The 510,470-nt window shown below is 39.7% G+C and overlaps 5 protein-coding genes across 14 annotated transcripts; 2 read left to right on the forward strand and 3 right to left on the reverse strand.

Moving 5' to 3' along the window:
• Positions 1-1,614: 1,614 nt before the first annotated feature.
• LOC126272649 (low-density lipoprotein receptor-related protein 3-like) lies at positions 1,615-83,728 on the reverse strand. Of its 6 annotated transcripts, none has more exons than XM_049975648.1 (8): positions 83,402-83,568; positions 83,141-83,249; positions 61,935-62,051; positions 60,815-60,977; positions 32,730-32,956; positions 12,396-12,707; positions 7,297-7,514; positions 1,615-3,138 (listed from the first exon to the last, which is right to left on the reverse strand). In XM_049975648.1, exons 3-8 carry the CDS (start codon positions 62,014-62,016, stop codon positions 2,299-2,301), a joined length of 1,842 nt encoding a protein of 613 aa, XP_049831605.1. In that variant the 5' UTR covers positions 62,017-62,051; positions 83,141-83,249; positions 83,402-83,568; the 3' UTR covers positions 1,615-2,298. The 6 variants fall into 6 exon arrangements, with proteins under 6 accessions (XP_049831605.1, XP_049831608.1, XP_049831607.1 ...); XM_049975651.1 differs by having other exon boundaries at positions 1,630-3,138; positions 60,815-60,974; positions 83,552-83,728; XM_049975650.1 differs by having other exon boundaries at positions 1,630-3,138; positions 60,815-60,974; positions 83,331-83,728.
• Positions 83,729-83,987: 259 nt separating this feature from the next.
• LOC126272648 (pyruvate dehydrogenase phosphatase regulatory subunit, mitochondrial-like) lies at positions 83,988-265,001 on the forward strand. 5 transcript variants are annotated; one of them, XR_007549249.1, is made up of 16 exons: positions 84,163-84,250; positions 112,745-113,058; positions 113,141-113,268; positions 131,798-131,901; positions 147,010-147,151; positions 147,307-147,428; positions 157,240-157,510; positions 163,901-164,025; positions 164,135-164,331; positions 177,513-177,667; positions 177,806-177,945; positions 196,641-196,789; positions 212,809-213,130; positions 213,223-213,542; positions 217,830-218,154; positions 264,280-264,365. XR_007549249.1 is itself a non-coding variant. In XM_049975641.1 (15 exons), exons 2-15 carry the CDS (start codon positions 112,763-112,765, stop codon positions 264,530-264,532), a joined length of 2,724 nt encoding a protein of 907 aa, XP_049831598.1. In that variant the 5' UTR covers positions 83,988-84,250; positions 112,745-112,762; the 3' UTR covers positions 264,533-265,001. The 5 variants fall into 5 exon arrangements, 4 of the variants coding, with proteins under 4 accessions (XP_049831598.1, XP_049831601.1, XP_049831599.1 ...); XM_049975641.1 differs by lacking the exon at positions 217,830-218,154 and having other exon boundaries at positions 83,988-84,250; positions 264,280-265,001; XM_049975644.1 differs by lacking the exon at positions 217,830-218,154 and having other exon boundaries at positions 84,118-84,203; positions 264,280-265,001.
• Positions 265,002-308,028: 43,027 nt separating this feature from the next.
• On the reverse strand, positions 308,029-321,688 carry LOC126272652 (60S ribosomal protein L13). Its single transcript, XM_049975656.1, has 5 exons — positions 321,591-321,688; positions 321,173-321,425; positions 320,401-320,577; positions 308,371-308,502; positions 308,029-308,202 (listed from the first exon to the last, which is right to left on the reverse strand). Exons 2-5 carry the CDS (start codon positions 321,416-321,418, stop codon positions 308,089-308,091), a joined length of 669 nt encoding a protein of 222 aa, XP_049831613.1. The 5' UTR covers positions 321,419-321,425; positions 321,591-321,688; the 3' UTR covers positions 308,029-308,088.
• Positions 321,689-321,848: 160 nt separating this feature from the next.
• LOC126272651 (leucine--tRNA ligase, mitochondrial) lies at positions 321,849-447,147 on the forward strand. The gene is made up of 11 exons (XM_049975655.1): positions 321,849-322,193; positions 331,721-331,933; positions 359,017-359,259; positions 371,578-371,720; positions 373,114-373,866; positions 377,083-377,249; positions 393,303-393,476; positions 401,654-401,836; positions 419,754-419,995; positions 435,066-435,299; positions 446,704-447,147. Exons 1-11 carry the CDS (start codon positions 322,083-322,085, stop codon positions 446,929-446,931), a joined length of 2,691 nt encoding a protein of 896 aa, XP_049831612.1. The 5' UTR covers positions 321,849-322,082; the 3' UTR covers positions 446,932-447,147.
• Positions 447,148-477,445: 30,298 nt separating this feature from the next.
• LOC126272654 (gamma-glutamylcyclotransferase-like) lies at positions 477,446-480,235 on the reverse strand. Its single transcript, XM_049975657.1, has 3 exons — positions 479,894-480,235; positions 479,634-479,767; positions 477,446-478,170 (listed from the first exon to the last, which is right to left on the reverse strand). The coding sequence occupies exons 1-3, from the start codon at positions 479,996-479,998 to the stop codon at positions 477,876-477,878; spliced, it is 534 nt and encodes a 177-aa protein (XP_049831614.1). The 5' UTR covers positions 479,999-480,235; the 3' UTR covers positions 477,446-477,875.
• Between the last annotated feature and the right edge of the window lie 30,235 nt (positions 480,236-510,470).

A 510,470-nucleotide genomic window follows, 5' to 3' on the forward strand; every position in this document is an offset into this window, starting at 1 on the left:
AAGGTGTCCCAAACTTTAACTAACAATGAAAACATGGACCAGCCTCAACAGAACAGCAAAACATGGCAAATGTGAAGACTTTATCTACTGATAAGGAAAGGTAGCTTCACAATAACACCAATGTGGTGGCAACAGGGTACTTAATGTCCTTTCATTTTAACTTTTATTCTTTGTCTCTAAACTATTGTTTATGTCTGTATTTGTATATGATCACACATGATTTACTCTGTCATACACTGTTGTTGTTGTTGTTGTGGTCTTCAGTCCTGAGACTGGTTTGATGCAGCTCTCCATGCTACTCTATCCTGTGCAAGCTTCTTCATCTCCCAGTACCTACTGCAACCTACATCCTTCTGAATCTGTTTAGTGTACTCATCTCTCGGTCTCCCTCTACGATTTTTACCCTCCACACTGCCCTCCAATGCTAAATTTGTGATCCCTTGATGCCTCAAAACATGTCCTACCAACCGATCCCTTCTTCTAGTCAAGTTGTGCCACAAACTTCTCTTCTCCCCAATCCTATTCAATACCTCCTCATTAGTTACGTGATCTATCCACCTTATCTTCAGTATTCTTCTGTAGCACCACATTTCGAAAGCTTCTATTCTCTTCTTGTCCAAACTAGTTATCGTCCATGTTTCACTTCCATACATGGCTACACTCCAAACAAATATTTTCAGAAATGACTTCCTGACACTTAAATCTATATTCGATGTTAACAAATTTCTCTTCTTCAGAAACGCTTTCCTTGCCATTGCCAGTCTACATTTTATATCCTCTCTACCTCGACCATCATCAGTTATTTTACTTCCTAAATAGCAAAACTCCTTTACTACTTTAAGTGTCTCATTTCCTAATCTAATTCCCTCAGCATCACCCGATTTAATTGGACTACATTCCATTATCCTCGTTTTGCTTTTGTTGATGTTCATCTTATATCCTCCTTTCAAGACACTGTCCATTCCGTTCAACTGCTCTTCCAAGTCCTTTGCCGTCTCTGACAGAATTACAATGTCATCGGCGAACCTCAAAGTTTTTACTTCGTCTCCATGAATTTTAATACCTACTCCAAATTTTTCTTTTGTTTCCTTTACTGCTTGCTCAATATACAGATTGAATAACATCGGGGAGAGGCTACAACCCTGTCTCACTCCTTTCCCAACCACTGCTTCCCTTTCATGCCCCTCGACTCTTATGACTGCCATCTGGTTTCTGTACAAATTGTAAATAGCCTTTCGCTCCCTGTATGCACTAGCAGAGTCTATTATGGACATGCTAAGACTTGTCGGCTAACAGAGGGTTGAGGGGTGCATGACAAGTTGCAAAGTTCTTAGCAGAAACATCTATGTGTGAGTGTGTTTAGTTGTCCATGCTAGCACTGACATCAGATGACACGTCTAAAAACTGCTGTGACTTCTCATAGCATGCACATACATGGTTTTTCAAGTTTTAAGTTTTCATCATCTATGTACTGCCGTAGAATGACTAATCACTTCTAAATCCCCGCTACTGTGCCATTTTTGAGATTTTACTTGTCCCTGGCCAAATTTTCGTGATTCATCTTATTATTCTCTCTCCCATCATCTGATGTTCAAGCAATAGCACAAACATAAATGAAAAACACAACAAATTTGTTTATTACTAATAATACTTTATTACTGGTCAAATATGTCAAAATTATGTACAGCAAAATATTTCTGTAAATAAATGTAAAATTAGCACATATAACAAAACAGACATTACAGTAAATGCTAACACAGCAGTTTAGTTAATGCTTTTAGACTGCTACATGCCAAATACCAGGCAACAACAGAGCATTATTCTTACATTGGGGCGTGGCTAGTATAAATTGAGATTCCATGTGCCACCATTATATCACATATTTTCAACTTAAGTAGTATGGCAATTTTGTTCTATTATTGTACTTCTTATGGAACATAAATCTAGAAAGCCACACACATGTCATAATGATTACAGTTACAGATCATTTTAATGTACAATAACTGAACCAGAGACAGGTCACACATTTAAACATAAATCTTTATGACAACAGTATGAATACCAGCTTACACAAATGATTTTTCGATGGGACAAAAGGCACACACAACTCGAGCACATAAGCTAATTGGTTCATTTACTTTTCTCCTCATATACCAATCAAATACACAAAGCTGAACCACAATTACACAACACTCTAAAATGCCATCTTTTTTTTAAACTGCTATACTTTAATATTACTTCAAAACTTTCTGCCTTTACACATACAATTTTCTGAACCAAAGGATGAAAGAGGGGAAGTTACGAAGCTGGAACGACTAAGAGCTGTTCATCCTCATCACCCGAGAGGTACGAAAGCAAACTTGTTGACGAGGTGACACTATTCCTGCTCGGAGATTCTGATGCAGATGTTATACACGAATGAGATGGGGAAACCGTTCTTGCAGGAGTTTGAACTACAGGTATATTTAAAATACAAGTTTCATAAAGAGCGTGAGGGGGCAAGTTTTCTGCTACTTGATTTGGCACAAGTGCTGCAGGCTGGGGAACACCGCTAACTGTATTATTTAACTTATTATTTGTGTTTTCAGCTGGTAGTATTGCCTCACCCTGTTGAACTAAAACAGGGTCATTTGCTCCCGATACTGCACCGGAAGACTGAGTGAGAACTGGCAACTGGCTGCTTGTAAGACCAGCATAATTTGGTGTCACAGTTTGGGACTGCAAACCGAGCGTGACATTAGGATCACAGTGTGGAGGTACTGTGACCATAATATTCCTCTGACTCCTCCTCCTATTTGAATGTCTGCGGGACATGCGCCTGCTGCTCAAATGTTGATGTCTCTGCATCATACTGTGTTCATTGCCAAACAGCCTACTGTTTGGCTGAGTGGCTGCACACTGTAAAGGGCACCCACTGACTGCCACACTGTACGCTGGTGGTGGTTCCCGATTGAAGAACTCTTCGTCGAGGTGTGGTACTGGTGGCTGGGTAGAAAAGCTCCCACTGTTATGGTGAATACGGTAACTGTTTGTAACAGCAAGGCGCAGACTGTACAGACGGCACATGCACCCGACAGCAATCACCAACAATAAACTGCACAGCAAGGATCCCATTATAGCTGCTGCTATTACGGAGTTCTGTAATAGTGACATTTTGATTTAAAATATTTTGCTTTCCACAACATGGGCAAACTACAAACAAGCGCAAAGTATACATTAAACTGGTATATTTACACTATCTATATTTATTACTGTACTTCCACTTAGCTGATAATGAGGAAATTTACAAAGTAAACAGCAGTTGCATTAAAAGTTACACCACTATAATTATTTTAACTACTTGATTGTGATTTCTCGTTGAAACATTGAAAATAAATACACAAGTAAACTTTTTTGACTATGTTCCTCACGAAAATATTTTACATGATCTAGGTTTTGTGTTACAAGTCCATTTTTGGTGCTACTGCTCCAAATATGTTGCTTTTGTCTCCTGGAGCACTATGAAACAAAGAATCTACCAATCACCTAAGAAATTAAGTGGTAACTTGAAACAATGGGGCATTATGATCCTCCACTAAAAACAAAGAAATTAAGAGATGTTATGAAACTAAAAAGAAGATAACATATAATGGAAATTGCAGAAAAGATTCCACTTTTACACATTCCAACCTAAACTGTTACTGAGCAACCAAACCAATTTTGCTTTCTCAACACATTTAGATACTGTCAGAATAGCTAATGGGAAAATGGTTCATCTCTCAACCTCTTCCCACATATCCTTTGTTGATAAAGTCATATAATTTGTACCAAAAATTTGATCATAAATACTGTGAAATTAATTGAACAACTTTGACTATGTTGTAAGGGAACATCCTGGCAAATTGTAAATAATTTAGGAGTAAATGACACAACTTAATGAATAGACAGGCATTGATTTATCGACAGGGATATACACGACTACAATGTGCTGGCACAGTACACTGTGCTAAGGCTGCAGTTGGACTGTGATGAGGGCTTGTGTCAGGTGGACTGGGTGAGGAGACAAAGGAGGGGAGTAAGAAAGATGATTTGGGGAAGGATGGCTGACTGCTGGGAATGAGGCAACACAACGAGACAGGAATAACAGTTTGTGCAGCAGCAAGGTGAGATGTGGAGTGGATTGGGAGGGGGTGACAGGATGTAGGAAGAAGAGAACTCATGGAAGAGGATGTGGGAAATGAGTAAAGTTAAGAGTCTTGGGGCAGGGTGGAGGTAGGCGAGGTGCAGGCCACTAGTGGAGATCGAAGCCAAGAGGATTATGGGAACAAAAGCTTTGTAGCAATGACAACTCTGATGTACATAGTTCAGACAACTGTTTATGAGAATGGGGGGGGGGGGGGGGGGAGGAGGAGGGGAGGAATGATCTAGATGGCAAGGATTGTGAAGCAACCATTGAAATTGAGCGCATTGTGCTCAGATGTGTCTTCAACCACTAGTTGGTCACTTCTGATCTTGGCCATAGTTTGTCAGTGGCCATTCAGCCAGGTTGGAAGCTGGCTGGTGATTTTGCATGCATAAAATACTTTGCAGAAATTGCCGCAGAGCAGATGGATATACCTAACTGCATCCACAAAAGGCCCTGCCTCTGACTGGATAGGATAAGCCTGAGACAGGACTGGAGAACAAAGTGCTGGGTGGTGTATCAGACAGGTCTTCCTCAGAAATATGGCCCTTATGGCAAGGGGATGGGAGTGGCCATGTCATAAGGATGGCCTATGTTATTGTATTGATTGGAAATGTGGTGGAATACAACTTCAGGAGAGATGGGAAGGACTGTATGTTAAGATGTTCCTCATTTCTGCGCACAACAAAAAATAGAAATTTTGGGTGATAGGGGAATTCTATTGCGACTAGTTCTTGGAGATTGTTGGAGGATTGTGAGGGTATGGCAGAGGAAATCTGCTTGGATCAGGTCTGGGTTATACTGACAGCCTTTGAAGACCTTAATAAGACCTTCACATACTGGACTACGAAATTCTTGTCACTGCAGATACATTGTCCATGTGTGGCCACACTATATAAGAGAGATTTTTTGGTGTGGAAAGGACGACAGATGTCAAAATTCAGATAATGTTGATGGGTGGTTGGATGGCTTAATGATTAAAGCGACAATCCTACGAAGTCCTATTTGGAACACACAAGTCAACAAAAATACACATCAAAGAAAGGCCTAGTCCACAAAACCCAAGGAAAGGAAGCCCCCAAGGTCTGCCAAAGGCCAACAAAGCCTACAGAAAGGAACAAGGAAGAAGAAGAAGAAGAAGAAGAAGAAGAAGAAGAAAAGGGGGGGGGATAGGAAGAAAGGTGCGCGAGGTCCCCAAAGCAGAAAGAGCAAGGGGGGACATCCCCGCCCCCCTCCCCCACAGCTTACCAGAGGCATCCCACTCAGCAATATCCAGGAAAGACTAGTGACACAGACAGGGCAAGAGAAGCACAGGAAAACAGAATAGAATGTCAAGTCAGACAGAACATGGGAAAAGGGGGAAGAAGAGCAAAAAGAGCCAGTAGGCAGTCCACCAAGTCCAGACAGCCTGTTGGGGCAGAGCACACAAGAGAGCATCCTGACAACCCCTCAATGTGCTGACAAGGCTGAGGTGTCCTCCCTTAGAGAGAGTGGTAAATACTCCATTCATGAATAAACTGTAAAACCAGGTCAACTGCTGAGGCATTGTCCACTAACACCAGGATAGCAAGTCAGGAAGATTATGAGGCCGCCGTAGTGCTGCTAGATTGCAGTGGAGTGGATCCTTGTGATGGAGGAGATGACATGAGTCAGCCAAGTATGACAGATGCAGAGCCAACCAGGATAATGGAGTGCCAGCAAGAGGCCCACATGGAGGACCCCTACAAATTTGGCATGTTCTTTATCGCCCGTAGTTTGTTCAGCAAAGACTGAGTATACCGTTCTGTATTCCAAATCCTTAGTACTTGATGGCGTAATACCAATCAAAAGTCCAATTCCGCAATACTGATCTCAATTATGGATGGCGTAATACCAATCAAAAGTCAAATTGCGCAATACTGATCTCAAGACCTTGTCGGTAGCTAATTTGGCCAGCCTATCAGTGAGTTCATTCCTCGGGATCCCAATGTCATCTGGGTCGAGACAGGTGTCCCTGAGCATCCCTGTTTGAAGCTAAAAAAGGAACCCTCGAGAGTCAGGGCCTAGGGACAGTGAGGGTTACACTGGTCAATAACTTGTAAGCTGATCAAAGATTTCCAACAGATGAGGAAGGGATCACCAGTGCAAGGACAGAGATGGCTACCAACCCCACAGTGAAAATACTGCAGACATCCGGCAAGGAATGGAGCTCATTAAATCCTACATGAATGTAAGCAAACCAGCATGACTGGCGATCATCATGCCATCAGTGTGGCCTACTTCTGTAACCCAAAACACACCAAGAATGGAGGAGAATTGGTGGCAGGTGGCCTCAGGATGAGCCAATCTTTTGGGCCTTGTGATAGGTCAACACAGAGCTGTGGGTGAGGCAGGCACCATGGGTTGCAATTGCAGGAGGTGGATCTCCGTATCTGGAAAGAGGAGATTTTAGTGGGTGCTCCGGGGAACAGCAGATGCTTAACCTCTAAGCAACGAACTGCTGTTGGCACAGAATCCACAATGATGGAATCCTTGCACCCACTAGAAGGCTGATCACGAGGTTGGTCAAATCTTGTAACGGGGTGTTAGGTCTAGCATCTATGATCTCGTAGGTGATGTCTAGTGGTTTGCGAGACTCCCGTTATCTAGACACGACTGGACCAATGCTGTGTAGAGTCATATTGGAGCAGAGTGGTCAGTGCCCCAATTGGTACTGCTGAGGCACTGAAGAGCACTGAGGTGTGACCAACACATCTCCTTCAGTTGATGAAGATGGGGAAGCCATGCCACGCAATCAGCTGATCGGTTGGTGGGATACATTTTGAGACACCAAGGTATCACCAATTTATTACTGGATGGAAGTGTGTGTGTGTGTGTTTTTTGTTTGAGGGGGGGGGGGGGGGGGGGGGAGGCGTAAAATCATAAAGGGAAACCAAGAGATGGATAGATGGATACAGTAAGCAGTTGCAGAAGGATGTACATTACAGTAGTTATTCTGGGTGAAAAAGCTTGCACAGGATAAAGTAGCATGGAATGCTGCATCAAAACCAGTCCTCAGACTGATAACCACAACAACAACAACATACACTCCTTCCCATTCTTTCAGATATTGAAATCCTCTCCTGTGTAAAGTATGAAATTCCAATTATATTTACCTTGATACACCCTTGCTCATCACTTCCATCTTTACAGTTTTCTTGTCCATCACACCATTCAGAATGTGGTATATAATTTCCATCGTCACACTGAAATCTTCTATAGCAATTTTCCTCATCAGAATTATCCATACAGTTGTGTACTCCATCACACCGTTCAACACTGGAATAACATCCGCGACCATCGCTGCATTTATGCCTTCCTATACATGTGTCATCTACAAAAACAAAATTGATTCCAAAATCAGTTAAAATTTTTAATCTTACAAAGGGACCTTGTGGTCAGCCCTCTTTGATTTTCTTCATAAGTACAGGATTCAAAAGTCAGTGGCTAGACATCAGTTTTCTAAAGCAGTACGATATATTTGTCACTGTCAATTCTCACTAGCAGCAATTTGTTTTAAAATTATGTGTTTATTATCAAATTGAAATGTTAATTAATGAATATACTAATTTGTAATTTTGTAGTAAAAGTAGCTAATTCATTGTCAATAACTCATTTTTATTCAATTATAATTAAAAATAAAATCATTTCAATTTGGGAAAAAGAAGAAAGATAGTTGTTGCTACCAGTGACGTCATGATTACAAGACTGACAAGACAAGACAAGCATTTAAAAATGCTGGAAACGTTTTTTGCTTAATAGTGTTTGCAATCTTCAAAGCAAATTTTTCTGTATGCTTTTGAGAAGCGCACAGTACTGTTACACGAAACTGACCTTCAAATATTACAACAATGAAGAAAATCAAAGAGGGAGAGTTCCTAAGGCTCTTTGGTTAAGAGTTGTGTTTGGAACTCTCACAAAAATTAAATAAAATAATCGAAAACTGTAAATATTGCTTATGGATACAACAAGAATGGCTATTAGCTGCTGCACCAAGAAATGAATAAAACTGAGCAATATTGCACTTATCCATGGCTTCCATAGTCACAAACCAGACCAGTTTCACAATATGTAACTATGCCTAAGTGCAACCCAATTAGGTATTTCTGAGTTTCAGTGCTCAAATAAAGACATTTTAGAAGGCTTAAATATCTTGATCTAAAAGAGATAGGATACTAAATGTGAAAATTATAAGTTAATTAAAGATACTATAATATATTTTATTTATTTATTCAACCTGATCAAATTGGGACCTTCAGGTCCTTTCTTGCATCAGTTAAGTGTTTTACACATATAGCTCTTTTTACATCTCAATGACTTATTATGAAAAGAACAGTTGCTATTCACCATACAGTGGAGGGGCTGAGTCACAGATAGGTACAACAAAATGGACTTAAGCAAGTAAGCTTTCAGCCAAAAAGGCCTTCATCGGAATTAGACAATGCGCACGCACACCACGCGCGCGCGCCCACCCACCCACCCACCCACACACACACACACACACACACACACACACACACAAATGCATCTAACACATACATGAGCACAGTCGCTGGCTACCGAGGCCGTCTTAGCTGTTAAGAGACGACAATAATTTAAATAAGATAAATAGTAATAAAATGGTATTAATAGAATAAAAAAATGATTTGCAACAATATTTGCATACATCTTATGACAATGTAATACTACTGGCAGAGAATCAACACTAGCAGTATTTCTACTACTTTTCCTATCACTACTACTGCTGCTGATAACAACACTATAATAGCAGATATCAAATGTGTTTACAGGTGTACAAAAATATTTTCTGATATAGTGATTTTTGAATGGGAGAAATTTAGCTGCACTGCACCTGCTAATGACTTATTTTATTGTTTTAGTGGATGCATCATTAACTCGAAGCTTATAGTTCACCTGTCCGGAGCGGATCAGAATGAATTTTGTTTGACAGCAATGAGATTTTCTGCTGTGCTGTTCAGGCAAGCGCATTAAGGTTGGGAGAAATAGGAAAGACTGTATACACCAATAAAACAGTAAAATAGATGGAATGTATGGAAATATCTGAAACTACCTGCACACAGGTAGAGTATGTGACGAAGCAAGCTGGTATATTTTTTCTTCCCCTCTTGTTTTGCCATCTGCCTACTTAAATTTGTTTTTTTTTTTTTTTTTTTTCATTTTTGAACCAATTACCAATAACATACGTGAGTATAATCTGTATTTTCAAAAAAGAGAAGTTTGGCCCTCGGTTTTAAAGAATGTAACACCAGATCTAATTTTGTGCTTAGTTTTATGTATGTACTTGATTTTCTAATTTATATTGACTATTACTGGTATCTGTTGTTATAGGGTGAAATCAGTAATTGTTTCGTAACTTAAATTCTGTTGTTGATGGATAAAAAAATATAAAGTCTGTACTAAGTACAAACACTTGGAGAACAACTAATTGTATTCTTAAAGTATCTATTTGGCTCTATCCGAAAACACGTTATCAAAACCAACCCTTCATTAATTCCAAAGCAATTAACAGTTTTGTCAAAAGTATTGTTTGCATACTTAAATTTGTTAATTTCATGATCTAAACAAATAATTTGGACTAACTCTTGTAGTAGAAGAAACTGTTAAAAGGAACCAATTTTTTGATGTATTCAGTTAATCGAATGAGTTAATTTTTAATTTAAATTTCCGTAAATTAAACTTAGAACAAATGTGTAGTTTCGGCACCTATTACTGTGTTGATATATAAGGGCCCGATTTTTTGTCATGAGTCAGTCAGTCCACGGCTGAGTTCCAGACACAGAGGCTATGTTGATTAGAACAACAACAATGCATCAACTTAGCACTGTAATAAGTGTTACAGAATTAGGCCATGGGTTAAAACAGTGACAGTGTCTGCTCCATACGTACCTTTCCATACTTCAAGAATTATGAACTTTGTGGTCAGGCTTTTAATGGTTGTTGTTCAACAGTACACTATTGTAGCAGTATGTGGATGGTTCACCTGCTAACTATTAATGAGGCTAACAGGAAGTTAGAACAATAGTGCACTGGTCATAAATAACTGTGTATTATTGGGGGGTTGTGAAAAGTGAAAGTAGAAGACTGTGAAATGCAACTGTGCATCTGTCGGCTACATCATTTACAGAAGACAGTACCACACGTCCACCCCCTATTTTTTCAGGCAGTACGTTGACACCGATGACAACAAACGAAGAAACAAAAGAGCTCTGAATAGGTATCATATACAAACATTCATCACCAGTTTCGAGTGCTCTAAAGCTTTCCTGACAAAGAGCTTGCTGGGTAACATTGCTCTCAACAACTGAAACTATACGCATTTGTCAAAGTTTCTTTTTCATGTATGCAAGTTTTTTAACACTTTCTGAGCACACTACTGGGAGCTAATAAAAGGGAGGAATGGTAATGCACTCAGATGACATTTGTAGCTTTAATGGTATTTTTTAGGATGAACAAACGGATTTTAGTTTTGTCATATGACACTGAATCGCAAGAGATATATAGGTGCAACATCCACATTTTGAGGCAGAAAGCATTGTGGCAGAGTGCGTGGGAGAAATATACATGTGGTGGACATGCTTATACCACTAACAGCTTCAAAAAGTTGTTATTAAGGCGAAAAGTTATCTTGGGGCAAAAACAGCATTTTGTGGTCATTTTACATGCGGTTTTATGAAAAGGACGCTCTATGCATCGCTTTGACTTCATAACCACCCAACTTCTCATGTAATGTTAGCCTCAAGTGTTAAAGATGGCTACACAGCACAACATTCTGGTACATCTCTCAAATACTGCTTCATGCCTGTGTCGTCATGACGATATTTTCTGATCTCTGGTGACTGCATGGTTGCAATTACTAGCATCACCAAATAAGTGCTTGAATTCTTAACTTTGTTTAATGAGTAGTAATCTTCAAGGGTTTTAGCCTGATTTGCAATGTTATTCGTCACAGCTAATACGTAAATCCTGCATGGCAGATAAGCAGTTTATTGTGTTCAGTGCCTTTGGTCTGACTATTATTCCAACACGCTATATAATTTTTTGGCGCCTCATTAGTGCTGATAAAAGCGTGTAGGGATAGGTGCATGCATGACATTATTTTGGTGCCACATACAAGTGAATTTACAGAATTGCTATTTTGTAATATAGTGCTTTATGAAGCCACCACATTTCCAAATAAAGACAGGTTTATTTTAAATGGTGGTTCAACTTCTTATTTAGTTATGGATACAAACTCTTTTTACAATTAAAGCACCTGATATTCTCTAATTGTGGGGAGAATGCACTGAGTGCGCATTTTGAAGTTACTAACAAAAAGTGCTCCAGTCCATGAGTTGGCATGATAGTATGCAGTATGAAGGTAAGTGTATTTTGAAGTACCATGCTCTTGTACACTATCTGCGCACACGCAAAAGCAGGTAGGTTTCTTTTTCACAAGACTCGCTTATGCTTACAAGAGCTGCATCAATGTACAGGCTTCAGGATTTTGCAGCATAAGAACATTAAAAGGATAAGGCAGTGGTGATTCTGTTCTCTTGCCCCCTTTGAAAAGTGCCTTGTTGAGCTCTCTTCAGTCACTGGGGATAATTTAAGGCTCAAGCAACTTTCCACAAATTGTGAAGCTCATTCTGCAGCATGATTCTGCAAAACACGAGAGATAAACTTCTAGAAAATTTTATACTAAAGTGACACATGTAATACAACTCACGACTTGGATTCAACTGTCAAAATTCCAGAGAGATAATGGTAACTTTGTTTTCACAAAAAACACAGGAAATTTTGAGAACCTTCCAGAAATGATAAATACTAAATAGCAACTATTTGTGGGTGATCATATTCAAACTGGTGACCTGCACCACACCACCCAGCCAGCGATCCTAAACTAGTATTCCACAATGCATGCAGCACAGCTTGAAACAATACTACTTTTATAAGCTTATTTAAAAGTCCATAAAGAAATGAATTAACAAGCATTCCACCACGAAAAAATTACAAAATCAAGCTCTAAATGAATACAGTAATCCAGTCACACGCCATGGCATTGTTAACTTGGTAATAGATTCTGTATGCAACAATATCAACAGTGGTCAAAATTTTTACTGTAACTTATTGATAAGAGATTATAGTGTCTTCCTCAAGAAATAAAAACAGAAAAAGCAGAATAGAATTTCAATTAGTAAATACTACAACTACATACCACAGTTAGTTTCATCAGTGTTGTCAGCACAATCAGATTTTGAATCACACACTTGTTCAAATGTGTAACAACCCTGTCCAGAACGGCACGGTCGTTCATCTGTAGAGCACTTATGACGGGGACAGTTTTCCTCATCTCGGCCAGACCGACAATCTAGCTCTCCATTACACCTTTGTGTTTCATTGAAACAGTCATAACTATCTCCCATACACGGAGCTCCTGGTTTTCCAGAACAGGAAAACATACTGCACACTGTTAAGTCCTGCACACATCTTCCATCAGTGCAATGCATACAATCTTCATAATAATCATCTAAAGAAGAGGAAAAAATGAATATATAAAAAATTGTTCCATAAATTATTTTAGGAATGAAAACTAATACATTCCTTTTTTCCCAATGTCTAGCAAATACTTCCATTTTCTCACAGATTCATACAACTATACTGGAAAACTAAGACTGTTCTGACTTCACTGTGGTATGGAAATATACCAGGCACAATGTTGAACTGAATACAAAGTAATGTTTTCCCTTTATGTACCTATCTCTAATGACCTTATCATCAACAGGACAATAAATACCAATCTTCCTTTCTTTCCTTTCATGTGTGCAGTATTAGAACTGATTTAAAAAAATGATATTCTTTCCCACCATTTAAATTCTAAGTTAGTATATCTGGAGAATACTTGGCTTCAGGAGGGGAAATGTTCATTACTGCCAACAAACACATATAAAAGTACATAGCTCTGTCCTAGATTTAGGGATTATTCGGTCCTTGCTCAGGTTGGTGAGAAGGGTAGGTTGCAGAACGTTGAAAGGGCCCCCACCTATTTGTGAGGATGAGGGGAGACCAAGACTATGGGGGAGGTGTCGAAGGGAGCAGGAGGTTGGTCAAGGTTGTACACTGGTAAGCACAGTGCTAGCCTCCGTCCAGGAACGATCAAGACAGAGGTTTTTTTTTTTTTTTTTTTTTTTTTTTTTATTTTTTTTTTTTTAATGTGCAGTTAATGACTGGGAGGAGAGGGGGAGTGTGTGGAGAGGGTAGACATAAATACAGACCAAAAAGTAAAACAAAAACACAATGAAAAAAATAATCCATGAAGACATATTAATAATAATGTACATCATTTAGCAGTAAGGGAGAGCACTCACAAAGTATTAACTATTGTTAATTAAAGTATTAACTATTATTAATTAATGTTTCTCCTGAAAAGCAAAGAGTGAATTATCAGGTGGCATATTATGACAACAAAGTTCTACAAAAACCTTGCATACAGCAGATGTATTAAAATGACCACACTTTAGTATAATCAAACAAGAACTTTAGCACAGTCCTCACAACCACTATCAAAACTAGCAGGAGAAGAGTTGCTACCAAGGATATGCAAGCTAAAAATAATAAAATCAAAATGAAACACAACACATAACTTGGTTATTGCTGATAGTACAATTATTTTATGCAAAACACAATTTATTATCAAGAAATTCCTAATCCTTGATAAGTTTAACTACAGTCAACAAATTATTTTTAAGTAAATTAATTTGCTTGATATTTTTCTCCTCAGCACTCAGTATGGGTGCCATGCAGGCTAAGATGGGCAGGAAAAAGCTGTTACCAGTACCAACGTACATACAGAAAAACGTACCACACTAGACATATGTAATCTGTATGTCTGTAGTTCTAGATGCAGATGCAAGAATGAGTTTTTCCAGAATAGTGCCGAAGAACTATAATTCGCAATGCAAAGGGTGGCTTACAAAACATCCACCTGAATACTTCTTGTGTACTGCCAGTCAGTGTGGAACCCTTCGCACGTATGACTGAGAGGATAAAAAAAAGTCGTGCACTGTGTCATATTTGCTTATTAAACACAAGAGTGTTATTTGGATGCTCATCTAACTGCAATGACAGCCTTTAAAAGAAGGTGTTGTGCATCACAGAGAGATTTACTTTAAAATTCTGATAGTGTGCAATCCAAGAATAGTAAAGCAACATTTTACTTGCTTCCACATGTGATGGGTAGCTTGTAGAGTATAGATGTGGGACAACCACAAATGCTCAGCGACTAATTGCAGTGCCAATTTCTAAGAGGGGTCGGAAAGCTTGTAGCTAAAGTAACTTTACCTTTCACCTTATCATAATGACTTCAAAACACCAAAAACTAAATATCTGACATTTTTTCAATTCATATCTTAGTCTTTCTGGTTTTGTTCTTCTTCAGTTGAACAACACATGTTTCTGCTTCATAATGTTAATCATAATTTATTTCAGTGTCCTCAAAAATTTTAGTTTTGGCAACACCTGATCACTGTCTGGTCTTTGGACATCTTTCTCACTTTTCTCAGCCACGTTTCTAACTCTGGTAGACTACGTACACAATGAAATTTACATATGTGCTTGTACTCTGCAACGTAGGGTGTGGTAGAGGGTACACTAATATTACTACAACTTCCTCGCTTTACTCCTCCATTCACAAATTCCAAGTGGGAACAACAACTGTCACTAAGCCTCTATACGAGCTCTAATTTAAATGATTTGGCACTGTATAAGGGGCAGTCAAATAAAAATCAAACATTCACCAGTTCCGCTGAAAAGCAATCACCACAAGTGATAAGACATTTATCCAACTGGGAGACAATATGACCAATTCCTGTTCATAAAATGTGGTCACAGTCTTCGTATGATTGGCAGTGACGGACCAAACATTGTAGTACAATACCATGATACCATCTGATAGCATTCAAGGGCGTTGCAGCTTTATGGTGCATTGCAATTTCTGCAAAGTGCCTTCACAGCACTGCACACTAACTGTGGTTCCACACTTGAGGAGCCTGATGAGCACAGGAGTCTAGCAGTCAAAGTTGCACGATAATGTCTGCCCTCATACCCTCAATCAGAAAAATGCTACACTTCAGCAATTCTGTATCTGCCTCTACATCTACATTTACACTCTGCAAACCAGTGTGAAGTGCATGGCATATACCACTTATTAGGGTTTCTTCCCATACCATTCACATGTGGGGCATGGGAATGATCGCTGGGTTGCCACAAGTTTCCCGAAGTGAAATCCCTTAATTTTTCCCTGATTTTCATACAAGTTTTAGCATTTTTCCCTGACAAATTCTGGGATCTCAAAGGTAAGTAAAGACACAAGATGACAAAATAATGTATGGACTTCTGTATTTCTCCCCCGTGTGAGCAAAAATCTTGTACTAACAACACCATCTTTTGTAATGAACTGTTTTTAGATGGAGAAAGCAAGCCAAATGGTAGCTGTGTTTCATTAAGACCACTGTCATTATTTTAATTCAATAAAACACATTGGGTGAAAGAAACACACATTTCGCACGAAAGATTTAAAATACCAATATCAAAAATAACCTCAGAAAAAAAGGCCTCTTGAAAGAAGTGTATAAGGAACTATAGGTGACTGCCAATAAAATGTTGGTTTTACTATGTTTGTTATTGTCAGTTATTACCCACTGTGTTATGTCTATTATTTTACAGGTATTGTGTGATTTTTCTTTCGAGAAATATATGAGTACATAGCATAAACAATGCCAGCGACTGCTACAATTTTCTTCTTCTTATCGTCCATACTTTCTAATATATAAGCTACTTTTGAAGTGCCAAAATGTACTACAATAAATAAAATGTGTATATAATGACACACTGTACAATGTACTTGCTGTGAGACAGTCACAATTCCTTAAATCCGTCACCTGAGGCCCCTGGTCTGTCGAGGAACACCTCGGTCCTGTGTCCATGGATAAACCACGAAAATCCACCGCATTATGCCACACAAAGACAGATCCAACCTATGGGCAGATCTACGAGACTAGATCTGACAGGCAGGGCCTGCACATTAGTGGGGAACAATGGGCTTCAGAGCATTACGAACACAATGGCAATATCATGAAAAGGATAAACTGCATTCACCGTATAGAGGCTATGTTGAGTCACAATCGAGCACTATAAAAAGAATGCTAAACATGGGAGGTTTCAGCCTAAAGGACTTCTTGTAAAACATACAACACTTGTGGTGCCCTGAAATGAAGAATACCCTACTCACTATCCTTTCCATCCCTTTCACAGTGGTATTCGTTGCCCACTGAAACATGCAGTATCTCCATATGTCCCTATTCCACCCCTGCTCCCAGTCCCTTATTCCATAGCTCATAGCCCTGTAATTCACCTAGATGCAAGACCTGTCCCACACATCCTCCAGTCAAGTCAGAAGCATCACCTATCCCATCAAAGGCAGGGCTACCTGTGAAATCAGTCATGTGATCTACAAGCTGTGCTGCATTCTATGTGGGTAAGGCAACCAACAAACTGTCTGTCTGCATGAATGCCCACCAACAAACTGTGGCCAAGAGACAGCTGGACCAAACAGCTGCCGAACATGTTGCCCATTACAACACTTTTGACAATGACTGTCTCGCAGCCTGCAACATTGGATACTTCCTCCAGTACAATCAGAAGTATCACCTATCCTATCAAAGGCTGGGCTACCTGTGAAACCACTCATGTGATCTACAAGCTAAGCTGCCACCACTGTGCTGCATTCTATGTGGGTGCAACAATCAACAAGCTGTCTTTCCAGCTCTTCTTAATTGCACATGTGGAACTCTCCCTGCAATATATCCCACATTCCTGTAACCTTCTTTGAGCCAACCTTCTCCAATACTACAAAGCCTTCTATTCCACAATGCATACAACGTCTTTCCTCCTCTACTTATCTCCTTTTCTGTCCCATCCCTGTATGCTCCCACAGGCAACACTTAACCGTTCCCTAACCCTATCTTGCTATTCCTCCCCCTCCCCACCCCAGTCTCCTCCTTACCCCCACTACCCAGATTGCTTCTCGCATCATGCAAAGTTGCTCACAGTCCAATCCCGTTGCCAGAGACAGAGGTAATGTGTGTCTGTGTTGTCTACTTTAGAAGGTCTTTTGGTCGGGACGCAGTCTTTTTTGTTGTTCCTGTTGGCGACTGGCGACTCAACATCTCCTCTATATGTTGAGTAACTATCTATCCTTTTCATAATGCTGTCATTATTCCATTCTCAATTTTTCATGGACAGAAAATAAAAATTTTAGCTTTCATTGGTTCGAAAAATGTTTTTCCACTTATTCCTGGCTCTACAGATGTTGACGGGCTTTGGCCTACTCTACATCATTCCATTCATTCCTGTCCCATGTCTTGCGTCTCCAACCTCTAACACCAATAACATTCCAATTTTCTTATATGTCATCCACGTATTGATGTGTTAGTCCTTCCATCTTTCTTCGTCCCACTGGGTTTTGCACTAGTGCTATTTTTGTTAGGTTCTCATGTTCCACATGAGAAACACAGCTGACCCATTTTGGGCAGTTTATTTTTATTTTAATGAACTTCATGTTTTTAATAGCTTTATATAATCTGTAAAGTTCAGAATTATATCATTTACACCACACTCCATCTTCATTACTTGCTCCACTGATTTTGCATGACACCTTTCTTTCAAAACATTAGCTCTTCACATTGTTGTGTCAGTGTCATTCAGTTTTCTCAGCCATATGTTTATACTGGATGTATTAAAGTTTTATACAGCTGACTCTTAGTTCTTCTGGACAGAGTTCTGGAGTTAAGTTGTGGGGCCAGCCCGTAATAGTATTTATTAGCTAGGTGAATAAGCTGCCTTATTTCCATACTAATATCATTCTATGAGGTCACCAAGAGATTCTATTCGTGCCTTGTCAGTTTCTAACACTCTACTTAGTTCCATGATTTGGATTTACGATGTCCATTTCCAGTCCCATTTCTGTTGCTCCTGCCACCAGTGACCAATACGTTTCTTTAGCAGCCAACTGTGTTCTTGCAATAACATCCACGTCATCTGCACAAGCCAGAAACGCACCATTTTATTATGTATTGTGGCTCTTGGGTTGATTTGAGCTGTACTTATAATATTCTGTAGTACTGTGTAAAATGCATACATTAGAGTGCACCCCCTTGCCTTAGTTCATAGCTAATTTCAAAACTTGCTGTGTTGGAGCAGCAAATTTTAGCGATTTTGATCAAGATAAACTTCTGCTGCTGTGTTCTTCTTCGGCATCCCAGTGAAGAAGTGTGCACATGATCATCTAAGTGAAAAATCTGCGCAATATACATGTTTATATATATAAAAGGAACTTAGGAATTTTCCCTTGTGTGAGACCACATGTACAAGATCACATGTCAATTTAAAGTTCTAGATTCACATATTTTACTGTTCACGTCAGTACTTCTGCGTAATCTTTCACTGATTGCACCCATTTCTATTGTGATATATTGTGAAATTTTGTACATTTGCAAACGCCATGATGAACTAGTAAACTAAATTGTGCGCTTTTAAAATTTTTGAAAACAGTAAGTAGGCCTATCCTCATTCAAAAAAAATCATTCTCTAATTTCGTTGCACAATTACGTGAGAAATATGTTAGTTTCAGTCGCTTCCAAAACTATATTTTCATAAGTTATCAATACGAGTGTTTTGGATATGTAATTTATAGAGTAGCAAATCAATATTTGTGGTTTACAGTTCAGCCAATGAATAATACAGCACCCACGAATTGTATATCAATGCAAATAAAAATGCAGCATTTTTGAGAATTTTTGGAAGCTAGCTTGTACTTCGCATAATCCATGAGCAATTTGTAACAAATCGACTTCTGTGATTTAGTTACTGTAGCAGATTTCCTGACTAACATATTGTGTTATGCCTAGTTTTCCCTTAAAGAGGAGTAGCCCTAAATATCGTCTGCATTTATTGTAAATTAGCTCTGTTTTCATGTTTCTAACAGCTATAGTTAACAATAAAACATTTTAGGAAAGTAGTAATTTTTACACAGGTTTTTGCGTTGCCTTAATAGAAATCTCATTTTGTATATCTGCTTTAATTCTCATAGGGAATTAACAATTTTTTAGTACAACAGATTAATAAAAGATAATCAGAGGGTTTAATTGAAAGTTACTTGTTCACTGCCTTGTAATACATTGCACCAACCAAAATGCAGTCCAACTGTGAATATTGCTCTCAACGATGGAATAAGTTGGTTGACATTCATAAGCAACTGGAAATCGCTCTCACTACTGTCAAACCATTGGCAGCTGCTGCAAATCGGTGTGTTGGAGAGCTCCCGAGAGCTGTGCACCTGTGTACCTGTACCAGAGGTACTCCAAGTACTACCCTCTTCTGTGGATCCTGTCTCCTATGCAGAAAGTACAGGGTCTGTCATTATCTGTCTACTTGACTGCAAGTGGTATCTCAATGGTAGATCTTGGCATCCTGTAGTACAAGGAGGATGGGGACCAGGGAGGACTCAGGGAGTTCTACCAATTCCTCTAACCAACAAGCCTGAGGTGCTGTGTTTCACTGAAACTGAGCCAGCGGGACTCGATTCACCTGCTCTGGGTAAACCTGTTTTGCACAGTGTCAGGACGAGTACAGCGAATGTTGGTACCCCTTAGGGAAAGGGGAGCAACAGACAGGAAAGGACACCATGTGCACTCAATGTATATGCCTGGGGGCCTCATTCAACATGTTGAAGAGGCTATTCCAGCAGCCACTGTGAGAACAGGGAGTAACAAACTGCAGATTGTGGCGCACGTTGGAACAATAGGTGCCTGTGGCCTGTACTATAATGTCATTCTTTGGTCATTCCAGCAACTGGCAGAGAAGGATGAGAAGACCAACTTCGCGTGTGGAGTTGCAAAGAAGCTCATGATTTGCAGCATTAGCCCCAGAACAGAACACGGCCACGAGATGATTGGTCAGAAGCCGTAGCACACGTATGCTGGTGTTGTTACGCTCTTGGAAGTATGTCCTATTTACGTGTAAGATATATTACTACTAAGTCATGTTAAATGAATTTTTAAGATATTCAAATGTATTAACAGCCATCAATGTTCTTCTTAATCACACTTTAGCTAAGTAGTTTTGATTTCAAAAATTGTGTACAGTCACAACCCCTGCACTATTGTGCTCCGATTTTCGTGCTATTAATGCTGCTTCCTGTTCTGTAGTGAAAGACGCACATGGAACATGGTTTAAAAAATGCCAAGAAATAGCTTGCTCTTAATGTTTTTCATAAATTTACAGTGAAAATCGGCTTTGAAGTATTCTGATGAAGCGTATTGCATACAGTTGAGACAAAAACACACATTGAATGTTTAGCGGAATCAATAGAGTAATAGATTGATAATTTACTACAGTTCACGGTTCCCTGGTTCAAATCGTTTTTGAGTCGTCTTCTTCTGTTCCCCCCTCTCATTGAATCTGAAATGCCTACATCTCATAATTACAAAATTCATCATCAGCTTTTATGAATAATGCACATCTTATTGTTTCTAATTACATATTGCTTGCAAAATTTCAGTTTTCATTTCAAATATAAATTCTTAATTATCAATATTTTATGAAAGACTGTTAATAAAAGTTACTTAACTTAAGAAAACATAACAATTTAATTTTTAAGGCTAAAATGAAAAACCAAATACTCTTCATTTGGATTCTGTCTAACGGTTTCTATCACAGATGTAGATAAGTGACTTAGAAACAATAAAAACAATCAATTTCACAATGTCAAGCACACCATACGAATGCTGCATTTTTACATTTGCCACTGTGCAATTACAATATGAACCCAACAGAACTGATCTGGAGCCAAGTTACGGGATTTACCCCAAGAAGTAACAAGACTGTTAAGCAGCCAGGCATGCTGGAACTAACGCATGCAGGTTTTTCACCTGTCGCTGCCAAATGCTGGCAGGATATAGAATGGCTCATCATAAAAGAGGAGGAGAAAATGCAGCACCTGGTTGGCTTTGTGGATTCTGTTGTTGATAGGTTCATTATCAACATAGCAGGTGACATTTCCAGAACTGAAATGTATTTCTCGAATTACGGTAAGGAGCGAGCTAAGAGACACTGTAATTAATACCTTCAGTGGCTTCAGTGTTCAACAGTACAGTGAAATCCATGCAGTATGCTTTCATATCACACACAGCTTGCTCAGAAAAATATTCTGTGTAAAGTTAAAAGTTTTCATCACTCTTGCTTTGTAATTAGAATACTATGTCAAGTGAGAATGAGAGCATTTTATGCTTTCCGTCTGGTCACCGAAGAAGTGTGCGGTAGTTCTGGAGTTAAGCTGAATATTATTTCATTCTCTTTAAAAAATTAAATGACACTTGAAGCTGTATTGTCTCTTTTTATGTCTGAACTGCAATTGCTCACATCATTGCAGGTTAGTTGGACTTACGGCTGGCCAGTGCTGTCCAAGTTTAATATGCTAGTAAAGCTGTTTCCCGCATTATTGCTCAGTCTACGTGCATGTAAATCGGCATGAAAAGTATCCTTATGATCGTACTTGACTTCACTGGTCACAGTTTGGCTTCTGCTCCACATGAAACAGAATCCAATGAAATTCAAGCAAACGTGGAAGAATACATGGTGTAATGTTTAAATCAGGTTTATACTTATGATGAATAGAGTAATGAGACAGGAACTGAAACTGACTATAGCAAAACAAAAGCTGAAATGCTAAACTCCATTTTCAAATGTTCCTTTACAAACAAAAACCAAGGAGAATTACCCCCATTTAATCCTTGCACCACTGAAAAGATGAATGAAATAAGTGTTAGTGTCAGTGGTATTGAGAAACAGCTGAAATCATTACGACTGCACAAAGCTCCAGGCCCAATGGAATCCCTGTCAAATTCTATACTGAACTTGCAGCAGAGTTAGCCCCACTCCTAACTATAATCTATCATAGATTCCTTGAACAATATTCTTGACAATGGTTTGTTATAGACTCTTAACACGTATTCAGGGCTCAAACATAATGAGATATCTTGAAGAGAATGACCTCCTCAATGCCAATGAGTATGAATTTCAAAAACACCAATCCTGTGAAATCCAACTCACACCAAATGGAATACCAATTCAGTTTTGCAGAGTACTCTACGGCATTGGCCCCTTACCTAGCTTGCCTTTATTGTGATTCGCTTGCCCAGTGCAAAGCACCAAGCTACTGAAAAAAAGTGCAGGTGACTCCCAGGTATAAGAAGTGTAAAAGAATGTACCTGCAAAATTACAGAACAATATCCTTAGCATCGGTTTACAGCAGAATTCTAGAACATATACCGAGTTTGAATATAATAAATTTCCTCGAGACTGAACAGCTTTCATCCATGAATCAGTGTGGTTTTAGAAAGCATTACTAACACGAATCACAGCTTGCCCTGTTCTCACATGATATATGTACATCTACATGACTACTCTGCAAGTCACACTTAAGTGCCTGGCAGAGAGTTCATAGAACCACCAAACTAGGAATGAAGGGCAACAGGCAGATTCCATAATCCTAGATTTCCAAAAACCATTTGACAGAGCACCCAACTGAGGACTGTTACTGAAGAAACAAGTAATGGAATAAGATCAGATGTGCGAGTGGCTCAAAGACTTCTTAAGTAATAGAAACCATTAGGTTGTCCTCAACAGCGAGTGTTCATCAGAGACAAGGGTATCTTCAGGAGTGCACCAGGGAAGAGCGATAGGACTGCTATTATTTTCTGTATACATAAATGATCTGGCGGACAGGTTGGGCAGCAATCTGCAGTTGTTTGCTAATGATGCTGTGGTATTCTGGAAGGTATTGAAGATAAGTGACTGTACGAGGATACCAGATGACTCAGACAAAATTTCTAGTTGGTGTGATGAATGGCAGCTGGCTACAAATGTAGAAAAATGTAAGTTGGTGCAGCTGAGTAAGAAAAACAAACCCGTAATGTCCAGATACAGCATTAGTAGTACAGCCGTATAAACATCTGGATGTTACATTGCAAAGTAACATGAAATGGAACGAGCATATAAGAACTGTGGTACACAAGGCAAATGGTCAACGTAGGTTTCTTGGAAGAATTTTAGAGAAATGTGGTTCATTTGTAAAGGAGACTGCATATAGAATGCTAGTGTTACATTTTATTGAGGACTGCCTGAGAGTTTGGGATCTGCACCAGGTCGGATTAAAGGAAGACACTGAAGAAATTTAATTTTTTTACCTGCAGGTTTAAACAACATGCAAGTGATACAGAGATGCTTCAGCAACACAATGGAAATCCCTGGAGGGAAACCGACATTCTTTCAGTGGAACCCTATTGAGAAAATTTAGAGAATTGGGATGCAGAACACTTCTACTGCTACAACATGCATTTCACGAAAGGACCAGGGAGATAAGATACAAGAAATTAGGGCTCATATGGAGGCATACAGGAAGGCAGTTTTCCATCACTATCTGCGAGTGGAACAGGAAAGGAAACGACTAATATTGGTACAGGGTATCCTCTGCCGTGGACCATGCAGTGGCTTATGGAGTATGTATGTAGAGGTAGAGGTAGATGTAGATAGTCATACGATACTACGCGTTTTTCATTTTGTGAAGTGCACAGTTTTACATTTCTGATCATTTAAAGCAAGTTTCTGATCACTGCACCATTTTGTAGTATTATCAAGATCTGCTTGAAAATTTGTGTACCTCATTTCAAACAGTGCTTCACTGTATATAACTGCATCAGCAGCAGATTATTATTATTATTATTATTATTATTATTATTACTATAGAGAAAACCTCAGTTCACTTTACATGAGTTCCACAACCATTCAGTAATCAGCAGTGAAGATAGTCCACCTCTGTAGCGCAGCGGTAGCGTAACCGCCTACCACTGAAGGGTGCCTGGGTTCGATTCCCAGCAGGGGATTGGGTGTTGTGTGGTCTTCCTCATAATTTTCATCATCACTGACACACAAGTCGCCAAAGTGGCGCCAACTAAAAAGATTTGCAATACAGCGGCCGAACCCCGAAGGGGATATTCCACCAATAAATGCCATATGATGATTTCATATCAGAGAAGACTTTAATCATCCAACAATTAACTGGGAAAATTAGAGTTTTTTTAGTGGTGCAAGTGATAACACATCTTGTGATACATTACTAAATGCCCCCTCTAGAAACTACCTAGATAAGATAGTTAGGACCTTACTCATGATGGAAATATATATGATCTAATGGCAACCAACAGACCTGACCTCTTTGAGGATGTCCACATCGAAATTGGTATCATCAGGAAAGAAGGAAGGAGAGGGAAAGACGAAAGGATGTGGTTTTTAAGGAAGAGGGTAAGGAGACATTCCAATTCCGGGAGCAGAAAGACTTACCTTAGGGGGAAAAAAGGACAGGTACACACACACACACACACACACACACACACACACACACACACACACACACACACACATATATATATATATCCATTCGCACATACACAGTCACAAGCCGACATTTGTAAACGCAAAGAGTTTGGGCAGAGATGTCAGTCGAGGCGCAAGTACAGAGGCAAAGATGTTGAAAGACAGGTGAGGTATGAGCGGCGGCAACTTGAAATTAGCGGAGGTTGAGGCCTGGCGGATAACGAGAAGAGAGGATATACTGAAGGGCAAATTCCCATCTCCGGAGTTCTGACAGGTTGGTGTTAGTGGGAAGTATCCAGATAACCCGGACAGTGTAACACTGTGCCAAGATGTGCTGGCCGTGCACCAAGGCATGTTTAGCCACAGGGTAATCCTCATTACCAACAAACACTGTCTGCCTGTGTCCAATGCTTTCTATGTGGGAATGACCAGCAACAAACTGTCCATTCGCAGGGGGGAAAAAAGGACACGTATACACGCGAGCGCGCTCGCGCGATCACACACACACGCGCGCCCGCGCGTTCACACACGCGCACACTGCGCACACACACGCGCGCGCACGCACACACACACACACGCACACGCGGGCGCGCGCACACGCGGGCGCGCGCGCACACGCGGGCGCGCGCGCACACGCGGGCGCGCACACACACACACACACACACACACACACACACACACACACACACAGACACACAGACGCGCGCGCGCACACACGCACAGGCTCGCGCGCGCGCGCACGCACACGCACACACACACACACACACACACACACACACACACACACACACACACACACACACGTGTGTGTGTGTGTGTGTGTGTGTGTGTGTGTGTGTGTGTGTCCTTTTTTCCCCCTAAGGTAAGTCTTTCCGTTCCCGGGATTGGAATGACTCCTTACCCTCTCCCTTAAAACCCACATCCTTTCGTCCCTCTCCTTCCCTCTTTCCTGACGAAGTTGGTTGCGAAAGCTTGAAATTATGTGTGTGTGTGTGTGTGTGTGTGTGTGTGTGTGTTTTATTGTGTCTATCTACCAGCGCTTTCTCGTTTGGTAAGTCATATACAATTAAAAAAAAAAAAAAGGAGGACATACATTATGCATAGTAGGTGTAAAACAAAGCTTATAGCTATAGATAAAGAGATGCTAAATAAAACCCGTTTCAGTGTCAAGAGAGCAATTTGTGATGTCTAAGGAGCAATGTATGAGGCCTTCAATCACTACTGTAGTGGAGTACTGTCAAATGATCTTTCATATAACCCAAAGAAATTCTGGTCACATGTAAAGCTGTTAGTGGTGCCAAAGTTTGTGTCCAGTCCCTAGAAATGAGACAGGAACTGAAATTAAGGGTAGCAAAGCAAAAGCTGGAATGCTTAACTCCATTTTAAAATGATCCTTTACAAAGGAAAACATCCGGTGTTCCCCAAGGAAGAGTTATAGGCCCTCTATTGTTCCTGATCTATATTAATGATATAGAAGACAATCTTGGTAGCCATCTTACAATTGTCTGCAGATGATGCAGTCATTTACCATCTTGTAAAGTCATCAGATGACCAAAACAAATTGTAAAATGATGTAGATATCTGTATAATGCAAAAAGTGGCAATTGACCTTGAATAAAGAAAAGGTGAAGTTATTCACATGAGTACTAAAAGAAATCCACTAAATTTTAATTACATGATAATTCACGCAACTCTGAAGGCTGTAAATTCAACTAAATACTTAGAGATTGCAGTTACAAATAAACTAAATTGGAATGATCACATGGATAATGTTGTAGGTAGAGCAAACCAAAGACTGCGATTCATTGGCAGAACACTTAGAAGGTGCAACAGGTCTACTAAAGAGACTGCTTATACCATACTTGTCCGCACTATTCTGGAGTATTGCTGTGCGGTGTGGGATGCGCATCAGGTGGGACTGACAGATGACAACGAAAAAGTGCAAAGAAGGATGCCTCGTTTTGTATTGTGAACTGGAGTGGCAATCATTAAAACAAAGGTAATTTTCGTTGTGATGGGATCTTCTCATGAAATTTCAATCACCTGTTTTCGCCTCCGATTGCGAAAACATTGTGCTGGCACCCACCTACATAGGGAGAAATGGTCATCACGATAAAATAAGAGAAATCAGGGCTTGCACAGAAAAATCTAAGGGCTCGTTTTTCCTGCACGCTGTTTGCGAGTGGAACAGTAGAGAGACAACTTGAAGGTGGTTCATTGAACCATCTGAAAGGCACTTTGTTGTGAATAGCAGAGTAATCATGCAGATGAAGATAGAAAACCCAGGACAATTGCCCCAATTTAATCCTCGTATCACTGAAAAAATTAATGAAATAAGTGGGGTTGAGAAACAGCTGAAATCATTAAAAGTGAACAAAGCTCCAGGCCCTGATGGAATCCCAGTCAGATTCTATACTGCATTTGCGGCTGAATTAGCCCCTCTTCCAACTATAAGCTATCATAGATCCCTGAAACAAAAATTATGCTCAGTTCTTGGAAAAAGGCACATGTCACACCCGTGTACAAGAAGGGCAGTAGAAGCGATCCACAAAATTACTGTCCAGTATGCATGACAGAACATATTCTGAGCTCATACATAATGAGGTATGTTGAACATAATGACCCCCTCAATACCAATCAGCATGGATTTCGAAAACATCCATCATGTCAAACCCAACTTGTACTTTTCTCACAACATGCTGAAAGCTTTGGATTAAGCCAACCAGGTAGATGCAGTATTTCTTGATTTCTGAAAAGCATTTGAGTCAGTACTGCATATATGCTTATTGTCAAAGTATGATCATATGGCATATCAAGTGAAATTTGTGATTGGCTCGAAGAGTTTTTGGTAGGGAGACACAGCATGTTGCCTCAGATGGATAGTGACCGTCAAATGTAGAGGTAACTTCGGGTGTGTCTCAGGGAATTGTGCTGGGACCCCTGCTGTTACTGTTGTACATAATAACCTTACAGGTAATATTAATCACCTTGCAGACAATATTAATAGTAAAATCAGGATTTTTGCAACTATGCAGTAGTTTATAATGAAGTACTACCTGATAAAAGCTGCATAAATATTGAGTCAGATCTTGACAAGATTTCAAAGTGGTACAGAGATTGGCAACTTGCATTAAAAGTTTCCAAATGTAAAATGTTACACTTTACAAAGTGAAAAAACATGGTATGCTATGACTATAATATCAATCAGTCACTGTTGGCATTGGACAACTCATACAAATACCTAGGTGCAACTCTTTGTAGGGAGACAAAATGGAATGACCACATAGGTTCAGGCATGGGTAAAGCAGGTGGCAGACTTCAATTTATTGTTGGAATACTGGGGAAGTGCAATCAATCTACTAAGGAGATTGCTTACAAATCACTCACATGACCAGTTCCAGAATATTGCTCAAGGGTGTCATATCTATACCAGATAGGACTAACAGTGATTATTGAGTGTATACAGCAAAGGGCAGCATGAATGGTCACAAGTTGTTTTAATCTGTAGGAGAGTGTCACAGTGATACTGAATGAGCTGAAGGGGAAGGCTCTTGAAGACAGCTGTAAACTATCCTGAGAAAGTCTATTAACAACGTTTCAAGAAGCGGCTTTAAATGATTACTCTGACAATACACTACAACCACCTACATATCGCTCACATAGGGATCGTGAGGATAAGTTTAGAATAATTACCACACACACACACACACACACACACACACACACACACACACACACACACACGCACAAACAGAGGTTACATATAACTTCAAAATTTATTTTAATAGAAACCCTAATAACTGGTACAATAGGGTGCACCCTCTGCCATTCACTTCACAGTTATTTGCACAGTATAGGTAGAGATGTAGATGGTACGTTTCTTTATATATGAAATATATGGTGTTTTTCTATATTGTATTCCCTTGTTTTCTCTCTTTCTTTTCCTAATATTTGCCTCTGGTTGGATATTTGGTCAATTGTTCATTCACCAGATTCATTGCCTGTCCAACATCTTCCAATTGCTTTTTCAGCAAAAGGTTTTGCATGGGTCAGAGCACAGAGGAGAATATTTTATATGCAGTGTTCAATAATGTAATTTCCCCAACAAGTTTGTGCAATACATTGCTTCATCAAACTGATATGTGTCACTACATGTGGCATTCTCAAAATATGATCAACATATGTGGATGGATAAGGCGGTGTACAAAGATCGTTGAACAACTGCGTTGTTAATCAATTTTTTTAAAAAAATAGTTATATATTTTATCAAGATTCTGGCATCTGCATTTCCTAGAACTACTTTACAAGGTCACTGTAGTGGCAGTTACTCCTAGGTATTTTGTAGTTGTTACTGTTTCCAGTGATACATGGAGACGCACATTAGGATCCTGGAAACTTATTCAGATAATTTTTCTCTCAAACTCAATAGTTGTGTTAAAAATTATGGCACGTAATTTTAATTAAAAATAAGGTAAATACTTGTCCAAGTTTTCCTTTAGTCGTTTGAGATAAGGGTGTAAAGGATGAGCCAGACAGTAGGGGATTTTACTTTATTATATGAGCTTTCAAACGGTAACTTCATTTTTCCATTACGCCAAGCCACAGCCAGCAGTGATAACTGCCTGTAAATTCTTTCGTCCCACAGTTTAGTAACAGAAAGTGCTCACGAGGTAACGCCGGCCCAGGCGTTGCTTAGCAGGTAACGCACTGGTAAGATCCACTGTCGCCCCAGCGGGTATCTCGGTCCCGACCAATCAGGGCAGAGGAAGTTGTGTGGTGCGTCGAATATACCTGGCCGCTCGTCTCCAGGCCTGCTCTCTTGGACACGCGCCGTGTAGCAGTGTAGACGTTCGTGCTTCTCCCGGTGCTGCGACACTGTGGACTTGGTTTTGACTGACACCAACTTTCGTTAGCTTTGCGAACTATGTTTCGCCAAACTCTATGCTCTGCCTCATCCTCACCTCCCTAGGCCTGGCTATGTGATCCATTTTTAACGTGCTTTCGCCAATAAATGGCCTTTATGTAAATATTATCCTAATTATTCCCGACGCCCACCGCCTTCCCATATGCCCATCCTGTACAACTGGTGTCAGAAGTGCGGATCCGTTCCCATAGCGACTTTGTCGCTACACTGAATTCTTTCCGGCAAGACGCCATGAAATTCGCGCACGGAATGCACCAACTGGCCGCCACGTTTGCTATAAGCGGGCTGTGGCTGTGCCAGTAAACATGCACAGGGCGCGCACTGCAGTGAGGCAGTCCACGTGAGCTGGACGCCGCCACACTGCCCGTTGCCTGAGTTCGAGGGGTCTGCACTGTGCGACTGGCTTGGCCGCCGACTTCTGTCGCCGCACCACGGGCCTGCTGCCCTGCGCGGCCCATCACCAGCCAGACGCCATCGCGACAGCCACCGTTGCCCACCGCTGTCGCTGCCACACCAGGGGCCTGCCACCATTGCCATGCGCCGCCAACACATTTGCCGCCGCCTGAGGGTCTGGATGCTGCTGCTGCCTGCCAGCTGCCACTCCATCATGTCCACCAACGTGTTGCGCCAACTCCACTACTATGCAAGTTGCTGTGATGCTTTCAAGATTATCTTCGTCGATCACCCGTCGCTGGATTAGGAAACTTTGTGGCCGTCCCTTTTTGTCACAAATATTTTTTTTGTCACTACTGTTCCTCAAATTTGTAAACATGCCGATGGGAACACGAGTGACAGAACGGAATACTCCCGCAGAGGCACCTGCCTTGGAAGACCCACTCGAGGCCATAAATGCACAAATGCGCCAATTATTCGTGCAAAATCAGGAGCTACTTGAACAAAACCATGTCTTGAAACAGACTCTGGAAGCTCTGTATCTGTGGCTAACTCCACCCCTGTAACAAATGCTCAAACAGTGGCAACTTACATTGGTTCTGTCTCTAATGCAAATGCCACAATTGCTACTAGCATGGCAACTGCATGCAATTTTCCTGTGGCCGATTTCATTCCCACCTTTTCTGGGAAGTCCCACGAAATTGTGGCTATGTTCCTACAAAATATTTGCAATGTGGGTCGCACTTGTGCCTGGCCAGATGATCTATTGGCCAATGTAGGCAGACTGCAGGCCATACTAACAATGTTTGCCCCCACAAAGTCACTATTTTCTCACCAAATGTGAGGCCACCGCCGCTAGATCCAACTTGATACGTAATCAGCTGGAAAAGTCCTGAGTGAGGTAAGGGAATTAATTGACGGAAAACACTGTTGTTACTATAAATTTATTTAAGTTTTATATGTCGGTTATAAGCAGACATAAGAATTGGCAACCACTGGTAATTGATAATTAATGACGTCACATGTTAATGGAAGTGACTGAAGTTTTGTAATCATTTTGTCTTGTGTCATTTAACATCTCTAGTAAAGTTATCATAGAGGACAAGTATTAAAAACACAAAAGTTCTTCAACCATGGAATTAAGGGGAAAGTTGTCCTTGCCAATAGAGCACACTGAACTAAGGTTCAGTTAATCTTGTATAAATTGCAGTATATATGTATATGTCAAAGCGATTCACATTTCAACTGAATTGACACAGCTGATGAAACATTACCATAAAAACATAATAGGAACACACCTTTGTAACTGCCAGTAAAACCCTGACAACATGCTGTCATGTACCTGCCATTTGAAATACACCCAATTATGTGTATGTTTTGGTAAATGCTCACACAACGATAATAACAAGAATATGTATGTCCAAGTTAAACGACAAATATGTTACTCTAAAGTAAAAGGTGTCTTCCTCAAGTGCTATTTTACTGTTTTCATAATGCAATGTTGAACAGACAACAAGGTAAGTTTTTTTGATACCACGTATTTCTGCATATTAAATGCCACGGAAGCAGTCATGTAAATACCGCTGCTGTTGTCTACAGGTGTTCACATGCGACAAGTCCAGCAGAGTACAAATATGAACATGGAAACAAGGAGCAAACAAGGCAGTATGTTGGAGTGGCCACAAATGTTAGTGCTACAGGAGTAAGTGTGAAATACATGCGCCCACATGAGAACAGTAAGAACCTATTTGTGTTTCCTAATGTCCCCAATGACGAGAGCATACAAAAATTGGAAATTTCGAGAATACCTCCCACACCAGTTGAGAAGAGAGAAATGTTCATTTTTCGAGAAGATGTGATTTATACTCGAAGACAATCATTATTTAAAGTGTTTGCAACTTAATTTAGAATATTGAATGAGAAAAAATATTTTGACCTTTTAGTTAAATTGCTTTGTTTGTTTTATGTGTTTCCAATATTTCAGTTAAGAACTGTAAAAAAACTTATTTCAATTCTTGCAATATATAAAATTCATTATATCATTCCATATCACTTATTCGTAACAAAGGGGTACCTTAAAATGTGTAAAATGTCATCAGAATCAAATAAAAAGCATGTAGAATTAAAAAAAAGGCAGTAACTGTCTGAATTCACCCTCTATATACTGTAACTTCGGACAGAGATTTAAAAAACGCATGTGACCGAAATCACCCCGATCCATGGAGTGAATTCTGACACTTTATTTAACTGCCTCAGATAAATATACCTAGACACACACTTTCTGGTTCTGTGATATTTTAATTGTTACACATATACCCTACCACTTCCATAACAATCAATTTAATCTAACAATATATATGAAAGTTGCAACCAAAATAATGACAAAACCATCCGAAATCACCCCATTTGACGGTACCCAGGAAAAGGGAAAGACACACTTTGAGAAGAGTACTGATAAATGCCAGTATATACTATCATTTAAATTTGCATGGTCACCCTGTCTCATTGTTTTAATTGTTTTCATCTGAGAAATTCAGTTGTTAAATAACACTATCAAGCAATATACAATTCAAACTTCTCACACGTTACGTATATGTGTTATACACTATCAAAAATCTTGTCCCTTCTTTATAATCAGCAGATGAATGAAACTTGATTAGTGGTTGTGGTTGCCACAATGCAAATTCAGTTGTTAAATAACACTACCATGCAAAATATAATTCAAACTTCCCACACATTACGTACATGTGTTATATACGATCAAAAATCCTCTCCCTTCTTTATGAACAGCAGATGAATGAAACTTGATTACTGCTTGTGGTTGCCGCAATGTAACCATCACGGAATGTGTCAGTTTGCCGCACAATTTTTGTTTTGCTCCTCCTCCTGCTCTTGGAATAGATAACCAATTGCTCACACAACATGGAGGATGTTTACAGTTAGCATCATCTTCGATGTCAAGATCTGTTACCCTGAGGAAAATAAGCAAATGCATAAATGAATGTTCAACAGTGATTTATTTTTCAGCTGTGTTATATTTAAAACATTCAGATATGTGAGAGTGGGTGAAAATAAATTTTACTTTTTTAAATTAACTAAGTTTAATAAAGAAACAAAAAATATACACAAGGCTGTTCTACAGACATCTTTCAACCAGCAAACATTCTTATACTAATAATGAAGAATGCTCTGTTGAAAACCAGACCTTTTTACCAATGCTTTGTTACTGACTCTCTACATTCCATATTAATCTTAAAATAAAACCACAACCACATGGCAATAGCTCTGGAGTTATTGGAACAGTATTCATGGGCTTTCCCAGGAATTTCTATATGTTGATGCAGCAGAGTATATATATATATATATATATATATATATATATATAGAGAGAGAGAGAGAGAGAGAGAGAGAGAGAGAGAGAGAGAGAGAGAAAGAGAGAAAGAGAGAGAGAGAGAGAGAGAGAGAGAGAAAGAAACTTCCACATGGGAAAAATATATTAAAAACAAAGATTCCAAGACTTACCAAGCGGGAAAGTGCCGGTAGATAGACACAATAAAACACAAACACACACACAGAATTTCTAGCTTTCGCAACCGATGGTTGCTTCTTCAGGAAAGAGGGAAGGAGAGGGAAAGACGAAAGGATGTGGGGTTTAAGGGAGAGGGTAAGGAGTCATTCTAATCCCGGGAGCGGAAAGACTTCCCTTAGGGGGGAAAAAGGACAGGTGTACACTCGCACACACACACATATCCATCCGCACATACACAGACACAAGCAGACATCCTGACCCACAACTTCTTCACTTTTGAATGCCAGACATACCAACAATTAAAGGGAACAGCCATGGGTACTAGAATGGCCCCCTTGAACGACAACCTATTCATGGGTAGCTTAGAGGAAGCCTTCTTGGTTACCCAGGCCTGCCAATCCAAAGTTTGGTACAGATTTATTGATGATATCTTCATGATCTGGACTCACAGTGAAGAAGAACTCCAGAATTTCCTCTCCAACCTCAACTCCTTTGGTTCCATCAGATTCACCTGGTCCTACTCCAAAACCCATGCCACTTTCCTTGACGCTGACCTCCATTTGTCCAATGGCCAATTTCACATGTCCGTCCACATCAAACCCACCAACAAGCAACAGTACCTCCATTATGACAGCTGCCTGACAAATGTCTGTTTGTGTCTGTGTATGTGCGGATGGATATGTGTGTGTGTGTGTGTGTGTGTGTGTGTGTGTGTGTGTGTGTGTGTGTGTGTGTGTGTGTGGACGCGGCGCACGCGAGTGTACACCTGTCCTATATGTGTGTGTGTGTGTGTGTGTGTGTGTGTGTGTGTGTGTGGACGCGGCGCACGCGAGTGTACACCTGTCCTTTTTTCCCCCCTAAGGTAAGTCTTTCCGCTCCCGGGATTGGAATGACTCCTTACCCTCTCCCTTAAAACTCACATCCTTTTGTCTTTCCCTATCCTTCCCTCTTTCCTGAAGAAGGAACCGTTGGTTGCGAAAGCTAGAATTTTGTGTGTCTACCAACCTGCCAGCGCTTTTGTTTGGTAAGTCCCATCATCTTTGTTTTTAGATATATTTTTCCCAAGTGGAATGTTTCCCTCTAATATATATACTGTCTTTCATTAATATAGGAAGTTATGAACAAACAAAAAATCAGTGGAGGCTTCTTTCAGCAAATTTTGGTATCACCTTACCATTTGGCAGTTCTGAGTGCATTAAGGAACAAAATTTCTACATTTAATAGCTGGACTAAGTTCCTGTCAACTACTGTTCCAAGTGTACTTCCACATTATGTCCCCAGTGTCTCATACATGAGAAAACAGAGAATATAAATGGCATTACATATTCATATCTACCTGTCTTGAGATTTTTGGAGGACAAATGACAATCACTTGACACATTTTCTCGACAAGAAGAAAACATTCAACACTGACCGCTGCAGATTTGGCTTGGAAAAATCCCTAGAGAGGTTTTAGAAAGGGGCAAAACGGGATTTTACCTGTAACTATTGTTGAATTGAATTTTTTGGAATCTCATACATTCAGCTGTAGTCTTGTTTGGCAATGTAACAGATTGGCATAAGAGTAGTGCTTTTATCTATTCTTATAACATTTTGAATTTTCAATAAGTGGCATATGGGAAAAAGAGCTTTAATTTTTCTAATAAAAATATTGATGGATGAATACTGAAAATTAATTCCATTCCTCAGACCGACACAGTGCAAAATTAAAGTAAAAATCCGTGAGTCAACCTAGTATGGCCAATACGAAGACTGCAGAGGATGGTAGATTGCTGCTGGAGGAGAAAGAGGGAAGAACGCTTCATTGTGGGAGTCTCCTTGACGGCACAATGTTTTTTAGACAGCGGAGTAGCCTCCCAAGAGCCAAGCCATGGTTGAGCAAAATTTGCTTTGATGTAAAGCAACAAATTCACCCCTGGAGGGGTCACAGACAATGGTGGTGGTGGTGGTGGTGGTGGTGGTGGTAGAGGGGGGGGGGTGGTTTACAGGTGACCGCCCCCTACCCTCCCTTCCCCTTCCCTGCCACATGATTAGTAAGTTTACTATCTGGGATACCTGCATGGCCAGGAACCCAAAGGAAATCAACCGAACAAGCAGTATCACCAAGATCAGCAAGAAGGTCGTGGATGGCAAAGACCAAGGGGTGGCTGGAAAAACTCCGAGCGATAGCCTGAAGGCCACTCTTTGAGTCCGTACATAATAAAACTCGGGTGAGTGACAACTGTTCTATGAAGCAGAGGTTCCGATAGGTGGCCATCAATTCCACAGCAAACACTCCACACGTGGCAGGCAGGAGATGGTGTTCAGTGCCAACAGCAGATGTGAAAGCATATACCACATGATCAGCGGATTTAGAGCCTTCATATAAAAAACAATGGCATCCTGAAACTCCCATACGAGCATTCGGCACAAACAATGTAACACCACTGGAGTAATGGCGTCTTTCTGACCCCAGAACTGATCCATTTGAATCGATGGCTGAGGAATTAACCTAGGGGGGATTGCTCAGGAGAGAACATGGGGAAGACAACAAGGATGTGAGATGGAAGTCACAGTGAAGAGAAGTTAGACAGAAACCAAATGGTAAACCCACCCGAGGGTGGGCAGCAGGTGGGAGATGGCCCAAAGCTGTGAAAAGAATAGAACAGGAGGGGTGAGCAGGCGAAGAGTGGATAGTGATGGCTTACGAAACCATGAGCTGGGACCGCTGAATCGAAAGGGGAGATATCCCAGTTTAGGAAACCAGGAGCTGGGACCACTGAATATAAAGTGGAAGGATCCCAGTGTCAACCAGAAGACTATCGACAGGGCTACTGTGAAAGGCATCAGTGGCTACATGGATACCATATGGTGAACCAGGCCCAAGTGGAGAAGCTGATTAATAAACTTGACAACCACACTCCAGAGGAGACAGAACTGAAATCCAGTGAAAGCAAAAGGTCGAACGGTGCATGCCCCAAGAGGTGTGGGCAAGGAAGTGAAGAACATTGAGTTTATGAAAACAGCCAACCTTCAGATGACAGATATGGGGTAGCCAAGTAAGCTTGTTGTCAAACGAAAAACCCAAGAAACAGAACTTTGGGACCATGGTAAGACATTAGGCATCGAGGCAGATCTTTGGATAAGAATGAAGTATAGAAGGGCGACAGAAATGCATCACCCTCGACTCATAGGGAGAGAACTGAGACCTTCGCAAGAATGCTCACAAGGAAGTGTGCCGGACAGCACCCTTGACCTGTTGTTCCACATAAGTGATTGAGTGAGAGCTAGGCCAAACACAGAGATCATCCACATACAGGGCAGGGGTAACTATTGGTCCAGCATACACAACATGTCCATTAATAGTGATGAGAAAAACAAGGAGACTTAACACAGAGCCCTCTAGAGTGCTGTTTTCCTGTGTCTATGGAAAGCTGAGATCAGTGACAACCAGGACTCTTCAAAAGAGTACTGCGACAGAAGCTGGTGTATAGAAATTGGTAGGGGCCCCCAAAGATCCCACTCATAGAGCTTAAGGATGATGTGAAGGCACCAAGTTGTGTTGTAGGCCTTAAGAAGATCGAAAAAAACTGCACCAAGATGGCGATGCTGAGAAAAGGCCTGCCAAACTGCGGTTTCCAACTGAAGCAGATAATTGATTGGAGACTGTCCCTCCCAGAAGCTGCAACTGGTAAGGAAATAAAAGGTCCAGAGATTCAAAGACCCAACTGAGCTGATGAGCCACCATCCATTCTAGTAACTTGCAGGGGACATTTGTCAAGGTGATTAGCTGGTAACTATTAAGGGACAACGGATCCTTTCCAAGCTTAAGGACGGGAACCACAATACTGTCTCTCCACTGAGAGGGGAAAATGCTTTGGGCCAAATCTGGTTAACACCTAGAGGAGATATTGGCGTTGTGCAGGTTTAAGGTGTTGAAGCAATTGGATATGGATGGAATGAAGCCCAGGAGCTGAATCGTGGGAAGAAGAGAGGGCAAGAAGCAGGTCCCATTCAGTAGAAGGTTCTTTATAGGATTCTGCCTGACAAAGGGGTAAACATAAGCGGACAGCTTCAGCCCGCTGTTTCCAGAGAGGTGGAAGGCAGCTGGATAGGAGGCTGACACCAATGGCATCACAAAATGTGTTGCAAGATGTTCCATGAGAACTGATGGAATGGAAGGCTGCCACTAACACCCTTGGAGTGTGCAGAGTGTATCCCACACCCACGACAAAGGAACAGAAGAACCAAATAAGGAGACAAAGAGTTCCCAACACAAGCATTTGCTCTGTTTGATTACGTAATGGGCTTTGGCACAAAGACGTTTGAAGGTAATAAGATGATCACACATAGTGGTGGTACTGGCCGTGGTACACCACGGAACTGGCTGACAGCGAATGGGATGTATAAAATGGGAAACAGCTATGCACGTAATTAAGATTATCTTGTCTGACAGATCACAGACGACCTCATCAATATAAGCTGACGAAGAAGGGGGAAACAAGACCTGGGAGGTATGTAGAGGCCTATCAGCATGATAGAAAGACCAGCAGGGTAACTGGGTCATCAGGAGGCAGGAAGGGAATGAGAGAATCAATGGGAAGTGATCACTAACAGAGAGGTTATCTTCTCGCAGCCTGTGTAGGGAAGGAAGAATGAGAGGGGAAGAGAGCAAAAGATCAATGGCAGATGATGATGGTTGGTTAGCAGGGTGCTCAACAGCGTGGTTATCAATTCCCTATATTCACACTGTCCAATCTAGCCACTTCCACAAATGAAGATGAAATGATGAGGACAACACGAACACCCAGTCCCCAGGCAGAGAAAATCCACAACCTGACCGGGGATTGAGTAGAAAAACTAGCCACTAGACCACGAGGGAGATAGAGATGACTGCAGAGTCCAAGTAGACTCGAACAGCAACTGCTTCCAAATGGGTACAAAGTGGGATCCATGTAGTAACTATATCCACAGGAACCAAAGTGCAGACACCACTAGCAGCCCTCAAAAGGCTGATTCAGTTCCAACAGAAAGCATGGAACCCATGAAGGGTTGGTGAGTGAGTAAAACAAGTTAGTTAAGTAAAACAAGACTCCTGTAGAATGACACAAGCTACAGAGTAAAAGACAATAAAGGACTGCAATTCTGGAAATTGACAGTAGTCTCCAATGCGGTTCCACTGAACAAGCTCAGAGTAGATATCCAAATGGAAGGCAAATAGGTATCCAAATGGAAGGCGAAAAGGCTGGAGCCAATCACACCGCCGGGTCACCATTTATCATCAACAAGAATGGGGTGACATCCATAAATAAGAGGTCTGATTCAGGTTGCAAGGGGTGAGATGGCACCAGAGGGTAGGGCGGGGGGCGGCAGGCATGTCCTGGGTCTTACGTTTCTTCTTTTTCGTCTCTTTCATAGGTTGAGGAAGACAGAGCACAGAAGGAGAGCAGGCTTCTGCAATTTCCGGAACTGAAAGATAGCGGGCGACCTTTCAGTACACAGACTCTGTGTACCATGGTCCTGTTGTGGTAGCAGGTCTCTGGCAAGAGAAACGCTGAGGGGAGGGGTCCTGGGAGGGAGCCCCATCACCGGCAGATGCTGAAGAAAGGGGGACATTTCTTCAGCCAGGCAAGGGGATTGGCATATGGAGGAGAGAGAGGGTGAGGGAACCACATGGGAGGAGGAGAGGAGAGGGGGATGGGACTGGGTAACGAAGAGGGAGTAGGCAGAAAGGATGTAATAGTAACAAAAGTAGAATTTATCGAAAAATGATGAAGTCAAATTTCTGGTGAGATTTGTTGTAGGATAAATGACCCAGGGACTTAATACTCTTGTATCTTCTTTATTATAAGCCTGGCAATCTGATGAGTGTGGAGAGTGACTGTTGTGACAACACACATGGGTGGCAGAACACAGGGGCTCCCCTCATGGAGTGGGTGTCCACAGTCACCACATACAGGGTCAAGGTACTTCCGGCAGACATCCTCAAAACACAAGCACTGAAAGCATCTTGTGGGTGGTGGGACCTACAGTTTCACATCACAGCGATAACAGATAACCTTGTCCTTCTCTGGTTGGGTATCTCCCTAAAAAGCCAGAATAAAGGCGCCAGTGTCAGTGCAAATGTCCTTACGACATTTCTGTCCTCGATGAACAAAATGAACGTCCCATCGTTCCAGATTGGCCCAGAGTTCCTCATCAGTTAGAAGGATGAGGTCTCTATAAAAAATGACTCCCTGGACCATACTCTAAGAATAGTGAGCTGTAATGGACACCGGGACATTGGCAAGGCAATCAAAAGCACGAAGAGCTGCGGACTGAGTGGCAGAAAAAGCTGTAATCAACAGGGAACCTGACTGCATATTACTGAGAGACTCCACTTTGTCAAGCTTCTCTTTGATATTTTCCACAAAAAATAATGAGTTTGCAGTAGTGAACATGTCCCCGACCATCCTAATTCAGACAAGGCAGTGGGAAAAAGTTTTTCCATCCCAAACCAGCAAGCCTGGGGTGTAGCCAGGGAAGGGAAGGGAAGGGAAGGGAAGGGAAGGGAAGGGAAGGGAAGGGAAGGGAAGGGAAGGGAAGGGAAGGGAAGGCCACAGAGTCATAAGAAGCAGCATTCAATTACCCATTACATATAAAACAGATGGCCATAAATGGTCAGATTTTTGGAACTTGACACGTTTCATACGCAAAGCATCCACCCTGATAAAACCTACTTCGATCAGGGTATCTTCCCATTGACGCCACCCAACCACAGCAACGGCTCTCTGGAACAGCAGCTATTGCCTGGGGTTCCAATGCTCTGGAATGACAAGCAACCACTCTTAGATGTACATGGGAAGGCAACAGTTCAGGTATCAGAAGTGTGATGCTGTGTCGTCAGTGGGATCAGCCAGATGGTTACATAACACCTACACCTTAACGAACTGGCTACACGAGGTGATGACCTAGCGGCCAGAGTGGGGGGGCTGGCTACGGCAGGGAAGATAGAGGGGAAGGAAGTGGGGGGAGAGAAATTCATGCTGTAGATGCTGGGGGGGAGTTCTTCCCTAAGTGACTCACACTATGGAGAGAGAATTTAGAAGTGTAAGTTAAACCCAAAGGGGTACCACAATTGCTAAAAAGAAAGGATAAAAGAGGAAAGGCAAAGGGAAAAAAAACCTTTAGAAGTACAGGAAACCAGGTGGATAGTCAGATCAACGAAGTAAGAACAACGAGGAAGAGGAAGGGGGGGAGGCAGTGGGGAAGGAGTGAAGATGGGGAGGGAGGGGCACGGGGAAGGTGTGAGAATGGGGAGGGAGGGGCATGGAGAAGGAAATGCAGCCAGGAGAAGAAGAATGGGGTGCAAGAGCTCAGGGCCCTGTGGGTGCCAGGACGAACTCATGAAAGAACCATGAGCCCCATAGGAGGGACAGCATGAAGCTGACTTGGGTGTGAAAGTAAAGAGATCAGATTAGACAATACAAGATTAATAAATGTATGGCCAATCTTTCAAGACGTATTACTCAAATATGAAAGAAGAAAATAATATATGAACATCAGACAAGGCAGGCTTTATTTTTATGTTAGAAATAATTTGCCACAACTCTTCATAATTATAGGAAACAGGTGTAAACAAAATGTACCAACATACCATATGAAACTCATTGTTACATGCAATGTTCAAAACATCCTCTATCTTACATCTGGTTAAGTTGTAATTCTGAATATCACTACCAGTGTGGTACTAAAGGATGTGAAACTGTACACTACATTCCAGGGATATATAAAGTGTTTTCGGACTCTTGTTTCAATAAATTTGCAGTTCACAAAAAAGATGTTCTTTAATAACAGAGTCAACATTCAATAAAAATTTCATAAACATGGCCTTTAACCAACAATAAGTATGTGGGAGCTGTCGTGGCAAGAGCAAAGTGTATGGAGTGCAAGTTGGTTTTTTATTTTCTGGAACAGACCCAGTTGACAGTTCCTTGATTCCTTGGATTTTGTTATTGCTCTCTGGTTGTTGTATTTTGCATTTCTTTTGACTATTGACATCTAAGATTGGTAATAAGGTTTATAGCAATCCTGACACATGGTAATTATTTGGATATGACATAATATCGATAGTCAATCTACCTATAACGTGGTGACCCCGCAAGCAACCAGAGATACACAAATAGACATGCAGAGTCAACCAATATCATTTGGTCAAGTGACAACGCACACACACATGAAAAGGAATTAGAAGAACTCGAAGACAGGTCACAGAGACAGATTAAGGAGCTGCAATTGACAATGGAGGAAGATGATAGTTCTGGAGTGAGGCCAAGTACAGCAGTAATTAAAACTTCCGGGCTAAGAGGCTGTGGTCCCATTGTAGAAATACTTCTCCCTGACATTTCGTTGCCAGCTGCGGGCAACATCATCTTAGGTGAGTCTACAACTCAGATGAAGTTGCCCACAGCTGGCAACGAAACGTGAGGGAGAAGTATTTCTACTATTGGACCACGGCCTGTTAGCCTGGAACTTTTAATTACTGAAGACGCCGGCCATGAAAGCCTACACGCTATGATCAAGTGCAGCAGTTTGCAGCAGATGTGCAACGACAATGAAACTGCAAATGAAGGTGTGGACGCTACAGTTCATGCTGGACAAACTCAAACTTTGGTTTGCAATACCTGAGCTAGCATTTGAACAGAATGAGATAGCCAATGATCACATGAGATTTCCTGTGACAGTGAGCGCAATAGATGCCACGGTGGCTGGTGTAGGTGTTGACATCATACTTAAACACCCAGCGGAACGGCAACGTACATTCTTGAGAAAGTTGTTTGTCATCAGAATGTGTAAACTGCTACATCAACGTATATGACATACTGCAGATTCAGCAATTGGGAGACAGAACACCCTCCAATTACTGGCAGCACCTGTGGGCCATCATCCAAGAAGCAGAATTACCATACACGATTCTGCAGCAGGTATGGCTAGTGCAGCTCCTGGGGTGCAATCAAGGCAGCAGTAGTAACCTGTAACTAATAAGATGTCTACATGTTGTTGACATCAGTCTAAGTCTACGCAACCTTGGACAGTACATGTACAGAAAATGTGATGATAGTTGCAGCTGGTTCCGCACAGCAAGAGACTTCAGCAATACGAAAGAGGCAGCATGTGGATATTACTGAACAGCTACACTAAAGAGATATCTGACGCGCAAAAGACGCAAATGTCAATGTTATTGCAAAACAAGAACAACTTACCTAGGTGAGAAACAAATAACAACAACAGAGCTGCTGGATATATCCAATAGGGACAGATTTGTTGGCAGCACCAGCAGTTTGGGGACAGACCAACAAGATGCACGAAATCATGCCTGCACCCAAACAGTAACAGTGCTGGGCAGTAAACATGGCAGGCAGTGATAACTAACAGGAGCACCTACAGCACAGAGGTGAGCACAGCGAGGAAATTGGCATAGTGTGAATAACTTGTCAAGCTTACCTACACTGTCACATAGGTTATACGTCAAAAACGTGAAGTGGAGATGCTATCACCTCACCGATTCAAGATCACACAGTAGGACGCTGGCAGATGGTAAAGCTTCAGTCATCACCTCGCAAATGCTTCTCATGGTAGTAAATAAGTGACCAATAGTGCCATACAGAAAGCGTGATATGGAGGTAGATTTAGGGCTCTGGCAGAGTTACTGATGGACCTTTGTACTGCTGGAGGTTGCAGAGACCATACTGGGTGCCGATTTCCTATGTTGGATGTGAAGAGATGTACATAACGGCACTGCACAAATTAGGAAAGATGAAGAAGTCGTCAAAGGTATGCTAGGACGAAAAACAAATCAGACCATGAGCTACAAGCACAGTTTAGTGGCAACCTGTGAAAGCAGCAGCAACATGCTGCACATGCCGAAGGTGTCACACAACAGAGAGCACCATATCAGGATGACTTAGGCTCAATAAGCCTCACAGCAGTCACAGACATTAGTCCCACATTGTTCCATAGCAGCAAAGGCTTGCCACTGCACACGGTAAAAAAGAAAGAAGGCAACTTGAGGCCCTGTGGCAACTACTGGGTGTTAAATACCTTATGCTGCCAGACCACAACCAATATTCCAGACTACTACCAATATTCTGGCTGGATCGGCAATATTTAGTGTAACTGACTGCAAGAAGGCATACCATCAGATACCAGATGAGGATATACTGAAGACAGCAGTAACAACATCCTTCAGTATGTGCAAATACTATTTGGCTTTAAGAATGGGGTTCAGATGTGGTAGTGGTTCATTTATGATATGCTTAATGGGTGTTGTTTCGTGTATTTGAATGATACACTGGCATTTGCAACATTGGAGGAGTTGCACAAAAAGCACCTCAGAGCCATTTTAAAGGGCATCAACAAATATGGAATGGTAGTTAGTTAGGTGAAATGCATCTTCCAGCAACACTGGTGGAGTGCATGTTCCAACAACAGGAGGTGACATTCCTGGGCTGCACAGTGTCAGCAGCTTGGATAGATCCCCTGAAGGATAAAACAACTATCATCGATGACATACCTCGACCAACTGATTACAACTAACACAAAGTTTGTAGGACCAGTAAACTTCTATAAACAACATCTGCCAGTAAAGGCAGAGGTGCAGGTGCTGCTGACAGCAGAACTAGTAGGAAAGAATGCAAGTGGCAAATAGGCACTGCAGTGGATACCACAAATATATAAGCTTTTTGACCAAGTGAACGCGAATTGGAAAAGGTGAGCAGCCCTTCACCTTTAAGTGGAAAAGCACTGGCAACCTTTGCTTTTTTTTCCATGCTAGTTCACGACACAGATAAAATGGAGTACATACAAAAGGGATCTGCTGGAATGTACATAGCAGTGAAATATTTCTGTCCATACAAAGATGACAGGTTGTTCATGACATATACCGACCACAAACCCATCATTTTGCGTTCAGCAAGTGTAAGGACAATTGTTCTGCAATGAAGTATTTTGTTGATTTCCTTGGTAATTATTGTTCAAAATCCAATTAAAAGAATAAAAATTCTGACAATCAGAATTCATTGGCCAGTTCCTGATTGAATTTGCATCATATTAAGGGAGCTGAGAACAGTGTCACTGATTTCTGATCAAGGGTGGAAGCCATCTCTAGGACAATCGATCATGAACTGTTCTCAATGGCACAAACCACGGTCACTCAGTTACAGGAGTATCGGCAGGACATTACTGCAGGACTGCAACTTAAGCAATTGTAGTTGGCAGGAGCGAGGATTAGCACTTGGTGCAAGATGTCACAAGATACGCCTAGACCTTTAGTTCTTGAGAAACTGTGAAAGATGATTTTCAACAGCACCCATGGGCCCAACCAAGTGCTAACATATGGGTGAAACTTCTGACGGACCAGTTAGCGAGGCCAAGCATTAAAAAGGATTGTCATAAGTAGCCGAAGGGACGCCAGGAATTGGATGTCAGCTGGCACGTCCACAAGCCAGTGGGAGAATACCCACCAAGTACAGAACAGTTCATGCATGTCCACCTGGACATTGTGGGACCTTTGTTACCTTTTGACAGCTGGTGTCTAAGATTTCTAATGAAGTTTACAGCAATCCTGACATGTGGTAAATATTTGGATATGACAAAGGAGTAGTCCAGGTACCTATAATTACACTGCTGGATTGTTGTCCAAAATCTAGCATTCTGAAACATCCTTGCATATATATTAATTTGCTACCAGTAGTTCTTATGCAGACGTCTGGCTGGATATGTCACAAAGGCTTTTATCAGGCCTTAAACTGGATGTCTAAAGTTATTCATAGTTCAAAGTGTTCAATACCAATCAAATATTTAACATTACTTGCTATTACTAGCAATAACATATAATACTGATTTATTTACTGGTTGTAGTCCTACATATAGTCTATCCCCACAAAAATAATAAAATAGTTGTATTTCAAACACTTTATACTAAAGAAACTTTAGTTAGTAATGAAATAAACATGCACTTCCTTACACCTCACAGTAATTTATATGCATTTTTAAGTTTTAATTAATCAGGCCCTCTTTTTTTGAGAGGAATTCAAGCAGTATTCATTATTAAATTTTATACATACAGTGCAATCTTTAAATTAAAATAACTTTCAAATTATTGCATATTAGGTTAAATAAAACATTTCTATAATCAGAAGACTTAGTGTTTTAAATCTGTGTACATCAATGTTTTAACAAAAATTTACTGGTGGCATCTAAATTATTAAAGCACTCGGCACTATGAAATTTTTAAATACTGAATGATTCTGCAAAACAAAATTTCTGCCTGAGTAATAAAAATATGAAAGACAAACAACTATGAAGTATTTAGTTTATTTCCTAGGTAATTACTGTTCCAAATACAATTAAAAGAAGAAGGATTATTTAAATCTGAGGTGGATGTCAAAGCAACTGAAGAAGCTGCAGTTTGCTGTGTTTTAAGTGAAACTGTTCTGTGCACTTTTATAGCTTACTCCAGCCAATAATTTCAGAAACTAATACACATCTGTCACAATCAATAAGTTCTTTCAAAGTAAAAGATTTTCTTCTACATTACTTATGCATAGTGGTCGTTGGTGGAACCTCCCTGAATATTTACTTTCTTGAAGTTTGCAACTTCATAGTTACACGCTGTGTAACGGATGAGATTCCTTCTTGCTCATCTATTGTCCTGCTGATGATAGTTACAACACAATCGTGGGTAGTAATAGACAGTATTATATCTGTATGGGTAACTACAATGAAAAATAAAGGAATTCATACTCCCACAATATGTACAACACCATCATTTCATGAACTGGAATCTTCAGCTTATAGTTACCACTTTTCTGTCTACACAGTGTTTGGTTATAGTAATATTTTTGTTTAATATGATCTACAAAGTGTTCTGTTTTATGTGATATACAGATCTCACATGCACTGAAGGCAATATTTTGTGCAGCACGAGTTTATCACATCGCTGGATACAACACACAGGTGGTCCAGAACTGCCCACCATAACAAGAAGCCTGACACAATTCCACAAATCCTACAGTAATTACACTGTGTAGTCACATCAATATGACCACCTGTCAAAGACTGAATAACCACCTTTCGCAGTGTGGACCGCTGCGAGACTCAGGAAGACAGTCAATGAGGTTCTGGAAGGTACCGACAGGGATGTCCAGCCACACTGACTCCAGTGCCATGGTCAGCTGCACCACATTCCTGGGTTGAGGATCCATGGCGCCAACAGTCCAATCGAGGCAATCCAACATATTCTGAATTAGGTTTAAATCTAGGGAGTTTGGTGGCCAGGGGAGCATGGTAAACTCATCCAGGTGCTCTTCAAACAACGCACGTACACTGTGAGCTGTGACACACTGCACTGTTCTGCTGGTAGATGCCATCGTGCCGAGGAAAAACAAACTGCAGGTAGGGGTGGACATGGGCCCCAAGGTTAGGTGCATACTTTTGCTGATCCACTGCACCTTCCAGAATGATGAAATCATCCGGGGAATAGCGAGAGGGGGGGGGGGGGGGGGAAACCATTCCCCCAAACCATAATACTTCCTGCTCCAGCCTGGACCCTTCCAACACTTGTTGCGGGGTATTTGCTTTCAGACATTTCATGTCGTGTCATACACACCAACACCAATTGCCACCTGTCTGATGGAGCATAAACATTATTCATCTGAAAAAATCATTCAGTGGACGTCCAGTTGTGGTACTGCTGTGCAAATTCCACCTCTGTCGCCGACAAACAGTTGTTAGTAAGCATTCATGAACCAGGTACTTGCTATGGAAGCCCATATGCAGCAATGTTCACTGAACAGTCAACGAGGAGACACTGTTGGTAGCCTCTTGGTTCATGTGCATGGTCAGCTGCTCAACAGTTGCGCATCTACTCACCCGTATGCATCTCCGCAGCCCTTGTTCACCTCTGTCGTCTATGGCCCGTCAAGCACAACAGTTGCCCTGGGTCCGGCGATGGATAACACCATTTTGGCAAGCGTAGTATACTTTAACCCAGTGGCCCATGAACAGTTTACGAACTTAGCCATTTTGGAAATGCCTCTACCCTAGGCCCAAAAGCCAGTGATTGTGCCCTTTTTTGGGTGTCAGATAAATCGCTCTGTTTCCGCATTACAACAGTGACTGCATTGTTTTCTGCATCCCCCCCCCCCCTCCCGACATGCTTTACATACCCTCCACTGCTATTGCTGCCACCTGCTGTCTGTGAGTGGTTATTGCACACTGATGTCAAATGTAGGCAGTGTCACGTTAGTGAGACTAGACTGTGTATGATGATATAATGATATGAATGATAATTAGTTTTCATTTATATCTTTAAAAATGTAGTCAGTCTCCTCTTGGGCCCTTTCAAATGAAGTTCACTTTTATAGTATGTGTAAAACATTACATGGCCGACCTCTACATATTATTGATGCGAAAGTTAAAGTACAGAATACAGTAGAACGCCTCTAATCCGACCTTGGATGGTCTGTCACTCCGGTCAGTCCAACCAAGCTCAGGCTCGTGAGGCTCGCCGACTTGTCACTGACTGGACGCCTGTCGGGCCATTGTTGCAGTGTGTATCGCTATGCATATTGTTATACTGTGCGTTATAGTGGAGTTTTATCCTTTGTTGGGATTAAAAAACGTCGTCGTTTGCTTTATTCCATGTTCTCTACAGTATGCCATTGGCAAACCTAAGAAACCTAGGGCATTAAAAAATACCTTGCCGGTTTATTACTGCAATCAAAAATCTGCTTGGATGGAGTGCAACCTTTTTATATCCTCGTTTTTTGACGAGTTTGTGCCATCGGTCAAAAAGATTGAAGCAAAAAAATCTGCCTGTTGGTGCTCCACTACTGTTGGATAACGCACCATCACACCCACCTGAGGAAGATTTGGTGGAAGGGGACATAAAAGTTCTCTTTCTGCCTCTTAATGTGACCTCACTCATCCAACCAATGGATCAGTGCGTAATCGAATGGTTAAAAACGCAATATCGCAGAAAGTATATCAGCTCAATCTTGGAAAAATCTGAAGGAGGTCACAACTTATTTGAGGCAATGAAATACCTCAACATCAAAAATGCTATCTACACAATTGCTGCAGCATGGGATGAACTGAAACCTGACACACTGTGGAAATCGTGGCGTAAGCATTGACTGAAACTGAGCACACTGAAGATGAGAAAAACAACGACGCACTACAAATCGTTAAAGATTTGCAAACTCTGGAGCTGAACGTCCCTGCCAATGAAGTTGAAGAGTGGCTTAACAAATGTGACAAAGACTGTGACACCTTTGAAGAGCTCAATGACGACCAGAATGTTGCCGCTGTTAGCCAGGAAACAGTGAATGAGGACTCAGACGGCGAAGACGAACCCTAACCCGGATTTCACACAACAATGCAAAAAACGCTTTTGACATCGCCCTTCAATACATCAAGCAGAACCCATCTTCAACTCCAATGGAAGTTTTGTGGATAAAAAAGTTGGAGGGACACTGCAGCTAAATATAGAATAACATCTGCTAAACAAAAATGTATCACTGACATTTTTTCCAAGTAATTTGTTTTCGTTTTTACTGTAAAAACAATGCATACAGTATAATCATGTCTTAGTTTCTACATACAGTAGTTTATTTCTTTGTAAAAATTTCTTTTTTATATACAGTGCTATAAACATTTTTAGTTTACAGTAGATATTGTTTATACATTATTAAGTACAGTACAGTACTGTAATTTGTTTGTCGTTTTTCCTTTTAAAACCAATACATATTATAGTGTGTGTAGGCATTTTTTAGTTAATATATTGTTTAACACTGTGTAAAAAACATGTTTTTATATTACTGTAGACATCTTTTAGGTCTTAAATCATTCAATTTTTTGTACTAAATGTCTTTTATATTTTTGCAATAAATATTAGATTTTTCGGATAATCCGACCTTTTTCTCGTTCCGACCACTGTCCTGGTCCCGAAGGTGACGAATTAGAGGGGTTCTACTGTAATCACTATTCACTGAATGATACTATCTCCTTTGTAAATAAGAAACATAATTTCAGTTGTATTTATAATGGAATTTCAATCAACTAGTTTGGTGTAGATGAGGAAGTTCTTTAATTTTGAGAATTGCTAAAAGTCAGAAGTATATGTTTGGCCTTCTAACACCTAAACGATGTAAATTTATGAAAAAATATATTTTTATTTCAAGCACAGGGAAAACCTAGGCAACGAGGAGAATCGGTAATTGAAATTCACGATGATTTCTGAAAGTGATCATAGAAAAGAATCTTCCTTACTTTATATTACTCTTCCTCAAATGAGGCAAACCTGCAGATATACAAGAAGCTAATAACATACAGTTAAAGTAATTGTTTATTGACCATAGTAGTCTGGTACACTGGTGGTTACACCACAGACTTCAACGTGAAAATCAAATCAACAACAAATTTAGAACTTATTATCCTGCAAGTGACAGCTATCAACAATTCCAGGCCAAAACGTTACTCCCATATAGTATGGCCACCAGTGGATGTCACACCTGCAGTGATGTGAATAATCTTGCGTAATAGGCTGATGCCTTCTCAGGTAGGAACTATTCCTTAACCTAATCAGTTGTTTCTCGTTGAAATTTTCTGGCAGATTAAAATTGTATGCTGGATAAGGACTTGAACTTGAAGCCTTTAACTTTCATCGATGAGGGCTCTACTGACTGAGTTATCAAAGCATTTCTGTAAAGTCTGGAAGGTAGGTGATGAGGTACTGGCAGTAGTAAAGCAGTGATTGTGACTCATGCTTGGATAGCTCAGTCAGTAGAGCACTTTCCGGCAAAAGGCTAAGTTGCCAGCACAACATGCTCAACTTCAATATCTATTTTACAATTTGTGCCATTCAGGTCCTTCCCCCTCCCCCGACATCAGCTGCTCTGCAGTGGAGATATGTCCTATTTCAGTTCCATAATTCTCCTGCCCTCAATTTTCTCTAGCCCTACACCTAGATGCAGCATGCCCCAGAACACTGACTTCACTAATCTTGTGCCCACACTGCATTCTCCACAGTATCTCCTCCCTTTTGTGTTCTCACACACCAGCCTAATTCACTCCTCCATGACATCGTCACCATGTGCTGCATGAATTTGCACGTGCCAGTGCCCATGTCACATTCCCATCCTGAGCAACTTCTGTCTCCCTCCCAACCATCAGCCACCATTTCCCAATGATCACCCCCCCCCCCTTTCCCTCCTCCTTTTCTCTCCTCACTCACTCCTCTCAACATAACGCCACAGCCCAATCAAGCTGCAGAATGGCTCTCATGACACAGTGCACTCAGGTGGCAAACACAGCTTTACAGGTTTTTGTGTACTCTATCTCAATAAAGGAGTCATCTGAAAGCTAGTAAAGTTTTCAGCCTAGATTGTGTGCCTGCCCATCACTCAACGCGAAAGAGGGATCAATATTTCTAACTTCTTGAAAATGCGAGTCGCAAATGGGCGCAATGAAAAAGACTGTTAAGAGATCATTCAGTCATCCGACTACGCCCTTCATTAGACATATATAAAACAAAAGTCTCACACATTGACATAAGCACAATTCACCCACATGGCCACTGTCATATCTGGGCACTAAGAACCAATTGTGACTGCATCTGAGATGATCAGTGATCTTTGACCCCGTCTGGTGACTCAGTACCATCCAGGACTAGAGCAACTGAACCACATTCCCCGCCAGGGTTTTGAATATCTTTCACCGTGCCATGGAATGAGAAATATCCTCCCTAACACTATCACGGTTCTATTCTGCTGCTGAATTAACCTATGCAACAACTTTGTCCAACCCAACTCTTATCATCAAATATCAGGTATTCCCTTATAAGGCCACTGTTCCATTGGACTACATGTTATTAATCATAAGTTCATGATCTGAGTCTGACTTTGGATTAATACGGTTTGATGACTAGTGATTGGACAGTAACTTAACAGGCAGAGAAGTGAGGAGCTGCCTGCAGAGGAAATGGCACTATAATACGAGGGTGAGTCAAATAAAAACCTTAAATTTGTAATATGAAATCGAAATTTCGCGCCGTTATCCTGTAAGTTGGTAAGCGCACTAAAATAGCATGTAGAATGGCCTGTACGTGATAGCATAGTGCAGATGCACACATACCATCGCAGTACCGTTATAAAGATGGCCGCCCCACTTGTGACTTGCACCAGGGAAGAACAGCGTTCTGTTATTCGGTTTTTGTGTAGTGAAGGTGTGAAACCTATTGAAATTCATCTATGAATGAAGGTTCAGTATGGTGATGCATGTTTGTCACAGCAGAAAGTCTACGAATGGAGTAGGAAGTTCGCAAATGGTGCGACTTCAGTCGAAGATGTTCCTCGTTCAGGTCAGGCACAATGAGTTGTGGCTCCACAGAACATTGCAGCAGTTGAAGCCATAGTGAAGGTAAACTGCCGAGTGACACTGAATGAAATTGCAACATGTTTACAGATTAGTCGTGGTTCAGCATACCACATTGTGGATGATGTGCTCCAGTTTCACGAAGTGTCTGCCAGATGGGTGCCTCAGCAGCTGACTCCTGAAATGAGAGAATGACGTGTTGATGCTTCTGAAGAACTTCTTTGGCACTTTGAATGAGAAGGTTACTGGGAATGAAACCTGGATCCACTTCCACCAACAAAACAAAGAGAGCGAGCAAGCAATGGAGGCATTCCTCATCACCAAAAGCAAAGAAGTTTCGAACAGAACTATCAGCATGGAAGGTTATGCAGACTCTCTTTTGGGACAAAAAAAGACTTCATTTTGGAGCATTACATGCCTAGAGGGACCATTGTCACCAGTCCATCATACACAGATCTCGTAAAAAATCATCTGTGGCCTGCAAACAAATCAAAGCCACGTGGATTGCTGTCAGCAGGTGTCCTTTTGCAACATGACAATGCAAGGCCCCACAGTGCCCGTACAACAGTTGCAAAAATCACAGACCTGCATTTTGAGTGTCTTTCTCATCCACCATACTCACCAGACCTTGCACCAAGTGATTTCCATGTGTTTGGACCACTCAAAGACGCAATGGGAGGAAAGAAGTTCCTTTCTGATGAAGAGGTACGCCATGTGGTGCATGAGCGGTTGCACGGACTACCAAAAGATTTTTTTTTTCTAAAGGAATTTATGCACTTTGTAAGCACTCGAGGACTTGCATTGAGCATGGGAAAGATTATGATGGAAAGTTATACAGCTTTGTGCCACTTCTGCACAAGAAATCATATTTAAAAAAAATATTTACAGTTCTCATTTGACTCAACCTTGCACAAATGCTGCAGAAACAAAGTAGAAAATGAGAATCTCAATAAGAAGATGGACCTGTAAAAAAATCAAAGCTAAGTCTCTGCACCAGACTGTCTGCCTGACTGCGGTTGTTGATAAGCTTCACCGTAATGTAGACTTACATGCAGTTCAAGGTCGCAAAATGAAGGTCGCTTTATGAAACAGAAGCCAAGAAAGTGTACTTCAACAGGAGTTGGCAGATTTGTATATTAAAAGCATCTGTGGGGAAAATAACGAAACTTTCATGATGTTGATTCTATATTGTAATGACAAATTTGTGTTTAATTTTAGTGGTTTTTGGAAATTATTATTTTGGTAAGTGTTTGAAAATGTTGGGAACTTCAAACGTAGGAAACATGTATGCGGCCATAGTTGAGGGTAGTATGTTTGCAGATGAAATTGCAAAGAATTGTGTCAAAAGGAAAATGATTTTTCTGTCAGTGTTTTGTTAAAATTCTGTTCAAAGAAATATAAAAAGTAGCATATGGAAACAGATTCGTGTCTTTAGTAAAAACAGGTGATGCAGAAGACAAGGATGATGTAAATGAACCCTCAGGGTTCATGATATATGTTATTGGGATCACAGGACCCAGAGCTATGCAGCATTGTTTTTTTTGTTTTTCATTCTTTGGTGCTACATCATTCTTCCCCTTTTCAGTGAACTTTCCAAGCTATCTTCTTCTCTCAATCTATCCTCTTCCTGTTATGTAGTTAAGTGTACAAATGGTAAAGTTTGTTGAAAACAATTTCTCATTAACATGAAGAATTTATTTACATATATTGCTGAACAGTGAAAGATTTTCTTATATTTTCTGAAATGGAAGTTATAATTTACTGTTTTTAATTTTAAAGTACATCTGAAAGTAAGGAACTGACTGTGTTTTGTATTTCTATTCTGTCTCCTTCAATATACTATTATCCATAGGAATTTTTACTCCGGGAAAATTTATGTTGCTTTGAAAATTGAATTTGCATCACTGACTGAAGATACTGCCGCATAAAATAAGCTTTTATGAAGTACCATATTTATGTTCTCTCTTGGGTCAAAGAAACAGAAACATGTATGTTTGAATATTCACTGTATTTTCGAAATTATTACACTTTATTAATGAGTTTTGCTATACATGGGAAAGGCTATGCTCTGTTTAAAATAATGTGGGTGTTTTCACTTTGGGGGATAGAAGGTACGAAGTCAAACATAATGGTTTATTATTGTCGTATTGTAAGATTTTAGTCAGAGTTAAATATGATGAATGTGATAAAACAGAAGCATTGCTAAGAATACTGTTGCAAAGGAAAACTTTTAGCTGGAATTTCACGTGTTTGGACAAGTTTTTCTACTATCCCAATTACACTTTGAAATGGGCTCTGAGGTCACTCTTGGGATTCCAGCAACTGTCGGAGAAGGTTGAGATGGCCAGCCTTGTGTGCGGAGTTGCAGCGAAGCTCACAAATTTGCAGCATTAGCCCCACTACTGTTTGTGGCGCTATGGTTCTGATTTGAGTGGAAGGAGTGAACCAGAGAATTAGAAGGTTCTATGAAAAGCTAGGCTGTGACTTCCTTGACTTCCACCATAGGGTTGAGAACTGTAGTGTCACCCTAAATAGGTCAGGTGTGTGCTACAGATCAGAGGCTTTTACTCAGGTAGGACTGTGTGTCGGATGCACACAAGGGTTTCTTAGATTAGGTACCTCTCCATCCAATCCAGATATCAACAGCAGTAGGAAGCCCAGAAGTGTCAGTGTAAGATTGAAAGAAACGCCTCCCACAGGTGAGAATATTAAATTCCTAATGGTAAACTGCTGAAGCATTCGCAAGAAAGTGCCAGAGTTTGAAGTGCTTATTAAAAGTAGTGAAGCGTTCGTAATACCATATACAAAAAGCTGGTTGAAACCTAAAATTGACAGCAGTGAGATTTTTGGGGGAAATATAAGTGTATATCAAAAGGATAGGCAAATGGGAAATGGAGGTGGAGTATTTGTTGCAGCAGAAAAGAAATTATAATACACTGCGATAGTAGCCAAAGACGCATGTGAGACTGTTTGGGCAAGACTCAATATCAGGGTTAAGTTTAAAATGATAACTGGGTTCTTCTATCTTCCACCTGGCTCATCTCCTGATGTAATCAAAAACTTTAGAACTTTAGAGAAAACACGAGTTCACATGTATGTAAGTTCCCCAATAATACTGTAATCAGCAATGGAGATTTTAATTGACCAACAATTAATTGGGAAAATTACTGTTTTGTTAGTGGTGGGCATGATAAGACAGACTGTGAAACTTCACTGGATGCCTTCAGTGAAAGCTACATAGAACAGATAGTTAGGAACCCCACTCTTGATGGAAATATATTGGATCTAATGGCAACAAATAGATCCGAACTCTTTGAGGATGTGCACATTGAAAATGGTATCAGTGACTATTGTGCAGTTGTGGCAACAATGATTACCAAAGTACAAATGGCAACTAAAACAAGCAGAAAGATACATATCTTCAATAAACCAGATTAAAAAATCAATAGTTTCAAATGTCAATGAAGAATTTGAAACTTTCAGCACTGGGCAGGGGCATGTAGAGGGACTCTGACTCAAGTTTGAAAGAACAGTTGACCATGCACTGGATAGATATGTACCCTGTAGAACAATTCATAATGGGAGGTGAACCTCCATGGTATACAGTCACTGTAAACAAACTTCTAAAGAAACAGAGATTACTGCATAGTAGGTGTGAAACAAAGCATAGGGCTAAAGATAGAGAGATGCTGAATGATATGCATTTGGCTGTCAAGAGAGCAATGCATGATACCTTTCATGACTACCGTAGTAGAATGTTGTCAAGTGACTTTTCACAGAACCCAAAGAAATTCTGGTCATATGTAAAGGCACCAAAGTTAGTGTCCAGTCCTTAACAGATGAGATAGCAACTGAAATTGAGGGTAGCAAAACAAAAGTTGAACTCTGTTTTAAAATGTTCCTTTACAAAGGAAAACCCAGGACAATTGCTGCAATTTAATCCTTGTAACACTGAGATGATGAATGAAATAAGTATTAGTGTCAATAGCATTGAGAAACAGCTGAAATCATTAAAACTGAACAAAGCTCCAGGCCCCGATGGAATACCAGTCAGATTTGATACTGAATTTGTGGCTGAGTTAGGCCCTCTTCTCACTATAGATCCCCTGAATAAAAAACCATGCACATTTTTTGGAAAAAGGCACAGGTCACATCTGTCTACAAGAAGGGTAGGAGAAGTGATCCATAAAACTATCATTCAATATTCTTGACACTGATTTGTTGTAGGATCTTGGAACATATTCTGAGCTCAGACATAATGAGATTTCTTGAACAGAATGACCTCCTCAATATCAACCAGCATGGATTTTTAAGACAATGATCATGTGAAAACCAACTCACCCTTTTCTCACATGACATACTGAAAGCTTTGGATCAAGGCAATCAGGAAAATTCAATGTTTCTAGATTTCTGAAAAGCATTTGACTCAGTATTGCAGGAGCACTTATGGTCAAAAGTATGATCGTATGAGGGTATAAAGTGAAATTTGTGACTGGACTGAGGACTTTTTTGGTAGGGAGACACAGCATGTTGTCTTGTCTTGGATGGAGAGTCATAGTCAGATGTAGAAAAAACTTCTGGTGTGCCCAGGGAAGTGTACTGGGATCCTTGCTGTTCATGTTGTACATTAATGACCTTGCAGACATATATTAATAGGTATTGTGAGGATAAGATTACAATAATTACTGCACACTCAGAGGCATTCAAACAATGATTCTTCCCGCACTCTCATACGTGAATGGAATAGGAAGAAACCCTACAAACTGTACCAATGAGACATATCGTTTGCCAAGTGAATCTGGGTGGTTTTCAGAGTATAGATGCAGATGTAGAGTACATTGATTAGAGAAAAAATGTAGCTTATTAGACCACATGAGCAATGAAAATTTGACAGCTATATACTGTGTTCAGATTTTTTTAATACTGTGGAGCTGATGACATGATTTATGACGACGCCAATGATGATGATATATGCTGAAGTGAATGTCTATTGTACTGAAGAATTATGAGAATTATAATAATGATATTGCTGATGAGAATATTATGAAAAGAACAGATTGATACTCACCATATAGTGCAAATGCTGAGTCACAGAAAGGCACAACAAAAAGATTGTGAAACACAATAAGCTTTCAGCCAAGAAGACCTTCTTGTGAATTAGATGCAAGCGCGAGTGCACAACTCACACGCACCAAGACAGCTAGAGACAGTGGTCACATGTATCTCCGCTATATGGTGAGTAATAACCCATCCTTTTTCATAATACTATCATTATTCCATCCTGGATTTTCCATTGTCAGATGTTGCTGCTGATATTATTTACGAGGATGATGATGATGATGATGATGATGATGATGATGATGATGGTGGTAAGTGTTAGGGTTCTCGGTTCTGAATTGCAGTAGTTCCTATTTGTTGTGTCACATGGTATGTATTTACAGGAAGGAGTAAGTTAACTTTTTGTTGTTCTGAAAGTGGGCCTGAGCCTGACCATGCGAACTAATGGGGGGCATGGGTGTTCAGAAAAGCAGTTTATTCGTATAATCGAACTATATACTTTTATATACCATTTAAATTAGGTATATTTATAATGACATGAATTTATTTTATTATTACAAAGGCAAGTACAGTGGGAACGTATGCAGTACAGTGTAGTATACAAAAATATGTAATAAATATGCATCTTGCATATACAGTACATACATACAGAATTTTCAGAGTAGATATCTGATACTGGTCGCTTTCATCTTAGAGCTTCAAACCATTGCATGGCAGTTTATAAACATGTAAACGCTTCAGAAGCACCGAGCATATTTTCCATTATCATTTTCTGGACCACTAGTTGAGAAGATGCTGGTGGCTTAAGCTTTACCAGTGACTACATACACAATTTTGCTCCCCTGCATGACTTGCTGCCCTGGCTCTGCATCGTTGACACTCATCCAGTCTTGAATGTCTTCTTCATTACATTTATGGGAATTGAGTTCTTTCAGCATATCGTACATTTCACAGATTTCAATCTTACATCATTTTCAATTAGACACTCTGACTTTTCCACCATACCTAAATTTTATTCCACACTTTTTCCAGATTATGTCCCTTTAGACTATCACTTGCTGCAACAATCACAAAAGATATATCATTGAAATCAATATTTTCATGATTCCTGAACAACTTCCTTCTCCCTCCTCTTCTCTTCTCTTTCTGACAATAATTTACGTAACAATTGTTTTCTTTTATACTGTTGGAAAGTCTTAATAATACTTTATTACAGCCCGTGGATCAAAGTCACATTAGGTGGAAGAAACATCACTTTTATGAATTCACTCGTTTCATTTAAGATATCACACAATGGATGAGTTAGTGTGTTGTCAAGGAGCAGTAATGTTTTCTCATCCTCTCCATTTTTTAACTGACGAACTTTTATGGAAGGTACAAAAATTCCTATAAACCATTCCATGAAAATTGTACTAACCATCCAGGTGCTCTTTTGAGAGATATAAACAATAGGCATCATAAATATATAAATGTGTTTGAAACAACATAGTTTCTTCCTTTTCCGAATGACGAGTGTACACAATTTGTGGCTATCAGTACCTTTAGCACAAGCTAAATCAGTAATATGATTCTTGCTTATTTTAGGACCAGCTGGCGCTAATTCAAGATGTGAAGTTAGAGATTTTTTTGTAAAAATGTTCCAATTGAGCCCAGTTTTTGAGAGCATAATCCCCCTCCCTCAATACATTTCTTAGCTTTATTTTGAAAGAATCAGCTGCTGAAGAATTAACAGAAAGTTTCCCTCCTTGCATTTGAACCTCACAAATGGTTTGCCTGTACTTAAGACTTTAATGAAACTGAATTACTTTTTCATATACACTGGGATGAGAAATAGGCTCTCCTTGTGATATTTTAGTGCAAAACCACTTAAAAAAGCATTATCTTGATCCATGTCCGTGGTGGGCTTCATAGTTTATAGAGTTACTGATCCATTAATAGAATAAAGCTTAGATATAAAGCCTGTGCTACTGATCTTTTCTTTTCTTAAATCTGTAGTTACTGACTTACCAAACTTGTAATCATTACATAATTTGGTTTCAGATTCCTCTAACCTTTTATTAATCTTGTACTTAACTCTCATAAAAAGGACAACAAGTTTATCTTTAGGCATTTTATACTGCACTTTACACAGAAAAGTTGACAAATGATTGTAACAGACTCCAGTTGTTTACAATTGTCAGCAACTGGGAACTGGTGTTGAGTGTGGTGGTTGTGGTGGTGGTGGTGGTGGGAGGGGGGGGGGAAGACGACACGACGACGGTACACACAAGTGGGCAACAGTTTGGTTAAGCGACCGTTTGGTTGACCGACGTACAAGTAAAGCTGTGAGGATGGGGCGCGAGACATGCTTGGGTAGCTCACATGGTAGAGCACTTGCCCACGAAAGGCAAAGGTCCCAAGTTTGAGTCTCGGTCTAGCACACAGTTTTAATCTGCTAGGAACTTTCATCTTCACAGAACATTTTAATAGAAAATGTTTTATTATTAGCTGGAAACACACCTACTGACTAACTTTTGAGTGACTGAACTTGGCTGTTTGGCTGGGAGTATCGTATCTTTCTATCTTATCGCCAAATATCAAGTATGCCATTACACAGGGTGGTACTATTAATACTTTGACCATAAACACTGCATTTCCAGCACATTACAATGATCCACAATTGCTACCTCAAGGCACAAATTTTTGGGTAATTCTGATAGAGAGACTGCTTTTCAAATCACAACAGGACAGCAAATTTCAGATAAGCGAAAAGCCCGGTCCTAGACCTTCCTAGTAATATGTAAGCCAGAACCATCAGGTAGTTAATAAGTGACAGCAGATACCATGGCGATTTAGTTGGCACTTTTAGTATCAGAATCAGGCAAGTGTCTTTTTCCTGCATGAGTGCTTCCAAAGGTGGAAGGATGTTTGTTGGTGTTCTTCAAATCACAGACATACACTACAAGCTGTTCCACACATTGCACTATCCTGCTTTTAGAAGCCATAATGCCAAGGAAAAACAAACTCCATGTAAGGGTGAGAATAGTCCCCAAGGTGAAAAGCATACCTGTGTTGAGCCATTGTGCCTTCCAGAATGATGAGTCACCCAGGGAATGCCAAGAAATCATTCCCCAGACCATAACATTCCTTCCTACAGCTTGGACCCTTACAACAATTGTTGCAGAGCATTTCCTTTCATACATTTAATGCTGTACACAACAACAGCCATCTGTTTGAAGAAGCATAAAACACGATTCACCGGAACTGGCCAGCTGTCACCACTCTGTGGATATCCAGCTGCAGTACTGGCATGCAAATTACTGCCTTTGCTGCCAACAAACACCACCACGAATCTGGTGGCTGCTGCAGAGGTTCAGTAGCAGCAATGTTTCTGAATGGTCGTTGAAGAGACACTGCTGGTAGCCCCTTGGTTCATCTTGACAGTCAGTTGCTTAACAGTTGCACGTCTATTTACCTGCCCACATCTCCGCAGCTGTCATTCTCCCCAGTCATCTACAGCCTGTGGTGTACTACAGTTGCCCTGGCAACAGTTTTTGACAGTGTCATTTTGACAATTTAAAAACTTAGCCATTTCAGATATGATTCAGCCACAGCCCAAACACCAATGGATATCGCTCTTTGGACATCAGATAAATCATCCTGTTGCCACATTACGACAATGACAGCACAGTTTACCGCGTCCCTCGGACAAGCTTTATGTACCCTCCATTGTTAGTGCTGCCATAAATAGTTACTGCACATTGACGTCAAACATAGGCGGTGATCATATTGATGTAACTGGGCCATGTGTATCATGCACTACACTGCAACATATACGATTAATCATAATGAAGCAATTGAAAACTGGTACCTTATATTAAGAGGATGCTGGGCTGAAGTTGTTATTACCCATGTACAACTGGTGTAATTTGGATATGGAAATGGATAATGTGGACTTGATATTCTTCCTTGTGGAGCACTATAGTGAGTGTGTCCACACACATCACTTTGTTGTTCATAGTAAGTTGCTTCTGCTGAAAGATTAAACCATTAAAGATTTAAACTACAAATAAAATCCATCACCTCTTTAATAGCAATAGGAAAAAAAGGAAAAAAGAAAAATACATGTCACTTCCATGTACACAAAAATATATCTTTACAACCCTTAGAATTTATCACTGCTACACTATAAACAGGAAAACAATTTAACGTAATGTCATTATTTTTTGAAAGGAGAGACTCAATGCTCAATATGAGACATAAATGTGACATGATGAAAGCTTTCTCTATGAGGCACTGTTTATTTAAGTGCACTTCAATTGTTTCTGCTGTAGAAATACATGAGCAATGTAACTGTCTGTGTAATCAGCTCCACAGCCAATTCATATTTCAGGCTCAAATTCTGTGCTCTCAAGTCATAGCAGTTGTCATAAAGGAACAAAACAATTATTGAATCAATGTTTTGCTCACCATGCATTCTTTTTGGTTTCACACAACACAGAACAAATAAATATGTAGTACCTCACAGTCACTAAAACAAAGGAAAGGTGCCTTAATTAAGCAGGGAAGTGCCCTCCATCTTAATACTAAGATGTGTTAAATGTGGTGTAACAAGTACCAGTGATAAAACTACTGACAAACAGAAACCTAGGACAAAAATAATTATACTGAATTTCAGAATGAAATTCAATTGACAGTTGCAAATATATTTTTATTTCACTTATTATAATTACAAGCAAAATAAAAATATATATTCTAGTTGCCGAAAAGTAATAGCAATGAATAAAATAATAGCTATATTGGTGATGAAATACACTGATACTCTCTTAAAGTGTCTAATTATTGTGTTGCATGACTAGGAAACATGTTTGCTCTTTATATACATACTTTGAAAATGTATAAAAATGTTAAAACTGTTGTATACACCACAAAAAAGCTAACATTTTAATTATTTAAACTTAACAGCTGATTTCAGCAAAGTATTAGCTTACCTGAACATATAGCAGCAAAATGAGATAAAAATATGCATGCCAGAAAAATTTCCTTGTGCTGTATCTTCTTTGTGCTATTCATAGTGGAGTATTGCTGCTTCAAATCTACTGCATTTGCTGAAACAATCAAATTTGTTTCATAAGCACCTGTCATGTCACAGTTACAGAAAGAAATCACATCACCACTAAAATAAAGAAAAAAGATCATGTAGACTGTTGAATGCTTCAACTGCAACATCTGTGAATGACCATACCATTAAACGGCCACATTTGGTTTTCACATTGCAATACAAGACATCAACTGCAGCACATTTCTTATTTAATATATAGTGTTTTTTTCTGCAGCACAAAGGCATTAAAATCATACAACTCAAAATAAATTTGTCCGCAGCTCATAGTCTGGTGATTAGCATTGTTGTCTCTAGATCCTAGTGTTTCAGTTTAAATTCCTAACTAAGTCAGACATTCTCTTCGCTTGGGTTTCATAAACATGCAAGACCCCACAGTGACATCAAATAGAAAGACTTGCACCTCATGGTCAAACAACCAGAGACGGGATCCCCAGCCAAAACTGTCATACAATCACTTGATTTCATATAATACATTCTATGGATGATTTTGTATGGTGTGTGTATGTCTTTAACTAGGCCTAATTTGTTCTGCACAGAGCTCTTCAAATACTGTGCATTTTTCATCTAGCTTACAAATTTTTCAAAATGCACTTGTTGAGAAAATATCTCAGCAAAACTAAATTCTTTAACAAATGATGATTTTCTCAGAGCCTATTTTACTTAAAAACTATTTTTCTCCTGTTAATTTTTATCACCAAATTGATCAAAATACAATGGAATGGTACGAGCCTTTGAGATAAAAAGTATTTCTTAGAATCACTGGCGTAACCTGTGAAGAAGAAAACATGGAGAAGGAGATATAATCATAAGCTGCACACTGCTTATAAAAATCCACCTATCAGGAGAATAGTGAAATGAACCAGATTAACATGAGCAGGGCAGGTGGCACATGTAAGTGATATAAAGGTAGTCAGGAATTCTTCTTCTTCTTCTTCTTTTTCCTGGTGTTTATCCTGTATCTACAAGAGATCGTCTTGTTAATACGGATTTGGCATGTTAGCAGTATAGAATGGCCTTACTTCCTGCCTCTGCTACCCCCCCCCCCCCCCCCCCCCCCGCCCACCAGATGGAAATTATGTACACCATCTACTTTTTGCTATGTGTCATTTACGTGACAGTTGGAGAATGTTTGGGAAATGATTTTTGTAAATCATGTAACTGAGAAGAGATGAGGGTATCAGGCCATTTTCACCTAATAAGTTGCGAGAAACTGCCTAAAACCAACATCCACACTAGCTGACACATTGTTCATGCACCAAGCAGATTCAATCCAGAGCCAGTGTACCTCTCCAAATCCTAAATGTGCTGTTCCAACACGCATAGCTATTTGCGAGAGTCATGAAAGTAAAAGAACATTAGGTGGAAATCCTGGGAGTCCAAGAGGATGTGATCAACTGGGAACCAGATGGACAGACGGAATCATGAGAATTTGATTGTGATAACTGCCAGAGAATTGCTGAAGAAGTCTAGGTTCAAAATGTACTACAGAAAAACAAAAGAAAAACACTAAGATCTCACTATGTCCTTAACCTCCCCCCCCCCCCCCTCTCTCTCTCTCTCTCTCTCTCTATCTCTCCCTCACACACACACACACACACACACACACACACACAAATAATCAAGCTCATCCCTTGCACATATGATCGCTACCAGCGGTAGATCCAACCACAATCATTCCAATATGGTGAGTAGCAAACTATCCTTTTCCTAATATTGTTGATAAAGTGAAGTTGTAGAGAGGGGACTGGCATGCACATTTTATGTTAATTTACTATAATCACTTAAAGGTTTGGTTTTCATGATTGTTGTACAATATCATACCAGAAAAGTGAGTGAAAATAAGTTCCAAATAAATAAATAAAGTTACACATGAGGACATCCTTGCTATGCTCAGGGACACTGATCGCGACGTTTCTTACAATTCTGAAGTTGACAAATATCTCACAGTGACAAACTAATAGTTGAAAGAGTGTTTCAATTTTTATACTACTTCCACTTGTTCATATGCACCACACTAGGGAAGTTAATTTTTCAATTAGAGAAATCAAACAAGAAACAAAAAGGATTTTTACATGGTCCTATTAAAAGCTTACTTGAAGGAAAAATCAGATTTCTGAAACACAGGTATGAGTGAGCTCTCATTCAAAGAAAGGCATGCCAATCATAGTGTTTCAAAAAGTATTGCGTAAATAAAGGAAAAAAAATTAGCCAACAAGATTTGTGAGACTAGAGGTCCAAAACTTAAGCCTGCACTCCAAACTTGAGAGGTAACGAAGTATCTACAGTTTACTAGTGAGAAAGACTTGTTGACCAGTTCTTATTTTCAAGATATGAAATATTTAGTGCTGCCAATAGACACATATAAAAGAAAAAGTAGATGACACTATCACAGCTTTCGGAAATGTTAATTCCTTCCTCAGGGAGGAGAAAGGGGTAGGTTGGAAAGGTTACAAAAGAAGGGTAGGTGACTCAGACCCCAAGATGACAAGGACCCAACTGCAGTGTTGATGACGTAGGGGCTCACCTTCCTTTTTAACCTTTCCCAGTCAATTCAACTTTCCTTTCCAAGAAAGGAATTAATGGTTACAAAGTTAGAGTGTTTCAAGAAGGCAATGAGGGTATTTTTGCAGAAAAGAACAGATAAACAGTTGTTAACATCCCACTAATGCACTTAGGAGAAGTATGTTCTGAGTGACTGGATTAAGGACAGAAAATATCCACCATGGTTTAAGAACAAAATTTGAAAGATGCTTAGGAATCAGAGAACGTTGCACTATTGGTTCAAAAAAGAATACACGTGTGATGACGGACAATAGCTATTAGAAATTTGTGAATTTGTAAAAAGATCAAGGCACAAAGCACACAACTTCCATTTTCATACCTAAGCAAAAGAGCTTCTCAAGAAAATTCTTGCCCTATGTAAAATCCCTTAACAGGTCAAAGGCTTCTATCTAGTCACTTATTGACCAGTCTGGTGTGGCAATATAAAACAGAATAAGGAAAAGCAAAGTTTTAAATTTTGTGTTTAAGAGATCATCCACGCAGAAGGATTGTATGTTCATACTGTTGTTTGACAGTCATGCAGATCCCCTTACAGAGAACAGTAATAGGAATATCTCAATTCAGTTTCACAGAGAGTACTCTATGGCCTTGACCCCCTTACTTAACTTACATTTATCGAGAATCTTTCACCCACAACAAAGTCCCAAGAGATAGGAAAAATGAGCAAGTGACTTCTGTAAGAATGAAAGACCTGCAAAATTAAAGACCAATATCCTTAGCATTTGGTTGTTGCAGAATTATTGAACATTTTCTCAGTTTGAATACTATAAATTTCCTTGAGATGGAAAAGGTTCCATCTACAAATCAGCACTGATTTAGAAAGCATCATACATGTGAATCTCAACTTGCCCTTTTCTCACATATTCTCTGAATCATGTATGAAGGGCAACAGGCAGATTCCATATGCCCACATTTTCGGAAAGCATTTGACAGAGTCCCCCACTGCAGACTGTAAACTGAGGTAGGAGTACATCGAATAGGTTCCCAGATATGTGAGTGGCTCGAAGACTTCTTAAGTAGTAGAACCCAGTACATTGTCTTCAAGGGCTAGTGTTAATCAGAGAGAACAGTATCATTAAGAGTGCCCCAGCGAAGTGTGAATGACCATTCTTATTCTCTGTACAAACGAAATATCTGACAGACAAAGTGAGCAGCAATCTGGGGCTGTCTGATGATGTAATCATGGAGTAAAGGAAGATGTCATCATTGAGAGACTGTATCACAATATAAGATGACTTAGGTAAAATTTCTAGTTGGTGTAGTGAAAGCCATGAAACCAAGTCTACAAAGAAGCTTTGCTTAGCTCTGTAAAACATATAGTCTCAAAATTCAGAATACCATGAGCAAGTTACAAAATTACTCAACTCACTAAAACATAACTCACAATTTCCTGTAATCAACATTTGATAAATTTAATTCCTACCAACATAATGAGCAGGTCATACTCTAAGTAAATGGTGTAACAGATTATCTTCAAATCTGACAAAATAAAAATATTAAGGGGGTTTTATATATGAAGCACTGGTAGAAGCCGACCTTGGGGAAGATCAGTTTGCATTCTGCAGAAATATTGGAAGACTTGAGGCAATACTGACTTTATGACTTATCTTAGAAGAAAGATTAAGGAAAGGCAAACCTAAGTTTTTAGCATTTGTAGACTTAGAGAAAGCTTTTGACAATGTTGATTGGAACACTGTCTTTCAAATTCTGAAGTTGACAGGGGTAAAATACAAGGAGCGAAAGGCTATTTACAATTTCCACGGAAAGCAGATGGCAGTTATAAGAGTCAAGGGACATGAAAGGGAAGCAGCAGTTGGGAAGGGAGTGAGACAGGGTTGTAGCCTGTCCCCGATGTTATTCAATCTGTATATTGAGCAAGCAGTAAAGGATACAAAAGAAAAATTCGGAGTAGGTATTAAAGTCCATGGAGAAGAAATAAAACTGTTGAGGTTCGCTGATGACATTGTAATTCTGTCAAAGACAGCAAAGGACTTGAAAGAGCAATTGAACGGAATGGACGGTGTTTTGAAAGGAGGATATAAGATGAACATCCACAAAATCAAAACGAGGGTAATGGAATGTAGTAGAATTAAGTCAAGTGATGCTGAGGGAATTAGATTAGGAAATGAAACACTTAAAGTAGTACAGGAGTTTTGCTATTTGGGGAACAAAATAACTGATGATGGTCGAAGTAGAGAGGATATAAAATGTAGACTGGCAATGTCAAGGAAAGCGTTTCTGAAGAAGAGAAATTTGTTAACATCGAGTATAGTTTCAAGTGTCAGGAAGTCGTTTCTGAAAGTATTTGTATGGAGTGTAGCCTTGTATAGAAGTGAAACATGGACGATAAATAGTTTGCACAAGAAGAGAATAGAAGCTTTTGAAATGTGGTGCTACAGAAGAATGCTGAAGATTAGATGGGTAGATCACATAACTAATGAAGAGGTATTGAATAGAATTGGGGAGAAGAGGAGTTTGTGGCAGAACTTGACAAGAAGAAGGGACTGTTTGGTAGGACATGTTCTGAGGCATCAAGGGATCACAAAATTAGCATTGGAGGGCAGCATTGAAGGGTAAAAATTGTAGAGGGAGGCCAGATTCAGAAGAATGTAGGTTGCAGTAAGTACTGGGAGATGATGAAGCTTGCACAGGATAGGGTAGCATGGAGAGCTGCATCAAAACAGTCTCAGGACTGAAGAACACAACAACAACAACATATATGAAGCAGTTAACACATTCACTCAAAAGATGACCACAATAGCTGTAAGAATATATACATATATAAAAAAAATCAGGGTATATGATTAGATTAAGATTAAACTAATCAACAGAAACATTCATCAGGAAGTTACTAACATATCAAATTGCATTAATTTTAACTCTGAGGGCATGTTCCAATACCTGCCGTGGCACATTAAACACCAGAAGAAAATCTATAATCAAATAAATTTTACAATAACAAACAACTTCAGGAGATAAGGAAGTGGATAAAGGGTAATAGAAATGTTAGCGCAAGATGAATGTTGCTATAAGAGTCCAGACTGTACAGTTATAAGCCAACAACGTAGGACAGGATAGACAGCCACTTACCATAAAGAAAGACATATTAAGTTGCAGACAGGCACAATTAAAAAACACTTACACAAAGCTTCCGGCCACAGCCTTCATCATCATAGGGGGGGGGGGGGGGGGGGGGGAACACACACACACACACACACACACACACACACACACACACACACCACCGTTCATACACACAAGCAAGCACATCTCGCACAAGGTGTGTGATTGTCTGTTTCTCTATTGCTGATGAAAGCTATGGCCGAAAGCTTTATGTAAGTGTCTTAATACTGCCTATCTGCAACATTGCGTGTTGTCTTGTGATAAGAGCCCATCTTTTCCTACATTGTTTATATTCCTATGTGGATTTTACATTGTTTGTTATCAGTCAAGGTTGGCATGGAAATGAGTCTACATTTACCATTCCAATAACCCTGGAGTGATTTCCACTCTTACTGAAGGATAAATGCAAACACAGATATGTGTAATGTTATTAAAAAACCATGGAGCCTCCCAAGGTGGGTCAGTTTGTGTGCCTCAATGATACAGCTAATGGTACTGCAAGTGCAATCACAATGGACAGGTATCTGTAGAGAAGCCACACTAACATAAGGTTCCTGAAGAGGGGTGGCAACCTTTTCAGTAGCTGGCTGGGCATCAGTTTGGATGAGTGATGGATTTGGCCTTTTAACATTAGCCAACATGATATTGCTGTGCTAGTACTAGGAATGGCTAAAAGTAAGATGAAACTATAACTCTTATTTTTTTTCTTGGGGTTTGCAGCTTTACTGTATGACTTAATAACTAGCCTCTGGCATCCTCTTTGTAAAAATAGTCCAGAGGTAAAATAATAGCCCATTTGGATCTCAGGGCATGGATATCATCATCAAGAAAAACAAAACTACTATTGCAGGGGTCGGAGTGTAGAATGTTGGAGCCCTTATTCAGGTTGACAAGCTACAGAATTTAAAAAAGGAAATGTGTAGGTTGACATTAGATATAGCAGAACTTAGTGCAGTGGTAGACAGAACATACCTTCTAGTCAAGTATGTAGGGGTAACACAAAATGAGGTTTAATAATGTGTAAGAAAACAAGATTGTGGGTAAGTTTCTGTCAACTGTACAGTGGATGCATTATCACAACCAAGATAGAAATCAAGCCAAAACTCACTACAAATCTACACGTTCTTATGCCAATCAGCTCTGCAGATGATGAAATTGAAAGAAAGTAAGATGAGATAAAAGAAATTATTCAAACAGTCATGTGAGGTGAAAATTTAATTGTGATGGTAGACTGGAATTCAACAACAGAAAAAGAAAGAAATGGAATAGTAGTAGCAGAACATGGACTGAGGGAAAGGAATGGAAGAGGGAATAGTAAAGAGGAGTAGAATTTTGTACAGGACTTTCTTATATCCATAAGAATTGTGAAAAGTGTGAAGAACAAGACTATCAGCCTAATACCACAGGCATTGTAAGCCCTTGTTTGAGTTTTGAATAGAGGGCTGCACAGGATGCTAGAAGAAGCACTTTGGAGATGAGGAACATGGTTTCAGAAGGGTAAAAGGGACACGAGATCCTATTGGACTTCTAAGGACTATTCAGGAAATGTATATTTTTAAAAAGGGCCAAGAGTATTTGTGGCCATCATAGACTTTGAAAATGCCTTTGAGAGGATGCTGTGGGATAAGCTGAGAGATGTTTTTGAAGAGGAAGGGAATAAAGAGGATGGAGAGAAGACCAATTGCAAACCTGTTCTTGACGAGGAAGGCAAGGTTATGAACAGTAAATGGGACCTCAGAAGACAGAACAATCAAGAGAGAGATCAAACAGGGTTGTTATCTCTCACTGATCCTATTCAACATTCATTTAGAGGAAACGGTGAAAAATAGTTTGGATGGGAAAAAGAAGCATCAGAATATATGAGCGGAAAATAGAATGCATAAGATTCGCAGATGACAAAGTGATTGCTGCAGAAAAAGAAGATTTGAAAGATAAGTGATCTGAATGAAGGCTGTGTAGTATACAGTATGAAAAAATGGAAGGCGTGGTTATACGCTTAAAGAAAAACAGGCAAAGTATAATTTAGGGCCAGCAACCATAGAACACATGAGAAGATGCAAGTATTTGGGAAATTGTATTAGGGAAGATACACATTCTGAAAAAGACATCAAAGTGAGAATGGCACTGGCAAAAGCGGCAAAGACTCTTAGCTATTGTTTTAACATAAAACTAAGGAAGTGACTAGTGAAATTCCTGATATGGGGCTTGCTCATGCACAGAACAGAATCATGGACATTGAGAAAGCAGGAAAACAGGAGAATCGAAGTTTGTGAAATGCACATATGGTGAAGAATGATTCAGATATGCTGGACTTTCTAAGTCAGGAGTGAGGAAGTACTGAGAAGAGTTGGAGAAGACTGGAAGATGCTTTTAACACTGAAGAACAGGATGCTAAACTGGTTAGGATATAAATTTAGACACAACTGCCTTCTAGTAGAGGCAACTGAAGGTTTTATTTTAGGGAAGTGAGGAAAGGGTAGAAGAAGATACCAAATGCTGGATACAATCTGTAAACCACAAGAAGGGTACCAAAGAATGAAGATGAAATCAGAGGAGAGAGAATTGTCTAAACCTGTCGAAAGACAGGTAACCAAATGATGGTGATAATAATGTAAGCATCGCTCTTACTTGGTTTAAAATCTTGAAAGAAGTTTGCATATTTGGAAAAGACCTGGAGACTCCGCAAGATTTCAAATAGATTTCAGAACCAGAGTTTAAACTGCAAAACTTTTCCAGTTGTAGAAGTGGTCTCTGGCCATAATTTTTTGGTCATTAACTGCAGATTCAAACTGAAGAAATCGCAGAAAGGTAGGAAATTAATGAGATGGTACATGGACACATTGAAAGAACCAGAGGTTGTTGACAGTTTCAAGGAGAGCATTTGGCAACAACTGACTGTTCAGGAGCAAAAACACAACAGAAGAAGTAGCTTTCAGAGACAAAATAGGAAAGGCAGCTAGGGATGAAATAGGCAAAAAGACAAGGACGAGGGGTAACCCTTGGATAATGCAAGAGATCCTAAATAGAACTGATAAAAGAAGAAAACATAAAAATTCAGCAAATGAAGCAGACAAAAGGGAATACAGGGTGATTTCATCTCAAATCATGCAGGTCATGTCAATTCTGGAAAAAATGTATATAGACTTCTATATCATAAGTGTTACGAAATAAACTATTTTTGTTTTATCTTAATTTATGTAAATAGTCTGACCCTTTGAAGAATGTATGTTTTGTAAATAACTCTTAAAACAAAATACATGTAATTATGAACAATATCTTCTCTGCTCCAGCTATCTGTATTACACACATATTTGTTACTAAAAATTTAAAAAAATGCATTTTTACAAATTATTTACTCAAAAACCCCTTTCTAAAACCTTTTGAGAATTACACAAAATATTGTTTGATTAATATGTTAGTAGCCACTGCAAAAGCCGTGGGCAAAATTTTTCTGCGTAAAATGTTAAAAATTTTTCAACATTCTGTGTATTTTGCATCACTGAATTTCTTGTGTAAAATATGCATGTTGGAACACTGTTTCCAGCCCTCTTCTATTTACAACAATAGAGTGAGAACTTGCACATAAACCATTCCGCATCGCGTTATGTGTTTGGTTTGAACTTTTTGTTAGATACAATGTCAGTGAGAAAATAAAGTAGTGAAAGAGTGACTTTGAAAAAAGACACAAGAGGGCGATGTCTCAGAAAAGTGAAAAAACACTTCACATTTGTTGGAAATATGTCAGAGGTATTGCAGAAATATTCTGGTCCTCAAGTAACGACACGACATCACATCTATTGTGCAAGAACTGTTACACTCACTACAAGAAGAAATTTAGGGAAACCCAACTGAATGATCAGCATCACCCGACTGTGAAACTGAAGACAGTGCAGATGTTTATATTCCTGGGTTTGGAGTAGCTGATAAACTGAATGTTGGCATTTCTGCTGTAGCCCCTACCGTATACTCCCTTTAAACGCCCAGGAAAGGTAAGACACATAAGAGAAAAACAGTATGTAAAAACAAAAGTGGAAGAAATTGAAACAACTTTCTCACGAGCAACATCTTCGAAACTTTGTGAAATGTATAATGTAAATGCACTTGGTGCAGAACCTGAGATAAGTGATATGTGCACAAAATGTGATGTACGGTTTCAAAACCTAAATACTGATATCTCTACAGCCACCTATACTGAGAAGGTACAGTTACTGTCGCTGATAACAGGTAGCTACTCTAAGCAGCGGATAAAGAAAGGCATACCCACTTCCTCACATTATTTGATTTCAAAAGCTCATAAAATAAAGAATGAAAAAGGTATTTGGGCATGCCCAGATTCTTGCTGTATGAGTTTGTTGCAAGATGATAACCTTACTGTTGCTCTGGAGTATTAAGTAAGTGATGACAAAGATTGCAGCAGGCGATGTCCTAACCAGGCTGACATTATCATTTAGTGAAAATGGTGAAAAGTTAAAAAGGTAAAAAGATATATGACAAGATCAATAAGAGAACCAATCTCCTAATGGAAAAAGAGAACCCGAAATTAAAAATTGGTCTCACAAAATTCTAGTCCTTACGACCAAAATGGGTAAAATGCCAGTGAAGGAAGTATGCACATATATTTACTGCACTAATTTGAAATTTGTTTGTTTTGCCATAAGCAGTGACACAGGAAAGAAGTATACAGAGATGGATGTGGTGCTTTTATGTATATGACAAGAGCTGCAAGATAAATGTTGGTTGCAGGAGTGTGAAATGTGTCCTGGTGCTGAAGTGATGACTGTTGAAGCATTACACCTTCGGGATACTGACAATGACATAACCTATGCATTGTGGGAGGGAGGAGAGTTGGGGAAGAAGACTGTAGAGCCAGAGAAGTTTGTTACAGAGGTTAGGTGTTGGGTCATGGAAAGAATAGCTCAAAATCATATCTGGAGGATTCAGAGACAGGCTATGGAAGAAGTAAAATCAGCCACATCCCAGAGTACTGACACATCAGTTCTTCATTTCGACTTTGCTGAGAACTGACCTGTTGCTTTGGAGAATGAAATTCAAAGTTAATCACTGGCACACATCACAGATATCAATAGCAACGTGTGTTGCTCACTTTCTTGTATAACACTGTTTTGCTATTGTCAGTGATGATGTCATTCATGACAGTGCACATGCATGCTATGCTGTCATCATGATAACTGATGATGTAGCATCTAGAGGCCATGCATTCCATAAACATGTTTATGTGACTGATAGTGCAGCATCTCAGTTTAAAAACTGCTTTCAGATTTATGAGCTTGGTCAACATTGTAGCACAGGAATTAAGAAAAAAAGGGTATTTTCAACAACAAGTCATGGGAAAAGTGCATATGATGGGGTAGAAGGTCCCTGGAAACATCTTGTAACAAGATTTAATCTCCAGCATGAAGCTATTGATGATATGAGAGGTGCTACTGGATTTGCACACAAACACACATATTTTAGTAACTAGCATGAAACTCTTAATTCCAAATGAAAGTACATTAAGGGAATTCCATTTAAAAGGAAAAAAAGAAGAGTGGTCTGCTATGAAGCCTGTGGCAGGAATTCAATCACGTCACTACTGGGTTGCAACCTGGAATGCCACATACATTGCGATTACTGTTCTCCACAAAATGCAGTGTGGATTTTTACACTGCAGACAATTTTAATTCATGGGAAGTCTTAAAGAAGTAAAATCATGACAAAAGACAATAATAATTTGTGAACTGTGAATAATGTCATAAACGAAAAATGGGTATAAATGTTTTATAGAATATCTAAATTTTTTATTAAAATGCTTTCGAACGAAATTATGAATTGTCTTCCCACTCATTGATATTATTATAAAATAATTATTTTGATTTAGAAATACCAGTTTTACATTTACTTCCAATCAGTGATCAATTTAAATATTCAAATGTCCATGTCACTTGAGAGTTGAGCTAGGTCTACCTAAAAAATTTCATTTTGTACAGACAAGTATTGCCCACTCTGATTGTACATTTCTTAAGTACAATGACCAACTAATGTGCCATGAAATTTTTTGAACATTTAGGATGGGGGTTTTGGAGAAAATAATTTCTAAATAACAAAACATTTCAGATTATTTCATGTTTATGTACAAATATTCTGACAATTTAAGAATTTAATGAATTAATGTCATAGCTGACTGTTTGCCATTTCCCGAGACAAATAATATCTTGTGGCTATTTATAATTTCAAAAGATAATTTTGAAATTTGCAGAAATGTGTATGTATTAATCATGCCCCACAGTATTGGGAATAAGGTATCTATTGAAAATAAATTCAGGTCTCTATCACTTTTGGTTTCTTTATCATGATTTTTCAATTTTCCCTTTTGTTACAACATTTTCACAAATACTCTAATTCAGAGAGGTCTGTAGCATTTTAACAAATCATCATAAAATCAAAATATTGTAGTTTTGGAGAGGTATCACAGAACTTCAACTTTTTTTCCCCAGCAAACTCTGAAATAGTGATGTGAGACATTCTCCCTTGACCTGTATGATTTGGATGAAATTGCCCTACATATTTCTAAAAAGTGCAAAACGACAAAGCAGGAGTTGCTAGGTGAGAAATGCTAGGATGTAGAAGCATGCACAATTAGGGAATAGATAGCTTCCAATGATAGGAAACTCAGGAGACCAGCAGAGAAAACAGAAGCAGCTGTATGAATAACTCAGATGGCAACGTAGTACTATTAAAAGAAAGGAAAGTTAAAGGTGAAATAAATATAAATGACAGAAATGAGCTTGCAGGCAATATTATAGAAAGGGATGAAGAAGTAGATGAAAATGAAAATTAAAAACGGTTTCCAGTTTAGTTTAGAATCAATATTTATTCCAGGCAGTTCTACAAATTTTGCTTCTATGGGTTTAGCTAGTCCCAGTAGCTGATGTTGAGTTTTCTCTGGGTTACACAGTAGTTTATTATATGTGAACTAGTTTAGTGTTGAGGAGAGTTTTTCCCGTGATACCCGGCATAACCTTGTCCTATCTCAATCTTTGGTTACTGATGCAGAAAACTGAATGAAGTCCAACATAATGTGGCAAAATGTTAATTGGAACAATGAAGAACAACAATCCAAGGACAGGGCCCTGAGGCACACCAGATATGACTTTCTTCAGGGAAGAAAACTTACTCTGAATTGACGCAAATTGCCGCCTGTTATTTAGATAAGAATTAATTACTTATAATGCTATATTATTTATTCATAATACCGCAATTTACCGCAATTTGGTTAGTAGGATGTCATAGGGAATACAGTCAAAAGCCATACTCAAATTGTATAGCTCCAGACAGATCGAAACTTCCTGGCAGATTAAAACTGTGTGCCCGACCGAGACTCGAACTCGGGACCTTTGCCTTTCGCGGGCAAGTGCTCTACCATCTGAGCTACCGAAGCACGACTCACGCCCGGTACTCACAGCTTTACTTCTGCCAGTACCTCGTCCCCTATTTCCAAACTGTGAGTCGTGCTTCGGTAGCTCAGATGGTAGAGCACTTGCCCGCGAAAGGCAAAGGTCCCGAGTTCGAGTCTCGGTCGGGCACACAGTTTTAATCTGCCAGGAAGTTTCATATCAGCGCACACTCCGCTGCAGAGTGAAAATCTCATTCTGGAAACATCCCCCAGGCTGTGGCTAAGCCATGTCTCCGCAATATCCTTTCTTTCAGGAGTGCTAGTTCTGCAAGGATCGCAGAAGAGCTTCTGTAAAGTTTGGAAATAGGGGACGAGGTACTGGCAGAAGTAAAGCTGTGAGTACCGGGCGTGAGTCGTGCTTCGGTAGCTCAGATGGTAGAGCACTTGCCCGCGAAAGGCAAAGGTCCCGAGTTCGAGTCTCGGTCGGGCACACAGTTTTAATCTGCCAGGAAGTTTCATATCAGCGCACACTCCGCTGCAGAGTGAAAATCTCATTCTGGAAACATCCCCCAGGCTGTGGCTAAGCCATGTCTCCGCAATATCCTTTCTTTCAGGAGTGCTAGTTCTGCAAGGATCGCAGAAGAGCTTCTGTAAAGTTTGGAAATAGGGGACGAGGTACTGGCAGAAGTAAAGCTGTGAGTAACGGGCGTGAGTCGTGCTTCGGTAGCTCAGATGGTAGAGCACTTGCCCGCGAAAGGCAAAGGTCCCGAGTTCGAGTCTCGGTCGGGCACACAGTTTTAATCTGCCAGGAAGTTTCATATCAGCGCACACTCCGCTGCAGAGTGAAAATCTCATTCTCCAGACAGATCAACGATCTTATTTTCAAATGCATTTAGTGTCTGATTAACAATTTCAAGGACTGCAGAAGTGATACTTTTTCCTTGTTGAAAGAAGGTTGCATTTTTCAAAGTAATTACTAAGCTACATGTGAAAAATTGCTTCAAATACATTGGAAAAGATTGTAACAATAGACATTGGCCTATAGTTCTTAGGGAGATGCTTTTCCCCCTTTTGTATGTAGGAACAACTTTTGAAATTTTGAGCTGGTCTGGGAAAACTCCAAATTCAAGGCATTTATTCATAATAAAAACAAGGGTTTGTAAATTAGTGCACTGTCCCTTTTGTTGTGTAGTTACACAGTCAGCAAAAGTTCATGCTTTTCTAGTCACAAAATATTAAAAAACAGCGTTTACTATAGCTATGGGTGTGGCAAGATTGCAACAGAATTCATGTCCTCTATGAAGCTGATCAGCAAGAACATCAGATTCTGGTGTGTGTGATTGGTTAATTTAGATCTTCATTCCTGTACTACAGTAGTAAAGCATTTATTAAGTTCTTCTGGTTCAATGAGAACGTCTTTAGTTCAAGGAGCAGTGGATTCTTGTGTCATTATATACCAGGCAACCTTACGTTTTTTCAGAGCTCATTCCATGTAATTTTCATAGGATATAATCCGAATCACTTCAGGCAGGGGGGTTATCTTCATAGTCTCTGATGTTAATGAATTTAGCATCTGTTAAAATTCAGGAGTAAGTAAGAAACATATTTTTTTGTTTTCTCCAAAAAAAATTCCTGCCCAAAGACACAGGCCTCCAAAGATAACACTGCAAACACCATTTTGAAGATGCGAATTTTGGAAAATTTTTAAAATACTGTATCTCTGTAACAGTTCTAGATATTTTGTTAAGAGTTTTTTTATTTATTTGAATGATAATTGCTTTATCATTACAATGGTATCCTCTGTCTGTAAATACCTGTCAAAGTTCTTTTACTGTCACCTTTTGATTTTTTTATATAATTTACAGATTTTTTTCTTTCAAAAATTCCAATCCAGAAAAGTTAGATTTTATGTGTAAAGGAGAGCTTCCACTTTTAAGTTGAACATGCTTTACTTTAAAAAATCGTTTTTTTAACTTTCAAGGGTAATGTATGTCTTCACTGAAGTTGTTTCTTAATCATTTCTTTGTTACAATGTTTATTTCTATTGTCTTTGTTACAGTTATTTCTTATCAGTTTCATTGTTGCAGTCATTTCTTTTCACTTTCATTGTTGCAGATTTTTCTTTCACTTTGTTGAAGTTTCTTGTCAGTTTCTTTGCCATGGTTGTTCGTTGTAGGTTTCTGTTTTATAGTTGGTAAGTGCTTATTTGTTTACTGAAGAGGCTTCTCAGAAGTCTGAGACCATCCAGTGAGTTCTGTGTTTTTGTAAGGAATTTGCCAGTTGACACAGTTGCAATGTATTTTGTGAAAAGGACTGTTTGAAATGTCTTCCGACTGGGGCCACAGGAGAGTGAAGTGTGCTAACTATTTGCATAGCCATAAAAGAGTGATATATAAGACAAACAAAAAATCAGACTTTGTACAGATTAGGTATAAGTGTTCTCATTTGAAGCCTCTGTTTCAAACTGAAGATGTTTCCTGTCGACTTTGTGTGTTCTAAATGTTTTGACAGAATAATAACATTGATAGTATCTGAATAAGGTGAAGCCCCTAATGGTGCAAATGATGCAGATTTTGCATCAATAGAGGAAAAATTAAATACTCTGAATCAGTCAACTACAGAAGTAGGTTATAGTCCTGTTAAGTAACAGTGGTTAGTGAAGTCGAGTCATAAGCTCTATGCATCAAGAAAGCACAGATAAATTACTAAAGCTATGGATGAATACACTACAGCAAAACTGACCACACTCTTCAAAGTAGAAATTCCAACTACAGAAGAAAATGGACAAAAGCACTCTTGCACCTCTAGTCAGGAATTTTTCATACATTTCAATTCAGCTTTTGAGTATTGTGCATCTGACAGTGAAATGGTGGAAGTTTTAACTATTATTCCAGAGAGATTTCCAAAGAAAACAATACTGAACCACATGGTAGACAAATCAAGAAATTTGAGGTCTGTAAAAGGAGTCTTTGGAGGACTAGTTCCCTATTATAGTCATCCTGTAGAAGCAACACAAGTTGAAATAGTTCAGTCATTTTATCTGGAAGATAAATGGGACTGTTCTCGCCAGAGTGTCAACTGAAAAGACACTATAACTGTAACAGTTGAAGGTCACAAAGTTGTGGAAGTGAAGAGGTATACGACTTTCTGTATTAAAGAAACTTTTACAATTTATAAGAGCAACTACACAACTTCACATATTGGAAGATCAAATCTAGAGATGTCTGTTTATATATGTACTGCGCGAATTTTGAACTTTGTATGGTAACTTTGAAGAACTTACTGGAGCACGTGACATATGACACCTTGGTTGGGTGTGTTAAGTCATTATTTCTAGTCTGTGACTTAAAGTGAGAGACTTGTTTGTTTCGGGAATGTGGTGACTGCCCTTAAAAGGGAGGACTATATTTACAGACACTGGCCTGGAAGATGTAGCAGATAATTCTGCAGAAATTACATATGCAACATAGGAGGGAAATAAACTAATTAAGAAAACTTTCGCCTTTGACAGCTGCATTGATGAATTTGGTAAATGGTTAGTGAAAGCAGTAGCACACCAGCATCTGAAGAAATTACAACAACACACTGCAAAAGTGTGTACAGGCTGAAGAACTAAGTTTAGTGCTTCACTGTTATTTTGCTTAGCAGTGGTCTGTAATTCTCCCACAAGAAGTACAAGGGGATCATTAGAGTAATGGTCAGGTTTCAATCTTACAGGAGTGACATATTTTCAAAACAAGACCGCAATTGTTGCAGCTATAATTGATGACACAGGACATGACTCAGCACATGCCTTGCTAGCAATGCGCAAGGTTTTATGTATGGAAAAAAATTTCAATTGTTTGTAAAACCTGTTCAATCTAAAAGTGGAAGCTCTCTTTTTCAGGGAATGTAGAACTATATAATACTAATCAACAGAAAAACAAAATTTTATGGACTGACATTTAAAAAAATCCACAGATTATTTTAAAAAAAAGGTCAGAATGCTATAGTAAAAGAGCTTTGACAGATAAGTCGAAATGGAGGATTTCTTGGTAATCATAAATCATCTTTCAAAAAAATCTACGACTTTTCCAGAGATACAGCATTTAAATTTTTTCCCACAATTTGCATCATAATGGTCCTCTCCATCTTTTGGACGTTGATGCCATTTTAAAACCTTGGTAGTTGTTCACCAGTCTTCTAAATTTGTTCCTGTCAGGAATCTCTCTGTATGAGATACCAATCTGACTAAGATCTTTTTCACATTCTTCAAACCATCTCAGCCTCGTTTTCTTAGCAGAGGTTGAAAATACCGCTTCAGTTGCAAATTACTTTCTTTTCACACAACCGGTTTCGGACTGTTATAAACCCATTCTCAGGTGTTGTAGCTGTGCTGTGGTCCCCAAGCGCCGCATTTACCAGGCGCTGTGTGCTGCCTACGAGTGCAGAACAGGGATTAGCACATTGTATGCTTGTTTTCTTAGTTTGGAAGAAACTCCATATTCTTTTTGTTAGTCTGTCACTGTCCATCCTCATGAGATGACCGTAAAATAACAATCATCTCTTCTTAATGGATGCAGTGATAGGTTCTGTATTGCTGTCCTCATTTGTTCTCATTCGCAATTGTCCGTCAACCCATCTATTACCTAGTATTTTCCTTAATACCCCACACATGTAAGCCCTCAGGTTTTACAACTGTATTATAATATCAGAACTTGGCCCCTACACTCATTGACTTTTTGCAATAGGTATTCTTTGTCATTTGGTATGCCTGGTCTAACTTCCTCATCCTGACATTAATTGTTTCTTCTTCTAATCCATTCTCCTGGATGACTTCACCGAGATACCTGAAATTCTTAACTTATCCAATTTTTCCCAGATTGGCGATCATCTATTAAGGGCCATCACAGATGTTCGTCATATATTTTGAATAGAGATCTGGAGTCCAGCTTTTTCAGCAATTTCTGACAGCCTATAGATCTTGTTGACTTCTGACTCTATGTTGTTAGCAAAATTGGCCAGGTCATCGGCAAAGGCCAAGCAGTCAATTCACACTCCTTTTAGGGGTTAGGGTGAGTATCAAATCTATATATGTCAGGGAACAATTTTTTCAGTTTGTTTTCAAATATTACTATGCTGTCTGTCAGACAGTTCATATCACTGGGTAAGTGATAAAATTTTTTGTTACAGCATTAAGCAACCCTTTTTATGCTAAATGTGGAGTAATAAATGTCATTTTTCTTTCTAGTATAACAATCATGTACATCATTGTTCCGTTTTGTACTGTTGTGGATTATTAAAAAAAAAAAAAAAAAAAAAAAAAAAAAAAAAAAAAAAAAAAAATCATACTGTCAAGTTTTCGTCAGAATGCCCAACTCCTTAAACATGTATACAAAATGATTGTGGGTGAGCAACACAAATTATTCTTACAGCACCTTTTTCAGCAACGAAGACTTTCTTAAAGATGATTACCCACGAACATTATTCCACACAACATTATTCAATGAAAATATGTCAACTTACTGATCTGTCTCTGCCTAGGGATTGTAATAATCCTATGTAGAAATGTGGATGAACTAAGTTGTTTTAGGAGTTTCAAAATGTGCATTTTCCAGTTTAAATTCTCATCAATATGGACAGCTAAAAATTTGAAGTTTCCACCCTATTTATTATTTCCTCACCACATGTTACACTTACAATTGGTGCATGTACAAAACTTAATATGTTGTGCATTTTTAAAATTGAGGGTGAAACCTTTGCAGAAGGCCAGTCAATGATACTTTTAAGAACATTGTTCACCATTTCTTCTGCTTCTGTATGTATAATTGGATTGGTTACAATACTAATGTCACCTGCAAAAAGAGCTGATTCTGTTGTTGTACATTAGACAGAAGATCGTTATGTAGGAGGAACAACAGTGTACCTAACACTGAGCTTTGGGTAACCTCATATGTGATTTCTACCCAATCAGAATTACATCCCCGAACTATATTGGCAGAATTACTACGTACAACTTTCGGCATTCCTTTGGCTAGATATGACATCATCCATTTGTTGGCTATTCCATCAACCCCATAAAACTTGAACTTATCTAGGATACTGTGATTCTCTCAGTTAATGCTTTACATAGATTGCCGAAAATACAAATTAGAACTATTTTATTACTTAATGCTTGTAAAATTTGGGGAGTTAGCTTGTCAGAAATTGGTCTTTCGAGCAAAACATAATACAAAAATCCTTAAATGAGCCATAGCAATTGTTGTGATCTGGTAAATGACAACAATTATACAAAACTGGACAGTATGTTAACCGTGAGCTAGCTAATCAGCTCCATCCTGAATTGGTAGAAATCTGAAGCTTCAGCAGGTAGTGATTTGTTTTGGATGCAGTCAGTGTTAGCTAATACATTAGTGTGTGAAGATGCCTTGTTTTCATGTGTTACTGTGTTGTACTTCACTCTTTTATACTTTTCCCTTACCTTGTGAGAAGTGTACATAACTGCTGCAGTTACAATGTTTATTAAAAGCATGTGAACTTTTCCCGTTTTGTTTGTGAACAACATTTGAAGCATTTGTATCTCTGGGTGTGACTTCCAGTTTTGCAGAAGTATGCACCACAGATTAAAATGCCTGCACTGTGGAACGCAAGAATGGCTTGTTCCCCTTGCATGGCATCTCATTCTGTGCCTGTTTCCATGGGACCCGAGCTTGATTCTGCCACTCCATGCCACCCCCTCTAGCAATTGCCCAATTTACAATAAACATGGTGTAGTAAGACAATATGGGGTGAGAGACAATTACGTGTTGAAACAGAACACCATGGCACACAATAGGAGTAAGAGACCATAGCTATGGTGGTCTAGTGATATCACAGGAGAACTGTAAGGAATTCCAGAATGAGATTTTCACTCTGCAGCGGAGTGTGCGCTGATGCGAAACTTCCTGGCAGATTAAAACTGTGTGCCCGACCGAGACTCGAACTCGGGACCTTTGCCTTTCGCGGGCAAGTGCTCTACCGAGTTCGAGTCTCGGTCGGGCACACAGTTTTAATCTGCCAGGAAGTTTCGTATCAGCGCACACTCCGCTGCAGAGTGAAAATCTCATTCTGGAAACCTCCCCCAGGCTGTGGCTAAGCCATGTCTCCGCAATATCCTTTCTTTCAGGAGTGCTAGTCCTGCAAGGTTCGCAGGAGAGCTTCTGTAAAGTTTGGAAGGTAGGAGACGAGAGACTGGCAGAAGTAAAGCTGTGAGGACCGGGCGTGAGTCGTGCTTCGGTAGCTCAATGGTAGAGCACTTGCCCGCGAAAGGCAAAGGTCCCGAGTTCGAGTCTTGGTCGGGCACACAGTTTTAATCTGCCAGGAAGTTTCTGTAAGGAATTAATTATTCTGACTGTAACAGATGAAGAGTGCAAGACATTTACATTACTAAATAGTTAAATTCAGGAGAAAGTAGTACTATACACATAGTCTTAACTTTATGTCCATACTCTGGATGCTACAAACAACCATAAGGGATTCTGTCTATTCTTTTGCTCCCGGCATACCTCGTGTGGAGTAACAAATTAGAATGCATATGGTAAAGCTGTCTGCAGAATCTTTTTTACTATTTCTTTTTTATGTTTTTCCACTAATTAAATTCTGGGGAACCTCCCCACAGTGACTAAGTTCTTGTTTGCATTCACGGCGCTTGCCTTTTTATCATTTATTTTATACTGGTCGTTACTTTTACATATAAACTGAATCATCACACGTTCCACCAAATATCTCATGTCATATTGGGCTCTAGCTGCTAAGAATTCACCAAGGATTAACAGGACCATAATGCATCCTGTGAATAGCTTTGTTTTGTAAACATTACAATATTTTCTACTATTCAAATATACCTTTCCGCAATTCTGTGCATAAAAACAAAGGATAAATAATGTTTAATTTAGAGCAAAAATTATAAACTGATTTCAGTAACGAAAACTAACAACAATAACACACATGCATTACCAAATCTCTACAAAGTATCGCACCTGTATCAGATTATGTTTCTTCTGATTGTTAACATGATGTCACTGGTGTTCGGCCCTGTACAGTAAATAACACTGGCATCACATCGAGTCGCGCACACAGCACAGTGCACTGAAAGCAATTAACATTGTCGTGTTGCAGTAACACAATAATAATAATAATGGGGATTTTAAAAAGACTGCCTATGCATACTCAAATAATTATACAAGTCCCTCGAAAGCCACAAAAATCCCATCGATAAATGCAGATTGAAGGAAATTTACCATGTTTAATGTCAGATCGACAAGTTCATGACTAATTCGCAAAAACACAAAGCGGCGTATTTTCGCCACAACATTAAAACGTAGTAGTAACTTGCCAAATTTGCCGCTTTTCCTTATAATTATTTTGAGATATTTTTCACAGTGCTTCACCTTACAATCATTTTTTTCTGCATTTACTTCACTTCCTGCATTCAGCAATAAGTAGTGCTACCAACAAACTTTACCAACATAATAAACGTCACTGAACTACGTATTTTCTACAATGAGATACGAGACGGTATTCCTTTCATGCCCTCTTCTTAACACTTTCCTGACGAGGATAGAAAAATTAATCAAGAATTTTGGTTCTCTTTAGACTTATTATGAACTATGAAATGCGCTGCGCTTCAGAAAAGAAGCAATAAGATTGAAGATGACTGTCTGCTAACTGTCGTAAAAATATTTCAACGTTTGCAAATAGACACATTTGTCATTTCAAAAACTTTGAGAAGATTTTCATCCCATAGAAATTATGACAGATTAAAAGTGGACTTCACCAAAATACTTTCGATACGAGAATGCTATGCTTTATTTATAAACAAACTTTACGTAAAGCTTGCAAATGGCGAACAGCTGATTCTGAGACTGCGCGGTATTCAACATAGTCCAGTACATCTGTTGTTCACGTTTTTGTGCACAAAATGCGGAGAAAAAAGTCGAACAGTTGATACTAAACCCGGACATCCCGAATATATCATTGGGAGGAATGACAATAAGACTCACTTGTTTGAAGTACTACTGTTATTCTCCAGACTTCCTGCTGGTATTTTACTTATTACATGTAAAATACCCAGAAAAAATTGTCGTCAGGTAACACTAATTACAGGAACGCAGAATGTTGTATTCTCATTGTTGGTGCTTTATCAAGAAATTCGATTTCGCATTTGTGTAGCCACCTGTAGTAATGCAATTGAATAGCTTGTTTTTGGCAAGTGGACCTACCTAAATACAGGCCTAATCAGCCCTCAAAGCCAGTGTCAAGATTTGTTTTTCATTCATCTCTTTCTCACTAGCTTCTGGATCGAAGGGAGAAATAAAGTAGGTGTAAATTTTATTATGCAAGAGGGGTTACATTATGAATGAAACAGTGTAACAGAGGATGCATATACACTTTAATGGGCATGTGAGGCACAGGAGATGGTTTATAACAAGAAATCTCTATAGTTCGAGATGATGTTTAATGTACTAATATATTGTATGGACAGAAAGTTATTTATAGGGCATGATTTATGGGTAGGCTGCTGTGGCACAACTGATGTATTATGTTTGATTTCTCCCTAGTTCAGAATGATATGTTTTGCCCTTCAGCAGAATGTACTTTGCCCTTATAACTAAGATTTGGATATATTTGTCTCCTGAAACTAAGGGAAAACTATGTATATCAATTTGATATATACTATTTCTTTCCTGTTTAGTTTGTAAGGTATGCAGAACACTGCCCCAGTATTGCCACAAAAAGCAATTGATCCCATGTGGGGTTCTGTTGAATAGTCTCTGCTGAGCAGGGTTGTTTCCTGAAATGGGAACTCAAAATACCAAAATCAGCTAGCCAGTAGCAAACTGTACAGATAAAATAAGAATTACATTCAGATTATGTATTTTATCATTTTTGTGAGTGGGTTGTGTTGATAGCCAGCAGTTACTATTTTAGATGAATGATTATATATTACACAATGATCTTCTAATGACAAGCACAGATAGCATTAAGTACTATGTATAAAAGATTTATTTATTTACTTTATTTATTTAGCACCATATTACCACATTCATGATATTGGACTTGACAAAGTACAGAACAGTTTAAAATGTTACATATTTACACCATGTACAAAACCTTATCATTGGTATCAACACATCTTTATAACAAAAACATTATTCTGCTTACCTACATACAGATAGAACAAAAGCTTGTGAAACCCCTTGCTTGATTTTGCTGAAACTATTAAGTAGGCCTACCAGTACTTTAGTGAACTAGACATAACAACATACAGCACAAAAGCTAGGTGCATAATTTCATACATACATGGATGAAAGAAGTTCGGTTTTATCTAAGAATGGTTGATAATTATGAATTTTTGTTTAGAGAGTTATGAAGTAGACTTACAGATTTGAGCAAAATTCCAGGTATTTGTTATTGCTGTAGAAGCTGTTGTTAATTAATAGATTTGTTAGTTCTTTTTTGAATATATTAGTATGTGGTATTTTTCTGATGCTATCTGGCAATGCACTGCACAGAATTTTAGGTTTGTAAACAGCGTTGTCCTGATACTTGATTTTCTGTGCACATCCCTATGATAGTCATCCCTGTTCCTTGTTTGATAATGGTGGATCTCATTATTCATGGTTTTTAATTAAGCATACGCCTTCAAATATAAATATAGATCGTAAATTCATGATTTTTAATTCCTTAAAGATACCTCTACATGGTGATCTGTAAGCAACATCACGTATTAAACTTAAAGTTTTCTTTTGGAGCCTAAAAGACTGCTGTGCAAAAGAGGTATTTCCCCAGGACACTATTCCATACTTCAGTAGAATATGCATGTATGCGTAATAAGCACTTAATACTGTTCGGTATTGCAGCTATCTTTAAGCACTCTTAATATGAAACAGTACTTGCTTATTTTTTTGTTAAGCATTTCTACGTGTTTTTCCCATCTTAGATGCTGATCCACCCATAATCCTAAAAATGTTATGTGATTCTTTTGCTAAATTTGGCTATTCGATAATGTGAATTGTACATTGGTCCTATTTTTGTTCCGTACATGGTTGAAGTTCATCCATACAGTTGTCTTGTCGTTGAGAACACAGTAATTATTTCAGCAGATACATGAATTTTAGATTTATCCACAAATATTCTTGCAGTAGCTGCACTGTCTTGTTTCAAGTATTTTATATTTTAAATGCTCTAGAAATACTGCTACTGAATGGAAGCAATGATCCAATAAGAATGCCCATATGGTTTTACAAAAGAGTAAGAATGATGATATGTCTTTTATTTTATACGGAAGACTATTGTAAATTTGTATAGTGCTGTTTACTGTGGAGGTTTTATAGGCTGATGTCCTTATTGACTGGACATGAAACTTTTCATTTTGTCTTGTATCTGTTCATGGATATTTTTCTGTCACTTCTGCTGTTTTGTCAATTTTTTGCAGACTGACAGACTGCAGAACAATTCTACCACCACCCACACTCATTTCACTAAATAATTGCAAGGATACAGTAAGAGAAATTAGGACTTGGGCATAGGCATGAAAGCAGTTATTTTCCCCTTCCTCCATTTGTGAATGAAACAGGAAATGAAACGACTAGAAGGGCTGCCAAGTACTCTCCACTATATATCTTTCAATGGATTATGGACTAAGTATGTAGATGTAGATAAAATCTGTCATTTAATTTTCTTATGTGTTAGTTCCACTTGTTTAATGACAGTGTTTCCACCAGGCTGTTATGTTAAGTAAATAGCCAACTTTATACAGTTATATTGGCTAGTTTCGATCATGTGATTAGTCTTGAGTACAGAATGGGTACTTGTTGTAAGTAGTATAAAACATATCACAAATCATACCCATTTATGCATGGTACTATTGTCAACAAACACAGTCTTGGAATAGGTGTCCACAAATTGTGTACTTGTTCCCCCTCTTAACACTCCACCTTGCCTAAATGTCTGTCTTCTGGTGTAATAACTGCAGTTGGCTGCTTGATAGGATTTGAACTAAGAGTATTTGGAAACTTATCACAAATGGTTTCTGTTTGAATGGTGAAGACAGTTTTAGCTTATTCATATCAATTTATTAAATGATGAGTACCAATGAAATTCAAATTGACAAGAAAAAACATACTTGAGAATACTGTGTGCCATTCTATAACTGATTAGTTTCTCTGCCTAACATATGATATGAAATCACACTGTAACCATTTTAGTATCAAAATTTCTTCCACGTGTGTGAGCCTTCGAACACATTAACAAAAGTACATCAATAATTAAACAGAAGAAATAAAACCATACACAATTGTTGTTATGAGTGTGGTGCTTTTTTCCCGTTGCCATGCACCTCAAAAGGGTTTGCTGAGGATGGATGTAGAATAGTGATAACTTATCATTAATAAAGCATTGTACAAGTGCAGGTCGGTTCTGGTGAGGATGAATGAGTGTGTGGACATCTGATAGTTACTTCTGAAATAAAGGAATTCATTCAAACAATATTATGTGTTTACTTGATTATGGAATACAATTGGGCACACCCAAGTCAAAATGGCAGACCATCAGCCAGTTGAGCTGGTCACGAAAGGATGTCGTTCTAACATCATAACAAAGTCTGAACAATCAGGAGAGAGAGAAGAGGGTTCATGTCATGTCGAGATGGAGGCAGTAGCATCCTGCAGCCAACACGACTTTCCTCCCATGCGCCTCACTGGCTCTTCAGAAGCCCTTTGCGTTTATCAGACAATTCATTTTAAGGGAACAAACAACCTGTGCTGACACAACAATCATACTTGGCAAGTACACCTTAATGAATTATGCTCGAACATTGCAGGCGAAAATTTAAGTGGAAAAATTTAGAAATAACAATAAAAATTTGTGACGTCCAGTAGACTGCCAAGGAAATCAGCCTGAATACTAGTTAAATTTTTGGGAGATGCTTGTCTTTTATCAGTCAGTATCTTGATGATGATGATAATGGGTCAATGGAAGTGTCCAATTCCACCTGTCTGCTTTGACCCGTGGCGTAAGAGTGTTGTGGTGTGTGACGTCATTACGGCATGGAGTTTATGAATTGGTTGTATTTGTAGGTGTTGTCTTGTTGTATTTGATGGTGCCCTCTGGCGATGTGTGTATATGTGCTGAGTGTAATGTGTTGGCCGGCCGGAGTGGCTGAGCGGTTCTAGGCGCTTCAGTCTGGAGCCGCGCGACCGCTACGGTCGCAGGTTCGAATCCTGCCTTGGGCATGGATGTGTGTGATGTCCTTAGGTTAGTTAGGTTTAAGTAGTTCTAAGTTCTAGGGGACTGATGACCTTAGATATTAATTCCCATAGTGCTCAGAGCCATTTGAACCATTTTTGTAATGTGTTGTATCGGGTCCATTTGAGCCTTGTTGTTGGATGTGTGATATGTGATATGTGGTTTATTCATCTCATTACATACAATTTTCAAATCATTTGATTTGATGTACAGGAGACATGTCAAGGTTTACAAAAGAAACTTTTTTCACTTTTTAAGAGAAATACAAAAGTTTACATTATATTTTACATTTCTAAGTTACATGTACATAAAATAATAAATGTAATACAATCCCTGTGTTCAGATTGTGAAGCTGTCCTCAATGAATTCATCGACAGAATAATAACACTTTTCCACCAGAAGAGTAAAGAGCAATCTTTTCAGTGAACCCATTTCCATTTTAGATATATTACTGATTTTATTTTATTGAAAATTTTTAACCCCATATACTCTGGCATTTGGGCATAAAGTTTTAAACGATGTGTTGGAAGTTTGAAGTTATCTCTGTGGCGAGTGCTGTGGTTGTGGTCAAAACGGAAAGTGTCTAGTGTATGTTGATTTCTATATAGGAACACCACCATCTCATATATGTAAAGTGAGAGGATAGATAGTATTTTTAAATTTTTTAACAGTGGTCGGCAGGATTCCCGTTTTTTTGAAACACACATGTTTCTAATTACTTTCTTTTGTAATACTAGGAGCCTAGTGACATTTGCTGAATTTCCCCAGATTATGCCATAACGAATAACTGACTCAAAGTAGCAGTGATAAACTATCTTTCTGGTATCCATGTTTGTGGCACCTGACAAAATGCACATTGCAAATGCTAAGTTGTTCAGTTTATTTGCTAAGTAATCTATGTGTGCCTTCCAATTCAAATTGCATCATTTTGGTTTTAGTTACATTTAGTTTTAGTCAATTTTGATAGAACCAAGATTCAAGTTTTTCTAAAGTATTTTTGGTTTTTTATGGAATATTTTCAGATACCTCATTTTCAATTAGAACTGACGTATCATCAGCAAACAAGACTGAATGAACATCAGTAGCAAGTGGTAGGTCATTTACGTAAAAAATAAACAGATAGGGACCCAATATCGAACCTTGTGGGACTCCTTGGGGAACTGTTTTCCAGTCTGATGAATAATTGGTTCCATTTGAAGTTAAAATTACTCTTTGTTTCCTACCTGACAGCTAAGAGCTAAACCATTTTAAACCAGTATCTCTGATTCCATACATCTGTAATTTGTGGAGGAGTAATGCATGGTTCACTGAATCAAAAGCTTTAGTCAGATCACAGAATATACCTGCGACCTTTCTATCTTTATCTAATGTGGAGCATATTTTTTGGATAAACTCATTTATAGCATTCACAGTGCTTTTACCCTGTTGGAATCTGAACTGGTTTTTAAAAGTTATTTCATTTACAGTAAGAAAGTTATTAATTTGTTTTGCTGCCATCTTTTCAAACACTTTAGAGAAGACCGGCAAGAGAGAGATAGGGCGGTAATTCCCCATATCTTCGGTTGATCCTTTCTTGAATAGAGGTTTGATCTCACAATATTTCAATACCTCTGGAAAACATCCCTGTTCAAAAGATAGATTTATAATAGTTGACAGTGGTTGGGAAATAATATCGTACACATACTGATTACAGATGTTGTTATTTCATCCCACCCATTTGAGGTTTTGTTTTTTAGAGACAATATTTCCTTTTCCACATCCCTTTGGGTGATTTTTTCAAATTGTTTAAAAGATGTGTCCTGGCTGTTTTCCAAATTTGTGATGCCGTGATAGAATGTCATATCCACATCCGATCTTACTACATTTAGGAAGAATTCATTGAAACAACTTGACATCTGAACAGGGTTTACTATAATTTCATTTTCATGTCTAATTTTCAAAATCTCATGAATTTTTACTTTGGCTCCTAGTACGGACTGAACAACTGACCACACTGCTCTTGTCTTATTTCTGTGTTCTCGTATGAATTTATTATTTGCCATTTTTTTAGCTGCCACTACAACTTTCCTAAATAGAGCTTTATACTGTTTGACATGAATAACAAAATCTGGATTTCTGTTTGATTTTAACTCATTGTGGAGCTCTCTCTTACTGGCACTAGAGATTTTTATTCCTGTTGTAATCCATTTGAGTTTACCATTAACTTTCTTTTTCTTATATCTACGAGGAAATGATTCATTAAATACCTCTAAGAAACAATTTAAGAATTTGTCATAGTTTACTGAGCTTGAACTATTGTAGTCTACAGGCCAGCTTATTATACTTAATTTACTGCGCAATAAATCCATTTTACTTTTACTGAGATCCCTTTTTATACACACTTCTGGAGGCTTTAGGTTTTTTTCCTTTCGGAGCTCAATAAACAGAGCTGAGTGATCTGAAATACCCAAGTCTAATCAGTATTTGTTCTTATTTCCACTGTCAAATTTGTAGTTAGTAATAATATTATCAATGGAGTTAACTGATCTGCTGTTTTCCCTAGTGCCTTCAGACAAATTTAGCTTGAAACCAGATTTCTGAATTAAGTCATGAAATTTTGTGGAATCATTGCTTTCAACTAAGACATTTAAGTTGAAGTCTGCTGCTATAACAACTTTTTTCTTACTTTCTTTCCGGAGTTTTTCCAGGAGGCATTCGAATTTGGCTAAAAACACTTTTGTTACCTTACATCCAGGAATTCCGTAGATTGCTATAACCAGCGTATTCAGATCACTTAGTTCTACAGAGCAACTTTCAAACACGCTCTCTTCATTTAAATAATGAAAACTATCTCTTACTGTATAACTTATGGAAGAATTGACAAGAATGCAGGAGCCTCCACGAGAGTTGCTTATTCTACAAAAGCTAGCAGCTACCTTAAAATTATGAATGCTATTTAGTACTTTTATACTATCTTCTGTTAACCAGTGTTCATTTAGGCAGATTATTTTAATATTTACGGATTCTGAAAGCAGAATTTTTAGTTCATCGATTTGGTAATTCTGTCCCTAAGCCATTTACATTCCAGTGCATCAATAGATCATTTGTGGTTTAGGATGTAAGCTTTGGAAGTCTTTTCAGTGAGTTATCAATTAACTTTGTTTGTTTATGTGTCTGGCATTTCATTAGGTGTTATTGGTTTGCTGTTTGTGGTGCTGTGAGACATTTAATTTATTGTGTGGCTTCTGTTGTTAGGTATGGATATGATGATGAAATATAACAGTGCTATGTTGCAGTCAGAGATGGGGGGGAACATGCTGTCCATTGTAAAATTCCTCCAGTTATCAGTTATTTGGACTGATCGCTGAGATTGTGAAGTGTAGCATTTGTCACGAGAATGTGAGGTTGACCAGTTCCATCGTAACTGACCAGGGATGGGTACATGTGGCGGTGGCAGAGAGAGAGAGAGAGAGAGAGAGAGAGAGAGAGTGTGTGTGTGTGTGTGTGTGTGTGTGTGTGTGTGTGTGTGTGTGTGTGTGTGTGTGTGGTTGACCTATATAGGTAAAGGGAAATGACCGATTCCAATTTTTGTAGTTTTAGTTGTAGGTGTTGGTATCATCAGCTGTAATTGACCTATGTAGAACAAGAGAAGTGTCAGATTCCTGTGGATTTTTGTTCGTGTATGGAATGTTGTAATTCCCCACCCCTCTGCCCAATGAGTTTTGGGATTGTGTTTTGTTTACTGTTGTATTTAGCATGTCCACACCCTAAACCCCCCAATTTCCCGTTGTTGACCCATTAGTTTGATTGTATTTTTGAAGGGAGATGTTGTTGTCGTATTTATATTTATTTTCTTGTTTGTTGGCATGTGTGTGTAGTGATGTCATGGGCGCCATATTGGAAACGTTTAGAATAGCACTTTCCGCCATACTGATGACGTCATGGGTCAAAGCAGACTGGTGGAATCGGACACTTCTTCAATCCAATAATAATAATAATAATAATAATAATAATAATAATAATAATCTTTATTTGTCCATATTAAGTTTTCAGTCTTGGACATCATAATTTTTGTTCATTTATAACAGTGATATCGTGCCATATGTATAATTAATATATCCATCAAGGAGTATGTTATATAAGCGTATACAAACATTTACTTCCACTAATACCCTACAGTATATAAAAGTAGAGCTATCTGTATTGCAATTCAGAATTCCTTAAGTGAGCATAAAGTTATTTAATTGGATAGATAAAAAATCTACTCACCGAGCAGCGGCAGAACACACACATAAAATACTGTTGTGATTGGCAACCTTTTGGAGCCAGTGACTACTTAATCAGGCAGAAGGGTTGAAGGGGAATTAAGAAGAGTGAAGGATAAGGACTATAGAGGTTTAGAAAAAGGGGTAGATGTTGGGAAATCCTTTTCCTAGACCTCACCAGGATTTTGGGAGATCCTTTTCCTAGACCTCTCCAGTCCTTTTCCTTCACTCTTTTTTCTTCCCTTTCAACCCTTATCTCTGAAGAAGGAGCCACTGGTTCTGAAAGCTTGCCAGTCACAACAGTCTTTTATGAGTGTATTGAATTGAATCGAATGAAATTTTATTGTCGTTTAGTTATTACAACAATTGACAAAGTCAAGTTACATATACAGAGGGGTCCAAAAAAATGTATCCACTGTTTAAAAGTCCGTAACTGGCAAACTAATTGGCGGAGTTATCTCATCTTTGGTAGTGTAATAGTTTGCAGTTCCAGCAATTGCCACAAAGGCGTTGTGTTGCATTGTTTTGTTTTGTCATATGACAGCCGCCATATAGTCAGTGTTTTGTTCTTAGTTGCACCTAGTTACTCGAGCAAAAATGGCTGGCGCAAGGCTTACTTTCGATGGAAGGTAGTCAGTTTTGAAGTGGTATTTTAAATACAAAAACATTAATGAGGTTCAATGGCAAAGGCGAAATGAGTATCTAACTGAGCCACCGATATGTTTAACGATTCGTTGCATTCGAGACAAATTTGAAGCTGTAGAGGTGGTGTGGAGTATCCATCATGTTCCCCAGACCTAACTCCTCTGGATTTTTACCTGTGTGGAACACTAAAGGATGTCATTTATTGACAAAAGCCATGCACATTCAATGAACTTCGAGAATCCTTCGTACATTCATGTGCAAATATCCAGCTGAACACATTGCAGTCAGTAATTCGTTATTGGTTTACTAACATGGTGCGCAACGATGAAGAGTTTGCTGAGATGACTGTGTGGTCTGATGAGGTACAGTTCAAACTCAATGGTACCGTAAATCGCCAATTGCATCTACTGGGCCACCGAAAATCTGAACATCCTTGTAGACAAAGCCGTGAATTTGCCAGGAGTAAATGTGGGTGTGGGTTGTCTTACCGGGGCTTGATTGGGCCATTCTTCTTTGATGGCACAGTTACCGGTGACGTGTAGCTTCAGACACCCATTTTACCTGCCATCTGAGACTTGTATGGAGACAGAAGAGTTTACTTTCAACAAGATGGTGCCTCAGCCCATGGCGTATCTCAACGAAAATCTACCAGGAAGATGGATAGGCCGTAGAGGTGCTGTTGAGTATCCACCACATTCCTCAGACCTAACTCCTCTGGACTTTTACCGGTGGAGAACACTAAAGGACGTCTTTTATTGACAAAAGCCATGCACATTGGATGAACTTTGAGAATCGATCGTACATTCATGAGCAAGTATCCAACTGAACACCTTGCAGTCAGTAGTTCATGCTGTAGTTTGGCGGCATCGTTTGTGTGTGGATGTTAATGGTGACCATTTCGAACACCTACAGTGATATCTTTAAGTTGGACTTTTAGTTACACTTTCACCAAAAATGAGACAACTCCATCAATTAGTTTGCAAGTTATGGACCTTTAAACAGTGGACACAATTTTTTTTGGACCCCTTTGTATACAAGTCATACAGTATATATACATGGGTTGAAGATAAGTATGTCACTATTGGTTTTCCATAAAGTACAATATTTAAAATGAAATAATATGAAAACATTGCATCATAAATTACTCAGTTAAAGAAATTATGCTGCATTCTCCAAACCGGTACCACTATGATATTTTATAGTCATAAAATTCCTGAAGTGAGTAGCAAGGATTTGCAGTTGAGCAACTGAATAATTTGTCATTAAATAAATCAGATGGAGCTTCTACTCATTCTAGTGGCAGTTTGTTAAACATCTTCATACCCACCACTTCGTAGCTGTCCAGTGACTTGGATAACCTGTAGTAAGGTTCCATGAGAGTGTACATCTCTTCTACACTGGTAATCTGGTAAGTTGCTCTTTATATGCAGTGGGGCAGTGTAAATATACATGTTTATAACAGTTAATATTCTTAAGTTGATAAACAAGCATGTAGTACCTGTGGTCTAGGGGTAGTGTCTTTGATTCATAATCAAAACGTCTTCGGTCCCGGGTTCGATCCCCGCCACTGCCCAAAATTTTGATAAATAATCAGCATTGGCGGCCGAAGACTTCTGGCATAAGAAGTCAGCCTCATTCTGCCAATGGCCTTGTCAAAGAGGGCGGAGGAGCGGATAGAGGTTCAGGGCACTCTTTTGTCCTAGGGGTGGGAAATTGCCCCTAAAGGCGGAAGAATCAGCAATGATCAACGACATGAGGATGTAGACGGCAATGGAAACCACTGCATTAAAGACACGTAACGTGTATCCACAGGACATGTGTCCTGTAGTTGAAGAAGTGTCATGATGATCTCTCCATTGGCAAAAGATTCCGGAATAGTTCCCAATTTGGATCTCCGGGAGGGGACTGCCAAGGGGGAGGTTACCATGAGAAAAAGATTGAATAATCAATGAAACTATAATGTTCTACTAGTCGGGGCATGGAATGTCACAAGCTTGAATGTGGTAGGGAAACTAGAAAATCTGAAAAGGGAAATGCAAAGGCTCAGTCTAGATATAGTAGGGGTCAGTGAAGTGAAGTGGAAGGAAGACAAGGATTTCTGGTCAGATGATTATCGGGTAATATCAACAGCAGCAGAAAATGGTATAACAGGTGTAGAATTCGTTATGAATAGGAAGGTACGGCAGAGGGTGTGTTACTGTGAACAGTTCAGTGACTAGGTTGTTCTAACCAGAATCAACAGCAGACCAACACCGACAACGATAGTTCAGGTATACATGCTGACGTCGCAAGCTGAAGATGAACAGATAGAGAAAGTGTATGCGGATATTGAAAGGGTAATGCAGTATGTAAAAGGGGACGAAAATCTAATAGTCATGGGCGACTGGAATGCAGTTGTAGGGGAAGGAGTAGAAGAAAAGGTTACAGGAGAATATGGGCTTGGGACAAGGAATGAAAGAGGAGAAAGACTAATTGAGTTCTGTAACAAGTTTCAGCTAGTAATAGCGAATACCCTGTTCAAGAATCACTAGAGGAGGAGGTATACTTGGAAAAGGCCGGGAGATAGGGGAAGATTTCAATTAGATTACATCATGGTCAGACAGAGATTCCGAAATCAGATACTGGATTGTAAGGCGTACCCAGGAGCAGATATAGACTCAGATCACAATATAGTAGTAATGAAGAGTAGGCTGAAGTTCAAGACATTAGTCAGGAAGAATCAATACGCTAAGAAGTGGGATACGGAAGTTCTAAGGAATGATGAGATACGTTTGAAGTTCTCTAACGCTATAGATACAGCAATAAGGAATAGCGCAGTAGGCAACACAGTTGAAGAGGAATGGACGTCTCTAAAAAGGTCCATCACAGAAGTTGGGAAGGAAAACATAGGTACAAAGAAGGTAGCTGCAAAGAAACCATGGGTAACAGAAGAAATACTACAGTTGATTGATGAAAGGAGGAAGTACAAACATGTTCCGGGAAAATCAGGAATACAGAAATACAAGTCACTGAAGAATGAAATAAATAGGAAGTGCAGGAAGCTAAGACGAAATGGCTGCAGGAAAAATGTGAAGACATCGAAACAGATACGATTGTCGGAAGGACAGACTCAGCATACAGGAAAGTCAAAACAACCTTTGGTGACATTAAAAGCAAGAGTGCAACGGGAATTCCACTGTTAAATGCAGAGGAGAGAACAGATAGGTGGAAAGAAACATTGAAAGCCTCTATGAGGGTGAAGATTTGTTTGATGTGATAGAAGAAGAAACAGGTGTCGATTTAGAAGAGATAGGGGATCCAGTATTAGAATCGGAATTTAAAAGAGCTTTGTAGGACTTACAGTCAAATAAGGCAGAAGGGATAGATATCATTCCATCAGAATTTCTAAAATCATTAGGGGAAGTGGCAACAAAACGACTATTCACGTTGGTGTGTAGAATATATGACTTTCGGAAAAGCATCATCCAAACAATTCCTAAGACGGCACGAGCTGACAAGTGCGAGAATTATCGCACAATCAGCTCAACAGCTCATGCATCGTAGCTACTTACAAGAATAATATACATAAGAATGGAAAAGAAAATTGAGAATGTGCTAGGTGACGATCAGTTTGACTTTAGGTAAAAGTAAAGGCACGAAAGAGGCAATTCTGACGTTACGGCTAATAATGGAAGCTAGGTTAAAGAAAAATCAAGACACATTCGTAGAATTTGTCGACCTGGAAAAAGTGTTCAACAGTATAAAATGGTGCAAGCTGTTCAAGATTCTGAAAAAAGTAGGGGTAAGCTATAGGGAGAGACGGGTCATATACAATATGTACAACAACCAAGAGGGAATAATAAGAGTGGACGATCAAGAACATAGTGCCCGTATTAAGAAGGGAGTAAGACAAGGCTGTAGCCTTTCACCCCTACTCTTCAATCTGTACATTGAGGAAGCAATGTTGGAAATAAAAGAAAAGTTCAGGAGTGGAATTAAAATACAAGGTGAAAGGATATCAATGATACGATTTGCTGATGACATTGCTATCCTGAGTGAAAGTGAAGAAGAATTAAATGATCTGCTGAACGGAATGAACAGTCTAATGAGTACACAGTATGGTTTGAGAGTAAATCAGAGAAAGACGAAGGTAATGAGAAGTAGTAGAAATGAGAACAGCCAGAAACTTAACATCAGGATTGATGGTCACGAAGTCAATGGAGTTAAGGAATTCTGCTACCTAGGCAGTAAAATAACCAATGACGGACAGAGCAAGGAGGACATCAAAAGCAGACTCGCTATGGCAAAAAAGGCATTTCTGGCCAAGAGAAGTCTACTAATATCAAATACCGGCCTTAATTTGAGGAAGAAATTTCTGAGGATGTACGTCTGGAGTACAGCATTGTATGTTAGTGAAACATGGACTGTGGGAAAACCGGAACAGAAGAGAATCAAAGCATTTGAGATGTGGTGCTATAGACAAATGTTGAAAATTAGGTGGACTGATAAGATAAGGAATGAGGAGGTTCTACACAGAATCGGAGAGGAAAGGGATATGTGGAAAACACTGATAAGGAGAAGGGGCAGGATTATAGGACATCTGCTAAGACATGAGGGAATGACTTCCATGGTACTAGAGGGAGCTGTAGAGGGCAAAAACTGTAGAGGAAGAGAGAGATTGGAATACGTCAAGCAAATAATTGAGGACGTTAGTTGCAAGTGCTACTCTGAGATGAAAACGTTAGTACAGGAAAGGAATTCGTGGCAGGCCGCATCAAACCAGTCAGTAGACTGATGACCAAAAAAAAAAAAGTTCTGCCACAGGTTGAAGAGTAGATTTTTTATCTATCCAATTAAATAATTTATATTAAAAACAAAGATTCCAAGACTTACTAAGTGGGAAAGTGCCGGTAGATAGGCACAATGAATAAAACGCACAAACATACACACAGAATTTCGAGCTTTTGCAACCGGCGGCTGCTTCGTCAGGAAAGAGGGGAGGAAAAGGAAAGATGAAAGAATGTGGGTTTTAAGGGAGAGGGTAAGGAGTCATTCCAATCCCGGGAGCGGAAAGACTTACCTTAGGGGGAAAAAAGGATAGGTATATACTCGCGCACGCCCACACACACACACACACACACACACACACACACACACACACACACACACACACACACACCCATCCATACATACACAGACACAAGCAGACATATTTAAAGGCAAAGAGTAAGGGCAGAGATGTAAGTTGAGGCGGAAGTGTGGAAGCAAGGATGTTGTTGAAAGACAGGTGAGGTATGAGTGGCGGCAACTTGAAATTAGCGGAGATTGAGGCCTGGTGGATAACGAGAAGAGAGGATATATTGAAGGGCAAGTTCCCATCTCCGGAGTTCGGATAGGTTGGTGTTGGTAGGAAGTATCCAGATAACTCGGACGGTGATATATATATATGTGTGTGTGTGTGTGTGTGTGTGTGTGTGTGTGTGTGTGTGTGTGTGTGCGCGAGTATATACCTATCCTTTTTTCCCCCTAAGGTAAGTCTTTCCACTCCCGGGATTGGAATGACTCCTTACCCTCTCCCTTAAAATCCACATCCTTTCTTCTTTCCTTTTCGTTCCCTCTTTCCTGACGAAGCAGCCGCCAGTTGCGCAAGCTCGAAATTCTGTGTGTGTGTGTGTGTGTGTGTGTGTGTGTGTGTGTGTGTGTGTGTGTGTGCGTGCGTTTTATTCATTGTGCCTATCTACCGGCGCTTTCCCGCTTGGTAAGTCTTGGAATCTTTGTTTTTAATATATTTTTCCCATGTGGAAGGTTCTTTCTATTTTATTTGCAATTAAATAATTTTATCAATAATTGATTGTTTTCATTATTAAGTGAACATAAACATCTTTCAATTAACAATTGTTTCATTTTGCCCTTGAAAAGATTACCATGGAGTTGCTTGATATTATTTGGTAACTTATTATAGAATTGTCTCCCAGTTTTGAAGGGACTGTGATCTGTAGGTCTTTTATTAGTTAGGATCCTATGATAGACTCATCTGGTTCATATATTGTAGTTACGGATGTCTCTGTCCATTACACTTATTTCATTGTTCTCTTTAACAATCATTATAGTGTTCAGGATATACAATGAGTACACAGTTAGTAAATTATAATTTTTGAAGTAGTCACTGCAGTACTGGCATTTGCTTGTATTAGCAATTATCCTAACTGCTCTGTTTTGAAGCCTGAAAATCCTATCCCTATAGACTGTGGGGTGCCCCACACAAAACCTCAGTCCCATGTTGCAAATTTGAGTGGATTAAACTGTAATGTACCTGTCTAAGGGAAAGGGGGGGGGATATTATATTGGAAAAACATTTTAATAAATAAATATTACTGGTAACCTTTTTACAGATTTACCTGATACACTCTATTCATAAAATATGTTCAACAATCAAAATGCCTAAAAACTTACGTTTATCAGATGTTTAAACTGTAGATAGTGATTCAGTATGAGTATTGTTATAATTTAATGATAACTTTATTGTTTCGGTCTTGTTCTTATTCAGTGTAAGTGTATTCATGGTTAATACAACATAACAATATTATGAGAAGGAAAGTTGGCTCTCACCATATAGTGGAGCTGCCGAGTCGCAGATAGGTACAACAAAAAGTACTTTTCGTTGTTATCTGCGACTCAGCATCTTCGCTATATGGTGAGTGGCAACTTTCCTTTTCATAATACTGTTGTATTCATTATTAGATATTCTGTGATCATTTCGAAGTTCTCAGTATTACTTTGGAATGCTAGCTGCTATCGCCCAACCTAATAAATGGTGTATCGTCAGCATAGTTCACTAGTTTTGAGTTTTGTGGCTGTGTTATGTTATTAATATATACAAGAAACTAGAATGACCTAAGTTTATTTCCCTGTGGGACTCTGTCTTAACAATGGAGTTCTGTATGCTAATTTTACTGTTTTGTTGTTATAACTTAGTGTATTGTCTTCTATTTCAGAGATAAGTACTTAAGAGTTATAGTGTTACTCCTCTTATACCATAAATTTCTAACTTGGATAATAGTACTGCATGCTTCACAGAATCAAATGCTTTAGACAAACCTAGAAGAGTCCCAGTAACTTTATTTCGTCTATCTAGTCTGTTCAGAAGTTCATGGAAAAAAGTTGGTACTCCTGTTTTTGTGGATTGTTCTTTTCAAAACCCATGCTGTGAGTTGTTTAATAGATTGTATTTACAGAAGAAGGATTCCAGTTGGTCTAGAATTACTCTTTCAAGCAGCTTGCGATGTGTTGACATCAGTAAAATTGGCCTGTAATTATTTATGTCAGTAGTTGCATCCTTTTTTATACACTGGTCATATCTCAGTAAGTTTTAAAACTTCATCTATTTAATAAATGTGTTTTTGGTTTTATTAATTCATTTTTGCATTCTTTATGCAATGTAGACCATATCTCATCCCAGCCACTAGATGTTTTTATTTTGTATTTAGAGATTATTTTAATGACCTCCTATACTGTAATACCCCTTAGGAAAAAGGAATTACTCATTTTAACTGCATTTATTTGTAATATTGGTTCATCAATTTCTTCTCTGCATGTCTTACTAAAATGCTTTGTGAAGACCTCACTTACTGTCTTTGGCTCATTCAACAATACTCAATTTTCTTCTAGGGCTATATTGCTGCAAACTAGACCTCTTTGTGTTAACATTCTTTGTTTAGAATATGCCAGATGGTTTTTCTAACATTACTGGATTTACTTATCTGTTAATAATAATAATGGTGTGCTTTTAGTCTGTTCAGGTATTTCCTGTATGTTTTTCTGCTGCTTTTTTGCTTTGTTACGAAGTACTGAAATTTTGTATCTCTGAACAACACATATAAGTCTTTCTTATTTTCTTTCAGTTTGTGTATTTTTTGAAGAAATTTAATGTTCTTTGTGTGGTCTGATTTCCTTACTACTTTTTTTTTTTTTTTTTTAAATATTTGACATGCCTGATTAAAACCATGGTTAAATATTTAATGGAAGAGCCCCCACTTTTCAATTAGTTCATGCGATCTGTGTACCTTTTGCCAGTCCCTCTGAGAAAGACCCTTCTTCATTTTTTTAGTTAACTTTCCTTTTATGAGTGAGTTGGTCACAATGCAGAACTATTTTGTGGTCTGTTTTAATCTCTATGGATAGAGTTCTATGGTCCGAGAGATATGTTTAAATAATTCTTACCACTATATATTTCCTATCTAGATTCACAACAACATGGTCAGTGCAGGACTGTGAGTTAGGTATTATTTTGGTTGGTTCCTCATTTATTTTGATACGGTTATAGCAGTGCAACAAGTCAGAATATCTAAGATAATGTACATTATAACTTAAAGAGTATATGTTTACTTCTCCTATTTTTCTGTCTGTAGATAGTTTATCCAGCAGTTGTCCTAATTGGCAAAAGAATTCTTTTACATCAGTATTTGGTCATCTACACAGGCCAATAATTTTGAAGCCGTTTTTGTGTACCTTCATTTTAACTGCTGCTGCTTCAAAGCCCATCCCATTGCAAGATTATCAACACACTCAGTGTTTCAACAATGAATGTTACTTCTAACATAAATGCCTGCTCCACCACCCTTGTGTATTTTTCTGAAATATGGGTCACGATGTTGTAATTGTTTAACTTAAAACTATGAGCCTCTTCATTTTTGCATGTAAGTCCATTCACAAGGTATATGTGTGGTTTATTTTCACATACAATTTTATCAACGTGTTCTATTTTGTTAGTAATTTATTGGGCGTTCTGGAACATAATTTTACATTTTTCGTCTTTCTTGATGCTGTCCATAGTCTTTCACCTTCATGTGTGCTCACCGAAGGCCTATGTACAATAAAAAAGGGATGTGAGTTTCACTTGAAAACTAACTGTTTTCGTATACAGAGGGGTCCAAAAAATGTATCCACTGTTTAAAAGTTCATAACTTGCAAACTAATTGCCGGAGTTGTCTCATTTTTGGTGAAAGTGTAGCTTAAAGTCCAACCTAAATATATCACTGTAATGTGTTCAAAATGGTCACCATTAACAACCACACACAAATGTTGCTGCCGAACTGTAAATATTTATTGTGTATTCCTGCTTTCCAAAATTTTCCAGAACCCACAGGATCTCCTCACTATGGATCAATTGGAACAAAAGCCACATCTAATGTAAGAGAAATTAGGGCTCAACTGGAAACATATAGGCAGTCAGTTTACCCTTGCTTCATTCATAAGTGGAAGAGGACAAAGAATGACTAGCATTGGTACAAGGTTCCTTCCACCATGCACTGTTGTGTTGGGTTGTGGAGTATGTAAGTACTGTAAAGGGAAAAGATTATAATGGGACTTGAAGCCGGAGATGGAGCACCAAGATAGTAATCAGGCCACACTGGAACAGTCAGCCCTGGTCAGCAACCCATATGATGAGTGGCACACCACATCTCCCATTTGACAGCCTTCTGCTTGATGAAAACCGACAATTCACTAGGAAGTACTGCAGCCCAACCCAGTGCTGGTTATGACAAGCAGTCATTGCCTCTATTACAGATAATTCGACATGACACACAAATGCCATGACTACTGAAAGCAGCAGCATTTAAGCCCATCTGAACCAGCCCATCAGGACTCGAGCAGCTGGGTAGTTATTTGACATGAATCCTATGCTGCTCAGTGCCATGCCAATGATGCAGACACACCTGCCACTGATGGGGCACGAACCACGGCCTGCCACCAAAGCATCTGGTCTCCAGGACAGCCCCGCACTTTTCCACCATTCCAGGAGTACAACATGATGTGCAGCCATTCCTGCTCTCACTAGGATATCAAGAGACCTCTAAGCACTGGGCACTAAAGCTTGACACAGCCAGACATTCTCACAGCATCTGCCATCAACCACACTTCTCCCAACCAGGGAATCTGAGAATCCAGCGACCCAGCAGCAGCAGCATGGTGCTTGGTCAGCAGCCAAGGGTCCACAAACTGGGAAATGCTGTGATATTCACCTTGTCCACCATCTTTACTTGCAGTTCCAGACCATTTACTGTAAACAAGCTGCGTTAAAGGAGTTATTGTAACCCTAATCAGACTTCCTTCAGCTTCACACGTCATAGTTCTTAAGAAGAGAACCACAATTCACAACTAGCCACCTGGAAATCCTGTTGTAACCAACAATGCAGAAACCAGGTGCCCTTGGCACCATTATAATAGATACAGATACTGGTGAGAGTACATTGAGATATTCTGACCATTCAACCATTAATAGTCTACATTCATACTCCACACCCCACTTTGAAGTACATAGCAGAACATACTCCTATTCATAGGCATCTGCAAAGGAGGGGAGGTGGCAATAAGGAGCAGTTGCCCCCTCCTGAAATCTTGGTGCAGGCTTCTTATTATTATGGAATTCTCGTACATTTCTGGATAGGATTACCTGTGACTACGCTACACTATAGGAATACCATTGTTGAGTGTAACGGGTAATACTATGGCTAAGCATTGACTTTATAACCTATGTTTGTTTTGTTGTTGAGCTGATCAGGGGGAATTGTAGCATGTCCTCTTCACAACAGTGAATTTTGCTACAGTCCTGTAGCCATTGTGAATGTGAAGATTTACTGAACATTGCCAAAATAGTCCCCAGTCTATTTTCTACCACTTCCTTGTAGAAACCTTGTCAAGCTGCAGAAGGAAATCATTCTGACATGCTGGCATGTGGATTCTAACCTCTATTTCCAGCACAGAATAAGCATTGCTGCAGTATACTTACTCAACATCTGTCCACGATTTCATTAAGGATGCTCCCCCCCCCCCCCCCCCCCTCCCCTTTCTCCAGCTTCCCAATTGAATCACAACAGAAGTTTACTACTTGTCTTTGGTCATGGCTTTTTGCAGTACTTTGTCTTTGGATCTAAGTGCAGCAATCAGAAAGAGAAAATATCATTTTCTGCACTAGAAGAGCAGACAAAAATGAGAAAATTATACACTCCAGAAATTGGGACCTTCTGAAACTTGATGGAGTGCAACACAGATCAAGATGCAGTCATAGAATTACAAATTGAGCAGTCCTGTTTTCAAGACTGCACAATAATGCGTCAAAATAGGAAGACAATAACCATCTTAGTTCAGTTGTTGCCCGTTAAGTCAGTTGCACCAGCAAATTTGAGGTAGATTTGGGACTTTCTCGGGTGTTGTGCTGAGTTACATTTCACAAAAAAAGGTAGTCTTGAAAACTGAGTTTTATAATTTTAACTATGCCCCTCAACTATGAGGAATGAGTGGCATGAAAACAACAAAAATCCATTTAGATGTTGTGATCTGAAGTTTTGTAAGCAGAAAAGATGATATAGATGGCATCAGAGTTGAATAAATGTTTTTAAAGTTTATATTTTGTTCCTCCACTTTGAAGAGTATTGATCAGTTACATTTCTGCGGGTGCTTTTTGTTAATAACCAACAATATTTTCTCAATTTTTCAGACTTTTTTTTCATATTTCTGTTTTCTTTTTTTTTTTCAGGGTTAAGCGCTCATTATTGATATATAATCAAACATATCTTTCATGAATATTTCTAGCTTGATTTCCTAACTCATTGGATTTAATTATGTGGGAGTGTAATTTATGTTGTTAAATCAAGAAGGTGGAATCTGTATTCATTTTGCTGATAGAAAAGATGTACTTTATATGTATTAATGCAGTACGCTTACCTCTCAGATATCAAAATAATCTATGTCCAACAAATATTGAGTTGAAATTATCAGTTGTTTGACATATAATATGCTTATTATACTTCTCATCAAATTCAGTTCTTAAACACTCTGAATCAACTACTTCTAAAATGGCAACTTTGAAATCTTGCTTCCTCTTGGACAGCTTTCTGTGGACAGCCATGTTCCTGTTTAGCACACAATATGTTTTTTTTTGCTTCATTTCATGCATTGAACACAAGTACAGCTGCTGAATTACTACTGGGTATGTTATATTTAGTCTAATTTTATCTTTATGGTTCACATTGATGAGATCTGTAGGGGGCTGTAAATGACAAATAACATGTAGCAAATGTGTTTAATAACCATTTCTTAAATGCATGTAGTAGAAAATACAGTAACAAACAGTTCAAGAGAAAAATCACAGCAGTGTGTTGAAATGCAACTCATAAAATTCTATCATGTGAATTTATCACCAACTTCTTCATCTGATATTAAGAAAATATATATTCGCTCAAAAATAAAGGCTCATCTGGGATTAATGCTGTTTCCAACAGAGTACTAGAGATTTGTTCTCATATAATAAGCCCTGTCTTATCAGAAATATGTGATGTATCACTCACTCAAGGCACTTTTTATAGAGCTTGAAATGACATTATTAAACCCATTTCTAAGAAGGTGATAGGAAATATATCAATAACTACTGACTTAATGGGAATACCATTTACACATTCACTCACCAAATTTTATAAACACTAAACAACAAAATAGCACCGGTTGATATTTTCTGTGACCTATCTAAGGTATTTCACTGTGTGAATCACAGAATGGTCACACACTCAATTTTAAACAGACACAACATATTCTGTTCTTGACATAGTGTAACTTCAAAATTTTTAGTTTTCCATATTAATGAGAATAACTGGAAAAAGACACATTTTGTACTCCTATAGCAACTTAGTTCTGCCACGTTTGCGCTTAGAATCATTGCAAATCTTGGGTAACGAAAAGTTGAAATATTCTTTCTTTTTTCACTCAATAATATTATATGGAGTCTTCATGGCATAAAATGTGCTATAAACATAGTATGTGGTGCTCACCCACAATCATCTGGGAGACATCTGCTTAAGGAGCTGGGCTTTTTGACTACTGCTTCACAGTATGTTTATTTCTTCATAAAATTTGTTGCAAATAACCCATTACAATTCAAAAGAAACAATGATGTGCATTATTACAGTACCAGAAGGAAAAACTGACTTTCATTACACCACATTGAAGTTGTCCTTAGCACAAAAAAGGATCCACAATGCTACAATAAAAATCTTTGATCACTTACCCAGTGATATAAAATATCAGACAGAAAACAAAGTAAAATTTGAAAACAAACTGAAAAAGTTTGTTAAGAACTACTCCTATTTCACAGGAGAGTTATTATAATTGTAATGTATAAAATGTGGTAGATAGGACTTACTAACTCACAGCAGTGTGTTTTTTTTTATTGAAAATAAAGACAAAATAAAAATATTCTAAATTTTCAACATGTAACCATTGTTACAAATTAATTTGCAATGTGAATATGAAATGACTTGTTCACAATATAACCATTTATCATGTGAATTATCTATGGAACGTGAACTAAGTAACTACTGTTTTCACTGCTATTATGTGTTGATTGGAAAATTACACAAAATACACTGAAGCACCAAAGAAACTGGTGTAGAGATGCGCATTCAAATACAGAGACATGTAAACAGGCAGAATACGGCGCTGCAGTCAGCAACGCCTGTATAAGGCAACGAGTGTCTGGTGCAGTTGGTAGATCTATTACTGCTCCTACAATGGCTGGTTATCAAGAATTGAGTGAGTTTGAATGTGGTATTATAGTTGGCACATGAGTGATGGGACACAGCATCTCAGATGATGAAGTGGGGATTTTTCTGTATGACCATTTCATGTGTGTATCATGAATATCAGGTATCCGATAAAACATCAAATCTCCAACATCACTGTGGCTGGAAATATATCCTGCAAGAACGGGACCAACGATGACTGAAGAGAATCGTTCAACATGACAGATGTGCAACACTTCGGCAAGTTACTGCAGATTTCAATGCTAGGCCATCTACAGACGTCAGTGTGCGAACCATTCAATGAAACATCATTGATATGGGCTTTTAGAGCTGAAGGCCCACTTGTGTACCCTTGATGACTATACAACGCAAAGCTTTATGCCTCGCCTGGGCCCATCAACACTGACATTGGACTGTAGATGGCTGGAAACATGTTGCATGGTCAGACGAGTCTCATTTCAAATTGTATCGAGTGAATGGATTGTATGGGTATGAAGACAACCTCATGAATCCCTGGGCCCTGCATGTCAGCAGGGGACTATTCAAGCTGGTAGAGGCTTTATAGTGGTGTGTGGCATGTGCAATTGGTGTGATATGGGACCCCTGATATGTCTAGATATGACCCTGACAGATGACATGTATGTAAGCATCCTGTCTGACCACCTGCATCCATTCATATCCATTGTGCATTCTGATGAACTTGGGCAATTCCAGCATGACAATGCGACACCCCACACATTCATAATTGCTACAGAGTGGCTCCAGGAACACTCTTCTGAGTCTAAACACTACCGCTTGCCACCAAACTCCCCAGACATGAACATTATTGAGCATATCTGGAATGCCTTGCAATGTGCTGTTCAGAAGAGATCTCCACCCACTCATACTCTTATGGATTTATCAGCAGTCGTACAGGATTCATGGTGTCAGTTCCCTCCAGCACTAGTTTAGACATTAGTCGAGTCCACACCACATAAGTTGCAGCACTTTTGGAGCTTGTGGGGGCCCTACACGATATTGGGCAGGTGTACCAATTTCTTTGGCCCTTCAGTGTATAATGGTCATTTGTTAGTTATATTGAGGCCATCCTTTACAAACAAATGGTTACAGAGCCACACTATGTGATCAAAAGTATCTGGACACCTGGCTGAAAATGACTTACAAGTTTGTGGTGCCCTCCATCGGTAATGCTGGAATTCAATATGGTGTTGGCCCTCCCTTAGCCTTGATGACAGCTTCCACTCTTGCAGACACATGTTCTGTCAGGTGCTGGAAGGTTTCTTGGGCAATGGCAGCCCATTCTTCATGGAGTGCTGCACTGAGGAGAGTTATTGATGCCAGTCGGTGAGGCCTGGCATGAAGTCGGCGTCCAAAACATCCCAAAGGTGTTCTTTAGGGGCCAGGCCAGGACTCTGTGCAGGCCAGTCCACTACATGGATGTTATTCTCATGTAACCACTCCACCACAGGCAGTGCATTATGAGATAGTGCCATGCAAAACAATAAGGGGTGGAAGCCCCCCGCTCCGGTCGCAGGTTCGAATCCTGCCTCGGCATAGGTTAGTTAGGTTTAATTAGTTCTAAGTTCTAGGCGACTGATGACCTCAGAAGTTAAGTCGCATAGTGCTCAAAGCCATTTTTTTGCAAGCCCCCCTCCATGAGAAAACTGACCACACCATAACACCACCACCACCTCTGAATTTTGCTGTTGGTACTACACACGCTGGCAGATGACATTCACTGGGCATTCACCATACCCACACCCTGCCATCAGATAACCACATTGTGTACCATGATTCGTCACTTCACACAATGTTTGTCCACAGTTTACTTGTCCGCTGTTTACACTCCTTACACCAAGCGAGGCAGTGTTTGCCATTTACCGGTGTGATGTGTGGCTTATGAGCAGCCCTCGACCATGAAATCCAAGTTTTCTCACCTCCCGTCTACCTGTCATAGTACTTCCAGTGGATCCTGATGCAGTTTGGAATTCCTGTGTGAGAGTCTGGATAGATGTCTGCCTATTACACATTAACCCTAGGCCGCCCAAGTCTTTTTTTCTAACTTAGATGCCTAAGGGGGGGGGGGGGGGGGGGGAGGGGTTCGGTGAGCCCACAGGTATTAAATAAGTTTACTGATGAAAAATTACAACTTTCAAAATGATCTATGTATTTTAACTAACCCATCGGTTTATGAATGTTGTTAATTGTTATAAATATTGCATTGAGATAACAAAAATTTGACGTATTACAATACAAAATACATACAAGAGACTACTCTGAGTCCTCAACTTCAAAGCAAGAGACACACTTCACAATTTTTTCTGAATTTGTGTTACATGCATGTTTATGACACTGTCCACAATACTGTTTTGGTTTACTTAGATTGTTGTACTTCTGCTTCTTTGTTTTAGCTTTACACAAATATGGCACCGACCTTTCTCTGCAGGAGGCTGACATGCTTCTGTTGCCACTTCTTTGATTTTCTTTTGTAGAATAGTCTATATTGATTGAACAATTTGGTTAGATAACTCTCTTGCATTGGAACTTCTTCCTTTTACCTGCAATTTCACTTATTCCATACCAGCTTGCAGAACATAAAGTTTCTGTTTGTTATGTTTCTTTTCATTCCATCTTGGATGTTGCTGGATGAATATGGTGGTTGCATTGATGGCACAAATATCGATGAGAGAGTAAAATACAGATAGAAGCCATCTCTTTGTTCCCCTCTTGCAGGTGTACATACGCGCCATTTGATCAATGGTATCAATTCCACCATTAGTGGAATTATAATATGCATTTATCTTGGTTTTATTCTTCTCTCCTCCAACAGTGGTTTCATTTTTGCTATGTAGGACACCAAAGTTACTGGAAACGTACCTGTTGATGGGTCTATGAACAAGAACATTGATGAATATAGCTCTCAATTTGATGTGTTCTTCATTATGTCTGGAATATGCTTCCTGTTTGACTGGAGAGTTCCTACTGCAGTAACTTTGTAGTGTTGGTAAAACTCTTCCGCCAAATCCACCGATGTGTAGCATCGGTCTGTAGCAATATTTCGACCAGTATTTTTCACAGGTGCTGCCAGATGTTTGATGACAGCTGCTGAACCCCGTTCTTCTTTCGACAAATTCTGAACATTACCTGCATAGGGTTCCATATTCAAGACGTATCTGTCAACTGCATCGGACATCGGGTGTATAAGGATGCAATACTTGCCCAGTTTATCCTTCATAAATACTTTGAAGGGGCAGCGCCCTCTAAACAAGCTGAGCATCTCATCAATGGTGAGGTGGACCCCTGGTTTATACAGTAGTGGAAACCTGTCATTCACTTTGTTGAAAACATCACAGATTGCTGTGAACTTGTCTGCTTCCCTTCTTAGCTGGCTGGTACTTTTGTCATCAAACCTTATGATTGCAATAAGTCCCTTGGAATGATCTCTTGCCGTAATACCCTTGTAAACTGGCCGACCCATTAGGTCTGACCAAAGATCATGTACACTGACAGAATTGTCCTTATTTGCCCCCGTAAGTATCAGGATTCCTGTAAAGGCATACAATTCTTTCTCATTAGTCAAAGTAACATTTCGCCTAACTGCCTCTTCCTTTGAATGTTTTACTATAACATCCATGGTGTCAGGTGTAAGAAGTAACTTCAAGGCTTCTCCAGGTGAATGGCAAACACCAGCTGGAGTTACTCCTGACAGCTCTCTTACTATATTAGCAACAGACCTCCAAGGAATTCTAGGCTGTGTGGTTAAGTACCTTCTTCCAGACTTGGCCACAATAACATCCTGATGGTCACTGCCTGAAGCTGCATGATCTTCATCTTCTCTATCATTCACATCACTTTCCTGATTTGAATCATACTCCATAACACCATCCTCATATTCACTTTCGCTCCCCGAGTCAGAATCTGCATCTAAAATTTCATTCAGAACTCTTTCTAAAGACGAGTCATGTATTCTTTTAGCCATTTCTAAGTCTTGGTGTGAACAGTAGGGAACTGCACTAACTCACTGCAAGTTTACAAGCTAAATAACAGCTGACTGACATCAACAATCACTTCCTCTGAAAGTAAACCGATTGTTGTGAATATCAAGAATACCAACCAACAAGAAACTAACTTACATTGTTGTAGAGATGATAAATACGAAATTCTACTAAGGGAAATTTTCTATAGCATGGAAGCCTAAGGGGGGGTGGGGGTTGTTGGACCCATAGTAAGTTTATTTATTTTTTCTTACAAAGCAGTAATTTTCTTTAAAATATATTGACACTAACATTTCATAAAATAGCCAACAAACAGTAACTCAAAGGGAATATGTAGTATGAAAGTTAAATGGGCAAAAGCAGGGGACATAAAAGAATTGTGGCTTCAACCCCCCCCCCCCCCCCTCCCTCCCCTTAGGCGTCCTTGGGTTAAGACCCTCTTCAACTGTTGGCAGTGGGGTCAGTCAACAAATGCAGTTGGCTTTTATGCTTTCATGCTGTATGTATTCCTTTCATGTTTCCACTTCACTATCACATTGGAAACAGTGGACCTAGGGTTGTTTGGGAGTGTGGAAATCTCGCATACAGACATATGACACAATTGACACCCAATCAGCTGGACACATCCGAATTTTGTGAGTTCTGCAGAATGCCCCATTCTGCTCTCTCACGATTCCTAATGACTATGGAGGTCACTGATATGGAGTACCTGGCAGAAGGTGGCAGCACAATGCACCTAATATGAAAAACGTGTTTTTTGTGGGTGTCTGGATACTTTGATCGCATAGTTTATAGGACAAACAGATATTGTAATCATGTAAATAAAATAGAAAGAAACTTCCACATGGGAAAAATATATTAAAACAAAGATTCCAAGACTTACCAAGCGGGAAAGTGCCGGTAGATAGGCACAGTGAATGAAACACACAAACACACACACAGAATTTCGAGCTTTCGCAACCGTCGGCTGCTTCATCAGGAAAGAGGGAAGGAAAAGGAAAGATGAAAGGATGTGGGTTTTAAGGGAGAGGGTAAGGAGTCATTCCAATCCTGGGAGTGGAAAGACTTACCTTAGGGGGAAAAAAGGATAGGTATATACTTGCGCACGCACACACACACGCATATCCACCCATACATACACATCTTTCCTTTTCCTTCCCTCTTTCCTGACGAAGCAGCCACCGGTTCCGAAAGCCCGAAATTCTGTGTGTGTGTTTGTGTGTTTTATTCATTGTGCCTATCTACCGGTGCTTTCCCGCTTGGTAAGTCAAAGATATTGTAATCAGTCATATAAAAATATAAAGTAATCAAGTAAGCATTGATTAGATGATTATCCCAGTCATAGGCTAAACAATTACAAAAGTCAGTGCAAACGGAAGAAGTCAAAAGAGCGCACTGCCACTCAACTACCCCAACAGCTCCATGCACAACAGAGTGCTCTGAAGTCACCTATCCTGATAAATGAAAAACTATATGCTGAACCACCAAAGACAAATATTCAGTATCAGTCCAGTAGGTCCTGCACCCTCCTAAGGTTCATCCCTCTGATTTTGCTACAGAAATTGAACTGTTTGGTTTTGTTGTAGCTTCTTACATTCTAATGGTGCTTGTAAGTGTCAACGAGGAATTGACTGGTGTTATCTTTGCATCAGGTGTCATGATATCAATGCAACGTTTCCAAAAATCTATGACTTGTCAAGTTGTTATAAATGCTTACCATTGTACTTGAAACATATTGAACAAAAATGTTTTGTGTTGTGTATCATGAAATAGAAATATATTAAATCAAAATGCAGGAAGATAACAGAAATATCAGCAATTTTCATATTTTGGTGATTTTCTCAGTAAGCATAGAAATATGAAGAGTGATCTTTATATTTACTTGTTTCTTTTTCCAGTTTTCATGAACATACACAATGTTGTCTCTTTGTGGAAGAGCAGTACTTGTAAAACAATGGAGCTGTCAAAATGAATTTCTCCAGATTCTTTGTAAGTATGTCAGCACCCAAGGCCCCCAGGGTGACAGTTCTGCATACTTTAGTGATGGTCCGAGATCTCAGAAGTTGTCATGGTCAACATCTACTGGAAATAATTCTCTTCTTCCTAAACAAGCTCAAGTGGTAATATGTGGTGCTGGAACAGTAGCAAATTCTGTAGCATATCATCTTGTGCAAAGTGGGTGGCATGATATATTGGTACTGGAACAAGAAAGGTTAGTAATGTAAAATATGGTTTACATTTTGTATATGTTATATGTTCTATATTTAAATATTAATCCAATTTTTGTTGTAAAGGATTGGAAGTGGCACATCTTCATTTGGCTCTGGCACCTTGGGCCTGTTTAAACCTATGGCTGACAGACATCTTATTATGTACAGCATTAAACTATATCGACAGCTTGAGGAATTGGGATATGACATAGGTAATAATCTGCCTCGGCAGACTCTGAGATCTGCAGCAGGCATTTGCACAATACATTAGATATTTTTCTTGTCTCAGTTTTTTTCCCTAGTGACTGTACATGATCATACACTAAATAAGTCAAAATTATGGGAAAATCATATTTTATGTCTGGTGTGAGATTTCATATAAAAGAATATCACATGTAGAGAACAACTGCTTGCTGTAAACGTTTCTTTTTTTAAATATTCTTGCTAATCATAATAAACTCCTAAAGTAATACATATTCATTTATTTCATATATTTTTGTTTACATGTGAACGTAACTGTAAATTTAATTTCTGGATAAACTGGCGTGAGGTAGACCTACTGCTAAATTTGCTAGTTGCTTTTCAAATTCACATTGCTCCATGTAATTCCTGACAGCGATGTTGAAGAACTGATTGTTGTTTGTTAAATGTAATTATAACCAATCATTCAATATTCCTTTCATATTTGTCATTTGGAATTTTGTGGTTAAGCATCTCGAACAGCCTTGATAACTAAGAATGTATTTATTACCCTGTAACCATTACCACATATGAAACTTCCTTTCAGATTAAAACTGTGTGCCGGACCGAGTCTTGAACTCAGGGTCTTTGCCTTTCATGGGCAAGTGCTCTACCACTTGCCTGCGAAAGGCAAAGGCCCCAAGTTCAAGTCTCGGTCCGGCACACAGTTTTAATCTGCCAGGAAGTTTCATATCAGTGCACACTCCGCTGTTGAGTGAAAATCTCATTCTGATTACCATGCATGTTTATTTTGTTGTGTTTGAGTTCTTGTCTTACAAAGTTGATGCTTCTGCTGGTCTTGAATTGATGTTATACCTTATGTTATAAATTACACTAGTCTCTATTTTAAAACTTTTTGTCAGAAGATTTGTTTGAAAGTTGGTGTTCTTCAATCAATTTTTTATACTGATTCTAGAAATAATTACTGTTTTGGCCTATCATATCAGGTTTTTGCACAAAATAAGAAGTAATGTTTTGATGTTATTTTCACTTCTGAGTTCACAAATATATTCTAACACCATTTCACACAAGGTGACTTTTTAATCAAAACACTTTTACAAAATATTCCTCAGAACACCCCTAATTTGTTTTGTGACTACCTTCTATAAAAACAAGAAGTCAACAGTGTTCCATAAATTTTTAAAATTTCTTTTCTGTGACTTCCTTGTAGATCGTCATACATGATGACTGTCCCTCTTCAACATCCAACAGTAATTGGTCATCATAGCTGCTGTCCAGTGCCACCTCTTAATGTCTTGGTGAAAACGTTCTCTCTGCTTTTCAATATCATGTCCCAAATTTCTGGAAAGTAGTCGATATGTGAGTGTAGAAAGTGGACGTCCACACTCATTTAACAACCCATCTTCTTGGAATTTTGCAACTATTTTCAACAATGGCCTTGTAATTAGTATCTTCTTTATTCCACAGAAAGTCCTCAGTAACTGATCGGGAAGGCAGTCATGCACCTTTTTCTCTTTTCTTCATTGTCTTCTCAGAATCTTCTTCCTTTATCAATTTCTTTACTTGAGGACTAAAAAGGAATTCCAGCTTTCAATTTGTCTCATGTGGTGAAGGGAAATTTCTTGGAAAGGTGCAGGGTCCTTACTGGATAAAGCCTTTACAAATTACTTCATCAAGCCCAATTTGATCTTTTTTCTTTCTTTCTTTCTTTCTTTCTTTTCTTTCTTTTTTTTTTCTACAAGCAGTTCATGCAGGATGTTTTTAGTTACAGGCAGAAAATTTATCCCCCCTGACCAAACTTTCACATTCTAATGTCTCTGCCTAACCGACTGTCATTCACATAGAAAGCAAGATATTTTTTGTGAATCCAGCTTGTTGTCCCAGTAGTATTCTGATAACTTTGAAGTCATGACAGATAAGCCAAGTGTGTTCCTCATACTGGATACTTGTGAATAATATCTTCATGTTCTCATATGTCGCTTTCGTTTGAAATTAATGGCCACAAGACTGGACCCATACATCTTTATGCAGTAACACATCTTTCAGGCTCCTCAGTGACAAGTCTAGGAAAGTCCCCACTGTGTAGGATAATGTTCCAATGCCATGGAAGTGCATTAACTCTTTTATGTTATTGCAGTAAACTGATGACTCATTCCGTGAGAATAAAGGATCTAATTCTTCATCACTATATGTATACCATGAGTAATGTGTCCCTGCTTCCAGAAGATTCTTACTTTTTAACCGGGAGCCAAGTAGTTATGCAGATTCCTTAGGCAAATTCAAATCTTATATGAGAGCATTAAGTGCACTCAGAGAACAGTTATGGAGTAAAGTCGCATTCAGACTGTTGGGAGTCACTATCGTCTTTGGTAACTCCATCAACTTCATTTTCGTCATCATCTTCTGCCATGTTCTCTACAACAGCTGGAGGAAGAGCAGCAATCAGATCTTCTCCATGTGCAAACTGGTCTAATGACTGAATCAATGCTTGGATACACAATTTGTCTCTTATTTTTTGAACTGTAGCCCTCAACATTAACTAAGCAGTAGTAACAGTCATTAAGATGATTTTTAGGCTCTCTCCACAGCACTGGAATCACAAATGGGATGCATGTTTTTCTTTCCTTTCATCCACAATCGTAATCTTTCCACACGATAGTGTCTAACTGTCTCTGGTGCTATCCCTTGTGCTGGTCACCAAGTTTCATTTTAAAATAAGCTTGATAAGGTTTTTATACAAAGTCTGCTTAGTCACCATTAATTCGCAAAAATGTAACACAAAATATTTTGGTTCTCACACTTGCATGTTGACATTATTGTAACTATCAGCAATAGGTGAAGTGTTTCATTAATACTGTCTTAAATATACAGAATAATCACAATACAGCACTGGTTATCCAAGCCTGCAGACAAGCAACACTTTCAGGATCACACAATAACAACTAGCATCAACAGGTGTAACAGCCTGAAGGTATGCAGGGCCATATTGAGAAATTTCCCTCCGACAATACACATAACATATGGGCACAGCAATATATCTTTGAAGTCAAATTGTGTCAAAAATGTACTTGATAGCAAAAAATTGAAAACAGATTTGGAGCCAGCATAAAAAGTTGAGGCAATGTTATATATTAGTTTTCAGTCATCTGATAACTTGCAGACTAGTGTTATATTTGACAATTAAACAAGAGAGATGGTTTTTCAAGGCATATTTGAAAATTTTGAAAACTACAGGCATTATTGAAAACGGTCTCAACACCACATTAAAAGCCAGAACAACCATAATAATTGTAGTCTGATGGAAACTCTCCCCAGAAAAATGATTTGATAATATTAATAAACGATTTAGAAAGCTTTATGGATTAGTAATATGGTCACTGCTTGCATTAAAGAGCCTTAGAAATAATTCCACTATCTTAAAAGATTTTATCATTACAAGCTCTGTGTTTTGCTGTGTTCTTCAGTCTGAAGACTGATTTGGTGCTGCTCTCCACACTACTCTATCCTTTGTATCTCTGAATAACTACTAATGAACTGAACCTGCTTACTGTACGCATCTCTTGGTATCCATCTACAACTTTTATGCCCCCCAACTTCTCTCCATTACCAAATTGATGATTCCTTCATACCTCAAGATATGTTCTATCAACTGATCCTTTCTTTTAATCAAGTTGTGCTATAAATTTCTTTTTTTCCAATTTCTATCAGTAACTACTCATTAGTTACTCAATCTATTGCTCTAATCTTCAGCAGTCTTCTGTAACACAACATTTCAAAAGCTTCAGTTATGTTCTTGTGTGAACTGCTTACTTTCCACATTTCACTTACATAAAAGGCTACACTCCAGCCAAATACATTCAGAAAAAAGTCTTAACATTTAAATTTATATTATGCTTTTTCAGCAATGCTTTTCATGCTATAGCAAATATCCTTGCTACTTTGGCCATCATCAGTTATTTTTCTTTCCAGGTAGGAGAACTCATGTATTACTCAAAGTTTTTGTTTCTTCTCCCTAAACTTTAATTCTCTCTCCAGATTTGCCCTTGGTGTCCTTTACTGCTGGCCCAATGTACAGATTGAGTAACATCGATGATAGGCTACAACTCTGCCTCCACCCTCTTAACAGTTATCACCTCACTTACGTGTCCTTCAGCTCTTAAAACTTCATTCTAGTTTTTGTGCACGTTGTAAATAATCTTTTGTTGCCTAATGTTTTGTTCCCCATATTTTGTCCCTGATACAGTGTAGGCAGGTCAGTTGGTAAATCACATGGGTGCTTTCACATGTGGCTCTGCCTTTGATCGTGTGCACCTTCGGGGTTACAGGACTGGAGTAGGTGGTGATGGGAGGGTGCATGGGACAGGTTTTACACCGGGGGCGGTTACAAAGGTAGGAGCCAGAGGGTAGGGAAAGTGGTTTGGGAACAGCCATTGGTACCAGGATGGCCCCCTCGTACACCAACCTATTCATGGGTCGCTTAGAGGAAAGCTTCTTGGTTACCCAGGGCTGCCAACCCAAAGTTTGGTACAGATTTATTGATGACATCTTCATGATCTGGACTCACACTGAAGAAGAACTCCAGAATTTCCTCTTCAACCTCAACTCCTTTGGTGCCATCAGATTCACCTGGTCCTACTCCAAAACCCATGCCACTTTCCTTGACGTTGACCTCCATCAATCCAATGGCCAGCTTCACACGTCCGTCCACATCAAACCCACCAACAAGCAACAGTACCTCCATTATGACAGCCCATTCCACATCAAACGGTCCCTTCCCTACAGCCTAGGTCTTCGTGGCAAACGAATCTGCTCCAGTCCGGAATCCTTGAACCATTACACCAACAACCTGAAAACAGCTTTCGCATCCCACAACTACCCTCCCAACCTGGTACAGAAGCAAATAACCAGAGCCATTTCCTCATCTCCTCAAACCCAGAACCTCTCACAGAAGAAACACAAAAGTGCCCCACTTCTGACAAGGTACTTTCCGGGACTGGACCGGACTCTGAATGTGGCTCTCCAGCAGGGATACGACTTCCTCAAATCCTGCCCTGAAATAAGATCCATCCTTCATGAAATCCTCCCCACTCCACCAAGAGTGTCTTTTTGCCGTCCACCTAACCTTTGTAACCTCTTAGTTCATCCCTACGAAATCCCCAAACCACTTTCCCTACCCTCTGGCTCCTACCCTTGTAACCACACCCGGTGTAAAACCTGTCCCATGCACCCTCCCACCACCACCTACTCCAGTCCTGTAACCCGGAAGGTGTACATGATCAAAGGCAGAGCCACATGTGAAAGCACCCACGTGATTTACCAACTGACCTGCCTACACTGTGATGCTTTCTATGTGGGAATGACCAGCAACAAACTGTCCATTCGCATGAATGGACACAGGCAGACAGTGTTTGTTGGTAATGAGGATCACCCTGTGACTAAACATGCCTTGGTGCACGGCCAGCACATCTTGGCACAGTGTTACACCGTCCGAGTTATCTGGATACTTCCCACTAACACCAACCTGTCAGAACTCCGGAGATGGGAACTTGCCCTTCAGTATATCCTCTCTTCTCGATATCCGCCAGGCCTCAACCTCCGCTAATTTCAAGTTGCCGCCACTCATACCTCACCTGTCTTGCAACAACTTCTTTGCCTCTGTACTTCCGCCTCAACTGACATCTCTGCCCGAACTCTTTGCCTTTACAAATGTCTGCTTGTGTCTGTGTATGTGTGAATGGATGTGTGTGTGTGTGTGTGTGTGTGTGTGTGTGTGTGTGTGTGTGTGTGTGTGTGTGTGTGTGTGTGTGTGTGCGTGCGAGTGTACACCTGTCCTTTTTCCCCCTAAGGTAAGTCTTTCCGCTCCAGGGATTCGAATGACTCCTTACCCTCTCCCTTAAAACCCACATCCTTTCATCTTTCCCACTCCTTCCCTCTTTCCTGAAGAAGCAACCGTTGGTTGCGAAAGCTAGAGAATTTTGTGTGTATGTTTGTGTTTGTGTTTGTTTGTGTGAAATCTGCAATCGAGTCACAAATTTTGTGTGATCCTCAATTTGATTAAACTTTTGTTACTAAGCATTGGTGTGATACTGAGTCACACGGTTTTGAAAGATAAAAAAGTCAAGAAATACTGTATCCACGTAACTGCCTCCAACCACGTGGAGATCAGGATGTTGTGTGAGAAAAGCACAAGTTTGGATTCACTGATGTTTTTGGAATTCATGATGGTTAGAATGAGGAGGTCATTCTGTTTGAGAGCCAGATCTGATTTTGATGAAATAAAGCCTATATCATGCTCCAAGCTGTGCCTCAAGTTACCTGCAAAATTCGTCTAGTAATGTTTTGGAGATTAGCGTGTTCATTACACCTAACTATTACCTAATTCTGCACATGCATATCAGTATTTTTGTTATGATGAGTGGTGGTGACTAAGCTACTGTACACATAATAGTATCAGTTGCCCTCGCATCTATGCTCTTCAGATAAGTACAGCTCGTGATACGCACCCCACTCTTACCCTTCCAGGCTGCACCAGTGCACGATGTTTTGGAATGCACAGCACCGCTTCTGAACAGTGCATACAGAGGGGCATGGACAGGAGTGTGCATCTGTGCATCATGCTATTGGAGTAGCTATGTGTTATACAATGTGTACATTATGCAACAAATAGTGTGGAAGTATGAATCACAAACAATGAAGATTGTATAAGCATTGTACTCATTACTTACTCATGTAGCACATATCAACCAGTAAAAGTATTTTTACAAATAGGATAAAGAACAAAAGTAAAAGAGTAAATAGCTTTTTAAAAGAGTTTTAATTTTCCCTATTTGGCGTAATAACCTTCAAATCAATAAGTTTCTTGTGCTACACACTTTCTAAAGCAGCCTATGTTGTTCCTCAGCGTTCAAGCTCTCTCCTTAAGAAATTTCATTCAAATCAGTTTGGCAGGTTAGTTGTGAAAGTGTAACAGGCAGTTGCTTTCACATTTATAATATTACTATGGTTATGGATAAAACTATAAATTATAATGTATTTATTGTCCATGATCTGATTTTGTTTAGGTAAAGCCTGTATGGTGCTCCAAGCTCAAGTTACCTGCAAAGACCCAATGAAAATTCGTCTAATAATGGTTTGGAGATAGCGTGTTCATACAGACAGACAGACAAGACAGTTTTAGTAAAACTTTAAATCTTTTTTTTTCTGTGGTCTGGTTTTCATCTACAGTGCCCCAAGCTATGTCTAAATTACATGTGAAAAACCCATGAAAATTTGACCAGTAGTTTTGAAAAGTGTGTTCTAGCAGACAGACATGACAAAATCAAACAATGGAAAATACAGGATGGGATGTATCGATATGCTACTCATCATTTGGTGGAGATGCTGAGTTGCGGATATGCACAACAAAAAGACTGTCAGAAAGTGAGCTTTCAACCAACTAGGCCTTCATCAGAAACACACACACACACACACACACACACACACACACACACACACATATATATACACAGAGAGAGAGAGAGAGAGAGAGAGAGAGAGAGAGAGAGAGAGAGAGAGAGAGAGAGAGAGCTTACTTTCTGATAATCTTTTTGTTGTGCCTATCTGCGACTCTGCACCTTCGCTATACAGACAGACATGACAGTTTTACAGATTTATTATTAGTATAGATTTACATTAATGATCTAGTGGATGACGTTGCAGGCTTCCTAAGGCTCTGTGTGAATGATGCTGTTGTCTTTAGGGAAGTTGCAGTGGCAGAAGACTGTAGCAAAATGTAGAAGAACGTGCAGTTGGTACAAGGACTAGCTGTTAACCCTGAACATAATTAAGAGTAAAATGTTGCGCATAAACAGGTAAAGAGATTAGTCATTATTTTATTACCCTGATGATGACAAATCACTGGAAGTAGTAACTACCATAAAATACCTGAGATTTTCCACCTGGAGTAATCTAAAGTGGAATGACCATATGAAACAAATAGTAACAAAAGCAGGTGCCACACTGAGATTCATTGAGAGAATCTTAAGAAAATGCAATTAACCCACTAAAAAAATAGCTTACAAAATTCTCATTTGACCGATTCTTGAGTTCATCCAACGAAGAATGGCACATTTTGTTGTGGGATCTGCATTACTGACAGGTTTATCTTGAAATTTCAAGAGTGTATGTTTCAAGAAGAATCAGGCAACATGTCACTTTCTCTCATAAAAACTGATCAGCCAGAACATTGTGACCACCTACCTAATAGCCGGTATGTCCAGCAGCAACACATCCTCTCTGGAACCAGTGAGGCCTCGATAGGTCACTGGTGAGAGTGGACACCGCACCTGCCTACATAAGTCACCTAATTCCCATAAATTCCGAGGAGGGGGCCAATGAGCTCTTTTTGCACATTCAATCATATTTCAGATATGTTCAATTGGGTTCAGGTCTGGCGATTTGGGGGGTCATTACATTAACTGGAACTCCCCACTGAGTTCCTCAAACTACTTCATCACATTCTTTGTGACATGCCACATTATCTTTTTGTAAAATGCCGCTGCTGTTGGGAAACATGATCATCAAGGAGGAGTGTACAAGGCCTGCAACAACTGTACAATACTCCTTGGCTATCATGGTGCTTTCGCTAGCTGCATAGGACCCATGGATGCCCACATGAATGTTCCTCAGAGCATAATGGAACTGTTACCAGTTTGTCTCCTCCCCTAGTAAAGGTGTCAATGAGCTGTTCCCCTGGAAGACGATGGATTTGCTAGCTCCCATCAGTATGGTGGAAAAGGTATCAGGATTCGTCAGTCCATGCAATGCTCATCCAATGAGTCAATGTCCAGTGCTGATGGTCACTTTCCCATTTCTGTCTGATGTAATGGTGTTAACATTGAAATGTGTGTGGGTTGTCAGCTGTGAGGCCCGTCGTTAGGTACGTCTAGTGCACTGTGTGTTCAGACACACTTGTACTCTGCCCAGCATTAAAGTCTCATGTTAGATCTGCCACAGTTTCACACCTGTCCTGTTTTACCAGTCTGCCAAGCCAAAGGCATCCGACATCTGAAATGAGGAGTAACTGCTTAGCCCCATAATGTCTGGACATGGTTTCACCTTGGTTTTGCCATGTGTTGAAGACTCACTACAGAATTCCTTGCAATTGTTTGCTGATGATATGTGGTGTATGGGAAGGTGTTGAAAGTGTGACTGTAGTATGATACAAGAGGACTTAGACAAAATTTGTAGTTGGTTCGATGAATGGCAGCTGGCTCCAGATGTAGAAATGTTTAAGTCGATGCAGCTGAGTAAGAAAAACAAACCTGTAATGTCCAGATACAGCATTAATAGTACAGTTGTTTGAATATCTGGATGTTATGTTGCAAAATAGTATTAAATGGAATGAGCATATGAGGATTGTGGTAGGGAACGCGAATGGTCAGTGTAGGTTTATTGGGAGAATTTTAGGAAAGTGTGGTTCATCTATAAAGGAGATAGCATATAGGATGTTAACGTTACCTTTTATTGAAGACTGCTCGAGAGTTTCAGATATGCACCAGGTCAGATTAAAGGAAGAGAATGAAGCAATTCAGAGGCAGGCTGTTTCATTTGTTACCTGTAGGTTGGAACAACATGCAAGTGGTACAGAGATGCTCCAGGAACACAATGGAAATCCCTGGAGGGAAAATGAAATTCTTACAGAGGACCCATATTGAGAAAATTTAGAGAACTAGCATGCAGAACAATTCTACTGCCACAACATACATTTCACATAAGGACCATGAAGATAAGATACAAGAAATTAGGGCTCATACGGAGACATATAGAGAGTTGGTTCTCCCTCACTCTATCTGCTAGTGGAACAGGAAAGGAAACTACTAATAGTGGTACAGGGCACCCTCTGCCATGGACCATACAGTGGCTTATGGATTGTGTATGTAGTGGAGGTAGTCATAGGATACTATGTCTTTTTTTTTCATTTTCTGAAGTTCAAAGTTTTACATTTCTGATCATTTAAAGCAAGTTTCTTGTTATTTTACCATTTTGTAATATTATCAAGATCTGTTTGAACATCTGTGCAGCTTTTTTCAAACAGTACTTCATTGTATATAGCTGCATCATCAGCAGAAAGCCTGAGATCACCATTATTGTTGTTATTATTATTATTATTATGGTTTACCTGGTTCATTTTGTTTTCTTATGTAAGGACTTCATATAAAAATGCATCTCCGCTATATGGTAGTAGCAACTTTTTGCTTCTCATAATATTGTTATAAAAACTATTAAATGCGTATAAAAATTACAGAATGTAAGCAAACACACAAAAATTTTATAATTGTGTGTCTAGGTCTCTTAACCATCCACAAACTTGGTGTAACTAAATGCAGTTCTCCACCAGGAAATTTTCATAACAAACACTCCTCAACTTCCTCGAGTCAGTGAAGCTCATATAATATTAGGTACAGAAAGCTGGTTGAAAGCTGAAATTGACCGCAGTGAGATTTTTGGGGAAAATTTAAGTGTATATCAAAAGGATAGGCAAATTGGAAGTGGAGGTGTGGTGTATTTGTTGCTGTAGACAAAAATCTCACATCCACCAAGATATAAATTGAAGCTACATGTCAAACTGTTTGGGCAAGACTAGTATTACGGGGGGCATAAAATGATAATTGGATCCTTCCCTATCACCCACTGGACTCATCTCCTGGTGTAATCAAAAACTATAGGGAAAACCTCAGTTCACTTACTTTATTCTGTAGTCATTGGTGAAGACTTTAATCATCCAACAATTAATTGGGAAAATTACAGGCTTGTAGTGATGGGGGTGATAAGACATCTTGTGAAACATTACTAAATGCCTTCTCTGAAAACTACCTAGAATGGATAGTTTGGAACCTTAGTCCTGATGGAAATGTATTGGATCTGATGGCAACTAATAAACCTGACCTCTTCGAGAATGTCCATATCGAAACTGGTGTCAGTGACCATGAAATGGTTGCGGCAACAATGACTACCCAAGTACAAAGGACAACTGAAACAATCAGAAAGATATATATGTTCACTAAACTATATAAAAATCGGTAATATCACATCTCAGTGAGGAACTTTAAACTTTCATCACAGCTGGACCATGTAGCGGAACTCTTTGTCAAGTTTGAAACAATATTTGAGCACATACTGGATAGATATGTACCCAGTAGAACAGTTTATTGTGAGAGGGAACCTCCGTGGTATACAGTCACTGTAAAGTAACTTCTAAAGAAACAGTGATTGTGTGGCTATAGATAGAGAGATGCTGAATGAAACATGTCGTGCTGGCAAGAGAATAATGTGTGATGCCTAGAGAGCAATGCATGATGCCTTCAATGACTGCTGTAACAGAATATTGTCAAGTGACCTTTCACTGAACCAAAAGAAATTCTGGTTGTTTGTAAATGCTGTTAGTGGTACCAAAGTTTGTGTCCAGTCCCTAGCAAATGGGACAGGAACAGAAATGAGGGTAGGAAAGCAAAAGCTGAAATGCTTAACTCCATTTTAAAATGTTCCTTTACAAAGTAAAACCCAGGATAATTGCCCGAGTTTAATCCTCACACTGCTGGAAAATGAATGAAGTAAGTATTAGTGTCAGTGGTGTTGAGAAACACCTGAAATCATTAAAATTGAACACAACTCCAGGCCTCAATCGAATCCCTGTCAGATTCTGATCTGAATTTCAGCTGAGTTTCACTATAATGTATTGTAGATCCATCAAATATAAAAACCATTCCCAGTTCTTGGAAAAAGGCACTGGTCACACTCATAAACAAGAAGGGTAGTAGAAGTGATCCACAAAATTACCGTCCAGTACCCTTGTCATCGATTTGTTGTAGAATCTTAGAACATATTCTGAGCTCATATGTAATGAAATATGTTAAACCTAATGCACTCCTCAATGCCAACCAGTGTGGATTTCAAAAACATCAGTCATGGAAAACCCAACTCTCAGTTTTCTCACATGACAAACTGAAATCCTCGGATCAAGGCAATCAGGTAAATACTGTATTTCTTGATTTCCGAAAAGAATTTGACTCAGTACCACACAAAGATTTATTGTCAAAAGTGCAACTATATGGTGTACCAAGTGAAATTTGTGACTGGGTTGAAGACTTCTTAGTAGAGAGGATGCAGGATGTTCTCTTCAATGGAAAGTCATTGTTGGATATAGAAGTAACTTAGGGTGTGCAACAGGCAATTGTGTTGGGCCCCTTTCTGTTCCTGTTATATATTAATGATGTTGCATACAATATTAATAGTAAAATCAGGCATTTTGCAGATGATAGTTATCTATTGTGAAGTACTATTTGAGAGAAGCTGCATAAATATTCAGTCAGATCTTGATTAATTTCAACATGGTGCAGAGATTGGCTGCTCTGAATGTTAGAAATGTGAAACTGTGCACTTCACAAAACTAAAAAATGTAGTATCCTATGACTATAATATCAGTGAGTCAGTGTTGGAATCGGCCAACTCATACAAATACCTAGGTGTAACACTTTGTAGGGATATGAAATGGAGTGATCACATAGGTTCAGTTATGAGAAAAGCAGGTGGTGTTCTTTGTTTTATCGATAGAATACTGGAAAGTGCAGTCAGTTTACATAAGAGATTGCTTACAAATCACTCGTGTGACCAGTCCTAGAATATTGCTCAAGAGTGTGGGATCCATACCAGACAGGACTAACAGGGGATATTGAATGTATACAGAGAAGGTAAGCACAAATGCTCACATGTTTGTTCAGTCCACGGGAGAGAGTCACAGAAATACTGAAGGAAATGAACTAGCAGATTTTTGAAGACAGACGTAAACTACTCCGAGAAAGTCTATTAACAACGTTGCAAGAACCAAATGGCTTTAAATGATTACTCTAACAATATACTACAACCCCCTACGTATCACTCGCATGGGAATCGTGAGGATAAGATTAGAATAATTACTGCATGTACAGAAGCATTCAAACAATCATTCTTCCCACTCTCCATACGTAAATGAAACTCTAAAAATATACTACAACCCCCTACGTATCACTCGCATGGGAATCGTGAGGATAAGATTAGAATAATTACTGCATTCAATCAATCATTCTTCCCACTCTACATACGTAAATGAAACAGCGAGAAAACCTAATGACTGGTACAATGGGACATACCCTCTGCCATGCACATTAGGGTGGTTTGCAGAGTATAGATGTAGATATAGGTGTGGATTTAGATGTAGACTGCTGCTTTACAGTGAAGAGAAAGTTTCCACATCACATTGTACTGTGAGAGCTAAGCTGGTGGGAGCCTAAGCTCCTGGCAGTGTCGCCCAAGCCAGAAAACAAAGCTTAGTCTACAATGATGCCTTTGATGGCCTTCAGGAGGGGCCAGACATGGGGCAGGAAGAGCTTTCAGATGGGGTGAAGTCAGTATTCCTGGGGGAAATAACCCCAAAGAAAAATTAAGCGCTTGCTGCTTTGCAGTTAGATGAATGTCTTACTAATGACTAGAGGAAGTAAATGGTGATCAAAAATTACTGCCAAGTCATAAGGTCAGAAGGTGGGAGCCTCACCACATGTCTAACCTGGCTACAGAGCAGCATGGCATACTGGGAACTTTAAGTTACTGATAATCTTCAAAGAAACCTGCCCGATGGATTAAATAGAAGACAACCCAAGCAATGAAAAGGTAAACAATTAGGAATAGTGGATAAGCTCAACATTAAGACTTGGAATATGAGAAGCTCACACTTAATAGAAACAGAGCTATGAAAAGAACTGAAGCAATGAAATATTAATATTGCAGAAATTACAGAAACAAAGAAAAAGCTAAGAGGAACAGTAGATTTAGAGGGGTACCTAATGATTTACAGTGCTTTATGAAATGACAAAAGAGCTAGGTGTGGATTTGCTATATTAGTAGATAGTAAATGGAAATATAAAATTGAAGATTATGCTTACATAAATGATAGAATCATAACATCAAGTTTCGGAATAGATCAAGGGCATCTAACAGTGATTCGAGTGCACACTCCCAGGGATGGAAAAAAAGAAGAGACCAAAGCTTTTTATGAAACCCTGCAAAGGCAATTTGATAGATGCAACAAAACAGACCACCTTTTAATGCCAGAATAGGAAATAACACAGTACTTGTAACTGAGGCAAACTTGTGACGAACAACTCGTAAATGATAACGGACATTATTTTATACATTTTGCCTCAAGTAATGGTCTGAAAATTACTAATTCTTTTTTAGGAAGAGAGATACATAAATACATTTGGAAATGAGAGGACAGAGGTCAGTAATAGATTATTTGATTGCCATCAGTAAAAAAGTTCAGAAAGTTCGTGTTTTCACAGACACTGACAATTACTTGGATCTGTACTTGGTAGTAGCAAAAACTAGCTATGCACACTAGACAGAAAATAACAAAGAGATTTGAGACAAGAAGGGAAGAAAGTTTTAAGGTCTACCTGTTACAGGATGAAAGCATAAAACATCTATAGCAAAAAGACTGAATATTTGCCTTAGTCTGACAGATGCAAATGATAGCTCAGAAACTGGATGGCGAAGCTACATATTGAAGAGGCCACAAATGAAGAAAAAAACAAGAAGTAAGAAGGGATAAAGAGTATGGAATGAAGATATCACAAAAGCAGTTGAGGAAAAGAAATAAGCATACCAGATATATTTACAGATTTACAGGAAAAAACAGAATCTGCAAAACAAGAATACCGATCATCTGAAACACCAGTTAACCAAAAGTGCACTTCTGCTAGCACCTGCTAATTCTTTGGGGCTGTAGCTCTTTTCCTCTCCAACAATGAGCAGTCACTTGCTTGACCTTGAGTCAGTGATGTGTGAGTCTTCACTTGTAACATCATGCTGTAGTTGTACCATACACAATGACAGACAAACATAAACATATTGTTGTCAATGTTTCCAATAAACTTAAAATAATAAACCAATTGATGTACGCTGTTAGTGGATCAGTTTTAGCTAGCATGCCACAGTATCGGATACTGAAAGGAACAGTGATGTCATCACAAAATTTATGAGTCAACCTGACAGTGGAAATGGAACCTCACACAGACAAACGTCGAAAATGGCAGAAAACCCTGGTTTAGACACTGCAGTTTACACATAGTTCGTGCAGCTACATAACCAAAGACAACAAATAAGTGGCCCTCTGATTTGTAAAAAAGTGCTTGAAATGGATAGGAAACTTTAGGTAATGCTGATTTTAAAGCAACTACTTGCTGGCTTATGCATATCGAATCTAGACATGGAATTAGGGACTTGGACATGCAAGGTGAAAAATTATGGAGTGAACATTTTAAAGACTATTTTAATAAAATGGTTGATACAGAGGGCCATAACAAAACCATTACTTACTGTGCTGATAAAACTGATTTGTATTGGAAGAAAATGCCAACAAAATCCCTATTTTCCAAGGAAGAAATGTCAGCATCTTGTCATAAGACAAGCAAATCTCCCATCACTGCTATGCTATGTAGAAATGTTACTGGAACACACATGCTATCCTTGCTGATTGTGGGGAAGTCTAAGAATCTGCAGTGCTTTATGGTACTAAAAACTTTTCCATTCACTTACAAGAATCAGAAGAATTCATGGATGGTTAGAAGCATTATTACAGAATGATGTGACATGAACCATGGATCATGCCGCTGGTGGGTAAGCTTGTATGCCTCAGCGATACAGATAGCTGTACTGTAGGTGCAACCACAACCGAGGGGTATCTGTTGAGAGGCCAGACAAACATGTGGTGGTTCCTGAAGAGAGGCAGCAGCCTTTTTAATAGTTGCAGGGGCAACAGTGTGGATGATTGATTGATCTGACATTGTAACACTAACCAAAATGGCCTTTCTGTGCTGGTACTGCGAACGGCTGTAAGCAAGGGAAAACTGCAGCCATAATTTTTCCTGAGGACATGCAGCTTTAATGTATGGTTAAATGATGATGATGATGTCCTCTTGGGTAAAACATTCCAGAGGTAAAATAGTCCCCCATTTGGATCTCCGGGCAGGGACTACTCGGGGACGTCATTATCAGGAGAAAGAAAACTGGCGTTCTATGGATCGGAGTGTGGAATGTCAGATCCCTTAATCAGGCAGGTAGGTTACAAAATTGAAAACGGGAAATGGATAGGTTAAAGTTAGATATAGTGGGAATTAGTGAAGTTAGGTGGCAGGAGGAACAAGACTTCTGGTCAGGTGAATACAGGATTATAAATACAAAATCAAATAGGGGTAATGCAGGAGTAGGTTTAATAATGAATAAAAAAGAATAGGAGTGCAGGTATGCTACTACAAACAGCATAGTGAATGCATTATTGTGGCCAAGATAGACACAAAACCCATGCCTACCCCAGTAGTACAAGTTTATATGCCAACTAACTCTGCAGATGATGAAGAAATTGATGAAATGTATGATGAGATAAAAGAAATTATTCAGATAGTGAAGGGAGATGAAAATTTAATAGTCTTGGGTGACTGGAATTCGATAGTAGCAAAAGGAAGAGAAGGAAACATATAAGTGAGTATGAAATGGGGGTAAGAAATGAAAGAGGAAGGCGCCTGGTAGAATTTTGCACAGAGCATAACTTAATCATAGCTAACACTTGGTTCAAGAATCATAAAAGAAGGTTGTATACATGGAAGAATCCTGGAGATACTAGAAGGTATCAGATAGATTATATAATGGTAAGATAGAGATTTAGGAACCAGGTTTTAAATTGTAAGACATTTCCAGGGGCAGATGTGGACTCTGACCGCAATCTCTTGGTTATGAACTGTAGATTAAAATGGTGTGTCTGTGCATGAAGTGTGTTCACATCATAGGCTGGAGGAGAACAGTTCTCTCTACTCATTGCCATTTGTGGTAAGATGTTGAGTAAGACTAACTATCATCTGATGGCAGCAGTTAGCATAGGTGAATGTGCAGAGCAGTTCAGAACTGGACTACCGTCCAACATGGCATCTGTTATATTAGTCCACTCGTATGAATGGGTATTAACAAAGATTGTTTTGATTGCCCTCTTCCCCTTCACTCTTCAAGCATCAATATCCCCATATTGCCTCTTCAACACATCTGTCACACAATAGTCCTAACATCAGTTTCTGCTGGTTCCTGACCCATTACTCATCTCACCTACATCTACATATGTACTCTGCAAACAACTGTACAATGTGGTGGAGAGCATTTGTACCATTGGTAGTCTTTCCCTCGAAAATGAAACCAGTGAAAAATGATTGTTCGTGTGCCTCTGTATGAACCCTAATCTCCCACAGTTTTTTCTTTACAGAAAATAAATGTTGGAGGCAGTAGAATCTATATGCAATTTGTCACATATGGTACCTTTCTTCAGTTCCTCAACGGCAGTTTGTGAAAAAAAAAAAATCATCTTCTTTCTTTCAAAGGCTCACATGTAAGCAGAGGGAGCATTTCTATAACATGCTAACACTGATCAGACCTGCTGGTAAGAGTATAGCAGGACACCTCTGAATTACTTTGGTGTCTTGCTTTAATCTTACCTGGTGCAGTTCCCAAACAGTCGAGCAGTATTCAAGGATTGGTTGCATGCAGTTAGCTGTAGAGGGTTATTACATATGCCCAGAACATTCCCAAAAAGCAATTTTCCTCCATTACAAGTGACCTTTTGCTGTTCCTCTGGTTCATTATGTTCCTCTATGTTATATGTACATATTTAATCATTGTGACATAGTCAAGCAGCATACCATTACTACTGTGTTTGAACATTACAAGAATGTTTCCCCTGTCTGTCCAAACTAAATTATCTTTGTCCTAGCCCCCCCCCCCCCCCCCCCAAACCCCCCTACACACATACTCTCTCTCTCTCTCTCTCTCTCTCTCTCTCTCTCTCTTTCTCCATCCCTCTCTCCCCCTCCCCCTCTTCCATACCTTCCAGTTTCAGCTCACCTCTGTCTCTCTCTCCACCCCTCCCTCCCTACCTCATACCTTCCAGTTTCAGCTCACCTACTTCACCAGAGGAAACATGTCCATTTGGCTCACAGTTCATGCAGAATGTTCGGCCAAGTGATGTGGCTGTGTGCATTCTGTAATATTTTATCATCTTGCTTATGTACATATCTACTAACCAGTGAATACCTCTATGTCGAATACACATGGCCACATGTTCCATTGTTCCATTGTTTGTGTTCTAGCAAAGATTTTATACTAGTAAATTACAGAAATGATGTGGGGTGCTGATAAGACAAATCTTACATTTCTGAAAATACTGTATTTACTTGTCTAATTAAAGGTACAAAGTCTGGAAGAAGCCAGATTTACTTGTAGACAGTCACGATTGTTTTATACACTGAAGGCTCTACAGCCTTCATATGTTGGAAGAAAATAATTTCCAATAAATTATTGACAAGATTCTTTAAAGTATTTGTCTTCCTGTCTGTTCTCTTATCTCTTTGTAACATTATTTCTTATGTTCTTACTTTTTCTTTGTATTTGTAACTATGTGGTCTTATATCTGAATTTCATTCTTTGTAGGTTTAAAACAGTGCGGTAGCTTGAATTTGGCTCAGACCAAGGACAGGATGATATCATTACGTCGTCGAATGGCATACCATCAGGCAACTGGTTTACATTGCGAAGTAAGACAATTTTGCTTGACAAATCTGAATACAGCAAACTGAAAGAAATTTCTGAAATGTATTAACAGACAGAAGAGGAGTATCTTCTTGCCAGATTTCAAAAGTGGGAGCCTTTGGAATGGGGATGACACAAGAAGTATGAATCATGGTTGAATGTGTATCTTCTGAAGACTTTAAATATTTCATTGATCAAAAGGAAGGAAGGAGAGGGCCAAAGGAAAAGGTTGACATCTGAAGGTGTTTGCAACAACTGTCTTTTCTGAATCATCCCCTATACATTATATTTCTCCAAGTGCAGGGTTTGCGGTGATTTTTTCTCCTCCTTTCCTCTCCAGTTCTTGTTCATAGTACCTTTTTGTAACATGAAGATGCTGCTCTTCTGTCTCAGATGTTATTAATGGCCCTTTCATATTTATTTAGAGGCCATGGTCATTGTGCAACAATAATACTTATGTAGTTTTAAGTACATAAAAGAGAGAGAGATTAAATTTTCTGCTCGTTATTGAAAATAATTTATTGAAGCAGCATTTTTGTACCTGGTGTTTCTAATGAAAGATATAATTATTATTAGATATTTATTTTCATTGTAAATTTGTTAGTAAATCTGTATTGTGTTTAAATCATTAAAGAACTCACATTCAGTTTGGCAGTTATCAAACATTTCATTGACAGATGTAGTCTATTAACAGTGATCTTACAAGTGTATGCTGCCTGGTTGGAGCTCAGCAGTGAGAAAACATTGGACAACTGCTCACTGCAGCAGCAGCAGAAGAAGAAGAAGGTGATTACACCATTGGTGAAAAATACTGTGCCCATAAAAGAATTATCAACTTGTCTGAAAATGTATTATTTTAGATATATTTCTTTATTAGACAGTGTGAAGAAATAGAATTGGGGGGTGGGAGGGGGGCGGTGGGGGGAGAGTAATAATAAAATTTTACCAGGAAAGAGGATAATGAATCAAGCAAAATTTGATAAATAACCAGCTGTTTTAAACACACTATTTGGGACAATGTATACAAAACGGCAGCCATTCAGTGACAACTGTTTGGAAGGCAGCATCCTTGAAAAATTAGTGAAAAGCTAGTTGCAAGAATATTTTGGGCTGCAACAATTATTTCCAGTTTTTGAGGAGCATAACCATTATTTCCTTGAGGAAATAAACTCTGTAGCAATGTAATTTTGAACACATGCTCAAATAATGATAAATGATATGGGAAATGTGTTTAAAATTTCACTTTTGTTTTCTTTTTCATCGGTGACTTAATTTACATTTACTGAGCTATTTTTTACAGAAAAAGTTCATTCACACTTTCCAAACCTCAACAAAATTAAAGCACTCTGTCTTCAGGCCCCGAGTGGCCTACCGGGACCATCTGACCACCGTGTCATCCTCGGTGGAGGATGCGGATAGGAGGGGCGTGGGGTCAGCACACCGCTCTCCCTGTCGTAAGATGGTATTCTTGACCGAAGCCACTACTATTTAGTCGAGTAGCTCCTCAGTTGGTGTCACGAGGCTGAGTGCACCCCAAAAAATGGCAACAGTGCATGGCGGCCTGGATGGTCACCCATCCAAGTGCTGACCACGCCCGATAGTGCTTAACTTCGGTGATCTCACGGGAACCGGTGTACCCACTGTGGCAAGGCCATTGCTCTCAACAAAATTAAGACAAGGCAATTTAGATTTTGTAACTGCAAATATTGAAAAGACCAGAGAATGAACAACTTAAAAAATTAAGAAATATGAGAGTTGTACAAACACTTGTTACTTCGTCACAAAGCTAAAGAAGAAAAGGTTGAACAGGACTGGTCACACATAAGAATGACAGAGGATGTACTACCTAGTATAGAATTCTCTAGAAAAATACATGAAGTACAAGGAAAAGGGAGATGCAGAAAGAAAGCATCTCTCATGACATCAATTTCTCAAATACAAGTTTAGTGATTTTTCATTTCTTTTTATGAACACCTTTTTGTGGGAAGTGTCTCATGAACTTCGCTGTGAAAATTTAGCATTTGTTACTGTACAAATTCAAAAATATGTTGTTCGCTCATATGCATATGATGTTGCCCAAAGTTGATTTATTAATTTTGAAGTAATTTACTAATTTGGGGAGGGGGGGGGGGGGGGGCTGGTCCCATTTTTATTTCAAGGCACTTGTCACACTGAGATAGTGACACACCACAAAGAGAGATAGCAGCGGTAGAATTTGAATAAACATTTTTCATAATACTGATTTTGTATTCTTCTTCTTTGTTGTAAGTTGTAGGCTTATAGTTCATTCTAAAATATAAGTTTTTATTCTGGCCTATAGATGTTTGGGTACATCCTATTAAATAATATGAACACTGGTGGACTTTCTGGAATAGAGCATGTATGTTTCCAGTCATTTCATGTTCAGTCATTTAACACCACAATACAAATCAACATAACTTGTACCCCATCCTCGTAGTTCAAACTAATACTACTAACTACTCAAAGACCAAGATATACCGCTAACAACATGAAAATACTATCATGCTGTTGTTGTGGTCTTCAGCCCTGAGACTGGTTTGATGCAGCTCTCCATGCTACTCTATCCTGTGGAAACTTCTTCATCTCCCAGTACCTACTGCAACCTACATCCTTCTGAATCTGCTTAGTGTATTCATCTCTTGGTCTCCCTCTACGATTTTTACCCAGCACACTGCCCTCCAGTACTAAATTGGTGATCCCTTGATGCCTCAGAATATGTCCTACCAACCGATCCCTTCTTCTAGTCAAGTTGTGCCACAAACTCCTCTTCTCCCCAATCCTATTCAATACCTCCTCATTAGTTATGTGATCTACCCATCTAATCTTCAGCATTCTTCTGTAGCACCACATTGTCTTCTTGTTTAAACTATGTTTCGTCCATGTTTCACTTCCATACATGGCTACACTCCATACAAATACTTTCAGAAACGACTTCCTGACCATTAAATCTATACTCGATGTTAACAAATTTTTCTTCTTCAGAAACGCTTTCCTTGCCATTGCCAGTCTACATTTTATATCTTTTCTTCTTCGACCATCATCAGTTATTTTGCTCCCCAAATAGCAAAACTCCTTTACTACTTTAAGTGTCTCATTTGCTAATCTAATTCCCTCAGCATACTTAATTTGACTACATTCCATTATCCTCGTTTTGCTTTTGTTTATGTTCATCTTATATACTCCTTTCAAGACACTGTCCATTCCGTTCAACTGCTCTTCCAAGTCCTTTGCTGTCTCTCACAGAATCACAATGTCATCGGCGAACCTCAAAGGTTTTATTTCTTCTCCATGGATTTTAATACCTACTCCGAACTTTTCTTTTGTTTCCTTTATTGTTTGCTCAATATACAGATTGAATAACATCAGGGACAGGCTACAACCCTGCCTCACTCCCTTCCCAACCACTGGTTCCCTTTCATACCCCTCGACTCATAACTGCCATCTGGTTTCAGTACAAATTGTAAATAGCCTTTCGCTCCCTGTATTTTACCCCTGCCACCTTCAGAATTTGAAAGAGAGTATTCCAATCAACATTGTCAAAAGCTTTTTCTAAGTCTACAAATGCTAGAAATGTAGGTTTGCCTTTCTTCTAAGATAAGTCGTAGGGTCAGTATTGCCTCACGTTTTCCAATATTTGTACGGAATCCAAACTGATCTTCCCCGAGGTCGGCTTCTACTAGTTTTTCCATTTGTCTGTAAAGAATTTGCGTTACTATTTTGCAGCCGTGACTTATTAAACTGATAGATTGGTAATTTTCTTTGGGATTGGGATTATTATATTCTTCTTGAAGTCTGAGGGTATTTCGCCTGTCCCAGACATCTTGCTCACCAGATGGTAGAGTTTTGTCAGGAACTGGCTCTCCCAAGGCTGTCAGTAGTTCTAATGGAATGTTGTCTTCTCCTGGGGCCTTGTTTCGACTTAGGTCTTTCAGTTCTCTGTCAAACTCTTCACGCAGCAACATATCTCCCATTTCATATTCATCTGCATCCTCTTCCATTTCCATAATATTGTCCTCAAGTACATCACACTTGTACGGACTCTTCCTCCTTTCTGCTTTCACTTCTTTGCTTAGAACTGAGTTTCCATTTGAGCTCTTGATATTCATACAAGTGGTTCTCTTTTCTCCAAACGTCTCTTTAGTTTTCCTGTAGGCAGGATCTATCTTACCCCTAGTGAGATAAGCCTCTACATCCTTACATTTGTCCTCTAGCCATCCCTGCTTAACCATTCTGTCGATCTCATTTTTGAGACATTTGTATTCCTTTTTGCCTGCTTCATTTACTGCATTTTTATATTTTCTCCTTTCATCAATTAAATTCAGTATTTCTTCTGTTACCCAAGGATTTCTACTATTCTCAACTTTTTACCTACTGGATCCTCTGCTGCCTTCACTATTTCATCCCTCAAATCTATCCATTCTCCTTTTACTGCATTTCTTTCCCACATTCCTGTCAATTGTTCCTTTATGCTCTCCCTGAAACTCTGTACAACCTCTGGTTTAGTCAGTTTATCCAGGTCCCATCTCCTTAAATTCCCACCTTTTTGCAGTTTCTTCATTTTTAATCTACAGTTCACAACCAATAGATTGTGGTCAGAGTCCACATCTGCCCCTGGAAATGTCTTACAATTTAAAACCTGGTTCCTAAATCTCTGTCTTACCATTATATAATCTATCTGAAACCTGTCAGTATCTCCAGGCTTCTTCCATGTATGCAGCCTTCTTTTATGATTCTTGAACCAAGTGTTAGCTATGATTAAGTTGTGCTCTGTGCAAAATTCTACCAGGCGGCTTCTTCTTTCATTTCTTTGCCCCAGTCCATATTCGCCTACTACGTTTCCTTCTCTCCCTTTTCCTACTACCGAATTCCAGTTACCCATGGCTATTAAATTTTCATCTCCCTTCCTATCTGAATAATTTCTTTTATCTCATCATACATTTCATCAATTTCTGCATCATCTGCAGAGCTAGTTGGCATATAAACTTGTACTACTGTTGTAGGTGTGGGCTTCATGTCTATCTTGGCCACAATAAAGTGTTCAATATGCTGTTTGTAGTAGCTTACCTGCACTCCTATTCTTTTATTCATTATTAAACCTATTCCTGCATTACACCTATTTGATTTTGTATTTATAACCCCGTATTCGCCTTACCAGAAGTCTTGCCACCTGCCACCAAACTTCACTAATTCCTACTATATCTAACTTTAACCTATCCATTTCCGTTTTTAAATTTGTTAACCTACCTGCCCGATTAAGGGATCTAACATTCCACGCTCCGATCCATAGAACGCCAGTTTTCTTGCCCCTGATAACGATGTCCTCTTGAGTAGGCGCCGCCCGAAGATCCGAATGGGGAACTATTTTACCTCCAGAATGTTTTACACAAGAGGACATCATCATCATCATTTACTCATACAGTAAAGCTGCATGCCCTTGGGAAAAATTACGGCTGTAGTTTCCCCTTGCTTTCAGCCGTTCGCAATGCCAAAACAGCAAGGCTGTTTTGGTTAGTGTTACAAGGTCAGATCAGTCAATCATCCAGACTGTTGCCCCTGCAACTTCTGAAAAGGCTGCTGCCCCTCTTCAGGAACCACATGTTTGTCTGGCCTCTCAACAGATACCCCTCCGTTGTGGCTGCACCTATGGTATGGCTATCTGTATCGCTGAGGCACGCAAGCCTCCTCACCAACGGCAAGTTCCATGTTTCAAAAGGGGGAATACTATCATATATCGATTTATTTGTGCAAAATCATCTCTAGAACATACATTTCATAAATAAAATACAAATAACAGTTTATCTTTTTAGAAAGTCCATAATCATCATCATAATTACATCAGTTGTGTATATATGTTGATGTTTATACTTTTTCATGCAGCAATGTGGTAGTGGGTTTCTGGATTTTGGGATTTCAATTTGGAATCGGTCATTTCACATGATCCAAGATCGATTAGTACATTTGTCTCACATTAGCCAGTTTTATTACAGTATGATGATGTCATATTTATTGACTTAAGGATAGCTTATTATGTGTTTACAAACTGTTATCAAACAAAATGTATGCACATGGAATATCAGAACAGGCATGTAGATGAGTTGAAGATCTCCTGTCAAATAGAAATCAGACTGTTTTTCATAATGAGGAGATGTCATCAGGAGCAAAATTAGTAGGACTTCCATACAAGTGTGGTGGGATGTTAGTTATTTAGTTATTAGTGCATTCCTTTGATCATAATTGTGATCTCTCACTGTTATGTAGAATGAGTAAATTTTTCATTATGGTACAAGGAGGTATGATTTCAGTTTGTGTTTCCAGTTAATTGTGTTATCTATTAGAATCTTTACACCTCTGGGTAAGTGGTCAAAGACTTTTATGGTTGAATACATCTCTCTTTTGCATATCACCTGAAGGCTGAGTGAGGCATAGTGGAAGTCATTTTCTGTTCCAGTATTATGTTTCTGAATTTTCATGGAAAACATAAATAACAATAGTAGCTTTCTTGGAGTGTTTGTAGATCAAGTTGTTTTGACACCATTAGAAACTTGTTATGGGAGGCGGAGGGACTCACAGATAATCAGCACTATGTTAAAAAAAGTAAAGCAGAAAGGTTAGGGTTTAACATCCGCTTAATGATGAGGTTGTCAAAATCAGCATAATTTGGTCTGACTGACTTTTGAAATAATGTATTCAGTCTGGGGATAGAAAGTGAGGTGGATTAAAATTTTTTGTTGATAAATAACTGGATCTTTTTACAGAATGTTACAGGAAATGACTAGATGATCGGAAATGTGTAACCAATAGCAATAATGTTCCTGAGATAAGGATATTTCATGAAAAGCACTGTACTTGTTACTACTGTAACCAGGGGTGACAATAAGCATAGAACAATTAAACATGAAACACACAAAAGGCTTGTGCAACTTGCCACTTTTCTCCGTCTGCCAGTTGTTGCAACTCTGTTGGCGGTTGTGTCTGGTACAAGAGGAAGCTGCAGTCTTGTCTGCTGTAGTTGGTGGTGTTTCATGAAAAATGTACATAGGTGTCACATTGTTGATTGACACAGTTGTCAACCTGTCTTTTGTGGCAATGACTGGCTTCTTGGTATGTCTTCTTAAGACATGATGTGGTCTGGTGTATGGGTGTTGCAAAGGTTGCTTGACACTATCAGTATGGAGCATTACATGCAAGTAGCTGTCTAAATTATGATGCATGCAACTGCTCATTGTACCATGCCTATCGGGAGGCCTTGGGATGTCAGATGTAAGCAAATTGGTCTCGTTTCTTATTTAGGAAATCTGGCTGGTCTCATGGTGTTGTCTGTAGAGAACCTGCATGGACAAATTCTCCAGGAATATGTAATATTCCAGCATAGACTAATTCTGCAGCTGAGGAATCGATGTGAGGGTTGTAAGTAGTTGATAATCCGAGGAGAACTATCAAAAGGGTAGATGTCCAGGAAGTTCTATTACACATGAGCACCACCTTCAGGGACAAATTCTCCAGGAAGGTGTAATGTTTTACTGTAGGCTAATTCCATGGCTGAAGAGTCAATGTCAAGTTTGTAAGTAGTTTATAGTAGAAGGAAAACTATTGGAATAGAACATACATGTCCAGGAAGTTCCATGCCACATGAATGCCACCTTCAGGGTATGATACCAACATTCTATCATATCATTACTTGGGGCAGGGAAAGGGGGTGGGTAATAGCTGATGGTCTTGTGGTGTATGTACCCACAAAACTTCACCAGATTTGCAAACAGAGCAGATTCAAACTGCTGGCCACAGTCTGTAGTTATGTGTAGCGGGCAGCTGAATCTTGCTATCCATGCCGATGCAAATGTGAAGGTTATTGTCCACCAGCCCTGCCTGCAGCCAGCATGTAGTGTGACCTGTTGTAGTGAGCAAACACTGCTGATCACCTGTTGGAGGAAGTAGACCTACAAGATCAAGGTGCACAGGTGCAAAATGTAAAGTTGTGTCTGGAAAATCACCGACAGGTGCATGCACGTGGCTGGACACCTTATAGTGGTGACATTTGGGACATGTTTGTGTCCACTCCTGGCAGTCTTTCTCCATCTCAGGCCGTACTAAATGTTGTAACACTAGATGGAAAGTTGGATGGGCTTTATGGTGGCACCGATTGTGAAAATTGTTGAAAACTTTGTGTCGAAATGTGGTTGGTAGAAACAGGCATGATCTTCCTTGCAAAACATCACAGTATATTTGCACATCATTGCCAGGAACATTGACAAGTTACAACTTAAACCTGACGTGGCATCGCTGATGAAGGTCTAGAGTTCTTTGTCGTCTCACTGAGCCTTGACCACTTATGAAAAATCTGTAGTTCTTGTCACAATGTTGGTGCAGGAGACAATGGGTCACTACACTGTCAATGCCAGAAATGTGTTTAATGTTGGCAGTAAATTGACATGTAACTCCAGACGGTTGTATTGCCTAGCCAATGGCCTTGCCACAGCGGTAACACTGGTTCCCATGAGATCACCGAAGTTAAGCACTGTCAGGTTGTGCTAGCACTTGGATGGGTGACCATCCAGTCTGCTGAGGCTGTTGGCAAGCGGGGTGCTCTCGGCCCTTAAGAGGCAAACTGAGGAGTTACTTTATTGAGAAGTAGCAGCTCCAGTCTCAGAAACTGACGTACGGCTGGGAGAGCGGTGTGTTGACCACATGCTCCTCCACACCCACATCCAGTGACTCTTTTACGCAGAGGATGACACAGCGGCCGGTCAGTACCGTTGGGCCTTCCAAGGCCTGTTTGGACGGAGAGTTGTACTGTATAGGAGAACAGTTGTTGCTGTTCTACCTTAAAGTGTAGCTGTTCTACCTTAAAGTGAAGACCAGCGGCTTGTGGTCTGTGTAGATTGTAAATTCTCTCACTTCATTATGTGGCCAGAAGCATTTAACTGCCTTGTATGCAGCTGGAAGTGTGCAGCATATGCACTCCACTTCTACTGCAATGGTGTCAGTTTCCATGAGAAATATGCAAGTGGTTGCCACAAACTGTCTGACAACTGCTGCAGTCCCATGAGGATAGCTGTTTAGCTTGGGTCTACTACCAATGCCGATGGTACCTCAAGCTTGTGGTGCGCAAAGAGTGCTATGTTCGCCATACCGTGCTTTGTGGCCTCAGAAGCAGAGCACATCTTCTACGACCACTGCACTGGGGTACTGCCTCTGACCTTTGGGTCGGTATGTTGTTCTGCTGCATGTGGTAGGTGGCAGTGGAAAAGCTTACCATCCCTAGGAACCTGTGTAATTCTTTAATTGTGGTCAGTCTTGGTATCTGCAAAATTGCTTTGACATTCTCTTTTAATGATAGGGAGCCTACAGATGATATCCAGAGGTGTAGAAGTGTGATTTTGGGTTGTCCAAACATGCACATGGTCGCTTTCAACATGACATCAGACTGCTGCAATTGTTTAAATATCTTTTTAATGTACTGGTGGTATTGCTCCTTATTAGCCGAATACATGAGAATGTCATGGAGAAAGGCAAAGCAAAATGGCAAGCCTTGAAGGGTGGAATCTATAAATCTCTGCCATATTTGAGCCACATTCCATAAACCAACAGTAATGAATTTGCTCTCATAAAGTCCAAACAGAGTCTTTGGGACTTCTTCCTTCACTGCAGGAATCTGCCTTGGTGCAGTCTAGAATGCTAAATATTGAAGCTCCATGTAACATGTAATTGTAGGCATGCAACAAAGGCAGGGGATAGAACAGTTACAGTGTTAAGTGTGCTATAGTCACCACATGAGTGCCAAGCTCACCCTTTCTTCAGAACGACATGTAGAGCAGGTGACCTTGGGCTACTTGACAGATGGATTATTCCTTCTCTAAGCACTGTGTCAAATTTTGCCTCGTCAAAGACCAGGCAATCAGGTGCCAAACTCCTAGGTTTGCAAGATACTGGCAGGCCATGTGTGGTTTCTGCGTGGTGCATTGTTTTATGAGGCACTGCATAGGTGTGCCTGGAGGTCTGCTCAACACAGGGAATTACAGGGTGTCCAGAAAAGGGCTCCCTGATTTCAAAATTAAATATCTCGAAAACAAAGATCGATAGAGGAATGCAGTAAACGGTATGTTTATTGTGATAGCTGTAAGAAGTTTATACAGCAGTTTGAAATAGTAGTTACAAAAGCTGCTAACAGATGGTGCTGTACGCTGTACACCTCATATCAGCATACATAAGTGAAATAATCATATGAAAACAATCTTTGCAAACAATTACATCACAATGTTTTCAAAATGTTCACCATTGGCACTACAGAGGTGGCGCAAACAAAGAATGAAATTTGCCATCACATTTCGTAGTGTCTCAACCGAAATGGAATCACATGCTACAGAGATTGCCGATTCAAGCTCGTCCAGCGTGGTGGGATGCTTTGGGTAGGCCATGTCTTTCTCTGTGCCCACAAAAAAAGTCACAGGGAGTCAAATCTGGCGAATATGGAGGCCAATCCATGCCTGCACCAGTAAATTTGGGATATTCCAAAGCAATGACTCGATTCCCGAAGTATTCCTCAAGAAAGCGAAACACTTGTTTGGTCTGATGTGGTCGGGCTCCATCTTGCATAAACCATTCAGTCGATCCTCTAATGCTTGCTGTGTGGCGACAAATTGTTCCAAAATTGCAAACATAACGTGCACCAGTGACCGTTTCTCGAATGAAAAAAGGGCCAATAATGCTTCTGCGGCATACTGCAGCCCACACAGTAACTTTAGGAGAATACAGGGGTTTCTCTTCACACCAATATGGCTTTTCAGAACCCAAAATCTCCAGTTCTGCTTATTCACATGTCCATTCAGGTGGAAGTGTGCTTCATCTGTAAACCAGATGCAGCCAACATCAAATCCTTCATTATCAATCATTGTGAGCATCTGATTAGCAAAGGCAACCTTTTGTTGCACAGCTCATATGGGTATGGCCTGGTGCATTTGAATTTTGAATGGAAACATGTGTAGGCTCTTTCTCAGTATTTTCTGCATGCTGGAACACTTCAGACCAGTCTCAGATGCAATTCTACGGACGGATGACATTGGATTTCGCTGAATAATTCCAGAAACTGTGACGATATTTTCAGGCGTAACTGTGGTTTGCTTGCAGTCAACATGCCCCACTAGATCATCAGTTATGCTGCCTGTTCGTTGAAATTTTGTGAAGAGCTTATGAATGGTTTTTGCATCGGGTCCTTTTGGAACATTAAATCGTGCTTGAAAACTTCGCCTTGTTGCCGTAGGACTCTCTTCTAACCTGTGGTACTCTAGCACCAGAAAAATGTATTGTTCAATCAAGTACATGGTTTTAATCTCTTCCTTCAGTACGCTAACCTCCTTTCACGTTTCAATAGTGGAACTGATCGCTCTGGGCTTTGGATCACTATTTATACTAGGCACTACGTATGGCGATTACAGCACCATCTGTTAGCATCTTTTGTAAATATTATTTCAAACTGCTGGATAAACTTCTTACAGCTTTCACAATAAACATACAATTTACTGCATTCCTCTATCGATCTTTTTTTTTTTTTTTTTTTTTTTTTTTTTTTTTTTTTTTTTTTTTTTTTCTCTCTCGAGATATTTAATTTTGAAATAAGGGAGTCCTTTTATGGACACCCTGTACCTTAGTAAGGAGGCATACTTATCATCACACACCTGTATCAGACTGCCACTGCCACAGTTGCATTGCAATGAAGTCCTGCAGCTGTCAGTCCCATAATACTGTCGACCAGTTGAGCACTGGCCACATCTGCTACGAGGTGGTAATGTTCCAAGAGACCAGTTTCTATAATGGCCTCCTCGATGGTGAAGTCCCAAATTTAGTTCAATCTGCTGTGTTCCGTATGTGGAGATTATGATTCATTAGTGGCAGAGAAGCAGAGTGCTGTCAGCAGTCTGTTGCAGTGCATTGAAGTGCAAGCTAATAAGCTCAGATCCAACCTGGTGTCTATTAAATACTTTTGGCCTTATCTATTGTCACTGATGAGCAGATGTCATGACTTCACAGGACAGCCGGTTGCACCTACAACTGACTACCACTGGCTTTTGGGAACAAGCAGGCTGTTGTACATTTTTGTACCTGCTCACCAAACTTACCAGCAGGTAGGTTATGTGTTAGATGACGCAGCATTGGATGTGAAACAACTCTGGGCTCTCCTGTTGTAATACCCACTACCATTTCCAGTACTGTTTTAGGACAGAAGTGTACTAATCTGCATACATAACAATTCTGCCTTTGATGCCAAGGAGGCATAATCTTGGTCCACAACTGTGGTGGCCCCTACTGTGCCAACACCTGACACTGTCACCTAACTTGAGAATGTACAATGGCCTCTTTTGTGCGATCGGCAAGTTCTGCCATGTCGTCCAGTGACGTCTTCATTTATGACGCCACAATGGTTTTGATCTGTGACAGTTGTCAAATGATCCACAGGATGTGAAGCAGGTTGTCGAGTATGGTTACTGTGTTTAACTTGCTCAGTAAGTGATGTGAGTATTGTGATGTCTTGTAATATATTATCTTCTCTTATGACAGTACGTGCTGTATTTGACCCTTTGTGATGTTGAAACTCTCTGGATTAATTCTGATTTAAGCTTCTTGTATGAGTTTTCCTGTGATGGTACAGTAATGACATCAGGAACTTCTGTGGCAAACGGTGGTCAAGCTGGCTCATGAAGAGAGGAAATTCTGTCGAGTCAGCCATGATGCGCACATAGCAAACGCTCACTTCTACTTTTGCAAACCACAGCACTGGGTTGTAAGGCCAGAAGGGAGGCAAACAGACCACTAGTCTGGACGCTGTTGGTTCATCAGTCATCTTGCCATGTAGTAAATTCAGGAGTGGTTTAGTTCTCTTCAATTCAGGTTCTTCAGCTCAGATCACGTCGGGGCCATCACCTGTTGTGATCAGCATAATTTAGTCTGACCGACCTTTGAAATAATGTATTCAGTCTGGGACTAGAAACTGAACTAGATTAAAATTCTTCATTGAAGAATAACTGGGTCTGTTTACTAGTTCGTAACACAGAATGTTACTGGAGACAAGTGGAAGATCAGGAATGCTTAACCAATAGCAACAACTTTCCTGAGTGTAAGAATATTTTGTGAAAAGCAGGATACCTGTTACTATTGTTACCAGGAGTGACAGTAAGAACAGAGTACCTAAACATGGAACATACAAAAGTATATCAAAATTCAGACATTAAGGAATTAACAACACATACAAAGCACAGCATATCTGGCAACTGGTGCAGAAACTGCTTGATAGCTGCAATTCCTCTGTTGCTGCTTACACATCACTACACCAATGAATATGCATAACATCACTGGTTTGTGCAAATAATGACTGAAGTCGTGACCCACATAGCAGGTGCTACAAGGTCATTAGAGACAGCATTAGGTTAAAAGACTGGCAGTGGACCTTAAATGCAAATTAACAAATGAATGTGTGCAAGTAAGATGTGGTGAGATTTGACTGTGTAAATGGGCAGTCATCCACTGTAATCAATCATAACCATTGCGTATCTAGTCTGGAGCAAGTCAAGACAGAATGACCACATCAGCCTATTTGGGGGGAAGGCAGGTGTCAACCTAAGATTTGTCAGAAGGATCCTTAGGAAATGTAATTTGTCCATGAATGAGCTCACTTAACGAAAGCATTCTAGGCTGGTTGTTGAGGAGTGCTCACCAAATTGTGATCCTTACCAATTCTGATGAATAAAGAAACTAAGAAGGTCCAAACAAGATTCATCAAGAGTTTCTTTTGTCAGTGTCAGTTTCAGTGAAATGCTCAACCTGCTCTGCTAGGAAATATTGCAGGAAAGGTCTTAGTACCAGACAGAGAGCCTTACTTTCAAAATGCAGGTAGTGTAGATTCCAGCAATATGAGCCAAGGAACATGTTTTCAGTCTTGTTTATGTGCCCACTGATTGTTCAGTAACTCAAGTATGTTGGGACTAGTTACATTAACTCCCTGTGTCATTTACATTTCATCTAGGACTTTAGAGTGTCATATTACTGTGATTTTTAGTTGTCAGATTTATTTTATAAGAAGTCTCAGTGTTCTCATAGATGAGTTCATTGTGGAACATCATTTAGAAAATGTGTTAGACATTTCTCTCAAGCAACTGTACTGGGGGACTAGCAAGGGAATCTGTATTAGCTCTCCCATGCCTGCAGATTATGTCTAAAAAGAGAACTGCTGGGTCTGAGGAAGAGATTGGTATTTTTCAGACTGAATTAAAATAATGAAATGTGTACTAAACTAACTCACTGAACAGGAGAGACATTGAGTCTTCGACAGGCATAGGAACAAGACCGAAAACTTCACTAGCTTTTGAACAAATTCTTTTTCAAACTAGAGTACAGAGCAGTGACTCAACACTTTTAATACTTTCTCCAAAGTTATTTACATTCTGCAAGAACTTCCCATACCATAGAAATGTCACCTAATTGTGTTAACAGAAGAATGGTTTGTGAAAAACAAGAAAAGGTAATAAACAAGGGACAAAAAATAAAAAATAGCACAATCACATTTGATCTTTCAGTAACCAATTACCTTGCCTTATTAATTAAGGTGGCACATGTTGGACAGCAGCAAATTGTATAAGATAGTTGGGCCACAAAAGATGTAAAAATTAATGTAATAATAGACAAAATCTGAAAGATCCTTGGGGAAAAAGGTTTGGTCACTAAATGAGAAAGCCGAATCTAAATGCAAAGATTACATTTGGCATATATTAAGCATTTATGAATATGTTAAAACAAAATACTAGTCTTAGCTAGATGATAAAAATTCATTTGTTTGTACATAATTTTCCAAGTAACTCGTCATAAAGGACACTTTTACTTGTGTGAAACATAAATACTGCCTGCAACACATTCCTGTTGAGTGGTGAATACTCTCTCTCTCTCTCTCTCTCTTTCTCTTTCTCTGTCTTCATAAAATCAGCTGAACATCTTACCTCAAAATTTGATGGACCAAATTTTGCTGTTGTTTTCAAAGATTTTTTGTAAAAATCAATGACAGTAAGGGTAATTTTCTACCGTCTTTCATTTTTATTCAACTCTTGTAGGTTGTTGGTAGCAATGAGCTTAAGAAATTGCATCCATACTTGAGAACTGAAGACTTGGTTGGAGCAATCTGGGTTCCTGAGGATGCTGTGGCAAAACCTCAAGCTGTGTGTTATGTTTTAGCAAAGTTGGCAAGAGAAGGAGGTAAGTTCAAAAACATTCCTTTTAACTTTTTGCATTGAGTGACTCACATAATCTAATTACAAAGAAATTTGGTCATAAGCCTCACACTGTTTTTAAATCATTCATCCAATAACTTGGATGCTATCTTTTATCTTTTTTTTTTCATGTGTGTGCAGGTGCACGATATGTTGAAGACTGCCAGGTGGTACAAGTTTTAACTGAAAATGCTCGAGTAAAAGCTGTAGCAACCAACAATGGAACTGTGTTATGTGAATATTTTATCAACTGTGCAGGAATGGTATGTAAGACAAAGGTGTAGTGGGACTGCTCCTTTAAATAAACAAATCTGTGCCATTGTTACATACTTGTATTTCTTATGATGCCATTGTGACATAATTCTCACAATGGGAAACCATCTACCTAATATTCATGGTCAAAGTAGATTTTGAGGATAATTAGTCACTGGTGTCATATATGTCGGTAATGGAACTGCTTATTGGATTGTTATCAGTTGATTGGAACATAGTACTTTGGCTCAAGTGATTTGTTCAGCATGTTGAAAAAAATTGCCCCAGTAGCCACTCAAGACACATATCAGCCAGCAACTCATTCCGACATGTCAGAATTAGAGATACCTGTGACACTACCTGTAAGCTATGCTTAACATTTTGTTTAATACTAGAAGCCTTGTTTGTGTGGTTTTAATTGTGCCCACAGTCTGCGTTATTCTCTCCAGAACAGAAATATCTTCCCAGATATCTGGCGTTCCCAAAGGAAGTGTGTAGACACTTCAATTTAGGAGGCAATGTAAGCAACCCTGGTAGATTATCTTCAGATGAAGCCATTGTTTACCATCATATGAGGTCAACAGAAAATCAAAATTAATTACAAAATTATTTATACAAGATATCTGTCAATTGACTGTGAACAATAAAAAGTGTAACATTCTCCACATGCGTACTGAGAGAATTTTGTTTCATGGTAAATATCACATATTTAGAGGTAAAGATGGCACATTGAGTTGCAGACAGGCCCAATGAAAAGCCTTTGTCAGAAAAGGAAACACAGCCACATCCATTTGCACAAGTAAGAACATCTCTTGCACACATGACCATCACCTCTGGCAGCTCAGACTGAAATACAACTGTGATGTAGAAAGGAAGCAGCAATCTGGAGGGGATGGGGAAGGGAAAGGGATAGCAGAGTGTGGTTTGGGGGACAGGAGGCCACTATCTGGTGGAGCATGCAGATGCCAGGATAATTTCAGGAGCCTCAACCTACAGTAATCTACCGTCCCCACGCCCTCCATCATTTTTCACCTTGCTCCTATTTTTGTGTTCCACACTCTTTTGTGTGCTGCCCTCTGCCAGCTTACCCACCCATCTTTCCCCTTCCCCACTCCTCTCCTTTTCGCTAAATTCCCTCCTTCTCTTCACCTTCCTGCCCCGTAGCCTCCTGATGCCGTGACTGTTGGCAGTCTAATCTCTTGCATGCTCCTCCAGAAAGTGCTCTTCTCTCCCTCCACCCATACCCTACTATCCTTTCCCTTCTCTGTCCCCTCCAAATTGCTGCTTTCATTCCACATTGCAGTTGCATTCCAGTCCAAGCTGCCAGCGATGGCAGTCATGTATGCATGAGATGTGCTTGCTTGTGTGAATGAATGTGTGTATGTGTTTCCTTTTCTGACAAACAGTTTAGCTGAAGCTAATGTGTAAGTGTCTTATCATTGTGTCTGTATGCAACTCAATGTGACATCCTTTAGGTGAACAGCAATATACCTTTCCCTTATATTTTTGATATTCCAACCCGGAGTTTCCATTGTTTGATATATTTAGAGGTAGTTGATTCAACTAAATATGTAGGGACTAAAATTATGAGCAGCTTAATTTGGAACCATTACATAAAAATGTTCTAGAGAATATAAACCAAAGACTGTCTTATTGATAGGACATTTACAGGCTACAAAAAAATCCACTAAAATTGCTTACACTTTGCTTATTGATCTTGCACATGCATATTACTGCTCATTAAGAGATCCTTACCAAATAGAATTGGCAGAAGACTTTGGAAAAGTTCAATAAATCATGGCTAGTTTTTTGTTACTACAAAATAGGGCAGAAATGCCAGATATAAGGAAGTTGGAATGACAGTCATTAAAACAAAGGGGTTTTTCATTACAGTGAAATCTTTTCATGAAATTACAGACAAACAAACCAAAACAGTTTGTTACTTCACACTTATATAGGAAGGAATGCCCATCATAATAAAAAAAGAAAAAGCAGAGATTATATGGAAAGTTAGGTGTTCATTTTTCCTGTGCTCTGTTCTAGAGTGAAGCAGTAGATTTGCCTCAGCCAAGCACTTCCAGTTTAGACAAATCTAACTGAAAAGGCTCCTACCCTTCTCCTCTCACAACCCCACCTCACTCCACCCAACTACACATACATAAAAAAAAAAGTTTAGCATCACCTCGGTTCCCAGACCTCCTGAAGACAGATGTTGACTGTGGATATTGTATCACAGACACAGTCTCTTTGACTGCTCAGAGATGTCACTAAACCTGCCCAAAGATGTAAACAACAGTGCATTAGCAGCACCTATTAGATGGAGGGGGTCCGACAGACGATCAGTTCCAGTCATTCCACCAAGAAGGAGGTACATGGCTCGTGTTGTCTGTAGTTCAACTATGCCAAGATGGTCAATACTGCTGTTTGATTGCATCCCTATTGTTACTGAGTGCCAGGAAGGGCTCTCAACAAGGGAAGTGTCCAGGAGTCTCGGAGTAACCCAAAGCAATGTTGTTCGGACATGGAAGAGATACAGAGACACAGGAACTGTCGATGACGTGCCTCACTCACGCCGCCCAAGAGCTACTACTTGCAGTGGATGGCTACTACCTATCGATTATGGCTTGGGAGAACCCTGACAGCAATGCCACCATGTTCAATAAGGCGTTTTGGGCAGCCACAGGACGTCATGTTACGAATCAACCTATGCACAGTAGGCTGCATGGTGCACAACTTCTCTTCCGACATCCATGGCGAGGTCCATCTTTGCAACCATGACACTGTGCAACACAGTACAGATGGGCCCAACAACATGCCAAATGGACTGCTCAGCATTAATATCACATTCTCTTCACCGATGAGTGTCACACATGCCTTCAACCAGACAATTATCGGAGACGTGTTTGGAGGCAACCCGGTCAGGCTGAATGCCTTAGACACACTATCCAGCGAGTGTAGCAAGGTGGAGGTTCCCTGCTGTTTTGGGGTGGCATTATGTGGGGCCGAAGCACGCTGCTGGTAGTAATGGAAGGCACCGTAGCAGCTGTACGATATGTGAATACCATCCTTTGACCAATATTACAACATATCGGCAGCATATTGGTGAAGCATTCGTCTTCATGGATGACAATTTGTGCCCCCATCGTGCACATCTTGTGAACGACTTCCTTCAAGGTAACAACATCGCTTGACCAGAGTGGGCAGCATGTTCTCCAGACATGAACCCTATCGAACATGCCTCGGATAGATTGAAAAGGGCTGTTTACAGACGACATGACTCACCAACCACTCTGAGAGATCTATGCCAAATCATCATTGAGGAGTGGGACAATTTGGTCCAAAAGTGCCTTGATGAACTTGTGGATAGTATGCCACAACGGATACAGGCTTGCATCATTGCAAGAGGACATGCTGCTGGGTATTAGAGGTACTGGTGTGTACAGCAACCTGGATCACAACCTTTGAAGGTCTCGCTGTATGGTGGTACAACATTCAATGTGTGATTTTCAGGAGCAATAAAAAGAATGGAAATGATGTTTATGGTGATCTCTGTTCCAATTTTCTGTACAGGTTCCAGAATTCTCGGAACAAAGGTGATGCAGAACTTTTTTTGAAGTGTGTATCATGTATCATCAAAAAGTAAAATCTTTAGCAAAAAATTCATTTGTTTGTTTTTACCATACATGTTTTATAAATCTACATATGTTGCCTCAGAAGGACCAAAACATGTATACTAACCATGAAGTAAATTACAGACTGTAAGCCGACTCAACATTGTAACTATGAAATGCAGAATTGAATGTAGTGTCAGTGATGTTGCCATGCAAAGTGCAATGAAATTTTGAGAGTACCAGTAACTACCATAGCAAGCTACGTTATTTGTGGGATGTTCATTTAGTTGCTACGTGAATGCGCAAAATAAATACCAATGACATAACCAATCAAAAACATCTTGTATGACACTTGGTAGACTTCTCTTGTAATTTTGAGAAGGGAACCTCACAGAGAAACACCAAAGAATCTATGAATTCATTGAAAGCAGTAAAAACATATATGCTGTAGATGACTATATGCTAGGCAGCTTCCAGTATGTGAATGTAAATATCAGAGGTCTACATACAATGCTTCTGCATCTATATGGATACATAATGTGGAAGCCATCATTTGGTGCCTGACCACTATCCTTGGACATTCCCTTTTCTGTTCCACTCACAAAGTAGTGAGGAAAAAAATGACTCTTTATATGCCTCCACACGAACCCTAATTTCCTTATTTGTCCTAGCAATCCACACAGGAAATGTACATTGGCAGCAATAAAATCATTATGCAGTGAGCCACAAATGCTGGTCCCCTCCAGGGACTCACAGTTCACAGGTCACTTCTGTAATACTTCTGTTTTGATTTGAATCTATGGATAACAAATCTAGCAACATGCCTCTGAATTGCTTTGATGGTCTCCTTTAATTGGACCTGATAGGGTGCCCAAATGCTCAAGCAGTACTGAAGAATTGTCCACAGAAGTATTCTGTACTCGACAATGGGTCACACTAGTGTCCTACAAGTGGTATCCTTTATAGATCATATTAACTTCCATGTATAACAAGTTGCCATTCATCACAGCAAATAAAAATTCTGTCCAAGTCATCCTGAATCATCCTACAGCTACTTGACGATTACACTTTCCCATGCACCACAGCAGTACCAAGAGTCACAGAGTTGCTGCTCATCCTGTCTGTCAGATTTTTTGTGTATATGGAGAACACGAGCAGTCCTAATATAAACTTCTGTAGTCATTGCCTAGCTTTTTATATTGGTATGACTACCAACCAGTTGTCCACCAGTGCGAATGGCTGCCGCCAAACTGTGACCAAGAGCAGAGTACACCACCACGTGGCATAACATGCAGCTAACCATAGTACAACTGATTTCAGTGGCTCCTTCACTAACCAAGTCATATGGATTCTTCCTTGTGCCACCAGCTTTTCTGATGTGTGTGGATGTGAGTTATCCTTAAAACACATTCTCCACTCCTGTAATTAACCCAGCCTCAACCTACTGCAACATTTCCTAGGCCATCTAGCACTTTGTAACATCCCCTCTGTGGAATGACAAACCCGTACTTATAACGTAGTGGACCCCTTGGACTGTCTGGTACAGTAAGTGGTTGATTTACAGGGGTGCATGGCAGTACAGGGGTGCATGGCAGGTTCTCTTTGTGACTTACCTACGCAGTGGCAGCATAGTCAGCCTCCGCACTTTCTCGGCCTGTAATATTACCTGCCCTTTCCCTGTAGTTCAGCCACTCGTACATTATTCGGCACCCTGTGGATTCTGGACTTAGCAAATATGTAGAACTGAGGTTCTGCAGAGGAAAAATAGATAGAACTAAGGTTTTGGAGAGGAATTTCAGTGCTACTAAATAATGCATTGCAGCTCTGATAAAAGCAATTGCATTCTAGAGACATGTTCGCCTCAAAATCCTTTGATACAATTTATTACAAACAAATTGCAAAATCGTAGTTTACACACCAGAATCGAGCCAGATAGTGGTCATATGGATATGCCCCTCTAAGTGGGTTCAATATCATTGTAGGATACCGATTGCATTTGGTTGTTGTCCCAATCAGGCTCATTCCAGTTGTGATCTTATTAATATAATTCACTCAGCTGCCACATGGGTCTTTTAACGCACAAGGCCAGGATCTTATATTACCAGGTACCACAGAACTCAGTCGTTACTTGCACTTGATACCCCACATAAAAATAAGCACGATTATAACCAGTTGGCAGAAAACCAAAAACAGAATTGCAACAGTAGTAGCGAGCACAGCAGCTGCCTTACTGTGTTCAATGAGTGTCATGTTGTTGCACGCAATAAGCTCTGCTCAATTAACTAATTGCATCTATGCGTCAGTAATTGTCACATATTAATATAAACATTCATTCACAGTCAAAATAACTTCACCAGCTACACGAACGTCACTTTGTTATGGTCTTATTCAGATTTAGCCAAAAAGCAAAGCTTAGTTTGTAATCTTGCAGGAGCACAACTGCCAGCCATCCGTACTGCTCTCCAGTTGGACAGCTAGTCCTCAACAATGCCATGCTGTGTGCCCTTCTCCCACACTAAACCGCTTCCGAGATCAGCCACCATCTTCTCCTTTAACACAGACACATTTCACCTTATACTTTCCCTGTTGCTTTCTGTGCATATACGCTTTTGATTTACACTCTTCTGCCAATTTTGCTTTGGCCCTCTGCTCCAATTTAAGTTTTTTCAAACAAACTACTTTTTTACCCTTCGGCAGCCTCTGGTCGGACTAGTCCACCTTCTCCATCCCCAAGGGGTGTCTGCCTGTGGATACTGCATGTTATTTCTGAGCTACCCTGGCTTTTCTGTGTCCTTCTGCCTCCATGTTCTTGCAAGTCACCATGCCAGCCTACCGCGCTCGACTCGGCTCTTTATTGTAAACCTTCGGCACGCTACCCCCACTCTGGCTGATGTCTGTCTGCTATCCCGCTGCATTCTAATCAGCACTCATTTAATTAAAAAGGCTAGAACTTTAGTGTCATTGCCCATACAACAACCAGGTTTCTTTCTGAAGTCACCTCATATTCTTAGCTATCGAATGAAGTTCTTAAAACTATTGCTTATCTGAAGTGTGGTCATTCTTGCACAGCACATTGCCATGTTTCGCTACGGTAACACACTGTCCCCATGCCCTCCACCCAACAGTTACCATCCCCTCTGTCCTATCATCTCATCCCCAGTCTCATCTTCCACTCTGTTTATTTGCAGCCCTCTGTCAACACCTCAGCCTGTCTTTCCCCACTCCTCTCCTTTTTTCCCTACCTTCCTGCCCCATAACCTGCTGACACTGTACCTGTTGGCATCCTATTCCCTGCACACTCCACCAGACAGTGTTTGTCTCTCTCCCCACCTGTACACTACTATCCCTTCACTATCCCTTCCCCTTCCCCATCCCATCCAGATTGCTGCTTGCATCCCACATGATAGCTGCATTCCGGCCCAAGATCCTGGAGTCAGCAGTCGTGTATATGTATGTGTGTGTGTGTGTGTGTGTGTGTGTGTGTGTGTGTGTGTGTGTGTGTGTGTCTTACTGACAAGCTATGTTTGACTGTCTTTTAATTGTTGTTGTCTCCAACTTGACATGTCTTCTTTACAGCAAGTAACAATATGTCTTTTCCTACATTGTTAACAACTGCTTATCTGATGTCTCCAGCATAAAAACTCTCCTGGTCTTCCTGATAGATATATGAAACTTAAGTAACAGTTGTGACTGTGATGACATTGTGATTGCTAGTCCCTGCCTCTATACTGATATTGTTGATAAGGTCAGGCCTCTTTGCAGCTTTAAGCTGTATTTACTCAAGACAGCTTTTGGAGAAAGCATATTGACTGGGGAGCATTCATCATTTTTACTTCCCCTCTTGTTTTGCCATCTGCCTCCTTAAAATTCAGTTTTTCACTTCTGACTAATTACCATTAACATACGTGAGTATACTCTGCATTTTCATAAAAGAGACAGGCTGGCTCTTATTCTTAAAGAATATAACACCAGATCTGATTTTGTGCTTAGTTTTATCTATGTAATTTATTTTATAATTTATTTCAATTGTGCCTAGTTAGTATCTTTTGTTACAGGGTGAAATCAGTAATTGTTTTGAAACTTAAATTCTATTGTTGACATATAAACAAATATAAATTCTGCACTACTTACAAACATTTGGACAAACAAGTAACAGTATTCTTAAAGGATCTATTTGGATCTATTCAAAAACATGTTAACAAAGCCAGCCCTTAATTAATTCCAAAGTGATTATCAGTTTTATCAAAAGCATTGTTTTCTTAACAATATCTGTTAATTTCATCATTCAAACAAATAATTCAACATAAACCTAGTAGTAGAAGAAACTGTTAAAAAGAACCAATTTTTTGATGCATTCAGTTAATTTAATGAGTTAAGTTTTAATTGTAATTTCTGTAAATTTAACTTTGAATAGTATTTAGATCCAGTGCCTATTATTGTAAGGATATAAAAGGTCCTGATTTTTGGTCATGAGACAGTCAGTCCATGGCCAAATTACAGATGAGAAAACTGTGTTGGCTAGAACAACAACAATGCTTCAACTTAACTCTGAAATAAGTGTTATAAAATTAGGCCATGTGTTAAAACAATGACAGTGTCTGCTCCTTTCTGTTCTTCTAGAACTGTGGACTTTGTGGTTAAGTTTTTACTGCTCACAGATGTTTGATAGTAAACTATTGTAGCAGTATGTGGGAGCTTGGCTGCAAACTATTAATGAGGCTTATGGAAAGTTAAATCAGTAGTGCACTAGCCATATATAACTATGTATTGTTAGGGAGTTGTGAACAGTGAAAGTAAACGCAACTGTGCACCTCTCAGCTACATTATTTAAAGTAGTCAGTGTTGTACTTCCACACCCCATTTTTCAGCCAGTAGTACAATCCAGTACGTTGACACCGAGGACAACAAATGAAGAAATGAAGAAGGCAAACTGTCACACTCTGCCCTGTCAAGAGACTCTTGAAATTCTCCACCCAGTTATGAAGGACAGAAATTTGCAGTCAAGACCTTCACAGAATCTACAGATCCTCTGTTTAGACCCTCCATTTGATTCCAAATAAAGGACCTTGATTGACCCTGGGTATAATACTGCAAATTCTAAGCTCTGCTTTCACTTGGTGAGTAAGGCCAGCAGTATTTACAATACCACCAGACACTGTATGAACAGAAAAGGACCTCAGAAAACAAGTAACAGAAGTCATTGGCATTGCATGAACCACAACTCACAGATGACTGCACTCTGACTCTCAATTGCCACATGCAGAGCTTCCTCCTCACCTTGGATGTGGCCCCGAGCAGACATACTGAGGATACATTGGACTTCTTTCCAGCCCAGATGCCATTTCCCTAAGGGGCTCCATAACACACCTAGTGTTCAGGCTCCTGATAACTAGCAAATCCCCCCCACCTGCTCCGTCTGTCTGCTTAGACCCTGGTGAAGGAGTGGCCACTTGTACACTCACAGGGTGAATGAGTGAGGCCTGATAGCCAAATCCCACATTCAACCTACACGTCTAGTAATGTGTACAGGTTACAACCTTCACGCACTCTGAGGTGAGTGCATTCCCCACATTGGATCCTCTTGTAGGTGCCTCAGAAACAGAGCTCATGTACAAAACAAGCGATACTTGAAGTGCCGTATGTGACATGCTAGTTTCCCTGAAGGTACTACACGCTGAGACTGTTGCTTGCAGATAGCCAACTGTGGCTAACAGCATATGCAGCTGTGAGTTACATGAATGAAATTAATTAAGAAATGAGCTTTGTTTTATTTCAGACACAGATTTGAGCTATCTAACTTCTTAAAATCACAAACAGTAGTTCACTGCATACTGACAGACAGCAAAATGTGGGTGTGGGAGGCTACATTACAATATTCATAACTATGCAAATGTGGCACTGCAAGCAGTGCTTAGCTACATTAAAAAATCTATTATCTACAAAGGATGAAAATTGATAAATAAAGAAAAAACTCTGTTGTCTATCAAACATGGATGTGGCCTTCCTAACTTTTTAAAATCACAGATGTAAGCTACTACAATGAGACTGTCAGCAACACTAGTTCACTCTACTCTGGTAGACAAGGGGCATGAAAGAGAAGATAATTTCTGTGATTATTCATTCCAAAAGTTCTCAGATTTCTAGTTCTTACTTAGTATTTTCTTTATGTTAAATACACCATTAATTCTTCTTTGTTATCCTCTTATGGCAGTGGGCAAGAGAGCTGGGCCAGCGATGTAGCCCTAAGGTGCGTGTGCCTGCTGTCCCAGCAGAACACTTCTATGCAACAACTGCGTCACCACAACTGTTGTTAGATCCGTGGTTGCCATGTGTGAGGGATTATGATGCACATACATATGCTAGAGAGTGGGAAGGAGGTTTTATGGTCGGTGGTTTTGAAAAAGAAGCAAAACCTGCATTTGGGGGTGGAGGTATTCCTGAAGAATGGAGAAATCGCTTACCTCAAGACTGGGCCCATTTCAGTAAGTGAACTTTCTGTGCCTGGTGACTCCAATTACTGTATTTCTTATAACTGTAAATTCAAATTGATTGTGATACTGGAAACTCCAAAGTGGACTACAAATAATGGAAGGAGGAAATGTAAACAGTCATTATGGAGCTGAGGCATTAAGCAATCAATACGCAAATAAACAAGGCTGACCACTTGATAATGGCCATGAAAATAAATATGTTTTATGCAACTGGAGGTGCTGTTTAATCAAATTGATAGCAACAACTACAAGTACCCTATATCCAAATTGAGGATCATGTTGAACAAAATAACAAAAAAAAATAAAAAATAAAAAAATAGCATGACCAGATGGAAAGATGTAATTGACCTAAGGGCGAAACTGGTCATGAAAATACAATTTTTTTTTATGAAATCAGTGTTGATATTTAATCATATTGACCAAACATCTATGGATTCCCCGTCTCTGAAATGAGAAGCATGTTGAACAAAGTAATGAGACTGAAACTGTTGCTAGGCTTTCAGACAATATTCTTCTTCAGACCTAACTAAGAAAAACACACACATAATATGAGCAACAGCAATGTCATTCCTGTTGGCTGCATGTAGTCCGTCAGAAAATGTATCTCGCCCTCTCTCCCTCCCTCCCTCCTTCTCTCTCCCGCCCTCCCTCCTTGTCTCTCCCTCCCCTCTCCTCACCTCCCTCACTCCTCCCTGTGTGTGTGTGTGTGTGTGTGTGTGTGTGTGTGTGTGTGTGTGTGTGTGTGTGTGTATTTAGGAGTTTGCCACTAGTTTCAGTCTTCTTTACACACCTGTCAGTCACTCAATGCCTCATTCATTTGTGAGTGGTTGCCTTTACTGCTTCCATTATTTTAGAATAGGGTGATATAGACATGTAAACCTCTTTTTGGGGTACATTCAACTTTCAGAATCATGCCATATGTATTCATATTGTAATTTTTTGTCTCTAAAATGTAAGATGACACTGTTTAATTTAGGTGTAGCAATATTTCATGTATGGGCAGTTGTTAGATTGTGTGTTTTATCTTCAATATATTTCCAAATAGGAACTTTATAAGAATACCTTTTGTCTTACACTAAATTTTTTTCGACTGTGTCTGATTTTATTACTCAGTATTTTTTTTTTCTGGTAACTTAAATTAATTCTCTCTCTAATAAATGAAAAGCACTAGTTTACTTTTGTTCTACAGTATGTAGTATATTGTAGAACAAAAGCACTAGTTTACTTTTGTTTTACAGTATGTAGTATAATGTAGAACGAAAGCAACCTAGTGCTTTCCATTTATTATAATGTTGTTCTACTAAGATCCTATGGAAGATTCATTTAACATTATTCTCTCTCTCTTTTTTGTACAGTCTTCGGGTGATTTAGCTTCCTCTCTGCAAAACTGGCTATTGTTTTGGTGTGCATTCTTCCACATCAGTACAGATGTTGCAAGTTTACTCTGGTAGATGATGCAGGCATACTAACAGACATCACATTCACTAAATTACAAAAAATATTCAAGCACTGAAAAGAATTCATTCTTGTGATTATATAGGGATATCAAGTTGTTATAACCTTTAATCACCAATATTGCATGGATATTCAAACACTCTCACTTAGGAACAATAGCTGGTTACATGATATCAACTCAGTATCTCGTATTCGACTGCCGTGCCGTGCCGTGCCGTGACATGCGGCCGGCGCTGTTCGTAGCTAGGTGGCACTCCCGCGCTCAGCCGAGTTGCGGAGTGCCTCTATCGCCGTTTGTGCGTACTGTCGTGGTGGCACTGTTAAATATCATGGCACTGTCACAGCACAAGTAAAATATTGAAGCCCGGAGATCATTTGGTCTAGAGCTATGTTTGCAATCAGTTACTGATCCAAAGTGTGTTGGTCTTTTTCAATCCTTAGGTAGCATGTGGATGGGCATCTGGTTTATTTTCGAAACAGACTCATTGTTTGTTACTACTTGACTACAGACATTTTGTTTGATGGCTTTCGTGTCTTAGGTGACTATTTTGTTTTTCACAGAAGTAAACTGTCATATTTTTACGTATCTTCCTGCTTATTTTATTCAAATATTCTTTGGCAGTGATTTTTAGAACTCTTCCTTAGTCTGCTACCTCTTCAGTTCTTGGATGGAGGAAGGAAAGAGAGAAAAGGACGTGGGGTCCATCTTTTTTTCAGGCAATTTCTGTACATGTTCCAGGTATCAGAAAACACTTTTTTAGATGTGATCATGCAAGATTATTCTCAGTATGTCACAGACAACACATTAGTAAGACAATGAACATTTGAGAAGTATCCACATTAAAGAGATATATTAACAGCATTTATAGCATCAGAGTGTGTAAAATGTATGTCTCTGTTTTCACTGCTACATTCAGTTTCCTTCAGTAGTTACTGATGTCTTAGTGGATCAGAACTAATGACAGTCAAACATATTGTTTATTGAATATTGCTTCAAATGACAGGAAGTATGTACAAACACGTTGGATTGCCAGAGCACACTGATTCAGTTTCCTGAAGAACCCACACTTTTCAGTTTTTTGTGCAGGAAAATTTGTTTCTTTATTCTGTTAATCCCAATTGGTTTGCTAATCTTGATGCATTTGTTTATCTTCTGGTAATCACTGTATGGATGCCAGGAGCCATCTTTCATTGTGACAAGGTGAATGGCACACACCCACAGGCTCCTTGAAGGATGTGTGGTGGTAGGCACCTTGGCTGGCAAACGGGTGGTCCAGGGGTAGTTTTGATGTCAGTTGAATGCCAGACCTCCCAAGGCATGCTGAGCAGGCATGTGAGAGCAGGAAATTGTGCCATTATGTTGGCTGCATCACATCCAAAAGAAAAGCACAACGAGTGGTGCACTTTGTTGATGTCCTGTTGTTGCTGTCAATGAAGCACCAGCCTGCAATGTCAGGGAGAGGCAGTAGTGTCCGATGAAGTCTGCTCTGATAATGGGGTCAATGAAGTCAGCGATGGTGAAGGCCCAGGAGATGTCCCATTGTAGGACAAAGGTCAAGGACTCAGTGTTGTATGCTGTATGCATGGTGATCATGGAGTTCTTTGCTGCCATCAGGAGCATGGCTGAGACAGTGCCACAGACCTGCATGAGCGGCCACAGGAAAATAGATAACTTGGAGCCAATGTTGATCAGATGGTGGTAGCGTTGGGGGGCAGGGAGGCCAGTGTTCTTGAACCAGGTCAGTAAGGGGGTGGTGTCAGTGAGGAAGATGTTGGTGTGCCACACCACAGCTGTCTGTGTTGGAGCCAGGAGGCCAGCCAGCCAGGTGTTTTATAGGAAGCTATCAGGCTTCAGAGCTGGTGCAGGTATTGCACAAGTTTCTGGTCCCCAACCTGCTCGAGGAAAAGGAGGACCCAGATGTGCTGCATTTCGGAGAACGTGAGTTGTGTCACAAGGTGGTGCCATAGTGTCTCATAGCAGTTGGTGGCTGGGGACAGTGAAGTGACATCATGGACCTCCATAGCATATGTTGGCTCGAGCTGGCTGATTACCATAGTGAACTTGGTGGCATCCTGAGTGAAGCTGCAACTGGCAAAGATGACATTCACCAAGGAAACCCATAGGCACAGATCCCATGAATTGAAAGGCAATAGGTAAGCTGCGGCACAGCCAGAGGGAGGGATGGTGGTATGCGGAGCAATGAGCATCAGTGGAATGATCATATAAAAATTAATTGTTGGTAAGGCGGGTGCCAGGTTGAGATTCATTGGGAGAGTCTTTAGAAAATGTAGTCAATCAACAAAGGAGGTGGCTTACAAAACATTCGTTTGACCTATACTTGAGTATTGCTCATCAGTGTGGGATCCGTACCAGGCCAGGTTGACAGAGGAGATAGAGAGGATCCAAATAAGAGTGGCACGTTTCACCACAGGGTTATTTGGTAAGCGTGATAGCATTACGAAGATGTTTAGCAAACTCAAGTGGCAGACTCTGTAGGAGAGGCACTCTGCATCGTGGTGTAGCTGTCCAGGTTTCGAGAGGGTGCATTTCTGGATGAGGTATCAAATATATTGCTTCCCCCTACTTATACCTCCTGAGGAGATCACGAATGTAAAATTAGAGATTCGAGCGTGCACGGAGGCTTTCCAGCAGTTGTTCTTTCCGTGAACCATACGTGACTGGAACAGGAAAGGGAGGTAATGACAGTGGCATGTAAAGTGCCCTCTGCCACACACCAATGGGTGGCTTGCGGAGTATAAATGTAGATGTAGATGTAGATTGTGTTGAGGTAGGGAGGGATGGTGGAAAAGGCAGCAGAAGCAGGGGCTGCTGCAAGCATTGGCGTGGAGTCAGGAACTGATGGGTGGGCTGCCGGTGGTCTCGTCGCCGCGACTTGCGTGTGCAGGTGATCATTGCTGTGTCCCAGTTCCACAAGGCACACAGTCGCTTTGGCGATGACAACATGTGAAGCCAATGCAGCAGCTGCGTGCAGTGAGGCATGGCTAGGTTGTACAGAGGACACCAAAACATGCAAGACAAGTAGCTCATGATTCGAAATATGCAATAAAACTGGAGTGCACACATGCGCGGGAGTCTAAATGAGTGGTAATGGAACAAGGGGGCCAACACCATGCTGAAATAATAAATTAATTTCATGGAGTCTTTTATTGAATCACCAATGTAGGAATGCTTCCTTACCAACTTTGTGAATTGATTACCAAATGGTAGAACAAAGTGTGGTAGGTGCCGCACAAAGAACAATGTTCACACTTGGTCAAGGAACACATCTAATTACTGATTACGTGACTACAAATAAACACACAGAATAGTCTCAAAATTGATAAGCTCTGAATAAAGTCACTTGCTGGCATGGGTGGTGCTGGAAAAATGAGCAGCATGGTTAAAAAGCAGATGCCAAGCAAGGTGGCAGTTTCATCCCGAGTTTCACCAGCACAATGATATTCCGACATGCAGTGTGGAATTAATAGTCTTTGGCAGAGGTAGAGGCAGCATGGCATGGGTGTCTATGAAAACTGCACAGTATATGTTGTCATCTGGCATGTCCGTAGCAGTGCGAGGACATAACAGGAACTGATCAAGGCAAGGTCAGCCGAACTCTTGCTATGGACCGAGCTATTGTTCTGTACCAGTAACCAGTGACTGTAGTGTGCAGGTTTCTGGTCACACAGTAGGATCAACAGCTTGGGGACAGAACTTACATATGAAGAGAGAAACTCACTGCCTTAGCAGGTGGCCATTGCAAGCTAGGGGCATACGGAACTGCTGGGACAGCTATGCGGCGAAAGACTGCCACAGTCTCTAAATTTTGATGTTTTGCTCTTGTCATTGCTATACACCTGTTTAAACACAAAAGTGGTTGTGTCTTTCTAGTCCCATTGTGAAGTTTTATATGAGCAGCTGCTTCCTTCCAGTGTACCAAAAATCTCCATTTTATGTCTCAATAAATAATCATTAATTGCTACAGTGTTAAATTTACATTTTTTTATAAAACCAATACTCTTCTTGGAATTTTTTTGTTTCCTTTTGCTTGCTTATGTCAGAAGTTTTGCCACTTTCCCTCCTCTATGTCTATTTAAATAGTTTAAACTCATTTTCCCCAAAACAATTTAATTAACACATTTGCTGAACCATTTAATATGAATAACTAGCTAACACAAACATTCTGTAAATTTATCAGTTTTTTGTTGACATCACAAATGTAGTCTTTGTGTATCCATCTTCCGTCACAGACAGACACAATGAAGAAGAATGCTAGATGTATTTGGCTACTGGACTGAGTCTTTCATCAGATGTAAAAAAACTCAGACACCTTAACACAAGCACCATTTACACACACACACACACACACACACACACACACACACACACACACACACACAGAGAGAGAGAGAGAGAGAGAGAGAGAGAGAGAGAGAGAGAGAGAGAGAGAGAGAGAAAGAGAGAGTCACTGTTGTCTCCATGTACTCAGGCCCATCTGTGACTGCTTGGCAGTCTCTGTCTCTGAAATATCACTCATATGTGTTATAAGTGCTGTTACAGTAAAAACAGTCCAAAGTATCTGTACTCTACAACTTTTTTGATTTGAAATCTAAATGAGTCTGAGCTGTAGGTGTCATACGTCATGTATTCAGAACTGATCTGCAGCCCTTCATGACATTATGTAAAAACCTGTTCGTAAAACACAAACACGACACACCTCACCTACATGCCTACTCATCATTTATAGACTTAACTGTAAATCCCTTCAATACTCATGTTGTGTATCCCCAAAGGAGCAAACATGTCAGATAGCAAGTAATATATGATATTGAACTAGCTCACATGAGGTATATGACCATTTTACCAAGAGAATTAATGACTCAAGAATTTTGAGAACAGTACTCTTTTTCTTACCATGCTGGCAGAACCACTGTGGGAGAAAGCGGTACACAGGTTACCTATACTGAATGACATGGCAACGCCAGTCCTTACTAATTCACCAGATAATTTTACTCCTGATGGAAAGTGGATTCTGGGAGAAACACCTGAGGTAAGTGAGGCACAAGTTTGTTTTGGTATGGCTAATTTTTGCCAGTAGCCACTGTAAGAAGGTATTTCAATAAACTGAAAGACTGTGACTGCCCATTCTTCCTGTTTAGGTAGACAACTACTTTGTAGCAGTGGGGATGAATGGTAATTCATTGCAAGGTGCTGGAGGGATTGGGAAAGCAGTGGCTGAGTGGATCATTGAAGGTGAACCAACAACAGAACTGCTTCCATTCAGTGTCCAGCGTTTTATAGATTTACATAACAATAGACAGTATTTACAAGAAAGAGCAAGAGAAATTGTTGGAAGGTAGGTGTGGATCACGTCTGTTTTGAGTGGTAAATATTTTTGTAATGTTTTACCTTATCTAAGAAACTTTGCTTGGATAAAGTTCATCCATACTTCTGGTGTTATAAAGCTAACTGTTTGGCTTGTGTTACACAGTGTAGGAGAGATAGCTTATGACAGAAAAGTTACATAGCCAAAAATGTACTTTTCTGCATATGTATTGATAGAATTATGTCTGTCAGACAGTGATCTATACATGTAAAGTATTGCTAGAAGTAATTTAAACTAGTTGCACTTATGTCTTCAGCTGTACACATCCATGTTTCTCCCATATTGTCATCAGCTACATATCTTCCATTACATCACCATCTTAGTCATTTCTTACCTCTTGGGACCCACTGAAGAACTTGTGCATCATCTTCCATTTGTTCCCCTTGGTACACATCCCAGCCACCCATGTGTTGTTTTCACTGCAGTCACAGTCGCATGATACACTATAGTTTGCTCCCTGAGCCATAAGTTTCTTCTCGTGGCTGTCTCCAGTGCATGCTGAACTCCTTCAGTTATTGAATGGTTTTCACATTAAAAGTCCATGTCTCTTTGCCATGAGTCATAACTGGTAACACACACTGATTTTAAACTGTCAGTTTCATAATAACAAATGCTTTATTTTGAAATTTCTGTTTCGGTACCAAAGGCACTTGATGTCAATATCACTCATTCTCTTATGCCTTTCCTGTCCATGCAGTTGTTATCTTCAACCCATTAACTGGTCCGTAGCTAATTTATATTCAGAAAGGCTGCATATTATGTGTGGAATGGCGTGATAATTGGTTGTTGAGGATGCAGGTTTCTCTTGCTTTGTCTGTCACACAAATAAGATTGATACCCATCAAGTATTAACACAACAGTATCATCAGCAGATGGTTTCAAAAATATCACAGAAGTTTCAAACCACATGGTAAAAATATGAGTATAATTCCAGCTATTAGGTTGGTAAGCTGAAGTTATCCTTAAATGAGATAGCATGTCCTAGTATGTGCTTTGTTGCTTACTAGGATACCTCTTTTACTGCATATTACAAATAAGCCATGTTACACAAGAAACCTAGAAAGAATTTGTAATAGCAAATGAAAGATTACTTTATGGAGATTATAATCATATGAATATTGGTGTAACAGCTACTCAACTTAAGATATTAAAACCCTACAAGTACATAAACACACAAAACTTAAAATTCAAAATTTTTAAAATCAAGCATTCTTGACAACATCCACTTCCGTAATAATCTTATTGGCACTTCTCTGTATCTCAGGTGGTGTGAGAACTAAGTTCTGATATTTTTCAACAGAACTGAGCAATGACTTTAGTCAGAATCTTGCTGTCTCACATTAGTTAACTCTCCCACAAGAGTTCACCTACACCTGAGTTATAGGCAGGATTTCCCATTCACATTCAACGGTCAGGTGCTATTCCAGTACCGAAAGCCTCGGCAATAGTGATGATCTAAGAAGGGGAAAAATAAGCTGAGAATGTGAATCGAAGTTTGTGTTAGAAAGGACATTGTAAATTAAAAACAGTGTCATATCGGAACATAACTAGTCATTTTGTCAAGTTAAATTCTAATTGCAGTAAGTCAAAGTACAGTCCATTCTGTTTTCTGGCATATGTAGTTTCATATTTGCAGACTACTGAAATTATTGAGTTCTGTTTTCAGTGAAAATAAGGGAGAAACAAACTATAATTTCCATTAAAAAACCATATTCTATGCCTGTCCTGTCAGTTGGAAGATCATGCAGTTTTGTACCTGCTTATCTCTTTCGGATCATCATACACATCCAACTGCATTTTAATAAATATTTCTGTTATAATTTAAGCATCTTATTCAAACCAATTACACTGAATACTTTACCTTATTTTTCCCAGCATATTTGTAATTTAACTTTGAGACCCACCTTTATGAGCTCATCATTAAACATTTATTTCCCATCACTCCATTTCATCTTAATGATTTTTTTCCACTACATTGCTTTCTCATTCTGTCTGCTAGTTGTGCAAATAGTTTTATGCATACAAGCAAAACTTTTTCTTTGACAACTTAATTAGGATGTGATTGTATTCTAAACTGGGAGTGAATTCTAGTGTTCTCAAATAAGTTAAGCCTGGTCATTACATTTTGAGAAAAAAGGAAGTATATCATTACCAGTCTCGTTCATCCCAGTGACCTGAATAATTACTTCATTAGTTACCCTCTCCTACATTTGAAATACATGCTTCGTAATAGATACAATTTTGATAGATGTCTGCTTGCTCTAAAATTACTTACTCCATAAAATAATGTACTCTCACTTGTGTAGAACGAATGCACTTAAAATAACTTGAATGAATTTTGTTTGAAATTTTATGACTTTTGGGATACAGTTTTTGTTAGCTAGTATTACAATAGTTCCCTTAAGGACTTGAAATAATATGCACCAGTGCTGCACCCATTAAGACAAGAGAAACTACCACAGAAAGACCATTGACACATGTTACAACAGAGGGAAAAAAAAAATTGTCATATGGTGGAACCGCACTCACATTCAACGAGTGACAACCAGGCACTCTGACGATATGCTGCTTGCACAGCAACACTAAAAGTTTTGGACTGCACTTAGCCTTGTTGGTCAAATCACTACATATTATATGATCACTGTCAACATCCTATGACTCTGTGTATTATGTTTAATTGGTAATACTTTTCAATGTTGTGTATAGCATGTATTACTGGTGTGACAGTATGTTATCACTTTAACCCAGAATGGGCGTTAATGGGGCAAAAGTATTGCAACAGTTTGTGACTTGGCTATACATGCCGAGAATGCCCAATGTGGGTCTTAGCCATTTTCAGTGTGAACAGCTTTGTTTCGTCAACTGTACCTAGTCTAGTTCATGATGGGAGGGACCCTCCATGGTTTACAATCTCTGTGAAGATCCTTCTAAAGAAACAGTGATTACTGCATAATAGGTGTAAGGACTGGCATTGGGCTATAGATAGAAATGTGCTAAATGAAATACGTTTGACTGTCAAACCTTCTATGACTACCATAGACAATTGAAAGATCTCTCAAAACACAAATCAAAAGCATAGTGTCTGAACTCTGTGTTTCTTTTTTTTTATGGTATTGCATATTAGTCTCAATGATGTTCAGAAACAACTGAGATCACAAAAAGTAAACAAGGATCCTATGTCTGAGGAAATTACTGTCAGATTTTAAAAAGAATTTGTAGCTGAATTAGCTCCTGTTTTAAACAAATTTATCATACATCCATCATACCGAAAATTTGATCCAGTGGCTGAGAGAAACCATTGGTCCCACTCATATGCAAGAAGAGCAGCAGAAGTGACCCATAAAACTGCTGTTCATCTCTTATAGAATCCTAGAACATATACTTAGCTGAAACATAATGTGTTATGTCAAACAGAGTTACTTCCATATGAAACAGAAAGGACTTCAAAAACAGCAGCCACGCAAAATGCAACTCATAATTTTCTCATATGACATCCTGAATGCCAAGGATCAAAGCAATCAGTAGGGGACTGAAAAATTTGCACATTTGTGGTAAGTGGAATTATAGATGCAAATTCTGCTTCAAAATGCAAATATGCAAATTTACAAAAGAAATGCTATTTCATAGTGAACTGTATACAGGTGACCTATGTTACCAGGGATGGTTTGGAGTTGCTTGATTTTGTGCAAAAAAATTTCAAAAAGGCTACCAGAATGCATTTGCAAAATAAATAGCACACCCATGCATGAATGCAACAATGTTTCTGTGTGCTCATAAGCTATGCTCTGGTCACATGTCAAACAGTGGGTGGTTGCAAGGTCTGTAGAAAAGTAGGATGGTCGCATAGCCAAGATAGATTCCAGGTATGGCAATGTATGGCTCAACTACGGGACTTAACATCTTAGAACAGAGAAACGCATATATTTGTCTGCTAGCTAAAGTTGATATTATACAAAACTGTGGATACTTTAACATTGCAGTTTTAGGTTTGGGGTATTTCAAACTGTGGTCGTATAAGATACTGGTAAAGGTCAGGCATGAACTAGCTCATTTACAGTGTAGTCAGCCTCAGCTAGTAATTGCGTGATAGCCTTTATTAAGAGCTCTGTGTACTCCACTATATTATGAGTTGTTCATAGCTCATTATTTCCTTTTCTTAATTTGAAATGTATGAAGAGACTAATCCTGGTCCATCACAGGATTCTAGTGGGACTCTCACAACACCAGAAGGGATTGGCAATCCATGTGTCAGTTATGCTTTCTAAGAGAACACAGATGTAGCCTGGTTGACATTGTGAAAGGGAGGCAGGACTTATTTGCCCCCACTGCTCTTCACTTGTGAGGCATTCATAGTTCTTTCTTGTTTACATTCGCAGCCACCTGCTATGTTATAATGTCCGCTCTATACCAGTCACACTGAGAGTCTTCATGTAAAGCACAAATAGAGCTATTTTTTATTCTATTACGACTATAAGTACCTTTTTGATTCTGTCTGTAGTGTTGTCAACTACAGGTCACATGGCCCATGGAAGGGCTCAGAATTATGCTAATCAGGGCTAATATGCTAAAAATTTGAAATCAGTGTTTTGCATATATTTTAATTATTGAACTGGATGTGAAAACACAGATAATGTTGAGAAACATCTTAAATCTGAGAAGCACTCTGTTTAGCAGTGATAAAATGCTGCTGCTTCTCAAAGAAACAATCATTTGCTGAAAACTTAAGTAGACCCAAAAGAAGACAACAAGCTAAAACTACTTCAGAAAAAAAGTTAAGTATTTGCAGAAGCAAATATTCCACTAAGAAAGACCTTGTAAACAATAAAAAAAAATAAGCCTTCTCTTTTATTACTATTTTATCTCCCGTAACTTTTTTGTAGCAATTTCAGCTTCAGATGCACAGCAGGGCAAACTTTTAAAATTATGTTTATTTGTATAATGACCAGCAGGCCTCTCATTCATCGGACCAGGATTTCACACGTACAGTACTTTTTTTACGTCATAGTTATTAAGACACAACAATTTTAATATGACAAATAGTATTAAAATTATCTGAGTGTCTGAAATGACAGTCTGAGTAAATAATATGAACTATGGACTGATTAAGTGAATACGGGCATTACTTATAATACTACAGCTGCTGCCATTAATAGTGATAATAGTAGTAATAGTAATAATAATAACAATAATAAAAATAATAATAATAACATACAACATAAACTAATAGAACAACACATTCCCACATACAAGTATGCACCACAAAATGTACTAGAGAATGATGAATACAAATTATACTGGAACAGAACCATTATAACATATAAAACAACACCACTTAACAAACCTGACATCATACTCACCAATAAAAAAAAGAAATTAACACAACTAATCAAAATATCCATACCCAATACAACAAATATTCAGAAGAAAACAGGAGAAAAAATTGAAAAATATATCCAACTGGCTGAGGAATTCAAGGACATATGGAATCAGGATAAAGTTGACATTATACCAATTACACTATCAACTACAGGAGTCATACCACACAATATCTGCCATTAATACAGATACATCCAAACGTATATATACAACTACAAAAATCTCTATTTATTGATACATGTTCAATTACCCGAAAGTTCCTAAATGCAATGTAACATATACCATACAGTTAAAAGGAAGTCACGCTTGATCAAGGTCAGCATCACTTTCCATTTTTAACCAGACATAACGTCTGAGAAAGGGAAGAAATAATAATAATAATAATAATAATAATAATAATAATAATAATAATAATGGCAAGAATAGCAATAATGATACTGTCAGATATAAAAATAGTTTGTAAATGTACAAAATAGATGTTTTCTGATCTAGCAAGTTCTGGGGACAGGAAATTTAAGGAGACTGCATCAGCTAAGAATATTGTGAACTGAGAGAGATCAGGTTGGAATGGGGGAAGTACAAGGGCAACAGGTGCATACAGGAACAGTGGTAGTCCTTGTTATTGCTATACTAGATACATTATTCAGTTCTCTTCCTTAAAGTGGGAGGTTATTCCAGAGTCCTGTTCCTACTACTGCAAAAACTTCGAGGAAGTGGCTAAAAGATGGAGTGGGACAGAAACGATTTTACTCTGATGGGAGTAGGCATTTCTGCCATGTTGTTCAGACAAGAGCATTAAGGCCAAGGAGGGATACGAGGGACAGTGTCCATTGATGAGACAGTAGAGAAGACAGAGGATATAGAAATCTGTGCACTTGTCTGCACGTAGCAAGTTTTGCTGTGTATACGATCGTGAAATGTGGTCAAAGGGTTGAACATCACAGGCATTCATAACCAGTTCTAGGCACCATGAGGTTTGCCAAGAAAGGCCTTGCAGGATAATATCACTGTAATCAATAATTGGAGGTATAAGCATTTTTACAAGTTTCTTTTTCAGGTCAAGATGGAAGAGCTTTTTATATTTTTGTAGAGCATGGAGAGATGCTGATGCCTTCTTGCATATCACAGTTATGTACTCATTCCATATTATATTTTCATCTGTTATTACTTCTGGATGTTAGAGAAGTTGATATGTGAGCCGTTTAGGGTTAAAGATTGTAGGGATTCCCAATATTTCTGGCTAATGGTCCTAGAACAACCAACGAGTACTGCATAGGTTTTGGATGGGTTAAGCTTTAATGCTATATTCTGCACCAATTGTGATAGTGCACACATGTTGATACTGGGATTCTTGTTTGTTGGCTTCAGGTTTATTGGTTTTGCACTTAGATACAACTGGAGATCATCAGTGTACATGTGGTATTTACAGTAGTATAAAAATTATCACACACCATTTACATACAATGAAAAGAGTATAGGACCTAATACCTGAGGGATGCCTGATACAACCTGCTTCCAGAGTAACTTTATAGTTCCAGACATGGTGCACTGCTGGTGAGACATCAGGTATGAGTGAAACAATTGCACTACACTTGGCAAGAAATTTAGGCTGCTAAATTTGGCAAGTAAAATGTCAAAACCAACAGTGTCAAACACTTTGTTGAAGTCTTAAGAAGCACCCAATAATTGCCTCTTATGTAGTCATGGCAAGGTTCAGGTTATCTGTTACCTGTGTTAAAGCAGATGTTATACTGTGACCTTTATAGAAGCCTGATTGTTATTTGTCTAATAGGTTGTTTGTAGGTAGGTAATGTGCCAGGTGGTCAAGGACTACATATTTTAAGGTCTTTGACAGTGCAGGAAGAATGCAAACAGGTTGATACTCAAAGGGTGCTGTGGCAACATCCTTTTTGGGTAATGCTTGATATAGTCCTTGTTTCCAGGCCTCAGAGAAAGCACTTGTGTTTGAGGAGTGATTGAAAATATCTATTATAGTGGGCTTAATCATTTGGACTGTGATGTGCAGTAGATGCTGATCTGATACACATGATGACTTTTTTGACGCTATGTACAAGTAATATGCTTTAGTTAGAATTTTTTGCATCTGCACTTGTTTACTCCCACTGAGTAACCATTGAGTCTCTGTTTTGTTTGTGGTTCAGGTGTAGTTGTAGGTAATGTGGACTACCATTTCAGATCTTTGGCAGGTACTATGGGATCGGCTGTAGCTTTTACTTTGCTATACCAAGACCACATAGGTTTATCCATAGGACAACTGGTCTGTTTCTGTTGTCAGTTAATGCATGGATATGCCTGAGTTTTGCACTTCTCACAGCTTGACTGACTCTGTTCCACTATTGCTGCTAAGTGATACGATTTTCAGGCCTGGGACATAGTCTGTATGCCCAATTTTGAGTGTTTCTGAGTTTCATGAGATGTTTTAGCTCTTCAATTAATGTCCGCAGCACCTGGTTTAGCGGCTAGTGCTGTTGCCTCTAGAACATGGGGACCGGGTTTGATTCCCAGCTGGGTTGGGACTTTTCTCCACCCAGGGACTGGGTGTTTGTGTTGTCCTCATCATTTCATCATCATTTACGGAAGTGGTGAGACTGGACATCAAAAAGATTGGGAATTTGTATGGGCACTGGTAGCCACTCAGCTGAATGCCCCGTAAACCAGATATCATCTTCAGTTCCTCAAGGCGCAGAGTTCCTTCTTACTTTTCTGCTCTCTGGGGAGCATATTTGTCATAAAATTGAGTAATATTGATAGTAAATCCATGAAGGTTTTTGTTTATATCCAAAAATGGAACAGAAGATGTCCCCCAAACTATTTCCTGCACCTCAGTTGCAAGTGCAGAGAAATTAACACATTTAAAGTCCCAGTATGTTGTAAGTTATGACTTCTTTCTGAGAAATTCTAAAAAGTAGGTCATGAAAATTATATCATGGGCAGACATGTAGACTGGCAATGGCAAGGAAAGTGTTTCCGAAGAAGAGAAATTTGTTAACATTGAGTACAGATTTAAGTGTCAGGAAGTTTTTTCTGAAAGTATTTGTATGGAGTGTAGCCATGTATGGAAGTGAAACATGGACGATAAATAGTTTGGACAAGAAGAGAATAGAAGCTTTCAAAATGTGGTGCTACAGAAGAATGCTGAAGATTAGATGGGTAGATCTCAGTATGTACTGGGAGATGAAGCAGCTTGCACAGGATAGAGCAGCCTGGAGAGGTGCATCAAACCAGTCTCAGGACTGAAGACCACAACAACAACGGTGTCAGTATGGTACTGGAGCAAAGGTTGTTTGAAAGTTTAGAAACACCAAATACACCAGATTAATCTTTGTTCATGGTGCAAATGATATTTTTTGTGAATAGTTTTACTTGGGCACCATTTGATCAATGTTTGCAGAATCCAACCTGATTTCCTTAATAATAATAATAATAACAAAATTGATCCCTGTGCTTTACCTAGGAACGTAGATATCTGAGCCAGGTCCAGACCTTCTGCTTTTTCTTTACAGGGTGTGACCTGTGTTTTTTTCCAGTAACAGAGAACAGTTCTCTACTGAAAGGATGTACGATAAATTTAGATATTTATTTTTTATTTACATTTTCTTTGCCTGGAGCCATCAGAATTATAGCTTTTGAAATTATCTCGAAATTTTTGTATGAAATTTACTATAATTTCACTAAGTCTTGTGACCATGTTGAGTTTTAGAAATTACAGCTGTTTTTCAATGCAGCATGTACTTACTGCTGGGTCAGTTGTCTTTGTGGCGGTACAGCAATTTCATGCTGACTTCTTTTTTTTAATTTGCTTTGTGAATGAACATTTCAACTTTCATTTTGCGGGTATTTATTTTTGTCCTTGTCTGGCCAACATGTGCATGGACACTAGTGTATGTAATACTGATGGCCTTAACATGTGATCAAAATTATGTAAGTGAGATAGAGTGTCATCAAACAGGCTGACTTGGAGCAGGAGATGCACCACAGGACATTTTAATTTCCACTGTCTATACTTTTACAAATAAACTCATAAAACTTTGTAAGCATGAACAGGAATGATTCAGGATTCACACTCTTAGCAGTGGAAGCTCAAAAACATAACCAAATAATTTTTTTTTATATGTAAAATTTCATCGTTTTTTTCATTTACCATTGGCTGTATTTGTTGCTATAGGTACACTTTTCTTCATAAGTAAGAGAGATTCTTCGATGAATTTTCCACAGCATACAAACCATACTTACAAATGTATGAAACCCAAGAATTTATTTATTTTATGAAAAAATGAATGAGCTTGTACATTTTAAACTTCATGTTTAGAAAAAACTCAAATTTTGTAGTTAATTATGTCAACTTTTACTGCAGTTTTTAATAGATTTGGAAAATTTTAATGGTCATGCCGACAAAGTTTTATGAATTTATTTGTAATAAATGCATGCAAGTCTAAGGAACAGGCACTGTGGCGACTACACCCATTATGAAATACATGAACTTTGCATCATAATTCAGAAAAACACAGGCACTGCAATATCGTATTTATCTGCTGACACCAGGCAAACAACTTTCCAGTAAAATGCCTCCCCTATAAAGGAACATACATAATGGTTGTACAAGTACAGGTTGTGGACACATGGTTGACAGCATATGGAAGTTTGAGTCTAACTGTAAGTCTTGCTCAAATAGGTAAATGGTAAGGTAACCACTCACGATAAGTGGGAAATCTGGTTTGGAGGCCCAGTATGGCACAAATTTTAATTGTTGTCTTTCCATTATGCAGCTGATGGTAGTCCATATTCAAAATTATGAATACATTTCATGTAGAATTACTTACGTTTTTTAAATAGAGTTTTAGCATAATGTAAAAGTGAAAACCAGGAACTTGGATTACTAAATTTTGCCTTTTCAGCTGCATTAAAAAAAAAATGCCATGCTGAGTGGCCGCACAGTTTGAGTCACCATGTCACGGATTGCACGGCCCCTCCCGCCGGAGGTTTGAGTTCTCCCTCCGGCATGCATGTGTGTGTGTTCTTAGCGTGAGTTATTTTAAGTAGTGTGTACGTCTAGGAACTGATGACCTCAGCAGTTTGGTCCCTTAGTAATTCACTCACACACACACACACACACACATACACATTCAAACTTTTTAAAAAAATTATTTGTGGTGACTAGTTTCAGACTACATTTTCCTTGGACATTGTAGTCTGAAACTAGTCTCCACACATAAAATTTTTTGAATGCAACTGTGACAGAAACCAGAAAAAATTAAATTAACTTAGGTTTCGGTTGGAATCACATGATGGTATTTTGCTATTGAATCAAAGGCTTCACATATTTGAGTTGGTTTCTGTTAACAGCTGCCTATCAATGGTGTTACTTTCTGCATTGCATTTATCATGTAGCAAGCACAGTATCTTAAGAATTTTCTTGATATTGCTTGTATACCAATAGAAACCACAAGGAACCTATTTTTCTAGATTGTGGTTAACTATTTGCATTTCGTCTCCATATTTAATACACAAGTTACATTATTCTAGCTTTAGCCTAATATCACATGCATCAAAATATCTATGAATATAATTGTGAGGAGAAATGAAGACTAGGTGATGGATATACAGAGTGAAGATCAGTTTGGATTCAGGAGGGGATTAGGAACAAGAGAAGTGATTCTGGCACAATAGCTTCTTATTGAAAAGCAAATACAGAGAAATAAACCAACTAATCTCGCCTTTGTAGAAATGGCATTTGATAAATGTTATTTGATGAGAGGTATTCAAAGTGTTGAAGAAAGCAAATTTAAAATACAAAAATATGCAGGTGACACACAACTTCTATAAGAAAGAAGAGTCTGTGATTAGGAATTTTCATCAAGGACAACAAGCAAAAATTAGAAAAGCTCTGAGACAAGGATGTGTTCTTTCTTCTCTTACATTCACTGCTTTTGTCCAGGAAGCTGTAGACCAAATTTGTGAAACTACTGAAGTGGGAATCAAAATTAACGAGCAGAAGATAGACATGCTACATTACACAGATGATATAGCTACAATCACAGAGATGAAAGGAAATCTAGAGAAGGTCCTCAGTACAATGGAAAGGATGTTCTGCAGTCAGTATGGTATGAGAATAAGCATATAATAGAATAAAGTATGGTATGCAATGTTGAAGAAGAGTATCAACCTTTAAGAATAAGAATTGGAAGAGAAGAGTTAGAAATTATAGAGGAATTTATGTCTTTAGGGAGCAGGATCACAGAGAATGGTTGAAGCCAGAAGGAACTTCCAAGCAGAATACAGCAGGATAAAATTGCATTTAATCTGAGAAAGAACTAACTCACCAGCAAGAACATCAGTCTGGAAATAAGGAAATGGGTTATTAAAGCATTTGTTTGGGTTGTGGTCCTTTACATGTGTGAAACTTGGACAATAGGGAAAAAAGAGAGAAGACAGCTAGAAGCCCTGGAAATTTGGTGCTACAGGTGGATGAAGATGATCAGCTGGAGAGACCAATGAAGAGGTGCTAAGAAGAGTACAGGAAACTGGATCTCCATAGAGATGCTTCCAAATAAGAAGAGGAAAACTCATAGTACACATTTTGTGACACAATTACATTCATTGGAGCTATTGAGGGAAAGAATCACCAGGGACAATGAAGGATATCATACATGCAGCATATTTTGAATGATTTGTGATACACTACATACATGGAAATGAAGAGGAAGGCAGACAGAAGACTGCTGCAAACTAACATCAGTGTTGAACACTTAAGAGACAGAGCTCTATTCAATCTGCTTCTTACTTATCACATAGAACATACACTATTTGCTGCTGATTTTTTATTCCATTTGTGTCTTGGAGGCCATTTTTCTTTACTATTGCATTATGATCACTGATAACAGTGTTCATGCGAATGTAGGTGAAAGTTATTTATTTCACCCACACAAAAAGATCTGATTGTCCAATAATTGCAACTGAATGTTTGCTTTTGACAAAATCACAGTATCCATAATGCCTCAATGCCAGTACTATGTAGAGTTGACTATGCTACAGTGCTCTAAATGAATAATAGGCAAAGGTTGTTGTTGGCCCTAAGTTCCGCAAATTTGATATTGAGGACTTATTTCCAATATACTGAACGTCTCAGGAGAAATAGTCAATATTCAGAAATATGACAGGAATGATCATCTGAAGCAAAAGAGTCCACTAAACATGGGCACTTCCTCATCTTCAATAATGTGAAGATAAAATCTGTTCTATCGCAAGTTCTTTGCTTTCCCTATTTTGGGAGGAGGTAGTTTGGATGAAAACAAGGAAAAAATTGACTAGTAAATTTGGTCTCTAGAATGTATACCTTAAGAGCTATGAGCACTTGCTCAGTGGAAGGGATGTGTTTCGCTGTAGAGACAATGACCAAGTGCTCATAGTTCTTAAGGTATGTGCTTTAGGGGCCCTGTTTACTGGACACTTTTTTCTTGTTTTGGTCCATACTACCACCTCTCGGGATATGGAAAGCAAAGAGCGTGTAGCAGTAGCAGAGGATATTTGTTACAAAATAGTGAAAGTGAGAAAGTGCTCATAGTTTGTAAGGTATGCATTGCAGAGCCCATGTTTACTAGACTTTTTTGCTCCAGATGGTTGTTACAGTCATATCGCTGAATATTGACCATTACTCGTGGGACACCCTGTATGTTATCTTGTTTAATAGATGAAAACTTGACTGTGCAGTGGTTTGTCCTTGTTTTGGTATATGAGTCATAAACTGGATGTTGCAGGCACTACAGTATTCTTTACCCTCATCAGTCAGAGTACAAATACGCAAGAAAACTGCGCTGTTCACCATTGTACAGTGAACTAGAAAGCAGAGGTGCTGTATTTGGAACACGCATGGGTTATGAAAGACCTCTTTACTTTGATTCAACATACAAGCGTAAGTAGCATAAATAGTAATAAGATATCTATCAGGATAAATTTTTGTAACTCTCCTTGTGCTAATTTTGGATATATATGTTACTGATGTCCTTGTTTATATCTTGTAATTTATTGTGGTGTTTGTTACCTTTCTCAGGTGGTGATCCTTTACCCGAAATGCCTCGAGGAAGCTTCTACAAACCAAAGTTCTTTGACTTTATGCGTGAAGAATATTTGGCATGCAGAGAAGGAGTTGGCATAATTGACATGTCGTCATTCTCTAAGATAGAAATAAAGGTGAACTTCAGTGCTTTATCTCCTATACTTAGAGTATTTATTACGGTCTTTTTACAAACACACACACATACACGCACGCACGCACGTACGTACGCACACCTGTAAGATCATCCTGACTGACTATATTGTGCTGACTGATTACACTGTAGCTGCCGTGCAGCTTGACTGGGGTGAGGTGTTATTCAGAGGGCAAAGGGGAAGAAGGTGGGGAGCGGGAGGAAGATTTGCAGGACTGTCGCTGACAGCTGGGAGTGAGAGGCAGCAGGCGCATGGAATAAGAATGTGGTGTCGGTGAGCTCTTTTTATAAAATTTCTTATTGCATAAGATGATTAATTTTTCAGGATTAGGGAGGGAACATTCATCTTTCATTGCTGTATGCATAATGATCAGCATTAAATAGGTCTTCATTTTCTTATACATAGTGCATCACAAATCATTCAAAATATGCTACATGTATGATATCCTTCATTTGTAGAAATGTTTTAATCTCTTGCCTGCTTTGGAACCATTCAAATTATGTTTCATGGACTGCTGAAGTCTGAGAAATGTTGTCTCCCAGTGGTACTTCCTGATGCTTTCATTCCAGTTCTGTCTCTAACTGCTCATCTAGAAACCTTCTGTGTTGATGACCAAAATATTTCATGCACTTGACATGCCATATATACATTTTGCTTAATGTACCACTGCTACACTTTTCCATAAACACCACTAGAATAAACCTAATAGCATTTTGTATTGTAATAATAATAATAATAATAATAATAATAATAATAATAATAGTAGTAGTTTAAAAAGGAAGATTCACTTGAGAAAACTATAAAATTACAAAGAAACGGAATGGCTGGCCAGACTTTTGGGAGATGAAATTCCAGTACTGCCAATAGGCACATTTACAGGTGAAACAAACAGGTTGAGGAAATCTTCCTGAACAGGGTTGCACTTCTGTCACATTGAAACATTCTCTTCAGTTGTTGTTGGTTCCGCCCTTGCAGGACAGGATGTTTTTCTGGCCACAACGATGTCAGAGATTTGTCGTTTTACTGGATTCCTGATATTCATCTTGGCCAGTGCAAAACTTTTAAATGTCATTGATTGCAAAACAGCATACATGCAAATTCCAGTGACAGACAAAGACGCACTAAAAGCTGCAATAATCATGCCACACGATCTCTCTGAGTTCGTCTACATGTCATATGGCCTAAAATATACAGCACAGACATTGCAAAGATTTATTGATAGTGTACTGTTCAATTTGCCTTTTTGTTACACCTATTCAGATGACGTCATAATCTTTTCACAAAATCAGCAAAATCACAACGATCACCTGCATATTGTCCTTGATAAGCTCACCTTTCACCGGTTGTGATAAATGATGACAAGGGCCAACTTCGGCAATTCCTTTGTGGCTGGGGTGCAATCTGCTGCTGAGAAAACTGATCAGATACACCTCCTCCCGCCTCCCACCAACGATCAAGAGCTGCATAGGTTTGTGGGAATCATAAATTTCTACAGGTACCAATTGCCACGTGCCACTGAGAATTTGCTACCACTTACCCCAGCATTGAGCAGCAAGAATACATCTGGTAAAGGACACCTCAACTGAACAACGCAGATTCCAGTTGCCTGCAACAAAATAAAATAACACTTGCTTACGCCATGACCCCCACCCATTCATCGTCCGATGCACATCTAATTATCTTGTCTGATGCTAGTGATCCCATGATCGGAGCTGCTTTACAGCAAGAGATCAATGGAATCACTCAACCACTTAGGTTTTTCTCATGCAAACTTACTGACACCCAGAAAAAATGGTCCACATTTGACCACAAACTATTAGCTATACAGGGTGAGTCACCTAACGTTACCGCTGGATATATTTCGTAAACCACATCAAATACTGACGAACCGATTCCACAGAGCGAACGTGAGGAGAGGGGCTAGTGTAATAGGTTAATACAAACCATAAAAAAATGCACGGAAGTATGTTTTTTTAATACAAAACTACTTTTTTTTTTTAATGGAACCCCGTTAGTTTTGTGCAGGAATGTGCAGGTGCACCATCATGCTGATACCACATATATCGACACGTTTCCAGTGGGATATTCCGCAATTAACACTAGGCTGACTCTCGACAGGATGTTCGACGGGCGTTTCATAGGACGTGGAGGACGCATAAATTGGCCAGCCCATTCTCCTGATCTTACACCTCTGGACTTCTTTCTATGGGGTACGTTAAAGGAGAATGTGCACCGTGATGTGCCTACAACCCCAGAGGATATGAAACAACGTATTGTGGCAGCCTGTGACGACATTACACCAGATGTACTGCGGCGTGTACGACATTCATTACGCCAGAGATTGCAATTGTGTGCAGCAAATGATGGCCACCGCATTGAACATCTATTGTGTCGGGACACACTCTATTCCACTCCATAATTGAAAATGGAAACAAAGTGTGTATGTGTACCTCACGCCTCATGGTAATGTACATGTGCGTCAGTGAAAAAGACCAATAAAAAGGTGTTAGCATGCAGACGTAATGTGCTGTTCCAGTCTCTTCTTTACCTAAGGTCCATCACCGTTCCCTTTGGATCCCTACATAATTCAGTGCTCTCCGATACACATGATCAAACAGCGGGAGGAGTGGTACTCAAGCGTCAACTTTAGTTTACAGTACCTCTGGATGTAATTAACATTTTACAATGGAACAAACGGCACTGATTACGTATTTGTTTATATGTTCAGATGTGCTAACAAAACTAACAGGGTTCTATTTAAAAAAAAAAAAAACGTAGTTTTGTCTTAAAAAACATACTTCTGTGCATTTTTTTATGGTTTGTATTAACCAATTACACTAGCCCCTCTCCTCATGTTCAGTCTGTGGAATCGGTTCGTCAGTATTTGATGTGGTTTATGGAATATATCCAGTGGCAATGTTAGGTGACTCACCCTGTATATGAAGCAGTTCATCACATTCAGGATGAAGCTGAGGGGAGACCACTTACCAGATATAGAGGCTACCACCCATTGGCAGATGCATACCACAACCTGTCAGCGGATTCTGCAGCCAGCAGATTCTGCCACCTGGATTTCATAGAACAATTCACTATTGACATGTGATATGTTATATGTGCCAATAATACTGAGGTGGACTATCTTTCCTTTATTGCAGCTACCTCCACCCTGTTGGATGTTGATAGAATTACGGATGCACAAGCAGGAGATGCCAGATACCATACTCCAACTGCAACAACGCATGCTACCCAGCATGACCAAATAAGTTTTGTGTGACATTTCAAATGGACTGGTCTGACCATTAATTCCAGTCACACGACAACTTTTGACCTTCTCCACAACCTTGCACATCTGAGCAGGTGCCCTACCATACACCTCATACTCTGGTCTAACATTAAAAAGTATTGTGCCATGTGGACCAGGACTTGCATTCCATGCCAGCAAGAAAACAGTGGGTGCACACAGTCCTCCTTTGGAAGATTTCTGATTCCAAAGGGGCAGTTCCAGCACGCCCACATTGACATCGTAAGACCACTCCCCGAATCGCATGGCTACAGTTGCAGTCTATCAAAGATAGATCGCGTGACATGATGGGTGGAGGCCATGCCCATTTCTGACATATCAGCAGAGATATTAGCAAAAACTTTTGTCTACAGCTCGATTGCCAGATTTGGCCGCCTGTGCTCCTTAATGTTGGACCACAGTCAGCAGTTTGAATCCCAACTGTTCAATGACTCGTGTCACCTATGTGAATTTAAATGGTCCTAGACACATCGCTCACCAAAATACTATATGGTGACCAACTCATTCTACCCGGTGACTTCAAAGTGTATGAAACGATCCTCACAGACCAAGACTTACCATACTTAGTTGCACGCATGCACACACATATACATCCGATGTGAATCTTCAAGTTTTCGCGGCGCAAAGACTACTCCATTAAGTTTCGGGAATGCAGCCGCATGAATTCAGCTTCTTCTAATATTTCGGCTGTATACCTTTCAGCCATCTTCAGAGAGTGCCGTACGACTGACGCTCCAGCGCTCGCTCCATCCTTTTAAACTCGCGAACCGCGCCACTGCGCATGCGGCCACAGATAAACAAGGCGCCAATGAAGTTAATCGGCATCAAAGACGTACAACATATGCAAGAGTTACGTCTGTGGCTGCGCATTCGATCCATGCTGGGAGGTCGATGTATTACTGGGAGCTGAACTGTAGCGACGTCTTTGTAAGTTCCATATTGAAAGTGCCGGATTCCATGATTTATCTAATGTGAAACCGCTGTCTCTATTAATTAAATTGTTCGTCAAGCGGATTTCAATGGCCTCTTTTACTACGGAGTCCCAGAAAGATGAAACAGAAGTCAGAATTTCGACATTTTCATATACCATAGAGTGACCAGAATCAATACAATGCTCTGCCACAGCCGATTTACTGGGTTGTAAAAGCCGAGTGTACCTGCGATGTTCCGTACACCTCTCTTGGACTGTACGATTCGTTTGTCCGATATATGAAAGGCCACATTCACATGGTATCTTGTAAACTCCAGGCTTGCGGAGTAGTAAGTCATCTTTAACGGAACCCAGGAGTGCAGCCGTCTTCGCCGGTGGACGAAAAATCACTTTTACTTTATGTTTAGTGAGGATCCTTCCTATTTTGGAAGAAAGGCTTCCCACATACGGCAGGAAAGCCATGGATTTAAATGTTTCCTCGTCATCTTCTGCATTCCTTACGGACACCTTAGGTTTTATTTGTAGTGCCTTACGTATCTGTTGTGGAGAATACCCGTTGTCCTCAAAAACTCTCTTCAGATGTAAAAGTTCGCCTTTTAAACTACTTTCATCAGAAATGACGTGTGCTCGGTGTACCAAAGTTCTTAGAACACTACTCGTCTGCGAAGGATGGTGACAGCTATTTGCATGTAAATATAAGTCCGTATGGGTCGGTTTCCGATATACTGCATGACCCAAAGTGCCATCTTCTTTGCGCCGTACCAAGACATCCAAAAATGGAAGACATCCCTCCTTTTCCACTTCCATTGTAAAATGAATTTGTCCATGGATGGAGTTCAGATGGTTTAGGAAGTCCTGCAATTTGTCCTCGCCATGGGGCCACACTACGAAGGTGTCATCAACGTACCTCCAAAAAACTGTAGGCTTCAAAATAGCAGACTCCAGGGCCTTCTCCTCAAAGTCCTCCATAAATAAATTGGCCACCAAGGGTGACAAAGGACTACCCATGGCAACACCGTCAGTCTGTTCAAAAAAATCGTTATTAAATAAAAAGTATGTGGAGGTCATCACATGGTGAAACAAAGCTAAAATCTCCTTATCAAAACTTTTTCCAATGAGATCTAAAGATTCAGAGAGAGGTACCTTAGTAAATAGCGACACTACATCAAAGCTGACTAATAGATCAGAGGTGTTCAGTTTCAAAGATTTTAATTTGCCAATGAAATCTGCAGAGTTCCTTATATGATGATCACATTTTCCCACAAGCGGCCTCAATAGTGACGCCAGGTGCTTGGCACAATCATAGTTGGGAGAACCAATATTGCTCACGATAGGAAGTAGAGGAACGTCTTTCTTATGGATCTTTGGAAGTCCATAAAGCCTTGGAGGCACTGCACCGCTTGGTTTCAGTCTTCGTATGACCTCCGGTGGAAATGGGGAGGCATTCAAAAGCGACGCCGTCTTCCTCACCACCTTGTTGGTGGGGTCCTTACTGATCTTCCGGTACATACTATCATTCAGTAAGCTGTATATCTTATCATGATAGTCGTCACGTGACATTAAAACAGTGGCATTACCTTTATCAGCAGGAAGAACCAACGTTTCGGTATCTTGGCGGAGCTTACGTAGTGCAGTCCTCTCTGCCACAGATATATTGCTTCTTTGTGGGCGAGCCTTCATAACAGCTCGACAAGTTCCGCGTCTTATTTCATCTGCAGAATCCGTAGAGAGTGGTCGGACAGCTTCTTCAACGGCACTGATGAATGCAGGTATAGGCAAAACCTTTGGCGTGGGTGCAAAATTCAGTCCTTTGCTTAAGACCATCATCGTAGCATCGTCCAAATCTCTACCCGTTATATTAATGACGGAGCGTCGAATGATACTTTGTTGCTGTGGAGATGGCTCAAGTCGGCTGAACTTTGCAGTCTGTCTTGATGTCGCTACCTCACGAACCCAGTCTGATTTGGCCCATGTTGTACCATCTATCCAGTTCCAAGAGTTGCTGGGTAACTCCACAGACATCTTCAGGTGCAGACGATAAAGTTCTTGAGAAACAAGATCCAGCTTCCTTCGTGTAAATCGGATCCTCTCCTTAACGATAGCAGAACCAGCTTTAATTAAAATCTTATTCATGGAAGTCGATTTTATAAAATGTACTAACCTGGCAAACTTCGGAATTATGCCATGGTCACGGTACCTCAGTAAAAAACTTAAAGAGCTCAATAGTCTCGCTCTCAAATGTCGTAGCTTGTCCAATCGTCGAACACACAAAACCATCTCCTCCCCGAAGAGGAGCGTCAGTCGTACGGCACTCTCTGAAGATGGCTGAAAGGTATACAGCCGAAATATTAGAAGAAGCAGAATTCATGTGGCTGCATTCCCGAATCTTAATGGACCACATATACATCCATATGCCACCATCTTATCATCACATAACAACAAATTTTTATTTGTACAAACCTGGCCATGTGTTTTCATGTGATGCTATGTACAGACACAGTGAATACTGCCCTATCACCACCATTTACAGAACCTACATCAAATGTTCAAAAGTGATACAAACACTTTTGACATCGGAATTGCTGGGAAAGAAGCAACAGTGTCAGTGAATGAGCTTAAATTGGCATGGACTTTAGCAGACCTGTCACAACAGACAATTCCTGCCCAATAGCCTCCTATGCACCCTTTAGTCAATTTCCAAGCACATGTGAATTTCCATGATTTTCTGCCTCATGACATATCCGTTATGTGAAGCAATACTGACCTCTTGATTACTGCTGCCTACATGGATAGGAGGTTGGGTGCAAGCACTGTCACACACAGTTTCATACACACCACTCCTGTTCCACTGGACATTGACACGGCAGGACTCACCTCCCATTTTCTCAGCAGATAATACACTCACCATCACCACCTTGGCTTACGCTGCCACCTGCCCCGCAACGCCTCCTGTGGAAGCAACAATGCTAGGCAACACTGCCAACATGCCTCCCAACAATTGAATATGTTACTGAGACTACTTCCTTATCTGCTAATGCTGCCAGCAGCAACCCGTTAGTCGCATGCTGCCGTCGCGCTTGGGGGTGCTCTGCACCTTCCTCCCTCTTCCCCCTTCCCCCTCCCCCCTCCCCTTCTGCCCCCCCACCCCCATCCCCCCACCACCACCCCTGCCCCCACCCCACCATCACTCTCACCAAAGCACCTTGCTGACTACAGTGTGTCATCCATCATGTATGTCATCACATCACTTAAGACAGACAATGCCCTACCACAGCTTCTCCTCATGTGCTCTGCACTAAAGGATGAAGAGGGTCTCTGTAGCAGCATAACATCTCTGACTCTGTAAATGAGGGATGCTGCCCCATAAGGCAGTGGGAGTTAGCATGCTCTGTATGCTTGTAATGCTTACATGTGTATCTGTGCTTACTGATAAATAGTGTGGAAAATCTGCTGTGTCAATATTCTGTTATTAGATCACCCAAAGCCTATTTCCCACAATTTCCTTTGCCATCCACTTGCTCTGCACAAATGTTCATGGCTCTTAATTGTTTGGTCATGTCTGGTACCTTATGGAACTTACAAAAAAAATAAAAAAAATAAAAAATAAAAAAAAAACAAATAAATTAAATTTGAGGAGTATTTGTATGAAAATACCAACATTGTTTCTGTAACACATTAATCGACTGAAAGAAGTCTGTATGGAGGTTCTATCCACAATGGACTCCAAGAGAACCATAAAACACGTCACAGAAGAACAATGACATTAGACTACATACAAATCATGTGTTAATACACAGTGAATCACCAAAGAAACTGGTATAGGCATGTGTATTCAAATACACAGACATGTAAACAGGCAGAATATGGTGCAATGGTCAGCAATGCCTATATAAGACAACATGCATCTGGCACAGTTGTTAGATCGGTTACTGCTGCTAGGACAGGAGGTTATCAAGATGTAAGTGAATTTGAACACGGTGTTATAGCTGGCGCATGGGTGATGGAACACAGCTTCACCAATGATGAAGTGGGGATTTTCCTGTATGACCATTTCATGAGGGTGGGAGGAGGTGTATCTGATCAGTTTTCTTAGCAGCAGGATGCAGCCCAGCCACATTGATGTGGTGTACGACAAAGGTCATAAGGAACTGTCGAAGTTGGCCCTTGTCATCATTTATCACAACCTGTGAAAGGTGAGCTTATCAAGGACAATATGCAGGTGATTGTTGCAATTTTGCTGATTTTGTGAAAAGATTATGACATCATCTGAACAGGTGTAACAAAAAGGCAAATTGGACAGTACACTATCAATAAATTTTTGCAATGTCTGTGCTGCATATTTTAGTCCATATGACATGTAGACGAACTCAGAGAGATCGTGAGGCATGATTATTGCAGCTTTTAGTGAGTCTTTGTCTGCCATTGGAATTTGCAGGTATGCTGTTCTGCAATCATTGACATTGAAAAGTTTTGCTCTGTCCAAGATGTGGGAAAAATCGTGCAAGTTCGAATGGGTTACTTGTCGACTGTATGTACATTGAGGTGGTGGTAGTCACTGCATAGGTGATTTCCTGACTATGCTGCTTTAACCATTTAAGTTTGTGGGGACCTAGATGACGGGGCGGCAATGTACAAGGGGACCTGGTGTAGTTGTAATGTGGTGGACTGTACCTTCCCACATGACACAGATTGTATGTGGTCTAATAGGGGAGCATGGAGTGAATCCAGGAAGCAGGGTGCAACATGATTCGCCATCACTGTTACTGTCACATGGCATTTTTTCAGGAGTGCACTTGAGTGGGGGTTGTAATCCTTTATTAGCCTGAGAAGTAGCCATATTAGTGGCACGATGGTGGTAATCCATATCGAGATGATGGAGGTCATTGAGATGCTATTGAGCTGCATGTAGTGATGGGTGCTGTCCATGGTTGTTTATTGGTGAGGCATGTGACCTTGTTGTCATGATGTAATGATGAGTACTCTACATCTACCTCTACATGGATACTCTTCAAATCACATTTAAGTGCCTGGCAGAGGGTTCATCGAACCACCTTCACAATTCTCTATTATTCCAATCTTGTATAGCGCACGGAAAGAATGAATACCCGTATCTTTCCGTACAAGCTCTGATTTCCCTTATTTTGTCATGGTGATCATCTCGCCCTATGTAGGTCAGTGTCAACAAAATATTTTCGCATTCAGAGGAGAAAGTTGGTGATTGGAATTTCCTGAGAAGATTCCGTTGCAACGAAAAAGATCTTTCTTTTAATGTTTTCCAGCCCAAATCCTGTATCATTTCTGTGACACTCTCTCCCATATTTCATGATAATACAAAACATGCTGCCTTTCTTTGAACTTTTTCAGTGTACTCTGTCAATCCTACCTGGTAAGGATCCCACACAGCACAGCAGTATTCTAAAAGAGGACGGACAAGCGTAGTGTAGGCAGTCTCCTTAGTCCTTAGTAGGTCTGTTACAGTTTCTAAGTGTCCTGCCAATAAAACACAGCCTTTTCTTAGCCTTCCCCTCAACATTTTCTATGTGTTCTTTCCAATTTAAGTTGTTCGTAAGTGTAATACGTAGGTATTTAGTTGAATTTACAGCTTTTAGATTAGACTGATTTATCGTGTAACCGAATTTTAATGAATTCCTTTTAGCACTCATGTGGATGACCTCACACTTTTTGTTATTTAGGGTCAACTGCCACTTCTCGCACCATTCTGATATTTTTTCTAAATCATTTGCAGTTTTTTTTTTATCTTCTGATGACCTTATTAGTCGATAAACAACAGCGTCATCTGCAAACAACCGAAGACGGCAGCTCAGATTGTCTCCCAAATCGTTTATATAGATAAGGAACAGCAAAGGGCCTATAACGCTACCTTGGGGAATGCCTGAAATCACTTCTGTTTTACTCTATGACTTTACAGTAATTACTATGAACTGTGACCTCTTTGACAGGAAATCGCAAATCCAGTCACATAACTGAGATGATATTCCATAAGCACTCAATTTTACTACGAGCCGCTTGTGTGGTACAGTGTCAAAAGCCTTCCGGAATTCCAGGAATATGGAATCGATCTGGAATCCCTTGTCAATAGTACTCAGCACTTCATGTGAATAAAGAGCTAGTTGTGTTTCACAGGAACGATGTTTTCTAAATCCATGTTGACTGTGTGTCAGTAGACTGTTTTCTTCGAGGTAATTCATAATGTTCGAACACAATATATGTTCTAAAATCCTGCTGCGTCTGTTTAAGTTTGACATGAATGTTTTGTTGTTTTTGCAAAAGTGTTCTAACCTGTTTTGTGTACCAAGGAGGATCAGCTCCGTCGTCTGTTAGTTTATTTGGTATAAACCTCTCAATTGCTGCCAATACTATTTCTTTAAATTCAAACCACACCTGGTCTACACTTATATTATTAATTTGGAATGAGTGGAGATTGTATCTCAGGAAGGCGTCAAGTGAATATGTATCTGCTTTTTTTGAATAAGTATATTTTTTCCCTTTTTTCCGAGGATTTGGGGATTACAATATTCAATCTCGCTATGACAACCCGGTGTTCACTGATCCCTATATCAGTTTTGATGCTGCTTATTAACTCAGCTGCCTTTAAGCATAGCTGGTTGCAAACTGCTTCACTTTGTAGCTTCAGGTTGAGTGGTGCATCCAGCGGTGGCAGCGTGACCAAGGGCATTGCAGTGTTGACAGGTAGTGTATCACTGACCACACCACGGATCAACTGCTGGCTGTCCCGTTGTATGAGGAGGATGTGATTTAAATCCAGCAGTAGTTGGTAGTGCCAGAAAAAAGATGGTTCCCAGGACTGGTCCCACTATACCTGCCACTAAGAATGTCCAAGGTACTTGCTTAACTATGCCGAGGTGATGTGTGCAGTTCCCGCAACTGCGATCACAGTGTCATTGGTCACGTGCAGTTACAGTGGCAACAGTAACAGTATAGCAAATGCATGAGCAGGCGGTAGAATGCTCGCATCAGTGCTGGTATCAACAAGGAAATATGTATGCAGGTGCTTGTCATGGACTAATAGTTGGGGAACATCAGTCCATTGAATCGCTAAGTCGGTGCGGTGTTGTTGTGGTGTGCAGAGGTTTCATTGCAGGCATACTGTGTGGTGACTGCAGCGTAGCAACTGTTGGTTTTTGATTAGAATGCAGTGTTGTGATAATCCCTGCATTGTGTCAGTGAGTTGAAGTTGATGATGAGTGACACAGTATGCCTATGTCAGGTAGCTTCAGGGTGGTCTGCAGCATTGTGCATCCTGCTCAAATCTGGTGTGAATCCAGCAATAGTGTTGTTATGGGTGTGGAAGCAGGCAGTGCACTTGGTTGGCGTGACTGTTCTTTATGCACAGAGACTGGGTCATTGCTAGCTGTCAATAATCTTAGCCACCACAGTAGGTGACTGCTGTCCGTCAAAGCTGTGAAGGGTGGTCAGGGTGGTAGGGACGGGAGTATGGCCCAGTTCAGTCAGTCCGACTGTTGTCAGGCAGTTTGTGGCTGCGTGGAATGTCAGTACAGCTCGAGCTGGATCGTGCAAAATTGGTTTCATTGCAGGCATACTGTGTGGTGACTGCAGCGTAGCAACTTTTGGTTTTTGATTAGAACGCAGTGTTGTGATAATCCCTGCATTGTGTCAGTGAGTTGAAGTTTAAACTCCAGCAGTGCCTTCTCATCCTCTAGCATCATAGTTTGGATGTTCTCTGGCAGTTTTAGGTGCCAAAGTGTCCATAGTGTGTGATCAGGCAGGAGTGCTAGATCAATTACAACTCACATGCTGTGCCAGAGCAAAGACGCCATGCTGTTGCCCAAAGTAGTCTTGTTGATGATGAGATATAGCTGCTGCTCAGGCGTTCATGTTAGTGTTGTAGCAGTAGTGTCCTGGCAGTTTCATATTTGTGAGAAGCCAGAATGACTAAAAGCACATCACTACTAAGGTCCACACAGTCTCTGAAGTGGTTAAGAAGTGTGTCCATCTTCTCTTCACCTCCAGTGATGCCACTGGCTGATGTCAAACACTTGCTGAGGTCAAACTACATTGTGGGAGAATCCGTGTGGAATGACTGTAGTTATGGACAGTATGATGGCTATCAGTGGTCTGAGTATAGGGCACCATCACAGGGTTGTTATTTTTCATGATGATACTACTGCCATAATTGTACAAAGCACAAATGTAGATTACAACTGACGCTGTAGTATGAAATAAATTTTTCACATGTGATTTTATTCAAGCACAAAGGCAGTACAAGAACTCTGCTTATGTACTTAATTGTGTGTAAATATGTGTGCAAAATGCACAGATTTTGCCCTTAGCTAGGTGTGTGACCCATTCTACACAAGTGTACCAAAGGTGAACACTGTAGGATCAGTATATCCCACTAAAAACAACAAAAGTTTTGGTGCATAACAAAACATGTCTTCAGGATAAGGTGGCTTATGATGTGTCATGGAGTAGATTGTGTCTGTTTCCAAGAGTCTGCATGTTCAGGTTTTCCAGCATTTACGTGTCACTCTCCTGTGTGTCAGACAAACCTGTGACCTTCCATGATGCCATTATGTGTGTACCTTCTGAGCAATATTCTAAGAGAATTGTTTTGTAAACAATCTTCTTTGTGGGTTGAATGTTTCCATAGTATCCTATCAATAAACCAAAGTCTGCCAGCTGTTTTACTGTGTACTGAGCATTCTTGGTCATTTCACACTGCACACCCAGATATTTATATGAGGTGGCTGAGCCAATTTTGAGAGATTTATAATGTAATCATTGATACTAACACGTAGGAAAAGAGATTACTATTACTGTAAAGAAGACACGTCAAGTTCCAGACAGGCACAATTAAAAGACACTCACATAAAGTTTTCGGCCACAGCCTTTGTCAGTCAAAGAGAGACACATACACTGTTCACACACACACACACACACTAGCAAGCACACGTCTCACACACACGACTGCCAACTCCAGCATCTTGGGCCAGAATGCAACATCACATGGGAAGCAAATGGCAATCTGGAGGGGGCAGAAGGGGAAGGGATAGTAGCATACAGAAGGGGAGACAGGAGAACGCGGTCTGGTGGAGTGTTCACGGACTATACTACCAACAGGCACAGCTTCAGGAGGTTGTGAGGCAGGAAGGTGGGAAGGAAAAAGAAGAAGAAGAAGAAGAAGAAGAAGAAGAAGGAGCAAAAAGTCCCTTCCATATAGCCTGGTCCTCCAGAGACAGCATCTCTGCTGTGACAAAAACTCCCTTGCTCAGTATGCTGAGGGTCTCACCAAGGCCTTCACATACAGGCACTACCCTTAGACCTAGTCCACAATCAGATCTCCTGTGCCATTTTGCCTCACACTCCTAATCCTCCCACCACCCCCAAGAAACAGCCACAAAGGAGTGTCCCCTTCATCATCCAGTACTATCCCGGACTGAAACAACTGAACCACATTCTTCGCCAGGGCTTTGATTACCTATCATCTTGCCCTGAAATGAGGGACATCCTACCCAAGAACTTCCCACCACTCCTCAAGTGGCGTTCCATTGCCCACCCAACCTCCACAACATCCTGGTCCATCCCTTTGCCACTCCCTTTCCCAGCCCCTTGCCACAAGTACCGTATCCCTGTGGAAGACCCAGGTGCAAAACCTGCCCAATCCACCCACCCAGCGCATCCTGTTCCAGTTCTGTCACAGGTTTACCCTACTCCATCAGGGGCCGGGCCACCTGTGAAAGCAGCCATGCCATTTAGCAGCTCTGTTGCAGTCATTGCACAGCTTTCTATATTGGTAACTAATACTAACCAGCTGTCCACCTGGATGAACTGCCACCGTCAAACTGTGGCCAAGAGTAAGGTAGACCACTCAATGGTACAAAATGCAGCTGAACATAGCACACTAGATTTCAATGGCTGCTGCACTACCTGAGCCACCTGAATCCTTCCCTCCACATACCTTTCCTGAACTACATAGATGGGCATTATCCTTACAACACATTCTCTGCTCCCATAACTATCCCAGCCTCAGCCCACAGTAAGTTACTGTCTCCACACCCTCCACCCAATAGTTTTCACTCCCTCTGTCCTGCCATCTCCTCCCCATTCTCATCTCCCACCCTCTTTATTTGCAGCAGTCTGCCAACGCATCTGTCCATCTTTCCCCACTCCTCTCCTTTTTTCCCCACCAAAGCTGAATGTGTAATAGTCTTCTTGTTGTGTCTGTCTGAAACTCATAACTGCATCATCTGGCGTAAGTCTGAGGTTGCTATTAATATTGTGTGGCAGGTCATTAACATATAAAATGAATAATGAGTTCTAACACCCTTCCTTCAGGCACACTGTAATGTAGCAAGTTATTATGAAATAACATTCTGTGTAGTAAGGCATGCAACTGTGTAGCACAGTGGCTTCAGGATGGCTACCTTTTTTCTTCGTTTTGACTCACAGAGCAGCTGACATTACCAGCCGTGAGAACAGTCTCAAGTAACATTCAGTCGGTACACAAATTCATACCCCCTACAAATCTAAATAAACCATAGTAATTATCATCTGATTTTGTTCAAACTTGGTACACAATCTTTTATTATTAAGGAAAGGCTCCTGACAAAATTTCAGATTTGTATCTATTATAGTTACAAAGACTGAGAAAATTACCTAAATATCCTAAAACCAACACTTATGTTTCAAAACTACATTGAGCAGATCATTCAGTTTGAGATAGCTCATGATATTTAAGCTCAGAATATTTTATAAGATTCTACTACACGTGGATGACAGTGGTATTGGACTTAGTTTTATGTAAACAGATGTGATCCATACTTTCTTCCAAGCATTGGGCACAGTTTCTTGTTCAGCTGATTTTCTGTCTGTGTAGTACCTCAGCTGGGAAATCAGTACAGAATCTGACAATGATTCCAGTATCTCTGAAGTGGTGTAAAAATTAAACAGGGGCACAGCTTTTTCTGACTGGGAAAACAAGATAACACAGAGCAGTAAAAGAGATACAATTTACTGGGTCACAAAGGACATCAACAAGAATACAAAGACAGTAGTTTACACATCTTGAGCACGTTTGACAACTGAGGGCCCAGAGTCCTGTGCATGCCCTTGTAATGATGCTGTCCACAAGAGGTGTTGCTGGTGTAGGACTGCATGTGTGTGGCAGATGTGGTGACAGCAGTCAGTGACTGAGCTGAGATTGGCAGCTACCTCAGGTAGTTATGGATGTGCCGATTGGGTGTCAGTACATACTACACTTGCCGTAGTGGCACGACTTACGCCCGCTGTGGGTGGCAGGTGTAGTAACTTATGGTTTACAGCAGCACTCTTGTATCTTATTTTGTAAAGGAATATTTGAAGACAAAGTACAGCATTTCAGCTTTTGCTTTGCATTCTTGAATGTAAGTTCCAGAGCCATCCATGAGTGTCTGAATAATGGCTTTGGTGCCACTGACAGTCTTATATACGAGCAGAATTTCTTGGCACTTTGTGAGAGGTCTTTCGATAAGATTCTGCTACAGGAGTCGTTGAAAGATTCATGCATTGCCCTTATGACATCCAAATGAGCTTCCTGTAGCATCTTTAGCAGCTTTGATTTACACCTACTGTGGAGCAGTCAATGTTAATTTAGAAGTTTCTTCACAGAAGATGTACACTGAAGGGTCCCTCCTATCATGAACATCCATTCATTCAATCATTCACACAATTTCTTCTGAAAATTCGAAAGTTCCATTGTGAATTTGTGCCTTCATGGGAGTGGAATGGGTCAGATTATACAGTTTAGGTGGGCTTCAGACATGAATACTTTGTTGTGAATAGTTTGTCAGTTGATCAGAAGTATTTCAATAGCCTTATTTTTTGGGGGGCATTTCTTCAGGTATTACATTGATATTTTGGGATCTTGCACAGCTGTCATTACGTAGATTAATGGAGAATTGCTTAATCTAAGAAAAATCTTTGAACACCTCACACACAGTCAGCTACTTGGGTAGCAATTTCTGACACATAATGCACCCCTAAACCATTTAGGGAGAGTTTTTTTTTTCAGTCTTATGTGGCAAATTTAGGAAGGTACAAGATAGCTTTTCACAGAATCTTCAGAGACTCTACTTCAAGCCTTCCTCTCAACTCAGAACCATGTGGCCACAATCAGTTCTGGGTGCTACATACATGTTATGTAAACAAAGTAGTGACTCCCCCAACTAACAGAATACTATAAAAACTACACACGTATCCTAAGAAGAGTGATAAGACAAGCAAAAAGGATGCAAAATGATGAGTACATTGATAAATCCAGCAATAAAGTAAAAGCAGTGTGGAATATCATAAAAAGGGAAAGAGGGGAAATGAAAGCTACACACACAAACATAGAAATCAAACTCAATAATGAAGCTATATCTAATCCCAAAGTTATGATGAACTCTTTCAACAATTTCTTTACGAGCGTAGCTGAAAAATTGGTCAAAAATAATCCTAACACAAATTACCAACCAGCAAACCAAAAATATCACACATGTGCAGAGTCAATTTTCATTACCAAAGTCATTGAAAATGATGTTGCAAAAGCCGTCAGAGAGTTAAAAAACTCATATCAGCTGGAATTGATGGTATCCCAGCAGCTGTAATCAAAAATTGCGTACACACACAATTGTTGAACCATTAACTCACCTCTGTGACTGTTCTTTCCAGGCAGGTATTTTCCCTGAAGCTCTGAAACTTTTCTAAAGTAATTCCTGTCTTCAAAAAAGGTGATAATAAAGATATGAATAACTACAGGCCTATCTCAATCTCATCCTGCTTTCCTAAAGTTTTTGAAAAAATAATGTACAAGTAAATGAAGGACTTCATTAAAAAAAAAAGATTTACTAAGTTTAGCTCAACATGGGTTCAGAAGCAACAAATCTACTGAAACTGCAGTATATGACTGCATAAATACGCTGTTAGATCTGTTAGCTGGAAAAAAACCCATAACAGGCATATTTATGGATCTGTCAAAGGCTTTTGATTCTATTGACCACAAAATATTGCTGAAAAAAATAGATCACTATGGTATCAGAGGAATTGCAAACAATTGGATTGCTACATTCCTAACCAATCAGATGCAGACAGAGAGTCAGCATGAAATACACTAATAGACAAAGCAACTCAATAACCAAAATCCTATCAAGTAATAAAACTGTAAAGCAAGGTGTTCCACAGGGCTCAGTATTGGGACCCGCTACTTTTCCTACTGTATATTAATGACTTGGGCCTGAATGCAGATCCACACAAAACAATAATATTTGCTGATGACACAACCGTACTCCTCAAAAGGGAGAATACAGAGGCTGCGCAAAAAGCTGTGAACTTGGCCACTGAACAACTCAGCAACTGGGCTAAAAACAGCAGATTAACTATCAACACCAAAAAGACAGCTTCCATGAACTTTCACACAACGCAAAATGCAAATTATTATCAGCCATTTGTCACTGTAAATAACCAGCCAATAGATACTGACACTGTTTTCAAATTCCTGGATCTGTGGGTTCAAGATAACCTGAAATGGAATACACATACAGGAAAGGTAAATGTCAGAATTAGTACTGGCTGTTATGCATTGAGTGTACTGAAATCATGTGCTAGCCTGAAAACATTAACCAGCACGTACTACGCTTACATACAAGCCCACCTAAAATATGGTGTGATATTCTGGGGAAATTCTCCAACTGCTCTGAGCACATTCAAAATCCAGAAGAGAGCAATGAGGATTACTACTGGGAGCAATCCCAGAGACTCCTGCAAACCCATCTTCAGAAAGTTGGAAACCCTTACACTGCCTTGCCTATACATTCTCGAGATTCTAAAATTTTTCCGAAACCACATAGTGCCAGCTGACACCAGAGTCGTAAAAAATAATTAAATACATAAACACAACACCAGGAAAAACTCAAATCTGCATGTTTTACTTACAAATACTCAACTGTGTAAAAAGGAAGCTTTCCACATGGGCATCCAACTGTTCAACAATCTTCCCACTAGTATTAAGTCCGTCAAAGACAACATAAAATTTAGCAAAGCCGTGAAGTCATATTTGTTGTGTCACTGTTTTTACTCTGTAAATGAATTCTTAGAACAGTAATTTTGCTATTTGTGTTGAAAACATTGAGCAATATAATACATTAGGATACTATATGTTAATATATGTTAGCAATGTTAACTGATATTTTCCGACATCTGCAACACACTGTGTACCATCAGATCACATGGAATAAATAAATAAATAAAGTCCTTCATGTCAGTCTACTAGTATCATTGCTGTTTGTTTTCATTGCCACTTGCCATTTCTGAAGTATTTCATAAATTGCAGTATCAGTAAAATCTATATGGGCTTGTATTATTATATCACTAAGTGTACTGAATATGTGTTTCAATGAATATAAAAGTTTATTTTTATTTTTACAGTCTTCTGGCACTGAAGTTGTTGACTATCTCCAAAAGCTTTGCTCTAATGATGTAAATATTCCAGTAGGTGGTATATCTCATACTGGAATGCAGAATGAAAGAGGTGGTTATGAAAATGACTGCATGTTAGTTCGAAAAACTGATAACAGGTAAGGAACTTTTCATGCTGTTTCAGAATCTATAAAATGTTATTGAGAAACTTGGCCATTGCATCAGATGGTGTCATTGAAGCTTTATGGTATTTCAACACAGCATCTGCTCATCATCTTCAGATAATTGACAAATAGGAGCTCCTTACAATATTCACATCCACATCTACATTTACATCTACATCTACATCTACACTCTGCAAACGAGCTTGATGTGCATGGCAGAGGGTACAGACCATTGTACCAGTTATTAGGGTTTCTTCCCATTACATTCGCATATGGAGCATGGCAAGAATAATTGTTTGAATGCCTCGTACGTGCAATAATTATTCTTGCTATCCTCACCATCCCTATGTGAGCGATGCAAAGGGGTTCAGTTCTGGAAACTTTTTTAATAGATGAAATGAAAATGAATGCTCCAAAACTATCTACAATAAAGTAGTATATATATTTTTTAAGATGTTACATGACAGGCCTGTTATGGCTTATTGCAATTATCAAGTGACATCTAATTGGAAGTGACAACCATATACATTGCATCTGTAGTAAATTTTTTCTGTCATGCCTTGGTAAGTATATTATTTTTTGTAGCTATGAAATGTAAAATATGTTTTTGTTAGGTATTTGACAAGAACATATTTTACATTTTGTAACCACAAAAATAAAATACTTACCAAGACATGACAGAAAAAATTTACTACAGATGCAATACACTCGTCACTTCCAGCTAGACATCACTTGATAATGCCAATAAGATGAAACAGGCCTTCCATGTGAAACATTTAAAAATATGTTACCTTATTGCAACTAGTTTTGGAAAATTCATTTTCATTATGTCCTATACTGATGTAAACTATATTGTTGTCCCAATGGAATGGAAAATTGTTAATAGACTTTCTCGGGATAGTTTATGTCTATCTTAAAGTGTATGCCAGTTCAGTTCCTTCAGTATCTCTGTGATACCATAAAGTTACAGCACACCATTTGAGGGACTGCCCTAAAGCATATGCAGCAACATATTTATTACCTCTAGAAACGTAATTAAAAGGAATTAACTTCATAATGCTGTTGGCCGCATCATGCACATTTCCATCAATATACATAAATTGAGAAGAACAATGCTACAACATACTAGGGCCTCATTTTAATTTTTTTAAAGAAACAATTAAAAGACATTTTTTGGTGCAAATCATTATATTATTTTTTATAACACTTCCTTCTAAAATTTATAAAATTTTGTGTGTGTTGTAACCAAGTCCAGTAACATTCCTACGACTCTTATGTTGGTACTTCAGAAACATGTTTGTAGGGGGATATGATGATGTGATTAAAGTATCTGTCCATGCTCTTTTTGCATAATACAAGGAAACAAAAAGAAATCATTGGCCAGTAAATCAGTTGAATATGATCAGTGGCTCATTAAACTGAGATGCGTTCTTTGTCAAAAAACCAACTGTTCATTGAGCTGTGTGACTACTGGCATTGTCATGAAGAAGAATTATTCCACATTTTTAGTTATTTTTCTGATTTCATCAGCAACTTGTGGCACACAAATTATTTTTTGCAAGTTTTTCATAAAGAATTTACTCTTTTGGTTTTAGTTCATCTTGAACAACAAAACAGTTGATTCCTGCTTAGTTTCTAGCTTATATGAATATATCCAAGTTTGACTCTTCAATCTTTCCCGGCAGATTGTTGTAAATAGTCTTCACGGGTTTGTGGCCAGATCATGTTGTGCAAATTCCACAATATTTCCTCAGAACAACAGTCTGACATCTTCAGGTGGTTCAACTTTGCTGGTGGCTAGGTACAACTGGCGGTATCCACATGTCGACACCCCATTTCTAGAACACGCATGCGAAGAATGCGAAGGCATGGAAATTGCATGTGCACAATGATTTGCAGATAGATGGTGTCATATTCAAACTCCCTCTGCCGAAAATCGCAGAGTGGCTGTCGTGCACGTGCAATGTACGCTGCGTTTGCCAACGGTGCGCCCAGATGTTACTCACCAACAGCCATATGTATTCTGAAGGGTGTTAATTATCCTAATGAACAGATCTATCAGATGTTAAAAAAGGAGAACAGAGCAGCAAATATGTGCAGTTTCTCGGCAACATGTGCTGGTGCCTGGAGCAGAAAACAATGTGCACAGCTAAACAAATGAACTCTGATTTCCAAATCTAGCAAGTACAAACAATATCAACATACATAATCTGAAAGAGGAATAAATTATCCCACAGAACTGACATATCAGATGTTGCAAAAGGCAAACAGTGCAACAAAATGTGTGCAGTTTCTCAACAAAACTCGCTGCCCCTCAGACAGTAAATGACAAGCACCGCCAAACAGATGAAATTTGATTTCCTAATCTGCAAGCTACACATGGTACAAGCCTCATATAATCTGAAAGGGCATGAATTATCCTCTAGAAGTGACATATCAAATGTTGCAGAAAGCAAACAGTGCAACAATATGGAACAGAAAACGTTGGATACAGCCAAGTAAATGTAATTTAATTTCCTAATCTACAAAGTACACATGATATAAACATATATAATCTGACAGAGCATGAATTATCATACAGAATTGGCATATCAGCCGTTTCAAAAGGTGAAAACTGCAGCAAAATATGCACAGTTTCTTAGCAAAACTTGCTGCTGCAAGAAGCAGGAGATGATCTGAGTTTTGGGTGTCTTCAGGAACTGCTCATTTTAAAACTATATATCTTGGAATGTATTTGTCTGATGTTAATGAATTTTTAGTAGGTTACATGCATATATTTTGGTAGTGTAAATCTCAAGTTACAGAATTTTCCAATCACAAATAAAAAAGTTGTTATGGTTTTTCTAAAATAAGTTTTTCTCAGCTCAGGATAAACTTTTAACAGGAAGCTTGGATTTTGTTTTGAAGCTCTCTTTCACGGTTATCAGAAACTGTAACTACTATGATAGTGCAGTGTGATACAAATTTTATCAAGAGTATTATTGAAGACTGGTTCTATGCACTCTGGATCGTGTGATTAGTCTATTGTGGCTGTAGCGTACAGCAGTTGTCGGGCTGTGTCAGCTGTCCATTGGTAAGGCCCACAGTACATTTTACCCCATTAGCTAGCTAGGCAGGGCGGGATGTTCACCCGTAGGAGCAGGGAAAGAGTTAATGTCCTGCCAAAATTGAATGTACTGTTGCGCCACTGCCTTTCGAATTGGTATCTGAGACCTATGGCCAGGTGAGCAGAAAGCTGTCACCATGTTTATCGACCAGGAGATGAAAAGGTCAAGCTGACATGATGAAAGTCTCTGCACTCACACTAAAAGAGTCTGGTTGCTGCCTGTTGCTATGGCTGGAACATTGTCCATGGCGCATAGTACGAGGGTCAGACTGTCACAGTGTGTGATGACCTGGATCACATCGTGTCCTAACCACAAATAATGTTCTGTCACAACAGGTTGGATGTTAGACCAGGCAGGGTCTAGGTAAGCGGTATTTGTCCTCATCCACAACCATCTCTGAGGAGTACTCTATGCCAGTTGACCTAATGTGAGATCTTACTGTTTAGCCAGTACCAGATGCTGTTTCCACTAGCTGTGGGGCTATGGCTGCACCTAGTCCTGATGCTGCTAAGAGATGAACTGGTGCCTCCTCATCCACAGCCATCTCTGAGGAGTACTCTATGCCAGTCGACCTGATGTGAGATCTTACTGTTTAGCCAGTACCAGATGCTGTTTCCACTAGCTGTGGGGCTATGGCTGCACCTAGTCCTGATGCTGCTAAGAGATGAACTGGTGCCTTCTAGATGGGGTCCATCTGCTGGTTGACTTCAGCAGTCTCAGTTCGCAACCCCGGCTCTGTCACCGCCTAGCCCATCAGTGGCCATCTTATCCTGGTGGGCACTGATCACAGCTAAGCAGTGAGCTAATCAAGGATTAAAGCAGAAAATGCCTTTGGCTTCTGCAAAAATTCTTATCAGTAAACTTGTTATTACTCACTGTCTCTATGATTCCACAATGATCGCCCACTTGGTTCTGCATACCTGCTGCCCTGGCAGTCATCTTACATTGTCATTGCAACCTGTAGTGGTGTCAATAAATACTCTAGTGGCCCATGATGTACAGCACTATCAGTAGAGTACGGTGCATTATAATTCTTGCAGTGGTGCACCTATACAGCTGCAGGGGGGTGAGCATCTCGGAAAAGTGACCACTGCAGGGTGGAATACTTTTCTCTGGGCAGGAAGACATCATCCTAAACAGTAACCAGTGGAAGTTAAAACTAACTTATGATGCATGGGAAGTGAGAAATGAAGTATGTAGGCTGGAAGAAGCTTTCTCAGAACTGTAACATGAAGCCTGGAAGACAGAGATATTAGAAGAGAAACAGGGAGAATATCAAGTCCTGTGAATTGCCCATGAATATCTCTTAGACCAATTACGGCAAGTTGTGGACTTGGTGTCACACACAGTGAGATGATGGAAATGGGAATGGTTGGATGTGGGAAGACTGCAAATGCTGATGACATAAAGGATTTCATGACACTCTAATGCAACTACAGAAAGAGGTGGAAGGTGCTAAAGCTCTAATGGAATGGCACACAAAACAACTAACAAATCTGGAGCAATGGGTTGTGAAAAATACTATAATGCTACAAGGATTAACAGCAGAACTACAGTGTTACATAAAAATGCCCCCAGTGGGTTGAACTGAGATTTACATACATTACAGACCTAGTTAGAGCTACTGGATACCAGGTTGACTGTAGCAAGACTTCTACAAGCTCTGGCTAGCAGTATAGAAGATGCCCAAGTAGAGGTAGTGGAATTACAGCAAGCCGTATACCACATCGTGCACGAATTATTAACCCCTACCCTTTTGTCGCTGAGACAGTTTCTGAATGGCCTACGTAAGGCACAGGAAGAGCTGCCATCTATGCTAGAGTTTATTCCCTCTTCCCTCCTCTGGTTGGGGATGGAGGGGGGGGGGGGGGGGACCTATCACTATTTAAGCCCAGTACACATGTTATACAATTCACCCATTCCCAGAGAGATGTGAGACTCTGGGAAAGTTCATGCAATCAGGACAAAAGAGGTACTGCTGATTTCACCATGAAGGCAGATGAACTTTGTAACTCCCAGTGAGGTCAATGCACCGTATGCCCATCCCAAATGATTCAGACTACCACATGAGTCTGTGAAGTGCAGTTATTTGTTAGTGGAACAGAAGTGGCAGGATGCCTGGAAGACACGCTGGCACCACAAAAGTGAGTCCACACTGGATATATTCTGTATATGAACCAGTAGTGGTATGTGAATTGTTATGAGCAGGCACAAGCTAAGGGTACAGTTTGGGTGGAGCTGTGAGATAGTGGCTTATTGGTAAATGCTATGACCATGGTATTTCAGAAACAACGTTCCACCTTCCAGCTACCATACCTAGAGATATGATTTTAGACATAACATATTCTCTGTTGTAATGGCCGGATAAACTTTTAGATACACTACTTACCCAAAACTTGACCATCTTAAACAGTACCTTAGAATCCAACCTGCTAAACTTTCCGATGAGCTGATAGTAGTGCAGAAGGGATGTATTAACATGGAGCAAATGCTTCACTACATTCAGCAATATATCACTAATTAGTATCACAAAATTGTGGCAATAAGCCTCAGGTACCTCAGATACCATCTTCATTTTGACACTCATCTATGTAGCCTATCTCTATTACTGATGGGAAACCATCACTCTTTTGTACTCCCTGTGCACCATGTGTCGACCAAGTGAGTCACGCTTAGCACGTAACTTAAGATTAAATATACCAGCCACTGCATGTTATAATTTGGACTGGGGTACTGAAAGAGAAGACTGACTGAAAATGTACATAAATGCAAAAATGCAAACTGTATAATAAATGATTTTCATATATAATGCTAGTCAGTGACCTTGTGGAGCTGGCATGATGAAAACATCTGCCCTGGCACTGAAACAAGTGGGGTTGTCAAGTCCAACTGCTTGCTGCCCTGACTGGAACATTGTTCATGCAGCATAGTATGAGGTCACATTGCCACAGTAGTGACCTGGATTATGTCACATCCGAGCCTGGCACTGCACCGCTTCCATGGTTTAAGCAGACAGAAATGATGTCTCATCAAAATAGGGTGGATTAAACAGTTATGCAGGATCTGTCGCCATCAGCAGCCAGCTCTGAGAAGTCACCCTGATGTGGGTCTCCCTGTCTAACTGCATCTACTACACACTATCTCTGCTAGCTGTGGGTCAGTGGGATGCATCTAGTCCTGATGGGAGCTGGGTGCCTTCCAGCAGAAGGGCCAACTGCTGGCTGACTGAAACCGACTTCATGGTGCGTACCCAGGGGGTCCACAGTTTGCAGCCCGTACTCTGGTGCCTCCCACGGCTGACTTGCTACCGAGCTGCCATGCTGTCTGTATGCTTTGTGCTAATGCAGGCTTATGTCTACTGCCCATCTGCGTCTTACATCAGGTGTCCTCAGTTCACAGCCACGCACAGTTTCCTCCTGCACTAGGCCCTCCACAGACAATATGTCACTTGCCCAGCTTGACATAGTTCTAAGCACCTGCTGAGCAGCTGATCTGGCTTATACAACACAGCATTTCTGTCTGACATAGTGACTCTGTGTCATGGCCGCCTCCTGCTGAACTAAGCAAGCACCACCATCAAAGTGCCAGCCTTCGCTGATGGGCATGGACATAGCAAGCCAGTGCCTTTGACTGATGTATAAATTATGATCAATAAACGTGTTGTTATCTCTCAATGTTTCTATGATCCCATGGCAACTGACCACTTGGTACTATGTACCTGCTGTCCTGGCAACCATTCTGCAGTGTCGTCTTGACCTGTAATGAGGTCAATAAACACTCAAACCACACTGACCTCACTACAGTACTGCAGTGTTTGACATTCCTGAGGATGCCTATGTCTCACAGTAAGTCACTTGCTGATCTTCTTCAATCATATTTAGCACAGCTTCAGTGTTTCTTGGAACAACATTGATTCTGGTTGATCACAATGGAATTCTGCAACCCAGTTATAAATAATCTTTCCTGGGGTGATTGATGAGCAAAAGTTGATCTAAATGCATTGGTGCCACCAGAGGCTTTTTGTGAAAAACATAAGAAATCTTCAACCAAAACCCTCATGTGCAGTTCAGTTTTTTCCTCAACACAGTTTCTTTAAATGCTCAATACAAATGAACTACTTGGTTAATTTCTGACATTAGATTATTTTAACAATGACAAATGACAGATTTTAGAACAATAGTATAGTTACATCTCAATAGTGTCAGAAAATGGCTGATTTTAAAAACATAAAAGGTAACTGTCATGTATAAAAATGTGTAGTGAAAGCTAAGAATATCTGATCTCTAAACAGCATAAAAATAAAGTAGTTTGTTACTCACCGCATTGTGGAAGTGTTGTGTGACAGACAGACAAATTTAAAGGTATACTGTTGAAGAATGTCAGTTTTTAGACGAAGTGTTCATCAGATGAGAGACAAATTCACACCCATTCACACATGCACAATGTACAAAGTTGTATTTGAATGCTGTAGTGCCACTGTGGTGAGTAGTGACCTTGGCTGTGGTAGGTAGTGGATTCCCAATGCCTTTTCTGTACCCAACTACACCATAGCATAGACACCATAGCATAGACTTGCTAGCAGTGTTTGTCATGTTTCACTTAATTAGACAGAAATGTGAAGGATAACTGTTGTAACTACAGAGAATTACTGTGACACATTTACAATATGACTAACATTGTGAAGTTCACCTAATTATGTCAGTCTCTTCAAACCTAATGATGATGTTTTCTGTAACTGAAACTAGTAGTTAATAAAGAGTTTTGTGACATACAGTAGAATGATTGAAATTGTTAAGAGTTGGTTATAGTTTTTGAAATTGTTAACAGCTGGCTATAATTGTGTATCAAAATTATATTTCAATAATGTATACTTTGCAAGCCACTGATATTTGCATAATCATGGAAGCTTTATGGGCAGATTAACCCAAACTGCAACTCTTGTGTATACTAAGATACGTCTTACATTTCATCTGCTTGAAGGAAAAAAATAAAAATAAAAATAAAAATAAAGACAGGTTCCATCATTCTTCAGAAAGCTGACAGCAAGATACAGTGCCTCAGGTATTCTACATAGACCCCACCCCACTTGAGTACAACACACAGAATGTTCATACAAACATCTGGAACTGTCAGAAACATCGTTCTCTGGGACGTTGTTCAACATCTTATGAAAATGGTAGATTGTTTCTCACCATAAAGAAGACAAAAAAGACATGCTGAGTTGCAGACAGACACAACAAGAAGACAGTTACACATGATCATTCAGCCAAAGGCTTCTTCAGAAGGGTCACACATTCACCCCAGCAAGCACACCTCACACACATCACTGCTATCTCTGGCTGCTCTGGCCGGAATGCAATGTGTAATGTTGAACAGCAGCTGCAATCCAGAGTTGGGTGGGGTAGGGGGAGGGATAGCAAGGTATCGTGGGGGGAGGTAAATTAGCATTGCCTGATGGAGTGTGCAGGGACTAGAGTGTGCTAGAACAAGGCTGTGTGGCAGAATGGGGAGAAAGGGGGGGGGGGGGGGGCATTGCAAACAAGGAGTGGAAAAGGAATGGAGTAGAGAAGAGGGAAAGACAGGTGAGTGCAATGGCAGAGAGCGGCACACAATGAGAGCCAGGGGACATTAATCTGGAGGAGGTGACAGGACAGAGGGAGCAGAAATTGTTGAGTGGAGGGTGTGGGGACAGTGGGTTAAGACTAGGAAGATTTTGGGAGTGGAGAATGTGTTGTAAGGATAACTCCCATTTGCGTAGATCAGAAAAGCTGTGGTAAATTGCAGGATCTGGATGGCCCAGGTTATGGAGCAGCAATTGAAATCTAGCAAGTTCTGTTCAAGTGCATTTTGTGCCACAGGGTGCTGCACTTTGCTCTTGGTCACAATTTGGTGCTGGCCATTCATGCTAGTGGACAGCTGGTTGGTAGTAATACCAAAATAAAAAGCTGTGCACTGATTGCAGCAGAGCTGTTACATGACATGGTTGATTTCCTTATGTGGCCCAGCTTCTGATGGAGTAGGATAAACTTGTGATGAAACAGGAGTTGGAAGTGCTGTGTGGGTGGATTGGCCACATGTTGCACTCAGTCTTCCACAGGGATATGATCCGTATGGCAGGGGTTTGGGGTTGGGTGTGGTGTTGGGATAAATGAAGATGTTGTGGAGGTTGGATAGACAATGGAATTAGGAGGGTTGGGAAGGATCTTGAATAGGATGACCCTTATTTCACGGCCTGATGAAAGATAATCAAAGCTCTGACATAGGAAGTGAATCAGTTGTTCCTGTCCAGGATGGTGATGGAGGTGATGAAGGAGTGCTCCTTTGTAGCTTGTTCTTGCTGGTGGTGGGAGTATTAGGGGTGTGTTGGGATATAGCACAGGAAATCTGTTTGCGGAATAGGTCTCGGGGATAGTGCCTGTCTGTGAAGGACTTTGTGAGGCCTACAGCATACTGGGTAAGGGAGTTCTCATCACTGCAGGTACGCTATACCCGTTCAGGCTGGATGAGAGGGCTTTTTGGTGTGGAAGGGATGGCAGCAGCTGAAATGCAGCTACTGTTGGTGGTTGATGGGTTTAATGTGGACATAGGTGTGAATGGAGCCACCAGAGAGGAGGTCTACATCCAGGAAGCTGGCACACAGGGTTGAGGAGGGTCTGGTGAAGCAGATGGGAGAGAAGGTATTGAACTGCTGAAGGTGTGAGGGTAGGGTGTCTTGACCCCGAGTCCATATTATGAAGATATCAATAGACCTGAACCAAACCAGGGGTTTGAGGTTGTGGGAGGCTGGGAAGGTTTTCTGTAGATGGCCTATAAACAGCTTGGCATAGCTGGGCACCATTTGGGTCCCAATGGCTGTAGTGTGGATTTGTTTGTATACCTTTCCTTCCCTCCCCCCATGAACCATGGACCTTGCTGTTGGTGGGGAGGCTTGCGTGCCTCAGCGATACAGATAGCCGTACCGTAGGTGCAACCACAATGGAGGGGTATCTGTTGAGAGGCCAGAAAAACGCGTGGTTCCTGAAGAGGGGCAGCAGGCTTTTCAGTAGTAGCAGGGGCAATAGTCTGGATGATTGACTGATCTGGCCTTGTAACGATAACCAAAACGGCCTTGCTGTGCTGGTACTGCGAACGGCTAAAAGCAAGGGGAAACTACGGCCATAATGTTTCCCGAGGGCATGCAGCTTTACTGTATGATTAAATGATGATGGCGTCCACTTGGGTAAAATATTCCGGAGGTAAAATAGTCCCCCATTCGGATCTCCGGGCGGGGACTACTCAAGAGGATGTCATTATCAGGAGAAAGAAAACTGGCATTCTACGGATCGGAGCGTGGAATGTCAGATCCCTTAATCGGGCAGGTAGGTTAGAAAATTTAAAAAGGGAAATGGATAGGTTAAAGTTATATTAAAAACAAAGATTCCAAGACTTACCAAGCGGGAAAGCGCCGGCAGACAGGCACATGAACAAAACACACAAACACACACACAGAATTACGAGCTTTCGCAACTGGCAGTTGCTTCGTCAGGAAAGAGGGAAGGAGAGGGAAAAATGAAAGGATGTGGGTTTTTAAAACTCACATCCTTTCATTTTTCCCTCTCCTTCCCTCTTTCCTGACGAAGCAACTGCCAGTTGCGAAAGCTCGTAATTCTGTGTGTGTGTTTGTGTGTTTTGTTCATGTGCCTGTCTGCCGGCGCTTTCCCGCTTGGTAAGTCTTGGAATCTTTGTTTTTAATATATTTTTCCCATGTGGAAGTTTCTTTCTGTTTTATTTACATAGGTTAAAATTAGATATAGTGGGAATTAGTGAAGTTCGGTGGCAGGAGGAACAAGACTTCAGGTCAGGTGACTACAGGGTTATAAACACAAAATCAAATAGGGGTAATGCAGGAGTAGGTTTAATAATGAATAGGAAAATAGGAATGTGGGTAAGCTACTACAAACAGCATAGTGAACGCATTATTGTGGCCAAGATAGATACGAAGCCCACACCTACTACAGTAGTACAAGTTTATATGCCAACTAGCTCTGCAGTTGATGAAGAAATTGAAGAAATGTATGATGAAATAAAAGAAATTATTCAGATAGTGAAGGGTGATGAAAATTTAATAGTCATGGGTGACTGGAATTCGGTAGTAGGAAAAGGGAGAGAAGGAAACGTAGTAGGTGAATATGGACTGGGGCAAAGAAATGAAAGAGGAAGCTGCGTGGTAGAATTTTGCACAGAGCACAACTTAATCATAGATAACACTTGGTTCAAGAATCATAAAAGAAGGCTGTATACATGGAAGAAGCCTGGAGATACTGACAGGTTTCAGATAGATTATATAATGGTAAGACAGAGATTTAGGAACCAGGTTTTAAATTATAAGACATTTCCAGGGGCAGATGTGGACTCTGACCACAATCTATTGGTTATAAACTGTAGATTAAAACTGAAGAAAGTACAAAAACGTGGTAATTTAAGGAAATGGGACCTGGATAAACTGAAAGAACCAGAGGTTGTACAGAGTTTCAGGGAGAGCATAAGGGAGCAATTGACAGGAATGGGGGAAATAAATACAGTAGAAGAAGAATGGGTAGCTTTGAGGGATGAAGTAGTGAAGGCAGCAGAGGATAAAGTAGGTAAAAAGACGAGGGCTAGTAGAAATCCTTGGGTTACAGAAGAAATATTGAATTTAATTGATGAAAGGAGAAAATATAAAAATGCAGTAAATGAAGCAGTCAAAAAAGGAATACAGATGGCTAAAAAATGAGATCGACAGGAAGTGCAAAATGGCTAAACAGGGAAGGCTAGAGGACAAATGTAAGGATGTAGAGGCTTGTCTCACTAGGGGTAAGATAGATACTGCCTACAGGAAAATTAAAGAGAGCCACTTGTATGAATATTAAGAGCTCAGATTGAAACCCAGTTTTAAGCAAAGAAGGGAAAGCAGAAATGTGAAAGAAGTATATAGAGGGTCTATACAAGGACGATGTATTTGCGGACAATATTATAGAAATGGAAGAGGATGTAGAGGAAGATGAAATGGGAGATGCGATACTGCGTGAAGAGTTTGACAGAGCACTGAAAGACCTGAGTCAAAACAAGGCCCCCAGAGTAGACAACATTCCATTGGAACTACTGACGGCCTTGGGAGAGCCAGCCCTAACAAAACTCTACCATCTGGTGAACAAGATGTATGAGACAGGCGAAATACCCTCAAGAAGAATATAATAATTCCAATCCTAAAGAAATCAGATGTTGACAGCTGTGAAAATTACCGAACTATCAGTTTAATAAGTCACAGCTGCAAAATAATAATGCAAATTCTTTACAGACGAATGGAAAAACTAGTAGAAGCCGACCTCGGGGAAGATCAGTTTGGATTCCGTAGAAATGTTGGAACACGTGAGGCAATACTGTCCCCATGACTTATCTTAGAAGCTAGATTAAGGAAGGGAAAACCTATGTTTCTAGCATTTGTAGACTTAGAGAAAGCTTTTGACAATGTTGATTGGAATACTCTCTTTCAAATTCTGAAGGTAGCAGGGGTAAAATACAGGGATCAAAAGGCTATTTACAATTTGTACAGAAACCAGATGGCAGTTATAAGAGTCGAAGGACATGAAAGGGAAGCAGCGGTTGGGCAGGGAGTGAGACAGGGTTGTAGTCTCTCACCGATGTTATTCAATCTGTATATTGAGCAAGCAGTGGAGGAAACAAAAGCAAAATTTGGAGTAGGTATTAAAATCCATGGAGAAGAAATAAAAATACTGAGGTTTGCCGATGATATCGTAATTCTGTCAGAGACAGCAAAGGACTTGGAAGAGCAGTTGAACGGAATGGATAGTGTCTTGAAAGGAGGATATAAGATGAACATCAACAAAAGCAAAACAAGGATAATGGAATGTAGTCAAATTAAGTCGGGAGATGCTGAGGGTATTAGATTAGGAAATGAGACACTTAAAGTAGTAAAGGAGTTTTGCTATTTGGGGAGCAAAATAACTGATGATGGTCGAAGTAGAGAGGATATAAAATGCAGACTGGCAATGGCAAGGAAGGCGTTTCTGAAGAAGAGAAATTTGTTAACATCGAGTATAGATTTAAGTTTCAGGAAGTCATTTCTGAAAGTATTTGTATGGATTGTAGCCATGTATGGAAGTGAAACATGGACAATAAATAGTTCGGACAAGAAGAGAATGGAAGCTTTCGATGTGTGGTGCTACAGAAGAATGCTGAAGATTAGATGGGTAGATCACATAACTAATGAGGAAGTATTGAATAGGATTGGGGAGAAGAGAAGTTTTTGGCACAACTTGACCAGAAGAAGGGACTGGTTGGTAGGACATGTTCTGAGGCATCACCGATTTAGTATTGGAGGGCAGCATGGAAGGTAAAAATCGTAGAGGAAGACCAAGAGATGACTACACTAAGCAGATTCAGAAGGATGTAGGTTGCTGTAGGTACTGGGAGATGAAGAAGCTTGCACAAGATAGAGTAGCATGGAGAGCTGCATCAAACCAGTCTCAGGACTGAAGACCACAACAACCTTTCCTTCAAAGGAGAAGTCATTTATGTTTTAGGAGAAAGTTAGTAAGGTTTATGAGGAATGAGATTCTGGGTTTGGGGTCTGAAGGACATTGGGAGACGTAATGTTCAGTAGTGGCAAGACCATGGACATGAGTGATATTAGTGTATAGGTAAGTGGCTGCAACAGTGATGAGTAGGGATCCAGGAGGTAAAGGAGGGTGGATTGTGGAGAGTCTATGAAGGTGGATCTTTGACATGTGAGGCTAGATTTCGGTAAGTTGGTTGGAGGTATTGGTCAATGAGGATGAACATTCATTCAGTGGGAACACAATAACTAGCTACAATGGGGCATTCAGGATAGTTTGGTTTGTAAATTTTGGGAAGAATGTAGAAGGTGGATGGGTGAGGTGTCATAAGGATGAGGAAATGGATTCAAAGGAGAGGTTCTGGAAGGACCTAAGGCTTTAAGCTGGGATTGGAGGTTATGTTGCACTTCTGGGATGGGATCACTCTTGCAGAGTTTATGCTGCTAAGAGATGAACTGGTGCCTTCTAGATGGGGTCCATCAGCTGGCTGACTTCAACCGACTTCGAGTTGTGTATCCAGGAGTCCCAGTTTGCAACCCCGACTCTGTCTCCACCTAGCCCATCAGTGGCCATCTCATCCTGCTGGGCACTGATCACAGCTAAGCAGTGAACTAGTCAAGGATTAAAGCATAAAATGCCTTTGGCTTCTGCAAAAATTCTTATCAGTAAACTTGTTATTACTCACTGTCTCTATGATTCCACAATGATCGCCCACTTGGTTCTGCATACCTGCTGCCCTGGCAGTCATCTTACATTGTCATTGCAACCTGTAGTGGTGTCAATAAATACTCTAGTGGCCCATGATGTACAGCACTATCAGTAGAGTATGGTGCATTAAAATTCTTGCAGTGGTGCACCTATACAGCTGCAAGGGGGTGAGCATCTCGGAAAAGTGACCACTGCAGGGTGGAATACTTTTCTCTGGGCAGGAAGACATCATCCTAAACAGTAACCAGGATCTGTTTTGAGGCTGTGTATGGCTTTTTTTCCTTCTGCTGAAAGGTTGGTGTTCTTAAGAGGAAATGTGGGGAAGAATGATAAGGCCATGTTGGAGTTAAGGAATCCGTGGAAAATGACCAGTGGGAAGGGGGTATGTGGGAAGGGGGAGGATCGTTGTTAGATGTTGGTATGAATTGGGAGAGGCAGTGTTCAGTGTTGGGATTTGGATGGCTTTGGTTGGTGGGATTGGTGACAAAGAAGTGTTTATATTGCCTGTATCGGGACAAGGAGAATAGGTATCAGATTTGTAAGGGACAGGGACTGACAGAATCTGAAAAGATGAAGGCCATCATTAGAGGACGGATGGGAGCCAGAGAAACGAATTTTTATGGTTAGGCCATTTGGGGGGGGGGGGGGGCGGATTCCATGGTTTAGGCAACATTTAAGGAACACGGTTTGGGACTGGTTTTAGCCAAGAAAAGAGATACTTTTCTGAATTGCTGCAGAAAGATGGAACAGAGGTCCATCATGGAAGGGATGGTGTTGGGAAAATAGGAAATGAGGTAGAAATAAAGGCCTTAGTTGGTTGTGAGGGAAGCTGGCTAACAGAAAAATAAGTGTAAAAATACTCACAAATATGTGAAAATATGCACAAATATGTACAAATACATTAAAAAACTCAAGAAATATGTGCAAATATATAAAAAACATGAACAAACACATGCAGATATTGAGAAAAGTTCAAAAATGTGAAAAAAGGCTGAAATGGATGAGGTATGGAAGTATGCCCTTTTTGGGTTAAGAGAAAAAGGGGGAAAGGAGGGGGGGCAGTTCTGCCAAGATTCACAAGGTCATGTGGCATGCCACATGCGGGTGTGGAAAATAACATGTGAAAATAGTGCCTTATGGTGTGTGCCATGATCAGTGACCACTGGTCCAGCTGTCTCGTGGACACAGTGTGACTGTAGCCATTAATGTGGGCAGATGGCTTGATAGCTTTCATGCTCACATAAAATGTGGTACGTGGGACAGGACAAACAACAAGTTCTCTGTTCACATGAATGATTATAGTCAAACCTCTTCCCGCAGCCCAGTATCTGCTCTCTGCAGGACCCATAGAATTAATGTAATTTACACTAATGCTTCGAAGGAGGAGTAGGGAGTAAGTACTACCAAATCCTTCATTGTGTTCAGTAGCAGAGTTACTGCATTACATGGCCTTCCTGCAATATGCAGGATGCAGATTTTGGTGTCTTTACTATTTCTGCAGTACATGTAAAGTCTTTTAGCAGAAAACAGTTATATAATGAATTATTGGAAGTTAGCACATAACAACCAACACTTTGGTTACAATCAGTTCTTTTTTCTTCAGCTACTTCATGGTGTCACCAACTAGTCAACAGACAAGGATATTTGAATGGATGCGGCGACATCTTCCTGCCAATCGAAGTGTAGGAATTTCTGATCTCACATCAATGTACACAGTCATAAATGTGGTTGGGCCTAAGGCACCTGACCTGATGGCAGAACTGTCAAACTCTGATGTTAATCTTCATCCTTTTACATACAAACAAATTAATGTTGGGTATGCATCAGATGTTATGGTAATGGCATTCACACACACAGGGGAGCCAGGATATTGTCTCTATGTTCCATCAGAATATGCTTTGCATGTATATGAGCAACTGATGATGGTAAGTGAAAGCACTGTCACTAAATTTGTCATAATATTGTTTCTAATTGAAAATATATAGTGATGGCATTAGTATAAATATTTTTCATGTAGATCGGACATGACTATGGTGCAAGAGATGTCGGCTGCTTGACACAACGTTTCATGAGAATTGAGAGGTTTATTCCATTTTGGGGAGAAGAGCTCACAAGTCTGGTGACTCCATTTGAAGCAGGAAGTGGTTTCCGAGTAAAGCTCGATAAAGAGTACTTCATTGGAAAATTTGCTCTCCAGCGTCAGAAGGAGCAGGGTGTGACAAAAAGGCTTGTTTTGTTTGTACTGGAGGATATCGATCCCGATAAACATGTATGGCCGTGGGGCGGTGAACCACTGTACAGAAATAATGAATTTGTTGGGACTGTCACATCAGCAGGGTAAGTACCATATGGTAATTGCTGCAAAACATTTATTGATGAGAATCAAAACTGCAATCCTGTTTTTTGCTGTAAATGTTCTTACTGACTAAGTTATACAGGTACTATTTGCAACCCACCTTTACAACTGGAATTCTGCCAGCTCATCTCTCAAAGTTTCCACACTCCATAGAAACAGCCCTACGAGTTTAGGACTATCCCTCATAAAATATAGGATGTTGCAAAAAAATGTCTTAGCTTTGCAGCAGAGTGTGCATTGGTTTTAGAAAGTAGGAGAGAGATACTGACAGAAATGAGACTGTCAAGATGGGTCATGTTTGTGCCAATAGCTAATAGCATTTCCCACCAAAGTCAAGTGTCTTAGTTCAGGTCCTAGTTTGGCAAACAGTTTTAGTCTGCCACAAAGTTGTAAAACAGCTGAGGTTCCACTACAAAGTAAAAGAATCATTCTGGAAACGGCACCTATACTGTGGATGTCATTTCTCCATGACAGCCCTCCTTCCAGGAGTTCAAGTCTAGCAGTGTATGCTGGAGAGCTGCCTTGAAGTTCAGAAAGTAATAGAGAGATACTGGTAAAAGTGAAGCTGTGAGGGTGGGGCAGATTGAGTCTTGAGTCATACCTTTCAATTATCTGTGGGGATCGAGATGTTACGTACGGTAATATTGAACCCAACCTTAAGTATTTGCTAGTTTACAATGAATTAACTTAATTTTGATCATGTCGGTACAAACAGAGCTGCTCGAATACAGAGTTCGGAACACATTGAGATCAACAGTTTTCAAAGAAGTTTGTTCTCAAAGATGAAGTGGTCGACTCTTGCAGTCGATAACTGCCACAGAGCCCCTGCCGGTAGTGCGCAGCACAGTAAGGATGATGAGAGGCGTGTGTGCACTCGGCCGGCTGATGACGCAGGTGCGCATGGCCGATAGTGCCGTGGCAGGTGCTAGTGCGAGGCGCGATCGGACCGTTCCTCGATGTCTTGGTAGGCACAACCAGCGGAGGGAAGGAGGCACGGAAGGTTTCCACAGGTTGACAGTGCCATGCTGCTGATGGCACGGTGGAAGCAGAAGGCAGCGGCATGTCGGTGGGGAGAACATTGTCGTGCCAAGGCCGTGCGGCGCAGCGGGGTTTTGATCCGATCGAAGGCACAGAGTGCGTCAAAGATGCGATGTGATGTATTGCCAAAGTATTTTCCGGCAAGTGCCGCGGTAAGTGCATCGTGTCCAGTAACAGTTTGTTATTGGCTGTATGACATAAAGGAGCAAGCATGCTGTGGCTTAACAGGCTGCGTAAGAGACGCCGGATGAGCAACACTTGCGGTAATGACGGAGTTGTAGAGGCGCTTGATGTCGCAGTAGGGGAGAAAACAGCAAGTTGCACATGACTGACCTTGGTGGCGGATGACTTCGGTGTAGACGGAAGTTTCACCTCAGAGTCCGTGGACGGTTAGCGTGTTACAGTGGTAGATGGCAGGATGTTCCAAGTGTGGTTGACAGTGTCAGTGTTTTGATGTGCGAAACAACCATGATCGAAGGGTGGGGGCGTGGCAGAGAGACCTGTGCACGAGGCATGGCGACGGCGAGAGGTGGTGGAAGGTGGACGTGGTTGGTGAAACCTTGGTTGGAGCAGGAAGGCGATGAGATGTAATGTGAACATGAAGAAGGGGAATTGGCAGATGAACTACTGGTCCGTGGTGGAGAGGTGACACAGTTTGATGGAACTGGAGGTGCGTGTGTGCTGTCGCTGTTGGCACTGTGGTCGAGTCGTAAGGCTGCAAGCTGCTCACACAAAAATGCTGCACGGTCGTGTGTTGGAGCGGAAAGATGCTTACTTGTCGAAGCAAAAATGGCAGATGTGTTGGTCGTACATTGCAGAGGTAGTGAAGAGGGTGGCAAAGCAAGCGGCACTGGAATGCGGCTGGTTATGCCATGGTACAGAAACTAAGTGTCTGGAACTACCAAGGAAAGGTGGCAGCAGTGTAAATAAGTTGCTTGTATCACATCAGTAACGTAGAATTTCCACTTCAGTCAGCATGACGATGACAGTTGTGACATCTGGGACATAGATCCATGTAGCGTGATCGTCAGGGTATTAGTTGTAGCTGGTAGTAACGGCGAAGGATCGGAAGCAGTCGGAGGCAAAACAATGAGAGGAGCATCTTGTTGCATGTTGTGCTCGGTTGGTGTCGGCTGCAGCATGTGTAACTGATCTTGTACTAACAAGTTGTATGTCGCAATATGCTCACGTAGCTGTTGCAGTTGTTCAGGCAAAAATGTATGTTGTGAAGCAGTTGAAGGTGGAACAATGACAGGAGCATCTTGTTTCATGTCGTGTTCGGTCGGTGTTGGCTGCAGCATGTGTAACTGATCTTGTAACAACAAGTTGTATGTCGCAATTTTCTCACATAGCTGTTGCAGTTGTTCTGGCAAAAATGTATGTCGTGAAGCAGTCTGATATGTATCACTGAGTAAGATGGGGTCAAAATCAGAATCTGTCTCTATCAATGTGTAACCTGGTGTACAAGACAAGGTCGGCGGCACAGTGTTGACGTAATAGTTTGAGTAGAAGAGATCTTGGGTGCGATCGCGAATGTGAAACTCAGTACTCGGCGGGGCGGAGTGAGAACACGTTCACTGCTGTATGAAGCATTCATACAATGAAATCGTCTTCTGGGGTGGGTGAATAAGTTGCGGGCGCGATCGAGTATGACCGACCGAACAGTGAGTGTGCGTAGTGTCGGCGAGTTGTTGACAAGATGCGGGTGCGGTAGCCGTGGAGGGATCATATGTTGCCCAGCTGTTTGTTTTGACTGGGTCGAGATCAGTGAGCCAGCAGGCAGCAGCCGTGACGTCGCTGTCGGTAGCGGTCGAGCAGAGTCGGTGCTGTGTAGAGGGAGGCGTGGCATGTCGAGTGTTGCACTGAGAAACAGCCGGCATTGTCGTTGGTGTAATTGGTGCATTGTCGTTGATCGGCAGGACGTCCTTGATGAAATTGTTCCTGTGAATTGAACAAGGCATGCAATTTAGCCGTAATTCGGAGTTCATGCAAACTGGGATTTGCTACATAGTCCCCGTTTGTTGCAGTCCATTGTTTGGCATGATGGTCCAATGTCTAAGCACTGCACAAAGTTAATTCATTACACAAAAGCAAGTCAAAATTGTCCAAATTAATCGGCGAAGGAGCACTGCACTGTTCGTAAGTAAAATTAATGGCGCGTTGAGCGGGTTTCAGCGGACGACGTGTGCGCCTCGGTCGCATTGTCGATGTGTGAGAAGGTGACTAAAGTTACCAAAAAGCATGATTCACACAAGGGTCAGGAATTTACACAGTAATTACACTTCCTGTACTGCTACCAGATGTGGCACAATGCAAAGTTGATGGACGTAGAAATCGGACAAAGGGTTGCTGCATTGTTTGTCCATGGCGATGTTCGAGTACACATTTCTGGCATTGTATGCGGCGTTCATGAGCATCGGGGTCACCAGTGTGGGGATCGAGGTGTTTCATATGGTAATATTGAACTCAACATTAAGTATTTGCTCGTTTACAATGAATTAACTTTATTTTGATCATGTCGGTACAAACACATCCACTCGAGTACAGAGTTTGGAACACATTCTGATCAACAGCTTTCGAAGAAGTTCGTTCTCAAAGATGAGGCAGTTGAGTCTTGCAGTCGATAACCGCCACATATCATTTGGTTCATCTTTCTCTGGATGCCTGAGAGTTGAAGTGAAAGGCAGTGGGATTTAACCCCTGGTCAATTATACGATTCATTATCTGATATTTTTTGTGAGTTTACTTGCTGTATGTATCTAAAGTGACAAGGTCCACCAGGGTTCAGAGTCCACTCAGCCCTAAAGAGAGGACAGCAGAGTCATTCCACAATTTGCCAGAAGACAAATGCATACCTCTTCCAATAGCAGAATGGTTACTAAAATGTTTGGTTACAAGCAACTTCCAGGTTGAAGACCTCTTTACTGATTACAGCTTCCCCTCTAAATATACTGAAGTTTCATTTTGGTATTGAACTTTATAGTTTTTTGTACTTATTGTGATCATGAAGCTCAGTTAATGATTCTACTTAATCTGTCTCTGTCGAAATTCTTTGAAAGTGTGTATCAAAATGTGCCATGAACACTGAGAATAGAACATTAGTAGCATTATGATAACACATCTCTCAATGACCACTTCCTTAAAATGTTTGTTAAAACATGTAAAATTACTCACAGGGAAATTTCTTTTGTATGTGAGGTCCATTCTTTTTTATTTATCTGGCATTATAGGACCACTGAAGATAACTGATTTAGAAACAAAGGAAGCTGTACTGCACAAGACTTCGGAGAGAGTAAAGACTCTGGTTTAAGAACACATGAATGGAGACAAGGAGGGGACCAGAGGGAGGAATGAAGGGATTTGATCAGATAAATGTGGCTTAAAGTATAAACTAGTTCCTGAGTAATCATTAATTATCCAAATGCTAAAGCCAAATAAATATTACACAAGGAAATTAAACACTTGTCAGTGTTGAATCTTGTATTTTGGTACTGCAGTTCTGCACCGTGGTGCAACACTGTTTAACATGCTGGCAGAGAAATGGGAGCCAAAAAGGTACTGGAACATAAATTAAGAGTTATTCCTGCTATAAATTATGGGTGCTTATATACTTTATAATTCTAGACCTCTGTTAGCTACCTACATGGTGGTGTATGTGGGAGAATCCAAGAAATAATATTAAACTGGCTTTCAGAAATGTGACCTGCATAAGCATATGCATGCTTCCATAAATAGCAGCACCTTAGTCTATTAGATAGCCAGCAATTGAATAGTACAACTTGAAGAGCACCAATAATTAGCAAATGGTATCTATTTTGTGATGGAATAATATATTTTACTTGCTGGTAATGTTCATGGCAAAAGTGGAGTGTATTCTTTTTAACTGACAAAACATAAATAATAGGAGCAGTGTTCACTAACACAAGAAGGGACAAAAGTTTGATCTTTAGCAATTAGAATATTCTAAAATCAACATAAAAGAACAACACAAAAATTGTAGGGTACATGCACGGATATCAAAGAATATGATAAGTTCTTCCCAACATTGGATCACTGGAAGCAAAAGGTCCTTTGGCGCTCTGGTAAGCATGGCATGTTATGTTATGGGAATGATGTTTTAGTGAATTGTGATATGCATAGTAATTTTAACTTTGACATGCCAATGCATTGCTCATTTTATGTATTGTGTACCTGGAAATTCAATGGCACGATTTTGTGTGGCACAAGATGTTTGTAGCAATCTGTATGGAGATCTGAAGATGGCAACTTAGTTTTACCAAAACTGGTTATCTATAATAAAGTTTTTATAGCAATCTCAGCTAAGAAGTTGCTGTTCTCCTAAGTGCATGAAAATGGTTACTGGCAATGGGTTAATAGCAAATATTTTAATCCTGGAGAACTACTGTAATAAAAACTTTGCTACATGCTACTTAATATGTCTTGTATAGTTTCATTTAACATGTTCAAATAAATTCCGAGGTTGCAGCCAGTCTGGATATAAGCCCAATATTTATTTGAATATTCAATCTGCCAGAAACTTTTAAAACCATTTAATAGTTTTGCAACAATGTGATTAAGTATTGTAAGTCTTAGAAGACTAGCAAGACATGACTAAGATGCACTGTAACGATTCACCTGGTTTATTTCTTTGTTGATTGTCCACGGTGCCGATGTACCGTGTTGCTACACTGGCTCAAAATTGGGGTGTGGAAGTACAACACTGATGTAGCCAACAGGTGCACATTTGCATTTCACTGTACTTTACTTTTACTGCTCAAAACCCCTCAATAATACAGTTATATGGCCAGTACACTATTGTTTAACTTTCCATAAGCCTCATTAATAGGTTGCAGGTGAACACCCACATACTGTTACAACAGTTTCCTGTTGAACATTTAAAAACAGTAAAAGCCTAACCCCATAGTCCACATTTCTTGAAGACTAAACAGGTACCAATGGAATAGACAATGTCATTGTTTTAACACACGGCCTATTTGCATTACACTTATTTCACAGACGCATTGTTGTTGTTCTAATCAATACAGGTTCCTCATCTGAAACTCAGCCATGGACTGACTGTCTCAGGACCAAAAATTGGGCCCTTATGTATCCTCACAATAATAGGTACTGAAACTACACACTGGTTGATGTTTAATTTACAGATATTACAATTAAAACTTAGCTTGTTAGATTAACTGAATACATCAAAAAATTCGTTCCTTTTTAACAGTTTCTTCTACTACAAGAATTAGGTCGAATTATTTGTATAAATCATGAAATTAACAAATATCATTATGCAAACAATACTTTTGACAAAACTGTTAATTACTTTGGAATTAATTAAGGGCTGGCTTTGTCAACATGTTTTCAAATAGATCCAGATAGACAATTTAAGAATACTATTAGTTGTTCTTCCAAATGTTTATAATAGTTCAGAATTTATATTTGTTTATATGTCAACAATAGAATTTAAGTTACGAAACAATTACTGATTTCACCCTGCAATAAGAGATACTAACTAGGAATAGTTGAAATAAATTAGAAAATCAATTACATACATGAAACCAGGCACAAAATTAGATCTGGTGTTATATTCTTTAAAACTGATGGCCAACCTTTCTCTTTTATGAAAATGCAGATTATACTCATGAATGTTAATGGTAAAATGAATTTTAAGGAGGCAGATGGCAAAACAAGAGGGGAATTAAAAATATCCCATCTTGCTTCGTCAAAGCACCAAAGTAACAATTTGCTGCTTGTAGTCAAGTAGCACATTGTCACATTGTAACCACAGTTAGGTACAAATCCAAAAGCAGGGTCATCAGTGAAGTTCAACACTTAGCACTTATTAAGAACACCCCAATGTACAGACAGAACTGAACTTAATCTTGGACAGAGATTGCTGCTACTTATACAAACATAAAGCATTCGAGAAATTGCATACATCACAAACATATGAAATTTTGAAAATCTTTCAGAAATGATCAATACTAAATAATAAGTAACTGCTGGTGGCCAGATTTGACCTGTTGATTTGTAGCATGCTAGCCAGCAGCAGAAACTCTACATTGCATGCAGCACAGCCCGCAACATTACTTCCTCTCTTGGAAAAAGAGTAACCTGGTGGTTAAGTAGTCCTCATTCGAGCTGACCACAACACCCTGGATCTAGATCATATCAGGGGTACTCCGTATAGCAGTGCTGGTGGATCCTTGCATTTTGGCAGTTTTGTCACATCCCCTTCAACTAAGAGCATTGAAGATAGTCCCTTCCATCGAAGCTTGTCCCTCCCATTGAAGCTTCACATTTGTCAAGTGGGTCTTCAGGTTCCTTGAATGAAAAGTCACATTATCAAGCTGTCCCTTAGGACTGTAATAGAGCTTCATATAGAGGACATTGATGATGTCTTTGCATTTTTGTCTTCTTGATGAAGGGTCATAATCCTTGACTTTGTATGCGACTAATGACAAATGACGAAGGATGCGATATGGCCCAAAAAGTAGTGTTTTAGTAACTTCTCTGACAGCCCAACTTAACACATGGGCTTCAGTATTGTTCACTTTCCTTGAATTTGTTGCTTTGATTTGCTCTCTCTAGCTTATTGGCATAGCTAAACTTTATAGGACCAATGCTGACTATGTTACTGGTGTACAGTTAAATAAATGTGGGGCTTGTGGTACAGGATTTACTTGTAGTTTCTCTGATGCTAACTTGGAAAGAACATCAGCATCATTTCAATTAGTGCTGTGATATTTGAACTTGAAATGGTTTGATTTAATTTATACATTAAACCATCCAGCCACACAGTGTCATATGCTGGTGTGATGTCAATAAATGCCACTGAACTTTCCTTTTTCTTTTGGAAGCCTACTTGTGTAAATGGTGTTAGGGTAAGAAGTAGCTTGTAGCAGCTTTGTTTTGTGCAAAATTGTGCATGATGTAGGGAGTTATGGTTGTCGAATCAAATGTGATCACAGCTTTAAGAATCACAGTTATACAAAGTGCAGTGGGTGAAGTACTCAGTGAAGACTGTCATCCACAAATCCTAGTTTTTTGACATTGTGATACCTCACAAGAAGTTGATTAAGATCCAGTGGAATGATGCTGCTGCAGGTGGAACTGGTAACAGATATGCTGGAGGTAATTGTGGCATGTTCTTGTGTCACTGGCATTCCTTACAGTGGCTCGGATAATTTATTACAAATCAGTAGTGACGTGGTCAGTGGCACATCTCAGGTGATCATATATTGGTGTGTCATGGAAAAACTTTGAATAACTGGCTATAGATGAGCTGGGATAACCAGCAACAATTTCTGCTCCATTGGATCATAATTCCTCATGTAAAATGTCCCACTTATCAGTTTTAATTCTCCTTTGGTCAGTTCCTCCTCCTTTGAGCAACGGTTTTCAGTAGTACTGGATCTCCCTTCTGTTCAGCAGCATAATTGTTTAATGCAGGGACAACTGAGATTTCAATCACACTGTTGTCTTCAACCAAAGGATTCCTTGTAAGGCAGTTGGCGTCCTAGGGGTTGCATCCACTTTTGTATACCACTGTGATATACTCCTGAAGCCTCAGTGCCCATCTCACCAGTCAACACGGCAGATCCTCCAGACTAGTCAGCCAACGTACAGAACAGTGGTACCCCACAATGGTGAATAGTTTGCCAAATAAATACAGCCAGAACACGTTGATGGTTCAAACAACTACAAGGCACGCTTTCTCAGTTGTAGAGTAGGTAATCACAGATGAATTACACCTACCCCATGACCGCTAGTGTCAGTGTAAATCTGTCTTACCATTCTCGTCATACAATGCTAAGAGTGGAGAAGATATCAGTGACTCTTTTTTGCACTTCTTCCTCAAAGATTAAGCATCTCTCTGTAGTAGTTTGTAATGTTACCCTACCATATATCACTATTAAAATTTTTCTTAGTGTCTTCATTAGTTTCAAATGCTTTGAGAGGCATAAGATATACAAAAGAAAGACATTTATTTATCTTCATTTTCTCTTCTTGTTGTTGGCTACAGTTTTTGTGTCTAGGGGTACATTCTTGCAGCTGAAATTTTGATTTATCGCTGTGGGTTCCTAATGACTAAATAACTGATGAAGATTTGCCTGTATATTTCTCGAATTTTATTTTTTGTCACTTTTTTAAATTTCACACCGTCTTTATAATTTCCACTTCTATCACACCACAAATTACATTTTTAGTGACTCAGTCAGAAACATGTCTACTTCCATCAGAGGCATGTCCACTACTACTTACATTCTGCGGTACTCACAATATTCCAAAGAGCTTACAGAGCAAAAGAGTTTATAAACTTCCTTGACAAAAGAAGAGTCTCTGGTAAAATATATCATTATTTTATAAATGAATCCAGAAATAAATTTAATAATTAGCATTAAATCGTGCAATTGATAATTTCAAGTATACCGGAAGTTTCATAATTTCAAATATTTTTAAAAGAAGAGTAATTTTAACTGTACATACATACAACTACCAAATTAATTTCTTTTTGAGCCTGAAATATAATACATTGTATACAGAATTATATAAAATTCTTTTAGTTAAACAACTGAGATAATGTTCAACTACTCAAGAATCGATAGTATAAATAGTATCAGTTGTATCTATAAAATAAGGTAATGTTACAGGAAGGTGTCGTATTACAATTTCACCCTCACAAAATTTAGAAACAGGTTGTTTACAATATTTTGTGATAGACTACAAGGTTTGCCAAACAGTGTACAAAATAATGGCGAGGAAGAAACTTCCACATGAGAAAAATATATTAAAAACAAAGATTCCAAGACTTACGGGATGTTATTGTCGTGTAACTACTCCGCCACAGGCCGTGCACTATGAACAGATGCTCGAACGTCTCGAAAGATGCAATCGCCCTCCTAGCATTGCTCTTCAACAATGGGAAGCAAGAAGGTGCTTAAAACATCAATGTAGGCCTGTGATGTGATAGTGCCACGCAAAACCACAAGAGGGAAAGTGCTGGTAGATAGGCACAATAAATAAAACACACAAACACACACACAGAATTTCTAGCTTTCGCAACCGATGGTTGCTTCTTCAGGAAAGAGGGAAGGAGAGGGAAAGACGAAAGGATGTGGGTTTTAAGGGAGAGGGTAAGGAGTCATTCAAATCCCGGGAGCGGAGAGACTTCCCTTAGGGGGAAAAAAGGATAGGTGTACACTCGCGCGCACACACACATATCCATCCGCACATACACAGACACTGTGTCTGTGTCTGTGTATGTGTGGATGGATATATGGATATGTGTGTGTGCGAGTGTACACCTATCCTTTTTTCCCCCTAAGGGAAGTCTTTTCGCTCCCGGGATTAGAATGACTCCTTACCCTCTCCCTTAAAACCCACATCCTTTCGTCTTTCCCTCACCTTCCCTCTTTCCTGAAAAAGCAACCATCGGTTGCGAAAGCTAGAAATTCTGTGTGTGTGTTTGTGTGTTTTATTTATTGTGCCTATCTACCGGCGCTTTCCCACTTGGTAAGTCTTGGAATCTACCAAGCGGGAAAGCGCCGGCAGACAGGCACAATGAACAAAACACACACACAGAATTACTAGCTTTCGCAACCGATGGTTGCTTCTTCAGGAAGGAGAGGGAAAGACGAAAGGATGTGGGTTTTAAGGGAGAGGGTAAGGAGTCATTCCAATCCCGGGAGCGGAAAGACTTCCCTTAGGGGAAAAAAAGGACAGGTGTACAATCGCGTGCCACACACACACACACACACACACACACACACACACACACACACACACACACACACATGCATATCCATCCGCACATACACAGACACAAGCAGACATATTTAAAGGCAAAGAGTAAGGGCAGAGATGTCAGTCGAGGCGGAAGTACAGAGGCAAAGAAGTTGTTGAAAGACATGTGAGGTATGAGCGGCGGCAACTTGAAATTAGCGGAGGTTGAGGCCTGGCGGATATCGAGAAGAGAGGATATACTGAAGGGCGAGTTCCCATCTCCGGAGTTCGGATAGGTTGGTGTTGGTGGGAAGTATCCAGATAACTCGGACGGTGTAACACTGTGCCAAGATGTGCTGGCCGTGCATCAAGGCATGTTTAGCCACAGGGTGATCCTCATTACCAACAAACACTGTCTGCCTGTGTCCATTCATGCGAATGGACAGTTTGTTGCTGGTCATTCCCACATAGAAAGCGTCACAGTGCAGGCAGGTCAGTTGGTAAATCACGTGGGTGCTTTCACACGTGGCTCTCCCTTTGATTGTGTACACCTTCCGGGTTACAGGACTGGAGTAGGTGGTGGTGGGAGGGTGCTTAGGACAGGTTTTACACCGGGGGCGGTTGCAAGGGTAGGAGCCAGAGGGTAGGGAAGGTGGTTTGGGGATTTCATAGGGATGAACCAAGAGGTTACGAAGGTTAGGTGGACGGCGGAAAGACACTCTTGGTGGAGTGGGGAGGATTTAATGAAGGATGGATCTCGTTTCGGGGCAGGATTTTAGGAAGTCGTATCCCTGCTGGAGAGCCACATTCAAGGTCTGATCCAGCAGGTCTCCAGCAGGGATACGACTTCCTAAAATCCTGCCCCGAAATGAGATCCATCCTTCATGAAATCCTCCCCACTCCACCAAGAGTGTCTTTCCGCCATCCACCTAATCTTCGTAACCTCTTGGTTCATCCCTATGAAATCCCTAAACCACCTTCCCTACCCTCTGGCTCCTACCCTTGCAACCGCCCCCGGTGTAAAACCTGTCCTATGCACCCTTCCACCACCACCTACTCCAGTCCTGTAACCCGGAAGGTGTACACGATCAAAGGGAGAGCCACGTGTGAAAGCACCCACGTGATTTACCAACTGACCTGCCTGCACTGTGACGCTTTCTATGTGGGAATGACCAACAACAAACTGTCCATTCGCATGAATGGACACAGGCAGACAGTGTTTGTTGGTAATGAGGATCACCCTGTGGCTAAACATGCCTTGATGCACGGCCAGCACATCTTGGCACAGTGTTACACCGTCCGAGTTATCTGGATACTTCCCACCAACACCAACCTATCCGAACTCCGGAGATGGGAACTCGCCCTTCAGTATATCCTCTCTTCTCGATATCCGCCAGGCCTCAACCTCCGCTAATTTCAAGTTGCCGCCGCTCATACCTCACCTGTCTTTCAACAACTTCTTTGCCTCTGTACTTCCGCCTCGACTGACATCTCTGCCCTTACTCTTTGCCTTTAAATATGTCTGCTTGTGTCTTTGTATGTGCGGATGGATATGTGTGTGTGTGTGTGTGTGTGTGTGTGTGTGTGTGTGTGTGTGTGTGGGCGAGTGTACACCTGTCCTTTTTTTCCCCTAAGGGAAGTCTTTCCGCTCCCGGGATTGGAATGACTCCTTACCCTCTCCCTTAAAACCCACATCCTTTCGTCTTTCCCTCTCCTTCCTGAAGAAGCAACCATCAGTTGCGAAAGCTAGTAATTCTGTGTGTGTGTTTTGTTCATTGTGCCTGTCTGCCGCCGCTTTCCCGCTTGGTAAGTCTTGGAATCTTTATTTTTAATATATTTTTCCCATGTAGAAGTTTCTTTCTATTTTATATATATATATAAATAAAATAGAAAGAATCTTCCACATGGGAAAAATATATTAAAAACAAAGATTCCAAGACTTACCAAGCGGGAAAGCGCCGGCACACAGGCACAATGAACAAAACACACAAACACACACACAGAATTACTAGCTTTCGCAACTGATGGTTGCTTCTTCAGGAAGGAGAGAGAAAGATGAAAGGATGTGGGTTTTAAGGGAGAGGGTAAGGAGTCCTTTCCTTTTCCTTCCCTCTTTCCTGACGAAGCAGCCACCAGTTGCGAAAGCTTGAAATTCTGTGTGTGTGTTTGTATCTGATACATAACATATTACAGAAAACATAAGAAAAATGTCTTCTATACAAGTCATAATCTATACACATATCAGGATGTGGCATTCATATTTTCGGATTTTTGTGGAACATACTGTCACAAGACAAACAATACAAAGTCAAAAATATAACATTGCAACAGAACTATAGTAATAAATACAGAGACAAGGTAAATTACTAGAATTAAAAAATTTTAAGTTTGCATTCATGCAATCAAACCTTCAAAAGAGAGAAGAATAATTTCAGAGCCTTAGTGTGTGATGAGTGAGCTGACTCGAAAAACTCATGACGATGGGTACATACCAGAAGAATATAATCAGCCTTGAGTAGGAATCAAAGAGTGACATAAACCGTAGTATTCAAGGGTATGTTGACTCATGAAAGAACAAAATAATGGAAAAATATTAGGGCCAAAGTTTATGATTTGGGGATCGACCCAAGAATCCAAACCACACTGATCCAATCAGAAACAATATTGCAATACTCATGATAAATGCAGGTAAACGGAGTCATAGTTATCTTTGAAGGATGATACAGTCCAGTACCTTGAGAACCAAAATCAGAGCATGAAAGCAGACATGTATGCATCTTGTTATATTGTCCATACTAGTAAATGTCTTCCACATTATTTGCTAATTGTCCATACAAATTAACCTACATACATAAAAACACAGAAAATTCATTTAACAATGATAAAAAAAAAACATACTGATTTAAAGTTACAAAGTGCGTTGAAAAGTCAGTCCCTCTACTTCAGGAGGAAAAACATGTGTTTATGCTGAATAACACTGTCTTTAGCAGTTTTGGCTAACAATTCACAAATATCAGTCACAACACAGATCCAGTCAACAGATGCTCGAGTACATTACCCAGCACCCATGATCTCTTGCAAGTTGACTGGTCCAGCAGGGTACAGCCATACAGCAGTGTGGGGAGTGGATCTGTCCACGTCTTTCACCTTCCTCCCTAGAGTTCTCATCACACGCTTCAACGGGTAGGTAACTTCCTGTTTAGCGTTCACATAAAATCCTGAAACATTTTGTGTGCTAAATATGCTATTCAATACCTCCTTCACATCACATGAGATATGTTCTCATTAGTAACTTTTCAAAGTCAGTTATATGGGACTTACGTCAGGTGAAATTAAAAAGTGTTCACATGTGAAACATTAATAAACAGAGTTAAGTCCAATAAAGAAATGGCCTAATAAGGTAATACACACAGATATGCTCAGATACTATTCCTAATGTTTTCAGTAAAAATTATGAACATTGTCCCATTTCAAAATTGCAAAAAGATTTAATTATTTTCATGGCATATATGTATTAAATTCTGAAGTACTAATCTGCTACAGAACGTAATTATACAGTGAGTCATAGATTTTTACTCAGTCAATAGATAAGACAAAACTTCAAAAATCACATCAACTTACATACTAAATTCCAGACAAAAAAAACCAATTATGTAATTTTATGAATCTACAAATGGATTTAAACTCAGTTGATGGATAAGTTAAAACTTCAAAAATCATATCATCTTATGTACTAAATTCCAGAAATCAAAACTCAATTATATAGTTTTACAAATCTACAAATAGATTTAAACTCAGTCAATGGGTAAGATAAAACTGTAGAAATCACGTCACCTTACATACTAAATTCATGACTGGAAAAGGAACAAGCAAACAAAAATTAGGTACTTATGGTCGATGTCTATATGCTTTCAGTTCAGTGGTATTGCGTAATCCAAACAACTTCTTAGATTTAGGACGTATAAGTCTGTCTGCATTAGGATGTGGATTTTCTAGAATCTCTAATGGTCCAAAGTAAAGAAAAATTTCTTTATCTCATGTGTCAACACTTGAGATTTCTCTTTGGCTTTCGCCAAAACCAGATCTCCTACCTCAAACTTAGAAAATCTACCTTTACTATCATGTTTCTGCTTTATTATATCCCCCCTGTTTTTTCATCTTCTCCATAACACACTCTTCCCTTTCTTGTGGAGACAGAATTTTACATGGTGGAAACTCAACATTTTCAAAAATAAAGCTAGCTAGTCTGCGATTAAACGTGATTTCAAATGGTGAAAAACCTGTTCAAAAATGTTGTAAGCTCAGAATCACTGACATAATGTACCAAACTGATATGATTCTTACTGCAGTATGTTCTAAACAGTCTTCCAATGTCTCTCATTTCTTCCTGCAGGGTTACTCGAAGGATGGTACACTGAAGTTAGAATATGCCTTATTTTTGCAAAGTCAACAAAATCTTTCCAAGCTTGAGACATAAGCTGAGAACCATTATCAGTTAAAATTGCTTTAAGAATACCATACACACCTTATGAAAGTATGTGTTTTCAAACTTAGAGATGATTTGCTTACTAGTAATTTTTTTAAGAGGTAACAGCTTTATGAACTTCAAAAATACATCAACCACCACAAAAACATAAACAAAATCCCTTCTTAGATGTAGGTAAAGGTCCATAAACATCCACAGATGTGAGATCTAGGTTACTATTAGGCAGTATGTTCTGCATTTGGCCTGCACTTGTTTGGTTACTTACCTTCATTCTTTGACCTCTGTCACAGCTGGCAATCTTCTTCTTCACTCTTCTTCCTGTGTTTTAAAAATGGATGTAGAGTAGAGTAGAGTTTTATTGGTCCTGATTATCATGTAGTACACAAATAGTACATTCTGATGTAGGACAAGTCAATGTATAACAAAATACACTCCTGGAAATGGAAAAAAGAACACATTGACACCGGTGTGTCAGACCCACCATACTTGCTCCGGACACTGCGAGAGGGCTGTACAAGCAATGATCACATGCACGGCACAGCGGACACACCAGGAACCACGGTGTTGACCGTCGAATGGCGCTAACTGCGCAGCATTTGTGTCAGCCAGTTTGCCGTGGCATACGGAGCTCCATCGCAGTCTTTAACACTGGTAGCATGCCGCGACAGCGTGGACGTGAACCGTATGTGCAGTTGACGGACTTTGAGCAAGGGCGTATAGTGGGCATGCTGAAGGCCGGGTGAATGTACCACCGAATTGCTCAACATGTGGGGCGTGAGGTCTCCACAGTACATCGATGTTGTCGTCAGTGGTTGGCAGAAGGTGCACGTGCCCGTCGACCTGCGACCGGACCACAGCGACGCACGGATGCACGCCAAGACCGTAGGATCCTACGCAGTGCCGTAGGGGACCGCACCGCCACTTCCCAGCAAATTAGGGACACTGTTGCTCCTGGGGTATCGGCGAGGACCATTCGCAATCGTCTCCATGAAGCTGGGCTACAGTCCCGCACACCGTTAGGCCATCTTCCACTCACGCCCCAACATCGTGCAGCCCGCCTCCAGTGGTGTCGCGACAGGCGTGAATGGAGGGATGAATGGAGATGTGTCGTCTTCAGCGATGAGAGTCGCTTCTGCCTTGGTGCCAATGATGGTCGTATGCGTGTTTCGCGCCGTGCAGGTGAGCGCCACAATCAGGACTACATACGACCGAGGCACACAGGGCCAACACCCGGCATCATGGTGTGGGGAGCGATCTCCTACACTGGCCGTACACCTCTGGTGATCGTCGAGGGGATACTGAATAGTGCACGGTACATCCAAACCGTCATCGAACCCATCGTTCTACCATTCCTAGACCGGCAAGGGAACTTGCTGTTCCAACAGGACAATGCACGTCCGCATGTATCCCGTGCCACCCAACGTGCTCTAGAAGGTGTAAGTCAAATACCCTGGCCAGCAAGTTCTCCGGATCTGTCCCCCATTGAGCAAGTTTGGGACTGGATGAAGCGTCGTCTCACACGGTCTGCATGTCCAGCACGAACGCTGGTCCAACTGAGGCGCCAGGTGGAAATGGCATGGCAAGCCGTTCCACAGGACTACATCCAGCATCTCTATGATAGTCTCCATGGGAGAATAGCAGCCTGCATTGCTGCGAAAGGTGGATATACACTGTACTAGTGCCGACATTGTGCATGCTCTGTTGCCTGTGGCTATGTGCCTGTGGTTCTGTCAGTGTGATCATGTGATGTATCTGACCCCAGGAATGTGTCAATAAAGTTTCCCCTTCCTGGGACAATGAATTCACAGTGTTCTTATTTCAATTTCCAGGAGTGTATAATATTAAATTTTCGTTAATTTCATTATTTCTACATTAAATGATCACTGAGTTACAATATACAGAGCAAATATTGTAGAAAAATAAAGAGAAGATATTTTAAAGCAGAAGGAGTGTGTAGACTACTGTCAGATTAATATTTGTATTGCAGCAACGTTTACATGGTAAATCATTAAAATTCTAGTACCATTTATATGATACATCACTAAGGCAAAGACACAAATCGTTACTGAAGTTCCTGAAGGAACTCGTGGAGGCTATAGAAGCAGTGGTGAGTCAAATATGCCTTAGCAGTTGACTTGAAATTAGCCAGGACATTTATTGATTTAATTTGTGGGGGGAAGTTTATTACAAATAACTTTCCCATAATACAGGGTTACTTTTTTATTCAAGGTGGTGTTGGTGGGGTGTGAATGGAAGTTTCCTTTTTGCCTGGTGTTATAGGAGTGGATATTTTCTTTTTTCTGGAAGAGAGTGGGATTTTCCATCGCGTATTTTTTCATAAACGCGGTTATCTCATACACATATTTACATGGAAGTGAGAGGATTTCTAGATTTTTTAAAAAGTGGTTTACAGGTTTTGTTCCATTTTACACCTTCTGTTATTCTTATAATTCTTTTTTGTAGCCTAAAGAGGTTTTGGCTAAGAGAAGAGTTACCCCAGAAAATAATTCCATATTTCAGTTGTGAGTATATAGAGGCATAATACACAGTTTTCAGAGAATCTTTGTTTGTAGAATCCCTCTAATATTCTCATTAAGTAGCATGTAGTGCTTAATTTCCTACAGACTTTATCAATATGAGTCCCCCATTTAAGATTATCTTGGAGTCGTACTCCCAAGAACTTAATGTTGTCTATATTCTGAAGGTCTTAGTCAGATACCTGAATCTGAGCACTTTGCTCACCTTTTGTACATTATAGAAATTTAGTGCCACTGTCTTACTTACATTTATTACCAGTTTGTTGTGACTGAACCAGTTGTCAATATTGTTCAGTGTCTCTGTTGTAGACTTCTGAAGAATTTCCATTTCTTTCCCACTCACTAGCACACTTGTATCATCAGCAAACTGGATGATGTTCTTGCAGAATTTGTTTAGGTTATACACATATAACAGAAATAGAAGAGGTTCCAGAACTGAATGGTTTCATAGTTTGAATAGTGTTGATTGAGTTTGACGAAATTTTGATGTTGCACTTCAACCGCTTGTTTATACTGCATAGGTATGACTTTATCCAATTGTTAGATGTTCCTCTAATCCCCATGTTGTCAAGCTTAGGCAATAGTTTTGTGTGATCTATGATATTAAAAGCCTTAGAGAGATCTAGACATATTCCAATGATATTTTTGCCATTATCTAGTTCCTGAAGTACTTCACTTAATAGTTCAAACATTGCTGTATCAGTTGATTGGCCTTTCCTGAAACCATGTTGTGCTGTGGATGGTATTTTGTGCTCTTCCTTAAAATCTACTACTCTTACTTGAAAAACTTTCTCTATGATTTTTGAGATTACAGATAGTACAGCAAAGGGCCTGTAATTAACCACTTCATCCTTTTATCTTTTTTGAATAGTGTTTTGAGCTTAGCTGTTTTTAGGCATGATGAGAAAATTCTGGTTTGAAAGGAACTATTACAAGGGTGAACTAATGGTTCAATAATGAGATGTTTTCCTGAATCTTTTGCATGCATTTGGTTGATCCACAATGACCAAAACTCTCTTGTGTGTAAGTAATTGAAGTATCAGTACATTGTTCCAGCCAACATACTTTCCAATCCTCTGAGTTAGTCTTATGTCTTATGAATAAACTACCTTTGCGTATCTTATAATACTCTTCTGACTCTTCTTCTCCTTTCTTACCCAACATGCTCTTAACGAGTTTCCAATTTTGATCATGATTTTGATACCTACAAATGTCTTTGCAAATTTTCAAGATCTCTTTTTCCTCTTTCACACCTCTCAAGTACATAACTTGAAACTATTTTTCTCCTTCTCCAAAGTTGTTAGATGATTCACTTCCTAAAGGTAGCCTGGGCAAACCATCAGAAACCACATTGTCTGTCTCTGTAATGTATCTGATTTCATAATTGAACTGCTGTAGAAACAAGGCCCAATGAGTAATTCTGTTATGGTACAGTTTACACACCTGAAGATAACATAATGCTTTGTGATCAGTATAGATGATGATTTTAGGACCTAGTAAATAATTTTTAAATTTGATGAATGCCCAATGTACAGCCAAAAGTTCTTTCTCATTGTACAGCCAAAAGTTCTTTCTCAGTTACAGTGTACGTCTTTTCACATTTCTGCAATACTCTACTAGAAAATGCAAGAGATCTAAGTTCAATAACACCATCAACTTCAACCTCCTGAAATAAATGAGCACCCAGTCCAGCATCACTACTGTCTGTCATAATACAAAAAGGAAGAGACAAATCTGGTCTGAACAATATCTGACTTTGAAGCAACTGTTGTTGGATCTCATTGAAAGCATCTTGACACTCCTGATTGCAATCCCAAATGGTATTCTTCTTCAAAAGTCTGCATAAGCCTGGAGCATTCAAAGCTTGGCTGCTACAAAACTTTCTATAAAATCCAGTTACTCCAGAAAATGATTTACGCTGTCTTTTGTTGCAAGGTGTAGGAAAATTAGCAATAGCATCAAGTTTCTCTTTACCAGGTGCAATTCCTTTTTCGGATATAACATGCCCTAAAAATGTAACTTCTCCCACTCCAAATTTACACTTGCCTATTTTCAAAGTCATGCCTCCTGATTCTAATTTTGAAAACACATCTCTTAACAAACTCAAAGGTTGGTCCCAAGTCTTCTCAGTGACCAGAATGTCATCAACATACACAATTAATTTTGAACTCATTTTACTTCCTAAGACAAAATCCAGAGCTCTTATGAATTCAGCTACAGATACATCCAGCACAAATGGCACCATACAATATTGAAAACACTTACTTCCATACAAAAATGCTGAATTCTTTCTAGAATTAATTTCAAGTCGGATCTGGTGAATGTTAGAAGTCAGGTGCGAACTACTCTTGCATTTTACATAATCAAATTTATGTAACTGTTCGTCCATGTTTTCAGGATGGTCATTCTCTCTGATAAGAAATTTATTAAAATGTCAAGAGTCCTAAACAATTCTCACTCCACCATTTCTCTTACTTACCACAACTAACGGATTATTGTAAGCACTTGTACTTCTCTCAATTACACCCCATGTTTCCATTTTCTGAATTTGTTTCTCAACATCTTTCCTTTTTGTAAATGGTATATTGTATGGCTTGAGAAAGAAAGGATGATGATCTTTGCGGTAAAGCATGCACTGACAGCCTTTCAGTTTCCCTGGATTTTCACTAAACATATTTCTAAACTCCAATAACAAATTCCTAAGTTGTCCTTTTGCATGTCATTAAGAGTCGTAGCCTCCCTTACTTTAGAATCTACTACACTTTAAAAATCCTGATTTTCAGTCTCATCAAAATCTATATCATAAACAGACACCTGGTACTCACCTTGGTTCACAATGTTTGGCAAATAGCTACAACTTTTCCCAAAGTTTAAAATACATAAATTAGTTTTCATATAAGTATTACTTTTATATTCTAAAATAAAAAAACTCTTTGGCATGCCATCCTAAACAAGCCTCAACTTTCACTATCCAATCCAGACCGAGAATTATATTTCCTTCCAGACTAGGGATCACCATGTACAAAGGTTTTGCCTTCTATACTAAACGTTAAAAGTACTTGACATTTTACATGCATGCTTTGCTTACCAGTAGCCCATCTTATTTTTACAAGGACAATGGACATTTCCACAATATTCTTATTATACTGGATCTTGAGTCCAAATTGTTCAGATATGTTACAAATTGGACTATCTGTATCAATCAAACAGTTCCCTTCCCAGTGATCAATATTAATCTTAATGTAAGGACATCATGTAAGAGATCACTTTCAATTCCATCCAATGCTACATCCACATATTATTGTAAAATTTTAACAACTTTACTGGTATCTTATCATTACTTCGGTAATGGAATGTAGTCGAATTAAGTCAGGTGATGCTGCAGGAATTAGATTAGGAAATGAAACACTTGAAGTACTAAAGGAGTTTTGCTATTTGGGGAGCAAAATAATGGATGGTGGTTGAAGTAGAGAATATAAAATCTAGACTGGCAATGAAAAGGAAAGTGTTTCTGAAGAAGACAAATTTGTTAACATCGAGTATAGATTTAAGTATCAGGAAATCGTTTCTGAAAGTATTTGTATGGGGTGTAGCCATGTATGGAAGTGAAACATGGACAATAAATATTTTCGACAAGAAGAGAATAGAAGATCTCAAAATGTGGTGCTACAGAAGAATGCTGAAGATTAGTTGGGTAGATCACAAAACTAAGGAGGAGGTATTTAATAGAATTGGGGAGAAGAAGAGTTTGTGGCACAACTTGACAAGAAGGAGGGACCAGTTGCTAGGACATGTTCTGAGGCATCAAGGAATCACAAATTTAGCATTGGAGGGTAAAAATCATAGAGGGAGACCAAGAGATGAATACACTAAGCAGATTCAGAAGGATGTAGGTTGCAGTAAGTACTGGGAGATGTAGAAGCTTGCACAGGATAGGGTAGCATGGAGATCTGCATCAAACCAGTCTCAGGACTGAAGACCACAACAACAACAACATTACTTCAGTTACTCATGTTGTCAGGTAAAGATTGAACACACTGAATCGGTTCCATAGCACAACTAACGTCACTTATTACAGAAGGAACACAAAATATATTACTGTCAAAATTATATTTCCTACTTAGATCTTCTTTCACTTCATTCCACCAATTTGGAGAATTACTCGAGAATGCACAGTTATTTATGTTATCATCAATTTGGTCCCAAACCAATTTAAAAAAGTTTTCAGTTTCATTCTATAGGCTTACAGATAACACACCTTTACTGTTTGGATTATTAATCTGCATGACATTAATGAAAAACTGCTTTGCCTGAACTGGTATCCCACAACTCTCACTTACATTACATACATCACCTGTATTCACAAATAAATCTGAAACTTCATTCTCCTTAAACTCCACAAATACATATGATAAAATTTTCTCGGGTTGACAGCCGAGTCAATGTGTTGTTCTCCAACAACTTTTCAGCAAGTTTCTTACTTACCATCTTCAGGTAAAGTGATGGGTTCAGGGGGGGGCGGGTCCTGGCATCTTGTCTCCATGTGACCTGTTTATTCTATCTGCCACCACCGACATGTCTCCATCGGTGCACTCTTGTCTCATTCTTGATAATGTCATGTTCCACGTGGTGCTGTGTTGGAATTCACCATCCTGATTGACCAGGTTATCACTGACCCTTATCTCAACTGCCTCTTTAATAATACAGTCCCAGAAACCTTTCACTCTACACAGTCTCTTGGTTTGTTCAAATTGAAACCTGTGTTCTTCACTGAGGCTGTGCTCCGCAACTGTGGATTTTTCTTTCTATCCAAGGTGGACGCTTTTCACATGTTCAGAGATGTGTTGTGTTATGCAACGCTGCGTCTGTCCAATATATTGTTTCCCACATTCACAGGAAATACTGTAGACACCCAGTGTTCTTAGACCCAAGTTGTCCTTCATTGAGCCCAGCATATTTCTGATTTTTGCTAGAGGATGGAAGATGGTTTTTATCTTGTTCTTCTCCAGTATCCTGGCAATCTTGGCCGTGGGTGGCCCTGCATATGGAAGGATGCCAGACCTTTGTTGTTCTCTACTTCCTGAAGGTCCTTCTCCTTCTTCTTCTTGCTCATCTTGAGAGTGTGTCTAATCTGTGTTTCGGTGAATCCATTCTTCTGGGAGGTTTTCTTCAGGTGCTGAATCTCAGTAGATAAACTGTCCCTGTCACATATGTCATGAGCTCTGTGGACAAGAGTAGTGGGCATGGATTTACGTTGAGCTGGGTAATGGCAGCTGTTGGCGTTGAGGTACAGTCTGTGTGTGTTTTCTTTCAGTAGACTGAATGTCCCAGTGTACCATCCGTTTTCTTCTTTATTGGGATATCAAGGAAGGGTAGGCAGCCATTCTCTTCCAGTTCCATTGTGAACTTGATATCCTCAGGTATGCTGTTCAGATGGTTGAGAAATTCCATTAGAGTGTCCTCGCCATGGGGCCAGACCGTGAAAGTATTGTCCACGTACCGATAAAAGACCTTGGGTTTAAGGCGTGCTGATTCCAAGGCGATATCCTTGAAGTATTCCATTTACATACTAGTGATATGTGGTGCCAGTGGGGATCCCATAGTGACTCCATCCACCTGTTCCCCTCACTGGAAATATGTGGTCGTGAGCACTCCACTGTGTCTTCGTTGAAATGATTCTCCAATAGTTTCAAGGAGCCCTATAATGGTACCCTTGTGAAGAGGGCTGTAATGTCAACGCTGACCATAATATCATTTTTGTCAAGACGCCACTCCTTGAGTGTCTTAACAAACTCCATGGAATACCTGATGTTGTGGGGACTTTTACCCATGAGAGGCTTAAGTAGTTACCCCCAGATGTTTGGCTATATCATAGGTAGGAGAACTGATCGTGTCTACTATCGGGCGTAGTGGTATGTCCCTCCTGTGTATCTTGGGGAGGCCATATAACCATGGTGGAACCGGAACTCTGGGGCAAAGCCTTTTTATCAGGTCCTGGTTCTCTGGGGCAAAGCCTTTTTATCAGGTCCTGGTTCAGACCTGAAGCTGTTGAAGAGGTGAGAAAGGAGACCTGCAGAATCGTAGACAAAGTGAGAATGCTGAAATCCAACATCTCGGCAGCAGAATGTAGGGCAATACGCAGCCTCAGAGAAGTTGAGGATACTGTCATTCTACCAGCAGACAAAGGGAATGCGACGGTGCTGCTAAGAGCAGCTGACTACTGGGACAATATTAATTCGCTGCTGCAGGACCAAACTTACAAACAAGTGGATAAGGACCCTACAGCAGCTGTGACTAGAAAGAGTATCAGTCTTCTCAACAACTCAGGTTATTATGACTATTGCTCTGAAATCCAAAATTCATAATCAGGTACACCGTTTTAGCCATCTCAGAACTAGTATAACACAATCTTTTTAAGTGGAAAGGGAGATTGAATAATAAAAATCCTTTTACTTATCTCTCTCTTGTAGTTCCTTGTTGATAATGTGGCTCAATGAAAAACATGGCTCACCATAAGAGTAAATTTCTTCTAAGAACTATAATTTGGTTTGCTAGTTTACATTACCTGTTTCATTTTTATTCTTCTGTCTGTTTATTATATTCATTTCACAAATAGTAATTTAGAACATTTCCATATTGTCTTTTCCTTCCACCCTACATGATACAATCTCATCTCACTTCAGACAAGTACAGGCAGCAACTCAAACAGCTAGCCATTACTGACTTCATACTTGTACTAACTCTCACAATAACAAGTTAACCCAAGGAAAAAAAGATATAAATCACTCATAGTACAACAACCTTAAGAAAAATCTATTTTACATCCACAGAGTATACATGAAATTAATTACTTCTGTTTCAAATTAATTTAAACTATTACCAAGAATAACTCACAGAAATAACAATAATGATAATAATAGTTATTAATTCCAAATGTCTCAAAAACAAGTTTTTTGCATATTATTTAAGAATAATTCATTACAATTTTTATAAATGAATAATGATAACATATTACTTTACCATTTTTTCGCTTAAAAAAATAAAATGCAAAGTTATTTTAATCTGTGAAAAATATTATGAGTATTGAGTACTCTTATTCTTTAATTGTATTGTGTACTTCAGTATAAAAAAAGTTGTCCATTGATCAGTTCCATCTCAAGAGGACCACGATTCTTCATTGATGGCACTGTGATGCCCATTCTGAATTGGTTCAGCTGTTCCTGAGTTGAGGTATGAGTTGTAGCTGCTCACAACAGTTAGTGTTCCAAGTTTCCCCTTGACCACCTGCAGTGCTTATGATCGCCATTGGTATGTAGACATACTTTGTGAACCTGAGTAGTATTTGCAATCGACAGAAATTTCATAGCGTAACTGAGCATCTAGATTGATGACTGGAATTCATATCATTGACGATGGCAGGATAACAATGTCTTCAGTGGCAATCATCCCAGAGCAATCACTGTTAAGTGTGCCTGCAAGAAGTCCCATTCAGGAATAACATTTATGACTGCATTCCATTAAAACTATCAGTCACTGATATTTATTCTTACAATATGTGTTTCTGTCAGCTGGCATATTTCTCATTTTCCAGCTTCAGCATGGTCACTTTCATATCACAGAATGTAGTCGTCTTTAGCTTGAGATAATAAACATTTGGCATTGCAGAAAAAGAAGTCCCTGAGTCACCTATCGCCCAAACATATTGACTGTTAATGATGATATTGATGAGATTTCCTGATATCTTGGTAACTATTATCAGTAGAGGATTTTCATCTATGGCAGTTTCATCTCCGTAGATGTTTAGATGGTCACCTTGCTTAGCTTTACTGAAATTCAGAAGCTAGCCAAGCACATAATACCTCTGTACTATAACATGGAACAGCTACAGCATATTGAGGGATGACTTTGTGCAGGATTTTGTGGTGAGCTTTGTTCCATAGGTTGATTGTGACCACCTGCTGGTGACTGATGTGAATAGAACTGCTGCAATGGTTGACTCTTTATGGCGTAATAGTCATCAAACATTCATTGTATTTCTGTGGGCTGCCATGCAACATGTCCACAGTGTCCACATGGAAGCATACTGGTGTTATGTCCTCTATGCTCTAAATGTCTATTCTTTTGTAGGACTTTATGTATGTGAAGGATTTGGTCATACCTTGGTTGGTCAGGTGCTGGGTTGTCATTTGGCAGCTGCAGCATAAGTCCAAGTACGTCAGGTCCACACTTCATGATGTGTTCAACTGGTAACAGAGATTAATGCTAAAGATTAGTATACCTTTTCAACGTTCTCTATTACTCCGTTATTTATGGTGCTGATATGGATGCTGTCTCATGTGTATTCAGTTCAGCATTTCTGGCTGCCTTAAACACTGTATCTCTTCTCTTACTACTTGGTGTATGAGAGAGACTGGTCTTGGTGGTCTTCCACAACTGCAATAGGGAGCACATTTAGGAGTTGGTCATATCTCTTTCACCTGACACTATCCCCCTTCCTCATTATTGTGCTGTTGTGATATCCTTTGCCAGAAGATTGTGGTATATCTTCTGTGACTCTTTTCAGCAAATGTGAGATTTTGTTGGCCTATGTCATATTCAGACTCAGTGTTGCAAAAGGCAAAAATATTCTGTGCAAAAGACGTTTTGAGTGTTGCAAAATGTTTTCTTTAGTTTAGGCTGTTTTCAAACTACAACTGGACTGTGCTGTCTAAGCAAAAGTACATTTGCCAGAAACATCATATTTCCCATCTGTAGTATTTTGTGACTTGGTCAGATCATTTCAGGCATTTTATTGGGTCCCGACAAGCACCTTTGTAAAACACTGCTACATGCCTGATGCCTAGCTGACTTACTGCTGTTTAGGAATGCACTGGTTTCCTAAGTATAGGGATCTTAGGAACGATATACTGTTTGTATTCCAGTTCCTGTCCATGTAGCTGATGTCTTTTAAATTGTGTAATTGCCGCCATGGTTATCAAGATGTTCTGAAGTACCTGGCATTTTCATGCTGTAACCATAATAAAGTCTAAATCTGTAAGCAACATCATCAGTGAAGTACAAGGCATAGCATTGAAAGCACATTTATTACAAATGACAGTGTACAGACAGAACTGAACTGGACTTCTCAATGGAGAGCACTTCTATTTATACAGACACTGAATACTCCAGAATATGCAAATATTACAACCATAAGAAACATCAAGAATTTTCTAGAAATGATAAATACTAAAAAATTGCTGGTGGTCAAGTTCAAACTGGCGACCCACAAATGCCAGGCAGTGACACTAGCCATTGCATGCACACCACGCTGCATGCTGTACAGCTAGCAGAAATACAACAATGACATTAAATGTAATGATGAAACAGCATAGCTGATGCTTTAGATTAAAAAAAAATGTAACGTTGGTTTTTAATAAAGAAAAAGTTAAGTTTTCAGTATTCAGTATTACAGCAGAATAGATTTGAACATTAAATATATAATTCACAATAATTTTTATTGTAAAGCTTTTACAATTTAATTCATATCTTTTAGAAATATCATCAAGTACCAAAGAAATACCGTCAAGTACTAATGACAGTCATGTTTATTCCAAATTTGGCCATCTTCTGAAATGGGTGTTTAGGTAACGTGTCATGTATCTTAATTTTGTAAATATTATAGGGCAGTGTCCAAGCCAATATGCGAAGTTCATTAAAAAGTTTTTAGCATATTATTTTGTGAGAGTCTGCAGGCTTTGTGAGTTGTGTGTCTGTATGCCGAGATTCAGTTTGCCTCTCTCGTATCGTAAGGGTGTATAGCCTCTGTGTTTATGAACCCATTTGTTACTTTAGATGTAAATCAATGTTTTGTAGATTAAAGATTCACACATTTAAAATCTGGAGTTTGATAAAGAGGTACACCATTGTTCCTTAGGTTTAACTTTTCTCAGTATTCTGATTTTTGAATTTTCAGAATTTCACTGACATGTCCCCATAGCAGTATGCTGTAGGAAATGTGTGATTGAAATAGGTGAAAATATGCCATCTTCAGATACTCACCATTGAGTGCTTCTGTGAGTCTCAACATAACATAACATATTTTTGCAGATATGGCTAATATGTTCCATACAGTTTAATTTTGTATTTTCCTAATTTATTTTCCACAGCTGTTGCTAAACCCAGAATTAGTTCCTATGTTTTATGAGAATTACATAGGAGTTCATTGGAAGAAAACCATTTCATTGTTAGATCTAATTTGCAGTTTGTCATGTGATGGCATGTATTGAGCAGTGTTGCGTCATCTATATAACACACCAATGAATCTTTTCCTAGGTGGTAAGATAGATCATTAATTGCAATGATGAATAGAAAGGTACCTAGGACTGAGCCCTGTTTCACTCCAGTCCAGACTTTCTTCAAAGAGAGACATCTGTTTTTAACTGATACAAACGGCCTCCTGGTGCTTAGTTATGAGTTAATTATAGCTAAAGATGGGTTGCCATAATATGCTAGTTTTGCTGATAGAGTGTTAAACAGTATACAGTCGAAGGCTTTGCTGAGATCATTACAACTGATATTATATCCTTAGTTTCAAATACAGTTAACACCTGTGGTAGAAGTAGTGGTATTTTTGCCACATTGGAATCCAAACTGTCTTTTGGAGAGGAATCATGCTTTCTGAAATAGTTGTTTAGCTGGTTGTACATAAGATTCTCAAAAACTTTGGAGGAAATTGGGACAATAGGAATTGGTTGGTAGTTTCCTGTAGAGAGATTTCTTAACCTTTCAGGGGATCACTGTTGTGCCTGCTTCTCTTATTGAAATGTAATCTGCTTTGGGCTTTCCTTTTGTATGAAGATTATTATGTAAGCATGTATTTAGCATCAGACCTAGACATAGTTCTCATTTTTTTCAGGTACGCATTAACCCATCGTGATCATTGTCATTGATATCATGGATTAGACCTGTTGGCCTACTTGCCTCAAAACTGTTCATGCCATCTTTTTAAAGATGTGTCAGTTATTTCTTTTCTCTGTGGTGTTGTATTGCAAACGAAGCTTAGTTATTCTGTTGTCATTGTTGAACATGATTTTCTATTGTCGTATGTTGAATATAACCCAACAGTTTATTCTGTGTTTCTTTATGAGTTCCGTAATTGACTCCACATTTAATTCCTGTCAAATAACAACACTCTTATTATGATTTAGGAGCAAGTAACCCTCCACATAGTGCAGATTCAGTCTGTCCCATTTGGTCAGAGGTTGGAGTTCATCTTTCACATGCGTGGAATAATAATGGAAGAGCTATAACACTGTGTAGTTTGAGTCAGGTTTCCTGCTGAGTGTTACACTTTAATGTTCATCGTGCCACAGAAACACCTAAATCATTGAAGCTTTATTTCAACATCTTCTGATTCTGTTACCGCAGATATTTAAATTCAGTTATGTGTACAGTTATTACAATTTTTACTCTTATTGGTTCTAATCCTTGATAATGCCACCACTTTAGTTTTACTTCTGGAAGTTGTCATACCATATGTAGCAGCATTCTTGCTCAGTGTATGCACCACTGTCTATATTTCATTTCAGTGTTACTGTTCTGGCATGGTAATTAGCAAATGGTAAAGTTGTATAATTTACATTGTTAATAATGAAAGTGTCATTTATGGTTTAAGTCAATTTTTTATGACCACATTAAGGTTAATATTAAAAAAGTGTAGGTGAAAATTGACACACCCTTGTCTGGCTCCTTGATTAATGTTTTCTGGGACTGATTCACATTTCAGAGGATGAATCTTTATCTTATTATTCACATACAGGGATTGAACAGTGAAGATTAAGTGCGCTGGAATTCTTAAATTTTCTAATGCTTCTCATAATAAGTTTTGTTTCACCCTATCAAATGTCTTCTCAGAGTCTGTGAACATGTAGTAAATGGGTGCCTTAAATGCTCTTCTTCTTTTGGTTATTTGTGTAACAGTTAAAATTTATTCTGAATGTGACCTTTCCATTCTGAAACCATATTAGGCATCTGAAATTTATCTGCCAGTAGCATGAAGTAATGTTTTATTAATTAATTTGGCACATATTTTATAATATGGCTTTAAAGACTTATTCCTCTATAATTTGTACACAATGACTTGTCACCTTTCTTACATAGTGGATATATTAGGACTTCATGTAATTCTTCTCGACATATCCCTTCTGCCAATGAATATTCATTAAGTTTAGGAGCCTTTGTACCTGGCCTTGTTACGCATAGTTGATTAGTTCCATATAGGTATTATCAGTGGCCAGTGATTTCTTACTTTTTTTTATCTTTAATATTTTTTTGAGATGGGATTCATTGTGTTTTCTCCTTATTACCTCGTAACTGACATTAGCATTAAAAAATAAAATACCGACGTATTTATTCAATTCATATGTTAACATACAGTATGACATATCAGTCAAATCATCTCTTTATTAATCACATAAGATGCATTATACAGTAAAAGATTGTGGCATAGGTGACTTGTCAATTCTGTTTATAGACTAATAAAATGTTTTAATACATACATTGTTATGTCTTCATACAGGTAACATTTTACGCAGTTATCATTCAAAAAATAAACTATGGTTACAATACGTATGTTGTTCCTTCTTTAGATACATGCTACAAGAACTGTTCAATAAAGAATGATCATAATTTTTTATGGTCATAATTTTTCACTATAAAAATCAATATTATTATATTCTGTTAGCTTAATGTGCAACAAACACACTGTAGTAGTTTCATTGTTGGGACTGGTTCATGCCTGTGAGAGGTAGGCAAGGTCAGACATGTTGAGTATTGCCTACTGCTGCAATGGAGGTAACATGTGAAGAACAACATGCGGCTTTGAAATTCCACTTTCGTCTCAACAAATCTTCAGGTAAGACCTATACAATGTTACAGGAGGCCTATGGAGAGTCTGTTCTTTCTGATGGCACAGCTCAAAGGTGGTTTAAAATGTTTAAAGAGGAGAGACAATCAATTTCAAAGGAAGGTGGACTCAGTGCTCCAGTAGTTGCTCTTACAGAAGAACACATTAACACTGTTGCTGTCATTGTGAGAGAAGATCGACGAATTACCTCAAGATCACTTTCTGAAATACTAAATATTTCATTGGGTGCCACCCAAATGTTGGTGACAGAAAATATACACATGACACGTGTTTGTGCGCGATGGGTTCCAAGGCTGTTGATTCCTGAACAAAAGGACATTCATTTGCAGGTCTGCACGCAGTTAAAGTTGATGTTAGAGGAAAATCTGGAGTTTCTTTCAAATGTAATCATTGCTGAAGAAACTTTGCTTCATCATTTTGATCCTGGGAGCAAAAGAACAAAGCTCAGTGTGAAAATCTCCTTCGTCACCAACCCCCCCAAAAAGCAAAAGTGGTCGATTCTGCTGGGAAAGTTATGGTCATCTCATTCTTTGATATTCATGGAATGGTTTACCAGCATGTTGTACCTGCACACACATCAGAAACTAGACAATACTACAGGGATGTCCTGTAAACACTGCAAGTCCACATCAGGCACAATAGATCACATTTCCATGAAATAGGCTGGATGCTGCATGATGATAATGCACAGCTGCATATTGCCAATGTTGTTGCTGAATATCTTGCAAAAATAGTCCAGATTTAGCCCGATGCTACTTTTTTCTATTCCCTAACATGAAGAAATGCCTTCGTGGGAGCCGTTATCAATCATCAGAAGCAGGGATGAAGGCTGCAGAGGCAATTTTGAAGGACCTCTCAAAAAATTGTTTCCAGCATGTATTTGAAGACTGACAGAAACGCTGTGGTAAGTGTACCGCCTACATGAGAGACTACTTAAAAATGGACCATCAAAATTATGGAGATGAGTAAAGGTATGTTGCCAAAAAAAATTATGATCCTTCTTTTTTGAACAGCACTCATATTTTACTTGATTATCATTCAAGAAATCTCCTAAATTATAGCAGCATTTACTTTTTATAAGATTCATGTACTGGAGTGCTCATCCTCAACTCTCATGAACAACTCCCTGTCTTTGTTAAAAGGATTGTTTACACTCAGTATGTTCTATGTACATGTGTGCTCATCCTGAGGTCTCCTGGACAGCTGCCAATCCTTATTAAATTGACGTAAAAGATTCAACAGCAATGCTTATTTTGATGTAACTCACGAACATTTGAGCAGTTGCATACTCTGTGATTAATTATAAATGACTAATGGCCCATGAAAAAATGTCACCACTTGCTGTTTGGTACAATCAGGCATTAGCTCTGCATGATATGCTGCTGCATCATACCTCTGGGGAGACTCTGAAGATCAGAAAATGACCTGTACCTAATTCAGGACCTTTGACAACAGCTACCCTACCTAATTCATTTATAAAGTTGGCACCAAGGGATTGTATCCTTAAAACCTCATTATTGTAAGCAGTTACTACAGAAGGAGGGTACATAGATGAGGATGAAAAGTTATTGTCAATATAATAAGTATAATAAAATCATTGATTTGAAAAAGCAAATCAAAGGGAAGTGAATATATAAAGGATATGTGGAAAAAATGGGAAGGGGAGAGAATGAAAATGAAAAATACACACACACACACACACATTGAGGTATAGTTAAATAAAATAATGAGATAAATATAACTATAGATACAGAAATAGCAAATCAGGTATTGATATGACTGAATGTACACAAAAGGAAGATAGAAAGGAAAACTGTGGACGAGAAACATTCTAGATGTACAAAACTCTGTTTATGAAGCCACAAAAGAATGTTCAAATCTAGTGGAGCTTTCATAGCAGAAATGATAATTCTGAATATGGAGATAGCCAAATCCATTGTAGTTGTCGGGACATCACACTATAAAAATCTTCTCCGGCTTATAGTTGAGTCGGATGGTTATACATCCATGAGCTTTCAGCCAAGTACTCCTTATCTGTTGTCAAATGGTAACAGGCTTTCACATGGTCGCTGGTGTTATCTTTCTACAGCTGTTAAACTGGCTGTTATCAACCCGTATCCCCAATGCTGTCTTTAACCTTGCAATGGGTGTTTTCCATGCTGTATTTGTCTGCAAACCACCATCTTTAGTGAGGGTGTTATAGATTTTTTATTACACTATCCGAGATAGACACTTCTCATTTTCAGTCTAGTGATGTTCTGTTGCACACATGGTCTGTCTGATGTATCTGCATTCCCATGGTATTCTGTAAATTTCAGGAATTCTGAGGCCTACATTATCTTTCATATGCCTCATATGTTGACATATTTTAACTGAGGGGGCTGAAGACAGGCTTGATGTGATGTCACTTTAGGAGCCATCTCATCTTTTCTGTGACTGAACCACAAAAAGGCGAGTTCATTAGTCTCCTCCTCAGTGGTGCTCTGCTTACAGAAACTTCTTAAAATTTTATGGCCTGCCAAAGACACACAACATGAAAGCATTCTTACAGTCAGTAATTAACGGTAGTGGATTGCCAATGTGTAGCCTGGCAGAACATCATGCCTGTCTATTCACTACATGTGCAGGCCACTGTCCACACCACAAATCGACAATTTTAGCACCTGAATTAAGTTTCTGCATCTCAGAGAAAGTGATGCTATCATCAGATATGATGTGGTCCCATTATTGTTGTGTATTCCCATCAGAGACTTAAAACAGCAAAGTGGAACAATCCAACTTGTGCTTGCACCACACCAGACATCTGTATATATATTTTTTGTGAATTTGAACTCTTTTTTTGAATAGCACATACATGACAATGACATGAAGAGAATAGATTGCTACTTGCCACATAGATGAGGCACATAATTGCAGACAGGCACAATGAAAAAGAATGCAAGAAATATTCAGCCATCAGTGTAAGTCCTTCATCAGACAAAGAAAACTTACACACAGTCACACAAGAATTATTTAATCACAAATGACACCACAATCATTTCTGAGCACTAAGGCTTAACGATGACTGCATCTGAGGTGAGCAGCAGTCCAGCTGAAATGGGTAGTGTGTGTATGTAAGAGCTGTGAGGTGGGGGGACAGTTAAGTAGGGATGGGAGTGGCGGAAGATGCTGCTACTGTATTTGGGGCTGTGTAGAGACATGGTGGGAACAATGAGGCCTGTTAGGTAAAGTGTCAGGAGGCCAGAGAGGGGAAGGGGGGGGGGGGGGGGGAATTGCAGGAAAGGTGAGAGAAGAGACGAGAGAAGAAGACAAGGGTAAAGGACTGCGGAGTTGTGTTCGTGGGGTAGAATGGTTGTGTATTATTGGACTGGGAACAGAGAAGGGGATAGGCAGATGGAGGACAGGGATTAGTAAAGAATTAGGCGAGGGGGTTACATGAACAAATGATATGTTGCAGGGAGAGTTCGCACTTGCACATTTAAAAAAGCTAGCGTTGGTGAGAAGAATCTAGGTGACTCAAGATTAGGTTAGATATACATTTTATTCCAAAAGATCCATAGTGAGGAGACCCTCCAGCTTGTCAGAGAAAAAGAATAAACAATAAATATTTACACACAAAAACAGAAAAACAGATAAGCTACTGTATCTTCCACAGATCCCAAGTGAAATGGTTCTTATAGATGTAGATTTAGTCAAAAAAAATCTTAATTATTCTATTATTTAAAAGTTGATAAACTTTTCACAAAACATAATGTTCAATAAATCAAGGTGCACATGTTAATTCTTAGGCTTGAATGTTTCTTGTGTATGGTGTTCTGCATCCTCAATAAATCGTATGAAACGCGTACTGTTGTCATAATAGTCCATCGCAATTGATGTTTTATGTATTTTTTTATTTATTGCTATTGGTTTCAAGCATAGTCCATTTTCAAGCAGTACACTAGAAGTTCATAAACACTTTTCCTCGAATATGATGAACTTTGTTTTGTTATATTTGTGCACAAATGTAACCAAACAAAGTACATGATATTTGTGAGTAACCTTGCATCATGAAATAGAAAAATCATTTTACAATTATCACATTAATGTGCTGAATTTGTGCAGAATTCATTTTGTCCATAATACTTATATTATTTGTCATTATTAGTAACATATACACATCTGTCAGTTCTGCTAAGAAATTCATCAGTGGAGTAGAATGAGTTGGCTACCAGTAAATCCTTGAGGCTCTAATTAAACTAAATGTTAGTGGTAGTTAAACATTTTATGAATGCTGGCAAGTTATTGAAAATATGTTTTTATGAATAAAGGACGTCTTTGTGGGCCAGAGTATGTGACTTTAAATCTTTGTGAAGGTTAGTCGTTTTTCTAGTATTGATTCCATGACCTGAGCTGTTCGTTTGAAAAAGAGATATATTATTTATGTCAAATTTCAGGCTTTGAAGCAGTCATTAAAGCAACTCACATTCTCATCATGTGACAGTTACATAAAATAAAATGATGGAACTGCTCTGGGGTGGAATGTAACAATATAATGAAAAGGATAGTTCCTACTCACCATATACTGGAGATGCTAAGACTTTCAAAGTCCAGCTCCAGCTCCCAGAGACCAGAGACAGTGGTCGTGTGCATGTGAGCTGTGTGTGTGTGTGTGTGTGTGTGTGTGTGTGTGTGTGTGTGTGTGTGTGTGTGTCAAACACCTTGTTGGCAAATTGCTAACTTTTCCGACCGTCTTTTTGTTGTGCCTTTCTGCGACTCAGTATCTCCACTGTATGGTGAGTAGAAACTATCCTTTTCATTGTATTGTTACAAAAAATTACTAATTTGTGATTCAGGATTTATCTCATGGATGACTGAGCAGTTTCTCAATTACTAATGATTATCTTACAGTTAATTTACATGGAAGCAGTTTAGTTTATGTGGAGGTGAAATTTTTAATGAGTAAATCATTTTTTGTTTCTAAATTGATATGGTCCATTTAAAGGTCCTCATTCTCCTCTTTTCAACAAACATTTTACTTCTCTCTATAACTTCCTATTTAGAAAGTTATTCATATTCAAATATTATTTGCTCCAGAATTTTGAATCATAAACAGTGCTTATGTCTAATATTCAGTGCCCAAGTTTTGTAGCCCAGATTTTTCTGATTCCAAAAGTACCCATTTTTACTAGAACCACTTGTTAGTTTAATAATTATTCAATTTGGAAAAATTTGGTGCATAGAAAATTTTGGCGTGCTTTAGAAATCCCCACAGAAGTAGAAACACTACATTTAGTTTTGCCTTTTTTCTGCTTATATAGCTCATAGTTAAACAGACTTGCTATTTTCTCTGTGGTAATTTTTTGCTCTCCATGTCTGCTGCCTTTTGTGCTAATATTAAAAATGTATAGCCAAATTTTGAATTTTAATCTTATGCGCATTTGTAAGTAGGCATACAGGATAAGGATTGAGTCAGTTACCGGACTGTGGTAAAATGTTAAACTTCTCTTTGTAACTATCAGTCAGTCTGCCATTAGCTACCCAAATGTAAATTTTGTGGTATAAGACTGTGAGCCAATGATGGTCGCTATCAGTTAAAATGAGCTTTATGTAAGTCAGTCAAATCATCTACATCAGGCACTCAGCCAAACCATTTACATGTTGCTGCCAGCCTGTTGGTTTGTAATCAGTCATCAAAATGTTATCTATTGTGTGATTAGCCCAGACATTTACATTTCGTTTCTCACTGGTGTGGCTCTCTGTATTAAGCTGTTACTAGTCAGCTGCATCATTTAGCGCTTATGACTGGAATTGCCTACCTGGTTTATATACTCAAACTATTGCTTATAGCAAAGCTGATCATCAAATAGTGACACTGATTACAAGTAAATAAGAATAAACTGAATGTTCATTACTGTGAAGTAGAGTACATTGTTTTAAATAAAATAGAAAGAAACTTCCACATGGGAAAAATATATTAAAAACAAAGATTCCAAGACTTACCAAGCGGGAAAGCGCCGGCAGACAGGCACATGAACAAAACACACAAACACACACACAGAATTACAAGCTTTCGCAACTGGCAGTTGCTTCGTCAGGAAAGAGGGAAGGAGAGGGAAAAATGAAAGGATGTGGGTTTTAAGGGAGAGGGTAAGGAGTCATTCCAATCCCGGGAGCGGAAAGACTTCCCTTAGGGGAAAAAAAGGACAGGTGTACACTCGCACACACACACCCACACACATATCCATCCGCACATACACAGGTGTCTGTGTATGTGCGGATGGATATGTGTGTGGGTGTGTGTGTGCGAGTGTACACCTGTCCTTTTTTTCCCCTAAGGGAAGTCTTTCCGCTCCCGGGATTGGAATGACTCCTTACCCTCTCCCTTAAAACCCACATCCTTTCATTTTTCCCTCTCCTTCCCTCTTTCCTGACGAAGCAGCTGCCAGTTGCGAAAGCTCGTAATTCAGAGTACATTGTTTGATATATGTCCACAAGCAATTTTAGTAATAGGGAGACCTCCAGCTACGAACTAGAGCAACTCTGAGGAGATTACCTTGGACACAAGGTTCCCCCAGAGTTGAGTAGCTTTTATGATTATGTAGACAACACATTCATTGTATGGCTACATGGGTGTGAAAACTGGGAGGTTTCTTGGTACAACTCAATAATGTCCATGATCATATCAAACTTGTAATGGAGGTTGAAAACAGATGGCGCTTTGCTCTTCCTAAGCTTCCTATCTCCTGAAAACCCAATGTATGTTTCAGCCACGATGTGTACAGAAAACCCATTCATATGGACCAACATGTGCAAACATTCAGACATCACCACCCAGTCCTAAAGTGCACCATTCAGTGGCAGTGTGTCAAGTGGAGACCATCTCTGATGTTGAAAACTTGCCACATGAACTGACCCTGAATGCACCGAGGAGAGTAAAAAGCTTATGCTTTTGTCATTCTGTGGTTTAGTTACAGGGAAGATTAGCTGGCTTCTGAAGAGACATACCCATGACCCTGTGAAAGATAATATAGGCTGTCGAACACACAGCATTTTTTACAAAATACCATTTGAGAATGGTTGGTTGGCTGTAAAGGCAGCAGAGACAGTGGCACCTGGATGCTGCAAGGGTGATGCTGGCTCTCCTAGCTGATGCAAACAGCTTTGATGGCCACAGAATAAAGCCAGTGACCATGTTTATGGGATCGTGTGGTACCTATATGTGCAGCCTCAAAAGAGCTGTCCAAGATGTATTCATTAATCCCATTGGGTAGGCGCTCTTAACAACAACAGCAGCAGCAGGAGCTGTCGAAGATTACAATGCCATTGTCAGTGCAGGAGCTCAGTCAAGCTGTTTTCAACCATTGGCATAGATCTGTCTGTAATAAAAAACAGAATGAGTGCTGCTTTCATTGCTATCCCTTTTACTACCTTAGATGCTTGCCCTTTAAAAGTGCACTGTGTTGTATCTGACTTAAGTGTTGGATGAAGTCTCACCAGCTGTGGAATAACTGCCAACACTGACAGCAGGAAGAGAACCATGTTATTTGATCCTATGACTCTTGAAGTTGATAAGACTGCAGTTTGTGGACTCAGATATGGTTGGAGTATATGTGATGCTGTTGTAGCCTGTCAAGCAATTATTGGTTTACAAGAATTGGTATATTACTTCTAGTTGACAGCTTCATATAGACTGTTTTCTGCTGCAGAAATACTGCACGTGGAAAAGTCTTTTGTTGTTTACAAAATCCTCACTGGCTTTCATTTGTATTTTGTTCTGTGTTATGCTTTATAAACTAGTCATGTTTTTTGTCACAACACACAGCATGCACATCACCTAACTGTTTGATGAAGTGCTGTTGTTCTGCCCAGAAGGTTCTCATCTAGCTCAATACCAGAATATGCAGATGTTTTACCTGTCTTGTTCCAGTGTCTAGTAGACGGATTTTGATTTGCCTCAATATTTATATCGAGGACTTGGAAAAATAGGGGATCGTACTACATTTTTAGAGACAGGCGTAGAAGAGAAGGAAGATTCCTTCAATCACAACAGTGCTAATTCATTATTAGGTAGGACAATGAGCATAATATGGAAATTTTGGAATCAGTTGAAAGAGATTGTTCCAACACTGCCCCTTAGGGCACGGGTGTCTGTGAGTGTCCTTTTGCTTGCCTGCAAGCAGATGTGGGTTATATTTTTAGGTTACCCCACCACATGTTCTGTGCATTTGTGTTCCATTTGGCCAACCTCATGCACACGTTTTTGGCCAGGATAGTATACTATGACCCGACTGACTGACAGCCAGCATGTCAGCTGTTTGCCCACACCTATCCAATGGATGGGCACTCGACCTAAAGCAGCCTGAGTTACGTGGTGTTAACTTGGTATAAGATCTTCCTTAAGATCTTATTTCCTTAAGATCATCAAAACAACCTTTATCACATAACTTTCCAACTGTCAGTTTATTCTAGCTACAATGAAGAAGTAGTACTTAGTGTCATCTCACAGCCTAATTCCCTGTAGCACAAGTCTCGGAATATCATTCAAAGTACTCTCAACTTACCTCAGTGGCCTGCCAAGACCATCACTGCTGTTGTTGCCTATCAATGGAAGACAGCTCTCGCAAACTGTTCTGGTGGCACAACCTTCATGCTGGCTATGCTGCATGAAGGAACAATTTTAATTGTGACTGCAACTGAATGGCATGGAATTACAAGAGGAACAGCTGAACACCTTACCTGACTGACATATCAGACTTTCATTCTATTGCGAAATAAGAGGCTGATCCTTCTTACGTATACGCAGGATGTGATATTTGTTTCTCTGTTCACTATACCAATATTTCTTCTCAAAGGTTCCACAAAGTTACTGAACATATGTGACAGTCTTGAAAAATACCTTTTGTCATGTCTTTTTTCCCCATGGACTCTAAACAGTAGGTACAAGACCTGTGGAAAGTCCTCACAGTATGCCTGTCAGTATTTGTTGTTTATCAGTTCAGAATGATCCTGTCTTATCTGCCATGTGGGCAATATCTGAAATTCAGCTTACTCAAGGCTACATAAATTTCCCTTTCATTTAGCTTATATGTAGCTTCCTTCATGATGAGATTCTTCAGCTTACAAGTGTTAATAAAATTTATATATTTATATTCTGTGGCAGTAATTTTAATGGCCGCGCAGTTTGAGGCACCACGTCACGGTTTGCATGGCTCCTCTCACTGGAGGTTAGAGTCCTCCCTAAAGCATGGATGTGTGTGCTGTTCGTAGTATAAGTTAGTTTAAGTAGTGTGTAAGTATAGGGACCGATGACCTCAGCAGTTTGGTCCCTTAGGAATTCACACATTTCAGTAATTTTAACATATTACATGACATACAGGTCACATTATGAGATTTGTAAGCAATTTGTCTCTAAAAGTCTTCAAACTTTTGAACTGTAAATTGTAGGTTCTTAGCAGAGATTAGATTAGATTGGTTTCTCATTCCATAGATCCGTGCTGAGGAGATCCTTGAGGATGTGGAACATGTCTTTTTTTTTTTTCTTTTTTTTTTTAAGATGAAATAACAATACTAATAGTATGAATATATATATATATAATACATCATTTGTTTCTGTTAAAAAATTCATCAATGGAGTAGAAGGAATTGGCCACTAGTAAGTCTTTCAGGCTCCTTTTAAACTGATCTTTATTTGTAACTAATTTTTTTTTATGTTTGCTGGAAAATTAAAGATGTGTTTTCCTGAGTAGTTTACCCCTTTTTAAACTAAAGTAAGTACTTTTAAGTCCTTGTGCAGATCATTTTTGTTCCTGGTATTGTATGTATGAACTGAGCTGTTTGTTGGAAAAAGAGATATACTATTTAGGACAAATTTCATTAAAGAGTAAATATACTGAGAGGCAGTAGTTAGTATACCCAGTTCTTTGAAGAGGTTTCTACAGGATGTCCATGAATTTACTCCACAAATAATATGTATTACACGCTTTTGGACTCTGAAAACTTTTGTTAGACTTGATGAGTTACCCCAAAATATTATACCATATGACATTATGGAATAAAAGTAGGCAAAGTATGAAAGCTTTTTCATTTTTATGTCGCCTATGTCAGCTAACACTCGATTTGCAAATACAGATTTGTTAAGGCATTTCTGCACTTCTGTGGTGTGCTCCTCCAAACTGAATTTATTATCTAGATGTAATCCCAGGAATTTCAGACTTTTAACCTCTTCTATCTGCTCTTCTTCATACTTTATGCTGGGTGGAAACCCCTTACAGGTTCTGAATTGCATATAGTGAGTTTTTCAAAGTTTAATGTCAGTGAGTTAGCTTTAAACCATTTATTGATATCCATGAAAATGTCATTAGCAGATCTTTCTAGAACTACACTCGATATACTATTTATTGCAATATTTGTGTCATCTGCAAACAAAACGAACTCTGCTTCTGGCAGTGTAACTGATGAGAGATCATTAATGTACACAAGGAAAAGTAATGGTCCTAAGGTGGATCCTTGTGGGACACCACATGTAATTTCTTCCCATTCTGATGATGACTGATGACTTAATTCACTAGTCACTTGCACTGACACCCTTTGTTTCCTGTTAGCGAGGTATGACTTGAACCATTTTGCAGCACTGCCCGTGACACCATGGAATTCTAATTTATTTAAAAGGATGTTGTAGTTCACACAATCAAATGCCTCTGACAAATCACAGAAAATACCTGCTACTTATAATTTGTTATTTAATGAATTAAGTGCATTTACATTGTAGGTGTAAATAGCCTTCTCGATATCAGAACCCTTCAGAAATCCAAACTGTGTTCTTGATAATATATTATTTGTGGTCAGATGGTTGAGAAGCTGCCTGTACATTACATTTTCTAAAATTTTTGAGAACGCTGGCAAAACTGAAATCAATCTGTAGTTTGATGGTATCTCTTTATCCCCTTTCTTGAATAGAGGCTTAACATCTGCATATTATAGCCAGTCAGGAAATGTCCAAGTTATAATTGACTGGTTACACAAGTAACTTAGAATTGTACTAAACTCACAAGAAGATGCCTTAATTTAGTTTGTTGATATTTCATCATAACCACAAGAATGCTTTGTTTTTAAAGATTCTTATTATGGAAGTTATTTCTCTTGGTGAAGTGAGTGACATATTCATGTACCTGAAGCTATTTGTAAAGGCTATTTTCAGATATTCAAGGGCATTATTTACTCATCCTGACAATGTCATTGTATCAGTAATGGATGTAAAATGCTTGTTAAATAGATTTGCCCCACTATGCCCATTGGTTATTAATGTGTCATCTACCCTTAATGCTATTTGCTTCTGTTCCTTTCTGGTTCTACCGGTCTCCTCTTTCACTATATCCCATATTCTTTTTGTTTTGCTCCCTGCTATCTTCTTCTCCTAGTGCATTTGTTTAGATGCCTGGATTACATTTTTTAAATATTTTACAGTATTCCTTGTATTTAGCTAAATTATCAGCATTGGAGCTATTCTTGTTCAACAGATACATTTTCCTTTTTGACTTACAGGAAATTTTTATTCCTTGTGTAATCCATGGTTTTATTATGGACATCTGTTTAATTTGAGTAACTTTTACAGGTTGCAAACATGGTACTGACATTGTTCATGAATGTGTTATATTTTTCATTCATGTCATGAGCACTGTAAACATCTTTCCAGTTCATATCTTTGAGTAGTTTTCTAAAACACTCAATTTTTGGTTTATTGACTACTCTGCTGAACTCAGATTTAGCAGTCTTGATAATCTGCTTAGAATTTACATCTAAAACAAGGAGCTGCATGTCATGATCTGATAGTCCATTTATTACAGGTTTTATGATATGATTTTGTTCCTTTGATTTGTCTATAAAAATGTTATCAGTGGCTGTCCTCGAGGATTTAGTGATCCTGGTTGGAAAGTTTACAGTGTGTTAGATTAAAAGACAACATTACTAACTGCAGTAAATGTTTACTGGAAGACTGAATTAGAAAATCTGTATTAATGTCACCAGCAATCAAAATTTCTTTGTTTCTTACTGTTAAATAACCCAAAAGAGCTTCTAGATGATTTATGAATAGATTATAATTTCCTGCAGGTGCTTGGTATTACTTGGTATACTATTATATAGGATCTGTTATGGAACTACTTCTGTTGCACATGCTTCTTGATGCTGCTCTAAACACAATTTATTAATGTCAATGTTCTTGAATTTATGGCAGTTTTTAATAAATGTGGCAACTCGTCCTCCATCCATATCTACTCTGCAGAAGTAGGAAGCTAGCTTAAATCCTGAAATGTCTAACATATCTATACCAGTGGTCACTTGATGTTCAGAGAGGCAGATTATGTCAATTTGGTTAGATGAATTCATTTCATCAATACAAATGAGTAGTTCATCAATTTTATTTCTGAGTCCCGGAATGTTCTGGTGTAATAAAGATAACTGATACTGCATATTAATAGGATTATAACTGCTTTGGTGAAGATGAACTGGCAGTTTCTGATTACTTTCTGTTAAACAGTGTTTAAATGGGGGCTGTATGCTAAAATCTGACTCTTGTTCATCTGTTATCTCAAACTTAGTGTGTCTGCCAATCTCTCTCAACTCGTTTTCTTTCCCCCTTCCCTATCCTAAAAAAGGCATCCCTCTGACACCTGTGACCACTGATATTTTACCACTTGTGACAGTGTCCCCCCTTAAGTTTTCTGCAATCAACCCAGACAGTTTTCCCTATCCTTTCCTATTGAGGTGAAGGCCATGCCTAGTGTAGTCCCACCTATCAATAGCATCCACATGAATCAAACCAATATGGGACCCTGTATCTGTGCTAAGCAGCCACAGAAACTGTAGCTTGGAAAACCTTTGTTATGGTGGCTATAGTGGCTGTAAACGGTGTGGGTTCTACATAAAATAAAAAAAATAAAATTAAAAAAATGGAATGACCACAATCACTATGAATTAAGGAAGGCAGGCACGCACAGAAAACATGCAAAGGAACCACTTGCTGCTGATGGTAGTCTTGGTGAGAGCAGGAAAGTTGTTTGATATCACTATTCGTGACCAATACTATTGTGGTGATTAAAGATGTCTATTGGCACCATACCACAATATAAAAAACAATAATATACAGGGGATGAAGTGGTACAAATGAAGGTACAATGCTGAGAGATGTCTTTGCTAACAAACAGCATTATCACAAGTCAGTTATGTAGTGAGTAATAATTGCTAAAGACTTAGTCAGTTTTCGTCAATAAGTGATGAGCATCATTGTTGAACCATTTGTTCTACATGCTAAAAAAGGGAATACTAGACCATAAACCTTACAATATAGGCTGTCATTAATGAAAATGTTCTGATTAGTTGCCATGGTTTCACATTCAGGTGGAGTCATACTATTTAATGAGCTTCAGAACAATAGTTTGGAAATAGGGAGGCCAGGGAAAGTCATTTGCATCTGCATGTTGGTTTGTATAGTATTTGATAATTGCTTTTAGTAAGAAAAAGGGCTCATCATTATAAACATGGGACACTCTTCTTCTGGTAATCTAGCTTTAGGCCTCAATAAAGCTAGCAATAGCTTATGATGTGTCACCTGAAAAAACTTTGCGCTGTAAAGATATAAATGAAAATTCCGAGCTGCTGCTGTTCTTACATTTACAATAATTTTGTTACATTGCTAGTAGTATATTTGCTACATAAGCTTTCATACATACTGAACCATGTTTGTTTCTGGGTGAAAGAATGAACCCATACGCCATGCCCAGTGTGCTCACATTGGAGTATCTATTAAGTCTCGGTGCCGATTGTAGTACGGTCTTGAGTTGCTGGAAACCAGGTCGCATTCAGGGTGCAGAAACATTTTGCATTCTTTTTTTAGCTGATTCAACAAGTAAGCAACTTCTCTAATATTAGGCTCTGATAGACATAATAAGGACTTTGCCCAGAAATGATTGTTTTTAGAGGCGGATGACTTTAAGAACTTATCTTTTTCCTCTGCGTGCTTCTGAATCAGAACTAAATTATTGTAACTTAAAAATAGATTTATTGTACATTAGGTTAGAATAAATAGGATTTTTATAGATTAAAGTTCAATCAACCTGCTTTCAGTGCACCAAGTAAAATGAAAAGGTTTTTCAAGTGTTCATGGACCATAGCTTTTATTGTAATAATATTATCAAAGTATTTTGTTTAGAATAGCGTGGCCAGAATTAGTTGCTCTAAAAATCTTTTGAAAATTTCCAGGGCACTGAGTATACTAAAATGTAAATTCTTATATTTACATAATCCAAAAGGAATATTGGCTATCACTAATTTATATGTGCTAATAGTAGATATTTATTTCATAAATTTGTTTGTGAAAAGCATTCATCCTCTGAGATGTTAGTAAAATGCATGAAGGAGAAGGAAAGCCTGAAATAGTCTCAATCTGCAGAGTAGTGCAAATGCTTTACACCAATTTGATCAAAACCTAGGCAATATACCTGCTTACAGTATGTTGCTACAGACCTCCCAGTAGTGATACACAAACACAATGTAAATGCATAATAATAAGTTATAAACAGTGGACAAACAGCAGCTATTTAATATAGCTGATAAAGTAGCACCTTTGTTTTTAATTTGCTGTGTTACATTTAGCTGGTGTAAGTATGCTTAGCAATAAGCTGTGTAGTGATGGTTTACTGTCTATACTGTGTATGAATGAAGTTTTATGAATTTCTTGTCTCTTGTTAATGTATATCTTCACTTACTCCACATCCCTGAAGTTTCTCCTTCTTGAGGGTATCTAAAGAACACAATAAATTAAGAAATCAGTGAATTGAAGAAGTTATCACTTTTATTTTGTTTCAGATAATGAAGTATATTTTATTGGAAGCTATCAGTTGAGTGGTAGTTCTGGGAATGAGTGAATGCAATCTGTGCACTCTTCTTTAATTCTTAGACACCTAATTCTCATTCAGCAGAGACCAGAAGATCTCCCAATCTTTCCACTCAAATAACACTATTGCACTAGAGCAGTCACTGTGCCATTTTTTGGTCTTCCTAATTGAAATTCAAAATATTTCAAGAGTTACTATCTTGATTTAGAAATAAACAATTAAAAAGGTTTTGCACCATTCTAATGATCTTCAGTTTAAAGACTCAGGGTTCTCAGTACTGATTTGACCACCAGAGTTTGCCGTGTACAGCATTCATGCATACTAAAGGTGAAAGAAAATGTACATTCTCAGTGCAATTCAGGAGACCACACTGTGTATCTAATTGTGAACAGGGACAATGTGGCTTGTGTATATTGTTCAGTTTGCCAGCACTCTTGAAAGAGCCACTGATGTTTATATCAGCCGTGCATTACTAGTACATCGTGTATGACGAAGCCAATAACATTGTAAAATGATCTATGGTGAATAAAATTCTTGATTTTTGATTGTCACTTTCCAGCATGTAGGGTTGTCCAAACAGGAAGTAGCCCACTGAACTGAAATACACCATAGTGATGTTATTAGAAAATTCTATGGCTTTTATGAGAATGAAGCATCTGCCTTGCAGTAGTCATCCACACAACACCAGCTTGTGATTGTTACAGATTATGACTTGTAGGTATGACTAGGGGAATGCAACAAAACTGTATGCTACATTTTTGGTTGCAACTGGAAGGTGTCTGTTGACCTAGAGATACATAGCCATCTCCACACGATCAGTTTGGCCTGTAGGCATCCAGTACAAACAGTGCAAACCTCCCAACACAGTGGTGACAAAGAAGGTGCAAAAGGAAACACATAGAATGGAACGTGTATCGTCGTCATAGGATTCTCTTCACTGATGTGTGCGTGATTTGTCTAATGCCTGATGATCATCATAGCAGAGTGTGGACAGGGTATCAGTGCACATCTCAGGCATGCAGTCTCATGGGCTAAGCAAGGAGTCTTGCATTATGCCGGTATGGTGTATGGATATGGAATGTGTCTCATCACTGTCAAGGGTAATTTGAGGACTATGCAGAATCAGGACAGGATTCTGTAATCTACTGTCCAAGCTTACAGTCAACATATTGTTGACAGGTTTGTCTTTCAATATGCTGGGCCTTGGTGCTACCAGTTGAAACTTGGAGCATGTTGTCTCAGGAACCCACTGGAAGGCCTCAGATTAACCACAATGGAAGAGTAGACCAGACTTGAACAGTGACATCTCTGCTATCACAAGAAGTTTCCAAGCATGTTACAGTGCGTGTGGTGGAGCAACATGGAAATGAATGTTAGTCATCTGCAGGTTTTGATTTCCCAGATGTGCAAAGACACATACTTTTGAACAGACTATTTTGTTTTACTTTATGATAGGCCTAAAGTTTAAATAAAATAGAAAGAAACTTCCACATGGGAAAAATATATTAAAAACAAAGATTCCAAGACTTATCAAGCAGGAAAGCGCTGGGAGATAGGCACAATAAATAAAACACACACACAGAATTTCTAGCTTTCGCAACCGACGGTTGCTTCTTCAGGAAAGTTGGAAGGAGAGGGAAAGACAAAAGGATGTGGGTTTTAAGGGAGAGGGTAAGGAGTCATTCCAATCCCGGGAGTGGAAAGACTTCCCTTAGGGGGAAAAAAGGACAGGTGGTATATATATTAAAAACAAAGATCCCAAGACTTACCAAGTGGGAAAGTGCCGGTAGACAGGCACAATAAAATAACACACGAACACGCACACAAAATTTCTAGCTTTCACAACCAACGGTTGCTTCTTCAGGAAAGAGGGAAGGAGAGGGAAATATGAAAGGGAGTGGGTTTTAAGGGAGAGGGTAAGGAGTCATTCCAATCCCGGGAGCGGAAAGACTTACCTTAGGGGGAAAAAGGGATAGGTATATACTCACACACACACACACACACACACACACACACACACACATACACACACACACATATCCATCCATACATATACAGACACAAGCAGACATATTTAAAGGCAAAGAGTTAACGATAACGAGAAGAGAGGATATATTGAAGGGCAAGTTCCCATCTCCGGAGTTCAGATAGGTTGGTGTTGGTGGGAAGTATCCAGATAACCCGGACAGTGTGACACTGTGCCAAGATGTGCTGGCCGTGCACCAAGGCATGTTTAGTCACAGGGTGATCCTCATTACCAACAAACACTGTCTGCCTGTGTCCATTCATGTGAATGGACAGTTTGTTGCTGGTCATTCCCACATAGAAAGTGTCACAGTGTAGGCAGGTCAGTTGGTAAATCACGTGGGTGCTTTCACACGTGGCTCTGCCCTTGATCGTGTACACCTTCCGGGCTACAGGACTGGAGTAGGTGGTGGTGGGAGGGTGCATAGGACAGGTTTTACACCGGGGGAAGTTACAAGGGTGGAGCCAGAGGGTAGGGAAGGTGGTTTGGGGATTTCATAGGGATGAACCAAGAGGTTACGAAGGTTAGGTGGACGGCGGAAAGACACTCTTGGTGGAGTGGGGAGGATTTCATGAAGGATGGATCTCATTTCGGAGCAGGATTTTAGGAAGTTGTATCCCTGCTGGAGAGCCACATTCAGAGTCTGATCCACTCCCGGGAAGTATCCTGTCACAAGTGGGGCACTTTTGGGGTTCTTCTGTGAGAGGTTCTGAGTTTGAGGGGATGAGGAAGTGGCTCTGGTTATTTGTTTCTGTACCAAGTTGGGAGGGTATTTGCGGGATGCGAAAGCTGTTTTCAGGTTGTTGGTGTAATGGTTCAGGGATTCAGGATTGGAGCAGATTCGTTTGCCACGAAGGCCTAGGCTGTAGGGAAGGGACCATTTGATATGGAATGGGTGGCAGCTGTCATATGGCGGTACTGTTGCTTGTTGGTGGGTTTGATGTGGACGGATGTGTGAAGCTGGCTATTGGACAGATGGAGGTCAACGTCAAGGAAAGTGGCATGGTATTTGGAGTAGGACCAGGTGAATCTGATAGAACCAAAGGAGTTGAGGTTGGAGAGGAAATTCTGGAGTTGTTCTTCACTGTGAGTCCAGATCATGAAGATGTCATCAATAAATCTGTACCAAACTTTGGGTTGGCAGGCTTGGGTAACCAAGAAGGCTTCCTCTAAGCGACCCATAAATAGGTTGGCATACGAGGGGGCCATCCTGGTACCCATGGCCGTTCCCTTTAATTGTTGGTATGTCTGGCCTTCAAAAGTGAAGAAGTTGTGGGTCAGGATGAAGCTGGCTAAGGTGATGAGGAAAGAGGTATTAGGTAGGGTGGCAGGTGATCGGCGTGAAAGGAAGTGCTTCATTGCAGTGAGGCCCTGGACGTGCGGGATATTTGTGTATAGGGAAGTGGCATCAATGGTTACAAGGATAGTTTTCGGGGGTAACAGACTGGGTAAGGATTCCAGGCGTTCGAGAAGTGGTTGGTGTCTTTGATGAAGGCTGGGAGACTGCATGTAATGGGTTGAAGGTGTTGATCTACGTAAGCAGAGATACATTCTGTGGGGGCTTGGTAACCAGCTACAATGGGGCGGCCGCGATGTTTGGGTTTGTGAATTTTAGGATCACCCTGTGGCTAAACATGCCTTGGTGCACGGCCAGCACATCTTGGCACAGTGTTACCGTCCGGGTTATCTGGATACTTCCCACCAACACCAACCTATCCAAACTCCGGAGATGGGAACTTGCCCTTTAATATATCCTCTCTTCTCGTTATCCACGAGGCCTCAATCTCCGCTAATTTCAAGTTGCCGCCACTCATACCTCACCTGTCATTCAACATCATCTTTGCCTCTGCCCTTCTGCCTCGATTGACATCTCTGCCCAAATTCTTTGCCTTTAAATATGTCTGCTTGTGTCTGTATATGTGTGTGTGCGCGAGTATATACCTATCCTTTTCTCCCTCTAAGGTAAGTCTTTCCGCTCCCGGGATTGGAATGACTCCTTACCCTCTCCCTTAAAACCCACATCCTTTCGTCTTTCCATCTCCTTCCTTCTTTCCTGAAGAAGCAACCGTTGGTTGCGAAAGCTAGAAATTCTGTGTGTGTGTTTGTGTGTTTTATTTATTGTGCCTATCTACCGGCGCTTTCCCGCTTGGTAAGTCTTGGAATCTTTGTTTTTAATATATTTTTCCCATGTGGAAGTTTCTTTCTATTTTATATATATAGGTGAGGTATGAGTGGCGGCAACTTGAAATTAGTGGAGATTGAGGCCTGGTGAATAACGAGAAGAGAGGATATATTGAAGGGCAATATATATATATATATATATATATATATATATATATATATATATATATATATATATATATAGTCCCGGGTGCGGAAAGACTTGCCTTGTGGGGGGGGGACAGGTGTGCACTCGCACACACATGCGTGTCCGTCCGCACATGCACAGACACAAGCAGACATGTCTGCTTGTGTCTGTGTATGTGCGGATGGGTGTGTGTGTGTGCGAGTGTGCACCTGTCCTTTTTTCCCCATAAGGTGGGTCACTCCGCTCCCGGGATTGGAATGACTCCTTACCCTCTCCCTTAAAACCCACATTCTTTCGTCTTTCCCTCTCCTTCCCTCTCTCCTGACGAAGCAACTGTTGGTTGCGAAAGCTAGAAATTCTGTGTGTGTGTGTGTTTGTGTGTTTTATTCATTGTGCCTATCTACCGGCACTTTCCCGCTTGGTAAGTCTTAACTTATGCGTGCAGTTCCTGCTTATCTTGAATCTACACTCCCACAGATTTGCAGACATACAGGCAGTGCAAAATTATTTTCGATCAGATTATATATCACTATATACATACATTGCTTTATAAAGCAATTTCTATTAGGCCTCATTTTTACAAACCTTCCTCCAAATTATTCATTTTCCTGTGGGACTTCTTTGTGTTATGTTATGTTCCTCCTCGCATTTCACTTCACTTCGCCTCCCCTCCCTTCTATCAAGTCAGAGAGCATGTATGCGGATTGTGTCCATAGAGTAACAATAAAGGCAACTTACATAAAAACTGCAAGTAGAACTAACGATATATCTTGTATATAGTGATTGAGGCTGTGAGATTCTTTTTATGTTGCAGGTATGGTTTCACACTTGACAAACTAATATGCTTGGGTTATATTAGACACCCTGGATTAACCAACAGTGATTCAAGACCCATTGTCACAAATGACTTCATAATTACCCGAAATGCGAAGTATGAAGTTGATATTGCAGGCCAAAGAGTAACTGCTAAGCCACACATGCATGTTCCATTTTTTACTACAGTGAAAAGGAAGACAAGTGACAATCATTATCGGCCAACTCTCATCAAGGAAAAGTCTGTGCAATAATCAGACACTTAAACTGAATGTTTGGAGTCTGCAAAGCTCTTATTTGACAAACTTCTGATCTATAGTCCTGCCTGTGAGATCTGATTAATTCCTATTTGCAGAAGTATACAAAGCTAAGTCCATATTGTCTGATCCTTCCTAATCCAAATAAGGAAAAAAAATTATCTTCAGGAGGCGAAAACCCTAATGCTTCCTGCAGAAACACTGAAACTAGGAACAGTGACCCAAGCTTTCAGAACACAATGTCGATTATTAACAGAGAACAAAGGTATTGGTTGTCAGCAGTACTAGGATTTTTGTCTCCTGAAAGTAAGTTATGGCTAACCATTTTTTTTCTTATAATCATAAGGTGTGTTAATTAAATTTTCCATTAGATTAAAAACAAATATGTATTTTTCATGACTTCGTATGCCAAAACAGAAACAGATAACTTATAGTAATCATCAAATAAAATACATGAGATTTTTCATATGTGCTTATACATTAAAAGAACCAACAGGTAACTCGTGTCAAAATTTATTTGCCATGTGTTCTTGCTGCAGTTGTGTAACTATTTAAATACTAACATTCTGTTCATCCCAAACACCAAGCAAACTGTCTTAACAGCATTATTACTTTCAATCTTCAACATAAATACTGACAGAAATAATATGATGAATCAATTTCTTTTAGCAGCAACTGCTGACACTTTAACCATTTATGTAATTTGTCTGGTAGCCTGATCCATTGAGACAGGCAGTGTCAAGTTGGGACATGTTGTGCCTTGTCAGTTAACGGCCAGACATGCTACAGTGAGGCTGTGTTTACCACATCTGTAGTGCATAATGTATTTTGAACAACTTGTGAAAATTAAGGTCTGTTTAAATTTGCAAAAAAGTGCGAAAGAAATTCGTAAAATGTTTAAATTGTTGTATGGTGATAATGCTGTATCTCTGAAGATAGTTTACAAATGGTTTGAGCGATTTAAAAGTGGAACTGAGTCAGTGGAAAACAAGCAAGATTTGGGACATGCATTAACCTCAAAAACAGAAGGAAATGTGCAAAAAGTGGCAAACAATTATTCAAGAGCTTACTGAAGAACTTAGCATCTTGTTTGGGTCTAGCAAAGCATTTTAACTGATAATTTGCAAATGAGATGAGTGAATGCAAAATTTGTTCCAACATTTTAAGTGATGAACACAAAGAAAATCCTGTGTCACTTTGCATTGAGTTGAAGGATTGTGTTCATTCAGATCCGGACTTTATATCCAAAATTGTAACTGTAGATGAAACTTGGGTCTACGGACATGGCCCTGGGATGAAAACTCAAGAGTTCCCAATCGAAAACCAGTGAATCTCCTCACCTGAAAAAGACACTTCAGTCAAAATCAAATATCAATGTCATGCTCATTGTTGGTCCCCCTCCCCTATTTAAGAGTGTACAGTGTACTATGATCAGGGTTCTTTCCAAGGGTAAACAACTGTAAATGCCAAATTTTATAAAAGCATACCACAACATTTGCGAAACAATGTACAATGAAAGATACTTGAAAAATGGGCCAACGGTTTCCTTCTTCATCATGCCAATGTGCTACAACTCACTTCTGAATCATTAGTTTCTCCTGAAAAAAGCATATGTCCACATCCACATTACTTACCAGATTGATTTAGTGCCATGCAGCTTTTGGCTCTTCCCAAAAATTAAAAATGTGCTTAACGGAAAATGTTTAGCACCATTTCTGACATTGAAAGAGCCATGACAGATCATTGGAATGCTCTTTCGAAAGAAGCCTTCCAGAAATGCTTCTGGTCATGGGTTCAATGTTGGGAAAAGGCAATGTGGTGGGCAATGCCTGTATAAGACAACAAGTGTCTGGTGCAGTTGTTAGATCGGCTACTGCTGCTACAATGCCAGGTTATCAAGATATAAGTGAGTTTGCATGTGGTGTTACATAGTTGTTGCATGGGCGATGGGACACGGCGTCTCTAAGGTAGCGATGAGGAGGGGATTTTCCCTTATGACCATTTCACAAATGTACCATGGATAGCAGGAATCCAGTAAAACATCAAAACTCTGACATCTATATGGCTGGAAAAAGGCCCTGCAAGAACGGGACCAATGATGATTGAAGAGAATCGTTCAACATGACAGCAGTGCAACCCTTTTGGAAATTGCTGTAGATTTCAGTGCTGGGACATTAACAAGTGTCAGAGTGCAAACCATTTAACAAAACAAGCAAAGGTCCCAAGTTCAAGTCTTGGTGCGACACACAGTTTTAATCTGCCAGGAAGTTTCACCATTGATGGGGGCTTTCAGAACCGAAGGCCCACTTGTGTATGCTTGATGACTGCATGACACAAAGCTTTACACCTCATCTGGGCCTGTCAACACTGCCATTGGACTGTTGATGACGGGAAACATGTTGCCTGTCTTGCTTCAAATTGTATCGAGCAGATGGACATGTACGGGTATGGAGACAGCATCTAGAATCCATGGACACTGCATGTCAGCAGGGGACTGTTCAGGCTGGTGGAGGCTCTGTAATGGTGTGGGGCATGTACAGTCATAGTGATATGGGGCCCCTGATAGGTATAGATACGACTCTGACAGGTGACACATATGTAAGCATCCTGTCTGATCACCTGCATTCATTCACGTCCATTGTGTATTCCGACAGACTTGGACAATTCAAGCACGACCATGCGACACCCGACGCATCCAGAATTGCTACAGAGTGGCTCCAGGAACACCCTTCTGAGTTTAAACACTTCCGCTGGCCACCAAACTCCCCAGATATGAACATAATTGAGCATATCTGGCATGCCTTGCAATGTGCTGTTCAGAAGAGATCGCCACACTCTCGTACTCCTCTGGACTTTTGGACAGCCCTGCAGGATTCAAGGAGTCAGTTCCCTCCAGCACTACTTCAGACATTATTCAAGTCCATGTCATGTCATGTTGTGGCACTTCTGCATGCTTGTGGGGGTCCTACACGATATTAGGCTGGTGTACCAGTTTCTTTGTCTCTTCAGTGTAGCTTAAATCACATTCCATGTAAGCTTATTAATTTATTTCTAATAAAATTATGCACTGTTTTTTTGCTCACACAGTGTAGGACTGTACATATTATGCACCCTCAGTTATCTGTCTCATGCAGCAAACATGACACAGTATTAAATGGTGAAGGCTGATATTTCTTTATTATTTCTGTGGTAGTTGAGGTCCTTACTGGTGGGGCACTTAATAGTATCACCTAGAACTTAATTCCAGTTTTGTCACAACTCAACCTCATACTTTTACTATATTAGGAGACCTAACTGACTTTTTTTCTCTCTCGGAATCATTCATCATATTCCTTAGATCTCATCATGAAGAAACCTTTCAGAATGTGGAACAAGTTAGAAGTGTGGGCCATTCATATGCATCCACACCTCACATTTGCAGTATCCACCTGCTTCATTTTAATCAGTTACTGTCCCATCCTTGATTACTCTATGCTTTGGAAACTTCACTAAATGCAGAAACATAATTTTTGAAGCAAAATTAATAAATCATAATAGGAATATGTCAAATATGTCACAAGATACAAATAACTGGGGAAAAAAGTATGTGGAGAATATGACATAGAATGTCTAGGATGTATAAGAACGTGGCAAAGGATTTTTAGTTCTGAAGAGTACAGCCAAGACACCAGATGTGTTTGGTCTTGTACTGCAATTATGAAATGATGATAGACATTCAGTATATGAAGAGAAATATTAAGGACATCAGAAACCAATGAATGTAACAGAGCATGTGAGAATCACATCACTCATCCAGTGGCACCCACCCTATAATAATTTCATGCCATCCACCATAATAGACCACAGGAAGAACTCACATGATCAAACAACAAAATGTTACACATATATCTTGAGCAAACATTAATGACTAGTTGAATTGTCAGGAGTTTTCACTGTTTTGTGTCATGTTGGAACTACTTGTACATCACAGCAGCATAGTTTCAAAAAAACTAATGACTCAACAAATTTTTATTTCATTCTAAGTACAAAAATTTTTCAAAGTGTTTGCATTGTATAGTTGGTTGGTTTTATGTTCCATGGATCATACTGAACAATAAATGGTAATGATGTGGAATAAGACATTTTACATCCACATCACAAATTAATTTGTACATACATTTACATTATGAACATTTTAAGGTTCTTTCTCCAAAAAAAACATGATATACGGATGTGAGTTAGTAATTCCTACCCACCACCTTTTACACATTACAATAATGGAAATTCTTCTACAGAATAGAAGGAGTTGTCAATTTGATTTCAAATTTTACTTTGCTGTCTGCCACACACATTTTATTACTGGCTAAATGATCAAATTTTTTTCTTGGCAGCATTGTGCACCCCTTTTTGTTCTAAAGACAACTTTAACATGGGGTGAACAATGTCATTTTTCCTTCTGGTGTTGTAATTATGTACCTCATTGTTCCTTTTGAACTGTAGTGGATTATTTACAACAAACTTCATAAAGGAATAAATATACTGTGAAGCAGTATTCAGAATGGCCAACTCCTTAAACTTGTCTGCAAGATGATCATGTGTGAGCACCACATATTATTATTACAGCAGATTTTAGAGCAACCAAGACTTTCTTTCTTGAAGATGGTCAAACAATGGAAAATCCAGGATGGAATATAACAATACCAGAGAAGGAAAGTTGCTACTCACCATATAGCGGAGATGCTGAGTTGCGATAGGCACAGCAAAAAGATTCACACAATTACAGCTTTCGGTGATTGCGGCCTTTGTCAGCAGTAGACTCACATACACACAGCACACACACACTCACACAAATGCAACTTGCACACATGTCTGCAGTCTTAGAGAGCTGAAACCACACTGCGAACAACAGCACCAGTGCATGTTGGGAGTGGTGACTGGGTGGGGGTAAGGAGGAGGCTGGGGTGGGGAGGTGGAGGGATAGTATGGTGGGAGTGGCGGTCAGTGAAGTGTTGCAGTTTAGACGGGAGGCAGGAGGGAAGGTACGGAGAGGGGGAGTGGGTAAGTAGCGGAAAGGAAAGAAATAAAAAGAAGGAATTAAAAGACTGGGTGTGGCAGTGAAATGACGGCTGTGTAGTGCTGGAATGGGAACAGGGAGGGGGCTGGGTGGGTGAGGACAGTGACTAAGAAGGTTGAGGCCAGGAGGGTTACGGGAAGGTAGGATGTATTACAGGGGAAGTTCCCACATGTGCAATTCAGAAAATCGGGTGTTGGTGGGAAGTATCCATATGGCACAGGCTGTGATTCAGTCATTGGGATGAGGGATATCATGTTCGGCAGCTTTTTCAGCAACAGCGTGGTCCACTTGTTTTTTGGCCACACTTTGTCGGTGGCCATTCATGCAGACAGACAGCTTGTTGGTTGTCATGCCTACATAGAATGCAGCACAGTGGTTGCAGCTTAGCTTGTAAATCACATGGCTGGTTTCTCAGGTAGCCCTGCTTTGATGAGATAGGTGATGTCAGTTACCAGACTGGAGTAGCTGGTGGTAGAAGGATATATGGGACAGATCTTGCATCTATGTCTATTACAGGGGTATGTGCCATGAGGTAAGGGATTGGCAGCAGGGGTTGTGTAAGGATGGACAAGTATATTGTGTAGGTTCTGTGGACGGCAGAATACCACAGTAGGAGGGGTGGGAAAGATAGTGGGTAGGACATTTCTCATTTCAGGGCACGACAAGAGGTAATTGAAACCCTGGCAGAGAATTAATTCAGTTGCTCTAGTCCCAGATGGGACTGAGTTACGAGGGGAATGCTCCTCTGTGGCCAGACTGTGGGACTTTGGGAGGTGGTGGGTGACTGGAAAGATAAGGCACAAGAGATTTGTTTTTGTACAAGGATGTAACGATAATTACGGTCAGTGAAGGTTTCATTGAGACCCTCGGGACTGCTTTTCACTGCAGATGTGCCAACCACAGGTGGCTAGGCTGTACGGAAGGGACTTCTCGGTATAGAATGTGTGGTAGCTGTTGAAGTGGAGGTATTGCTGGTGGTTAGTAGGTTTGATATGAACAGAGGTACTGATGTAGCCATCTCTGAGGTGGAGGTCAACATCTAGGAAGGTGGTTGTTGGGTTGAGTAGGACCAGCTGAAGCAAATGGGAGAGTGGTAGTTGAGGTTCTGGAGGAATGTGAATAATGTGTCCTCACCTTCAGTCCAGATAGCAAAGATGTCATCAATGAATCTGAACCAGGTGAGGGGTTTAGGATTCTGGGTTTTTAGGAAGGATTCCTCTAGATGACCCGTGAATATTTTAGCATGGGATGGTGCCATGTGGGTCCCCATAGCTGTACTGCGGATTTGTTTGTAGGTAATGCCTTCAAAGGAGAAGTAATTGTTGGTGAGGATATAGTTAGTCATGGAGACTAGGAAGGAGGTTGTTGGTTTGGAATCCATAGGGCATCTGGAAAGATAGTGTCCTATAGCAGTAAGGCCATGGGCATTAGGGATGTTAGTGTACAGGGAGGTGGCATCAATAGTGATGAGCAGGGCACCATGTGGTAAAGGGAAAGGAACTGTGGAGAGTTGGTTAAGGAAATGGTTGGTATCTTTTATATAGGAGGATAGGTTCCGGTTAATAGGGTGAAGTTATTGGTCTACAAGAGTAGAAATTCTCTGAGTGAGGGCACAGTAACTGGCCACAATGGGGCGTCCCGGGTGGTTGGATTTATGGACTTTATGAAGAATGTAGAAGGTGGGAGTGCAAGAAGTGGTAGGGGCAAGTAGAGAGATGGACTCTGGGAGAGGTTCTGGGGTGGGCCTAAGGGTTTGAGTAGTGACTGGAGAGCCTGCTGGATTACTGGAATGGGATCACTGTGGCATGTTTTGCATGTGGAAGTATCTGACAGCTGATGGGGTCCTGTTGCTGCATAATCCTTGTGGTTCAAAACAACGGTGGTGGAGCATCAGTTTGCAGGTAGGATTACAAGGTCAGGATCAGTTTTTAGATGGTGAACTGCAGTTGTTTTTGCAGATGTAAGGTTAGTTTGCATGTTCAGGGATTTGGGGATTGATGATGAGTCATGGTTTGAGGTTAAATTCTGGAAAGTTAACAGTGGGTGGTTTGGAGGCAGTGGGGGTGGATCACGGTTGGATGGAGGAGTGAACTGAGTTCTTGAAGATAAGTTAGCCCAGAAACATTATTCCATATGACAGTATTGAATGAAAATATGCAAAATATAAAACAAACTGATATGTCTCCTCCAAAGATTTGCAAAATATTTTAGACAGTCAAGAGAGAGATTTCCTGCACACTGCAACAGTTTGGTCTTCCCATTTTATACGATCAACCTGAGTTGTTACATAAAAGAAAGTTTGTTCTGTGTCATCACCAAAATGTTTGCTAATCAACTATTGGTGAAATATGAGATTCACCTGTCTTCTTAGGATTTAGTATAAGACTCTGGTTTTCTGCCCATTATGACACAGTACAAAGTTTGTCATTTATGCATGCCTGATATAGCAACAGCGATATTCTTTGGGTTGCTGCTTTGATACATTTGGGTGTTATTTGCATATGTGCGATAGAATGTAACACACACCGTCAGGTGGCTTGCGGAGTATGGATGTAGATGTAGATGTAGATGAAATAGCGCTGACATTCAAGGGAGACTACTAAGGACACATTGTTTCTGCAATGACTTCGTGAAAAGACTCTTCAATATATGATTGTCATGCAGGAGTTGAACTAAGTGCTGCACAATTTTAGAAGTCAGTTTGTTCATTTTCAAAAGTAAGCTATGAAATTAACATATTACAAAGCAGTCGTGAAACCAAGCAGTGTCAAAACATTTTTCCTTGCTTGCGTTGTTAGCATGGACAGGTTGTGAAATGATGGTTGTACATATTTCTGTAACCATTCAGATAATTTTGGAAATGAGCTATTGTATGTGTCAGGATGGGTTAAGGAGCATAAGTGGGCATTTCGGACTGATCCTGTTCTCCCTGAAATGTGAAATGAAAAAGAGACTTGCGCGTAACAGTGGAGAGCATTTAGCCCTCAATGGGAGGAGCGGGCGGACACATCTGTAGAGAAGGAGGGCTGGTAGAAAGAGAATGATCCACTGCTGTGGCCACTGTCTTTCCAGCCAACACACACCCTAGGTGACTGATCTCTGCTCTCCCATTGGTTGGCTTTTAACCTTCTGAAAGTGTTACTTGCTCACCAGCTCCATCGATAGCATCCCTAGCTCAGCGGAACCGAGCATGGGATCCATCACCAGTGATGCGGAGCTGCTTATGTAACCTCATCATACCACTGAGGCGCAGTGGTGGTCACAAGAAAAATATTGCAAAATTTGAAAAAGAAATTAATGCTGTGTTTTATCCCTAACACCACATTGGGCTGCTCAATTCCCCCCCCCCCCCCTCCCCCCTTTCTTTCGTTAGAGCCAGTTGCAGGTAAGTAATTGATTTAGATCAAGTTTGATGATCAAAAAATGTATTACTGTTGAAGTGAATCCCTATAAGTTGGCTGACATTTACTGTTTCCAGAAAAGGGACTTATCCTAATGGATGGTGTAACTAAAAGTCAAAAACATACTAGGGTATGGAGTAGAAATTTTCAGTACTGCTAAAAATCATGTTCACAAGTATTATTTCTTGAAGCGTCTCACTTAACAAGTGTACAGTGGCTAGTTGTCAACCAGGTGTGGCTGTGAGCACAGTAGCAGCAGTCAGCGAATGGTTACACGTGTACTGTGAGTAGGTTCTGGCTTCAAGGCTGATGTGCAGCAAGTGGGTTGGCTACCAGTGACTACAACAGTCATAGATGGGAACCTCACCAACAGGGGTTCAAGTACTTTACATTATGTAGAAAGGGGAGCAGAAGATTTATAATGACTATCATTAGAAATACAACAATTTTCATTAAAGGCATAATACGTAGTGCACAATTGACATTTAAAGTAAACAAAGATAGGTGTTCCCCTTTACAAATTTGGTATGATTAGACCTGCATCAGAACTGGGCTAATTATTTGAAATAGAATTTGTGTCTTGACCTAAAGGAGGGCCATGCCTGTGAAATGACATTTTTAATCCTGATATTCACTGGCTGGTTGGGGATTTGGTACAACCTACAGTGCTGACTCGTGATTTACCATAGCCATATTTTATATAAAATCCTTACAATAAAACCAATACCAAGTAGAGCTGAAGGCACAGACATAACGCTCAGAACAATCACTCGATTGTAATAATTTTGAGTGTGACGTTCAGCAAGATGTACGGCAGTCCGATCAAGAGAAATTTGTCTATGTTTCTTGGCTAGGAGTTTATTCATGGATTCTAAGAGGGGATTCTGAGACATGTTGGATAATGCCAGAGAATTATGTAGATGTGACAAGGGACTGGCAGTTCAGGTAGGTACAGCAGGAAGGGCCTAAGGCTAATGTTATGGGTATAAATTAAATGTGCTGAGAGTTTAACAGTAGGGGGAATTATATCACATGAGGGAATATTGAACAAAAGACTACCGTACACTAAAGTGACCTGAAAGGTCTAGGACATGGCAATGGGTTGATAACAAATCAAAAGAACAGTAATGGGCAATTATCAAACAATGATAATCCAGGATGGAATGTAACAATATTATGAAAAGGAAAGTTGCTACTCACCATATAACGGAGATGCTGAGTTGCAGGTAGGCCCAACAAAAAGACTGTCATAAAATAAGCTTTCAGCCAACAGGGCCTTTGTCAAACACACACACACACACACACACACACACACACACACACACACACACACACACACACAAATGCAACTTCCACACATATGACTGCAACCTCTGGCAGCTGAAGCCATACGGTAGAGGGCAGCTGTACGGGGACGGCTAAAATCGAGAGCATAACTATGGGGCAAAAGGCAAAAGCTAGATAAATAGATTTTAGTGTACAGGTTATCTCTGATGAAGTCCATCATCTAGTGTACTCTTGGTATGAAAATGAAACAGGTAAGTTTCTTGATCTGCTAAGAATCAAGGAAAAATTTTGTGCTCCAAGCTACGTGATTATAATACATATGGTTGGCAATCACACTGCGCTATGTGCATACACCATAAGTTACAATGGATCCAAAGTTGATTATCACTTATTGATCCATTATCTCTGACTACAGAACTAAAGGTGTTTGCTAAATAACATATACTTCGATATTTCATGACTGAAGTTGATAGATTAACAGTAGGATGTCACCAAAGTGACACTTGTTTGGGGGGCATCAACAAGGCAGAAATATGTGTCCGTACTAGAGGCACCATCCAGTATGTGTCTAGCCACTGGTGTGATCAGCATAATGCCAAAGTAGGGGCTTCTCTAACCTGACATTGTTCACTAAATATAGGCATGAGTTATCCCGTTTCTCTTCCTTTAAGCAGTGTTAGTGTGCCTGACTGGCTGTTGGAGTAGTGTCTGGTAGCTTGCAATTAGATCTTAGTAAAATAATGTGGCTACAGCAATAAGGGAGGAGCAATACCTCAATATTAAATAGCTGTGAAAGAATATGATAGTGCTAGCACTGTTGGAGGCCTTAGTACTGATTATACCAGTTTAGCTCCTCATTGACTGAAGAAAGAAATATTGTGCCTCAGTTTCAGCACAAAAAACATCCAAAGTTTGTGGAATGAATAGGTATAAGTCCCTGTGTGTGAACAGCAATGCACTACAATTTTAACTACATGAAGAGGTATGTCCTCAAAACTGGGGTATTTCTCTTAGATACCACATACACATAAACCAAGTTGTTATTCCATGCACTAACTATATTTGTTAATTCACAAAGGCTCATTCTGAGCAACATGTAACTGCAATGAGATGTTCACACATACTGACATGATAAAATTAAAACAAATCTACAAGTGATGGTCAGGGTCAGAAAGAAGTGGTAGACTCCTCCATATAACGTTTTCCTCTATGTTACATCCATTTTATTCGGTCCTGGCTAAAAGCCCATATAAACTATGTTAAATTTTCCTCTTTACTGTGTTTCCTCTATATTTTACAATTTCCTCCATGTAACGCACATATTTTTGGAACCCTGGTCAATTATTTACCTCTTTATAACATTTAAGTGACTGGATGTAGACGCATCATTTTCTGTTCTGTGGATTCACAGTTGTCACCGGTTTGGAAAGCCCGCACTCAAGAGTGTTTCATACGTCAGTGGCAGAACCTGGTCATGTGATACATGATGCACATGCAATCTTTTTGGTGCCATTTCAGTTTCTCAGATAATTTGATGTCAAAATGGGGAGTGCTGCAAGAAAATTGCTGCTGTTTGTGGGTAGATGTGTGGCACATCCACCAGACATATCCTTTTTGAGAAATGTGAAAGTATTTTACAGACAATGAATTTAATTATGTACTCATGGAGGGAAGTCAATGCTGAAACTATTAAAAACTGTTTCACAAAAGCGGGATTCTGTGAAAATGAGATGGCAGCTCCTGTGAAAGATGTTGCAAGTGATTTTCAAGAGTTTCCGAAATTAATAGGCTGCGATTTTGTCACTTTTGAGGACTTTGTGGTTGTGGATGACAAGGTCGCAACCACAGGAGTACAAAGTATTGAGGAGCTGACTGCAGAGAGAAGCTTGGAGAATAATAGTGTAGTGAAAGTGAGAGTGACAAGGAAGATGACCCTGTGCCCTCACATACTAAGGCAGCTGAAGGCTTTGAAAGATTCAGGAGATATATGATGGCCCATAGACTTGAGGACAGAACAGTAGTTCAACTTGCTCATTTGGCCATAGAGTCTAGGAGAAATAGAAAACAAACATGCTTGCTTAAATATTTTAAAAATCATAGGTTTGTGATTTTCAGATTGCATAGGTTCCTAGAGTTTTGTGCAAATTTAAATTCCATTTCATAATTTAATTATTAAAGTAATTTTTTTAACTAATTCTTTTTTAATCTGTACTATTTACTGTGTTTTTATGTGTTCAGTATATCATAAACAAAATTTGGCTCATATTCTATAATTGGGTCAACTGAAGAACGGGATACCACCTGTCAGCTTTGGACAAAGATGTCATATCTTAAGAATCTGTTATAACTTGTTACAGTACAAACTGATCCATTTCCTTTCACCCATCCACCTACCTGGCCCCATGTTTTAATTACAAACAACTAATCATTTGATACATTGATCATTTGCAATAATATCATATTACAGTGTTGTGAAAATTTAAAATGTCATCTATGGGACCATTTATCAAAGCTGATTAGTGATATCCCAATCTTCAGTAATGCCCTATAATTATTATTTGGAAGCCTTCCTCTTTATAGTGTTTTCCTCTATACAGTGTTCAGAATTTGTGGTCCCTTGAAAAACGTTATATAGAGGTTTCACTGTACATGAAATACAACACATAAGTTGGAGCTCCAATTGTAAATATCACATGTAAATAACAATACAGCAGGAGCAGATGAGCTAATGGTTTAGTCATCAAGTTCTGTATTACGTATCTCCGACTTGATCACCATAACTTACAACAAAGAACTGAGAGTATGTGTCAAACAGCTTGTCTCATTGTCTATTATGCTCATATACATCAATATTATTTTCATGGTATAGAAGCAAGGCATGATCTTTCTTACATATTCCTAACAATTTCCACCTCTCTATAACATGTTGATAACTGTGTGGTATATTCATCTAAGTTTGCTATCTGTGTGTGTTTTTATTCCTTGTGTAACCTTTTCTGCCAAGTTAGCCTTGATTGCAAACTCCTAAATGACTTTTGCAATGGTTTTTGACTTTCCTCCAGCATCTAATCAGTTGTTGAGGTGAATCATATTTTCTCATAGATGGTGGCTGCAGATTCTCCAGCAATGAACTTACTTTAATGCATGTAGGATGCTCACTGGTATAGTGTCCGCCCCCAGTAGCTAAGTGGTCAGCACCACAGAATGTCAATCCTAAGGGCTCAGGTTTGATTTGCGGCTGGGTCAGAGATTTTCTCTGCTCAGGGACTGGGTGTTGTGTTGTTCTAATCATCATCATTTCGTCCCCATTGATGCGCAAGTGGCCGAAGTGGCATCAAATCGAAAGACTTGCACCTGGCAAAGGGTCTACCTGACGGGAGGCCCTAGTCACACGACATTTACATTTATTTATCAGTGCAGTATATCATAAATAAATTGCTTATAATGTAAGGTATTTGTTTCAGAACATTGTGCCATCTGATAGATGAAATAAAATTAATTTAAAATAAACTGGTTGTTTGTATCAAATGTATTGTTCGCATGTCTGTAGACAGTTATGTATCATTCACATCATGCTGCAAAGTAAGGTTCCATGATTTTACATTTCCATTAAGAATCACTGTGTGTGTTAGACATCGATCTGCCTGGCAAGATCTGATTATACTGTAATTTATTGTATTGCCCCTCTCTCACGTAGGGAGAACTTTCGCAAAAATGCATACTGTAGCAGCGGTTGCTAAAACATGAACCTCCATTAATCACCCCAGCTCCAGTGATGAATAGACAGCCAAATGTGCCAGCAATCAGTAACTGAATAGGGCTGAAATAATTCCATTTATTCAAGGTTATTGGCATTAATATATTGACTTTCCAGTCACACAATGCTGTTAAGTTGTGTGAGAGGTCTCTAGTATGCCTACTTTTTCCTCTGAAAGGGACTCAAATATTTGCTTGCCATGCAAGAATTCTACCAAATCACCTGAGTGAACAGGGTACCTTCCAAAATTGGTTTTATTCAAGTCATTTGGCAAATGCATAACTATTCACATGACGAGTGGGTTTAATTTTCAATTTCCTATGTAAAAATTTCATTGTTAAAGTGCGATACAACCTGTAAACTTGGTGAGAAGAGTCCATCTTTTAGTGTTTATAAAGTTAATTTAAAGTGCACATGTACTCCCTTGCACAGGCAGTTTGCCGACATGTGGACCAAGGGCTAAAGGCTCTGAGATGTCATGTGGCAACCATTTTGCTGTTTTGATGTCACAGAGCCATGCATTTGCACTATCTGGCATTGTTCATGACATCATACTTAGTGGCAAGAGAATTTTTTGACTCATATTTTTTACCATATTCCTTATGGAGAAGGGGTGAAAAGTATTTAATGATTAACCTGTAAGTGATGCTACAGTTTGATGACCTGTAGTGACACGTTCATAGTTCTGCCATCTTCACACTGGCAGAGGTAAACTTACCTTGATAGACTTCTCATTGTTGTAGTTCGTTGGTTGGCTGGTTGATTTGGGGGAGGGTTGGCTGGCTGATTTGGGAGAGGGGACAAGCAGCGAGGTCATCAGTCCAATCGATGCAGATAATTTTTACATTTCTAATTCCTCAGTTAAAATGTGATATATCCTTTCAGATGACATCTGGCAAGCATGAGCAATTTCACGCACTTTCAATCGGCGATCGTCCATGACCATTTTGTGCATTTTTGCCATGATTTCTGGAGTAGTGACACATCTTGGCTGACCACTGTATGGATCATCATCTAAGCTCTCCTGACCAAATTTAAATTCATTTGTCCACTTGGCAACAGTTAAATATGAAGGAGCAGAGTCCCTCAGTGTACTTTGTAAATTGCCATGAATGTCCTTTGCTTTCATACCTTTCTTTATGAAGTACTTAATCACCGCTCTAATCTCGATTTTTTTTTTTTTTTTTTTTTCCGTCTTCGCAAATCACTATATGGGAACAACAGCAGAATCGTGTCACCATCACAGCCCTCCTCCAAGAGCACTGATGTGGCACTTGTTCGCAGGCAACAGTCAAATGAATATCGTATGAACAACTCGTTGCGCTAGTGCTGACCTCTCGTGGTGATTGCTAGAACTTTTCAAACCATCCTAGTAAAAGCATTTGCAGGTGACTCAATCAGGTAGAACTGCTGTGTCATGACAAAGTGTAAAATACTGGTGTAATAAAGTACAGATGTTTCACTTAAATGTGTAGCTGTTGGCTCATTCATAATATCGAGATACAGTGAAGTATTTGTTAACTCATACGTGTTGTAGGTTGTTCATTGTTAACACTCAAAAGTGTGACTACAGTATGATGGTGTGATTTCCATGCTCAGGTAGCTTCATCATTTTGATATGTAACAATTAACTGAGAATGATCATTAGACTGAAATGTAGTACTATATCAAATATGTAATTTCAGTGTTGGGTCCTCTTGTAGGAAGGCTGACTAAACAAAATTCAGCAATTATTCTCTGAAAGTGTTCAAGGTGTAGCACAAGAAGTAGTTTCTGATAAATCCCCTAATGGAGGGTAATTTGTAGTCTCTGAATGTACACTCCTGGAAATTGAAATAAGAACACTGTGAATTCATTGTCCCAGGAAGGGGAAACTTTATTGACACATTCCTGGGGTCAGAAACATCACATGATCACACTGACAGAACCAAAGGCACATAGACACAGGCAACAGAGCATGCACAATGTCGGCACTAGTACAGTGTATATCCACCTTTCGCAGCAATGCAGGCTGCTATTCTCCCATGGAGACGATCGTAGAGATGCTGGATGTAGTCCTGTGGAACGGCTTGCCATGCCATTTCCACCTGGCGCCTCAGTTGGACCAGCGTTCGTGCTGGACGTGCAGACCGCGTGAGACGATGCTTCATCCAGTCCCAAACATGCTCAATGGGGGACAGATCCGGAGATCTTGCTGGCCAGGGTACTTGACTTACACCTTCTAGAGCACATTGGGTGACACGGGAAACATGCGGACTTGCATTGTCGTGTTGGAACAGCAAGTTCCCTTGCCGGTCTAGGAATGGTAGAACGATGGGTTCGATGACGGTATGGATGTACCGTGCACTATTCAGTGTCCCCTCGACGATCACCAGAGGTGTACGGCCAGTGTAGGAGATCGCTCCCCACACCATGATGCCGGGTGTTGGCCCTGTGTGCCTCGGTCGTATGCAGTCCTGATTGTGGCGCTCACCTGCACGGCGCCAAACACGCATACGACCATCATTGGCACCAAGGCAGAAGCGACTCTCATCGCTGAAGACGACACATCTCCATTCCACAAATTGAAAAACACTTTATTGTTTCCAGTAATGGATACATTGTTTTGAAGCATACTATGAGCAGGCATTTTTATGTGCATACATACACATCTACACATAAGTGCATAAATGCACATAGACATGTTTACTCATGCTGTGCTTCAAAACCACCTATCCACTACTGGAAACATTAAGTTATATTTTGATTTGTCTTAGTTTTGTAAACTCTTATTCACAACATGCCATTTTGTAATATGCCACTGTAATTTTATGAGGACCACAATCTGAGAAAAGAAAAAAGAGAAGGAAAAAAAGAAGAAAACAAAAGATTGATGCAGACTATTAAAGCACCTAAAAATGAGCTCCCCAAGACTCGAAATAGATCACCCATTGAAATAAAATCATGGCAGTGACTGAAGGTAGTTGTTCTTTATTTTACAAAAGAAATATATAATTGTGCAATTGGGTATTCCTTATTATATGCTATATTTTTTTAAGTTAAGATTTTCCTACTTAAATTTATAGACCAAATACTATCTGTATGAACTTTCCCAAAAGCAGATTACGTGAATAAATGTAATAAATAAATGTGTTTTCACAATAGAATGAAAAAAAAAACATGAGCCTTTTTAAGGTCCTTTCTTAACAAATTGGATCCCTCTGTGACAAAATCCTGGCTATGTCCTTGTTACAGATTGATGAATATATTAGCTGCTGTGTCTAATGCCTTGGAGTAAATTGTTCATGATCATCTGACAGACTACTGTAAAACTTATAAAATCTCAGATGACAACCAAGAGCTGGCTTCTGTAAACATTGTACCACAGGAACTGCAGTAAGCAAATAAATCAGATATTTGCCAGCTTAGTCACTCATGCCATAGAACAGTATGAAGTAATAGTAGTGTGCAGCCCAAAGGATAAAAAAGAAGATTATTTTTTCTTTCAAATTTAGCAATATTTTTCTCGTGACCACCACTGTGCCTCAGTAGTGTTATGAGGTTACTGGTATATAAGCAGCTCCGCAGCTGAAAGGAGCGATCCCCCTCTTGGTTCTACTGGGCTAGGGATGCTATCCACAGGGATCCTGAGGAAGTAATGCTTTCAAAAGATTCAAAGACAACCAGAGAGAGAGAGAGAGAGAGAGAGAGAGAGAGAGAGAGAGCAGAGATTGGTCATGTGGGGTGTGCAGGTTGGCAGATGAGATACTGGCTACAGCAGCAAATCGCTCTCTTGTCTCCCTGCTCCTACCACTGAGGGCTAAATGCTCTCCACCACTATGCACAGTCTGCCCCATGGTTGTAGCAAATGATGGACCAAGTGCACCCCGTAGAATACGAGAATGAGAATAAATTTTTCATTTTTTGCTCCAGAGTGAAAAGGATCAGTCCTGGATGCCCACTTACATTCCTTAACACATCCTGACGTGTACAACTGGTGTCAAGAAGTGGGATCACGCTGTTAGGCCCACCTGACCTTTTCCTGCTCACTCACATGAGTTGGTAGAAACACATATGGCCACCAGTACCTTGCCATGGGATACATGTCTGCATGTACCAGACATGCTCCTTTGCTGCTGTTGCCACCACCTCCGCCACCACATGCGCAGATGCCACCACAACCTCCATGTGACATAAGTATCACTGCAATGCATTCTGCTAGTTAACAACTCCAGCGAACTTCCACCAAGGGATCTTTTCATGACCTAGTCTAGGGCAAGACCTCTTTCTGTGTACATCTGTTCGGTCTTAATCCCAGTTTTGTAACCATGTCTGAGTTATGTCCTTGCCAACCAGTGGGGAGGACCAAAGTGGCTCCAAATGCTGCAACTGCAGCCACAGGCAAGCCTGATCACATCACTTTACTGCAACAGTAGATAAGCACCCTGTCACTTGAAAAAATAGGCCTACACAAATGGCTTAATGCAGTAACTCGTGAACATGAAGCCAGAGCTGCCAAAAATGTGGCAACTTCAGGTCCTTCAAGAGTCGCTAAAGCTGAACCTGAAAAACTCGTATCATATATAGCCAGTAAGCTTCCAACTGTAATTTTTGTACCTCTTTTTGTTGGAAAGCCACATGAAAATGTAGCAATATTTCTGCTACCTGTCAGGGGCCAGGGGCATACACACACATGGCCAGACCATTTTTTGTTAAATGTCAGCAAGCTGAAGCTTTTGGGCAATGCGTGAACTTTTGTTGAGTCAGTAAACACTTCCTGGGAAGCACCCACTTTTGGAGTTTTGGCAAAGGCATTAGTGGAAAACTAATCCGACAAGCTTGGGGTTAGCTATTCATGTGATCGATTGTCCACCCTTGGACAGAAAAGTGAGGAGGACTTTGGAGCATTTGCAGACAGAATTATGGGAGCATCTTGTCACACATACACCCTAGGAAGGAGCAATATACATAATGAGGAGTTAATTGAAGAAGCTGAACTGAGAGCAATTGATGTATTCATACATGGAATCAATCCACAAATAGGGAGTGACATAAAGGTAGCCTCCCCCACCTCCCTGAATGAACAGTCTGATTTGCTCTGTTATACAAGGAAGTGGGAAGATTTGTATCTGCCCTTGCAGGAGCCAGCAATGTGTGACATGTTCATTAATGACACTAGCCAAAGATGTGGGTAGCTCAACTATATGGCTGAGTGCTGCTGGATATCCTATTGTGAGAATAGCCATACTATCGGACACAAACAGGACTGTTGTCTGCAAAATAAGCGGCCAAATTCCCCCAAAACAAAAAGGTACTAACACATGGGGAAATGAGTGTGGGGCAGGTTTTGCCACTGACCCTCACCTCCAATGAAATATATGAACCCTATAAAAGTGGGAGAGTCCACTGAGGTGGAAAATTTAGTTTCGGAGGCCAAGCTCAGAGGGAAGACTCTCAAAATTCTTGTGGGTCCTGGAGATCAGATTAGTGTTCTTTTTGTTCCTAATAATGACAAGCTTGTTCTAAAACCACCATGCCACAATATAAGTGGACTTGGAGACGAGATAATAATTCCTGCAGGCACCTGTACAATAGACCTGCACATTGAAGGGAAAAAGAATGTCTTTTGTTATGGAAGTATCAAGAAACTCAGACCGGACTTTTATGTTATCTTAGGGAATGATTTCCTAACATGCTATCAGGCTGTGATAGGTTATAAAACATGCACTGTCCAATTCTGTGATTCCATACATTGAGCAGTGAGCATGCATCACAGTCTCAAGGAACCAGTGAAGGGTGTCTCACCTCACAAGCTCCAATCAAGCTGCGTATATGGGCACTGAAAATGACCACACCCGTGAAAATCAGTGGTGGAACAGGATGAGTTCTCTGGATCAATATCAAAGACTGGGAACCACCAAGATCAGACTTCATGGTTGATTCACTTACCCAGAATGACTTTCTCGACAGGTTGCAACTGCATGTTAGAATAGGTTTCAGTAAACCGAAGATTAAGGGGAACAGGTTTCAAATACCATGTGTGTTGATAATTTTGGTCAATGGGATATAGAAATAACACGTGGTGCAATTTTGTCAGTGGCGAGGTGGTTATAGAAACTGAAATGGCAAAGCTAAAACAGGTTAAAAGAAAGAAAAGGAGGAAATTATCAGTAAGGAAGTTTTGCATAATAGCACCAGTTAAAGAAGAAGGTGGCACATTTGCTGGTGCCAGCACAAAATCTTTTATATCCAGTTTTAGAGGAATATGTGTGTTTCTTTGAGGAAAGGTAGTATTTGCCAGCTACTGACCTCATACTGCAAGAAATTCACACAGGAGACACAAGTCCAATCATGCAGAAAGGATATCGAATACCGTACCATCTACAGTGTGTTGTTGAAGATACTATTCAGCAACAGGTGGATGTGGGGACAAATCAATTCTCAAGTCTGTGGTCGAGACGTACCATCAATGTTCCCAAAAAAGCAACCAATGGGGGGAAAAACCTATCATGTTTGTGTCAAAATGAGAGTGGTAAACAAGCTTACCACACCTGATACCTACCCCTGCACATATTGATAAGACCTTAGACAGATTATGAAACTGCAAATACTTGACCACTCTTGACATGCATTTTGGATATTATCAGATTCTGAGTGGACCACAAGTGGTTCCGTCTGGATGGTATGAATTCTTGCACATGCCTTTTAGTCTAAGAAATGCTCCTGCAACTTTTCAGAGATTTGCTGACTTGTTATTAAGAGATTTAAAATGTATTATATGTCTCATGTATCTCGACGACATTGCAATTGTTGCAAAAATAGTTGAAGAGCATGCCAAAAGATTAAGAAACGTATTATCTCAACTCCAAAATGCAAATCTAAGTTTAAAGATACATAAATATTCTCTTGCACAGTCACAGGTTCAGAACCTGGGACACGTCATTAGTTCAGAAGGAGTCAAACTACATCCTAAGCTAACTGATGCAGTTGATAATTTCCCAGTACCAAAAACGAGTAAAGTGTTACAATCTTTTCTTGCCCTACCCAATTATTATCGTTGATTTGTAGAAGATTATGCTATAACAGCAAAACCATTGACAAATCTATTAAAGAAAAGTACAGGTTTTGAATGGCCAGAGGAGTGTGAGCCACCGATGAGAGAAATTAAGAACATACTGTCTAATTCACCTCTATTAGTATACCTAGACTTTGAAAAACCGTTCATCCTTTGGGCAGATGCATAATATTACACAGTTGGGGCAATTTTGAGCCAGGAAACTGATGGGGGGAAAGACCAATAGGTTATGCCTCCAGGCAAATGAATCATGCAGAAATTAGCTACAGCACTACTGAGAAAAAGTTGTTAGCTCTCATATTTGGTGTAAATTACTTTAAATGTTATTTGTATGTCAGCAATTCACTGTTGTTACAGACCACACCACACTAGTATGGATACTGAGTTTAAAGGACCCCAGCAGTCATCTTACTAGTGGGCATTAAAATTATCTGATTATACAGTGCTGCATAAACCCAGCTGTTTGCACGGAAATGTTGATGCATTTAGAAGAAAAATTAAGAGTTGTGCAAACAGATGGTGTTTCCATAGAAGAACTGAAAGAATCACAAGAGAGAGATGTAGAATGCCACCAGAATGCATCGCTCTGATTTTGTTACACAAGATGGTGTACTATACGCAAGACCTTGTTGAGTAACAGAGTAGTTATACCTAAAGAACTGCGACAACAAATAATAGCACAGTACCGTGACAGTTTACAGAACAGAACAGAGTGCTCGACAAAAAGACATTTGGAAGTACACACAAAACTCTCTGCCTTCTGCACCAGGAGCACCTTTACCAAGACTAAAGTTCCTTTAAAGACCAAAACCATTTCAAATAGCAGCCCTGGATATTTGCGTCCCATTTCCACAAAGCACTAAGAAGAATAAATATATGTCAATTATTTATCTGTTTTTGAGGTACTTGGTTTTTATACCACCTGCATGTATGACTGCTGAAACTATTGCTTGTCTCTTCGTCAATCACTTGATATTGCTGTTCGGAAGTCCCAATGCAATATTCACCAACCATGGCTCAAATTTCATGTTGACACTGTTCGCACAAGTTTGCAAAATGTTACAGTTCGAAAAATGGTGAACTATGCCCTTCCACCCTAAAGCCACCGGGCGCCCAGAGTATGTGCACAAAAGTATTGAATGAATGTTATCATATTATGTACTGAAAATAAACTTAGATTGGGACAGATATGTAGAATTCATCTCTTCTGCATACAACAGCTGTGTCCATGAGGCAACAGGATACTCCCCCTATGAAGCCGATTATGAGAGAACATGAATTTGCCTTTTGAAATTGACAAATTGCCCCCTGGCACCAATGTAGGCAAAGTGAAAAGATTAGCCCGTGACCTCAAAGTCACTTGGAAACAGGTTAAACACAGCAATTCCAAAGCCACACAAAGACAGTTGGAGTGTAGCAACAAAGGCACTACACTCCCTCAGTAGAAGATCAATGATTTAGTACTGCTTCAAAATGCTGTGGTGAAGAAAGGGCGAACCAAGAAGTTCACTCCCTCTTATGAGGGCCGTTTGCCATTCTTATGGACAACTTCTTTGGTAAATCCTGAAATACAGTAACCCAATAGCTCTATCATAGTACATTTTGACCAGCTAAAGCCGTATCACAGACTAGCCGCCCTGTCTCAATTTGCTCGACCTGCCTCTTCTTCTAAAACAACTACAGCACACAAATGCCACAAGGTGATGCCAAAGAAAAAGGAGAACCGGATGATGGCAGCTCGTTCTCACCATGCCATCAGGAATAAGCACTCTTGTGGCCTATGCTCCTGGGACTTAATACATTCTGTAAGTGAGCAAAAACATCAATGTTATTACCGAGTGAAGTTTAATGGAAGTTTTAATTATGCAGCGTACCAGGTGGTTGAAGACAATGGCCAAGGAGATGGATTGTGGCCGCTTGCACACAGTAAGAATTTGCTTGCACTTTCCACGTTTATGATCAAAAGTGTTTGTATTTATGTCATGTTTACATAAGTCATAGTTCTGAAAATTAGCAGCCAGAGCAGAGAGAAATAATTTTATAATTAATTATAGGAAATAAGGATAAAAGTTAGATGGGAGTCACAGTAACTGCTTTTTCAGTCTGCAACTGAGCTTTTGAAACAATATTCTCTAATTTACACAGACTAGTATTTGCCAACCAGTTTTTCCTGGTCATAGAAGAAGATACTTCAAAAAGAAAAGACTAAGTAACTACAAGTTCATTGCATTCGTAATAAGTCATGTAAGACAAAAGACCTGAGTGAGGCATTAGGCAGCATTTAGTTTACACAATATTATTGCCACTAGTAACAGATGTAAGATGTCATAAAAGACCTCTCAAATGCTAACCAATAACCATCCTTGAGGAAAACATACTTGCAAGTCGCACCTGAACATTAAATACACTCCTGGAAATGGAAAAAAGAACACATTGACACCAGTGTGTCAGACCCACCATACTTGCTCCGGACACTGCGAGAGGGCTGTACAAGCAATGATCACACGCACGGCACAGTGGACACACCAGGAACCGCGGTGTTGGCCGTCGAATGGCGCTAGCTGCGCAGCAATTGTGCACCGCCGCCGTCAGTGTCAGCCAGTTTGCCGTGGCATACGAAGCTCCATCGCAGTCTTTAACACTGGTAGCATGCCGCGACAGCGTGGACGTGAACCGTATGTGCAGTTGACGGACTTTGAGCGAGGGCGTAGCTTGTGTCTGTGTAAGTGCGGATGGATATGTGTGTGTGTGCGAGTGTACACCTGTCCTTTTTTCCCCCTAAGGGAAGTCTTTCCACTCCCGGGATTGGAATGACTCCTTACCCTCTCCCTTAAAACCCACATCCTATCGTCTTTCCCTCTCCTTCCCTCTTTCCTGAAGAAGCAACCGTCGGTTGCAAAAGTTAGAAATTCTGTGTGTGTGTTTGTGTGTTTTATTTATTGTGCCTATCTACCGGCACTTTCCCGCTTGGTAAGTCTTGGAATCTTTGTTTTTAATATATTTTTCCCATGTGGAAGTAATATGTTTATATAGTCTTTGATACTAGTAACCTCCTTTATGATCTACAAAATAAGCCATCGTTCATATGACGTTTATTTACAGATACGTTGCAGTTGTGATGGTTGGATTCACTGTTCCAAGGACATTTGTAATAAGACATTTCACAATAGAACATGTTCTTGTAGTAAAAACTTGAAGGCTTACTGTATCACCATTCTGCTAGTGAGCCATCTTTATGCAAATAAGCGTAGTACTAGCCACCTTCCAATGTAAATTTGATGTTCAGTGCCAGGAGTCTCCTAAGAGATGTTTGGCTCATCTTCAGTGCAGCTCTCTTCATTTACGCAGAGATGCTGCATCTGTAAGGAAATTGGGATCTATCTGGAAAGAAAGAAATTTGGAAGGAATTGGCTGTGGCCTACAGTAACCCAGGCATTTGCCTAAACTGAAAATGGAAAACCACGGAAAACTATATCCCTGGTTGCCAGCAGATGGATTTGAACAGCCTCGCCTCCTGAATCCAGCATCTCAAGGTGAACAGCTACCTTGGTTGCTGGACTATGTGAAAAAACAAGTTTTTCATTGTTTTCGAATCAAATAAAATGCATCAACAAAAGACATAATTCTGATATTGTATGTTTTTCCTTTGATTGTGCATAAATGCATGCATTTTGTGGTTTAATTGTGCAGAGAATCTGTGGATTTAGTTACTCGTAAACAGATTTTGGGTGAAAAAGGGGGGGAGGGGCAGAGCGGCAGCTGGCTCGTACTAATTTAAGCAGCCTGCTAGAAAAAATCTTTTAGAAACAAATGAACTATAGACTGTTTTGTTATCAAATACTCTTTCTCTTCACGAACCACTCCCCATCATTCCCAAACAGGAATGGTTTTCATAATTGAGTACTGCCTGGATGACTAGATATGGGGTGATAATGAGAGAATTTGGGCACTTTTTTTAAAGAAATGAATTCATCACTGTCTGGGCAATATTTTTGTTGATCTGTGCAGTTTGTGGACATCCTCAAATCCAATTGTACTTTTATGCAGTGATTTTAGATTAATGTTATTTACAACGATGTTTACCGCTTCATTGTCTTGTGAAATACTGAAATATTTCAACCCCTAAGTTCTACCAGTCTCTGAATTATGACTCCATTGCTAACATTAAATTTCAAAAGATGGGTTATTATGCTATTATAGTGGTCTATGCATATTTTTAACTTTTTATAACACTAGTAGATGAATCAAAATCGGTTTACTTCCTTCTTGTTACAAACATATCTGTAATTATAAACTATGAGAACAGCACACTGTACAAAAGTAATATACAGTAGCACTTACATTACATTAAACTGGAACTAATTAACAAAACAAAAAACTGAAGTCAAATAAGGCCAAAAATGCAAAAGAGTTGGTCTTGGTTAACATAGGGATAGGCAAAAGCCAGTAATACTGGCAAAATATTGATAGTTTAAGTTTATCGATAGCCAAGTTGCCTGTCAATAGGGCATATCACTTTTCCAACGTGTTTGAAAATCACAATATAAGGGACGATAAAGAAGTTTCTGTTTGGTGGATGTACAGTCCAGAATCGGTATGCCACGCAGGCAAAATCACTGAAATAGAAACTTTTTGACTACCCTTTGTATCTTTCAGTTTCATTACACAGTAACTAAGTTCTGTGCAATTTCATTTAGGTAATTGGGGTGGGGGGGGGGGGGAGGAATCTGGAGCCCCCCTCCCCTTTGGTTACGTTTGTGCCTGTAATAACATGATGATTCTGATTTATTCTCTTGTCTTTCCTCTCAGTGGAATAGGTGTTACTAACAAGAGAGAAGTTGCACATTTCTGTCAGAATTGGAATAATAATTTAGGCAATATTTTCACTCATGCCTATACCCATTCCCGTCATTACCTACTGTTTCAGGAGAGAGGTTCAAAATGTCTTTCTACATCACATTTGTAGAAATAGTTTTAAGAAAAATACTTACGTTAAAGTGCTATCTTGTGGTTGTGATGACTGATAACTTCTCGGAGCTGAGTAGTTTCGGGAAAAATATGGTTTAATCCATTCTCCTTTCCTATTTTGAAACTTGGAAGTACTACCCTACAGGGCTGCTGGAATTGGCTTCCTGCAAATGACAGGATTGGCATCTCTGATTTTGCCATTTTTGGCATTTTTCCGCATACTTCATTAAATTCAGTTGTTATATTATTGACAGAACACTGAGGAGCATGTTTGCCATAAAGAGCACTAAATCTGTGACTGAATTTCTAAACCCTATCTTCTAATATTGGTTAATTGCTCCTGTCCTGCTGCTGTTAGATATCTTAATCTTACTTTAGCATCCCCTCCCCCTCCCCCATGAACCATGGACATTGCGATTTGTGGGGAGGCTTGCATGCCTCAACAATACAGATAGCCATACCGTAGTTGCAACCACAACGTAGGGGTATCTGTTGAGAGGCCAGACAAACGTGTGGTTCCTGAAGAGGGGCAGCAGCTTTTTCAGTAGTTGCAGGGGCAACAGTCTGGATGATTGACTGATCTGGCCCTGTAACACTAACCAAAATGGCATTGCTGTTTTGGTATTGCGAACGGCTGAAAGCAAGGGGAAACTACAGCCGTAATTTTTCCCGAGGGCATGCAGCTTTACTGTATGATTAAAAGATGATGATGACGTCCTCTTGGGTAAAACATTCCGCAGGTAAAATAGTCCCCCATTTGGATCTCCGGGCAGGGACTCCTCAAGAGGACGTCGTTATCAGGAGAAAGAAAACTGGTGTTCTCCAGATCGGAGCTGGAATGTCAGATCCCTTAATCGGGCAGGTAGGTTAGAAAATTTAAAAAGGGAAATGGATAGGTTGGATAGGTTAAACTTAGATATAGTGGGAACTAGTGAAGTTCGGTGGCAGGAGGACCAAGACTTTTGGTCAGGTGAATACAGGGTTATAAATACAAAATCAAATAGGGGTAATGCAGGAGTTGGTTTAATAATGAATTAAAGAATAGGAGTGCGGGTAAGCTACTACAAACAGCATGGTGAATGCATTATTGTGGCCAAGATAGACATGAAGCCCACACCTACTACAGTAGTACAAGTTTATATGCCAACTAGCTCTGCAGATGATGAAGAAATTGATGAAATGTATGATGAGATAGAAGAAATTACTCAGGTAGTGAAGGGAGATGAAAATTTAATAGTCATGGGAGACTGGAATTCGACAGTAGGAAAAGGAAGAGAAGGAAACGTAGTAGGTGAATATGGGTTGGGGGAGAGAAATGAAAGAGGAAACCACCTGGTAGAATTTTGCACAGAGCATAACTTAATCATAGCTAACACTTGGTTCAAGAATCATGAAAGAAGGTTGTATACATGGAAGAACCTTGGAGATACTAAAAGGTTTCAGATATATTATATAATGGTAAGACAGAGATATAGGAACCAGATTTTAAGTTGTAAGACATTTCCAGGGGCAGATGTGGACTCTGACCACAATCTATTGGTTATGAACTGCCGATTAAAATTGAAGAAACTGCCAAAAGCTGGAAATTTAAGGAGATGGGACCTGGATAAGCTTGGGATCAGTGTCGATACAACAAGTTGCTAGATCAGCAGAAAAAAAATTCTCCAGTTATTATATTGTGAAGTAATGAGTGACAATACCTGTATCCAATATCTTTGGCATTTGAGAAGTCTTGCATCTGACACATCAGTGCCAGATTCATTGCTTTGCTGATACAAATGCAAAACAACATAAATTATTAATGGAAAATCTCATATAAAGATGTGAAACAAATACTAACAAAGAGATAGACGGGCTGGCCAGTACTTACCTCAGCTCAGTACAGCTGATAGATGCACAAAAAACAACCGAAAATTTACGTTCCTAGCTTTCGGAACAAATGTCCCTTCATCAGGGAGGAGAGAGGGGAAAGAAAGGGAAGAAGGAAAAGTGGGCTTAGTTACTCACAACCCAGGTTATGAAGCAACAGGGAAAGGAAAACAGGGAGGGTAGCAATGATGGAGGCATGGTTGTCAGAGGGAAGCCAGAGATATTCTATTGTAAGTACTGTGCCAGCTTCAAACCAAAGAGGATGCATACAGAAGTAAAGAGGTATATAGTATAAAGATGTAGGATGAAAAGATGCATGAATGGCCAAAGAGGAAAGGGAAAGAGGAGAAGACTGTAGAGTAAATGGGAGTGGGGTTGTTTAACGTAGGTTCAGTCCAGGGGGATGGCGGGATGAAAGGATGTGTTGGAGTGCAAGTTCCCATCTCCGCAGTTCAGAGGGACTGGTGTTGGGTGGGAGAAGCCAAATGGCACATACGGTGTAGCAGGTTCCTAGGTCCCTAGAATTATGCTGGAGGGCATGCTCCGCTACTGGGTATTGGACGTCTCCTAGGCGGACAGTTCATCTGTGTCCGTTCATGCGCTCAGCCAGTTTAGTTGTTGTCATACCAATGTAAAAGGCTGTGCAGTGCAGGCATGTAAGCTGAGAAATGACATGTGTAGTTTCACACATGGCCCTGCCTTGAATTGTGTATGCTTTACCAGTAGCGGGGCTGGAGTAGGTGGTTGTGGGGGGATGCATGGGGCAGGTTTTGCAGCGGGGTCGATTACAGGGGTAGGAACCGCTGAGTAGAGAAGGTAGTCTGGGAATATTGTAGGGTTTAACAAGGATGTTACGGAGGTTAGGGGGGGCGATGAAAGGCAACTCTGGATGGTGTGGGGAGAATTTTGTCAAGGGATGATCTCATTTCAGGGGCTGACTTGAGAAAGTCATATCCCTGGCGGAGTTATTTATTGATGTATTCGAGGCCAGGATAATATTGGGTGACAAGGGGGATGCTTCTGTGTGGTCTGAGGGTAGGAACATTGTTGTTGGACGGGGAGGAATGTATTGCTCGGGAGATCTGTTTGTGGACAAGGTCTGCAGGATAGTTGCGGGAGAGGAAAGCACTGGTCAGGTTATTGGTGTAATTGTTGAGGGATTCGTCACTGGAGCAGATACGTTTGCCACAAATACCTAGGCTGTAGGGAATGGAGCGTTTGATGTGGAATGGATGGCAGCTATCAAAGTGAAGGTACTGTTGTTTGTTTGTGGGTTTGATATGGACAGAGGTGTGGATGTGAATTTCAACAAGATGAAGGTCAACATCCAGGAAGGTGGCTTGGGTTTTGGAGAAGGATCAGGTGAAATTCAGATTCGAAAAAGAGTTGAGGTTATGGAGAAAATTAAGGAGTGTTTGCACGGAATTGAGCTTAGATAAGTTGGCACAAGTGGTAGGAAACAGAGAACATTATCACTTGCACCATCATCAGTTACAGGCTCCCAACTGCAAGAGATAACAGCAACAACAGAAGTAGTTGCACCATTAGAAAGTGATCATTCTAGAGATATCCAAGATGGTTTGGAATGATTGACAGATACCACGAAACAGTTGTCGTGCCATGTATAGACATTAACGGTACAATGAGAACAAGCAGATGTTTCCAGCAGATGGCGAGATATCATAAGATAACAAGGAGCTTACCCCCACTCCCCTACAAGGAACAGCGGTCCTCACAGAGTCTGAGGCCAGTTTTGGTGATATTGCAAACATTTTGTCAAGAGCAACATAATGCTCACTGCCATGTAAACACCCAAACTCCCAGAACAGCCAAACATGAAGCTGACTGACCCTAGAGGCTGTATCCACTGGCAGCTCAACAAACAGTTCAAAAAAAGCTGTTGTAGGTGCCAGTGCCTTAGTGAACAGCCATTTAGGTGAATTTTTGTGGCAACCAGAGTAACAAATCTTGAATGTGGAAACAGGCAGACAGAGCAGCACAGTACCTTCCCTCTCAAATTCTTTGTATTAGACAAATTCTCGAGTTGCAATTTCCGTATAGATGTAGATAATGATCTGCAAACTACTGTGAAGTGTATGGCAGAGGGTACGCCCCACTGTACCAGTTATTAGGGTTTCTTCCTGTTCCATTCCATATGGAGTGCAGGAAGAATGATTGTTTGAATGCCTCTGTGCATGCAGTAATCTTATCTTCATAATCCCTATGTGAGCAATAGATAGGGTGTTATAGTATAATCCTAGAGTAATCATTTAAAGCTGGTTCTTGAAACTTCATTAATAGACTTTCTTGGGCTAGTTTACATCTGTCCCCAAGAGTCCCACTTCGATTCCTTCAGAACCTCTGTGACACTCACCCACCAATTAAGCAAACCTGTGACAATTCATGCGGCCCATCTCAGTATACATTCAATATCCCCCCTTTAGTCCTATCTGGTACAGGTCCCAGGCAACTGAGCAATATCCTAGAACTGGTCACATGAGTGATTTGTAAGCCATCTCCTTTTGTAGACTGATTACACTTTCCCAGTATCCTACCAATAACCCAACCTGCTTTACCCACAACTGAATCTATGTGGTCATTCCATTTCACATCCCTAAAAAGTGTTAACTGAGATATTTGTATGAGTTGGATGATTCCAACATTGAAAGATTGATATTATAGGCATAGGAAACCACTTTTTTTCATTCATTTTGTGAAGTGCACAATTTTACATTTCTCAACACATAAGACAAGTTGCCAATCTTTGCACCACTTTGAAATCTTATCAAGATCTGCTGAATATTTATGAATTTTTTTTCAGGCAGCAATTCATAATAGACAACTGCATCATTTGCAAAAAGTCTGAGGTTACTATGAATGTTGTCCACAAGATCATTAACATACAGCACGAACAGCAAGAATCCTGACACATTTCCTTGGGGCACACCTGAAGTTACTTCCACATCTGATGATGACTCTCCATCTAAGATAACATGTTGCATCCTCCCCATCAAAAAATCCTCAATCCAATCACAAATTTCACTTAATACCACATATGATCATACTCTTTACAATATGCGTAGGTGTGGTATTGAGTCAAATGCTTTTTGGAAATCAAGAAATACTGCATCGACCCAGTTGCCTTGATCTAGAACTTTCAGTGTGTCATGTGAGAAAGGATCACTTCTACTACCCTCCTTGTAGATGGGTGTGACATGTGCCTTTTTCCAAGAATGGGCACAGATTTTTGTTCGAGGGGTTGTGCAAATTTATATATGTATACACATAAATATCAATAATAAGAAATTCAGTGCAGAATCTGAAGGGGATTCTATTGGGCCCTGGAGTTTTGTTCAATTTTAACAATTTCATTTGTTTCTCAGTACCATTGACACTAATACTTATTTCATTCATCTTTCCAGTAGTATGAGGATTCAAATGGGGCAATTCTCCAGGGTTTTCCTTTGTAAAGGAATTTTTGAAAATGAAATTAAGCATTCCTGCATTTGCTTTGCCAGCCTCAATTTCAATTCCGGTCCCATGCGCAAGGGACTAGACACTAACTTTGGTACGACTAATAGCCTTTACATACAACCAGAATTTCTTTGGTTCTGTGAAAGATCACTTGTCAATTTTCTGCTAAGGTAGTCATTGTAGGCATCACCCATTGCTCTCTTGACAGCCAAATGTGTTTCATTCAGAATCTCCATATCTATAGGCCTACACTTTGTTTTACACATATTATGCAGTAATCTCAATAAAACACACAGCATTTAAGACAAGTTTCTCAACATCTCAGTGACTATGGAATTAACCATAAATAATAGAAAGTATGCGCCAGGGAAAAAAGAAGCAACTTTTTTCAGGCTATTTGGTTATGGAATTAGTTATTTCTCTGTATTATACAGCAAGTGCCACTTTGTACTATGTACCAAGAATTACAGTGATACTTGGAAATAGTAATTTTTTTACCATCGATACCTATTGGTGACTGTGGAACTACCAGAACCTTTCACAGCAGAACTCACAGGCACCCACACCAAAGGTAAGTGCATCATCATTTGGGCACCAGAAATGCAACAGGCTTTGAATGTAGTGAGAGAAAGTGTAGTCAATGTGACATTTAGCACAACCTGTTCCTTGGCAGTTTTGCCCATTGTGGTAAATGCCAGTCAAACAGCAACAGGTACAGTTTTGCAACAACATTAAATCTTCTAGGCAGCCCGCTGCCATTTATTTTCTCAAGGATATTGTCGAAAGCCACCAGGCACTTTCGGGCATCATTGGAGGCAAAATATTTCACTATGCTCACCAACCATAATTCCTAGCATTTGTTTTCATGCAATGCATGGAACGCAGTTCTCGGGGACAGCAAAGGCAAATAAAATATATATAACAATTCATACTCACATAGGGCACATATCAGGTGCAGAAAACTTTGATACAGATTTCTTTCCATGTATAAACAGGCAAAAGGCAATAACACACACTTGCACGAGTTCCTTTAAGACAAGACGATTGGTCTCCTAGAAGTGCAAGTGCAGTTGCCTAATTCAAATCTGAAAATTTGATGTGTCTTCTCTCCAAGAAAACACTGCCCTTTTGAACCAGAAATCTACTACAGGCAAGCATTTCATGATGTTCATGATCTGGCAAATATAAGTGTAAAAACCACAGATTCTACATCTACATCCATACTCCGCAAGCCACCTGATGGTGTGTGGCGGAGGGTACCCTGAGTACCTCTATCGGTTCTCCCTTCTATTCCATTTCCGTATTGTTCACGGTAAGAAGGATTGTCGGTATGCTTCTGTGTGGGCTCTAATCTCTCTGATTTTATCCTCATGGTCTCTTTGTGAGATATACATAGGAGGGAGCAATATACTGCTTGGCTCTCCGGAGAAGGTATGTTCTCGAAACTTTAATAAAAGCCCGTACCGAGCTACTGAGCGTCTCTCCTGCAGAGTCTTCCTCTGGAGTTTATCTATAATCTTCGTAACGCTTTCGCGATTACTAAATGATCCTGTAACGAAGCGCGCTGCTCTCCATTGGATCTTCTCTATCTCTTCTATCAACCCTATCTGGTATGGATTCCATACTGCTGAGCAGTATTCAAGCAGTGGGCAAACACGGATACTGTAACCTACTTCCTTTGTTTTCAGATTACATTTCCTTAGGATTCTTCCAATGAATATAAGTCTGGCATCTGCCTTACCAACTTTATATGATCGTTCCATTTTAAATCACTCCTAATGCGTACTCCCAGATAATTTATGGAATTAACTGCTTCCAGTTGCAGGCGTGCTATTTTGTAGCTAAATGATAAGGGATCTATCTTTCTATGTATTCACAGCACATTTCACTAGTCTACATTGAGATTCAATTGCCATTCCCTGCACCATGCATCAATTCGCTGCAGATCCTCCTGCATTTCAGTACAATTTTCCATTGTTACAACCTCTCGATACACCACAGCATCATCAGCAAAAAGCCTCAGTGAACTTCCGATGTCATCCACCAGGTCATTGATGTATATTGTGAATAGCAATGGTCCTATGACACTCCCCTGTGGCACACCTGAAATCACTCTTACTTCGAAAGACTTCTCTCCATTGAGAATGACATGCTGCGTTCTGTTATCTGAATGACATGCTGCGTTCTGATATCTAGGAACTCCTCAATCCAATCACACAATTGGTCTGATAGTCCATATGCTCGTACTTTGTTCATTAAACAACTGTAGGGAACTGTATCCAACGCCTTGCGGAAGTCAAGAAACACGGCATCTACCTGTGAACCAGTGTCTATGGCCCTCTGAGTCTTGTGGACGAATAGTGCGAGTTGGGTTTCACACGACTGTGTTTTTTGAAATCCATGCTGATTCCTACAGAGTAGATTTCTAGTCTCCAGAAAAGTCATTATACTCTAATATAATACGTGTTCCAAAATTCTACAACTGTCTAGTGACAGAGCATTGTGTGTGGTTCAGCATGATCGAAGACTGTAAAAATGGGCACAGGAACCTTTGGCAGGCCAAATGAGTAGTGTGGGGCGTCATGTCCATCTGACTTTGAGGACATTCTCTAACAATTACAAAAGATTTGTGCTTGTACATATTGACTTGATGGGGTCACTACCACCTCCAGGAGAATTCCCACCATCTTGATGATGTCCTTGTAATATTATAGATCAAAAACAGTAAATAAAACCTACTCAGTGCGACTTGTGGTTGTCCTGAGAAACTTAATTTTAACAGTCACTATTTCCCCTGCAGAAAATGCCTGCTCTCACTTGATCTTGAAGCTTTTTAGGTAACTGTGGATTATGAAAATTATTTATAAACTAGAAAAGTATTGAAAAAAACTTGAGCTCTTGGATGACAATGTGTGGATTTGGTTTTGTCAGAAAAGGCATAATGGGACCACACTTTCATACCCTATCATGAAAGAAAAATGTTTTCAGTTGCACCAGGAACTGGGGTGTAGAATACAAATTCCAAACAAGTGAAGGTTGGCTTCACCAGCGGAAAAATGATCACGGCGTTAGGCAAGCTGCCATTTCAGGTGATGCTGCAGATAGAGAATGTGTTGAGAAATTTGGAAAAGAAAGTCTTAGAAAATAAAATGGTAACTGATAGATTATACAACGCTGATGAGATAAGGCTAAAACAGAAAATTCTCCTTCAAAAATCTCTTGCCCCAAAGAAAGGAAGCCACAGGCACAAAACTAGCAAAGGACATACTGGTCAGTGCAAGATATGGTAATGCATGTGGTGGCAATAAATTAACATTGTTTGTTATTGGCAAATGTAAGAAACCAAGAGCCTTCAAAAACTTCAACATGTCAGTGGTTCGTTTTTATTACAAAACTCGAAAAAGTGCTTGGATGAATAGTAATGTTTTTAAATATGGTCTTTTGAGACATTTGTTCCAGCTGTTAAAAAAAAAAAACTTTACATCAAACAACCTCCAACTCCATTTAATTGTACTGCTAGACAATGCTCCAAGCTCCCCTCTGAATCTGAACTTCAGCAAGGTGACATACGGTAAAAAATATGTCTTTGCCCACCCACATGACTTGAATGATTAAAACTATGTTACAGGAGGAAATACGTCTGCACTTTGTCAGAGAAAACAGAGGATGGTTTTGAACATTTTGAAAACTTAAATAGCCTCAGCATAAAAGTTGCAATTGAAAAAGTTGGTAAAGATTGGTAAGACCGCAAGAAAACCACTCTTTAAATATCATGCAAGGAGGTTTGTCTCAGCCTAAAGCAAGAACTTCCAGACACTGCAGATTTAGTCATTGACTTGCAAAATCTTCAGAATGATATCCAGCCTGCTGAAGTAGGTGAATGGCTAACAGATGATATTGCTGTTGTTACCAATCAAGACCTTGAGGACGATCAGATCATCAGTTTCGATTTGCAACAGTATAGTGTTGAGCAAGATGATGATGAAAAAGATGGCGGAAAGATTAGCCACTGTGCAGCAGAGGACGCATTCGAGGCTGCCCTCAAATATTTGGAACAGCTGCTAGCCACTACAACTATGGACATATTGTGAGCAGGGAAGACATGACACAGTCGCAAAGTCAAGGCTCAAGAAATTGGCACAAAAATTTTTTTTACAATTTTTAAAATGGATTTCTGATTTCCTTTCTCTTGATCAGAAATGTAATTTTTTATTTAATTTTGATTTATTACATCGTTTTGAGCTCTGTAAATGACTTTGCTCAGTCTCTTCTGATCATCTGATGTTTTTAGCATTCCAGCCGCCCACTGTACTTGAAAGAGACATTTTATTGAGGTTCTACTTTATACAAGCTACCCTTGCAACGTATTATTCAGTCAAGTAATACTCTTGGCCTCAAACTTTGCTAACCCACTGCACCTACACCCTCTATCAAGTCTCCTTTCATAAGTTTTGTCGTCCCTTCCCAATCCACTACCCCACATCATCTTCATTGAGTAGTTTCATTGTGTGTGATTTTTTTCTTCCTTTCTTTTTTGGGTCTGTCAATAACTCACCACTTTTTTGGTGGCTTGTTTCCTCTACTCCTACATTTTGCATTCTGCCATAACTTTCCTTCCATGTTTCTTTTATACTCAAAAAAGAGAAGTTACTTAGGACTTAAAACTATAGATTTTTTTTCTTAACCATAATTATCAAACAACAATAAGACATCATATTCACTCATGCTTTGAAAACATTTTCCCCAACACTATCTATAAAGGGCAGTCAAAAGGAAACAAGTCGGAGGCATAATTACAGAAACCAGTATCTGCATGTTACAAGTATTGGTATTGACCTTGTCTCTTGAGACACTTGTCCCACTGTCACACAGGGCAGTGCTCTCTCAAAAAATTCCGGGGGCTGTGATGTTAACCAGTTCTGCACATACAGCTGGAAGTCGTCGTCCGAGGTGAATCATTTGCCTCTCAGAGTCTTTTTAAGAGGACCAAAAATGCCATAATAACAGGGAGAGAGGTCCGGACTGTATGGAGGGTGGCTGAGAACCTCCCATTTGAATTTCTGCAGGAATGCCGTGATTGCGTTAGCTGTATTTGGTTTTGCATTGTCATGGAGCAGAATGACCCCACGGGGGAGAGTGCCTTGTCATTTTGATTTGATTGCTTGGCAAAGGGTGGTCAAGGTTTGCAAGTAATGCTGGGCATTCACTGTTGTCCCGTACTGCAGGAAGTAAATCAAAAGGGGGCCATATTGGCCGCCTTAAAAAGGCTCTGAGGGGCAAACAATACATCTCTGATGACAACATCCAGCTGTACCTGCAGAACTGGTTAACATCACAGCCCTGGGAATTTTATGAGACAGCTGTTCACCACCTTGTGTCACAGTGGGACAAGTGTTTTGACAGCCAGGATCAATACTTCTAACATACAAGAACTGATTTCTGTAATTATATGCCTCCGGCTCGTTACTTTTTGAATGCCCCTTATACATACTGGGTTCTATTACATAAGAAGTCTTCCACCCACTCACATACCTGGGAAAGTACTCCATACTCATATCTTCGTTAGCAGTCTGCATTGGAGCACCATGTCAAATGCTTTTTGGAAATTTAGAGATGGGGAATCTGCCTGTTGCCCTTCATCCACAGTTTGCAGGGAATCATGTGAGAAAAGGGGAAGCCGAGTTTCACATCAGCGATGCTTTCTAAAACAGGTTTGATTTGTGGACAGAAACTTTTCATTATCTAGTAAATTTATTATATTCAAACTCAGAATATGTTAATAAATGCTGCAGCAGACCGATATTCATGATATTAGTCTAAGTATGCAGGACCATTCTTCTACTCTTCTTGTATGATGGAGGCAGTTTCGTGTTTTTCCAGTCATTTCGGACTTTTCACTGGATGAGAAAATTCTCTTCGGAAAGCCAGATTCAGATTCCCTCCAGATGTGGCAAATTGATTGTTTTTCAACTCTTTCAGTTGTTTCTCTACACCAGTGATGCTTATTACTGTCACCTGTACAGCACTCTACACGATGGTATGTTTGTACCACCTCCTGCACAAATGATTCCTTAAACATGAAATATAAAACTTCAGCTTCTGTTTTGTTATCTTCTACTGCCACACTACACTGGTTAGTGAGAGAGTCTTTGGAAGCCTTAGACTTGCTTTGTGATTTTACATAGGACCAGAATTTTCTTGGGTTCTTGACCAGATATGACGACAGTAGTTGTACGCATCATGTACAGATCTTTTCACAGGTGAACAATCTCTGCTATCCTCCGCCTATCATCATTTATGCGTTCTCTTTTGAACCGAGAGTGCAACAGCCTTGCTTCCTCAAGGTTTTCCCAATTTCATCGACAAGGTCTGGCTTATTTGTAGCAACAAGGTCTAAGATATTTCCACTGCATGTTGGGTGCTAAACTAGTTGCTCAAGACAGTTTTCGGAAAACTGTGTTCAAAAGTACTTTGCAAGACTGTCTATCTGTGCCCCCCTGCAATGAATTCATACACATGCCAGTCTATACTCGGTAGACAAAGTCGCCTCCAACTAATGTAGCACTATCTGGGTATTTCTGTGCAATTGTATACTTTCTTTGAATGACTGTCACAGCGGAATCAGGTAGCTGATAAAATTATCCAACAATTAGCTTGGTTTTATCTAGAGATGTTATACAAGACTGTCACACTTAATTTTGACTTCAACAGAGGCATTGGCTTGGTGATACCATCAAAATATTTAGAGAAAAATCATGGGTGGAAATGTGGTACAGTTCCTACAAAGCACGTCATGTAAGAAACATAATTCTTGCATATGATATTATCTTACAGTACCATACTTTAGAGTTTAGTCCATTAAAACAGGTAAGATTAATGGCAGAGAAGGCCTGCTAACATCTAAAATCCAAGTCTAGAGCACCAGTACGCCACACAGAGAATTGTAAAGCAGACTATATACACCAACTCGAAGTAAGTATACATTACATACATAAAAAAAATAAGTATCCTCCACTAAATTGAAAATAGCAAGCCTTTTTTTTCTAATTTGGTCCGCAATATCAATTTATAATGTCATCAGTCAGTTTCTGGTTTTATTGGGGTCACCTTGTCTTCACACACACACACACACACACACACACACACACACACACACACACACACACTCTCTCTCTCTCTCTCTCTCTCTCTCTCTCTCTCTCTCTCTCTCTCTCTGTGTGTGAGAGAGAGAGAGAGAGAGAGAGAGAGAGAGAGAGAGAGAGAGAGAGAGAGAGAGAATTCAGTATGGTGTTGGCCCACCCTTTTCCTTGACAATAGCTTCCACTCTCGCATACATATGTTCAATCAGGTGCTGGAAGGTTTCTTGAGGAATGGCAGCCCATTCTTCACAGAGTGCTGCACTAAGGAGAAGTATCGACATCTGTCAGTGAGGCCTAGTACGAAGTTGGCATTCCAAAACATGCCAAATGTTTGAAAGATGCCCTCCCATCCCTGAATTGCTCTTCAACAGTGTGAAGCAAGAATGCTTAAAACATCAATGTAGGCCTGTGCTGTGATAGTACCATGCAAAACAAGGGGTGCAAGCCCCCTCCCCGAAAAACACGACCACAACATAACACCACCATCTCCGAATTTTACTGCTGGAAGATGACTCGCCAAGCATTTGTCACATCCACACCCTGTCATCAGATCACCACATTGTGCACTGTGATTCGTCACTGCACACAACTTTTTTCCACTGTTAAATTGTCCAATGTTTACACTCCTTACACCAAGTGAGGCGTTGTTTGGTATTTACCTGTGTGTCTTACGAGCAGCCGCTCGACCACGGAATCCAAGTTTTCTCTTCTCCACCTAACTGTCGTAGTACCTGCAGAGGAGCCTGATGCAATTTGGAATTCCTGTGTGATGGTCTGGAACAATGTCTGCCTATTACACATTCGACTCTCTTCAACTGTCAGCAGTCCCTCTCAGTCAACAGAAGAGGGCAGTCTGCACACTTGTGCAGTACATGTCCTTTCACATTTCCACTTCATTATCACATCAGAAACAATGGGCCTAGGGATGTTTAGGAGTGTGGAAATCTTGCATACAGACATATGATACAAGTGACACCCAATCACCTGACCACATTCGAAGTCTGAGTTCTGTGGAGCACTCCATTCTGCTCTCACAATGTCTAATGACAACTGAGGTCACTGATATGGAGTACCTGGCAGTAGGTAGCAAGACAGTGCACCTTTTGATCACAGTGTATTCTTATTGAACTGAAACATGCAGTAGAGACCAGTTATGAAAGTGGGGACTAGGGATTGAATCATGACTTGATGTTTCTGGCTGTACATGTTATGGTTCAGCTTTGTGTGTACGAGGCAGTTTAGCAATAATGCGTATAATATAGTCCATTTGTCCCGACCCTCTGAAAAGCCTCCAACCCAGCTGAGAATCAAACCTGGGCCCTTTCAAATAGAAACCCAATGCACTTACCTTAACACAACTGAGGCAGATCAAACCCAAAAGTTGAACAGTGCTCATGTTGCTCAGTGCTCCAGTCATTGGGGCTACATGTTAGTCCTTCCTCCCTCCCCCTGTAACTTCATTAAACAAATTCCTGGCATCACTGAATAAAACTGATTGTTGAACTGCCTGTAATTACTCTTCCAACTAGCAAATAATGCTGTGTTGTCTGAGGACTATACAATGTGTTTCAGAAACAACAGAAGCCCTAGTACCAATCCTTATGGCACACATTGTATGTTACTTTTTCTCGCCTAAGACTGCTCCATGAACTGGCAAGACTGTTAGATACTTACAATTCAAGGACTGCCAGGGCAGCTTGGCCATAATCATGGGATTTTTATGAAGTAAGAAAGAGCTGCTCATGATGGACGCAATAACAGGGCTTATTAATACGCCAAAGTAACAATTTTATAAACTTTTTTTAAAATTAAGTCCAATGCTGCTGTTTTGAACTTGTACTTATGAATAGTGTGCTGTGAATCATTAAATGGGTTACTGGGCTCTAAGTTGAAAATTGGTGATTAGATTTCGTCACCTCAGTCGACCCTGGGACTACAGTTAGGCCTGCAGTTGAGCCTACACTGTAGTTAGAGACTACTCTTCTTGCTACATTTTGATGGTTATATCATTATTTGCAGTCAATTTAATTTGAAGCAACTGGATCTTATTTAGTTTGGGATCAAGAACTCAGAAAATGAACAATAGAAGGTTCACAGTAGTGACAATGAGTGTAATAACACTCCTTTGTTCCTGTTTTTATACTATTGCAATTTCATAAATGTTTCATTCAGCATTTGTCACTTTCTTTCCACACTATTTCACTCACCTAACTGCCAATCTGGAAGTTTACCCATGAAAATTAGACAAACTGCATCTCCAAGAAAATTACTAATGTTTAGATGATACCTCAAGATACAATTACTGGTTCTCATGATTTCAATTTCATTGTTTTGCCTCAACGTCCTTACCACACTGACTACTCCAGAGGCTGCCAGCAGGCACAGCAGAAGTGCACATGTGACACCATGTGCCCACTGGCAATCATGCACTTCACAATCTTTAGTACAGTGCTGTGCATGATTTTTATTCCTTGATTGAGTTGACATCACTGTGCCACACCCACACACTTGTAAAACTCACCATCAGCACAACGATGTCTAACGAAATCCCCTTTCTGAAGACACCGGCGTCCAGTAGATATGGTGCCTTCACAATAATTGTTTTGCATGATACAAGAGGTGCATATCTGCACCCACTAATGGTTTGTACATATTTCTATGCTGATGCACTCTTCATTCTGCACAGAATTCCACAATTTACAAAAACATTTTCCTTCTTTGCTTGTTCTCTTCTGTTGATCCTTTTGACTGACATGCAATTATAATAAAGTGCATACTTAACACTAGAACTTTATCAACACAGTACATTGACAGAAAAGTTTTCAGAGTATCACACTGCAGCAATGTAAAAAGAGAGCTATTTGGCAGTCCAACATTTCAGCCACAGTTATAGTGGTCTCCTGCTGGGTCAGACCCAGATGTTGGTTAGTCCCATATAGTTTCTCTACATTACGACTCATTATAATACTCAGAAAACTTACATCCTCTGACAACTATTCTCTCAACAAATTTGTTTCAGTGCACATCTGGAAATTTTTTGCTGTAACTCTCCCAGTGCCATCCATTCCATAACGATAAACCCAAGAAATGGTAATTGTATTTGAAAGTCATGACAATGCAACTGCTGAGGCAAGGTATCTCGAGTCTTTTACATTGTACCAAAAAAAAAAAACAATTGTTCCTTCTACGTAACTAGTTAGGCAACCATCAGCAATCTCTATACTTAATTGACTGATGTAATACTTTTCCTCTCCTGCTCTCTGGAGATTGGCCACTTACAAGAATAATGGGCCTAGGAAACTGGTCATTTATACCGTTATTTAAACAATGACTGGCTCACATATAACTGATGTATCTTCCAGAGTAATATGCGCTAAAAAGGACCAAGCTTCAAGATTTATTTTTCATATTTACTTTCCTTCCTTGACAATTACAAATTTTAAAATAATGATAAAGTATAATTACACTCCTAAGAAGTGCAAGATCAGCTATTGATCAATTCCTTCCTCTAGCTTCCAATATTTTTTGCTCACTCAACAAATGTGACATTTGTAGCACAATTACAGCAAACCTAATGAGCACCCCCCCCCCCCCCCCCCACACACACACACACACAAAATTATGGCCATGAGATCATATTGGCTCAGTCACGACAGTATCTATTATGCTCGCAATTTTTTTTTTTCCCCAGAATAATTCTAGAAATTGACAACAGAAGGCAGCCCAAGTTACAGGGCAGATCACGAGACCTCCATACATTGTCCTCATCCTAAACAAATATTTTTCTAGCAATGGGCAGCTCACACATACTTGGGCATGATGTTTTCAGTGTTGTGGCCTGAGCTATGCTCAAGCTTGGCCTCTTAATACCCTAATTCATCTTTCCACAAATTGCTGAACTTTTCACCAAATGTCTCCTATCATTAACGTCAGTTATGCATTTTACTGCAGCAGTATCTCTGCACTAGAATGACTTTGCCTACACTTCCAAAGTTCTCCTTCATAATGAGATACGCTCTGACTGCCACTACTTACAGTACTAATTCCTAAGAATGAATAAGGCCCTTGATACTATTAATCCCTTGAATATTGCCTTCAGATCACAAATGAAATACCTGTATAAAAATTGGACTGAAACAGTGTACTCAGAAGATTGGCAATATAAACAAATTCTGGAGAATAATCAATTTAATGACAAGTTTGAATCTGACTGGATTGATGTAAGTGAGTACATGTCAGTGATCTCAGTCCTCTGTTTTACAAGGTTTATAAGAATAAACTTCCAGTTAAGATAGGGCTTTTCAAAATTCTATTACCACAAGGTTACTGAAACCTGAAGACTTGGAATATGATGTAACAAAACACTGATTTACCAAGAAACACAAGTAAACTGTAACAAAATAACTCAACAAATCAACTAATGAGTGGAAAAACTATTCTGGAGACTTGAGAGATGGATAGCTTTATTTGTAATAATGCTTACCCCCACGCACTGTTACATCAGAGTATCCCACAACTACTTTGACTATACTAAGAAAACATTATTACAAAAACATATTTCCTAATGTCGACCTACATAGCCCTAGGGAAATATCTGCATAAATATCTGTAGTAATAATCTTCTCTGGGATGGGGGTACAGGAAAGGCATGGAGCAGGGAAGGAAAGGGAAAACAAGATGTGGGAGATGCTGTGATTCTGCCTGTGGGAGTGTGCAGGGACATGGCAGACACAAGAAGGTGGGCTGCCAAGTGCAGCATCAAGAGGGTTGTGCTCAAGAACCAGAGAAAAGGAAAGGATGATGCACATGAGCTCATGTTAAGAGCAGGGAAGGAGATAAGAGGCAGGCAAGGCACAGGCCTAGTCCTATTCAAGAAGATGGCAGTCCACGTTGCTCCAGGCATGAACGGGAAAGCAATTTTTCCAGTTTCAAGAACTGTTTTGGTATGTGCACAGAGGGGCTTTGCACTTTAAGAAAGCATGTGTCCTGCAAACTATATCCCTCAGTTGCTTGTGCAGAATTTCTTACTTACCACTATCACCCACAAAGATTCTCAACAAATGGAGTGATTGTCAACACACAACTTAAGTTGTGATCATGTTGTGTTTTCACAGTAGAGGTTTCAGAATACTACAGAACACCCATTTGCTGTCTGAGAATGTGACATCAGGTGTCAAGAACAAGCCTAATTCTACCAGCAAACATCGTAAAGTGGCCTTTCATGCAGTCAGGCAGCTTGTGTGTGGTCATGCCCACAGAATGCTGCACAGTAGTTGCAGCTGTGGTCATTTCACAGGCAAACTCCCCTCTGATGGGGTCTTAAATGCCTGTGGCAGAACTGTAGTAGTCTGTATATTGAGGATTTATGAGACGTATCTTCCAGCTACAATTTTTACAGGGCAACAGGTTCGAAGCAGCGGATTAATAGGGACAAACAATAAGGACATTGTGAAGGTTGGAAGGCATTCATTATGCAAGTCAAAGTAGGGTGTAACAGAACACATTCCCTTTATCATTTATTTGTGAAAATATTACACAGTTAACATCAATTTCACTTCTTCTTCTTCTTTGCTTCCTTGCCTGCCTTGCTTACATCATCTGGATTCTCAGCAGCATCCTTCAGCCGTTTAGCTCTTATACCCACCAAACGAGCATCAGCACGTGCCTAGAACACATGAGGTTTGTTCAAGTTTCTCTACTACGTGATGGCTATGCATTAAGTCAAAAGCAAAGCATCTGCTGTGTCATTAACATGGTACAATGTTACCAGCACACTTGACCACAGGCAAAACAAGACAAAACTATCTTTCAAAATATATGTGTAGACACAAACCTTGCGCAGAGCAGTAAAGGCAGAGAACTTTTTATCCTCTTCGGTAATAGTCCTTGCTTTAGGTTTCACAGATGGCTGCTTTATTGGCATCACTGTTGTTTTCAGTTGGCTAGCCACCTTCCTCTCCTCCTCCTGTTAAAGAATTAGAAGGAATTAAAACAAAATAAATTAAAAATTATGCCATTTGCAGATTAATACACAGGTATTCACAACAAAAAATGTTTCTCTAGTATCCCTATTTCCCCCAATATTATTCTTGTCTGTTAAGTGGATTAATACTAACAGACTGAAATAGGATGGAGACCTTCAGGGATAATCCTATTTTCATGTTGAATTTATCTTAAAGGTAAAATCAAATAATAGAAAATCCAGGATGGAATAATGACAATATTATGAAAAGGATACATTGCTAATCACCATTACATTCCGTAATGTGCATAGTGTACCTACTTGTACAAGACATGTAGGATAATACGTAAGATATTCGTTTTAGATTCTACTAGAAATGCAGGAGGCATTTTAGCGACCCTTTCACAATGTTTCTGCAGGTTTTCATTGACTTTAAACTGCAATAAATCAACAGAACAGTATTTGAACTGTATTAGGGAAGAGAGAAAATACAGATGGCAGAAAAATATACTGTTAGCTTGTTTATGTTTATAACGTTGGCCAGATACTAAAGTGCACTGTAGAAACAAACAGGAGAAAATAAGAGATAGTCAAAATTTTTAAATCACACATGTGGGGAAACTACTGACATGAAAACCAGTGGTCACTGCTGGACCAAGTACTTGCTGCAGCAGCTGCAACTTTACTTCTCACGATAAATTGGTATATATATGGAACATTGCCTTTTCCATGCAATATATACTAAGTCTTCCATAACTAACATTGCAACAGTAAAATTGCCATCACTATACTACCGCTATCAGCAGAAGCTGAAGAGTAGCCATAGTTTTTTTGAGTTCTGACAGTTATTTAAAATTGCAGTTATGTATACATCAGTAGCAGAATTTCTGCTGACAACACTAGTTTCTTACTGTTTTAATTTCTGAATCATGTACACATGGGTATACTTGGGTGAAAGCAAATTGCATTGTGCTACTGTAGTTTGAATAATGAATCAGCATCCTCAGCTTTGATGCTAATGTTTACAGACTGGTTGGACACAATTTTGCCTAACTATGAGCTTCAGTATTCCCTTAAACTCCATGGCTTGGCAATTTTGCATTAGTGCTACATTAAGGTCCATCTTCAGACTATAGCCTGGTTTGATGCAGCACTCTTCTCTGGGCTTTTCATTCATATAGGAATTAAGTACAGCAATGCACCTACTTCCATCTACTTTATTTAGCCCTTTAATTTTTTTACCCTCTCCTCTCATTTTACTTTCCCACCAAATTAACTAAGCCTCAAGGCCACAGGATGTCTCCTATTAAACTGTCCCTTCTCACCATATAGTTGCAGTAAAAATGGAAATGAGCATTTCACATCATTGGCCAGCAGAGCCCCTACGGGGCAGGTCCGGCTGCCTTGGTGCAGGTCTTATTACATTGCACACCACATTGGGCAACCTGCCCACCAGATGGGGATGAAATAATGAAGACAACACCCAGTCCCTGAGTGGAGGAAATCCCCATCCCTAACCCAGCCAGGAATCAAACCCAGGCCCCTTAGGAGGGCAGTTTGTCATGCTGACCATTCAGCTATCAGGGAGAACATAGTTGCGGTGATGAGTGGTCAATATGCATATAAACAAGACAAATGTTGCTAAGCTTTGACAACTAGTATATCTCTATTCGCAATTAAGTGCACGAGTTTGAAACACTGTGGAACCCTCACTATTTTAGGTAAAGAATGCTGGTTGAAACCCAAAATTGATAGTGATACCTGGGGAAAATTTTTAAGATAGGCTAAAGGTAGATAAAGGTTGTGTATCTGTCACAGTAGACAAGAAACTAGCTCACCAAGATAGAAACCGCATGTGATGCTGCTTGGGCAAAACTTAGTATCGTGGGTGGGCATAAAATTATGTTCAATTCTTTTACTGACCACCACTCACCTCGAGATGTAGCAGAAAACTTTACAGAAACCTAAGTTCAAAATATGTTTGACCTAAGAGCAACAGACAGACTTGATATTTGAGGATACTTACATAAAAATTTTATCAGTGGACATGAGGTATTTGCAGCAACAACGATTACCAACATACGAAGGGTAACTGAAAGACATTGGATTTATATTTTCAGTGCACTAGATACAGCAGCTGTAATGATTTATCTCGATGAGAAACTCCACTATCTTTAGCTCTTTAGAGAAACATATAGATGAACTGTGGCTCACATCTAGAACAGATGACCACACGTTAAACATGTACCCAGTACAATAGTTCATGATGGGAGGGACCCCACCATTGTATATGGTCACTGTAAAAAAACTTCTAAAGAAACACTACTGCATAACAGGTGTAAAACAATATACAAGACTAGAGACATGCCAAAGAAAATATGTTTGGCTCTCAACTGTACTCTCAATGAGTACCACAGCAAAATATTACCAAAGGATCTCCCACAAAACCCAAATAAATGATGGTCATACGTAAATGGTGTTTGTGATCCTGAAATTAGTGTCAACACTCAGAGATAAAAAGGATTGAAATTGAGGGTAGCAAAATGGAAACAAAAATGCTTAACTCCATTTTCAGACATTCCCTTACAATGAAAATCAGTGACTGGAACTGAGATGGCTGAAATCTAAAGCTCCAAAGCCTGATGGAATCCCTATTAGATTCTATACACAGTTTGCAGTGGAGTTAGCCTCAATTAACTATAATCTCCCACAGATCCCTAAAACGAAGTAGCAGGAAGAAAGCACACATCGCACGGTGGCACTGGCAGCAGCCCACTTACTCAGAGCTGTGTGGGTGCATGTCAGTACGGTGCAGAGAGTGTGTGTGTGTGTGTGTGTGTGTGTGTGTGTGTGTGTGTGTGTGTGTGTGTGTGTGTGTGCGCGCGCGCACAGTTTCACATGTGCTAATGGGGACTGTGTGTTGAAAATGGCTCGAAGAACACATTTTGATGACATTACGAGGGGTAGAATACTAGGGCGACAGGAGACTGGTCAAACACAGCAGGTTGTAGCACAGGCCCTCCATGGCCATAAAGTGTGATATCAAGTTTATGGCAACGATGCCAGCAGACAGAGAACATGTCCAGGCACTACAGTATGGGACGTCCACAGTGTACAACACCACAAGAAGACTGGTATCTCAACATCAGTGCCCACAGACAGCCACGGAGTGCTGCAGGTAGCCTTGCTCGAACCTTACTGCAGCCACTATAACAGTTGTCCCAGACACACAATTTACAGACAACTGAACAGACGTGGTTTACTCGCCCGGAGACCTGAAAGGTGCATTCTACTGACCCCGGGTCACAGGAGAGCCTGTAAAGCCCGGTGTCGAGAACACAGTACATGGTCATTCAAACAGTGGTCCCAGGGTATGTTCACAGACGAGTGCAGGTATAGTCTGAACAGTGATTCTTGTCGGGTTTTCATATGGTGTCAACCAGGAACCAGATACCAACTCCTTAAGGGCCTTGAAAGGGACCTGTATGGAGGTCATGGTTTGATGGTGTGGGGTGGGATTGACTGATGCATGTACACCCCTGCATGTCTCTGACAGAAGAACTGCAACAGGTCAGGTGTATCAGTCCGTCATTTTGCACCAGTATGTCCACCTTTTCAGGGTGGCAGTGGATCCCACGTTCATCCTGATGGATTTAATGCAAGGCCCCACCGAGCTGCCATCATGGAAGAGTACCTTGAAACAGAAGATATCAGGCAAATGGACTGGCCCTGCCGGCCGCAGTGGCCGTGCGGTTCTAGCACTGCAGCCCGGAACTGCGGGGCTGCTACGGTCGCAGGTTCGAATCCTGCCTCGGGCATGGATGTGTGTGATGTCCTTAGGTTAGTTAGGTTTAAGTAGTTCTAAGTTCTAGGGGACTGATGATCTAAGATGTTAAGTCCCATAGTGCTCAGAGCCATTTGAAATAGCCTGCCTGTTCTACAGACCAGAACCCCATCGAGCACATCTGGGACACTCTGTCAAAGCATCGCTGCACGTCTTCAGACCCCTGCGGCACTTCAGGGGTTCCGACAGGCACTGGTGCAAGGGTGGGAGGCTATACTCTATCAGCTGCTTGACCACCTGATCCATAGTATGCCAACCCGTTGTGTGGCCTGTGTACGTGTGCAAGAAACTGGCGTTTTGTAGCATATGTTTCGGGACGGTTTTCTCAACGTATCACCAATACCATGGACTTACAGATCTGAGTTGTGTGTGCTCCCTATGCATCTATGCTATTAGCACCAGTTTTGTGTAGTGCCACATTGTATGGTACCACATTCTGCAATTATCCTTAATTTATGAGCATGAGTTACAATCTTATGGGGGTCAAGGGAAATCTGTGACTGATGATTTTAGAGAACGATGATGAAGAATGTTATCTTGGATGGAGTGTCAACAAAAGCAGGTGTAACTTCATGGGTGCCTCAGGATGGTGTGTTGGGGGCTCTTGCTTTGCTATTCATGTTGTATATAATGACCTTGCACATGATGCAGTTATCTATAATGAGACTTCAGAGTGGCAGTAAGATGGAAAATACCCGAGTGTGTCAATGCACAGGGAAATGAACTGGAACTATCACACACGCTCAGTAATAGGTAAAGCATGTAATAGACAAGAGTCACTGGTAGAATAGCAAAAATCTTTCAGTTTACAAAGATTTCTTACGTACCACTTGGGTGATCCAGCCTCTAATGTTGCTGAAGTGTGTGGGACTCATACCAAACAGAACTAATAGGGGATACTGAATGCATACAGAGAACAGCACATGTTTGACCCATGGGAAAGTGCCACAAAGATAGTGAACTGACAGACAAGTAAGAGGCAAACTATCCCTAGAAAGTCTATTTACGAAGTTCCAAGAAATAGCATTAAATGAAGGCACTAGGAATATATTACAATCCAACATATTGCAAGACAAGATTACATTAACTACAGTGCATAGAGAAGTATTTAAGCATACTTCCCATACTTCATGAATAGAACAGGAAGAAACTCTAATATCTTGCAAATTGGGAAGTGCCCTCTGACAAGCACTTCACAATATGAACATATATACAGAATAGCTACATTCATGAAACTCCACTGCAGCCTCAGATAGTGTGGGCACACATTAACATTTGTTAGCCCAGAGGGACATCAGAAAGCTTGCTGTTTTTGTCTTGATTATGTCAATACTGAATACTTAATGCCTCAACCAAATTACTCAATCATGATATTATTTCACTTCGCCATTACTAAAACCACACAATGTTATGGTAAACAAATAAAATGATGGAGTAAAAATCATTACACTTAAAACTTTCAGCTCAGTTATGCATATATTATCAACCTAAATTAGGCACTACCTCACAATAAGCCAACTGAAGAGCTCTCACTACATACAGTAACACCAATCAGCTTATCCACAATCCTCCATTTCCACTAATGACTTCCCATTACTGTATTTATAACTTGAATTAAGTTATTCCATACAGCTCTTGCCTGTCAATCAATTCAGTACCTCTTCATTAATTATTTGGTCTCTCCATCCAATCTTTCACACTCTTCTGTTATCACCACATCCCAAATTCATCTATTCTCGAGTTGTCTGTACAATCTATCTTTCACATTTGACGTCTATATCAGGCTACACTCCAGACAGATACTTTCAAAAAATATTTCAAACCAAGGATTCTCAAAGAACTCATAAAAACCTTTGAACATTGCTGAAAAAGTCACCTTCTCAGCATCTGAAAACTGAACCCTACTGATCTCCACAAATCAAAACGACCAGGGTGCTCCAAACTCCGCAACAGGTAGGGTGACTTGGGGTTAATTTTTAGACAGGCAAATTTGGGGTCACTTTGGACCAAAATTTAATTCCATGGTGTTTACATTAGAAAATGTAGCATAAAAATGTCAATCTTTTTATTTCCAACTTCTGATTTAAATTTCCATTGTACCAGTGCACCAACAATAGTTAAATTACACAGAGTTACCAGCCTACAGCACACTCTCTTCAAGCAAAGAAAATTTCTAGATAGTGTGGCAAGGGAGGAAATTTTATAAATACCGAAGTTCCAGACAGCATATTGCTAGTGGTTCTACAAGACAATTTGCATTTATTTCACCCAAAAAGTGTCATAAAATGAAACACACACATCAAGATAGGTAAATCCTACTCAGAGGACCAACTATTAACAACATCTACAGAAGTGAGTGAAAATCGGAGCAAGCATCAGAAGCACTGCCAGGAAGTATTAACTACAGGATGTGTGTTACCTCAAAGGACAAGGAAGTCACAGCTGACCACCTGTTATACCATAAAATGACAGTGGAACTAGCAAACTCGCTGAAATGTGGCCAAGTGGCAATAGAAAAGTAAAGGACACTATGAAAGTGTATGGACTGAATAAAATGTTCATACTCCTTTTACCAATTACAGACCACAAGAGGGCTTGTTCCAAAGTGATGAAATACCACAATTTGATAGTGAAGAAAGCAGAGCCCTTACAGCAAGCCAGAAGACATTTCACAATTGATCCACATCATAACTTACAATTTTATGATTTGTTAACAGGCAAAAATGGCATGACTTGGTATAAAAGAGAATCAAAAATGAATTTACAATATTTATGCCAATTTTTGCTTAGAACCATCTAAAATAAAAGTGATGAAAGATGAAATGAGGATTTTGCGGTGGTTACAGGTTAGATATTGGTCACTAGAAGCTGTTACAAAATTCTCTTTTTTTAAAGCCAATCACGATAATGTTTATCAACCCTTTTCATGTCAAATCCACCAAATGTGAAACATCAATGCAATGTAAAAAGGATCAGAGTTCCTTAACTCTGAGCGGTTATGAAGGATATATCCATTCACACACTGCTAATTCACATTGGGTTGGACAGATATCCATTCACTGCATCCTGTGTCTAGCAGCTAGTGGCAAAGACAAGTTATCGGTCTGATGTATTAGATGGCAGCTCTCTTCATGCAATACAGTATATTCTGTGTAGTTACAACATTATCCATTTGAGCACATGACAGTATGTGCCCATTGTTGCAGGAGCAGTGTTTATTGCCGCTGTATTGAGTGATCTTCTGCAATGGCAAAAAGACTTAGTTTATCAGATTAGGAGATAGAGCAGCTGCTTTTAGAAAGTGACAATTTAAGTGACAGTTCTCAAAGTTTTCAAGATAAAAATGTAAAGGCTAGTCAAAGACGTTTTGATTCAGAAACTTTTGATGACAAGACACTACTGCAACATATGGTACCTAGTGCATTTGTGTATGATAGTTCAGGTATTGATCAATATTTTCTCAGTGATAATAGTGGTACAGTTGTGGCTCAAACAATATGACGTGATGTTTCGTGGATGATTCTTTGTGCAAAATAAAAACTGAATAGACAAACTTGTATTCACAACAGTTCTTATCTCAATTTAGCAGCACACACAGAGTTGACATAAGGCAGGATATTCCAAGTGATTTGTTGGAATACTCTTAGGCCTACTTCAATTCCTCCACTTTGCTGCCAGTACCACTGATGGTACCCTAGAACCTTTTGGAAGAAAAATATTCAAAATTCACATGATTATGGAGCATCTGCAGCATAAGTTTAGATCAGGATGCAAGCCAGAAAGGAACATCATTAAATTATTGTTGCTCTGGAATGGGCAGCTTGGTTAGAAGCAATTTTATTTCACCAAGGTGCAGCAGATTTGGCATCAAATTCAATGAACTGTGTGAATACAGCTGTGGGTATGTGTGGTTTACAGTGGAAAGAACACTATCTATGGTAGCCACTATCCAGAGGAAACAATTACCTCTACTAGTTTTGGAGCTTGCACATTACCTATTCTGGAAAAGCCACTGTTTTTATCTTGACAGTTGGTACACCAGTCCAGATTTTGTGACAATACAACAGGAAAAACTGCAGCAATTTCAGCAACTGATGGTTGGTTTGTGGGCGTTGAAGGGACTACAAAAGCCACCGGTCCCTCAGCAGCTTATGTCTACTGACTGTTCTGGACACTATCAGCTTCAGCTGACTAGGCCAAAACTGGTAATTTAAAATAAAATAACCATTACGACCTATACCGTTTTTCATTAGTTTTATAAAGCAGAATGAACTTCATGATTAGTCTGAGAACTGGCCAAATCTTCACCACAACAGGGCCATCAATTGGATACCCACCAAAAGCAACACACTTTACAGCCAGGCAATTTCCAGACCTCCTGACACCCACAAAGAACTGAAATTTAAGAAGACATGAGAAAAGGTCTTCACAAAGAGACTTCATACAGGCACAAAGTTCGTGAAGTTTCCTTGAGGGCAGCACCTTGTTTTAAAATGTTTTATGTTGGAAAGTTGATTTTCGTTAACTTCGGCAATATATTTTATCCACTCCCACCCAATATTAATTTACATTCGATAACAAAAATAGGAGGGAAAACTTTTGTGAGAGGTGTACAGCACTGGCACACATTACCCACTTAAAAAAAATAATGGATAGAAAAATATAGCAGAAATACTATTTCGGTTATAAAGATTTCTATCTTCTAATGCCTAATGTTTCATAATTGTCTAAAAATACCCAAATACAACCCATGTTGCAGGCAGGCACAATTAAAAGACACTTACATAAAACTTTTGGCCACAGCCTTCATCAGAAGAAAAACCACCATTCATTCATATAACATGACAAGATTACAGCATATTAAGAAAAAGACGACAGATGAAATAAACGGGATGTTGGGAAACTGAAGAATGAAACTTAAAGGAATAGTTCAAATGACTGAGCACTATGGGACTTAACATCTGAGGTCATCAGTCCACTAGAACTTAGAACTACTTAAACCAAAAAAGCCTAAGAGCATCACACACATCCACACCTGAGGCAGGACACAAACCTGCAACCATAGCGGTCACACGGTTCCAGACTGCAGCACCTACAACTGCTCAGAAAAAGGAATAGTTCGAGTCTCGGTCCAGCACCCAGTTTTAATTTGCCAGGAAGCTTCAAATAGTTACTATGTCTAAAATAAATTGGAACATGTAAGGGGAAGTGCAGAAGTCTATGAAGAGTGGAATATTGTTAGAAATACAATGTTGGAAGGAGTAAAGACAGAAACTGTCGAAGTGGAAAGTACAAGGAATAACAACGAGCATGTTGGGTAAAATTGATAAGCACAGGAAATAAAAAATGACAGAAATTTTACTTACAACAGCATCAGTGTAGTGTTCTAATGTTGGCAACATGAAATCTGTGCAAGGACACTATGTGGATCAATGTTTTCTAGTATAATCAATGTGCAAGTATTATGAACACACATTAATCCATCTACCTTCTCATCCAAGTTAATTAAAAAGCATGGATCCACTTTGTGTGCTTGTGCAGATCAATTGCACTTTGGTAACAGTAACACAGTACACTGCTGCTGCTGCAAGTAAAATTTAACTAAACCGATGATTCTGAAGAAGCCAGAAGACAGTACAGAAAGTTGAACAGCAAACTAAGAACTGACCAAGCTAAAAAGGACTGGGTGAGGAAACTAAAAAAAAAGGAAAATTGGAAGAGATGTACAGAAAACCAATTTTTTTAAGTGAGAGAGAAGCTATGAAAATAAACAAGGAATGTTAAACACAGGAAGAAGAAAATATAAACAGAAGATAATGTTTGGATGGATTACGTGGAAAAGTTATAAAGTGCCCAGATGGATAACACCTGACAGATTTTAAAATAAAGGGAGACTGAATGAAGACGACTAAGGTCTTAAGATACTGAAACGAATTTGGGAACAATTCAGGAGCTCCAGGAAAAGAAAGCATTAATCTCTGACAATACAATCTGAGGTACTAAAAGTCTCAAGATCCTAATGCAATAGCCAGATTGAGGAAGGAAACAATTTATAGCAAATTAAGTTAAGTTCCAAGATCTACCTAAAAGGCCACTATACTACCTAGACCTAAAAAGAGCACTGCAAAAGAATGCAAAGACTATAGGACAATTAGTTTTGTCAGTCATAACACAAAGTCTATATAGGGTGATACTAAGGAGAAGTTAAAAGAAAATAGAGGAAAACTTAGGGAAGACCTGTTCCATTCAAGTTCAGAAAGATCAAACAAGAGGTACTACAAGTTGCCTGAGAATGATTTGAGACAGTTGGAAATGAAAAATTATTTTATCACCTGGGGAAGGAATTTGGTATCCACTAGAGCACACCACTGAGAATTTCAGAATGTTTGTCTAGACTGGAAAGATAAATTGTTGATAAAGGAGATGTACACAAAGCAGAAACTGACAGTAGCAAATAAGGAAGCAGAAGAGATGAGCAATGGAAAGTGTGTCAGGCAAGAATGCTCATTATCACTGAAGCTGTTCAAGCAATATGATAGTGAACAACTGGTAGGTAAGATCAGAAAGGTTGGAAGAGGCATTTTAATGGGAGGAGGATGGATAAAGACTAACATACAATGAAGCAGTACTGGAAGAATCAGCAGATGGACAAAAGCAAATGTTTAAGAAAGACAGGAAGATTAGTACAGCAACTTAAACATACTACCGAGAAGGACATTAAGAGATTGAGCACAAGCCAAGAATGATAGTTGAGTAACCACTCATCCCCTTCAAAAGAATTATTTACTACGAGTGATTTAGAGAAATTGCACAAAATCGAAATCAGGAAGGTTGGACAGAAAATTTGAAATATTGGCCTCCCAAATGTGAGTCCATGTCACTGCCTTACTCAGTCAGATGCTCAAAAGCATTGCATAATGGGATGATGACTATTGAATGAAAAGGAAACAAACGTCCTGAGCATAAGCAAGAGAGAAATGTCCACTCTTACATGAAAAAACCTTTCTTGTATCTGGAAGCTGTACAGGAGAACTCAGGAGGACGATGATGATATCCACAGAAAAGTGCATTTGAGTGAAGGAGTTACTAACCAATTCCAATGGAACAGAGGAAAAGATTTGCTAATTATTATGCCTGGAGTGTAGTGTTTTACTGCAGTGAAGGATAAAGAGTATTTGATACTAGTCAATGGCTTTGACTAAAATCATAGGGAACACATCAAATGTAGTAAACATGGCAACTGCAGTGTAGCAGGTTTTTCAAATGGGCTAAGTTACACATAGGTTGTCACAACCAGGACCTTTGCTTCCACAAAAACATGCACCAAAAGGCATGACAGTAGCCATTAACATTTGTCACTGGTCAAGCTGACAACTAGTAATCAATATTCCTCTTGACCCATATGAATCAACCAGTTTTAAAAGAAAGGTATCTAGACACTTTTGAAAAAGTGGCGAAGAATGCATAAGGTGCAGTGGAGTGACAGAATTAAGATTAATGAATAAAATGGGGCTGAAATAAGATTGTAAGTGACCAGAAAGAGGAAAAATCTTCGCCAGGACACATACTGTGTAGAAACTGTAAGCAACAAAGAATTATAGAGGAAAAGTGGGAGGAACGAGAGGAAGGGGTGTGAAAAGTATCTGAAGGGACAAAATTAGAAATGGGCAAAAATACAAATATTTGATGCTATGAATAGGGCACAACAGACAGCCACCAGTTCAACTTTATCATAAGACACACCACAGAACCATCCTAGATATTTAATTTATGAAGCAAGGCATTTTATACTGCATTTATATATTAAACAGCTTTTCTACAACTTTGTTGAACATGTTTCAAGCTATAAAACCAACAGCTGTAACACTTATTCCTTCCACATGTGAAACTTTTCAACTAACAACCAACGGAATTGAACTGTAGAACATTTTTACGAAACTAGCACAACTGAAAGGTTCCACATCGAACATGTCCCAGCCATGTAAAAACAAAGCTCTCAACTCTTAACATTAAGTGATTAAACTATGTAAAAATGCTAAGAACGGAAATTAACATACCGTGGCTTCACCCTTCCTTAGTCGCTTATTTTCATGAACAGGGAATAGTATGAGTTTAGATCGGTACTCCTTCAGACGCTGAACGTTCTGCTGCAAGGATTCCACTGACTTGTTCCTACGACGATGATCAACAGCAATTCCAATCGATCTTGCAAAATTTGCATTTAGTCCAGCACCCTGAAATAGAAAGATGTAACTAAGTAAAGAAACCACAATAGGTAGCACAGCAGTACCTGCTGATAAAATTAAACCTTACAGTTTGCTGAAATATCCCTGCATCTGATCATGAGAGCATTCATAATGCCACAATAGTTCATAAAAAAGTACTTTCACACCTCAAAATATCACTCTATTCATTCCACAGAACTAAAAATAAACAATTTCCACTAACAGATGTTAATATACACCAAATGTACATATGATCCTATAGTTTGTTTTTAAATATTTTCCTATGTAATCACCAGCTCTCCAGAGCCAGCATACATTAATCTCAAACGCCAGCACTACTTACAAGACAAGTTTCAGCAAGAAACAAAATAGAGGCTACCTAAACAGCCGACTACACGAAACAAGTCTTGTAATCCGCATCTTCTTGAACGTGTTTTCGGTTAATGAGTACGAGCTATAATTTAACGGAAATAGTACTGCTGCAACATAATCCTTCAAAATACCAGAAACCATAGCTACAAAGAAAACTCACATCTAAATAACTACATCACATGTTCATACATCACGTAACATTACATAAACCACATGGTCATATTACACCTACCTTTATTTCTTCCAATGTGAAACCACGACCTGCACGTAATTTAGTATGATACCTAAACGTAGGACATCGCACAACGGGTCTCAAAGGACCGGCTGCTGGCCTTGGAGCAATAGCCTTTGCTTTCTTAATTCTGTTTTGTCTTCGCCTAATTTTTCTTGCTGGTTGGTTGAACCAAGTTTTCACAAATCGCTGCCAATCCTTATGAAAATGCCCATTAGGGATCATATTATTCCTTTTGGGCGCCATCCTGGCACTGAAAGACAGAGGTTAAGTCTCGTTACAGTGGATTAACAAATTTTAACACTGAACTTAATAACATGCTTGTTCTATCTAGAAAGCGATGAAAGAATATACTATATGAATTATTACTGCACTTAAATATCGTCGAAAAAAACCGATGGCATGCGATACAACTTACCACTATTATGCTCACGTCTTCTCCTAACTACTCTCAGCCGACACGAGGAAAGAACACTTTGTCAAAGATCTTAGAAAAGACTGTGTTAGTATCTTTGGCAGTAGGAAAGTTTTCAAATAATATGTAGTTTCTTTATATTCGTTAACCCTGGATAGGGAATATAACTATAACCTGCAAAATATTTCTCTTTATTTTTCAAGTTGCTGACGTAGATATGTTGACGAACTTGATAAATTTGATTTCATCTATGGCTGCCATCAACAGGATCTTTGGCGAACCAGGTGCTTCGTTCCCAATAGTTTACAAAACAAAAACATTAGGGATATGGGAGTGTTGGGATGAAGCAATAGCAAATGAGAAGAAGAAATAGACCGAAAGACGCAATACGCCACAATGTGCGATCACGCATATGACAGATGTTTGTAGTACAACATTTAAAATATAACGCTAGGCCGTGTTGTTCAAAAACTCGTAAGAAAACAAGACTTCAGAATGGTACCTATGCCGGCGAGTATTTCGAAAGCTTTTTCAAATAGTCTTCTCGAGAAACTTTCAAAGTATGGGAAGAACAGCAGGTGTATATTTAGTGGAATTAAGAGATGGGTAAGTGTAAGTATAAAATAGAGACACCCCGTTTTTTGAATCAGGAGTACATTATGGATGAATTTAGGAAATTTGTAGTGTTTCCAGCAACGAAATTATAGGTCGATAAATTTCGGAGAAATAATCGTCCTCTTGCTGCATCGCAGTTAACTACTTACCCCCAATTGACTTCCAGCTTGAGTTTTTTTCCCAAAAAATATAGCATTCAACTCTTAATGAGCGACAGATCGAATACTTAAGGTTTGAACTGTAATGAAGCAATTAAAATAAACGCCAAATTTGATTTTCCATGCGCGATGTTTTAGGATAATGCTTCAGTGTCTGTGTTAGATACTAGTAGGCCAGTGTTTCCACTGGTTAAAATAAAATATTCCTGTAAACGTCATGGTCTCCATAAAACAAAGAGAGCAACACTTTGTATTGTATGCATGGCAAAATTTTCTTTGCAGAACAAAAAGGTGCCTGCCCTGTGGAGCTGTCATTATGAAACATTAGGGAACCAAATACCGATTTCTTTTTCTTTCCATCTTTCAACACCTTTTGTTTGATTACTCCTTGTACTGATTTAGAATCTATAGGTTGTTTTTCGTATATGATCCAGAGGTTACAAGGGAAATGCATCCAGCATCACCAGTTTAATGTTGTATTTGTGTAGAGGGTAATCAAACATGTTAACTGGTTCATAAAGTTTTTGCTATCTAATCATTTTCTTCTGATAACTTGCAGAGCAAGCTGGTGTAGCATTAAGACACACCTTTTATTGGGTAATATGCTAGTTCAAATCCCCACTGGACATAAATTTCTCAGAACTGCATGTGGCAAATGATGGAATCGTTCTCCTTTGCCGTGGAAGAAACCCTCTTCTCTGGCACCTGGTGGGCATCAGGCTCCCTGCCCCCCATCCTTACTGGCGAAGGACACTGACTCTGCACAATGGCTGATTATGGACTAGTTGACGTCCATCAAGCCTCTTGTACTACTCTCCTCCAATGGAACTGTACTGGTTACTAATGTCACCTTCTAGACTTGCAGTCTCTTCTTTCTTTCTACTATGCAGCTTGTTTTGTATTGTAGAAATCACATTTTCTGCATACTCAATTGTTGGCCCTTCATGTTTTTAAGCTTTTTGCCAGAACCGGGTCGGCCATTGGTGAGTTGCTATTGCTGTCTGTACATTGTTCCACATGGACATTGTTAGATCCTGGGTTCCTCCTCGTACTGCACTGGAGCAGTGGTGCTTTGGATCCATTTAGACTCTGTGGCTTTATCTTACCCCAGAGACTACCCTTCTTGCCACCCTTCTACAGCCCCCTTCACCCTTCGTTCTCCGTGGGGATTATAATGCCCATAACCCTCTGTGTGGTGGTTCTGTGACCGCTGACCAGGGCAGGATTGTTGAAGACATGTTGGCTGATCTTGATCTCTGCTTCCTCAACACTGGTGCCCCTACTCACTTTAGTGTGGCAAATGAGACTTTCTTGTCCGCTGATCTTTCCATCTGTAGCCCTAGATTTCTCCCCTCAATTCAATGGGGGGCTCATGACAATTTGTGCAACAGCGATCATTTTGTTATCGTTGTATCCTTTCTCCAGAATCACTCATCTGGACACCCTCCCAAATGAGCTTTAACTAATGTGGATTGAGATGCCTTTTCCTCGGCTGTCATAGTAACTGCTCCTCCACACAGTGGTGTTGATGAGTTTGTACAGAGTTTGAGCAATGCCATCATATTGGCAGCAGCTTCGGCAATTCCTTCTTTATCAGGTTCTCCCCAGTGGAAGACTGTCCATTAGTGGACCCTTGAAATTGTTGGGGTTATTAAAGACCACCACAGTGCTCTTCAGTGTTACCAATGGCATCCATCCCTCTACCACCTCCTGGTATTTAAATGCCTTTGTCGCTGGGCCTGCTATCTTCTTAAACATCAGAAACAGATTGTTGAGAATGATATGTTGCTGCCCTAGGGCTGCATACTCCCTCTTCCCAGGTATGGGCAAAGATCAGGTGTAATTTTGGCCATTGACCTCCTATAGGTGTCCTGGACATTTCCCTGAATGATGTTACCCTCACCAGTGTGGGCTCTATCGCTGAGCATTTTGCCCAGGTCTTAGTGTCTACTCACTATCCACCTATATTCTGTCTTCTCAAACTCTATGTGGAACGACTTTCTTTTTAGAATGAGATTTTCACTCTGCAGCGGAGTGTGCGCTGATATGAAACTTCCTGGCAGATCAAAACTGCTCTCCTGCGAACCTTGCAGAACCAGCACTTCTGAAAGAGTGCTAGTTCTGCAAGGTTGGCGGAAGAGCTTCTGTAAAGTTTGGAAGGTAGGAGACGAGATACTGGCAGAAGTAAAGCTGTGAGGATGGGGCATGAGTTGTGCTCGGGTAGCTCAGTTGGTAGAGCACTTGCCCACGAAAGGCAAAGATCCTGAGTTCGAGTCTCGGTCCGGCACACAGTTTTGATCTACCAGGAAGACTTCCTTTCTGTTTTGTTCATCCATTCCCCGCAGCATGTTTAGTGAGTGCTAATTCACAAGTGCCCTTGCATTTTGCCCCGACATGCTCCTGGACCAGGCTGGGTGCTCAACCAAATGCTTCAGCACTTATTGGTGGCTAGCCACCATCATATACTTGCCCTTTTTAACCACCTCTGGTGCAAGTAGAATTCCCTTCGTGGTGGCAAGAAAGTATCATTATCACAGTTTTTAAATCATACAAACTGCCTCCTCAACTCAACAGTTATCCTCCAGTCAGTTTAACCAATGTCCTCTGCAAGTTACTTGAATGGATGGTGAGCCAAAGACTCACAGGACCTTTTGGCTTTGACCCAGGGCAGTTTTTGCCAAGGCCACTCTGCTGCAGATAATTAAGTCCACCTTGAATCTGCTATCTGAATGGCTTTTGCCCAGCATCAACACCTTGTTGGGTCTTCTTCAATATGCATAAAACGTATAGTACCAAGTGGTGCCACCACATCCTCACCACCTTACATGAGTGGGGCATCAAGGCCCACTCCCAATTTTTATCTGTAACCTCCATGTTGCACTTATCAGGTACAGGTTTGTGATTCCTGTAGCACAACCCCCCTCCCTCCCCCCCCCCCCCCCCCAAATGCAGGAGAATGTAGTTCTGCAGGGTTCTGTTTGGAGTGTCCCTCTCCTTTTAGTGGCTAACAGTGGTCTGGTGGCAGCTGCAAAGCCTATGGTGTCCCCCTCCTCGTTTGCTGCTGATTTCTGCATTTAGTTTTGTTCATCCACGATGGGCATTGCTGAACACATATTGCAGGGAGCAATACACCAAGTGCAGTTTTGCACTATCACTCATGGCTTCCATTTTATGGCTGCCAAAACCTGCGTTACATATTTCTGTCGTTTCTGTACAGTCTACATCTATCTACATCTACATACACACTCCGCAATCCACCATACGGTATGGGGTGGAGGGTACCTCGTACCTGAACTAGCATATTCTATCCCTGTCCCCATCTGGATCTGTATCTTGAAGGCCAGTCCATCAGTGTGGTTGACACTCATCATTTTATGGGATTATCTTTGGTGCCTGATTGACATGGCTTGCCACCCTTCATCAACTAAAGCAGACATGTTGGTCACACTTGAGTGCACTTCAATGCTTCAGCAACACCAACTGGTTGTGGATCGCTCTGCTCGCATACGGCTTTACACAGCATTGGTTCAGCTGATCTAGGCTACTGGAGTCTTGAATGTGGCTCGGTATCGCCTTTGACGTTACAGGTTCAAGAACCAATACATTATTGTGCTGTATGACTGGCAAATGGTGCCCTTTGGACTAGCTCTGTGATCGGTTTCCTTGGGAAGGCAGATGTCAACATAAGGTGGATATTTTGTCTTCAGTTATGTGAAGATAGACTTTCAAGAAATGTATCAATGAACAGAACACTGTTTGACTCGTATTTGAGGGTCTTTTGAAAGCTTCTGAAATTGGCATCAGGTTGTTGATTCTTTACTGCAATATCACTCCTATTGATGTGTAAGAAATTCAAAGTGCAAGACGCTTTGATGTTCTTGATTGCCCTCCAAATAACACATTTCGTGGGACTGCCCTAATCTAGCTGCCCTGCGGCGGACACTCAATCTTTCTGACTATGTAGCCCTGCTGTTAGTGGATAATGCCTCCGTAGCTGAGCTTGTTTTAAAATTTATTCATGAAGGGGTTTTTTACCAATCTCTCACAGGGAAGTCATGTCAGCCTTGTTGGCCCTTTGATGGGTTGGCAGGAGAGACTGTTGCTTCCTCCGCCCTGACAAGGCTGTCTCGGTTTGGTGGTCTGCCCCAGCCCTTGCCCTACCCACTCTTTTGCTCTTCATCACCCTTCTCGCATGTTATGTTTGACTTAGTGTTTTTCCACTGCTTCCCTGTGCCTCTCTCATCCTGTCTGTGTCATTGTCATTCTTTTCTGGGTAGTGTTGGATAGGGTGTGTCTGGTAAGTGGGGGGGGGGGGGGGATATGTTCCCCATTGCACTTACTGCCTTTGAGGACCTCTCCAGTTGCTCTCTGGACATTGCACCTTGCCTGCCTTTCTTCCTTTCCCCCCCTTTCTCTTGGTTATGTTGACATTTGGTAGACATTGAGGTTTTCTTTGTATGGATTTTGCACACTAGGTCCTTCTTGGGTATGTTGCTTTGTTGAATTGCCTGTTCCAGGTAGGATGGACTGATTACCTTGTAGATGGGTTCCTTTAATTATTAAACCAACCAATATCATGACTCCTCAAGGGGGACAAAAATAATTTGTACCCTGAAGCCAGTGAAAGATCAGGTACACATTGCGGTGTAACCCTAATTATTTTATTTGTGTGGGTAGAATCATTAAAGAGGATGCTCACCAGCCACTTAAAGGTGTCTTATGGAATTTATGAATCATCTCACTCTGGAGTGTTGTTTCAAGTGGTAGCAACCCACCACCAATAGCCTGATTCTCTTGAAAGGAACAGTAGCAAAGGCATTGCTCTGCACTTTATTTGAATAGTGTTTGATTTTCTTCTAAAAGTAAATTATCATGAAGGTTATATTGAAAATATTAAAATGATATATTTAATATAAATGGGTGACAGAGTTGAGAACTTGCAGTTGTACATTTGCTTATTCTATTTTACACAGTATTTGTGTTTCATGTTGCAGTATTTGTGTTTTGTAATCACATTTATCTCAAATTGTTAGGTAAGGGCACTAATAATTGTTGTGTCTAGGGCTCTAAATTATCATTCTCTATTATGAAAAGGCTTATATGTAGTTTGCTGAAGGTGTATAACTTAATTGACTAAGTGATTCTGTAGTTGCTTCCTCCCTGTATTGCAGTGTGACCTACTTCAGTTGACTGATATCAAGTTATAGTTATTGTGTCCTTCAAACAAGAGCTGTTACACTTTTCTCTGCAGTTATCATCAGTGTAGAGTCTGCCTCACCCCCTCTCCCCTTCCCCTACAAAATCTTCTCTCTTATCAAAATGAATCATTTAAAGTCGAGGAAGCTGGAGGCTCAATTAGCATATTCCTATAATAGGACTGAGGTTGTCGTCCTCGTTTCTTTAGTAACATATGCAAAAACTGGGACCATTTTTCCCTCCATCCCTCCCTCCTTCCCTCAATGAGGGTGGTGGTGGTGGTGGTGGTGGTGGTCTATTTCTCCCTCTAGAAGAGGGGGAAGAGAGAGAATTGTGTTTGTGCATACACAGGTGTATGTGTTCTAATTTGGGAGAAGACCTTTTGGCCAAGAGCTTACTTCTCTAACAGTTTTTCTGTTATGCCTTTCTGTTACTCAGTATCTCTGCTATATGGTGAGTAGCAGTCTACTGTTTTCATAATATTGTCCTTTGATTTTCCATTGTTCAATTCTGATAGAAGTATTTTGAGCTTCTTGTACTTCACACATTGTTTGTTACTCATTACAGAAAAGAAAACTTCAAATGTCTTCTTAAGGCAGTTGTCAGCACTAGATATATGTTTCAGGAAATTCGTGAAACTTGGCACCATTACAACAATTTGTTAATTCGCTACCGGTTTTGGTCACTGACCATCATCTGGCATGAGAAATTGGCTACCAGAAGTCACATGTCAATCATGCTGAACTGTACAGTCATATTATGTGAAAGTAGTCAGTTTTTGCATAACTTCCTATAAAGGTGGTGGGGTTGCAATTTTTTCTTAACTATAAATCAACTAAAGCCATAGATATAGCAAAATATGCTATAGAATTGAGCTTTGAAGCTACAGCACTGGAAACTAAAGTTGCTGGGAATTTATGTTGTGTATTAGGTTTGTATCGATCACCAAATGGTATAATTAAAACTTTCTTTGAACAGCTCGAAGATATAATCCAACGCCTCTCAAAAACATATTCTTATTTGATCATTATAGGAGATCGAAACATAGACACGAGTAAAAATACAGACAATACTAAGACCCTACTGGACTTATTGTGCATATACAATCTAAAAATAAAAATACATAAACCAACCAGAGTAACGAAGCATAGTGAAACTACAATTGATCATGTAATAACAAATATTCCTACATGCTATTGTGACACACAGATAATAAACTCCACATTAGCAGACCATTTTGCAATCACGATAGACATACATATAAAGACTAGTGATTCACTGCAGAAGATATGGGAGATGAGAAGACAGAACTGCCCACATAACATAAATCTGCTAAAAAAAAGATGTTAGAGGCAGAAAACTGGGAAACAATATATGCAGCTAAAGATGCAAACACCAAAGGGAACCAGTTTTTTTTTCTTTATTCAATTATTCTTATGATGTTACATGTCCTGTTAGTAAAAGGCTTGTCAAACAGCAACAAAAAAAGAAAAGCTGGTTGACTGGAGAAATAATCCATGCCAAAAATAATCTGAGAGTGTATTATGATCTCCCCAAACAAAAAAATATTGAGGCCTACAACACACTGTATAAAATAAAAAAGAAAGAGTACTGTAGTTTTATCAGAGAAACTAAAGCATCATTCATCAGGATGTCTATAGATGAAGGGAAGAACTACTCAAAAGGTTTATGGTCGTTTATTAATGAAGAGAGAGGAAAAGTAACAAAAATACTGAGGCCTACAACACACTGTATAAAATAAAAAAGAAAGAGTACTGTAGTTTTATCAGAGCTCACTGATGAGTGGGAAAAGCAACGCAAACCCTCTAGAAGTAGCCAATACTTTTAACAGATATTATATTACTGTAGCAGACGAATTAATAAGTCAAAATCAAACAAATGCAGTAAGTGAATTGTTAAACCCCCCACATACAAATCATACTATTGTTTTCATACCTACAACAGATACACAAGTGTCAAACCTAATAAAACAACTTAAAATTAAACATTCATCTGGCTTGGGTGGTGTCACATCACATCTCATAAAGGAATGCAGAGAATGTATATTAAAACCATTGACACACATGCTGAATGCTGCAATAGAAGAAGGTATAGTTCCAGATTCACTGAAAGTAAGTAAAGTGAAGCCAATATTTAAGAAGGGGAACAGGCATGAATTAGGAAATTACAGGCCAATATCATTGATCTCAACATTTGTTAAAATCTATGAAAAGACAATAAAGCATGAATTGTGAGTTTTATAACAAAGTACAGTATACTGCATCCATCACAATGTGGTTTCAGATAAGGGAAATCAATAAAAACAGCATCAACAGATATAATTGAGCACATTCTTAATTTACTTGACAGGCAACAAAAGACTTGTGGGATCTTTATGGACCTATCTAGGGCATTTGATTGTGTGAACCACTCAAAATTAATGATGAAATTATGTCAGTATGGAATTAGAGGAAAATGCTATAACATACTTAAATCATACATTACAAATAGGAAACAATGCACAGAAATCAGACTTACTAGTGGGGGAAATATAACAAACTACAGATCAGAATTACAAACAGTTAAACACGGTGTGCCATAAGGGTCTGTGCTTGGGCCAATACTATTTATACTCTGCGTAAATGACTTCCCTAGCTACTTAAATCAGAAACTTATAATGTATGACACAACAATCATTTGCACAGCAGACACAAAGGAGGAGCTGAAGAAGGAAGCACTCCTGACTATCAAAAATGCAAATAAATATTTAATGCAAAACAACCTGTTTATGAATCAGTCTAAAACAATGAATGTAGTATTTCAGACCAAACATAGTGAAAATTATAATATAAATGGAAAGACTATTAAAGAAGTAACCAGCACAGAATTTCTAGGAACTATAATAGATAAACCTTTGGAATGGGGGGAGTACATAGATGCACTGTGTAAAAAGATAAACAAACAGATCTTCATCATGCATAAAACAGCTAAGACTTTGGATTATAAAGTCCTCAGATCAATGTATTATGGACTTGTCTTCCCACATTTGTCTTATTCAGTTCATATATGGGGAAGTGCACAAGCTAGCTACCTAAACAGAATATTCACAATTCAGAAAAGGGCAGTGAGATGCATTGCAAAAATACCACCAAGACAGACCTGTAAGCAAGCTTTTGTACACTATACTATTATGACAGTATATTCACTGTACATATACCAAAGCAGAATGGCGGTAAGGTCAAGTGATAAACACCTCCTAAATAAAGATGTACACAAACATGGTACAAGAGAAAATGAAAATTACTACATGATGAACAAAAATCTAAAACTGTCTATGACTGCCCCAGTAGAAGCAGGCAAAAGGTTTTTTAATAAACTCCCCAAAATCATTAAAAAAGAAAAGGACCTAAAATGTTTTAAAAACCATTTGAAACTATATCTCTCAGAGAAATAAATGCATATACAGTTTGAGTGAATACTAAGATGGTGTTTAAATATCTTATATCATTACTGAAATGTACCTTTAAAAATTATTGTTTCTGTATGTTGTTTGGATTTGTGTGTACATATAATGTGAAACATGTAATACCTTTGTATGATTATGGACTATTTCTGTTTAATTATTTGTTTCATGTATGTATAACAAAATCAAGTTTGATGTTAATAGCGTATTGTATGAAACACCCAATAGTCTCAGCTGGATTTTCAGCTGGAGTCCATGGGCAAAGAATAAATAAATAAATTAATTAACTGTCAGTTTCATGAGTAATAATATAGAACAATCCTTTTCATACATCAGCAACCTTCATTGTGCACACATAACAGGAAATTGGCCATGTGTAGTCAGGAGATGGGATGAGAAGCCTAAGCACTTGCAGCTTCAAAGAGCCTGACTACATATGGCCAGTTTTCCATTGTGTGTACATGAGGAAGGTGGCTGATGTATGAAAATCATTGTTCATCGATATTATTACTCATTCAACAAACAGTTAATATGATTGTATGGGTTAGCATGATAGATATATGACTTGCAGTAGCCACTTTCTTGTGCCATTGACCGAAACCAGTAGCGAGTTAATAAATTGTTCTAATGCAGCCAAGTGTCATGATTTTTCTGAAAGAAAACTTATTACTAATCTGTTATCTTACTCATTTATGCTGCAGAATGAAGACCTCAGCATTGACATAAAACATAGCATTGAGGAATACTGGAAGGATAAATTGAAGAACCCTGTATTTGATGAAAATAGTGATAAACCAAAATGTTATGTACTTTCTATGATACCATATCCTTCTGGAAAATTACATATGGGCCATGTGCGTGTCTATGCAATAAGTGATGCAATGGCACGGTTTCACATGATGAATGGAAAAAATGTGAGTCAATATTTTTATTGTTGTACACTTAAGTTATTCGTAAGTAGAAGGAGTATATGTAACAATGCAGGGTCATTGCAGCCAGTTTCAGATGTTTACTCTGGTATGTTTTAATGTCTTTGTGGCATTCAGCAGAAACTTTGTTGTCAGTATGTTAAGTGGAAAACCTATCCTCTCCACTTGGACTTCACATGATAATCAATACTGGTAAACCCAGCAATGCACTACTCATGCTAAATATGTACGGAAATTCAATATTCATCCTAATCTGGGTTATCAGCAGGAATTGTGTCAGGACTCAAATTTTGGCCGACTTTGGAGCTATGGGATTCAAATTTTAATAAATGTTGCACAATGTGAGTGAAAAAGACTTTTTCATTTTTGTGAGACCTGAGTTTCTCCTGGTGTATACAATTTTCAAACAACTTAGGTGAATTCAGCCAGGTAATATTTTCAATGACTCCTCCATTTTCAAGGCACAAACTTCAACAGAAAGGCGATGTACAGGCAAATTTAAAACCTCCGTTCTTAAAGTAATTCAGCAAAGGTGACACACACACACACACACACACACACACACACACACACACACACACACACACACACACACACACACACACACACACACACACACTGAACCCTAGTGCCACCAAAGATGACCATAGCGAAAGACTACAAACTAGCAGTTACTCTGTCCATCTGTTTTCTTGACAAGGGAGAGAGCAGGATTCCAAGCAGAGTTTAAACAAAAACCTCCATTCCTGTTTACAAGGTTGCTCACTAATTTAATCTCAACAGCTTCCTTAATAACACTGTCCCAATAGCTGGATGTGCCTGCCAATATCTCGGTATTGTTATATAACATAGGGTGACCAGTATCCAAACAGTGTTTGGCAGTAGCAGATCTACTTGGCTGCTGTAATCATGTGTGCCATTTATGCTCAGTACATTGGTCCTCCATGGTCCTGATAGTCTGACCAATATATGCCATGCCACAGCTACAAGGAAAGTGATATACACCTGCCTTACGCAGGTGTGTGTGTGTGTAATCTTCGCTGAATTACTCCAAGAATGGAGATTTTTAATTTGCCTGTACAGTGCCTTTGCCTTTCCATTGCAGTTTGTGCCTTGAAAATGGTGGAGTGTACTCCCACCGAAATATCAGGGGTTGCTGCAAATATTACCTGGCTGTTGTACCCGTAAGTTATTTGAAAATTCTTCATTCTTGTTTTTGGCTTTTATTGTTTTTAGGTTTTTTTAAACTTTTTGAACACAATGCAATTACAAAACTTCAGAATGTACAATAGTTTTGAATACTGTGTTGTAAGAGTATGAACAGGTTTTTCTGAACTACCTGTTTGTGAAATTGATCATGTACAAACAATCTGATAACAAACCACTTTCAATGTATTTGAATGTGTGACTTTACTCTTTTTTTTATTGTTCCTGCAAAGGAAACCTTTATTTGCTTAAATTGAATGGGTAAATCAGTTCTGATCATTCGTATGAGAAAGATATCTGCAGCTCCTGGATCTATGAGGATAGAAGCTTCAATGACATTATTTCGCATAGTTTTAATCTGCAAACAGATATCATTATAAAATTTTGGATGATTCATCAGATTGCAAAGTAGTATTCTAATAAGTTGATAAGTTAAAAAGACAACATTCCTAAATACAGGTTTTCTGTTAAAACAGACTGTGACTAAGAAAACAAAATAGCACATTGCCGTGTATACCATTTTTGTTTAAATGTATGTATTGAAAGAAACAATTTGTTGATGATTTAAATATCCAGCAATTGTAGCTGAAACCTATTGCGAGAAAAAATGAAGTGACACATCTTCACAACATAGCATTTTCTTTCTCACTGCTATTTTTAAAAGAAAACCTCTATGTTGTTTTTAAAAAGATATATAGGCTATGTCTGTCCAAATGTTTATTAGAGTATCATGTAAAAATTTGAAGTGAATTGACCAAGAACTTTTAAAGATCTTTGCTAACATCATTTCCCCTTTATAATTATTTTTTGCATTATATCTGATAATATAAAGTATTGATATTATAAAGTATTGTTGTTGTTATGAAGTATGGTATGATGTAAGTGTTTGACCAACTTACTAAAGACATGTTTGTGATATCACAGGTGAGGGGATTGTGCTATACACTAGCCTACTTATTATAAATGTTAATTGTAAGAAAGCAGGTGTTGACAGATGTGAAAATTACCGAACTATCAGGTTAATAAGCCACAGCTGCAAAATACTAACACAAATTCTTTACAGACAAAACAAATGGAAAAACTGGCAGAAGCCGACCTTGGGGAAGATCAGATTGGATTCCGTAGAAATGTTGGAACACATGAGGCAATACTGATCATACGACTTATCTTAGAAGAAAGATTCAGGAAAAGCAAACCTACGTTTATAGTATTTGTAGACTTAGAGAATGCTTTTGACAATGTTGACTGGAATACTCTCTTTCAAATTCTGAAGGTGGCAGGGGTAAAATACAGGGAGCAAAAGGCTGTTTACAATTTGTACAGAAACCGGATGGCAGTTATGAGTCGAGGGGTATGAAAGGGAAGCAGTGGTTGGGAAGGGAGTGAGGCAGGGTTGTAGCCTCTCCCCGATGTTATTAAATCTGTATATTGGGCAAGCAGTAAAGGAAACAAAAGAAAAATTTGATCTAGGTATTAAAATCCATGGAGAAGAAATAAAACCTTTGAGGTTCGCCGATGACATTCTGATTCTGTCAGAGACAGCAAAGGACTTGGAAGAGCAGTTGAACGGAATGGACAGTGTCTTGAAAGGAGGATATAAGATGAAAATCAACAAAAGCAAAACAAGGATAATGGTATGTAGTCGAATTAAGTCTGGTGATGCTGAGTTAATTATGTTAGGAAATGAGATACTTAAAGTAGTAAATGAGTTTTGCTATTTGGGGAGCAAAATAACTGATGATGGTCGAAGTAGAGGGGATATAAAATGTAGACTGGCAATGGCAAGAAAGCATTTCTGAAGAAGAGAAATTTGGTAACATAGAGTATAGATTTAAGTGTCAGGAAGTAGTTTCTGAAAGTATTTGTCTGGAGCTTAGCCATGTATGGAAGTGAAACATGGACGATAAATAGTTTGGACAAGAAGAGAATAGAAGCTTTCGAATTGTGGTGCTACAGAAGAATGCTGAAGATTAGATGGGCAGATCACATAACTAATGAGGAGGTATTGAATAGAATTGGGGAGAAGAGGAGTTTGTGGCACAGCTTGACTAGAAGAAGGGATCGGTTGGTAAGACATGTTCTGAGGCATCAGGGGATCACAAATTTAGCATTGGAGGGCAGTGTGGAGGGTAAAAATCTTAGAGGGAGACCAAGAGAGGAATACACTAAGCAGATTCAGAAGGATGTAGGTTGCAGTAAGTACTGGGAGATGAAAAAGCTTGCACAGGATAGAGTAGCATGGAGAGCTTGCATCAAACCAGTCTCAGGACTGAAGACCACAACAACAAAAACAATTGTAATTCTATACATCAAAGCATACTTCTTACCTGTCAACAATCATTGGAGATGATGTGAAATTCATATGTTATTTTTAAGAAGCCCCCACACTATCCTTAATATTACACAGCATTCCATAGTGTGCAATATTATTGACTGTCTATGGATAAAATTGGAGGTCATGCAATATATTGAATGATCTACTGAACTTAGATTTTTATTTCACAGAATGCTGAACCATATATTCCCTCGCTAATATTGTATATGTTTGTCACTCAGTCTCATATGATAAACTGTTTATTTTCTGCAATTTGTACTATAGCATAAATTGAATTGTGGAAGTGGCTTAAAAATTAGTGGAACACGTGTTCATTTTAGAATTATTGGCAGTAAATAGGGTTTGTCAACCTTGTGGTGTGTAGAATCAAACAAGTGTAGATTCAGTTAGTAAAGAAGTTCAATTCACTGTGGATGAATCATTGGAAAGAACTGAAAAAGGATTAAAAGTGTAATGACATGCAGAGCTTCTGCTACCAAGTTACTGGAGCCAACACTTCGGTAATTCAGTGCCGTGAACTTTTTGCAAGAACAAGAAATCCCTTTTAATTCAGTAATTTCCATTAACATAAAACCATATGGATGAGAGGAAACAGAGGATTGAGAGAGGTGTGATGTCGTTGTACTTAAGCAAAGCATTGTAAATAGTTTTATATCAATTTTATTTCTTATATTACTCTATACATTGATATTTATACATTTTATCACCAAAGTAACAGTATGTACCCCATTACATAAGGTTGTAATTAGACTGAAGGTGTTAGAAGTGCTTCATTGTATTCCTGCCTGTCGTAAGAGTTACTGAAAGGAGTCTCCTACTTTTTGGCCTTAAGTATTGTGGTCCCCTTTTAGGGTTGGACTCCACCTTTCAAAATGCTACAGAAGTGCAGGCCATTTGGGGAAGGACGCCTTATGTGGTGCATTATATATCGGTTCTAAGCTGAGACATTCTGCATCAATTATTGTAATGGAAATGTAATTACACCAGTCATCAAGCCTTTTGGACAAGGATGTCTTATGGGGTGCACCCACGATAATACTGGATCATTTTGCACCCAACTTCCAGCACAACATCTCTTGGAGGGGGGGGGGGGGGGGGGTCATGTACCATCTTGTTTGTTGCCAGCTGGCAACACAGGAATTTCACTGCTGATGCCTGAGCTGCAATCTTCCAACAGATGCCAAGGAGTAGATGCCTGGGGCTTTGGGACTCAACAGCCATCCTGCCAGGTGGCCATTGCTGTGGCTGGGTGGTACCCTTGGGGAGAGCTCCTGGTCGGAGTGGCGGAGTGAGTGGCACCACAGTGAATGACTCACAGTAAAGCAGACCAAGTCATCTTTTGCTGGTAGCTGAATGGCCCCAGCAGTCTCTAAGAAAGGAAGGCTAGATTTCAGCACCAAAAAGAATGACTCCAAATAATTCCCCTCCCTAGCTACCAGGGCACATAGGACTACAGAAACAAGAGAGCCATATTCGCCTCCGTACTTAGTTTGCAGGAAAAGGAAACAGGGACAAGACCTCCTATTGCAGTCTGATGATGAGCTATGCACCAATTTAGAATGATGGGCTGTTCACTTGGTCCAGCACATCTATAGGGGACCAAAAGATAGGACTTCTACTGGTCCCACCATCTTGGCCTTTGAGGGTGATTTGTTACCTGAAAAAACCAAGATGATGGTATAATGATGTCAAACCATACATCCCTCCCTCTATGTGGTGCTTCAAGTGCTGGAAATTCAGGCACATGTTTTTCTGGTGCCACATGCAGAGATTGCAGGCATACATCACATCTGAATACTTCATGTGCCCCTCTTCCAACCTGTGTCAACTGTGGAGAGCATCATTCCCTCTGCTCACCAGGCTGCATGGTTCTTCAAAAGGAGAGGAAAATTATGGAATACAAGGCCCTGGACAGGCTGACTTACCAAAAGGCTAAAAAGAAATATGACCAGTTGAACCCCATTCGATTGATATTGTCCTATGTTGCAGCTACAGTGATGTCGTCCTCACTGGCGACTGTAGACCCTTCATCTATACCTCCTACAGTGGACCCTCAGGGCTGCCCAACTACATCCCCCCCCCCTCTTTGTGGTTGGAGGCATTTCTTCTTCCATTGCTCCCGAAACACCTTCTGTAGGGGCAGTGCCGCCCCCCCCCCCCCCCAAAAAGGCTGATGACATCAGTCCTCACCCCCCCCCCCCCACCCCCAGAGAAGAAACAGTCTTTTCAACTCCTCTCGCATGAATGGGGTCCCTTGGGACTCTACATTCCAAGGTCTCCACCAATTCCAAAGCGGACACAAGCTGCTGGTCAAAGGGCTTCACACTCTTCATCTGTTTCTGAATACACTTCAGAGAAGCCCTCCCAGCGAGCCCATAAAGAGCAGCAAAAGAGCAAACAGATGAAGAGGAAGACTGTTAAGAAATGGAGACTCTGGTGGTCCCCACCTACAGGTTCCACGTGTGAGGATGAGGCAGAGATTCTAGCATCCCACAAGGACCTTATTCTCACCAACACCTCAGAATTAATGGTAATGGATACAAGCACTCAACTGGTGGCCACAGATGATCTGAGGCATAAACTGTCTCCTTGATTTGAGAAAGTATCATACTCAAGTGGAAATGTGGCGGTTTTTTCCCCCATCTAGCTGAGCATTGGAACTCTTGAGCATTACACCTGATTTCTGTGCTGCCCTTCAGGAAACCTGTTTCCAGCAATGCAGAGTGCCACTCTTTGTGGCTATAGGAGGTGTTACAAAAATCACAGTGACTGTCAGGTGGAGCATGTGTATATGTCCTTGACCTCTGTCTGAAGTGTACCTGTGTCCCTTCATACAACTTTAGAAACGGTGGTTGTCGGGGTGAGGACAGCACGGAAAATTACCATTTGCAATGTCTACCCTCCTCTAGTACCACAAAATGTATTGGCTTTACTAATTTCTCAAATCCCCCCACCTTTTCTACTTTTAGGTGATTTCAACATATATAACTCTTTTTGGGGTAGAACCGAGATTACTGGCCATGGTAAAAATGTCAAGAATCCACTAACTCAACCCAAACTTTGCCTCCTAAATACAGATGCCCATATTCATTTCAGTGTTGCACGGGGCACATATTCGACCATTGATGTCTCAGTTTGCAGTCCTAGCCTTCTACCATTTATACACTGGAGAGCTCATGACGACTTACATGGCAGTGACTACCTTCTGCCCTTCCTTTCCCACTTGTGGCCACTTTTTGCTCTTCCTTTCCCTCTTCTGGTGTGTCTCACCTGGATGCTTGCCCAGGTGAGCTCTTACCAGGGCTAACTGGGATGCTTTTGCCTCTACCACCGCTATTGGATCTCTGTTTCATGGCAACACTGATGTGGTGATCCAAAATGTAACTACAACCATTGTTTCTGCAGCTGAATTGGCAATGCCTTGTTCTTCAGGTTGCTGCCGGCAGAAGACAGTGCCTTGGTGGTCACTTTAAATTACTGTGGCTATTTAAGATCATAGGTGGGCACTCCAGTGTCATAATCGGCGCGCATTGATGGAGCACCTCATTGCCTTCAAATGGCACTGTGCCTGGGTCTGTCAACTAATTAAAACACAGAAGCAGGAATATGGAGGAAACGGTACATCTCCAACACTGGAACACAAACATCTCCTTCCCATGTTTGGACTAAGACCAGACGACTTTACAGATATCAGAACCCGGGAGGTATACCTGGGATTTCCACACATGGAGCTGTATATACCAACCAGACACAATCACAGAGCATTTTGCTGAGCATTATGCTTGAACCTCTGCGTCTGAGAATTACCACCCTGCCTTTTGTTCCCTAAAATAGCAGGTGGAATGACAACACCTGTCTTCTGCTACATGCCACCCTCGGTCATATAATGTTCCATTCAGTGATTGGGAATTTCTTAGTGCCCTTGCACATTGTCCCGACACAACCTCTGGGCCAGACTGCATCCATCACCAAATGATTAAGCAGATTACCAATGCCACATCCTTGTCATCTTCAACTGCATCTGAAGTGACGGCAGTTGTGTGCAAGTCGCTCAAACATATTGTGAGCTGGCAGTTGTGTTGGCTCAGCTCCTTGAGTGTCGAGCCTTCTAGCTCTGTCCAAGAGCAGTTGTTGCCACGAACACTCCACCATTCACAACTTGGTATACCTGGAGTCTGCGATCTGAGTGGCCTTTTCTTGCCGTCATCAACTTATTGACATCTTTTCTGACCTGATGAATGTCTATGACACCACTTGGTGACACCACGTCGTCATTACATTACACAAGTGCAGTCTGTGGGGCCCAACCCCAATTTTTATACAGAACTTGTTGTCACTCCACACCTCCAGAGTTCGAGTCAGTGCTTCACACAGTTCCCACCATATCCAAGACAATGGTGTCTCACAGGATTTTGTACTGAGCATCCCTCTCCTTTTATTGGCCATTAATGGTCTTGCAGAAGCTGTGGGGTCCTCAGTAGCAAACTCCTTATATGCGGATAACTTTTGCATTTCCTTTTGCTCGTCTACTACAGGTGTGGCTGAATGTCAACTGCAAGGAACCATATGGAAGGTTCAATCATGGACTTGGGCTTTCAGTTTACAGATGCCAAGACTCGGGTCATGCACTTCTTTTGCCATTGTACAGTTCACCTGCACCCACAAATTTATCTTGATGACTCTCTCCTTACTGTAGTGGACTCTTAATGCTTTTTAGGACTGGTTTTCAAAGCCTGCTTAACTTGGCATCCCCATCTTCATGTCTTAAGCAAAAGTTCTGGCAGCATCTTAACATTCTTCATTGTCTGAGTTACACCGACTAGGTTGCAGATTGCCCTACACTGTTGCAGCTGTACAAAGCCCCTGAACAGTCTCATCCTGGCTATGGGGGCATGGCATATGGTTCAGCATCACCCTCAGAATTGCGGATGGTGGACCATATACACCAAGAGCTTTCCAAAAGAGACAAGTGAACAGCCTGCTCATGGAATCTGCAGTTCCTCCATTGCAAATCCTATGACAACAATTTCTTGCCAGTTATACTGCACACATTCACAGCTATCCTAAACATCCAAATTACTGTCTCCTTTTCTCTAACATGGCGATCCATCTCCCACATTGGTGACCCAGATCGGGGACTCCAATAGGCTATTTTCCCATGTTAAAAATATGGTTCAGATTGTTGTTATTCTGATTCATTATAACATATAAATAGCATTTATGGTAAATATTCTCACAAAATAGCTGTTATTTTTATTTAATTAAAGCTTAAAAATCATTAAGCATCAGGATCTGGTCACATGATTAAAAATGTTCTATTATTTGCTGATGCTCTGGTAACATCACAGGCTAGGAGAAATATGAAGCTATATGTGTGTGAAGGAGCGTTAGCCGAAGTTGCGAGCTTTATACGTACTTTTTCAATTGCAACTTTTGAGTAGTGGAAGGAATTTTGTGAACAATGATATATAGCTTTAAATTAGCCTTAGTTTCGACAACAGAGGGTAAATGCATTTGCTTTGCAAACAAACAGTTCATCTTTTGGGAAGCTTTGCTGGTAGTGGAGATACGACATATGTCCCGAGCACAAAGAGGTGTGGGACGATGAGATTATATGGAGACATATAAAGCATGTACAGTCTACAGGTAGAAGTAAAAGTAGAAGTTTATTGTCTCATTACATACAATTTCAAGCCATTGACTTAAAAGTACAGGAGACTCATCAAAACACAAAAACTGGTTTACAATTTTCCCTATAATACCAGTAATATAACATACAGTACTGAATAATTACTTAATTAACCAGTTAATAATTTTTCTTCAAAAGTAACAAACATTTAAGATTATCAGTCCTAAGTATTTGCTCTTTCCCGCTTAAATTTTCAGGTTGTCATTTATGAATTCTTCTGCTGAATAGTAACATTTCTGCACTAGTTTCTCATATATGGATTTTTTCAGTGTTTCTAAATTTATGCTGAGCAGCTCTCTTCCTTTCACTTTGTTATAAATTTTCATACCCATATAATGTGGAGTTTGAGCATTAAGTTTTAAACAGTGGGTGGGCAGCATAAAATTATTTTCATTTCTGGTGTTGTAATCAAGTTGAAAATGATTTGCTTCAAATATATCAGGGTTATTGTGTACAAAGATAATCAGCTCTTATATGTATAGTGAGGGAACACATAGTATACTCAAATTTTTTAGTAGTGGACAACATGATTTTCTTCGCGCTACATTGTATATATTTCTAATGATGGCTTTCCGAAGTTATAGTATTTGACACATATGGTGTGAGGTACCCCAAAATACAATTCCATTCCTTAGTACTGACTCAAACTAGCTGTGATATACTACTTTTCTTATGCCCATACTGGTAGCATTGTACAATACTATCATCGCATATGCTAGGCTATTTAATTTATTTGCAGGGTACTGTATGTGTGACCCCCATAATTGATTTTTATCTAGTTGCATTCCTAGGAATATCACACAGCTAGCTTCCTGCAAATCCTGGTTTCTGTGATTGACCTGAATATCATTAATTTTGTTGTTTTGTTTTAAATTGCATTAACTGAGTCTTATATGTGTTTAATTTTAACCTATTTAAATCAAACCAGGTATCTAAGTTTTCTATAGTATTTAATACAGTTTGTGGAGTTTGATCTGTAACGTTACTTTCAATGATTAAAGATTTGTCATCTGCAAATAAAACTGAGTGTCACTCAATATTAAGTGGCAGATCATTTACGTACAACAAAAACAGAATGGGACCTAAAGACAGAACCTTGGGGTACTCCTTGTGAAATGGTTTTCCATTCTGAAGTATAAGTTCCTCTCTCTGGCGTTATAACCACTCTTTGTCTTTGGTTGGTTAGATAGGATCTAAACCATTCTAATGCTGTGCCCCTAATTCCATCCTTTTCCAGTTTACAAAGTAGCAAGGAGTGATTCACACTATCAAAGGCCTTTGATAGGTCACAAAAATTCCTGTGGCATGCAGTGAGTTGTCTAGAGACAAGCTAATTTTATCAACAAAATTATTTATAGCAGATATTGTGGCTTTGCCTTTTTGAAATCTATACTGATTTTTTGAAATTATTTTAAATTTTTCTATGAAATTTTGAATTTGTATGGTGACTACCTTCTCAAATATTTTTGACAGTGATGGAAGAAAAGAGAGTGGACAATAGTTTCTCATGTGTTCTTTTGTGCCTTTTCTGAATAGGGGCTTAACTACTGCGTACTTCAGTGTTCCTGGAAAATAACCTTCTTGAAGGGACTGGTTAACTATTGTAGTTAGTGGCTGCGTAATTATTTTAGAGACTGTTTTTTACACTTTCGTTGGTATCCCATCCAATTCTGCTGATGTTTTACTTTTTAGTGACAGTATCACATTTTCTATATCTTTTAATTATCTTTTACTGTAGTTTTTGTAAAGGTGCTGAAAAATTCACCGTCAAGTTGCTCACCGTTGAAGAAGTTTACTGTGTCTGGATACTCTGCTACATTGACATTAGATTTGTTTACATTTATAAAGAATTCATTAAACAATTCAGAAATTTGAGCAGGATTTACAATAGTTTTATCCTCTATCTTGATTTCAGAAATATCGTGGCCTCTACCTGTGGCACCTGTTTCAGCTTTGATCACTGACTATAACGCCTTTGATTTGTTTTTACTATCCAATATAAATCTATTATTTGCCAGTTCTTTGGCTGCCTTTACAACTTTTTAAAAAAATATTTTTGTAATCTTTTACATCGGTTACAAAATCAGGACTTACATTATGATTTAGTTCCCTATGTAGCTGTCTTTTTCTTGACACAAACGTAAGGACTGTGATGTTAATGAATGTAAACTAACTTTAGCATCTGAAGCAGACTTACTTCATCTTTATGTAAGATGATGTAACTGCAAAAGTTTAAACAGTAAGGTCCCTAGCTGGACAGTATGAAGATAAAAACATTGTTTCTAATAAAGTGATAAATGTGTGGTCACACTAACTAGAAAATCTCTTCTTGGACATGACCTGTGAACAGCATTGAATGCAAATGTATAATAAGCTAATTCTGATCAGTGTGGTGAAGTTTTATAATTGTGATTTGGTTTTCACACAGGAAGGCAGTAGAGTCATTCTACAAATAAGTTAAAAAATGTTCTTTCACATTAGATTCGAACCAGCGATCTTTGGACATCGTGTTATAAAATTCGTTTGTATACCGCTGTAACAAATGAACTACTGAATAAATGAGGTGTAGCTGGGTAAAACGACAGTTTTCACTAGATGTTTAATTTCGTTGAATGATGCAGTCCTTCATTGTAACAGTAGGAGAATATGTCTCAGATGTAAATTAATGTTAATTCACAGTGCTACACATTTTTAGTTAAGTTAGTGGACTTGTGCATTGACATGGTGACAATTTGCTGGTAGAGTGCAACCACATCTTGCACATCTTATTCTCTGGAAAACTCAAAAACAACTTTTTAATAGTTTTTGTAAATGTGTGCACTGTGCACAACTTGTAAACGTAAAAACAAGACATCACTGTGAATTAGCATTATGACAATAGGAGCACCGAGTTAACTATTGACGTCACTGGCATCACTTGACTTGGATGGAGCATTTTAGTGGACTTTCAAATTATTTGAATTTCATGTCCATTTTTATAAAAATACTGAATTTCAAGAGGGAAAAAGCAAGTTAGGGGCATAACATGACACAATTAATCGTTGAAGACCATTTCCAGAAAGCAGTAAATACCCTACGGCAGTGCGTATCTGGTCCCTTCTCATTGAAGATAAGTCTTTCCCTCTCCCACGTCTTCTCCAGGTTCACTAACGTACACCTCCATGGTGTGTACCTCAACTACAGCTTCACCTAGACCTATTACAAGGCTCAAAAGACTTGGTTCATCCTGATGCCCTCTGCACCAATTTTTCTCTATTCTTGGTGCATTTCAGGGATCAGAAATAGTGTACACTGATGGCTTGATGGTAGATGGTTAGGCTGGCTTCTCTTGTGCTCAAGCTGTACGTAATTGAACAGTGCTCCTTACCAGATGGCTGCACTATTTTCATTGTAGGGTTGTAGCCTTTTCTCATGCTCTTGAGCATATCCGCTCCTGTACTGGTAAGTCTGTCCTCATCTGTAGTGGCTTCTTAAGCAGCCTGCAAGCTTTCAACCACTGCTACCTTCACCATCCTTTGATAATGACTATACAGGGATCTGTTTATGACCTCGAACAATGTGGATGTTCGGTGACCTTCATCTGGACCCAAGGACATGTCGGAATCCCGGAAAATAAACTTGCTGACAGACTGGCAGAGCAGGCTACCAATAAACCAACTCTGGTGATTGGCGCAACCAGAAACTGATCTCTGTTTGGTATTATCGCATAAAGTTTTCGGGATCTGGAATACCAAATGGCACACACCTAAACTATGCCAATAAATTACTTGCTATAAGGGAGATAACAAATGTGTGGAGGTCATCTATGTGAACCACTAGCAGGGACTCCGTAGTCCTTTGTCAGCTCCGCATCGGTCCTGCTTGGCTGACACACGAGTAATCTCCACCCCAGTGTTTCTGCAGTTTCTTGATTGGCAATATTCCACATCTTGTTGGACTGTCCCAATCTCGCCACCCTGAAGTGGATTTTTAACCTTCCTATCACACTGCCCGAGGTGTTAGGTGACAATGCCTCAATGGCTGATCTAGTTTTAAGTTTTATTTGAGGTGTGGGAGGGGGGTTATCACTCAATCTAAGGATGGGTGCCTCACGCTGCCACTCGGGCCCTCGCCCTACCTACATTTTACCACTTCTTGCTCCCTCTGGCACTGTCCGTCCAACATGGTGTTCATGTTTTCACTGTCTGTGTTCCTTTACCTTTTGTTTTTAGTCTGGAGATTTTAGTGTGTTGCAGAGCTGCTGACTCAGCCTTTTCTATTCTTGTGATGAACCAGCCCAGGCCATCTGCTATATTGTTTTAACACCTTTTACTGCATTTTTCCTATTAGTTAATGTTTTCTGTTTTGGCTTTCTACTTTCTTTTTCCATTTCAGTGTTGTTACACACAAAGTTCTACACATTGTGTTTCTTCCTGCGACCTAGCGAGGTGGCGCAGTGGTTAGCACACTGGACTCGCATTTGGGAGGACAATGTTCAAACCCATGTCCAGCCATCCTGATTTAGGTTTTCCATGATTTCCTTAAAATTGCATCAGACAAGTACCAGGGTGATTTCTTTGACAGGGCACGGTCAACTTCCTTCTCCATCCTTCCCTAACCTGATGGAACCGATGACCTCACTGTTTGGTCACCTCCCCTGAATCAGCCAACCGGCCTTCCCCAGATTTCAGGTGATATAGGATTATTTTGGGGTAAGGTTTTAATCTGAGATCTGAGTAAGGAAAAAGTGAGTGATAACCTTGCAGTTTAGTCCTCTTAATCAACAAACCAACCAACCAGTGTCACTATACACATAACAGCTGTCATCTCTTCGAAGAAATGCTGACTGAGAATGAAGGAGCTTGTGAAACCACACTGGACAGTGACACAAGCTGTGTGCAATAGATATTCCTGCACAGTGTGTGGCATAGTAGAACTCCATGTGCAATAGTTCTGTGCATTCACAACACTTTGCAGAGTAAAATATGCCTCCTCTGACCAAAGAGTATACCCCAGCCACATGTCATTAATTTCCATGCATCTGAATAAAGAAAGGGCAAATACACAGGTTTGTAGCCTATCTTGGGGCTTCATTTGGTGTGCATTCTGAATATCGTTGGGATACAAGTGTAAAATGTGCCGCAATATCTTTTTAAATGTTAAGCGGGGGATAGAGAATTCCCATGAGACAGCTGAAGCACTGGCTGCAGAATTTGAGGCATGAGTTGCACAGCTGGCTATAGCTACAGCTGCAACAACAACAACAACTACAACTACAACAACTGCCATGAGAATGGGCTGTCTCTCTCTCCTGCCTGCACCACCTAGTTCACCTGTTTCTTCAAATTTCTTGATCATATTCTTTAGCCCATTTATTGACATGGAGCAGCTCTTTTTGTTGGTGATACTCCTGCAGTGCAGCACTGTTGTTGCTGCCTTTCTGATAAAACAACTTTACCAGCAGTGCACAGGGTTTTTTCTCAATAGCCATGGCATTTTGTACAGAAAACTTCAACTTTCATAACCCTTTACACCAACAGTAACCTCAAAAAAGAAATTGACGTGTCTCACCAGAAAGCAAACAACATTCTGACAGCAAACCACGGAACATTTCACTTACTGACTGCTTACAGCACCATATTTTCATCTTGTGGCAGAAAGCGGAACTTTCTTTCTCAGCATACTCTGTGAGTGCACTGATTAATGAACATACCTACAGTGTTTCAGTGTCCTGCAATCTACAGAACCCACATTGCACTATTCAGAGCACTGTCAGTTTAATTATATCCACCCAGTATGTATTACATGCAATTTGTTTGCCTTGGAACCTCGTGTTCAAAATCGAAGGAAGAAAAAAAAGTGCCCTTCACTGATTTTGCATGTCAGGAATGAGTGCTTCACTGTCCTGCTTCTCCTGATTCTGCCACCAAGTTCCTCATGTGACAAGACCAGACTCCACATATTCCATATTTATAGATCATTTAGCCATTTATGTGTGTTTTTGATTTTCCTGAGAAAGTAGAACAAATGGTAACAGACTAATACTACAATTTGGTCTTCATTGGAAGACACATTCACAGGTCTTTGAAGTACACTAATTCATGAGACCAATATTCCAAATGCACTCTCTTCAATACAGCGTGCTTGATGTAGTTGATAATTAAAATTTTGCTGTTGTATTTATAATCCAATTTGCTTGAAAGGATTCAAGTTGTTAAGTGGCAAAGTATGGTCATCCATAAAAATGAATGAAAGATTCTTGTCACTATTTGGCAATATACAGGGTGACAGTTATTGAACTGTATGAAATAAAATCATCATAAATTCTGAACAGTTTACGTTAGGACGTTCAGACTGCATGGTTGGCCACGGGGCATGATGGAAATTATTATGCACATGCGCCTTAGTGACAAAGCCCGATTTCATTTCGATGGGTTCGTCAGTAAGGAAAACTGGCGCATTTGGGGGACTGAGAACCCACATTTCACGATTGAGAAGTCTCTTCACCCTCAATGGATGACTGTGGTGTGCAGTGTCCACTAACAGAATAATCGGTGCAATATTCTGTGATGGTACGGTAACTACTGAACACCTACGTGAAGGTTTTGGAAGATAATTTCGTCCCCCTTATACAAAGTGACCCTGATTTCGACAGGATGATGATCATGCGAGACAGAGCTCGAACCCATTGTAGCAGGAGAGTGTTTGATGTCATGGAGGAGCACTTTGGGGATCACATTCTGGCTCTGGAGTATACAGAGGCCATTGGCATGGGCTTCGATTGGCCGCCACTTTCTCCAGATCTGAACACATGCGACACATTTTTGTGGGGCTATATTAAAGACAAGGTGTACAGCAATAACTCTGAGCTGAAAATGGCCATTCAGGAGGTCATTGACAGTGTCAATGTTCAGACACTTCAGCAAGTCATGCAGATTTTCACTATTCTTCTGCTCCGCATCATCGGCAGTGGTGGCAGACATATCGAACATGTCATAACAATAATTCGAATATCCATAGTGACATTTACATGTTGAATAAAGTGTGTGTGTATGCCTTAGTTTGTAACTAACTTGCCTTTTTTCAGGTAGTTCAATAATTGTCACCCTTTACATTGTGCAGGGATTTTTTATTGCATTGTTAGTAATGATTTTCAGAAATCAGTGTAGCTCAAAACACCTCTGTTTGAAATTCTGCTTTTAAAGCAAGCATCAACCATTATAAATTCACAGCTAGTTTACAACAGCCATTAGTACTATGCTGAAAAACTTCTTATAGTTATAACAACAGTAATCAGTCTGAAGTGATCTTTTCATGGAAAATTCTTCCCATCCAGTGCTCCCAAACGTTTTGGAAAACTCCATTGATAATGAAAGCCTTGGGCAACAACTTCTCATTTTCCTTCTCTTTCTGCAATGTGCAATAGATGACAGAAAATCCCATTAGTAGCCAATAGAGCAGTTGAAACTATTACACTAATGCTTGTATATTATTTTCTTATGGTGTGGAAATCAGGGGTACCCCCAAGAGGGGGGGGGGGGGGGCAGTTGTCCCTAGTGAGTATCCATTTAGTTTACTATTATGAACAAGGATCTGTAGCTGCAGGGCCACAGCTTTCATCTAGATAAGATACCTTTAAAGTTATAGGTAAATGATGTGAAGATACTGATAAAATGTAATATTGATATAAAATATGTATAAAGTGACCTTTACAATGAACTAGAGCAATTAAAAACTGTAGGAGGTTGGAACTGGAACTACAAAAAGCATAATTAATTTAAAATTGCTGTGCTTTTCATAATTAAAGTCACTCTTTTAAGATTTATGAAAATTGTTATATAACCAGTGTAGAGTCATTGCAGTGTGTCAGTCAGCATGCAGATGTTTCCGAAAATGAGAGAATGTCTCTAGTCAGACAACAAGTGCTTGTGAGCAAGAAAATCTTTCAACATTTGCTGGAACAACTGGAGCATGCACTTCGATATTTTCTTTTAGTTTCAAAAAAGAATCTAAAATATGGACGCACAAATGTTGATATTTCCCAAATGTACATTACATTTTGTACAATATCAATACAAAATATCAATGTTTTAGTTTCAATACCCATAGGTGCAAGGTAGCAACAGTAAGTGACATGACACTCATAATAAGCAGATGAACCATCAACTTACACTGATGTGCAAAACTTAAGAACAAAAGTAACTTTTGGACAATGTGTCCAATGTGCCAGATATCATAGCTCGATGAAACTTGACAACACATAGAAAGAACTGTTGCAGTTAGTACTGAAGGTAACAAATAAACATGCAATGGGATGAACAGAAAATGCACTTTTTTCAAAGTCAGTAATTGTACTGAAGTCACCTAGATTGATATGCTCCCCTGTACATTACAAAAGACAGAACATGTTTCGTAGTAAGGTCTTTCAGCACCAAAGATGGGAATGCATGGTCTGCTACGTACTCCCGTGCTGGCCACAAGATTGTCAAGTAGTTCTTCTGGTAGGGCATTCTATTCCTCCACCAGCATGACTAACAACTTCCGAATGCTCAGATTAGATTAGATTAGATTAGATTAATACTTGTTCTATGGATCATGAATACGATACTTCATAATGATGTGGAACGTTTCAGGTTAATGAAAGATGTCTGTACACGATATTACATTACACAAAATATTGCATGACACTAATGTTTAAGTTAGTTTTATTTCCCCTCCCTTAATTTATATCTAAAAATTCAGCCAATGAGTAGAAGGAGTTGTCATCTAGAAATTCTTTTAATTTATTTTTAAATGTTGGTTGACTATCTGTCAGGCTTTTGATGCTGTTTGGTAGGTGACCAAGGACTTTTGTGGCAGCATAATTTCCCCCCTTCTGTGCCAAAGTCAGATTTAACCCTGCATAGTGAAGATCATCCTTTCTCCTGGTGTTATAGCTATGCACACTGCTATTACTTTTGACAACAAATTTCATAAGTGAATATATATATATATATATATATATATATATATATATATATATATATATATATACTGTGAGGTTACTGTGAGGATCCCTAGATCCTTAAATAGATGTCTGCAGGATGACCGTGGCTGGCTCCAGCAATTATTCTGATTACACATTTTTGAGCAATGAATACTTTTCTACTCAACGATGAATTACCCCAGAATATGATATCATACGAAAGCAGTGAATGAAAGTAGGCATAGTAAGCTAATTTACTGAGATTCTTATCACCAAAATTTGCAATAACCCTAATAGCATACGTAGCTGCACTCAGACTTTTCAGCAGACCATCAGTGTGTTGCTTCCAGTTTAATCTCTCATCAATGGACACACCTAAAAATTTTGAAAATTCTATCTTAGCTACAGACTTCTGTTCAAAGTCTATATTTATTACCAGAGTTGTGCCATTTACTGTACAGAACTGTATATACTGTATTTTATCAAAATTTAAAGAGAGTCTGTTTGCTGAGAACCACTTAATAATTTTGTGAAAAAACATCATTTACAATTACATCACTTAGTTCTTGGTTTTTGGATGTTATTACTATACTTGTATCATCAGCAAAAAGAACTAACTTTGCATCTTCATCAACATGGAATGGTAAGTCATTAATGTATATCAAGAACAGTAAATGACCTAAGACCGAACCCTGTGGGACCCCATACTTGATAGCCTCCCAGTTTGAGGAATCAGCTGTTGTTTTAACGTTACATGAACCACTTATGTCAACTTTCTGCATTCTTCCAGTTAAGTATGAATTAAACCATTTGTGCACTGCCCCCCTCAAACCATAATGATTTAGCTTATCTAAAAGAATTCCATGATTTACACAATCAAAGGCCTTTGAGAGATCACAAAAAATACCAATGGGTGATGTCCGGTTATTCAGAGCATTTAATATTTGATCAGTGAAAGCGAATATAGCATTTTCTGTTGAAAAGCCTTTCTGAAAACCAAACTGACATTTTGTTAGTACTTTATTTTTACAAATATGGGAGGCTACTCTTGAATACATTACTTTCTCAAAAATTTTTGATAGAGCTGTCAGAAGAGAGATTGGGCGATAGTTGTTGACATCCGATGTATCCCCCTTTTTTATGCAATGGTTTTACATTGGCATATTTCAGTCTATCGGGGAAAACACCATGCTCCATAGAGTTATTACATACGTGGCTGAGAATCCTACTTATCTGTGGGGAACAAGCTTTAAGTATCTTGCTGGAACTGCCATCAATGCCGTAAGAGCTTTTACTTTTCAGTGAGTTTATTATTTTACTGATTTCGGAGGGAGAGGTTGGTGGAAATACTGTTGTTTCAAACTGCACAGGTATGGCCTCTTATTAGAAGCCTTGCCTCTTCTAGTGAAGATCTAGATCCTATTTTCTCCACAACATTTAAAAAATGATTATTGAAAATATTTCCAATTTCTGATTGTTTGTTAGTACACTTGTCATTCAGTTTTATGGCACTAAAGTCTTCCTGTGCTCTTGATGCATGTAATCTGGGTGTAGTAAGTGGGTGACAGTGCACGACAGCATTGAACAGTACTGATGGCGGAGCTCTCAGAACTTGAGGACGTTCGACGAATGGGCTGGCTTGCCTGGTCCCCAACTTAAACCCCACTGAGTACTGGGGGGATAGATGGCAGCATGCCCACATCCACGAACGACCATCCACCATTTGTCAACCAGGCTGGTAGAGGAATGGAATGATCTACCACAAGACCATCATGGGTCATGGTGACATTGGTGTAATTATTGTCTCTGAATAAAAATGTCATTTCTGTTCATCTCATTGTGTACTTCTTTGTTACCATCTGTACTATACTTTAGCAGTTCTTTCTCTGCACGGTCCATGTTTTACCAAGCTATGTTACTTGGCAGTGCACATCGCGCAAAAGTTTACTTCATCCATTAGTGTATTTTCAATGTCCATACATATTCTTGAGCCAGATTGTTGCACTTTCCCAAGAGACATGTGCATTCTGTGTTCTTGCCAGCAGTAAAGGAATTATTGTCTTAAATCAATGCTGAACACAGACATGTAAAAATATGAACTAAACATTAAAAGAAAATTCACCCTTAAAAAATTAAATGCAATGTGGTACCTATATGACGCAAAATAAAAAAACTAAATTTACCTTTCAGTAACCAGAATATTTGGGATTTTATTACTTGTGAACAGTAAAAGAAAGACAGATCACATGTCAACAAACTCCAGGCATTACTGGTAAGCTATAATAAAATGAAATGAAACTGCCAGTTGACTGGGTGATGAAACTACTACATCAGTACATTGTTCCATTAACAAGGATGTTCATGTTGAGAGTTCTGCCTCAGAATTGTTTCCTTCCTAAGGAATGAAAGTAATTCTCCTGTTTATTACATCACTAGGTGTGCCGAACTATCAGTTTAATAAGTCACAGCTGCAAAACACTAATGCGAATTCTTTACAGACGAATGGAAAAACTGATAGAAGCCAAGCCTCGGGGAAGATCAGTTTGGATTCCATAGAAATGTTAGAACATGTGAGGCAATACTGACCCTACGACTTATCTTAGAAGAAAGATTAAGGAAAGGCAAACCTACGTTTCTAGCATTTGTAGACTTAGAGAAAGCTTTTGACAATGTTGATTGGAATACTCTCTTTCAAATTCTGAAGGTGGCAGGGGTAAAATACAGGGAGCGAAAGGCTATTTACAATTTGTACTGAAACCAGATGGCAGTTATTAGAGTCGAGGGACATGAAAGGGAAGCTGTGGTTGGGAAGGGAGTGAGGCAGGGTTGTAGTCTCTCCCCGATGTTATTCAATCTGTATATTGAGCAAACAATAAAGGAAACAAAAGAAAATTTCGGAGTAGGTATTAAAATCCATGGAGAAGAAATAAAACCTTTGAGGTTCGCCGATGACATTGTGATTGTGAGAGACAGCAAAGGACTTGGAAGAGCAGTTGAATGGAATGGACAGTGTCTTGAAAGGAGGATATAAGATGAACATCAACAAAAGCAAAACGAGGATAATGGAATGTAGCCGAATTAAGTATGCTGAGGGAATAAGATTAGGAAATGAGACACTTAAAGTAGTAATGGAGTTTCGCTATTTGGGGAGCAAAATAACTGATGATGGTCGAAGTAGAGAGGATATAAAATGTAGACTGGCAATGGCAAGGAAAGCGTTTCTGAAGAAGAAAAATTTGTTAACATTGAGTAGAGATTAAAATTTCAGAAAGTCGTTTCTGAAAGTATTTGTCTGGAGCTTAGTCATGTATGGAAGTGAAACATGGACGATAAATAGTTTAGACAAGAAGAGAATAGAAGCCTTTGAAATGTGGTGCTACAGAAGAATGCTGAAGATTAGGTGGGTAGATCACATAACTAATGAGGAGGTATAGAATAGGATTGGGAAGAAGAGGAGCTTGTGGCACAACTTGACTAGAAGAAGGGATCGGTTGGTAGGACATGTTCTGAGACATCGAGGGATCACCAGTTTAGTATTGGAGGGCAGCGTGGAGGGTAAAAATCATAGAGGGAGACCAAGAGATGAATACACTCAGCAGGTTCAGAAGGATGTAGGCTGCAGTAGGTACTGGGAGATGAAGAAGCTTGCACAGGATATAGTAGCATGGAGAGCTGCATCAAACCAGTCTCAGGACTGAAGACCACAACAACAACAGGTGTGCACATCTTCATATACCTCAAATGGCTATTGTCATTTGAGATATATTTCAGTATTTCACCCCAAGACATGGAACTAACTATCCAGCCATTGATCAAAATGGTATGACAGTAATTGTTTAATCATGATTATTGAGATAATGATGGTTTAGATATGATAGCTTGAAATGAAAATGACTTGGAAATGAGTGGTTTCAATCCCTTAACAGTCACAAGGGCTGCCTGAGCATCCAGGTTTTGTTACTGTCATACCTCCAAAGGTTCCAGATGTGACAGTTTCGAACCATACGGCAGGAAAGGTAAAACCTAATTGCCATTAACTTGTAGCCCTAGAGGAAGGGTATGATGTCTTTATCACGGGCAACTCGACAACCTTACTGAAACACATGGCATGTGGTGCTCGTCACAAGACTATATTCTGTAGTACTTACAGCTTCGTTTTTATATAGTCTATAGCTGCATGGGCCCAATTAGGCCATTCTTGAAACGCTCTGAGCTTATGTTCTGTCTCTTATGACCTCAAAGTCAACAGGACATTAAACCCTAATCTTCCATCCTTCTTTTTGAGTCCCAAAAGGCATTCAGTGCAAATAAGCCTTTTGTGATATAATTTTGAATGTGTGGTTAAAAGCCACTGACTTCCGCATCAAATATTGCCATGATTGGCATAAATGTACTTGAAATGTAAACTTTTCAGTCAGGTCCTCATCTAATTAGGCTCAAATTTCACCCAAGATCTACTTACACAAGAAATATAGTACTGCCTCATTATGTTACGTGTTACTGTTTGTCCACTAGTACCTGCCGAAGGACACTCAAATGCACGCTTTATGGCTTCAATGTGCCAGCACTGCAGCTTGAGTGGACTGAGAGTTTTTGTAAAGTTGAGTGAGTGAGGGGAGAAAAGAGATGAGTGATGGGAGGGAGGGTTGAAAAATGGTGGTGACGGCAGTGAATAGGAATGTGGCACTGGTGAGATTGTTATGGCTGTATGCAGGGTGAGTTGTGCATAGTGCACAGTGACATGTAGGACTAGATTGGAGGGGGAAGACAAAATAAAGACTGTGAGGGAGAGGAGGTGGGTACAGGATGAGTGAAGTTAGGGTTCTGTGGTTTCTTTGCAGCTGGTTCCCGGGGATGGCCAGATGATTAGCATGTATCTGTCTACTGACTAGATTTAGGGGATAATGCCTTTTTGTGAGACCTTCAGCATACTGGGCAGGGGATTGCTTCGCATTGAAAATGTACTGCCCATGGGTGGCCTGCTTATATTGGAGTAGCTTTTTGGTGTGAAGTGGATGGCAACTATCAAAGTACAGTTACTGTAGGTGGTTAGATGGCTTCAGATGGACCATCTGAGAGGTGGAGTTCAATGTCCAGGAAGGTGGTATATGGGGCTGATGTCCAAGTAAAGCAAATCGGAATGAAGGTGTTGAAGTTGTGGAGGAATGAGGAGAGGGTGTCTTGGCCCCATAGGCTGGTGGATGACATTTGGGAGCCCTGTTATGTTGTTAATGGATGATACTGTACTATATAGTGAATCGCAGAACCAGAAAATTGTAGCAGAGTGCAGGAACGCCTGTAGTGGAGTGACACTTCCTGTGAGGACTGACAGTTGACTCTTAACGTATCAAACATTATTATTTATCGCTGTAAACATGTAGGAGTTGGTGCCCGGGGCACCCTAAAGTGATTTGTATACATAATATTACTTGAAAAATAATGCATTCGAAGAATCATAAGGAAATATAGTTCAGAAAAGAAAGAAATGGCATACAAAACAATTGTTTGACCAATTTTTGAGTATTTTTCACCACTCTGGGAACCATACCAGGAAGCATTAATAGGGGAGACAGAGGAAATTCAAAGAAGAGTAACATGTTTTGTCACATGTTTGTTTAGAAACCACATGATTTTTGAATTGAACAGGGACGAGATATGATAGTGGTTCCTAAAGTACACACTGCCACATATTGTAAAGTGGCTCAGAGAATATAGATATAGTTGCAATGATGATGTGTAATCAGGGTAATTAGTATGAGAGTCATTGTATGAAATTGACATTTGGGTCTTGTTGATATTTGTTAGTCAGATTTACCAGTTCTTAACTAACTACTACTTTTATTGCTCCTGCATGGGTTTTTAGAAAAACTTTCCATGTCAGCAAATGCTAAGTAGGCTGTCATTCCAGTCAATTCGTATTCCATATATTTGGACCCATATATATCTCACATAGTGTTAATAGTGAGTTTAATTATACACTGATGAACCAAAATGTTACAACCATCTGCTTCACTATGTGTTGGTTCACTTTTGGAATGTAGTACTGCAACAATTCTGTTGGTATGCATTCAGCAAGTTCGTGATAGGTTTCCAGAGGTATGGCATCACATGTCCAAGAACAAGTCGCGTAACTCCCGTAATTTACAGTCCTGCGATTGTGAACGTGGAGCTGCTCCCTGATAGCAATCTCAGTGAGTTCCACTGGATCCATATCTTGCAAATTTGGTAGCAAAGACATCACTGTTAATTCACTGTTGTGTTCCTCAAACTGCTGTAGCATGATTCTGGCCATGTGCCATGGATAGTTATTTTGCTGAAAGATGCCATCACCCTTGGGAAAGACATCAAGCCTAAAGGGATGCCAGTGGTTTGTAATAATTTTCATATAATTCACAGCTGTCATGGTGCCTTAGATTACTACCACAGTCTCATGAAAGCCCAGGTAAGGTAAAGTAATGTCATGTTGTACAGCAGGAATTGCTGGAAGACTCCAAAGGGTGGGTTTAGCTCCTTAATGGAAAGATTTTTCCTATCATTTGTACCTACAAGCACCTTTCCTTCATTAAGTATGAGACCTGTATGTGTAAGTCTATCTGTTATGTGTAGATTACTGTAATGGTGTGTGTGTGTGTGTGTGTGTGTGTGTGTGTGTGTGTGTGTGTGTGTGTGTGTGTGTGTGTTGGAGATGAGAGAAGGGAGAGTGTGAATCATGGTGCCGATAGATAGCCTACTCCAATTGAAGAGCACCAAGGGAAGGATCACCTTCAACATTGTTGTATGCCCTCATTTCATGAGAGGCTGTGAAGAGGTTTGGAATTTAATCCAAGACACTGGTGCAAAGACTGGCAATAATGGACTTTGCACCATCACACCTCTTGTTTGCTCTGTCATAAAGGCCCAGGTGAATGTCCCCTATAGCATATTACTGCCCCCCCCCCCCCCCCCCCCCCCACTCCTGACCTGGTCTGCATCTATGGCATGGTGCATGTTTCAAGCAGTCATTTGCCTAGGATAAGGTGTATCTGGGACATGACTATCAACCAGCAAATGCGAAAATATTTCGTTGACATTCACCTGCATAGAGAGGAAATGTTCACCATAATAAAATAAATCACAGCTTACTCGGAAATATTAAATGTTCATTTTTTCCCATATGGTGCTTGAGAGTGGAACAATAGAGAAAGAGTGTGATAATGGTTCAATGAGCCTCTGCCAGGCACTTAAGTGTACAATGCAGAGCAGTCATGTAGATTTATAACAAAAAACTTGGTTCGGCTGTCTAGGTAACATGTTTCCATTGATCCGCTGTCCAGTCTCAATAATCAGATGTCTATTGCAATCACAGCTGACGATGTCATCTGGTCACCATGGAAACATGTAAGTGTTGTCTGTTGTGAAGCCCTTTTGTCAGCAATGTGTGATGAACAATGTGCTGCAAGACACTTTTCCTTGCACCATCATTGTAATCTCTCATCAGATCTGCTGCAGATTGATGCCTATCCTGTTATACAGAGCAAGCAAGTGTTTGACCTCCCATTTTATGGTGAGGCATGGACATCCATCACAGCGTTGCCTGCTCTTGATTTCATTGTCCTTCAACCATTTTCTATTGGTTCTCACAACAGTAGCACCAAAACAGCCGATCAGCTGTGGCATTTCCAAGATGCTCTTTCAGATGTGGCAGTGGTTAGCAATCTGTCCTTTGTCAAAGTAGGATAGTCAGTGGATTTCTCCACTTGCGGTGCAAATAATTGTTCTCTGCTTCGCTTATGTACTTTCCTTCCATGTCGTGCTTTTAATGTCAACAGGCAGCACTGCATCTCTTGATAGTAGTGGTCGCAATCTTTTGGCTCAACAATGTATTTTTCCGTATTTATGTATAGATATATATTGTATATTATTTACGTATTATACCATTTATTTAAATATCACGTTCTTATACTAGCAAGCTTTTCTTAGAGCACACCTTTGAGTGATGTAATGAAATACCAGTAAAGGAACAATGAGCTAGCTTACTCTGAGCAACCCTTCTTGAGAAATGGCCATTGTACAAGCTTGTGAATCATCATGGAGGAACTGCAGTCAATGACAAGCTGAAATTTAAGTCTTTGTGTATTTCTCCAAACAGTGGATTACATTAGAGTGGACAGACTGTTCATTCTATAAGCTCATAGTTAGGTGTTCCCCATATTAGGAAAAGAAAAAATACATAATACATATTTATAGAGCAATTGATATGCTAATGTACTTTTTCCTTTTATATTGCACCAAAGCAAGGAAAGCATTGTCAGAAACAAAAATAGTTCATGAGATTTACTCATGCAGATTGCATTAATGCACTGCATCTGTGCGGAAGTTAGCATGGCATTCATGTTACTTGATATGGTTAAAAATAAGTTCATCTATTGATTCTGCTACTGGATTCATTGATGGAGTGGGAGTTGGCCATTAAAAAATTCACTAGGCTCCACTTAAATTCTACTTTATTAGCAGCCAAACTTTTTATGGATGCTGGCAAACTATTGAAAATGTATTTCCCTGATTAATGGGCAATTCTCTGGAGTGAGCAATTGGAACTCTTTAATGAAGATCTTTCTTTTTCCGGGTATTGAACTTGTGAATTGAGGTATTGATTTCTCACATATGACAAATTTCATAAAGAATAAATTTGCTGCCAGGTGGTAGGTAGTATACTCAGTTCTTTCAACAAGTTTCTGCACAACATACTAAAATTTACTTCCCGACCAATTCATACTTTTGGAACCAGAAAAATTTAGTTCAGCTTGATGAATTACCACAAAATTGAGTTATGATGTGCCATATTATATTGTGTGATCTATTTAATTTAAATTTACATTTGTCGTTTTCTTTGCTACTGTGAGTATAATTTTCAGGTAATGCATCCAATGGGGTGGGATGCCTTTGGACTTCCTGCAGAAAATGCTGCCATAGAGCATAAAGTGGAGCCTCACCAATGGACTGAGAGTAACATTTTTCACATGAAAACCCAATTGCAGAAACTTGGTTGCAGTTTTGACTGGAAAAGAGAGCTGGCAACTTGTGACCCTAAATATTACCAATGGACACAATACATTTTTCTAAAATTGTATGAAGCTGGCCTAGTCTATCAAAAGGAGGTAACACATATTTCAAGTGGGATATTGTTAATATTTAATGTGATCCTCAGTCAGTAGGAGTTTGTGAAACATTTTGAAAATAAGTGTTCTGTCATTTATTCACAAGTTTTATATCTAGCTCTTCCTCAAATATTTTCAGTCTCTAGTAAGTAGTCTTACTTTTGTATCTTTCGTTTTGCTTATGGAGAAATCATTTTGCATACCAAAACCCAATATAATTACTTTTCAGTTGTTCTATAGGGCTATTATTCTTTGTTACTTGCTCCAGTTTCGATAGTAGTAAAGCTATTTGTTAATTTGTCCGAGTACAAATACCATAATTCTGTAAATTAAGAAAACTGTTTATCATAGCTGCAAATGTTTTCAAACACAGTAATCATGATGATGGAAAAGGTTTAATTTGTTGTGATTTGTTATCAGTTTCATACTCAGTGCAGCTATCATCAAAGAACTATCAAGGGAACCCATAAAAATTCTTGGTTCTGTGACTGGCCAAAAATTAATAATGTAGTTTTAAGTAAAATAATAAACTGTCATGAATTCAGTTAGAACCCCATTGCTATGTCTGTGATCCAGATTTTGTACGAAACCTTGTCACTGCCACAAATATTTTACATTGAAAATATTGCAGAGGCGAACTAAGTAGTACAAATAACTAGTGTGTAATGTAATAAATAGCACAAAGTTGCTGCTGCTTTTTGAATATATTGATTCACTAAATTCAGAACTAGCTTTAAGTTCTCATTTGAGTTAGTACCTTATCTTTGGGACTGTCAGTTCAACATGTGGAATACACAAAGGTCATTTATATGAGGATATGTATAACCTAATGTGCAGAAACTTTGTGGCAGATTAAAACTGTGTGCCGGATCGGGATACGAACTCGGGACCTTTGTCTTTTGTAGGCAAGTGTTCTACTGAGCAACGTATGCATGATTCACGACCCATCCTCACAGCCTCAATTCTGCCAATACCTTGTCACCTACCTTTCAATCTTCACAGAAGCTCTTCTGCAAACCTTCGCAGAAGAACTTCTGTGGAGTTTGGAAGGTAGGAGACAAGGTACTGGCGGAATTGAGGCTGTGAGGATGGGTTGTGAGTTGTGCTTGGTAGCTCAGTAGAGCACTTGTCCATGAAAGATTAAGGTCCCACGTTCGAGTCTCGGTCTGGCACACAGTTTTAATCTGCCGGGAAATTTCATATCACCGTACACTCTGCTGCAGAGTAAAAATCTCGTGCAGAAGTTTTGAGTTATAAAATACCTTTCTGTAGTTTGTGCTGCAGCTAGTATTTGAGAATGGAAGATTCAGTGGTGACCTGTCAACTGGATGTTAAACCTCAGTTACTGAAAGTGACAGATTTGTGTGTGTGTGTGTGTGTGTGTGTGTGTGTGTGTGTGTGTGAGCGCGCGCGCGCGCGCGCGCACGCGCCTGCGTGAGGATGGGTTGTGTGCGTGGGGGGAGGGGGGCCTCATGTGGGGGTGCGGCAGTGGCTTGGAGACATGGTGTGGGCATGCGCAGGAGGGAGAGAGAGAGAGAGAGAGAGAGAGAGAGAGAGAGAGAGAGAGAGAGAGAACATAAACTTATCATTTTATTGGTGAGGACTGCAAAGTGGTAAAAGATATTCCATGTATTTTGTAAGGATCCTCCTCCTCCTCCTCCTTCTTCTTCTTCTTCTTCTTCTTCTTCTTCTTTTTCATTTTCATCGCCTCCTCCTTCAGGTTTTGGCTAAGATAAGCTTATTTCTGTCATCATTCTCTTCTTTGTTTGCCCACTGAGCTCCACAGTGGTTCATAATGCAAAATTTCTTTGGTATCCTGTTATCCAAAATATGCAGAACACATTCCTTTTATTCTGTTTGATCTGTGCAGCAGCTTTTTCTGTCATAAATTTTATGCATATTTCTGCTCTTATGTAGTTGTTCCTGATTTTGTCCTGTCTGCTGCAACCTTTAACAGATTTGGAAAATTTTATTTCTAATATTTATAGTTGCATAAGGCATTTCTCCCTCCATGAATAGTGAAACACTGAATTCCCTTGGTGGGGCAGCATGCATGCTTCCACAAAACAGACTGTAGTTGCAGCTACATTGGAGAGGTATGTGTGGAAGGGCCAGGCAAACATTTCGTTTCTATAGAGGTGCAGCAGCATTTTCAGTAATTTCAGGGGCAACAGTCTGGAGGATGGTTGGTTATTCTGGCCTTGTCACATTAGCCAACATAGCCTTGCTGTGGTTGTAATGCAAACAGCTGAAAGTAAAGGGGAAGTGCAGCCATTATATTTCCCAAAACCTGCCACTGTACTTTATGGTTTAATTACAATAGCATCCTCTTGGATAAAATGTTCAAGAGTTAAAACAGCTACCCTTTCCATTCTCCAAGTGGGGACTACGAATGGGGCTGCTGTCTTTAGGGTAGGGGGATTAGTGTTTCCCAGTTCATAGTTAGGAATGTTAACATCTTTTAATAATGTAAGTACGTTAGAGAATTTCAATGGGAAGATAGAAAGGCTGAAGCTATAGTGAGAATTAGTGTAGGGAGGTGGCAGGAAAAACAGGACCTCTAATCAGGTGAAGACAGGGTTACAAATATAAAATCAAATAGGTGTAGTGCAAGAACAAGTATGATAATGAATAAGAAAACAGAAATGCTGGTGATCTACTTTCAACTACATAGTGAACCTATCATAGGTATGAAACCACAGTGACCAACAGTAGTAAAAGTATACAGGGTGATCCACGAAGATATTTTAATATGTTATTCTAGAAGTAAAACTAAAGAAAAAAGTTCAGATAAACATAGGTCCGCAAATGTTTAGTTACAGAGTTATGGCTAATAAAAGATTTTGCCTGAAATTTAGCAACTTCACTAATATGAAGCCATCGCAAAACTGAATGAGGTTAAAGTAAGGTACCTAAATCAGGATGGCGGACGTGGGTTTGAACTGTCGTTCTCCCGAATGCGAGTCCACTGTGCTAACCACTGTGCCGCCTTGCTTGATACATAAATATTCAGTCAGGTCTTGATAAGATAGAGTGGTGCAAAGATTGGTGACGTGCTTTTAATGTTCAGAAGTGTTAGATTATGCATTTCACAAAATGAAAAAAAAAAAAAAAAAAAAAAGAAATGTAGTATCCTATGACTACAATATCAATGAGTCATAGTTGGAACTGAGTCACAGTTGGAACCGAGTCACAGTTGGAATTGACCAACTCAAGCAAATACCAGGATTGAACACTTTGTAGGGATATGAAATGGAATGAACACACTGGCTCAGTTGTGGGTAAAGCAGATGGTAAACTTTGGTTTATTGGTAGTATACTGGGGAAGTGCAATCAGTGTGCAAGGAGATTGCTAACAGGTGACTTATGCAACACATTCTAGAACATTGCTCAAGTGTGTGGGACCCACACCAAATAGGACAAATGGGGGATATTGACCTTATAGAGAGAAGGGCAGCATGAATGGTCACAAGTTTGTTTGACCCATAGGAGGGTGTAACCGAGATGCTGAAGAAATTGAACTGGAAAACTCTTGAAGATATGTGTAAATTAACCCGAGATAGTCTATTAATAAAATTTTGAGATCCGGCTTCAAAAGATGACTCTAGGAATATACTACAACCCCCTACGTATCGCTCACTTAGGGATCATTGGAACAAGATTGGAATAATCACAGCATATGCAGAGGCATTTGAACAATCATTCCTCCCACACTCCATAAGTGAATGGAACAGGAAGAAACCTGAATAACTTATACAATAGGACGTTCCATCTGCCAAGCACTTCACAGTGTGATGCAAAGTGTAGATGTACAAGTAGATATCATTCTGTTACTCAGATAGCAATGTGTAACCCTACATCTACCTAACTGACAAATGGTGATTGCAGTAGTTGGAACAATTTATTCATTAAATAATTAAAAATAGGAATCTATTTTGAGGTTTTTGTAATTTGGTTTTGCTTATGACGTGATACAGATGGACGCCACACATTTTCCTTTGTGTTAGCAGAAGAGCCAACACCGTGTTACGAGTGGAGGCCGAAATGCACGCGTTTTAGCTCACGCAGGCTGGTGTGAGGAGGGAAGAACTATACTGACATGAGGTCTGGAACATGACAAGGAATGAGAATTCATAAAGCGGACCTAATTACTTTGATACTTAACTTTAATCTATTAATGATGAATGTCGCTCTTGAAGGTACATGATTCGCAATATTATCTATTCAGAATACATTCTTGAAGTAATTATAGTAACTGAATAGGGTGCCTTGCTAGGTCATAGCAAATGACGTAGCTGAAGGCTATGCTAAACTGTCATCTCTGCAAATGAGAGCGTATGTAGACAGTGATTCATCGCTAGCAAAGTCGGCTGTACAACTGGGGCGAGTGCTAGGGAGTCTCTCTAGACTAGACCTGCCACATGGCGCCGATCAGTCTGCAATCACTGATAGTGGCGACAGCGTGTCCGACGTATACTAACGGACCGCGGCCGATTTAAAGGCTACCACCTAGCAAGTGTGGTGTCTGGCGGTGACACCACATTTTTAATGTGTGACGGAGTTTGCAGTATTATCACGAATTACAGTGCCTGTGGCCATTTGTATTTGTTCTGTGATGTGGCATCTCGTCTTGGAGTAATAAGGTGTGCTACAAGTAAGGAATGTGCCTTGACAATGCTGACAATGTCACAATGATCAAAAGACGTCCACAAAAATGGTAAATCGTTCTTTTATCCACGTAATATCTTAGTCTAATGTCCAATGCTAAACTGAATGAACAAGCAATATTTCTTGTTAATAACTGTTGTAATGTTATTGTTGGGATACAATACAAGCAGTTATCAGAAGTAGTAGTATGTGTGTTCCTTTATAGAAATTTTAGACACACACTGCACTGATGTAGTCAGGAAGAATATTAACTATAGATGCAGCCTGTTCAAAACTGAAGATAACAACAAATCTTGTGTGAGTGATCCGGCACATATTTTTTACAAATGTTTGTACCTTTATTTTTATCCTGGTTCTCCACGTTCAAGAGTATTCATCTGTTACATTTGAGCTAGTTGCTGTCGTTAATGACCAACAAGATTTTCTCCTGTTTATGAACTTTTTTTTATATGTCAGGTTTTTGATTTGCAGTGCCAACATTGTTGATATATGATCAAAAGTATCTTTCATGGAAATTTCTCACTGTATTTACTAATTTTACTTAGTTATTTTTTGCATTAGTTCCTATTGTTCCCTCTGGAACATAGGGCCATGACAAAATTCCTCCACCTGGTACAATTGCTAGCAAGTCTCTTCACTTCACTCCAGGTTTTCCCATCCTTGCAGCTTCTCTCTCGATCACCCTCTTACAGGTCTTTTTGGGATGACCACGTTTTCTAACTCCTTGAGGGTTCCAATCCAATGCCATCCTTCCAACAGCTCCATCTGGTTTCCTCAATATATGCTCAATCCAGTTTCATTTTCTTTCCTTGATTTGTATATTGATTGGTTGCTGATTTGTCTTCCTCCAGAGATCTTCATTTGTCATTGTATCTGACCATCTCACATTTTAAATACGCTGGAGACAGCGGTTGATAAAAACTTGGAGATGGTTTTTGATGTGGTTAGTCACCTGCCAAGTTTCGCAGCCATACAACAGAACAGCTTTCACATTACTATTGAAAAGCCAGAGTTTGGTCTTCTTTGAGATGTTCTTATTTCTCCAAAAAGAGTACAGTTGTACAAACACACCCTTTGCTTTGCGGATGTGACTATGGACGTCCTCCTCAGCACCTCCTGTAGTCATGACTATACTTCTGAGATAGAGGAAAGATTGGACCTGTTCTACGTCCTCTCCAATAACATCCAGCCTACTCATGATGGTGGAATTTATCTGCATTTCTTTGGTTTTGTGAACATTTATCTTGAGGCCTGCAACTTCTGCTCTCTCTGTAACTTGGCCTGTTTCTCTTTGATGTCTCGATATCATTGTGCCATTAAGCAGATGTTGTCTGCGAAATCCAGATCTTCGAGCCTATTCCGCATCCCCCATTGCACACATCTCTTCCCTCCCCCTCCCCCCCCCCCCCTCACTCTCTTCATCATATGGTTAAACACCAAAGGAAATACTCCTGAATTAACGTGGAAAGGCTCTGTTAGTTCTCCATTATATAGTACTTGGCATTCATAGTCTTCATACATTTCCTTGGTGATTTTAATAATCTTCATTGCAATCCTATATTTTGCAATTGTATCCCACATGGCTCATTGAGTGACAGAGTCAAAAGCCTTGATAAGGTCCACACAGCTCGAAGTTTCCTAAAATGCGCCTGCTCTCTCCTCAGTTGTGCTTCCACAGAATCCTTAATGTGGTTTAAAATGATTCTTGAAAGTACCTTACTCAGTACTAACAATAGGGTAATGCCCCACCAGTTGTTGCAGTTAGTAACATCTCCTTTTTTGGGTATTTTCATGATAATACCTCATTTCCAATCTGTTGGCAGTTTCTCCTCTCTCCATATCTTCTCTAAGAGGATGTACAACAACCAGACAGTGGTGCCCAAATCTGTTTTCAGCATCTCAGATACATTATGTGGTAATGGTGCCTTCCCATTCTTGAGGTGCTTCAGCACTATCTGAATTTCTGCTTTCGTGGGTGCATTTACACCAATGCTAGGACTACGATGATTGTATTCCCTTTGTTCTTGTTCTTCTACTTCCCTGCCAAGGTCTCTATTTATAACTTTGTTAAAGTGTTCCTTCCACCTATGTGATTGTTCTTCATTTGTAGTTAGTACCTCCCCTTTCTTACACCTTACTGGTTGGCTCCTCTGGAAGCTTTCCTTGGACAGCATCTTAGAGGTAGCATATATTTCTTTCACCCCCCCCCCCCCCCCCCCCCACCTCCGCACTGCCTGTTCTGCTCTGTCAACCTGTTCATCTATCCATATTCTGTGGTCTCTTCTCACACCGCTTTTCACTTCCTTATCTGCTGCTCTATAATCAGCTTGTGCCTGTGCTTCTTGTTGCCTGGTCCTGCTCTGGTTTACTATTCCCTTGGCCTCCTTTCTATGGGTGATCTTCCTCCAGGTATGTTAGGACATCCAATCTCTGTGCTGGTGATTTTTCAAAGCCAAGTTGTCTCTCACTCACTTGCAAAAAGGTATTCTTAACTTCTTTCCACATTTCCTCCATGTTCTTATCCTCAGTCATCTCCATTTTCAGTGCCTGGAATTGATTTTGGAGTTCCAGCTGGGACCCCTCAGCTATCTGTAGGTTTTTCAGTTTACTTACACCAAATCTTCTACTCTTTGGCTCGAATTTCTTTCTGGAAGCCACACTTTTCATTCAGAAACTGGCAGTAACAAGGTTCACATCTTCCAGGCTCCTCCTGAACTTCCTGGATACTGCGATGTGGTCAGTTTGATTTTCTGTGATATGATCTGGGGATACCCAAGTTATCTTATGACATCTCCAATAAGGAAATAAGGGCCCTTGTATTACAGGGTCATGGCTTGTGCAAACGTCACTAAATCTTTCCCCATTGTCATCCATTTCACCCAAACCATGTACCACCATTATCTGTTCCAACCCATCATTGTTATCTCCCACCCTGGCATTTACGTCTCCCATAACAATGAGGATATCTTTCTTCCTCACTTTCCTTACAGTCTCTCTTGCAGGTACTAGAACTCTTCCTTCTTCTCAACCTCTGATGTGTCTATGGGGGCATAGCACTGGATAATCATCACGTTTCGGATCTTCCTCTTAAATCTGGCAGTCATGATCCTACTGGACACAGGTCTCCATTCTAGAAGGCTCTTCTTTGCTGCCTTGGTCAACAGTAGCCCAACTCCATTCCAGTGTTCCCCCTCCTCTTCACCTCCTGAGTATAAAAACATAATTCCATCCGATGTCTGCATTTCACCAAACTCTGGCCACCTCGCTTCACTCAATCCCAGGATATCAGGCTTATAGTTATTCATTTCCGTGGTCACTTGTTTCAGCTTGCTACTCTCCCTCAAGGTTTGTATATTCCAAAAGCCAATTTTCGTTTTCCTTTTCATGCCAGAGGTCATCACGAGTTTATCCATCTGGTTTTTTTATTCTCATCTCGGTTTCAGTAATCAGGTTATTTAAAATTGGCCCACCACTTCTGAATGCCTTGGTGGGGCTGCAACCTTATTGCCTAGGCAATGATGATTTACCAGATGTTCGGCGTATGGGCTTGGCATTTCCTCCGTACCCCTATATGTGGTTTAACTGCCAGTATCAGTTAAGTGGAGGAAGTGGAAAGGAAAAGAAAAAGGATGGGCTAGGGATAGGAAAAGGACAGTAGACAGGTTTCCGATTGGCTGTTGTGGGACACACTTGGTCTGGCTCCTCCCCTTTGGCCTGTCTGGCATGGGTGACCCTGCTGGTAGCTACGCTACCACCAGCATAGCCCTCCAGATCCAGAGCAGGCAAACCACCTCTCCCACACAGACAGTGCTACGGTAAGGCGGTGTCCCCTTAGGAGGGTATTTAAGGAGGAATACTGTTTCGTATTGTTAAATTGAAAAGGTGACATCTATATTCGTATACCATCAACCAAAATATGTACTTTATTTATGTTAATAAAGTATGCTTACCTCTTTGGTATCAAAGTAATCTACCTCCAAACACATTGATTCGAAACTATCAATTGTTTGACATATAATTTGTTTAGTATCAAACAACAGAAAGTCAAGGATTGAATAACAACAATATTATGGAAAGTGTAGATTGCTACTCATCACATACAGGAGGTATTGAGTCGCAGGCAGACACAATGAAAAAGATTGATAAAATATGTATTCATAAGTTTTTGGACAAACTCCTTCTGTAACAGAGGACACACACACACACACACACACACACACACACACACACACACGTGCGAGATGATTGTCTCTAGGAACTTGGGCTTCAGCTTCCAGAGAGAATTGCAGTGTGAGTATGAGTTGTGAATGTGTGTGTGTGTGTGTGTGTGTGTGTGTGTGTGTGTGTGTGTCCTACTTCAGATTGATAAATTTGTCCAAAAACTTACAATTGTATACCGTATTTTAGCAGTCTTTCTTTGTTTGCCTGCCTGTGACTCAATGCCTCCTTTATTTCATGAGTAGGGCAATTCACCCTTCCCATAATATGTTTAGTAGACTTCTCATCAAATTAAGGTCTTAAACACAATGAATCAGCTATATCAAAAATGGAAATTTTGTGATCTTGCATTCTCTTGGACAAATATATTTGAGCACCTACATGTCTGTTACCTGTGGCTGCTCATTTATAGCCATTCCATGTAATTGAGTTGCATTTGTTCTGTGGCCTGTTGTATAGTCACTTGTTCCACTACGTTCCCTGCAGATTTAAGTCTGTTATTAGAGTTACTGATTCTAACATAATGTTAATTTTCTTTGAATTTTAATAGCATTTCTTAAATAATTCTAAGTGGTTTTTGTAGTGCACAACTAGTGCAGGATCTTTTCTTTTCATGCCAACACATGCATCTCCCTTTTTCTTTCAAGAGATACTTTAGTCCCTCTAGTGACCCATGCATTGTTACATTGGTTAAAAACATTTGTCCTGAGTTATAAATTATTCTAAGTGATTTCCACTAAGGAAAATTTATATAGTAAGGCACTGTCATATTGTAGAGGGGGACCAAAGGATGAATATAGTAAGCTGGTTCAAATGGATGTAGGTCGCAGTAGGTATTCAGAGGTGAAGAGGCTCGCAAAGGATAGAGTAGTGTCGAGAGCTGCATCCATCCAGTCATCAGACTAAATACCACAACAACAATACTACTCTCATAACTTATTCCTGTCAACACAATCAGTTATTTTTACAAATCTTAGAGACTTAATTGTGTCTTTAATTTATATTTCAGTAATTTTTAACAATTATTTTAATGTAAACTGTACAGTATTATGGAAAAGAGAGACTGCTACTTACCATAATGATGATACATCAAGTCCTAGGCAGACATAATGAAAAGACTGTTTACACATTAAGCTTTCAACCAAAGCCTTCTTCAGAAAAGAAATGGGCATGCGTGTGTGTGTGTGTGTGTGTGTGTGTGTGTGTGAGAGAGAGAGAGAGAGAGAGAGAGAGAGAGAGAGAGAGAGAGAGAGAAAGTGGGCTAGCTGATGTGAATGGGTGTATATTTTCTTTTCTGAAGAAGACTTTGGCTGAAACCCAATGTGTAACAGTCTTTTCATTGTGCCTGTCTGCAGCTCAGCACCCCATCTTTATTGTAAGTAGCAATCTATCCTTTCCATAATATTGTTGATATTCCAGTGTGGACTTTGTGTGTTTTAAACACCCCTGGCTGGACAAGCGGTTCTATGCGCTTCAGTCCAGAACCGCGCGACTGCTGTGGTCTCAGATTAAAATCCTGCCTCGGGCATGGATGTGTGTGATGTCCTTAGGTTAGGTAGTTTTAAGTAGTTCTAAGTTCTAGGGGACTGATGACCTCAGATGTTAAGTCCCATAGTGCTCAGATCCATTTGAAATACCCTGTACTATTTGAGATAATTTATATTTAAGGTGCTGTGCCTCAGTTAGTAAAAATGGAACCCATGTAAGATCTCTTTGCTGTCCATCCGACTGTTAAAAATCCTTTTTAATCAGGAATGGGTAAATGTATCAAGCTGAATTTAAGACAGTTCAGTTAAAAAGATAGGCCCATTTGTGTCACACATGTTAATATTTAACAACTAAAACAATCAATTATTGACAAAATAATTTAACTGGGTAGATAAAAAATGGCAGAATCTAGTATGCATGACACAGTACAGTAATGCATTTTCAGCTTAGGTGACGTAAACACCTATAACAAAGAAAACGGCACTAATCAGATCAAAGCAAAATAAGCAATCGATTCAAACCAGATGAAGCACGTGAAAAAGGTAGGGTACCCGTATAAATACGGACGGAGCACCTGACGCATAGCAATGGCTACCTGGTAAAGCTTAACTGCTAAGCTTACGACTCGAACCAAACTACTGTAGCTGTATCGTCTTTCATTCGACCTAAATTGTGTCTCATATTACAATGGACCAACTTTGTTTCGATTTGGAGGTGCGGCCTAAAACTTGTCTCTCACCTTGAATTTCGAGTCTCAAATTTCAGGTGCACCTTAGATCCGGGAATTTTTTTTTTTTTTTTTTACCCTTTATTTCAAGTCTTCATTTTTCAGGTGCGGCTTAGATTCGAGTGTGGCTTAGATTCGAGTAAATACAGTAGTCAGTGCAGCCAAAAGATATGGCCATTTACATTCCATATTTTGATACTCACAATCTCATTCATCAGAACCTACAGCATACTTCCCATTGATCTAAAATGATGAAATTTAATGCTAAGTAAGGTTTCACAGTACAAGTAAGGGAAACAATCTGAAAGTATTGATTTTTTAATTATACCGCATGAAAAACATGTTTATTTTGTTACTTGTTATCCAACGTCAAACTTGAAATTAAAATAATCAATAGTTCTACATTCAGGCTGAGTGGGTCACAATGGAAAAAGTCAAGCATCAGACAGGGAATGACTTTATTGCTCATATGACATGTTTCAGAATTTATCAGTCATCATATATACAGGAACAATTACTGTATGTAGGTTAGTATTTCAAGTTGTATGTGAATGTTTGAGTCACATACAACTTGAAATGCCATATTTACATGCAATAATTGCTCCTGGATGTCTGATGATGGATAAATCACAAAACGTGTCATATGAGCAATAAGATCATTCCTTGCCATTTGTTTGACTTTTACCATTGTGACCCACTCAGCCTGAATGGAGAACTAGTGATTATTATAATATACTCACCTGCCTCCTGTGTGATTTTGTCACATTCACATCATTAAAACATTCTCAAAAATCAAATCCCTAGGCGTGATATCTTGCCAGTATCAGTCTCGATGGCAGCCACACATTGTAGAGATTCTGTGATTATATCACATTGTTTAATGTGGTGGACCAGTTCTTCGAAAATTACATCTCAGCTTCCATTAAATATTGAACTGTGAAAGTCAATTGCCAGGATCTTTATGAGGGAAGAAATATGCTGTGATATTGTATGTAATATACATCCACTATTACAGTTACATGTATTCTGCAAGTATTATTTAATGTGGAATGTTTGCAAGAACTGTCTACTTTCAAATGTTTTTCTTTAAGCCGACACCTATCCTTAAGTCACTTTTGCTCTTTCTCCCACACCTCGTTTCCCTACCTAGGACAGTACAATGTCAGCTGTTTGCTGTAATTTTCTGTACTTAGTGGCATTTGTTTTTCACTTTTTAGTCCATGGTGAACTGGGATCCAGTGGATGAAACAGTTTTGGCTGATGAACAAGTTGATGTTAATGGCTGTTCATGGAGATCTGGAGCAAAAGTGGAGAAAAAACTTCTTAAACAATGGTTCATTAAAACAACACAGTTTTCAAAGTTAGTTTAACTGTTTTTGTTGATACAGTTTTCATATTAGTTAGTAAAAGGATGTTTTGATTGTAAATAAACAGTAACGTTTCTAGTGTGCACTTAAAGCATGGTCAGAAAGGCTGGCTGCCTTCGTTTCATAAGATGGAGCACTCAGCAGGATGTGCAGGTGCAGCTGCCACCCCCTGCCCCTCCCCATCGACACACCGCCCCCCTCACACATACACACACACACACACACACACACACACACACACACACACACACACACCACTCCGTCCACCACCCTCACTCCCTGTGCTGTTTGGCAATTATGATAAAGTTGACCCTTGGCATGGTTGGCCAGAAAAGCCAGAGCTGTGCCTTGCTCTATGTTCTTAATGGTGAGACAAGAGAAGAGGTGAGGTAGGAGGGTAGTACTGTCTCCGTCCTGCAGTGATGACACCATTGCCCTGGTTTTGTTCTTATACAGAAGCAGAGGTGACATGTGGAAATATTGACAGCACTTGGAGACAAACGTATGTCTTCCAACTAGTGCCAGTTTTCTCAGCCTGTGGCCAGCACCCGTAAAAAAGGGTCAACTTATCATGGCCAGATAGTATGTTGTCTTTCTCCATATCCCTTTTAGCACGAGGAAAAAAATTCTGAGGTGATGAAGTGCAGAAACTCCCCTGTTATGAGACAACTTTGTACTTGGTATTTGAGGCTCCCAGCTTTTTAACATATTACTGCCACATACCTACCAACATCCATACCTTTATGCCCTTAACCCACACACAGAAATGTACACCATAAATTCTATGAATTACAGCACTTTATTACCTTTTAACAATCAGCTTTCTTTACTTACGCAAAGAGTTATAAGATTTTGTTAATTTCTGTAATTCTTTTATTGCTTCTCAGCTACTGTTACAAGTAGAATCCTTTGGACATTGCTTCAGTCATTTGTTCATAATAACATTAATATGTTGTATTTGTAAGTGTGTAATTCCGTTTTTCTCCTCTGGTATTTTTGAGAGGCACAAAGTGTCTGATTCTAAATGTCTGTCTCTTTTAATATGCCTTTTCAATTATATAAATGAAATATGTGGATCATGCAGTCATTGGTTCATGTGCATATTAAGCCATTTTCTCATTGTGTAATGAAACCTTAATTTACATCACACTGTCTTAAAGTTAAAATCTACAGTTTTTTTTTTAAATTAGATTTGCCAAATTGTTCATGTTTTTCTCCTCAACAAAAAAAGTATATTGTGTTTCAAATACTTCCATTTAATGTCCAAAAAAAAAAAAAAAACTGTTATCGCTCATTGATAAGTTGACTGATTAGCACTCATAATAATAGTAGTAACAATAGCAGCAGCAAAAGTAGTAGTAATAATAATAATGTAAATCCTTTCAGATCCCTACTTGATGGACTTGATGACCCTTGTCTGAAGAACTGGCGTGATGTTATTGACTTACAGAGACACTGGATTGGTGATTGTAATGGAACCACATTACAGTTTGAATTAGTTGATGTGCCTGATGCCAACACCGATAATAATTCCGAACGAACTCTAACTGTGTGGACTGAAACCCCGGAGTTCATTTTTGGTGCATCATTTATTGCTGTTCCCCCAAACAGTGTTCTGGACCAACTATATGGAAGATGTGAGCAGAATATTTGTTCAAAGGGCTTTGTGAAACTTCCAATATTTGCAAAAAATCCATTTACTGCTCAGTTGCTTCCAGTATTTGTGACTGACCAGGTGGAGTTCAGCGAAGGCATGGACACTCACCTGGGCATACCAGGAATTTCTGACTCTGATAAAGACTTTGCTCTTTCTGCCAATATTCCAATATTTAGCATTCCTGAGGAAGAATGTAGTACTCCCGAGTTTTCAAGTAGTAACAGTTCTGTACGAGAACAGATCTGCCACATTGCCAGGCAACAAGGCATTGGTGGATACCCGACAAGTTCAAAACTTCACGATTGGCTGATATCTAGACAGCGATACTGGGGCACGCCTATACCAATGGTACATTGTTCTAACTGCAAAGGGCCCCAGCCAGTTCCAGTTACTGAACTGCCTGTTGTATTACCACAACTGCGAGGGAAAGAGAGATTGTCATTGAAGGAAGCAGCTGCCTGGCTACACACGAAATGTCCCAGGTAAGTAACTTGTCAATATCCGATGTAAAACAAATTTTAGAGTATCAGCATAAGAAATGTAGACCTATCTATTTTCTTGTTGAGATTTTGTATAGATACAGGTAATATTACCCTTCTAAGTACTGTGTTACCAGACTTCATTATATCGTCTGCTAGGGTCACTGAATCATGTGACTCAAGGAGGTGCAAGATTAAGACAGTCTCATTTCATATGGTAGTAAGGAAAGAGGTTCTTATGGCAAACTAACAAGCCAATAAGTACAGATGAATAATAGACCCACACTGAGGAAATCCTCAAGGATGTGATACAACTTGGAAAAAGATATGTAATACTTGTTTATAAAATAAACTGATGTATTAATGTTAAACAAAATAATTTGGGAGCCATATTTTCACAGATTTACTTACTTGTTCATTTAAATAAATAAATTTATTATTGTACTGAAGCTGTGACAATGTTGGATATTTCGTAGCAGTCACATTATAAGATAGAGTTTGTAATAAGTACATCAAACAATGGAAACTCCAGGTAGGAATACAGTGATTGCTACTTGTCATAAAGAAGACACATTAAGTTGCAGACAGGTACAATTAGAAGACACGCACATAAAGCTTTCTATCACAGCCTTCATCAGTATTAGACACACACACACACACACACAGTGTATACACACAAGCAAGCACACCTTACACACATGACTGCTAAGTAATGCACCTTTGACAGCAATGCAGCTATCATGTGAGTTGCAAGCAGCAATTGCAGTTGGGGCTAGGAAGGGGAAGAGGGAAAGAGATGATATGACAAAGGGGTGGAAACTGTTGGGTGGAGGTTGTGGGGACAGTAGTTACCGTAGGTTGAGGCTGGGATAATTATGGAAGTGGAGAATGTGTTGTAATGATAACTCCCATCTGTGCGGTTCAGAAAAGTTGGTGGTGGAAGGAGGGATACAGATGGCTTGGGTAGTGAAGCAGACATTGATATCAAGTGTGTTATGTTCAGCTTCATGTTGAGCCACAGGGTGGTGTGCTTTGCTCATAGCCACAATTTGGAAGTGGCCGTTCACCCTGGTGGACAGCTGGTTGGTAGTCATACCAAAGAATTCACTCAACTATGAGGTGAGTGGTTGCCTTTACTGTGCATTCCGCCTGTCACTTTCCAGTATGTTTTTAAGTCTGATAACCTCTGTAAGAATTGAAAACAAATAGAAAAAAAAAATGAGAGTATAAATTTTGAAGTGATATGGGAGTATAATGTTTGCAACATTAATTGGATTTTCTGTCTGTGCATGCTGTTCTGTAAAATTATATTTGTTTGGTCATGAACCAGCTTTTGGCTTCACCATCAGGTGACAACTGAATGTTGCAAATACAGATAAAATGTCATGCAATTTACACAAATATCTTCATACTGAGGATAGAGGTGTCACTAAATTGCAGGACATAATGGCTGAATTTTTATAATAACTCTTCTTATTGAAGCTAAGTTTAGGTTTTCAATCTAGTATTTGTAACTAAAAGATATTTTAACAGAGAAGAAAAAGGAAATTGAGTTTGGTCATTTAATACTAACCTTGAATTCTGTCATACTTCCTTGATTTCCAGTAGGATCATCTATCTGATTTTCTTAACAGAATACAAATCTTCACCTTCTAAACCATATGATGGGTTTTCTGTAAAAGATTCTATCAAAGGTTTGAAAGTATCTAGACATAAAAAACTTTGTTTCATCTCTTATGTAGCATAACAATTTCTTAGTGACAAAACAATTAATATTTTCCTTTGTTGACACTCTGCGTGTAATTATTTTTGTATCTTCTGTATAAATATTATCTACGTAAATCCTTACCATGTTACCTATGATACCAATAATAAATGACCAAAAGACAGGCCATCAGTAATCTTAATAGAGGTGTCACTAGATTGCAGGACATAATGGCCGAATATGTTACCCTCATTGTAGCAACGTCAGCAAATTACCTCTAAACATTAGATATTTACATACATAGTTCAAAGTCAGCTTAGAGGAATACTGTTGTTGAGAAGACAGTGACTAAGATAGAAAAGAGATAACCAAAGATTAAATTCGTTTTAAAAAGAAGTATATTACAACCTATATTTTCTATTGTCACAGTTTTTCAGGTATGCAGCAGTATTTAGTGAGCTCTAGATAGAGGGAAAAAAACAAACAATGGACTGTTATTCAAACAGAAGTGAAACATAACTAATAATAAAATAATATGAATATAATAGAGGGAAACATTCCATGTGGGAAAAATATATCTAAAAACAAAGATGATGTAACTTACCAAACAAAACCGTTCGTATGTTGATAGAGACGCAAACACACACACAAAATTCAAGCTTTCGCAACCCACAGTTGCTTCATCAGGAAAGAGGGAAGGAGAGGGAAAGACGAAAGGATGTGGGTTTTAAGGGAGAGGGTAAGGAGTCACTCCAATCCCGGGAGCGGAAAGACTTGACTTAGGGGGAAAAATGGGACAGGTATACATTATCTCTCATGCGCGCGCGCGCTCACACGCACGCACACACACACACACACACACACACACACACACACACACACACACATCCATCCGCACATATATGGACACAAGCCAAGTCTGTATATGTGCGGATGGATATATATATATGTGTGTGTGTGTGTGTGTGTGTGTGTGTGTGTGTGCGCGCGCGCAAGTGTATACCTGTCCTTTATTCCAACCTATATTTTCTATTGTCACAGTTTTTCAGGTATACAGCAGTATTTAGTGAGCTCTAGATAGAGGGGAAAAAAATCAAACAATGGACTGTTATTCAAACAGAAGTGAAACATAACTAATAATAAAATAATATGAATATAATAGAGGGAAACATTCCAAATGGGAAAAAGATATCTAAAACAAAGGTGATGTAACTTACCAAATGAAAGCGTTGGTATGTTGATAGACACACAAACACGCACACAAAATTTTGTGTGTGTGTTTGTGTCTCTAACAACATACCAACGCTTTCGTTTGGTAAGTTACATCATCTTTGTTTTTAGATATAATAATAAAATAATATGAACAAAAAAATTTAAAGTTATATTTTCAGAATGCCTTTTCATCCCTTCTTGGTTGAAGTAATTTGTCACTTTTTAGAACTTCTCTTTGGTTTATAAGCAGCAAATTTTTTGTGTATTGTACACTGCAAATGTATGAAAACTTTTCCTTGCAGGTGCAAAGGCAATGCAGTTAGAGAAACAGACACAATGGATACATTTGTAGACTCAGCATGGTATTTTCTCAGATTTCTCGATCCATATAATAAAGATGTACCATTCAGCCCTGAAAAAGTAGATGGTATGATGCCTGTTGACATATATGTTGGAGGCAAAGAACATGGTAAGTCATATTGTTCCACCAACTGATTTCTCTTATGTAAATCAACTAGTTCTAGTTTCAGGCCCATATTCTTAAGCCTAGTTTACACGACGGCATTGGGGTGTGCCACTCGTTGTGTGGAATGAGTTGCACGCAAGTGGTTTCATATATGACTGTAGACACGGTGACACCAGTGTACACTTCAGTTTCGTCGTTTTGTGGGTCCCTGAGTCGTCTCTGAAATGAAAGTTTTGGCAGCTGCACGTCTCACGAGTTGTGATGGAGTTAATGCTTGTTGTGTGGAATCGCTGCATACGAAAGAAATAAGTAATGTGTTTCAATTCATGACTGGATGAAGAAAAGACGTCAGCTCGGTTGCTCAGCATCCTTCCTGAAATAATTTATAACGGAAGATCCAAAAAGTTCTTTCAATTATCTTAGAATGTCGCCAGAACCATTCATGTTTCTTCTAAATAGAGTTAATTATGTGATAAGGAATAAAGATACTGTTTATGTATGAATCATTGTCGCCAGAACTGAAATTACATATAGTGCGTGCATTACAGTTGAGAACACTCGGCATTCTATAAGATATGGTTTTAGTTGGTCATGACGCGTTTTTATTAACACCAACAATTATTAACATTAACAGTAATAATTATTAACAGCAACAGTAATTATTCAAAGCAAGCTGCATTAAGAAGAGAATGTTTTGCAAACTACTCTCTTGAAGATAGATCTGTACAGTGGTAATATTTCAAAATTCTAACATGTGTGAATGGGGAGCATTGCAGCGACGTTTTAAACAGATGAATATTAAATAAAGAATGCAGCTTTTGAATTTGTATAGCCTTCCCTCCTGTCAAAAATATCCCTTAAAAAAGAGTTGACCAAATCGAACGATGGGATTTTACTCTTGTAGATGAAAGCATTGTCACAGCTAGAATTACACTTGCTTGTATTTTTCTTAATTCAGTTGTATATGTGTTGCTAACTCAATAAAATTTGCCCTGCAGCTCAGATACTGTCAAATCATCTATGTTATGATTGCACATGACGTTCTCAGTGGCAGCAATATGTTGCTTATTTTTGTAATCAGTATCACTGAAATCCCACAAACACCTATGCAAAGCAGAGATATACAAAAAGCGAACATTATTCTCCATTCCGAACTTCATATTTCAGTTTGTCTACACTCTTCGAACACACACAACCTCAAAACTCATGCAGCTAGTGTCTTCAAAGTTGGAACATACCAAAAGTGTTTAGTTTCACCAATGAGTTGGGTAAACGCGCGGCGTGCATGCGCAGTGGCCGGTAGCGCAGTTCCCTGCAACCTAGTGTCGTCATGTAAACTAGGCTTTAGAATGAGATTCAACCCTAGAGAACCACTGGAGAACCACTAAAATCACAAGAGAGATGAATGAATAGCAAGCTTAACCCTTAAATGCACGATTTTTTGTTTCAAGCTGTAAAAATTACCATGTTTAGTTTATAATGCCTATATTACGAAAAAATATTGAAAAAGTTTTTTAATTAAATTAACAAAGCACTATTGTTGACAATTGCTTTGTAGCCGATCAGCTACATATTGAGCTAACACCTTACGAACCACAACAAATGTGCTTATTTTGCTGCCTCATTTGTTACCAAGTCTCTCATAATTTAATTGTTGATTACGATTAAATACTTTGCATGGGAAGGGGAAAATGCTAGAATAAATAAATAGGACATTGGTGTTGTGAATACTGAGCATTTATTGCATACTTTTAGACACTTTTATATATGAACAATATGGTATCTAGTTCCAAAAGGTTTGTACTCGAGAACGTGATAATCACTTTACATGAAAACTTTGAAAACAGGTCTTTTGTTTGTGCATACACAATGCAACTGCACATTTATTACACTGAACCCAGAAAACTCCCTTGCATCCTGGCATTTTGCACCTTTTTCTCACTCTCAAGTCTGAAGGCAGATGACCTACTTGATCCAGCCTTACATCTTGTGGAGGTACGCGTGCTGTGGTCCCCTTTGTCTTCTTAGTTTGTATTTGGTTTTCGAGTTCATTACTTGGCCTCCCACGTTTTAGTGACGTTCGACCAGAGTGACACAAACAATAAGCAATTTCCATTCGAAATTCGGAGAGTTTCATAGTTCTCATAATCCCTTTGGTTTCTGCTACTCTCCTACACATCAGCCAGTTCCCAAGTCTTGCTCCCCAGTCACTCTTTTTTCAGGGGAATTTTCATCTCCAGTGAAAATCTCGAAACTATAGGCATAGCCATATATGCCACTAATAACAAATAATTTATATCCATATTTATGAAGTTTGTTTTGCATATATTGTTCCAGATAACTTCTAGCCTTTGTTGAACATACTGTTCACCAACAGAAACACACTCCTCAATAGGGATGGTTTAAAAGTGAGATCTCATCAATTCTATTATGGGTCTTATCTTGAAGAGTCTATCATGACCTTTTTCACACCTGGATATTATTACACTGTTGTCACTGAAGTGCAGAAACTTAAGTATTTGCTCATATTCATTCACTGTTATTGTTGACTTGATAAGATGATTACCAGTAACATCTCGCCAGTAATCCTTTGTATTAGGTATAGTAGCAATTGACATTATGAGACAGATGCCTATAATTTTTTTATGTCATCACAGGACAAGTCTACTGGTCTGTGAGAATTACACTGCACACTGTATCTATGAGACTCTTCAACAATTATATCAAAAAATTTATATGTAAATATGTGTTCAAAGAATTTGTATGAAGTATCTAAGTTTAGTATTTCTTCTGGTAACAAAATATTGCCACAAAATTTTGACTGCAGTTCTGGAATAATTAACTGTCTATATTTTCCAAACCGCACTCCTGCTGTTTTTGGTCACACTTTTGCTGCTGTGTGGGAGTTTCATAGAATTATCAACCAATTGTGACATTGATTCCTTCATTATAAAATCACATTATCTTGTTCCAGAAACATCTTCAGTCCTAATTACATGAATTTCGTCAACATTGTTGTCATTATCACTACCAACAGATTCTGGAGCAACGTATGTCTCATCTTGAATGGAATCATCAGAGAAACACTCAAGATCATCGTCACTGCTTACTGGAATCTCTAACCACTCCATAAGCAGTTCTTCATCACTCTTTCGAGACATTTTTAGTCAGCACGTGAAATGTAGTAAATGCAAAATGTAGCTGATAAGCTACAAACACAAAAACAGACCTCATTTCAAATCTATCGTAAAGACACTCAAATTAACTGTTTACACCATATCTACTTACATTTTCAAAATAAAAAAGTTATTTTCAAACCCACAAATCAGTGCACAAACACCAAAAAAACCTCAACTCTCCGCCAAAACACACATGTGCAATATGTCCACACAGCTCATTGGTGAACTGCTTCAGTTCGTCCTGCCATCTACGATTGCTACGAAGAGGTACTAGCAGCTGCAGTAGAGTGTATACACTCAGCTACATAACGAATTTGTAAGGAAATGTTGCTCAGTATAGGCTACAGTGAAGAACTGAAGCCTGTAGCTGATCAGCTACACTATGCATTTAACAGGTTAAATGTATAATGTTAATATGTGTAGTCATCCTAGTTCATTGCTGGTTATTTTGTGGATAAGAATAACTATTACTCATGTTCTGCACCTGAATTTTATCCTGTGTCTTAACCAAACCTGTTTCAAACAATTGTTTTAGGCATTTTCACTGGCTTTTATCTCTGCTACTTCTGCCATTGTCCATAGTTCCTCTGTTTTCAGTTCTGGACTCAAAACCATAAATTTTCCCCCAGATAAAATTTCCCCATAGTTAAATGGATTTGCAACTAATACTATCTACTAAGTCTTTAATGTATAGCACCAACAACAGTGATCTTCATATTCCCCTTGTGCACACCAGTTTTTACTGCAGTGTCTGCACATGACACCCCATCCAGCATAATATGCTGTGTGCTTCCTGTCAGGAAATTTCTGATCCCGTCAAAAACTTTGTTACGTAGCCCATAGTCTTGTGTTTCCTTCAGCAACCACTTCATCTATCCATGGCATTGAAGATATCATATATAAAGAGTGCAAGTAGAATTCCTGGACAATCGACCATGGTGTTTAATCTGTCCATGTAGGGAGCCAGCATAGACGAGATTCCAACTCAGTTCTGAAGTGATGCGTAGGCAGCATACAAGACCCATTAACAAACCCAATAAATGAGTCCTTTAGTTCAGGTACTTTTCTAAAAGTACATAAAGCATGCCTAAGTTGTGGTCTTACTAAAGAAAGGTAACACAGAAGGTACTAAAAATAAAAGCTAATTTCACTACTGTCTTTATTCTAAAAAATAATTGAATCTATCAAGAAGGATAGACTAATCAACAGAGCCAGATTTTCATGTCCCGACAGTATCGTATTGCAAAACATGCTTGCGTTCATGCATTATCATATAATTAAACATGCACATTAAGGCAGCAGAACAGTAAAAATTTGTAGAATCAAAATTCAGTTCTGTAGTTATCCTATTTTCTCCAAAAACAGTACACAACCACCATTTTCTCATAATCTTCTTCACTTAGTTGTTTATCAGATATGAGATTTTTATGATATTATGAAAAGGATAGATTGTTACTCACCGTGTAGAGTGGAGATGTTGAGTCGCAGAACGGCACAACGAAACAAATAACCTTTTGGCCAAAATGCCTTTATCTAAATTCGACCATGCACATGCATGCGTGCGTACCTGCCACCCTAAAGCATGTTATATGTTTCACCCATGTGCAACATCATGTAGCTGAAACAGTATGTCTAAATTGACAGCATGAATACACTGATGTTACACATAAGATAAATAAACACACAAAATACAAAGGTTTGATAATTCTGACACAACTAGCAAAGTCTTCTCTTTTGCCGCAATTAGAGGTTTACTGTCAGATTTAGTTCTGCCACCATAGCCTATGTTAACCAGATGGGAATTGGGATGGGGTGGTGGGAAGAGTAGCTGGATAAATGATGCCATTTTTTACTATGATAATTTTGATGAAGTTAAGTCAGTAAGAAACTATAAATTCCTTCAAATTTTTATAGTTAATACCTGTTTGCTTCACTATATTGAAAAGCCTGATGATACTGCACCCAATAATTTTTTGGGTCATAGATACTTCTGAAGCCATGAATGCAGCTTGTAGAAGTAGCACTGAAGTAAACACATTTTAAGAAAGAGCAGATTTACATCAAATCACATTTTGTGCATTTGCCTGTGGCAATAACAAAGCTGAAGCTACAGCTAACTGGTGGAATCTTTGACGATTACTGAAGAGGTTGAAAACATCTTTGTAGTCATACTATGGAGAAATGGTTGTTGCAGCAAGAGTTATCACATCAAATTGTGATTTTGCATTTATGAAGTTACCGAAAAGTAATTTGTGACAAAAATATAAAAGATTTTCAACTTTGTCTGACTTTATAAAAATGTCTTCACTTAAGTAAACACCTAGCACTCCTTATGACATCGAAAGGTAATTCTCTATTGAAGTATATTTTCTATATATAAAGTCACTATCCAGAACCAAATCCCATATACTGTTCCTGTACTTCTGCTTCGCTCATGGAGTTTCTCCATACAGTCTTACCGTCAAGTTACTCATCTCCGACTGCAAACCCCTCCTTCCAAAATTATCTCTGTTTGCTCTCATTCTGCCAGTCCTTAACCCTCATATTCCTGCAAAACCATGTAAATTGGACTCAAACCTCCTTGCAATACCCCCTGTCCAGCCATAAAATTCTCCTGCTCTGCACCTCGAAAAACTCTCCAACCTGTTCACCTTCTACTGCCACCTTGGACTACCACTATGCACCACCTCTACAACAGTCTCTAAACCTCACCCACATCGCATCATAACTGACAAATCCTGCCTCACAGTCCTACTACATCTACTCCATCCTCACAAACTCCCTCCCACCATAATAGAGAATATAGAACCTATGTAGATTTGAAATGTAGTCATGAAGTTTCCTCCAAAGGCCTTAGTCCCACAGAAGTATCAGTCCTTTCCAACAACATTACCTTTTGCCCAATTCTCAAATTCAATCATGCTTGACTTTTTAAGGACATTCTCTCCTTCGCCTAGTCCCTACAATGGAAACACTTTTTGCCACCAAACCTACTGATCAGAGTCAACCAAATACCAATGTTGAACTCTGCCTGCCTTAGTTCATTCTTCTATCCAAATGTGATCCATCCCTGTTGTTGTTGTTGTTGTTGTTGTTGTTGTTGTTGTTGTCTTCAGTCCTGAGACTGGTTTGATGCAGCTCTCCATGCTACCCTATCCTATGCAAGCTTCTTCATCTCCCAGTACTTACTGCAACCTACATCCTTCTGAATCTGCTTAATGTGTTGATCTCTTGGTCTCCTTCTACGATTTTTACCTTCCACGCTGCCCTCCAATGCTAAATTTGTGATCCCTTGATGCCTCAAAACATGTCCTACCAACCAGTCCCTTCTTTTTGTCAAGTTGTGCCACAAACTCCTCTTCTCCCCAATTCTATTCAATACCTCCTCATTAGTTATGTGATCTACCCATCTAATCTTCAGCATTCTTCTGTAGCACCACATTTCAAAAGCTTCTATTCTCTTCTTGTCCAAACTAGTTATCGTCCATGTTTCACTTCCATACATGGCAACACTCCATACAAATACTTTCAGAAACGACTTGCTGACACTTAAATCTATACTCGATGTTAACAAATTTCTCTTCTTCAGAAAAGCTTTCCTTGCCATTGCCAGTCTACATTTTATATCCTCTCTACTTCGACCATCATCAGTTATTTTGCTGCCCAAATAGCAAAACTCCTTTACTACTTTAAGTGTCTCATTTCGTAATCTAATTCCCTCAGCGTCACCCGATTTAATTTGACTACATTCCATTATCCTCGTTTTGCTTTTGTTGATGTTCATCTTATATCCTCCTTTCAAGCTGATAATTAATAGGCTGAAAACATGGGCCAGGACAACTGATTTTCACTTCTCACCTGAGATTATATGTGTCAATTTTACCCATGCTTGTTGAAGTTTTAACCAACCAGAGCTCACAGTGGGGGACAATATTTTGTTTTCAAGAAACTGTGCACTTTTTGGGATGTAGGCTGCAGTAGGTACTGGGAGATGTAGAAGCTTGCACAGGATGTAGTAGCATGGAGAGCTGCATCAAACCAGTCTGAGGACTGAAGACCACAACAATTATCAGCTGTAGCTGCCTCATTGTCATTATAAGATCAGAGGAGGAGTAGAGCATTTGACAGGGCTTCTGACTGTGGAGGAAATGCCATTGATAGCGATGACAAACAATGTGACACTGAGGACACTGCGTTGAACATAGCAGTCAGACAAGGCATTGCCAGTGCGATACTGAAAATGACAGTCCTCAAGAAAGGATTGGATAAGAATGGGAAGCGTCCATGTAGTCCCCATTCATGAAGTTATTGAAGGATCTTGTACCTCCAAGCAGTGTCATATGCACAAACCAAATGGTTCCGGTGTAAGGAGGACTCCTGTATTGCTGTCTCCAGTAGAATTAAGTTGTCCATGATGGAACGTTAGCACCTGAAATTGCACTGGGAGTGGCTCAGGTGATCTCGGGATTTGAGCAGCCAGACAAGGTGGTGGTTGACCATGCATGCAAGAGTCTTACCGATACAACCAGTATGGGCTACAGTCTGGTAGCTGTTAGGGGCACTACAGTCCTTGCGTGGTTTCCAGAATGGAATTAATATTGCCTCTGTCCAAGTTGTGAGGCAGTGTCCATCAAACCAGATCTGACTGAAACAAGAGAGGAGCTGTCCTTTGAATTCAGGGCACAGATGACAAACCATGTCATAATGGATCTCATCAGGTCCTGGAGAAGTGTGTCTGACTGCAGACAAGGCTGATTTCAGTTCCCATTGGAGAACAGAAGGTTGTAGACTTCCTCATTATGTGAGAAGAAACTGAGCTTCCCCATCTCTGCAGTCCTATGGAACACCTGAGAAGTAGCACAGTGGAAGTGGACCAACTAATGGAAGTCATGAATTCCCTCCAGGATGCCCTCTTCTGTTCTTTTATTACTCTTCTCACATGTGCTCTTGCAGATCTGAAGATATGGTGATTTTCTGTAGTTGGACAGTGTGTGAAATTTGGCAGATCTGTTCATCTGGCCCTGATTGTCAATCAACATTTGTCATTCCACCAAGGTACAGGCCGTAATCTGAGATGGTTCCTAGATCCGGGGATGGATCTGCGACAGCTTGTTGGATCCACACCTGGAAGTGGTCACTAGAATGTAAATCTGGAGCAACTTACCAATAAACTGAGTCTGCAATAGCTGGCGAACAAAAATAAAGGTCACTGACTGAAAAGACCTTGTAGCTATGGAAAAGTGAGTCATCTGACTCGCATTCAGAAGGCAGATATTCTCAGAATGGATGAAACAAGTAATCGTAGTTGAAATTCATTGGCAGCTAGTAGAGGCTTACAGAGAAATGGTAATATGTCATCAGCATGTTGCAGAATGGTGTTGAAAGTTTGCAGTCAGTTGAGAAAATCTCACAGATAAGGATCGCAACGGCTGACCCAGCTCTGTGCCAACAGATCTACGGCTTGCTTGGAAGTGCTGATTCGGAAGAACAGCATGATCATGCTACAGCATATGACAGTAGAATTGGGAGTGTCATTCAGAAGCATTCGTTACATTGTTCACAATACTCTGCAGTATCGGAAAGTTTGTTCCACCCTCCCTACAGCCTCAATCTTCCTCCAAGTAACTTTGACCATTTTCCTCACTTGAAGGAGCACCTAGGAGGCCGACAATTTGCTTCAAACAAGGAGGTGAAACACTTTGCAGCAACATGGCTGAACAAGCAAAGAAAAGATTTTTACCGGGAGAGTATATTCAAGCTCATCCTATGAAGCAGCAAGTGCCTAAACTGGTATGAAGATCATTAAAAAGTAACCTAATATGTGTACTATCATTTACACCTTGTACAATATCAGCCATTACGGAGGTTACAGAAGTGTACTTGAAGCTGTTGACAAGGATGAATGTGTTCCAGGCATATTCTTGGTCATGTCAAGATTTTTGACACTGTTGACTATAAAATAATGCTAAACGAGCTACAAACACTAGGTGTAAGAGGAATAGTGAACAAGTGGTTCCAGTTTTACCTAAAAAACAAGATGCAAAAGATAGAGAGAGTTCACACATTTGCTGGTGATAAATTTTTAGTGACACAACTATCCCACAATAAACACACAAACATAACTGTTCCTTGTGGTAGTTTAGTGAGTCCAGTTCTGTTCTTAGTATAAAATGTGCACTGCAAGTATTGTGGGAATGGGAAGTGCTATTGACTTGCAGTTTTCACGAAATGGAATGGTAGCTAGGGGCTCATATTGCTATCCAATCAGCAGATTCTGATAATACTTAGAAAGTGTATTATTTGTTAAACTTACACTTTTTTACATGGAACAATGGCAGTTTGCATTAACAAACTAAAAGTATCATAAATTAGAAATGACAGTGGTGTTGGTTGCAGGATTCTAGTGCGAGTCATTTACAAGATATCATATTTTGAAACGTTCCCTCACAAACACTTGTACAATACCTGTGGCTCTACGCACCAAGTGGACTTACCAGTTATGTGGATTCGGACCAGTAACAAGACAATCAACCATCACAGATTGTGTTCAAATGACTACCGGCAGCAGCAATACAAGTTTCCAGCCTGGTGTGTAATGATGGCTGCACATGTGCTAACTTTTCAACATAGATGTCTGAGCAGGCTTCAATAATATGTCGCTGCATATAATCGGATGTAGTTGGGATGTCCTTGCAGTCAGCACCTTCCAACTTCCCCTGCAGAAAAATCTACAGATGTCAAATCTGGGGAACAAACTAGCCAAAGTACAGGTCCTCTATGTCCAATCCAATGATCTGGAAACAATTCATGAAGACGTTCTATAGTATTTCGTACACTCTGGGCTGGATAGCCATCATAATGTTCATCGTAGTCTGCAGGGGAATGTCTTGTGGCATCCATGTAAGATAGTCTGTTAGGAGGCTACGATGTTTGTGCATGTTCAGTGTTCTGTCTATGACAAATGAGCCTATGAGCTGATGGTTCACTATCCCACACCACCTGTTTCCTCTTCGTGGCCACTGATGTGCTACCTGACGAAGCCAACAGGGACTGTCAGCAGAACAATAGCGCATGTTTCGGCAGTTTACTTAGCCATGGTTGGTAAATGGCTTCATCTACATCTACGTGTACATGATTACTCTGCAATTCACATTTAAGTGCTTGGCAGAGGGTTCATCGAACCACAATCATACTATCTCCCTACCATTCCACTCCCGAACAGCGCACGGGAAAAACGAGCACTTAAACCTTTCTGTTTGAGCTCTGATTTCTCTTATTTTATTTTGATGATCATTCCTATCTATGTAGGTTGGGCTCAACATAATATTTCCGCATTTGGAAGAGAATGTTGGTGACTGAAATTTCGTAAATAGATCTCGCCACGACAAAAAAGTCTTTGCTTTAATGACTTCCATCCCAACTCGCGTATCATATCTGCCACACTTTCTCCCCTATTACGTGATAATACAAAACGAGCTGCCCTTTTTTGCACCCTTTCGATGTCCTCCGTCAATCCCACCTGGTAAGGATCCCACACCGTGCCTCAATATTCTAACAGAGGACGAACGAGTGTAGTGTAAGCTGTCTCTTTAGTGGACTTTTGCATCTTCTAAGTGTCCTGCCAATGAAACGCAACCTTTGGCTCGCCTTCCCCACAATATTATCTATTTGGTCTTTCCAACTGAAGTTGTTTGTAATTTTTACACCCAGGTACTTAGTTGAATTGACAGCCTTGAGAATTGTACTATTTATCGAGTAATCGAATTCCAACGGATTTCTTTTGGAACTCATGTGGATCACCTCACACTTTTCGTTATTTAGCGTCAACTGCCACCTGCCACCACATACACCAATCTTTTCTAAATCGCTTTGCAACTGATACTGGTCTTCGGATTACCTTCATCAGTGAAGAAGATACATGACACATCTTGAGTATCCTGTCTTAGTGACCATGTACAGAAGTTAAAACAATTCTCATAACCATTACCATGAAGCACTTGATGGAGGGATGTGATAGGAATGGAACCCATGTCAACAGTGATTTCCCTAAATCACTCCAGGCAAATGCCGGGATGGTTCCTCTGAAAGGGCACGGCCGACTTCCTTCCCTAATCTTATGAGACCGATGACTTCGCTGTCTGGTCTCCTTCCCCAAACAACCCAACCCCTATGTCAACAGAGGAAATGTAGTACCCTTCCCTGACTCATGCCACTTCCTCATGCAACTGCACGGGAGCCAACATGTATATCAACTGCAACAGCAACAAGAACATTGTCTAGGTCTTACATTGTCAATTTCACGTAACTGGTTGTAGGGGGTGATAAATAATTGCCAAGATGGTTGATGCTGGTTGGGATATCTTGCTGCAAACACCGTAAAAGAACAAGCTGCATTCTTTCTACACTCTCCATAAACAATGAGCATATCGACTTTTTCTTCATTGGTAAATCTCATTGTCTACTCACGACCTACTACACAGACTATCACACGCTGACTGAATAGCAATCGCAATCACAATGCACTCAAAGAACAAGCAAGCACACTGTAAGAAGACATAACATACCTAGCAACTATGCTGGTTGAATGGCACAAACAAGTGTTGGTGCAGAAACTTTTCACAATATGATATCTCATAAAAGACTCACTTTAGACTCCTGCAACAAACACCACTTACATTCTCATTTACTCTATTTTTAGTTTGTTAATGTCAATAGGCACTGTTCCATTTAAAAAGTGTATTTTTGTACAAAAGAACACTTTTAAATATTGTTACAATTCTTTACTGGTTAAAAATATGAGCCCACTGACAACCAATCCATTCTGTGAAAACCACACATCAATAGCACTTTCCAGTTCCGCAATACTTTTGGTGCACGTTTTAGGTGATGCACCCTATATATCAATGATTTTCCAGATAGTATAAGACATGGAGCAAGAATTCTATTCGCTAATGACAGTTACATCATAGACACTGATAAAACACTAGAGCTCCTATTAGAGAAAGCAAAAGAAAACCCACAGGGTGTTTGACTCGCCAACATGTACAAGAAATCAACATTGAAATAAAAGAAAACAAACAGTATGCTCTCCAGCAGAAAGAGGGAAAACAACTGTTGCATTAAGCATAGATAATGAATCTATAGTTTGTGTAAGAAGCACAGAGTTTTTGGTATCAGTATCAATTGTCAGTTAAAAACGCACAGAGATACTAGCCAAAAGGAAGTCATTGGCGTGTCATGCTCTTAGGGTTTTGTTGTCTGTTTGTAACAAACTATGTCTTGTGGTGACATACTATTCTTACATAAATTCAGTTGAATGTTAGCTGTAGATTCTTTCCTGCCAATCAAAAGCTCAAAACATAGCTGATTGACGACTAAAGTTGCTGCTCACTTTGTTCATGACATAGTTCATCATTAACTGACAATAAACAAGTATGTAATAAGGCCATAGAATCTCAGATAAGTAATAAAAATAAATAAAATAATAAATTTCAATCTACAACTTTAAAATAAACTCCAGGCCTTTTTTCAGTTCAGTTTTTGGTTAACTTTAGGCCTAGGCTATGCTGCATAACTACCTAGTTTGTTTTACTCTAGACCTTTTGCTGTGGCACAAAAGCAGATGAACACTTGACAGCATTCCACATATTACCTAAATACCTAATCTTTTTTATCTTTATCCTGTTCATTTATCAACAAGTAAAAAAGAAAATAAGACTAACTATACCTGATGCATGTAAATATTGTACAAGTCTTAATAAATAACTTTTGGAATAATTAACTCATTCCAGCTTTGCCACTGGTTTATGTGAGGCACATTACACCCATAATGATCGTCAGGTGCCCTCGACAAAATATATGATAGCTTTCTGTAAATCAGGAGAATAAGTGCATCTTAAGTCTTCACTTTCAAGCATTACACTGAACACTACACTTCTTACTCTTAAATACACTGCATTGATGTACTGTAGCATTCCTAACATAACACAGAGTCCACTAATAATAAACTCTGCTGTTTCCGCAGACAATAATTTGCATAACATGCTATGTAAAATACACTGACAGAAAAAAACATCACAACACAAAAAAAGAATAATGTAGAGTAATAAAATTTCAGGAATAAATTTGTCCAGGTAAAAGTCAAACAATGGAAAATCCAGGCTGGAATGTAGCAACATATTTAAGTGATTAACATTCTGAGATCACAGGTTATAATGTAAGCACAAGATAACCCATTAAAAATGTAAAATGCTGGTATATTAATAACCATTGTAACTGCCAGACTGTTGAATGCAAGCATGCATACATTGTATTGTACAGGTACCTGATGTCAGTTTTTGGGATGGAGTTCCTTTGTCTGTTGTCCTTGATCGTTCCAATACAGGAACAGGTAATGCTGTTTGTGAATGACAATGGAATTATCTGATGATGTCCCATATGTGCTCGATTGGAGACACATCTAGTGATTGAGTTCGAACAGGCCAAGACAATATGTCGACATTACTGTAGATAAGGATGTAGTCAGGGAGGGAGGGAGGTTCCAGACCATCCTGCCCTATAATCCAAATGAAATTACATGTGACCTAGTTGCCCTGTACTGAAATTGAAAGATATTTTGATTTTCAGTCCTGCAATGAAAACAGAACATGCATCATTGGTAATCAACAAGCCCATCGAACAACAGTTCAGTTCTTACTTGGGCTTGATTTAAATGTAATAAGTGCTGGTGTTCATTGTTTTTATGCTGTGTGCTGTCATGATAGTTTTTAATTATCAATAAGTTTGTAAAAAGAAAGAAAGAAGAAGAAAGACGATTTTGATTTGTCCACCAGCATTACGGACAGTTAAAAATATGTACACCCTACTATAATAATCTAATTACCTGCCTGTAGCAGTTTAATGTTAGCACTGGAGTCTTTATTTGGAGACTGGTAAAACTTTAGGTTCTTTAGGTTGCAATATTTCAGTATTTCACAAGGCAGCAGAGTGGTAAATATACCTGTATATAACATGAAATGGAAATCAGTGCATCAAAATAGAGTTGGATTTGCCTGTGTCATCCAAAAATCACATCAGTCAACAGAATTATAGCCCAAATTACAGTGGTTGCATTTCTGAAAAAAATTTGCTTGAACTTCTGTCATTAGCCCAGATTGCAAAATATTGTCTAATGTGGTCACATTGGTGGTACTCAATTATGAAAACCAGTTTCAGTGCAGAACGATAGGGAGGGGTTTGTGGAGAGTGAAAAAGCAAAATGGGTGTGTGCCAAAAGCACATTCTATAGTACATTCATTTCTGAAAGCAGTTCTCTCTGGGCTGCTCGAATTTTTCCAAGCCAACAGTGTGCTTTATCCCCTCCCTTTCATCCAGAATCTAATTATGCCCCTATAATAACTGAGTCTGGAGTTCCATGCACAATTAAATCTCAGTTAGTTACATATTCCATGGATCCATGGATCATTTTACATGATAGATTGTAATGATGTGGAACAAGTCATTTTATATTCAAGTTGCAAAATTAATTTTTACATATGGTTACATTCTGATTCTGAACTACTTTTAATGAAAAGAAAAAGAAGGGGGGGGGGGGGGGATATGGACTATCAGAATTGCATCTTTTGTTGTGATTCATTTTATTATTTTAAAACATTGCACAACAACCAGTGTTACTGAGCAAAGGGGCACAGTGGTTAGCACACCTGACCCGCATTCAAGAGGATGACAGTTCAAACCTGCATCCAGCCATCCTGATTTAGGTTTTTCGTGATTTCCCTAAATTGTTCTAGGCAAATGCCAGGATGGTTTCTTTGAAAGGGTACAGCCAACTTCCTTCCCCATCCTTCCCTAATCAAATGGGACCTATATGACCCTGTTTGGTCCCCTCCCCCACATCAACCTTCAACCACACATTCTCCATTGACCGGGTAGCACTATTCATTGAGGTGCTGAGTTGAGGCAAATCCATATATTTGAGAGATGAGGTGGTTTGAATCCATCAGGTCACACGTTGCACGCGTGAAGTTTGGTGTGCCGTAACCAGCCCTGGTTTACATTATAGCACTTAATGCATCATACCACTGTGAAGCTGATGGTTAAGTCATGGGTCTTATTGAAATATTCCTAACAGTCTTTCGCTTTTTCTGTATGTACCAGTGTTTTACTGTCTGTAATTAGCATTTCTTGAGTGCGTGCATGTTCATATCTTCCTGTATGTTTGTGTAACATTTCAAACACACTATTTTGATGGATTGTGCAAACAAAACTGTAGAAATGGCTAACTTCCTCTCTCCTCCCCCCACCTCCCTCTCCCCCGCTCTCCCTCTCCCCCCGCTCTCCCTCTCCCCCCTCCCCCTCTCCCCCCTCCCCCTCTCCCCTCTCCCCCTCTCCCCTCTCCCCCACTCTCCCTCTCCCCCCCTCCCCATCTCCCCCTCCCACTCTCCCCCCTCTCTCTCCCACCCCCTCTGCCTCCGCCTCCCTCTCCCCCTCACCCATCCCCTCCTCCCGTCCCTCTCCCCCTCTCCCCCTCTCCCTTCCCCTCCCCATCATCCTCCCCCTCACACTCCCCACCCCCATCCCCATCCCCCTCCCCCCTTCCTCCATCCCTCCTCTCTCTCTCTCTCTCTCTCTCTCTCTCTCTCTCTCTCTCTCTCTCTCTCTCTCTCTCTCTCTCTCTCTCTCTCTCTAGTTTAAAAAAATCTTGATGAGCATGTCTGCCCTTAGTTTATTATATAAGCTGTGATTAAGCCTGTAGTTAAATTAATTCACAGTATACATTGGCATCTCATGTATTTGTAACACTGTGTTCTTATTTAGTGACAAATCCTTCAGAATATAATCTGTGAATGTTTTATTCATTACTTATGTATTATTACAGCTACACTACACTTGTATTATGCTCGATTTATGAATCATTTCTTGCATTCTATAAAACTTGTACCACACAAGGAGCCATTTGCAAGACTCATTGTGCAAGGTATGGTGATGGGGCGAAGTTACAGAGTGAAAGCAACAGGAAAATACATTCCAGAATCAGAAGTGGACTTATCTGGTAAGTACATTGTCTGTGTATTGTTAGACTCAACAATTTTGTGGTTTCCATTGACTTGTACAAAAACAAGGCTGTTGCATTTTTCAAGCAGGATACAAATGTTTTAAGTAGGTATTGAATTGATGCAGAACATCCTAAGTATCTCATGAAAAAGTATTGCATTCGCCAGTACGTAGTGAAGACAGAGAATTTATTTTAAACCACAGTAAACTTTAAGGTATATTTTCTGTTATAGTGCAAATTATTGTTGTTACATGCCTGATATTATTTCTAGTTGTATAAAGGAGATTTGAAATGGACTCGATCATTTAAAAGGAATTCAAGGCATGCTGTATGATGTTAAACTTCTTTGAAGTTTGTGTGTATGGTTAAATGATATCACTACTTCTTAGAAACTACATACTGATAAGCTTTATGATGTATGACAGTAAGTATATAAATACTACATACACTTTGGCACTCAGTATACAAGCCTTTGGTATTTCAGTTACAAATAGTACGAAAATTTCCAGAAAGGGAAGTTGTGAGCATAAATGACTTTAAACAGATGTAAATGAAAATGGGTAGAATGAGGAGGAATAACAAGGAAAGAAATTGGAAAAGTTTACAACATATGAGTATTCTCATGACCAATTGAATTATAAATAGCTGTTGTGTCGAAAAAAGAGGTGGACACAGCACGTGGTGTGACTGAGATATTGTAATGGACATCTGCATGACAATCAGGCACAAAAAGGGCAAGGTGCGCAATGCTGGAGCATTTGCTAGTGGGCATACAGTGGATGCCCATCACATGGGACTCTCCAAGGTTCTGCAGCACTGGAATTTCCATAAGACACTGTGTTCACGCTGTACTATAAGTACACCAGTCTGAGGAAAAATCACCCGTACCAGTCAGCTGCCATGCACAACACCATGTTGATGGCAATGACGCCCTTGGGCTAATGTGAATTGTAATGACAAATATCCATGCCATGCGACAGTTTAGTATTGAACAACAACAAAAAACAACAACAACAACTGGTGAGCATTCCCTTCCTCATTGTTGTATGGTACGGAAGGTACCACCACTCATGTACATCTACTAATCACGTTACATGGTACAGAGGTTGAGAAAATGGGAATGTGGATTGGCAAGTCATATTGATGTAATTGTGCCAATGGTATTGAAAACCACATGGTATTATGTATCCCTCTTGCTAGCAGGGCACTGCTCAATCTGTTCTTGGAAGTATTTTTGTGAAGATGATGTTTACATGGGATTAAAAATGGTCCCTTGAGTGTCTGCTCAAATATTACTGGCAGTCAATTGTTGCATTCATTTCTTCATATACTGCATCACCCATTGTTTGTGAATTGTGACAGAATAGTGTGAGCAGCACTGGATGCAAACAAGGGTGGTTGGTAGCACTTTGGTCCTGGCTCTGATCAGCCTCCAGGAGTTGTGTTTGTTGGTTGAGTGGTAATGGGTCTGAATGTTTCTCTATTGCTTTTAATTTTTTGTGCAATCCATGACTCAGTACACTGCTGCCAGTTTTAGAACAAATGAGTGTGCTATGAGGCAAGTGTTTTTAATTCACTTGTTCTCCACTGCAGAGTATTGCTGATAATGGGGATTCTGGGAGGGATGCACATTGTGAAAATAGCTCTGTAGTTGCATTCCACAATCTCTACTTCCCTCCCTCCCTCCCTCCCTCCCCCTCTGTCTCTGTCACCGTCTCCCCATCCCCCTCACATTTAAAACATGGATGTTAAACATCATTTCCCATAGCTTTTTGCCTAAGTTCTCATTAAATATTCTAACTCAGTTATTAATTATAACAGGATCCTATGAGCATTCTAACTGGACAGCAATGCTGAACATTTTTATACATAAAACGATATTGTCAGCAACTGTTGCACTACACCCTTATTGCTAAGATTACTATGAAAAGCAGTCCATTGAGATTGCATCATTTCTAAGACTTTTTGATAAACCTTCATATTTCTTGTGTGTCCTTGGCTGACGGGTGTTATGGACTACAAGTGAAATAGGCACGAGGGCCATGACAGCTGTTTATTATTGTTGTAAGAAACAGAACTCAAATACAAGGTCCATGGATGAATGTCCACACAATTTATATACAAACAGAAATATCATTCCTAGACATTGCATGGGATGTGCCTACGTGTTGAAATCCACAAGTCCTAGTAGGCAGCAGAGCAGACTGAGCCAAGGATGATCAGTGGTAGGTTCCAACAGAGCGCTTGGAGTGTGCCCTCGAGGACAGTGGGCTTCACGGATGTTGGGCATCAGTAGACATCGGAGGCAATGTGTCAGTGATGACAGAACCTGGTGAGACGTTGGTGCTTCTAGGGCATCGGGTGTCAGCAGATGTCTGAGGTGATAGCTTGACAATGGCAGCCACTGGGTGGATGCAGTGTAGTGAGGCGTGGCACTTGGGGGCAGCAGACAGTGGTCCAGAGTAGTGTCAGCGACCAGTGCTCACAGTGAGGGCGATTACTCTGATCAGTGAGCTGCTAGAGTGGCCAGCATGAAGCCTGTAGTGGTACTGGCTGAAGCATGGTGAGACAGTGACCTAAATATGCTCCAGCAGAAGGATACCACCAGTGTGGTGCTGAATGGGCATGTAATAAAGGTGACAGAGTAGTGCCCTGACTACAGTGTTCTCTACCACAATGGGCACACTGCCGATTGATGAGACTGGCATCAACAGATGCCATGGAGGCTATGGGAAGCTGTGGCATAAAGAACCTGAGCTATGCATTGCTAGGCATGTAAACAGCTCAGTGAGTCATGCTGATATGAGCTGTTTACTCGCTTTTACCTGGAGAGGCGGCAGCTTACAATACCTCCCTGGTATTGTACTTTGGACCTCGTAGCTACAAACAGGCCAGACCTTATCGATGACATCAATATGTAGACAGGGACTAGTTAATATGATGTCACTGTAATGACTATGGTTACATAAGTTAATAAATCAGTCAAGAGTGCTAACAGAGTGTTTCTGTTAGAAAGAACAGGTAAGCAATTGTTAGCTTCTCACGTAGTGAACTGCACTCATTTTGTTCCAGAATGATGGACATAGAGGAATTAAGGGCAAAGTTTAAACAGACTGTAAATCATGCTCTGGACAACTATGTGTGGATTAACGATGGAAAAGAGCCACCATGGTTTAATAACAAAATTCAGAAAATGCTGAGGAAACAAAGGCTGTTGTACTTCTGGTTCAAAAGAAGACATGCAAATGATGACAGGCAAAGATTATAGAGATTAATGCATCTGTGAAAAGATTTATGCACGAAGCACAGAACAGCTACCGCCATCATGCCTTCGCTAAAGATCTAGTGGAGAACCCGAGAGAATTCTGGTCCTATGTAAATTTGCTAAGCAGGTCTAAGGTTTACATCCAGTCACTTATTGATCAGTCTGGTTTGGCAGTAGAAGATAGCAAAAGGAAGGCCAAAGTTTTAAATTCCATTATTAACAAAATTTTCACGGAGGAGAATCATACAAATGTACTGTCATCTGATCATCGCACAGAGTCCCATATGGATGATATAGTAATAAACAACCCTGGCATAGAGAAACAACTGAAAAAGTTGAAAATAAATAAGTTGCCAGGTCCACATGGAATTCCAGTTCAGTTTTACAAAGAGTCCTCTTAGGCCATTGGCCCCTTACATAGTTTGCATTTATTGTAAATCTCTCCACAAGTGCAAAGGGGCAAGTGGCTGGTAAAAACAATAGGTGACTCCTGTGTATAAAAAGGACAAAATTACAGACCAATATCCTTAATATTGATTTGGTGCAGAATTCTAGAGCGCATTCTGAGTTCAAATATAATAAATTTCCTTGAGACCGAAAATTTCATGTCCAAGATCAGCACAAAAAAATGATTCAAATGGCTCTGAGCACTATAGGACTTAACATCTATGGTCATCAGTCCCCTAGAACTTAGCACTACTTGATTCTAACTAACCTAAGTTCATCACACAACACCCAGTCATCACGAGGCAGAGAAAATCCCTGACCCCGCGATCACCACACCTTTAGAAAGTATCACTTGTACAAAACCCCAGCTTGCTCTTTTTTCACATGATATACTGCATACTATGGATGAAGGGCAACAGGCTAATTCCATATTTTTAGATATCCATAAAACATTTGACATGGTACCCCACTGCAGACTGTTAATGAACGTACAAGCATACGGAATACGCTCCCAGATATGTGACTGGCTCGAAATCTTCTTAAGTAATAGAATCCAGTATGTTGTCCTCAATGGCAAGTGTTCATCGCAGACACAGGCAACGTCAGGAAAGTGTGATAGGACCTATATACATAAATGATGTACTGTATATACTTCTATACACAAATAAAATAGAGGGAAACATTCCACGTGGGAAAAATATATCTAAAACAAAGATGATGTAACTTACCAAATGAAAGTGTTGGTATGTTGATAGACACACAAACATACACACAAAATTTTGTTTGTGTGTTTGTGTTTGTTTGTGTGTCTATCAACATACCAATGCTTTCATTTGGTAAGTTACATCTTCTATACATGAATACATATATACATAAATACATATATACATAAATGATCTGACAGACAGGGTGGGCAGCAAACTGCGGTTTTTGCTGATGATGCTGTGGTGTACAGAAAGTTACCAAAGATCAGGGACTGTAGGATGATACAAAGTGGCCTAGACAAAATTTGTAGTTGATGTGATGAATGGCAACTGGCTCTAAATGTAGAAAAATGTTAGTTAATGCAGATGACTAGAAAAACAAACTCATAATGTTCAGATACAGCATTAGTACTCTCCTGCTTGACACAGTCACGTCATTTAAATATCTGAGCATAAAGTTTCGAAGCAGTATGAAATGCAACGAGCATGTAAGGATTGTGATAGGTAAGGTTAATTAATGGTCGACTTCAGTTTATTGGGAAAATTTGAAGAAAGTTTGGCTCATCTGTAAAGGAGACTGCATGTAGGATGCTAGTGCAAACTGTTCTTCAGCACTGCTTGAGTGTGTTGGATCCTCACTAGGTCAGATTGAAAGAAGATGCCAAAGCAGTTCAGAGGCAAGCTGTTAGATTTGTTACTGGTAGGTTTGATCAGCATGCAAGTGGTACAGATATGCTTTGGGAATTAAAGTGGGAGTACCTGGAGGGAAGAAGACACTCATTTCGAAGAACACTGCAGAGAAAGTGTAGAGGACCAGCCTTTGAAGCTGACTGCAGAACGATCCTTCTGCTGCCAGCAAACATTTCACTTAGGGGCCATGAAGATAAGAAACGAGAAATTGGGGCTCATACGGAGGCATCTCGCTTTATCTGCGAGTGTAACAGGAAAGGAAACCACTAGTAGTGGTACAGCAAACACTCCACCACGCATCGTTTGGTGGCTTGCGGAATATGTATGTGGATGTGGATGTAGATGATGATGGTATGCGTAGCAGTTTAGTCCCTGGCAGATGCTCTATATTCTATGAAACTTTGGGAGAAATACAGAGTATAGGTAAATTACTGCCACTGTATTTCAGTCATTTGTAGAGTCTTCAGGCCATCTTCAGATTATAATGCCAAAAGTACACTGATTTACTCTGTTTTATCCTGCCAGCACAAGCATGGTGTACTTGCAAGTCATTAAACAGGTGTTAATGGAGCACACACACTTCTGCTGTGAGACTGTCCATTGTTCTGAACACATTTCATGACAAAAGCCCACCTCATCGATATTGGATCCGTCACTTGGTAAAATCTCACAAGAACTCTGTTATGCACAGTGTTTCCCAATAACATATCCCTCTGTGTCATCCAAATGGTCTGTTATGTAGAGCACAGTGTTTCCCAATAACATATCCCTCTGTGTCTTCTAAATGGAAACAACAGTTATGGTTGGTCAGGTCCTCAGATGTATTTCTGCTGATCTGTTGACAATATAGTCCCAATATTTTATTGCACGGGGCCACAATTTTTGTTCCAGAGCATCCATTGAATGGCTAGTAGAAATATTGTGGTTGGCAATAGCACTTTGGCTGCCTTACAGGAGACATGTATGTCATTAATACTCCAGAATTTTGGTGGTTTGCCTTATATACAATTTTCCAAACTTGCACAGAATCCTGTAAACCATTGCCTTGCACAGTACCTAGTTGTCTTTGACCAATCTCAGAACTCCCAAGATTGTTGCTGGAGGACCAAAGACCTCTTTAACCTGATGTTTTCTCAGTACTGTACACATGTTAATAGAAACATTCCCAATACAGGACAAGTAAACTGTAATCCTGAAAGTCTCATATGCTTTCTTCCATCATTTACTTCTCTTTAGTGTCCTATGCATCTGAAGAGGTGAAATCTGTTTTTGAGTAACAAATTTAGTAGATGTTCCAGTTCTGCTTGCAAAGCTGTTTGCGTAGTCAAGCAATCTGTTGATTTGTGACTGACTGAGGATGTGATCAGTAAGAACAGGGGTTTCCATGTTGATATTGGATTGAATCCTGTCATTGGGAAATTTCATTCTCTGCATAGTCAACATCTTCCTGTAATTTCACCAATTGCAGATGACCAGTCTCATATTGATAACATGAGAGTGTGATCAGAGCAGAGCACGAACTGTCAGCAGCACCACAGGCACTTAAATAAGTCTTGTATAGCAACTTGCAAGTACACTGTGTGCATACTGGAGGTCTTTCAACAGTGTACACCTGAGAATGATCAGAAATATTGTGACATCAAGTTACAGATGTCTAACAGTTCCACCAAAATTTCATGTAACTACCTGTTTGCTAAGGAAGTTTTAAATGAGTTACCTCTATATGTTTTTGACTTTATGAAGGATGTACCAAGCAGCATTCAGCTTGGTTCTTGTTGACTCTTAGAGAACCTCCACTACAGAATTTGCTACGATGTCATAATTTTCTGTGCTGATTGAAAATTTCATTGTGGGCGGAACTCAACTTGCCATTCTGATGCACAAACAACACTGACAAAAAAAGTGTGTTGTGGTGGTTATTGTTTACAAGATGCTGCGTAGTTCAGTGCTTTTTATTAGTGCCACAGCTCAGCCGCTAAATTGATTGTTAAGCATTTGGCTCACAGTTGGTTTTTAAAATTTTTTGAGATCACTGTGTGACTTTTACCCCTCCTCCTCTTCGGCCTCCATGTACCTCACACCCACTGTTACTGTGTGTGTGTGTGTGTGTGTGTGTGTGTGTGTGTGTGTGTGTGTGTGTGGACTCCAAAGGAGGACATTGCTTGTCAGCTCAGCAGCTGTTTCAGTCTTGATTGGTTGCATATCAACCACTCAACACTTGAAACCTATAGTGAGTGGTCACCTTTATTCTTTCTGTTATACAGGGTGTTACGAGTATAATCACAGTTTTTTGGTGGCTGAGGACAGTGTACTGAACAACATTGCATCAGTATTTACTTCATTTTTAGGCTAATAATTATAACTATTAGTAGTAGTATGTTCTGAAGTTGTTTATTATCTCCAAATACATAAGACAAAAGTAAGCCATTAATGCTTACTTTCCCCTGAGCAGCAGGTCAAATGATGAAGTGTGGGCACAAGAACACAAAACAGTTAGTTTAGAATGACAGGCATAGTCCACTTAGTTGTATAGTTATGAATATGTGGAAAACATCAGGTAGTAAATTATGTGATATGTTTGCAGAAAGCCTGTTAGATGCAGCAAAAAAATCAAGTAACTCACTGAAATGGCTACATATTAAGGTACCAATGATTACAGTATCTGCACTTACACCCCTAACACCCGCTATGTAATAGAACTTGCTTCTGTCATCCCTAGTAGTGTCAAGCGTGCATCCAAGCAGTGTTTCTGATCACAGGTAGGGTTCATGTATATCTACAGTGCAATATTCATCTTGTTTCACAAACTGTAATAAATCATGTGAAAACCACCCCGATTTAGTGTTGTTGACTGATCTTACTATCACCCATAATCATAAGATAAAGATCAAATGTCCACAAACAAGTGTGTGTGTGTGTGTGTGTGTGTGTGTGTGTGTGTGTGTCACACTTCTCTTGCATATTACAAGTTAATATTTTGGACATAGTGAATTAATTGCATATTAGTGCTCAAAGCATGTAGTGGAGAAAAGTTTCTCATCAAGATGGTCATGCTGCTGGTTTTTCAGGGAAGAAGCCTAAAGAGAAGAAAACTGGAGAACCTGTCATTGTTGCATGGGAGAAAATGAGCAAGTCAAAACATAATGGAGTTGATCCAGAAGCTGTATTCAAAGAGTATGGAGTTGATACAGCTCGCCTTTTGATATTAGGAAGTGTTGCACCTACTTCCCATAGAAACTGGTCACCTGAAAGTAAGTACACACTGAGTAGAACATTCAGTATGTGTCGTGCCACTCAGTGTAAATCATATGTCAATGAAAATTCAAACTGCAGTGACAGAAGACTGAGTGACTTTGTGTTTATTAGATTTCTGAAATATTTGTTTGAAAGCTCTGCTGGTAATTGTCCCCTTCTACACATTTGTCTGTGGTAAGTGATCTGTACTTTGATAGATATGTCTAATAGTCATAAATTTATACACCCCCACAAAAATTTTTCTTAAATGAATATTTGAAATTCATCAGTAACTTTTGCAGTATCTACACCATTTGTCTATACAGTACTTCTGTCTTTTATTACACCTACATCTAAACTGTGAAAACCAGTGTGAAGTGCTTGGCAGATCATACATCCCACTTGTACCCATTCCATTCACATATGGAGAGCAGGCAGAATGATTGCGTAAATGCATCTGTGTGTGCTGTAACTCGTGTTCACACTCCCTATGAGAATTATATGTAGGTGGTTGTTGTATATTCCTAGGTTCATCACTTCAAGTTGGTTGTAGAGACTTCCATCTATTTTCAGGTGTCTGCCATTTCAGTTCTTTCAGTATCTTATGGACACAGTCCCATGGGTCAAACAAATTTGTGACTATTTGTGCTGCCCTTTTTTCATATGTTCAGTATCCCCAGTTAGTCCTATTTGGTATGAACCTGACACACTAAAGCAGTGGGCTAGAATGGGACACACAAGTGTTTTGTATGCTATCTCCTTTCCAGACTGATGTATTTCTCTGGTATTCAACCAATGAACCACAGTCCACCACCTGCTTCACGTTCAACTGAGACACACAAAATGACTAACATTTAGATGCAAGTCGTGTCTATCCAACTAGTAGCTAACACGAAATGTGTTCATAAATACTATTCAGAAACATTAAATTGCACTTTCATGGTTAGATCAGACACTACTTAATAGCAACCACCTCACTTTATTTAAAGTTAAATAAAATTTTCAATGTTTATAACACGCAAAGCATTGGGTCATATGCAGCTATCAAGATGTTAAATAATACAATTAAAAAAAAAGTACTATACAGGCCGTAAACATTCACTTGTATGGCAAGAAAAACAAAATAAATTTAAATAAAATAGAAAGAAACTTCCACATGGGAAAAATATATTAAAAACAAAGATTCCAAGACTTACCAAGCGGGAAAGCGCCGGCAGACAGGCACATGAACAAAACACACAAATACACACACAGAATTGCTAGCTTTCCCTCTCCTTCCTGAAGAAGCAACCATCGGTTGCGAAAGCTAGCAATTCTGTGTGTGTGTTTGTGTGTTTTGTTCATGTGCCTGTCTGCCGGCGCTTTCCCGCTTGGTAAGTCTTGGAATCTTTGTTTTTAAAATAAATTTAAACATTGATTACTCATAAATACTTACTTTTTGCGGACAAGATATACCTGTGTGTCTCATTGTGTGGACATCTTTGACTAATAATTGATATGCTTGTATTATCACCTTTTAAAATAATTAGAAAATCATTTATGTTGATTAGAAACATTAGTAGCATTCCACATGTTTTCCTATCTTCTTACGACCCGTCCTCACAGCTTCAGTTCCCCCAGTACCTCGTCTTCTACCTTCCGAACTTCATAGAAGATCTTCTGCAGACTTTGCAGAACTAGCACTCCTAGGAGAAAGGATATTAGAGAGACATGGCTTAGCCACAGCCTGATGCATGTTTCCTGAATAAAAACTGGACAGTCGCATGATGCCCTCTCAAATTCTGCCTTTGCAATTGCTAACCAATGTGGGGCCAACCATCGTGGACTACAAATTAATGGGGGTCCCTCAGTAGTCTTCATATAATGCTAGATGTTATGCTTCTCATCTTTAGGTGTACCTGGCAGTCTCGTCAGTGCAGTGTACTCTCACTGTCCGCAGCTTCAATCAGTTTGGTGGATTGGGTCATCACATGGCACTGAAATCCTGCACCCATTGGTCTGGTGGTTTGGTCAACTAGGCGTGTGTTGGCAGTGTCAGGCAGAAGGTTGTAGTATGCCAGGAAGTCCACTCCATTACTGGTTCTGCAACATCCACAATCGTGAAGTCCCACATGAATGTCTGGTGTAGGCATGGGTCTAGCTCAAATCAGTGTGTGCTCTACGTCACAATAAAAGAACTTGCTTGTAGCAGCTGGATAGAACAAAGTATATGACCTACACTGATGTAGCATTGTTTGTGGGAATATACACAGATCAGAGCCAATGTCAACCAGATATTTCTGTCCTGTACACTTTTCACTTACAGACAGACACTGTGGCTCAGACCAGCAATTGGACAGAGTGTGTGTGCATTCAAGTCCTGCTGGCATTTGGATATGCGCAGGGTTTGGCCCAGCGATGTGCTTCATTTAAATCTTCTGTGGTACAAGTGTGTCTCCTGCTCTGTTTCTGTCCAGGGCATAGTCGAGGTGGTTGACGATCTCCTGCGTTAGTGCTTCCAGAATCCGCCTCAGCCCCAGTCACTGTTCTTGTCACAGAGAGATAACATCTTCCGATCTGCTGAGTTAGTACATCCACCTGTGCTGTCAGAGCATCATAGTCAGTGCACAGTACCATGGAAGATGCGCATGTTACACTGATAGGTGCAGGAGATATAGCATCTTGCTCCTTGTCTGTTAGCTCTGCCAGTGTGTCTAAAGACATGTTAGATTGTGAGCCAATGATTGCTTTAATGGCAGGCAGCAACCTGTGGGGCGGCATATGGAAATAATTGTTAATGAATGTAATGTAGAAAAGATGCATTTCCCAGCACATGCACCATATGTGGGGCGGCATATGGAATTTATTGTTATTGAAATGTTCCTATGATTTAATTAATGCTGTTGTTTGCCGTTCTCAACACTGGCTCTCTAACTACAATATTGGCAACCAGAAAGTGATTAGCAAAACATGAAGCCTGTAATTAGAATTCCTAGTGCCCACTTCAACTACGAAATACACTTATAGCTATGAGGAATTAGGAGATTGTCTGGGATTCATAATCAAAAACGATTCACTCTAAAAGGTTCACTATATTCTGAAACTCACAGACCAAAAAGAATCCACACAATCCAACTACCAGAGCAGTTCAGAGTCTAATGCGCTGATGCAACTATAACTGTTCAAATTAAATGTTTAAGTGAATGCTCGCCATAATTTGATGATAATGTTCATCAAACGCCACGCTAAATAATGGTAGAATGTCTGTCCCGACATACACAAACTGAAGATAGATCATCAAAGTCATCCTGGAATTAACACTTCACTCGAAAATGATTTCTTGGCTACGCGTATCCCGAGTAACTTATTACGGCATCCGAGGCTATTTATAGCAATGATACCGACGCGACGCGACTCGCAGCACAGGTGGTGCGCTGATCAGCGTCTGGAGAGAACTGGGGCCTATTTTTGTCGCGCAGCATTCTTACATATAAAGCCGTGGTGCGGACAGCTAAGGGAACGCCTGATTAAATCCACTGTCCCGACTAGCCTCTGGGCTAGTAATGCACCACTTTAAGTTCGCAAATAAATCATTGCTTCCTTTTCTGATGGTCAATGAAGATCTCAATTTAAATGTGCAATCAGCACACAGGTAAGTAAACATAATAAAAGTCTGACGTGGCTAAGTCCAATATTTTGGGCGAGAGAATTAATTTAATTACACTTCACGCTTTAGACGAGCTCTGAACTTGCCTTTGGAGATACACTATCGCTATAGTTTTATAGTTATTCAGTTGAAACTTCTCACATCTTTATGATATAGCGGATCTCCATTCTACTTAAATTTAAACATCCTAGCTTTATTTATTCACCTGCTTAATCTATCTTGCTTCCTTAATTTTTAAGACAAAAACCAGAAAATCATGAATTTCAACTAAAATTTTAATTTACGAGATCCAGAATACTGTTTCTACTAAATTATTATGCAAAAGGAATCTAAATATAAATTTTTAAGTTTCTAGCTCTTTTCTGTTGCGCCAATGATTTTTACAGAAAAACGTCCATATTTCGAAATTGATTAAAGTTATTGAACTGATATTCAACACACATTGATTTAGTATTACTTCTGACATGCTAGAAATGTTTCAGGTTATTTACTTGATTTTTAAAGTATTGCACAACATTTATGATGTCAGAGCTAGTTACAGCGGACTCGTGGCACACAATGGAAAGACTGCTGTGAATTTTATACGGCGTGAGTAGGCTGCTTCCCTACAAACCGACTATTCCAGATGGACTCTTGTTGGCTGATTACTAAGGGCATGCACAATGACTGTCATGATAGAACTTAACATAGAGTAAACATGAACATACAAATTGCTGTAAACTAAGAGTAAATGGCAAGGAGCTAATAGATGAAAAACTGAACTCCTGGCAGCCAGCGCAGAACTGATTTGACAGTGCAAAATCAAACACTCATGGCACAACTCGAGCATGAAACAGTCGTACACTACACTGTACTTTGTACATAACCGTAGGCCTCAATCACTATGTACTGAGAACTTCAAAGAAAGAGAAATTACACAGCAACACAGGTACTGAATCTTTAACTCTCTCCCGCAATATTCATATGTTATTATCACATCAAAGATTTAACTCAGTCATTCCAGTCAAAGTTTTCATTATTCATAACATCTTTATGGGTGAATGCACAGTAAAAATGTCTGCTGCCTGATCTTCTGCTGCTCTCAGGAGCTCAGCATTCATTTTTTGGGTACAGGCTTGGTGACCCAGGTGTTCCTGGCCTGGGGACTGGTAAGTGCCACAAGTTCCCTGTCACTGTAAGCTTGGGCTATGCTGCAGCAATCGCCATTTGGCACAGTGGTGGAACATTGCGTACCACAGGGAAGGGGACCTTGGCTTCACTGCCCAGATCACAAGGGTGATGGCGCACTTCAGTTGTATAAGGCTTACCCAGGCATGTGGGGCTCTGCTTGAGTGAACTTTCTTCCCTAGCTGCTCATGGAAACACCATGAAGCCTAAATCTCATTTTTCTTCTACCAGCGGTTCGGGTGTGTGGTTAGGTAGTATTACCTCCCAAAATATTAAGAGGCCTCTTATGGCTAGTCCACATGGGTCATCTCTGACTGCCAACAACAGTAACCAAAGTAGCAGTACACGCCCTGTGGTGAATAATGTTTTTGTTGTTATGAAACATGTGGAAGGTTCGGTTCTTTTGAAAAATTGTCACCATTTTATATCCATAAAGTACTCGAGAGACTTGCTGGGCAACTCAAATCTATAGAATGGTACTCTTCTTCTGGAGACAATGAAGGTGCCCCAAGTACAGAAGCTGTTGAATGCCAGTCTACTTGGGAAATATCCCATTACTAGTGAGCTGAACACTAGGTTGAATAGTGTTAAAGATATTGTTACTTGCCAGGACATTATGGATATGGATACAAAAGAGCTGCAACAGGAATGGGAAAGTGCACGGGTGACTAACGCCCAAAACATTATGAAAATGATTGTTGGAGAGCTCCGAAAGTCAGCATCATTTATTCTGCCATTCAATCTTCCGAAGTTGCCAGACTGCATTGCAGCAGGTTTTCTCCACCTTAATGTAAGACCTTATATCCCAAATCCAATATACTGCTTCAAGTGCCAACGCTTAACGCTTTGGTCACACCACTATGGGTTTTAACAGTCAGGCTACATGGGGCCGATGTGGCAGCTTGGCCCACGAACAGGCTTTCCAGTGCACTGCACCACCCAGGTGTGTTAATTGCTCCCAGGCCCATCTGGTTTGGAGCAGGGATTGTCCTATCTACGCTAAAGAAAAGAAGATTCAGGGAATTAAAGTCACCTAATATATCTCGTACTCTGATGCAAAGAAGGAATTTAAGACCACTCAGCCACCAATTTTCGTCAAGTCTTTCATCTTGGCATTGATGCAGCCTGTCCAGAAGGGCACATCTACCTCTGCCAGCCTGCACTGCTGCACCCTATAGCTGAAACACTGAATGTTGCCAAACATAATGTCAGTGTAAGTAAACCCTCATGGCCGACATCTTAAGTGATTCCCAGATTGTTTCTGTACCATCACCCTTGTCAATGCCCCCAAAGTCCAAACTGGTGGTGAAGGCCATATGGCCAAAGCGGTCCGCTCCGAAGCCATCAGAACATGCACCATTGTTATTGTCTGATGGATCTGAAGATCGTACGATCACTGGTATGGACATTGAATTTTATCTGAGGGTACCAGCTGTTTCACACCACCCTGGAATGAGTAGGGGAAAGACAGAGTAAAACCTCATTTTTAAAATGGCTTTCCAACTACAATGGAACTCAATGGGTTCAGAACTCATGTAGAGAAAGTGAAACTGCTGGCACAGGTGCACCCCTTGTGCTTGTGTTTACAAGAAACACATTTTAAAGATACATCCATCCCTGTACTACAGGGTTATATGCTGTAACTCAAGGATGATCTATCAGGGGAAAGAACCGAGGGAGAGGGTGTGGTGTTTGTCAATAATGCATACCACTCCTTTGCTCTCCCCCTGGCTTCTGACCTGCAAGCAGTTACAGTTGAAATTCATGCCTGTCAGAGGATTACAGTTTTCTCACTGTATTTACCTCATCTAGGTGCAGTAGACTCTGAGGCTCTCACAGCTCTTGTGGATCAACTCCCTCGGCCATTTCTCTTCCTGGGAGACTTCAGTGCCCATCGTGTCTTGTGGTGCTTAACCTCTACCTGCCCTCGGGGTCAGATTTTGGAGGGCCTCATAACACATGATGTGTGCATCCTCAACACAGGTACTGGAAACTCATTCTCAGCCATTGACCTCTCTTTCTGCTCTTCCACCCTCACAAATTCTGTTCAGTGGAGATCATTGATGACCTTCATTCCAGTGACCACTTCCCACTCTGCTTCCACATACTGGATAGAGCACTATCTGAAGTGAAGCCACCTAAATGGATGGTCAGCAGGGCTAACTGAATACACTTCAGGCAGCTGGCTGTGTTCGAGCACTGTGACAGTGTCCATGGAGGGGGTGGGGGGACCACATCAGACAAGTGCTCCATTCGTGCCACTGACTTATCCATACTGAAGTCCTCAGGTCACCTTAGGAGGCAACCTGTACCTTGGTGGACAGATGAATGCCGTTCAGCAATGCGGGACAGATATGTGGCTCTTAGACATTTTAAATGCCGACCAACAGCAAACAGCCTAATGGCCTTTTGAATTCCAAGGACCAAGGCTCGACACATCTTTAGGGAGAGTAAGAAAAGGTCATGGCAAGTGTTCCTGGACACCATCAATTCATTCCACTTCTTCTACAACAGTATAGGAAGCTATCTGGAGGATTGCTGATAAACACAGTCTTTTACCAATAGCAGCAGTGCTGAAACGGGGGTGGTGGGTCTCCAAACAACATCCGGAGACATTGCTCAGACAGGGACCAAGCATTTTACAAAAACTCTACTGCCAATGTAAGCTAGGATCTGGCATTTCATTTCTACTGTGTGACTGTAGAGAGGGGGGAGTTGGACTTCAGATCCAGCAGTTCTGAGGCCTATAACTCTCCTTTCTGCATGTGGGAGCTTGAATCGTCTCTGACTGAGACTCGTGACACTGCACCCGGTCATTACCAAATCCAGTACTGCATGCTTCATAATTTTCCAATCATGTCAAAGGATATCCTCCTAGAATGTTTTAATCCCGATGGCAACAGGTAACTTCCCCAACTCATGGAGGGAGCAATTCTGATACTTCTCCTCAAACCAGGAAAGGAATGTACATGTCCCAGTAGTTATTGGAGTTATCACCTTAACAAGCTGTGTAGGAAAGACAGTGGAGCGAATGGTTAACTGTCGTCTGATCTGGTTGTTAGGGACCAGGCAACCCTTTAGCTGCTCCCAGTGTGGATTCTGGAGACTTTGGTCCACTGTTGACAACCTGACCTTGCTAAAGGCAGCTATTCAGCAGGCTTTCTTATGTAAGCATCACTGTATCGGCTTATTCTTCAATATAGATAAATAGTATGATACTACTTGGAGACACTGTATTCTCACACAACTGCTTCAGTGGGGCTTCTGTGGCCACCTCCCCATCTTTATATTGTCTTTCCTATCTCAGAAATTTTTTAGAACCTGAGTTGATGACATGTTGTCAGATTGATTTGAGCAGGAGAATGGTGTCCATCAGGGCAGTGTTTTAAGCCATAACCATAAACAGTATCACATCTATGGTAAGGAGTCCTGTACTGTGTTCTTTATTTATGAGCAATTTTGCTACTTTCTGTTCCCTCCTCCTGTGTTGCAACGGCGAGCTGCCAGTTGCAACTTACAGTGCAGGATTAGAGGAGTATGCTGCAAAGAAGGGTTTTCATTTTTCTGCAGATAAGTGTGTGTATGTTCATTTTAATCATTCTCGTCATACTTTTAATTTACCTGCCTTGCATATGGGGGATACCATCCTATGTTTTAGAGTCTCAGTGAGGTTCCTGGGCCACATTTTTTTACTCCAGATTGTTGTGGTTGTCACACCAGAGACACCTGACAGCCAGTACCCTGAAGGCACTGAATATCTTAAAGTGGCTTAGCCACAGGTCTTGGGGAGCCGACAGGGTGCATCTCCTCCAGTTTTATAGGGCTTCCATGCATTCGTGGCTGGACTATGGGTGCATGGTGTATGGGTCAGCTAGGCCCTCTTATTTGAAGATCATTGACACTGTTCACCATGAGGGGAATCAGCTGGCCATATGTGCTTATTGGACCAGTCCTGTACCCATCCTCTGTGCTGAGGAAGGAGAACTGCACCATCCGGTGAATCAGGCAGTTCCTCGCAGCTCTGACTTTTCTTGCGCTCCGTCCTGTTGCCTATCCACCTCGGGAATGACTTTTCTCCAACCGTCCACAACCCACAATGCAATTAGGGGTCCACATGCAGCGTGTGCTAGAGTCACTCAGTGTGGAGCCAGTATGATCCCAAATCCAGGGTTTTAACTATCTGACATCCTGGTTACTGGAGAGATACAGAGTGATTTTAGATTTGGTGCAGTACAGGAGGGATTGCTCTCCTGCTTCCATTTTTAATGTGAAATTTTCTGACATGGTATCTGAGCACCACAACTATGTCCCGGTTTTACAGATGGGTCGAAACGGGAAGTCTGTTGGTTGCTTATTGTTTTCCCAGATCATGACCTCAAGCTCCAGCTGCCTCCAGACTTTACTATCTTTGATGCAGAATTGTATCCAATCTTGCAGGCACTGGAGCAGATGAGAAATTCTTCTAGTGCTAAGTTTCTGGTCTGTTCCGATTCTCTGAGTTCCCTTCACTCTCTGAAATGTTTGCACCCAGCAGATAAAGTAGTCCAGACTGTCCTGGATGCCCTCCTCTACGTACAATGACTGGAGAAAGAGGTGTCTTTCTTCTGTGTACCAAAACACTTGGGAATTGTGGGAGATGAAAGGGCAGGTCTCGCAGTGAAGGAGGCGTGCCTTGATCCTCAGATATTTTAGTGTGCCAACCCCCTTCATGCTATGATGTCACTGTTGAGCTCCAGAGTCTTGCGTCAGTGGGACAACGAGTGGCTGTAAGTGATTGACAGTAAGCTCTGTGCTGTAAAGCCCACAACTAGGTTGTGGCATACCTCCTTCCAGCTGCATCGCCAGGACGAGGTCCTCCTCACTCACCTTCACGTAGGCCACAGCCTTATTATATTTGGCTTCTTACTCCAGTGTGAGGATCCTCCAATGTGTGGTGTTTCTGGTGTACAGATCACTGTGCACCACATTTTATTAGACTCCATTTTATTTTCCGACCAGTTGACTGAGTTTTATTTTCCGACTAGCGGACTGCATTTGATTTGCCGACAAATCTAAAGTCTACTTTAGATAATGATCAATCGAATGTGGTTAGAGTTTTACTATCAAGATTTTAGAGAGAGGGTTTTAGTACATTCACTGAGTGCCTGGCTTCCCCATATTTTATGTAAGTGGTCAGCCAGTGACATTTTGTCATTTTACTTCTGTTTTAGTCTCCTGTATAGCATTTGTTATTATCTCCCATTGTTGTAATCTCTCTCTCTCTCTCTCTCTCTCTCTCTCTCTCTCTCTCTGATCTTATGCTCGGACATCTTCTACATGGATCTTTTGCTCACTGTCGTACATGCTGACAACGTCTTTCAATATGTTTAGAGAACTCATAGAATCCAGTACCTCTTATGTAATTAATAGTGCTTTGATTATCAGTATGTAATTTTGGAATTCAACTTATTTCAATACTTTTGATTTCCTTCAATACATGAGCCATCCACACAAACAATTTACTTACCTCACTTGCAACAACAAATCTGGTTTCCCGTGGAACACATTTTTGAAGTTTACTTTTCCACATTACTGGTCCACTACAAAACTTTATTAACATTCTACTTTGTTGAATGTCTGGTCAGTGTTTTTATTGTGTGATCAGCGTCATCATAAGATTCTACAGCAGACTTCATCATTTTACTAAACTTAATTCCATCATCAATTGTACCTTTCAGATAGTGAAGAATTTGTTAAACCAATTTAAGGTGGGCTTCAGTAGTTGAATTCATGCTCTTGAAGCAACATTGATGGCGTAAGTTAGATTTAGACATGTTCCCTATGCTAAATGCATGAGACTGCCAATAATATCTTGGTAAGTGTCAGTTTCAGTAGCTGGCACTGGATTGCTAGGTATCCATCCAGGTTCAGTCGGTAATGGTATCGGATTTGCATTAGTCATACCACACCTTGCCACCATTCTCTTTGCATTTGCCATTTGATTGATCTTCACACAGTTTTCAAATCTCTGGATTTGAATGCCAATATAGGAATCCACTTCACTTATCACAATATCAAATTCTTCTTGTGATTTTTTGTGCAACTGTGAACCATTTCATCAGGTCGCATCATCAGTCCATTATACCTATGAAATAAAAAGATTAAATTTTCGTTAAAATACACATAGGGATCAGCACTGCTCTCCTTTAAAGTGGATTTCTTAGGATATTCTTACAAACACTGAGACCAACATTTTCCTACTTGCTTCAGTCCATACAAACTTCAAGGCAATCTGCCCACATGACCTGTACCATCACCATAAGCTTTTGGCCGTCACATGTAAATTTCTTCTTCCAATGTGCCTTGCAGCAGTACTGTTTTAACATCATATAGTTCAGTGTTACAGTTTTAGTGAACAGCAACACAAGAAAGAGCTCACATAGTTTCAAACCTAATCACAGGGCTAAATGTTTCAGAAAAATCAATTCTTGGCCATTTTGCAACTAATCTTGCCTTGTAGCAGATGAGGTCATTATTATTATTATTATTATTATTATTATTATTATTATTATTATTCAGTTTTGTTGCAAAACACCCATCGATTAGCAATAGTTTTCCTTCCGACTGGTAAATAATCTAGTTTTCAGGTACAATTTTTTTTTTTATAACTGCATGTCTTCATCCATCAGATTTCCAGTTTTCTGCATCTGAAGACTTCATTGCTTCATCATAGTCTTTTGGAGGTTCCCTCAACATCACCACCTTTGGTTCATCTTGATAACGTATTGGCTGTCTAATCATTTCTCTGTTTCTCAAAACTCGATGTCCATCTGTACTTCCACCTCCAGTTAAAGTGATGTTATTTCCATCTACATTCATTTCAGCACCATCATGATGAGGAGGATGATCCAATCCTGCAATGTAGTCTTCAATGGTTTCTTCATCATTCAGATTATATGGTGTCGCATGTGTAAAACCATTCATAGACAAGATGTCAGCTAACTTGGATACATCATTTTTCAATGGTTTTAATTTTTCATTCTTGAATTTTACATCTCAGCTGGCAATAACTATATACCTGTCTGTAAAGTAGATGTGATAGCCATAGCCATGATACCCAACAATATAACCTTTCAAAGATCTGGCATCAAACTACCTCTGTTTCTGTGCTGCAATCCAGACAAAACATTGTCCCAGATACTTTGTTCAAACTGACTCTTCTTCCTCAAAAATATTCCAATTAGTGTATTTCCTTTGACCCTTGTCCCAATTCAGGTAAGAGCATGAGTTGCTGCAGTTACAACTTCACTCCACAATGCTTTTAGAATATCTCTTGCTGATTAAAACCATCAATATAACATCTCACAAACAATCATGTTCTCACCTTCAGCAACTCTATCTTGCTGTGGTGTGTATGGAACAGTCAGGGAATGTTTGAATCCATATCTTTTTACATTGTAGTTATCAAATTCCTTGCCACCATCAGTTCGCAGTTCTTTAATGTTCACCTGATCTCCTGTTTTCATCATCTCAATAAATATTAGTAACTTCCGTTTAACCTCGTCTCTTTACCTTAAAAGATATGTCACCCTGAAACCAGAAAGACCATCCTTAAAAACAAGAAAACAACATCAGTAGACAGCTAAATCCTTTTCTACCATTGGACCACAGGCCTTGGCGAAGACTAATTCTCTTGGGTTAGTTTATTTACTTACTCGGTTACCAAAAACTAGTCAGTGTTGTTTACCAAGCATAAAACTTCACAAAATTCACCATCAACCTTTACATCAGTACCATGTGCTGTCAACGCTGATAGTACATGGTGTTTAGTCCGGTGCCCAAGTAGCTACTTTTACAACAAAATGCTTTCCTTGCTAAATCACTTTCGCTGACAATTGATAAAGTTCATTCTCGCATTCTGATAGAGCAGCAGCAATTGGTATGTTGTCTCTGTAAAATAACCATATTTTACCACTATTTTTGATACTTTGATCAATACCTTTTTCTTCAGCCTTTCTAATAGAGAATAAAATATGAGCACCATCTGGGCAGTGCTACACATCTTCAAAATATCATTTAGTCCACCTGTGTCCATCATAGTCTTCAACAACAGTACAACCTTCTTCCAAATGCTTTGATGTGGACATTATTCTTAGCTCTGTCCACTTTCTTTAATGCCTCAAAAGGATTGTACAAAACAAACCAACTCATTGGTTTGTTACATGATATGTAGCACCACCATCCCAATGCACCATTCTTCACACACTGCTATACCTATACTTGGAGATAAATCATAGTAGTAGTACTGAAAAAGTGTTGAAAAAAGAACCTTTTCTGAAGATAAAATTAGAATTTTTAATCTCTTACTGGGAAGGAAAACTGGAAAAGCATCGCCACTCAGAACAATGTTGATAGCATGTACATGAGTTTTCATAGCATCTTTCTTCACTATTTTAATGTAGCATTTCCAAAAGTAGTAAAAACGGTAAAACCTAACAATAATAAGCAATGAGTAACTAAAGGCAAAAAAATTTCCAGTGAGAGAAACAGATTTCTGCAGTACTGTTGTAAGAAATATAAAGTAACCCAAGAATTCACAGATTATTCAAAAGCCTACAAAAGAATCTATGGTAGAGTAGTCCAAGAGGAAAAAATTATGTGGAATGACAATTTGATAAGAAACTCACCTAACAAAATGACATCCACGTGGAGAGTTATAAAGAAAGAAACTTGTAGTTCAGCTCCAAAGAAAAAGAATGTATCATTAACACTAGAAACCTCAAAAGTGACAGACCCAAATTCAGTTGTGGAAAAATCCAATGAATACTTCACTTCACTAGCTGAAGACCTCATCCAAGTACACTGTGTCAATGACCAGTCCCAAGTTTCTCCAGCAAGTCAGTGATCTCGACTCCTTCTATGTATGTTTATGAAACAAACCCCAATAAAATTATAAGCAAAATTAAATCATTAAGCAATAAAATGTCAAATGGTCTTGATGAAGTACCTGATTTAATATTAAAAGCATGTGCTCATCACATAGCAAACCCCATGGCAAAAATTTTCAACCTCTCTTTAAAAACTGGTGTATTTCCAGATATTTTTAAAATAGCAAAAGTTTCGCCAGTGCTAAAAAAAAAAGGTTCTTCTGAAAAAATATCAAACTACCGACCCGTGTCACAGTTAAGTTCCTTCTCAAAAATTCTAGAAAAACTCTTCGATGGCAGGCTTTTAAGTTTCATAAATAAATATGCACCTCTTACAGTACAACAACATGGTTGTAGAAAGTCTAAATCTACACAGACAGCAATTTTCGAATTCATAGACTGCATTTTAAAATCCCGTGATGAACATAAGTTAGCTGCAGGTATTTTTCTAGATCTATCAAAAGCCTTTGATGCCCTGGACCATAACATTCTGCTCGAAAAATTAGAAATACGAGGAGTAAGAGGTGTAGCACATACCTGGTTGTGTTCATACCTAAAAAACTGCAGACAGAAAGTATCACTTCAGTATGAATTCTACAAAATGAATAAAACAAGAAACAACTCCTTTTCTTTCTAGCGAATTACCAATACAATATGATGTACCGCAGGGCTTAATCCTAGGTCCACTACTCTTCTCGATTTATGTGGACGATTTAGCTGAATATATGAGTCCCACAAAAAGTATCCTGTTTGCCGATGACACCAGCATATTGCTCAATGGATCCAGTCCAGAAACTTTGCAGTCCACAGCAGAAAGTTCTATGAAAAGACTTTCTGAGTGGCTCACAAAAAACAAACTCATTATAAATACTGAAAAAAATGTGTGTGTCAATTTTCATTTAATTCCTCCAACTAATCAAATGTCTATTCAAGCACAATTAAAAAATGATCCCCTAGAAAATGTAAGCGTCACAAAATTTTTGGGTCTATGGGCTCAGCAAGACTTAAAGTGGGACACAAACATCAATAACTGGTCTAGAAAACTATCACCTGTGTGCTATGGCCTAAGAATTTTAAAGGCTACAACAAGCAAAACAACTGTAGTGCAGGCATACTATGCGCAGTTCCACTCACTAGTCCGATATGGGAGTCCGATATGGGATCGTTTTCTGGGGATACTCAACTCACAGTGTAAAGGTTTTTAGAATACAAAAAAGAGCTCTAAGAATAATTTGTGGCCTTAAGAATCCCATTTTACTGAGCTTGGTGTCCTGAAAACAGGCAAACTGCTACAGAACAAAAATGTACCCAACTATAGTACCAGAGGGAAATCAAATATACATCAAAAATATCACGGTACGACCACCTGTCAGAGGAGCATAATTAACATTGGTGTAATACTACACAATAAGATACGAGAGGAAATAAAAAATGCTACTCATCCAATATTTAAAGCTAAACTAAAGGCATTTCTAATAAACCACTGTTTCTATTCTTTCAGAGAATTTCTGAATACGTAACAAAATTAATTGTAATAGGAACCTATTTTTAATTTGCGTACTATTTTGCTAATACTATGTACTATTGTAACTTATCTTTGACCTGTCCAATATCAATTGTACAATTTGTGCTGTATGATAAAACTGGACCAATAAAAAATAAAATCAAAACCATATTATGAAGTGCAAATCAACAGTATCTGTATATGCTGTAACTGTTCATTTGTATTTCATAATACGTGCATATTTATGATGACAGCATATTTTTACCTTGGAACGCTTCCATTTGGTCCGTGTTTGCATTAAAAAACAATAATACGGAAATTGTGGGCCTGCCTTGATGCAAAACACTTTTTTTTTTTTTTATTTATTGATTCCTCCTAGTTTTGCCATCTTCAGTATGTTTTCCATTGTATAAAAGTAGCTGCAAGGTGTCCGATGAATGTGAGTACATTAGAAACTAAGGAACAACCTAGTACACATCGAAACTGTATCCACAACACTATCGTAATCCCATCTGTATAATGCTGATGTATATAAGTTCACGTTTTTGGATTTGTTTACTAACAGCCGCTCACACAGTTGCAGATGACATTATGCATGCAGAGAAAAATGGCAACAGAAAAGCACAGAAACTATGCTGCAAACAGCGACAAAAATCTTAAAACCATGTTGTAATGTATAATAAATAAGGTATTATGAAAGTATTCACAGAAAATAATATTTAAAAGAAAAACGGTACACAGGTAATAATGTTTTACTGTGTTTTGTAACTACGCTATTTTCTGTGAGTTTTAGATTTAAATAACCCACTGATGATGATTTTCGTCACTGAAACTAGTTTGGGGAATAAATGAATAAATAACAAAAGTGTTTTGCATCAAGACGGACCCACAATTCCCGTATTGTTTTCAGACATCTTTCCTGCAATTTGTGCCTTTTTGTTTTTCTTCTTGTGGAAGATCATGCCAAACCACATAAGTGTGATCAGATTCCTTTGTCAGTATCTGAAGGAAATGGGCACACAAATCAGCTTCATCTGTAGGTTTATTTAGCATAGGTATCTATGTTTAAACTTCATCAAATTTTGCTAAATGACCTTGCATACCACCTGGCCATTCCCGTTCAATATTATCAAACTTATGTCATAACAAGTCGATATTTACTGCAGACTGACCCTTGTAGATCTGTTGCCACTTTTACCGAACATATTTTGCGGTTTCACATGTAGCAACTTGAAGTAATGACTTTATATCTAATGAGAAAACAATACCTTTATGCAGTGGAATTTGCTTTTGTCTACGCATCTAATTTTGCAACACAACCTTCAATGTTTGCTTCTGGTTCGATTAAAATACACATCATAAACTGCATCACATTCCAAAAAAACCTTCATGAGAATACGCCAGGTTGCCCACTTCTCTTTGCTGACTAATTTTTCAATTTGTTTTTCTTCTTCACTCATGATTTTCTTCTTATCCACTCACATTAACTGGAGTTCTTTTCCTCTTCTGTGTCTTTTTTTGAGCTCACAAAGATGTCCTGTGACTTCATAAGCTGTCCACAATAATTTAGTATAACATCGCAAGCTGTCTGCTTGAATTCCTACTCTCTTAGAACACATTATTTAATTGTGCAGCAAAGTCATCCATCAAATCAATGTTTTGTAGACCCATGCACATCTGCTATCATATCAAGAATACAAAAGATCTAATACGTATGCAGCTTAAACAAAGATTTATTCAGTGTTCTAAAATCAATGACACATTACTTTTAGCAAGACACACATCAACAACTGAGAACTTTAAAGAAAGGCAAATTACACAGCAACACTTTTTCTTCTTAGTCTTATTGGTATTATTATTACTACCATCATCGTCGTCGTCATCATCACTGCTCTAAGTCAAGTATCCTTCAGTCTTTTGTTTTATTTGATACTTATATCTTTTAATGAACATCTTTACAAAGATAGGTTTTTAAGCATGTAAGTACATCATATATGTATGTCATAGAGAGACTGCTGCCATTTGCTGTTCACTAAAAACCAGTAATTAGTTGCATCTGCTTTGTTATAATTCATACAACTGATAATATTTTGTTTTGATCTTGAGTATTGATGTGTATACTATATAGACCAGTGTATGATTGTAGGCTTCTGTTGGCAACATAATTAGGTCTTGTATCTGACTTATGAGTGGAGAACCTAAAAACAGAGAGTGCCACATTTACATCCATACTCAGGCGTACTCTCAATTATCATTGTAATATTTTTACAATGGGTGTGTAATCTATTCTAGTCTTGTGGAGGATATCTTTACAAAATGTCACTAATAATTTCCATTACCAAGCAGAAGCTTTCTTTCATTGTTGCACCCACACACACGCTTTTGTATTCTGCGAAAGAAATTGCTTTCCAACTCTGCGGACTTCGTTCATCTCTTTGTCATCTTTTCTTTCAGCATCTTTATTCCTAAACTAAATGAGCAGAGTGGAAGTAATTATTCCAATAATATGAATTCTAATAATAAATGTGAGATGGGCCTTGGAAGAAGGATAAAGTAGTACAGAATTTTCTGTGTATTAATTTTCTGCCTAATACTTCTATCATTTACATTCTGTCCCTAATACATTCAGTGCTTCCTGGTCATAAGATTAGTCTCAATATAAGTAGTACCAAAATATGTTCATACAAATAAGTGACTGTTTTTGTTTCTAGCCTTTCCTGGCATACTGAAATGGCAGCATCGCCTCTGGCTTACAATAAGAACATTTATAGAGGTTCGTTCCTCTCTCAGCCTGGAACAAAAGCCTACAGATCCTGCAAAACTTGAAGAGCATGAAGCAAGGCTGTTAGATGCACGAAACTATTACCTGAAGAGTATAACATTCAACTATAATGAAACTTATCAGCTGAGTGTGGCTATTTCCAAAATGCAAGGTCTCACAAATAGTTTACGAGTAAGTTGGTGATAATGTAACAGAAATTCTTAAAGGCAGAGAAGAGAAAGTATTACTTATTTTTTGGGCTCGGACGATGGTTGTAACAATCTTTAACTATCTTATCCAGTGTATCTGAGCCATGTCAAGCTACACCACCTCTTTCTCAATAGGATGGTCTGTAGTTAAAATAAGACTTTGCTTTGAAAGGAACACTACTTGAATTCTTTGTCCATGATTTTGCTGTTTTACATTTTCTGTGGCTTCTTTGAATCGCTCCAGGATGAAGCTGAAATGACTTCTAAAGAATGATGACTCCTACACAACAGCTGTAAAATAAAACATAGAGCTACAGATAGAGAAATGCTAAATAAAATGTGTTTGATTGTCATAGCCATTGTGTGAAGCATTCATCATCCACTGTGTCAAAATGTTATCAAAAGATCTCTCACAAACCCAAAGAAATTCTTGTCATATGCGAAGGTTGCTCAGTGACATCAAAGTTAGCATCCAGAAATTCAAAGACGTCACTGGAACTGATTATAATTAAATTTCACATAAAGATTATAGTGTTTAAATCACTGAAAATACAGGCAAGCCTTTTACAAACCCGAAAATCTGAAATGATTTCATCTAACGTTTGTAGACTCTGAGTCACAAAGGATAATGCTACTATAAATAATTCATTCATTTTCAGTGCTCAATGTTTTTCAAAGTATTACATGTACAAAGAACATTGATGCATCAATAGGACTATAAACTTACTACATTTGCATTTTGCACTCTACAGAACAATCATATAAATGGTGTTTTAAGGATCTGTTATAGGAGAAGTTTGGCACCACAAGTCAGTAAACACAACAGTACAAATGACAATGCTGCACCATGTGCATACATATTTCCAACAGTGTGGAAATAAACATAAATGGTTTTACCTCCCCCCCCCCCCCCCCCCCCACACACACACACACACACCTTCACAAAGTACATGCAAAGATCATTCATATAAAACCACTTAAGTGCACTGCATATGAGAATGGAATCTGAAGATCTAGATGATATGACCAGTAAAGCTACTGACATTTTATTCTGTGATCCTTGTGCACGAGTCTGTAGTAGTCCTCTATCTTTGATGTCTTTGGTATCAATGACTCTAACAAATGATTTGAAAATGAGGATAACCAGAAAAAATGAATGGGCACAATAGTCACAGAAGTTTTAAGAATACAGGAAAAGTTTTAGAAAATTGAAAAAACTAAAACATTTATGCACTACTATTTCTTAGGACGGTAAGCAAAAAGTTGTCTCCATACCTAATCAGATAATTGGCCTATAGCATTTGACAGTCAAACTTTAGTGGTGTGTCAGGTCAGAGAAATTTTATGATCTGTTGTTGTGGTCTTCAGTTCTGAGACTGGTTTGATGCAGCTCTCCATGCTACTACATCCTGTGCAAGCTTCTTCATCTCCCAGTACCTACTGCAGCCTACATCCTTCTGAATCTGCTGAGTGTATTCATCTCTTGGTCTCCCTCCATGATTTTTACCCTCCATGCTGCCCTCCAATACTAAATTGGTGGTCTCTTGATGTCTCAGAACATGTCCTACCAACCGGTCCCTTCTTCTAGTCAAGTTGTGCCACAAGCTCCTCTTCTCCCCAATTCTATTCAATACCTCCTCATTAGTTATGTGATCTACCCAGCTAATCTTCAGCATTCTTCTGTAGCACCACATTTTGAAAGCTTCTATTCTCTTTGTGTCTAAACTATTTATCGTCGATGTTTCACTTCCATACATGGCTACACTCCATACAAGTACTTTCAGAAACGACTTCCTGACATTTAAATCTATACTCAATGTTAACAAATTTTTCTTCTTCAGGAACGCTTTTCTTCCCATTGCCAGTCTACATTTTATATCCTCTCTACTTCGACCATCATCAGTTATTTTGCTCCCCAAATAGCAAAACTTCTTTACTACTTTAAGTGTCTCATTTCCTAATCTAATTTCCTCAGCATCACCCGACTTAATTCGATTACATTCCATTATCCTCGTTTTGCTTTTGTTGATGTTCATCTTATACCCTCTTTTCAAGACCCTGTCCATTTCGTTCAGCTGCTCTCCCAAGTACTTTGCTGTCTGACAGAATTACAATGTCATCGACGAACCCCAAAATTCTTATTTCTTCTCCATGGATTTTAATACCTACTCTGAACTTTTCTTTTGTTTCCTTTATTGCTTGCTCAATATCTGTTGAGAATCAGGGCAAAGAAATCTCAAGGTGCTAATCAAATGTTGATAAATACTAGACTCTTGACTACACTGTCTAGTAAGGAGCAAACAATTGATGTTGGTGTGTTGTGTGACTCTAATAGTGTTAATGTTCTGATGGTCTGGTGGCAGGGCAAAAGTGCTATTATTATTCTGGCATAAATACAGGTAGCTTCAAGCTGCTCAGTGACTTGTCAGAAAGAGTCGATCTTTCTTAAGAGCAAAAGACTACTTTGCTAGATGGCTATGATTTGTGAGTATCCAAGTGGTAGTTATTGTTAGTCACACCAGCTGGGCTCACTTGTCAATGATACTCTGTGTCAACAGCTTATAGACTGCTGGAAGTCAGGTTATGTTATTCAGCTTCTAAATCAGTAAAACTTGATATGTTAGAATAACCCTGGTCTAAAGTTGAGTTTCCATGCCCCTTGTCACACTGTCACTTCCATCATCGAATTTCTGACCTCAAAAGGTATCCCCTTATTCACCTGCACTGAGTCCTTGTGATGTTTGTTTCTTTTTCCAAAATTGAAAAAGTCTTAAAAGGACATTCTGGGACTCTGGTACACATTCAAAAGAATGTGACTGACATGTAAAAGGACTTATCAGTTGAAGTCTTACAGCACAATACCAAAATTGGGAGCAATAACTCTGCCAGTATGTACCTGCCGAAGAGGACTACTTTGAAAGGGACAATGTTGTTGCTTGAAAAAAATAATAACTTTCTATATTTAACCAAACAAAACTTATAGTTACAGATCTGCCATGAAATTAGATGGTAGAGTTACATTGAAATGTAACTCTGTTGGTGTTTTTAATACAGTGGATTCTAATTCCGATATTTTATTAATTATTGTTGAGTGTTCTGCATGTAACTCTGTAATATATTGATTGAGTTTGTGATTAGTTACCAGCAGATCTATTTTTAAATCACCTCCTTGAGCCTTTAATTGTTCTAAAAATTCAACTTTATTACTCTATCTGACTCACTGTTAAATTCATTTTTGAATTCATTGCCCTAAGCTTTTATTCTTGCATTAGTAGTTTAGTACTTAGTTCACTCAAACTTTTAAACAGACCTTTTAAGTTCCCCTCCACACCTCTCATCACTATTGGCATACAATGAAAACTACAATAAAATGTTTGCAATTGATCTTAGTCTACTGCTAACAGTTACAGTATTTGCACAACTCTGTCAAACAACTAATCAACATTGGGTGTCAAATTCCCTTGTAATTACCCATGCAATACACACACACACACACACACACACACACAATCAATAAAAATGTGCTTGGATTAAATACAGCCCACCAAGCAATGTTTGCTTAGATCATCATATTGCAATACTGCCAGGAAGCTGGATCTGTGTGGTGGGCAAACTGTGTTGATGTGGGAGGGGGTTTGCATGGCTGAATCTGCCATTCTTTAGGCCGATGAGCCGCGAATGTGATTATATTACTAGAGTGTCGTTGTGGCCCTGACAATCAATTGTAGCCCTTAAAAGCTGCAGTTGATGAACTTCTGACTCGTGGATTTCTTAAATTCTCTTTGGACACCATGAGACACCGACTGAATAATTAAGGAAAGGGTAATGTACGAGGGGTGTTCAAAGGTAAAGGTAGGAAATAACACTGTGGGTATAATTGAAGTCTTCACTCAAAAGTAATCACCAGAGATCTGAGCACTACTATCCCAGTGTTTCGTGAGCTGAGAGCTTCTCTTTTTCCAGAATTTCTATCACTGTGACAGGAGCCATTCCTCCATTGTGTCCCCAGTTCGGCATCTAAATTGAAACACTGCCCCTTGAGATGGCTTCTTTTAGTAGTAGACAAAACACATGGAAGTTACAGGGTGACATGTCCAGGCTGTAGGGCGGATTCTTAAGCTGCTCCCACTTGAAGTTGGCCATTTGAGACATTTGGATGGATGTCTCACTATGTTATCCCAAATCGGTGTATACAAATTTCAACCAGTTTGGTTGTTATGATGTTTTATAACTTTTCATTTGAACAACACTTGAGTGTGCGATGTCGGAAGTTTATAAGTGATAGGGAAGCAAACACATCTGAAAAGGTGAACTCTAGACATAGTGGAGATCAGCGAAGTGAAGCTGAAGGAAGATTAAAGATTTCTGGTCAGACAATGTGGGGTAATATCAACAACAGCAGAAAATGTTATAAAAGGAGTGCTGTTCATTATGAATAGGAAGGTGGGTTGAGAGTGAGGCAAAGCAAACAGTTGAGTGATAAGGTTGTTTTCATTGGAATCAACAGCCAGCCAATACCAACAGCAATAGTTCAGGTATTCATTCTGATGTCACAAGCAGAAGATGGATGGAGAGAGAGAGAGAGAGAGAGAGAGAGAGAGAGAGAGAGAGTAATTGTATAAGGACACTGAATAAGTAATTCAGCATATAATGGAAGATGAGAGATAATAATGTAACAGTGATGGTGAATTGGAAGACAGATAATAGGGTAAGGAATGGGAGGAGCAGTTATGAAAGAATATGGACTTCGTAGTAGGAATGAGAGAGGAAAAATACTAATTGAGTTTCACAATAAATATTAGCTTGTAATAGTGACTACACTGTTCAAAAATTGCAAGAGGAGGACGTATACTTGGAAATCCAGCTGGATTACAATGTGGTGAGACAGAAATTGTGAAAATAAATAGTAGATCATAAGCCACACCCAGGAGGAGATGTAATGAAGAAGAGTAAGCTGAAGTTTAAGAGGACTGTCTGGAAGAATCAGTACGCAGAGAAGTGGGATACTGAAGTGCACAGGTATGATGTGGTGCATTCAAAGATCTCGAAGGGTATATATAATGTAGCAACAAATACTACAGTAGGCAGTTCAATTGAATAGGTACAGACGTTTCTAAAAATGGCAGTCACAGAAGTTGGACAGGCAAATACAGGTACAAGGTAGGTAGCTGTGAAGAAACCTTGAGTAACAGAATAAATACTTCAGTTCATGAAAGAAGGAAGCTCAAAAAAGTTCACAGAAATTTTGGAATACAGAAATATGTTACATAGGATTGAAATAAATAGGAAATGCAGAGAAACCAAGGTGAAATGACTACAGGAAACATGTGAAGAAATTGAAAAAGAAATATTCATTGGAAGGATAAATTCAGTGTACAGAAAAGTTAAAAAAACTTTCAGTAAAATTAAAACCTAGGGCATCAAAATTAAGATTCCAGTGAGAATTCCACTGTTAAATGCAAAGGAGAGAGAGCAGATAGTGGAAAGATTAAATTGAAGGCCTTACCACGGGGAGGGGTGAAGTGAAAGTGAAGGAGAATTACAGGATGTGTTTCAGGGAGGGAACAGTCTAAGGAGTACAGAATAATGGATTGAAAGTAAACCAAAGAAAGACAAAAAAAGTAATGAGGAGTAGCAGAAATGAGATGAGTGATAAACTTAACATCAAACTTGGGGACCAAGAAGAAGATGAAGTTAGTGAATTCTCCTACCTTGGAAGCAAAATAACAAATAATAGATGAACTAGAAGGATATGAAAAGCAGACTATCACAGGCAAAGATGTTATTTTTGGCTATGAGAAAACTACTAGTTTCAAACATTGGCCCTAATTTGAGAAAGAAATTTTTGAGAATTTGATTTTGAAGCACAAAATTGTATTGTAGTGAATCTCGGACTTTGGAAAACCACAAAAGAGGAGAATTGAAGCATTTATGATGTTGTGCAATAAAAGAATGTTGAAAATGAAGTGGGGTGACAACATAAGATATCAGATGGTGCTCTGCATAATCTGTGAAGAAATAAACATATGCAAAAAAAAATTGGTACAAAGAAGGGACAAGATGATAGGACAAGTGTTAAGACATCATGTAATAACTTACATTGATACTACAGAGAGCTGTAGAGGGCAAAAACTGTAGGGGAAGACAGAGATTGGAATATATCATATAAATAATTGAGGATGTAGAGTCCAAGTGCTACTCTGAGATGATGAGCTTGGCACAAGAGAGGAATTTGTGGAGGGACACAAGGTGCTGTATCATTACCAGTTATCGCAGGGTGTGCACTGTGGGTGCTTGTACAATAGTCAGTCAAAGTAATCTCAGACTATTCAGGCATATCGTGATGGTGCACTGTTTTCTGATTTGCAATCAAAGTTCATTGAATACCAGCAAACTGCCACATCATCACTGTGGGGTTCAGATAATAATAACAATGATGATGATGATGATGATGATGATGATGATGATGATGATGATGAAGGTGGTGGTGGTGATGTCCATTACACTAATGACAGTACTGCACACTACTCATATACTGTAACAAATCAAATTCATCTTCCCATACCATGCATAGTTTGTTGTTGACACCTCGGAAGATTATAGTTAATTGGATGATGTGTTTGCTTCTCGCAAAAGCTGCCTTTGAAGCTATGAGATTCATATGTCCACATGAATATTCACTGTTTTTGCCAACACTTGGATCATTCTGTGTGTGCATGCTTTTTGTTCTGTGGACAGTGGCTGAATGGCTTGGTTTTGGTATGATCACAGCCACAGATCATGCCCCTGACAAACTGTTATGCGTGGGATACCTGTTTCCATACTGTAATACCTGTCTGGTTTTGAAGAATACTGCAACAGAGCTTACTGTATGACTATAATGTTCATGTTAATGGTGTTGACTTCAGTCTGAATACTGGTTTGATGCAACTCTCCACACTAGTCTAACCTATGTTCTTCATTTCTGCACGACTACTGCAACCTATGTCCACATCAAGCAGTTCACAGTAATTAGGCCTTGGTCTCCCTCTAGAACTTATACCACTCCCCCCCCCCCCCCCCAAAAAAAAAAAAATCTATCCACCTACACACACACACACACACACACACACACACACACACATATATATATATATATATATATATATATATATATATATATATTAAAAACAAAGATTCCAAGACTTACCAAGCGGGAAAGCGCCGGCAGACAGGCACATGAACAAAACACACAAACACACACACAGAATTACTAGCTTTCGCCACCGATGGTTGCTTCTTCAGGAAGGAGAGGGAAGGACGAAAGGATGTGGGTTTTAAGGGAGAGGGTAAGGAGTCATTCCAATCCCGGGAGCGGAAAGACTTCCCTTAGGGGAAAAAAAAAAGGACAGGTGTACACTCGCGCACACACACACACACACACATATCCATCCGCACATACACAGACACAAGCAGACATATTTAAAGACAAAGAGTAAGGGCAGAGATGTCAGTCGAGGCGGAAGTACAGAGGCAAAGAAGTTGTTGAAAGACAGGTGAGGTATGAGCGGCGGCAACTTAAAATTAGCGGAGGTTGAGGCCTGGCGGATATCGAGAAGAGAGGATATACTGAAGGGCGAGTTCCCATCTCCGGAGTTCGGATAGGTTGGTGTTGGTGGGAAGTATCCAGATAACTCGGACGGTGTAACACAGTGCCAAGATGTGCTGGCCATGCATCAAGGCATGTTTAGCCACAGGGTGATCCTATTACCAACAAACACTGTCTGCCTGTGTCCATTCATGCGAATGGACAGTTTGTTGCTGGTCATTCCCACATAGAAAGCGTCACAGTGCAGGCAGGTCAATTGGTAAATCACGTGGGTGCTTTCACACGTGGCTCTCCCTTTGATCGTATACACCTTTCGGGTTACAGGACTGGAGTAGGTGGTGGTGGGAGGGTGCATAGGACAGGTTTTACACCGGGGGCGGTTGCAAGGGTAGGAGCCAGAGGGTAGGGAAGGTGGTTTGGGGATTTCATAGGGATGAACCAAGAGGTTACGAAGGTTAGGTGGACGGCGGAAAGACACTCTTGGTGGAGTGGGGAGGATTTCATGAAGGATGGATCTCATTTCGGGGCAGGATTTTAGGAAGTCGTATCCCTGCTGGAGAGCCACATTCAAGGTCTGATCCAGTACCGGGAAGTATTCTGTCACAAGTGGGGCACTTTTGGGGTTCTTCTGTGAGAGGTTCTGGGTTTGAGGGGATGAGGAAGTGGCTCTGGTTATCTGCTTCTGTACCAGGTTGGGAGGGTAGTTGCGGGATGTGAAAGCTGTTTTCAGGTTGTTGGTGTAATGGTCGAGGGATTCAGGACTGGAGCAGATTCGTTTGCCACGAAGGCCTAGGCTGTAGGGAAGGGACCGTTTGATATGGAATGGGTGGCAGCTGTCATAATGGAGGTACTGTTGCTTGTTGGTGGGTTTGATGTGGACGGATGTGTGCAGCTGGCCATTGGACAGATGGAGGTCAACGTCTAGGAAAGTGGCATGGGATTTGGAGTAGGACCAGGTGAATCTGATGGAACCAAAGGAGTTGAGGTTGGAGAGGAAATTCTGGAGTTGTTCTTCACTGTGAGTCCAGATCATGAAGATGTCATCAATAAATCTGTACCAAACTTTGGGTTGGCAGGCTTGGGTAACCAAGAAGGCTTCCTCTAAGCGACCCATAAATAGGTTGGCACACGAGGGGGCCATCCTGGTACCCATGGCTGTTCCCTTTAATTGTTGGTATGTCTGGCCTTCAAAAGTGAAGAAGTTGTGGGTCAGGATGAAGCTGGCTAAGGTGACGAGGAAAGAGGTTTTAGGTAGGGTGGCAGGTGATCGGCGTGAAAGGAAGTGCTCCATTCCAGCGAGGCCCTGGACGTGCGGGATATTCGTGTATAGGGAAGTGGCATCAATGGTTACAAGGATGGTTTCCGGGGGTAACAGACTGGGTACGGATTCCAGGCGTTCGAGAAAGTGGTTGGTGTCTTTGATGAAGGATGGGAGACTGCATGTAATGGGTTGAAGGTGTTGATGTACGTAGGCAGAGATACGTTCTGTGGGGGCTTGGTAACCAGCTACAATGGGGCGGCCAGGATGTTTGGGTTTGTGAATTTTAGGAAGTAGGTAGAAGGTAGGAGTGCGAGGTGTCGAATATTGTATAACATACTCCCGGCGATCAAGTACCACGGTCGTGGAACCCTTGTCAGCCGGAAGAATGATGATGGATCGGTCAGCTTTCAGATCACGGATAGCCTGGGCTTCGGCTGTGGTGATGTTGGGAGTAGGATGTGGCTGAGGGACTGCGTCAGCTTTCAGACAACTCTACATACAAAGTTTGCCAAGGTAATCCCCTTCCTGATGTCCAGGCGGAGCTTCAAGGAATCCTCAGAACCTTAGGCCCCCTACAAAACCTTTCACCTGACTCCATCAAACTCCTCACCCCACCGACACCTCGCACGCCTACCTTCTACCTACTTCCTAAAATTCACAAACCCAAACATCCTGGCCGCCCCATTGTAGCTGGTTACCAAGCCCCCACAGAACGTATCTCTGCCTACGTAGATCAACACCTTCAACCCATTACATGCAGTCTCCCATCCTTCATCAAAGACACCAACCACTTTCTCGAACGCCTGGAATCCGTACCCAGTCTGTTACCCCCGGAAACCATCCTTGTAACCATTGATGCCACTTCCTTATACACGAATATCCCGCACGTCCAGGGCCTCGCTGGAATGGAGCACTTCCTTTCACGCCGATCACCTGCCACCCTACCTAAAACCTCTTTCCTCGTCACCTTAGCCAGCTTCATCCTGACCCACAACTTCTTCACTTTTGAAGGCCAGACATACCAACAATTAAAGGGAACAGCCATGGGTACCAGGATGGCCCCCTCGTGTGCCAACCTATTTATGGGTCGCTTAGAGGAAGCCTTCTTGGTTACCCAAGCCTGCCAACCCAAAGTTTGGTACAGATTTATTGATGACATCTTCATGATCTGGACTCACAGTGAAGAACAACTCCAGAATTTCCTCTCCAACCTCAACTCCTTTGGTTCCATCAGATTCACCTGGTCCTACTCCAAATCCCATGCCACTTTCCTAGACGTTGACCTCCATCTGTCCAATGGCCAGCTGCACACATCCGTCCACATCAAACCCACCAACAAGCAACAGTACCTCCATTATGACAGCTGCCACCCATTCCATATCAAACGGTCCCTTCCCTACAGCCTAGGCCTTCGTGGCAAACGAATCTGCTCCAGTCCTGAATCCCTCGACCATTACACCAACAACCTGAAAACAGCTTTCGCATCCCGCAACTACCCTCCCAACCTGGTACAGAAGCAGATAACCAGAGCCACTTCCTCATCCCCTCAAACCCAGAACCTCTCACAGAAGAACCCCAAAAGTGCCCCACTTGTGACAGAATACTTCCCGGTACTGGATCAGACCTTGAATGTGGCTCTCCAGCAGGGATACGACTTCCTAAAATCCTGCCCCGAAATGAGATCCATCCTTCATGAAATCCTCCCCACTCCACCAAGAGTGTCTTTCCGCCGTCCACCTAACCTTCGTAACCTCTTGGTTCATCCCTATGAAATCCCCAAACCACCTTCCCTACCCTCTGGCTCCTACCCTTGCAACTGCCCCCGGTGTAAAACCTGTCCTATGCACCCTCCCACCACCACCTACTCCAGTCCTGTAACCCGGAAGGTGTATACGATCAAAGGGAGAGCCACGTGTGAAAGCACCCACGTGATTTACCAATTGACCTGCCTGCACTGTGACGCTTTCTATGTGGGAATGACCAGCAACAAACTGTCCATTCGCATGAATGGACACAGGCAGACAGTGTTTGTTGGTAATGAGGATCACCCTGTGGCTAAACATGCCTTGATGCACGGCCAGCACATCTTGGCACAGTGTTACACCGTCAGAGTTATCTGGATACTTCCCACCAACACCAACCTATCCGAACTCCGGAGATGGGAACTCGCCCTTCAGTATATCCTCTCTTCTCGATATCCGCCAGGCCTCAACCTCCGCTAATTTCAAGTTGCCGCCACTCATACCTCACCTGTCTTTCAACAACTTCTTTGCCACTGTACTTCCGCCTCGACTGACATCTCTGCCCTTACTCTTTGCCTTTAAATATGTCTGCTTGTGTCTGTGTATGTGCGGATGGATATGTGTGTGTGTGTGTGTGTGTGTGCGAGTGTACATCTGTCCTTTTTTTCTCCTAAGGGAAGTCTTTCCGCTCCCGGGATTGGAATGACTCCTTACCCTCTCCCTTAAAACCCACATCCTTTCATTTTTCCCTCTCCTTCCTTCCTTCCTGACGAAGCAACTGCCAGTTGCGAAAGCTCGTAATTCTGTGTGTGTGTTTGTGTGTTTTGTTCATGTGCCTGTCTGCCGGCGCTTTCCCGCTTGGTAAGTCTTGGAATCTTTGTTTTTAATATATTTTTCCCATGTGGAAGTTTCTTTCTGTTTTATATATATATATATATATATATATATATATATATATATATATATATATACTACCAATTTAGCTGTTCCTTGATGACTTGGGATGTGTCCTATCAACCTATGACTTCTTTTAGTCAAGTTTTGTCATAATTTTTTGCCAGTTTGATTCAGTATTTCTTCATTGCCTACTGCTAATGTGTACTGCATAGGCTAATTTGTACTGCATATACTTTTTAGTTCTGCAAGTATGTGTTATTTTGCTGCCTAATTAGACTTAAATCAAGTACACTCATTTACTTCTGTGTATTACTTTTGTTGACATTCATCTTTAACCTGTTTCCAAGACACTGTCCAGTTTATTCAACTGATCTCTGAAGTCCTTGCCATATTTGAAGAACAACAATTTCATCAGCAAACCTCAAAGTTTTTCTTTTTCTCAGTTTCCTTTAATACTTGCTGCTCTACATTCAAAGTGAATAACATGGCACATAGTTTACAATCCTGTCTGACTCCCATCTCAACAACTGCCTCCCTGTAACGTTCTGTGACTCCTGTAAAGGCCATCTAATTCCATACTAGTTGTAGCTAACCTTTCACCCCCTTCATTTTATCTTCATAACTTCTGATTCCAAAATAGTGTATTCCAGTCAGAATTGCCAAAAGCATTTCTAAATCTGCAGATGCCATAAAAGTGGGTTTGCCATTCTTTAACCTACCTTCTAAAGTAAGTCTTAGGGTCAGTATTGCCTCTTGTATTCTTATGTTTCTTCAGACCACAAACTGATCTTCCACCTGATTGGCTTGCGAAGTTCAGTCCAACTTTCTGTAGGTGATTCATGTTAGTATTTTTCAGCCAAGACTTATTAAACTAATTGATGATTTGTTTCACCATTTTGGTATTCGGTTCATGACATTTTTCTTAGAATATGAGGTTGTTTTGCCTGGCTCTTATATCCTAGATACCAGGTGGAACAGTTTTGTCATGGTTGGGTTCTCCCAAGTATTTGAATGATTCTGAAGGCATGTCATGCACTCCAGGTGCCATGTTTTGACTTGAGTCTCCCATCATTTGTTTCAAAATTCTTCTTGCAGTCCTGCACACCCACCTTAACTATATAATCTTCTCTTTCCTTAATACCGTTTTCAAGTTTCTTTCCTTTATGTAGTACAGCTGTATACTCCATCCAGCTTTCAGCCTTTTCTTCTGTGCTTTATACTCACTTGCCATCACAACTCTTGCTATTGATACAGGTCCTTCAGTTTTCTGCAAATGTTTCTTTAATTTTCTTGTACACAATGTCTAATTTTCATATAAGCATTTATGCTTCTAGAGCTTTGAATTTTTTTCTCTAGTCGCTCTTGCTTTGCGAGTGTATTCCTTTGTGTCTGTCAATATTATTTTGAAACACCTGTATATGTACGACTTAACAAGATTAATACAGATCTCTCTTATCTGCCTGTGACACAAGCAGAATTGTTACAGATCCATGTAGGGGCTGAATAACAACACAATAATGAATTGTTTGATATTTGTAATTAGTTTATAGCTAATAGATCAACTCTTGGTTGCAACAAAACTAAAACACTATTTCTGTAAGGGTGACATTATATAGCCTTACAATAATGACATGGTAAAGGAAGTGGAAGATGGGACATTATTCATAATATCCAGCACACTTTTGACACAGTTTCTTTATAGTGTAAATACTGTTTACTACCAACTCCTGCAATACACTTAAAATGGTTTACTTTTCACTGTCTCCCCATTGGCTAATATTTTGGAGCAACTCAGATGAAGCACAAAGTATATTTTTTGTAGAAAAGTGTGCCACCTATGCCACATGCGGTGCTAATTAATGAATCACATTACATTTGTTGTTGAGAACATGCACTGTTTTAAAAGAACACTTACATCCATTCATTTGACACAAGGCATAGAAGCACTCTCTGTGTGTGCATTCCATTCTCTACCATTGAGCAGAAAGTAACTTGAAATGCGCTCAATAAATGGAAAAATATATTAAAAACAAAGATTCCAAGACTTACCAAGCGGGAAAACGCCGGTAGATAGGCACAATGAATAAAACACACACACAGAATTTGAGCTTTCGCAACCGGCGGCTGCTTCGTCAGGAAAGAGGGAAGGAAAAGGAAAGATGAAAGGATGTGGGTTTTAAGGGAGAGGGTAAGGAGTCATTCCAATCCTGGGAGCAGAAAGACTTACCTTAGGGGGAAAAAAGGATAGGTATATACTTGCGCGCGCTCACACACACACACACACACACACACACACACACACACACACACACACACACACATCCATCCATACAAACACAGGTGTCTGTGTATGTATGGATGGATATACGTGTGTGTGTGTGTGTGTGTGTGTGTGTGTGTGTGTGTGTGTGTGGGCGCGCGCGCGATTATATACCTATCCTTTTTTCCCCCTAAGGTAAGTCTTTCCGCTCCCAGGATTGGAATGACTCCTTACCCTCTCCCTTAAAACCCACATCCTTTCATCTTTCCTTTTCCTTCCCTCTTTCCTGACGAAGCAGCCACCGGTTGCGAAACCTCAAATTCTGTGTGTGTGTTTTATTCATTGTGCCTATCTACCAGCGCTTTCCTGCTTGGTAAGTCTTGGAATCTTTGTTTTTAATATATTTTTCCCATGTGGAAGTTTCTTTCTATTTTATTTACAATAAATGGAAAATATTTATAATACAGGTAGAGGAGGTCCATCAAGCAGCATTAGATACGAACCCTAAAAAGATGTAAAATTTGTAGGTGGCAGAACCAGGAGTCTGTTCTGAAATAAGTAAGGAAAGGCTGGTAGAAAAAGGAACTGGTAACATTTGAGGATACAAGAAAAGTATTTGCCCCAAGACCAAGGGAGACCTACCACATGATTTTTAATTACATATCACCACCACTGCAGGAGTGGCTAGTTTGATTTGCAGTTCACCAAGTCTTGTAGTTTTATTGGTGACCCAGTAACTATCACTGGCTGAAAATATGACTCTGAATTCAGTGTGTTTGTGATTGTGCCATGTCCATTGTAGTCACTTGTTAAGTATTTAGTCTCATCCTGTGTAAAAGTACTTAAGGTTCATTAAACAGTGACTTTTTTTTACAGTGGCCCACTGAAATGGATGAAATTTTGGAAATATGGTTTCTGTAAAAGGATTTCAGTTGCAGCCATTTTAATTGGGATTTTCTGCTGTTTTCTCATTTTATTCCTGGAAAATGTTGAGATGCTGACAATACATTGTTGTTGTCACATATCCATTATTAGTAATTTAAAATTAAGATCTTGTGGAGCCACACTATTGCTATTGATTTTGTTTCTTCTGTTAAAGCATTAACCTTATGTAGTGACATGTGGCAATTTTAAGTGGTTTTTTGGACATTAATAAGGGCTGTTGCACATAGAGACACCACATTTAAGGAATGTGGCTAGTTAGTATTTGTAGAGATTATATAAGTACTGCATAAACCTCTAGCTGGCCTTGCATTACATATTAGAATAATGAAATAACAGTATTATCCCTCATTTTTGTTTCAGCAAACACCAAAGGAAATCATTGCAACCAGCCAGCAGTTTGAGAGGGCTCTTGCCACTCTTATTATAGTACTTGCTCCAATGGCACCACATTTTGCATCTGAATTGTGGGCTGGATTTTTAGCAGCACCTCACAGGATTGACACCATCTCGAGTGAAATTCTCTGGGCTGCCCCAGTTCACCAGCAGAAGTGGCCTGATGTTGATCAACAGTATATTTTGGACCTTCTTTGCAAGGTTAGCAGCCAGTTCGCCAGGTCTTTCTAGATAGCGACAGTTAACAAGGCAAAGCTATGTACTAAATTACAAATACAAATATTTCATTTGCTCTGTGACAAGGGTCGAGCAGAAAGTTTTGAGCAAGTGCACAGTTAATATTTTTCTGAGAACTTATCTCCACTTCTTCTTAGACTGGGAGAAGTGATGCTGTGGTTAAGAGAAAAGTTGTATTGGTAAGGTGAAGGATTCAACTCCCACCAGTTGTTTTGTGATTCCCCTCCTTCAGTATGGTTATGGCTGATTTCCATCCCCAACCTTGTCCATTCTAACATGCTGTCTCTGATGTTACGCATCCTTGAGAAGCTTGTCACAAATGTTTAATAGGCAAGCACAAAACAAGTGTGTGTGTATATCTTTTTTCTTTTTACTCCAATTTTAGTGTGTGTGTGTGTGTGTGTGTGTGTGTGTGTGTGTGTATGGGGGAGGAGGGCAAGTGCTCTTTGAACGTGTGTGCTGTACATTGCTTGCAGGAGTGTTTGGATTCAGGATTATTTTCAAGCAGTGTTTGTTACTTGGCTGACCTATAAGCAAACAAGTTACAGTGAAGCAAGATCTAGAAGAGCAACACCTTTGGTCATGTCTCCTGAGTCTAGTTGAAAAACTTATCAAGGTGTACTCCAGCATACCAGCCTGTAGTTACAATTCTCAGTTGTGATTCTGTTAATTTATCTGCTTGCCTACACTCCTTACTGCCTCTATATTGGTTAGATAAACATGTCTGTGATAAGATGAGTCACATGACCATGGAAGTATTTGATACATGTATCATTCAGAATAACAGGGTTGGCCATAAAATCAGTTGAATGTTTATTAAAAATGGCTGAACATTACTAAGAAGTTTATTTTCACATTTCCTTTTGGTCAGCATTCAACAAATACTATACTCATCTTGCACAAAGGTTTCTCATAGATAATTTTCTTTGTAAAGTGTATCATACAATTTATTTTGTTATTCCACTAGTGTCAGCAATTTCACATACCTGTAATTGCCTATCATCCAACAACATATTATGCACTTTCCCAATGTTTTCTTAGAATTTCATTCATTTGGAATTTTCAAGAGAAATATAGCCTGTTTCTGTTCAGTTGCCCATTTTTTAAGAGTTGAAAATAAAGGATTAGTTTCTTATAAGCCATAAGCAGTGAAAATCTATTGGTGATAAATCATCCAGAATATATAATTTTAGATTGGCTTATTATTTCATTTTATCTTTGCAAAGAGATTTATAAACCAAGACATTAACATTGCAAGTTTACACTTGCCTTACATTAATGTGCAGTTACCAACATAACAATATCAAACTTTCAATAACTGTGCTGATTGTTCAGCATTTAGTGTCCACTTCTCACATATAAAAACTAATCAGAGTTAAGGAGACAAAAATGTGTACTGTTGGATTGTACATTGGGCTTGGTGTTGTTGTGGTAAAACATCTTCCTGGAAACTGAAATGTCATGAGATTGAATTTCAGTCAGACCACATGATATTTCAGTCTATCTTTAAACTAGCCTTCACCTCCGTGTGACACGTAGGTTTGCCAGGAATGAACATGGTTCAGATTCCACATCAAATTATACATCCTTTTTCCATGGTGGGATTACTGGTGTAGTTTAGATACACACAAGCCACGGAAGTGGCATGCTATTGAAAGACTTGCACCAGGTTGTTGAACCTCATAGTATTATTACATACAAAGTTTTTACGACTATGGAGTTTGAGGGCAGTACATTCTGAAAGAATTTACTGTAACCTAAACTTAGGTTAGCAGTTTACCTTAACTTAAACATAGGCTAGCAGTTGCATCAGTAAAGAATGTCACAGCTCTCTTTCCATTGCAGCAAAACGTTTGGGGGGGGGGGGGGGGGGGATGTGATAAATAAAGGCAGAACCTAACTACTTCTTATGCACATAACTCCATGATTGCTATTGAGTATTATGTGATTTGTTTGATAAACACCGATAAAAATGTGAAAAAAATATGTACCTTCCACAATTGAATATAAATGGATTCGAGGACTAATAATTTTTACTACAGCAATAGCCCACATGGTTTCTAGATACACACTTAAAATTCCTTCTCAAACAAGCAAGAGTGGTGATGTCAGAGCTGAGTAACATGTTTATTATTGATTAACACAACTATTTAGTTGCATTGATTGTGTCTGATTTACAGGCAGTTATTATTATTATTATTATTATATTATTACTACTGAAGATTGGTATTTGCCTATTACACTGGTTTGTGGTTTGCTTGTGCATGTCATCAGAATTCCTTCCAGTAACAATACTCTTTGACATACATTGGAAATTCCCTTACACTTCTCATGCTATGAAATTGTGTGTGTGTGTGTGTGTGTGTGTGTGTGTGTGTGTGTGTGTGTGTGTGTGTGTTACAGTAAATTAAGGACAAAAGACTGTCCAGTAATAATATTTGCCTTCTTTATACTGAAAGATACAGTGCAGCCGTTATCTTTATGTAGCCAAAAATGTGTAGGATGAAATAAACTTTCCTTGAGTGAGTATGTTGTGGACTCAGTACCCTCAGAAAGGTAGCCCATGGGGATTTAAATAGTTTTGGAACATAAAAATTGAGAACAGAAAGCTCAGGATGTACAGCAAGAGTCACAGTTAATATTTACAATGTAGGGAAAGATGCCGTATTTTAAGGACTACAAGACACACCTTAATTTTTAAGCATTAAAAAAAAATTTCACTATTTTTATTATTTGAGTGCAAAGCCAAACTAAAAAAATTCTTAGCTCATAGAACCAAACTGCGTTTAAAATCCATGAAAATCGTCATCTGAATCTTCTTCTTCTTGTTGCTGCTGCTGCTGCTGTTGTTGTTGTTGTTGTTGTTCTTCTTCTTCTTCATCATCATCATCAAAGATATATAAGATTGTCTTCACTGCTATTGAGTGCATTACTTATCCTGCAATTCTTGAGAAATTAAACAGTAATGTCTTCTCTCACTCTAGACCACAGCTGTTTCATCCACTGACACACTTGTTTGATTATAGGCCATTGTAAAGCTCCCTGCATCCTGAATTCACCTTGGTTTTCACCCATAATCCATTTTTCCATCCCTCTCTCATATACTCATTAAATGGTTTATTTATCGAGACATCAAAATCTTGCAGTTGCGCTGTCAGTCCTGCAGAATAACAGCAAGTTCCGCATTTCCCTGTCTCAATTTCTCTTTCACAGAATTTTTCAAATGACTGCTAAATTGATCTAACACAAGAAAAGAACTTTTCTTCAATACAGCACCTTTTCTTTTATCCCACCCTGTAGGCACCTGACAGTATTCAAATGGTATTGACATTGTTTTGCATTTGAAAATGATCATTGGAGTAAGTTTAGTACCATCAGCACAGCATGAAAGAATAAAAAGTGTAGTGCATTTTTTCATGTCCAGTTGTTTTCATGGCAACAATACTGTCACTCAGCAAATCAGACGTCAGAGGATTGTTGTTCATATTCGGTATTTGGCTTAGTTCCACACTGGGTTACTTTTGATGTTGAATAAAAAAGTGATGGAAAGATAATATTTTGTGACATTTTGTTTTGGTCCACGTGCTAAGTCCATGATGCTTCATAAACTGGTAGCATCAACCAACTCCACTTTTAAAGTCTGTTAAGTTTATCTTTGAATCATTTTTGTATTGATTCCAACGCCATTTTGACAGTGTCCTTCAATCCATTTCAGTTCGTCAACTTCAAGTTTTGGCCATTCTGCATTCCGTCCTCTATTTGCACATTTAGTCTTCCTCGTACTGTTTTTTTTTTTTTTTAAGTTCTTCTTCACCAGCTCGCCAATTGTGAATGGTTTTCTCTATTGGTGAAGATCTGAACTGCCCCTCAGTTGTTCTGTTTCTGTGTGCTTCTGCATATGCTATTACGTTCAATGCATCGTATGAATACCTTTTATTTTTACCAATGGCACAAGTCATTTTCAGTTCAAGTTCATGGCACCGTAGATTGCAATGGCACATTGTAGTGATGGGTTTGTGATGGCAAAGCGGGAGGGAGGCAATTTTAGCAAGCTTGTAAATCCCCACAACTCATGTTCGTCATATCGGTGCACTGCTGCTGCAAGTTGAATCCATTGTTGCCAGATAGATATAGGTTTCCCGTGGCATTGAATATATGGCCATTTTTAAGACTGATGGGAATTTTAAATCAAACACTGGACATTTTTATATTAATTTTGAGTAAAAGGTGTTCCTGAATTGTGGAGGCAATTTTTCAAAACAAAAAAGTGGGTTTTAAGGTACTTACAGAAAGCTTTCAGCAACAGTCTTCTTCAGCTAAAAAGAAAAACACACACACACAAGCCAGAGTTGACAGTCATGTCTGCAGCATGAGATGTGCTAGCTTGTGTGTGTGTGTGTGTGTGTGTGTGTGTGTGTGTGTGTGTGTGTGTGTGTGTGTGTGTGTTTTCTCTTTTGCTGATAAAGGCTGTGGCTGAAAGCTTTGTGTAAGTATCTTTTAATTGTACCTGCCTGCAACTAAACGTCTCTTCTTTTTCCAACACAATTAATATTTTATTCATAAATTTTCATGAAATATCTGTGAATACCATGCTATCTGACAGTGAAAATGAGTACTTGTAGAACGCTATGGTGTTATGAAATCCATGGTGCATCAGCACAATAAGAACAGTGGCCCCTACCAATTGTAACAGTATCACTGTCATAGAAATGAACACACACACTGAAGAAACTGATATAGGCACGCGTATTCAAATACAGAGGTATACTAACAGGCAGAATACGGCACTGCAGTCAGCAACACCTATATAAGACCTATATAAGTTGTTAGATTGGTTACCTTCTGCTACAATGGCAGATTATTAACATTTACGAGAGCTTGAAGGTGGTCTTATAGGCGGCGCACGAGTGATGGGACACAGCATTGCCGAGGTAGCGGTGAAGTGGGGATTTTCCCGTACGACCATTTCATGAGTGTACTGTGGATGTCAGGAATCCAGCAAAACATCAAATCTCTGACATCGTTACAGCCAGAAAAAGATCCTGCAAGAACGGGACCAGCGACAACTGAAGAGAATCATTCAACATGACAGAAGTGCAACCCTTCTGCAAATTGCAGCCTATTTCAATGCTGGGCCATCGACAAGTGTCAGTGTGCAAACCATTCAATGAAACATCATCGATGTGGACTTTCAGAGCTGAAGACCAACTCATGTTCACTTAGACAAGTCTCCTTTCAAATTGTATCGAGTGGGTGGATGTGTACAGGTATGGAGACATCATCGTGAATCCCTGCATGTCAGCAGTGAACTGTTTAAGCTGTTGGAGGCTGTGGGGCATATGCAGTCGGAGTATTATGGGACTCCTGATATGTCTAGATATGGCTCTGACAGGTGACACGCATGTAAGCATCCTGTCTGACCACCTGCATCCATTCATATCCATTGTGCATTCTGACAGACTTGGGGAAATTCCAGTAGGGCAAGACACTCTTCTGATTTTAAACACTTCCGTTGGCCACCAAACTCCCCGGACATGAACATTATTCAACATCTTTGCAACCTGCTGTCCAGAAGAGATTTATGGATAGCCCTGCAGAATTCATGCTGTGAGTTCCCTCCAGCATAACTTCAGACATTAGTTGAGTCCATCCACATCGTGTTGCGGCACTTCTGCATGCTCACAAGGCCCTACATGATATTAGGCAGGTATATCAATTTCTTTGTTTCTTCAGTGTATATTTGCAATAAATTGTCTATTCTGACCGAATCAGTTCTAATCTGTTAGGTAATCAGATACATGAAGCTATTTAAAGACCTCATTCATTTATCCACTCATTGTGACTGAGGAAGATTTAGTTTTTTTGCCATAGTGTATATTGATTAGGCATTGGTAAATAAGCTCTTTTAGGTTGTACATTTTATTGAGTTTAAACACAGTTTTCAGGAAATAGCCCCACAGAAGAAATCTCTGTGCCCTAACCTGAAAACCATCTAAGCTAGCTAGTTGTATGGGGCCTACTGTTCAACTTAAAATCCAAACTAAGATTCAATTTGGCACTTTTGCATATGCAGGGTGTGGTGTCTAAATTGAGACTAATTTAAATTGAATTTCCCACTAATGTTTACTTCTACAATGGGTGCTACTCTTTATAATCTTGAACATATCCAAAGAATTAGTTGCATGGTCCTTTAATGGCTAAATCCCAATGTAAAGTATAAAAGTCTTTCATTACACAAATTCTTCTGTTTATACCACACTAAAAAATTCTTTGTTTCTCAATTCACAAAAAAATGTATGAAAATAGGTGAGAATCTCAAAAATAGCTTATAAAGAATACTGGTATGCCATTTTAAAGATTACCTTCAGTTTTGAGTGTGAATGAGAGAACTATACAGAGATTTACAAAGAAAAATGTACATCTTACATAATTTTTAAAAGAGAGAGAGAGAGGAAGGAATTTCAAGAGAGAGAGCTTTAGAAATTGAGCAAGTCAATAATGCATTGGGCCACCTCGGGCCTTCATGCAAGTAGTTATTCAGCTTGGCATTGATTGATAGAATTGTTGGGTGTCCTCCTGAGGGATATCATGTCAAATTCTGCTCAGTTGGTGCCTTATATCATCAATATGTTCGAGTTAGTTGGAGAGCCCTGCCTATAATGTTCCAAACTTCTCAAAGAGGGTGTGAGGGGTGGGAAGATATTGTGATCTTGCTGGCCAAAGTAGGGTTTGGCAAGGTGGAAGACAAGCAATAGAAACTCTTGCTGTGCAAGCAGGCATCACCTTGCTGGAACATTTGCCCAGAATGGTTTGCTGTGAAGAGCAAATATACCACTGTGCTGTAAGGGTGTGTATATACCACTGTGCCGTAAGGGTGCAACAGAAAACAACCAAAGGGGTCCTGTCTTGAAATGAAATGGCACCCCAGACCATTACTCCTGGTTGTTGGGCCACATGGCGAGCAGCAGTCAGATTGGTATCACACTGCTGTCAGGGGCGTCTCCAGCCAAATCTTCACAGGTCATTGGAAGCAGTACTTGAGATTCCAGACCTAATGTGCCCGGCACCACAGCAAACGGACTTGGTGGTGTACAGAGATCGAGGTAGTCAGTGCAAACCCCTTTCAGTTAGCTACCTGTTAATGGTCCTTGTGGTCACTGAAGCACTAGTTGCATGTCAGATCCATGGTAATGATGAATATGGGGCTCTCTGATGATTGCTCGGTCTTCTCATTCTATAACATCTCTAGGTCAACTGCTTCCTTCTTGACCTGTTTCAGCCATGGCTCCCCCTTTCCTACCAACACTGTTAAATAGTAGCATCACTCCTATTCAAATGTTGAGTGATTCGTTGATTACTCCAACCGGCTTCTTTGAGTGAAACTACACTACTGGCCATTAAAATTGCTACACCATGAAGATGACGTGCTATGGACACGAAATTTAACCGACAGGAAGAAGCTGCTGTGATATGCAAATGAATTAGCTTTTCAGAGCATTCGCACAAGGTTGGCGCTGGTGGCAACACGTACAATGTGCTGACATGAGGAAAGTGTCCAACCGATTCCTCGTCGTACACAAACAGCAGTTGACTGGCATTGCCTGGTGAAACGTTGTTGTGATGCCTCTTGTAAGGAGAAGAAATGCGTACCATCACGTTTCTGACTTTGATAAATGTTGGATTGTAGCCTATCGCGATTGTGGTTTATCGTATCATGACATTGCTGCTTGCTTCGGTCGAGATCCAATGACTGTTAGCAGAATATGGAATCGGTGGGTTCAGGAGGGTCAATACGGAACACCGTGCCGTATCCCAATGGGCTCGTATCACTAACAGTCAAGATGACAGGCATCTTATGCACATGGCTGTAACAGATCGTGCAGCCACATCTCAAACCATGAGTCAACAGATGGGGACGTTTGCAAGACGACAACCATCTGCACGAACAGTTTGATGACATTTGCAGCAGTATGGACTATCAGCTCGGAGATCTTGGCTGCGGTTACCCTTGACGCTGCATCACAGACAGGAGTGCTTGCGATGGTGTACTCGACGACGAACCTGGGTGCACGACTGGCAAAATGTCATTTTTTCAGATGAATCCAGGTTCCGTTTACAGCATCACGATGGTTGCATCCGTGTTTGGCAACATCGCGGTGAACGCACATTGGAAGCGTGTATTCATCATCGCCATACTGGCGTATAACCTGGTGTGATGGTAAGGGGTGCCATTAGTTACACGTCTCGGTCACCTCTTGTTTGCATTGACGCCCCTTTGAGCAGTGGACATTACATTTCAGATGTGTTACGACCCGTGGCTCTACCCTTCATTCGATCCCTGCGAAACCCTACATTTCAGCAGGATAATGCACGACCGCATGTTGCAGGTCCTTTACAGGCCTTTCTGGGTACAGAAAATGTTCGACTGCTGCCCTGGCCAGGACATTCTCCAGATCTCTCACAAATTGAAAACGTCTGGTCAATGGTGGCCGAGCAACTGGCTTGTCACAATACGCCAGTCACTACTCTTGATGAACTGTGGTATCGTGTTGAAGCTGCATGGGCAGCTGTACCTGTACATGCCATCCAAGCTCTGTTTGACTCAATGCCCAGGCGTATCAAGGCCGTTATTACTGCCAGAAGTGGTTGTTCTGGGTACTGATTTCTCAGGATCTATGCACCCAAATTGCTTGAAAATGTAATCACATGTCAGTTCTAGTATAATATATTTGTCCAATGAATACCTGTTTATCATCTGCATTTCTTCTTTGTGTAGCAATTTTAATGGCCAGTAGTGTACATGTCCCCTAGCAAATGGTAACACCTGCATATGTTGTTCATGTGTCTGCCTGTGAGGCATAGTTACTTTAAAACTGAGTACACAGAATTAAATTTGCAAATATTTTGTGCCCTAATATCAACATGTCCCATTTACCATCTGTGCCAGGTGCACGGTGAAACTGCGCTGCAGTATCACACATTGATCTGTCAGCAACCAAAGTTTACAGTTCAGATTTTCGATCAATAAGAATATCAATTTGTGACCAGTTTGCTGAGCTTCTTTGTGGTGTGTCTTTTTTGTCTTAGAGTGCATTTTAAAGTTTTGCAGTAAACCGTGAAGAATGATAATGATTATTTTAGGCTGATCTTCCTTGTAGACAATGACGCGAATGATAGGAACAGTCTGCAGTTATCCGTGTCCTTGGTGCTGATCCTGTTGGGTTCACAATCAAATTTTCCAGTTAGTAACCTGCTCATGTGAGCTGTCTCATGTCCACATCTCAACAGTGAGCAAATGACCAGCTCGCAATGGCTAATACTGGGGGAGGAGAGGGAGGAGTCAGAATAAGGTAGAATTACAAGAGAAACTTTTGTTAACAAGTCTAATTCTGCAGTCACTAAAATCAAGTTCTACTAAGCTGTATCCCTTCATTGTGGCTCATCAGTATGTTTCATGCTAAATTTATTTTCTAATATTGTTGAATTGATGAGAAACGATAATGAACTGAAACACATTTCTTTTAATATTCTGATGAATCCAAGAACTTGGGGCAGCTAAGTACAAAATATATTTTTTACAGTGGATGCAAGCCTTAGAATGAATGTCATTTTCAGATTAAGTATAAATTGTCAACAACTTGTATTTCGTGACTATTTTATTCCCATGTTACACATAAAAACATAGGATGTTGGTGAATATTCCTAATTTTGCCTTTCACTAAAGCATCAATCTCTGGAGCCACTGTCTGAACACTGCTGCTTTGAGGACGAGCTTTTGATGTGAAGTCTGTTAGTGAGCTTCTGTGGGTAGATTTTGTTCTCTTAAATGCAGAAAAAAAGGTTGCTTGCACAGGTATACAGAGCCAAACATCAATATAATTGTAGCTGCAAACCTGTGGTCATGGAGATTATTTTGAAGAAAATCCCCATAAAAGCCTCTGAGACCAATTTTGTTATGAAATTTATCAAGCAGAATTGTGTTACATTGTAGGTCTAGAAGTTCCAATTTGTAGCTGAGTTTCCACACTGTCAACATCAGTTGAAAAGGGAAGCAAAACATTTTAAAGTTCTTTTGTAACATCTGAAAATCCTGTACACAAATATTAAATTTGTGGAAAGGATCAATGAGTAGATTTTGATTCTGTTCAAAATTCCATTTTGCCCCCATCCGTTTCCATTTCTTGTCCACTCCACAAAGAGATGTTCACCTGAAGCTCCCAAATGTAGTGCATAATATTAACAAAGGAAACCCTAGAAAATGCGATAAATTTTTTGCAAAAACTACTGTCATATCAGAAACTTTATTGGCTAATCCTGAATTCTGATGGTTGAATGAGAAAAACTAACTGCCTGCATCTCTTTAAGTCTCTCTGCTGCAGATCCTGAACATGTCTTTATAAAGTCTCCTTCATTGAAACTGTGCAGTATTTTGTTAACATGAAAAACAATATGGTAACTTGCTCAAATTGCAGTTTCATTTCTTGAGCGTTTGTTCTGAAAACAAAAATATATTTTCATAGTGAAAATGTTGGGGAAAGACATTTATTTTTCTGCTCTGACGTATGTAACATTTGTTTTCTCACATAACTTAATAGTGTTTTGTTGCTCTTTGCATTCCAGGTATCCATAATCCTTTGCATGGGAGGTATTGCTGATGTGAATTGTATTCAGAGCTTTGAACACACAGAGTACCTCAGGACACTATCAGATACTATAACATATAGTCATCCTGCACTGAATATGTAAATTGATGTTGGTGTGTTTGACTTTTGTTTTCAAGTTTCTAAACTGGCCACCAAGCTGCTTTTCATCAGTATAAAAGAAGCTACTCTCCACTTAAAAAGCATTGCGTCTTGAGTATATATGCCCCATGGGCTACCATGACACTAACACGTGGATATTCCTCTGAAGACAGTACACAATTTACATTTCCCCTGCACTACATAATAACTGTGGTATGCGGTTGCATCCAATGAAAGTAAAAGCATAATACTTACGTTACAACTGTTTTAATAAACAACATCAAAAGTAATACTCTTAATTTCTTCCTAGATTATCTGCTCCACCTGTACATTGCATGAAGCAAAAGTCATGAAAAGAACTAGAAAATATTTTAAGTCTGTCTGGAAACTGAAAATACATACCTTTGGATTTGTAGTTTAATCCCCACAGGGCCATAAAGGCAAATGCACAAAACTGACAGCAAGGAGAGAGCAGAATGAAAAGTTCACTCTGCAACATTGTATGCACTGCTCTGAAATGTCCTAATAGATTCTGGGTCCAAGTTTCAGCCTAACATACAATTTTAATGTTGGGAAGTTTCATTAAATAAAAGCAAAATCATACTCAGTTTAATCATTTGTTTCAGGTAAATGGCGCCGATAATGCTACAGTCCGTATGCCACGCTATGAGATGGACAACATAACGCATGATGAGGCTTTGGAGTTAGCATTAACACAGACAAAAGTGCAAGAAATGTTATCAGGATTCAAGATTATAAACACACAGTTCACACTTTATCCAGGCTACAAAGCTATTATCAACATTATAACTGAACGATCTGTGAACAGCATGAAACAACATCAAGAAGTGTGAAAACACTACTATCATTTCACTAGCCTGTCTTTGTGAAACTGATACATGATATTTCTGTGGTGCTCTGTTGGCACATTATGCTTATACATAAATGATGCAGAAACAAGTCTCAAATACAGATTTTCTATATGCTTTTACAAATTTGAATAATTTAGTAGCTTTTATCATGCAAAATGTTGACAAGAAATAATTAAAGTAACAACTTTATTTTTGAAATGGTTGCCTGTGAAGGTTTCTTTTTGATAGAAAAATGCCTTAGCTTATAATAAGTAATTTAACTATGGGATTAAGCAATAAGTTGCATTAGTGAAAGAAGTATGTCATAGAAGTGCTGAGTGTTTGAAAGTTTTTAAGCCTGATTAATAGTTCCAGATGTCCAGATGGATTCAAGATTACATTCTGCTGTACAAATATGAACAACTGACTAATCTTTTTCATCAGGTACTGCAAGTCATTACATTAGATGTTGCCGCTGCCTGAACTTGTATTAGTCAGTCCATTTGCAGTCTAGACAACACACCTGTTTAAGAGAATTTTTTGCATCAATTGACAGAAAGATAAATTGTTGAAAGTACTGCATAAGAATGGATCTGTCGAACCACCTAGATGGTCGAGAAACCTCTCTTTCACTTATGGTAACAAATACAATTTTTTTGAGATGACTGAAAGTCATTCACACTGCTTAAATGAAGTCTTGAGGCTGTAGTTGTGATATATAACCATAACATTTCTCAAATATGGTTCTTATTTGCTATTTTGCCATCCTTATTGGTCACAAATATTGTGTTTATATTTGACATTATTTGAGGATACAGTTTCTGTGTCAAAATTATATTTCACATAAGAAAATTATAAAATTCCAAAGAAAGAGAATGAGCGACCAGGAAATGTAATTCCAGTTACTGCTTATAGACTTTTGTAACTGTTAGCTCGTTTGTCAGAGAGGAAAGGGACAGAGAGTGGGGATGGCTGGAAAGGAAGGCAAGTCATTCAAAGCCTCAGGTTCAAGAGACCTACATGTTGCTAGGATAAGGGGAAGACAGGTGTGTCAAAGAACTCAGTTGATACATTGGTATGCACTATGCCATCTTCAGACCAGAGATGGTAGTAGGACATAGTAAGAAGCAAATATTTATTAAGGTGAAGAGAAATGAGAATTGGAATGAATAGTACAATTAAAAACTATGAGGAAAGGAAAACAAAAACAAAGAGAGAAAGAAGGAAAGATATAACAAAATTCTACCAGGACTTCTACTTTCTCAAGTCAAGTTCTGAAATAAAATCATCTCTCCCTTATAGCCTTCCCACACCATCATCCTCCCGTCTGTAACATTCTTATAAAACCATATGACATAACCAGTCCACTATCCCTTCACAAAGGTTCCATCCCTTGCAGTAGTTTTACAACCAAAACGTGTCCCATGCACTTGTACCACTTCCACCACCTGCACCGTTGGTAAACCCAACATCATAAAAGGCAGAACAACATGTGAAACCACATGTATTATTTTTAAGTAACGTGTTCACTGTGTGGGGTGGTGATTTTGCCACAAGAGCTTGCAGATTACTTTACTGAACTCCTAGAAGTAGCCTGAAACTTGATACTTGTAACTTACATTCCCTTGTCCACATTTCAGCTCCCCTAGACTGAAAAATGAAGTCATAATGTCTACTTTGAAAAGCAGTTAAGCAATGACTGATAATTTAAAAGGTCACTGGTTTCAAAAGTATCGTATATTTTAAAATAAACTGTTTCACATGCACTGAAATATTTTGTAAAACAAATCAATTTTTACTACTCTAATCAGCACTTGGCATGGTTCAGAGCCTAAATCCCATCAACATTCTATTTCATATTACTCCCTATTCTGAAACAAACAATGAACAAACCACGTTAGATTGAAATGAAAGAGGCTTTACAAATATTGCAATTCATGTGAAAGTTCACTCCTCCCAGTTGTATAATGAGCAATCCTATAGTTTTTTGGCATCACTCAAAGTGTTTGTGTACAGCTATCTGATGTCTCTTGTTCCCAGTTGCAGATTATATCACAATACATTTTGTCACAGTACAGCACAAACAATGTGGCGAAAGATTTGAACAAATGAATCATAATAAAGCTTAGAGATTCCTTAAATACCATTGGTATTACTTGGACCTGACCGCTAAAGGGAATACTTGCCTGTAAAATGTTAGTGCATCTAATTTGGTGCTCAAAGAGCATATTATATTATTAATAACTTCTTCTATTGTGACTGTATCCTCTATGTAATTTAATTCTTTTGTAAATCTATGTTAGGTCATCATCTCATGTCTAATCACTTATGACTGTTATGACTTTCCCCATGTAATCTCGAGTGGGTGCTAGCCTCTGAAATATCTCTTGTATTATTGCTGTTTCCTTGAAAAGTTCATTAAAAGGACTGTAATTTGGCACATCATCATGAATTATTATATCAAATATAGTGCAATGTTTTCTCCATTCTGACTTTTCTCTAATTATATGATAATATACTCCATTTTACTGGTTTGTTGCTCGAAATTTACATTTATTTAAAAAGTCAAACACTATCTAACAAAATTGCACCAAACCCTCTAAATCATACCTTTATGCCAAAGTACATACATTCTCCACATTACAGCTTTTTCTCTCTCTTCCCTGCCACTAAAAATTATGGAAAACATCAATTTTTGTAGAAACTGCTTAGTCAGTGCTTCTCAAAGTGTATTTCTTACATCTTTATCATTCTACACTAATCTATGAACAAATTTTAAAATTCTAGCATTATTTAATTTCTGTTATATAGTTGCACAGTGCTCTCTCTCCCTCAAGCTCATCACTGTTCTGTGCAGCTAAAAGTGCTTGCTTCCAACTGCACAGCTTTTTGTGTGTGAATGACGACCACCTAACTGCCTGAACTCATTAGTGGCCCCAGAACAACTGTCTGCCTTGGCACACCAATACCCTGATGCTAAGCATGCACAACAACATGACTCAAAGGACCCGAGTGCCTACTACAACACACAAGCCATCTGGATCCTTCCAACCAATAGTAGATTTCACTGGACATTTTTTATATAGACTCAGTGAAGATAATTTTCTTGGTATTGTATTAGAATTGTGATGAATTGAACATATTTATTTTTTTATAATTTTATTTTTGTGATTTAGGGCCAAAAACTATTTTTTGGGGGGGAGGGGGGGGGGGGGCATGGGTGGCATGGACTCAACCAGTCTTTGGAAATTCCCTGCAGATATATTGAACCATGCTGCCTGTATAGCCATCCATAATTGGTGTTGGGAGTGCAGGATTTTGGGCACGAACGACCTCTCAATTATGTCCCATAAATGTTTGAACTGTTTCATGTGGTTAGTCTAGGTGGCCAAATCATTCACTCATTTCGTCCAAAATATTCTTCAGACCAGTTGCGAACAGTTGTGGCCCAGTGACATGACACATTGTCTTCTATAAAAATTCCATCATTGTTTAGGAACTAGAAGTCCATGAATGCCTGGTCTCTTAAGTAGCCAAGCATAACCATTTCTAGTCAATGACTGGTTCAGTTGGATCAGAGGACTGTAATTTACATGAGTAATTTCATGTATCTTCCTGAAACATTTGAATCTCACATGCTTCGATATACAAGACTGACCTAGACCAGGTGCTGAGCTCTAGTAATGCATTACACTTGGCAACACAATAATACCCATCAGGAGATTTGTACCAATCCAAGCCTTTTAACTCATCTGCTGATAAATTTGTCCAGTTGTTTATTGCCTGACTTACAATCTGAACAGATTGCCGTTTTTGTGTAAATTGCTCTGCATATACATTTGTCTGCCGAATCACATGCTCTTAACATCTCAGTGGTAAATAAGGAAGGAAGTAGTCTCTCTCTGCGCTGTGTTTTGTCAGTGGGTGATATGACAACTGGTTCTCCTTGTGTATCAATATCAAGCAAGTCGAAAACAGCAGAGCAGAAGTATCACCTGACCATCTCTCTTCTACCAATGACTTTTCTACACTTGTGGTACTGTGACTAGAAACCCAGTGTCCATAGGATAGGAACTGTCTGCACTGTTATTGATATAGAGCTGTGGAACCAGACACAGATCAGTGTCCTGTACAAGGCCTACAATGAATTCATTTTCTGTAATTTCATCACTTACTAGAATGAGATTTTGACTCTGCAGCGGAGTGTGCACTGATATGAAATTTCCTGGCAGATTAAAACTGTGTGCCGGACCAAGACTCGGTTCGAGTTTTCATCTGGCACACAGTTTTAATCCGCTGCCAGGAAGTTTCATATCAGCACACACTCTGCTCCAGAGTGAATATCTCATTCTGGAAACATCTCCCAGGCTGCGGCTAAGCCACGTCTCTGCAATATCCTTTCTTCCAGGAGTGCTAGTTCTGCAAGGTTCACAGTAGAGCTTCAGTGAAGTTGAAAAGTAGGAGACGAGATACTGGCGGAAGTAAAGCTGTGAGGACAGGCTGTGACTTGTGCTTTGGTAGCCCTCAGATGGTAGAGCACTTGTCCGCAAAAGGCAGAGTCTTGGTCTGGCATACAGTTTTAATCTGCCAGGAAGTTTCAAAGTTTCATCACTTACTGTTTAAAAATCCACAGGATTGCTAGGAAGTGAACATATCAATTCCACTGCTTCTTCTGTCATGTATTTCCTTGCATAGGTTTGCTTTTACATTTTTGCCACAAAAAGTAATGAATGCTTGTGAGATGAACATTAAATCATAAATTAATTTTTAAGTTACATTTGTAATTAGTATTAATGTTTACTTACCACACTGTGAAAGCAAACTTTGTTTACAAACAGTAAAGTCATGAGCAAATACATGTTGTTGTTGTTGTTGTTGTTGTTGTTGTCTTCAGTCCTGAGACTGGTTTGATGCAGCTCTCCATGCTACTCTATCCTGTGCAAGCTGCTTCATCTCCCAGTACTTACTGCAACCTACATCCTTCTGAATCTGCTTAGTGTATTCATCTCTTGGTCTCCCTCTGTGATTTTTACCCTTCACGCTGCCCTCCAATACTAAATTGGTGATCCCTTGATGCTTCAGAACATGTCCCACCAACCGATCCCTTCTTCTAGTCAAGTTGAGTTACAAACTTCTCTCCTCCCCAATTCTATTCAATACCTCCTCATTAGTTATGCGATCTACCCATCTAATCTTCAGCATTCTTCTGTAGCACCACATTTCGAAAGCTTCTATTCTCTTCTTGTGCAAACTATTTATCGTTGATGTTTCACTTCCATACATGGCTACACTCCATACAAATACTTTCAGAAATGACTTCCTGACACTTAAACCAATACTCAGTGTTAACAAATTTCTCTTCTTCAGAAACACTTTCCTTGCCATTGCCAGTCTACATTTTATATCCTCTCTACTTCACCATCATCAGTTATTTTGCTCCCCAAATAGCAAAACTCCTTTACTACATTAAGTGTCTCATTTCCTAATCTAATTTCCTCAGCATCACCCGACTTAATTCGACTACATTCCATTATCCTGCTTTTGTTGATGTTCATCTTATATCCTCCTTTCAAGACACTGTCCATTCAGTTGAACTGTTCTTCCAAGTCCTTTGCTGTTTCTGACAGAATTACAATGTCATCGGCGAACCTCAACGTTTTTATTTCTTCTTCATGGACTTTAATATCTACCCCGAATTTTTCTTTTGTTTCCTTTACTGCTTGCTCAATATACATGTAACAATAACATATACTGCAAAAATGCAGTAGTGTGTTCCAACAGCAGTGATCCCACAATAAACAAACTGATTGTTGTAACAGTTTACGTGCACTTGTTGCAGTGTACATCCAGAGTTGATAACATAATCCTAATGTTTGGGATACCACAATGTTTTCGGCAAGTATGCTTCATACGGACCACAAAATAGAATAATTTTGTGATATGAATTCTTCCCAACCCCCTTTGAGAAACTACTTTGTGGTAAAGATAATTCTGAGGAACCTTTAAAAACACTGTTGTTTGGTGGGATTTGAGGGTATATTTCACACCAAACACAAACTACAGCTGGTGCAGTGAAAAACCACTACATGCCAGGAGTACAAAGAGCAGTACAGCATGTTCCCATAAACATAGTGAAGTAACACAGTTATTGCAAAGTATACCCCCCACAGCATTAATAACAATTCTGTGCCTTTCTTCCTTAGTACAATTTCATTATTTACTCAGAGCATAATGTGAAACACCAACAAAGAAGGTTACCTTCCTCGTTTTGTTACATTGCTGGCTACTAATGCATAGGTCACAGATTTGATTCTGGATAACCACAAAACTTTTGTGGAACTAAGTCTACTCACCATCAAGAGGCCAAAGGAAAAGTTGTATGGATAAAAAAAAAAGCAGAAAAATTGACAGAAAAGCCAACAAAGTGACACATCAAATTGAAGCATTTGCATCAAGCTGAAGACCACACGACACTTTGTCCCCTCTATCACAAGAAGTAGTACAAATAAATAAGCACTGTTAGGTGGTTTTTTATACTATATTGGTATTTGGGGAGTTTGCAGGAAACACACACACAAAAGGCATTCGAGTTAAAAGAGCAGAACCAGAAATGAAGACCATAATATATACGAACAGTTAGTATGACAACAGGTGTTGTTTTTTCCCACAAAGCAAACACAGGAATAAGTGTGGCTTGAACTGCTGTTAGCTTTCTGTCAACTTCCATAATGGACAAAGGCTGGTAAAAGTGTTTCTGGGATTCCTAAGGACTAATTCTCCATATTATTCAGAAAAAGATAGAACCATGACTGGACCCAATTACGCTGCATTGTCGGATTTTCTGAATGGTGCCCAATTTTGATTGCAACACTGGCCTCTTAGGAGATGCATGGTGGTACAACCCCTGGATGAAGAGTAGCCAATAGAACTGAATTCGAAATTTTTTTGCTGCCGCATCCTCATATAAAATCTGGTGTTCAGACCATAGAATGCTGACAGTTTCAGACCTTGATCACCTCAGATCTGACTTGAAACACCTTCACAATGTCTTCAGGGAAAATGGACACAGACCACATCACAATAGAGCTGCACTCACTGGTAAATGTGGGCACAAACCAATCCAGCAAACAAAAGAAGATAAACCTGCACCATTCCTTGCATTCTACTGAGCAGTGTGAAGCAAAATTGGGCGCATGTCATATAATTCTAATGTTAAATCAGTATTCTGACTTCTGCAGAAAATTAACAATTTGCTGTACCCAGTGAAAGGCAGACTGGTTGGAAAGTACGTTTTACAATATGCCATGTGAGTGTGTTAAAAAAATTACATAAGACAGACAGTCCACACTGTAACCGAGTGCTGCGCATAACATAAACGCTACATAAAGTATAGAAATCTTGATAAATCAGCGATAGCATACCGCAGACTTATGCGAGGGCAGAAGGTCAACTTTGAGTAAATGGAAGTCTTCTCCCACACATCAAGTTGCTGGAATTTTTTGATAAAAGAAGCAGAGGAAATTTGCATGTGCAGTGGCAGTTTTAACAGAGATGAAGGTTTTAATCTGAGTGGTGCCTGGAAGTGAGCACATGAGACAGAACATCTTCAAAGGTGTGATACTGGGGGTAGTATCCCTTCCCCTTTCCCCCTCAATCATAGGAGGTTGGCATGTTGTGACATTGCCAATTTCCTGCATAAACGCAAATGAATCCCACTTTCCAGTTGATTGTCATACTGCCTATAGAAATTAGAATTCCAAGTGATATTCCCCGACTAAAAGACAAATGTGAATGCAACTATAAGGGAAGCAGATTTTGCTAACAGCAGACAATCATCTCCGGATGAAGATGAGGCTAATAATCTTCAATAGCTCAAGTTTTACTCCTGCTCTGATGCTGTCTCAACACCAAAAAGGCCACTGTGGTGATTGAGTGTGGTACTTCTGTTGTGGTAGCTGTGCTTTACTTGTGCCTCCTCTTCCCTCCTTACTTAGGAAAGAAAACAGCGGGGAGGGGGTGGCATTGCCTGGACAATAGTCCTGCTGATGCAGTGCCTGGATGATGCAGTGTCTGTAACATGTATCAGAGCCTCAAACCAGGTTGTCCCTGATCAACATGCAAGGTGTGATCTCTGTGCTACAGCTCTAGGTAGCTGGAAAGGATGGGTGTAGATGTCTGTCAGCAAATGGGCTCACATTCCAACGTCTTAGGCCAGAGGATGACCTCAATTAACATAATACTGTAGAGCATGCTCAGCAACTGGGCACTGGGTTACCCCAGTGCAGGGAGTAGTTCTGTGCCCATTTATACGCTCAATTAGTGGTACTCTTTCCTGAGTAAAAAGTTGTGCAGTCTACACATGTTGGTAAACAGCATGCATTGTTTTACATTTAGCTCTGCCTTTGGTTGTGTAGTTTCACATTGGTGGAGCTGGATGGATGCTCAGGACAGGTTCAACAGTGAGAACATTTGCAGGGGTAGTAATCTTGTGGTAGGAATAATGGTCTGGGAAGGGTGTAATGGTGTTTAGGGGGCAATGGAAGTCAACAGTTGGTTGGTGGTGGCTGAAGGATCTCAGGAAGAGGTGATCTCATTTCGGGGCATCACTTGAGAAAATCGGTTGATACTGGGTGACAAGTGGGATGCTTCTGAGTTTTTTGGAATCTGGGAGATTTGTTTGTGCTCCAGATCAGTGATATAGTTGTAGAAGAGGAAAGCCATGGAGAGGTTGTAGATTAGGCGTGGAGAGGTTGTAGATTAGGTGTTGAGGAATTGTGCATAGACTGTATGGATAGGAACATCTGATGTAGAAGGGGTGGCATCTTTCACATATTGGTTGTTTATGGTCTGGAATATGAATGTAAACTTCAGTGAGGTGAAAGTCAATGTTAAGAAAATAGTTGGGGATTTGGAAAAGGGTCCAGTGAATAACAGTTGGTAAAAGGAACTAAGCTTTTGCAGAAAGTTTAGAAGTTATTCTTCACCGTGAGTCTAGATGAGCCAAGGCAATCATCTTCTGGATGTTGAGAAATGCCTCTTCCATGCGGTTCATGAAAAGGTTGATATAAGATGGGTCATCCTGGTTATTATAGCAGCTCCGCTTAAATGATAGATCTAGCCCTCAAACATGAAGCAGTTATAGTTCAGGATGAAACTGGATGGTGATAAACAGATCTTCTAAGTCTGCTGGGACAGTTAGAGTGATTGTAAGAGGGTATTTAGGGAAACAGGTTGAATAGAAGATGCATGAGTCAATCAGGAAGAATAAAGTGTTATATGTAGGCGATTGCAAGTCCCTGAGAGAGGACTCGGCTTTTTAAGATTTTCTGCAGCTCTACCGTATTGAAGAAATGGGTTCAGTAGACATAATTTTATAGGCCAAGGTGTAAGAGCTGACAAAGCCCCTATGCCTCCACCTCATTTCTCATTCCTTTCTTGTGCTATAGTTTTCCAGCCTTAAATACAAAATTCCCATTGTGCATTATTCAGTGTGCCAATTTCTCAGTTTCCTCTTGTATTTGCATCAGATTAGCATCTTCTGCCTCCATGGTTTACAAATGCATAAAAACAAACAAATTTTCTAATTTCCAGGTTGCATGAGATACAGCCCTATAAAAAATATATATAAATTTTGGTTTTTGGAGCCAGATGTTATATTATCGAGCAAAATGATGAATAGTGAGAGAGAACAACATAGACTGATTAGGGATCCATTGTTCCAAGTTATCTCTGTTTTGCATACTTGTTTGCAAAATACTATTAAGATTTAACTTATGCATGTGTCCATACTTTCCTTCTATTGCAAATAAACTCATCTGTAATTCATTCTAGTTCCATATAACAAGAGTAGTAACTTATTCCATTAATTTCTTCACAGTGTATCTCGCTGTTGTTTCATTGATGACGCAGTGTTATATGATTGATGTATTTCAAGTTCCATCACATTTCTTGGTAACTTAGTTTCAGTGAAAGTGTGCCATTACTATGTAAATGTTTTTTAGCTGCTTTTTTTTGGAGGGGGGGGGGCTGCTAAGGTTTCCATTTGATCAGTCAGCATTCCCCTACCATTTTCAGTAAGCATGTGTGAAATGAAGGGAATTCACATTGTAATGATAAATCTCAAAGATCTCCATTCAACAATTTGTCAAAGTGTGCTATGCAAAGGTGATTTGATAAGTCTGGTAAAAAGCAAGAAAAAAATGTTTGTTTCATAAAAAAAAAGCATGATGCTCCATCTTTTTCATCCCACTGGAAAATAGGTTCTGTCAGACTCTGCAAAATACTCGTTGACTATAACTATCACTTCTTCATTTGATGAAGATTTCTTGCCAGCATGCCAAAGTTTTAAGTTACGGTAACAGGAATAAGTCATTTGGGGCTAAGTCTGGTGAATAGAGTGGATGAGGAACATCCAGTTCATACGTTTTTGCTATTGTTATTGCTAATGAATAGGCTGGTGCATTATACCAACCTTGGTCTTTTAAAGCAAGTAATGATGGTGCCCCATTATGTTTTGACTGCCATTTTGACTCTGGTGTGTAATAATGGATCCAGGTTTCATCATCAGTCACAAATTGGTGCAAAAAATCTTGTAGCTAGTGATTAAACTTCGCCACACATTATGTTGAGACATTGTGCCAGATGCGCTTTTGGTCAACTGTGAGCATTCGCGGCACAAACCTTGCACACAGTGTCTCACAGCCAATTTTCCATACAGGACACTACATATTTACTCAGTTGAGATGCCTACAGCCTCGGCAATCTCACAAATTTTTATTTGACAGTCTTGCATTACCATATTATGGAATTCGTCAATCGTTTCCTTTGTGGTGACCTCAATTGGAAGCGTGCTTCATCTTCAGTGCTTGTCTGACATCGTTTAAATTCATTAATCCAGAAGTAGCTGATCTTCAATGATGATGTAGGGTCCATGTGAACTTTGTGCAATTATATTCTGATTTGTGCAGCAGTCTAACCCTTCAATATATATAATAGAAAGAAATTTCCACATGGGAAAAATATATTAAAAACAAAGATTCCAAGACTTACCAAGCGGGAAAGCGCCGGCAGACAGGCACAATGAACAAAACACCACACACACACACACACACACACACACACACACACACACACACACACAGAATTACTCGCTTTCGCAACCGATGGTTGCTTCTTCAGGAAGGAGAGGGAAAGACGAAAGGATGTGGGTTTTAAGGGAGAGGGTAAGGAGTCATTCCAATCCCGGGAGCGGAAAGACTTCCATTAGGGGGGAAAAAAAAGGACAGGTGTACACAAGCGCGCGCGCGCGCACACACACACACACACACACACACACACACACACACACACACATCCATCCGCACATACACAGACACAAGCAGACATATTTAAAGGCAAAGAGTAAGGGCAGAGATATCAGTCGAGGCGGAAGTACAGAGGCAAAGAAGTTGTTCAAAAACAGGTGAGGTATGAGCGGCGGTAACTTGAAATTGGAATGACTCCTTACCCTCTCCCTTAAAACCCACATCCTTTCGTCTTTCCCTCTCCTTCCTGAAGAAGCAACCATCGGTTGCTAAAGCTAGTAATTCTGTGTGTGTGTGTGTGTGTGTGTGTGTGTGTGTGTGTGTGTGTGTTGTGTTGTGTTGTGTTGTGTTGTGTTCATTGTGCCTGTCTGTCGGCACTTGTCTGCTTGTGTCTGTGTATGTGCGGATGGATATGTGTGTGTGTGTGTGCGAGTGTACACCTGTCCTTTTTTCTCCCTAAGGGAAGTCTTTCCACTCCCGGGATTGGAATGACTCCTTACCCTGTCCCTTAAAACCCACATCCTTTCCCTTTCCTTCCCTCTTTCCTGAAGAAGCAACCATCGGTTGCGAAAGCTAGTAATTCTGTGTGTGTGTTTGTGTGTTTTGTTCATGTGCCTGTCTGCCGGCGCTTTCCCGCTTGGTAAGTCTTGGAATCTTTGTTTTTAATATATTTTTCCCATGTGGAAGTTTCTATCTGTTATATATATATATATATATATATATATATATATATATATATATAAAACAGCATGAAACTCTTTTCTCCACATTCAATCACTGTTGACACAATGGCCAATTCAGACAGTTGTCAACAATAAATTGTACACTGTACATTGTTGAAATTCTTTGTAAGATCCTTGAAATAACCAAGTTTCCCAACAATGAAAGTTTAACAAAAATGTTTGTCTTTCATGGAAATTTCAGAGACTTACCAAATCACCCTCATAGTATTCTGCTGGTGTAAAATTGTTGCTGCACCACTGAAAAGCTGGATGAGATACAATATTACCTGTACTGACAAGTCAGTGCTGCAGTTAGCTTACCTTCTTGACTTACCAGGCAGTTACATCTCCTAGTACTTCAGGTAGCCAAAGGAGATAGTACAAAGAATGTTGAAGTCTTGTGGAAGTTTATATTCTATGTGAACATTCATTTTTTATGTGATTTACCTTCTCATAAAAGCAAAACTGTTATGTCTTTGTTTAACCCACTAAGTATGATGTGCACTCGGACAAGATTTAAATTACCAGTACGAAGATAACTGAAGAGAGTGCTCATGTCACCATGACTGTCAGAAAGTGTTGCTACACCTTTGTCAGCATATTCTATCACTCAGTTGCTGTCATGCAAGTTTAGATGAAAGTTCCATCAGGTCCTTTCCCATATGGTACACACTTAAACATGCAATTCAGTGCTCTTTATATTGGTCACTGATCAAGTAATTATAGGAAACATGATCTGTAATAAAAACAAGAATTTTTCACCCACTATCAGCAAAGCCGGAAACATCAGAACAGACTCTTTGCCAAAGCCAGCTTTGTTATTTCCTCTTCCTGATGCTTGGATGAGGTCTAATATAGCTCACTGGCCCTCCAATGGGTTTACAAGTCTTCCTCCGCCATATTTTCCTATACTTAATTACATCTCCAAAATCTGTTCCTGTGGGAGTGATCTTCAATCGTCCAAAGCAGTACTTTGTTTTCCACGATCCTTATACAAGAATGAAGATGGCACTCTCTTTGGACAGAGAATGACTTCATTCTTCCTGGTGTGGAAGGAGGGTGCTGCTTCTTGTAGAGAAACTACATAGTTTCTTTTTGTCAAGCTCTTATATCCCTTTGCTTGGGGAATAAAGAAAAGACTTTGCAGGGCACTGAACTCATCTTCAGATCATCAAATTGCTCACTTGACCAGCCTTGTCACATTGGGCAATGTCAGTTGCTCCATTAGTACAAAAATAAAATGTTTCTCTACACAGTGACATCAGTAAAAATTTACAATAGCTGTCACACATATTAAAAATGTGAATGACAGTAATGATCAAACAAAGGAAAATCCAGGACGGAATGTAACAATATTATGAAAAGGAAAGTTGCCACTCACCATATGGTGGAAATGCTAAGTCGCAGATACACCCAACAAAAAGACTGCCACAAATAGTAACAAGGCAATCACATGTAAGTTTGGCCCAAGAGCATCTGACATACTACAGTCAAAGTTGGTATTAGTCTAATAGTGAAATGAGCTTACAACATTACTGTATAACATAATGTCAATTTTAATTAAATGATTTTGCCACCAACATTTCTGTCTACCTGTACATCAGTGTCACAGGTGATGGCAGTACAGCACACACTCGTTTTAATAAGTATCTGATGTCACTTTACTGGATAAGACAAAAAGATATTAGGTATGCAGTCAGCTTAGTGATGATTCATTTCTCCCTCGTGTTTGAAGAACCATATAAATACTTCTTGGCATTATGATAGTGAAAGGTGTTGTACAGAAACGAAATTAAATTTATCAACAAAGAAAAATATATCCATGCAGCTCTTTCAACAAAATAACCCCTCCTAAAGTATTGCAAAATCAAGGAGCATTTTGAAGATGTAAACTTTCATCTTTACAAGCATCGTCTTGGCTGTGTCCAAATTATAATATCGAAAGTGGTTTAAAGGTATTGTATTGCGTGACTCAAGAAGTAAAAACATTTCATCATTTATACAGTATTTAATAAATGGAACAAAATTATATAAGGGTTTGAGGAAATCACAGCATTTTCACAAGTCTTTATGACTTTTCTAAAACAACTTCTCAATAAAGGACATTGTTTGACAGAAGGCAATTTTTATTCAACTCTCAACTTTTTTATTAAAAAAGCCAACTTCTCTTGGAAGTAACAGACTCACCAAAGGAAAATGGCTGCAAACAGGAAGGGAAAATGGCTTGTAGTAAATTGCAACACAAGAGGGAGAATTAGCTGAAATCTCAAAACAGGGTATACGGATCGAGAAAACTACCATACTGCAAGCAATTAACAATAAACAATATGAAGCTTCCTGACAACAATGGTAAAGAGTTCTGTAATACAGTAAAAAGAAAGTATCCACCCTCAGAGATGGCTTACAACTCATTTGTGAGCAAATGACTGTGGAACACAGGTCTTCAAGTTTTTGTAGTACTGTTTCCCTTTCCATTCTGTAAGCCAAACCTGGCTGCCCTATATATTACTCCCAGAAGTTCAGCCAGTGAGGGCTGGCTACAGGTGTAACATATCAAAAGTTACAGAGATGTGAGCTGGTTTGCTCCACGTGTCTTTTCTTACATTAAGCTCGGGACATGGTTCAATGACTACTGAGAGGCATGATGATGCAGCATAGTGTGTCTTGCAGAGTCAGGGTCATGGCTTAACTACTGAGATTGCAAAGATAGGACCAATGTATGTAACAAAAGTTTTTAAAAATTATCCTCAATCACAAGAGGAGCTGCCTGCCAGTGGGGTGGATTACTGTTGAGACAAAACAGTCATTGCAGGGCAAGCCATGCAAACCTTCTGCAAACAGAGGGCTCGGCTTGGGTGGATTGTATAGATCCCTAGCTGTTCATGGGAACACCTTGGAACCTCACAAACACGAAAACAAATCTCTCGATGGTACAGGTGTGGTGGGGCAATAGAGATCACTAAAACCAACACAAATTAGAAGGCTTCACAGAATAGTCCTCTGGAATTGCATCCAGAAACTGAAAGCTTCGTTATTGTAAGAAAGATCGACAGTGTAAGAATGTTTTCTGTAGTGGTAGGTTGTTGCTATAAAGCGTAGTGGATGAAAGGTGTGCACGTTGAAAAACGCGACTGTAATTAAAGAGCATCTACTGTGGCCGAGTTTGTTGCAATTTATGTGCAGATATGAGATAGAATAATGTGGGCACAGCATAGAAAGTGACTACGAATTTGTACTTTGGATTGACCATTGAGTGGTCATGTGCACTTTGCAGTCATGCTTTGGTGGTGCAGTGGACTTCAAAGAAGGGACCTGACTACAATGGTAGAGCAGCAAAAAAAATGAATGTTGTTATATAGACTATCCTAAGCTATCTCAAATTAAGTATGAACTCACTTTTGGTCAAGCACCGAAGTATCATACATGGAAATGTTTGAAAAGCTTTCTTAATTATCACCCGTTGTGAGTTGAGAACTTTTCAATACAGAAGAATTACAGAAACTGTGTTTGGTGATTTTGTAGTGAATTGCTTAAATGCAATCTCTCTTATAGCCCTTGGCCCTCTGCAATCGGAAATGAAGTCAATGGTAAAAAACGTGGCACTGTATCGCAGAACCACATCATCACGAGAAACCAAGATGGCACCCAGGAAATTCAGAAAAGAAGGTAACTGTTATTACAGGGAACAGTAAAGACTCTGTATCTTGGAATACATCGCTCACTTAAAATCGGCACCCAGGAAATTCAGAAAAGAAGGTAACTGTTATTACAGGGAACAGTAAAGACTCTGTATCTTGCAATACATCGCTCACTTAAAATCAACCCACAACAAGAAAAAAGCCTCATGTAGGGACCATAACAGGATGTTTAGTCATTTAATCTGAAATAATTGAGTGTGTACGTCATTGAATATCATTAGATGATGGTGTAAAGATGTTGATAAACAATGAAGGTTTTTAGTGTGATATACGCTTAAGCTGTATCATAATTTAGATTACATGTCTATCACGACTATAAGTGCAGATTGTAAGTTCGTAGCAGAAATTCTAGTTAAATTTAAAGCATTAGGAAAACCAGATGAACAAGCAAATAAACTAGGTGAGTGTCTAATAAAATGGAGCAATTAGATGAACTACCTCAAAACAGTAAAAACAAAAATAGATGATTTAGCCACAGAAATAGATAAAATTTCCAAATTAGAAGAAACCTTAGCTAATTTGCCTAACGAGTTCAAAATGAAAATAGTCGATCATTGTGATACTGTTAGAAAGGAAGACAAAATACAGTTTAAAAATCTAAATGATGACACAGTCAGAGAAATCATCTTTGAGCAGTTAACTATATGTAATCAAATCTCAGAGACTCAAGATAGGTCAGAAATATTAGAACTGAATAAAAAAACTTATTGAAATTTCCAGCATTCCAAACACTTTAACTGATTTGGAGAAGCATCTAGAAGAAATAGTAGAGCAAAAAGTACATGAAAAAGAAGAGATCGACAGTGTTATCTCTAATTCTGTGGGCAGTACTATTAATAATAAGATTGATTTACAGAAATTATGGAAAGAATTAGAAAACTCTAAATAGGAACTTAGAAGCAAAATATCTACATCTAACACACGATTATGATTTATGTCTCAGAACTCTAATATAAGGAAACAGGTAAGTACATTTTTTCAAAAATATGCTGGGCCTTTCAAGATAATATGGATGCTACAGTCCAAAGCAGTATTTCTGATCAGTCTCAAAACAGGACATGAAAAAGGAGTTTACAACTTTGATACAATAAAAATGTTGAAGTCCTCAGGATAATCTGCCCTCTTTGCTTGAACAGGACAGCTGTGAAACATATCTCTGTTGTCACAAATATTTGGCCATTTCTCCCAAATAAGTTGTGATTTCTGAAGTTATGGTTAAGGTAGGATCTGAGAACACAACGCTTCCGTATTGATGTGAGAAAACAACATTTCTTGCTTCTAAACATACAGTCTTCCCACCACTCTCTCTTTAACTACATTGAACCTTTCATTCCTGTCATACGTCATGCTGAAGGTCGACAACATTGTTGCACAAAACACATTAAGTTTGCCACTAGCCCCAGTCTAAAACTCTTAGTACAAATGGATTCATCAAACTGTAGATTAAACACGGTAGATGTTCATTAAAAGCCAAAATACGCTGTCCTCTATGGATTCCCATGGTTAGCAGCATGGCCAAATTTGCTGGCCGCTCACCACTCCAGTCATCTTACTAGTTAGTTCTCTGCCAAACTGGTATCACTGTCCACCTTCAACCCTTCCATAGTGCTGTGCTTGAGCAGTAGTGAAACACAGACAGATAAAGTAAGAGCATATGGACTATCAGACAAATTGTGTGATTGGATTGAAGAGTTCCTATATATGAGGGTCGGTCAAAAAGTAATGCCACCCATTTTTTTTCTACTTAAAAAAATTAAGTTAAGTGAAAAATTTGAATCTGGCGCCATTCCTCCAACCTTCTTCTGCAATCCACTGCAGTAGTAACTTTCTGTGTCAACAGGTGGCAGCACAGCAGAAGTTTGTAAGATGGCCGACATCGATGTTCGTTTGAGACAGCGTTGTGTGATTGAATTCTTGAATGCAGAAGGTGAAACGCCCATACGCATTCATGAAAGACTGAAGAAGGTGTATGGTGTTGTGACAGTGGATGTCAGCACTGTTAGACGATGGGTTCGTCGTCGTAAGGAAGCTGAAGGGCAAACACCGTTGACTGACGAAAAGCGGAGCGGCAGGCCGGTGAGTGCAGTGACTCCACACAACATTCAGCAAGTTGATGACATCATTCGTGGTGACCGTCGGGTGACTGCAGATGAAGTGTGTCGCCTTATTTCTCTTAGTAAAGGCAGTGTGATCACGATTATTAAACAATTGGGGTACTCAAAAGTTTGTGCACGGTGGGTTCCAAGAATGTTAACCGATCAGAATAAAGAGGCAAGGAAAACAATAGCCTCCCAACACCTGCAGCGCTTCCGTTTGGAGGGAGATGAGTTTCTGAAAAAAATTGTGACCGGGGACGAAACATGGGTGCATTTTTTTGAACCCGAATCAAAGAGGCAGTCAATGGAGTGGCGTCACACAAGCTCGCCGAGGAAGAAAAAATTCAAAACTGTGCGATCGGCAGGGAAAGTTATGGCAACAGTTTTCTAGGATACAGAGGGTGTGATTCTGGTTGATTTTTTGGAGCAGGGATGCACAATAAATTCTGTTCAATACGTCACAGCCCTCAAAAAACTTAAAGCACTTCTTCAGCGAGTTCGCCCAACAAAATCAATGGCAGATGTTCTTCTTTTGCATGACAATGCAAGACCACACACCAGTCGTCACACCTCTGACGAGATTGTCAAAATTGGATGGGAAGTTTTGCCTCATCCCCCATACAGCCCTGACCTGGCACCATCAGACTTCCATCTGTTCGGGCCACTAAAAGAAGCTCATCGTGGGATTCATTTTGAAGATGAGGAGGCCATCAAAACATCCGTGCGTCAATGGCTTAGGAAGCAGAGCTGTGATTTTTACCGTGCTGGGATACATGCCCTTGTTCAAAGATGGACCAAAACTGTAGAGAAGGGCGGAGATTACATTGAAAAATGACAAAATGATCCTCAATGTTGTGGTTTTCAACCTATGTAATTGCATTTAAATTTCCTGACAATTAAACGTAGAAAAAAAAATAGGAGGCATTACTTTTTGACTGACCCTCGTAACAGAACGCAGCATGTCATTCTCAATGGAGAGAAGTATTCCGAAGTAAGAGTGATTTCAGGTGCGCTGCAGGGGAGTATCGTAGGACCGTTGCTATTCACAATATACATAAATGACCTTGTGGATGACACCGGAAGTTCACCGAGGCTTTTTGCAGATGATGCTGTAGTATATCGAGAGGTTGTAGCAACGGAAAATTGTACTGAAATGCAGGAGGATCTGCAACAAATTGACGCATGGTGCAGGGAATGGCAACTGAATCTCAATGTAGGCAAGTGTAAGGTGCTGAATACATAGAAAGAAAGATCCTTTATCATTTAGCTACAATATAGCAGGTCAGCAACTGGAAGCAGTTAATTCCATAAATTATCTGGGAGCAGGCATTAGGAGCGATTTAAAATGGAATGACATAAAATTAATCATCGGTAAAACAGATGCCAGACAGATTCATTGTAAGAATCCTAAGGAAATGCAGTCCAAAAACAAAGGAAGTAGGTTACAGTACACTTGTTCACCCACTGCTTGAATACTGCTCACGGGTGTGAGATCCATACCAGATAGGGTTGATAGAAGAGAGAGAGAAGATCCAATGGAGAGCAGCACGCTTCATTACAGGATCATTTAGTATTCGCGAAAGCGTTAACGGAGATGATAGATAAACTCCAGTGGAAGACTCTGCAAGAGAGAGATACTTAGTAGCTTGGTATGGGCTTTTGTTGAAGTTTCGAGAACATACCTTCACTGAGGAGTCGAGCAGTATATTGCTCCCTCCTATGTATATCTCGTGAAGAGACCATGAGGATAAAATCAGAGAGATTAGAGCCCACACAGAGGCATACTGACAATCTTTCTTTACACAAACAATACAAGGCTGGAATAGAAGGGAGAACCGATAGAGGTACTCAAGGTACCCTCTGCCACACACTGTCAGGTGGCTTGCAGAGTATGGATGTAGATGTAGAATATCTTCTAGGGCAGGTAATATGTAACGACAGCAACTAATACATAAATAAAAGATCGCAACAACTATTCAGTGCAATTTTCGAACCTTTGCTTGTCCCGCAATCTAGTGATGTCTGTTCATTCTATCCTGGGCAACTAAAGATACTGGCCTGGTCATTGGAAGCCATATTGTTTGTGACATAGACAGATCTGTTGTTCGTAAGCCATGTGTCTCAAGATGTACTGCTCAACATGTTGAACTTTGTATTGACTTGTTGGTTAAGTACTAGCTGCTACAGTCTTCTGTTAGGAAAGAAAATTTTATGAATTTGCAGTTCTTTGAATAGTAAGTACTTCATAAATGCCAATATAACTTCTTTTTGTGACTACTTAATAAGCAGAGAACACTTGTGTTCGAGAGGTTATGCCAAAAGCTGCAAAATAACTAAATGTGTACAAATAAATTTTTAAATGTGTATATCTTCATTGTAAAAGCTCCACTAAATTTCTGTTTTCAGATACTGATCCTAGAAATGCCAAGGTGCTCTAGTGTGGCTGGCTGTAAAATTAATTTCAGATCTCAAAACAAAGCTGTCAACACTTTTTGTTACCAAATAATGAGGAACTAAAAAAGAAATGGCCAAGAAAAACTCCCACCATTTTCACAAAGCTAAAGAAACCAGTAATATGCATAAAACATTTTACTAAAGGGAACGTAATCACGATGGAAAAGTTTGTCATTGATGGAGAAATAGACATTTTAAAGAAGATATCCAAAGCTGAAACCAATGCAATGCCTTCAATTTTTCCAAATTTGCAGGAATACTTGACAACAGCTACACCCTCATGTAGAAGTGATGTAGAATGTGACAATCTTGAGAAAGCAGTGCAAAGAAGTTTGGAAGATTGCAGGCAATATGAAAAACAAATCACTATTAAAAATGGGGACAGTACTGTTGTATCAAGTGTGAACAGAAGATAATGCTGTGTTTCATTGATGTCAGAAATGAATTACCAGCTATTTTAGGTTATGTAACTATTAATATTAATTTAAGGATCCTACTTTCTGTCAACAGATACAAAATTCCCCAGCATAAAGTGCCCACTGAATATAATTCAGTAAAAACCAAGCAAGTTTTTGATAGAATGTTGAGATATGTTGTGTTCAACAGTGTCTGGAGGTGACAGTTTAAACAAGTGTTTGATAGTTGAAAATATAGTGAAAGTGCTAGATGATAAATTTTCAGGTGATACATGTTCGCAGCTGCAGCTGATAAAAATTCAGTTCCTAACAAAAAATGACAACAGTTGTAGATATTTTGGGAATATATTATTACTGGCCACTTCTCTGTATGTTCATTCATCAGCATACACAACTATGCACAATAGTGCAGTAAATCGAAAAGCTTATGAGTTACTTACTCCAAGTGGTATTTTGCAGCCTCATATGCGACATCCTAATTTCTTAATTTTTAACACAGTACATATACTGAAATGTATCCGTAATAAATGGAGTACTAAATCTGACAGTCTTGAAATTTCCAGGTTTTGACTCTTTTGAAGTTGCAGTTACTGCAGACTTTAAGTATTTAGAATAGATGTACAAGAAGGAAAAGGGTTTGATGGTGAAACACAGTCCTTTAAGGCCTTATTTCCTTCCAATATTCAGGAGCAAAATGCTAACCTTGCATTCAAGATTTTTGATGACAGAAATATTGCTGCTTTAAAGGTCTTAGCTTCAAGAGAGACAGATGTTGCCAGCTCTGAACATACTTCATCACCTTTTGTACAAGTACTTTGTAACTGGTGGCACATTGTTAATGTGAAAGGTGCATATGAAAATGAAAGGTTTAATGATCAATACAGGCAGTCTATTAGGGTAAACAGCTTTTTACAGTGAGGTTTTTTTTTTAAGAAAAAATGTCTTTTTGGTTAAAAAAATTTGGAGATAGTGTGTTCATAACTACCTTACTTTGAGCTCTCAAACTTTTCAGGCATTGTTCAATACTCTTGATGGTTTTACTACGGAGTCCACATGTATGTGCATGTTATAAGCCAGATTATATATTACTGAGTAAGTTTCAGAATGACAATCTGGAAGGTAGATTAGAAGTTACTGTCAAATGAGTGGGGCAAATTATTCTATAAGTTACATTCAGATATTTGAGAGAGAAAAGAAATTAAAATTCAAAGATACGGTACTTGAATGCTATCCGCTAAAGAAGTTGAAGTATCCATCCCAAATTACTTCATAACAGAATATGACCAAGGAAAGTTGAAAATTCCCACTGAAACTGCTGTTACGGTGACTGGCCTTGCTTGGTTCGGGCTGAAAGCAGAATTGCGATTTGTATTCGGGTAGTTTCATTGGTGATTCACATGAACTTTCTGTCTTGCTCAAAGCTGGAGAGCTGTGTTGTTACTGAAGCTGACTTAAGTGATGTTTGCAAATGTCAGAGAACTTTGAAGGAAATACTGCAAAATATTAACTTCCGATCCTGTAAAGTAATGATAAACAATCTCAATAAAAATGTCAATAATTCTGTAAGCAGTAATAAACATGGCAGGCAGTTAAAGAAACTGAGGTCAACATAGAATATTTGTGTACAATATTTTTTTTTAATTTGTTAACTCACTACATCAGTGGAGAAGTTCTAACGTTTTTGGCAACAAGAGAAGCAGTGCAAAACTGGATTGCGAACTTCACACTTCTCTTACTACAGTTGACTTACTTGAAACATTTAGCTGATCCTCTTCTCTGGATATGCGGCTGCGTCAATCTCCATTACTTCTTCTCTGAAGAAATAATGCTGGTTAGAGGAACCACAAAATTACTATCTCTTCAATATCAAATTCTAGTTTTTTAGCTAAGTCCTGAAACTGGTTACTATGGGTCTGACTAAAGTCAGTGAACAGTTGGTTTACGTGGATAGTCAGGGAATTACTTAATTCATACTTTAAATCTAATTGCAAACACTCCACTTTATCATTTAAGGCATTAAACTTCGAATTTCAAACCTCACCTTGTGCTTCTAGTTTTTCACTTAAAGTAGCACTCAGTTCCTTTCTTATAGCAGCTTAATCCACCTTCTGTTCATCTAATCTATAATTTGACTGAGTTTTTATTGAATCTAGCTTAAGACTTAGTTCTTGTCGTAAAGTAGCTGAATTTTCACTCTGTGCATCCAATCCATCATTTAACTGAGTATTCACTGAGTTTAATTTATGACTTAGTGCTTTAATTAAATTTGCTACCTCAGTCCAGTCTGGCATTTCTTTTGTCACTGTCATGGCCATGGCTGGTTCTGATGTTTCCCCATTTTTTGAGTATTATCCACAATTTTCTTACTTTTAGATCAAGTTATAATTAAAAAATTCACCTCTGAGTCTTATTACTGAACAATGTTCTTAACTTCACACTCAAGTAATTGTCTTTCGCTCACCCGGCATAGAGTTTTAGGCTGCATCAGTGAGCAGGTGGAGAATAGCACCTGTGAACAGCATGGGCGCCAGCGGCGTCAAAGGTTGGTTTCAGCGTCAGTGTCAATGAATGGATTTGTAATCAGCACTGGTGAGCAGCAACTGGCGCCGTTGGCGTCGGTTGCTGGTTATAGAGTCCACGCCCTCGCGATGTGTGTGAGGGCAGCTTACTCTCCACACTGGATCTTCGTCATCAAACAGATCTCTTAACTCTACTTAGTCTAAACTGTTGAGATTTTCCTTGCATCTTTTCTTGTATGGTATTTATTGATTTTCAGCCCTTTTTACCATTTATACAGAATCCAACTCTGTGAAACAATTTCCTTGTGTTACCATTGGTTGCTATAGCAACTCACAATATCTTTTTATCTTTATTTCGTTTGGAAATTCCTCTTTCTTAGAGCCCTGATCACATCAGTCACCACGTTCTAATGGTTTCTGATGATAGAACATGTGGAGTAAATATACAAACTCCATGTTTTCACCTTTCACCAATTAACGATGTATTGGATTTTGCAGAATAGCATTCTCACATTTCACAAGTAAATACTTCTGTCTTCTCGTATTTCACTCATATTTCGAGCTTTTAACCCATTTGACACAATTACATATAATCACTACTGCCTGGTTTTAACAACCAAATAATTTATAGTCGTCCCATGTATCTTGCTTCGTTCAGAGCTAAGATATGAAGTAAGTTAAAAGTCTATAGGCAAAGAATAGCATTTAATTACTCCGTGTCCTCTCACACAGCATCCGTGGCTCTTGCAGCAAACACTCATCGGTGTCGTTTAACTGCCCCACTTATCATCTTCTCATTGCAAACTTCCAACCTGCACACAGAAACAGGCAGCACAGCAGATACGTTTCTGCTCTCTTACTTACTTTTAAAATACTGGATGTTTGAGACGGTGGAAGACCGAGTGTCTCTGGAATTTACACCGAAATTCTCGAGTCACTACAAAGTGACTTAATTAATGTGTGGCAAAATAAATACAATTTTCTAACACACATTCACCACAAAATGAATTTTGTGGTTAGTAAGATAATGTTGAGCACACAACGTGGAATAATGTCCATGACAGTTGTAAATAATGTATTATACTACTTTAAAAATCATGGAATGTGTAGTTCTTCAATAAATTACTATGTAAATACTAAATGCATTTCTTTGAAAAAATAATTCATTTCCCCTTGTCCTTTACAATACGTTTTCAACTCTAATTTTGATGAAGTGTCTGCCAAGGAAAGACAGAAGATTCCACTTTAAAGACTGTATGTTTGACTTGTACAGTTTTTGGAGGTAGTTCATTTAATATTTGTATCTGAACACTCTTAGTTCCTCAATGTATGAGTGAAATGTAGAGGTGAGACAAATTGAAGTACAATGTTTCATGTTAAATATGCTGTGGTCTGATATAAGACAAAAACCATTTATAATCAAATGTATATGATGATTTTTTTGCACTGTTATCGTGTTATCTAACATACGCTCCCACCCTCGCTTTCCTTCACCCTTCCATAACTACGAAACATTGTTTGTGAAAATCATGTGTCAAGAAATTAAATGGTGAGACTGAATGACATTATTTGATAAACAAAATGCATCAGTAAAGTGTAAAACAATTATTTATGAGTATCATTGTGAGTGAGTTTCACACCTTTTCTTTTTTTATAAAAACTTGAAACAGTACAGTGTGTTGTTAAACTGTATTAATTAAACTCTTTTCGAGACCAAAGATTTGAAGTAATTTAAAAATAATAGTATTACTAAGATTAGTATTCTTTTAGTATCAAGAGAAAATAATAATCAACAAACAGTACCATCATTTGTAATTTTGTGAAGTAGAAATGGCAAATATGTGGGATCTGTGCATGCAAAGCTGGGTGACTAGAGGGCTGTGTTTTGGTTGTAGCACTACGAAACTGACGTCGTCAGAGTGCACCCAGGCCAGTATCTTTAGTCAGCTGTGGTACTATCTTCACAATAGGTCTTTCCCTTGTAATTATTTTTGCGATGACAATTCTAGTCAGTTTAATGTTATTTATTTCATTTTTGGACATTTAATTCTTGATTAATTTTCTTTCTCATTTCATCTGAACGTCCCCATCTTGTTCTAAGGCTGATTACAAATTTCTGACATTTTTACCCGGTATTCCAGTATTCTCATTTACAACCCCCTTGGTAGTTCATTAAGGTTCTCATGACCAAATATAATATTGACTTTGGTTCAGAATCAAGTAATCGGTTTTGAAGGACAGAATTTTCATCTTTGAATGTTACCTTTACATACCGTATATATACACTATCAAGACATGAATGACAACTTTTGTTGCAAATCTGTTCAAATAACAACAAAAGTTTGTAATTTGATGGAATTTATTGCTATTTCCTCCTGTATCGCACTGTTTCTAAGTGTGCTCACCTTCAGAATCTTCCAAATAAATTTATACTTAACCTAAATGGCCAAAAGCTTCATCTACAAATGTAAGACAATAATGTAAAATGTTGACCTCAGCAGCAATAGTTTTAATCTGTGAATATAAGATGACCCCATATTTTTCAAGTGACAGATTTGGAAAAAAACAGTTGTCAGGTAAATAAGGTATTTATTTATACAATGTTTTTAAAAATGATCTAAATACTTCTATATACTTTGTATGTGGGATTTTGTCTTTTTTTATCCTTCCACAAACAATATGCAGATGTTACTATTGCTGTAATACTTCTCTTATCCAGCCGTATACTGGTAATGACACTGTTTTTACAGGCAAAACAAGAGGTTATGACAGATATTCAGTTTTCTCCAGTAAGTTAAATGGCTGTAGATTATATTAGTGACATCATGTTAATGGATAAGATCACTATGCTGAGGAGAAATCTTCAATATAAGACATGGTAAAAACCATATGGTCAGAGACTAGGTATATGATTGTAAGCATGAAAGTGGAATGTATCCAGATTTGTAGAGAGGTATGACAATGAGAGTGTTAGTTTACCGAGGAAAAAAAGAACCATACACGAGGTCAGGTGAATCCAAAGAAATACGGACCTGAACTAATTTGATACGAAAGAGAGGGTAGCTTTACCTATGAAACAGGGAACCTACGCCTAAGGTCAGGTGGGTCCGAAGGAGGATGGACCTGGACCTTACTTTTTAAAAAATAAATAAATGTATACACAGTGAAGGAGCACTTACCTTGTGAAAGCAATACAGCATGTTCAGTGTATCTGTATAGAGACTTAAGTGAGAATGCAGTGAATATAAAAATACAAAACTGGGAAAGAAAAGTAAATGGAAACTGGAAAGTATTCTCCAAAGTAGTTTAAGCATATGACCTACTGGGACTTGATTGATTCCTCAGACTTTTCCTTTTTGCTTAAAAGTTGAACGAGAGCAAGTCCGAGATTTGTAAAAGTGGAAATTAAGATAACATGAAATGCCGTAAATAGCGTGCTAAATTTAGCACCTCATGTTAATTAAACAAACCATGTTACTAAAATAATGATCTTAAAAAAGTATAGTGTAAAGTTGGACAAAAAGTGTATATCAAAGAGAAACTGCCTCTTGTTTAATTTATCATCTTTCTGCAGAAAAAAAGACAGAAATCTTTACATGGTCAGAGAGCAAATGGGTTTTAAACCATGGTGATTGATATAAGAAATCAGTCTTAAATGGCTTACCGTGGCAAACAGGGCTATGCTTGGGTGGATTGTACAGATCTCTAGCTGTTCAGGAACACCTTGGAAACACACACACACACACACACACACACACACACACACAAAAAAAACTCTGGTATGCGTGCGGTGGGGCAGTAGACATCACCAAAAACAACACAAATTAAGGGACTTCACAGTATAGTCCGCTGAAATTGCATTAAGAAGCTGAAACCTTCGTTATTGTAAAAAAGCTCGACAGTGTAAGAATGTCTTCTGTAGTGGTATGTTACTGCTATAAAGTATAGCAACACATCTCACTTTCATTTCCCTGCACCAATGAAACATGTGAATGTGAAAAATGTGACTAATTAGCAGTAGCGTAAAGAACATCTACTGTGACCAGGTTTGTTGCAATTTATGTGCAAATATCAGATAGAAAAATGTGGGCACAGCATAGAAAGTGACTACGGATTTGTAATTAGGACTGGCCAGTGAATGGTCATGTGCTCTTTGCAGTTGTGCTTTAGGGGTGTTGTAGACTCCAAAGAAGAATGGGACCTGACAACAGTCTAGCACTAAAGAAAAATGAATGTTGCTATATATATGAAACAACTTTGCAATAAAATGCTTGTGAAGAAACTGCTATGATCACACCACCATAGGTGGGAAGGCAATTGGGGGGGGGGGGGGGGGGGGCCAAATACAGGAAAGGCACTCACCAATCTAGGTCAGTGTGTTCAAAGCCAAAGTACACTGCCTGACAAAAAAAGTGAAGCATCCAGATAACATGAATAAATGTTTCACACAGCTATTGCCACGTCAAAAGACAAGGTCAGATGTCAAGGTAACTTCATACATTTACACACCATTGCCTGGTATGTACATACTTAGAGTTGCAGTTACCTGTGACAGGCAGGACATACCCCAATGCCCATTAGCCTTGTACCTGTTTATTGTTGTTACCAGGTGTGGTAGGGTATATAAGTGAAGCGAACAGTATCAGATGTTGATTACTACGAAGGACACAGAGGTGTCGCACTCTCATCAGACACAACAGAAACAGCTGAGTTAGGAGTGATGCCGTGACCAGGAAGTGTGGACTGCTAATGAATGTCATCACACTGTGCTCAGCAATGAATCATTTGTGTGTGTGTGTGGCCTGCAGACAGTGTCTCAGTGTAAAATGTGAACTCATATTATTAAGTATTGAAGTTGTGACTGTATCTCAAACAATGGAAAATCCAGGATGGAATGTAACAATATTGTGAAAAAGAAAGCTACCACACACCATATATCAGAGATGCTGAATTGCAGATAGGCACAACAAAAAGACTCACAAATATAGCTTTCAGCTAGTAAGGCCTTCGTCAAAATTAGACAACAAACACACACATACACAATCACGCAAATGCAACTCACACATGCAACTGTAGCCTTAGGAGACTGCACTCATGTGCGTGACCACAGCTTGCTTTTCTGTTTACAAACAGACTATACTTTCCCAGAATATCATGTTCAGCTCTTTCATGCAAGCAGACAAAACAACTTCACTGAGCTTGAGAATGGAGCTACTTTTAATTTATTGAGTAATTTGCAGTTGTTATGTGAGCTTTTATGTAAAATTGCATTCCTATAAACAATGGGTGAGAAGAGCTTAATTTGTAAGTTTACTGTTGTCAGTGATCTATGTAGTTTTTGTGGGAAAGGGACTGAACTGGTAAATGTGATATCTTCAGTCATTGACAGTATATTGTAAAGCCATTTAACTATGTTGTAGTCATGGTGGTGGATTAATGAATGACCAGCTAATTACTGCTCTTCTCTGACCATTAATCGTGTTACCGATAGGCTGCACAAACCTCTACAATTCAGGAATTCCTGGCACTTGTAGAGTGAGCTGTACTGAGCAAAGTCACTTATCACACATCCACAGTGTATATATTGAGTGTCAAATGTGTCTGATGGAATAGGACTGAACACATTTATATCTGCAACAGTAATCTGAAGTTCCATAAACCTAGGTGATCTACTGCTTTTACAGAGGGACCCAATTTAAGTCTTTGGGCTTCTTCAGAGGCTCGGAGAGCTGAAGATGGGGTGATGCATTTGATAGCCTGAACGTGCAAAAAGAATACCAGCCATTGATAGTGGAAAAAAATTAAATCGACATAGTCTTACACATATCGACTATATGTTACACTTCGGGCGGGCCCTTCAGTGCGGTAGACCGTTGACAGACCCAGCTGTTGAGCTTTGTTTTATATTAGCTTATTTAACAACTGCAAATAAATACTCACTCAATGAACAGAAAATAACTCCACTATATAAACAAGAGGTCAGTGATGTTATTTTGTCTAGTCACATGAGTGAACTGGGCAGGAAGTTCTGGGAGGGTATAGTCTGTAAACTGAAAAATGAACAGCAGTCGTGGTGGGGGTAGTTTTCTTTCCCAGAAGAATGCTACAGCCGCCATACAGGATCATTGAGAATAATTTCTCCCTCTAGCACTGTAGAACAGTGAGCACAGATTTACATAGTATCTGTTCATATGCTTTTGTTGCATTACTATTATAACTCCACTTTGCAAATCATATCTATATTGAATGTAGAGTTAACACACTATGTGGAAAACAAATGCCAATCTGCAAGTGTCTGCACACACTACCGTCAGTGATTCATAAGGCAAGCTGCGGAAGGGTCGACTTAACGTTGTGAAGTACCTAGTAGTTTCTTTTTGTGACATAGTGCGGTAGAAATTAGGGAATTACCTGCTTGTTCTTCAGTTTACAGACCTGTAATGAGGGAGCTTTACTACCAAGATCCAGTAACCTACTTTCCCTCATGCTTCTAACTTCAAGCCTGCCCAACCCCCCACCCCCTTTTCACCCTATTACACCTCCAGAACACAGTTCATCCTTTAACATGGTTTCCCTGAACTTAGATGGAGTACACACATTTAATATTTGTTCTTAACCCACTTCACTTAACATAAATATTATGCATTAAAATACGGTTTTTAATAATCTGTGATTTTTCCATCCCTTGCAACATGGAGCAGTACTCATGGTCCTAGAGAAAAAAATGAATAGGACCTTTCTTGTAAGAAATTTAATTTAGTTTAATTTTGTACTGGAAAACATTTTTGTTTGATGCCACATTTTTTGAGATAATTAAGAAAAACATAAAAATAAAATGTGACCTTTAAAAAAATCCTCATCTCTGCACTCACACCCCACTGATCAGGATTTTTAGTATGTTGTTCATTACACTCCCCCTTCACTCTACAAAACTTTGTGACTATACAAATTTTTCCCCTAATTTTCCTTTGCTGACTGAACTATGTGGGGGAACTCTTGTTTTAAGAAATTCCACAATTTAAAAAACCTATAATTACTATTTGTAACAAAAGAAATCATTTTCCAAAGATAAAAAATGAACATATTTTAGTTTTCCTACAAACCAATGAGACCGCAGTAACAGAATTATACCAATATCTCTTTCGAAAAATTAAAAAAAAAAAAGCCAATGAACACACCATTTTTAAATTGTTATTGAATACGGTAATTCTTTCCAGTAAATTGTCAGTAATGGGATTACACAAATTTTTTCTGCAGAATCCTCATTCACAGGAGAGACAGTGTGGCAGTACTAGACAGAACTGGGAACTACCTCTTCCTTGACACAAAAAATTTAATTTTTCTGAATTCTACAGTTAAGATTTCGTGTTGCAAGAACACACATTTCCAGAGAAAGGCATATTTTATAAATCAGCAGTACACATTTGTTTTGTGCAAGAAAATGCTTGTATTAATATTTATTGTATGTCTCTTCAGACTACTGACTGTCACTGCCTGACTTCGTAAGTCAAATTAAAAAAATAAATGACTGATGACACAGCATTATCAGTTCCACCACATAGTATTCAGCCATGTGAAAATATTTTTTTTCCTTACATTCCTTAATGTTCTCCAATTTTTCAGCTATATTAACTACTCAACGTACACTAACAAATACTGCTGAAAAAGCAATTTCAATTTTTCCCCTGCTTTCCTATCCTTCAGGTAACCATGTTTAATTTATATCCCTTTGCTAACAACTACTGACTTGAAATCAAGAACTGTAATTTATTACCAACACCTTCATAACCATTATGCTGTATTTTTTTCAACTGATTTATGTAATCATCTGGTAAGCCACTTTCAATTGCTCCTTGTATGACAACATCCAAATAAAGTGCAGATGGCAGCCTGTTTTCAGGAATTATATCTCCTTCAGATATCTTTGTTGGTGTATCACAGAGCTGATATGAGCGACAATTTACAAATTCTCCTGAGGGCTTCTCCACATCAACTTGCATGGGAAAATAAAATCCATCGTTTACACCTTCTTGCCTGAAAACAGAAAAAAATAACGAATGACACAACTGAGGGAATTAGCAACTGATATTTGTATAGTAATTAAATTGAAAGCATTGTTAATTATTCAAAGTTTACACATAAAATTTATTCAGTTGTGGAGATTGTGTTCATCTACTGCTGACACCTCATAAAGCAAGGAGTAAGACTACATTGTGCAGGAGTAAATATTAAGAAATTATCTGATAACCAGATCATGAGTTTTAGCATCATATGGAAAAAAATACAAAGAAAATTAAAAGAACTATATCAGCATTCCTCCTACAGGCATGTCATAAATTACTTAGTTGAAACAGATGTTTGGCGAGTATTTGTGTTTGAAAACACTCTTTGTACATAGTACACAAATTTGTATTCCTGGCTGTTATGTCAAGCAGTCACATTTAGCTGCCTATTCTGCAGAACAAGTTTCTGTGAACATGCTTATCTTTTGTTGAGAGACATATTCTTAGGAGGTATTGATAAAATGGTCCACATAAATCAAGAGAGAGAATGACACATGCAGCAAAATGCTCCATGTCAATATCTTGCATTACCCTGAAGCACCATCAACAATCAACCATTGTAAATAAAGAGGCAACAAGGATACTAGTATTTGAAGACAAAGTGATTTACAATGGAATAACCATGTTGAATAAATCAATTACAAGCTGAGTGCACAGTTAACTTTTAACAATTCAAAATTGTGCATAAGCAAGTGCTTACTATGAATATTTTAATGTGCATCTGAAATATGGATTAACATCCTGGGTAAATTCTACAGCAGCTCACAGGTCATTCACAAACCAAAACTGAAACTTAAATCATTATGGGGAATAGTTGTGTGAACCATTACTACCATTAGCATTCATTTACATTACATTATATTGACACACTAATTCTTATGCGTAGAACTGTTATGGGGATGGTGGCAGTACACGAAAAAAATTGTTGCATACTCAATCACAATACACGATTAAAAGGAAGAATATGGTGTCCAACACACAAATTGTCTGACAAATCTGTTAGAGAATATCTACTGTACTACTGCTTAAGCGAATATTTAGTATACGTACATATGAATATATTATTTCTTTTTGTAAAACTGCAAGGCATAACATCTAATAGGTAAATTTACATAAAAAAAACGCTGGCCCAATGTTGTACCATGGTGGGTAGCGCATTATTCGTTTCAGTCCTTCAGAAATTATACTTCATGCGTCTATCTATACGCTGTGACAATGAGAAATTTTTATAATTCTTGCAATAAAGATTTCTTTTTTATAACAATATTGGGAATCTGACACAAATTGTTCTTTTTTGTCAAGAAATGTTACAAGAATTTGCACCGCTGAATCACTAGTTCAGAAATACTAGGTCACTACTGTTTCGCATTACCGTAATTCTCAGATTGCTATTGCAAACACTTCGTACACTAACTGTATTTTAAAATTATTGACCTGTCTAAATCCGCCAAATTTGATTTATCAATTTCCCACACCGCTCCCCATACGTGTTTGCCCTGTTCTGGCACTAGCGTTGCTACTGCACCTCTCCATCTCTCGGCCCACGTTCCGAAATCCAGTCGGAAATCCTGGAAAAAGGCAATATAGTACTAACCATTTTCCTAAATCCTTCTTTAACTGTACCTCGTTTTCCAGTTTTTCGACAAGCTGATGTGTCAATAGTTCTCCCATAATTTTAACTTTTTCCGATTTACCTTAAGCTTTGCAGCTGATATCCTAATTGCTGACGGATTGTTTATGTGAATCCTTTTTGCTAGCAAATTACTTCCGTATGCAAAATAAAAGAATTTTCCGCCCATTACTGCTTATTTAAGCGCATATAGTGTAAGTGACTAAGCACCAACGTGGTATTTTCTAGCAGGATTTATTTTGCTAAACATTAACCCACGACGCTCGCAAAAGCGACTTAAACAATTCCTTTCCCCACAACCAACTCGTGATCGCGACATATACAGTTCAGTACGTGGCGTGCTGTAGTCATATGACATTGTCATACACACGCTACTTCGCCATACAGTAGAAACCTCTCTGGTAGGGATGGGCATAACTGCGATTTCCCGATATCAGTGACTTCTGTAGCTGCTGCTTTTTAGTAACTGTGATTCTGAACTGCGATTTGTCGCAGTGAAGAGTCGCAGTTAACGAATTCACAACTTGTATCCCTCCGCTATTCCTGCTACACCTGCGATTTCTACGATTTGTTACTCCTGCGATTTATGCGCTTACGCGATTTATCACTGTAGATGTCACATTGTCATTAGGCGCAAGTAAGAAGTAAACTGTGTCAATGCAATCGAGAAATGTTCGCGCCTGTATATACGATTAATTATGATGGCCTAATGTAACGTTTCAGCTGACAAAAGGTTACCTGAAATTGTATTATTAATATTTCCAACGGGTCTTGCTCAGTTGTTACGTGGTATACGAAAGAAATGTTTGCCCACAGACAAAATTTAATATTACAAATAACAGTCAGTATTAAGTATGTTTTACGTATGTTATTCCTTTGACTTTAGTTTAATCTAAATAAAACAAGGGTGAAAATATTGATAGTGTAATGTTGAGAATCATAACATAAATACCACACAGTATTATAGAAGTTCATGTTTAGAATACGGATTGCAACTACGTCGATATGTTCACAAGTATCTGAACAACTGTCAGTCACTCTTTATAGCAATAATGCAAAATATCAGTGACAACGAAATGGAAAAGCTGTCACAGCGACTTTACAGCGTCTTCGTCAGAAGTAAGGTTAGTTTCTAAGTTTGTAATAAAAAAATAAAAAAAACGTTGCGGGCATCGTTTACGCAACGTGTGAAACTCCCACTCAACTGCTTTCATTCTTTGATTTTTCTTGCCGTGGCATTTCCTGTCTGGATTTTAAATATCAGTCAACAATAATAATTATTAATAATGGTATGTGGTCAGTTTATACAAACTATGCGCTATTAACAATGGTTTTTTGTGTAAGGTCCGTTTATTGTAAATTTACTGTGATTTTATGGTAAATATCGGACTTCGTAGTGTGAATAATACCAAAGCTTTGGTGGACCTTGACATAATTTGTAACAAAACCTTTAGCCTTGCCAAGACGCCGTTTAACTGGAACAATTAGCTTGCAACGTAAATGAAACACAAGATTAAATAATATCACTGTATTACAAACTATTATAATAAATTGAATAACACAGACACTTTCATTAATTCTGTTGCTGTGAGCAACTATGAGTACGCCTAATGAGATTGCGTTTCGATATATATAGGCGGTGTGCCAAATAATTATCTACAGCGATGGCAGATATGCCTCCCATCAAGACGGCTTCCAGATTAAAAAATGTGCCGTCTTCTCAGTAAGACAACTGAAATGCGTAATTGTTCTACTGTTTCAGCGGTTGCACAGCACAATCGATACAGCCACTTATACTAATTAATAACTAATGTAATTTTTTTATATTCTGAACTTATATCTACCTTTTTGCTATATATCCATGCATGTCCTACAAATGTGCCTTTAAAATTCCCAGAAGTATTATTAGTTGTATAATGTGAATTATATTGCTAGTAATTAGTAGCAGTATAAAAGTTTAGTAATCCTCGTGATTTTTGGGAAGCAGTTCCCATTTCGATTACTGTCTGCTCTATGTACCCACCCACGTCTAGAAGAGAGAATCGTCAAGATTTAAAACGACCCTTGAAGAATTCTCAGAATATTAGAGCCATAATTGACAAAATGAGTATTGGTACTATGTGTCATTAAAAAGTAATTAATGGATAATAAATTAATGTGTACTAACTTGTGAGTGAATTAAGGTAATGGCATTCCGATCTTTCATCCCATACCCAAGAATTTTCTGTCATGTATTTGGAGATAACTACTTGCTAGAGTGTGATACTGGTCTGTCCATCTCTTCCACCTTGAATGTTGGTTGTGATGACTGAGTTAACGAGCATTTCATTCTCATTTAAATATATGGCCAAAAGAAACAGCCTTCCAGGAGTTGTGAAGCGAATCCTGCCGTCCAGGACCGTGTGCCACAAAGAGCGCAGATTCGCCACGAGATGGGGAAACTCACAGGCATCTATTGTGCTGAATGAGGCAGGGTGATCAATCCTAAGCACTGTAGTGTGTGAGTGAGACAGACTAGAAGGTACATCATATGGAAACCTTTAGGAGGTGTTTTTGTCCAGGGAGGCGTAGCAGTATTAAATATGGTGGACATAAGACCGGCCATAAAGGGAAACAGTTACAAAAACTATTTAATCCTGTAGTAATTCAGGGAATCAAGCCACAGTAATTTTGATCTACTGCCTTTCTTAAATTTTCATGGTGATCCCAGTAAAACTTGAATACTGATCATTGTTACACAGGCTATAGAGGTGCCATCTACGTTTAATGTAATATTGTCATTTTTCGTCTTCAAACTGAAATTCATGGCATTAGTTTTCTTTGTGTTCAGTGTCACTTTATTGGTTATTGACCAATCATAAACTTCCTTGAGAGTTTCATTTGCCTTCTCGGTAAGGAGTTCTCTGGTTTTCGCAGTGACTATAATATTGCTGTCATCAGTGAAGACAATTTTTTCACCATGAGTATCACTACTGGGAAAGTCATTGTTGTATATCAGGAACAGTATTGGTCCTAATATGCTACCTTGTGGAACCCCTATATTATGTATTTTGGTTCTGATAAGTGTTTTACTAAATGCTTAGACCTATTTGAACTATGTGTTATCTCTACTCTTTGTACCCTATCTGTTAGGTATGATCGAAACCAGTCATGCTTCTAATTTATTTAATAGAATCTTGTGGTCGACTGTATCAAACGCCTTCGAAAGATCTAGTAATATACCTCTGACACACTCATCTTTATCAAGTGCAACTTATGTGAATTCTACTATGGATGACTCCATATTTTTGCCACTTCGGAAACCAAACTGTGATTCGCTTAAAAGATTGTATTTATTCAGGTAATTCATTAATCTGTCTTTCATAATTGCTTCCATTATTGCTTCTATTATTTTTGAGAATGGTGACAGCAGGGAAATGGGCTGGTAATTTTCTAAGTCTTCTGCATTACCTTTCTTAAGCAAAGGTACAACACTTGCCTGTTTTAACTGCTCTGGAAAAGTCCCTGATGTCAAGGATTCATTTATTATCCAGAGTGAGATTTTCACTCTGCAGCGGAGTGTGCGCTGATATGAAACTTCTGGCAGATTAAAACTGTGTGCCCGACCGAGACTCGAACTCGGGACCTTTGCCTTTCGTGGGCAAGTGCTCTACCATCTGAGCTACCGAAGCACGACTCACGCCCGGTACTCACAGCTTTACTTCTGCCAGTATCTCGTCTCCTAGTTTCCAAACTTTACAGAAGCTCCCCTGCAAGGTTCGCAGGAGAGCTTCTGTAAAGTTTGGAAGGTTGTGCCTATCTGCGACTCAGCTTCTCCGCTATATGGTGAGCAGCAACTTTTCACAGTATTGTTTCATGATATTGCTGTTCTCTCTTTGTTTATAGCTCCGATGTCAAATGAAAACAAAACAGGTTTATATGCCCGGAAGCCATCAAGTGAATTAATATACATTCCCATAATCATGGAAGACTATAACAAGTTAGTAGTTTCAGTTTTCTGATTTTATATTATTTCCACGTTATTAGCAATCAACCGTCAATCGTCTTAACGAAGTTATTTTTGTTGGTGTGGTAGAGAAATTTGCTTCTATTAATATTTTCCGCCTAGGCAGTCAGTTTATTTGAAACGAAGTGTTTCATTTCACACTATTGGCTTGTTTCAACTTTGTTCAATTACAAGTGCACATTTTCATTTTCTGGCACAAATGGCAATATACCATCATAAATAACCAAACATGAGATAATGCAGTATTGGTTCTCCAAGAAAATTGGGATCCCACAAACCACATAGAAAATCTGTATCTCGTGTATTTTAATGTGAATCTGAACATAGAAATGTGCACTTTAAGCCAAATTAAGCATTTTAGTATGGTTTACGAAATTCTGATGCTATTGGAGTAGTGTCAGATGTCCTGTTCCTTTTATGACACTGTAATATGTTTTAATGCATTAAAAGATATTACAGTGTCATATATATATATATATATATATATATATATATATATATATATATATATATATATATATACGAACATATGTAAATATTCACTTGAAACTGACTAAGCAGACAAATTTCATCAGTAGTTTTGAATTAAATATTTTGTTTCAAACATACTGACAGCTGTAGCTGTATTTTACAAATCTGTCTTCCTTGAAACACAATGTTTTTCGAAACTTCCTGGCAGAGTAAAACTGTGTGCCAGACCGAGACTCGGTACTCGGGACCTTTGCCTTTCATAGGCAAGTGCTCTAACAACTGAGCTACCCAAGCACGACTCACATCCCATTCTCACGGCTTTACTTCTGCCAGTATCTCGTCCCCTACCTTCCAAACGTCACAGAAGCTATCCTGCGAACCCTGCAGAACTAGCACTCCTGGAAGAAAGGATATTGCGGAGACATGGCTTAGCCACAACCTGGGGGATGTTTCCAGAATGAGATTTCACTCTGCAGCGGAGTGTGTGCTAATATGAAACTTCCTGTCATAGTAAAACTACACTCCTGGAAATTGAAATAAGAACACCGTGAATTCATTGTCCCAGGAAGGGGAAACTTTATTGACATATTCCTGGGGTCAGATATATCACATGATCATACTGACAGAACCACAGGCACATAGACACAGGCAACAGAGCATGCACAATGTCGGCACTAGTACAGTGTATATCCACCTTTCGCAGCAATGCAGGCTGCTATTCTCCCATGGAGACGATTGTAGAGATGCTGGATGTAGTCCTGTGGAACGGCTTGCCAGGCCATTTCCACCTGGCGCCTCAGTTGGACCAGCGTTCGTGCTGGACGTACAGACCGCTTGAGACGACGCTTCATCCAGTCCCAAACATGCTCAGTGGGGGACGGATCCGGAGATCTTGCTGTCCACGGTAGTTGACTTACACCTTCTAGAGCACGTTGGGTGGCACGGGATACATGCGGATGTGCATTGTCTTGTTGGAACAGCAAGTTCCCTTGCCGGTCTAGGAATGGTAGAACGATGGGTTCGATGACGGTTTGGATGTACCGTGCACTATTCAGTGTCCCCTCGACGATCACCAGAGGTGTACGGCCAGTGTAGGAGATCGCTCCCCACACCATGATGCCGGGTGTTGGCCCTGTGTGCCTCGGTCGTATGCAGTCCTGATTGTGGCGCTCACCTGCACGGCGCCAAACACGCATACGACCATCATTGGCACCAAGGCAGAAGCGACTCTCATCGCTGAAGACGACACGTCCCTCCATTCACGCCTGTCGCGACACCACTGGAGGCGGGCTGCACGATGTTGGGGCGTGAGCGGAAGACGGCCTAACGGTGTGCGGGACCGTAGCCCAGCTTCATGGAGACGGTTGCGAATGGTCCTTGCCGATACCCCAGGAGCAACAGTGTCCCTAATTTGCTGGGAAGTGGCGGTGCGGTCCCCTACGGCACTGCGTAGGATCCTACGGTCTTGGCGTGCATCCGTGCGTCGCTGCGGTCCGGTCACAGGTCGACGGGCACGTGCACCTTCCGCCGACCACTGGCGACAACATCGATGTACTGTGGAGATCTCACGCCCCACGTGTTGAGCAATTCGGCGGTACGTCCACCCGGCCTCCCGCATGCCCACTATATGCCCTCGCTCAGAGTCCGTCAACTGCACATACGGTTCACGTCCACGCTGTCGCGGCATGCTGCCAGTGTTAAAGACTGCGATGGAGCTCCGTATGCCACGGCAAACTGGCTGACACTGACGGCGGCGGTGCACAAATGCTGCGCAGCTAGCGCCATTCGACGGCCAACACCGCGGTTCCTGGTGTGTCCGCTGTGCCGTGCGTGTGATCATTGCTTGTAGTGTCCTCTCGCAGTGTCCGGAGCAAGCATGGTGGGTCTGACACACCGGTGTCAATGTGTTCTTTTTTCCATTTCCAGGAGTGTATGTGCCAGACCGAGACTCGAATTCGGGACCTTTGCCTTTCGTGGGCAACTGCCCTACCAACTACTACGACCCACGCCCCGTCCTCACCAATTTACAGAAAGGTAGGAGACGAGATAGTGCCAGGAAGTTTCATACTAGCGCACACTCCACTGCAGAGCGAAAATCTCATTCTGACAATGTTTTTCGATCACGAGACACTTGTCTAGTACTTTCTCTAGGGTTGACATTATTTCTTAATTTGTGTTGTTTACATCTTAAATTTACGGAATGCCATTCTATGCTGAATTGTAGACTGGCAGCATACCGTGTCTTATCGTTTTAACTTCCCACATGGCTTTATATTTATTCCTGGAATAGAATGTAAACTGTCATTTGGGCAGTTTCTTTGCCTCACAATATATGGTTTGTTCCCCAGGGACTTATGTATTTATAGTAAATCATGGCACCAGCGACCTGAAAGTGCACATGAAAGCAGGAAAACATATGAGCCGTGTTAGAGATGCAAGTTCGGCAGGTAAAGTGAGTAATAATAATATTATTATTATTATTATTATTATTATTATTTACAAAACCTTGTGCTGAACTGACACAGAAGTAAATACTGCTAAGGAACTCTTGCTTACCGTACTGTGTTTCACCACAGCAGCTATAAATCTGACTGTGCCAGAGGACTTGAGAGAAATTTTTCACATCTCATCTGCATCATCAAAAATTTCGTGTGGGCGTATGGAAACCGAAGCAGTAGCGAATCCAGTTCTAGCATCTCATTCAGTAGAATGCATCATGAAAGATCTTGAGTGCATTCGTTTCGCTGGTGTCTCAAGAGATGCTGGCAACCATGGGTATACTAAAATGATCCTATTAGAATTCATTACTTTGATCACAGGAATGGAGGACTGCAAATCAAACATCTTAATATAGAAATTAGACGAAATGAAACTACTGAACCTATTTCAACATATTTCACTGATACACTTAAGTTCAAAATTAAGGACAAATGAGTGGCGTTTTGTGCTGATAATTGCAACACAGTGTTAAGTGGTATTAAAAGAGGTGATGGAAATAAAGTATGTGCTACCTGAAAGAGGGTACTTAAAACAGTATTGGTTGGGCATCCCACTCATTAGAGGCGCCGACTCCATGGGGCCAGAGAGGGCCCGAGCCCCCTCAAAAATTCGTATTCGTTATATTATGCTTTGCAAAATCAAAATTATGTCGGAATTTTTTATTTTCCTTGTTTGATAATAGTTACCTTTCAAAATAAATTCAGTAATGAGTTAAAACAAATAATTATTAGGGTAGTAAGCAGGTTAACTGAAAACGAGTGGTGTGAATCATGATCGTGTTACGGTGCTGCGGACACGCTTAGAATTTATCCTGGTGCGCGAACCTTTAGCTAAAGTCTGGCTCCGGCGGGCCAGCACTGCGGCCGCGGTGACATCAAAAGGACTGGAGCAGAAGCGCCTGGAACCTTTCGCCTTGCGTCGCTTCAAGACATTACGACGTCACGGCTATATAAAGCCCACCCTGCTCTCGCAGTCATTTAATGTTGATACTTTCGTTCAGTGCATGCTGTAGACGTGTTTAGTGGACTATTTTAAATGACTATTTCATTCGTTTACTTTAGTATCTTAGTGTATTGTGACTTAAGTTTGCAATGATAAATTTGTACCAAAAAAAAAACGCCCTTGGAAGCTGATGATACTGCAAGTCAACCTCCAACAATTATTGTGTCGTCAATTGCTTCGTTATCTTCAGGTGAGAACTGTTCAGAGCCAAAACCTGGACAGTCCGGCAAGGGAAGATCATTTCAGAAGCCATGGCTGATTAAATATACATGGCTAGAATATGAAGCATCTACCGAAAAAGTTTTTAGGAAAACCTGCAAAGAGGCAAATGCGAAAAATCTATTACAATTTTCTTTAAAAAAAGAAGACACATTGACTTCTGTAGTGTTTGCTAACTGGAAAAAGGCTTTGGAAAAATTCCATCTTCATGAAAATACGTGAGCTCAGCATTTTTGATTTTCCCGCTAGGTTATTTCACTTGTTTTCGCCACAGCGATAGGGGGCGTGATCGCTGAGCGCTGTTGGCGGTGATGCGCGAAGCGACAGTTTTGGGGGAACGGCTCAGTCGGTATATGGCAACAGGACGGAAGCGACGTGGAGTCAACTGGTGCCTGCCGGTTAAGTAATGCGATGAGTGTGGCTGTTTGCGAGCAAATAATAATTTTGTGTCAACAAGGCTTGGACCAAATAAATGTGCCCCATCCTGGCTCTGCTACCATTTATACATCACAAATGGTAGCGGAGCGTGATTTCCTCTGGAGGACCAAGCTTTGTTGAACTACATTTGCTAAATTTACTTACATATTTTGGAATTGTTTCAGATATATAGTGGTCATGGAGAATACACACTATGCTGGCTGGAGCTACTTAAAGAAAGAGCAGCTCCAACATGAATTGAGAATTCGTCAGTTGTCGCATGAAGGGAGTGTGCAAGATTTGTTGGACAGTTTGCACTCCACTGCTCACGATTGGCGAAGTAGGTGCCGCCAGGATGTTTTATTCCTCCGCGTTGCAAGAGTTAGGTACAAATGTTGCCTTTTTAAGTGAAAGTTGACAAACCCGTCGACAGTTGTATAGAATTCAAGCTCAGCTAAATCACTATAGTTATCGTTTGGCCGATTTGGAACAGTTGGAACTTGATGCGGCACAGAGTATTTCACTGGTTCGATTAAAAGGGGATCTTCAGTCGCTTCTTGTTGCTGTTAATTCAGTGGGGTTAAATGAAGAGGTACTTAGTGATTCCGGGGATTCGGTATCTGTCAGGAAAGATCGAAAATTTGCCCCAATGGTGCCTATAGATCAGACTTGCCAGGTTAGTGAATTTGCCAAGTTGCCCAATCCATTACGACTTTTGCTTAAAGAAGTAAGACATCTTTCGATTGATGATATGAACCACATTGAACTTGTTTTATGGTTGTTGGTTCGCGTTGAACAACATGTAGAAGCTCTGCAAATTTCGCAGTCTACGGTTTTGGTGTTACTGTATCCGTTAGCTCGGGGGTTCCTGGCTGAAGTGCTTCAATCTAAAGGTAACTTGAGTGATCTTAGGAGGCGGATTATTGAAGAAAAAGTTCCTACCCGAGTAAGAAGGTAACTTGAAAGGGTGCATTTCCGGCATCCTCATTCTACGACTGAAGCTTCAGGTGCGTATGTTAATTGGGTTCGCATCGCGGTGAAAGCGTTACAAATGATAGACGGAAAAGGACGTCGTTACCACTATTCTAGAAGGTTTTCAGCCGGAGGACAGGGCCCTTGCAGTGCTTAGTATCAAACCTTCTACCTTCTCTCAACTGAATTCACTAGTTACATCAATTGAAGCATTACAACTGGCAGATGAGCAGCGCGAATCCATTTCAGGATCGAGTGAAGTTATTACGCCCCTTAGAGTTGGGAAATCGCGGGCATTTCGCGAGAATGTAAGTGGTCGATGTTATCGTTGTGGCGCTCAGGATAATTTTGTGCGACGGTGTCCGGTGCAAAGATCGCCGAGGCGTGTTTCAAATGGCTCTGAGCTCTATGAGACTTAACTTCTAAGGTCAGTAGTTCCCTAGAACTTAGAACTACTGAAACCTAACTATCCTAAGGACATCACACACATCCATGCCCAAGGCAGGAGTCGAACCTGCGACTGTAGAGGTCGCGCGGTTCCAGACTGAAGCGCCTAGAACTGCTTGGCCACTCCAGCTGGTGAGGTGTGGTACCTGATGCTACCTGGGGGGAGAAGGGGAAGTAAGTCCGAGCAGGAAAGCTATGTGTAATGGTATAGTGGCGTCACATGGCACACCCCTTCCCTTTGTGTGTCTTACTATCAATCATGAGCCAGTTGGCGCGCTGGTTGATTCTGGCAGCGCAGTTTCCCTCATTGATTACGCCTGCTATCGGGAGATTAGAACCGTTTTTGGGTTTTCGCGGCTTCGTTCTTCTCAGAGATGTCGTACGGCTGGTGGACAATAGTTACCTCTAGTGGGAGAATGCCGGGTGCGGTTAGGTATCTGTGGATTTACTTGGCCATTACCTTTTTAATCGCGCGTTCCTTGTCTGTTCCTGTAATTCTTGGTGCTGATTTTATGCTTCGTACCGGGTTTATTATGGATTTGGGGATGAACACATTTTATTTTAAGTTCGCCCCTCAGTAAAAGATTGCATTTTGTTCTTGCCAAGCGGCGGCTCGGGTCAATTCTGTTGCCTTACAAGGGAAAGGTTACCGACTTGATCGTCTTCATAACTCCGAACGTTCTCAGCTGATTGATGTTTTGAATCATGTTACGTCCGCACTATAACAACAAATATTCCGTCATAACCAAATTTATTTGACCTTCTGTCACTCAAAACAAAACTTAAGTTCGAGTACACAACACTTCGCTGGCTGTAGCGCCAAGGAGCAGAGTCACTAGTAGAGAATACAAGTCCAAACCACTGCCAAGCAGTCGATACCAACGCGTCGCAAGTTTCGAGCCAGGGAGGCCACAGTACGGTTCGGTCGTCGTGAATCCAGCAGCCGGGTAGTAACACTGTCATCGGCGAAGTTTGAACTGGTTAAACGGGCTCAGGGAGCTCGCTTAAATCCGCAGGTCCGGCCAATCAGAGTGTTGGTAGATGGCGCCCTGATACGGTTGCTCATTCTGGTGGCGAGGACAGCGCCGCCAGGGTAATCCGTATCGATAGTGGTGTGTACGCTGCCGCTAAGCCCGCGACGACGCGTTCACTTGCGCCAGTTGTTGACATCGTGTGCGGCGCCAGCGGCAGCCGCTGTGTGCCGCGCGTGTTGTAGCACGCCCCGCCGAGCTGACGGCTGCTGTGCGGCGGCCGATACGACAGATCAGTTCCCGGGTGTTTTGACGGATAGACTTGGTGTCACTCACTTAATTGAGTATAAGATCCGTTTGGGTGATGATATTCCATTGAGACAGATCCCTTATCGCCTTTCGCCACCTAAGATGGCTTTTCTACACAAGAAAATTGATCAAATGTTGCGCGATAAAGTAACCAGACCATCCACCTCACCATATGCTTCACTGATGTTTCTTGTCCCGAAACCTGAAAAGGGTGCTTATAGAACGGTAGTGGATTATAGAGCTCTAAGTAAGAAGGTGGTACTTGAGTCAGTCCCCTTTCCTGACCTGCATAATGTGTTTACATAGTTTTCTGGTGCTCAGTATTTTTCTGTTTTGGATCTTAACCAAGCCTACCATCAGATACCCTTGATTGAAGATTCCAAACCAGCCACTGCCTTTTTGCACTGACTGGAATTTATATGAATTTAATCGGGTTCCGTTCGGTTCGTCTACTGGGGCTGCTGTGTTATCTCGCCTTTTGGATAGGTGTCTTGGCGACCTCAAGTTCGTTTGTGTTTACAACTACCTTGATGACGTTGTTTATAGCCGTTCCTTTGCCGAACATCTGCAACACCTTCGCCAAGTTTTATAAGGTTTAGGAAGGCGGGATTAACTGTGAAACCCGCCAAGGTTACGTTGGTTTGCCGTCAAATTTCCTTTCTTGGTCACCTAGTTTCGGGTGATGGTATTCGCGTAGACCCAGAGTGTACGCATAGCCTTAGGAAATTTCCCCCTCCGGTAGCTCAATTTATTGGAATGGCGAATTATTTTCGGCAGTTCGTCCCAGACTTCGCCCAGCTTGCAGCACCGTTAAATTATTTTCGCGAGAAGGGCTGAAAGTTTATATGGGGGGGGGTGGGGGGGGAAGCCAGCAAGCTGCCTTTGATAGTATTAAAACGGCTTTGACCAGCCCCCGGTTCTGGCCATTCCAGACATGTACAAAAAGGTACATCGTACAAACAGATGCTTCAAATGCTGGTATCGCGGCAGTTTTACTGCAAGAAGAGGATCGAGATAGACGCCCCCTTGCTTACATATCGCGACGACTTGCAGAGCCGGAATGTAGATATTCCGTGTATGAATGTGAAGCGTGAGCCGTTCTGTTTGCACTATAGAAATTTCGCTTTTATTTGGAGCACCGGGAATTGGATTTAGAAACTGATAAACAGTCCTTAACTTGGGTCCTGGCTCGCCCCCGCAAAACGGGTCGGATAGCCAGATGGGCCGTTCGAATTTCCGCATTTCGTTTTCGAGTATACCATATTCGGAGTTCCGATAACGGAATAGCTGATGCCCTTAATCGCGTGTTTGATGAAGAACAAGGTGATTCTGTCGTTGATAATGAGGACGGACCCCCGTTCTTGCCGAGGTTCCGCAGTTGTTTTGTAATTTACAGCATAAACAAGAGCTTGATCCTCACTTAGGTCCCATCTGTAGCCGGCTGAAGGGTGGTGAAAGATTCATGGGTTATGTCTTAAATAAGGGCATCTTATGCCGGGAAATAGGGCATGATAAACGATTTCGGATATGTCTACGCAGGGAATTAGTTCGTCCGGTATTTTACTACTTTCGTAGTTCATTGGCAGCGGGTCACCTTGGTGTGCATGAAACTATTGACAGAATTAAGGAACATGTTACTTGGCCGATCCTTGTAGGGGACGTTCGCAAGTTGGTGGGGAAGCCAGGAAGGGCCTGTTGTGTTCGGAACGTGAGCAGGCGCTTATGGATAAGGTATTTACCGATCATGTGGGACCGTTACCTCGCAGCAGAGCGGGGAATCGGTATTTTTTAGTGGCGGTCGACGCCTTTTCGCGTTTTACTTGCTTATTCCTGTTCGCACCACGACAGCTCTTAATACTGTAAGTCATCTTACCCGGATTTTCTCCCTCTTTGGTCCACCTAGATAACTGGTTAGTGACAATGCCCCTGCCTTTCATTCTAGGGAGTTTAAAAGGTATTGCTTTGGCAGTGGGATTAAGCATATTACCACCTCTGTCTATTGAATAGGAATTTGAAGGCAGCATTATAATTTATCATGCCAAATCACGTACTAAATGGGATCATTCTATATCTGGTTGAATGTAGCCTTAAATTCAGCTCAGTATGAGGCACTGAAGGCAACCTCTGCTAGTCTCATGTTGGCCTATCCCTTAAATTCCCCACTTTCTAACTTATGGGATATTAAGGACTTGCTGCCTGAGAAAGTGGATCCCCAGATTATTCAACAAAACTGGGCTAGAGCTCGTAATAACATCGAGCAGGCTCATAGACATCTGAGGAGCCGTTATAACCGAGTCAGGAAACCCTTTGTGCCCAAGGTGAGAGACCAGGTCTTCGTCTGTAATTTCGATCTGCAAGGTCAGTCACCAGGACAAGGCGCCGGTAAATTTTCCCATCTTTTTCTTGGGCCATATGTTGTACGTAAGGTGCTTGGACCAGTTAGTCTTGGACCAGTTAGTCTGCTTGTACAGGAACCTCAGGGGAACAAGACCTTACGAGTTCATGTGTCACAGGTTAAAGGTGAGCCTCATTCTACTTTCGATGGGTCCCAGTGTGGTCCTTAAAAGGGGAGATGTTTTAGTTTTTGTGGGGGAGGTTGAGCCGTGTCATGGCTCAGCATTATTGATTTACCCGCGAAATTATTTCACTTGTTTTCTCCGCAGCGATAGGGGGCGTGATCGCTGAGCGCTGTTGGCGCTGGTGCGCGAAGCGACAGTTCTGGGAGGACAGCTCGGTCCATATATGGCGACAGGACGGAAGCGGCGGGCAGTCAACTGGTGCCTGCCGATTAAGGACTCCGATGAGTGTGACTGTTTGCGAGCATGTGGGGAGGACGGAATGCTAGCTTGCTTAGCGTGGTTCTCCATGACCTTCTGTTTGTTGGGCGCAGCACTCGACTGTAACGGGAAACTGCATTAGTGTGGTTCTCTTCACCTGGCTAAGGCCGAAATTTTCATATACTTTTATTACATTTCATGATCATTACTTTACTATGGGGTTGGTACTTGTAGCCAACATTTCGTGATTTGAAATACTTCAGAGACTATCATCATGTGCCAGGTGTCTACTGCGAATAATTCTTAATTTGTTTCGTAGTGTATGGCATGGTATCCACTATCATCGATCATTTTATGAAAGTTCTGTCCAATATATTGTTACATTAGACTGTTAAAATTGGTGCGTTTAAATTGCAAATTTCCTAATTCTACTAATATTGCTTGGGATATACCCATCTATTTCTTGATATTGCCATAATACATTTACGCATAAAGAAGGTCATCTGAAATTGAAGTCCATCACTAACCGAAGTGTGGCCTCCCAATTCAATGAACAGTTATACTGATATGAAGAAAGGCCATTTAGCTCTTGAACAATTTTTACTACCGTGCAATTTCTATGCCGACAAGGACTAGCAATTAGAGTGCACAACGATGTAAACTCAATTTTTTTTCAATTGTTGGAACTCCGAAAGAATGACATACCTGAGTTCAAGTGGACGTCCCACGATATTCAAAACGAGGCCATTGATCTACTAGGAAAGTCTGTGTTGGGAAAGGTACAGGCTTCACTCAAGAAGACTGAACATTTTTCTATTATGGTTGACAAAATAAGTGATTCTTCGAATCACGAACAAGTGTCATTTTGTTTTCGAACTGTCAATGATTCCTTACTCATCAATGAAGACTATTGGCTTATACGAGACCCACAAAACTGAATTACAAACCCTGTTTAGTATTTTAAAGACGTTTTTGCTCGTCTTGATTTGTCAATGGATAACTCAAGAGGACAGTACTATGATGGTGCCTCAATTGTGAGAAGTAGTTCAAATCACGACTGCAACAGCAGAACGGTCATTTAGCGCCCTTAGACATCTGAAATTATATCTCCGATCAACAATGGGACAGAAGCTCTTCTTCATGCTCACCGAGATGTTTCGCATGAACTGGATATCTAACCCGGCGGAGGTTTGAGTCCTCCTTCAGCCATAGATGTGTGTGTTTGACCTTAGGATAATTTAGGTTAAGTAGTGTGTAAGATGACCTTAGCAATTAAGTCCCATAAGATTTCACACACATTTGAACATTTGTTATCTAACCAGTCATCAACGACTTCATATTTAGTAATCCAGCCAGACAGTCGACATTTGCACCTTTCTAACGACACTCTAGCACTAACAAGAGCATTTAGAACAATAATAAAAATCTTTATAAAATAGAGAATTAAATATATACATAATGTTAAATTTTCAGTTTCGAAATATTAGTGTACTGGTAGATAGGACAGCTTGGCTGTGGAAGTGGAAGGGTAGCCCACAACGTAGACAGACAACAGTATTCACAATTACAAGCACCCAAGTTTAATGATCTTCCAGCAATAAAGGCTCTTAACAAATCTCAATTAAGCAAGGACATAAACTTGGTTACAAACATATGTTAACCTTCAACCAGTGAATAACCCAAATAAAGAATTACCAATCAATAAAACGTAGCTAAAGGACTGCTTTACAAGAATTCTTAAATTGAGTAAAATCATGAAAGCTAAGATACAAATTTTATGTTAAGCTTCAACAGGTGAGTAACTCCAATAAAGAATTATCATTTAAATAAAACAGATAGGAAAATGCCTTACCAAAATGCTCTAATTGTATAAAATCATGAAAAGCTGAGTTACAACTTTTCTCACAAACTACTTAGAAACAAGTTTGATCTGTTTAACCAGAAGGTAACTGCCAAGTCCAAGCGACCGAAGCCACTCAGAGCGGACGACCGCCCCAACGCTGGTCATCAACCGACATCGTCACGCCCCAGTGGCCACCGTACTAAAACAGACTAACGTTTCGGTAAGCGACCGACAGCAACACAGGAGTAACAGTGACAAAGTCGGCGTACTCCTTACGATACACGACACACCCTGAAGCGGGAGCAGGCACAGCTGACTAGCGGCCATATGACCGCGAGCAAACAAATCTCTCGCCGCCCGTACTAATGCGGGAAATGATAGCGAGCGACAAGACGCCACGCGCAAAGCAGCAACCGTGCCTACCCCTCGACCACAGAATGTGCCCTGTCTCCTTGTCTATGGTAATACAATTTACAGCACACAAGAAACGATTTAATAATGGCATTAGTTCAACGCAAGATCAGTTAACAGTTAGGTCCAGTAAAGATTTACCAACGGATTTACCTTCAAACCAACTTCCGGGCCACAGGCGGAAATTAGTAAACTTGGCATAAGTTTCCACCAGAACGATAAACAAGAAATCAAATTAAACAGTTGCCAAAAATACAGTCACGATACGCAAGCCCTTCAAGACCTTGCTATCTTACTCGCAGTTATCATTAACGGCGAAACATACACAAATGAATGACAAGAAATTCACCATTGAAAGCAAAAAAACAACACACCACAAAGGTTACATGAATTAATTTGCAGACGAGCCAGTCACTGAAAGCTCAGTTCCACAAGATTAGGACTAACCTCACTCGGCAGCAATACATTTGTGTGCTTAATAACTAGGTTGTCCAAACGGGACTCCAAAAACCAAAACAACAGGTCACACGTTAGCTGTCTTGTTCTCGGATACTAGGCACCACCAGGCTAAGACAATCGCGACGAAAAAATATCTCTGAAATTACAGCTGTCTCGAGCAAAACAAATGAGTCAGGGTGCATGAACGTAAAGCACAAGCCACTATTCCAGCCGGAGCGTAACCTTTTCAATGCACATACGGACAGAACAACACACGTGGGCATAAAGGGAGCAGCAGATGCGTCCCGAGCAAACTATACTGCGCCAAAATACGACCCACGTCACGTCCACAAACCGGAGCACTGCTCCAGGAGCTGGTGTCTGCTCGCTAGACTGCCGCAACTCACTGTACCCCGGAAAGCGATGCTGACTGCCGCCTTGCTCAACGCTCCCTTCTCGGCCGTGCACAACAACTCTTCTCTTGTCGCCTCAGAGTGCGGCCACAATGGCCGTTCTCCCCTGCTGTCCGCCCCAGACTCCCGTACTCGCACTCACACCCTCGTTAGGACCCGCTCCACAGGAGGCGCTCGCGATCGCACATAGTACCAACCTCAACCAGAGCAGTAATCGATAGCGTCTTGCGCCCGAGAGCCGCGCCACGGCTCAATCAGTACTAGTTTAGTACTTTATTATTAAAATTCTATAGTACTATATTAGTTATTTTCAAATAAGTAAATATTTTTAGGGTATATAACCCAATTAAAACCCGCTATTTACATATCTACATCTACATCTACATCCGTACTCCGCAAGCCACCTGACGGTGTGTGGCGGAGGGTACCCTGAGTACCTCTATCGGTTCTCCCTTCTATTCCAGTCTCGTACTGCACGTGGAAAGAAGGATTGTCGGTATGCTTCTGTGTGGGCTCTAATCTCTCTGATTTTATCCTCATGGTCTCTTCGCGAGATATACGTAGGAGGGAGCAATATACTGCTTGACTCTTCGGTGAAGGTATGTTCTCGAAACTTTAACAAAAGCCCGTACCGAGCTACTGAGCGTCTCTCCTGCAGAGTATTCCACTGGAGTTTATCTATCATCTCCGTAACGCTTTCGCAATTACTAAATGATCCTGTAACGAAGCGCGCTGCTCTCCGTTGGATCTTCTCTATCTCTTCTATCAACCCTACCTGGTGCGGATCCCACACTGCTGAGCAGTATTCAAGCATTGGGCGAACAAGCGTACTGTAACCTACTTCCTTTGTTGTCGGATTGCATTTCCTTAGGATTCTTCCAATGAATCTCAGTCTGGCATCTGCTTTACCGACGATCAACTTCATATGATCATTCCATTTTAAATCACTCCTAATGCGTACTCCCAGATAATTTATGGAATTAACTGCTTCCAGTTGCTGACCTGCTATTTTGTAGCTAAATGATAAGGGACCTATCTTTCTATGTATTCGCATCACATTACACTTCGCTACATTGAGATTCAATTGCCATTCCGTGCACCATGCGTCAATTCGCTGCAGATCCTCCTGCATTTCAGTACAATTTTCCATTGTTGCAACCTTTCGATACACCACAGCATCATCTGCAAAAAGCCTCAGTGAACTTCCGATGTCATCCACCAGGTCATTTATGTATATTGTGAATAGCAACGGTCCTATGACACTCCCCTGCGGCACACCTGAAATCACTCTTACTTCGGAAGACTTCTCTCCATTGAGAATGACGTGCTGCGTTCTGTTATCTAGGAACTCCTCAATCCCATCACACAATTGATCTGATAGTCCATATGCTCTTACTTTGTTCATTAAACGACTGTGGGGAACTGTGTCAAACGCCTTGCGGAAGTCAAGAAACACGGCATCTACCTGTGAACCCGTGTCTAAGGCCCTCTGAGTCTCGTGGACGAATAGCGCGAGCTGGGTTTCACACGATCGTCTTTTTCGAAACCCATGCTGATTCCTACAGAGTAGATTTCTAGTCTCCAGAAAAGACATTATACTCGAACATAATACGTGTTCCAAAATTCTACAACTGATCGACGTTAGAGATATAGGTCTATAGTTCTGCTTTTTGACTGAAAGTATTAGGCATACTGTATTAACTTTATTAACTGTATTAAAGCATTAACTTTGAGATATTGTTTTTATTTAATGAACCCTGAGCCTTATTCAACGTAAGCTAAAATTAGAATTTGGTTAGAACAGCTCAGTGTCAGTTGGAGCGTCAGCGAGAGCGCACCGCTAGTTCCTGCTACTAATAAGGCGGGTGCACCGTTCGCTTGTTACATATTTTTACGAACTTCAAACAGGAGCGACTGCAGTAATGGATAGGAACTGTGACTGTTGTGAACAGATGCGAGCTGAGTTGGCGACACTTCGCTCACAGCTCCAGGCTGCTTTGGCTTCCGTCACACAGCTTGAGGCTGCTGCCAGGGGGCGTCACTGTGGGGGATCGGACGCGGGGATGCGAGGGACGTCGAGCACGTCCCACTGCTGTGACCTCCCGGGTACTGCCTGCACTGAGGTTGACCCCTCACCCGTGGTCGAGTGGGAGATCATTACAAAGCCTGGGAGGCAGCGAAAAGCTTTCCGAGGGGCCGGTTGAAGGGCCTCCCCGGCTCGTTTGACGAACAGGTATCGGGCGTTATCTGTGGCTGGCGATGTCTCTGAGCCGGATGCAGTCGTCCACCCTGTTCCACAGGAAGCTTCTCGGCCCGCAAGGTCTGGGCATTCACAGAGGGTGGGTTTGGTGGTAGTTGGGAGCTCCAACTTTAGGCGCGTAGTGGGGCCCCTTAGGAACACTGCTGCCGAGGAGGGGAAGGAAGCCAGTTTGCACACCGTGTGCATTCCGAGGGGAGTCATTCCGGATGTGGAAAGAGTGCTTCCGGATGCCATGAACAGTACAGGGTGCAGCTAACTGCAGGTGGTGGCTCGTGTTGTTACCAGTGACGTGTGTCGCTTTGGATCGTAGCAGATTCTGTCTGGTTTCGGGCGGCTTGCAGAAGTGGTAAAGACTGCCAGTCTTGCTTCCGAGATTAAGGCGGAGCTCATCATCTGCAGCATTGTCGATAGAACCGACTGTGGTCCTTTGGTGCAGATCCGAGTGGAGGGTCTGAATCAGAGGCTCAGGCGTTTCTGTGACCGTGTAGGCTGCAGATTCCTTGACTTGCGCCATCGGGTGGTGGGTTTCCGGGTTCCGCTTAATGGGTCAGTAGTCAACAACACACAGGAGGCGGCTACATGGGTAGCGGGGGCTGTGTGGAAGGGACTGGGAGGTTTTTTTTTAGGTTAGAGGATCTCAGGGAACCACAGAAGGGGCGTCCGTCTAAAAGTGGTCAGGTAAAACACAGTAAGGTAGCTGTAGAAACGATTGGAGCTGCAGTTGTAAATTGTCGTAGCTGTGTTGGGAAAGAACCAGAGCTCCAAGCCCTAATAGAAAGAAGTGAAGCTCAAGTAGTTGTACAAAAATGTTCAAATGTGTGTGAAATCTTATGGGACTTAACTGCTAAGGTCATCAGTCCCTAAGCTTACACACTACTTAACCTAAATTATCCTAAGGACAAACGCACACACCCATGCCCGAGGGAGGACTCGAACCTCCGCCGGGATCAGCCGCACAGTCCATGGCTGCAGCGCAAGAGACCGCTCGGCTAATCCCGCGCGGCTCAAATAGTTGTAGGTACAGAGAGCTGGCTAAAGCCGGAAATAAGTTCAACCGAAATTTTTCAAACGTTCTAACAGTGTTCAGAAAGGATAGATTAAATACAGTTGGTGGTGGAGTATTTATTGCTGTCAGAGGTAGTTTGCCTTGTAGCGAAATTGAAGTACATAGTTCATGTGAAATAGTATGGGTAGAGGTTATACCTAACAATCTGACTAAACTATTAACTATCAACACGGCACAAATAGTGAAAATTCTAGATGCCTCGAGCTAGTGATGAATGCTTGCGTTAGATACGTGTGCAATATTCGGTTGTATGATCATATCAGTCCTTCATACTCCCAGCTAGGTTGGATACGCCCACATACGGCACGCGATCTCCACACGATGTGCTTACTTCATCGATTTCTTAGCCACTGGTGCCCCCAATACTTATCTTCTCACATTAAACACCTATCGTCATTCCACAATCGCAACACCAGACCGGATACGTCTATCATCTTGGCTGTACCTTTACATAACACAAAATCTTTCTCCGTGTCATTCTCCATCTCAGCCATACGACTATGGAACGCGCTCCCCTGTGATCTGCGTCTTATCCAGAACTACTCAACATTCAAGAGGGAACTCAAAGCTTACATATTAGGGACGGTATAACCACCATTCTTGTGCCCCTCCCATCTCTTTCTTTCTCCTCTCCATCACAGCTTCGAATTTTACCGTTCTATTTCTCTTCCTCTAACCTATCTACCTCTTATATATCTCTTTCACCCCATTCTATCGTCTTATGTCTCTGCTCGATGAGAATAACTCACAAGCTGCAAGAACATAACGAGAAAATTCCCAACTAACAATGGGACTGACATTCAGAAAAGAAAAGTATGTTTACTTTCATATACATAGTCATTATTATTATTACTATTATTATTATTATTATTATTATTATTATTATTATTATTATTATTATTATTATTATTATTATTATTATTGATTGTTATAATTATTTTTTATTGTTATAATTATCATTATACTACTGTTATAATATCTATTTTTTTCTTTAACATCAATACAGCATAATAGGCTATATGTCCTTAATGTTAAGTAGAAACTGTAACTCGTTCAACCTGAGTATGCCTGGTTAGGTGTAAGAGAGGGCCTGAAGGCCCTAATCTTGCCAGGTAAAATAAATGCATAAATAAATAAATAACTGGATCGTTTTACCGACCCCCCCCCCCCCCCCCCCCCGACTCAGAAGACATAGTTGCTGAACAGTTCAGAGAAAACTTGAGTCTTATTTCAAATAAGTACCCAGCTCAAACAATTATAGTCGGTGGTGACTTTAATCTACCCTCGATATGCTGGAAAAATTATACGTTTAAATCCGGCAGCAGGCATAAAACATCATCCGAAACTGTACTGAATGCTTTCTCAGAAAATTATTTTGAACGATTAGTTCATGAGCCCACCCGAAGCGTAAATGATTGCGAAAGCATACTTGACCTTATAGCAACAAATAATCCTGGACAAATAGTGAGTGTTGAGACGAATATAGCGATTAGCAGCCACAAGGCAGTTGCTGCTAGGCTGGATACCGTAACACTTACAACCATCAAAAAGAAACGCAAAGTATATCTATCTAAAAAAAAAAAATCTGATAAAAATGCTCTTAACGCCTTTTTAAGAGACAGTCTTCACTCCTTCCCATCTGATCATGTAAGCGTAGAAAAGTTGTGGAATGTTTTCAAAGAGATAGTATCAACAGCAGTTGAGAGATATATACCACATAAAGTGATGGTACTGATCTCCAATGGTTCACAAAACGGGTCAGATCGTTGTTGCAGAAGTAACGAAAAAAGCATGCCAAATTTAAAAGAACGCAAAATCCCTAAGATTGGCAAAGTTCTACAGAAGTTCGAAATATAGCGCGTACTTCAATGCGAGATGCTTTTAATAATTTCCACAACGAAATTCTGTCTCGAAATCTGGCAGAAAACCCAAAGAGATTCTGGTCGTACATAAAGCACACAGTGGCAAGACACAATCAATACCTTCACTGCGCGATAACAACAATGAAGTCACTGATGACAGTGCCACTAAAGCAGTTATTAAACATGGTTTTCCGAAACTCCTTCACCAAAGAAGACGAAGTAAATGTTCCTGAATTCCAATCAAGAACAACTGCCAAGACGAGAAACATGGTAGATATCCTCGGTGTATCACTTAATGAAGGCAAAGCCTCCGGTCCAGATTGTGTACCAGTCAGGTTCCTCTCAGAGTATGATGACAAAATAGTTCCATATTTAGCAATTATATACAACCACTCGCTCACAGAAAGATCCGTACCTAAAGATTGGAAAAGTCACACCAATACCCAAAAAGGGAAGTAGGAATAATCCGCCGAATTACAGGCCTATATCCCTAACGTCGATTTGCAATATGGTTTTAGAACATATACTGTATTCGAACATTGTGAAGTACCTCGAAGAAAACGATTTATTGACTCATAGTCAGCACGGATACAGAAAATATCGTTCTTGTGAAACACAACTAGCTCTTTATACTCATGAAATAATAAGTGCTATCGACAGGGCATGTAAAATTGATTCCATATTTTTAGACTTCCAGTAGGCTTTCGACACCGTTCCTCCCAAGCGTCTTCTAACCAAACTGCATGCCTACGGAGCATCGCCTCAGTTGTGCGACTGGATTCGTGATTTCCTGTCTGAAAGGTCACAGTTTGTAGTTATAGACGGAAAGACGTCGAGTATAACAGAAGTGATATCTGGCGTTCCCCAAGGAAGCGTTATAGGCCCTCTATTGTTCCTGATCTATATTAACGACATAGGAGACAATCTGAGTAGCCGTCTTGTGTTGTTTGCAGATGATGCTGTCATTTATCGTCTTGTAAAGTCATCATATGATCAAAACTACTTGCAAAATGATTTAGATAAGATATCTATATGGTGCGAAAAGTGGCAATTGGCCCTGAATAAAGAAAAGTGTGAAGTTATTCACATGAATACTAAAAGAAATCAGCTAAATTTCGATTATGCGATAAGTCACACAAATCTGAGGGCTGTAAATTCAACTAAATACTTAGAGATTACAATTACAAATAACCTAAATTGGAACGATCACAAAGGTGATATTGTGGGTAGAGCAAACGAAAGGCTGCGATTCTTTGGTAGAACACTTAGAAGGTGCAACAGGTCTACCAAAGAGACTGCTTACACTACGCGTGTCCACCCTGTTCTGGAATATTGCTGTGCGGTGTGGGATCCGCATCAGGTGGGACTGACGGATGACATCGAAAAAGTACAAAGAAGGGCAGCTCGTTTTGTATTATCGCGAAATAAGGGAGATAGTGTCCCAGGAATGATACGTGAATTGGAGTGGCAATCATTAAATCAAAGGCGTTTTTCGTTGCGACGGGATCGTCTCATGAAATTTCAATCACCAGTTTTCTCATCCGATTGCGAAAATATTCTGTTGGCACCCACCTACATAGGGAGAACGATCATCACGATAAAATAAGGGAAATCAGGGCTCGAACAGAAAAATTTAAGTGCTCGTTTTTCCCGCGTGCCGTTCGAGAGTGGAATGGTGGAGAGACAGCATGAAGATGGTTCTGCCAAGTGCTTTATTGTGAATAGCAGAGTAATCACATAGATGTAGATGTAGTTATTTTACTTATTAATCAAAGTTCTATTACCGTGCAACAGCAATATTTTATGTTTTATTCTTTTACTGATAGTTTAGGATTTATTTAAATATAATTTCAGTCTTTTCAGAGCTATACATTCACTGCTCTGTAATAGTCTATTAGCTTGATTATTACTGTAAATTAAATTAGCTTTTTACGAAAATACCATGTGTGTTAATGTTTTGTTTCTTTTTTCAAAGCCAAAAAATATGTCAGGCTTGTCAAGTTTCCCGGAGTGTCGAGTTATCGAGAGTCCAGTATTCGGAGTTCTAATGTTGACCATATGACTTTAAAATACTTAAAAAAAACTCTAAAACTCACTATTTTTCATCTAAAATCTAGAAATTTCCCGGGGCACCCCTAATCACACTAATATACCACCTAACAAATGCCGGTTATGTTGGTTGAACCTAGTTCAAAAGATGCGCATTTGCTCAATCATACAAGAATGCTGAGGGTACAAATGCTATCCAAAGGCTTGTATATGTTTAAAAAAAAAGCCAGCAGTACCCTCACAAGCTGTGATTCCAGTAATGTTGGAATGTGCAGGCTTTCTCATTTTTCGTATAACAGAGAAAGTAAAGGAACTGAAAGCTGGGGACTTTACTCCTATAGAAAACTAAGTGAAAAATGACGCAAGTAAAGGGTGCATTTGCTGCCCGGGACGCCACCAACGTCACCTACAAGACGAGTCCCTTACTACAGAGTACACAATCGCGGTGCCTGTGTGTTTGATGCTTTAGAAATACACCATGTGATGCCTCTATAGCTGTTAAATTTGTCATAGAATGCACCATGAGGAAATGATACACTAGCACTATTGCTGCCGAAGACGCAAATGCAGAGATAGAATGTGCTGTACTTAAACTGTCAACAGCCTTCAATATTTATTTCAGTCCACCGCACAGCTTCTTTTAATCTATTTCAGTTATGCCCATCCTTGTACCTCGCTATACATATATCCTCTATTTACACTATAACTTTCCTGCCACTAGCTGATCGCCGTGACGGCAGCAATATCCCACCCTCTTGTAATACACTGTACTTGGAATGTGATAAGGGTCTCTTCACCAAATGATCCGTGTTGTGATCAGAGAGAGAACTTAACTGCAAATTTACCCTCTCAAAAGTAACTGAAAGTATAGTGCTCGTTGGATTCCGTTTCGGAAGACTCACCCGTCATTCAGTTTGACTTCGTTTGGCTCCCATCCAGCTCAGGAGATGACACCATCCTTAGGCTGAATTATATTGTTTCTCCTATTTCACTAGGAGTGCAGTGTCACGTTGATTTAATGAACTGAGTCAGGCCGGTATAGTAAATGACCATGCTCGTTCCAGTCCAAGTTAGTAAACAATGCTTTACCGCTTTTCAATACATTTTAGATCCCCCCCCCCCTCTCTTTCTTTCTCTCTCTCTCTCTCTCTCTCTCTCTCTCTCTCTCTCTCTCTCTCTCTCTCTCACACACACACACACACACACACACACATTCTGCTGTGATCGGTAATTTTCGCAGCAAAATAGTCAACGTTTTTGTCCTGATTCTACACATGGTGGATATGTCTCTGCTGATGATTTGTGATCGGTGGTGTTGCACTTCGCTGGACGTCTCAAAATAATGAGATGCGAATTGTATCCTGAAGTCTAACGTAAAAACTATACCGATTTTGCTCATAAAACTAAAAGAAAATAGACTTTGCATATTTTCGTGGAAAAAGGACATTTATTACCGTCGCAATTGTGTTTTCCTTCATTATAAGAGTCACGTTGATGTTAAATAGTCCAGTGCAGAACGGCGGTCTGCTCCTGGCGAGTTCTGTAAGAGACCGCAGCGCTTCCTTTGGATAAACAACTCGCGGTCATTTATCACGGTTCTGAAAGTGCTTGGTACTGAAGACACTGTGATGTGAGGCTGTGCTCACTTTGGCTGCAGGGGATACCTGTTTCGCAATCAGTCCACTTTTGAAATAGCTGTCTGGAGCGTTTTCTGTATGGGGGGGGGGGGGGGGGGCGGGAGGGTCATGCTACTAAATTTACCTTTTGTTTTGTCTACTACCATCACCTCAAGGCATGCTGTGTTTCGCGAGTAACCGCGGAGGACGTGTGAAGCCTGCGACCGTAGAGGGCTTGGCAGTTGAGTCATAGAGAAACAACAAAGGGCGGGCAGCACGTACTCCAGTGAAACTGTCAGAAAAAAAGCCTGTACCTTGCAAAAGGTGGGGTAGAAGATTTTAATTTTTTTAACTCGTTCATATTGTTGGAAAGGTTAGAAAACCAAGTTTTGCCAACAACATTTCTCTTGGGAAAACTTTCTGCAGTCAAAAAACTTCGAAAATTTCGGACATTTTTCAGTTTTTTCAAAATATCTCGGTTTCATTTGGGTTCCTATCGCTTTGACGTCTATTTTTTAAAGAGCAATAAATTTGATTTTTACCATTTCTTTCTACTCCCAATATCTAAGGCGCTACAGCGCATCAAAAAATTCCAATTTCTCAAATTTCGAGCAAAGTGGCAAATTACCTAATTTTTGAACACTGTTATTTCAGTTTCTATTTGTGTGGTATAAACAAATTACTCATCATGTTATTCATTGGAATTTACCATCTCACTCTGCTGCAGGGCCAGGACAAACAGCATCATATTCAGTAACTACGAACACATTCACGTTGGATTGCGTGAAGTTTATTTGTGTTACAATATGTAATACGATTGCATGCAGGTGCCGTACATTTTCTACAGTTGATTGACGTTAATGATCAGTTATAAAAAAAAGTATGTAGGAATGTTCTTTAGAGGACAAAAGCGTATTTATTCTTTGGCGGGCGGAAGGCAATTATCTCTAGTGATTGTTCACAGCGCGCTGACAGCTATTAGCACACAACAATAAGGGTCCTACACTTTGGAGTCGCTTCCATTCAGTATATGTTGTGGTGCTGAAAATGAGTATGTCTGACATGAAATTGTGTTTCATTTGCGAAAAAACTGTGGTGAGTGGTGGATTCATTGTGAAAATGAAAGGACTGAGCACACTTATCGATTGTAGTGCTAAACGCAGGAAGTCTGCTCACACCCGTTTTTTGAAAACGGTCAGTGAAGTGATGGTGCATGAAGCATGCTACAAGAAGTACATTAATGAGAGAATGATAGCAGCTATCCTTCGACATCCTCAGGAACCAACAGGCGTGCTATGTAGGTCGCAGGAAAAAGGCCAGTTCAAGTTCAAAGAGACATGCTTCTTATGTGCAAAAGGGAATTGTGATGACTTTTTAACCAAGCAGTTAAGACTGCCATATGCCAAACGAAAGTTTGATGGATGGTACTTTATCCACAAAGTGACTTGGACTCTAAATGTTTGCTTCAAGGCAATAGCCCAAAGCTATGTTTCTTACCTGCAACGTCAATTAGGATCTCAATTTGCTATCGTATTTGTTGGGTATCCATGTGAGAGAGACAAATGTAGCACAAAGAGTGCTGAGAGGATTCGTAGGTCCAAAAAACATTCTTCGGTTGACGTTGCGGTTGAATCAGAGATGGCGAACAAAGTCCCTCAGGACAAGTTCTTGTACAACGAACGGAACAAGATGCGTTTGATCACACTTCTTAAAAAGGAATTTCTGGAGTGTAGCGTTGAAGTGCACCAGGCACAAGAAGGTGCTGACGTTATGATTGTAACATCTGTCATTTCAAGAACCCAAGATTTTGGAATTGTTGTCATTATAGGAGAAGATGTTGACCTGCTTGTACTCATGACCGGTTTGCGGCAAGGCATTGAAAACTTATTTTTCTTAAAGCCAGGAACAGAAAATGCAGAAGAGAAGTGGTTTTCCACTGCATCTTACAAGTTTGACAGTGAATATATTCTGTTCACTCACGCCTTTAGCGGATGTGATACAACATCCGGATTTTTTGGTCAAGGAAAAATTAAGTGCTGCAATATTGTTGCGAAAAACGAGCACCTAACCTCAGCGCCTTGCATGTTCAATAAACCACATGCAACCCTTGAAGAAATAATAACAGCAAAAAAACAGGTTACTATCGCATTGTATAGTGGAGGTATCAGCAGTTCCCACACACTAGACCCTTAGCGATACCAGCCATTCGCCAAGTATGCCACAAAAAGCAAACTGAATATTGCACGGTTGCCACCTACACTAGATGCTGCACAACATCATTCGTTGCGGACTTACCAACAAGTCCAAAGTTGTATGGGAAACTGGGAACCTCCTGAGAAATGGGGCTGGAGTCACAGTGACCACGGTCCAATACCCGTTATAATGAACCAAGACCTAGCACCTGAAGCACTTCTCCACATTGTTTCATGCTCATGCGACCTGAACTGTGGCGGAGCGTGCTCCTGCAGAAAAGCGGGTTTCAAATGTTCTTCAATTTGCAAAAAATGTATTGAGGTCAACTGTGAAAACGTGCCAAAATTTTTATATGAAGACGGTGAAGGTGTTATGGAGGATGTTGAGCAAACCGCTGACGAAATCAACGAACTTGCTAAGGCTGACTCGCTGTTTAAAGAAGAGGTCAATCTGGGATCAACTCTATGTACAGACCCTGAATGCGTAACTCAAGGTATTTCTAGTGACAATGAGGAACCTGGCCCATCAAAACGTTGGAAGTGATACTCATATCTGTCTCAAGTGCGCTAATGTGCGATATTACAGGAATTACACACCCAGAACTGTCAACATTTTTAGTAACTGACAATGCATTTTAATTGTAATAAAGCTACTTATTTTTAATGTCAACTGTGTGGCTTTTATACACAGGAATAATTATCTACCTAATTAGGTTGCCTATTGTGTGTGTGTGTGTGTGTGTGTGTGTGTGTGTGTGTGTGGTAATGATGTATTTTTATATTTCTAGTTTTACAAATACCAGGGCTGAGGTGGCCCATAGTGAACTTCAGGTAGTGATGTAAGAATCACAATAGTTGGGTGCCCAGCAATCTTCATGTTGCGTACAAAGAAATTGAATACTTGAAAGTGAGGTGGTAAATTCCAACATATAACATGATGTATAATGTATTTATACTACACAAACAGAAACTGAAAAAATAGTGTTCAAAAATAAGGTATCTTGCCACTACGCTCAAAATTTGAAAAATTGGTATTTTTACAGGCGCTGTAGCGCCTTAGATATTGGGAGTAGAAAAAAATGGAAAGAATCAAATTTGTAGAGAATTTTGCGCTCTTTAAAAAAGAAAATAGACGTTAAAGCGATAGGAGCAAATGAAACTGAGATATTTTCAAAAAACGGAAAAGGCCGAAATTTTCGAAGTTTTTTGCCTGCAGAAAGTTTTCCCAAGCGAAATTTTGTTGGCAAAACTCGGTTTTCTAATAGTTCCAACCATATGAACGAGTTGAAAAAAATAAACTCTTCTACCCCACCTTTTGCAATGTAATTCTGCAATTTGACTGGACTAAGGGGAGTCCGGAACCGTGCGACTGCTACGGTCGCAGGTTCGAATCCTGCCTCGGGCATGGATGTGTGTGATGTCCTTAGGTTAGTTAGGTTTAAGTAGTTCTAAGTTCTAGGGGACTAATGACCACAGCAGTTGAGTCCCATAGTGCTCAGAGCCATTTTTTTGACTAAGGGGAGCGAGACGCCTTGCGAAGCATCTGGGCGTTTGAAGATGCACGTGTCCTCTCCGTAAGTGGATGGAGGGAGCCGTGAGGGGGCTCTGTCACTATATTTTAGACAAACAATTTGCGCTTGAGGCGAACGTCCTTTTACTTCCTATTGTTCAGTTGCCTTTACATGCTATTGTTCTAGCCTAGGAGCGTCGCCTTACGGCTGCGGCGGTAAACATATGAACCAGGGTAATGTGTTACCTCCACAAATACTAGGTGCTACTGATGATCATATAAATGAGTTCCCAATACACCATTCTCATTACTGCAGTAAGGAAATTAAATATCTAAGTGCTGAGCTGGACTTAAAAACTTTGAACCGCCTGTTTTGTGAGAAATATGAGCATTACGCATTTAGCGTCAAATACGATTTTTATCCGAAATATTATAAAGTGAACCACTGATATAGATTTAGGAGGCTCCAAATTGACATCTGTAGCACATGTAAGGAATTGAAAACGAAGATCAAATCGCCAGTTCTCCACGACACTGCAAAACGTGTCGCAGTCGCTGAAAAGATGGTCCATTTACGGCAAGTCAAGTAATTTTACTCCAAACAAAAAGAAGTGTTGCAACTGTGCAATGAAATAGAAGAAGTAGGGTGCCTCGTCTCTGACTACATGCAAAATCTTCCACTGCCGAAAATTCCGGTGCAAGAGATGTTCTCCCTAAGAAAGCTTTGGTTGCACGTTTTCTGTATCCATGATGTTGTAATAGGTGTAGTGATCGTATGTGTAAATATTAGTTATAAAATTAAGTAAAGACTTGGTGAAGGAAGTTACAGGGACTCAGGCACGCTAGCAGATACACGGAAGTGGAGCAGGACCGCGGAGAGGGAATCGTCCG

The sequence above is a fragment of the Schistocerca gregaria genome, chromosome 5 (assembly GCF_023897955.1).
Source record: "Schistocerca gregaria isolate iqSchGreg1 chromosome 5, iqSchGreg1.2, whole genome shotgun sequence".
Lineage (NCBI taxonomy): Eukaryota > Metazoa > Arthropoda > Insecta > Orthoptera > Acrididae > Schistocerca > Schistocerca gregaria.

Excerpts from the sequence above, each read along its gene's own strand:
- LOC126272649 (XM_049975648.1), bottom strand. The coding sequence starts at position 62,016 with ATGAATAGCACAAAGAAGATACAGCACAAGGAAATTTTTCTGGCATGC. Across the intron at positions 60,978-61,934 it reads TTTTGCTGCTATATGTTCAG|CAGAAGCAACTTACTATGAA; the intron begins GTAAGCTAATAC and ends TTAATCTTTCAG. Across the intron at positions 7,515-12,395 it reads CACTGATGAAACTAACTGTG|ATGACACATGTATAGGAAGG; the intron begins GTATGTAGTTGT and ends TTGTTTTTGTAG.
- LOC126272648 (XM_049975641.1), top strand. The coding sequence starts at position 112,763 with ATGTTGTCTCTTTGTGGAAGAGCAGTACTTGTAAAACAATGGAGCTGT. Across the intron at positions 164,332-177,512 it reads GCAAGAGAAATTGTTGGAAG|GCACTACAGTATTCTTTACC; the intron begins GTAGGTGTGGAT and ends TGGATGTTGCAG. Across the intron at positions 177,668-177,805 it reads CTTTGATTCAACATACAAGC|GTGGTGATCCTTTACCCGAA; the intron begins GTAAGTAGCATA and ends TACCTTTCTCAG.
- LOC126272652 (XM_049975656.1), bottom strand. The coding sequence starts at position 321,418 with ATGGCGCCCAAAAGGAATAATATGATCCCTAATGGGCATTTTCATAAG. Across the intron at positions 308,503-320,400 it reads TAAGGAAGGGTGAAGCCACG|GAGGAGGAGAGGAAGGTGGC; the intron begins GTATGTTAATTT and ends ATTCTTTAACAG. Across the intron at positions 308,203-308,370 it reads CCTTTACTGCTCTGCGCAAG|GCACGTGCTGATGCTCGTTT; the intron begins GTTTGTGTCTAC and ends CATGTGTTCTAG.
- LOC126272651 (XM_049975655.1), top strand. The coding sequence starts at position 322,083 with ATGGTACCTATGCCGGCGAGTATTTCGAAAGCTTTTTCAAATAGTCTT. Across the intron at positions 322,194-331,720 it reads TTAGTGGAATTAAGAGATGG|AATGAAGACCTCAGCATTGA; the intron begins GTAAGTGTAAGT and ends TTTATGCTGCAG. Across the intron at positions 377,250-393,302 it reads TGTTGGAGGCAAAGAACATG|CTACACTACACTTGTATTAT; the intron begins GTAAGTCATATT and ends GTATTATTACAG.
- LOC126272654 (XM_049975657.1), bottom strand. The coding sequence starts at position 479,998 with ATGGGCGGAAAATTCTTTTATTTTGCATACGGAAGTAATTTGCTAGCA. Across the intron at positions 479,768-479,893 it reads TATCAGCTGCAAAGCTTAAG|GATTTCCGACTGGATTTCGG; the intron begins GTAAATCGGAAA and ends GCCTTTTTCCAG. Across the intron at positions 478,171-479,633 it reads AATTTGGCGGATTTAGACAG|GCAAGAAGGTGTAAACGATG; the intron begins GTCAATAATTTT and ends TTCTGTTTTCAG.